Raw genomic sequence first — 533,138 nt, forward strand, 5'->3', positions numbered from 1 at the left:
CTAATCCATAGCAGTTAACTATAAATGGCCTCAAGATAAAGGAAATTGCTCAGGTGAATCCTAAATGGTGAATAGAAGTTAACCAGAAAAGACTAGATGATTTCAGAGAGAATATTCCAAAAAGGTGGGAGTGCATGTGAAAGGAATCTCTGGTGAGGGATGCGTGCTCTCAGTAGCATGGAATTCCAATGGGGATGATAGCAAAAGGTGAGATCGAGACCCATGAAGGGCCTTTTTTGGCTTGCAAAGAACTTAGATTTTATCCTAAGATAAATGAAGAGAATTTTAAGCAAGACACTGAAATGACCAGATTCACATTTTGGAACAGTTGTTGTGCCTAAATTATAGAGGAGGAACTGAAGAACTGCAAGACTGGAGGCAGGGGTGGGAAACAGCCAGGGGGCTCTTCTAGTCATCCAGGCAAATATATGTGTACATATTGAAAGCATGAATTGAATCTGTGGCAGCAGAAGGAGAGGTGGGTATCAAAAAAATCCCATCCTAATTAGTTACTTGGGGAAGCAGGTACTTAGAAAGGGAGATAAATGGGATCTGGAGTCATTTGGACCAGGGTAGACACATTTCATTGATTTTCTCCCTTGGGACTTGATACTAAAAAATGTTTGCTGACAGCCATGACACTAAGAGGATAAAGTAGATTGGGGTGATCACATCTCCTACACTCTGTCAACCTCATTCTCCTAGAAGTCATCAACTACATGATTTTGAAGAAGCAAATTTAGCATTGCAAGAGGCACCTCTAATAAATAACAGGGGTAAATAACTTATCTGGTTAAAAAAAAAAATCCAAAAGAATCAGGTAGGCTATATCCCAGGTGGACTTAGATGCCAAGAGGGTAAGGCATTTAGGGGGATCTTCCTCTCCATCCCCACAGAACTCACCAATAGCTTCAGAGAGCTCAGTTTATGGGTCTATAGGTCAATAGAAAACAATGTGGAAATAGTTACTGCACCACTTCACAAACCACAGCTCGTAAATGATTGTTTTTGTCTTAACGTACTAGAAAGATTACCAGTCTTCCAGCAGTGCAGTCTTTTGGAGACATCTTGAACTCAGCCCATCAATGAGACCATAGTGTCAAGGAGGAAGAGTCTACACATTTGGTGGCCATGGTCACTGCAGGAAACGCCCAAGACTCATCAAAAATAAGATGACTAGTTCTGTTGTCCTTCCTCCAAGATTAAAAAGGAGACTCAGAGGTAGTTTGAGATAACAAATCTACCCAAACCAACCAAACTTATTATAATAGACAGGAGGAGAAAGGATAGAAGCTGGACTGTTGGAAAATGGGGCAAAGGGGAAATTCAAGGAAACTGTTCATCTGAATATAGGGCCCTTGTTTTCAATTCATCATCTTTTTGGAGGGGTTGCAGGGGAGGGCACAACACCAAAGAATCAGATATAGGAAAGGCCATCAAATCTAACAAAATATATAGTCTCAATATCCTTTTTTTCTACTTTGCCAATCTTGCATTTGGATTTCAGAAACAAGCCTATGCTGCTCTAGGAAGAGTCCCTCTGCATTGTGAATAATTCACAGAGCCTGCTAACATCCTCAGTGCCTTGCTAGCTCAAGGGCTGAATGGAGAGTGCAGGACTCTGAGACTGGAATATGAGTTTCTGACAGTACCCAAGAAGTTACAGTCAGCCACATCACACTGAAACCACTCCTCCTTCCCCACCATGATAAGGCATAAATTCTCAGCTGTACCATTTTCTCTTCTTGTGAGGATGGTGGGCAGGCCAGGGTGTAAGAATGGCAACTACAAGCCTTCCAACACATTCTTCCAATCAGGGGCAAGCCTTTCATCTAATCAGCACCTGTTTTGGGGAAAACAGCTGAAAGTACATGGTGTCTTGTTTTGTGTGGATGTTCAACATACTCCTCTGCATTGAACAAGGTGTTGCATTTTGCCTTTGTCCTGTGCTTGGCATGTTGCCAAGGAAGGGAGGGCCTCAAGATGTGGCATGCGGGAAGGATTGCTCAACTGGACATTTTGATGTGGTCTCATAGACAGAAGGATTTGAGTCCCTCACAAGGAGTGATTTGAAATCCTTTTCTAAGAGTCCCCTCTGCTTCCAGCCCTAGTCTAAGTATATCCTCCATCAGTTCTTTATGATGTCTGAATTTCCACCATGATAGTATCATTCTTTGAATAATAACATTGCTTTCCCATAGTCTGCTATTAAAATGTAAACCAGCCTGGGAGGGAGTAATGCCTCAGGCTTTGATCAACCATTAGCCTCTCAGATATCATCTTTGGAATAGGACAGAAAAAGTTAACATTATTTTAGTCCTGGGTGCCCAGGTGAGAAAAGACAGGATAGGATGGGGTCACTTTATGATGGAAAAAGAGCATAAATAAGGAGAGTAAACAACTCCTATATCCCTCACTTACCCACTTGTTCAAGGCCAGACTTAACTGGGGGCTCAGCCTCCATTAGATTTTAGGTGGTAGAGAAATTTCTAGAGAAATTTAGGGCAAAGGTTCACTTTCAAGTACAATTGAACCCCATTTCCTTCCAGCAAAGTGGAATGCAAATTGATGTTTTTATGCCAGTGTATCAATGTAAGGATATCTCTATTTTTTCCAAGGACCATATCAGCAATTCTGTCAAACTTTCAGGAAACATTAGTTTGCTGGCACTTTAATTTATCTTCTCTGTCTGCACATCTACCTACTCCCAAAAGAGAGAAAAGAAAAAAAAAAAAGCTTTTCTGTCTAGTCATTAATGATGTATACACAGTCACTTAAGAGAACTAAGGAAGATATTCTTCAAGGAAGCATGATTTTAGGTTTTTGGTTTTATTGTAAAACAAATAACTGCCTCCAAGTGTGTATGCCATTTCAAAGATTTTCTATATTGGGGTTTCCAGTACCGTTCTTAGAGAAATAATGTCTCAGCAGAATATCACATTTTTTACTAGACTTAAGGAAATAGCTTTAATTTAGAGGGGGATGTGGAGGAAGAGTTTCTCAGAAGGAAGGCTGCTAAACTGTGGAACAAGATACCAAGAACTACTATGGGAGCTCCTTTGGCAGAGTTCCTGCTAAAATGGGACTATCAAGGTTAAAGTCCTGTCTTAAGAGAGGGGGGCACTGGCACAGATGACCCCAGGAACTCATTTTCAACGTTCAAGTGCCATAATCCTAAATCCTGATGCTTTCCCTTTGGGTCCTTTGACAAAGCAAGAAAGTAGAGGCCAGGCATGGTGGCTCACGCCTGTAATCCCAGTATTTTGGGAGGCTGAGGTTGGCGGATCACCTGAGGGAAGGAGTTTGAGACCGGCCTGGCTAACATGGTGAAACCCCATTTCTACTAAAAATACAAAAAAATTAGCTGGGTATGGTGGTGTGCACCTGTAATCCCAGCTACTTGGGAGGCTGAGGCAAGAGAATCGCTTGAACCCAGGAGGCGGAGGTTGCAGTGAGCCGAGATAGCACCATTGCACTCCAGCTTGGGCAACAAGAGTGAAACTCTGCCTCAAAAAAAAAAAAAAAAAAATGGAGAACACTTTGTCCATCCTGTGCTCATTACGTGCTGAGAAATCTAATGAGATAAAAGCTCAGGTTTGCATAAGAAGTAAATCAGAAGACTATGGCTCCACACATTCTGAACAGAGCCTATCTTGATAAATAAAATGTGACATTAATAACAAACAAACCAAAAAGCAGATAAAGAATGAGAGCCCTCAGCATTAATGCTGGAAAACCTTTGGCGATAAATAAGTAATATTATAACAAAAGATATTATAATGCGTTGTCATTTGCAGGGAGAAATGTAATATAGTGTGAGGAGGAAGATAGATAGCTCAAGTTGTTTCTCTGACAATGGAAGTAATAGCTATTGAATGTAATGTTTAGCATATCATAAAATCAGTGTTAGCAGGCAAGACAGCCCTCAAGCCATCCTGAAGTCCACATTCAGCCTTTTGACATTAGCAAGAAAAAAGCCTGGAATGCAGCTCGACCGGGATGGATGGTCTCAATTCAAACCAAATTGGAAGAGACAGAGCTTCCCTCGGCCCCGCAAGCCCTCAGCCTGAAGTGGAAATGAACTTGGGGGTGACTGGAATATGTCTTTCTTCAGTCTTCTCTGTACTTGCCATCCCCCAAGAGCCTCCTGACAATTGTAGGAGCAAAGCTGTAAAGCTTGAATTCCTGTAGCACTGGAAACTTTGCTGAGGATGATGAAATCAGTTATCTCCATATACTGAGGAACCATTAGCCAATTCCAGTTTCCTGCAGAGGTGCTGAAAATCCTTCTTCATCTACACATGGCTCTGTCATATTGCCTGAAATGCTTCCATTTTTATTATGTAAGTTGCATCTCATCCACCTGAGGGAGAATAGAGAGCCACGTGTATCCACGAGATGATGGAACCTGACCTCCTCACATTCGACAAGCTGTGCAGTCTTGCTCATTCTAGGGACAGGAATGCCAGAAGGCAAAAATAATTCAGCTAAGCACCCACACAGGAAGGGGTCTTCACTTGTGCCAAATGTACACAAAAAGAATATTTTTTTATTTATTTTGTTTTTAGTGTATTATTTGCTCAGAGAGCTCACTGATAACATATCCTGGGTAAAATGTCGTTTTCAAGGCTACCAAAAAAATTTAAAGAATGCACTAAGAGAAGTTTACCTGCATGCAATTGAATTTCTTCATTCTGATGCAGTCTATGGGATGAATATGAGAAGGGATTGGGAGGATAGGCCTCAGCCTCTGCTTTCCAGAAGCCAGAACGGTAGAACTAGAATCTGAACACTGCTACTTCTGAGCTCCACAGGCTGGAAACAATAGGGACCTGGGATGCTGTGGTGCAGCTGGGTTCAGAAGAATGGAGGGGGAAGACCAGAGGAAAAGACATCTGTCTTATTTCCTGAGAGAATTGGAATCACTAGGAATATTTCTTCCTTTCTATCTTATCTTCAAGATGGAAATTCCATCAGAAAACTCTAGTTCCTTCTCTCTACCACCACCATCAATCTCAGAGAGGGAAACTAGAGTCCTTCACTCCCAAAGGATGCTAGGACCCACCAAGAAGAGCTCTGGGCAGAGTAGCTGGTCAGGGGGCCAGTGAAGGCAGTGTGTGTGTGGGTACTTGGGGAAGGCTGCACCAACCAGTATAGGCAGGTCGACCACTCCTTTTCTTCCTTATGTTGTGGTTCATTAACCTTGTAGAGAGCAGAGACACACATTTACTGAAGATCTCTTCTATGCAGCAGGCTCTGTGCTAGGCATGCTGTGTACAGCCCATCCTCTGCTGTCAAGAGAATGAGACATAGATTCTTGATATCAAGAATAAGACCAGGCTCACAAATGCAGCCAACTCAGCTCTGATGCCCATGGCCAATTTCCATTCAACTTAAATAGCATGCACACGAAAGGCATCTTGGAATAACGATTAAGATCATGAGCTTTGAAAACCTAGGTACTTGACTTTGTATCCTACTTTAACTACTTTCTAGTTCTGTGACCCTTGGCAAGTTATCTCAAGCTCTCTGAGCACTGGGTTTCAATATATTAAAAACAGACAATTATTGTTGCTACTTCATGGGACAATTTAATGAGCTCAAGGATGTGAAGCACTTTGTGCAACAAATAGTAAATGCTCAATAAATGTTGGCCGAAAGAACGTTATAGAAGTGCCAGGCACTGGGCTTGAAGTTGGGATACCCAGATGGTTAATGCATTGCCCTCTAGGAGCTTAGAGTCTAATAGAGATGAATAACTGTAGCAAGATGGCAAAAACACATACCAAGCTGCCTGCTCAGTACAAATAACTTCCTTGGTTGAGATTTTTTATGAAATAACTTCTTTGGTTGAGATTGTTTCTTGCAAGGGGATTTTTAAGACTGAGAGATTTTCCTCTTCCAAGTGTGTACAAATGAGATAACATTGTCTAATGAAAAGTCCCTGGATGGAGAAAGCAGGGACTACAGTTCTAAAGCATTCTAGTTCCACCTAAGGCTAGGTGTGTGACTTGTGAAAATTAATGAGTTAATTAACTAAAATAGTTATTAAATACCTACTATGAGTCAGGCAGTATGATTGGTGCTGGAGATATAGTAGTCATAGCATAAATTGCTTCTGTTCACCAATAGCCATGTTCTCCTTTGCTCCCTGGACACACAACTGGACTGCATTTATTGGCCTTCCTTGCAGTTTGCTGAGATTATGTGACCTAGGTTTTGGCCAATGGAATATAAACAAAAGTAAGGTTCTTCACTCTCAGATCTGGCTCATGGAAACCTCCCACCAATGATCATTTTCTTGTTCCACATCTACCGCTAAATTTGGAGCCCTTCAGAGAAGCAGAGGAAAATCTGGCCACAGATAAAGACTTGAGTGCTTGAAACCTGGGCCCACATTGGACTGTGATATGAATGAGAAATATTCTTATTTTGCTGTCACTGAGATTTGGAGGTTTATTTGTATTATTTACATATAAATATCAATTAGTTATTTGCCTTACCTAATAAAGCAGTGAACAAGACAGGCATCCCTGGCATTATGGAGCTGACAAGCTCTTAAAAATGAGTAATTAAATAAGTAATTGTAACGTAACGAATGTTAGGGCAGTGAAAAGACAGAAATGGCAGCAGATAGCCGGATGACCTAAGCTAATCTGCAAGTTAGGGAAATCTTCTCAGAAAAGGTGCAGGTATGGTGAGACCTGAAATAAGGTGGATTGGTTTGATCAGGCTGCCATAACTAAGTGCCACACACTAAGTGGCTTAAACAAACTTATTCTCTCACAGTCCTGGAGGTGAAAAGTTCAAGATCAAGGTGTTTGTAGGGTTGGTTTCTTGTGAAGCATCTCTCCTTAGCTTGAAGATGATCATCTTTGTTCAATGTCTTCCCTCTTTACATGTCTGTGCCCTAATCTCCTTTCCTTATGGGAGCACCCATTATATTGGGTTAGGGTTTACCCATATTATCTCATTTCACCAAAATTACCCCTTTAAAGTCCCTATATCCAAATACGGAGGTACTGGCGAGTAAGGCTTCAACACGTGAGTTTTAGGGGAACACAATTCAGCCCGTAACAGAGGAGTAAGAGTTAGCCACTTACTAGAGTGAAGTAACTCCACTAGAGTGGAGTTTTAGGGAAACACAAATTCAGCCATAACAGAGGAGTAAGAGTTAGCCTGTCAAATAGATAAACTTCCTGACTGTGAATACAGTGAGACCTTGGAGTGCAGGCTCCCTTTCTGCAGAACTGATTGACACCTTGTTATTTAAAGGGCAGCCACTTAAAGGGTTAAGGTGACCTCAGGTTCTCTATCCAGTCCAACGATGCTAGCTGGCACAGGGAAGGCAGGAGGATAAGAAGGAAGCTCAAATTTCCAAGGGGCAAGGTGCTGAAGCTATTCAAGTACGTATTCAGATTGCAGCCTGACAGTAGTGCTTTGACTGCAGATTTGGAACTTGAGATATTATCAATCAAATTGTAGGAAGGTAGGAAGCAGCAGCGTACCTTGACTCTCTGGAGATGAGACAAGATTGACTGCAGCTGTGGTTTGTGGACTTAGAGTCTACATGGGGGCTGCTACGCTTGCTAAGAAATCCCAAAGGGGTTTTTAGAGGAAAGATTGGCTCCAGAAGTCAGATCACAAGAGCAATAGCTACCTGGCCATATGCAGGGATTGAAGATCAGTGGGTGAAAGATCAATCTGAATAAATGATCTATTAATACATACAACAGGTCCTTAGCAATTAATCTCCAGGTGGATGACAGCCCACCAGTTACAGTGATCTGCTGATGGTGATTGACGTAATGGGTCGTCTGCAGTGCCAGGCTGCTGAGTTAGTGATATTCACATGTATTTTCTTGCTTGGATTAAATGGTTTCTGGGGCAATCTGGAATTTGGTGCTGAAAACATACTGCTCAGGAGACCAAAATAGTTTATTCTCTAAGAGTAGGCATAGCTGAGCAGATCCAGGACCACGTCTGATTTACTGGAAAAAAGGAGAGCAGCCTTTCTTTTCTCCCAGATGATTAGACCTTTGTAATATAGAGTTTGGTAAAGGGATTTGGAGAGGTTGCATAGAAATCAGGAATGTCACCACACATTTTAGGGCTGCCATTGAAAATGAAAAGAACTGCATTTCTATGAGAGATATGCACTTTAGGTTATTTTCTTTTGTCTTGGTTCTTTCAGAAGAATACCATGAACCAACTTCTGCTTCCAAAATATATGACTCCACACTTTTGGTCTTCAAAACCTGGAATATTGAATCTCTGTCTAGTGACTTCCTGCACATTCTTCAAAGCCCATCTCATCACATCATAGTCTCCTCTAAAAGATCTTCCCCAGGTGCTTTGATCCTACCCCCAAAACACTGTGTATCCCAATCCATCAGCCATGCCACCCCCATCTTCTTAGTCCAAGTCACCATCATCACTCACTTGCATGACTGCAAGGGCCTTCTGCCTGGTCTGCCTCTTACAGCCTTACCCTCTACAATCTAGTCTCCACACAGCAGCCAGAATTAATTGTTTTCAATCTATATCTGTACATATTACTATAATTACTCTGAGTGAAATTCAATCTAACACTGACCATGGCCTGAGCAGCCCCTGCTGAGCCTATACTTTCACCCCTTACCAAACACATCTGATTCCTGCTACACTAAAAAGAGGTCAGATTTATCCACGGCATGTACATTTACTGTCCTCCTTCCTTATCATACTCTTCTCCCAGTCCCCACAGATCAGATCTTCCTATTATTGTTTCCTCATCACTTAGGTCTCAGCTCCTCAAAGAGGCCTCTCTACACCAACTCACCAACAGTAATTCCTACTCCCCCCTCCTTAGGCACCACATTGCTCTGTTCATTGCCTTCACAGCACACATCACTATCTGGAATTATAAATTTTTAAAGTTGATTATTATATGTTTTCCCTACTCAAATGTAAGCGCCATAAAAATAAAAATGTTTCCTCCAGGTTTATTTCTATTTCCCCAACATGTAGGAGACTACCTGGCCCATAGCAAATGTTCAAGTATTTCTTGAATGAATGAATGGCATGGTCGATTATTGGCTCATCTAAATTTCCATAGTATTCTCTTCTCATCTTTGTTAAGACATTCAGAACATTGTAGGGTAGGGATTTGTCAAAATCTCTTGCTCTCTTTCTTGATTATGAGCTCCTTAAAGAAAAGGATGTGTGGCACGAGACAATATGTGCTAAAGCAGAGAACACAATGTTACCCATGGAGTTGGTACTTCTCAAACTTTAATGGGTGTACAAATCACCCAGGGGATCTTGTTAAAATGTAGTTTCTGATGCATAGTCTGGAGTGGGACCCAAGATTCTGCATTTCTAACAAGCTTCCAAATGACGCCAATGCTGCCAGTTCTTGGCATAGTTTCAGTAGGAAGGTATTCTTTTTTGAGTGGATGCTTTAAAGTATTGTGTTTTTTTCCCTTTATATTTTCTACAGAGCCCCATAGAGCACTTCTATGGTGAATGTAAAATATACATTGAATTAGCATATGTTGCATGAATGCATACATGAATGAATGAGTCAAAAACCCTCACACTCAAGGAAATGAAACTCACTCATACAGAGTTAAGTAACTTACCTAAAACCTCACGACTAGCTAAGTCTGGTCTAGAATCCTTGTCTAAGTGCTCGTTAGTCAAGTCCTTCTCATTCCAGCTGTTTCCTAGGATTGAGGTTTAGAGGTTTGAGGCATCAAGGATGAGTTGCTAAGTGCAGAGTAGCTTCTTACCCTGTAAGTGTCAAAGAAGGCTGGTAGGAGCACCCATAGGAGAAGGGGCCATTGCTTGGTGACTAACCGGTACATTAATACCCTGCAGTCTGCCCGGGTTTATATGATCTGCCCGTATGGAGAAGTGTCATCTAAGGAACCTTTCTGTTTCAGGAAAACAGAAGTCATTTCTTCTTGGCAGAATCTGTCATGTTCACAGGACACATAAGCCCTAGTGCTGAAAAGGGCCAGCTAGGTTCTAACTGAGACCTGTGAGAGAAGATATATAGTTTTGTGGGGCTGGAGAAAAAATTGTCATGACTAGATATTTGAGGGTAAGGGGCAGAATCAAAGGGAGGAGTTCCCTGCTACATTCCTCCCAGAAGGCTTGGAAAGCAGGAACTGCGATGCAGGTTCAACCTCTGCTCCAAATTAGCACAGAATGGTTCCACCTGGGCAGAAGGGCCCTTAATTCAACCCATCTAAAAGCACCGAAGCTGGTTGGGGGTTCCCCATACAGAAGTACACACCACACGCTCCTACCAAGGGATCTGCCTGAAAAGAACCCAATTCTGACTGGGAGGCAGCTGAGCACAAAGAATAGCCCAGGAGACAGATGTGCACAGTTGTTCATATTCCCCCAACAGCAACACAGGAATCAGCCTTAGGAAAAGAATATGGAACACAAAAGAAGCATATGTTTGCAAAAACCCAAACCAACTTGTAGACTTTTTCCAACTCTCTCGTTCATCATTATTTCCATCCACGTTGGTCCTTCCAATCAGTCATTTAGAGTGGTGTCCAGCCACGCTTACAGGGGCAGCTCAGGAACGAACCCTTTCTAGCCTGCCAAGAATTGTATTGTCTCCTGCTTCCACCACGAAATTTGAAGGAATCAAAGGATCAACATGAAGAGAAGGTTCGCCAGCTATTTTGCACCTTTGGTGTAAGCAGAGTGATAAGAGCTAGTTGTCCATGCTGCATTTCCGTCAAATAGATAAACTTCCTGACTGTGAATACAGTGAGACCTTGGAGTGCAGGCTCCCTTTCTGCAGAACTTATTGACACCTTGTTACTTAAAATGTGGTCCAGAAACAGCAGCAGCTGCATCACTGGGAAAGGGCAGAAAAAGCAGGATCTTATGCCCCCATCCCCAGGCCTCCCAAATCAGAAACTCCACCTCAACAAGATCCCCAGGTGATTCGTGAACTTGCTGAAGTCCCAGACACTAGATCCTCCTCCAACTGGGATAATAACTACTACTCTGGCCAAGGACAAAGAGATGAGCTAATGAGGATTCAAGTTCCCTGGGATTTTCTCACTGAAATCCTTTTCTCCCCCGCCCTGATTAGATGTCTCTCGCTGCACAGGAGCAGAACCTGCATTTATGCTTTATCCAAAGGACACAAATATTTAAATTCTTAGGCACAGACATCAGGTAAGTCAGAAGAGCTCAAAATTTCCCCATGCATCAAAAATAAAACCAAGAATGGCTTCTTTCCTTTCAGGGAAGAGCAGAATCTATTGTGTCTTCCCCCTTGCTTTCTCACAAGTATCCCATTCAGCTCCATCTTCCCCATATTTTCCCTCTTCCCCTTTCTGCCCCTTTCTTCGACTCAGAAACGTTGCTGGCAAAGAACCCTGGCACATCATAGGAAGGAGTTTCCATGCCTCTAAGACTTTGGTTGAATGGTTCAGACCAGGAAGGAGTCCTCCCTGCCTCCAACTCTCCAGATGGCTTTCACAAACCGGTCCCTCCTTTCCATGTGTTCCCCCAATGTTGCCCTTTTTCTGCCGGAGGCTGCTCCAGAGCTCTGGGCTGTGTGTGAGCACATTCTCCTGTCATTGAGAGCACTTGCCCTCCTTAGCGCTCTGCTGCCTTTAACCCCTCTCTTTCCTGGCTGCACACCCCTCCTCCTCTCCTTGGGAAATCAGAAATGGCAGATGTCAGCTTGGTGTCTGAGGCATCTTCACAGGTGAGTGCATATGCTCCAAGCTGGAAAGAATCTCATTGGCCACCCCTTCATGGACTGAAATTATACTCCATTAGGGGCTATGAGGTGTAGTGAGAACCTATCACACTGACTGGAGTTCAAGTCCCAGCGCTGCCATTTAATATTTGTGTGGCCAGGAGCAATCATTTGATGCAATTTGTTTTTATTCTTCAGCTGGGAATTGCAGATAATCATACCTACTTTCTAGTATGATAACTGGCACATAGCCCATCAGTTTTCTGGGTTCTGCTCCTTGCCAAAACTCCTACTGGTTGACTGGGTGCTGTGTACTATTTTATTTTGTCAGCACAGGTTCTGAGTATGCAGGTGACGTACCTCACCCTTTGCTCCTCCACACCCATGGGCAGCCCTTTGTTCCAAAGACTAGTGGTCAGTGCACCTGCAGGCTCCTAGAAGTGGCTTGTCCTTGTCTATGTAAAATCATTCTGGAAATTTAAACCCTTCACTGATGAAAGAATTAACTATTGCCATCGTTAGAAGCTTTGAGACAGGAAGGACTCCCAGAAGACAAGGACACACAGCCATCTGCCCACAGCCAGGTTGCTCACTTAGGTGGCTCTATCTTTCGTTCAGTGTTTAGTGACTATTTGACACCTTCTCTGTTGCAAATAAAACCTGAAGAAATCAACTGTGATTGAATTAGTACTCTACAGTTAAACCGAAATAATTATTGTGGTCTTTTAATCAGAGATTCATTTTAAAAAAAAATAAAAATTGTAAGAATAGTTATATAACAGTTTCTTTCCCCAGGGAGGCTTTGACTTGATGCTCTCAGGAGATGTGAACCCAACATAACAATTTTATGAGCTCTTATTAAAGCTTTGATACATGCACTTCAAAGGAGTGGTGGTTCTCCTTTTCATTTGAAGTTCAGAAATCTTTTCTGGCATTTGGGCTGTCTGGAGGGGAGTTGCTTTCTGGAGGTCTCAGAGCTGAGATCTGGAACACATAGAACTTTCAGACAACCCCAGTCCTCCCTAGAGTAGTTTATTTTCCTTTCCCCATCTGCTTCTACAGAGTTACAGGGAGTGAGGAAGCAGGGGGACAATGTGAACAGTGGCTATGGGAGACAAGGCCAAGCACCATTTGGTGGTTAGGAAAGCTTAACCCAGGGAATGGGATCAGAATCTCTGAGTTGGAAGCAAGTATGGAGATCTTCTGGTCTATCCACCCATTCTGTGCTAGAATCTTCTTACCAGCATCTTGATTCTCAGATGGTCACCTAACCTCTGCTTTGAAGCCCACCAGTCATCAGGAGCTGGCTAACTCAAAAGTTGTCTTATCCACATATAGATATCTCTAACTATTGAAAAAATAATATTCTGTACATTGAGTCAATATCTGCTTCCCTGTCACACCATTCATAGGTTCTGCCCTCTAGAACACAATGGAATTATCCCATTCATCTTCTGCTTGAGACGCTTTCAAATGTCTAGGACAGTTGTTATTACTTCCCCAACTGTTCTTTTTCTAAATGCACTGTCGGCTTTCTCAATCAATCTTCAGACGACAAGATGTCCAAACACTTTTCAGAGTGGTCTTTGTTCTTCTATTTGTTAATATTTCTCGTAAACATGGAACCCAGAACTGACTACAGTGCTCTGAGGATCTCCACTCCAGCAGAGGACAGATTGCTCTGAAGATAAGATCCTCTTAATAGATAGGGATAGATAGATAGATAGATAGATAGATAGATAGATAGATAGATGGAGTATATAATATTTTTATCTGTTAAATTAAAATGTATATGTATTAAAATTAACACTTTTATCCATTAAAAGTAATGGCAAAAACCACAATTGCTTTTGCACCAACCTAATACCATGTTGGCCTGGTAGAATCTATAGGTCAGCTAAATCCACTCAGATATTTATGAAGTGAACTACCCCCAGACCAATTCTTTCTCATCCTCTTTTTGTGAAATCAAGCTTTCTTTCAAACCTAAAACCAAGACTCTGCGTTTATCCTTGCTAAATTTATCTTGTTAGTTTCAATCCATCTTTCCAGATAGCAAGATCTTTTAAAACTTGTTTATATCATTTGTCACATTAGCTGACCTCTGCTTTGTGTCATCACAAATTCGATAAGCAGATGGTCAATGTTTCATTCAAGTCATTGATAAATACTTGGAACACGACAGGGATAGGAAAAACAAAAACCTATAAGTTGACACTAAACAATTTCCTCTTTGTTGATGACATTCCAGAGATCGACTGTCTTTGAATGGCATTGTCCTAACAGCTGCAAATACATATACACAGCCTGTATTTTCTAGGTCATTCTGGAGGATATTGAAGAAACGTTTTCATAGGACTTACCCTATTGCCATTCTCTATGTCTACACTACCTGCCCTACCATCGCCACCCTCCTTCTGCCAGTCTAGTAAAGATGTCACCAACAGTGTAAAAGTGTTCCTATTTCTCCACATCCTCTCCAGCACCTGTTGTTTCCTGATTTTTTAATGATGGCCATTCTAACTGGTGTGAGATGGTATCTCACTGTGGTTTTGATTTGCATTTCTCTGATGGCCAGTGATGATGAGCATTTCTTCATGTGTTTTCTGGCTGCATAAATGTCTTCTTTTGAGAAGTGTCTGTTCATGTCCTCTGCCCACTTTTTGATGGGGTTGTTTGTTTTTTTCTTGTAAATTTGTTTGAGTTCATTGTAGATTCTGGATATTATCCCTTTGTCAGATGAGTAGGTTGCAAAATTTACACTGTTGGTGGGACTGTAAACTAGTTCAACCATTGTGGAAGTCAGTGTGGCGATTCCTCAGGGATCTAGAACTAGAAATACCATTTGACCCAGCCATCCCATTACTGGGTATATACCCAAAGGACTATAAATCATGCTGCTATAAAGACACATGCACACGTATGTTTATTGCGGCACTATTCACAATAGCAAAGAGTTGAAACCAACCCAAATGTCCAACAACGATAGACTGGATTAAGAAAATGTGGCACATGTACACCATGGAATACTATTCAGCCATAAAAAATGATGAGTTCGTGTCCTTTGTAGGGACATGGATGAAACTGGAAAACATCATTCTCAGTAAACTATCGCAAGGACAAAAAACCAAACACCGCATGTTCTCACTCATAGGTGGGAATTGAACAATGAGAACTCATGGACACAGGAAGGGGAACATCACACTCCGGGGACTGTTGTGGGGTGGGGGGAGGGGGGAGGGACAGCATTAGGAGATACACCTAATGCTAAATGACGTGTTAATGGGTGCAGGAAATCAACATGGCACATGGATACATATGTAACAAACTTGCACATTGTGCACATGTACCCTAAAACTCTAAAGTATAAAAAAAAAAAAGATGTCAAAAAAGGAACTGAGGTGGCTGGGTGTGGTGGCTCATGCCTGTAATCCCAGCACTTTGGGAGGCCAAGGTGGGTGGATCATGAAGTCAGGAGTTCGAGACCAGCCTGGCCAACATGGTGAAACCCTGTCTCTACTAAAAACACAAAAAATTAGCCAGCCGTGGTGGCGTGCATGGTAACATGTGCCTGTAATCCCAGTTACTTAGGAGGCTGAGGCAGGAGAATTGCTTGAACCCGGGAGGCGGAGGTTGCAGTGAGCTGAGATCACACCACTGCACTCCAGACTGGGTGACAGAGCAAGACTCTGCCAACCCCCCCAAAAAAACTCTGTCCCCTCCCCCCAAAAAAAGAACTGAGGTTAATTGGCATGTCTTGCTTTTAGGAAATCATGGATGCTTCTAGTGATCACCTCGTTCTTTTCTTATGTGTTCATCGACCATCTTCTTAATAACATACTCCAGCATTTTTCCAAGAGTGTACATCAAGATCACAAATCTATAGTTTTTATAATTCCCCCTTTGTGAAACTGAGGACAGCATTTGCCTACTAGTCTTCCTTATGAATTCTGAGGATATTATAAAGATTGCCCAAGAACATATAATAATGAATTAAATTCAGAGTCCAAATAATTGATAAATATACATTTTTAAAACATATTCCTTAGCCAAAGAGAGAAGCAGAGCCTAAGCCTCCAAGCATTCTTCTGAACACTTTAAGGATTTATGATCCAGGCCCAACTGGCTAATTGGAAGACCTAGGATAAAGGTAGAATCCTGGCTCTATCTCCAACTAGCAATTTGTTTCCCTTGCTTCACTGTTCTCAGCTATAAAATCATGGAATCTATTCTAGTTCTAAGTTTTAATGACATAAGAGGTTAGTTGCTAAATGTAACTAGACAGATAGCTGGATTTACATACTAGGTCCGATTCCACCACCACCATCACCATCACCCCTTTTTGGAGGGTCTATACAGCTGTAAGATTTTCATTTATCTTCTGGGCACAAGCCTGCACACACACACACACACACACACACACACACACACACACACTAGCATAAGTTGTTTCATAAGTTGTTTCTCTTTCTGTTGCATCCAGTTGATGAGAATAAAGTCCATTGTTTTAATATTAAATCTATGTTATAATGAATCTTCTCTAGGAACAGCTTGTTTCAGCATCGTCGGTCAAGAATGTATTACTAATGCCTTTTAAGACATTCTTTTTAATATGTTACTAGAGAACACCACTGGACCTAGATAATATTTATTAAATATTAGGAACATTGTCAAATAACTTCACAAGAAAGTAAGGTTTGAGGGGTTTGTGTATAGTAACATATATGCATATTTTTAAGAAGAATAATAAAACCCAATGTGAACAGAAATAGCTTGTGATATTCTGTCAAATCCAACATACCCTATTTATGTTTCCTGAGACATTCCAGGGCATATCTGTTTATCCAACCAGGACTGCAATAAGCAAAACACAAGAAAGCTAGAAAGACTTGAGAAAGAAGACAAAGCAGACCGTTCCTCATTTTCTGACATAGAGAAAGTGACAATAAACATATAGCCCCAAAATTGCAATGTGATTTTCTAGTTTTTTGCAATTTTTACTTTAATGTAATCCCAGGCTCATACTTAATTAACCTGTGGCCGAAAGATCCTTCAGATTTAATAAGGGATGTCTCAGGACTTCCCTCACCTCATGTCTAGGACCTTCTGCAGCATATTTTGGGGTGCTCTGAGAGGCTGATTATTAAGTTCATTAAACCTCAGATCTGACCCAGGCTGACAAGATCTCTTCTGATCTTCTAAAGTATTCATACATGAGACCTGGTTTCTAGTGACAGGCCCACCGATTTTCCTGTTATCACTTCAAACCTGGCACAACGTACAGTTGACTTTTGTGGGTTGAAGAACCTCACACATCTATAGTCCTATCACACACACATTTATGTATGTGTGTGATACACATACACACATTTATGTATGTGTGTGATACACATACACACATTTATGTATGTGTGTGATACACATACACACACATAAACAGCACTACCAAAGGCTGCTGTCAAAGAGAAGATTAACAGAGAGGCTATAGAATTTAACCCAAAGGGTCAGGAAGACCCACCTCTATCACATTACAAAGAAAACTGGAATATGTATCCTACCCTCACTATCCTCTCCTAGATCTAGGCAGAAAGAACTAAACGGTGGCTCTCAATGCTTAGATCTGTTAAGAATCAACTGTAGGGCATTTTCAACCTGTATATACCTAACCAAAATTTAGACCTACCCTCTTGGTGGGACTTAATTCCTAAGCATTTTAATTTGAAAAAACCCTGATGTAAACGCACAGTAGATTTTATAGGGGTCCTGCATCCCCTCACCATGGCTCCAGAGACCTTTGATAAATACCTGAGGAATATTTAATATGCAAAACAGTTCATTATACTGAAAGCCAATATGATGGAGGGGTGGGGTATGTATGCTCTGAAGCAAAGCCCCTTGGATTTAAATACTATCACAGCCACTTTCAAGCATCTCTGTGCATCTGTTTTCTCTGCCATGAAACAGGGCTACTAATGGTACTATTGTAGAGACCAAATGAGTCAGTCTCCATAAAGGATAGGGAATGATGCTTGCTTAATGGTGAGTATTCAAAAAATGTAAAATTCTTTTTATTCTTATTTTGGAAATGGAGTCTTGCTTGCTCTGTCACCCAGGCTGGAATGCAATGGTGCAATATCAGCTCACTGCAACCTCTGCCTCTCGGGTTCAAGCGATTCTCCTGCCTCAGCCTCCTGGGTAGCTGAGATTACAGGCGTGCACCATGACCCCTGGCTAATTTTTGTATTTTCAGTAGAGACAGGGTTTCACCATATTGGCCAGGCTGGTCTTGAACTCTTGACCTCATGATCTGCCCACCTCGGCCTCCCAAAGTGCTAGGATTACAGGCGTGAGCCACTGCCCCCTTCCCTTTTTATTCTTTTAACATGTATGTTAATACACACAAACCCTTAGTTTGTAGAATCTGGGCTGGTTGATCCTGCCCAAGCTATGTTTTCTGTTGACACCGTGGCCAGCTTGACAATGCACTACCTTGTATTTTATTTTCTTCCTACCCTGTCTCAGTTCCTTTTTACCTCAGTCGTGCTTTGCTGGGATTGCCCCTTCCATATACACACAGGAAAGCATTTGCAATAAGTTTTACCACAAGATCTATTTTCCACAGAAGCGATAAAGACTCTAGGATTACCAAGGCAGTAACCAGATAAACTGGCCAAGCTTTATTATGCGTATGAATAGAAAACATTAATATCTGTGATTGAAATCTGAACAATTATCAAAGGCGATGAGCAGCAATTTGCGTTTTAGACTTGAAGGTTAAACTGGAGACCAGTCTAGAGGACAGGCTCCATCTCCACCCTCCTTGCCCCACAGCCCCAGTGAAAACTGCCAGAAGAAAAGTTTAGTTCAAGATTAAGAATGCCTTCTCCCTGATGCAACCCTGGAGGTGCCAGGTAAGAGTGAGGCTACTTTCAGGGAAGCCCCTGGGACTGGAGACAGAAGCCTGCCCTGTGAACTGAGTCTGTACTGCAAGAAATAAGAAGCTCCATGAATTGGTGGCTTACTGAATCCCTAGGGATTACTCCTAGGTCATGGGATTTGAGGTCCACCAAGGAGTAAAAAATAATACACGGAAAACAGGAGTCTTTGCATACATGGAATGTTTCTACTCTCCACTCAATGCAGGACAAAAGCTATTGGTGTAGGTCCTACGTACCTCTCCTGAAATTGGCTCGGGAACCGGAGTGGGACCCTTCACTAGACCAACCTGTCTGAGGAAGGGAGAAGTAGCAAAAGGGACAGAGACTCCTAGATCAAGTTTGCACCATGAAATCCCCTGATTATCTAGAAAATGTTTCTGCAACCCAAACGATTGCCTAAGCATCTTCATGGTAAAACACTAAATATGTGGGATTTCTGAAGAAAAATAAAGGGAAGGGCTGTGGTTTCCAGAGTTTTATCTGATGTTCAACCCCACCGTCCTCTGGGTGGAAGCAGCAGAATGCAGATGGGAGCAAACACCAGCAGTGAGGATTATTTTTCTTTCCACCTCCTCTGTTTGCCTTGGGCAGTTTATTCTCATTGCATCTTCCTGCTTGTCCTAGACCAGCCTTACCCTGGCTCATGCCCACACAGGAAGAAAATAAAGAGCCCAGGTATTAAGGCCAAGGACTGCCTCAGCAACTGGAGTCCTTATTACTACTGCCACGCATCTGCGTCTCTACTTCTCCTTCCTGGTTCTATTTATCTCTGAACTTTCGTACATTCACTGGTTTCTGGGATTTGAAATTATCTTCTTCTTTGTATTTTTTGTATCTTAGTTCTTTTCCACTTGACTGGCTGTGGCCCTCGGCTATCCCCCTGCTGTCTTTTGTCAGGAATCACCTGACTATGTCTGATTCATCTGATTTAACAACCTCCTACCAGGTATCAGCACCTGAATTTCCACTCTGACCCTGGGCTCCCCAACATACACACACACACTCCAGAATGATAAATGACCCATTTTGTGACGGAGTTTTTCTTTTATTTCTTTTATTTTATTTTCTTTCTTTTATTTATTTTAAGACGGAGTCTCGCTCTGTCACCAGGCTGGAGTGCAGTGGCACGATCTCGGCTCACCAATCTTTGCCTCCTGGGTTCAAGCAATTCTCTGCCTCAGCCTCCCAAGTAGCTGGGATTACAGGCGCCTGCCCCCTAGCCCAGCTAATTTTTTTGTATTTTTAGTAGAGATGGGGTTTCACCATCTTGGCCAGGCTGGTCTTGAACTCCTGACCTCATGATCCACCTGCCTCGGCCTCCCAAAGTGCTGGGATTACAGGCGTGAGCCACCATACCTGGCTGTGACAGAGTTTTTAAAGAGACAAAAATCATCTAATTCTGTTCATGAGTTTTCAAGCTAGATCTGTGATCCCCATCACAGCATGAGTCGCAGAGACAGCCGCGCTATACCCAGGGCTCTTCAGCACATAGGTTCTTTGGTGAGAGAAGTTCTAAGCAGTGCTCCTTGACCCTGCTCGTGTCCAGCGGATTTATCCTCAGCTCCCTCAACTCTGCTACCCAAACATCAGGAGCCCAGAAGCCTCACTTTGCCAACCACAGTAAGGGAGATGAGAAATGACACTGGGAGGTGGGTGAAATCAGAGAGGGGAAAGTAAATCCAAGCTGTCTCAAGTCTCCATTTGCACTAGACCCCCATCCCTTCCCCTGCATCTAAGCCCAACCACTGCTGCAGGCCGATTCTTACTGATGAGGCAAAAAGTTGTTTCTAGAGTCACCAAATTCACATTACTTAAGCAAGATTGAGCTGTTTAAAATTTCAGTGTTGTCCGCCAAAAAAATAATAATAGGTAGTTGTATAGAGTGGAATATGCTGACAGCAATAATGTTTCTGTAATAATTCATGTATAGTAGATGATATTCTGGAAGTCAGCCCAGCAGGCTAACGCAGATTGGGGATGCTGTCCCACTGATGGCCAAATGATTGATTGGCATTTCTGCTCCATCATGAAATCGGCTGGCAAATGAACTGGAGGTGGTTCCAAAGGAGGGAGACGAAAGAGGAAAGTGGGAATGAAGGGTAGTGTGCAGTACTGCACAGGGAAGTTGAAGTAGAAAGATCAAAGAAAGCATGTTCAAGCTCAGTTTCTAATCTCAGCCAGCTCCCATATTGATATTATGCTATAAATTTAAAAAGCTGACCATGCAATAAAGAGGGTGATATTTACCTATTCCTTGTATCTTCCCCCTTTGGAAACAGATCTCCAAAGAAATCATCTGCTTCTTTCCAATTGTTCTGCCAGTAAGATCCATACAACCAATTAGCTCTCCCTCTGGTGCACATAGAACTGAGTGTTTATCTGCCCCGTCCTCATTGGTAGATGGGCCATTGGTTCTCGATGTCAATGATTAAGCCTATCTATTTCCTCAGGTTGAATTCACCCTGCCATCCAGGTTGCTTTAGGGCCTTCTTTGCTCATAAGTCAGAAAAGGAAAATTTACTTCAGAATCACAATCTACAGAGCATAATTAGATAATAAAATATGCTGCCCCATAACTATGTAATGCATAACAAAGCAGAATGGAAATAAGTTTATAAATGCTATATGGTAACTTTCCTGAATTTAATGTGGACCATTGAAAGACCAGATTTCCAAGTAGATATCTTCAATATTTTGTGATTTAAGGGAAGGAATCAAAAAGAGAGGGAATTACAAAGGGCCTACCAGGTGCCAAACACAGGACTATGTACTTATTACATATATTTTCTCACTCGACTTTCATAACTTGTTAAACTCAGTAGTGTTACTTTAGATAGGTTACTAGTTAAATGCACTGCTCAGTGTGGTCTCCAATAGCCACATGTGACTATTCAGCGCCTGAAATGTGACTAGGCCAAATTGAAATGTGTTGAGAGTGACCAAATATACCATGGATCTTGAAGAGCGGGCATGAAAAAAGAATGTAAAATGTAAAATATCTTACTGATAACTTTTATAAGGATGGCACACAAAAAGATATTTTGGAAGTAAAAGGTCAAGTAAAATAAATACATTATTAAAATTAATTTCACCTGTCGTTGTTGTGGTGGTGGTGGTGGTGTTTGTTTTAATGTGGCCTGGTTTCAAGTCCCCACTTACTCTAAGCACTTTAATTTCATGGTCTCTTCTTCCTTTGAGAGAAAGTGGGAGAAGCAGAGAAACAGCTTAACTACTTATGAGCTATTTCTCTTTGAGTAAGTTATTTAACTGCTCTTTAGTTTTCTCATCTGTAAAAGGGGCTTAAAAATAAATAACTTGTAAGATTTCTGTGATAATTAAAGAAAGTGATGTATATGAAGCAATTATTACTATGCCTGGGATATAGTACACATTCAATAAACTTGCATTGTTATTTCTGCCTGTCAAAAGAAGTGGTTTAATCAGATGTTGGTTAGTAGCTCTTTAAATCTGCTATTAAATAATTTCATGCCTGTTATCACAGAGGTGGTCATTGAAAAACAAATTATGGATACAGAGGAAGCTTTGCAATAATTATTAATACTGGCTGTTCTGGTGATACATTTATCTGCATATATCCAAAATATTCTCTGGGATTGTTTAAGACATTTTGGAATAGAAGTATGAGGACATCCCAACTCAGATCCAGTTCCAGCTGCTCCCTACGCCATGCCTGGACCATACCACCTGCCACCGGCACCATCCGCATCCAATCCTGAGGCTAAGAATCTTCCCCAGAAGCTTCACTAACCACATCTCCTGGGTGCCCAGGGCCCAGAGATAAGTGTGCTGAGGAATCAGTGTTGAGGACTTCGACACTCATGTTGCCTTAGCTGGTGGAAACTTCTGGGGCAACACTCAAACGCTTGGCCGAAGAAAATCTAGCCATGTAAATAAAGCTAAACAGATGGCATCTTCTTTTCCTGTTAAAAGATGTTATTAGCTTTCCTTTCATTACCCTCTTACGATTCTTAGGAATAAATATTAAATCTTTAACGTTGTCTGCACGACCTGATGTGATCCTCCTGGGCCTGCATTACCAGCTGTATTCTCATCTCCCTGTCTCCCTCACTCTGCTCCAGGCAAATCAGTCTGAATTCAGTCCCTCCAATGATCCCAAGGTCTTTCTTGCCCCAGAGCTCTTGCATGTGCTGTTTCCACTCGCTCCAAACTTTGCCTGGCTTTCTCCTACTTATCCTTCAGGTCTCTGCTTACCTGTCATTTCTGCAGAAAGATTTTCCTCATCTTTTACTTTCATATCACCCTGATTTTTCCCTCATGCCCTTTATGGCCCTGATCAAAATTCTACTGCTTCTTTTTCTCTCAAAATCACAACCTTCTTATTCTTTGCTGCATCTCTAGCACCTCGCACGTAATATATATGCAACCGTATTTGTTGAATCAGTGCATGCATAGATGAGTAGACAGACATTGGCTGTCCACAGTAGAATTCACTATGTATCTCCGTTTCCATCATCGTGTTTTCTGATTCTCTTTCTTTTTCACTCCAGCCCCTCATGTCTGGAATTCCTCCTCTTTGATGACTCTTTAGCAGGCCCTGCACTCACCCAGCAGGTTGAAATGGATGGATTATTCTCAGACCTGACAATGCAGCTGAGGGAAGAGATGTATAGGACTCACCATGCCCAAGGATACTGCAAATTATAACACTGGCTAACAGTTATAGAATTTAAAAAATGTCAGGCAGTGAATTATGAAAATGGTGTATATTATCTTTTTATCCTTGACACCAGTCCTATGAGATAAGAACTTCAGCTGTCCTCCATTTTGCAGACGAGCAAATTGATACCAATATTAGGCACTGTGTCTGAAACCATACAGCAGCTAAGCACTGACAGCATTAAAACAAACTTGGCCTGATTCCAACACTCATGCACCTCATCTAGAGTATTCCACCTTTCTCAGCCTCAGGCACCAGTTTCCCAGTTGACTTTTTTCTGATCCTGCCCCTATCCTATTCCTTCTTAGTCTACCTAAGCTCTGTTCCTAAAGTACAATACCTTAATGGTGATTTCCAAAATGACTCCAAATTTCAGACAGAAGTTATTTTATTCTCCACACTCTGATATTATGGATTGACCAGCTTTTTCTGTTTAGTTCTCACATCTAGCATTTCTTTAACTAGATTTCTATAACCCTCTTTCTCTCTCTTTTTTTAACCAACATCAACTTTACCAAGGTCATTGTGCCTCTTGAACTTAATGGGGGAGAAAGGGAGGAAAGAAATAGTATTACCGTATTTAGTCCCTGAAGTGTCAGCCACTGCTATAAGCATTTTGCATATGTCATTTCATCCCATTGCCTAATAACCCATTAGGTGGTTATTAGAATCCCCTTAATATATGATAGGCTCATACCTGGGAGCCTATCTTGGGAGGCAGAGGCAGGCAGATCGCTTGAGCCCAGGAGTTTGACAGCAGCCTGGGCAACGTGACAAAACTCTGTCTTACAAAAAACACAAAAATTAGCTGGGCATAGTGGCATGTCCCTGTAGTTTAGCTACTTGGGAGGCTGAGGCAGGAGGATCACTTGAGCCCGGAAGGTCGAGGCTGCAGTAAGCTGAGACTGTGCCACTGCATTCCAGCCTTGTTGACAGAGTTAGACATTGTCTCAAAAAAAAAAGAAAGAAAGGAAAGAAAAGGAAAGGAAGGGAAAGAAAAAGTACAACATACCATAGAGCCTTAGAGAAGTTCAATAATGTGCCCAAGATCACACGGTTACTATGTGGTAGACTGAAAATTTCACACATATTTTTCTTCGATTCCAAAGTCATGCTTTCATCCTTTAGACACATTGTATCCATAACCCCAAATCTTTCTGCTTTGTCTGGTAAGCCTCACATTCCATTTCTCAGTCTTCTATTTATTTTCCTTTTCCTATCCTTATGTAGGTTCTCCCATCAGGTGTCTCCATCTGGACAGTGGGTTCTATTTCTATCTGCCACCCTTTACCAAAAAAAAAAGACTTGTTTCCCCCTTTTTTTTCTTGAGCAGTGGTTTGCCCCATGTAAATTTATGTTTATATGTATGTTTGTTCTATTTACATTTACAGAGCAACTACATTTGCATATCTCTTTTCCACAGTCACATTTCACAGAATTTAACCAAGGCAAAAGTCCTAAGCATGGGGCTAAAGGAGCATTTTATTTAGGAGCTGGTCTTGTTCAAATGCAAATACATTGTCATATATCATCACATTAACAAAAAGTAGGGCCCTAAGGAGATGGGACACGAGACAGACCAGGTTTGATAGGATAAGTAGGAACGATGTACAAGGCTTGGTTTGCGATGGGCAGCCCGTGGATGGGCGGGAAGCACAGCCATGGGAGGTGGAGGTAAACTGCAAACAACAAAAGAACTCTGAGAGCCCCAGGACGCTGAAAGAGAAGGGAGCCAAATGAGGTAATGAGCATACTGCTTGAAAAAATGAATAGTGAACTGCAACTTCTTGTTCAAATACCATTACCATTACTTATCTTTAAAAAAAAAATGTACAAGGGAATTGGAGGAAGATACAACTTGAATGGAATCCTCATGGGAGATATCACTGATCGCAGAGGACCTGGGTCACTCACTCAATCTAATCAAGTTGCCATTCAAGAGGACGTCTAAGGAGTGTCATGGATCTACCACAAGCAGACATAATTGCTTGGTTTTCTCACGCCACTTGGGCCTGCATCCACACTGATTAGGTGAACATACAACAGGGGTCTGTTCATATTAATGAGGATGCCAGGGAAGATCTCCTTCATGGAGTCTGCATCCTCCAAGCGAATGCTAGCTTTCAAGATGTTTCTCCTGGGAGTCACCCAGATCCTTTCTGTCTTGGATAAAGCCTGTGGGCTTCAAGTTATAAACAAGACAACCAAATTTACTTGTAACTATCATGATTTGAGTTTAGGAGCAAGTGCTGTGTTTGACAAATGTGAGAGGTTTTTACAGTCACAGTTTGGAGGCATTGATGGGTTATATGTGCATATGTGGTCCAGGCATGAATGCCTGGCAGCTCTTGATAAGAGTCATGGCTATATCCAGTTTACAGCCCCACAAAAGGACCCCTTTGGCCCTCTTCCTGGAAATGCCTGATGTAAAAAGACACACTCTGGTCTGAGCCATTCCTGTGAATACTGTTGCCGTCCCCATTGAGTGGATGCTATTTGTGCCCAACTAGATTCCTTTGAGTGTAGATGCAGCCATCTCTACTGCAGTGCATTTGCCTGACATCACCAACCCACAGCTCCTTTCTTTGCAGAATTGCCTGTGATGAAGCAGGAGCTTCCTTGACTCTGAGGCCACCCTCTCCCACCCCCTCCAGAGGTACAAAAGGCCAGCGCCTTGTCTCCAGGTGTGTCATGGGAAACACCCACTACCTCTCCAGCCCCACTGACCCCTCCCTACTCCACCCAACTCCACCTCTGTGAGCAGAGTGGTGTGACCTGTACTATGCCCTAAGCAGGAACACTCACAGAGGACCCCAGAGGAGGCTTGCTTTCCTTCTTTGGAAAGGAGGAAAGCAAGATAGCTTTTATTCCATCAGGACTGTGTTCTCTGTTGGAAGAAATGAGCCTACTCATGAGTTCACCTTCAGAGGTCACAAATAAATCTTTAACCTGACAAAACCATGCTATTCTTCATGCTCCTGGAGAATCTGCAGAAAAGAGTAGAGTGCCCATGTCTGTGTGGTAGAGAGGTCAAGCCCAGCCTGAATCTCTTGTGCCCATCACTAAACTGTCCTGACGTCTCCTTTAAGGATTCCCTCCTCAGTAGCAGCCAGGACAAAGGCAGTGAATTGTTCCTTTCCATTAACTGGTATCCTCCTGGACATTCTTCTATGAGCCAGGTGATAAAAACAGACTAAGGCAGAAAATCTGGAAATGACACCCTGGCCACCATCAGATGTATAGTCACTGAGGGGCCAGGTGCTCAGGAAGTAACACCCCTTGCTTCTCCTCTCAAGTCTGGGAGAAAGAAGACTCAGAACACAGAAAGATAGAGATTGAAATATTAGCTTCATCTGTGATATGCTCCACAGCATATTGGGCCTTCTCCCCAAATCGTTTGATAACACTTCGTCCATGAACTATACATCTTATGGACCTAGTAAGAGGCTATGCAGGTCAACCTCTGACTTCTCATGAAGCTTCCCACTCAGTGGAGAGCAGAAAAGAACATGTTATCTCTAGAAGCAGGCAGGTCCAAAAGTGAGAGAGAAAAGGCTGAGCTCAGCATTCACCCAAATTCACTAATGAGAGAAATTACTGCTTCTCCCCTGGGGAGGAAAGATGGAGGGATGGAGACGGTGTTACTCTCTCAGTGCTTTTGAATTTTTTCTATTATTACTAAATTTCCCCAGGGTGGGCATTTGAAAACACGGTGGAGCAGGGTGCAGCCACCATTTAATGGGCAAGACCAAGGAAGACTAACCATCCTGCAATATGAAGGACTGTGCCATATGACAAAGAATGGTTCCACCCCAAATGTCAATAACAACCCTTGAGAAACTGAAGTGCCTCTACATGGAAACACAAGGCAAGGAGCATGGAGGCTCCCTCCACCTTCACACACAAACACACACACACTATTGATTACCTATCACTACGTGTTCTGAGTCTATCTGAGTTCTATCTCTCTGTGTTCTGAGTCTTCTTTCTTCTGGACTTGAGAGGAGAAGCAAGGGGTGTTACTTCCGGAGCACCTGGCCCCTCAGTGACTATACATCTGATAGTGGCCAGGATGTCATTTCCAGATTTTCTGCCTTAGTCTGTTTTTATCACCTGGCTCATAGAAGAATGTCCAGGAGGATACCAGTTAATGGAAATAGATTGCAAAGCACAAGACACTCAGCAGAGTTAATCACAGAGAAGCAACACCGGTTTCACAACCTTCAAAAACCCAGGGGACATAGAACCCTGTAGAGCAAGTCATTGTTCCATGCACTTCATCGAGCTCCTAACTCTGGAATTAGATCAGAAGACAGGTGGCCTGTAGACTTTCCTGAGAGGAACACAAAATAGAAGAGCCAGCTTGGTGAGCTGAGGGTCATATGGGCTGAAAGCTGCAGTTAGCAACCTGGGAGTTCCTGCCTCCCTTTCTTCCTTCCCTTTTCTCTTTTCCTCTTCTTGAGGACTGTGGCTCTTCTCTGTAAGGGTAATTACTTTTTTACCTGTCATTGTGCCCAGGACTCCCCCTGTCAGCTCCCTCTGCTTAAAGACCAAAGGTGTCAAAGGAGAATTTCTAGTAATGGTAGACTCACGTCTTCACCCCCTTGTTTTTGTTTTCTGCCTTCACAAAAGGCCAGTATTCCCTTGGTGTTGTCCTTTAGGGGATGAGGGGCCTTAGGCACGTATCCCCAGAATCTTAACGCACTCATCTGATTCTACACATATTACTATGTCTGGCCATATTAACCAGGTTAGAAAAATGTCAGGTAGGAGTCTGAAGCTTAGAATTAATGAGTGTGATCTATCCCCGCTTATGTGCAGGGGATAGATTCTAAGACCCCCCAGTGGATGCCTGAAACCACAGATAGTGCCAAACACTGTATCTATCTATCTATCTATCTATCTATCTATCTATCTATCTATCTATCTATCATCTATCTATCTATCTATCTATCATCTATCTATCTATCTATCTATCTATCATCTATCTATCTATCTATATACCATCTATCTATCTATATATATATACATATATGTAATAGGCACTAATTTATTTTTTCTTCTTCACAATTTCATGGATAGATTTGTTCTTACCATAGACCTTAGCAACCTCAGTACACGATTTTTTTTTCTTTCCTCATCAAGTCAAGAACTTTACTCAAATAAACATGCTTGTTATTGCAACTTGGAGAGGGATGCAACGACATGCAGAGAGAGCTCCCGCACATCATTTTCACCTTCATTTCCTAATCTTATCTACTTTTATTTCACACCACGTGAAAAATGAATGGGGAACTACTTGCTATTTTTGATGCCTTTTCTGTTTAAGTATTCTTCCCCCACCTGCTGCTTCAATGAGAAGTGACACCGTGTTCTCAGAAGAAGTCAGAGCCAGGTTCCATCCATTCACACCAGGCCAGGCCAGCCAGGAAGACAAAACCAACACCTGCAGCCTCGGAGAAATGGAGGTGCCAGCTCCTCGTGGAAATGGGGAGTGGATCTCATGAAGTCAGCCAGCAGACCTAGCACTGCCTCTCCCAATTTCTTAGCGACCGAATGAGATGCTGGCAAATGAAAATGTGTAGATAAAAAGAATTATGGGGACCAATTGGTTTTAGATATTTATCTGCATAACTAGTGTAGAGAGCCTTTGTCAAATGGTCCTCTAAGCCTGGCCCTTGTGTTTTATAATGAACACATTTCATAATATCAGGCCCTCAAGCCTCTTAAGATCATTTACTACTCAAGACAAGATTGTGTAAATATTCCATTGCAATCTCTAATAATAGTCACAGTGACAGCTAACTATACTGTCCATTTAAGATGTGCCTGGCCGTGTTCTGAGCTCTTTAGAGACACTGACTCATTTAATCCTCCCAGGAGTGTGTCCATTATGCAGATGAGGAGATGGAGGCACACAGCAGATTAGTAATGTGGTAGTAAGTGGCAGGGCAAGGATTCAAACTTGGACAGACCAACTTTGGAGCCCTGATACTTAATCACAATGTCATGCTCCCCCTTGCACATACGTTCATCAAGATTCTATTAAAAACAAACTTAGGCTTGTTTATAACATTAGGGCACTTCTAGAGAAACTAGTCCAGCTGTCCTTATCACAAATGCCTTTACAGTCATCCCCACTTATCTGCAAGGGATAGATTCTAAGACCCCCCCAGTGGATGCCCAAAACCACAGATAGTACCAAACACTATATATATATAGTGGGTATGTGTGTGTGTGTGTATGCTAGGCAAAGATTTATTTTTCCTTCTTCACAATTTCATCGATAGATTTGTTCTTACCGTAGACCTTAGCAACCTCAGCATACAATTTATTTTTTCTTTCCTCATCAAGTCGAGAACTTTCACCTTTTCACTTAAAAGAAGCACGTTAAGGCTTTTCATTGGCATATCCAAATTGCCAGCATCACTATTCTTGCACTTTGAGACCATTATTAAATAAAGTAAGAGCTACCTGAACACAAGCACTGTGATACCATGACAATCAGTCTGATAACCCAGAGGGCACTAAGTGACTAACGGGTGAGGAGTGTGTACAGGTGGCTATGCTGGACAAAGGAATGATCCAAACCTTGAGCAGGACGAGAGAGTTCATCACACTACTCAGTGTGGTGCCAATTTAAAACTTATGAATTGTTTATTTCTGGAATTTTGCATGCAATACTTTTGGACTGTAGCTGATCTCGAGTAACAGAAACTGTGGAAAACAAAACCTCAAATCAAATAAGGGGAGACTATTGTATAAGTGGGCAGGTAACATCTATGTAAAAATTCAGCAAAGTGAAGCGAGGCCTGTGGATTGTAGAGTGTGACAGCAGCCTAAAGTTATTATTTTAAACACTTTGCTAATAATTTAAAAAAAAAAAAGTCCTTAGGCTGAATTCTACCAGCTGGGCTGCCAATATGGGATTCCTGGTTCTAGTCCAAAATTTTACAGACAGTGAAACTATAGCCCAGAGAGGGAAAGCGGTTTGCACAAGGTCACACATACGCAGTGACAGAAGCAGGGCTGGACCTCAGGGCTCATGGGCCAGCACCTTTCTGCCTATAACACACTAAAACCCATCTCTACCTCTACTTTCCCGGCCCCTTTCCCTCCCCGTAGTCCCATCTCTCTTATGCACAAGCAGTAAGACTTTTATTCTATTTGCAAAGTAAATAGAGCTGAGATACAGATTACTCTCAAGCATCGAAGCTTTTATCCAATATAAACAGAATCAGGATAACTTGTTCCCTCTCACTCCTCTGTCACACACACACACAGGCTCCGTGCCAGCACACGCATAATTAGCAGAAGGCAAATAGAACTCAGGCATCCTGGCCAAACTGAGGAGCACCATATAACTCCAACACATGCAAAGAGTGGTACTGGAGATTTCCTCCTTCCTTTTCTCTCTCTGCTGACCCTCCAGCAGAAATAAAGGCTGGATTGTTATGTATGAGGTACCTCATAGGGCAGAGAACAGTGGGCCAGGAGACAAGATATCTGGGTTCTTTCCTAACCTCTCTGGGTCTTAGTTGACTAATTTGCAGTGGCGTGAGGATTAAATGGATTAATAAAAAATAAAGATCTCAAATATGTTACATTTATGTCCCTATTCTTGGCCTTCTGACAGTTTTTCAACTAATCAAAGAGAATACACGCACAGGTGCATGTGTGCACACAACCTATTGTACATTCATATCTATGAAAAAATAATACACATGGTTGGGAAGTTACTTTTTACAACAATAGAGCTGCCATTATTCTTCTTAGAGTTAACTCATCCTTGAGGATAATATTAGGGGCTCTAACAAATTTACTGTAATGGCAAGCATAGCAAATCTTCACTTTACGAGTGTAGATTGAGTTGATCTTTAATAACAGCCAAAAGTTTTTCAGAACCGTGGGAAATAGAGATGGGAAAGAAGCCTGGGACATTGGTTTTGAGTATGGGGAGGCAGGGGGCAGCGTACTAAAAAGGGCTTAAGATTCTGAGTCAGAAGATCTTGATTGATTATCTGCTCAGCCAATTACTTGTCCTGAGATTTTAGGTAAGTCTATAACCTCTCTCAGTCTATATTTCCTCATTTATAAAATGGGAATGACAACAATTTCTTTACAGGATTTTTATGATAAAAGATAATGTCTGTAAAATAGTTCTCTGGGCCATAAATTTTAAATTAAAAACTTAATTTAATTTTTTAAATTAAAAAAATTTTTTTGCAAAAGATGTGGAAAGACTAGTAATTTAAATCTGAAGGCAGTTTCTATACAGGAACTTAAAAGTCATTGATCAATAGGGGCAAGAATAATAACATGTCTCCTTATTGTAGCGTTTAGAAGGATATAACTTTAAATGACCATACTCATATCTATACATTTCATTCATTCATTCATTCACTTATTCAACAAATGTCCTCTGAGTACCTAGAGGTATTTGGTAGCCAAAGGCTACCAGACTCAGGGAATACTGAGTCAAATGCAATATAGCCCCTTTCCTTTAAAAGCTTACAATGGCTCATGACTACACATTTAACATTTACTTTTCCCTTATTTCTTTACTTGGTAGTTAGATCTGCTATAACCAAATGACAACTGCAGAGCAATTGTAGAGGTCACTGAGGCTAGGTGCCTCCCATGTGTCCCCAAAATGCTTTGAAAAATCATTAGGTGCTCTAATAATGAATGTCAAAAGAAAGAATGAACAAGTGAGAGGGTGAATGAGGACCACAGAGAGGGCAGAATGAAGAGCACAAAGAGAAAGTTTAAGAAAGAAAGTGAAGGTGGAACCAGGTTAGAAGAGTAGCCCGCAGCTCGTGAGGATCCTCCTCCCTCACTGACTCACTGACCCACTCACTGACTCTCCTCTGTTCCCTGGTGCTGTAATGCATATGGAAGTGGGCAATAGCAGTCTTCAAGAGCAGTGTTGTCCCATATAGAGGAGCCACCATTCAAAAATTTTCCTTTATACCCAATCTGACTTTATTTTAGATGTTCCTGCATCAGCAACAGTGACTTGCTGTAGCCTAGAGGTCATGCAGAAGGACTGCATGGCCACAGTCTTGTCAGTATCTTTCTTTGAGCCAGTTTTCTCATCCATAAAATAAAGGACTTGAGACAAATGACCACCCAGGTCCGTTTGAGCTAAGAGATTCTGTGATTTTCTGCCATATAGGAGAGCTCTACGGTGACCTGAAGGAGTTAATTCATCTTGCAGAATGTTTCAAACCTTGCATCAGCATAGGTGAGACACAGAATATAGGAAGCCTCACTCCCCACCCGCTTCTCCAGAAGACAAAGCCGCCCATCATTTGCTTTAATCTGTTTTCTTAATTTTCTTCCTAAGGAAAGTCACAGCTCCAATCAGCCCTCTAATCAATGGCTGCACTACTCCTGCACAAATGAGCTAGATTTATTAAAGGAGTCCTCTCTTCAATGGAAATGGGCTCCCTGCTGAGGCTGCAAATACAGCTAAGATTGACTGCTCCCAGAATAGGTAAAAATGTAAAGAAAATGAGAGCAGGCAACTGATGGGGAATATGGCACCCAAGTCCTGTGAATGACTACCCCACCTCCATGACCATGAATGGATGGTCACCAGTGGCAACCGGGACATTTGTGTCCCATATAGGCTGACCCTGGGCAGAGTAACCAGTAGCATTTCACCAGAAAGCATCCTTTGTTACTTTCCTACACACCCTAGGAAAAGAAGCTCACCACAAAAGAGACTAAAGGAGAGACTCTTCCGAGTGGACAACCTCACAGAAGCCAAGAGTTTGTAGGCTGTCAGAGCCAGAAAGAACCCTTGAAGATGGTACACAGCTATGAAATGAAGGGGTGCCCTGTGAAACGACCCTGATATTTTGATTGATTGATGGTCAGAAGCAGAGGAAATTAATATTTCAAAACTGTAAGGAATTATTCATATTAGATAAAATTAGATATTTACATATTCATATTTGGGGCTGAGAGATCTTTGTTGATAGGGAGTAGATACCGTATTAAACTTTTAGTTCTACTGCATAGGGAAAAAGCCAATGGGGAGATGCTTGGCATGAAGAAATTTTAACCTGTTTTATAAAATAATGTCAAACTCTGCCTTTATCGTATTTCTGGAAACTACTATGTTTCCTTGGGGGTCACGGGGTGGTCAATTTGTTTCCCCCTTGAAACCTCAATGTAGAATATGAATGAAGGGACTCATGTGGTAGGGAGGTGCATGGCCCCATTAATATAAGGGCGAGGGGAGAGGCAAAGAGGAGAAGAAAGGAACAGAGCAAGCCACAAGAGTCTTGTTTTAGAAATAATAGAAGCTAAGTGATCTAGTATCCTGTTTTAAATATTCTACTTCCAGTTATAATTTTCTTCTGTTACCCTTAAACCTTAGTTTAATTTAATGTTTCGGCATGAGAGATACCAGTCTGGAAAAAAAAAAACAGCTACAAGAAGGTAAGGATGATCAGCCATCCAGAGCAAGGTGGAGGTAGAGATGATGAAGATCAACCAAGATGGATTTGTGGAAAATGTAAACATTTCTAGAGACATACCATGCACGCAAACACACACACACACACACACACACACACACACACACACACACACACAGCCTTGGAGAGGAGAACCTGGCAGACGGTTTGACTTTCTGCAGTTTGGTGGAAAAGGGGGCTGAGGTTGATTCTGAGTAAGGGAGAATGCAGGGTCACCTCATTTATATACAGAGCCGAACAAATTCAGACAGAGGCCTTGTGATCCTTAATGTTGAGCTCTTTGTAACCCTAGACTCAGCCACACCTCTCTCCATCTTACAAAGCCCAGCCAAGTTTGAAGTCACTGGTACTCACCCCCTGGAGAGGAAGAGGAGAGAGAAAGATGGGAGAAAGGAGAAGGAAGAGGAAAAGGAAAGGACTAATTCAGTGCTGAGATGTATATTTTCTAGAGTTATTCTGGTCACTCATCTTTTTCTTGATCCATTCTGTTTTTGAGACTTGAAGCCTGTTGGAGTTGGAAGGCACTTAGAGATCAGTTAATTCCCTGGCTTTACAGATGAGAAAAACTTCCCAGAGGAAGTCACTTGCCTGAAATTTCTGGCAACTAACCATCAAAGTGTGTTTGAAAGCTGGTCTGGTACACAGCTATGAATGAAGGCAGCGAAGACAAAATGTAGAAGGTGAATAAGGAAGAGGAATTACCCCCACAAGAAGCATGTAGCTCCAGAAGAGGCTGGGGTGTAAGTTTGGAATTAACTGCTGTATGTCTTCCCATCCTCCATTCTCCACAAGTATTCCCTAAAAATGTCAGCATTCTTAGTCTTTCCTTCCTTAAGCCTCTAAAATAAAAGGAGGAAATGGGACTCTCCATCCTATTCTGTCTTGGACTGTCCTGATTTACCTTACCTAAGGCTTATTCCCCAAAACCACCAGCTTTTTCAGGGTAGGAATGAATTCCAGGGATTGTACCATACCATATGCTTCTCTTTAATAAAACGCCCAGCCCAGTTTGGCATAAGCAATTCATACTCAGTAAGTACCTGTTTGTAGGTTAATCTTTGAGAAAACTGCAAAACTTTTCATAGTGCAAATTCTTACAGGGAAAGAATTAAGGTGAGAAAGTGAGACAGTTTTCTAATCTGAACAATGGGGAAAAATAGATTCAATGAGATCTTACCATCGTTCTTTCTTATCTGAGACCTGTCATTTGTGGCCAAAATTCAGCTACATATCGAGATACATTCTCATACCTTTCTCCCTTTTCCTTCCATCCCCTGCTCTTTCATCCCACACACAACCTTACAAAAGCCTTGCCATACAGCAGAGCTCAGGACACCCTGAAGCCTTGAAGGCCTCCAGCAGTGACACAGGCAGAAATTTGCCCAGAGCTTGTGAAGGGTGGCTGCCTTTTACTGCCTTTATATTTGGTTCTATTGAAACTTTGTGACTGAAAGCAAGGATGGGGGTTCTGAGTGCATTTGCAGTGGTGGCAGCTGTCAGAGAACTGAGCTTGCTTTGCCACCTGGGATGGAGGACAGGCAGAGGCTGGGCTAAAATTCGGTGATAGTCACAACCAGAAAACATTTCTCAGGCAGGTGGTGGGAGGATGAATGTGTCAGTTGCTCACTCTCCCCAATATCTCCTTCCCACAATCTACCAGTTAATTTCCCTCTTTATGTCCACGTAGTAATAAAATTTTACTCATAATATAAAATACCACCCTGAAGTCCTAAGGTAACTATGAGACCTATAAAACTATTTTTGGAAAGCTTGGATTTTAAACTGTCTCTTCTCCTTAACTCAAAACCCTCCGGGTTGAAGAGGGAGGAAGGAAGTACCCACTCAGACAGCCTTCTTCATCAGCTGGGGAGATGGTGACAAAAGACAGGAAAGGTACAAGTATGTTCCTGCCTAACATACCCATTACAAAGCCTTTTGCTTGGCATTATTCAGCCACTTAACCTTTTCCACTTGAAAAGCAGATTCTGAATTTATTCTTTGTCAAGCCAGGCTATAGCTTCACAGCCCTACCAGGGAGAAAATTCATCCATCACCCATCCTTTCATTCGGGAAAATCTAGGTGCAGCTAAAAACAGGCTCCTCTCTGGTCCCCATCTGACCTTCACTCCTAAAAGCCGCTTGCTTTCAAGGTGAGCAAGTTCTTGTCTTGGAACCAATTAAATATACACACTACCATGACTGGAGAGTTCTTAAAAAGATGTGCACAGGGAGTACCAAGAAAGAAGATGCATTTCAGTATGAATTATTGATCCAGATTTGTCTCAAACACTTACATGGGTACAAAGGTCTAGCATTCCCAGCCAGGGGAGATTGCATCTTGTGCGGTCTTCACAGGGTTAAGAAAGATAACCTCTTTGCTCTAAACCCTATTTATTTGCTGGATGGGAAATGTGTTTACATCTCTGTGTGTCTCCTTTTGTTTGGTTTTCCAAGAAAGCCTGAATCAGCAGATTTCAAGAGAAAGCCAAAATATCTGACAGGCTTAGAGAAGTGATGAGTGCCACGCAAAAAATATTAATTGAAAATAAAAGACCCACTTTCCACTTACATAGCAGTTTTTACCCCAGTCTCTAAATGGGTTATAGATATTAATTAAATGTTGTCATGCATCACTTGTCACCTTCGTTTTATTAACCCATGTGGAAAAATCAAGTTTGATTACTGTTAGAGGTGGGGAAACTGAGGCAATGTGGAAGGACTGATAAAATAGTCAATGAAGAAGTGAAGGGAGATGTCACCTTTATTTGAACCACTCCAATCTCATTCATCTCATGAGAACTGCCATGGAAATGCCAAACAGAATACAGTTCACTCTAATCCAGGCACCCTCACTCTCATCAGTTGCTATTTTCTTCTTACCCAGAGCTGATGATTGAGCTGTCTCCTTACAGGTTAGCTTAATGGCCATTACTGGAGTATTAGTTTTCTATGGCAGTGTATCAAATGACCACAAACCTACAAGCTTACAACAACACACATTTATTGCTTCACAGTTTCTGTGGGTCAAAAGTCTGAGCATGACCTAATTGGGTCCTCTGCTGATGGTCTTATGAGGCTGCAGTCAAGGTGTTGACCAGGCTGTGTCCTCATCTGGAGCCTCAGCTGAGAAAGAATCTGCTCCCTGTTCAAGTGGTTTTGGAAGCATTCAGTTCCTTGCAGCTGCTTTGTGCTGGCATCCAGCCATACTTCTTAAAGGCTGCTCACAATTCCTTGCCACATGGGCTTCGCCAACATGGGCACTTATTTCAGCAAGTCAGCAAAGAGAGTATCCTAGACTCTGACATCAAGACAGAGTCTTGTATAACATAATGCAATCGCAGTATGTGATCTGTGATTCCAAAGAAAATAGCCCGTCCATTTTGCTGTATTCTATTGGTTAGAAGCAAGTTGTGGGGCCTGCCCACACTGGAGGTTAGGGGAATCACAAAAGACTGTGAATACCAGGAGGCAGGGAATAAAGGGGCTACTCAACAGTCTGTCTGCCACATGCAGGAATTTGGAAATAGAAACTCTTTAATACTCTTAAGCTTCCTGGTAAGCTTTGGAGAAAAAAAGGTAAGGATTTGGTCAGATTACTTGATATTATCTATCTTGCAGAAAACACAAAGACTCAACACAACACTGAACCCACACAAAATAGGTGTTTAATAAAGATATCGGGGAGCTGCAGTAGTTTAGTTCATCAATTGAGATCTACAGGATTAATACACTCAACTAGCAGCCAGAAAATGTACAAAAATAGCCACCTTCACATACCATTTTTTAGTTTCTGGAAAAAGGAGGAATAAACAAGAGAAATTCAGTTCAATTCAGTGAAGATTTATTGAATGCCTACTTTTTGCTCACATCATCCAAAAGCTGGATAGATAAAGGACACTTACAGACTGGAGCAGTGTTTTTCGAAGTGTGTTCCTCAACTGGATCAACGTTACCTGCAGACTGTGTGACAAAAGGCAAGCGTCTGGGGGCTATCCATCTCAGACCTATTGAATCAAACTCCCTGAGTGCATAATCCAGTAATCTACATTGTAACAAGAACCCCAGGGTATCTCATTCACACTGAAGTTTGAGAAACAGGGGTGGAGCATCACTTGGGACACTTTAATAATGTGACCCAGCTGAGGCCATGTTAGGATGCAGATCCTGGTTCAGCAAATCTGGAGTAGGTCCTGAGATTCTGCATCTCTCACAAGCTACTGGAAGATGTCATTGCTGCCGGTTCTCAGAGCCCGTCTCGAATAGCAAGAGTAGAAGACAAGAAAGACTGGAGGGACCAAACAGCAAACTGATCTCCTTACCCAAAGTGACTGTGAATTATGGAATTTTAAGTAATTTAAATATTTTAAGTGAAAATCCCTGAAAATTTTCTAAAGCCAGATGGGGATTGCATTTTTTTCTTTTTTTTCCACATGGCTTCTTGTGAATTTGGGAAGAAAGTGATGTTTAGGCTTGTGGGGAGAAAAGGCTTGGGTTAGAAGATTGAGTGATGCCCCGGATTTAGATATGAAGTTAATAGGTACATGTTTAGATAAATAAAGACACACAGAGGAACAAGTAAGGGCCCAGGAGAGTGTCTGGGGAGGCTAGAGCTTGGTCAGAGCTAGCTAAAATATCCTGGATAGGGAGAAACCCTCCTTTTAGTAGGACCTCTGGGAGAGATGGGGCACAGAGCATGCTAGTACAGGGTCGGCTAGAGGGAGGGAGAAAAAAGACAACATGAGATTGGAATCTTAATAATTATAGACCAGAATCAACCAAGAGCTTCTGATCAAATGCACAGAGATTAGAGAACACATGCCACTTCCTAGGAGAAGCCTGAGGATAGCAGTTAAGTTGTTAAGGGAGATAGCCACCAATTTAGTTTCTCACCAGAAAGAAACCAACAGCAATACATCTTGAAGGCAAGGATTTGGTTCTGAGCTAGAGAATGGGAGCAGGGAAAATGCCTGGGAGGTCCAGGGTGGCTAGTTAATATTTTAAACTCAAGTCAGGCTAACTTGACTATGGGAAAAACATCATTTTAGAAGTCCTGAGGCAGTGTGATCTGGAGGAGAGACTGTGGAACTAGGAATCAGGAGATCTGGCTTCTCCTTCCAATTCATTTATTCATTCATTACAAATTTATTGAGTATCTACCTGATTATACACCCTGTGTTAGGTTCTGGAGAATTTAAAATAATAATAAGATAACAAAAATGATATAACAATAATAATGTTAGTGATAATAACATATCGAGCAGTTAATTTGTAATAAGTACTGCCCATATTTACTCTTATATTTATTGGATACATTAAGTATCAGAAGGGTCTATTGAGGTGAGTAGTGCTTTTATACATCCATTTTTTAGATGTGGGAGCTGAGGCGAAGAAATAAAAAGACAATTTTTTTTCTGCTGTACTGGAACTTACACTCTAATGGTCATGCCCCCAATCTATAGAATGACTTATGGTGACTTTTCAGTCTGTTTCCTCTCCTACAGCCATGGCAGTAATAACTTAAAATGTTAAGAGCTGACTAAGTCATAATCCTCACGACAAGCTTATGAGATAATTACTACTATCATTCCCATTTTACAGATAAGGAAACTAAGATTCAAAGAGACTAAAGGTATTTAGACCCAGGGAGTCTGCCTTCAGACTAAGATATAAACTACTGTAAATCAGGAGACTGAACTGGTTAATCTCTGAGCTCACGTCTCTCTGGAATGTCCTCTGACATTCCTGTGCATTCTCTAAATCTCATATAATTTATAGCCTAGTTTTATATCTGAACCAGCTATGTCTGCTAACAGACTATAAGGGACAGGTTGAAGAAAAGGCCACAACCTAAGCTCAAGTTGTGGTACAGAAAAAAATCCATTTGGCCTCCATGTGCAGTGGCAGAGGAAAGCAGATTCTAGCTCTCTCATCTGTGGCTGATGGTGCAGGATGGGCTGTGCCCCCATGTGGGCCCAGACCGAGCACTGCATGGAGATGTTCTATGCAGCTCAGAGACCTCAAGGTGCAGGGAATAATTGACTCTTTGTGAGCACAGGGATTTGTTTCACCACAGATCCAGAAAACTTCCCTGATCGAGATGAATGGGAAAGAATTTAAATTGAGGTCCTGAACTAAAAGGAGAATAACATTAATCATGCTCATTACCGGAATCAGAAGCGAATTCATTTTTTTCCACAAGGAGTGTTATCAAGCAGGAAATCAAGACCCCAGGTGAGGGAAATGGCAAGGTGCCAGAGAGGAATGGCAGAGGTGCTAGGGTAGACACCAGGGTGGGGCATCTCCAAACCCTATAAAACTTCCTAAGATAAAAAGTCTTCCTAGACCATGAGCGACCTTTTGGCTTATAGAATTGGATGATCCAAAATTTGAGAGCTTCAACTTGTCCAGAGTCAAAGTGGCTCAATCATTCATCCAACAAAAATTTAGTGAATGCCTATTGAGTTCCAGGCCCAAAGGATTTAGCCAAGAACCAAACAAAAACTGACAGTGCCTTTACCGAGCTTATTTCTAGTTACAGAAAATAATTAACGAGCCTGTTAACAATAGATAAGATAATTAGGCACAACAGTTTTTGATGGTGGTACATGTTATAAAGGGCACACAAAGGATGATTTGATAGAGAGTGGCAGGGAGGGCGCAATCTTAAATATGGTGGTGAGGAACAAGCTCTGTTATAAGACAACTTTGGATCTGAGACCTGAAGGATGAAAAGGAATCCACGTACCAAGCAGGGGGAGGACAGTGCCAGGAAAAGCGAAGAGCACGTACAAAGGCCTCTGAAATGGGAGCAAGTGTGGCCTGTCTGAAGACCCAACAGGAAGCCATGATGGTCGATGTGAGATTGGGGAGCCTGTGGGATGAGATGTGTCAGAGAAGAGGGCAGGGCAGGGCCATTTCGCACAGAGCTTTTTGAGCCAGGCTTAAGAGGTAGGCTTTATTCTAAGAGCAAGTAAAGCATTTTAAGCAGAGGAGTGGTTTGATTTGCTTTATGAAAAAGATCCCTCTGCTGCAGTGTAGAGAATGAATTGTAGGGATCCAGAACAGTGGCAAGGAGACCAATTAGAAGACCAACTATTGAAGTTGTCCAAGTAGGAGATGATGGTGACTTGGATTAAGGTGGAGGCAGGGGGCATGAAAAAAGTGGAGGGATTGAAGAGCTATTCTGGAAGTGGAACTGATAGATCTTGCTGATGGATTAGGTATGGGGATGAGTACAAGGGCGTATGTGTGCCTTTATACCATAATTTTTCTGTACTTGAAGCTCTCCTTTGTAAATCCAGTTCAGCTGCATACAATAGAGATGTCCCTCATTGGGATGAGCCCAAGTGACCAGTCTGAGCTTCTCCCACTCCTCTCTCCTGCAGATGACCATGCCCAAAGGTAAACCCCAGGAGGGAGGAGAGGAAGCCAAAGGCCTGAACGATCTACCGCCTGGACCTGCAGCCTCCTAGCATAATCAACTTTTTGGCTTGCTTCAACAAGAGAGTAAAACCTACAGGAGTCCAATGATGCAAAGTGTTGAGGATGGAACACTGGAAAATGGCCGTGCCAGTCATTTTAGATTGAGCTCACCCCATCAATGAGGAATGGGCAAGAAGATTGGGATAAACAAGCCAGGTGTGGTGGCTCACGCCTGTAATCCCAGTGCTTTGGGAGGCCAAGGCAGGTGGATCACCTGAGCTCAGGAGTTCAAGACCAGCCTGGGAAACATGGTGAAATCCTGTCTCTACTGAAAACACAAAAATTATCTGGACATGGTAGCACACGCCTGTAGTCCTAGCTACTTGGGAGGCTGAGGTGGGAGGATTGCTTGAGCCTGGGAGGCAGAGGTTACAGTGAGCCAAGACTGTACCACTGCACTCCAGCCTGGGTGACAGAGTGATATCCTGTCTCAAAAAAAAAAAAATATGGGGATGAGCATGCTCTGTGTGTGTGTGCACATGTGTGCACAGGGAAACTGAGGTTACAGTTGGGAAAGACAGATAGCAGAGGCAGGCTTGCTATTGTCATTAGTTAGAAAGAGTACTCCTTGGCAACACTGGATTAACAGTAAGAAAAATAAATACTCCAAATCCTAGAGAGTTGAACTTGTGTTGATCTGCAGTACAAATTTGCAAGTGGGGAAGTGGTAAAAAAAAATTTTGACCAAAACATTATTCTATAACCCCAGCTCACCTCGCCCCTAGTACCACAAACCCCTCTCCAAGCAGCCCCCTCTGGCTAGACCCTGGCATGTTGAAGCCGGATTACTGCTTCACAGAGGTCAGGTCCTGGGCCAGAAGAAATCTGTGGAAATGCTGCCCCTGTATGCCCTAGTCAAAGCCAATTAGCCTAGGTAGGGGAGATGTAGGTCTTTTAAAACCTTTCTTTAAAAAATATATGTATAAACCCAGAGCTAGGATTTAGTGATCTGCAGTGGGAAAGCAGGGAAAATGGAGTAGAATCTTAGATGGGAGAAAAAAACAACAGCATCACTGAGGAGAGAATGGAAGGGTGCATTTGGTTTGGCCTGTGATAAAAGGGAGAGAGCCAGGCAGAAGGAGGGGTGCCCCTCTGACCCTTTAGACAGGGGCTCCTTCCCTCCAAGCCTTTAAAATCTCCATGTTTTGACAATTACTTAACCCCTTGGGACTTCATTGCTTTGTAAGGAAAGATGGAAAGTGAAAACATATAATAAAATCTTAATTACCTGGAGACTGGGGCTGGCCCAAATGACCAAGAGGTCCTTTCAAGCTCTGGGGCCTACAAATCTATGCAGGAGGCAGTACCACACCTTACGGAGAATGCAGGATGGACACTGGGTTTATACAACAACTCTGCTGTGTCCCAGGTGAGTGGCCCTGGACAAGTTACTTACCTTCTCTGTATCTTAATTTCCTAATTTGTAAAGTGCAGATCATTATAGGGTTATTATGAGAAATGAATGCAAGTAAGTTACTTAGAACAGTGCCTGGTTCTTAGTTATTGCTCCATAAATATTAGACATATTTTCTCTGAAAACCAATCTTCTGTGCCAATCACCCTACTATTTTGGCTCCAAAGAATTCAATTCAAGGATCCTTAGGCTATCAGGATGTCTATTCTCCTGACTCTATGGAAACTTTGTCTAAACTACCCCAAAGAGATGGAAATTGCTGCCACATACTATAGTTTGGGGAAGCACCCTGGGATGTCTGGTTTCCATGGCTACCCTCACAGCTGGTGGGCTTGAATGATGTGACCAGGAGGTCCCCTTCGACTAGGAAAACTTGTGGATGCCACAGCCACCTTAAATGAAGCCAGCATCAAAAAACAATTTGGGCAAAAGATTACCGTTGATGGGTTTTGTACAAGCATCAAAAGCTACCTAAAGGGCTTACTCTAGCCCTGGTCCCCCAGTCAATATTCCGGAGACTCAGGAAGCAGAATAATCTCTTCCCAAGTTTGCTTTACTTAATAAAGCCAAAGATTAACCATTAGCCTCATTAAAAAGAAGAGACACAACTTCACAAAGCACTAGGGATCCACAGTTCTCAGAGCCAGGAGTGGAGGCTGTTGGGGGAGGCAGGAAGAGAATAGAGACTTCACAACGTGGCTTGGGGAGCTGAAGACTGCCTAGAAGTCTGCCCTTCCTTAGTGCAATTGTGAACGTTTCTCCAAAATGTGAATAATAAATGACATGTAGGTGAGTCCATTATTTAGCAAACTCAGAGGTCTTCAGGAGCAACCTCCATCTTAACTCATTCCAGAAGAGACAAGCAGCATTGCAAATGCCTGTCCCTATTAATAGAAAACTGAGGTCCAAAGACATAGAACTTGTCCAAGGTTGTATGCACTAGAAAGGCGTGAAACAGAACTCCACTGTGTGACTCCCAACTGCTCAGGCAGGCTCTTAAGTTATTTTTGTAAACAAGAAAGGGCAAAGGTGACTCCCCACAGAATCTTTTGGTTAACTCCCCTGCTTGACCCAAAGCAGCAACAATGTTTTGAAAGGAGTAGGGAAACCAGCCCCTAGCTGGTCTTCCTGCCTCTGGTCCCTTCTCCTCAAATTAAGTACTGATCCCATAGTGCTTCTTCTAAAACTCAAGTCTGCTCATGTCACTCCCCTGGTCAAATCTTTAAGCGACTCCTCATTGACTTCAGGATGAAATCCAAAGGCCTAGTAATAAGGCCATTCATCTGCAGGCACCTGCCTCTCTCCCCATCTTCGATCCCTGCCCACCCCAACACACACTCCATGCTCCACCCATAAGAAGTTGCCCACTTGTCCGCAGTAGCCATACTCTCTCTTTCTCTTTTCTCTGACGTGCTAAAAATGCTACACACTGCCCATCCATCCCTTTCGACTTTCAACTTCAATTCCTCCCTAGTTCAGATATTACCTCCTCCAGGGTGCTTTCCCTCACCTTCAGTCAGAAAGAGGGTCTCCTATCAGTGCTGTCCAACAACACCCTCTAACCAGGACGTTTCACCACCTTTTACGTTATCCATCTGCCAGGCTGCCCGTGAGCGCCCCTTGGGCAGAGGCTGGAAATGGTCATGTCTGTATCCCCAGCCCTTAGTACACAGCCTGCTCAATATCTAATAGAGCTAACAAATGCCTCTCCCTCACCTAATGTAGGTCTCATTTATCTTTAATAATTTTATATACATAACTATTTGCATGCCTATTTTATTAAAACCTAGGAAAAAACAGGGGATTAGAACCGGTTGTGTAATTACTCTGACTGTTATTATCACCTGATTTATCAGAGGAAAAGAGTGGCATCAATAACCCAAATTAACAGATGATCCAAAAGCCATTTCTAGCTGGCCCTGGATGTGGCATAGGTATGAATATGCATATGAGGAGGCAAGGGGCATGTGCAATTATGTGTGAGGTTTACTCCTATAATTTAACCTTTATTTTTGCTGAGACTGTGTACGTGCCTGTTCCAAGAAAGCACTCTCACTAACAAAAAGAGTGAAGGGGAGAAAATGGCAAGAAGTTGAAAGAAATGAGTCTGGTCTGTGTCTGACCATAGACATACAATCCACCAAACAGATGGCTCACAAGCCTGCACCCCAGGAATTTAACAACAATCTATCAGTGTCCGTAATCCTTTCGTAACAATAACCCTAACATTTAATTTGCATGTTAGAGTTTACAAAACACTTTAACATTGCTTATTTGTTTCTCACAAAATGTGGGAAAGTATGAAGAGTATTTTATCTTGTTTTTTTAATATTTAAATGATGTAATAAGCAATAATATACCCACAAACAATATAAAAATGGAAAGTTTGACAAAAACTTGTGCCTATGTATGTTGTGATCTTCTCGGATTCCATCTACTTCATCTCACATCCCATAATACCATGCTGAAGGAACCCATTTTATTTCCTTTATATGTTTCTTTTTTTTTTTTTTTTGAGGCGGAGTCTCGCTCTGTCACCCAGGCTGGAGTGCAGTGGCACTATCTCGGCTCACTGCAAGCTCCGCCTCCCGGGTTCACGCCATTCTCCTGCCTCAGCCTCCTGAGCAGCTGGGACTACAGGCGCCCATCACCACGCCCGGCTAATTTTTTTTTGTATTTTTAGTAGAGACAGGGTTTCACCGTGTTAGCCAGGATGGTCTCGATCTCCTGACCTCGTGATCCGCCCTCTTCAGCCTCCCAAAGTGCTGGGATTACAGGCATAAGCCACCATGCCTGGCCTATATGTTTCTTAAAAGCATATTTTTTATTTCAGTTCTTTAACTTTATGAAATGGGCATCATGCAACATGAGATAATTGGGCCTTACTTTTTGAAAAAAGTAGTTTATTGCTAAGTTCCATCCATAATGTTGTTTGATTTGCATGCTAGGTAATATCATAATATCACCAACTGAAGTTTCCTCACTTACTTCTCCCTCACTGGGTACTTGAGTTGTTGCATTTTTTTTGCTATTGAACAGTGCCGCTGTGAACATTCTTGTATATGCATCCTGGTAGACGTGAGAAGGAGTATCTCTTGGGTTTTAACTTAACAGTGCAATTGCTAAGGGACAGAAAGAGTGAATGTTTAACTTTTAAAATAATGTCAAACTGTTTCCTAGAATGGTTGTACCAAATTGCATGCCTGCCAGCAGAGTATGGAAGTACCCATCACTCTGTATCCTGTCCACCGATAGTGTTCACACAAATGACTAAGAGTAAGAAACATAGGTCTCAAATTCTCATCCTTTGAGCCAAATTAGCTCATCTATCTTACAGAGTGTTTTATTAGCTTTTTAAAATTTTGAATTTGAAAGCCTTTAAATGGACAGACACTCTTCAGTCTAGCATAGGTCCCACTATTCCCTAATGTCTGGTGCTTGCGCGAATCCACACATTTATGTTATGTGTTATCTGCCTGGCCCTTGTAAGTATTAGAGTTGGAGATTTCTGTGATTCATAAAGTCTATGAATTTAGACTTAGAGAAGAATAGTGGTTCTAAGCAAAAGTGTTTTCTAAAAGAATGCAGGAGGAACCCAATTGAATGCCCTGCAGATTTTTGACAATCAATCCTAAACAATGAAAGTGTGGATATTCTGTACACAATAAAGTGAATTATAATCTAAAGAGTTGGTGGAATTTGAGTTCAAATGATGGGTACAATTGGGATCATACTTGAAAATAAATACTTGTTGAAGCCATCTACTGCCACAGTTAATCCTCTCACCAATCCTTACATACATGTATTATTATCTCCATTTTACAGGCAAGGAAAATAATGAACTGAATTAAAAACCCATGCACAGTACACTACAGCACATTGCCTCCCAAGCAACATTTACTAAATGTCTCCTCTCTGTTAGAGCACTGACCAGTTTTATGGGAAGCACCTAATTTAATCCCCAAAGCTCTGCAAGTGGTGATAGCAAATGGCTTTAGCACTTACTCTTCCTATTTTGTAGATAAAGAAACTGGGCCGGGTACGGTGGCTCACACCTGTAATCCCAGCACTTTGGGAGGCTGAGGCAGGCGGATCCCCTGAGGTCAGGAGTTCGAGACCAGACTGGCAAACATGGTCCCTGTCTCTACTAAAAATACAAAACAGTAGCCAGGCATGGTGGTGGGCCCCTGTAATCCCAACTACTTGGGAGGCTGAGGCAGGAGAATCACTTGAACCTGGGAGGCAGAGGTTGCAGTGAGCCAACATTGTGCCATGGCACTCCAGCCTGGATGACAGAGAGAAAAAAAAAAAAAAAAGAAAAAAAAAAAAAAAAAAAAAAAAAAAAAAAAAAAAAAGGAGGAAGAGAAAAAGGAGGAGAAAGAAAGAAAGAAAGAAAGAAAGAAAGAAAGAAAGAAAAAGAAACTGAGGTTCAGAGAAATTAAGGGGCTTTACCCAAGGCCAGTTAGTGAATGCACTAAGATATGAACATAACCTCCTCATACTAACACCTACTTCTTATTCCACGCTGACCAAGCATCCAATAGAAGGGACAGTTTTAGAAATAGGAAGCCAATGAAGTTCATACCAAAAGGCCCTAAGAGGACTCACTTCAAGCTGATAGAATTTATTCTTCCTGGACAGAATCCCAAGTTTCTTTACAAGCAGGCACAGAAGTTGATGGTCCCAGAAGGGTATGTTTTGGAAAAGAGAAAATAGTTTTACTTCTATTGATTTAGAAACTGAATACCTCCACAGATATTGGAGCTGCACTTTGAGTGTGACTGTCTCCTTTGGAAGCCTGTTAAAACAGGAGGCACACACCAGTGCTTAGAGTTTTGCTAATCTTTCTGGAAAGAAGAGCAATGTTAGAAAAGCAATCTTCCAGAGAAAAGTGACATCTTTCCTAGAAATAATGACAGAGAGTAGGAACCCCTTCCATGAAGTTTTAAAGTGATGCCCTTCTGCTTCTCATAGTAGGTTTGGAAGGTTACAAGAATGAGCTGATCACCTTGGAGAAGCGATAAGACTTTGAAGTTTTCCAGTTTAGGTTGGCTTCCTTCCAAGCTGAGTCTTACTGAGGGCTCTATTGTAGACACCAGGAGGACCCTCCAACTTCAGAAAAATCCCCCAGAGAAGCCACCACTGAATCATTTACCAATAACAATCCTGATTTCATATCTGTTGGGAGAAAGATCCCAAAGGATGGAGATGTCATTAGCACAAGCTGCTCCTAACTTTGACAGAAGCTGCCTCTGCCCTTGACTCAACTCTGTGAAGTCGTGGGTGAGGACCACTTGCTGTCCTTCAGTGACAGAACTGGACACAGAAGAGACAAAGATGAATAAGATAGACCATGTGCTCAAAAATCTCACAGTCTAGTAGGGAAAGCATATTTAGAAACAGGCAGAAACCAGAGTACTATGTGCAATGATAGAAGCGTGCAGCCAGTCCTACAGAAGGGAGAGAGAGTGATTAATACTCTCAGTGGTGGAGAAAACCACACAGAAAAGGAAGCATAGGAGCAGAGTTTTGAGGATGAGCGTAAAGCTCAGTTCTATCTATGCGATCTCAAACATGTTTCTGAAACTCCTTCTCTTGGGCTATCTTTCGCCCAAAGAGGCAGAGTAGTTATCTCCTGTGTGGCAGAGAATTAACACTTTCATTTGTCGAGCTGAGATTAGGTAGCCCTGAGACTAAAAAGCAAATCTATCACGTTGAAAGGCATCCCTACAGCACGCATCCTTTTCCTACAGTACATGAGGAAGAGCGATCTCCTCCCAAGCTTTCTCCACCTATCTGGATATGTTTCATACCTGTGGAGACAGAGGATGAACTGATAACCTCTAGCAACAGCATCCTGCCTCTTATCTTTCTCTCTATTATTCAGCAATAATAGCAACCTCTTCTATTGTCTCAGACTCCACAAGTTCACACTAGCACCTCTGTGTCTTGGGACCATCAGATAGCCAGATGTGACTGCCTCTGAGCTCTCCTCTCCAGATAAACCACAGGTTAATTTTGCTCCAAAATAGTGGAGGAGAAAAGTTGGTGGCGGGGGGGGAATTGGCATCACCCTCTCCCAGGCAATTTTAGCATTCCCACTCCTTCTGTCCCCCTCCCTCCCATTGAAGTCAAACAAAGCAAACCATTCCATCCTGATCTGTCCCTTTTCCCTGCACTATATAAAGCTAGCTACAGATGGCATGGAAGGATTGATGCTCCAAAACTCCCCAGTGCCCACTCCCTTCCATCAAGCTGGTTCCTAAATCTGTGGATACAGCAGACTTCAGAAGAGGAAGCGGCGTGATCGCACAGCATGGGCCTTGGCACGCGGGAGTCTGGGCTGTGCCAGAGCCATGATGCCCGAGTCTCACCCGCTCTAATGCAGCACTCAGGATGGCATCTGGTTGCCCCACTGCCCACATGATGGGAGCCTGGTGCTGAAAGCCAAGTTTCTCTCTTTAGTGCACCCTGGATTGTAGGTAAAGAAATTCATGATAAAGTGGGGAGAAAGGAAAAGACGAAAATGATCAGGGGAAAAGTAGTTGAGAAGCTTGGAGGAAACAATCATGAATATATCCTTCTCTGCTAGTTTATTTTCCTGTGTACAACTTCCAGCAGAGGAACGCGGGTAGGGCCAGCCAAGAAAGTGTAATAAAGATAATTTGAGGTCTCTTTCCCTTGGGAGTTTTTGTATTGCTGGCAGTACTTTTCAGTACTCCTTCCTCCAGCCATCCTAGATTTCATCCCAGACCCCTTAACAACCAAAACCATACACATTTATCGATACTTATTATGTGCCAAGTCCTGGATAAAATGTGTTATACTCATTTTCTTATTTCATCCTCAGGCAAAACTGAAAACTGCTATTATTTTCCCCATTATTCACAAGAGAAAACAGAGATGTTAAAGAAGTTGCCAAGATAGCACAGCTCTTAAATGGTGGAGCCAAGATTCAAACCAGGTCTATATAATTTTATATCCTTTATCCCTAAAGAATCTCTTCAACCTCAACTAGCTGTCATAACAGAGCCAAAAAGCATTACCTGAAGCTCTCTACCCCAGAGATATTTACATTTTACTAGCCTGTCTCTTAACGAGGCTTCAATGAGCAAAGAAATGAATTGCTTGTAATGCTATTTGGGGCACTGTAATAGGTCACAGAGGAAACACATGGGGTCAGGGGCATCTCAAATAACAGTGTCTATCTCAACTCCATAGAATGAAGCCAGGCCCTTCTGAAGGAATGTCGAAGCTATTGCTTTGCATTTATTTCAATAGAAACTGCTTATTCAGGGGTTAGAACCAAGAAAAATTTTGTTTGGATATAAGAAAGGTTTATCAGTGAGGGAGCCCGTGGAAGTTTGGTAGATGACTGTAATACACACACACACACACACACACACACACACACCTGTCACTCTCCAGCCTGGGAGGGGTTCAGTCCCACCTGATCACAGAGAGATGAACAAGGTGATTTGCTAAGAAAACTCTTGGCTCAACTTGGAACCCTTAATCTTGACCTGGAGGATCTCATTTTATTTCCCAGGACTTTCTTAGAGACCCAGATGTAGTTGATGCTTTCTGTCCTTAAAACAACATTAGACGAGCAAAGCTAGAGACTTCCAACACATTCTTTGAAAAGAAAAACATTTTCCCTGACTTGGGAAAGAATGAGTTGTCCAACCAACAATGTCTGGGGATTCAATTGCCACCCTCTTTCAGGCTTCCAGATCTCTCTGCAGGGAGTCTCCAATTACAACCCAAGTTGACTTTGTGTCTTCCTGGATCAACCCTTATAGGAAATCATTTCCCGACAAGCTACCAAACACAACTCCTTGAAAGCAAACAGCAGACCCAAATGCCTTTATTTGTCTTTGTCTCTCCTCTCCTGCTGTGTAGACAGAGCTCATCTCCAGCAGAGGAAGAGACAAATGGTGCCGACCTGCTCCACTCCTGGGACTGGCAGAGGCTAGGACACCATTCCTTTCTCAGAGAGGTGCTCCTTCTCCCCTCTTCCTTTCCTCCCAGAAGGCACCCGAGACTGCCCTAGCTGAGAGGGAGAGGAGAGAAGACAACGGCTACAAGAGGACAGCCCAGGTAATATTCTATCATTCAGGATCCTGCCATAGCAGATCAGTCATGAAAAGAGATTTAACCATAGCTTCAACCCTCTCATCCATGACACAGAATTGCAGAACAGTTAGATGCGTATAAGTTTGGCTACCCTAGGGTTGCTGTTCTATGTCTTCTTCAGCATTTTAGCACAGGCAGAAAGCTCTGAATAGTCTACTTTTATCCTATCAACAACAACAGACGTTCTGTGATTAATGCCTTCACAATTAGCTATTATATTCATGACACAAGGTGGGTTTTTGTCCAAGGGGAATTTGCATTTAAGAAAGGAAGCTTAACCATTAAAAACCAGGCTATGAAAATATTTTTTTAAAGAAAGAAAGGATGCTCAAACCAGGCAATGCATAGCCTCAGAGGAAAAGCCAAAGTCCCCATTACAATGTCCTACAGGACACTTTGCAATTTGCCACCCCCACCTCTCTGACCTCATTTCTGCCTGGTGGCTCCCTTGTCTTCCATTCACCCCACTCTGACCCAAATGGCCTTCTTACTGCATCTTCCATCTTAGGGTATTTGGCCTGGCTATTCTTTTTGACTAGAATAATATTTCTCCAGAAATCTCAGCTCACGCCCTTATTATGTCAGGTCTTTGCTCCAATACTACCTTTCACGGAGGTCTCCTCCTTCCCCAGGCACCAAATGAAAATACAACCTGCCTTCATGCTCTCCCCAAAACCCCTTTGCCCTTTACTTGTTTTTTCTTCCACAGCACTTTGCATTTTATAACATAGTGTATAATTTACTTGTTTATTAAGTTTACTGCTTGTTTTCCTTTATCTTCACACCCTGCTAGAAAGTAAACCTATGAGAGCAAGGATTTTTGAGTTATTTCATCACTGATAAATCTCGGAAGTCTAGGCTAATGTCTGCCACATAATAATCGTTCAAGAAATGTTGGCTGAATGCACCATAAAGGAAAGGGACACACACTTCTAATGGAGGAATTTCAAATACTCTCTAGAACCTGCCTATCCACCGCTACCTGTGTCCTAGGTGGTCAGGTCCACCCCAACATGTACAGAGCAGACCCCCATGCCTCTTGTATTTGTCACAGCCTTGGTGCTTAGTCCACTTGGATCTATTTTCTTTGCATGTTTCACACTCTGCACCACAATTTGAAGTGAGTCCTTCCAGTTTTTTACCTCCTAGTTCGTGTCCCATTATGGATTTAAGAAGCCCATAACCCCTCCATTTGTTTCTTCTGTTTTTTTTTTCCAGTTTGCTTCTTTACTTGCTGGCAATTCAGGCTCTACTTCCCACTTCAGGCTCTCCTTCACACTCTCTCTCTGGTCTCCTGGGGCTGCATGTCACCTAGTTCTACTTGGATACCAGGCTCCTCTGCCTGGCAACAGCCCCCACAGGCACCCTGCATGGCTCACAGAGGCCTTCTAGGGGAACGTGGACCCTACGAGGAAGTCAAGCCCCTGAATGCATCTTCATTCCTTGTTATCGATAATACCTGAACACATTTAAATCAATAGCAATAAGCTCTCAGTTCCATCAGGAAACAAGTCTAATAAAGAGTATGACACGCAATTATGCCTTGCTTTCTTCTGAATGTCAGCACTAACCTTGAATTTGTACATCAATATGACAAGAGCAAAACATGTAAAAACTGGAAGCCACAATGATGACAAACTGTCCCCAAATTGCACACGCGTTTTACAAAAAATTTCTCCTGGTCTAACTCTTTCTGACAATAAAAATCAAATGATACTTTACTTTTCAACAGCCATTCAATCTCCAAGCTGAGCAGCCATTTTTTAAACTGCCAACAGCCATACTGCCAACTTTAGAGCATGGAAACTCTGAGCTCTCCAGCCCAGTCGGGGCTGATGTGTTTGTGTGCTGCTGAGCTCTCCACTGGCCCATTACATCTGTGAAATTTCAACATCCACATTAATCACAAACCCCTCCCACTCATCCCCACCATTCCCCACTGTGTAGGACCTACCTGTTTTTAACTTCCTAGCTTTCTTCTTTGCTCTCCCTTCCCACAATATAAAGATAATACCTAACATGTGCATATCACTTTATAGATTCCAGAGTACATTTACATCCATAACCTAATTTTGCCCCCATAACAACACAGTATATAAGGTATTATTGTACACAGTTTCCGAAAGTGGAGACTGAAGTTCTGAAAATATAAGAGACTTGTGCAAGGCTACACAGCTGGTATGCAGTAAGTTGAGTTCAAATCCAGGCCCTCGGATTCCACATCTAGGGCTCGGCCTGCTCACCCCTTCTGCCTGACTCAGCCACTCAGTCCCCAGCACTCTTCAGCTCTCCAGTTGACATTTTTGTGGATAAACTATTTTTGTGCTGCCAACATGCTTTTCCTCATCCTAACTCCATATCAATACCATTCCATTTGTGGATGTGCCGTGCAATTATCTGGGGTTCAGACACCAAGTGTACATTCTCTGCACAGTCTCTCCTTCCTCCTTTGTTCTATTGATTCACACTTTGACTATTGCACTTAATAAATTGTTTCACAGTTACTGGCTTATGCATCTCTGTCCTCCTGAATGTTCCTCCAGAACGAGGACCATGTCTTACTCAGCTCTGTTACTCCAGATTTTAGCACAGTGCTTGATATGGAAGTTTGCAATAAATATATGTGATTTTCAAGATGTTGAATGAATGACAGTTGTGCCCAAGAGAAGAGGGAACATCCCACAGAGACCAGATCCTGGCTCACTTGCACTATCACAGCCACACAGGCTCCCCCAGAGCTCATCAGACAGAAGCATATGGAGTGGTTACCGCTCAAGGGAGGCACCTCACTTCTGAATCTAAAGTCCTGAGGACCCCACAGTACTGCTACTCCAAGAGTCTTTGGGGAAACTCCACACAGAGAAGAGGGTGGTTGATAGGGTTGATAGGGATTGCAGCACAGGAATGGAGGGAAGATGGACTGTCGAGAGGGCCGGGGAGGGAGGAGGGATGGCAGCATCAGCTACATCTCCAGCCAAGACCTTAATGTGGTAGATTCTGAGAAGTTGCTATGCTAAGAGTGACTTACACTGAGGCCTCTAGAAGGAGGGCGACAGCAGTGCCAAGGAAAGGTGTATATTTCACTGGGGAATTGTTTTCTCTATCCACAAAAGCCCAGTTGCAGTTGGTTTTACTTCCATAAAGCCTCACTCCAAATCCATCTTCCAGATGGGGCCTCTCTCCTACACTTACACACAGACACAAGCTCAAACATCTATCACTGTGCTGTGACCTAGGTCTTTCTCAGCCATCTGTACGGATCGGTTAAATTGAAGTCATGTATTAAGGCCTCCTGTGCGTCCAGCAATGCTCTGGGGATGCAAACCTGAATGAACATGACTTCTGCCTGCATGGAGCTCTGTCAAGTGGATCCCATAAATCCAAATAGAAGTTAGGGAGGGGCTGGGCATGGTGGCTCACACCTGTAATCCCAGCACTTTGGGAGGCCGAGGCAGGCAGAGATCACTTGAGGTCAGGAGTCCAAGACCAGCCTGGCCAATATGTTGAAACCCTGTCTCCACCGAAAATACAAAAAATAGCTGGATGTGGTGATGGGCGCCTGTAATCCCAGTGACATGAGAGGCTGAGGTAGGAGGATCACTTGAGCACAAGAGGTGGAGGTTGCAGTGAGCCGAGGTTATGCCACTGCGCTCCAGCCGGGGTGACAGAGCAAGGCTCTGTCTCAAAAAAAAAAAAAAAAAAAAGTTAGAGAGGCAGTAAAAAGTGCTAATATAAAGATGCTTTGGGATTAATGGGAAGGGAGAGATTAATTCCACCCGGAGGAGATCAGCACCCCCGGTGCAAGTATATGTGAGTTAGGCTGGGGCTGGAAGGACGCCTTGAGGGCCACCAAGGGATGCTTACCTAGATCTCTATGTAGAATCCCTGTCATTGTCACAATCCTCTACTCCAGGGAAGAACTTGGACAAGACTAGTATGCTTTCTCAAGAGCAGCAAAAGCCAATCAGAAAGCCAAAAGCAGAGTATAGGGGTTCAGATTCCTCTCTGTTTGGGAAATGGGGGAGATCCTGGTCCACTAAAGCATGCCATGAAATGATGCCAACTCACTTAGTAATTGTGACAACTCAAGATATGAAATGAAAACATGTATATCAAATGCCTCAAACAGTGCCTGGATGAAATGACCTGGTAGCACCTTTTTTTTTTTTTTAACCAACATCATTTTATACTCCTTAATATTTACTCTCAAATTTGATCCCCAGTGCCAGTCCCTGCTCCCAGTCTTGGTATCAAATCTAAATACAGGGACTTTAATAAGAAATTGTATCAAGGTGGGAGCAGCATTTTATAGAAATAGGGGGACTCAGGACATGTCAGGGAATGGGAAATACTTCCACGTGGCTTAAACAGAGAGCAAGAAAGTGAGGATAATGGGAAGCAACATTGCCAAAGGATTTGGGGATGCGAGTGTGTTTGCTATGAACACTAAGCCAAGAAATTTCACCTAGACATGCCTACAGCATTGCCATTGAGGCTGCTAAGGAGTTATTTGATCTGCTCAGGTCTCTGTTGGCTTTCTTGGGACCTGAGTCCTCATCTAATTCTATCTTAAAAGGTAGTGAAAGCCTTTGCCACCTCCGTGGTCTACACTCTATCAGAAAGCCTAGAACTCAGTGTTTGTGCAGATATTTCTAAGGGCCTTCAATGGCAAATACTAGAGTAGACACTGAACACTGGCAGGTGAGCCACAGACATGCATTGCTGTGGTGGCATCAGCCCCCAGTGAGAGGACCAACAGGCCAGTCTGTGCAGAGCCTTCTGGCTAATAACACTCAGGTCCCTGGATGGCTCCAGTCCAGCAAATACGGTATATCTCCTCTCATTTGTAATGCGTACTCTCCTACTTCCCTGAAAGCCCCCCAAGGGGTGTGTGTTGCTTCCTCAGGAACGTGTAGTCCTTTTCATTATGAACATATGGTATTGACCAAACCACAGGGATGGTTTTCCACTAAGCCACACAGGCTCCCTTATCCAACCCAAACAGTAACATGTGTTAACTTGCTGGGAGCCACTGGTAACCCATCTTTGGCACTTAAGGGCATTCTGGTGAAAGCAAGTAAAAATTAATCATTAGAGACAAGAATGAGTAGTGGTGTAGCCAATCTTAGTCTTTAAAGAGGAAGGAAATACAGATTATATTACCTAGTTAATTACATTCAAATTCTCCTCCAGCCCGAAATCTCTGGGTTACTAGGCTTGGGTGAAGCTGGGGCAGAAACTGGAAGTCGGTAGAAATAAGGTTTTGTTCTTCTTAGTTCTGGGTTATGGGGGACTAGAGAGTGTTTCCATGATAAAATAAATAATCTGATAGTTACAGGAAACATATTCTTTAAAATGTAAAAATTATAGTTTGATAAGTACTTTGGGAGATCTAAGAAAAAAGCATTTAAAATTGAGACATTCCTCTGACAAAATCTTTGGCATGTAGTCACCTTCACACAATGCCCCTTCTAAAGGAAAGGACAGTACCCATAAATCCAGGATAAACCAATTAATGCAAATCTCCAACTGCAACTATCACTAACCTACGGTCTATGTGTAAGAAGAATTCATCAGCACTCCTCCGCTGAGCCTCCTGGTGACTGTCAGTCGCTAAGCCAGGCACTGTGAGGTCTCAGCATCTGGAGACAAGAAGCAGACTCAGAAGCTGATCGAGTTAAAAAGAGAATTGCACACTGTCCTCCCAGAAAACTGACCCTGATGGATTCATTCATCTTTTTTTGTACAATTTAGACCAGGATAAAATAACGGCTTTTGTCGCTACCTCAGTACACATATGTACACAATGGTCAATCTCTCTCTCTCTCTCTCTCTCTCTCACACACACACACACACACACACACACACACACACACACACACACATGAAAGAGAGAGAGAGAGAGATGTAGAAGCAGGCTCCATTTGGTTGTAGCTCCTAGGAGGGATGCAAAATGCAGCCAAATTTGCATAGTATGCCAGACAAGCCCTCCGGCCCCTGAAACTTCACACCTGTCTCCTGCCAGTACCCAAAGAGCCATCTGCTTTCCCGGGAAAGCCAGACACAAGGCCTCATCTTTATGGCTTTGGTAGAGGATGAGAAAACCTGGCATGGGGAGGCTTAATTGCTCAAAAATAACTCCATGGTATATAACATACAGTTACATGAAGATCCGAAGAAAAAGCCCTGGCAGTATTTTTTTTGCAAACATTCAGAATAAAGGTTGGGGCATGCAAAAGGGAAACTATTTAAAGACCCAACCTAGTCCCAAATTATCTCCACTGCCAAGAACTCTGCGTGTGAGGAGTTCTGTGTGTGACAGAGAGTTCCACAAAAAAAGAAGTGTAAGGCATCCAGGCAGGATTGTATGTTTCCATCTACTCCACCCTGAATTTGAGATGCTCTCCTAAAGATTTTTCTACCATCTCATATAAATAATTGTATCCATTTGTGCTACTTTTAAAATACAGTTCTATCTCCAGGTATCAGAGCAGGGCAAAAGGAAATTCCCTCTCTCAAACCCATTCAGCAGAGGCTGAGCAGAGCCCAGGAGCATGAAACGAAGATTTGAGAGAAGCCAGATAGTTCTCAGGATGGGTTCAGCACAGGCCTGTCTTGAGGCAGAAGGATAGACTAAAGCAGAGTTTGTCAACAGTGGCACTATTGACATTTGGGCTGGATAATTCTTTGCTGAGAGGACTGAAAGATACTTTGCAGCATTCTAGCCTCTACCCACAAGACCCCTGTAGGTAGAGATTCCACCCCCACCTCCCCCAGTTGTGACAATTAAAAACGTCTCCAGACATTGCAAACGCCCCTGATGGGCAAAAATCATCCTGAGAACTACTGTACTAGATGATCTCTTGAAGGCTTATCAAAGGTCATTATTGGGGTATGTGGGTTGCAGAGACATTCTGATAGCACAGCATTTATCACAGAGAATTATATTCACTGGTTGATGCGTCTTTATCTCCCATTTGATTGTAGTTTTGAGGACAGGAACAATTTCCATGCAAGCATAGCTGTCTCTCCAGCACAGGGCCTGGTGCCTGGTATGGGGCTGAATGAATGACAGACTGGATCCAGGGATCCCAGTCTTGTCTCCCAGCCCCATGCTCCTTGTGCCAAGTGCTATGTCTTTGTGTTGGACGTGGGGAAAGAATAGGGGAGATCTTCAGAAAACTAATAAAATAAATGACTAAATAAATGGAACCTCTTGTCTAAAGAGCACAGAGATAAGATAAATCATTCTGAGTCCTGGAAAAATTATTTCCACCATCCTGCCCCCCGTTTCTCCACTTAGCCAGAAAACACTTTAATTTATCTTGTGAAATGTTTCATCCACTAGACAAACATTAAGCATTTCTTTCTTCTTCTCCTCCTCCTTCTTTTTAATATTCCTCTCTCCACAAAGGTGGATTGGCTCTCAACTCATTGGAATAAAAGCTCCATTAACCTCAGTGCACAAGTAAGGCTTGTGGGGTTGGCGGGGATTCAGGACCCACAGAAGGATAAAGAAACCTGATACTCATTCTTCAAGTAATTAGAGTTAGTAAAATAAACTGTGTGCATTTCATTAAGGGAACGGATCCATCAGGCTCAGGACAGGGCAGGAATCCCATGCTCACAGCACCAGCCTTTTGTCTCAAATTAACCCCCGGCTGATAAAAAAGGTTCCCATGGAGTCATTGGGAGAACATTCCTGTATCCCATCTTCATTTCTTTCTGTCAGTCTCTGAATCCGCATAGTTTTTCTCAGCTGTCTGAAGCCCTGCAGACACTACAGTTCTCTTCTTACACATGACATATGTTCTCCAACTCCCCCCACAAGTCCCTACATGGAATGCTCCCTCCCTCAGCAACTTGCTGTAATTTGCAAACATATATCCAGGAACCTACTCTCAGCCGAAGCGACATGACTTTTCCGTGCTTGCCAGTAGCCAGGATGGCATTGCACTGAGATGGCCACACTTTTGATCAGCCTTGTGACAAGTAGCAACATAGATTAGATGAGTGATTAGACATCAACAGAATAATCTGTGATTATGAAATAAATTCTCTTTGGAAAGTAAGAATGTATTTCCTAAATTCAAATTATCATTTGTAGCTATATTAGCACCTTCTTTTAAAAGTCTGAGACAACTGAACGAAACTCAGCTTTCAAAAAACCAAGGACGTCTTTGAAATTTTATTCTACATTCCTGGATTACTGATGCTGCCTCTCTATCAGAGCTCTTTATCCTTCCTTCCCTCTCTGCAGACTTCAAATCAGCCTCAGTTTTCTTCAGTTGTCCTTTGCCTCTCCTTGCCTAGAAGAAACTCCGAAAATTTTTTGCATAGTTGACAGATAAGATGGAAAGGACGGTAGGTGAGGAAATACAGCAGCTAAGATGACAAGCCAGCTCTCCACTGACCACACAGGCACATCTCTAGCAAGGGACAGGAAGACAGAAGAATGAATGCAACAGGACTGCTAAGAAGTAAAGACAGTCTTCAGCTATGCAAGAATAGCAGCTAGAAATAGACAAACTGAAGAAGAGTTTATGGAAGGAGGAGCTGTTTTGTCCAGAGAGCAGCCTGGTAGTTTTCCCTTTTCAAATGCTTGGCTTGCAGGGCTCTGATGTTTCCCTGCACAGTTGTGTCCAGTCATGACCGAGACAAGGGAAACAGCCAAGGCTACAATATCAGGTAACGAGGGGACTTCTCTGATGGTGAGGGCTGTGAAACATGGCTTTCACCACTTCTGGGGGTCTTCAGGATTAGGAGAGGCAGTCTTCTATCCAGGAAAAACAATACAGAGCTATCCTGGATGAATTCTGAGTAGCATTTCTAACTCTAGAAAACTCTGCACATCTAGGGGCATATATCAGGGCAGAATGTAGCACCGGAGTAGGGCTGGGATGGGGACAGGGTAGTGCTAGCAGGAAACTGCTCAGCTCCTCAACCCAGCCTGGTTCCCCTCTGGCTTCAGATGAGTGGCTGGTATATTTCCCCATAGTCTGGCAGATGTATTTCGTGGTGTTTTATTTCTCATTGTCTCACTGACGGTAGTGTGTGTGTATGTGTGTGCACACGTGTGTTTCCTTGGCCATTTGCTCTACAGGAAGGTTTCCAGAGATATTTCCGTGAGCACAGATGCTTCAGTGGTGACAGGGTGCAGGCAGAGACAGCTTTGGAGGATTGGGAGGAGGTGTGTTCGTGCCTGTGCCTTCTCTCCTCCATGAACTCAGCTATTTGGCATCCATGACGTCTCTCACTTTCAGCTCACCGGAGAATCTGAGGGCAACTCCTGTTCCCTGCTGTCCTTTGCACACTTCCCTCCCTTCTCCCTCCTCACCCCCTTCTATTCCCTGATCTCCGTCCCCCCTCTGGTTTCTTCAATTTCAATGAGTTTATTGGCGTGACGAATGTTGCCAAAGCCAATAACACTGAGTCTCAGTGTCTGGGGATGGATTTCACAGTGGGAAGGGGGCGATGGGGAGCTCGGACCACATTCCCACTGTGGGTTTCTGCCTCAGTCTGAGGTGGTGGCAGGCTGCCAGAGACCTTGTTCACTTGGGTTTCCAGTCTCAGCTGAACCCACCAGCCTTGTCTCCAGACAGGGAGAATATTCTTACTATGGCAGAGGTCATGTCTGGAGCCTCAGGTCTGGGAGAGGAGGGGCTTTAAGCTTATATTTTCAAGGAACAGTCTATAAATAAATTTCACACTGTCCTGTACCAACTATGTTGTTAAAACTCCAGCCTCCTGCCACTGCACATTCCCAGACCAGGTCCAGGGTGACAAGACAGGTGGCTCTCAGCCCAGGAGTTCACACAGAATTCGAAAGGGTCCTTGAGGGGTCTTCTAAACAAGTGAGAGTCTTACTTTTTTCCATACAAACACACACACACACACACACACACACACACACACACAAGAACAATTTAGAGAATCTGAGATAGGCAAGAAAAAATGGGTTTTATTACAGCTAGTGCCTCAAACATCCATTTCAAATGAGATCTAGCTAAGAAAGTCTTCTTTCTAATGAATGAATTTTCTCAAGCTCCCATTTTCCCTCTCTCTCTCCCTCTTTCTCCCTCCCTCCCACCTCCTCATTTTCTCAGACAACACACACACACACACACACATACACACACCCCTTGTCAGCACAGCAGACTTTTCCCTCCAGGGTGCCTCAGCTGATGGAAATTTCTATTTGCAATGAAAATCAACTTTGGAAAACGTCACAGCAAGGGACTTTTTTTCCTGGCTGCCCCAAGATTGATCTGGTCCATAGGATGCCCCAGATCATTGCATTCGGTAATTTCATTCTGCTTATGATCTATTTCTTATACGATCAATATGATAAATGCGCTGGAGAGCAAAGTGGGTTACAGCCCGACGCCGGTGAAGTGAGGAGGAGAAAGGAGCGCTGGGCTGCCGCGCTGTGTATCTCATGAAGCAGAAAAGCAATTCAGTCAGACTAAAGGCTACAGACAAGGAGGCATATTCTCCTGATAAATGCAAATGATGTGACTACATTTCCCCCAGCACAAATGGCATGGGGAGGGGCAAGAGGAGACCAGTCCCGCTGTCTGTATCACAGCATTCTCCTAGGAACCCATAGCACATCTGCACACAGCACATTGGAGAGATGAGAGGAGGATGTGGGAGGAGAGAACGGGAGTTTGCTTAAACAATCAGTACTAATGGCAAGCTCCCTCTTCCTGACTCCACCGTGACTCTGAACATTGCTGTTTTTAAAGCACAGTACAAGAGAATCAGGCGTCCAGTGAGTGGAGAACCACAGGGAAATATCAGACCATGCACTAATCCATGAGCACCCCATCATCTTCTCTGAGCATCAGAGCTCCCTTGGCTACAGGTCTTGTTAGGTAACAATCAGTTTCACTGTCTGCATTGTGATTTTGTGCCAGGGCCTTCTGTTTTCCCACATAAGCCCACATGTCTAGGTGTCCTTGGGCCAGCCATGGACTTCTCTGCCTTAAAGCTGCATCATCTGTAAATGGGGGTCAATTACGTCGCTGCTGCTGCTGCTGCTGCTGGAAAGTAATCTTATGAGGAAAAAATGAAATAATGTAAATAACTTCTAAAAGTATATAATGTGCTGAAAGTATAAGATATTAGCTTTGGTAGGCACCATGAAGCTCTAAAAGGAGAAGAAGAGGTCACTGCCCTTAGATAGTTTAGAAATTAATAGAAAACATGGGTCAGATGTGTATGAAAAGGTGAAGCAAGACAAATCAACACAGAGGGAAGGGTTCTGGACTTGGAGAGGCCAGCCCTGAGTTGTAACCAGGGATCTACCCCTCCCTCAATGCATGAGTTGTGCAAGTTCTTTCCTCACCCTGGGCCTCAGTTTCCCCAAAGGAACATAAGGCAGCTGGGTAATCTATTAAGGCCACCCCTGGCTCTGGCTTTTTGTGAAGCTAAGATAAATTGAGCCCTAATATGGATGCAAATGTTAACGAGTGATCTGAGCTCCAGAAGGAGATGAAATAGAGCAAGATTTTAGAAGAGGGGAAAGAAATATTGGCAGGATATTCCAAATGTAGAAATCAACCTTGCTAAGTCCCCAGTATGGAGTGAGCAAGTCGCAATCAAGCATGTTCAAAGATAAACCTAGAGAAACATAGAAAGGCGAAGGGTGAGGAGGCAGGGAAGGTGACTTTGGTTCAGAGCCTTCGTCCAGGATGAGAGAAGACGGGGAAGAAGGAGTGGACATTGTCATCGGGCTGGGTGGGATCTTCATATCACATTCAGAGGAGCCTGACTGCTGCCCCCACATCCTCCCATCTGCATCAAGCAGACTGTAGCCTTCGGGGCCCCTTCTCAGTTGTGGGGGTGGTTGGTGAGGTACTCTGTCACTGCACACTGCCGTTGCTCTTGTCCTTTCAGGAAATTAAATTTGAAGTTGCTCAGCTCTTTCAGTGCTTGATCCCTTCCAGACACTTTCCACTCCCGCTGCAGAAAGCTTGAGGATGGCTAGGAAAGGTGGGAGAGGAGGGAATGCCATGGGTGGGACTGTCATGGTGAGATGGATCCAAGCAACTCTGCATTGGTGATTCCCTGCACGCAAGCCTAGTATGTGGACCTCTAGTCTGTGGAGAAGGGCAGACAGAAGGCCCCTTCTATTTTCTCATCGAGATGGCAGAGGCTGTGATGAGACTGTCATTGGGAATATTGATTACATGGCTACTGCTCCAAGGACAGGGCTGGGAACTCTGATTCAACTGAGAGCCAAGCTGTTCATGGCTCAGGTGGAAGTGGTCAGGAGAACAGCTCACCTGGACATTTCTAATTTGCAAAGGGACCAAGGAAATTGTGTTCTGGCTGGGTGCAGTGGCTCCCGCCTGTAATCCCAGCACTTTGGGAGGCTGAGGTGGGTGGATCACTTAAGGTCAGTAGTTCAAGACCAGCCTGGCCAGCATGGTGAAATTCTGTCTCTACTAAAAATACAAAAATTAGCCGGGCATCATGGTGCAGGCCTATAATCCCAGCTACTCAGGTGGCTGAGGCAGGAGAATCGCTGAACCCGGGAGGTGGAGGTTGCGGTGAGCCAAAATCAGGCCTCTGCATTCCAGCCTGGACAACAGAGCGAGACTGTCAGCAACAAAAAAAGAAAGAAAGAGAGAGCGAAAGAAGAAAAGAAAGAAAGAAAGAAAGAAAGAAAGAAAGAAAGAGAGAGAGAGAGAAAGAAAGAAAGAAAGAAAGAAAGAAAGAAAGAAAGAAAGAAAGAGGAAGGGAGGGAGGGAGGAAGGAAGGAAGGAAAGAAGGGAAGGGAAGGGAAGGGAAGGGATTGGATTGTGTTTTTAGTATGCACTGGGTTTACCAAAGGTGTATCCTAGGTTGTATTCAAAATCGCCATTCATTCATTCAGTATATTTTCAGTCGCTGGGAAAAGGAATTCCAAAGCACTGATGTACTGAATGTCTTCTCTGCAGCTGAGATGACTGAGGCTTGCCCAGGATCAGACAGATGGTAATTAGGAGAGCCATGGGTCTAGACCAGCATGGAAGGTTCACGGCTTTTTGAAGGAGATAGGGGCCTGGGTGGGTGCAGGGCCACATGCAGCTGCTGAGCCAAATGCAGCTATTTGAAAATTAAGACCAAAAAAAAACCTTTTTTTAATGGGCACTGCTTATTTTAGTCAAAGTTTTCTCATTTCATCTCCACCCAAATTTCTCAGCAAGTGTGAAGTTCAAAAGAGACTGCAGAGTAGTGTCAAGGATCAAAGGACAAGGCCTATCCTCTTTGACCTTCATGAAATGAGTTGTCTAGACAGAGTGCATCAGCTTCCTTATTAGTGACTGAGGATCGTCAGCAAAGTAAAAAAAAAAAAAAAAAAAAAAGTTATTGGCTTGCAATCCAAAAAGAGAAATATCATTCTTCCCCACCCTCTCCTACTGAGTTCATTTTCTATTGACTTTACTTAAGTTTCTCTAGGTTCTTGGCCTTGAAGATGTTTCTGATTTGCTCTCTGCCAGCATCCTGGGATGCTCTTCTTTTGTTAGTAATGAGTTCAATTCACATGAAAAGCCAGAGCCTGCTTCTGAGGCGTTTGTGTAAGTCCCAAGCTGCACTTCTGCCAGTGCTACTGCCTGAGAATTCTTATCAAGCCCCTGGACAATTTAGACTCTGCTCACTCCAGCATATTCTCAGTGCTCCAGAATAAGGCAAACACCAAAAATCAATAGGAATTTTCCAGTGGGAAAATTTCCAAAGTCACCAAAGATTTGAATTACCTTTCCATAATTGGAAAAGTCCACCAAATAGCAGAGAAATGATCTCTTTCTTTTTCCCCTGGTTGCCAATAGAAACAGTGTCTGCTCCTAATCCAAAGAATATCATGAGACCTATTCCCAATGAGCTCAACCCCAGTAATTGAAAGCAGCCCTGTATTGCCTTTGGTCTTGGGTATTTTCATCATAGGACTGTTAGCGCCAAGACATACACTTTGCCAAGGAAAACTTTCCTTTGAAACCTCTATCTTATCCAAACAGAGAGTTGGAATTGACTCTTGGCAGCTCCATAGATAGTTTTGAGTTATGAAAAATAATACATATGTGTCTGCCAACCTATGAGATTGTCCCTAATCTGAAAAAAGTAGCCTTGCACATGGACCCATCTTTCCTTCCAATAAACTGATAAAAACCAATGCACCTGTTACAACTTCAGAGCTTGCTATTTTGGCCTTTAAAGCCACCTGCCCAGTTCCTCTGGATGTGACCTCAAGCTGCTTCTACTCAAAGAGATGTGTGTAGCAAAAGAACAGGAGATGTTAGAATGAAAGGGAAGAGCTGGCGTGTAGAGAACTTCAGTTGCATTCTTCAAGGAGAGGCATTCGCATTTCAGCTCTTGGCAAGATTGCAGTTTAGGGAAGGTTTGGTCCAGCTTGGAAGAGCTGTAGTGTTAGAAAACAAGGCATTTCCAGGCACTGTCTACCTCTTGGGGGAGTGGAGTGGGTCTTTGTAAAGATAATCATGTTTATATTGAGAAGCTGATGAAAACATTTTGCAAATATCCAAACAAAGTATGTGACCTGGAAAATGGAGGTATCCACTCTACGTGCAGCCTTTTGCAGGGCAGAGGCTTGGTAAGGAAGAAGACAGCCTTTCTTGAGGAATGGCAGGCCCTGTGACTTGTCTGCCAATCTGCAGAGCTCAAGGGTCCCTGTGCTGCCTCATCCTGGGTTACTGATATCTCTCCTAGTTGCCTTTATAGCTCCTCGAGGTAAAGTTTTGCTGCACCACACTCCAAGGACACTCACTTTGGTGGGGGAGAAAACCTACTTAAAATCATAGAATTGCATAATTAGACATGACCTTAAAGCCTATTTAGTCAGATCACCCATCTCACACTAGAATGCCTACAAAACAGAGCATACCGCCAATGACAAGACCATCACTACCAAGTGCACCACATGAGAAGCAGGACTGCACAGGGCCAGATGACCCCAAGTAGCAGCCACAAATATCAAGGAAGATAAACCAACTTTGCCAGTTCAGAGGATGAGTGTTGTGGTCAAAATTATGGGCTTTGATTTTATGGAGTTAGACTTCTTGGGTTCAAACTCTAGCTTCACCATTTACTCCTAGATAAACTTAGGCAAGTTACTTGATTTGTCTATGACTTGATTCTTCATATGTGAAATAGGAGTAATGTTGTAATACCTACTTCATTTGGTATCTATGAGATTAAAATGAAATAATATAAATAAAGCACCTAGAATAGTGCATGGAATGTCTATCCTACCTAATCAACTGAGATCGTCCTTGATTTTGTTTAAAAAATACTATATATAATTTTAAATATATACAAAAGCAAAAATAAAATACTGATTTCTCACATATAAAAATAGTATAATGAATGCCTCACTTAGCTTCAACAATGATTAGTGTGTGGTCATTCTTGCTTTGGCTACACCCCATCCACATTACCCACACTCCTGATTGTTTTGAAGCAAATCATATTTAAACTTTCAGTATTTCAGCATGTATCTCAAGAAAGGGATTCTTTAAAAAATAGTAACCACTATTAAGAAGGGATGGGACAATTTTTAATTTGAAGCCTACAGCAGCAGACTATCCACATAAATTTCTGAGGATAAAATTAACCTTGTTCATGCCCTAATTGAAGAGGACCGATGATTAACAGCACAAACAATAGTCAACACTATAGATACCTCAATTGGTTCAGCTTACACAATTCTAACCAAAAAATTAAAGTTGAGCAAACTGACCATTGATGGGTGTCAAAATCCTTGCACCCAGATTAGCTGCAAACAAGTGCAGAGCTTTCAATGGAAACTGTAAATAGCAATATCACACTCGTCAAAAATATAAAAATAATTCTATAATACTAAATATCAATGATTGTTTTATCTCTCTCTCTCTCTCTCCCTCTCATTCTATTTATAAAATTAGGTCACTTGTTGTATAGAGTTTCCAACAGCCTATATTTTCCTGATTGCACATCGTTTAACATGTCCCTCTATCCCCCTGTATTTCCCATAAATTTGTAGTTAGATCTGCCAGCTTGATTGATTCAAGCTCAATAATTTGATAAGGCTATTTCATGGGTCATGGTATTTCTATCAGGAGGGTCATAAGGTCTGGTCATTTCTCTTGTAAGTGCATGTATGTGATGTCACACAATATCAATGATCATTGACTAGATTTATAAATTCATTTTTGGGTTGCCAAACAAAATATAGAATATCTAGTTGCATTTGAATTTCAGATAAACAATGAATGATCATTTAGAATAAGTATGGGGGCCTTCAAAAATTCATGGAAAATGTGTATTATGAAAAAACAATGCAAGGATTTCAAAAACCTTTTGCACTAAAATACACTCATTCTAATCTGTTATAACGTGTCTGAACAGAATCTAGTTTGACGCACCAAGAAAGATAAGACATCAGTTTGAAAAGAGCTCCTATCAGAGAAACATGAATTCTACTAAAATTGAGGTAAGAACCATCAAATTTATAGGGAGCTTGAAAGAATGGTAAAATCATTGCTGTTTTATGAAACCTTTATGGTGACAATGCCCCAAAGAAACCAGTAGCTTACAAATGGGTAACTCGTCTTAAGAAGGGATGGGACAATTTTGAATTTGAAGCCTACAGCAGCAGACTATCCACATAAATTTCTGAGGATAAAATTAACCTTGTTCATGCCCTAATTGAAGAGGACCGATGATTAACAGCACAAACAATAGTCAACACTGTAGATACCTCAATTGGTTCAGCTTACACAATTCTAACCAAAAAATTAAAGTTGAGCAAACTGACCATTGATGGGTGTCAAAATCCTTGCACCCAGATTAGCTGCAAACAAGTGCAGAGCTTTCAATGGAAACTGTAAAGCTCAGTGGCTCTTGCCATGCATTTCTTTGAAGAGTCTTAACTAGAGATAAAACATGGCTTTACCAGCACAATCCTGAAGACAAAGCACACTCAAAACAATGGCTACCAAGAGGGGGAAGTGGTCCAGTCAAAGCAAAGGTGGACTGGTCAAGAGCAAAGTTCATAGCAACAGTTTTTTGGGATGATCAAGACATTTTGTGTGTTGGCTTTCTGGAAGGCCAAAGAGCAATTGCACTTGCTTACTATGAGAGTGTTTCGAGAAAGTTAGACAAAGTTTTAGCAGAAAAACATACAGGAAGGCTTCACCAGCAAGTCCTTCTCAACCACAATATTCCTGCTCCTTCCTCTCATCAAACAAAGGCAGTTTTGTGAGAGTTTTGATGGAAAATCATTACATATCCACCTTATTGTCCTGATTTGTCTCCTTCTGACTTCCTTTTGTTTCCTAATGTTAAAAAGATCTTTCAATGGCACCCATTTTCTTTAGTTAATGATGTAAAAAGACTGCATTGACATGGTTAAATTTCCAGGGCTCTCAGTTCTTTAGGGATGGACTAAATGGCTGGTAGCATCACCAACAAAAGTGTATTAAACTTGACGAGGCTTATGTTGAGAAATAAAGTTTCTATTTTTTATTTTTATATTTAATTCCATTTTCCATGAACTTTTTAAAGTCCTCTGGCATATCCCGAATATTTCATGAGACATATACTAAGCAATTTTGTGTTTTTTATCTGAAATTCATATTTAAGCAAGGGTCCTAATGTTTTTATTTGCTATATCTGGCAACCCTAATTAGGGGGGTTGCAAAATTGTCACATTTTAATTGCATTATTCCTTATTTGTTTGTTAGTTTAAATATTTTTATAAAGAGCAACTTCCCCTCATCTACTTGATCATCCCAAGATATAGATCATATAAGAGAATCAAAATAAATGCTTGATTTTTTCTCCTTTTACTTAGTTTTTAAAATAATGAAAGTTTTTTCAATGACTAATAGAGGTATCATTATAAACTCATAAAGTGAACATATTTGTTGTGAATTTCAATCCTTTGCAGTTATTATCCTTTCTTATGCTCAAAGTATTTCATGTTTGATCAGTAAGAATCTACTCAAGTACATTCCTGAGTCCTTTTGACTTGACAGTAGTGTCTGATACTAACTCTGTTTTCTGGTATAACAAGACTTTTCAGACTTGTATATTTCCTTCCATGAATCTGGACTCAGACATTTCTTCAAGAAACTCTGGTTCCTTTTAAGAGAAAATGGTATTTAGAAAACATAGTCTGGGAGCTAGAGGTGTTCAGTACTACTAGGTTGTTCATTATTTTTGTTCTTTTTGGTAGATAAAGCCAGTAAACACGTATTTTTTAAAAATAATATAGAGCTCAAGTTCATAATGATACTTCCAGTGCAAATGCAGAACCACAGGTTTTTCTTCACTTTGTCAACCTCACATCTGTATCTTTCTCCCATAAGAAAAAAATCCTGGCCTGGTATGGTGGCTCATGCCTGTAATCCCAGAAATTTGGGAGGCTGAGGCAGGCAGATCACCTGAGGTTGGGAGTTCGAGACCAGCCTGGCCAACATGGAGAAACCCTGTCTCTACTGAAAATACAAAATCAGGCAGGCATGGTGGCACATGACTGTAATCCCAGCTACTCGGGAGGCTGAGGCAGGAGAATCGCTTGAACCACAGAGTTGGAGGTTGCAATGAGCCAAGATTGTGCCACTGCACTCCAGCCTGGTGACAGAGCAAGGCTCCATCTCGAAAAGAAAAAAAAAAGAAAAAGAAAAAGAAAAAAATCCTCGTTCTCTATGACAATCATATGATTACTCATATATAACACATACGCATAAAACAATATACATACCTAACATACTTCACAAACACTATCACTTCACTACCACCAACAACAATATGATTACTAAGAATAGCTTAAGATTTTGTTTTGTTTTGTTGTTGTTGTTGTTCTTAGGGTATACCCCACTAAGGACATAAAAAAATACTTATTTTTTTACAGTACTTGAAATACTTCCCTGGTATGATTACGCTGTAACTGGAAATACATTTAAGTACTTTCTTTTTGCTTTCATTTTACTTTATAAATTTTTAGGAATTGCTTTTTTGTCTTTTGTTACAAAATTATGTAAAAATATTTGCATAGCTTCAAAAGCAAATCTATAAAACATGGCATATTTAAAGTCTAATCTCTATCCTGGTCTCTATTTCTTCTCTCTTTCTGAGGGTAAACTTGTTATTTTTATGATTTATCCTTCAATAGTGTATTCTTCCACACATTACTCTAAGCAAATTCAGAGATATATTTGTATCCTTCTGACTCTTTGAGGTTCAGTTCCAATGTAGCTCCTCTGAGGCATCACCACCATGAATGGAGTACTCATCAAACTGATTACAGCCAGAGGTGTACCCTGCCTGACAATGTACTGGAATGGACACACTAATTGTTCATAGTGACCCTCCATTCTGATGTTCACTCCTCTATTGTAGTTATTGGTGCCTGAGTTTTACCCAATTACAGTTCATTGCATTCATGCCTGCCTCCTTTGGTAGCAAAAATTGCTGGGATTTCCTAGAAAGCCAAGACCAGACCAACCCTTACACAGTTTTTACATTCCACACAGCCACAGCCTCAATGAAAATTTGCTAAATTAAATGCATAAATCAGTGTCTCTCGGCCCTGGATAAGCATCCAAATTACCTTTACAGCTTTTTCGGATTTGTTAAAAATACAGGTTGCCAAATTATACCCAAAACTCAGTAAATCTTCAAAAGTGATCAACAAGAATCCGAATTAAATAATAAAGCCTGCTTCTATTATGCAGCCAGTTTGAGCACCATTGATCGAAATCACAGCCACTCAGCATAAATGTACTGATTGAGCACAGGCGCTTTCAGTGGATATTTCTAAATAGATTCTCCCCTCTGCTGCTTGAGATGGTGCAATTCTGCTAGCATAGTCCAAAATTTAGCTTGTCATTTTATATATCCTGATGGTTTTCTTCGGAGAAAACTTAAGAACTGTGGAGGGTGTGGTTTCTGCTTTTGAGAGAGAATTGGTTGCATATAAAGGTTAACTACATTTTCAAGGTCAAACAGTTGGTCAATACTTGGGATGAACCCAGCTCTGTGACCCTCTGGCCTGGAGTGCTGTCCACCGTTAGAAAAGCAGCTGCTTCCCTTTCCCAATCCTAAGATCACCCTGGAGCAGAGATGACACCAATATTCCGGTCTCTCTAAGGGCACTTTCTCCATCCACAGGCAGGACTTTAGAGCCAGAAGGAAACTTGGGGATTTTCCTGAATCCCTAAGGTGAGAAAAGTGTGGCCTGACTCAGAAAGACAGTCAAAGGCAGCAATAGGACTAGACTCAGTCACCTGCCTCCCCGACCAATCAGGCTTTTCACTTCCTGTGCTGCAGCAGTGACAGTCTCACCTATTCTCGTGCCATCAGAGCTGATAGTGCACTGAAGCCTTGTGGTAAGAATGAAGCCAAGTTAGAGTTGCTGGCATCTAATCACAGCCAAACAGCCTAATATCACATCTCTGCAGCTATGTAGAAGGCAAGAATCAGACTCAACTCTGCTTGCCTAAGCTTTAGTGACAATGGCCATCCCCAGACCTGGGTCCAGGACATTACACTCAGTGCAAGTTGAAAAGAGAGCGGGGAGTGGGCTAAGAAAGGATTATCTCCTCCTACAACAACAACTTTAAATGAGCTCTCTCATTTGATTTCTCTTGATCATCCATCTAGCAGTGAAAGGAGGCAGTGGGTGGATGGGATGGCTGGGGGCAGGGGGTCCCCAGGAGTAGCAGCACTGTTGGCTTCCTCCAAGTCTGCCTTTTCACTCTTATCCCCAGGACTCGATGGGCTAGAGATCCTTTAATTGGTGTCCTGGTGGAAAGAGATGGCAGTTGGGTTCTATAGAAATAAGGCTTAAGTTTTTCTTCCATTGTGCAAGTCCGCATAATCCTCACCATTCCCTGTGCCCCTGCCCACAGCTTGAACCAAAGGCAAAAACTGGAGGTGGTCCTCCTGGTACATCTGGCTGTTTTGGAAAGCTCCTGGGAGGGAATCATCATGGTAATCAAATGCATCCATTAAACCCAACAGACCTTTTTAATCATAGGCACTGTGCACGCGTGTGCATGCACACACACACACGTGCACGTGCACACACACACACAATTGCTTGTCTCAGTGCACTCTCTGGGGCTCACTCTGGTCTCCCTGGCTTCCACAGTGTGAAGCAGGGCAAAAAACTATTCAGGTCACAAGGCCAAGTTTATGGGGGAGGAAGGAAACCCAAGGGGGTGGGCAAACATGCTTGAATGTGTGCCAAAGAAGGAGACTGAAAGGCTTAGAAGGCAAAGAGTCCTATAGGGATGCTAATCATAAGTATTTTATTGTGATAATGCTGGGTCTCTTTCTCTCACTGGGATGCACACAAAACTGTGATGGGGAACAGGAGCCTCCCAGCTGCTCACTATATTGCCATCAGAAAAGAGGTCAGTGGTAGAGAAAAGCCTTTTGCCCAAGGCTTTCGGAGAAATCATTGCTTTCACTGGATGAAGGTTTATAAGAAAAACTTAGCCTAGAATTTAAGAATCTTCTTGCTAAGAGGACTGTAAAACTATGACAGTATTCAAGGTTATTGATAATATATTCTAGACCCTTTAAAAGTTATAAGGTGGTGAATGTCCTATTATCGGATGGATCCAAGGAAATAAAGAATGACGACTTGCTGAGTTGATGTAGGAGATATTCTTACAGAGGGTGGAGTGGAGTTGAATCATGTTCTCCGAAAAGTTACGTATGTTCAAATCTAACTCCTGGTACCCCTGCATGTGACTTTATTTGGAAACAGGGTGTTTGCAGACATAAACAAGTTAAAATGAGGTTATACTGGATTTGAATGAGCCCTAAATCCAATGACGGGGGCTTTATGAGAAGACCATGTGAACACACACACACACACACGGAAGATGGCCATGGCCATGTGAGGACAAAGGCACCAGTTGGAGTGAGACAGCTACAGGCAAGGAATGCCAAGGATTGTGGACAACCACCGGAAGCTGGAAGAGGCAAGGAAAGATTTCTCCCTAGAGCTTTCAAAAGAAGCCTGGCCCTGCTGAAACCGTGATTTCTGACTTCTGGCTTCTGGCATTATGAGAGCAAAAACTATTGTTTTAAGTTACCCAGTTTGTGGTCATTTGGTATGCAACCTCGGAAACTAAAACTGAGGGTAAGACTAAATAAATGGGCTGAAGGTTTTTTCCAACTATGATAAGCTATAGTCCTAAATTGGTGGGGGTTCCTTTGTTGGGAGTTTATACAGAAACATCTTTTTAGACTGATCCCCACACTGTCCTATCATGAGAGAGAGAAGTGTGGCTGTGAATGAGAAGTAGAGAGGAATGAAAGCCATTGTAGGCCCTTGAGGCAGAGTCCCAACTGGACCCTCCCTTCCTCAAGAAGGGTGCTGGTTCTCTCCATGTGTGCTGCCTTCTCCTACCCCCATGAAGAATAATTGCACACTTTGTGCTGGCTCCTGAGGCAGAAACCAGACCCCAGCCCCCAGGGTTGTCAAGAGGCATTCCTGACTCAGGAGCTCCATCCAATTCCAAACAATTAGATAATTTAATCAACATCGCAGAAGGCACACACTAATGCCATTAGAGGCAAGATGTCCCAGGGCAGTCTGGGAGGAGCAGAAGGGGAAGCAATGCAGAGTGGACTCAGCCTCAAGGTCACTGTGTCCTCCTACACTGAGTTTCCTGAGAGGGATGGTTCTGAGGCAATGCTGTTGTTCCCAGGGGTGGACAGCAGTGCCCCCTTCTCTAGAAACCGGGTCAAAAACCAAGATGGAATCTGCACAGAGGACAAAAAATCATCCAGAGACTCGTAGAAGAAACCCTGCAACTTCATGAATGGTGCGTGGGACTAGGAATCAATAGATCTTGTTTCAACCCTGGATCCATCATATATCAGCTGCATCACCTTGCACAAGGCACTTACTCTCCTAAGCCTCAGTTTCCACATTTGAAAATAGAGACAATTGGCCTGGCACGGTGGCTCATGCCTGTAATCCCAGCACTTTGGGAGGCCGAGGTGGGCGGATCACGAGGTCAAGAGATCGAGATCATCCTGGCCAACATGGTGAAACGCCATCTCTACTAAAAACACAAAAATTAGCTGGACATGGTGGCGTGCACCTGTAATCCCAGCTACTTGGGAGGCTGAGGCAGGAGAACTGCTTGAACCACAGAGTTGGAGGTTGCAGTGAGCCAACATCATGCCATTGCACTCCAGCCTGGTGACAGAGTGAGGCTCCGTCTCAAAAAAAAAGAAAAGAAAACAGAAAATAGAGACGATTACACTGCTTTCTAAGATTTGCAGAGTAAGGGAAAGGAATACATCACTTTCTGTTAGGACTGGGAGTCAGAGGTTGTGTTCTCGCAATCATTGTGCATTGTTTCAGGTCAGGGCCAAAACTGGAACCAAGGATATAATAACTATTATGATCAAATATAGGGAAATTACAATAGTGCCTATGGCAGGGATCAAAACTGTGACCACCTATCTTAATGTGTTGGCCTGAAAACCAAAATATATCAGGATGCCATGCTTCTTGCTTTCCAGAGGAGGAAAATAAGGCTGTCTGATTTCCCAAAGCCACATCACCAGTTAGTGACAGAACAATGACTGTCACAGAGAAACTGTCCTGTAAGTAGCAGTTTTTCTTGTGCCAGACACTGTGGTTTACAAGCCTCTTATTTAATTCTCATAACAACTCTATGATGTTCACATTCTTTTCCCATTTTGCCATTGAGGAGATTGACATTAGATAGAGATTAAGCAACTTTGCTGAAACCACAGTGGAATGAGCCCTGGAGCCAGGAATCAAACCCACTCTGAAATCTGTGCTCTTAGCAACGGCAATGGAACCCAGCAGTCTTCTTGGTATATAGCTACCTGCTTCTAATGTACATGAAAACTTTGTCAATGACAACTTGCTATACACATGACTGCATTCATTATTAATATTAACTGTTAAATGTAATTATGACATTAAGAGAAGTTAGCATTCATTGGACTTTAAAGCTCATCAAAAGCACAGAGGTGATTCGTAGGTCCTGGGATGAGGTAGATATAGAAACTGCAGAGCAATTTGGCACATTCCTTTATCATAGGGTCTTTTCTGAGCTCACCAGTCAAAAGGAAAGAGAAGATAGTACCTTGTTTAAACAGGGCCAGACGTGTTAGTGGCTTTCCCTGATGGTAGAACTTGTAGTGGTGAAATTCAAGGCACATCTAATGTCCCAGAGGAGATTTTTGGCATCCTGAGATTCCCTGTGGTCAGCTTCTGTGTATGAAAGAGGGACCCACATTAGTGGAGCAGAACTGGATGGGTCCTGTTTTCAGCCTTAGAGAGAAACAGAGATCGTGGGTGTTTTCCATCCCAGGCCCACAGGGGTCCCAGCATCAGAACAAAGATCTTCCAAAGTGTGACTCCATGATGGTGTGCCAGTCTTGACAGAGAGAAGAAAAGTTGGGATGGGCAATGGCTATAGGGAATTAATACAAAACTTTCACTTCAGATGGAAGGTGCAAGAGAAACATAAGGCATAGCCCTTGCCTTTAAGGAATTTGCAATCTAGTGGGAAAGATGAAGGTGAAGTGCCCAGGTGGGGTGCAGTGGCTCACGCCTGTAATCCTAGTACTTTGGGAGGCTGAGGTGGGTGGATCATAAGGTCAGGAGTTCGAGACCAGCCTGGCCAATATGGTGAAATCCCATCTCTACTAAAAATACAAAAATTTGCCAGGCGTGGTGGTGGGCACCTGTGGTCCCAGCTGCTCGGGAGGCTGAGGCAGGAGACTCGCTTGAACCTGGAAGGCAGAGGTTGCAGTGAGCTGAGATCGCACCACTGCACTCCAGCCTGGGCGATAGTGTGAGAATCTGTCTCAAAAAAAAAAAAAAAAAGAAAGAAAGAAAAGAAAAAAGAGAACGTAAAGTGCCCAAATTAAGCACACTGATTAGCAAAAGGGGAGGTCAGAGGGAATTGCAGTCAGAATGCAGCATAGCAGAGGAGAAAGAATGCTGGACTTGAAATTAAAACACCTGGGTTCCAGTAACTTCTCTGTCATTTCCTGGACACGAGATCTACAAGTCACTTATCTTCTCTGAGTATCCTTGCTTCTCTCATTTCTAAAATGAGTTTCTTTTAAAAAAGCAGATACCACTAGTGAAAATATTTCAACATGTATCTATTAAATGACCTATCTGTTACAAGCTCACAATGAAAAGAAGCTAGTGTACAAATCCTTAAAATTCTGTATGAACAGAAAGTGCCATAGCATCTTAAAAGAGATGGACCTTGAGAAGGTCCTAAAGATTGTTCAGGCATTGGATGACTGTGGGAAGTGAGGCAGGGGAATGCCACATTCCAGACTGCAAGATTAACATGAGCGTAGGTTCAGGGGAGTGAAATGAACTTAGTATCTTCAAGGAACCACTACGCCCCGGGGTGGTAGGGAGGGGGCTGTCAGAAATAAGATTGAGCACAGAGGGTAGCGCAAGATTATGAGAAACTTTGAAAAATGGCCTTTAGCCCTCTGATATTATGGTTATGGAGTGTAATTTTTATTCAAGGAGAAGAAAAAAAAGAAAAGAAATGCATGCTGCTCACCCAAACATCAGGACATTCTGTTCTTTTGTGATTGTGCTTCGTGAAAATGTTCTCCTGCAAAAAAGAAAGAAAAAGAATGATTAAGGGGAAAAAATAACTAGAGCCACATTCATTTCAGCTCCACTGAAAGCACAGCAGGAGAAAGTAGCTGTGTTTGCCAAACTCCAGAAAGAGACACAATTGATGGGGGGTGGGGAGAGGGGAGGGTGAGGCAGGGAGTGGGAGACGAGGAGGAGCAGTTCTGCGTTGTTTTATTCCCCCAAAAAGATATTGTAAATAGTGGAGAGGTATAGTACATGGAAGGGGAAATTACTCTGACAGGGCCCTTTTAGGGAGGAAAATGGAACTAAATACACGTTCCATTATTCCTGATCTTTCATTCAACTCCCCATTTACATGGGGCCTTCCCGGAGCTGATGTTTCCCTTTTGCTGTCGTAAGTAGTCATTGACTGGAGCCGATCATTTCGAAATAACGGCCTGCAGCTCTTCCACTGTCGTGATTAACACAGGGTGATAATTATTAACCACACTGACAACTGCAGAGGAGGGGGCGGCTGCCAGGTTGCCCTGCTTTTCTGAAGCCAGAAAACTTCCCTGTCATTCCACCAGGGGGGAGTGATGTCCTGGAGAGACCACAGAAGGCTTTCTGCCGGCTTCTTCAGGAGACCAGGAGCTGGGGCTCCCACACCCTGGGCAATCGCCAAGGCTGAGTTTGCTGTCATATCAGGACCTTGTGCAACAATGCAAAAGTAGGAATTCCACAAGAAAAAGTGGAGGCTGGAGCTTGAGGGATGGGGGAAGAAGAGAGAAGGTAAAGAGACACCACGGGATTGTCCTGTGCTCTTGGCCTTTGAAACATCAGGAAATATTGTCAGCTGAATGCATCGAAGGGGCTATAGCCACCCATGACTCAGAAAGATTCATAACACCAGAGCCCTGAATGGGAGCGTTTATCAAAGACAGGCAGAGAGAGAAATCATCCGACTTGAGACAATTCAAAGGCAAAATCCTATTTCTCAGCTCTGTCCCTGGATTGCACTCCCTCGTTGATTTTTCAGGCAGTGAGTTTCTTAGGCATTAAAAGAAGGCTTTTTTTTTTTTGGCGTCAACATCCTTCCTCCGTTCTCCAAGGAGAGAGTTGGAAGGGCGGCAGCATGGCAGGCTGGCGGTTGTGCTGGGGAGTAGAGGGTGCATCAAAGCTAATTCCTACTTTTTACAGGTGGGGAAACCAAGGCCAGAGGAGGGAAGGTGACCTATGTGACGTCACACTGCCAGGGAGTACAGAGTCAGGAATCAAACCCAGGTCTCTCAACTCCCAAGGTGGAGCTTTTTTAGTTCTGTTGTTGTTGTTGTTGTTGTTAATGGAGACAGCAGCCCTCATCCTACCAGCATTGATTCTAAGTCAAAAGAAGCCATTCCAGAAAATCAGTGCTGTAGCCCCAGAGAGAAAGAGGAGGAAAGCCAGAAGGGTATGATGGAAAAAGAGAACTGCTTTTGCTAATCTTTCTTTTCTGTCCCATATAGCACTCATAATCCTGGGCAAGAGAGTATTTCACAAAAGGAATCATAATGAACTTAATATCAAACTGACTAAGAGGAGAAACCTAAACGTGGGGCTTTCCTTCTAGGAATTCGAAACTCAGAATATGGAAAACACTGTTAATGTGGTTATTAATTGTTTCATGATGTCAGCGCTGATGCAGTTGATCCCTGCCTGCCCAGCGCTTGTGCCACTTCTGGATTTTTCTTTTCAGACGCTAGTAATTCACACCCTGTCCTAAATTTATAGCATGGGGCAGGCACTGTGGTTTGCACCTGGATGTCAGGATATTTGATTTGCTTAAACAGCGTGTTTGTTTATTTTTGCATGGAGTGGTGGACTTCACTCTCCCAGCCTCCTTCCCGGGCAAGGTCCCACCCACCCCTGGAAGGCCCTGGACCAGCCTCACCTGTCTGGCTTGAGGCCTCCCAGATCCCCCCTAGGCCGCCGCTCAGCATTGCCTCACAGTAGACCAGAGACAGGCCCCCGGAGCAGGGACGAGCTCTTCAAACCAGCCCCTGTTCATCACTCTTGTCACACTCGGGGCTATAGTCCCAGGGAGAACCTGGCACCGTGTTAGGTACTCCAGATATGAGTCAGGAAAGAGAAGTTGGAGGCTGGGGGCTTAATGGGCTGTCCCTGAAGAGCTTGCAGTCAGAAGCAGGAAGAAATTCTTCTGCTATCATTCTTGTCTTTCTTTCTCCCCTAATTAGGAGGAGCTGTGAGTTCAATTCTGTTGGGGTTTGTAGGGCACAGATGCAATCAAGGCGAAGTCAGACACTGGCGTTTTGCTCACCCGGCTCCCCGTGGATTTCCACAAAGACCGACTGGCAGGCTCTCTTTAAGGGGTGGGGGTGACACGCGTTGCACCCAATTATCCCATTATTTTGAAAGGCAGGCGTGGCCACATATGTGGTGTTGTACAGGGCAGAGGTGACAGAAGCTAGTAGAGATTTGCATATATTGGCAACTTCTTTCCTACAGGCCAATTCCCATTGTTAAACACACACCCACTATAAAATAGAGGAAAATTGAGCTCATTAATATGATTGTTTAAAAAAATCATGAAAACAATTACAACAACATGCTCTCCTTTGTAAGAGAAAATGACACTCCTGACCCTCAGCAGAACTAAAGCTCTGTGATGCTTTGCCTAATTCGTGATGAGCCTAGGGGCATTCTCGTGTGGCAGGGGCTCCAGGTCTTTGGCCGGGAAAATGCTAAGAAGCAGGATGAGGCCTGTTGCTTCCCACTTACTGGCTTTTGAGCTCCCACATTGATGGGCCCCCACACTTTCATCACTTTCTTCTCATCAGAAAAGGGCAAAATTTGAGAAAATGTGTGCCAGATCAGCCTGCATTTACATTCTGGTCATACCACACACTACCTATGTGACCTTAGGACCATCATGCGACTTCTTGATCATCAGTTTCAGCATCTGTAAAATGGGATGATAAACCAGGCATGGTGGCTCACACCTGTAATCCCAGGGCTTTTGGAGACCGAAACAAGAGGATCGTTGAGCCCAAGAGTTTGAGGCTGCAGTGAGCTATGATCGCACCACTGCGCTCCAGCCTGGGCAACAAAGCAAGACACTGACTCAGAAAAAAGAGGGAGTGGGTGATAATAATTACTTAATTACCTTGTAAGATTAGAGTTGTGAGGATTAGGACTAGCACAGAGTAGGAATTCAATATATTTTAACTTTTACCATTATATTTTGATAATTATGGGCAACTGAAGAAAAGGTATTTTTTTGTCTCAATGAAGACGCTGGGACAAAATGACTACTTCCTATCAGTTCTGTAAATTTCTGATCTCAAAGCAAATAAATGGCACTGATTTTGTCCAGTCTTATCCCCACCCAAGAAAGCCCTGGCAGGCCTGCCCAGGAGACATTGAGCCCTGGGAAAGCCTTAGAACCCAACTGTAGTTCTAGCAGCAACTGTCCTCTAAACCAGGCTATGCAGCAAAGACAGGAGGTCAGTGACTCAGCACAGGCAGGGGCTTCCTGGCCAGTGAGGGCTGCTGAGCAGAGGGGGGACCCCAAAAGCACATTCGCATAATACATCTCAGCCCACGAGGAATGGGACCATGCTAATTTCTATGCAATCACAGGGTGTTATCCGAGGCACCTCAGCCGCCCCTCTCTTCTCTTGCTCCCTGGGAGCGTGTGGGTGTGTACGTGGGCTGCTTAGTAATGAGGACCAACTCCAGCATGGGTGTGCTTTGTGATTCCATAGTGGAAGGTTGGTGGACAGAATCTCTTTTTCTCTGCAGCATTTTCAAGTGGAAGAGTAGGAGAGAAGGAGGGACCCCGAGGTGATGGACAACAATGACCCCATAAGCAAAGGGATATTTCTGGTGAGCCCAGCTGTTTATCCTAGAAAACCAACCAAGAGAAGAACTGCAGTTGTACAGTCGGGAAATAGGTTTGCCTCTGGATGGAACTTTCAGGTTTTAAGAGAACATTCCCATGGATTTGTATAATGCTTTCTGGCTTGTGAAGCTCTTTCATAGTCAGCGTCTTGCAAGATATGAAATGCAAGGGGCATTATTCCACTTTATAAAGGAGGAAACCGAGGCACCAAGAGATTTAGCCAGGGATTATGTGACCAAATGATTAGTTTCTCCTTTGGGGGAATTCTTTTAGAAAAAATAAGAGACGAAGGCCCTTTTCCTGACCCTTAGTGCTAGGAATAGAGCAAAAAAAAAGTCCTGAGCCTCAGCCTTCACCTTCCATGCCTGGAGCCCAGTTGTCCACACTCCCCTCCCCCACCCCTCCTCTGAAGCCTTCTGACCTTGCAAATGCCAGAGCCTTGCAAACTGTTCCAGGGACCTATTTAAGTAGGTTTGGGACTGCAGTTGCCTGGGCTTCACAGAGAATATTCTTCTCCCAGAGCAACACACTAGATGGATGGAGGAGGGGAGGGAGGGTTAGGGAAAGAGGACGAGGTATACAGGGACATAAGCTCTGCTCGTGGGAGGTTTAGTGAGAAAGGAGTGAAATCCTGCCTTGTTTGATTTGGAGCCTTAACAGGCTTGCTACTGTTTAAAGTACACAGGAAAGTGGGATTTGTGAAGGGAGGAGAGGGGAGGGGAGGGAAGGGTGACGTCTTTATGAATGGTACTGAGAACCCCGGAGCAGGTGCCCTGTTCCTGTGTCCTGGGCTGCCGGCCCCGTTGCCTGGGCTAAGACCCACCACTCTGGCATCCCGCAGTCTCTCTCTTCCATTCATAGGACTTGGCCCACACACTCCAGTCTGTCCTGTCAGACCAATCCCTTTGTCCCTAACAATGTAGGGGGTAAGGGGAGGCTGCTCTGCTGCTGGGGTTGCCTGACAGCATCTGCTGGATGAAGGTGAGGTACCTGGTAGGGAGACAGAAGGGACCACATTCCTGCCTGTCTATAGTGGTAAGCCCGGGCTCAGGGCAAGTGAAAGATGACATGCATCTTAGAGCAGAGACCAATCAACTCGGTGGTGGTATCAGTGGTCTCAGCTTTGGGAGCCAGTTACAAACCGAGCAACAGCCAGTGCACCATCCAAACATTGCCCTCTGACACTGGCAAGCAGGAGCCCCCGTGGCTCCCAAGCACAGGTCCAGGCACACATCCTCCTGAGCTCACCTCCCAGCCGACTCAAGGCACCGTAAATATATGCATGCACACACTCGCAGGCAGCATTCCCATGCTAATCACTGATAGCTTGCCACCCCCCACCTCTAAAGGGAACAGACTTGATGCTGAAAGCCTGCCAAAGTGTGGCTGGCTTCCAGCACCAAAAATACCTCCTGTGATCCGAGGGGCTACTGTACTGGCATCTATTTGTGGGGCTGGAGCTGCTGCTGTGACATAAAGGACTTCCCCTGGGAATAGGCTAGTTGCCCATTTGGGCCTGTGCTCCCCAAAGTCTAAGAGCTTGCTTTCCGGGGCCAAGGTCTGCTCCCGGCATGGAAAATGCAGGTGGCAGCAGCTTAGCCAAACCTGCCTTCCACAGGAGAAATATTCATTCTTCACAGGAAACATTCTGTGGCATTCCAGAATGTGGGTGCCCTGTCCTCTCCCACTTCTCTCATTCTCTTGCTTAAGTAACCCATCTAGTTACTTAGTTTGCTTCTTTGACAAGCAAAGAAGAGGCCTGGGGCCTGGAACAAGAATGCAGAAGTGACAAATGACTTTCAAGGTGAGGTTCCAGGAATATCTTGACTAGGGAAGGTAGGTAGGTTGGGGTGAGTGGAGAACCCTGTTGAGTGTGCTACGATTTTCCAATGATGAGGATTTGGCATAAGATAAACACTTCCCCGTTCATTCATTTGTTCATTCATTTGATAAATATTTAAATATCGACAGCCTGCTCACAAATGTGTTGCACTACGTCTAACCTTCCAGATGGAAATGAGGATGAACTACAAGGCCCTGACAGAGGACTGGTCAGTCCCGAGGGGCTGTGGGCCTGACATCAGATGGACAGAATGAGGAAGAATATAGTGAAGGGCAGAAACATACAAGAAAACCAGAAACCTCAGGAAGAGATAGATCTGAGGGTATAGAATCTGTAGGGTTATTGCCATGCTTTCTTTAAAAATATGTGCCAAAGCAGTAATTACGGACTGTATATAGTTCCATTAAAGGAAGAAATTTAGTAAATTTGCTCTTCATAAATATTTGCATAATAAATGAATGAATACCCAGATCAAAGGGAGAAGGTTAATAAGCAGATGTAAAGACTAGAGGTTCAGGTATACCGCTGTTGCCTCAGAGGATGTCAAATCTAAATACGAACCATGAACCCAAGGTTTTTTCTTTTTTTTTAATTCTCAGAGCATGTTATGATAATTAGATGTTTAGCTAATAAGATCCATATTTGTTCTAGCCTATTAAGACTAAATATAACAACAATCTTTCCATTTTGATGATACTATTACTTCTTCCAACACTCTTACATATATCTATTTTAATTCCCCCAGTTGTCTGGAGAGTGAAGACAGAAATTCCCATCTTACAGATGGACAAACTGTGGCCTAGAGAAGTTAGAGGTACTTCATCCACGGTACCTCCCAGTAGATCAAGTTAGCGCTGTTTCCATTGCTATGCTGACCACAGGCTCTTCCACAGTCTCACAGGACTCAGATCTTAGACTCTGTTCAGTGGCAATGTGGAATCTGGATGGCGTCGTGCCACGCTGTCAGCCACAATGTGTTCTCTCGCCTGTGTTCCCTCTTTCTCTTCCTTTATTCAAGAAGGAGAGGGGAGGTGTGGGGATAAAAGATGGGGTGAGTGGAAGAGTCTGTTTCATTTTATGCTTCCTTGCTCTTCATTCTAAGATTTATTTCTGGACCACAGGAGTGGGGTGGGGGGGTGTATGAGAAAATTATTTAAATTGTATCATAATCTTCCCAAGATGTGATTAAATTGAGGCATAGGGAAGAGAGGTGACCTCTTCCAGAGTCAGACGGCACTTGATTTAGAACCAGACGGCACTAATTTTCAGCTTGGAGCTTTATCAATTAGATGTCTCCAATCCTACCACTGCTGGTCTTAGGTGTAGCTGGCCAAACTCCATGAACAAATGGGGGAAGTGTTCCAAAATCTTCTAGCATCTTCTTCAAATCATCTTTCTTATTAAATTGTGGTTTAGATTCAGTCTACCCAGAGATAAAAGGATCGACTAGACTGTCTGCATGGGGAGACAAGATCTACTTATAAAATAATAAATAATAATACAGGGTAAATACGATAATTTATTGGTGTGTTACCAACAATGAATGCTAAAGTTTGAAGGAAAGAACAGGTATGGATCAGGCAACACAGCTTAGACAGATTCTTCGTGGTCCCACAGGAACCACAAAGCAGTGGTCCCACAGGAACCACAAAGTGCACCACTAGCAGCAGCCAGTGAAAGTTACAGGAACACAAATTTCAGCTAATTACAATGAAGAACTTTTGAAGAATTCCCTGATTTCTGCAGATGTTGGAGTAAAGCCTGGATCCCCCAGTCCTGTATTGAATGAGTGATTGTTCGAGATGACTGGTTAGTCTAGATTTCCTTTTCTTCCTCCTCTCTCTCTCTCTCTTTTCTCTGGCTCCCTTTCTTCATCCCTCCCTCCCTTCATTTCTTCTGCCGCTACTGCTCTAAGAATTTGGTGCAATTGCTTTTAAGTATTCGCAGTGATTTTTGTTTTTTTCGCCGTATACCACTGAGGACTGTGGCCACGAGAGGGCAGTAGAGGAAGCTTATAAGAATACTTGGACAGGAGTAAACTCGTGTACGCTCTAATCGCGAGCAGGGACTACGCAGATCCTGCGAACTCGCTGGGGTCCAGCTTGCAGGCCCCTTCCGGAAAGCAGTGTCTAGAGGCTGCGGAGTTACTGAGACTGTGTGGCGAGGAATCAGTGGCCTTGAGGGCACCGAGGCATTGTCATCCAGAATCCCGAAACCTCTCACCGTAGGTTATTAAAATAAGTTATCTTATTGCCACCCCTCTGATTCCCCTGCCAAAAAGATTCCCTGAATTGGATATAGAAAGCTCTTCTCCCGTCCCCAATGCCCCCATCCAAGTCGGGACTTACCAGATGCCCAGGATCCCTATCAGGGCTGGAAGTTTGAGATTCAATTCAGAGCAAGGTTCATCTTGTCATTGCAATAATAATAAGAAGAACAACTTCAAGCCTTATTTGACAGCTTGTTGGCCTTTTTTTTTTTTTTTTAATTTACAAGAGGAAATTTGCTCACACAAATTCCAAGACTCTAGTCTCAACCCCACCAGACAAGCCCCGTTCCTCCCCACTCACCCTTCACTCAAATTAAAGATGAAGAGGGAGGTGTGCAGGATGTGCGTGGTGACAGGTGATGCGAATGGGGGAGAGTCCCTGTCCCTACTGCCCTCACCCACTCTTCCTGTGTTCTGAGCTCCCCTCTAACCCCAACGCTCTACCTTCCATCCCCGCCGGCGGCCAAGCCAGCTGGGCTCTCAAGGCCGACTCGAATTCCCGGGCCCTGGCAGCATTTTCCTTGCCCCCTTGGCTACTTAAGGTGGCCGACGGGTCCGGGCTGAGCTGGGCGCAGGACGGGCAGCCGAGCGGCCTCCGGATGCCAAACCTGCTTCTCCTTTGTTGACAGCTTGCAGAGGAGGAAGTCCGCGCGGGCGGGGGAGGGGGCAGGGGGCTGGCGGTGGCGGGCGGTGCCAGCAGCGGGCGCGGCCGGCGGGGAGGGGGTTAACGCGCGCGCGGCCTCTATGATAATGAGCTGCATGGTAAAATAGGGAGGCCGGCGCTCAGGGCTCCGCCGCCGCCGCCACCGCGGGAGCCAGAGCTGCCGGGCGGAGCGGCATCCGCGCCAGACTGGAGCGGGAGGGCGGCGGAGGGCAGTTGCTGGGGATTTTTCAGCCGAGAGGGCGAGCGATTCGGAGAGAGGCCCCGCGAGCTTGGGAGCCGTAGGGAGCGCGAGCGCCGCAGCCAGAGGAGCAAACCTCGAAATAGCTCTGGAAAGCCAGGCTCCCGGAGGAAATGGGACTGTGAACGAACCGGAGAGCAAGAAGGGAAGGAAGCGCCGGGATTGCTGATGTCAGAGGAGCCCGGAAAGTCGCGCTGGAAAAATCTGAAGACAGCCGGGGCTCTGCTTCTTCCCCACGAGAGACACCGCCGGCCGCCCCCACACGCCCCCTCGGCGCCTCCGGGTGCCCCCCGCGAGCCGGCGACAGCGCCCAGCCTGGCTGCTGCGGGGCGACCGAGGACTGAGGGGCGCGCGGAGCGGAGACCGAGGGGCGACTTCAGGAATACAGATAAGTGGCTGGTGGCTTGACGTGGATTTTAATGAATTTGGACTCCATGTGGATTTGGTTGTCTCCCTGATTCCGAGCTGCGGGCAGGGAGAGGGGCCTCGCGCCGCCCTCAGCAGCCGGCGGCCGAGGTAGACGGAGCGGGGACGGAAGGACAGACCGACGTCGCCGAGCTGGGTAAGCGGCGGCTGGGCCGGGCGCTCGGAGTCGGCAGCGCCCTCCGCCCTCTCCCCACAGGCGCGCACACCCGTGGCGGCTTCTCCCGCGCCCGCCTCTTTGGGGTCCCGGCCCCAGGCGACCCGGCTCGGCCGCGGCGGGCGAGTCTCCGCGTGGGCTCGGCCACTTTCGCGGGCTGGAGCTCGGCGTGCGCGCGACCGCAGGCTCACTGGAGCCGCTGCCTCCCGCCCAGGGCTTCCCGGCCGGCCGCCCGCCGGCTTCCCGGGCGCGGGCTGAGGGCGGCAGCAGCGCTCCGCGGCGCGCCTCCACCGCGCACCTGCCGGCGCTCTGCGGCTTTGGGAAGCTCAGGGCGGCAAGGCTGTCCCGAGAGCTGGAGCCCAAATAGGGCCTCGGTGGCACCAGCAAGACAACCCAAAGCCAAACTGGCCAGCGTTCGATTTGGGGGCGTTCACTCCAGTGCCGGAGTCCCTGGTGGCCGCCGGCTGTCCCTTCCGATAGGGAACTGGAGATCAGGGGAAGGGGAAAACATCATTTGCGCGGGTTCCATAAGGCTCAGGGAGAGATTCCTAGGCACCGAATGGGTCTAAGTGTTTCATCTCCCGGGACTCCCTTTGCGGTGTATCGCCCAGCAGGGGTCCAGCCCCATAGTTTGAGCACCACAGGAGTGGTGGGGGTTGAAATGGGAGTTTGCTTAGGGTCCCAGAGGCTCCTTATGAACCATTTGAGAATATTTCCTTCCATGTGCTCTTTCTTGTCCCACCCCACAAGTGAAGTAGGGATCCTAGAAAATTCTAGCCCTTTTTATCCATCCCACAGGTAGTCTCTATAATGCCAATCATGGTCTAGATGCCCAGAGAGTCACCAGAAACTACCATTTTAGGTCCCCGAAAAATGTCCACCTGTTTGGAATGACCCTTGCCCTAGTGGGAGCTACCTACTCAAACTCAGCTCTGCTCAGGAGGGATAGAAATAATGGGGGAGAGGAAGTTGGATAAAAGATTTGGGGCTCTAGGTCAGTAAGGGTCTAGAAATGAGAGCCCCATGAAGTGGGCAATGGAAATATGAACAGGTCTCCTGTAGGAATCTAAGATCTTAGAGTGACAGTGGCACACCAGTAGAAAGTACACAAGGGACATGAAGGCAGGATCAGTTTGAGGGGATTGGGACTGCCAGTCATAGCTTGAGGCAGTCACTTGGGGGCCCATCAGTTTGGAGGAACCCACAGAAATTTGGGGGCACATTCATTTCCTTCCATTCATGCGCACAGTGGACAAGGCTTATGAGTGGCAGGCCAAGATGAGTATCTTGGCTGGCCTGGGCTGGAGGCTTTGAGAGCAGGAGTCAGGTTTAGCTCTCCCCTCTCCCCGCACAATAGCAGTCTCCCTCCTTTGCTGGGCTTCTTTCCCAGACCTTGAAACTTCACTCTTCCCTCTGGGTTGGCTTTGGATTCTGGGGCCTTCTACTGAGTGACAGAGCCCCAGGAAGAGATAACCTTGGCTGGAGGAATTCAGCTATTCCTAACTGAAATGCACGACTTTTATGCAATCACCCCAGAAAGCTCCCAGAGTTGCTTGTAGCCCTCTCCCCTCTGATCTCCCGGCAAGAAAAGAGAAGAATTCATTAACTTCCCTCTCTTCACGGAGCACCATTTGAACTAATTAACTGGGATCTCTCCTCGGTGGTGGCCTGGAGGCTGAAGGGGCAGTGAGGAGAAAGGGTAGGGAACCAAGGAAGCAGAGTGGAATCTGTCAAAATACCCTAGCAAGGTTGTTTTTCATTCCCCTTCTTCCACCTGGCATCACCACCAATCCCTCCTCATCCCAGAACTTGCCCCTGCTGCCACCAGCCAGCATTACCTAAAGGAGCTATTTCCCTCCACTCCGCAGCCGATCCTCTTCAGGGACCTGCTGATAAAGGGAGGGCAATGCAGACTGCCCTCTCTGCTCCCTCACTGTCCTCAGCAAATTGCATTAGGATGGGGGCAAATTGGCTTGCAAAGCAGTTAAATGGAAATGACATTTGGAGTGATGTGCAGGGAAGATGCTGAGGAGCAGCAGTGGTAAAGTACCAGGAGATCTCCTCTAACCAGGGACCATGAGTCTGCCAAGGAAATCCCAGCTGGTCCTTCTTTTTGGCAGGGCATAAGGACAGGGGTCCCTCGAAGCCTGGAGCAGGACAGGGGGGCTGGCTAGCTTTTCACCCCAAGTCTAAATGAAGAGTATGTCAGTGTCTTATGTCCATTGCCCAAAACCATGTCATTACAAGGTTGGTGGCCCCCCTTTCAGAGCTGGTCTGAATACCTATCCCTGTCTTCAGAGCACCAGGGAACATTCACCCTGCAACTCTCTTGACCATCAAAAGCCGCAGATGCGGTGAATGTAAAAGTTCATTCACCATCTGTTTTACTGAAGTCTGCACTTAAAATGAGGTTAAAAAGAAAGCCCTCAAAGAACAGCTACCTGTTTCCTAGGTCCCTTTCCCATTTACCAATACTTCTGATTACTCGGCTAATCTTTATTTCATGGGCAGATTACAAGAAAACACAGGAACAGGAGGGGAAACCAGTGACATGGTTAAATATACAAGGCAGCAGCTGACAGCAGCCTAAACTCACCACTTTAGGTGCTATGAAATATTTATGGTGCTGGAGTTGTCACTGTTTGGGGGTTTTATAGTTTCTCTCCTAGCTCATTTTCTATGATTGCCTCCCTAAGATATAGGGTTTGGTGTGGGGGAGGCAATTCCTGTCTCCAACAGCACCTCCCCACCACCACCAGCTGTCTCCCTGCATTGCCACACAGCTGTCTCTGCACACATGAACTGAGGCACAATATACTTCTGTCCATCAAGGCAAATGGAGAGGCAAGGAGCGCCTAGCCAAGCCCCCACCCCCCACCCCCATTCTGATCATAAAGAGACTGGAGCATTGTGTTACAGTCTGTTAACTAGAAATAATTCAGGACTGTCCATAGGGAAACTGCTAGAAACAGGCTTTGAGGTGCTGGGAGTTTTACAGCTCACGTGCAATCCCCCCTCAGCCCCAATCACCACCGCCCCACCCAGGGGCAGTCTGTTATCAATTCATTATATGTGAATATTCTATTTCTACCCTTCACATATGCTCAGTTCAAACAATGATGAATGGAACCAGTTCCCTGAACAGTTTTTTCACTTCGTTACAAAGATTTCATGCCTGATTAGAGTAAATGAGGGGTGGGTGTGCATCCACTTCTTTTTTGGTCATTTCTAAAGGTGAGCCCTGTGGAGACAGAGAGAAAGGCAGTTCTTCCCAGGGTCAAACAGCTGGTCTCAAGGCACAAGGGAGGGATGGCTGGTAAGAAGAGGATATGCCCATCTTCCTGGGCTTAGCCCTCAGGCTCTCCTGGGCCTCATTCCCTGGCATTTGGGCATATGGAACCTCTTTATCTAGCTCCACACTGCTCCATCTGGAATTGGAGGGCAGAAATAGAGGCGAGAAAGTTCTTTGTTGGGGAGCAGGGTCCTTGCCGGGTAAGAGTGTAAGGGGAGAGGAGGAAGGAAGGGCGCAGAGCTGAAAGAAATGGCTGAGGCCTGAGCAGTGCAAAAGTTCTCTGTTCCTGCAGTTGGTTAATCATTAACCGCCTTCCCTCCTCTGGTTCTGTCTCCCTCTTGGGTGAAAGAATATCTGTGGGAAACTCAGAGGACCCGCAGGTGTTCCCCCATACCCCCCTTCACCCCAGCTTAACATTTGCTCTGTCTCCACTGTCCTGCCACAGCCCCAGACTCAGCCACTGACCCCCACTCACCTCTTCCTCACCTTCTTCCCCTGCCCCAGCATACTCTTCCCACCCACTGCCAGTTGTCCCTTTACCCAGGCATTGCCAGTTGTTTGCAGGGCAGTGCATGTGTCAGAGACTGGGAAGCAGGCAGGGAGGTGGGGAGAATCTATTGAAGGCAGCGGCCGGCTTCACACAGGATTCGGAGCAGGACTCTGAGCTCAGGTTATAGACAGCTCTATAACCACTAGGATTTTCCTAGTGCTTCTCACTGTGGATCTGGCTTGTGGGTGGCTGTTTTGGCCGTTTGAGGTGAGTCCATGTGGTCCAAGGCCTAACCAAGGCATTCCTAGCAAGTCAGACCTGGAATCCTGAACATCAAAGAAAACCAGCGGGTGGATGGAAGATGTAGATCGAGATGCAGGAGCAAAGGTACACGCGGAAAGACACAAGTCAAGATATGGGCACAGGCGCAGATAAATGGAGAGAGGGAGGGAGACAGCAAGGGAAGATAAAGACAGAGAGACTGACGGTGTGAATGGGGGCGGACAGAGCTCAGAGCAAACACAAACACAAAGAGAAAGTGGGAAAGAGAGCCTTGCAGGCCGAAGGGGGTTTTCTGAATCTTCACTGGCCAGGGACGCTCTGGGCTGAACTGAGAAGCCGAAGTAGCAAGTTATCTCCACTAGAGGGGACTCTTGAAAGCCAGGCTTGGCCCAAAACAGTGGCTTTTGTGCTTTTTTTTTTTTTTTTTTAGAAGAAAAAAAATATTAATAGATGAGATATATTCGAAACTCCCAGCTGTCACTTCCCAGAGACCACAACTGGTAGGGTCCTATCGCCTGTGGGACCTTTGGGCCTCTGTCTGTTTGCAGAGGATGAGAAGGTGCCTGCAGCATTAAGCAGGGGCGCATGGGTTGTGAGCAGCTCCGGAGAGGCCTGCCCCAACAGGTCACGTCTAGGGCTGGGTGGCAGGGAGGGAGTGCATTCTCAACTTACCAGGCAGTCCAATCTGCTGGCTGGCCTGCCAAAAGGCCCTTGCTGTTCTTATCAGCAACAGAAGTTTCTGGCCCAACCCCGTGGGGCCTTCACGTGCTTCCCATCTCCCAGCTCCCTAAATGCAGATTTTTGAGACTCTCAGGTGGTAGCGAAACTGGTCCTGAGGAGACCTTTTTTTTAAAGAGCTTTCAGGAACTGAATGCATATCAATGTTGTATCGCTGATTTAATCTTTTTCTTCATATTCTCTTTGGGAATCTTTCTCTGAATTATAATTCCCGCTTTCATTTCAGCCGAGGACAATATTGAGAGACAGCAGAGTCCAGAGGCTTTTCTCATCTAAGGAGATAATAACTGCCTAACAGGGGCATGGAGAAATATTGAAGTTTTGGGATGGGCAGGAGACCAGAGAGCTTAGCAGCGTCTCTTCCAATCTGATAGCGTCCCTTGATAGTTCATCTTGGTTTGCTTTAGCTCAGATGTACCTGGAGGTCAGGGCAGGGGGAAGGGAGGATAGAGAAAAGAAAGAAGAAAAACAAGATAAATGTATCGTGTTATGAAAGTTTAATTCTGCTTTTCTTTGGCTAAAATTACTTTGAGGGTGAGAGATAAAAGGTAGTGGAATTGCCCTTGGGAAGTTCAACTTGTCTTTCAGAAGGAAGAGGAGGAGGGATCCCAGGGCTCCGGGTGAAGAGCTGGTGAATGAGCCTATCTCCTCTGATCCCCCCAAAACACACATATTCTCTCCGAGGCTTTGAGAACACAGAAGCTTCTGACAGAGGAACCCTAGCACCTCCCAGCCCTCTTGGAGGAGTTGTTCTCCCAGGCTTTCTCTTGTTCTATCTAAACAGCCTCCCTCTCAACCGTAGCATAGAGGGATAGAAGAAGGAGAGATTCTTGCCCTTTGCACTGAACCAAATAGGATGACACTGAAAGCGGGAATTGGAATTCATTTAAGTTTAAGTAAATAGGGATCGATCACCTGTGTGGTGCCAAGAATGTGGTAGCTCCCTCGTAATACAAGGATGAAAAAGTCATAGATCCTACCTTCAGGGCATTTAAAGTACACTCAGGGAGTGGAGGAAGAAATTGCATAAGCCAAGTACCCCCAGATACCTTTAGTAAAAGGCAGAATGGCATTAACAGTGTGTACTAGGGGGTCAGAGGAAGTGAGAGCAGACAGCTCCTCAAAGCCTTTGCTTTAAGTCATGGAAGGTGAAGATTTCCAGGAGAGACTCAGAGGGGCTGGAGAACTTCACAGTTTCCTGTGAAGAATGATGACTATTTAATGCTCTTGCAGACTCCGGCCTCTCACAGCTACCTGTACCTACCCAATTTTCCCCTCGTTCTTCTCTGGGGATTTTAAACAGACAGCACTGGAATTGTTTTCTATTAGTCAATATCTTAGAGCAAGGACTCCAGGGTGCACACTCCCAAGGGTTTTCATGTTGTATGCTATGTAAATTGCATCCCTTTCCGGTACTTCTGGGGCTGGCGTGTAGAGGCCAGTGTGGTGCCTCAGGAAATATTATTACTCATCCACATTCACATTTAAGTGTCCAGAATCCTGCTATTATGCATCTACTCTTATCTGAATGAAGTTATTAAATGGAAAGATCTGAGAGGGAAAATTTGAGTTTTATCCCTACACCTTGGCTGTCCACTCCTCAGGCTGCCTCTGCCATGTGCTTGCTACCTGGGGAAGGAGCCAATCTCTTTAAAGCTTTCTGTCCATAAAGAGGTTAGAGGGATACTAATAGAGAAAGGTTAGAAGGATGAAGATTTCAACTCAAAGAGAAGGTAGCAATTCTCTTTTAAGCTTTGTGTCCATAAAGAGGGCAGAGGGATACTAATGGAGAAAGGTTAGAAGGACGAAGATTTCAACTCAGAGATAGTCTCTAATCCTATAAAGGAAGGTCATGCTCTCCCTGCACCTTGTCTGAGTCTGGGGGAGCCATATCAGTGATGCTGTCAGGGAATCGACCCCTGCACTGGGAAGCGCAGAGCTAGGGCCATACTTGGGCTTCAGGAGGCCTGTGAAACCTTGGAGATCTATATCTTCAAGAATGATGTGGGTATGTGTAGTCTTGTATTTCTGAAGAGAAGGAGTTCTTGCCCCCTCCGCAATGTAAAGAACCACTAGATTCCAGTCTCTGGAGCCTTTCCTAGCTGTCATTTCCGCTTCTGCTGTGGTGGTGGAATGGGGCTTTGGATGAGGAGCTGTAACCCCAGTGCCTCTGAGAGTGGTAGAAAACTCACTGAGTGAACAAGAGCACGCCAGGGACAGCTCAGAATGCCAGGGGAGCCTATGGATTGTGATTGCTCTGTGACTACGGGCAGGTCTTTTTACCTCTGAGCAGGGGTTAGAGGGAGCAGCCGGCCAGGCAGTATGTTCCACCCTTTAAGGGAGAGAGAGTGGAAGGTTCAGGAGCAGAGGAAGGGGTGTGTAGAAAAGCCCTGCCTTGCCTTGTAGAGGCAGCAGGACCAGCGGGCAGACAGAAGTGGCAAGAGGGGATGTTGCCACTTTGAAGTGGTTTCCTGCTTCATAAAAGCGAAAGGCCTCGGCTGGGCTGGGTAAATATTACGTTGGCCTCTGACCTCCCACCTCCCCTGACTGCTCCCCCGGTTTCCCACTTTTTTCTCCTGAGGAACAAAAATACCTGAAGGAGAAGAGCCAATTTTTTGAATTTCACTGAGAACGGGGTTCTTAGCGGGAGCCGAGCCCAAGCCAGACAGGAAGACCCAGGCTCCTTCCCCGTCCACAGACAGGAGGACCCTCGTGAGGCAGCAAAGCTCTCGTTCCAGGTCTCCGCTCCAAGTTTCAGGGCAGTGGTGTTTTCCAGGAGCAGGGCCGGCTGGGGATTTCACAGTGCCCTGACGACACTGACGCTCCACCCTCACTCCAGCCGCCTAAAACTTTCTAACAAGTCCCTTCACTCTCTGCGATGTTAAAACCCAGACTACCAGGTTTTCTGTAAGGGAAACACCCCGCCCCCTGAGGTTTATCTGTAAATGAACAAAATTCGAGTCTACCGCCCCACTCTGAGTGACCCACGGGGGGTCAAGTTCTTCAGCTTTCTTAGCCTACAGACTTAGAGAGAAAGATCTGAACTGCATGGGGAGCTGGAAGCCCATCCCAGCACCCTCCTGCAGGAGGTTTAGGCCCCACTGAGATGGTTGAGAGCAGATGGTCAGGAAGAGCCTGGTGTGAAAGAATCAAACAGGAACTAAGTGCCTGCCTTCACACTTGTAGCCCTTCCCACTTCCTAAAGATTTATCACCTGTTGACCGGTGCGCACCTGCCGTTTGTTCCCTGATCCCAGGAGGGAGATAAGAGGTTAATTACACTCTGGCAGAATTGGCTCCTGCCCCTTACCCAGCACCTCGGTTTCTCCATCTGTATAATGGAATGAATACTCAAGCACCTTCACTTGTCTTTGTTTCTGGAGCCAGGCCCAGGAAGAGGGTGTTAGGAAAGTTGGAAAAATGACAAGTGCTGGAAACAAGGAAAACTATTCTAAATTTTGGACCAGGTATAAGAAGCAAAACTAGGGTTATTTTCCCCCTCCCTCTCCAAATTTGTTTGGAATTTTCTGAGAAAAGTAAGATTTTATTTAAAGAAAATCTGTATGCTAAAGTATAAAGGGCTGAAGACTTGGTGGAGATGGGAAATAGAGAAGAAAGCCAATGGTAGCCCTGCAAGGAGACCACATTCAGGGCTTGTGGTCAGCATTTAGCCGGTGGGATTGGAATTTGAATTCTGACTTTGCCGCCCTTGGGTTTTTAGTGCCTTCAGAGCTCTAAGAGTGGACATGAATGACACTGTCATAGAATTGGTAGGTTGGCATTGCTATGGGAGTCAACCCTTCATGGAATAAGAAAACACAGAGCTCATGGGCATCTGCCTGGCTGCAACAGGGCTTGCATCTCTGCTGCACAGAGTAGCTTTTACCCAGGCCCACACAGTGGATGTGAAACCCAAGTCCAAATTGGGTAAGTGCATTGCCCTCAGTCACACAGCAAGCTGCCATTCACTGCCCTCCAATTGCTAGGAGGTTTGTTTGCCCCAGCCTCACCCACCACACTCTCTTGATCTGCCCACTTAGCTACCTTTTCTTTTCAGTCTATTGTCCCCTGCACTGTGCTCAGTGACCTCCCCCATCTCTCTCTTCCTTGGTTTTGAGCAGACAGGCATCTCACGATGAAGCAGTATTCCCTGTGAGAACTGACCTCTCCTCTTCTCTTCCCATCTGCCGGCCCTTCCATGGTGCTGGGCAGTGTGGTGTCAAAAGACGCCCCCCTTTTAAATAGCTCCAACCAGCTTTCCTCCGTCCACAGCAAGCCTTGATATTTGCACAGTCAATGGCTCTGGCAAGGCCAAGCTGCCCCTCCCTCCCCGAGAGGCACTGTGGGCACTGTTTGTGTTTCAGTCTCTATAGACTCAGCATTCACAACTTGAAGAGGCTGAGACAATGACCCAAGCAGCTGCCTGCAGACTGTGCTGGCTGGGAGGCGCAGAGAGCTCCAGTCTCACAAGGCTGCGAGGGAATGAGAGGCAGGGAGGGTTGCCCCAGCCTGGATTTGCACACCATGCACCTGGGAGCATTCTCAGGCAGCTGTGGCTGACCTGGAGGAAATGAAGGGGGCTGGGATCCAGAGAACCTGGTCTAGGCCACCGGATTGACTTCCACTGCGGGCCCCCAGCTTCCTTGGCCAAGTTTTCCACCAACTGTGCAGTCCCTGGGGGCCAGGAAGAAAAAGCAGGGCCCTGGGGAAGCAGCCATGTCTGGCCTGGGGATGGGAAGAGGCAACATTTGTCTGCATAGAGAAAAATAGGAAGCTTCACCTGGGAGAAGAAAAAAAGATACATTCCTTGCAAGAAATTTTAAAGTTGGTGCAGCATAATTTCATTTGACTGAACAAGTGTTTATAGAATATCCATATACCGAGTATGATAGAGGGGAGACAAGTCATTGTCCAGGCTCTTGAGGAGGTTTCAACCTGGCAAGAGAGGGTATGCACACAAATCATCGTCCTACAAGTCACAAATAAATATTGCAAAAAGACAGAAGGAGAGAGATTAGCCAGAGCTATCCCAGCCTGGAAAGGGCTACTTAGGGAGGGAATGGGCTCTACAACATTTAGGGAATTCAAGCAGAGGCTAGAATATGGCCAGGTCTCAAGAAGAGATTCCTGCATAGAGCAGAAAGATATCGTAGCTGATAGCTGAGGTTTCCACCCACCCTAAATCTTCTAAGCTTGAGTTTCCCTCTTTGCTGCTAAGTAAATCCAAATTCAGTGGAGGAAAAGGCTCTGTTATGAAGTGGAGTGTCAGGTCCATACGATTGAATTCCAAAGTAAGTAAAGTTGGTTCTCACACCTTCAGGCCCATGGCAGCCTCCTCTGAGCAGGGTGCAGGAAAGGCTAGGCTGGGATTAGCCCTGGTCTCCTCTGGAGCCAGAATTCTCCTAATCGTGTTAAAATTAGCACTCCCTCTGCAAGCAGGAGCAGACCCCTCTGAACTGAGATTTGGTCAATTCTCTGCTTGCACAGCTCTAACTTCTAATCATTGTCATAAACAGGATGGAAGCAGCTGCTCACTCCAGTCTATTATCAGCTTGGTTGGAGACAGAGAAATTTAAATGACAGTAAGATGCTTAGCAAAGAAACGAAAGTCAGTGTTAAAAATAAAGAAAACAAGACAGCTTGTTTCATCGAAATAGAAGGGTTATTAAACAGGCCTGAATTAATCAGTGATCTGCCACTGTCGAGAATTGAAGAGCAGCAGGGCCAGGGCTGAAAGCTGGGAGGAGATGGGTAAGGAGAGGAGTCAAGGCAGATAGGAGCTTTCTGCACTCTTGGGCTGGCTGCAGGGACTGCAGAGGTGCTTGGTCTTCAGAGGGGTTGCTGGCAGCTGCATTCTTTCCCACCATAAAGTGCCAGCTGGGGAGAGGGAGACTGGCACAGTGGTCTCTCCTTACAGATTTGTGCTTTTGGATCCTTTCCATCTGCCACCACCTGTGCAAGCCCCTGGGGCCATGTCCAGACCTCAGCCCCTCCCCATCCCTCCTTCCCACCCGCCAGAACTGGGCAAGAGCCAAATGGCATTCAGTGGATGGCCAGCAGCTCCCAGCCCCAGGACTTTTCCTCTAAACATTCACAGGGGGGTCCCCAAGAATTCAACTCTGAGTCACAGCTCCTTAGACCCCACGTCCATTCGCAAAGAGTAGTAACAGGATATCCCCAACTATGGTCAGAGTATTGCTTATGTGCAGGCAGAGAGTATTCTCTTGAGTAAGTGATCTCTTCCAAGATATATCAGTTGGTGGCATCTGCAACGTCAGGCAGCAGAGAAGCCAAGTGACATGTTTGACTCCAGGACCCCCCAAGTCCAAGTCCCACTTTCACATCTGGTGCCTTTGCCAAAATATTCAACGTCAAATATACCTAAGTCCTCTCACCTGTAAACTGGTGGTGCGTATGCTGCTCCCAACCTCACCGGCTTGAGTAAGGGGTACATTAGCGGAGTAATGCATGTGAAATTTTTAGGAAACTATAAAATTACTGCACAAATACTTGTTCATATTACAGTGGGGTCCCTTGCACACTCGGAACCAAACATCAGGAGAAAGATTTTTCCAAAGGGCATGGAATGCATCTGGGAAGAGAGCAGACAGACGTGCTCACACCTTCGCAGGGGCGTGGAGGGGAGGGCGGGTGGCCAGGCACGTCTGTGTGCACATGTGCCTTCATCCGGTGTGGAACATGTTGGATCTTGAGTCAATCACTCCAGGATCATTTTCTTTGCTCCTTGACCTCCACATTCTTTCTCCTCACCCCTCCCTCCCGCTTCCCTCCTGGGTCCCTCCTGGCTGTTTACCCTTTTCCCGGCTTCTCTCTCACACCCCATTCATCATCCAGGGCCAGATTCTCACTCAGGGAGCTCTTTTCATCTCCTGCCCTAGGTCCTCCCTCCCCGGCCTGCCATTCCCACCCTGCTCCCCGTCAGCACATTCTTCTCCCTGTCTCAGCCTCTCTGAAAACTGCGCCCTTCACTCTCTCTCACAGTGGGCTGAGGGATCCGAGAGGTCCGGGGCTGGGCTGATAGCACCTCGAGGTTCTCAAATGTCTACTTCCTGTGCTCCTTCACCAAGGGGCTGATGCCACTCCAGGTGCTTGAGGGTCCTTCAGGCCGAGTGTCTGTACATCTTGGCACAGAAAAGACCTTTAAGTGGTCAGACCTCTGCCCAGAGTTCCAGCCACTCCTCAGTTTCCACATGCCCCTTTAATCCAGCTCCATGGCACTCCCCTTGCTTGGTGTGTGTAAGTGTGAGCGTGCCTGTTACTTAGGAAAGGCTGTCTGACAGCTAAGGATCTCTACTGCAAGAGCTGGGAGTCTCAGACAAAGAGAGAAAAATAATAGAAACTGCAGGTGGGAAGATACAGGGTGGGGACATAGCCTGCTTAAGAAGCTTCCTCCTGAAAAGGAGTTAGAGCTTTTTTATTGGAAGGCTGGCTGTTGGTTCAGAAAAGCACTAGAGAGAAAGAGAGGCAGGGAAAGACAAGGAAGGAAGAGGACCTTCAGCCTGTGTACTGAGGAGGACCTGTATGGGAAGGGCCCAGAGAATGCAGGGCCCCAGCCTAAGGAGCTGGTATCTCAGCATCTTCTCCTCCTCCTCAGGACCGGTTTTCCTCTTTCCTCCTCTACGCCCTTCTGTGCTGCCACAGGTGCCTGGACAAACCAGCAAGAGCAACACAAGGGGTCCTAAATCACCCAAGGGCCATGAGAGGAGGGTGACCTGAAATGATGGGACCATTGATAGAACTGGTGGGAATGACAACTCAAGACCTCAGGTCAGCATGGGGAGAAGGTGGACTAGCAGCATCCTGTTTCTTTCTCCCGAGAGGACTGGGTCTCGGGAGGTGGGTGCTGGCTCACCACGTTCTGCTGCACAATGATCACCGCTCTCTCGAGCTAAAACAGAACCCTCAGAGTTTGTCACCATCATACAAGGCAGCCAAGGAGATGATGTCCTTGTACGGTGTTTCTCCAAAAACAGAAACAAGAATAACTGGTGTTTACTTAGAGCTCTAGAGTTTACAAGACAATTTCACATCCATTATCTCATCGATTCTCACCACAACCCTGTGAGGTGTCATTTTACAGCTAAGGAAAGTGAGGCTCCAAAAAGTTAAGTAACGTGTTCAAGGTCACCGAACTCGTAAGTGATAGAATGAGACTTGAGCCCAGGTCCGTCTCCAAAGGCCAAGGTCTTTTCTCTGCGCCATCCAGCACTGTGAGTTTGACCTCCTTGTTGAAGACCGTGTTCTGGAACCTTCCAAGGGGACTTCCCTCACCCCACTCTGTTGATCACTTTATATTGTGAATTTGTCGTTTTTTATTATTATATGCTTTTTATGTGATCCATGATATTATATGGTTAGTGGCTCCGGAGCTCTCTTGCAAAGACTTTCCTGTGAAAGTCTGGACTATACATTCTTCAAAGAAGAATGTATCTTCCCATTCTTCTCCATCTTTCTTCCCACCTCACCCATCTAGCCTCACCCAGTGGGTTCAAGGCAAGTAACAGCCAGGATCCTTCCTAAATCATTCACCTCCTTCTTCACTACCTCCTGAAGATCAGTCATGACAGATCCCTGAGCCAGGTGTATTAGTTCAAATCATTTCTTGAGGCCAACTAGCAGGGACAGTGTCCACTGAGGAAAAGCAAATGAGCACACCTGGGCCCCCCCTCACTGCTCTTGACAATTCAGGCTGAGCACAATACCGAGTGAAAGTTATCATGCTAGCCCTGCACGGATACCAAGAAGCACGAGATATTGTTCCTGCCTTCAAAGAGCCTCTAGTTCAGTGGGGAGATAGGAAATAGTCACATAAAAAAGACAGCTCAATGCTGCAATGTAGTGTGTGCTAGAATCAGCGTGTGATTCTAGCCTCTCCACCTCCAATCTCCTTTCTCTCCTCTAAAGTCAATTAAAAACTGCTGGTTTCTAATGCTGTCTTACAAGCATTATTTTCAGGGAGGCAGCACGGGGATTCCTGGTGAAGAGCCCCGCCCTTTGAACTTTTGGGAACCCTAGCTTCTGGAAATGAGCAGTGCTAAAAAGTGCGCATCATCTGGCACTAATGGCCACTCTCCCTGAGACAGAGATGAAGTATCAGGGATTGGGAGTGATCCTCGTCCCTAGGGCACTTCAGTGGCCAGCCACGTGAGGCCACTGGAGGTAGAAAGGAAGGTCTGCAAAAGAAAGCAGGAAGGTCTCTCGCCTGGGTCTCCCGGGAGCCATTAACATTTTTCTTCAAGAAGAAAAAGATGTGGACAGCTTTAAAGGAGAGTAAATGGGATTTTAGGGTCGGTTCATGGACCAAGAGTTGAGATGAATGCCTACTGCTTTGTTCTGGTTTTTTCTTACTCCCTCATTTTTCCTCCTTTTTCCTCCCAGTAGTATAAATTAGAACAGTGTCATTATTTTTGAAAACATTATGTTTAATGGCAGCATAATATGCCATTATATGGAGTAACTGTAATTTATTTAACCTTTTAGTTGAGTACTTTTTAAGCTTGCTCTCCTGCCCCATCTCAACCTTGAAGAGTCCCTGGCTCTCCCTTGTACAGTGAAGACTGGATGAGAGACATTTCCAGGCTCTTTGAAAATATCATTTGGAATTGCTCTGAAAGGCAGCTGCCAAGCTAGCAAGGCTCCTGCCACAAAACACCCCTGGGTTCCACCTGGTGCTTGATAACCACGACTCCTGTGTGCCCTACCCCAGCACTGCCTGGTTACCAAAATAAAGGATCAGCTCAGGGTAGACATAAATGGAACTGTGGAGCCTCAAGTTTTGACCTTCAACATAAAGTACTTGCCAAGTCTTACTAAACATTCTGGTGAGTTCTCCCAGACCAGTGATAAGAAGGTTTGGCTGAAAAGTAAGTCTTAAAAATCTAGGCAGTGTAGAATAGTAGGGAAAGCATGGGCCTCGGGAATCTTGGCTTCTTAGCTGATACTCGTCACGTTAGCCTTCCTGAGATTCCATTCCTTCATCTGTGAAATGGGGATAGTCATGCTCACCTTGCAAGCTAATCACACAGCTATGGATAGCATATACAGGGCATGTAGCATAGCATGCCATGAGCAGGTGGTTAATAAATAATAATAATAGTAGCTACTCTTCATTTTTTTTTTCCAGAAAATAAATGAGAGTTGCTAGTAATTTGCTACTCGTGGTCATTAGAGTATGAGGTCTCCTAACATGAATCTTGACTTGGCTTAGCAAAGCCATATGCCTACTTTTATTTCCTTTTGCTGCCTTTGGAAGGAGCCTGAGGATTCCTTTTTTTGTCCTTTAATCCCATAATGTCTACCAGAACAGCAACTCAATTGATAAGATGGTTTAAATAGGGTCCTGTTAGAATCAGGGAAGAGGTGGGATGACCTTTCCCGGACTCCCTTAGCACAGAAGGCTGGAGTGCTCCCACGGCCTGCTTCTCATAGCATCAGAGCCCTGCTAATTTGGAGAAATTCTTTCTGACCCAGCGGGGAGGTGGCCATGGCAAAGCAGGGCTCCTTCCTGACCCTCCCCCAAAGGGGGTTGAAGAGGGCAGAGCCTAAGGAAGGGGGAGCAGGGGATGGGGTGGCAGGGAAGGCAGCTGCTTGAAATTGATTGCTCTTGTAGTTTAGTTTATACCATGCGGCTCTCTCAGCTCTGCCCGGGTGGCGACCTTTAGATAATAAAGGGAATTCTGGGAGATTTCTGACAGGCCCATGACATATGGGGCAGGTCTGCAGGGTCAGGCGGTGTATCTCCCTGCTCCCGGCCCCAGGGTAATGAATCTTGTTTTGACTTTGCAAAGCCAGCTCAGCCAGTGCCCCAGAAAGCAACAGAGCCCCCGCCAGCCCCTCAGATGAGTGCACATCTTGGAACCCTTCATAATTCAGGGATACAACTCCAACCTTTTATAGCCTGTGAGTGGAGAGGACAAACACTGCATGTTTTGCTAAGGCCCTGGGAGAGCTGGTGTGGTTTCCAGGGCTTGATCAGAGCCTACTGGGAGACCTGGGGAAAAAAAACCAACAGAAATCTCTCCCTGACATTAAAAGCACTGGTCCCAGGACAGGGCCTGTGCCTGGAGGAGGAGCTGGGGTGGGAGTAGGGGAGATCTCTCCTTGGGGTCCGGCAAGTGGCCGATTCATTCTTCTGGGCAGGAGAAGCAAAAAAAGGGTAGGGTCCACTCTGCAGGAAAAGCAGAAATCAGCACATCCTAATTCTCATCCCGAAGCTATCAGGAGCAGAGCAAGTGAATTCTCTGGGCTACTGTTTTCTGGGCTGGGTGAAGGCAGCAGGAGTCAGCAGCTTCTCCTTTCTCCTCCCTGCTGTATTAGTTTGCCAGCGTTGCTGTAACAAAGTATCACAGACCAGGTGGCTTAAACAACAGAAATTTATTTTCTCCAAGTTCAGAAACTGGGAAGTCCAAGATGACGATGTGGGCAGAGTTGATTCCTTTTGATGGCTGTGAGGGAAGTTGCTGTTCCAGACCTCTCTTCTGAGCTTGTAGATGGTCAGATGAGGATGTGGATGTCTCTTTACATCACCTGGCCTCTGTGGGTGTCTGTTTCAGGCTCCACATTTCCCCCTTTTTATAAGGACACCAGGTCATACTGAATTAGAGCCTACCCTAGTGACCTCATCTTAACCTGATTACCTCTGTAGAGACCCTGTCTCAGGGACAGGCACCATGGCTCACGTCTGTAATCCCAGCACTTTGGGAGGCCAAGGCTAGAGGATCACTTGAGCCCAGGAGTTCAAGACCAGCCTGGCCAGCATTGTGAAACCTCATCTCTACAAAAAAAAAAATGAAAAATTAGCCAGGCATAGGCATGTGCCTGTGGCCCCACAGATCCCTGTGGTTCCTAAGGCTGATTTGAGAGGATGGTTTGAGTCCAGGAGGTGGAGGCTGCAAAGAGCTGAGATCGCACCACTGCACTCCAGCCTGGGAGACAGAGAGAGACCCCATCTCAAAAAAACCAAACCAAAACAACAGTAACAAAAGACACCGTCTCAAATAAGAACACATTCTGAGGTACTCAGGGTTAGGCTTCAACACAGGAATTTTCAGGGGACACAATTCAGCCTTTAACTCAATCCCTCGCTTTCTTGCTAGTACCCAGCCCCTGCACTTGTGCCCCATTACCCTGCCTCTGTCCACCATTGCAGAGATGGAGGGTCCCTCACTGTCACGCACATATGTAAGATCCAAGGGCCCTGTCCAAAGCTGAGAGCCGCACACGGCTCCCCTCTCACAGCCCCTGCTGCCTCACCGCCTGGAGTATGGGTTCTTTCCTTATTACTGATGGGGATTGTGAGAGCCTCCCCAAATTTCCATCTCTTACTCCTTGGTTTTTGGAGTGTGGATGTAGTTTATCCCACCTGTGAAAGGAATCGCATATATGAAGATAAGCAGGAGATCCACCTTCTCATAGTAAGAGAGGGTGACTGGGTAGAAATTGTCACCCAAATTTGTCTTGACACCTCCTGGAGGGGCCACAGTGTCATCTGTGTCACCTTCTAAGAGAAGGCTGCCAAGGATGCATGCAGGCAGAGACCTGTTTTCCTCCCCTCTCTCCTCTCACCTTCCTTCTTCACTGTGGGGCAAGGTATAGCCACTTCGCTTCACATAACCGCACAGAGTCTAGGGAAAAAATGACATTCGATTAATGAAGCAAACGCAGCTGGTACAGAAGTGACATCTAAATTGTTCCTTTGGTCCCGTTATTTTCCATAGGAAATTCTTTCTCTCCTCACCCCTCTCCCCCTTTTCCCTTTAAACCGCGTGCATAAAATACGCTAATAACAATCTTCGGTGTCTGCGTGAGTGACAGCTGAAATAAGAAAAAGACTAATCGTACCTCCTGCAGCCCTGTCACATGGAGATGAAATGAGTCTCTCTCCCCACCCTCTCCCTGCTCCCCACCCCCTCGTCCCCACTCTCTCCTCTCTCTTGGTTCTCAATGAGAATCATGGGCATTTGAATAATAATATTATAGACGCCATCAGGGTGACAGTGGGGAAAAAATCAGCTCAAACCCATGATTATTCCTTCACTCTAATAATTATTTAAATACCAGATAACTCCTTTCACTCTAATTGAGGCCTTTCAGCCGCCGGCATTACCCGGGGCTTTCGCGTTCGCCCTCTTGCTCACCTTGTGCTACCCAACGTGCCTGGACTACCTCTGAGGTCGGTGTTAGACAGAGCGACGCTCAGAATGCTTGCATGTACAGCTGCACAAGGGATATGAAGACAGGTCCTTCAGTAGCATTCCACCCACAGGGACAAGACGGGGCCTCAGACTCTCACATTTAGACAATTTTATTCTCACAGAAATCTTAAACCAAAAGGAGCCTTCTGAGATCATTGGGACCGATCCCCTGCCTCTAGGTAAACTGATTCCTAGACAGTTTCCAGGAAAATTCAGTATCAGAAAATTTCAGAATCTCCTTGGCAGGATGCTCTGGAGATCCTCTCTAGACCAAATGTCCCCTTTAATATCTAACTTTAGTCCCTTCTGCTGTAGCTCTAACTCTTTGGGAAGAAGGAGCTTTCTGTGTGTAGACTAAATCTGACCTGTCCGTGGGGTTGTGGCAGAGGACACCATAGCCCCCAAGTTACAGCATAGGTGACGGTCCTGAGTATGACATTTGCCTGGGCCTGCCTGGGCCTAGAGGAGGACAGAGGCAATCATTCTCCCCAAGGGGGAAAGGAGCCATTCGGACATGTGTCTTTCATTCATTCTGCCCCTTAATCCGCCCCTCTTTGAATCTGCCCTGAGCCCCTGGGCAACCTCGCTGTCCAGGCCCAATGCCACACTCACTTCTGCGTATCTTGGGGCTACCATCAAAGCATCTACTTTTCCCAAAACAGGACAGCATGAAGGCAAAACATAACTAACTCCCAGGACCCTTCCACCTACAATGGAGGAAGCGCCTGCCTTTTTGTCACGAGGTCTGGGTTCTGACTGCAGCCTGTTTCTGACTCATTTTGAGTTGCCCTGGTCAATTTGTTTCCTTTCTGTGGGCTGTGGTGTCTTTCATATTAAAAAAAAAATAGTGGGTTGGAATAATCTTATAATCTCCCTCAGCATTCATCCAAAGTTCCTGCTTTGAAGGCACTACTCATTAGAAGGAAGAGCTGAAGGAGAAGACGGACTCCTCTCCGTCATGGGAAAGGAAGGAAGCTAAGTGACTTCCAAGAACAGCTGCTAACTTCCCTGATTTCACAGCCCTCATTTTCATGCTCATCTTTTCCCTACCACCATCTGGCTCCTCAGGGTGTGTGAGCCCCCTAGTAGGTGCAGTAGAAAAAGTAGGCACCCTTTGCTGTTATTGTTATGAAAACTATCAGCCCCAGGATGGTGCTGGAGGTGATGATGATGTTGATGACAGGGTTGTTAGGAATGGAGTTGGTGGTGATAGTGGAGCTACAGATGGGCCCACGGTTATGAGAGCTACTAACAGGAACTTTGACTCAATTTGGCAAAATCGTATTTCAAATCTAAATTCTCTTTCCACCAGCTCCTTTTGCTATAAGGGGAAGCCAAGTGGAAACGTAGAGGCATGTGCACCCAGATCTCCTGAAAAGGGCAATAGGAGAGGGTAGCAGGGAGGAGAGAATCCTCTACTGAGCTGTACTGGAAATGCCTGATTGTCATTTCTTCCCTGCTTTGCCACTGACGCCCACAGCAGCTGATCAGGAAGGTATCAGATGCCTTCACTAGCTGTCACTAACACCTACCTCCTGAATCCTGATCGGGGAGATGGTGTCATCAGGCCCTCCGCATAAAATATTCAGTGGCACTTGCTTCCCAAAGAGGCAAGCATGGCCTCTCCTTGGCATCAGGAACGCTCCAAGTTACCTGTCCTGGGAGACTCTGTTGTTTAGGCAAGAGTCCCAGAGCAGCATACCTGCTTTGAGACTTGGAGTAAGAGAGAGGGAAACTGGTAGAACAGAGACTAGACAAGTTTTGGCTCTTAAGAATGCATGTAACAAGTGACTTCATGCACTAGACAGAGAGGGATGTGACAGAAAGATGAAAGCATCATTATTAAGAGAAAACCCCTGAGGTTGACACTAGCAGAAAATTGGGGATAGGAGGAAGTCGTACTAGGTATGCAAAGTCATATGCATGTTTGTTTACCAGTGTCTACCAAACTGAGGATGGGAAATTCATTCTAAGACAGATGATGGGATGGATGGAGGTGTGGAGCTAGAAATAATGACAAACAAATTGCTAATAACAAAGGCTGATGTATCTTAAACACTTAAGATGGCCATGAACTGTTCTAAGTGCTTTATATGTATTAGCTGATTTCATTGTAATAATCCTATGATGTAGCTACTAGTACTAAACCTATTTTATATAGATAGTTAGATAGAATAGAATGGCTAAGTACCTTGACCAAGTGTACACAGCTATAGGCTCCATTTGCGTCCAGGCACCTAAGTTCAGAGCTCATGCATTTAACTGTTATATCACACTGCCTCTCACCAGAGGCACGAAGGTGGGCTCCGTCCCTCCTTACTCAGAATGTGGATAGGAGGCCTGATCTTTGCCCACTGGGCTCTGCTTGGAACAGCCACTTAGTCACATCAATTTGGCATAGAAAGATGAAAGCTCTCAACGTGCCCTTGAAGTCAGCTGTCTTTATGAAGGCCACACTCCCAAGGTGGGGTGCAAACCTCCCCTCACTGCAGGAGACTGTGCCTCCTCTTGACTCCAGTGTCCAATGACAGCTGCTCCCAGGTGGGCAGTCCCTGAGTCCTGTGAGATGAATTCACTTGGCTGGTTGCCAGGAGTGGCCTGTCCCAAAGCAAATGCTGCATGAGGGTGAGAGGAAAACAGCCCAGCTGGAGTGGTCTGTTTAGAACTACTGGCCTGAAAAAAAAAAAAAAAAAAAAGCTCCTGGCCTAATCAGCCTCTCCAGGTTGGAGCAAAAAACCTCAGCTGCTACTGGAATCACAGACTCCAGGAACTGAAGGAACTAAGCTTCAAGGTAGCATTTTATCTGAAAAAGGAAATCTTATAGGTTGACTAATTCAAATACCTTTTGTTTTAAGATCAAGAAATAGGCTCATGGAAATGCTAGACTGGTCTAAAGTGAGTGACACTATAATTCATGAGTCACACAGGCAGAATGGGAACCCAGGGTTCCTGAGTCTCCCACCTTTCTTCCTGCCCTGTGACCTCATGCCTTCTAGACATCAGGACAGTTTTCTCATTCTCAGTCTAACTCTCAGGATCCTGTGTTTCCACCAGCCTTCCTGCAGTCTGCGGAGAGGCTATATTGGGACTTGTGCAGTAGTATGACAGAGAAGATCACCTTGGATCTATTTTTTTCCCCTTGCCACATGCTTCCCAGACTGAGCTCTGTCACTGGGTCGGGGAGGCCTAGGGATCAAAGGCACACCCACAATGTTCATCTCATTGTGGGTGGGAAAGGAAGAATATAAGCAAAAAGAGAAGTCAAGAGCTGTCGCAGGATTTCTGAAGTGCCATCTCCTGTGGAGTCTTCAAAGATAATAACAGGCCAGGTGCAGTGACTCACACCTGTAATCCCAGCACTTCGGGAAGCCAAGGCAGGTGGATCACGAGGTCAGGAGATTGAGAGCAGTGTGGCCAACATGGTGAAACCCTGTCTCTACTAAAAATACAAAAAAAAAAAAAAATTAGCCAGGTGTGGTGGCGCGTGCCTGTAGTCCCATCTACTCTGGAGGCTGAGGCAGGGGAATCGCTTGAACCAGGGACGTGGAGGTCTCAGTGAGCTGAGATCGTGCCACTATACTCCAGCCTGGGCGACAGAGCAAGACACTGTCTCAATCATAATAATAATAATAATAACAAAAACTAACGTAAGTTAAGTGCTCACTGTGTGCCTGCAACCATGCTAAGAGGTTGGTCTCTATATTGTCTCATTTACTGTCATGACAACTTGAAAGGTACATGCTGTAGTTATTCCCATTCTACCAGAAAAGGACATGAGACTCGCCCTAAATCCCAAATTTGTTCCCAAATTCTGTCTAACAACAACAAAAGCCACTCACTACTCAAACTGTGTCTTGGGAGGATGCCAAGCAGGGAGGGAGGTGGCTGATCTTAACTGCATACCATGTGCTTCCATGTCATCTCTGCCGCCAGGACCCCCTTCCTCCCCTCGCGCTTCCTCAAGAGGGAACCACTCTCCACCTGGAATCCAAGGAGATTTTCTTCCCAGAGACAGGGGCAGAGAATGGCCTCTTGCAATTCCCCGTCCAGCTGGAGAATTTAAGGATTCTGTTATTTCCTTTCCACAGCTCCTCTTCAGGAATTCACGTCCTGCTACCGGCCTCAGGACATAGCTAAAAATAACCTCTGGTTTCCAAACTGAAAGCTCTGTCTGTTGGGAGGCTTTGCCGGTGTGCGCCTGGGGCCGGAAGGGCTGTGTCGGAGTAGCTGAGGTCAGCCTGGGTCTCATGCCGGTGTTGCCTTCCTCTTTCCAAGGAAGCCCAGGGCCTCGTGAGTCACCCCGAACACCCTGGGGGAGTCGGGTTGGAGGAGGGAGTTAGGTGGGACCTACTGTGGCACCATGGTGGCTGCCAGGCCGAGGATGCAGAACTGAACAAGAGGAAGGGTCGTTCCTAAAGAAACTCTGGGGGATTCTCTAAGTGGTGTCTGTTCTAATTATAACCCAATCCAGCCGGAATGGGGAGTTGAGGGACAAAGGCCTCTCCTAAGCTGCCTTGGAGCAAACTCTCCATCCTTCGGGTGTTTCCATCCCTGCCACCTTATGTGCCCAGAGTTCTGTCTGGACTTGCCTGAGAAGGTTGCTGGATGATCTGTCCTGCTGAGAATAGCTTTCTCTGTGGGACAGCTCGCTGCCTTCTCCTCCTGGTGCCACAGTCACTTCCCACTGTTCCTCTCCATAAGTCCAGGCAGTACCATGATAGTGATGGAACAGGCCCTGCTCTCTGACCTCCAGGTCCTGCTCTCTGACATCCAGGCTCTGCTCTCTGACTTCCTGCCCCTGGCCCAGCCTGCCCCTGGCTACAGGCTGTCCTCAGGAGCCCCACCTTGCCCCTCTGGGCAGCTTCCTTGGAACAGGAGAGAGTAAGCACCAAGGCTCTGGAAGCAGAGGAGCCTTAAAGCCTGGGAGTCGGGAGGCAGGGGGAAGAGTAAAGGAGTCAGGGCTAGACACTGGGCTTCAAGCATGGCCCACTGAGGCCCACGGGTGATTTCATAGATGCTGAAACAGTCAGGAGGCCCCAGCAGTGCCTGAAATGAGACTGAACCTCACCTCACCACCCTTTGCTGCTCCCCACATTCTCCCAAACCTGGTACCCCTGCCCCAGGTGGCTGAAGCTGGACTCAGCCAGCCAGTAACCCCTAGCAAGGAGACTGGTTCTCTGTGTGTCCTGGCTCCCCATGTGCTCTGCCTGCAGAGAGGCAGAGGTTGAAGCAATTTCCTGAGGACCTGGCTGCCTGGCAGCGGCTGGGTGTCCACCTTGAGAAGGATGGGGGTATCTCAGGAGATCTGCCTGTCTCCCGAGGGCTTTTCAGGCTCTGGAATGGCACATGTGGGAATCCCAGTCTTGTTGGCTACAACATTTTTCCCTTTCCTAACAAGTTCTAACAGCTGTTCTAACAGCCAGTGATCAGGGGTTCTTCTTGCTGGAGAAGAAAGGGCTGAGGGCAGAGAGGGGCACTCTCACCCAGAGTGACCAGCTCCTCGCCTCTCTGTGGCTAACAGAGCATGAGAAAGTAGAGATGCAGCGGAGTGAGGTGATGGAAGTCTAAAATAGGAAGGAATTTTGTGTGCAATATCAGACTCTGGGAGCAGTTGACCTGGAGAGCCTGGGGGGAGCGGGGGCTGCCTAACAAGCTTTCAAAAAACAGAAGCGATTTCCACTGGACTGGGATAAGACGTGCCGGTTGGGTGGGGAAGACTGGGTTTAGTCCTGACACCGGATTGACTGGCTGGGTGAACTTCAACAGCCTTTTAACCTCTCTGAGAGATGAAAACGATGGCTTAAGAGGCCAGAAATAGAGATGCTTTGTAAAATAAAATTTTTTAAAAAGCAAGTATTTTACAGTGTAAAGGCTAGAGACCAAAATAGATAACAGGATTCCCTGAACATTCCTAAGAGGGAGAAAGTATGTTAAAAATAGAAAAACCAAAATTCAGAAGGAAGAGATTCACAGAGCTAAACCAGGATGGGGACCCTGGGTCAGGCCAGCCTCTTTGCTCCTCCCGGAACTTATTTTTGGTCTGACCACTCTGCCTTGTGTTTTGCAGAATCATGTGAGGGCCAACCGGGGAAGGTGGAGCAGATGAGCACACACAGGAGCCGTCTCCTCACCGCCGCCCCTCCCAGCATGGAACAGAGGCGGCCCTGGCCCCGGGCGCCGGAGGTGGACAGCCGCTCTGTGGTCCTGCTCTCAGTGGTCTGGGTGCTGCTGGCCCCCCCAGCAGCCGGTATGCCTCAGTTCAGCACCTTCCACTCTGAGAATCGTGACTGGACCTTTAACCACTTGACCGTCCACCGAGGGACGGGGGCCGTCTATGTGGGGGCCATCAACCGGGTCTACAAGCTGACGGGCAACCTGACCATCCAGGTGGCTCATAAGACAGGGCCAGAAGAGGACAACAAGTCTTGTTACCCGCCCCTCATCGTGCAGCCCTGCAGCGAAGTGCTCACCCTCACCAACAATGTCAACAAGCTGCTCATCATTGACTACTCAGAGAACCGCCTGCTGGCCTGTGGGAGCCTCTACCAGGGGGTCTGCAAGCTGCTGCGGCTGGATGACCTCTTCATCCTGGTGGAGCCGTCCCACAAGAAGGAGCACTACCTGTCCAGCGTCAACAAGACGGGCACCATGTACGGGGTGATTGTGCGCTCCGAGGGTGAGGACGGCAAGCTCTTCATCGGCACGGCTGTGGATGGGAAGCAGGATTACTTCCCGACCCTGTCCAGCCGAAAGCTGCCCCGAGACCCTGAGTCCTCAGCCATGCTCGACTATGAGCTACACAGCGATTTTGTCTCCTCTCTCATCAAGATCCCTTCGGACACCCTGGCTCTGGTCTCCCACTTTGACATCTTCTACATCTACGGCTTTGCTAGTGGGGGCTTTGTCTACTTTCTCACTGTCCAGCCCGAGACCCCCGAGGGTGTGGCCATCAACTCCGCTGGAGACCTCTTCTACACCTCACGCATCGTGCGGCTCTGCAAGGATGACCCCAAGTTCCATTCATATGTATCCCTGCCCTTCGGCTGCACCCGGGCCGGGGTGGAATACCGCCTCCTGCAGGCTGCTTACCTGGCCAAGCCTGGGGACTCACTGGCCCAGGCCTTCAATATCACCAGCCAGGACGATGTACTCTTCGCCATCTTCTCCAAAGGGCAGAAGCAGTATCACCACCCGCCCGATGACTCTGCTCTGTGTGCCTTCCCTATCCGGGCCATCAACTTGCAGATCAAGGAGCGCCTGCAGTCCTGCTACCAGGGCGAGGGCAACCTGGAGCTCAACTGGCTGCTGGGGAAGGATGTCCAGTGCACCAAGGCGGTAAGGAGGCACACACCTCACTCCTCCTGCTCCGTGACACAGGTTCCAACCTTTCTGTCCATGCCCTGGGGCACACCTGCTCCCACACCACCATGGGCCTGAAATGAAAGAGGTTTTCAGACTCAGGTTATCAGGTGGTAACCAATAACGCAGGGTCTTACCAGATACTTGGGATATGCGTGTTGATTTGTTGTCATTTCAAATATATGTATTGAGTGCCTACATCACATCAGGTGCTATTGTAAATGCTGCAGGCTTCAGCTGTGAACCATACAACCCTACAAAGCTCACTGCCCTCATGGAGATTACATGCTAGTTGGATGAGACAAATGAACACATAATATATGTTAGTTTGCCAAATGGTGATAATGGCTATAGAGAAAAATAAACAGGGAAGGGGGAGAGACAGTAGCTGAGAGGACCGACTCACTGAGAACGTGGTGTCTAAGCAGACTGAGGATGGGAAGAAAGGGAGCCATGCAAGTGTCCAGAGAGAGAGAAAGGGTGAGGAGAATGTGCAAAGAATTCAGGGCATGCCTGGAGTGTCTGAGGAACAGTAAGGAGGCCACTGCAGCCAGATCAGAGTATGTGAGAGAAAGAGCAGTGGGTGATGGGGTCCATCAGAAGTAATGAGGACCAGGTCATGTACACACAGAGTGGTAGGCCACTGTGGTTCCTAGTGAGGGGGTCAAGTGGAGATCGGAAATCTAAGTCAGAGGAGAGGGAAGGGAGTCTGGCTTGACCAATTGATGGAAAACTGGAGAAGAATCAAGAGTGTGGGCAAAGGCAAAAGAGGAGGGGACGAAAAGCTCAGAATCCAGACCTGAGGAAAGCAGAGACAAGAAAATCAGTGGCAAGCACTGCCCTGTCAGAGGCTCATGGTGCTGGCATCAAAGTATTCACGATCCACTCTTCCTTCAATCATTCATCCAACCATCCAACCATCCATTCATTTATCCATCCATCTCTCCTGCATCCATCCCCTTTCCTTCCCTCCTTTTATTCTCCTATCCATCTATCCCTCCTTCCTCCTTAGCTCTCTCCCTCCATGCATCTCTCCATCCATCCATCCATCCATCCATCTATTCATCCATTTACCTATCCCTCCATTCATCTGTCCCTGATCTTTCCCTTCATTTCTTTCCTCCATCCCTTCATCCATCTCTTTATCCACTCACCCCTCTTTTTTTCTCCCTTTATCTGTGCCTCTGTATCTTTATCTATCCATCATCAATTTGTCTACCTAGCCCTCCATCTATCCGTTCATCCCTCTTTTATTCATCCACCATCATCCATCTACCCATCCCTCCATTCATTTACAAGTAGTATTGAAGATCTTCTGAATGCCTGGCACTGTAGTAGGCACTGGGGATGCAAACATAGAAAGACATGATCAGCTGGTTGCGGTGGCTCACACCTGTAATCCCAGCACTTTGGGAGGCTAAAGTAGGCAGATTGCTTGAGCTCAGGAGTTTGAGACCAGCCTGGCCAACATGACAGAACTCTATCTCTACAAAAAAATCCAAAAATTAGCTGGGTGTGGTGATGCGCACCTGTAGTACCAGCTACTCTGGAGGCTGGAGCATGGGAGGTGGAGGTTGCAGTGAGCCAAGATCACACTACTGTACTCCAGCCTGGGTGACAGAGTGAGACCCTGTCTCAGAAAAAAAAAAAAAAAAAAAAAAGACATGATCACTACTCTCACAGATCTTATAATCTAGTAGAGGGAAGAGAGAGAGAGAGAGAGGGAGAGCTAGAGACAGCTGGCAACATAATGTAGTGGCTCAGAGTTTGAGCTTTTGTGACAAAAGCCAGGGTTCAAATTCAATCTGTGTTTCTTCCTGCCTTCTTCAGAAGCACCTTAGCATCTCTACATTCTCATCTGTGAGATGGAAATGATAATGCCCAGCTCATGGGATGATCAGATGAGATAACACATGGAGAGATTAGCACCATACCTGGAAATGTTAGGCTTATCATTACACAGGGAGTTAACAGGGAGTGTGAGAAGTGCAAAAGTAGGTTTCTTGTACACAGTGCTGAGGGCTCTGGATCTGCAACCTAGAAAAAAATATATGAGACCAAGGGGCCCATATGGCTACCTTCTGAGTACTCTAAATTGAAGGTGTCTGCCATTGGGACCAAACACCAGTACTTGAAGCAAGAAACCATCATTCCAAGGCTACGCTTCTATTGCTATCATCATTTGCTTGGTGTGGTAGAAGAGTCGTGGTTAAGGCTTTGAAGTAAAACAGTTGGGGATTAAAAACCAGTCCTACCACTTACTCCTTGTGTGACTTTGGGCAAGTTATGCACCTGGTCTGAGCTGTAAGTTTTTCATCTTTAAAATAGAGATAATATTGTCTTCTTTTCATGGTTATTATGAGGATCAAATGGAAAATTTATGTAAAGTGCTTAGCACAATACATGGAACATAATAAGCATTCAATAAATGGGCAGCTATGATTATTAATATTAATCACAGTAGTAAAGAGCCGGGTATTTTCTTAGTTATCTTACTGTTGTAAAATGAGGAAGCTGGACTAGATAGTCTCTAGTTTTTTTTTTAACGCCAAAATTTTATGGCCACTGGCCCTAACCAATGGGGAGAGGTGGAGAGGAAATGTAACCCTCTGTAAGGGTTAAACGCTTGCAGAGTCCAGCCTAGTTCCCATAACCCAGAGGGGGCCTTGTCAGGAGGAAACTGCTGATTCCTGCCTGCTTCTGAGCCAGAGGAAAGAGGAAGATGACACTCTTCTCTGCTCCAGAGCAGAGGGACAAGCCTGGGCTAGTTACAAAAGGATAGCAAAGGCACTGGGAGAGAGGTGACAGTGAGTGGGGCCAGGACCTTAGAGTGGAGAGCCCCTTGCCTCCACCCCTTCAGCACCACACCCTTCTGGTGCAGGGGCTGCAAGAGGAATGGCCCCTTAAAGACCCTGACATTCCAAAGGACTAAGACCCGGGGACCCAGAAATATTTTGGTGGCCTTAGAGGGGAATAAGGATAAATGAAAGAAGCTGCAGTCCCAGAGCTTGATTTTAACATGACTCTGGAATAACATGGAAATCTCAGATCAAAAATTTGAGCTCTGATCCCAGAAAAGGGAGGAAGAAGGGGGTTATCACTCATTGAATAGCAGCTAGTCCTAAAGGCTAAGCTTGGCAGTTTAAGTGTTATCTCACTTGCTCCTCACAATGACCCCATAAAGCAAGAGTTATCTTCCCCATTTTACAGATTAAAAAACAAAGACTCACAAAGACTAAGGTGCTCAGATCTCCACAGCTGTAAGTGATAAAGCGGGGATTTGAATTTAGTTCAGCTGTATTACTTCTTAGTCCAGTCTGTCTCTATTGAGCCCTTCTGTTTCCAAGGAAAGCCATGCACCAAGCTCTCACCATTTGAGCAAAAGTAAAGGCGCATCAGGTGTTTGGGAATATCTGACAATATACTGAAAAACAACTTGAGGAGAAAAGAAATTCCAGCCAATCCTAAGGGCTTAGCCTGAGAATAAACCTTTTTTTTTTTTTTTAAATAGTTCTGGAGATTCTAGAATCAATAAGACAGTAGCAAAATCTAGGATTACCAGGTTTTTGCTTCTGTCATCATTTTCGAAGGCTGACTTGGGCTACACCTGTGCCCAGACTCTGTGGCCTTACCAGCCCTGCAGAAAGTGGGAAAGAACTGGAAGCCATGAAATTAAGGACTTTTAGAGCTCAAAGGAAGCTTGACAATTACCTGCTCCAATACTTTTACTTTACAGATGAGAAAACTGAGGCTGAGACATGGTACATGATGTATCAAGGTCACACAGCTGGGTTCAGTAGAGAAAGGACTTAAATCTGGATCACTTTCATCTTAGCCAGGGCAGTAACTGCCTGTAGTGTAGGGATGAGATGAGGAAGAGAAGTACAAAATGTAAAAAGTGTAGCTGATAACTCTGACCTGCCTTTCTAGGGAGCTAGAATTCCCGTGGTTGGCTCCAGTGACGTGCTGGTAAATATTAAATAGCTGGCTCTATGCAGGCAGGGGAGGGAGAGGAATGCTCTGGTTTGTAGCCCCTGCCAATTGCTATGGTATAAATACACCTATCCTGGCTGATTGCAAGCATCATGGGATGTCACTGAATGCAGTTATTCCCTGTGAGCTGGCTTCAGCACACCACAGCTTCACTCCCTTCCTGAGAAATTCATTCCTTCTGCTCTGTGGGGCTCCATATTATCCCGGGTTCAAAAGTCATCTTAACCTAAAAATTTGTTTTCTTTCCTGAAGAATATACATACACAAGTGCAGCACCATCATTCCTACCAGTAACAGGAGCAGCAGCTCTCTACAAAACACTGTGTGAACCACGAAAAATGAGCCTCTGCTCCTTTTGGGACTGAGAAGAGAAAGGAAGGGAAGTCCCTGGTTTTTAATAAAAAAAGAGAAAAAAAAAAAAAAAAAATCACATGCCATAACTTATAAACCAATTATTCCAAAGAAATGAGGCTGTCAACGAGTGATGATGTGTCAGCCTGCTCTTCCCTGGTGAGGGTGAGAGGAGGCTGAAGGGAGCAGGGGGGCAGGCTGTTCTGCTGCTTTCTATGATTTCTACGACAGCCATTTCCTTCCTCCTCTGGGATGCCTTCGCAGACCCAGAAGGAACAGCTGCCACAGGATGCGGGGCTCTTTCTGGCCCAGAGCCTGCAGCCTTTGCCACAGGATTCCACATTGTGCCATTAACTGGGGCATGTCAGAGCACCCATTCTGACCCAGCCCCGTGCTGAGCACTGTGTACAGAATGCAAACCCCTCAGCAGCCCCTGCCTCAGGAAGCATTACAGTCTTTGTCTTTCACTCTTTTTTAGATGAGAGACCTAAGATCTTTCTTGAGATCTTAGAAATCATCAATTTAACATTCCCTTTAACAGCCCTACAAGAGGACCCTACTCATCCAAGTTTTCCCAACCAGTTAGTGGCAGAACAGGGGATAGGATCAAGATCTTCCTACTTTCTTTCCAGCAATTTTTATTTTTTGAGATGGCGTCTCATTCTGTCGCCCAGGCTGGAGTGCAGTGGTGCAATCTCGGCTCACTGCAACCTCCACCTCCCGGGTTCAGGCGATTCTCCTGCCTCAGCCTCCCAAGTAGCTAGGACTACAGGCACACACCACCACGCCCGGCTAATTTTTTGTATTTTTAGTAGAGACAGGGTTTCACTGTGTTGGCCGGAATGGTCTCGATCTCCTGATCTCGTGATCTGCCCACCTCGGCCTCCCAAAGTGCTGGGATTACAGGCGTGAGCCACCACGCCTGGCCACAATTTTTTTTTTCACTTGCTCAAGGAGATCTTCTTTCAAACATGCTCCAGTCGCTGCTGACAGATACATTATGGAGCCACACCACCACTCTCCTTAAAGGCTGAAAATACGAGGGACACCACCTCCAGAATTCTCTCTTGATTATATTTGCCCAAACATTGTTGAAGATCTATAATGCACAATAGTGGAAAGAGTTGGACAACTTAACACAAATCTTTTGCATGCATTCTTTCATTTGTTCCTTCACAATTCTATCAGAAAGGTGGGCAGGTATTATTCCAAAGGAAGAAACTGAGGCATAGGTGGATTAACTAACTTTTCCAAAGTATATAAGGTACTATTCAATATTATTATGACGCTTCTGATCTCTTTCCAGTATGGAAAGATAGTAGGGAGCTAGAATTCCCATGGTTGCTCCAGTGACGTGCTGGTAAATATTAAACAACTGGATAGGTGAATGGCCTAAAATTTCTTGCACCCAAAGGGAGACCCTACAGCCCAAGAAACAAACAAGAAACCCTCTCTGGGCTGGTAGAAATCCTGTAATGTTGCCTTTAGACTGATTATCCACTGAAGGAACTCTTGTCTGAAATAGAAAGATCCCCATAGAATGCCATGGTCCTAAGGGACATTAAAATAAATAGAAAATGAGTTCAGGCACTTAGCTTTACAAATTGATCCTGGTTCTCCTGGCAGAAAGGTAGACGCAGGTGACTCCAGGTGAGTGGAAGGTTGCTGCCTGTTCTTTCATCTGGCTTCATAAGAACCAACATGGAATTTGTGGGTGAGCTGGTGAGAAGCTTTTGTCTGCAGCTTATGTTAGGGCCCCTGAACTCCCATGTCTGCCTCTTTGAGGCCTGGTGTCCTAAGGCTGGAAATTGGGGATATGGGTTGTGTAGAGACTCCACCATGCCTCCGCTGTTACTCACCCCAATTCCTTCCCCTTCCCTCCAGCCTGTCCCCATCGATGATAACTTCTGTGGACTGGACATCAACCAGCCGCTGGGAGGCTCAACTCCAGTGGAGGGCCTGACCCTGTACACCACCAGCCGGGACCGCATGACCTCTGTGGCCTCCTATGTTTACAATGGCTACAGCGTGGTTTTTGTGGGGACTAAGAGTGGCAAGCTGAAAAAGGTAAGAGTCTATGAGTTCAGATGCCCCAATGCCATTCACCTTCTCAGCAGAGAGTTCCTCTTGGAAGGTAGCTATTAGTGGAGATTTAACTACAGGCAACTTTATTTTCTTGGGGAACGAAGGTGAAATGGGGAGGTAAGGGGTTAATTTTGTGACTTAGCTTCTAGCTACTTCCTCTGGCCATCAGTCATTGGGTATGTAAGGAATGCAAGCATATTTCAATATTTCCCAAACTTTAAGAAAAAACTTTAAGAAGGTACATCTGCAAAAGCAAAAAAAAAAAAAAAAAAAAAAAAAAAAATTGCTCTTCATTCCCAAATCAAGCAAAACTAAGTTTTTGATTATGTATATTATAAATCGCCAACATCTCAAATCCCTCCCTAGGACCTGTAAAGTTGATTATACTGGTCTTTGTTGAATTCAGAGAAGTTGGTTGAAGCAGATTACTGGTCCCAATTCTAAGACCTGAGGCAAACGGTGGGTACTGCTCTCTGATGGTATATGATGCCTGAAGAAGACACCATTCTCCAGTCTTTCCTCTTCCTGCAATCACAGACTCTTCCCTTCCCAGCTCCCCACCCAGATGTAAGCTGCCGGGTGGAAGTAGACATTTTACCTTGTGCCTCCCAGGGCACTTCTGCCAGCTGGAGGGCACAGGCTGTCTGGGGCTGGCAGCATGGGAGGCCTCTTGTGCAGCAGGCTGAAGCCAACAGCTTGTACTGGCTTGTCTAGTGCCTAGGGTGCAGAGAGGGCGCACAATCTGGTTCATTATGTGGGATTCGAGCAGCCACATTCTTTCCGGTCTCAGCTAATCCCCTTTTCCCAAGCTTACCCTCCTGCCACCTTTCCCTGGTCCCAGCACCTGTGGATCAAGGAACATGCAAGACCTCACTGCATCTCACCCTTTGATGTTGACATCACCCTAGAGCTCCTTCCTCCTAATCCATTTAGAGCCTTGGGAGGGAAGTTGTTTGGAAATGTGGAAGGAGGGTAACCTGGAGTGAGCCCAAGAATTTCCATGTTCTGCTTCTTCTGAATTACTGCCAGGGGAGGTGAGAAGAACTGGTCTGGGTTCACCTAGCAGTGCTAAACCCTCCAGGCTTCTTCTGGTTCTCATGATACCAAAGATATTTAACCATTTCCTCACTTGCTGTAGAGGTTCCTGCATGTTCCTCTTCTGTGCCCTCCACTCTGCCTAGGACTAGGGACCCTAGCTTGGCTTTTCTGCACATGGAAGAGAGAAAGAATGTGGTCCTTGCATTTGCTTTTCCAAAATGGGAAGGGAAGGAGTTGCTCTGTGAAATTCCGCTAAGATTTAAAAGTGGCTTCTACCAAGAAGTGATTCAGCTTGGAACCCTGAGGCTGGCTACTTCCCTGCTCAGCCAGGGTCACTACATCCAGTTGGGCAAGTTGTGCCTGGCCTAGGGGGATTGCGTTAAGGGGCCTAGTGGGAGTTGAAATCCAGCCTGAGCTCTCCCCGTCACATCATGTAGCCTGTGGTATAAACATCTGCCAGTGGGACTTCTCTTACTGAGTCATCTGCCCATAGGGACCACCTTTTCCTAAATGGCACACAGGCTCTCTAAGGGCCAGCAGAAGCCACACAGGCTGGTGCGAGCACCTTTCCCCTACCTTCAGTCACTGCTCCAGTTCACGTGTGTCATTCTGTCTCCTTGATTCTCTTGAAAATTCTGTGAAAGGCAGGGATCATGCTTTTTGGACTGTTCCCTTCTTCCCCTTTAATCCTCTCACCAAGTGTTCACTCATGGATAGGCTTCAAAACTGCTTTGAAAAATAGAACCATTCTTGGCCGGGCACGGTGGCTCACGCTTGTAATCCCAGCACTTTGGGAGGCCGAGGTGGGCGGATCACGAGGTCAGGAGATCGAGACCACGGTGAAACCCCGTCTCTACTAAAAAATACAAAAAAAAAATTAGCCAGGCGTGGTGGCGGGCGCCTGTAGTCCCAGCTACTCAGAGAGGCTGAGGCAGGAGAATGGCGTGAACCCGGGAGGCGGAGCTTGCAGTGAGCCCAGATTGCGCCACTGCACTCCAGCCTGGGCAACAGAGCGAGACTCCATCTCAAAAAAAAAAAGAAAAATAGAACCATTCTTTAAGGAACCTTAGAGATTGCCTGGCCCAATACTCTCATTATTTGACAGGGAAACTGAGGTCCAGAGAAGAAAATTGACTTGCCCAAGCATAGAGATCTAGGACAAGTTGCTTCTTGCCTTGACACCCAATTTGGCACCACTTTTACTTAAAGAAGCAGCTCTAGAGCCCAGGGAGGGAGACTGAGAATGATCTTCAGGTCCAGGCTTGCTACAGAGGTCAGCTAGGGGCTAGTGCTTTCACTTTCTTCAGATCTAGATGTGAATTAAGGAATCAGTGTTTGCCGAGTGGATGGATGAGAAGTGAATAAAGGAAAAGGGACCCAACCAGACACAAAGGGACCTTGAGTTGACTTTCCCCATATCTCCATGCATCATGCACAGCACACACCAGGGGCTGCTTGGCATCTATCCAAGTCACACACCTGAGTTGGCCAAGTTCTCCTGGCCTTATTGAAACCCTGACGGACAAGTTACTGTGGAGACAAGTCAGCAGGTTCAAGGGCAAAGCTGGGGGCGTGGTTACCCACAGCTTGTTCTGACCTGTGATTTGGCTGCTTCTTCTCACTCTTTGCTTGGCCGTTCTTTGGCGGTTTCTATGAGCTCATGACACCCCTCCTTCCTCCTCTGTGCAGCTCACCCTTCCTTCCCACCCACGCTGCTTTGAGGTACTTGACATTCACACCCAGGCCCCTGCTGGCCTCCCATCTACCAGCTTACTTGCTCCCACCCCTCTCCAGAGAAATAACCCATGAAGAATTTATGGAATGTCCCCAGGAAACCCTACTATGGTCCAGGCCCCATAGCTCTTTCAACACAGGAAGGAAAATAAAGAAAAAAAATAGCTAAGAGTTTGGAAAGGGAAGGGAAGCCGGGTGCGTCAGAACTACTCACTTCTCCCGGCGTCTGTCAGGCTGTCCAGCCCTCACCTACTGTGGCCTGTAGGAACAGGATGTCCCTGTGTATGTAAGTTTAGAGGAAGCAGAGACTTGCTAGAAGTGATAGGACCACAGGGCACTCTTATGTGCTGTGTCCACATAGCTGCTTATACACTGCTCTCTGCAAGACGCATAGAGAGCACCCTAGACAAGACCACTGCCTTCTGAGCTGCAAACATGTGGAAGGAACAGACAGACTAAGGTTAAGTCCCCAAAACCTGTATGTGAGGCTGGGCATGGTGGCTCATGCCTATAATCCCAGCACTTTGGGAGGCCGAGGCAGGTGGATCACCTGAGGTCAGGAGTTCAAGACCAGCCTGGCCAACATGGTGAAATCCCATCTCTACTAAAAATACAAAAATTAGCTGGGCGTGTTGGCACATGCCTGTAGTCCCAGCCACTCGGGAGGCTGAGGCGGGAGAATCGCCTGAACCTAGGAGGTGGAGGTTGCGGTGAGCCAAGATCATGCTACTGCACTCCAGCCTGGGCAACAGAGTGAGACTCCATCTCAAAAGCAAAACAAAACAAAACAAAAACAGGAGTTTGAGACCAGCCTGACCAACATGGTGAAACCCTGACTCTACTAAAAATACAAAAATCAGCAGGGCATGGTGGCATGCACCTGTAATCCCAGCTACTCAGGAGGCTGAGGCAGGAGAATTGCTTGAACCTGGGAGGTGGAGGTTGCAGTGAGCCCAGATCGCGCCACTAGCCTGGGTGACAGGGCAAGAGTCTGTCTCAAAAAAAAAAGAAAGAAAGAAAGAAAAAAAACCTATATGTGCAATGCTGCATAAGCTAAGGGTCAGTGCATTGCAGGTGATAAGAAGACATGCAAAGATTCACCATAAGGGTGGAACAATTCGAACAAAACAGCAACTATAGTGTGATCAATCTGCAAAGCTTTACTGAAAAGGAAGATCACGAGGGTCTGCTTATAGACTAGATGGGACAGAAGAACTGATGAACTGATGAGCTGGGGGAGAGAAGGGCATTCTAGACCTTGGGTGCCACACTGAGAAGGTACAAAGCATATGCAATGAAGGTCCAACATGCAGAGGAGCTCAGAAGACTTGGACAGGTAAGAGGGGAGGGAGAGCCCTGTGAGGCTTTAAGCCCTAAGGAGATCAAGTGAAAAGGATCTTGGGATTTTAGCGAACCGTGAGGTTGGCATGAGCCAACTATGTGATATATTGCTTCAACAAAGTTAGTCTTCTTCATGATAATAGAAGAACAGCTTCTATGTCACGAGACACAGTGACTCCACTTTACCTTGGAGATAACATCGCAAGAGGGTGTTGAGCAAACTCAAGTGCCAGATAAACAAGAGCTGGATGGATGTGGGAATCATGCTATGTGAAGGGAAAAAGAGTAAATAAAGCAGGACATAGAACAGCTGTCTTTAGATAACATAATTTACTGAGCACTTATTATGTGTCACATGCTATTGAAGAGCTTTATATCTGTTAACTCATTTACTCTTTATATAACTCTATGAGGTAGGTGCTATTATCACCTCCTTTTTAAAGATGAGGAAATGGAGGCCAAGAAAGGTTAAAAAGTAATAATAAAGCCACACAGCAAATAAAATGGCAGAGCTAGGACTTGAACCGTGATTACCTGGTTTTACAATCTGCAGGCTTATCCATTAAGCTATGGAAGATGAATTAGGCTTATTCAGTGTGGCCCCAGAGGGCAGAATAGGACCACTGGGTAGGCGTTACAGCAAAGCAGCTTTCCCTTTCATATAAGGAAGATGTTTTTTACAGCCAGACTGTCCCGTGATGGAGAGAGCTGACTCAGGAGGGAATGAGGTCCTAGTCAGTGGAAATATGCAAGCAGAGACTGGATGGTCACCAACCACGGGTGCTGTCAAGGGGACTCCTGCATCAAATCTCACGATCTTCTCAATGATGCTGTCACTGTTTCTCTGGCTCTGTCAGCAAAGCGTGCGATGAAGGAGGACAGGCTGAGACAGAGAAGAGGAGCAGAAAAGGGAAGACCAAGGTCCCCTGGGTGTGGGCTTTGGCATGAGGCTAGTTTTGAGCCTGCCCTCAGTGTAGCAGAAAGCCCCTCAGGGTCAGGCAGGAGGGGCTTGGCACAGACAGGGCAAGGCATGGCCAGGATGATGAGGACAGGCAGGCCTGGGGCCAGGTGTAGGGGAGGGAAAAGCAGGTTATCCTGGGGTCTGGGTCCAGTTCCTCATGACAGCATCCCTCCTGGTTAAGTATAGGCAGTGGGAGTCCAGATGATAGAGATTAAGTGCAAACACCAAAGCAGATGGAGATGGAGGAAGAGTGGCAACAGGAACTGGAAACTCATTTTACATGATTTTCCAGGTTTCAGGGCAGAGACAGGAGGCAAATCAAGCTCATGCCATGGGGCAAAAGAGGGAAGAAGTCAAGCTGAGCAAGTGAAAGATGCCAGGACAATGGAAGGAAGGACTATCTTGGGTTAGGGTGAAGTTCCTTTGGTTTCTTCCTTCCATTTGCAGCTGCTAAACTGCTGCCTCAGCCCAGGTTTCACATCCCTGCAGGGCTCCTCACAGAAGCTAGAGGGTAGTGTTTTGCCCAGGTTCTCTAGCCTCTTAGTCCCAGGGACCTTAAACAGCAGCAGATGCTGCTGGCTCTCTTTTCCATCCCCACCAGAAACCTCTTCTGCTGCTCAGGCATTGTGACATGTCCTTTACCCTGTCCCTTCAACCACTATGCATGGCACCCTCCTAGACCCCACAGCATCTGGCGAGGGAGCAGCTGCTAAGGTGTCTACCTCCCTTGAGATTCACAGATCCTTGAGAGCAGGAACCTTCCTTTTCACATTCGTCACCCCATCCCCACTGCCAGATACACATTAGGTGCTCATGAAAGTGATCTCAAATGTATTGGGTGCCTATTCTATGCAAGACATCTATTTGTACGAACTGAAATAGAACCAGACACCAACAGTGACTCCTGTTGATGTGGCTGGTTGCGAAGGAAGGAAGGTATGATGTGTTGGGTAAGTCGGTGAGGGGAGGAGGAGGGTTGGCGTGGCAGTGGCATGAGAAGTCAAGGAAACAGGACAACTTCTGGTGGGTAACAGGAAAGGAGTTTGTTTTCTGGTTAACAACATCTGGAAGAGGGTGGGGTGGTAATCTCAGAAATGTTAGCTGGAAGAAGGGGACAGCATTTACACTGTTGCCTGGAGGGCCCCAGAATAGTACAGACAGCCATCTGCTTCACCTGGATCAGATGCAGGCTTGTGTATAACAGGGAAGCAGGCAAGAATGCCCAGGGAACCACTGCTTCCCCCACCAGTCTCTGTTTGTATGACTCCTGGGATGTTTTTGCAAATCCTCAGAGACTTTCCAAGCTCTGGGGAGGGCCCCGACCTATTCTGGCACTACCTTCTTTCCCATTAGCTAATGGTGGCCGCTGAAATGCCTGTGAAATTCTTAAAGGAAAATTCTTTCTGCCTTTCCCTAAGGGACATACCAACCCAAGGTCTCCAGTCCCCAGCCCACAGGAAGCCCTGACGTCCCAATTCTATTCTTCTCTTTGTAATCGCACAAACGATTTACTAACCAAAGCCAGGAAAACTGTGAGCTTCTTGCAGTAGCAGCTTAGGCATTGGAAAGAATCCATCAGGAGCACCAAAGTATTAACTCTCCTCAGCCCTGGGGTTATTACTCAGTTATTTGATAACACTGACTGTTTACGAGATACGTTTCCGTGGTTCTTTTCATCTTCCTCAAATACTTCAACTGAGGGTGCTCATCACCCCTGCATCTTTACCCCATTTTACAGTGTAGGAAACTGAGCCGTAGCTATACTAAATGTCTTGCCCAAGGTTATATGCTCACCCCCACCCTCCAATGCCAATATTGACATTATCATTTAGACTTTCTCCCCCAACACACTAACCTGTTACTTGGCTCCTCTCGTGGGGTGGAGTTGCCTTGGCGGACGGAAGGCCAAGTTGGATGAAAAGCTGAGAAACATGCCTTTCTCTCTGTGCCAGCCCCACTAAACAATAGCCACTCATTCCTCTGAGTGGAAATGATTCACTTGTCTCTCAGTATGAACCCTTGATTGAGTAAACAGCCGGAGCTGCAGGTCCACATCTAAGAGACTTAGTGGCTCTCCTGGGACCTGAGACCGCCCATCCGATACCCTAACTCTCCCAGGAGTCTCAGCAATGCTGGACACTGGGGTGATGGGGAGTAGAGACCCTCTCCCCTTCCCCAGAGCCTGCATGGAAGGGGTGGGGTGGTGGTTCAGGGAGCTCACCACCACATCCCTAGTAATGAGTTTGGCTCCCTGCCCGGGCTCCCGCCGCCAAGCTCGCTGTTTGTTTTGTTGTTTTATAGGCCTCTTGGGTCCCCAGAACTGGTCTTCTGAAAGCTGGGAAAGGCTGCATTTGGTTGGCACAAGAAAGGGGCACATTTACAGAATGCCCCACTCCCACCCACCTCAACACACACACTCCGGCCAGCACACCTCCTTGCTTGACCATGGCAGGTGTAGACAGGGGATGTCGGCTCTATCCAGAGCCCCAGAAGACCCCAGGGAAGCAGGTCCTGATCTCCCAGAGTCATTCTGAAACGGGAGAAACTGAAGACTCATTTATTTTTTGTACTTTTTGTGTAGTTTCTAATATACTTCAATCTTGGACAATTCTTGTACGAGGCATCAGGCTGTGTATTCAGCTGGCTGTTTTGCAGTCTTGACACTGAGCTCCTGCAGCTCAGGGCTTTATTGCAGAGCAGGTGAAACACAGAGAACTGTGTTTTGGGGACAGGGGGGTTGGGCGTAATGATTCAAGCTCACAGAATCCAGGTGACCTAAATAGGCTATGAAAATTTTCAAGAGGCCAAGGTGCTGGTGTTTACAGAGGTCTTGTCTTTAGGAAGATACAGACCCTTTTACGCCATTAAGCCTTGCCTGTCTGTGGATTTGGTACATGGACCTAGATCTCTGAGTCGGAAGGGACTTACAAAGACCACCTGGTCCACTCTCCTGCCTTCAAGTAGGGACCAATTTGCATAACAAAGAGTATAGGGGCTTTGGAGAGATGCAGTCCTGACTCTATCCTACTAGCTGTGTGACCTCTGAGCTTTAATTTCCTCAATGTAAAATGAGGACAGTTCTGATACCTGCATCATAAGATTACAATAAGGATTAAATGACATAATTCATTATTGAACTGATATTTATTGAATATGTACTGTGTGCCAGGAGCTTGGTATAAAGCAGTAGAAAATAAAACTGTCAAAAACGGCTGCCCTGGCCAGGTGTGGTGGCTCACACCTGTAATCCCAGCACTTTGGGAGGCCGAGGCGGGCTGATCACCTAAGGTCAGGAGTTCAAGACCAGCCTGGCCAACATGGTGAAACCCTATCCCTACTAAAAATACAAAAATTAGCTGTGCATGGTGGCATGTGCCTGTAATCCCAGCTACTCAGGAGGCCGAGGTGGGGGAATTGCTCGAACCTAGGAGGCAGAGGTTGCAGTGAGCCGAGATTGCACCACTGCACTCCAGGCTGGGGAACAGAGAGAGACTCCATCTCAAAAAGAGAAAAAAAAAATTCTTGCCCTGATGGAAATTATCTTAATGTGGGAAGTCAGACAAACTAAATAATCACAATATATATTATGTTTAGTGGGTGATAAGTGCTAAGGAAAAAATAGATCATAAAGAAATAATTCATGGAAGGGATGGAGTGCAGAGCTTGGGCACATGGGCATATGTGCACTTAAATATTACTACAATTGTGACTTAACTTGTGAACTTTGATTTTTTTCTTCCTGTGGAGTGGGGTAGTAATAAACACTTTGCATGTTTGTTGTAAGGATTAAATAAAATCATGTGTAAAAAGTGCTTAATATAGTGCTTGGCATGAAAGTACTTTCTATTATTACTGATATCTTTGAGGCTTCCCCAAAACCCCACTTCTTCCCTGGCTCCCTGGGGTAGTGAAGCTGTCAGATCAGGCTCCTTTTCAGTGACATGTTTGCAAGGTCAGATGGAGGAAGAGAATCCTGTCCCCTACTCCCAGCCCTGAGTCATGGGAAAAAATACTTAGAAGACAGGACCAGCTGAGCCAAACTAATCTAATCCTGCTGGACTTTGGCATCCAGTTGCATTAGTCACCAGTGAGAGGTTTCCCAGTCTCATATCACCAAACAATATGTACTGACCCCCTCCCCAGGGTGGGGCTGAAGGAAGTGTCAGTTGCCCTGTTGTAGCTTTGCAGAATTAACTCAAACAGGCCCATTCTCCCCCTTTGCATGTCTCCACACCAACCACAATATCCTGTGCTGCACTACTCTGCCTCGGATGAATTGTGTGATCTGAGGGGACCTCAGTTTACTCATCCCATGCCTGCCTCGCAAGATTGCTATGCCTATCAGACATGGAGGATATATAATACCTAACACAGATCTTGACATAGTAGATGCTTAATAAATGGCAGTCATTGCTGCTACCACCTCTGTTGCTGCTAGAGTGACTCCTCCTACTAGTATTACTACTACCACTCCTGTACTATTACCATGTTTTTCTGCCACAGTCCCAAATTCTCTTTGATTCTATTAGTTCATTAATCCCATATAATTTTCAGATGATCAAGAAGGATTGGAGGCCAGGCGTGGTGGCTCACGCCTGTAATCCCAGCACTTTGGGAGGCCGAGGCAGGCAGATTGCCTGAGGTCAGGAGTTCAAGACCAGCCTGGCCAACATGGGGAAACCCCATCTCTACTAAAAACACAAAAAAAAATTAGCTGGGCCCGGTGGCGGGTGCCTGCAATCCCAGCTACTAAGGAGGCTGAGGCAGGAGGCAGGAGAATCACTTGAACCCAGGAGACGGAGGTTGCAGGGAGCCGAGATTGCACCACTGCACACCAGCCTAGGCCACAGAGCAAGACTCCATCTCCCAAAAAAAAAAAAAAGAAGGATTGGGATATTTCACTGCTGTGTTGCAGATGGTGATTCTGAAATTCAGAGATTATGGACTTACTTGGGGTCAAGTTGTAAATCTAGGGAAGATGTGGAAATTGGAACCAAAATGACAAATACTTCAGGGTGGAGATGGGCTCGGCATATACCTAACTCATTTGTGTCGCCCAAGATGATCAAGCTAAGAGCTTATGGCTACTTTAATGTCTCTTTCCTTCTTGCTAGCATGTGCCCCTCTGTCCAGGGAAGCAGGAAATACATGGAGATCAATGTGGTGAAAATGAATCTGGAGCTCTGGCCTTCTGAGTCTCTTCCTGTGGTTCTACCCTTCTCCTGGCCTCAGCCTCCAGAAAGGTTTCTAGGCTCCAAGGCCCGAAAGAAGTTCAGGAGCTGGTGCCATTGGATTGTCCCAATCAGCCATCCCCGTCCTACCCTGTGTTCTGGTTTCTATGGCAAAGGCTGAGTGCCCCCAGCTAATCTGGAAGGAGAAATGGCATCAACAGGCTTTAATAACAAATCTGGAATTCCCACGCTTGACAATTCAGGGGAAGAGGCTGGGGAATTGGGGTTAAGGCCCCCAGGGGATAAGATTGACACTATCAAGCAAGATGAAGAGTCTTCCCTTAAATGTGTATCATAGATTTAGTAGCTGGAGGGGACCTCAGAAAGCTGATCTGGTCTACTGACTTTGGACAAGTAAGATGTGTATTGTTCTGTTTTATGAATGAGATAGCTGAGGCTTAGAAAGGTGGGGTGATCTGCTGAAACTCACCCAGGTTCTTACCCACAGAGGCAAGACTAGAACCCAGGTTTTTGAATTCCAATTTTGGGGCCCTTCGCTATATCATTTTAAAGGACTTTTTTTTCTTTTTTTTTTTTTGAGACAGAGTCTCACTCTGTCACCAGGCTGGAGTGCAGTGGCGTGATCTGAGCTCACTGCAACCTCCAACTCCCTAGTTCAAGCAATTCTCCTGCCTCAGCCTCCCAAGTAGCTGGGATTACAGGCTCATGCCACCACGCCCAGTTAATTTTTGTATTTTTAGTAGAGACGGGGTTTCAACATGTTGGCCAGGATGGTCTCGGTCTCCTGACCTTGTGATCCACCCACCTTGGCCCCCCAAAGTGCTGGGATTACAGGCGTGAGCCACTGCGCCTGGCCTAAAGAACATTCTTTCAGCACAAAACATCAGACTGACCTCGGCTTCTCTAGCATGCAGGCATTTCCTATGCAGAGCTTAAAATTGATCTAGGGATTTTTTTTCCCTGGAGCAAGAGTCTACCTGAGCTTCCTGTACCAGGCCTGACCATACAACCTTGATCTAGGGTGACCAGCATCCCTGAGCCCTCACTCCACACATCTCAGGGATCTTACCAGAACTTGCCCAGCAGGGAGGCCTAATTCACTTCTGGCCTCAGGACTAAGACGTTCTGACAAATCAGAAGAACACTGAATTGGGACCCTCAAGTCTTACATGTTAGTCCTCTCTCAAGGAATGCCACATTTTTGGATGGGGATAGGCATAAAAGACCCACTATAAATTAAGCACTTACTATATGCTAAGCCCTGGGCTAAGTGTTTTGTTTTGTTTCAGTTAAGCCTCATCAACCCTTGCAAATTGTAAAAATCATTGGTCTTATTTCCATTTTACATATAACAAGCTGAGGCTCAACAAAACTAAATAACTTGGCAGGGTCAGACTGCTACTAATTGGAGAGCTGGGATTTGAATCCAGAGCTCTCTGACTCCAGACCTGTGCTTTTAGCCACTAGCTTTTTAGCATTCAATTGAACTTCTCTGCGCTTCCATTTGTCCACGTGTAGCCTACCACTTGCCTGATGGAGAGCTGCAAGAAGATGCACGAGAGAAGAGGGGAAGGGCTACCTCTTTGCACTCTTTTGAGTGAAGGTGCCCTGGAAACTTGGGACATGGCAGCTGTCACCTCTGGCACACGCTGTCTTGCTTGTGTCCCTCTCCTCAGGCCTCCTCCTCCACCTCCCCATCCCTCTCAGCCTGGGTCACAATGCACGGGGTGGCAGCCTTTTGTGCCACACACAGTCCCCAGCTGACTCCTCTTTCTCCAGGCATCATTGTTTGCCGTGAGCTTTCTGAAGGAGAGACAAAGGAGTGTTGCTGACAAGGCCAAAAGCTGCTGGGTAAAGCGTGGGGCCAGGGCCCATCACCATGCATCCCTCGGAGCCCCCGGGCTCTTCTTCAAAGACATTGTCTGGGATCTTTTGTGTGCCAGTCATACCCATTCAGAGCTGGCCAGGCAAAGGTTTCAGTGGGGAGGAGGAGAACACTGAGAAATGGAGTCATTTTGATCTGGCAAAATTGGAAGAGACATTAATGCAATAGTTGACAGCAGACCACTGCTAGGGGGATGGGCCCAAATGCTTGTTCTCTGTTTATGGGGCTTATGCAATTCCATCAATATTGATGCCTGATGCCTTTGATTCTGACACTAATCATTGCTATGAATTAAATTTGCAGCCATATAATTAGGATTGCTATTAATAGGGCCCTGAGCTAAGCACTCCGATGTGGCGTGTCTTTTTCTTGATAGAAAATGGCATCCTTGGAACTCTGCTAATGGGGCACACCTGGGATTTGCCAAGAATGATGTGAAAATTATGCATTCTATATTTGTATTGGGCGGCCTTTTACCGAAATACCAGCAAGCAAAGGTGAGGCTGGAGGGAGGGTTCTCTCCTACCCAGTGCTGTGGGCAGCAATTAGGTGTCTCTGCTGCTCTTTAAAGTCTTTAGGAAAGGATATGCCAGAGCCAATGTTGGTCGCTCATGGTCAAGCTTCAGAAAGCTCGTAGCCGGGAAGTTCTGCTTTATGTCTAACCTAATGGGAGTCAGTTTAGGCTAAAACACTAGCCAACTAAGGGAAGAGGAATTTTCCTCATACCCTAAGCTTATTTGAAAGAGGCTGAGCCAAACTCCTACTGATGGGCCCAGTTGGGCCTCATTTCTAGGTGGATGATTGGGCAAGACCCCTACTGACAACTGATTCCAAGGGTCCCCATCCAGAGAGCTTCCTGGGCCACAGACAACCTGTTAACTTCACACACAAGGGTTAGCTCTCTTTCATGTTGAGATTCTTTTCCAGGTAAATTTGCAGCATATTTAGTCACTGGGAAACCCAGTCTCTTCCCGCAATTAGCCCCCAGTTCAGCTTCGGTGACTGTCAGTGCCCCACTCACCCTCAGTCTGAGTAATCACGTGTCATCATGCACAAGGGTTATCTAACCCTTTTCCAACAATAGCACATGTGGTGACCTCCCTTTATCACTTAGGATAATAATTTGTACCAGTTGGCACAAGGGATGCATTAGTCCCTGCTCTTTTGATCTTCAGACTGAAAATAATTTTTCTTCTAAACCATCACTTATTGATTTTTTTCTTTCATTGTTTTATATCATTGAGAGAAGACAATGGTTTGAGTTCAAGTCCTAACTCTACTATTTACTAAGTACGTGACCTTGGCCAAATTATTTAACCTCTCAGCAATTCAGAGTTGAGAGTTCTTGTCTTTAAAAAGGTCATAATAATACCTACTTCAGAAGGATTATAATAAGGTTCAATAAGCATATAAATCTCTTAGCACAGGTCTAGTACACCTAATAAGATTCCCTGCCTTCCCCTTTTTCTTTCTCCTCACATATACCCAGATACAGAGGACAAAAGAGATAGCTGTCTTTTCTAACATCTACCCCGACCCTTGCCACCCATTCTTCTGAATACCACTGTATTTTCCACCCGTTCTCAGGGACAACACAGATAAAATTAATTTCTCCAAAGCAAATGGTGCAATAGAATCTGAATTCCAAATACCTTCAGTCTTTTTCTCCCCACCCACTGCAAGGGTGAACAAGAGCTTCTTGCCCCCACTGCCATGGTTTCTACTGTTTCTCTTTCTTCTCAGTTAACCCAGGGTCTCCAATTCAGTTCTCAGGACCCTACCACAAGCTCAAGGGTGTTCGGCACCTCCATGATAGGGAGAAAGGAGCAAGAGCATCTCAGCACCACCCAAAACCAAGGCTACTTGAACACAGGATTTGCATTCACTTCTGTTGCCTGCCCCACAAATACACTGTACATTTACCCACTCTGTGTAAGTGCACGCTTAAAGGCAAGTGTGTGGCTAGAAAGTAATTGGCTAATGGTCAATATTAGCAGAGAACATGGGTTTTCTTTTTTTTTGTTGTTTTTTAACATAAAACCCTAGGAAACAGTGTGTTTGGTTGAGTCCTCAAGTACGTGAACTTTTTATTAATTACCAAACAGGTATTTTACTTTTCATTCCTGAAGCTGGGCAGGGATGGGATTCCTGTTGGATGATTGTTGGTGTTGGTGTTGTTTTGGTTCCTACTAAACAGAAAACATTAATCAGTTCCTTCAATATTGGAAATGTGCCTGGTGTTGGGCAAGTTCATGGTTACTCGTAGATGCATTCAGTCACATGCCCAACATAATTATACTCGCCCCCTTCAGTTATCTTGTCACTAGCAAGATCTTGTATGGCACAACCAAACCCCAAAATTGGACTCCCCCATGAGGCCATATAATGTACCCACCACCTCCCTTGTACCTTCAGTCTTTCTAGTAGTCTAATGGCTGCGCCTCTTGAAGCTGTAAAATGTTGGGTAATTTCAGTCTCAGACAGATTGGTGGTATCCCCAGAGGAATGGTCATAGACAGAGAAATGAAGGAAAAAATATGCCCAACCTCCCCCCACCATCAAATCAAAGAAATAAAAAATCTGTCTCCTTGGTGCCTCCCCAGTATTTATGTCTGAGCTCAGCGGACACCCCTGGGCTGCAGCCAGTCTGTGTATTAGCATTAGTCCATTACGCTTTTTATGATGCATGTTACCCACCCCAACCCCCCCCCAAAAAAACATTTTATGACTGTCCTTTTCATTTCTGGAAAAAGCTTCACAGAATGGCACTTGCCTGAATCTCCCCATCTTTGGGGAGCTATTTGTAGGCAGCCTGTCCCAGGCCATAAACAACAGGAGATAAACCACAGCCACTGGCAGTGAATGCAGCCAAGGCCATGGAGGTGCAAAAAGCAGGGGGTGGGATAAGCTTGGTGGAGTCTTGTACAAGCACAGTGCCTGGTGGGTCTGTGGGTCTCCCCTACTCACAGGAGAGTCAAGAGACTGGGGCCAAAGTGGTTGCCACCCTTCCGGATCTCCACAAAAGCTAGAGGGAAATCTTACCACTCTCCCTCATGCCTGTCTCCCCCAGCGAAGCCATGCATCCCTTAATGTGATCAGAACCTGTCAACTTCCCAATCAGAAGGAGAAGGTTCACTTTGGCATCATTTTCTCCTGCTAGCTCATGCTGCTACCTAGATTACTACATGCCACTCACCTCCCACAGATGCTTCTAGATCTTGGAGCAACTTCTTGGAAGTTTCTTTGCCTTCTCCCACTCACTCTTCTTGTGACACCCACCCCTACCTCTTCCTGCTCCACTCTCCAATGCTCTTCTGCTCCCTTGTTGCCAAGCTTGAGTCTTACCAGTCCATCACCACTACTTCTGGCTTATTAAAACTTCAGCATGGACTCTGGTGGCCATGGTGGTGATATTTATTTATACCACCTTTTGAGCTGTACCCACAAGCAAGTCACATAGGACACTGCAGGAAACAGCACCTTGAGCCAGCTTTGCTCCAGAAAAGGTGCCCTTGGGAACAGAAAACCAAATTCTGAATGAGTACTAGAACAGTGGAGATTTATGATTCTTCCTACACACACGAAGCAGCAATTGAAAGCAAAGAAGGAGATGGAGGGACTGGGAGGTGGAGAAGGACAGCAGCAAAGCCCTGAATAGTTAGTGCATGGCGGGGTTTTGTTTCTCATCTGCCCCATCTTGGTGGCAGGATGTATAGATAGGATGGAGGTAATGGTGTTCTTTTTCTTTTCCTTGTTTGGTTTTGGACTCCACATCAAATGGAGACATGTAGATGAAAGTGGTGTGCATTTAAAATGTATGTACACTTCAGACTGCTGGAGATAATAGCTATTATACTGCATGTATTTTTTTTTTTTTTTTTTTTGCAGTAAGCTGCTAAATTATTTATTGGGCACTGGGCTTTAATCTCATAAACCTGCCTTCAGGCCTCAGGCACCGGCAGGCTAAGCACTGCATAAAACACATACATCGGGCGGGCTGCATGGAGCACTCCGGTGACTCTAGGTAGTGATTGTTCGTTTTCACTCGGCCTTTTCCCCCAGATCAGCTCATTAACAGCAGGCAGACCCTATGAAGAGCCTTCTAGTTTTCCCATCACTGTGAACGTGGAAATTGATTTGCATCCGGTAGCAGACAGGGGCTCCCAACCTGAGCACAAAGTACCAGGGGAACTGTGCAAGAGGCTGTTCTCACAGTCTCTTTCCTTTGCTGAGGGATAGGCCTAAAAAGATTGAGTAAATGACTCCAGGATTACAAACCATTGCTGGATTGTCCAGAGCTATGCGCCCTAAGCTGTGAACCCCCTTAAGTTCCCACCCCCAGGACTCATAGGTGAATGATCCTGGACAAGTGTTTTTTATTTAAAAATTTTAAAAAAAGTTTTTAAATAAAACTTTTAGTTATTTATTTTACATTAAAAAAAATTTTCTAGAGACATGTCCCACTGTGTCACCCCGGCTGCAGTACAGTTGTGCAATCATAGCTCACTACAGCCTCAATGTCTTGTGCTTCAGCAGTCCTCCTGCCTCAGCCTCCTAAAGTGCTGGGATTACAGGTGTGAGCCACTGTGCTCAGCCCAGACAAATTTTTTATATTTTGGGCATCAATTTGCCTTTTCTAAGTGAAAGAGATCTTTATTATCCTCCCTGGTTCCAAGGTCTGAGAGCAACTCTCTTGGTATGAATCTCCTTGTCAGTCTCTTAAATGCTAAGATAATAACAACACCCTTAAACTTATTCATTGGTTTCAGTTATATAAAGAGCTTTCAGAAATTTATATATATTGCCCATTTTGATCTCATCTTGTAATCCTAATAGCCCCATGGGCTGTGATATTATGGGTGAAGAAACTGGCCAGAGTGGTCAAGTGATTTGTCACTATCACTCAGTAATGACACTGAGATTAGAACCTGGATGTCCATCCTTTGTCCACACTAATCATTGCCTAGATGTGTGAGCTAAGTTGCATTACACAAGTATGGAAACTGAGGTACAAATCATCTCTGGCACCAAGGGGCCCTAGGGCTATGAGGGAGTAATGTTAACAGAAATGCCCTTGTCATGGAAATGTGAGCACAAAAAGGGTTGTGCTTTCCAAACCCTGGGCCTCTGCTGTCTTTGAGCAAATGAAGCAATGCCAAGACTGTCTGGGTTTCATCATTCACTGTGCTTCAGCAGCCAAAACCTTATGACCCTCCCTTACAAAATCAGTAAGAAGAGGATATTGCAGTAGTTGGATGCACAGCTTTTTTCATCTATGTTCCAGGATTCAGGGGGTCTGTGATCTACCAGAAAAATGTTTTACAAACATTTGTATATTTAGTTTTTTGTGTAGCGGGCCCATATCTTACATTAGATTCTCAAAGTTGTCTATGACCCTAAAATATTAAGACCCTTTGTCTAATGGTTTTTTTTTTCTTTTTCTTTTTCTTTTGAGACGGAGCTTTGCTCTTGTTGCCCAGGCTGGAATGCGATGGTGCAATCTCGGCTCACTGCACCCTCCACCTCCTGGGTTCAAGCGATTCTCCTGCTTCAGCCTCCTGAGCAGCTGGGACTACAGGCATGCACCACCACGCCTGACTGATTTTTGTATTCTTAATAGAGATGGGGTTTCTCCATGTTGGCCAGGCTGGTCTCGAACTCCTGACCTCAGGTGATCCGCCCGCCTTGGCCTCCCAAAGTGCTGGGATTGCAGGCATGAGCCACCGCACCCGGCCTGTCTAATGGTTTTTAAAACGTGTGCCTTTGAACTCTAGGTGGCCTCTCCCAACTCCCAACTCCACCCTTCTTCAATCAAAGTGTCTTACTTTCATCTATTTCATCTATCTATTTCTTCTAGTAGGGTTAGGAGTATGGTTTTTTTGTTGTTTAAAAAAAAAGTTTCAAATGGCAGATGATGACATTTTAGGTCTGCTTGATCATCACATGTTATGTACCCTGGGTAATAGGCATACCTGCACTACAGTCACCACCTGCCATGTGTGTGCCTGCACGCGACACACACACACACACACACACACACACACACACACACACACCATCCCCAAACCCGGTGTCCATGGCAGCAGGACAAGACAACCCTGGAAGAATTCAGATCAGGGCCCAGAGGTCGGCCAGAGGAGCCAGTGGGCCCAGGCCAGGAGAATTGATCAGGGCACATGGAAAGAGTAGACTCTTGAAGGTTACACCTGGGAGACACAAAGTCAGGGTCATGGTCTTGGTTGTGACACCAAATCAGGCAGCGCTGGCAGAGAGAGGAGGCTGAAGAGGTAGCTCCAAATCAGTATTGAGAGAACCAAATCAGGCCGGAAGGTAGGAGTCCCATCAGCTGGGTGGGTCTTAATCCCATCATGAGGCAAGGGGAGGGAGTCCACTCAGGGAGGGTAAGAATCGCCTCGTGGATCCCTGACCCTGACATGTCTCCATGCTTGCTCTCACCTCGGGGCTTTGTGTGCAGTGTTCTCAGACTAGGAACCCCTCGCCCTGCCCCCTGCCCAGCTAACACCTCCTCATCTTCCACATGCTGATACACCACCTCCTCTAGGAAGCCCCCATGTGCTTCATAGCACCCCAATTATGTGGCTGTCAGAGCAGGAGAGAACTGTGGTTAACAAGAGTCCAGGCCCTGGGGCCAAAGTATCTGTGTTCAACTCTTGATTCTCTCCCTTAATATCTGTGTGACATAGTGACAATAACCTCACCTCTCTGTGCCTGTTTCTTCATTTGCAAACTGGAAATAATAATAATTTCTGCCTCCCAGGCTCATTGTGAGGGACATGTAAACGAGTTAATACATGTAAAGCACATAGATCAGTGTCCAAAATAGAGTGTGTACTCAGGAAACAGTAATATTATTATTGTATGTACTATTATAATTGTCCTTTTTCTTTTCTCTCTCCCTCCCCTCAGTACATGCTGCGATTTTAGGATAAGGGCTGCATTCATTATCTCTCTATCTATAGTACCAGCTAATGTAAAAGACATTACGTAAATGTTTTAAAAGAAGAAAAGGCGATGAGAAAAGTGGGGAGGGGGAAGAAATCCTAGGACGGGAGCCATCTCTCTGCCCCAATTTTGAGGCACCTTCTTGATGTGAGTCAAAGGTGCTTGCAGGTGTGTGCTGTGTTTCCGAGTGAGGTAGGACCTCAGGGATTCCTACCAATGTTTGTTGCTGGCCATGGGCAAAGAACAAGGTTCTCGGGGAGTGCACATGATTCAGGCAGTTAGCCGGGCGCGGTGGCTCACGCTTGTAATCCCAGCACTTTGGGAGGCCGAGGCGGGCGGATCACAAGATCAGGAGATCGAGACCACGGTGAAACCCCGTCTCTACTAAAAAAATACAAAAAAATTAGCCGGGCATGGTGGCGGGCACCTGTAGTCCCAGCTACTCGGAGAGGCTGAGGCAGGAGAATGGCGTGAACCCGGGTGGCGGAGCTTGCAGTGAGCCGAGATTGCGCCACTGCACTCCAGCCTGGGCGACAGAGCAAGACTCTGTCTCAAAAAAAAAAAAAAAAAATGATTCAGGCAGTCACATCTCATACACAGAAATTCAAGCCAGCAGTGCTGCAGCCGAATCCTTTTGGGACTGCCCTTTTCCAGAGGGAAAAATCCTTTAGCCTCACTTAGCTCATAGCCTCCCTCACCTGTCAGTGCCCCATCTGCAAATCTCAGCACATGCCAGTCTGCACTGAAAGACAACTACAGAGGATTCCATCAACCTTCTGGGGTCCAGGACTGAGTAGACTGTACTCCTGCCACCAAAGGTTCGAAGATGCAGAGCAATGCCCATTATTAGTGTGTTCATTCATACAATGATTTACTCATTCAAAAAAAATGACAATTACATATGGGCCTGCTATGTGCTGTCAAACATATTACTTGTTGCTAATATCTGTATTAATTACATCAAGCTAGTGGTTTCCAACTGGAGGTGATTTTGCAGACATTTGGCAGTATCTGGTGTTGTCTTTTGATTGCTATGTCTTAGGCGGAGAGAGCTATTGGCATCTAGTGGGTAGAGGCCAGGGATACTGCTAAACATCCTATAATGGACAGGACTTCCTCCCCCCAATAAAGAATTATCTGGTCCATGATGTCGATAGTACTGAGGTTGAGAAACCCTGATCAAGGCAACCAACATTTCTGGAGCACCAACCACGTGCCAACCACTGTGCTAAGCACTCTTCATTTGATCTTTCTAACAGCCCTGCAACATAGGTACTATACTTTTTGAGATGAGAAAACTAAGACTCACGGAGATTAAATTATTTTCCCATTTATTCACATAATATGTAATTATTAAACAACTCAGTAGATAGTGGATTTGAAAAGCAAACCCAGGTCTTCTAGCCCCAAAGTCTACTCATCTACAAAAGCATGCTAGCTCTCTACACAAGGTCAGAAAGGAGAAAACATGAAATAAGTAAGTGATGGAGAAGCATGAGTTTTGGGAGGAAAATGTTGTTCATAACCGCCACTGGGAATGAAAAAAAATCCCTTTTCTGCCTCCTTCTCTCCCAGTCTCCCATCTGTACTCACATACACACACATACACAATCGAACAAAATACTTGAGGCCCCAGTTTGCCTTCAGGGATACTTTGGTGTGGGTGGTAATTTTAGCTTGAGATTCCACCCTCCTTCCCCCACCCCAAAATGTTTCTCATCTTACACATACAACTACACTTTTGGCTGGGAATAGGGTGGAGATATTTCTCCTGCTCCTGAAATGCCTTGATAAAGATCTTCTCTCTGCCAACCTCCAGCTTCTCCTCGTGCTGATTTAGTGCCTGCTGTAGGAGGTGTGGGATTTTATTTGTAGCTCCTGACTGGCGGGCTGTTGGACAGGAGCTGTGTGTGTAGTGGGAAGAATATGGACTTTGGCATCAGACTATCTTGGTTCAAATAATCTAAGGGGATGATATTGGGTAAATCACTTAGCCTTATTGAGCTTTGGTTTCTTCATTTGCAAAATGAGAATGATGATACCTACCTTGCAGGGTTGCTCCAAAAGTTAAATGAGGTCAGTTGTGTTCATCTTTTAGTGTAGAGGGAATACTCAGGAAATGCCAGCCAGTGTGCTCATCCTTCTGCCTCAGCCCCAGGTTCGCTTTTTTTTTTTTCTCTTTATCTCTTCTCAGGAACTCAAAGAGAAGGGGAGGAGGAGTCAGGGTTCCCTTCTGGTGGGCCTGCTGGACCATGTTCCCCTCCCTATTCTGGGCGTCCTGTGGGGCCCTGTGTATAGCTCAGCCCAGGCCCTTGAGTCAACCACAAGATCACTATCTTTGCTCTGCCTCTGTTTAGAGTCAGGTAACACAGACCACAGCTGCCACCACCTCCCCAGGCATGATCATGTGAGTGAGAGTCATCACCATAAGAGGCTCCCACTTCATCCCTAACTCAGCAGAGATTCACAACATGGCTGGAAGCGTTAAGCAGTGGTGCTGGTTCACCCTGTTAAAAATGTAGTCCGAAATCATTCAGGATCTTGAGGCTGGGAGGGATCCCCAAGATGCCTTGTCCTTGTGATTGTCCTCATGACTGTCTTTTTGCCCTTTTCTTTGTGCTTCTCGTAGAGAATGTTTTGGAATGGATAGAGACAGAAGGGAAACTCATTCATAGAGAACCTGCCATGCACCAGGTCCTTTCCATCCTAAGGTGGCTTATGCCTTTTCCTGGGCACACTACATCCAGCGCATATGGGGCTAGAGTATATGAGCATTGCTCTACAGAAGAAGAGGAGCTTCCACAACCCTCTGCTTTGGTGACTTCTGATCTTATCTTTGGTGACTTCTGGAACCATAGGGTCCAGAAGATCCAATTTTACACATTGCAGTATGCAGTATACTTTCACATTTCTCCTCTCATTTAGTTCTCATAGCAACTTGAGTGGTTGGGATTCATAGCTCCATTTTTTTTCTTTTCTTTTGGGACAGAGTTTCATTCTTGATGCCCAGGCTGGAGTGCAGTGGTGCCATCTCAGCTCACTGCAACCTCCGCCTCCCAGGTTCAAGCAATTCTCCTGCCTCAGCCTCCCAAGTAGCTGGGATTGCAGGCACCCACCACCATGCCCAGCTGATTTTTGTATTTCTATTAGAGATGGGATTTCGACATGTTAGCCAGGCTGGTCTTGAAATCCTGATCTCACGTGATCCTCCCACCTCGGCCTCCCAAAGTGCTGGGATTACAGGTGTGAGCCACTGAGCCCGGCCTATATCTCCATTTTGCAAATGGATTGAACTGAGATTATTGAGTTAGTAAGCAGTGGATCCTAGGCATAAATCCCTAGTTTTGTGGCTCAAAGTTCACAGCCTCCATGAGGGCTCCATACCCTTGTTGTGTCTTTTCTTCTATCCTACCTAAAGCAGGCATTCAGCCTATCTTGCTAGAACCTCTGTGACATGTAATCTCTGTAGGTTTTGGGCTATGGTAGGTGTAAAGGACAATAGGACATGGGTTCTTTCCTCAGGTGCTTAGTTGAAGGCATGAGATAAGCTTGCCTCCTTTGTACTTCCCCTCAAGACAGGATCTGGGAGCTCCATTCTCATAAATATTTGGGTGTGCGGCACTGGTTGTGGTGCAATGTGGAGCTGGGGGAGAGAAGCCCAGAAATCGGGCGGGCCGAGCTCAGTCCCAGCTCTACAGCCACTGACCTTGGGGTATTCACCCAAGTTCTCTTATCCCTAAAATGGAGACATTGATCATTTCAGTTCCTCCTTCACAGGATCGTGGGGCACTTTAGTGAGATGACACGTGTGAAAGCAACAGTAACCGCACACCACTGCACAAATGTAAGGGTTAGTGCTGCCTTCTCTCTGCTACCTGACCCGTCTGATTAGCAGCATCAGAAAGAACCTAACACCTGCAGGTTATATCCCGCAAGTACGTGGCCTGGTAATGCTCTGAAGGTGGAGAAAATACTTGCCAGGGACTTTTACAAGATCTTGGTCATTGTGCTAACAGTAAGGGAAACAACAGTCCAGATAGGACAGAGTACCTTGCAGACGTCTTCGCATAGCACTGACTGGTTTGCTGTCTCTAAAAAATTTTTTAGCTTGTGAGAGTTTCAGGTTTGCTTTCATGAGTCAGCTTTAGGGAACTAAGCTGAAAGCACAGTGCAGAAAAGATTTCAGAGCCCGAGTGTTCAGGTGGTGTTCTTTGGAGTGCATTTGTTGTTAAGGCTGTTGCTCCTGTTTCCCTCCCTTCCAAATCCAGCCTCCCTACGGTCTCTCTCTCTCACACACTACAGAACCAAGATCAGCCTCTCTGGGCTATGTAACAAAAACCATCTTTCTCTTGCTGGTCCATGACACACCCCTGCCAGTCTGGGAGCTATTACCTTTTCCAGATGTGGAATAATTGCAGGGCTAATCACCCCTGGAGACTGCTGGGACCTTTCTCTAAGGGTCTCCTGGTCCTTTCATTTAATCCTCATGACAGTCACTAACAATAAAGAAGAAAGTGGTAGATGCCGAGTGAGGAGCTAAGATATTTGTCCAGAGACACAGCAAGCTGCATGTAATTCTGGTTCAAAATTCTTAGGTCTGCAAAAAACCTGAAAAATGTCTCTTCTCCCTCCCCCTACCTTCCTACAGGAAGGATTTTGTACAAAATAACATTGCAATTCCCAGGACAGCCCTTCATTCCTTAGCTACTTCTCTACAGATGTGGGGCCACCTACTCTCCCCCTATCCCATTTTCTCCATCACCACCTCCTGCCTCCAAGCCTACCTTTCTGAAAGATGTTCTTGACACTGTCATTAAACAGCTGCCAGCAACACCTGCTGGCATTCTCTGTTGCAAAGATAACAACCCAACTTTAAAAAGAGAGAATACAAAACAAGAAAGGCTATGGGAGGTGTAGTTGTGGGTTTTGGTTTTATTGTGTTTTTTCTGTTTGTTTTTTGCCAAATTACATTTTGTACATTTCTCTGTTGATTCTCTTATTCCTTTGCATTTTCTATTCTCTATTTATGAACCCCCTCTCCCAACCCCCACTTTAAAAATCAAGAAAAGGAAATCTGTTTCAGGATTAAAGATGGTGTCAACATGTGGCTAGGATATGAATACCTCAAAGAAAAGTCACGGGGTTGTCTCCACCTACCCAAGCCTTTAATGGTGGAGAAAGAAAGATGGATTTAAAAAAGATGGAGGAGCCAACAACCTTTTCCTCCTACCCTCCTGGGCGTCCTTCCAACAAATGCTGATGCAGGGTGATGAAGATAGCGTTCTCAGAATCTGTGCCTAGTGATAACTCCCTCAGAAAGTCATGGGGATGCTTTCCCCACCTGTGCGTGTACACTGATGTTTCTTCTGTTTATCTGAGGAGTCATTGCAGAGAGGGCTACATCTAGTCTGCTGCCCCAGTGGTTGCTAAGTCTTGATAGACACCATCTCTATCTGCCCCGCCCTCCTGCCCACCCACAGAGATGTGGCCCATTCTGAAACCACCAGCACCTCTTCCTTGCCACACCTGTCTCTAAGTGCCATTGGATCCCACTGCACAAACTAATTCCCTTTTGAGGCCAGCTGGAGGAACACAAAGCTTATTATTCTTTTAAGACAATAGCTCAAAAGAGATAGTTTCTTTTTTTTTTATTTTGCTTTCAGAGACCAACAAGGAATAAAGGGGCAGCTTCAGCTTCAGGAAATCAAGTTGTGTTTTGTGTTGCCAGAGGGTTGGGGGCTGGCGAGGGCTGAAGAGGTTGGGTTACTGGAAGCAAGATTCAAGGGAGCTTTGCAGAGGTCAACCCCAAGCAGTCTTTGTGGGAACCATCAAACTGATGACTCTGCTGATTTTCTATAGTGTCATGGAAAAGGATTGTAGGGAATTCTTGCCAAGTCTTTAGAAGAAAAGATATATATAGCTAAAGACATGTATATTTATAGAGAGATATATGGATATATTTATGCCAGTCATGCCAATGAGCTCTGCAGCGAGAAGGAGAGGCCTCTAGAGAAGAGCAGGGCACCGGGATCTCCCTGCAGCACTTTCTGGCCCTTGGGAGAAGGAAATAACAACATCATAGAAGGTACCTGGATCTGTGGCCTTAATCCTGAGAGGCCCCCCTCCTGGACTGAGAGGGCCTCCTTAACAAGGCCAAGCCAGGAGTTTTCCTTTGAACGGTTCAGTCAAATCCCTGCAGCCTAGAAGACACCTTAGAAGGAAATCTCTCTGGGAGTCTTTGATCCCTGAGGAACCTAATGTTCAGAGCAGAGTGTGAGAGGCAGGGATTCCCTATGGACCAATGCCAGGAGTAGGGAGGGGGCTGATGGGAGGGCTGAGTGCTCCATGCCTAAAAGAAGGGAAGAATGGCCCCAAATTCTTTTTTGCTTCCACCTGTGGTCAAAAAGCTTAATTGGACTGTTGGGCTTGGAAGGGCCCAGACCCTGCTTTTAGAGGAACTGGGAGGCTGGCCTATTTAGCTGGGACCATCTGCTGGCCCCCCGCTTAAGCCTGGGGGAACAGCTGAGGCTTACTGAGAAATTGGGCTAAAGATTCTTTCCAGAAATCTCCCTGGAACTGCATGAGGCGTGTGTGTGTGTGTGTGTGTGTGTGTACTCTTTGTGATTTCTCTGCACCAGCGGATCTCTTGATGTGAGTGAAGCAGCGCAGGCTCAAGGGTGAGCTGGGCGGGAGGCTTTGCTGGGTGTGCCCAATATCTGGCTTTAACATCTCTCGTTCCATCTCCATCATGTCAACAACTTTCAAGATCCACTGAAGCAAAACTGCTTGCTTCATCCCCAGCCTGTGTGCCCCTTCCGTCCCTGCCTACACCCACCCCAGTGGAGGCCCTGGGGTGTGATGAGTAAGTCAGGCTAATGACACCACACCCACCTTATCTAGGGCTGGCCTTGGTATACTTTCCTTGGTTTTTTTTTTAAGCAGGGGGTGGAAATGAGAGGCAGAATATGATTGCAAAACCTGTTTGGCTGTAGCTACCACCTGAATTCCTCCTTTGCCACAGACAGTCTCCCCCTTCCTCCCCAGGCAAGTTAAATTGCTTCGGACTGGCAAAGAGACTCAGAGTCTAAAGAAAACCTTCGGGTTGGCAGAATAAACATTCTTATCTGTCCCTTCCCTCCTCCCTGTCTCAACCCCCCCCCCCCACCCCATCTATCCTCTGGGCCAGTTAGCCCTCATTCCTAAGGAGCAGGCTATCATGTGACCATCTGGGGAAATCAAGAATGAAAGTTACACTTGAGTAAAAACTTCCTAGAACAGCACTGTCCAAGATAACATTCTGTGATGAGAAGAAACTTTTGTATCTGTGCTTTTCAATACAATAGCCACTAGCTACATGTGGCTTTTGAGAGACTGACATATATTAGTGTGCCTGAAAAGCTGAATTTCTTATTTTACTTAATTTTAATTAACGATAAATAGCTACCTGTGGCTAGTGGCTACTATACTGGATGGTGCAGTTCTAGAATATGAAGTAGAAATAACTTAGAAGTCTAGGGTACCATGAAAGCCTAAAGGAAAAGTCTCCATCTCTCAGTCCCAGTTGAAAAGGGGGCGGTTTTGTAAGGTGCTACAGTGCAATTTCTTTTTCATCTGCCCCAGAATAAACCAAATTCCCAGCTTAAAGCATCAGACAGGCCTCTCTCGGTGATCTGTTTCCCAGGTAAAAGAAACTGAGGGGTGGATAAGCAGGAGTGGGGCCCAGCACTACCCCCCCACCCCCAAAGACCCCCCTTCTCTGGCACCTGGCTCTGGCTTCTCGTCTACAGCAGGGACCCCAGTGGGGACGCTGCGCAGAATGGTGCCGCAACTGCGGACATCTGGTTTCCCTCCCATCTCTGCCCCTTCATTTCTTTTCTGTCAGCAACGGCTCCTGGCTGTGGATGGTCAGCAGAGTCAACGAGGCCTGCAGACCTCCTTTCCGGCTCCCTCTACTCCCCCATCCCCTGCTGAGGAAGGTTAAGGGGGAAAGAGAAAAAAAGAGACAGGAAGGCAGAGTGAGGGTGAAATGAAATGTTGGTGACATTCAAGAAAGTGACTTCATGGGGCTCTCACTGCCCTCCGTCCGGATTCAGGATGAACCTTGTCTGGTTTATAAACCATCATTGGCTTCTCCCCTGTCTGAGTTGCCAAACTCTTGTGCCCCCACCCTCCCTGGCTCACTGCAACAAATGTGCCTCCTCCCATATCATGGCAGGTCCATCTGTGACCTTTGTTCTTCTGACCTCTCCCCTAGACGAGGGGGGAGCCCCAGAAGAACTTTCCCTCCCTATCCCAGACTGAATACATTCAACCTGCCTCTCTGTACAGCCTTCCCCAGTCCCTGTGGGTAAACAGGAGGAAGAGAGAGGAAAAGCTTTCTTTCTTGACTAGGAGGTTGGCAGCCCCAGCTAGATTCCATATGGGAAGAAGCTGTTCCTTTTTCTGATCTTGGCTCCTTGGCTTTTACTGTCCCCCACCCCTAGCCAGGGATGTGACCACCCTGTGAAGCTGAATTAATTCACCAGGTCACTCAGCAGCCAGATTCTCCTCCGGGAGAGGCTGAGCTGCCCATCCTAGGAATGGGCTAGAACCCAGCAGTACTGGATGCAAACTCCACGCACAGCTCTGCCCAGCTGAAAGGCTGCCCTTCAAACCCCTTTTCTTACTCAGAACTGCAGAGGAAAGCAGGAGAGCCCCTGTTTTGCTACAAACCAGCAGAGTGATGGCAAATACGCCTCAGTTTCCCTATCTGCAAAATGAGGAGACGGCCTCATAAGGCTCTTCCAGAGCTCCATTCCATGAATGCAGTGTCCCAACATTGCCACTCACATGGGCAGCGCGAGACGCTTTCAGTAGCTATGGAACTGCCATAAAATGCTCTTGCAGTTTTTTGGTGGTTCTGATTTCTTTTTTTCTTTTCTGAGACAAAGTATCACTCTGTCACCCAGGCTGGAGTGCAGTGGCCCGATCTGGGCTCACTGCAACCTCCACTTCCCTTGTGCAAGCAATTCTCCTGCCTCAGCCTCCTAAGTAGCGGGATTATAGGCAGGCACCACCATGCCCGGCTAATTTTTTTTGTTTTTTTTGTTTGTTTGTTTGTTTGTTTGTTTGTTTTGGAGATGGAGTTTCCCTCTTGTTGCCCAGGCTGGAGTGCAATGGCACGATCTCGGCTCACCGCAACCTCCGCCTCCCAGGTTCAAGCAATTCTCCTACCCCAGCTTCCCGAGTAGCTGAGATTACAGGCATGCACCACCACGCCTGGCTAATTTTGTATTTTTAGTAGAGACAGGGTTTCTCCATGTTGAGGCTGGTCTCGAACTCCTGACCTCAGCTGATCCGCCCACCTCGGCTTCCCAAAGGGCTGGGATTACAGGCGTGAGCCACCGCGCCCAGCCCTGTCTGGCTAATTTTTGTATTTTTAGTAGAGATGGGGTTTCACCATGTTGGTCAGGCTGGTCTCGAACTCCTGACCTTGTGATCCACCCGCCTCAGCCTCCCAAAGTGCTGGGTTTACAGGCATGAGCCACTGCACCCAGCCTTTGATTTCTTAAGGAAGAGAGATGAACCCATTGCTCATCTCTTTCTACTGGTTTGATTCCTTGTGTCTCGAGTTCTAAGCTCTGGAGCTGAGCTGAGCTGAGCTAGACTGAACAGGCCATGGCGAAAGAGACAGGAGAGACACTAAGTCAATTTGCCTTTGTTTGTATAGAAGCTAGAGCAGGGAGGAGTTGAAATGAGATAATAGAAAGAACTTCCTAAATGGGACAGGGTCTCAGGGGAGTGTAACATTTCCTTTCCTAGCAAAATTTCAAAATAAGAAAGTTGGAGGAGAACATTTGCCTCCCAAAAGCTATTTTTCAGGACATGATTTAAAATTACAGCTTCAGGACATGATTTAAAATTACAGCTTCTCCTCCTATCTCTCTGTATTCCGCCACTTCCCATCCCTGGACCCCATCCCTACCTTCGCAGTGAACTCGGGCCCACAATGGCCTGGTCTACAGATGGTGGAAAGTGGTGGGCGGTTTTGCCAGAGAGCAGCGGTGAGATTCCCCTCCCAGCCCCTCTCTGACTTCTGACCTCTGCACCTTTCTTGCTAGTGATCCCTAAATTACTGAGCTGTCTAACCCTCTCTAGGGAGGAGGGAAGCAAACAGGGCTGACGGGAGGTGGAGCAGAGAAAGTATGAGGTGGAGGTCAGGGGTCTTTTCACAGTGTGTTTTGGCAAAGGAAGCCTGTGGAGCTGCCAATGGGATCAGACTTTCATCTCCTGAGCTAGCCCCCTCACTGGGAAAGCAAAAGCTGTCACTGGAGCTGTGATTTGGAGCATGTGTTCTGGGGAACTAGGCTGCAACCCTCAGGGTCTGGCCCCCTGAAGGAAAGACCAGAGAACAGGCAGGGCCTTCCTTGCACCCTCCTGCCGCCACCCTCCTCAGCCTTAGGAGGTGACAGCAATGCCTGGAAAGGGGCTTGCTCAGAAGGAAAAGGCTTGGTCTGGCCTGCCTGGGTCGGGAAGTGGTGGATGGGATGGTCCTCAGGGCCCCAGCCAGCATGAAGCTTCTCTGATGCTGCTTATAGCCCTCAGTGTGTTCCTATCACTTCAGAGAACCTCTCACATGCATTTATCTCCCAGCCCAGCAAATTAAAATCTGAAAGGAAGGAAGAGGTCACAAGCTCAGAGCCTGGACACTAGAGGTTTCTCACTGAGTGAACATTGGAAGGCTTGGAAGGCTGGAGCTTGGGGTCACAGAGGAGCCAGCCTCCACCATCCCCTCTCAAACTTGGGCAGGGGGAGACCCGAGAAGCTATGGCCAGGGCCAATAGCGGTTACTCCCTTTCCCTCCTGCTCCCATTTCCCTCATCACAGTCCTTTTTACCCCTCCTGGGATATCTTCCATCCCAATTCTGCTTTAGCGTGTGGGGCAATGACGGCGAATACTCATGAGGGGCAAAAACTTCAGACAAAATCTCTGAAGACTCACCCGTGTCTCCCCACTTCTTCCACCCCTTGCTAGCTGTGTTAAGTTAACCACTGTGACTCTCAGTTTCCTCATCTGCCAAACGGAGTAAATAATAGTGCCTTTCTAGGATGGATGCCAGTGTTGTTTGGATTCAACATAAAGCAGATGCAGAGGGTGTAACGCAGTGCCTGATACATGCAAGTTAAGCATGAGCTCTTGTGTTTTGTTTTTTTTTTTTTTTTTTTTTTTTTTTTGAGACGGAGTCTCGCTCTGTCACCCAGGCTGGAGTGCAGTAGCGCAATCTCGGCTCACTGCAAGCTCCGCCTCCCGGGTTCACGCCATTCTCCTGCCTCAGCCTCTCTGAGTAGCTGGGACTACAGGTGCCAGCCACCACGCCCGGCTAATTTTTTTGTATTTTTAGTAGAGACGGGGTTTCACCGTGGTCTCGATCTCCTGACCTCGTGATCCGCCCGCCTCGGCCTCCCAAAGTGCTGGGATTACAAGCGTGAGCCACCGCGCCCGGCGAGCTCTTGTGTTTTTGTTTCCCAGGTTTCTTCTCTGTTGGTGGCTCTTTAACAAATAGTGACAGTCCATACCCAGGCAGCTATAGCCACAGCCACTGCCACAGCCAAGGCTCAGGCTATGTGATGAACTGTTTTCTCTGGCTTCTGCCCCTGCTCCCAGCCATCCCGGCAGAGGTGCCCACTCAGGCCTCCCACCGGAGCCCCTCTCCCACTGCTTGAATGCAGAGGCGTTTCTTCTGCTGACAGCCTGAAGACAGGCCATTTTTCTTCTCCTCCCATATAATGGCCTTTACCCCCCTACCACTCCATCCCCCTTTCCCAGCCTTAATGACTTTAACATACACACAGTTCTTAAAAAAAAAAAAAAAAAAATACAAGCCCCCAGTGAGCTGCTCTAAACCGCCTGTTGTGCAGGAGGAACAACCCAAGCACATGTTCACAAGTCACTGCATGTGATGACAGGGGGCCTTGTGCTAATTTCCTCGTGTTTGAAGCCCCAGGGTGGGGGCGGGGCAGGAGGCAGCCAGAGGGGAGAGACCCAGGGCTTGGGTATTTGCTTGTTCCCTTTGATCCTCCTAGAAAATGCTGTAGCATTTGGGGAAGTATTTCATCCTGGGAAATCTCGAAGAAGAGTAAGAAAGATGCCTTAGGCAGGGGTTGGGGGGTGGCAGGGGATACTGTAGAAGGAGGATGCTACCAGATGACCTTTTCTCTCCATGAGATTCTGAATCCCTGCTCTGGCTTCCCTGGGCAGCGGGAGAGAGTACAGGATCTCCAAGGGGAGGCTCCAGCTCAAGGTATTTATGGATTTGCTGAAGCCTCCTACCCTAACACTCACACAGTTTTTGCCTTCCAGTTTCTCTTTGTGGCTTATCTGAGAGAGGCTGATAGAGCCTCCAGGGCCCTCATCTGCCCCACCCTGTGGATAGCATCTAGGTTGAGACTCTCCCTCTGATCTTGACCTCTAGGGCTGACGTGTAGTCTGTGAACCAAGGGTTGGTCTGGTGGGGGAGAAGGGGAGTGAGTGCTGCCTGCCTCTTGGCAGACCATTGTGCCAGGAGGGAGGAGGTGCCTGACCACAGGACAGGTCCGGAAGAAGGGAGGGAGGACAAAGAGCCGAGAGCCCCGGCTGCACCCCCTAGCATGGAAATGGATCTGGCTGGGAGCCAGGTTTTCCTCTAAATCAGAAGCAAATGCACCAAAGCTACAACCTTACCCCTTGACCGAGGACAGAAAAGTGCCTGTCTGACCTCACATTATTGGTGCTATTATCATCATTATTGGTAATATCACCATCATCATCCTGTAATTTACCAGCTTCAATGGCGAGGATGCTTAGGCCTCCGCTGGGCTTTCATGTTAAGAGAAAATGAGTTGTGGCAGCCTCCCCGCCTCTCTCCTCCCCATAACCACCCACAGGGCCTCTGCCCCTGTCCTCATCACCAGAGACTCTCCATAGCCCAGGCCCAGGGTACTGTCATGCTTGTGGGGATGCTGTGTGTCAGGGCTTACATGCTAGAGCAAGGGGGAAGGCCCCTTTGTGTGGTAGCACATGTCCCTCCTCTTTAAACCAAGAAAAAGACTTCAACCCACACCCTAAACTAGTGGTTCTCAAACTTAAGCTTGCATCTGAAACACCTGCAGAGCTTATTAAACTACAGATCACTGGGTCCCACTCCCAGCGTTTCTGATTTAATGGATCTGAGATGGAGCCTGAGAATTTGCATTTTCCAGATGCTGATTTTGTAAGTTTCCAGTTGATGTTGATGCTATTGATCTGAGTACCACATTTTGCAAACCACTCCCCTAAGGGTGAGTTATTGAAACTCTTCTTCTCCTGGCATCCTCCTGGATACAGGTGTTTACATTGTCCCTCATTCGATACCTTCCAAATTGGGTTCCCAACAAGGAGGCCAAGGGCCCAGGTGCAGTGTGAGGTTGGGGAGCGCTGCTAGCTCTCACACATAGGAACCCCTTGGAGAGAAGGCAGAGGCAGGCAACACCCCCGCCCCTATCCCTGAAGATTTATTCTTTCATTTGGTATTTTAGGCCTTCCTCAAGGGGGTGCTGGGGCCAGCCTGACTCACTGTGTAAACCTTTTTCAGGAACACTGGGCTGCAGCCAAGCTCTCCTCCCTCAGTTAGGCCCACCCTCATTCTTCCCCACCTGTTCCTCTAGCTGAGCTTCAGGCTCAGCAGAAAGTGACAATATCCCTGTGCACACTGTCCCCACGCCCTGTAGGGAACAGGCACCTGGCTGCACATTGCGTACATTAATTTTCAAAGCAAGGCTTCTCATAACTCTTTGCCATAGCTTTCTCCTCCCTTCTACTCCGAAGAGCTCAGGAATTCCACAAAAACAGTGCCATGGGACTGTGACCTTTGCTCTTTTTTTTTTCTCCTCTCGGTAGGATAAAGAGGAAAGAAGGTAGGAATGGACACTTATTATGCTCCTATGGAATGGCAGAGGCTGTGCTAAATGCATTGCACATCATCTTCTATTACCAGGAGTGTTTTCTGCCTAATGTTTGTTCAAGTCCTCAGGGTAAGGCCCCTGTTTTGCAGTAAGAGGTTTGAAATCTCCAGGTACACACTATACACAGATAACAAGAGACAGGCAAAGTCTAGCCCAGTGATTCTCAAACTTGAGAGTGCATCAGAATCACCTGACTGTTTGTTAAAACACAAATTGCTGGGTCCCACACCCAGAGTTTCTGATTCATTAGCACTGGGCTGGGGCAGGGCCCAAGAATTTGCATTGCTAACAAGTTCTTCGGTGGGGCAGATGCTGCTGCTCTGGGGACCAGGGGTTGAGAACCACTTATCTAGTTCTACAGCCCATTGGTTAGACTTTTGCTGGCTGTCGTTTTATGTTTCACTCATCAGAACTGTATTTCCACCTCTAGACCAGATTAGACTCTTTCTGAGATCCCTTGAGGTCACTAAGGAAAAATGTGATCAGCTTGCTAATTCCATGTTGTTTATTCATTTATTCAGAAGATAATAATCATTATAGTAAACACTCATTTAGTGCTAAGTGCCACTGTCCTAGAGCTTTGCATGTATTAACTCTTTTAATCCTCATAAATAATCCTGAGGTGTCTGTAATTATTATCCCCATTTACAAATGAAGCAACAGAGACACAGAGATGTGAAGGTTACACAGCTGATCAGAGGTGGAGTAGGGATTCAAACCAGGCAGTCTAGTTCCAGAATTTGTTTTGCTAATCAGTCCTCTGCTTGGTGAGTATCTGTTTTGAGTTAGGCAGTATGCTGGACTCTGAATGCATCAGGTAGGAAAAATACAAAAAGGTGAATAAGTCACAGCCTTTCCTTTAACAATTAACAGTGTTTAACAGTTACAGCCTTTCCTTGTATGAACAATTGGAACATCATAGAATAGTACCAAGACAGAAATATGTATCCAGTGCTGAGGCCCTAAAGCAGACAGAATGAATAACTAGGTCTGGGAGAGTCGGCAAAGCCATCAAAGAAAAGTGTGCATGGAGATTGGTTTGTAATGCAAGGAGTTTTGAGCTGTGAAGGAGGCAAAAGGCCATTCCCTAGCAGCAGCCAAAGCAGTCTGTGCAAAGGCACCATGGTGAACTGGGCACAGCAGGTTCAGGGGACTATGAGTGGTTCAGTGCTAGAGGAGCCCAGGACTCAAGGAGGAAGGAAGTAGGGCAGAAAGGGAAAGCAGCTGACAGGCAGGCTAGGGCTACGTTGTCAGTGCTCAAGAGTTTGGACTTTGGTTATCAAGGGGAAACCCTTTAAGGTCTTTGGAGCAAGTGAGCGACGTAATCAGATGTGTCATTTTGAAAGATAATGCCAGGTTTCAGCTTTTAGTTCAGCATGGGTTACATGAAGACACAGTAGGAGCTGGCCTTCCCTGGCATCCTCAGTCACTTATATGTCCCTGGGTAAAATCACTCTCTTTCCCTGGCACTTTCTATCTACCTGGACAGCATCCCCTTATTGTCTGTTTCTCACTGTGGGACTTTTTCTTGTTGATCTTTTCCATTCTTCTCCAGGCTTTTCCAACCTGTACCCACCTAACTCTGACCTTGTAATTCATTAATTTTGCATCTTATTCTTCATGACCCCAAGATAAAATCTGTAGCAATGTTGTTTGTAGCCTGGAAACCCACGCTTAGGTTGGCCATGGCTCCTTGCTCTGGTAGGTAAGGGCAGATGTGGATACATGCGTAATTTGAGGAGTAAAGAAGGGGTGACAGCCTCTTCTTACCCATGCCCGTGGAGATGAAATGAATGAGTCTAGAGTTAGTTGCAGGCCACCGGGACCCCGCTGCAGGGCTTACCTGTCTAACCCAGCTCGTGTCGTCTCATTGGAAAGGCTGATGGGAACCAGTGCTAGAAGTACCATCCTGGGACCTTTATTTTTTCATCTGTGAAGTGGCAACAATTCCTTACTTGTTTATTCCACAGTTATTGTGACCTTAACTCAAACCTGACTTTGAAAGCCTATTGTAAACTGTAAAGCAGCAGACAACTATGAGAGAGAAGGAGGGTACGTAAGGCTGGTTGGTCCCAACAGAAACAGAATTGAGCCATCCAGCAATTCACTTCAGACAAAACCCCAAGATACCACGCAATGGGAAGCCGGCCTGTGTCCAACCCTATAACCATCCTAGTGAGTCCCCAGGCATCTTTTAACTATGGTTTGAACCATACCGTCTTCTTTCTCTGGATGTCAGGTTTTCTGAGGCACTCTCTTAGGAAGACTGCCTTTCTCCAGCCTGACCTCTGCCCACCAGGGCGTCAGGTTGTTGCTCCCTGGGGCTATGAATGACCTTTCCAGATTTCCAGCCCATTTCCCTGGGGAGCAGTGATTCCTGTTGTAGAGACAGCTGGCCCCAGGACTCCAGCTCAGGCTTCCCAACAAAGGACTGGACCAAGAAGAAGAACATAGTTCCAATCAGACTGCCTAGACTGTCACAGGACACAAGCAAAGTTTGGTCTCCTTTACCCTAAGAGAATCCTTTGGAGGCCATTTTACATTCTTCCTCTTCCTCCAGGCCAGGTAGCCTCTATCGCTTCTTACTTTAATGCTAGAGCCTTTGTGTCCTTGTTCAGAGGATGTGCCAGGCCTGGAGGATTACAGTGGAGGAATAAGAAGGGACCTCCCCTGGGAAGGAAGGACTCTTGCCCAGTGACTGGCTGTATTCCATACTGGAGTCCACAGTTCACTGTCTGATGCTCAGCTGGGATGGGTGGACCCAGTTGGAATGTAGGAAGACTCACGCTTTGTTCTTATCACATCCCTGCCCTCTCCCCCTCCACCCTTTAGCCTTCTTTCTCATCCTCCCTTAGTGGAGCTCCCGAGTGCTCTTCAGGTACAGGGTCTCCAGATGTTCCAGTTCACTCATCATATACCTTCTCCCCGCAAAGATTCCTGCAGGATCTGCCAGTCTGCTCACTGCTGTTGAGTTCTGTTTTCTAAGGGGTACAGGAGCTCCCACAGAGCTGCTAGTGTGCAAAGTCCTAACAACAGCTGGCTCCCAGCTGTCCCAGCTCCCCCAAAGGCAGCAAATGGCCAGGGCTGGACAGAGAGTTCCCAGCACCAGGGAGGTATCAGACCAGCAGGGGCCAAATCCAATTTCCCTTGCATTCCAGAGGCATTGAGGGAGACCAGGAAATGCCAGCTCATTTCCTCGGGGAATTTCTCTTGTATCCACCACTGCTGTCACTTTGCAGTCATGAACTTGAGGATATACAGGTGGGGTGACATGTGAGGAGGAGAGAAGGCCTAAAGGCTAGTGTGGAGCAGGGATTGCATTGTGGGGTTTGAGTTTCAGAACTGAAAGCAGAGGAACTGGGCTGAGCCTTGAGCAGAAGTGCCTGGTGACCCCTGTGGCCCTGGTGCATGGACCAGCCTACTGGGGGCATGGGAGCTCCTCCGGCTTCCCACTCTGATGGCTTAGGTCAGCAGCCTTCACCTGCCTCTTCTGCCCTTCCCACTCTCCTCCCCTCAGTTTGTCTTCTTCCCCTCCCTGCACACCTCCAGCCCACCTCCTCCATATGGTCTCCACATCTGGCTGATGACCATCCAGAGAGTTTGACAATGCCTTCTTCCCTCCCTCCACAGCCCTTACCTCCTCCCACCCCCACCCGCAGCGTCTCCTTATGACTCTGCCTTCTGTATTCCTCCCTGCCTCGCCCAGGTGCCTCTGCAAGAATAGAACAAGCAGGCAGGCTTTCCAAAGAGTTAGCCCTTATCTCTCCAGCCCCCAGCCCCACACACAACCGTTGGCTGCCAGGACATAACAAGTCCCCACTCCTCTCTTTTCCATACTCGAAGTCCCTCACTGACAGGAGCTGAGGTCTGCCAGTGGGCAGGACCCCTCCATGACCAGGCAAGTGGCCTAGACACAGTTGCAAAAACCAGTCACGTCATGACTCAGAGATTCTGCCTCTGATCCAAATACCCTTCTCAGAGGGGATTTGGCACAAGGGAGAAAACCCACATATTCCACCAACTTCTCTTCTTTTCAAAGCGCTATCTCAACGGGCTCCTAATTCTGTCTCCAGCATATGTGCTTCTGTGTGAGTGGGGGTGCGCACATGAACCACATCTCAGCATCCTGGTACCCGCGTGGCATTTCCAGGAGGGGCAGAGGAAATGAAAGTCGAGCAAGCAGCAGCAGATGTTGCTGGAGTTCTTCTTCCTGGCTTGGTGCTGCTCGTCCTTCTGCAGGTCAGGCTGGTAATGACAGGATTAATTTTAGTTCCCTGCCTTCTTGGCCCCAATATGACTGGCCAATGCTAGTTCAGCTGGTAACATTTTCATTGGCAAATCGTCCTCTCACCCTTGAGACAGGCTCAGCATGCACAGCCCCAGAACTAGATCTGCTGGGAACAGGAGCCTTGGCCCTTATTCTTGGACAGATATGACAGCTTGGTAGCAAAGAACCGATCCTTTGTCCCCTTGCTGGTAGAGTGGAAAGAACGCTGGGCTGGACTGCAGGTGAATCCTGCTTGGCCGTGTGCTAGCTGTGTGATCCTGAGAACTTCACTTAGATTCTCTGAGCTCTGATTTTCTCGGCTCTTAATGAACATAATAACATAGAATGCACAGGGCTTGTTGTGAGGATTAAATAAGATAATATATTCATATGTCGTAAGCGCTCAGCAAATGCTAGATTAAGTCTGAAATCTAAACGGAGCTCATAGTGCAGGGAAATAGAACCACAGACTTTTTAAAGAGACCTTCGAAAGCTCACTAATCCAACATCCTTGATGTGGCAGTAAAGGCATTAATACTAGTGGCTGTAATACTAGTAAACACAAATAATGTTTTCTGTGCCATCTACTGTTCCAAATACTTTATTTATATATATTAACTCTTAATCTTGCACCGACAGGATTTGAAATGAGGAAATTTTACAAATGAGGGCATTTGGCTTATAGAGGCTGAGAGCCCTGCTCTCCTTAGTGGTAAAGCCAGGAGTCCAATCTAGCAATACTGGTTGTAGATTTTGCTCTTAATCACTACCCAACACTGCCTCTCAGATATGCTAGTGAGGCAGCTCCAGCCTAGAGGGCAGCAACTTGCTCACAGTCACCTCACTGTTAATCTTCTCCCTCTTAGGCCTGGGCTCTTTCTGTGATGTTGAGCTGATTAGCCATATTCATTGGGAGCTGCTAGAAGGACCCATCTTCTGCAGCCAGCCAGCCCTCCCCAGAGTATCCCGGTTACCCCTTTCTTCTCTAATGCTGCCCAAAAGTGTCCCCTGAACACAAAAACAGCTTTGTGCAGGCTCCTGCAGGGACTTCCAGGTAAGGCCTGAGCACTCTCAGCCCTCCCTTCTGCCAAGACGTACAGTACTGTCCAAGGACATGATGAGATCAGCTCCCTCAGCCCTCCAGAATCTGTTAGAAAGAGAAGGCAGCTTCCTTGGGATAGTTGCCACCCAAGAACTCAGAAGCCAAGCTTTCCAGCGGTGAGATGAGTGTCAGGGCATGTGCTCGGCTCTGCCTGCCCAGAGCTGAGATCAGACCCTTGTGACTGCCAGGTGTCATCTGTGGATGGGGGCAGTGCTGTGGGCACAAGTAGCAGGCAGAGAAAATGGAAGGGGAAGGGGCAGTGATAACTTGGAAGTACTTAGGAGTTGTTTTTAAAAGCAATGCCAAAGTAGAGAGCTAGAAATTGAGGGAAGAACAGAACACACTTTTTACAAAGCAAAGTTCAGGGATCCCTGGCCTTTCACAATATGACCCCACCAACCTTTCCAATTCCACAGTGCCTCCTCCAACCCAAAACATTACCTCTGCAAATAACAGAGCCCCAAACAGTGGTTTTCACATAGGTCTGCAAACAATATGTGCATCTTTCCTTTGGAGCCACTCCTCAGGCTGCTGTTATGTTGGTGCAAAAGTCATTGTGGTTTTTGCCTGTTTCCCCCCAGCTCTCTATTTTGACACTGCTTTGCGCTTATCTCACTGCAGAACATTGGTGCAGAAGTAATTGCGGGTTTTGCCTTTTTTTTTTTTTTATGGCAAAACCCACAATTACTTCTGCACCAGTCTAATAACTGCTAAGATGTACTGAGCACCTACTATGTGCCCCAGGCACTATGCCTCATATGCATTTTCTTAAATTAATTATCACCACATAATCCTATTAGGGTAAGAGCTATTATTATCATCTTAAAAAAAAAAAACTTCCTTTTTATACAGTGTCTCACTGTCACTCAGGCTGGAATGCAGTGATGCAATCATGGCTCACTGTAGCCTGGATCTCGTGGGCTCAAGCGATCCTCTTACCTCAGCTTCCCAAGTAGCTGGGACTGCAGGCACATGCCACATCATGCTTGGCTAATTTTAAAAATTTATTTATTGGAGAAACAGAGTTTCACTCTGTTACCCAGACTGGTGTCAAACTCCTGGCCTCAAGCCATCCTCCCGCCTTGGCCTCCCAAAGTGTTGGGATGAGGCATGAAGGTGCTGGGGTGAGGCATGAGCCATCTTGCTAGGCCTATTACCAACATTTAATAGTTAAAGAGATCAAAGGTTAGCGAGTAGGTTAGGTAACTTAGGCAAGTTTCTTAAACTCCTAGTGCCCCCATTTTCCTTCTGCTACAATGGGGGACTAACTCAGAATTTTATTTTGAGGATTAAATGTATTTTGAGAATTAAATGGTAGAGTACATATCAAACTTTTAAAATGTATCTGGGCTGTAGTAAGCATTTAGTAAAAGTTAACTGTTATTATTATCATTACTGCATTAACCATCTCCTCTGCCTGAAAGTACCCCAGCCCTTCCCCAACATGCTCAAATCTCACTAGTCCTTCAGATTCAAGCTGTGACAGTGCCAACATGGCACCCTGCACTACCACCACACTGCTCTTCTTTGATAAGGACAACTTGCCTCTTCCCAAGTTTGTCAAATGCTAAGGAAGCTTACCTACTTACCTTTAATCTATGTCCCCTGGTTCAGATTGCAGCCCATCATGAGATGTTACCAGTCGTTACAGCCTGCGTTGGGCATAATACCCACTCCAGGAAGTCTTCCTTCCTCAGCCTCCACTGATATCCCTGAATTCCCGCAAGACCATCTTCTATAATATTCAGCATTTGCTCACTGGCATTACTTCTTGTTATTTTTCTTCCTCTGTCTTGCCCTCTTCACTGGATTGTAGGATTCTTTAGAGCAAGGACTGTATTATATTATATTTTATTTTATTTTATTTTATTTTATTTTATTTTATTTTATTTTATTTTATTTTTTATTTTATTTTATTTTATTTTATTTTATTTTATTTTATTTTATTTCTGTTTATACTGCCAGGATATTTATCACTCCGGAGGCACTTAAAATGCTTGTTGGTTCATGCATCAACCAATAATGGTTAATTGTTCATTAAAAACAATGTAGATTATAGGGTAAAAGGAAATTTTTGACAGTACTTATTCCTACTTCAAAGGCCAGAATAACACTGGGGTCATGAAATCATACCATGAAACCTATTGGGCTTTGATCATATCAGATTCATTCCATTTTCTTGTGCTTGGTTGAACTAGCGCCTTATGAACATGCCCACAGACAGCTCTTGCCTGCTACCCAGCCTCATGCCCCGGCTCTGGCAGGCATCCAGCCCCACAGGGCCTCCTGCTCCCCTGCCTCTGTGGGTGGCTGTGCCTCTCCTCCTGGCCGTGGTTCAGATCCACCTGCCCCTGCTTCCCCCTGCCTGTCAATCACCAGTCTCTGGAGATGGTCCCCAAGGCCCATGCTAGTTCTCCCCAGCCTCCAGTCACAAATGACTGCTTCAAGGCAGGCTGGTCTTTGTTTAATGCTTCTTTCATTTGACTTTGGGCTAAGAGGAAGATAAATGACACTCTGTCTCTTTAAGGTAAAATAGAGGCATTAAAAAAGGCCTATTTTTTTTGCCTTTTAAGAAAAAAGATCCTCCAAGTTATTAGAGGAAAGAAAAGCATTTGACTTAAGCAGCCTCTGGCAGTCTGGTGATGCTGAGAACAATATACCTGTCAGCATCTATCAGGTTTGGAAAACAAAGCCATCTGCATATGGGGAAAAGAAGGGGGGCTGGGGAGTGAGAAGAGGTGGTGAATATCTAATGAGGGATGCACAGAGCACCCCACTCCTAGCTGGGAAAGTTCTTGGAGATCCTGGTGTCTGTGGTTGTCAGTGACTAGAAAAGTCTAGACATTTAGGGAGGGAGCATTAAGTTTGGACTTCGAAACTTTTTCTTAATAGTCAATACAGATTTTAGAGTTCATCCAATCTAAGTCATCTTTTTTTTTTTTTTTTCATTTTGCAAACTCAAGACTGTAGAAGATAAGTGACTTGCCCAAGGCTATACTTGATTTGAGCCATAATCGGGGCTAGAATCCAGGTTCCCTGGCTTTCTTGGTTTGGTTGTCTTGTCTGCTGATAGAAGCCCCTTTTCTCACCTGTTGAACATGTTGTTTCTCTTCTTCTGCCCCAATCTTTCTTCCATTCCAGAATCTCTCCCTGTGGACCCCAGTGTGACTTTCCCATCCGAGTCTTCTGACTTCCTGCTGCTCCAGCCCTTTGTCCACTTGCCCACCAGCCATACCTTCTAGGACAGGGGCTCTGTTTATTCCCAAACAGGGCCACGTACACCCAAAATAGACTTTTGGGTGCAGCAGCAATTTGCCCTGGGGCTAGGTCCCAGCAACATCAAGTCTGCCATGAAGACAGAGAAATCTTCATGACGAGTTAAAGTTATACCCACAGACAAGGCTAATGGTCCAGACTTGCTGATCCTGTGTGACCCGTCTGAACTCTCCCTGTGTCTTGTCATCACTCTGTTAATCTGCACTTGTTTGTCAGTTTTTGAATGTGTGTCCTGTCTGCATCTACAGCGTGTGCCCTGTCAACTCTTGCCTGCCCTTGACTCCCAAAGGTCAGCCTCAGAGCCTCTTTTTCCCTTGAGCTCTCTCTGGGGCACACGGAGGAGCTCAGTGCGGGGAGGAGTCTGCCCTTACCACAGCCCAGCTGTTCCATGTTCAATAACTTGGTCTGAGAGCATCCACAGGCCAGAGTGAGGACAATCAAGACCCTCTCTAGGGAGTTCATGACAAAGAGTGCAAGCCGGGTGGATGATCAGCTTGGCCTTATAGAAAACCATCGAAGGGCAGGGTATCTTTTGAAATGAATATGGGGGTGGAGTTGAGAGTCCATGATCCCGGAGACGCCTGGTATTCTGACTCCCAGAGGTTCCACTTCTTGTGCCTGCTGAGAAGTCCTGTTTCTCTGGCCTCATGTCCTGGTTGAAATTGGGGCTCACTGGGATAGCATGACCTGGCCACAAATGGCTCATTAGAACTGTGTTGAGCCATCAATCTCTCAGGAGCACTACCTGTCATTCTAAAAAAAAAACACACACACACACACACACACACACACACACACACACACACACACCCTTTGTCTTCTTTTTGCCTTTATTTTCCCTTTTAGAGACTCCCTAGTCTCTTAGGGCCTGCTGAAAGCAGCAGATAGAACATTTGAGTCAGACACCTGAGTTTATATCCCAGGCTAGCTGTGTGCCTTGGGCAATGCACTTAAGCTCTCTGAGCCTGTTTGTTCTTCTGCAAAGTGGAGGCAATAGACTCCCCCTCATGGCGTTATTATACAAATTGAATAAGAGATGGAATATCATTCATTTATTCAGTAAATATTTCCTGAGCACCTCCTATGTGTTGGTCACTCTCCTAGATGTTAGGGATACATCAGTGAACAAAACAGATCAGCACCTGTTGCATTCTAGTGCCCTGTTTTAAATTGGAATGTGTGTATTTTAACTGAAATCTGAGGGAAGGTATTGCTACATCCTCATAGTCCATTCCTCTTCTCTGGACAGAATACCTCTACTCGCTATCCAGATGTGGCTATATGTGAAGAGGGGAAAAGAGAGGAAGAGAAATATGAACATTTAAGGAGAACCACTTTTCCTAAATTACACCTTTTAATTCTCACCGATGGTGTAGGTATCGCTGTCCCCACTTTCCACATAAGTAGATGAAAGCCCCAGAAGCTTGCAGAAATTGCCCAAGGTTTCACAGCCCATGAGTAGCAAAACCAGGATTCGAACCACAGTCTTCTGACTCTAAAGACCTGCCTTTGGGTTCCATCAAGCTGCTCCATATAGCACATTGACTTTGTCACCCATCTCAGTATTAATAACTCTGGGACCCCAAGCCAGAGAGCAATTCTGTAATGGATTTGTGTTGGGTGGGGTGAGGAGTGGCGAATGGGGGGTCAGCATGCAGGTGCTTGTGTTTGTGTCTGCTGAGTCTGTGTATGTTGTGTGGGTTTTCAACGACAGGGATATCAGTAGGGAATTGGTATTTGGGCTGCTAAATAACCACAATTTGTATTAAGCAGAAACGTAGTCATTATGCACCACGTGCGGGCTGCTGCTGCTCACTCCCATTAGGGAAGAGCACAGCTGACGGCACTTTGGCCTGTGGTCTTGTGAAAAGCTTCCACCAGGGGTCCTGAGATGGCCTTCTGGGGACAGGATATTGGGAGGAGGTGGTAGGGGAGTAAGAAGAGCAGGGCGCTAGGGCATATGAACCTCAATTTCAGGAAACGTGCTCCTTGCCTCCTACCTCTATGGGCTTCTCATCAGTAAGGCCATTCTGGTTCTCATTAACACAAGTAAATACGCATCCCAGCACTGGGCAGGGGACACATGTGTTGATATTTAATTATATAGTGTGCACTGAGCATATTATGGCTCCTCCAGGGAATGGCAGCTGCAGACAATGAGGTGCAATGGAGTACATTCAAAACTACTTAGTTAATTAATGCATTAGCGGCCCACTTTGCTGTGAGGGGGGCGTGGGAGAGAGGGCAGAGATTTTCCTGGTGTTCTTTTCTCCCTTCCTGTTCCTCTCTTCCTCACAGCCTTTTCTTCCAGAAAATATAAAATCGCCATAGTCAAGGGAGTCCTCATTAGGAGCTGTGGTCCAAGATTTACTGAGAGAATAAGGTTAAAATTCAGCACTGAGATAAGTGAAGCTTGGAAATCATACATGGATTTCCTTTGCCTAGTTGATGCTTATCCCCAGCGACCTAGAGATGCTGGCAGTCAGCAAACTGACATTCCAACATAGCCCCAAGCTCTGCTCTCTATTTTGGGAACTCCCTCTCTCGTTCAGTAGCCCCAGGTGCAGACTCAGGTGCGGAGTTGCAGCAACACACAGAATTCCATTGTGCTGGGAGCTTCATGGTTTGGGGTGAGGAGGGAATGCTATGCCTGAGCCAGGTGAAGTGTGAGGAACCGAAACTAGAGGTTTAGCATCCATCTGTTTACAAAGAGACCCTTCCTTCTAGGTTTCCTTCAATATGTGTTCCCCCCCTCTTCCCACTCCACATGCCACCTTTAATTCTTACATCAATGCATGAAGTTCTCATTCCGTGTTCTTTGCAGTTTTCATTGTTATAAACTTTGTACATTTGTTGATTTTCCTTTCCTCACCCTGGAACCCACGGACTTTATCTCTCATTCTTTTGAACTCGGAGGCATTTTCCAAACCGCTCCATGTGCATTTGTCATTAAGCCTCATAGTTACCTGTATTGCTCCCTCTCAAAACAAGCTGCTAAGGTCAAAGACTAGATCATACTCAGCATTCTGTGCATAGCACCATACTTTGCACAGGAGGCATTCAAGCTGCTTCCCGGATCTTCGGGAAGTACCTGCAGGTCAATGATCATGTCTTTTTGTCTTTTGGGATCCCTGCTGCCAGCTCAGTGGGCTGAGCCTGCTGAGGGTACCAGCAATGCAGACCAGTTGGCTGCCTTAGGTCCAAGCCAGCCTAACGTCTGCTCTTAGGGCAGTCACCTAAGCCAGAAATCTCTCGGAGAGAAGGTGTGTTGTAGCAAATCTGTGACTGGGAATGGAACTCCCACACTAGTTGCTGATGTTATCAAGATTTTTTTCCCTTTTTCAAAATCTCACTATTGTGGTTGACTCCTTTCTATGTTGTGTTTAATGTGAGAAACATAATCTGCCCTTATGATTTCTTTGTAGAGGTGGGGTGGTGGGGAAGGAGGGGTTCCCTTTTCAGAGTTCTCTCTCCTTGGACCGTTAGAGATGAGGCCTATGCCTGGGAAGTAACTCTCAGTTCCTCTGTATGGAAGAAAGAGCCCTCAGCTGGAGCAGGAAGTCAAACCTTAGTGGGGACCTTTCTGAGCAGGAGCGGGGAGTACAGTGAGCACTGAATCCGTTTGCCAATGGGAGTTGTAGAACATTTGTTCTCTCTGATCAAAAAATGAGACCCAGATGTCCTGGCCCACATGGGAGAGGATGAAGTCACTGGAGGCTTGAGGCCACTCTCAGTCCTGGAACTCCGTAGTTCTGAGGTGAGACAGGGACGCCACTGCTCAAGCTGCCTTCTGGTCCTGAGGGAGTGGAGACCAGGGACCCCAAGACCAGCTTAGGGTTGGACCAGCCCCAGACCACGTAGGGGTAGCTGGGCTTGTGGGGTTTTAAGACAGATGGAGTTGAAAGAGGCTATTAAGGAAAGCTGCCTCGTTGGTGTTTTCCTGATGGGAGGTTAAGGGGAATAAAATCTTGGAGAGAATGGAGGATGCAGGAAGAGCCCTAGAGAGGACATCAGAAAGCCCTTACTGAAGTCCACGCTGCCACTTCCTAGATATGTGACTTTGGGCAAGTCCCATAAACTCTCAGAGCCTTGTTTCCCCAAATATAAAACCGGGGTAATAATCCTCACCTCCCAGGCATGCTGTGAGGCTGCAATGCGGTGTTCTATGTAGAAACACTCAGACACAGTACAAACATTCTCTAAACACAGGGTACTATTATTTCCTCCCATCTGAGACTTAGTTCCTTTTCCTGGGTAAGAGAACAGAAGCTGTAAGATGAATGAGGGCTTGGGTGCACCCACCAGAGATCTGCTGGCATGCCAAGAATGCCCAAGCTTCAGGCTGAGAAGGAGGGAGACCAGGCGACTGTCATGGTCCTCATTTGCTACATGGCTCCCCAGGCCTTAGAAAAGAGGCAACATTAATCCCTCCATCTCCACAGGCCTTTGCCAATCATTGCTGCAAATTCAAATGGGAGGCACAAGAGAAGCGGAGGGTCCAGCAGCTTTGGTTCCATCCCTGACTTCCCGCCCCAGAGGCCTCTCATCACTGTAATTCCCCTGGCAAGGCCCCCACCTAAGCCTCTTTGCTAACAGAATATTTTTAACCTGCCACCTCCTTGCAGCTTTGCCGATCTGCAGACAAGGGTCCCGGCGAGATAAGAGAATCCATTAGTGCCGCTAGAGTCAGGCAGCGCCTGCTAAGTACATCCTCAGGAGCTCCCTCCTCTGCCCCCAGGGAGCCGCTGCTGGACTGACGCCCAGGGATCTGAAGGCAAGGAGGGCTGGGTTTGGCGCCTGCGTGAAGGGAGCTCCAGCTTCTTCACTCAGCCCAGCCTCTAAAACAGAGTTTTCTTTCTTAGATGTTTTCAAAGATGGTCCCTGCCCTGGCTTTTTAAGGAGCCAAATTATTCCACTTCTAAGAGTATCAGATACTTTCATCTTCCTTTTTCCCTCCAAATTCTGCAGGGATTTGGAAAGAAAGTATTTCTTAGAAGGTGTCTGGAACTGGCCCTCAATAGAAGACACCACCAAAAAGCAACTGGTACTAAACCTCCCTATGAGAGGAAAGGGAAGGAAGGCTCACCTCTGCTCTTACCTTTTGCATTAGGGCACGGGGAGCAAAGAACTGCAGAGTCCTGAACAGGGTTCAGGGAGTAGGGGTAGAGCTCTTGTTTCTCCTCTTCCGCCTCCTCAGGTAGATGTTGGTGGTGAATGGAGCAGAAGAGGGTTTTGGGGAGCAAAGAAGAGGCAGAGGTGGATTGGGCGGGGAGGGGCTTGCCCAGGAAGGGGAATCACAGAAGTCTTCCTCTGCAGCCTGCAGGGCTAAAGGTGTCCCCTAACCACATGCTCTCTAATGGGGCACACACATGCCAGCCCCTTCCTGCTAAGGTCAATTTCCATGCTAAATTGTTCATTATTGCCATGCGGCAACACTGTATGGAAGTGTCAGAACCTACAAGTGTGGGCAGAGTGGACAGGTGAACACATGAATACATCTGCCTTCTGTGCTCTATGGGGAGAAGCGGCCCCTTTGTGGGGGGCAGTGATGAGAAGCCCCCCACATGCTGACATCCAAGAGTGGGAGGAGGGCATCCGGCCCAGAGGCAGAGATCATCAATTCATTTAGCAAGGATTTATGGAGCATCGACGTGCCAGCCACTGTGTTCAGCACTGGGGACACCGAACTCAACAAAACACAGGATAGTTGGGAGAAAGGACACCAGCAAGTGGTTGCACAAATAACTGCCTATTACATGGCTGGCCAGTGTTGTAGAGATGTCCAAAGTTCAATAAGCAGCATGGGAACCTGTAACTAGGGAACCAGAACTACTGGGAGAAAAGGGATCAGGAAAAGGTTCCTGGGGAAGCAATATTTAAGCTGAATTGTAAATGCTTTGTCAGCCTCTCTGTCTCATCCCTAATATGCACAGTTTAGAGCTCCCTACCCCATGCCCCTTGGGGCCACCCATCCACATTTTCCACCAGGCATCCCAGGCAAAGGTGAGCTCTCTGACTCCCCTACTGCTCCCTCGCTCTCATTTCCCACATTGAGTTTGTTGCCAAATCTTGTCTGTTCATCTTTTCCCTCACCTGCCCTCCTTTCCACCTCCCTCCCCCAGCCTAGGCTGAGACTTATTATCTGTTCTTGAACTTGTGCTGGCTCCTGCCCTGCCTTCTCTAAGTTAGCTTTCACATTTTTTATATCATTTAATGGCTGTCCGCAGCTTGTAGGTAGGGTATAGCTGAGTCTCTTGAACAAGGTCTTGGCATCCCTCCCTACATCCCTTCTCCGTGACACTTCTGCCACACTCACTCCCTGTTCTTCCAGCTTTGCCAATCCCTCCCTCTTCCCTAAGTGCCCCTGTGCCTTGGCTCAAGGCTCAGTCCATGCCTATGCCTTGACTCAGGCTGTCCCTGCCATGCCTCCCTACTCTCTGCCTGAGGAAGTGCCCTGTCCTTTCAGGCTTAAGTTATATCACACCTCCTCAGTGAAGCCTCCCTGATTCGCCCCTCTATAATCCCACATTTCTTATCATTGGTTACAGCACTTAGCAGAGTCAGCCTTGTATGCGAGTTGCTTGTATTTCTTTGTTAGAGGCAGTGTGCACAGTGGTGAATGTCACAGACTTTGGAGTGGGATTATTTGAGCTCAAAACCTGGCTCTGTTCTTACTAGGAGTATGACTTTGGGCAAGCTGCTTAACCTCAGTGCCTTACTTTCTTCATCAGGCATACAGAGATAATAGGACCTACCTCATAGAGCTGTTGTAGGCATTTAATGTCTTCATACAGGTAGAGCACGTGGAACAGTACCTGTTTGCTATTAAGTTTATTTCATAGTTTATCTGCTTCCTTGCCTGATTGTGAACTCCTGGAGGTCAAGAAGCATGCAGGATTCATCTTTGTACTCCCCTAAAAAGATTCTGCTTCTCCCCATAGTCTCCTCAAAGAAAGAAGCACAAAGGGCCAAAGCTAGAAAGGACCTCAGAGCTCACCTTGAGTAAATGCTAATTTTATATATCAGTCAACTGAGGCCCAATAAACTGAAGGACTTGCCCAAATCACACAGCTAGAAACAGCTCTGGAAGCCTAGCAGTCAGGAATGTAATACCCAGGTCTAGCTCACATCTCTCCTGCTCCAATACAAATGCCATTTCTATCTCCTCTTTGGAGAAGAACAGATGGTCAGTGTCATCTCCAGTCTTCCCTTGGCATATCACTGAGCCACATTTTCCAATCACCCTCGGCCTTCTGCCCTTCCTGCTAATGGATGTCAGCTGTCCCGAGCCCTTTGGCCTTTCCTAATGAGGCAGGTTTTTCTACCTTCCCATCAGGGTGCTGTGCTTCTACACAGGGTGCTGCGTGTTCTTTAAATAGATAGCTCTAAGGAGCTACAAGCAGGATTTGCGCTTGGCCTCAACGGAGACTCCAGGGCGAAGAAGGGGAGAGATCAAGTCGAGGCACATACAGGCTGGCTCCTGCTCCCCCTCTCCTCCCAGCACCTACCCTGCCAGGCACCCAGGCCACATTCAGACTCCTCCTTTTACTGTGGATTCAATACAATCTGGAAAATGCATTAAACATGACACAGAGTAGTTGACGCGTAATTAATAAAGTACAGATTTTGGCTGGAAGCCTTAACTTAAAATAGCACCATGACTGTGGAGAAAGGGAGGGCAGGGGAGAGAGGCTGCAGATGCATGTGATGAGAACCAAGACCATTCTCTCCAAGAGTAACAGGACCCCTTCTCCCTCCAAAGCACCCTGAAATTAGGGAGGAGAAAGATAACAATTTTTTAATTATTATTAATGGGATGAAGCTAAGGCTTAGAGAGGCTAAATGTCCTGCCCAAGGACACTCGTGCACTGTAGGACAGAGCCTTGGCCACTCGCCCACGCCCTCACACCGGTGGTCAGAGTCCACCATTTGCGTGTTAGTTACCTACTCTCTCGTGAAGTTGCACATTTCAGGACTGTTTTTAATTTGAGAGATGTTTTAATGGCATTTTGAGACAGACTGTTCCCTCGCTGATTCTCCAGAGAGGCTGGAGGGAGCTTCGCATTTTCTTTGAAGAAGCAAAAAATAAAGCCTTTTCTTCTGCAAGCACTTTCAGAGAGCCCTTTGCTGCAGTTCACCAGCCTTCTGGTGTGAGGGGAGAGGTGAGAAGGGGCTTGAGGAAGGAGAAGGAGAGGGTAGAAAAGGCTTCTGTGGTTCATTCAAATGCCTGGGCCTCAGGGGCATTCTCTATTGAAGCTGGATCCCTGCTGCTTTCTGCCAGAGATTCCAGACTGGTTTTCTGAAGCAAAATGCAAATTTCAGCCCAACTAATCAACCCTGATAAGGCAGCATCACCTCCAGCCTGCCAGTCATTAACAAAGGACCCAAGGCAGACCTGGGAGACTAGGAGCAGCAGCTCTGGGTGGAGGAGGCTGAGATGGAATGTTCTGGAAACTCCAGAAGCAAATCACCAGAAAGCAGAATTTTGATAACAAAGGAGAAACTGAGGCAGGAAATCCCTATGTGATTTCCTCATGCCACTTGCAGTAATTCCTTCCTATCTCTACAAGGTAGAAATGAACTTGATCTTTTTAAAATAGCAGTGGAGAGATGGGGACGTGTAAAATCTATTATATTACAAGGCCCAGTGGGCCCTCTCTGAGAATAATTAATCTATGAATTATGTGACATAGGAAAACAGCACTGGTTTCTGTGGCGTGATCTGTGTTGCATTTGTTTCTGTGCCCCAGAGCATGAATGCTATCCTTAGCACATAGTAGGTCCTCAAAAGCGTTTATGGAAAGATTCAGGAGACCAAAACCAAATCTGTGCTCTAAACCTCCCACAGCCTTGGTATATCTGTCTGCAGAATGGGGATGAAGAAAGTTTGTCTTTCTTCCAGCCTGTTGGGCAGATTGAATGAGATGATGTTGCCCGTGTGGAAGCCACGCAACAGTGAGATGCTGTTGGGTATCGGATATCTGGCTGCCGTGTTCTACCTAGTTCTGTGTTCTTCCCTCCCATGCCTGGGTCAGGGCCAGCTAGACTGATCTAGCAATCAGAGGGACACAGGGAGTTTCTCCTCCACCCCCGTGGCTCCCCTTACAAGCACACTGTTCTCAAATACCCAGAACTTGAACCCAGAACCTTATACAGCTACTCTTCCCAGGGGGAAATAGTTCAGAGCTCCAGAGCCAGAGGCCCAGCTGTCAGCTAAATTCCCCGCACTAACCCTTTCTACTTCTGGGCGGGGGGGTTGTACTAATGAAGGGAAGAAGGGACAGAGGAAAAACATGCTATCTATCTCTGGTAGCAGGAGTGAGGGAGGCTCTGGTGGGAGAGACGGGTTAGATTTCACTGGCATTCCATAGCAGGCCTTCCGCGTGCAGCTGAATCAGAGCTGAGGGAGCTGCCGAGACCAGAGGAGCCTTACAGTCGACTTGTGGGCAAACCTGATAGCCCATCTGGAATCCATCCATGGCCTGGCTCCCTCCCCCGTGTCCTGAGCTCACTGCAGAAGCCATGGTGGAGGAGCAGGGCCAGGCGCCTCAACCAGCAGGCTGGACAAATCCCCCAAGTGCCAGCCCACCAGCCCCCCGCTGTCCCTCCCTGGCTCTGGAAGCACAGGTTCTCCCTCCCACTCACCAGCCGCTGGCTTCAGTTCCTGCCCCTTCCTCTCTGAGAACCAGAGTGAATAATCTTACGGCTTTGAGTAGTACAGAGATGGGGAAGCAGCATCAGAGATCCAGCCCTCCTGAGGTTATTCAGAGGGCCTGAGAATGCCAGCTCCAGTCCATGTCAGCAAGAATTGCAAGTGGGCGTCACGGTAGCACCAGACTTTCAGATCTTCACAGAGGAGTTGACCGGCCCTTGGCTGTCAGAGTCCTAAATCCCCTTGGATGGCTGGTGTCCCCAGTCTCCCATGACTCCAACATCCTAAATGCCCAAACTCTCAAGACAGAAAGAGCACGAGCTGGAGGACATGGGATTGTGCAAAGAGCAGGGGCAGCCGTCTTCCTGGAGCCTGGTACTTTAGCATCGGCCCCGCGATGGTTTGCTTGGTGATTTTGAGGGAGCTGTGTGCTTTCACCAGGACTCAGTTCCTCTTCTATGGGAAGATACTTCCCCCCACAGGATGATCATGAAGATCAAAAAAGAAAAATTAGGTGGTAGAAACAAACAAAATGTCATTACCTTCAGCATACCCTCAGCCTAGCAGACGATAATGCAGTGCCCGTCATATGGACAAAGGACAGCATTGGCTGGGAGAATCGATGCCCAGCTCTGAAGATCCCTCCCCAGAGCCTCTAGGGAAAGGGTTTCCCCATTTTCCTGGCATTTCTCCCACTCGCTGGGTTGATTGGAGTCATGGTGGTTTTGTTGTCACCTGCCATATTTTAGTAACCTTTGACCATTGCCCAGCTAGCCTGTGGGGGTGGATGCCTATGCGGCTCTCCCTCCCTCTCCCATGCAGAGAAGCACAGTCCTCCCCGGGAGCAGGAAGGAATGTGCTTCCTGGGAATACTCCTTGCCCCATGTGCTGGAGATAGAGCCCACCGCAGGGCTCCACCACGGGGAGGATCCTGAAAGCCAAGAAAAGCGACCCATTTGTTGGAGAACCCGACAGGGTCAGAGGCAGCTCAGACCACCTGCAGGGAATCAGGCCCCTTTGCCCACCACAAATCTCTTTTAACAACAAACTTTGAGAACAGGCTGTTTTCCCAGTGCAGCTTCCTGCATAGTGTTTGCCTAATCTTTCTGTCCAAAATCCCTCTCCAAACAGGAGGTTTCCTGCCCAGCACTGGCAATCAGAGAGCTAATTATGTGGGATTAGAGATGGAGTTGGGGGGGGGGGTTCCTTTTAATTACAGGAAAAAATTAGTCCAACTGATGTCGGCAAGGCCACTGGGATTAGAATGAAAGTCCAGGTTTGGGCACAGGTCAGTTTGGGAGGTGGTAGAGCCCCCGTGCTCTGGGGCTGGTGTCTTCTGCCCTTAACTGCCTCTGGAGTCTGGGGCAGACAGGGGGAAATGCAGGTCTCTGAAGAGCTTCTCTTTTGGGGATCTTGGAGAGGTCATGTGTATGTGTGAGAGAGGAGAAAGATACAGGGAGAAAGAAGTAGAGACAGCACAGAGAAAGAAACAATGTATATGGAAAGATTTGGGGATTGATGGGAGAGAGACGAGGAAGGCAAGGAGAAAGAGAAAGGCAGGTGGGTGTTAAGAGGAGATTTTGAGTAAAAACAGACAGAGGGACACATGTTTAGAGACCACCATTTCTCTCCCCACACTCACTGTGGACTAGTACTTATGTGACTGTCTCTTTCATCAGGGAAAGAAGAGAAAGGCATCAGAAGCTGTACCTAGGCTTCTGTCCTCCCTCCTTCCTACCTTCCTTCTTTCCTACTTCCCACTCTCTTTCCTCTAGTGTCCAGCACACGGGCCTGGTTTCACAGCAGACGGTGCAAGTGAGGAATGCTTTGGCCTGGCTGGGACAAGGAAGGCGTGGAGAGCTTGGACTCTGCTGGGCTCCTAGTGATCTGGAGTCTCCTCTGTGGCCTGAAGACGGGGCTTTCTGCCAAACAGTCTTGCTTTCTCTCCTATGAGAAGAATCTCTTGGCCAGAAAAGCATTCATTCATTAATTTATTCATTCATTCTTCCATTTTACAATAATTACAGAGCCTTATTATGGGCCAGACCCATAGGAGTTTCTCCTCCACCCCCGTGGCTCTCCTTACAAGCACCCTGTTCTCAAATACCCAGAACTTGAATCCAGAACCTTATACAGCTACTCTTCCAAGGAGTCTATGAATTTTTATTAATGCAGTGGAATACAAATCAACCACTGGCTTTCCATTTTGAGTGGTATCTCCCCACCTCACCCTTGTCATCCAGCCCCTCACTTACAGCATCCTGAGAGTAGCCCAGACCCTCACTCAGAAACATCCACTGGCCAACAACTCCTCGAAGAGGCAAAGGATATAAGTACAGAGTAAAAGACCTGAGAATATTTTGAGGCAATGTACAACAGGTACAGATTCGTAGGGTACAAAGAAAAGACCTGAGCATAATTATTTGTGTGTATTCCTATCTCACTTCTTTCCAAAGAAGGAATTAAGATGACTTACAATAAAAGATTTGGCCAACATGGAATGATAACTGTCTTAGAACTAGAAAAGCCAAGCCATAAAGGGAATAGAAACACATATGTTACCAAGAAGGTCAACATAGGCACCAGGATCCAGCATGAGATTTGGCCTGAGTGTCCCAGCAGCCAAGTCATAAAGGGAAATGAAATGAGCTAGAAATCTTTACACTTTGAGAGAAGGCAGTGTCCCTACTTTTCAGGACATTTCCCAGACATCACATTCTGTAAATGATTTATCATGTGAGACCTGTACAGACACCAGGACAAGAGTTTGACATCCAAATCAGATGCTTCTTTTATATGGCAATTGCTTGTATTAGCTCCTGACAAAGTGCCAAGGCTGTGACTTCCATGCAACAAGCAGCATCCAATGGGTTATTCTCATGGAGTAACAAACGCTGAAAAATGAGTATATGAGGCTGTGAAGGAAAGGGAAGCTTGCTGGTTTGGCTTTTGTGGTCCAAGTTTACGGCTTTCTGGAGCTCTCACTTGATTCAAGTATAGAATGCAATTTTTAAGCACCCTGTCATGCTTGGCACTCTGCTAAAAGTTGAATAAAATGAACTATATAGATTCAACTTCTACATCTGGGAATTAATAATTTATGTTGGCACTTAGATGAGGCTCAGACAGCAGAATAAGAACATTAAAATGACAGCTAGTAAGATGTTAACATTATACCCAAGACAAAGGTGAGTGTATTTTAGGGAAGTAAATGGATTAATAAAAGATTTTATAATCAAACTGACTCAAGTTTGCATGCCTTTCTACTACTGGCTGGCTGTGTGGCCTAAGGCAGTTACTTAACCTCTCTGAGCCTCAGTTTCTTCATCAGTGAAATGGGTTTTGGGTTTCATCAGTGAAATGGGTTTTGTAAATGATTTGCATGTAAATCATTTACATAAGGTGCCTGGCATCATGTCCAATTTGTAGTATGTGCTCAGTAGGTATAGCTATGCTCACATTCTAGGATTGTTAAATAAGGATGAGTTCCTAGTGGGGAGAGAGGAGCAAGATCCTCTCCAGGGAAGCTGAAGACTCATTGCTTCTTTCGATGAACGCCATTCGCTTCCTAATAGTCAGGATGTCTAAAGCTGAACTGGAAATATTCCAACATAGGTCATCTCAGGAACCTGAGAAACCTCTCCCTTTGATCTGTTTATATCACAACTTGACTGGGAAATCCATAACCCTCCTTTCTCTCACCCTGCTTTCCCCACTTAGGAAATGCCCAGGACTTGGATTTTGCTGCCCCAGGGTCGTTATCTAGGCCATCCTCCCTCACCAGCCACATAGGCTCTCCGTTCCTTAAGCCTCAGGTATTCCTTCACTGCACTTCATGGGGAGGTCCTGGTGTCAGACAGAATGAAGGGCATTAACTCCCACCTCTCCTGGAGGGATCCCTTTGTCCAGATTGGTTGTCAGCCAGCCCCAGGCAGCCTCCAGACTATAGCAAGAGAGGGTGAAGTTGGGAAGCCATGCGACGCTCCCCTGCGAACCCCACCCATACCCCTGTGACAGCTGGAGCCCAGCGTCCCACGAGCCACAGCTGGGCAGGGAGGGTGGGGCAGGTCCAGTGCAGCCAGGTGTTGGGCCAGGAGTCAGGCAGGCCCCAGGCAGGTCTTCCAGGCACATCCCCTTGGTCCTGCCCTCCCCATCCTCACCTCTGCTTCTTTGCAGCTTCTCTGGTACTTTCCAACTTACTGCCAAATTGTCAAAAGCTATGAGAGGCAAAGTGCTGTTCAGTTAATGATTCCAGTCCCTGGAGAGGTGGAGCACTCTTTTAAGAGAAAAAAATTCTAGAAGACTGGGGGTGTGGGAGGGGCAGAATGAGGGATGCTTTAGTACTTTACACAAAAGCCAGGCTATAGCTCCTTTCAGTGCTTTTTAAGGAGCATATTAGCAGTGGGTAGGTTTGCCCCGAGCTGCCTTCTCTCTGTGGGTGAAGGACTGGAGCCTCCCCCTTGCTTTTCTCTGTTTCACAAAGTGAAAAGGGTCTGAGACAGAAGGTTGCCATCTTTTCAGCCCTGTGGCCGGGGCCCTCTGTGTCCCCAGCACCGGTCCTGTGGAGACTCTAGTCAAACGACTCCTTCTCGCTCTGAGAGAGGCTGCCTTCATAAGCAGGCTGGAACCGCCACTATGCAAGGGGTTCCCGCTCTATGCACCTGCTAACCCTCTGCTCCCTCCCCCTCCTCCTCCCTGCAGTCCTGCTCCCTTGGAAAGGATAGAGGAGGAGGTACCAATTTCCCCCATGTCCCTCTGAAGAATTTCCTCCCTGCCCAATTTTCCTTCTCAGTCTGGTCCCACCCAAGTCTATGAATCAAAGATAAATCAATCCAAAATCCCTCTCCTTCATGCTTTCCTTTCCAGTTTCCCAAATGCTTTCACATTCCTTATCTCATTTGTTCCTGCTGCTGCCTTGTCCTGCTGGCATGTTGTGTTACCAGTTTTGTAGATGAGGAAAGTGAGAATTAACTCCCTTGGCTGAGTGCCTCTGTGTGGCCTCCACCTCAGGGAGCTAGACATCAGCCTTCACTGGACAATCAACCTCTATCAGAAGGGAAGATGGAAGTGCAGGGCTTGGAAGATCTAGAAAGGAAATCAAAAAAAATCTATGAAGAGACTGCCCAAGGCGAGACTTGTACAATCTCTCACTTCCATTGTCTCTTGCTGTGATCTGGCTTGGAGGGGGAAGAATATTTTTAAGGTTATTTTTGTTTTGAGTTGGCCCTAGTGTAGCTCTCTTGGTCTTAGTCCTCGGTCATCCACACACATCCTCTGCAGCCACTGCCACTTTTTGGGTGCGATGATGTGGCTGTCCAGGCCCAAGAGCACATGACATCCTAGGTAGTGCCAACTTCTCAGGGGCCAGGAGGATTTGGGGAGGGCTGAGGAGAAGAATAGAGGCTGCACTTTGCCTACCGTTGAGCCCACTGGATATTCTGAGAATGCTCAGAGAAAAGGCAGGACAAAGTTCCTTCCTCACAGGGCCAAGCCCTGCTTCTCTCCCTCCCGCTCTGCCATGAGATCTGGGCACCTGCTGTACTGTACCCAGCACCAGCAGAGTCTTCGTGCTGGCATTCTGCCCAGCAGCTGTGGGGCATTAGCACAAAAAGCGGGTGGGCATTGAGGACAAGCAGGTGTCCAGCCAAAGAGAACAAGGTGACCGGGGAGGGTCTTGGAGCAGTGATGGCAGGGAGCAAAGAGAGTCCATGGCAGAACAAGCGGATCGAGACAATCCTTACTCGCCACCCCACCCCCACCACGCCTTGATTAGAATGATCTGGCCCCAGAAGAATAGCAATGAATTAATTAGGGGCCTGTTTTCATGAAGCAGCTCATTATTAAAGCCCCTCTACTGGGAGGGGAGATAGGAAAAGGTGTGAAGATGACAGCTATTCAAACAGAATCTTTTAAAAGAGCTAGACCCTCCCCCAGCTGTCTGTTCTGCCCTTGGGCTCTGCCAAGCAGTCAGGCAGACCAGAGCACACAGGGTACCCCTGGGCTGGCTGCTGGGGACTGCAGGGGATGGAGGCTTCCTGGCTTGGCTTCCCTTCCCTCCCGTCTCCTCTTACCCTGTTTCCCAGACTCCAACTCTGACCTCGTCTTCGTAACCTCAATTCTTGCTTTCCACCTGTCTGAGCCAGCAGGGTTTCCGCTTAGTGGTCCTGTAGTTCTTTTCATAGCAGTACCTGGAGTGTTTATACTACTTTCCTCCTAAGAGCTCTCACCAGTCCACCGGGGAGCCAGAAAAGATCATTTCGACAGAAACAAATGTGGATAGGTGTTTACACGCCGGGTTCTGGAAGATTTCGGGTGGGTGGGATGGCATGGAACAAGATTCCCTCTTTCTCTACTCATTTTTCTCTAGCGATGGAAAGACAGAGGCCTAGAAAAATGAAGACCCAACAGAGTTCAGATCCTGGCTCTTTTGCCTACCAGCTTCGTTACCTTGGGGAAGTTACCTCACCCTACTGTGCCTCAGTTTCCTCATCTCAGCCTTAGGGATAATAGTAGTGCCTACCCCATTAGGTTGTTGTGAGGTTTAAATGAGAAAATGTGCATAAAGCCTTTAGCATGACATCGAACAATAATAGGGGTTCAATCAATGTGAGCCATGAGTAAAGTTCTACTCCTGCCCAGTCTCAGCAACAGGGATTCCTTCATTCCATCAGCCTGTGTTATTGAGAGCCTACTGTGTGCAGGGCAGTACCAAGTGTAGTAAGGCATATGAAGCTGTACAAAGCATGGTTTCTTCTCTAGGAGCCTGACTATCTTAGGAAAGATGACTGCATATGTTTACAAGTAACTGTGCCAAGAGACATTCTAGGTGTTATGGGAGTTCCAGGGAAGGACTGGTACAGGCTTCATGGAGTAGGTGGCATTTGGATAAGGCCTTGAAGGATGGTTAGGATCTAGGAGGTAGAATAAATTGTCAAGCAAAGGCATGAAGACAAAAAGCTGGGGATGCAATTGGAAAATGATGAGAAGGCCATGTTAGCTAGACCCTTGAATGACAAACTGAGGAGTATGAACTCTTCTAAATTATTAAAGAGGACAATTGAAGGTGGTGTGTGTGTGTGTGTGTGTGTGTGTGTGTGTATGCATGAATACATGCCATGATTTACTTTTTTCATTACTCCAAAAGTAGTGTATGTTCATCATAAAAAAAAATAGGAGACTGAGATAAGCAAGAGAAAGAAAATTACAAACACCTGAAATGTAAGGATTTTGCATACAGAAAAGGCAGGATCGAACAAGTGTTTTAAGAAGATTAATCTGGCAGTGTTTGGTAGAATAGATTAGAACAAGAATATGCTGGAGGCAGGGAGATTTCTCAGGTTATTACAGTAGCCCAGATAGGAGGCAATAAAGACTCAGCCCCAGTGCACTAGCAATGGGAAGAGAGATTCAGTGGCATGGTTGTAGGCTCCATTTCTCTCGGTTACCATGGGTTTTCTGCACCATGGTGGGCACATGCCACGTGTGTGTGTGTTTTTAATGACTTCTTTTAAAATCTCTAGGAGTTTCCTGCATTTAGGCACAAGTCCAGTGTCAGATAATGGTGCTCAGCGCTCTCGACCTCCCTTCCCATCCCTACAGCTGGAAATGCCGTCCTCAGTGTTAATCAGAGCAAAGATTATTGTTCCAGATTATAAAATGCAAGGCAATCTCAGGCCATAGAAAAGAATGAATTAATTAAAGAGAGTAATAACCCTCTTAAACACCCCATCCTTTGCTCCTTTCTCCAGACTGCAGGTGGCCTTCTTTGTCACAGTGGAGGACACAGCTATATGATCTATTTTGTTCCCCAGGACTTATCTCCAGAGGCACCCAGTGCTTTTTAAATGGAGTTTTTAGTCCTAATGTAGGCATTGTCCTCCTGTTTAACTTAGAGAAAGCCTAGGCTCTGGAGGGAGGCAGAATAAAAGAGTTCAGGCTTTGGAATCAGACAGATTCAGCTTCGAGTTTTGCTCTGCCACTTTCTAGCTGTGTGATCCTGCAATAGACACTTAACATGTCTTTTTCTATAAAATGGGAACACCTACCTCAGAGTTTTGAAGAGTATTCATGTTTATATCCCTAACTTTTTGCACATGGGTTGGCATAGAATACATGCTCAATAAATGTGTTGAACTAAACTTATAAAGAGAGAGAAGCTATTTGAAAGCACCGCGTATATCCAGTCCCAGGAAGTGCTAGTTTCCTTTTCCTGCCCCCTTTTTAGGAGTGAGATGGGCATTTCCAAGGTAGTTAACCTGTCTATATGCCTGATTCCATCAGTTCTCACCACACCCTATTCCAGAGCTTGGTGAGGAAGGCTGCCCTGTACTCCCCATGGACCTGAAAGCGTGGCTCTAAATCATTCCAGTTCAAAAAGCCTAAGAGGTTCATCTATCCTGAAACAACCAGGGCATCTCCAGGAAAGGAACCTGTGTGCAGTGCCTTGAATGGAGACTCCGAGTGCCCACACTACTAGAACTTGGGGTAAACAAAGGTTCAGATTTGGCAGAAGTTCCTCATTATTCTGTATTAATTCCTCCTACCACCCCTCCAGCTACACACCCCCAACTCTGTGTGCTCCATGTGAATTATTGCTTTGCTTCTGCATGATTTGATTTCATCTGAGGCTGTTTAATGCTTCGGCTGTCTCCGCCGTGTTTATCTTATTGTTTCCCAGAACAATCAAATGCTTCCTCTGCCCCTGGCAGCTTCGTCTTGTTCCCGGAGCCTCCTGACCTGCCCAAGCCTAAAGCTGGAGCAGTGTTTAAAGGTGGGGTTGGACTAAGGCCTGAGCCCTGTGTTCCTGAATCACCCAATGTAATTCACCTCTCATAAGCTCTTGTCCTGGCCCTTGGAGTTCAAAATTCTACAAGAGTAGAACCCAGAAGTCTGGATTCTTTTTGCTTCTAGCTCTTTGTGTCACTCTCTCATGAGTAGCAAAGGCAAAGACCCCAGGGATGGGGTGCTTGGTGCCTTTGTGAGTGTAGTTTGTCATTAACTGTAGGTAGGCATGGAGCAGAGGCCACTCCTCTTAGTTCTATGAGCAGCATAGACCAGTGATGGCTTGGCCATCCTCATCTACCCTTGTCTGATGAGGGAGCAGAGACACCACAATTTAGAAACAGAAAACTGGTCTCCGGAGATCCTCACCAGCCAATCTCACCACCCTAACCCTTGAATACTGACCTTACTCATAGTAAATGCTCAATAGTCATTACATCTACTATCCTTACTAGCCAGGCTATTAGTTCTTATACTGTCCCAAGATGCAAAAGTCCAGAGAACAAGTGAGTCCTCTGGGGACTCCTCCCTACATTCCAGGAGAAAGATCTCCATGGCCTGGCCCCCTGAAATCCAGGACTCTAGCCCCATGCACCCCGCTGTTAGCTCCACCCACCCCTAGTTGAATATCTAGGGCAGACTCTTAACACGGACAGAAATAGAAATAATTGTACATGGAAATGTCAATCTCCAGTGTCAACCGAAGATTGACCGACAACTCACTGGGGACCAGTGCTGGAAGCACTATGTATGTGCATGTGCGTGTGTGTGTGTGTGTGTAAGGGTGGGAGCAGCAGAAATTCTAAAGCGTAGAACATCTTAACAACCTCCTTCCTCTTCATGGACAAGAGAGACCCTTATCCCTGTTTCCCTTCTTCCTCTCCTCTGCTAGCTCAGTGCAAACCACGGGCCAAGTTTTCCAGGCTCCTGCGTCCCCCTCCGATTAGCCAAGCATTTAGGGCCAGGCTCCTAGCTATCCTCCAGGGAGCCTCAGCCTGCTGAGCTGTGACTCTGCAAGCTTAGTTAATCTTTTCACAGCTCACAGGGCGGGGCCAGCAACAGGCACCCTGGACTGCCACCGCTGCTGTTGCTGCTGTTACGTGTACGTGAATGTGTACGTGAGACAGTGTGTGTATGTGTATGTGAGTGTGTGAATGTATGTACAGGATAGAGGGAAGAAGAGTCTCAGAGACAGAATTTACCAAAGACTTATATCTATAAATAATTCGGGTCATGAAGCTCTACAAAAATAATCTTCAGCTCAGATCTTCTCTCGCAGCACCAAATGCTCAACTGCAGATACACTCTCTCATGAACTCACTCCCAGGGTCAGCCTAGCAGCACCAGGCCCTCTCCACCTTTCACCTCCTTAAAGGTCTGAACACACACACACACAATATACACACACCACACTTATACACACATTCTGCATACACACACCACATACAACGCATATACACCATACTCATACAACAGACTTACACACACCACACATACATACACATACAACACATACCATACTCATACACACTCACAACACATACATGCCACATTCATACACACAACAGACTCATACACACATGCCACATACACACACACCACATCCATATACATACAACACATACACACCATACTCATGCACACAATAGACTTATACACACCACACACATACATATCACACATACAACACACATCGTATACATACAACAGGCTCATACACACACAACACATACACATCATACACATACACACAACAGACTCATACACACACCACATACGTACACACACCACACCTGCCACACACATACACATTCACATGCCACATATATGTTAATAGACCACAAAAGCATAGGGTCCTTGGGTGAACACAGGTAGAAGCAAGTGATAAAGGCCTCTTCTGAAGTGAATTTGAGGACGTCAGATGCTGAGACCTGCTGAGAGTGTTGCTGAACCCTCAATAACTCTGTGTCAAAAGTCTCATCCTCTCCAAATGCTGAGGTCTGAGAGACCAAGTTTCTAAGAAATCTGAGCTCAGGCATAACAAGAACAGCTTTATATTTACATTACACTGTACATTTTCCAAAGAACTCACATTTCCACTCGTGTATTTTGGCTTAGGCCTCACCTCCTCCAGGCAGTACCCCCTCAGGGCCTCCTTCAGGCCAGGTGAGATGCTGCTCGGCCCCCCATGCTGGTCTCCCTGGGACCCCCATGCAAACCTCTTCTCACAAGGGGTGACCCCTGTGTTCGTGGAGACTGGATAAATTGTCCATTTCCCCATCCCCAGGCTTCCTGAGGGGATCCTTATCCTTTATCACGTATCTGCAGCTCCTAATGCAGGCCTAGCTCATGGTAGGCACATAATAAATGAATATTGGACAGTACTGACATTCATAGCTAATAACTCATTTTACTTTCACAATATCTTTTTTGAGCTAAGGACCATTAGGTCCCACCATTATGGGACAGCTACAGGAACTATTACATAAACAAGTGAAATGACTTGCCTGAAGTCGCACAGCCAATTAAAGAAAAACTTGGGATTAAATCCCAGTCCTGCAGACATGATCCAGTGCTTCCTTCTGTGTGGTGATGGCTTTCAAACCAATCTCTTCGCTACTAAGAAACCCAAGAAGATTCCCAATTCTACTGCTCTTCCACAACTCTTACAAAAAAAAAAAATATATATATATATATATATACATACTATTACTGCTACTGCTACTACTACTAATAATAATGTGATATTAGAGTACCAAAGGGCTCCATAAATTAGGGCTAACTAGAGAAGAAATCGAAGCACAAGAAAAGGAGTTTAGAGGGGGCTGCAGGTAAGCGAGTTAATTGGATATGCTGATTGGAATTGGATATTCAAGAAAAGAGGCTGACATTAATTTCTGTCCAGACATAGCTGTGATTTAAAAGAAAGGTACTAATAGGGTTACTATTTCATTCTCATTTCAACTGGAGGACTGGACACTAAATCTCTGCTGGATTTCACCTCACACGCTCCTGCCCCAAAGCCAGCCCTGATAAACTGAGTTTTATCCCCCAGGTAAGGCCCCCAAAAATTAGGTTCTGAGTTTACTGTTATCCCCAGGAAATAGGAGATTGTCCCACTTTGAACTTTGGATCCTAAATGGGGAAGAGTGGATGGGGGGAAATTTGGACTTTTAGATGACCTATCTACTCTGCTCAGCAGCAAGGGCAGCTATGTTTGCCCATTGTTAGCCCCCTCTTCAGAGAATTCAAGCTCTAGCTGTGAATCTCAGTTACGCCACTCTCCACCTGTGTGATCTTGAGAGAGTTGCCTAACTCTCCTGTGCCTCTGAGTTTTCATCTCTAAAATGGGATTTAAAATAGTATTTACCTCAGGAATGCTTGGAAGTGTTAAATTAGTTCATTTTTGTTAAGTACTGTAACAGCACGTAGCACTGTGGTAGCTATTATTAAATTCTTTAGGTGAACAGAACCTTTCAGAATCCAAGTCTATCCTACTGCCTTCAGGCAGGGCCACATTTAACCATGAAGCAAAAGGGGTTATCCTGGGCTTAAAACCCTCCTGAGAAGGAGATTACAGTCTCCTATAGTCACCCATTCTATAGTAAAGTCTCTGCTTCTTACTAGAGCTAGACTAAATGTCCTCATGTCATAGTTTAGGCTGGGCATAGTGGCTCACACCTGTAATCCTAGCACTTTGTGGGGCTGAGGTGGGAGGATCACTTGAGCTCAAGAGTTTGAGACCAGCCTGGGCAACATAATGAGACCTTGTCTCTAAAAAAAATTAAAAAGTAGCCAGTTGTGGTGGTGCACACCTGTAGTCTCAGCTACTTGGGTGGCTGAGTAGGAGGATCGCTTGATCTCAGGAGCTCAAGGCTGCAGTGAGCCGTGATTGCGCCACTGCACTTAGCCTGGGTGGCACAGAGTGAGACCCTGTCTCAAAATAAATAAGTAGTTTAGGCACATTTTGTCTTTTGCTGGTCTCAGTAAAGACTGTCACTCTCTTTTGTACCTTCTGCTATCTGGCTGCTGAGCCTTGTCCAAGCAAAATAGCCCCAATAGCTTCTGCATTTCCACCGAGGTCAAGTCTTCCCACAAGAAGAAGATCCCAAATAGAAAAACACTCCAGTGACCCATTCCACCTGTGCCTGTCACCTCCCTCCTTTGCCCCATCTCCAGTATCCTCCGCTACCTGGTTGGATTTTGGGACCTGTGCATCTTGGTGTTGGATTGCATACAAGGGCTGGTTCAATTTATTGCTGTCACTTTGTGGGACACCATCGAATAGACTCAATAGTTGGCTATTAAAATCCCACTCTTGTTTTGGGACTCCTTGACACTCCCCTCACCACTGGCCATCCTGTTTCTGGCAAAGACATCTTTGAAACCCAAAATTTCCTATCCAAGACAGAGACATGCGAAAAATCACAGACTTGAACTACATTAGCAGCCTTCTTCCTAGTCACTTCCAAGGCTTTCTCCCCATCAGCCATGTGCTTTCCTCTGGACCCCACCAGCTGGGGCTGGTTTGAACCCCAGTTCCACCATGGATTGGAAGCTTTGAATGGAAGAGTTTAGACGAGATTAGCTCCAGTAATTTTTATAAGTCTATGATTCTCCTGTGATAGGCACCAAGCAGATTGCTTCTTTTAGTTATTCAGAGAGGAACACTGAGGCTCAGAGAGGTAACTCACCTAAAAGTGTGCCATTAGGCAGAAATCAAGCCCCAGGGAAGAACAGAGTCAGAATGGAAACCCAGGATGCCTGAGGCCCAGACTTACACCCTGCACTCATTGGTGTGTTGCCTTAAGTGAGCAAAGGGGATCAAGGGAGGCGAAAGACCTCTGCTGCCCAGGGGATCTGCTGCCTTCTCTCTGCCAGCCCCTGCCCCACGTTTTTCTCCTTGACCTGGCCTCCTGGCCCCTACTCTCCATCTTCTCTGACCCCCTGTAAGTATCTTGAAAGGTGACTCAATCTTGGGGCAGATAGCATGAATCAGGGGGTGAATAGGGGGAGTCACAGACTTCTTGGCCAATACCACCTTTCTCTCTAGGGATTTAGACTGAATGAAGTAGGATAGCTTAGTTCAGGTTCAGTACCAACAACATTTTCTGTTCTGGTTTGATTTTAGCTCTGACATTTGAGACTTATGTAGGTTTGATTCTGGCTTCAACTGGTTTATTAAAAGATTGGGGTTGCAGACAGGGAAAAAGAAAAACCTTCAGATTAGGTCTCTGATTCAGTAAAACATTAATGGCTGGGATTGGTCCTGACCGAATGCAGCAGAGAATGTGATGATAAGTTGTCTTTGGTTCAGTTCCAGCTCTAATCTTGCCAAGGGTACCATCTGGTCCCAGGGACCACAGAGGAAGGGCCATCACCATGGCACTCATTCTCTCTTCTGACTTGGTGTGCAGGCCTTGCTGAATCCACGCAAGTGCCCAGGCTCTGGGAGAGGGTAGAGGCCAACGTGTAGGAAAAGGCAGATGAAGAATATTGAAGTGCCATTAGCATGAAAATAGCGGACTATGCCAGCCAGCAGAGGGTTAACTGGCCTTCTGGGGCAGGAGATCCCAGACCAGGCCTGAGGGAGGGGCCTGGCTCTGCAGCTCCTGGGACCCAGCCCTGCAGCTGCTGGGATGCAGCCAGCACCTTGAGGAGGCTTAAATCTCCCTGGAGAGGAGTAGCTGTCACAGGGAAGGTGGGAGAAGCACTGAGACACTTTGCCTTCAGAGGAGGGGCACAGTTCAGACTCACGCAAGAAACAGGGCCTGAAACCCCCATTTTATGGAGACAGAAAACTAAGACCAGGCCAACCAGAAGTCGTGGCAATCACACCTGCCCTCTACTTCCTGCAATAGCCCAAGAACTTTTGTGACTAAAAGCTATGATATTTCTGTAAGAATCTTATGGAAATTTGGGTCTGTCTATGTAAGGGAGAATGCTGCTTTGAAGGTCAAGGGGAACCATTTTAACTGTGGGGCATTTTCCCAGGCAGAGACTCTTATTCTTCCTTCTGCTTGAATCTCATCATCAGAATTGCTCCAGGTTAGAGGGTGGTGTCCTCAGCCGCGTAACACCACCGCTGACTCTTAGAATCCCCTTGACCCTGTGAAAATGAAACAAATGGGCTTCTAACAACATTTCTGGAAGGAGAGGCTTTACTGATAGATGACAAGGCAACAGCCTTGAACAGCAGGAAGCCCATTCGCTAGGGAGAAAAAGGGCAAGAGTGGAGCATAGGGGAAAGTCCCACAAGGGGAGTGATGAGGGATAGGAATGGCTGAGAAGAGTTTATTTGGTTCCATTGAGGTTACCTCCTCAAGTTCAGGCCCAGAAGCCCCCAAGTCGCCCAACAAAGCAGGTGAGGAGGAGAACATGGTGTCCTTGCCCCTAGATCCTGACCTACCATTTTCATCCTGGGGATATAGCACAAGGGCCTCACCAAGAATGTGCTGTTTCTACCACTGGGGACCCCCGGGCCACAGCTTCCCACCCCACGATGGACTCATGGTCTGTTTCTCATGTACATTAAGTCCATCCCAACTGGACAGGTACAGACCAGGCCCTGGCTTAGGCCCCTCAAGTATGCAGATTCTCAGGACAGTGGAGAAATAGGAATGGAAGCTCTTCTCCCACTCCCCTAGCTCTGCAATCAATAATGCTGTTGACCTTCCCCACCCAGCCAATAAGAACTGAAAACACATCCATCCATCCATGCTAGTGTACTTGTTGTGGCATCAGGCATTGAGCTTGGCACTTGGGATGAATAAGTCATGGTGCCTTGGCCTGAGGAGCTCTCAGTGTGGTGGGGACAAACAGGCAGAGGGAGAAGATGATGAAGGGCCCAAGAGAGAATCCAAAGGGTGTAAGGGAGAAGAAGCCTTAATCTTAAAATCTGCCAGGGAAAATGTCTTTTGACCTCATTTTGATTCAGCCCTAAGGAGTCTAGGATATGCTGTCAGTTGGTGCACAGTTCACGCTCTTTCAACAAGCATTTCACAAGCATTCCCTTTTATCCATCGCCGGCTATGTTCCCAGTCGCATGCTAGTCCTCAGAGGGTTATAAGATAAATAGAAAAGATATCCCTGCCTTCAAAATGTTGACAGGACTTACACACATCTGAAGCAATTAGAGAACAATTCGAGTAGGTAGTCAATACATGTTAGCTAGTATATATACAATGAACAAATCAATTGATTATAATCCTAGGACAAAATGTCTGGCAAAAAAAAAAAAACGGCATCAAAGTGATAGCAATTAATTAGCCATTAGAGAGGATGGGGAAGGCTTCATGGAGGAGGTGGGGCTTGAGCTAGAGATGGGCAGAGGACAGTGAAAACAGGCTGGGGTCGTGAATATTGGTCAGCAGTCAGTTACTAGAAAACTAGAAAATTAAAAACTAGAAAAACTGGGAGTGGGGCACATTCAGACCAAGGGTTCCTTGCCACCAACTTTTTGTATGACCTTAGGGACCTCTTTTCTTTGAGATCAGCATTCAACATAAGGGCCTAGATAGTACTTCTCAAACCCTTATAGTAACAGCATCAGCATCAGCTGGGGAATTTGTTAGAAATGTACATTCTCAGCCCTCATGCCCCCTGAATCAGAAATTCTGGGGGTGGGCCTCGCAGTGCATTCACCAAGTCATCCAGGTGATTCTGAGGACACACTAGTGTGAGAACTGCAGGACTACCTCGCTGCTCCTCGACCCTGGCTACTCATTAAATTCACCCAGGGAGCTTTTAAGCTGAAGAAGATGCCTGGGCCGCACCCACAGAGATTGTGATTAATGGATGTAGCCCTGGCATTCATATTTTTTAAAGCTCCCCAGATGATTCTAATGTGCAGCCAGGGCTGAGAAGCACTGGACTAGATGACATCCCAGTCCTTTCTGACTTATTTTCCTAGGATGGGCTTGGAGAGGCTAAGCCAGGATTCCTGGCTCCCCACATCTCACAGGGTGGATTTGTGGACAGTCAGGGCATATGTTTGGGGGCTGAAAGACCCTCCTGGGATCCAAAAATCTTTAATCTCTTAATGAGCAGCTTTTTGATGATTTATATAAGTTGTTCACCATTCCTTCATACTTGTCTGAGGCTAAGATACTGTGAACAGATGTTGACTTTCCCACCGCAGCCACCATGAAGGAGTATGCATAAGCACACACTCACTTACACACACATACAATACACAGTGCTATAAATAGATGTACATGCACACAAGAATAACCGCATAGGGATATTCAAAATCATTCCCAAGGGCGTATATGCACGCACAAATAAATCCACTGTCAGAAATCCCAGGCCCAGAACATTCAGACTGCTTGGGAAAGGATTCCTTTTGGTGGAAATTGGGTTGTTTAAAAGAAGTGGCACTTCAGTCTGTGGAGTAGTGATTGGGGGTTAGCAATGGTCTTCTGTAAGCTACCTGCTCTGGGCAGAGGCAGGTAGCCCACAGCGGAATACTGAAGGCAGATGCTGAGGACATCCTTGTTTCTCAAACAGATTCGGGCGGATGGTCCCCCCCATGGTGGGGTCCAGTACGAGATGGTCTCTGTGCTCAAGGACGGAAGCCCTATTCTCCGGGACATGGCCTTCTCCATTGATCAGCGCTACCTGTACGTCATGTCTGAGAGACAGGTAAGTGCTAACACCCATCTCTGCTTTCCAAACCGAGAAACTGCTGATAATCTGTCACCTTTGTTCAGAAACTATTCAGTCCAAGAAGAGAGACCTCTGGGCTTGCAGCACAGGGGTCTTGAGAGAGGCAGAGTCCCTGTAGGCTTTGGCAGGGAGCTAGAGAGAAGCAGCCGGGGGCCAGCCACTTCCCGGAGGCTTCAGTCTAGGCCACAGCCCCTGTCTCAGCAAGTGATGAACAGCCCTGCAAGAACAGGCCAGACTGCACGGAGCAGCTTGGTGTGATTAGGAGGTAGATTTACTGCTCTCAGGCCCACAGAGTCTGCTGCTCAAGGGAGCCAAAGAGGTGTAAATAATCCAGGCCTCCAGGCTAGGCCCACTCCTGGGAGAGGCAGACCCAAGATAGGGCCCCAGAAGGAAATAAAAATCTTGGCGTGAGTCTTAGACTGGCGCAGAGTATAAGCTGGTCAGCTCTGGGAAGCTGAAACCAGGCCTATGGAGATAGGGAGCCCTGAGAAATAGACTTCTACCCTCTGTAGGGAAACAACTGAGCAGGTCTTCCACCCTCTGGGATGGATGGAGACTGTATCTCCTTTGAATATGTGTGAGTAGAGAGAAGGCAAATGCAGAGAGAGCTGTGGTGAAGGGAAAGAGAAGCAGGGAAGGCAGGGGATTCATGAGATCAATAGAGACCCAGAAAGCTAAGCAGAGACCTTAGCCAAGCCGGGCACATTCCATTCACTCGGTCAGTGGGTTAATAGTTGTTCAGCAGCAGCAGCAGCAGGGGTCTTGTCATTTTTCTTAACAGGGCAAGTAAAATAAAGGCCAAAGAAATGAGGAAAAGGATTGCCAGTCTGTCCCAGCAGCTGAGGACACTGACTTAGGCTAGAGAAGGATGCTGGTAGAGCTGAAGGCCCAGAGAGCTCTCACAAGTTGCTTCCCGGCTCATGTCATTCTCAGAGAATTCTGCAAAAGTTCCAGGTGTCCTTGATCAAACTTACCCTTTCCAGAGCTCTCCTTACCTCCTTTCTTTTCGAATGTAAGGAGTCTGAATCAGTGGATGAGGGATGAGCGAAGAAGTAAGGAAGAGACAAGTGTGCACACGACAGCATTAAGGGAAGCAGTGATGCAGTTCTGACTTGAAAATTAGTTCTTGAGGACAGATGACGTAAATCATATGATAATTACATGCAAATTACATCCAGATCCTCTTGAACCCACCTGTCTTTTTCACCTTCTTTCATGTGGCCTCTGCAGTTGAAGTATAAACAGGTCCAGATGGGAATTTCGTGGATCTGTAGACAGCTTTGCCTAACCTAGAGTGGGTAAGACAGTCTTGGAAATAAACACTGACCTATCATTCCAATGAAACAGTCAGTGGGCCTAAAAAGAACTATTCCTGAGCACATATTTATTGGGAACAAAGTGCTGGGAATCATCAAAATGAATGAGACTTAGTCACTGCCTTAAGTTGATTGCAATCTAACAAGAGAGAGACAGGTACCCAAATAGCCCAATAACATCAGATTGAATTCTATACATGCTCTTTTATCCTCTTCTTCTTTAAGGGAAAACATTATTTGTTTAATAAAAATGGTGGACGCTTGTTATACAAATTCAAGCAATGCATACAGAAAAGAAAACAGCAGCAGGTCACCAAATCTCACTACCCAAAATATAACACCATGTTAACATTTGGTGAGCACCATTCCAGGCACTTATGCAGATATAGATACAGATAAAAGGACAGATAGGTAGATGACAACCTATATAGGTGGATAAAATGTTGGGCAGAGGTTAAATAGACTCACATTTTATGCAATATTTTCAAGAGGCACTGTGTGTAGCAGAGGACCAGGCAGGTATCTCTGGGTAAGAGCTGTTTCTTAGATTCTCTGAGCCCAGCAAAGTGGGAAGGAAGAAGTGACCAATGAGACCTTAGTGGGACCGAGAAGGTACCAAGGCATATATTTTAGCTGCATATCTTTTTATCCAGTGAGACGCTTTCTGAAAATGTATTCAAAATGTATCCAAAGAAGAGGGGCTGGGTCAGGGCTGGAGGCAGATGAGTGGGTTTCAGAGAATATAATCACCTCCTAGATCCATATCTGATGCCATCTCTGAGAGCATCAGCCTGGCCACACCAAGTGTCCACACAGCTTATCTGTAAATACCCCTCCTCTGTCCCACCTTCTGCTTCAGGTACCCAGTTCTTGTTACAATCTACACCAAACAGAGGGGTTTAGCAGTAGCCAGCCACAATGAGCAGAGATAGGAAGAATTTGGGTTTCATGCCATGGGCTGCCTCTGGTCAAGTGAGATATTAGTAGGGGGAGCTCCCTGTACCAGATGGAGCTGTGATTATGAGGCAAAGTCTGAGGGGGATTTGTGGTGGAGCTCTGAGGCCTGTCACCTGGAGAGCCGTAAATTGTGTAGAAATAGGTAGCCAGGTGACTTCACCAGGGGCTGAGTCCAAAGATGAAAGCCAAGAACAGCTCAGGAGGCCCATCTGTCTGAGGCTGGCTGTGAGTTAAGTACTCACAGACAGCTCAGATGTCTTCAAGGAAGCAGTTGAATGTGTGGCAGGAGAATAATCTGTCAAAATGAAGTCAGATGTCCTGGGTTCTAGTCCAGCTTGTGCTATCACTGACAGTAGAATCCTCTGACAGCTTCGGTTCCTCTTTTATAGCTGAGAGGAGTTGCATCAGATAACAGGCTTGTCTCTGAAGTCCGTGGGTCTGATTTGGACTTCATTTCACCATTCTCTATCTGAGTGGCCTTGCACAAGTCACCTAACCTCAGTGTTTATCACACAAGGTCAGTGTGAGGCTCAGCTGAGACAATAAAGGGGGAATTTCTTTTTATACCGCCCCACATGCCACATTCTACATGGCTCATTCTAGCTCTCATGCCTCATGATCCCATTTCTCAGGAGTATAGAGACGGTGTGTGATGAGGAGGGGGCAGGGGGACATGACACACCCAGTCATCCTGAGCCTGAGCCAGGAGATCTGTATTTTAGGCCTGGCCCCACCTCTGACTTCAAGGGTGACCTGGGCCCTCAACTTCTCAGAGTCTCAGTTTCCTCATCTGTAAAGATGGAGATTATAAATCTAACTCTAAAGTCTCTTTCAGATCTTATAGAAATTTGTTTAAGGTCCTAGGATTGGGACTCTGCTCTGTCTCTCTCCAGAAGATGACACCAAAAGCACAAGAGATGGGCTTGAGACTAAACCAAAACCAGTGTTCTCTTTTTCAATTTTTAATTTTAAATTTTTTTATTTTGTTTTGTTTTGTTTTTGAGACAGAGTCTCACTATCGCTCTGTCACCCAGGCTGTGGTGCAGTGGCATGACCTTGGCTCACTGCAACCTCCGCCTCCCGGGTTAAAGCGATTCTTCTGCCTCAGCCTCCTGAGTAGCTGGGATTACAGGTGCGTGCCACCACACCTGGCTAATTTTTGTATTTTTAGTAGAGCCGGGGTTTTGCCATGTTGGCCAGGCTGCTCTCAAACTCCTGACCTCAAGTGATCCACCCGCCTTGGCCTCCCAAAGTGCTGGGATTACAAGCATGAACCACCATGCCCAGCCAATTTAAATTTTTTTTTATAGAAATAGAGTTGGGGTTTCACCATGTTGCCCAGGCTGGTCTCGAACTCCTGGGCTCAAGGGATCTGTCCACCTCAGCCTCCCAAAGTCCTGGGATTATAAGCGTGCGTCACCGCGCCCGGTCAGCATAATGTTCTTAAGGAGAGATTTATGAGGCCACGTGTGCTCATATGAGCATCTTCCCTGAAGGGTCAACATTGTAGGGAAAGCTGGAATGCTGGTTTGGTTATGGGTATGTACACATGCTCTCGACTTATGATGGGGTTGCCTCCTAGTCAAGCCATTGTAGGTTGGAAATATCGTAAGTCAAATACATGTTTAATAACCTAACCTATCAAGCTCATAGCTTAGCCTCACCTACCTTAAACATGCTCAGAACACTTACCTTCGCCTACAGTTGGGCAAAATCATCTAACACAAAGCCAACTTTATAATTAAGTGTTGAATATCTCATGTAATGAATTGAAGATTGTACTGAAGGTGAAGGAGAGAGTGGCTGCATGGGTACTTGAAGTACAATTTCTACTGAATGTGTATTGCTTTCACACCACTGTAAAGTAAAAAAAATCATAAGTTGAATCATCGTAAGTTGTCTATTTTCCTACTTTGAGGCAGCAATTTAAGACTTTTGAGTTCTCTAAAAGTCCTAAGACCTTTTAAGATATCATGGGAATGGGTTTTTCATCATTTCACTCTAAAACAAATCTCTGGGCAACCTACTCTCATCCCTGTCTTCTACCCTGCCCCCAACTCTTGCCTCTCTGTTCCCCCACCCCTCCTCCAAACATGACACATGTAATATTCTTGGGGCCGTGAGAGTGGAACACATGGTGAGAGTAAAACCAAGTCTCTGGTCTTACATTCTGCCTAGAGAGGTTTTCATCTCCCCACAGAGCTAGAACAATCCAATATAGCACTCACGTATTCTCTTTCACTCTCAATTAATTAATTAAATGTAATTAAGAAATAGGACTAGTAAGTGTTGTGTCATTAGTGTCACTGCCTAACAAGTCAATGTTAATGTACTGTTAATAGATCTAAGACCGGCCAGTCCCAGGGGAAAATTTGGGAACTGATTCCCCAATCCTGTTAATTGCCCAGGTGCTCCACTGAGAGGATGCCTGGCTCTTTCCTAGAAAGTCTGCCCCAGCTTCACTGACAGCGAATCTGCAGATGTTATGGGCATGCATACAAGTTGCTCCCATATCCTAGTGTATAATGGAAGTCAGACAGCGAGTCCAGGGAAAATCAGGCTATGAGCCAAGTGAAAAACCAAGCAACAAGATGAAAAGAAACTTGATAGCCCCAGTTTTCACCCAACTTGTCCGGCTGGCCCCTCCTAGAAAAGGAGTATAGATCTATACACAGGGTGGATGGGAAAACAGTATAGGGATGGAAGCAATTATTCTATTTTATACTTTAATTAGTTTGAATTAGCAGAGGGAATAGAGGCATAAAATGATCCAGCGAAGGGTGAAATGGAAAAAGGGAGTCACAGTGGAGAATGGCTCCATACAGACTAGAAAGGGCCTTGGGAACAGCAGAAAGGATGGTGATGGGTGTGTGTGTATTTGGAGTGGGTGGTGGGGCATGGAATTCTGTTCTCTATTTCAAGGCCGGGAGAGGCAAAATAGCATAGATGTTAAGAGCTGGCCCATGGGAGTCAGGCCAACCTCCATTCCATAGACACTTACTAAGTATATGGTTTTGATAACGTTATTCAACTTCTCTAAACCTCAGTTTTATCATCTGTGTAATGGGCCTAATGCAATTGTTGTGAGGATTGAGAGAATGTATATAAATTACCCAGCGTCATGTCTGACACATAGTGTTTTCAAGAAGTGATGGTAATTATTATTACTAGTAGTATTCTTAGAATTTCTTTGGAACTTCAGAAAGGGCTAGAAACATCTCTACCACAAATTATGGCTGGCACAGAGTTCCCAGTTTCAGGCAGTGGCCTCCAACTGCCATTCCTCCTGCTTCCTCCTGCTTCCTCCCAAGCGCTGCCTCAGAAGCCTCTGGCCCGGCCCAATGACAGCACTGGGCTGAGTCTCTCATAATCTGGTATTTATTTTAAAAATCCAGGAATGTGCCTGGCAGACTAAACAGTCCCGCTCCCCTCAATACACAGGCAGGCAGCCCCAGGCTGATGTGTGAGGCCCGAAGGCCAGGGTAGCAGGCATCCGTGGAGAGAAGGGAGGGGGAGCCTGTGAGCCTGGGGCTGCATGCGTGAACACCGGGCCAGAAAGGGAATACCTACGGGGCTTTTCATTTCTGGTTTCTCCAGGTAAGTAACAAAGTCTCACACTCATTGTGAAAGATGGGTCTGCCACTCTCCAGGTAGTGAACATTCAGATCTCAGTTCTGAATGTCCTAGATGTGCTAGTAGTTGGCACACTGTTCTGGTTATTTATTGCTATGTAACAAACCACCCCCAGGTTTGGGGATATTGTAAAAAAAGCATTTGATTATGCTCAAAGACTGTGTAAGTCAGGAATTCAGATAGGGTGCACCGAAGATGGCGCATCTCTATTCTATAATGTCTGCAGCCTTTGCTGGGATGACACGAATGGCTGGGGCTGACTAGAAGGACAAGGGGCTAGAATCATCTGGAAGCTTCTCTTCCTACATGTCTGGGAAGTGGAGGCTGGGATCAGCTGGGACTGTTGACCACAGTGCCTTAGACAAGTCCCTGCCCTGTGTGTTGGGCTTCCTGACAGCAGGCAGCCCCCAAGACAGTCAGAATTCTTGCTCATGGCAGCTCAGGACTCCAAGAGTGAGTACTCTCTACAATAAGGTAGAAATTGCATTGCCTTTTTGCGACTTGGCTTTGGCAGTCACGCAGTCAGTCTGCTTGCCTCTTCCCTCTGCTGCCCAACACCCATGTGATTCTGATGCGTGTGGCCCATGAGCACACATTAAGAACATGATTCCCCGGCTACCAAGGTCATGGAATCACAGAGCATCAGAGCTGGTAAGGACTGTAGAGAGCACCTATCCTGACCCCAGACAAGAAAGACGAGGCCCAGAGAGCACCCCGTTTAGCTGCCCTATCAGCACTGTGCAACACCCAACGCCCAGCTGGAGTCATCAAAGCTGGATTGATTTCTTCAAATATGTGGGGAAGCACCGACAGCTCTAAAGCTTGCTGTTGATTTGCTGAAGGTTGTGTAAGTCCTACCTGAGGTCTATCAAATACCTATGGGCCCTGAAAATGCTTTCAGGAAGAATTTGCAGGAATCCATCAGTAGCAGGATCACACTGCCTGGAAATTTTCCCATCGAGGGTATGCTGCTTATAAATAGCTCTCCACGCAGTCTTCCTGTGGCAATATTGTCTCATCTTGCACAGGAACAGGCCTCTCAGTGACTTGCCTTCAGTATGTCGGGGAATGGGACCTCATCCCCATGGATTACAGGAAACTGGCTTTTTAACCACATCTATTTAACGTAATTTAAAAGAGTTGGGGCAAGGAGACTGTCAGCTTGGAGTTTTCAGAAACAAAAATTATTTGGAAAGATTGTAAAGCCACCCTTTCCTGAAGTCTTAAATGCAGGAGAGCCCCCCCACCACCCCGTAAGAAATTCTCTGCATTGTTTGAAGACCCTACGCAGTATCTGGGGAGAGATGGAAGGACAGGCCAGACCCTTAGAATGCCATCCACCAATGTCCAGTAGCTGCACCAGAAAACTAATTGTGGTCTCCTCGGTTTGGAGGAGGCCCTGTCAACTACTAACCAGATCTAGAACCAAAAGTAAGAATCCTTTTCAGAGGTGCTATTGCGATACATGGGGCAGTAAGTCTTCTACCTGTAGCCAAAGCTCCTGAACTGTTAAGTCCCTAAGGCACCTAAAGACCTTGGGGAAGGGAAAGAAAAAATGTGGGGACCCACACTTCCAGATGTCCCCTGCTCATTTATTTTGACATCTCAGACTATTATTTTCATTGTGCACATTTGTTTAGTCCAGGCGATAAGGCTTCCCAGGGTGCAGGCAGAGCATGCCAAGGTGTATTTTTACAAGGCGGGCAAGGTCTCAGTAACAGGAGACCTCCCTTCTGCCTGGGCTGGGAGGCCTTGGCTGAGCCTCCGGGGAGGAGGGAATGTGAGGGGGCAGAGAGGAGAGTTGAGCCTGAGGGACTTTGGGGAGAATTACAGAGTTTGCGGATTAGGAAAGTGAGGATAAGCGAATTGCTGCTGCACTTTTGTTTTAAAATGTGTCACTTTCAATCCAAGCCTTTGATGCACATGTGTTTCTGGTTAAGGATGCAGGACCCCAGTGTGGCCCAGGAGCTGAGTGCTCACATCAGTGCCTTTCCAAAAGAAAGGACGGAATCCTGCCTCCCACCTCCCGGGGCTGCGGGTGCAGGCAACAATGACCACCTCAAACCCAGGTTTTGATTTTTTCCTCTTTCTTTCCCCCATTTCAAATGTCAAGGAACAAAGAGGCTGATAGGGAGCTGATTGTCTGGCTATTAATATTCTCATCGGAGTATTTTTTTTTAAATAAATATTTTCACATGAGGGAAAGGCGATGCAAACCCACCCTATTAATCAGACACTTGGCTTGCTGTATTTAAGAGAGAAAACTCCAGCCTCTTATTTTGAAATCCTTTGGTTTGGAAAGAAATGATTGAATACAATGCCCAGGCTGGGAGAAGTGGTGCCAAAAACCTCATTTCTCTAAAGGGGCAAGGGAGTTGGAGACTCTTTCTCTGATCCTTGACGAAGGATTTGATTTTTCTTTCTAGATAGGTACTGCTGAAGGCTGACACTGACTGCCCAGAATCATGTTCCTATGACCAGGAGATGGGAAGTTACAGTGTCTCGCCAGAAGGAAACTCACCCTCCCTCATTCTTTTAAATATGGGGAAACTGATGCCTCCAGAGAGGAAAGTCATTTGCCTGGGTCATCATCAGAATTACCAGAAGAATCAGGGTAAATCCTGAGTAACCTAGTATAGCCCAGCATCCTTTCCCAACTTGACAACAGTTTCACTCAGCACAGACAAGAGCGAACACTGACTGTGTTTAAAAACTTTTAATTAGCAAAATTAAAACAACGTAGGCCCAAGAGAGTTCCTGAAGATGTTCCGAAGGGTCAAATTAAAATAAGGAAAGATTTGCATATTGTTTGCATATGCAGACTCATTCATTCAATAGACCATTAAGTGTTGACCATGTATAATGCATAGAGCTGTCCCCTGACAAGTCATTTGCATATGTAGATATAGATAGGGCTGTCTTTCTAAGTAATATTCCAGCAAAAGTCTCCTTCTAAATAGGGCTGCCAGGAAGATAAGTACCGTCTTGATTTCTTTCTGCTGTTTTCAATGCAGCAACAGCACTATTACGTACGCTTTTGTATGGCAAAAAATAAAATAGAATCCCTGCCCTCAAGGTGGTCAAATTCTGGAGGGGCACAATGATGTATAGTTAAATCACAAGATAAGGTTATTTATTTGTACATCAGAGCAATGCTGTAGAAGAGATGTACTATGTATTCGATGATTAAAGTAACTCATAAACGCATACCACCAGGAAGGGACCTGTCCTGGTTCCCTCCATAATTGGGGTCACTCAGGGGACTCACCCTCTCCCTAACACAAGAATCCAGAGTTGGTTTATCCAGAGATTCTCTAGCGAAGAGCAGCCCTTTATTTTACAGAAGAGGAGATGAGAGGTCTGAGGGGGCAGTGACTCTGGAGAAGAAAGGGTATACCAAGCCAAATGTGGAGAAGCAGACAATGATTGACTATCAGTAGTTTCCTGACAGCCATGGGGAGCAGCCAGCCTGGGTGCAAGTCCTGGCTCTACCGCTTACTGCCGTGTGACCTTGGGTAAGTTGCTTCACCTTTCTGTGCTTCAGTTACCTTACCTGTAAAATGGGCATAATTATGGCATCTGTTTGAAGATTAAATTAATTAATGCACAAAAAGCACTCTGAAAAGTACCAGGAACATACTACCTGCTTAGTAAATGGTAGTAGTAGTAATTATATTTTTACGGTTGTTCCCCCATACATCGTCATCAGGCCAAGCCCTGTAGATCATGCTTTGCAAACAGCCACACCTAAAAAAACCTTAACCACCCTGCCTTGCCTCTCAGCCCTACCTTATTTAAGCTGTGTTGAAATCTAACTAATATTTTTGCTGTGTTTTTCTTATTTTAGTTTATAAACATGACCTCAGCTAATACACCAGTCCCATGAGATAACTATTATTGTCCTTGCCTTTTTTTTTAACAGATAACAAAACTTAAATTCAAGCTAAGTAATTTGCCCAGGGCCACCAAGCTGTCCAACAGCAGGGCTGGGACTCCACCCCACACCTCTGAAGCCAAATCCACACCTCTTCAGCTTCCTGAGACAGCGCCCCCTGGCTGCCCTGTGGCTGCAGAAGGCTCCTCCCCTCCTGCTCTCCCCACACCCGGCTCCCAATTAGGAAAAGGGTTCAGAGGCGGCTTTCTGGGCTCCAGGAGACCAGCACAGACTCAGTAACTCCTCATTTGACACCTTCAAGGAGATTGGAGTAGTGCACTGTTTTGTTTAAAAAACCAATAAAGGAAAGCAAGCACTGCCCCAGGCCCTACATGGACAGTCAGGGGAAATTCCTCTGCAGGTGGTCAGAGTGCAGGGAGGAAAAGCCCCACGCCCAGGAAGTTAACTGCGGAGTTTCTCCTGCGCAGCTGGCCAAGCGCCTCACAAGCACGATCTCCCCTCTTCACAACAACCTGGGAAGACAGGTATTATCTCCCCCGTTTGACAAATGAGGAAGGCCAGGTGAGGCAATCTTGAGGGATCTGAACTAGATGTGTCTATGACATTTAGGAGGCAGAGCCAGGAGTGAGGAGCCTGTCTGTGTGGCTGCAAAGCTCCTGCACTGCTCGCCCTCCCCCAGCACCAGGAAAGCCCATTCAGAGACCCCAGCGGGAGACATCATGACTCCCCTGCATATTTTCTTACCCCCATCCAAAGCTCCTCCGTCTGGCAAAGGAAAAACCTTTGCAAGGAGGGCAGCTGCAGAACACATGTGAGGCATTGAAGCCCCGATTCAGCTTCTCTGGTGCTATTTCAAGTGTGAACCATGCAAACCCGTATCAGCTCAATCACTGGCCCTAAGTAAGAGGTTCTCAGGCTCAAGAAAGCCTCCTGTGTTCACCATCTTAAGTCTTATCCAGCCAGACATGGGAGGCCCTGGAATGACACCCCAGAGCTCTGCAGCCTGCTTTTCAGCTCCTTCCAGGAGCGCTCCCTTGTGCTCCCTGCGTTGAGTTTCAGTAATTGAATGTGTTTTATTTAGACCATAACATTTAGTGCCACTTTGGATTTCCAATTAGGCTTCAATCAGATGCCGACGGTCTGATTCGTTTTGTTGTTTTGATCAACACAAAAGATGGCAACATCAGAGGAGCCGTCATGAAAAGTTACTTCCATCCGCTGATGACTAGGACAGTTTCTGTAGTGTGAAGATGCAGGTTCAGAGGTGTCAAGAGCGGCACCATGCATCAGGGAGAGGGGCAGAGGCAAAGGGGAAGTCAGTGAACCCCTGGAGACAAGCGCAATTGAAAGTCCTGGGGTGCGTGGCAGGGACTTGGCAAGGCCCCTCTATATGTGGGCCAGGGCTCTGGGTGCCCCTGAGGGAGGGGAAAGGTGTTGGTCTCCGCCCCAGCAGGTTTCTCAAACAAATGGTTCAGGCTTGAACAGCCCCTCTCAGGCCTTTTATCCAGGGACATCTTTGTGAACACAGGGTTCCCATGAGGTGGGAAGCTGACCACCACCTGCTGATTTCTTTAGTGAAGGCCTCTGAACTCCTCAGCCAGAAGTGACCAGCTGTACTCGTTTACAGAAATATGTGGGGGCTTTTTCTCACCACCTGTGAGTTCTGGCCAGCCACTGGCACATGCTGCCTGTCAGATAAGGTTTCTTAATGGGGTTGATCCTAGGCACAAAATTTGGAATCCAACTTTGAACTGCCAGGGAGTTTATTGCGGGAGGGCGGTGGCAGGATGGCAGAGTGGTGATGGGAGAGTGGCCGGGGAGGGGTAGGTAAGAGTCTGCCTGTGCCAATCATCAAGAGTCACTCACCATGCATCTGAGTCAAGGCCAACTGGAGTCTCATTTTCCCCATTGATAAAATGTGTTTGAATGCCCCTTGCGGCCATGACACTGGGTGCATTCCTTCCAGCCATGAATGTGTATGGAATGGAGGCTGTGTGCACAGCGCGTGGAGGCTGACTTGGGTTCGTATGCATGTGCTTGTGAGAACAGAAGTTGGTGGGGTTGGTGAGTGAGATGAGAGCAAACATTCCTGTGTGTTCTAGGGGTGTTAGTGTCTACACTATGTTAGCATTAGTGTCTTCACTATGTTAGTGTTAGGCTTTTTCATATACCATTGCATGTACCCACTGGGGGAAATGTGTGTTCGAGCCCTTCTCCTCCCAGCGTTGTGCTGTTTTTAGAGCCCAGCTTGGCTGCATTTCCAGCTGGCCCTTTGATCTTTCTGTAGCAGGCCAGCTCAGGGACTCAGCTTTTCAGCTGCAATCTCTGCTTCATAGAGTGCATGCCTTGTGGTTAAGTTCCTTGAGCCTTTGCCACTGTGCCTCAAGTTACCTCCCTCACCTCACCTTGTTCCCCCCAGTTATGACTGGTCCCCTCCTTGCAAACAGGTTGGGGTTTGAAACTCCCACCAGGTGGTGAGAAGGCTGACTGTGTCATCAGCTGTTGGTGGCTTAGCAAACAGTCTGGGTTCAGCCTCTGTCCCTCAACTAATGTTTAATTATAAGAAAGAGGTGGGCAGAGATGCAAGCTATGTAGAAGGAAGACAGGAGAGGGAAAAATGAACTGAGAGGAAAAAAATGTTCTAGTCACTTAGCCATTAAATAGCTCATCAAACAGCCTTTGAGGACCTACTGTGCTCACAGCAAAGAGCTTATCCTTGCACTATCACACATACATATGGAAAATAGACAAGTAAGTAGTGAGTTACAATAGAGTAGGCAGAGTGCTGGGATTACAGGAGAGGGTGCCACCCAGTATAGCCTGTGAGTCAGGGAAGGCTTCCTGGAGGAGGTGATGCTCTAGGTGAATCATGAGAGGGGAGGGGCTCACCCAGTGGAATAAAAAAGCAAAGGAGTATTGTTCAAGTTAAGGAAAGCTTGGGAGTGTGAGAGAGTTTGGTATATTCAAGGAATGTTTCCCAAAACTTGATACTGGCAGAGCCGAAGGCAAGGATTAGGAGGCATCCATCCTCACAGAATTTCTACAGCATGCAGGTGAGCAGCTTTCAGGTGGGCTCAATCCACCCACCCTTCCTAAGAGGGATTCCCCCAGCCCCAGCTGCTACAACATAGAACTTGGTAGGAAGCCATCATGCACCCAGCCCCTGATGTTCTCTGTGGCAAGCTCACCAGCAGGTCCTCTGGACATACCCTGGATCTAAATAACATCATCAAGAAAAAAGATGCTAGCTCTGGCAGAGCTCCAGTGCTGAAGCCCGTTGTAACCTTGCCAATCCCCTCCCCTCAGGACAGCCATTTCTCTGACTGTACAGCAAGGAAGACCTCTGCCCATCCCAGGTTCATGGAAAGAGGATAAAGGAAATGAGATAGTGCACCTATTTCAGGCATTCATTGTATCATTTCTGCAGCATTTATTACAGGCAGAGACCTCGCCTGTCTGGGCTGCTTCTATCTCCCCAAGAGATACCACAGCGTTTGGTACTTAGTAGGTACTCAAGAAACACTTGGGCTGGGCACAGTGGCTCACGCCTGGAATCCCAGCACTTTGAGAGACTAAGGCAGGTGGATCACGAGGTCAGGAGACCATCCTGGCTAACACGGTGAAACCCCGTCTCTACTAAAAATACAAAAAAATTAGCCGGGCGTGGTGGCGGTCACCTGTAGTCCCAGCTACTCAGGAGGCTGAGGCAGGAGAATGGCTTGAACCCGGGAGGCGGAGCTTGCAGGGAGCCGAGATCGCTCCACTGCACTCCAGCCTGGGGGACGGAGCGAGACTCTGTCCCAAAAAAAAAAAAAGAAACACTGTTGGAGCTTAGGAAAAAAGAGAGGAGGGGAAAAAAGGAAACAAAGGAAAATATCTATGAAAAGGAGGCATTCTAGTTTACTGTAAGGCCTCATCTTAGGAAGCAATTAGAATTATATTCAAATCTTGGCTCTATCACTCTTTGATATGGCCTGGTCTATCCTCTCTAAGACTTGGTCTTGTCGTCTGTAAAGTGGGGATAACAATAATACCTACCTGATAGGACTGCTGAGAAGGTGAAATCCCTATACAATGCCTGGGACAGAGAGAGCCAAACCCTCGGACATGGCTCTAGCTAAGCCCTGTGTTTTCTCCCTGCCTCCATGGTAATCTCCCTCTTTCGCTACCACGGAGTCCCCCACAACTAACACGTTGCCCATTTTTCATCCTTAAGTCATCTGCCAGTTGCATCTATTTCTAGCCTCTGTCTTATGAGACAAGAATAAGGAAGGAAAACAGATAACTGTGGAGGCTCATTTGCCAGTTGTCAGCTCCTGCCGTCAGCTGGGCTCTCTTGTCTGCTTCTCCCTGGGTGCCTGGAAAAATCATTGTGACCTTTTATTTACTGGTTGATCTAGTCAGCTCTTGGCTCCAGATCTCTCTGCCCGCCCCTCAGGCTCCCCGCAGCTCTCCCAGCCCTCCATCAGCCAGTGTGGGTTCCCTGCCTCCCAGGCAGAATCATGCTGCAGGACGGGCAGGCTGTGTGCTGGGCCCTCGGAGCCTGCCTGTCTTCATGATCAGATTCCTAAAAACCTGTGGGCACAGAGAGGAGGGGCAGTCAGAGCTATTGATCTTCCCTACTCACTGCTCCCACCAGGGGGGATTTCCGCTGCAGATTCTCTCCTGCAGGCCTTTTCTTCCCACCCCATTTTACTGAGCAGCTAAACTGAGCTTGAGTCTAGCGAGTGGCTGCCCCGGAGTTACTCCGTAAGTCAGCAGCATACTCTCTCTCTTGGCCCCTCATCCAACTTTTTGAGCTTTACCAGATTCTTTTCATCCATTTCCCTTCAACCTCTTCTACTCCCTACATCGGCTCCCAGCCTGGCTGGCTGGCCATGGCCAGCAGCTATTTCTGCTTTTCTTTCTCTTTCTACCTGGGCCCAGCCATGCATTTCTCTGCGGCTCCTCTGAGCCAGTTGGACTGAGGTGTGCACCTCGGGAAGTGGAGGGTGGCTGTTGGGAATAGGGACAATTGTAGTGGTGACAAGGAGACAGAGGAGGCTAACAAGTGTGTGCTGACAAGAAGACATGCCACACTGGTCCCTGGAAGGTCAGGAATGAGCCAGGCAGACGCCAACTATGTCTTGATTGGTTGCAGGAGTTAATAGTGTATACAGCATAAATGTGACCTTTTATTTACTGGTTGCAAGTAAATAAAAGGAGTGTGTGTATGTGTGTGTGTGTGTATGTGTATGTGTACATGCACACATATGTGTATCATACCCAAATCAGCTTCTGCAAAAACAATCATCCAAGGTAGAATATGGCTTTCTCACTCCATTTGCTTCAGGCCATCTCCTCGGACTTCCCAAAGTTTTCATCGCCCATGTTGGAACTGGCAAGCCTTATGCCTCCCTCAAGTTTGGAGAAAGGAGTTTTAAAAGCCTCTTGTGCAAGCCAGCTCCCTGCTTCCCAAGCTCTCTTCTTGGCCCTTGCTGTCAGCATCAGTTTTCTGCAGGGAGTGATTTAACCTTCATTTATTCATTAATTCCTTTTTCCTCTTAACTTCATTAGGTAAGATTTATAAAGGTGCTGAATTGGAAAGGTCACCTGTCCCTGGGCCCAGGACACAGTGTGCCTGCCTCTCTTCTTGTGTGCTTCCTTTCAGGAGGGCTTCTGAGGTAGGGAGGTGAGGAGAGTAGCAGAAGAGAGAGTGAGAGCAGAGCCTGTGCTCCAGGAAGGCAGGGCAGGCAGGCAGATACCATAGGCTCTGAACACACTTCCAAATTGCCTGCTTACTGTTGGGAGGCAGGATGGCAAGGTGGGGAGGATAGGCTCTGTGTTAGGGACATCTGGAGTCCTGGCACTACCCTTCCTAAGCATCAGCCTTCCCCAAGTTACCTGTCCTCGTTAAGCCTTCAGTTTCCTCTTAGAAAAACTATCAATAATGCTAGAATCCACTCCATCAGGTTCTTGCAAGGATTAAATGAGATGCTTCATGAGCATAGTGCCTAGAACACAGCAAACATTCAACAAACAAATTGAAGATCTTTTTAAAAAGATCTTCAGTTTTCCAATACAAGCCTTGGTAGCACTGGGCAGTCATTGGATCACGGACCACTAGAGACGAGTGTGCAGGAAGTCTATTTGATTCCCCCAAGCAAGCTAAGCCCACATAGTCTATGACTGACCCTATCTCCAGAACCACAGGAAAAGCCTGTGGTTTCCTCATGGGGGAGCCAGAAAGAACCAAACCACCCCATGGGGTCAAGGTTGCTTTCCGGGGTCTAACAGATTTCTGCAGAGAGTTAGGGTAAGCTAGCCTCCTGCTCACTGCTGTCACCCTCTGAGGCCCACCCACCAATCGTTCATGGTCGTGGGCCTTTTTTCAAGTCCCTGAGGCCTGCTGGGCTCAGCTGCTAACCATCTCATCTTAAGGAGCTGTCTCTCTCATTGCCAGCCTCCCTGGAAGGAGGGGATGCAGTACAGACTAAAGAGCATGCAGGTGTTTTGAACCTGCACAAAGGTCAGAATATCTGCCTGCTGCCATCTCCATGTTGTCTTTCCTCCTGTGACCGCAACAGAACTCAAAACCATCTCAGTCCACCCCAATCACAGTGAATTCAGTCCTCTGAACTTCTCTAACTCTTATGGTACAACTGCCTGTCCGTATCTATCTATGTGGTGTCTTCCCCCATCAGGCTTTAAGCTACTCCAGGAGCGGATGCAGGTTGGAAGCAGCCTATCCCCTCCCAGGGCCATTTGTGCAGCCAGAACTCAATCAGGTGTTTGAGAAAATAATTGTAATAGAAAAGCACAGAGGAAAGCAGGCAGGCAAACCTGTTCTGTGTGCCAAGCTGAGAATATTGGGTTTGAATATGATCACAGAGGATTACAAGAATTAATTTTATTTTATCTAATATGCTTCGAATTGGGCTTCTGGAATTCAACATGCAAATGTATGCTCCTAGTGCAAATTGGAGCATGCCCAGATTAATGGAGAAAATTCTCGTCACCTTGCTTTTCTCAGAATGCGATTTCTGTCACCTGGGATCACTTATTTGTTTGCCAGCGATGAACCAAGGGGTAAATTCTGATGGAGGAAGGAATCTGAGGGCTGGGTAAATCTAACCAGTGCCTCCCCCATGGCAGATGGAATGAAGAGAGATGCTGAGCAGTGGATGACAGCTCTTCAAAGAGCATGGGGACTTCAGGGCAGTAGCCGTGGGGAGTCCCAACTGCTCCTCTGGTCCCAGACCAGCCTTCACTGGTATACGGATCACTTCAAATGCACTGTGTTAGTTCCTACTATCCTCACCTCCCAGATCTAATGAGATTCTTGGGCATCGTTAATAAACAATGCCTGACCTTTTTAGAGTGGCAACATTATATTATTTCATGAAATATGGCCCTACACAAAAGGCCATTTGGTGTAGTTATTGTTACATTTTGAAGTGAATTTGGGTCTAACAATGAATTTGGTTCTGAGACTTTCACAGTATCCATTGAGAAAACTGGAGATACTAGTCACTGAATATCCTAAATAGAAAGTGACCAGTGTTTATACCCGAATGTCATGGCTATACCCCATTCTCTGAGCTTCTGCCCTCGTTCTCTAGCTGTGGCCGATACCATTACCGCCGTGCCTGGCCGCTAAGGACGCTGTGACACCAGCTTGGCCTAGCTGTGGACAATTTCCTCTCCCTGTAATTCAAGCTAAATCAATATTTGAATGTATAGGAAAGAAAGAAGGCCTCACATGTATAGGAAATTTATTTTCTCAACCCTCTTTAGTTGCGCTTGCCTGAAACATAGGGTATCTCTGGTTCTTATTTTTTTTTTTTTTTTTTTGAGACAGAGTCTCGCTCTGTCGCCCAGGCTGGAGTGCAATCACGTGATCTCGGCTCACTGCAACCTCTGCCTGCTGGGTTCAAGGGATTCTTCTGCATCAGCCTCCCAAGTAGCTGGGATTACAGGTGCCTGCCACCATGCCCAGCTAATTTTTGTATTTTTAGTAGAGACGGGGTTTCGCCATGTTGGCCAGCCTGGCCTTGAACTCCTGACCTCAGGTGATCTGCCCGCTTTGGCTTTCCAAAGTGCTGGGATTACAGATGTGAGCCACCGTGCCTGGCCTGGTTCTACTTTTTAAAACAACTTTTATTTAAGGTTCGGGGGTACATACGCACATTTGTTGTTTAGGTAAACTCAGGTCATAGGAATTTGTTGTACAGATTATTTCATCACCCAGGTACTAAGCCTAGTACCCAATAGTTGTTTTTTCTGCTCCTCTCCCCCTTCCCTCCCTCCACCCTCAAGTAGGCCCCATTGTCTGTTGTTCCCTTCTTTGTGTTCATGAGTTTCCTTTATTTAGCTCCCACTTGTAAGTGAGAATGTGTGGTACTTGATTTTAAATTCTAACAACCACTGGATTGGTTCTACTTTTTATGAAGTTCAGTTTCTTTACCAGTGGCCCTAGACTAACATCTAGTGGCCATGGGGCAATGTTGGTAGACATCAGTGCAGAGTGAAGCTGCACACACAACTTAGGCTTTAAATAGTTTCTCTCTCTGGGGTCAACTAGATGGAATAGATACCTGGCCATTCCCGTAACTCTCCAAGTAGCTTCCCTTAGGGACACATCTCACTTCAGTTATAGGAGAAGGGTGGTTTATGTTTTCTAAGTCCAACGACTAGCCGCGTCCTTTTCAATCCAGATTAGAAGCCCAAGGGTACTGCTTTCTGCTTTCCTGCATCCTAAGGCTACAGTCTTAACATATAGAATTACTTTAAACATAAACAATGACAGATAACCATTAGAAGAGAGTCATTCTTCTACATTGTAAAAATTGAACTGGGAATTGTCACTTTTAAGAGGTAAGAGAGAGACATATGGACAGACTACCAGGAGACCCTTATTTGTCTCTTAACATTAAATCTAAATCATAAAAACCAAGAGACAGGAGACTCTTACACTTGGAGCCTATTTCATTTTCTTTTTTTCATGAGAGGTGTGTGGAGGGTGCAAAAGGCCCACACTCGAAAACATCATTTCACTGTGCTTCGGTTTCCCCGATGGTAAAAATGAAAGAATCCAGCTGCCTGATATCTTAAGTCTGTATATTAATGACTAAACTGGATCAGTGGCATTTCTTGGGGTGAACAGTGGGACAGTTTCCATCATGACACTTGCTTATGTGGGAGGATATTAAGCTTCTTTCTTTCACCTTCTTGCCTCTGAATTAGGAAATTTAGGAAGTTACTAATATGGGCTACAATGTGGATGAACCTTGAAAACATTATGCTAGAAGCTAGTCACAAAGGATCACGTATTGTATGATTCCATCACTATGAAATGCCCAGAATAGGCGAATCCCTACAGACAGAAAGTCGATTGGTGTTGCCTAGGGCTGGGGCAGGCAGGAGGGAATGGGAGTGACTACTAATGGGTATGGGGTTTCTTTTGGGGGATGATGAAAGTATTCTGAAATGGATTGTGCTAATGGTTGTACAGTTCCTGAATATACAAAACACCATTGAATTGCGCAATCTAGTTTGGCAAATTTTATGGTATGTGAATTATCTCATTAAAGCTCTTATATTAAAAATCTTGGCAAGATCATGTCCTAATTATTTGGCTACTCCAGCACCTCTCCTTCCCCTGGCAACCACCACCCAAAGAGGAAGTGGACGCTGCACCATGGATGACGTCAATGTGTGCATCTGAGGGCTCTGCCATCCTTATTCTCTGTTCCTCTTCCCTTCTTCCTGCTTTCTTCCCCCTGCCTTGTTCTCCTACTCTTTCCTATTCCTTCTATCTCCCTTCTCCTTCTTTCCTTATTTTCCTACTTATCTCACCATCCAATGGGTGCATCTCGTGGGCTTTCCTTAACCCTAGGAAGCTGAAAGGGGCATGGAAGAGGGAACAAGAGAGAGTGAAATTTAACAATCACCATAATAATAAAGCGTTAATATTGTTATAAATTATTATTATAGCTGTCCAGGACTTAATTTAATCTTCACAACATTCCTCTTAGGGAGATAATCATCCACATTTTATAGATTAAGAAGTTTTTATGGATAAAGATGAAGAAATACACTAACATGCTCAAGAAAACCCGGCAAGTCAGAGGCAAAAACAGAATTGAAACCAGGGTCTCTCTGGCCTCAGAGTCTATTCTCCAAAGCATGATAGGACCTTAAATATGAGGCTGGGCCTGATTATTTATTGATGAATTATAATAGAAGTAATTTGATGGGGTTCCAAACTGCAGTATCTAGGATCTCATCTGTTGGTCTGATATTTATGGCCGTTTATGGGTGATATCTGTGTGACTCTTCCATTCATTATGGTTTTCATTAAGACTCTAATCCTGTTTAGAAGTCTGTTTGTCATTTTTAACTCTCCTGTTTAATCTTGGGCAGCCCTAATCTTTTTTCACTATCAGCCAGAGAGAGACAGCTCCTGATGGCTCTTTTCTTCTCACAGTTGTGTGCAGGTGGGGGTGTGAGGGGAGATGAGTGTGGTGGGCCTGCCTGTCCATGACTGTGTGGGACGTGAATGTGTGTATGGAGTATCCGTGTGAGCTGTGATGTGAGCATGTGTGAAGTTCATGCATGGTGTCACTGTATTGGTGTGCACTATGAGTGTGTGGTATGGATGTGTGTTTGTGTTCATGAGTGTATGTATACAAGTATGGGTATGGGTTTGTGGAGTAATGGAGTACATATGTGTGTGTGTCAGGGGCTACCATTCATGATATTTGTATCAGTCTGTTCTCATGCTGCTATAAAGAAATGCTCAAGACTGGGTAATTTATAAAGAAAGGAGGTTTAATTGACTCACAGTGCCGCATGACTGGGGAGGCCTCAGGAAACTTACAATCAAGGTGGAAGGCAGCTCTTCACAGGGCAGCAGGAGAGAGAATGGGTGCCAGCAGGGGGAATGCCAGATGCTTAGAAAACCATCAGTTCTCATGAGAACTCACTCATTACCACGAGAACAGCATGAGGGAAACCGGGAAACCACCCCCATGATTCAATTACCTCCACCTGGTCCTGCCCTTGATTACAATTCAAGGTGAGATATGGGTGGGGACACAGAGCCAAACCATATCAGTATTCTTTTTTCATAAGCACAAGAATTCTTGAGTGGAAACCTAGCCATCTGCTTCTAAAACACAGAGACCATTTCGCCTCACATCTGACCTTCCCTGGTGTATAAATCCTCCTGGGGTGAGAGGATTTTAGGGAATCCGGAAAGGGACAGCGATTGACCAGGCCCCCTCCCCTAAGACAGTCTCAGAGCCCAGCTCTCACTCATGGTGGACCTTACTTAGGTTTCCCTGGGGATGGAAATCTCCTTCCCATTGGTTTACAGAGAAATTCTTCCATTGGGCTCTTCATCCTTGAGGGAGGATTAGATTTGTTTTACTTTTTCAGTTATTAAGCGTCCACTCCTAAGGAATGAGTAACAAAGGAAATCTACATGAGTGACATCCCATATTGTGTCCTTCGCTGGCCCCAGTGCACACCCAAAGCTCATTCTCTCTGCTTTGGTTTATGGCATTTTCATGCCCAGGCCACTTTTCACCCTGCCCCTTTTCAAGTCTTGCCTCCTCCTTGGAGCCTTGCCTGCTCTCAGACCCAAAGGTGATTCCCATCTCTCTGCACCCTCTGACCTCCCCTCACAGACATCATAAGAGGGCCCACAATATTTAGTACTTAAAAATATTCTGTCTCTGGGTCCACCAGGCCAGAACTCTGGGAGACCCACCAGCTATATTTCAACTCCCTACTTCCCTAGGGACTTCAAGGCTGAAATGATGGTTCAGGAAATGCACTACATAAAGGCATCTGGCTGAGGGGCAAGTAGGGGCTGAAACAAAGTCCTCATTCATCTTATCAAGGCATGTGCCTAGATGGGGCACCTCTTTCAAATTGCACCAGAGTACCGCATTGGCAAGTGGTAGTCCTGAAAGGGAGCTCAGAGAGTTCAATCTTCTTGTCTCAGGGCCTCTAGTAGCAGCCAGAGGAATGCTTAATGAAGAACCCGAAGATTGCTGCCTGCCCCTCCCCATGCGCCAAAGATGAAGTCTGGCCTCACAGTCTGTCTTCAGAAAGCTTCACCCCCTCTCTGATTAATCCCACCCCACTCTAATCACCACTTAACTCCGCATGCCCTTGTCTGGCTCCAGCTTAATTTTCACATCTCAGTATCTGCCTTTTAAGAGTCCTAAATCTTTTTTTCACATCTTTGTTATGTCCTTGCAACTAGTTAGCAAGCTGTAGGAGGGCAGAGAGCATGTTTTCATTTCCTTTGGTTTTGGCCACCCTTGTGACATCCATCAGAAAACTCTACACCCAGCCGGGACTAAATCAGTATTGTTGACACACTGAGTCACCAGCCAAAGGTGCAGAGACACCAAAGCCCCGTGCTTAGAGCCAGAAGCTGGGCCAGTGACCCCTGTCCCCAAAAGCCAGCTCAGCCAGGCGCCTCAGGGGACACAAATCTATCCACTCACCTCCCTCCGGTTCTGGACCTCATTACCCAAAGAAATGTCCCTAAGGATTAGAAAGTTCCGGAGAAGGCTAGGTGCGGTGGCTCATGCCTGTAATCCTAGCACTTTGGGAGGCCGAGGCAGGTGGATCACTTGAGATCAGGAGTTCGAGACCAGCCTGGCCAACATGGTGAAACCCCATCTCTACTAAAAATACAAAAATTAAATTAGCCAGGCATGGTGGAACACACTTGTATTCTCAGCTACTTGGGAGGCTGAGGCAGGAGAATCGCTTGAACCCAGGAGGCAGAGGCTGCAGTGAGCTGAGACTGCGCCACTGCACTCTAGCCTGGGTGACAAAGCAAGACACTGTCTCAATAAAATAAAATAAAATAAGAAAGAAAGAAAGTTCCGGAGAAACTCAGCCAATCTCATGGTCTCTTTCTGTGGTGACATAAAGTGCTGGACAGGAAGAGGAAGAAGTGGCCCTAGCCCTTCACCAGACTCACCTTTCCTTATCACTTAGTGAAGGATTGATTCGATTTCTTGTGTTCAGGGGCTTTGCAGGGACTAGAGCTTCACCCCTCCCTGAAGGTGTGTTTGCTTTGGATCAGGGACAGGCCTGTTTGCAGACAGAGCATCCAGAGACCTTTCGCTGGGTCTGTGATACGGTGGCTTTGTTGCTCTCCTAGACAACAATATATATGGCATGGCTGGCCAGTGGCATCAGGGAACATATCTCCTGCCACTTCTTCCTGGAGACCTCCAACCCCGAGCCCCTGGCTGACCTCCTCCACTTTTACCTTTCAGCCTCGTACTCCCGTGCCACCTCAGCACACTCTCCTGCTCTAAAAAAAGAAGCATTCAGGCAGTCACTAAATAGCAGTATTGATGCTCCATCCCCACATGCCCTGGAATGATAAGGCATCACCCGTAGTGTGTATCCAGACGGAGCCAGATTACGCTCAGGTGGTTAGAAGTCCAGGTCTAATTAGAGTTCCAGGGAATCAAGCCATTGTATTATTAATGATTCTCTGGCAATGTTCTGATTAAAACAGTAATTTTAATAAGCACAGCTCGATGCTAAGTGTTCACTGAGCACCTAATTACATCAGTTATAACTCCAAAATTATTTAAAATTCCGCTTTTTTTCCACCGGACCCGGCATGCACCAAATAAAATAGAGACTCAGACAACTTGGTGATTATTTGCTCTAATTAATATCCTAAGCACCTATTTAAAAAAAAAATGTATCTTTGTCTCTCTTCTATCTCCCCCAAGTTCCTCCCACTCCTGTGACCCCCAGAAGCTCGATGACATTGGTTACATTTGAGGCAGACATTCAGGGAGGTCAGGAATAGAAAGCTGTGAGGAAGGTAGATTTGAACAGTCCCCACACTAACCTCCAGGTGAGGGGAGGCTGCAAAGTGCTAATCCCCATTGATTGCCCAGGCAGGACAAGACCCCGGGGTGGGGGAAGCAGAAGCACCCAGACAGGGCTACTAACCTGGAGCCAGTTCCTGACTGCAGCCTTATCTTCAGCAGACCAGCTTCAGTTGTCACATTTAACCATCACACTTGCATCTCCTGGAAGAGGGTGGCCAGTGGGTCAAGGGGCTTCCCTGTGTGGTTGTTCTCAAATTCTTCTGGCCACTTTCATTGCAAAAGAGACTGCCTGACCTATTCACTCCCTGGAAGGACACCAGGATTTCAGGAAAAATGGTCTGCTGAACCCTCTGAGGGTTGGTGTCCACAGTTTTCTTTTTTTAAACAATTTTATGAGTAAGTTATCCATCTGTACCCAATAAGCCTGATAGTGAACAATGCGGTGCTGAAGCTCGCACTTCTTGTGACCCTCATGACAATATGCTAGTGAGGAATAGCAGTCCTTAACATCATCGCGCCCAACCCACGTGCTGGGAGATACCATCACAAGGCAGCTTTCTGCTGTCTCCCACTGTCTCTTCAAGATGTTTATCTTGAGTACAGTTTTGCCTGGATCTCAGGCAGGTGGCATAGCTTCTCTGCACACTTGTAGATAATGAAAGCCCTTTCGTCAAATCGGAATGATAATGTCCAGTTCCAGACCAGACTTAACCTGTGGAATGACATGCAGATTTTTTTCCTCCCCTTGCCTGAGCCTGCTGCGCGGTCTCCAGTTACTTCTGTCTCTCTCTTTCTCATTTGCTTTCCCCCAAATGGATCCACTTTGTAGAAAGGAGAGGGGTCAGAGGAGTTCTTTCTCACGTGAACTGGAATTGGCAGCAGATAGCCTCTGTTCTCAGGCCTGGTGGATATTTCTGACTTTTACAAGGCTGGGTTCTTCCTGGGCCTTCGAAACTCTCCCCTGCTGAACCAGTCCATGGCTGCAGCTCTCATCAAGAGGGTGGTGCTTCCTCTTGACTGGACACTGTCCTCTCGGCCCTGATTTTCCAGATCTCTCCATACAGATGTTTGCAGTGGGGGTCCCAGCACCACCTCCAGGGGGTCTTTTGGACAGGTTGTAAAATGCTCCAGGCCAGCCCTCCCTCCTAAGGTGTCCACGTCTGCTGCAAGGGAAGTACTTGCCCATCCTTAGCCTGCCACCATTGTGGGGCTGGGGTGGGAGCAGTGACCTCCCAAGTTCCTGCTACACTCTGCCTCCTGCGGGCTCGCCAGCCTACCCTCTGGGTTTCCTCCTGCATCTTCCTAGCCACTTCCAGGTGGTCCTATTGAAGGGTGGTTAGGTTTCAGCCTTCCAAGGGCTCCCTCCAATAACTCACACAGTCTCTTCTTTTTCATTCCTTCAACTCTTTTTTATTTGAGACAGAGTCTTGCTCTGTTACCCAGGCTGGAGTGCAGTGGCGTGATCCCGGCTCACTGCAACCTCCATCTCCCAGGTTCAAGCTATTCTCCTGCCTCAGCCTCCTGAGTAGCTGAGATCACAGGCGTGTGCCACCACACCCGGCTAATTTTTGTATTTTTGTAGAGACGGGGTTTCACCATATTGGCCAGGCTGGTCTCGAACTCCTGACCTCAGATGATCCTGCCCAGCTTGGCCTCCCAAAGTTCTGGGATTACAGGCATGAGCACCACGCCCGTCCCCTTTAATCCTTTCATTCCATTCATCTGGGTCAGGGGACCCAGGGTCAGGGGCAGAAGAATCACGAACCTGGATCTTGAGAATCTACTCTGAAAAATTGTATGGCAGTCTGCACTTTACCTTAGAACACAGCATTATTGTATCATGGTGCCTTCATGGATGCCTTAATTTTAACATCCAATAATATTTAACAAATGTGAAAACTGAGGCCCAGAGAGGTTAAGGGACTTGCCCCGTAACAGGTGAGTATGTGGTGAGGCTGAGCCACTTTCTTCTGACCTTAACAGCTATGTCCTTTCCATGACACCAAAAGCCTCTGCTGTGTTATAAACATTGACTATTAAAAATTTTTTAAAGGCCTCAAGTCACCGAATGGATACTCGCAGAATACCAGGGGGCCTCAGCCACACCTAGAGAACCTTAGCATAGTGCATTTGATTAAAGAGCTTAAAATAAAACCTGGATCATTGGGCAAGTATAATTAGCTTCTCAGCAGGTATTTATAGACCTATTTTGTACAAGAAACTGAAGTGGGAGCATACAGAGATATCTCATAAGAAGAAATAAAAAAAAGAGCCCTATAAGTAATCTAAAAAGAAACCTACCTAAGAAGAGTATAAAAAGTGCATTAGACTCATGCCAATTGGACAGGCAGCCAGATTCTCAGAGAGAGAAGTAACAAAGGTTGATCAAGGAAGGCTTCCTGGAGGAGGGAGGGCCCAGGGATTTGCACATAAGCAGGAGAGGGGAGGATATTTGGATTAGCAGGAATGTATGAGCAAAGGCATGGAGGTAGGACTGGACAAAGCAAGAGAGGAGGCCAGCCTGGCAGGAGTGGAGTTGACATTGACCAAAGGGGTCGGGAGTGGAAACGTCAGCCTGGGTGAGGAGCAGAATTTAGAAGGCTGAAATGTCACACTGAGGTGTTTGGACTATAAACTTCATGAGATAGGCAGAGTTTTCTTGTTGTTTTAGATTTTATTTTTATTGTTGTGTTTCTTTAGCTGAAATTATTGGTACAAAACACTGCCTCTTGAAAGCCATCCCTGATTTGTACTTCCCTTTTGCTCCTATATCTTTTACCATGTCCCAATCATATTGCTAATATTTCATCATAGTTTGGGAGGTGTGTCTGTCTTCCTGACAACACTATGAGTACTTTGGGATCAAGGTCATATCTGTTCATTCTGTGAACTTAATGTCTACACGACTATATTATAGGTGTTTAACACATATTTATTAATAATAACTATCAGCTATCGGCAAGGTACAGGGCTTAGCATTTTCTAACCCATGCCATCCTTCATGTCTAAGAGGCGGTATGGTGTCAAAGTTGAGAACATGGGCTCTGTAGCCAGCCTGCCTGAGTGTGAGTCCCAGCTGTACAACTTACTGACTACATGACTTTAAACAACTTCACTGAGACTCTCTGTTCCTCAGTTTCTTCTTCAGCTACAGATAAGTTTTATGTAACATATATATAGCAGTCTGGTGGATGGATGGATGGATGAATGGATGAACTCATAGTGGATAGACTAATGATTGAGTAAATGAATGAATAAACAAGCAAATGCACAAAGTATATGTGCCAGGTGTATTTCTACCACATTCAGGTCTACTTGGCGATAAATCAAATATACCAGAATGCAGATTCACAAGGGCACACCAATCAACCCACACTGATTAACCCCTAGGTACAAAGCACTGAGGCCATGTGGTCATTCCTGCCTCCATGGAATGGTCTTGGTCCAATTGACCAGTCTATAAAGGTTCCCAAACCAACACAGAGGCACGAGATCCAGCAAAGCCTAGGAGCTTTCCTGCCTCGTATCACCACCTTGCCAGGGCTGAATGAATGAATGGCAGGAATGAATAAATGAGCTCTATACCGAAAGGAAATTAAAATGTTCCAATGTAAGTATAGGAGACTCTTGTTTCCCCTTAGGCAGAGATTTAACACATATTCTTATCCTCCATCTCCCTCCCCCTCCCTCTATCCTTCCTTCCTTCTCTCACTCTCTCTCCCTTTCACACATATACACACATACTCATCTACTCACTCACTGCCTGCTAGGAAGCTGTGATGGACAAGACAATTCTCTATCGTTCTGCCCAAAGGAACCAGTCACTCAGCATACCAAGAAAAGTCAAAGAGAATACTACCGGGGGGTCTGATGTGTCAGAGAGGACAAGATGCCCGAGTTTTGGATGGTTAGAAAGGAAAGCTGAGAGAGAGTGAAGAAGATGCATTCCATGGTGTTTGCCGAAAACCAAAATTCTGTTTTACAGCATGAGGTTCCAGTGGCTTCTTACCTACTCAGAGTCATACAAGAGTTTAGGCAGAGAGGTAGAGGCTGGCCTCAGATCCGGCACCTGTGGATAATGCTGAGCTACCTCCCTGCTTCCTTGTGTACACAGCTGTTGACCTAGTGCAGTGAAGAAGGTCTTGGGCAGTCAGGCTTTGCCAAATCTGATTCTATGTCATATGTCATACCATTTGATGACACTGTCCTCCATATGTAAAGATGACCTGGGAACATCAACGTGGGGTCCCTTCATAACTAGGGAAACAGATTCAAAGGGAAGTATCAAGGATGGACGATTAGAAAACAAGGAGTCCCTAAGAACCCACGCATATTATCAATAACCACAGATGCCAACAGCAGAGCAGGAAGTGTTGCTGCGGACCAACAGGCAAAGACTAGAGCTCTGTTGGGAGGCAGTGCCAGGGACTTTGCCAGAGGGAGCTAATTTTTCTGGTCTCTTTCAGGAGCAGTGATGTCCTAAGGGCCCCACTTTCCCTATTATAAAAGGATTCTCCCAAACATAAATTCTGAATCCTCATCTCAGACAACACTAAAGGTGGCTTCGACCTTCTATTCAACAACAGCAAAGATGTTCTTACCCCAGCTGTCTGACCAGCTTCTTCTTGGGCTCCTTCCCCTGATGATTTCCACTCCAAACCTCACCTTCTATGCTTAAAAAGGTCACAGGCACTTTACATTAAAAAAAAAAAAAAAAAAAAGGCCATAGGCACTTTACATTAAAAAAGGCATTTGGGGCTGGGCACAATGGCTCACACCTGTAATTCCAACACTTTGAGAGGCTCTGGTGGGCAGATTGCTTGAGCCCAGGGGTTCAAGACCAGCCTGAGCCACATGGCAAGGCCCCATCTTTATAAAAAATTTAAGCAATTAGCCAGGCGTGGTGGCACATGACATGCCTCTAGTCTCAGCTACTCAGGAGGCTGAGGTGGGAGGATTGCATCAACCCGGGAGCCTGAGGCTGCAGTTTGCCAAGATCATACCACTGCACTCCAGGCTGGGCAACAGAGCAAGACTGCATCTCAAAAAAAAAAAAAAGCATTTGGAATTAACTGGAATTCCAAACCCCTTCTTTCATGCTCTCTTGGAGACTGGAAGGCAGGGGAAGTAGAAATCAAAAGGGCAGGGCCCTGAGATGGGGGCCTGTTAGGCAGATGCCCAGTTCTTGGAAGAAGTCAAGCTCTGTGGTAAGGCTAGACTCGGGCTCTATGTATCCAGGGGCCTCACTGGAACCATGTCTGGGCAAACAACAATTGTGGAATGAATGAGTAGGAATGAGTAGGTAGGGGGTATCCCTGCCTTGTCACCCCACCCCATGCCATCATCACCTTTCCCCCTCCTGGGGTAGGGCAGTCAATGTGGGCCCTATAAGGAGCTTTGTAGGACCTGGCTAATCCCAGGCATCTGGTCCCCAGATGAGAGGTCTGTTTTAGTTATTTCTTAGGCCCTAGTTCCCAAATCCTCCTCATCCCCCATTTCCTATCCCAGCTGCTTTTTCTAACTGAATAAATCCACTGTTGTCATGGAGACAACATAGTATCAGCATCTCTGGTTTTTTTTGTAGGTCCTCCCAAAAACCAGAACTTCCTAGAAAGGGTCCTACTTCTACCTCCCTAGTATTTCTGGCATGGGAGTCTTCTCTGATAAAATATGGTTTGGTGTTTGGAATATCGGCCTTGCCCGTAAGATTTCCTACCCTCTTTGTAGTTTTACCTTGCCCAAGTTTTACCTTTATCCTTAGCAAGCTAAGCTTAATTTGACTTCTTTCAGCCAAGGATCCTGAGTTTCAGCACACTTCCAACATTGGGGTTATTTAATAAAGATAAAGACGGCAGTTACAGGGGCTGGATGGCTCTTCATGCAAAAGGGCAGACATAATTCTCCCCATGTCATAGATAAGCAGTCTTAGCTCCAAGAGGCCGGGTGGCTTCTGCAAGGTCACCCATCATAGAAGAGCAAAGCCAGGGCCCTCGGCAGCTTTTCCATGCAAGCACTGCCACCTTCAGTGGGGTCTGCATCTAGAGACTGAGCGTGGTAACTACCACTATTGAGCACCAGCTATGTGCAAGTCTGTATGTACAGACATCACATAAGCCTCAGAACAACCTTGTGAAATTGATATCAATGTTGTCATCATTTTACAGAGAAGGAAACTAAAGCTCAAGAAAGTCCAACATCTTACTTAGTGTCATACAGCTGCTAAGCATAGAAGCTAGATTGGAAACTGAGGGCTGTCCCCTTCAAAGTGCAAAACCAGTACAAAATATGGCCTCTACCTGAAAACAGGTTTCAGGAGCAGTCACTGCCCCAGCACTCATCCAAGGGTTGAATTCCACTGTATGGGGCCAGAAGTTTCTTTTCATATTGTCCTCTCCCCTTTGACTCCTGCAGGACCTCTGCTGAGTTTTTATGAATGAGGAGAAAAAAAAAATGTCATTGAAAAGTTCAACCAACTTTGGCCTCCTCTCTCTGAGTGATAGATAGGTTTAATTACTGCGAATTACTCAACCACTCTACTCTTCTCCCCCAAGTCATTAAAAATAGATTTTCTCTTTGAACTGCACTCCGCCCTCAGGTCTCTAGATAGTCAGGAGTCCTTAGGAGACAGCCCCGGGGTCAGCTTCTGGTCAGAGGGTTGTGCGTTGCTTTAGTTGCAATCACAGTCTCCGGAACCTCCAGCTGGTTTTCTGGGGTTTTTGTGCCTCATTTTCCTTAATGATGTTGATCACGTGACTTTCACAGCCCAGCGGACAGGCAGGAGGCTGGGTTGGTATTTACTTTATGAGAATTTAAGGGGCTCTGAATGCATGACTATTGATTGTTAAAGAAATGGATCTAACACTGAGAGCAAACAATAATGAGTTCTTCACATTAATTACTGTGAAGCTGATTCATAGGAAAAACCTAAGCTGAAAGTGTGGGCTCAGAGGTGTTCTGCTTCCTGATGAGCCCCAGAGATAGGTGGAACGGGTATTGTCTTTATTTCAAAAGAAGGAAATGAGGGCTTGAAGCATAACTGGAGTGCCCATGGTGACAGAGCTGATCACTGGCAAGACCGGGACAGAAAACTTCTGCTGTGGCCACTACCCAAGCTGTGCTAACAGAGGGCTTGGTGACATTTTGTAGGAAGCTCAGATGGAAAACGTGGAGCCTGCTCACCTCCTCTTCCATTATTGTTCTGGTCCTAGTAGGCTTAAAAACAGAAGTCCAGCCAGGTGCAAAGGCTCACACCTGTAATCCCAACATTTTAGGAGCCAGAGGCAGGAGAGCCCTTGAGCCCAGGAGTTTTTGACTAGCCTGGGAAACACGGGGAGACACTGTCTCTCCAAAAAAAAAAAACTAATTAGCCAGATGTGGTGGCACACACCTGTAGTCCCAGCTACTCAGGAAGGCTGAGGCAAGAGAATCCGTTGAGCCCGAGGTAGAGACTGTAGTGAGCTGTGATTGCACCACTGTACTCCTGCCTGGGTGACAGAACAAGACTTTGTCATTAAAAAAAAAAAAAAAAATCCCTTAGGGAATCTTTCACCCTCCCCAATCTATGTCCCTCTTCACCTTCTAGTATCACCTCTCTTGCTGTCTGGCTCCTTATTCACCCAGCTGAATCACTGTTAGAAAACAGAGGAGAGTAAAACGAGCTAAGAGACTTGCAGTGGTCAGGCGGGTGAACATAATTGCAGTGTCCAGCAGCTTGACTAGGAAGCAGAAAGATATTCTTTCTAGGAAGAAGAATGGCCCTGGTGGCCGCTTTTGGGGCAGCTCCAGGAGAATGAGCCTTCCCTCTGTAGTCCTTGCCTCTGTCTGTCTGGACCCCGCTGAATCGGTGTGGGAATTAAACAAACTTAGACTCCAATTTTGTTTCTGTTACCCTACAAAGGATATGACCTTACCTGCATTACTTAAGCTGACACTCAGTTTTCTAATAGGTAAAATGGGACTAAGAATACCTCCCTGGAAAGGTTGGTGTAAGGATTAAATGAGGTAATCTATGTGACGTGCCTGGCATGCAGTAAATACTGGATACATGCAGCTGTTGTTATTATTGTTCCTGCTGCTTCAATCCATTCAACAAGCTCGGTCCACTGCCCAGCTCAGGGCAAGGTGGGGCCAGCCAGGAGCCTGCCAGCTGTCAGGAGACCTCAGTGCCCATCACTTCCCCCAGAACCTTAGGCAGCAGATCCAAAGGGACATGATTTCCTTGCTGCCTCCCTCACCTGCTCCCAGCAGGGGAGATTGAGATTAAGCTGTTGCTTCAGGCATCCAGTAGACATCAGCTCTTTCCTGCTGAAGGACAGAAAGTGGTGTGGGAATTTTTCCTTAGAGACTTGCTGAGCCAAAGGGGATGGAGTAAGAGGCATGTCAGGAGGGAGGGGGCCTGGACTTTCCCCAGAGGGTCTATCTTGGCTTCTCTGCCTGAGAGAATAAGACCAGGGTCAGGGGTAGGGCTGGGCCTCCCCAAACATTGGCCCACATTTCTCTCCCTGTGAGGACTCTGAATGAGTGGCAAGGGAAGGATAGCACACTAGGCTGCCAGGCAGAAAATCCACAGAACATCAACATCTCCATGTTAATTGCACCCATTTACAGAAGGGCTTACAAGATTTGGTGCAAGCCTGTGAAGAAGAAAAACTCCACCCACCCATTTATTCCATCAGTTAACAGCTACTGGGTACTAGGAGCTGTAGGGTGCAGAGAAGCAGAAGCCTCACCTGCCTTCAGGTTGCTTCAAGCCTCCTGATCCCTGCTCTCCTCTTGCCTCGGATCTTGCAACGGACTCCTGGGCCACCTTCTCCCTCCTCATCCCTCAGAAAGAGCTCTTGCAGTATATCTAAGAAGAGCGAACGGTTGGTCCCATCATGGGCCGTGGAGGGTTCTCCTCCAGTTGGCCACTTTGCCACTCACTGCAAGTGAGGACTTAAGTGCTCTTTGGGGGCCTTAATTTCCCAGTAGAGCCAATGGAAATCATAACACATAACAATACCTGTCCACTCTTCCTCTCTGGGGAGTTGTGCAGATCAAATGAGATAATGTGTGTGAAAGCATTTCAAAAATGCCAAAACCCTCTGCCAGGATTGCTGTGACTGCATTATTGATCTCTGTCCATACAGCAGCCCCAGCGGGGGTCTCTCTTCAATCCACCATCAGCTGTGTGTGTAAATGAGTGTCAGATCTTTTCTTGAAAACAGATTTGGAGGGGGAAAGAGAAGAAAGTGGCTCTGAGACCCTACAAACCTGAAGGGGTGAAGGGGTGGACCTGCAGGGAGGGATGACCAAGAGAAGGTACAAAGGAAAGGAGAGAGGCCCATGGAGCCAGCTCCATCAGCTTCAGCTGCTGTGAGCTCTCCCCTGAGCCCTGGGGACCAGGAGGCTGTCGATGAGGCCAACTGGTGCTCCATTTGGGCATCTGTGCCACCTCCCACCCCTGCCACCTGGCTCCTAGCCACTGAGAAGGCCTCTGTTTCTTCCCTTGTGTCAGGAGCAGGGGACACGTGTGAGGACAGGTGTACCATCTGGCAGGGCAGATTCCAGGGAAGATTCCAGGGAAGAAAGGGATTAAATTCTCAATCTCAGCGGGGCCCCCAGCCTGGGGAACAATTTTCCCTTGTTCCTTTCGTCCCTGTGTCTCTCTTGCATGATTGCAAAGGAATCTTGCAGATCGCTTGAACACTGAGTGCTCCTGCCAGAGCCCCCTGAAGCGAGCTGCCACTCTCTGTCCTCTGAGCCACGACGCTCTTGGTTCTACTTCTACTGTGGCATCTGTCCTACTATATTGAGATTATCTGTTTCCTTGGTTTTGTTCTCAACTGAACCATGGGCTCCAGGAGGGAAGAGAATGTAGCCCTGATGCCTCACAGAGGGTTGAGTACAATGTAAGTGCTCAGTAGATGTTTAAGGACTAAGTGGGTCTCCATCATGATCCACTGTCGGAATCATGTGAGGTTTTCTGCTTTCACCTCAGGCATTTCTCCAGAAGAGGCATATAAGTGCTCAGAACCATGTGGGTCCTCCCAGGTGTCCATATAGGGTGGCAGAGATGCAGCGTTGATTCTCTGTCCCCAGGCTTACTTGGCAAAGGGCCCTTGTTCTTATGCCTACCATTGGGAAACTCTTCTGTGGAAAGGGTGATGTGTCTGCTCCTGATGGGAGTAACTGTCCAGGGGCTCTGTCTAGGATGACTCACTCTTAGGGCCTCTGAGGCCTTCCTGGCCTTACCTTGGATGATCCAAACACTACAGGTCTGCCATGCTTTTCAAGACCTTCAGGAAAGAGGCTGGGTCCAGTGGCTTCCCTCAGTGACTTGTCCCCACTGCCTCTAATAATTATCTGATAATGTGTCTGGCTGTACTGGGCCTGACACTCTGTGGGCTACTCATGTGCTGAATTGAGAGAGTTGGTCAGGGAAAGAAAACTGCCCCACACTCTGCACTCCCTGCCCAGTCCTTCCCACATGTATCTTCAGCCCCGCTGAATCAGGCCAAGGAAGGCACCAGAGACATGGGGCACCGGGGCCAGGAGAGCCAAGAACACAGTGTGAGTCACCTTTAATTAAGAGTATTTCTTAAGTAAATGACTTAACAGGACAGTTATATTCATTAAAGGCATAATTACAAGCCATAAGATCAAGCAGAAAAGAATGTCAAGCATGAGGGTGGAATCCAGTTTGAAGCAGCACTGTGGGTCCTAGGGAGAAGGCCATAGGGGGACAGGAGAAGGGCACCCTCCCATTGTATAATTCCCATCGCCACACTCACCCGCCAGCCCAGCCACCCCCAGATCCCAGCACTCAGAGTGGAGGGGGCCAAGGAGCCTCAGGCATAATTAAAATGCAATAATAATAAACAAATGCCAATTAAAGCGTCATAGAGTGTCCTATTAAACTCTGAGTCAGCCCTGACAGAGGGCGCCCGACGCGGTGGACACTGTCCAGGAGAAAGCTCCCTTTCCTTCTTGAGTTTCTGAAGACATATCCCTCCCCACCCGACCCAGCCCTAGAGCAAGTGCTGGACTGTCACCTGGGGTGCACAGTGAAGTGGCTCCCGACTGCGGAGGCTTGAACTTGGTCCTTTATGGACTTCATAGATGCAGAATGATTAGAACCAATTTCTCACTGGGCATAAAGTAGTCTCCAGAGCCCTGTTGCCTTCCCCTACACCCCTAAAATCCCTCTAATTCCTTCCATAGCCCCAAGGAAGAGTGATATTCTGTTTCTTCCTGGCCCCAGGACCTAACATTTAAAAAGACCCACTCGGGGAGCTAGAGTCATCTATATCAGTGGTTGGCCTGTGTAAGAATCGGCTGGAGAGTTGTTAAGACCCATTTCCTGGACCCCCTTCCCCAGTGTTTCTGATTTAGTGGACCGTGGATTTTCACGTTCAGTAATCTCACAGGTGACACCACTGGTGCTGGTTTGAGAATCATACACTGAGGGCCATTGCTCCTTGAGAGCCCCAGGCCTGCCTCATGGAAGACATTGTTTTGGCCAAGGCTAGAAGGCTTGGAGGCATCACATATTCCAGTTCTGTGGTTTTTGCAGTTCTTCCCATGGTCACCCAGACCCACATATCCAGACTTGCACCGTCCCTCCCTTGCCCTCACCAAAGGTGTTTGAAGAAACCCTGCTTTTCAATGTCTGCTTACATGGTTCTTTCCACCTGGAATACCCTTCATCTAAATATTCTTCACCTTTTAAGGCCCATACACATACTGTGTATACTCCGTTTAGGGCAGCACTGTCAGATAGAAATAAAATTTGAGCCACAAGCATGAATTACATGTGTAATTTTAACTTTTCTAGTAGCCACAGTTCAAAAAGAAAGAACAGGTGAAATTAATAATACATTTAACTCAAGATAGGCAAAATATCTTTTCAACATGTCAATAAAAATTATCGATGTAATTTTTTCCCTTTTTTCTTTTCCTCACTAAATCTTCCAAATCTAGTGTGTATTGTAGACTTACAGTACATCTTAATTTGTCGTAGCTACATTTCAAACTCAATAGCCGCATGAAGCTAGTGGCTATTGTACTGGGCAGCACAGATGCAGGCAGTGTTTTCTCCTTGCTCTGAATTCCCTCAACCCTCTTTGAATACTTATCTTAGAACATGTATCGCTTTCTTCTTTTTATTGCTAGCCTGTTTGCAACTTGAAGGTGCTAGTTGTGTTTTAATGCTGTCGTTGTTTTTATTCTGAAGTGCCTAGCACTGGCCTGGATGGAGGACACGATCAATGAATATTGGCTGACAAATGAATATAGAAGCACATGAATATAAGAGACAGAGAAGGCTCCTGGGAACATCTGACTTTGAGGGTCTCCCCTCGGTCACTGTGACATTTCTTTCCTCTGGTTTGTGTGTGGCTGTTACATCTTAGAGGAGAAAATAATTCAAGCTTTAGACCACCCCCCTCCACCCCTGCCAACTTATAAGTTTCCTGTTTCACTTTGCTCTTCAACTCAGTGCATTAAAAAAAAAAAAAAAAAAAAAAAATCACCAGGAGGGCCCAGGAAACAGGAAAAATAGTTGTGCTATTGGTTTCATGTTTGGAGAAGAACAGGGTTTCACTATCTCCATGGCACTTGGCGTGAAAGTGGGCTTTGTTGCTGGAGACACTGCTCCCATTCAGGGCCCCTTTTCCCAGCTGCTGAGGGCTGGGCTGTGTTTTGACAGACGGGCCGAATGCAATGCAGACAGTTGTTTTAATTTGCAGCCAGATGCAGACATCACTCACAAGGAGCCCGAAACCCAAGAAAAGGAGGCTAGGCACTGGACCACCATTCTCAGGCCTCAGAGAGTGGTTTGGAGGGGGCCAGCGGAAGCCTCCCAGGCAGCCAGGGTCTCTGATATCCCAGAGGGCTGATAGTCACCAGGCCCGGGAGAGGCACACTGGAAGGTCTCCTGCAGATACCTGTCTGAAAGATGTTTCTTGTAGGCATTGTGGGCCATGAGGCAGGGTTCAAGGGTTATTCTTTAAGGCGGTGTGAAATCAATTGGTGGTGGTGGTGGCTGCATGTTATCTTTTAACTGTAAAGTTGTACAGGACAAAAATCATCAACAGTCTCAAGGAGGAGTTAGGGAAACTGTGGGAAATAGAAGGCTGGAATGTCAGAATTGGCAGGGACTAATGTAGCCTTCCTCTGAGGGCAGAAATCCTTTCTTCCAGCCTTTGGGACGAATGTCACCTTGACTGCTTATGCATCCCTGTGATAGGCGTTCCTTTGGAAAGCCAGGCAGTTGCATGATGTTGAGCTTTTCTGAGCTTTTCACCCATGAGTCCTACTGCAGCCATACTGCTCCCCTTCGAACACTGGAAAACAGCCTACATGACTACTTTGAGACTCTTCATTGGACTAAATAAACATCCCAGGTTCATCTGCTGTACCTCAGACACCACTTCTGCCTCCCACCCCATCCTGGCCACCCTCCGGGAAGGATCTCTGGTTGAGCAACGCCCCTCCTAGGGCAGGTTGCGGAGACCTGAACTCCGGACTCCCCAGTGTGGGGTGGCTTCTCTCGACCCTGTTGCTGTGTGTCTATTTATGCAGCCCATGGTCAAATTAGCTTCTTTCGTTGTCACATCACCCTGTCAGGTCACATCAGATTTTGAGTTGAGTTGACTTTGAGTCAGCTCAAACCCTTAGGTCTATTACACTTGAACTATTTCAAATCAGCTATCCCCCGTCTTAAACTTAGAGTACCAGTTTTTTTTAAAGCTAAATTGCAAGATTTTACACTCATCTCCCTGCATTTCCTGTTTTTTTTATTAAAGGGAGGTGAGAGATGTTTAAAGCTGATCATGTCACTGACTTACAGAAAAGCCTCGTAATATGGAATGTTAAGTGTGATGATGTAGGAAGGATGGGTGGTGACACCCAAGAGAGGAAAGGCAGGCTCATCTCTCCCCCCTCCCACACATTGTACAACCCTACACTTAAGTTTATACTGAACTTATCCATGATTGCTTTTGCTCATCACAATCCTTCAGCTTGGCATGTCCTTCCAGGTCTCTGCATCTGACCCCCTCTTACCCGTCAAGGCACCTCTACCCCACTGGTCACTTCTTAGCTAAGTTCCCCAAACCTTCAGCCCTCACACCAATCCCACACAACAAAAACTCAGCACAATGTAGAGCAAGTCTCGGTTTGTCATTACCAACTCCCACTGGACCATAGGGTTCTGGGAGGGCAGAATCCGTGTGCTGTTCGCTGTCGTTTCTCTGTTGCATAGCACCAGAGCTCCACAGCGTTGACATCTGATAAATGTTTGCTGAGTGAACAGTGTTAGGATCCATTCTGAAACTCTCAGGAGGATGCCGTGAAGGTGTCTCCATCATATCCTTTGTCCCCCTGCCAGAGGCAGAACACTGTGCTGCTGGACCACAGGTCATGTTTTTACTTTTTACACATCTGGTAGGTGGCGGACCTCTATGCCCTAACAAATAAGAACCCATTCCCAGCCCAGCAAATGTTTTTGGAGCTCAGCAGCCTCCTGCCCCAGCCAGCAACAGATACCTAGGACATATCGACTGGAACACTTCAGTCCTCTGACCCCCTTGCCTGGTCTTTATTGTCACCCCTGCTGTGCAAGTAGGGGTGAGTAATATCCAGACAGGCCCAGCTCTAGCCCCTGCAGGGCCCCAGCAGAAGACCAGGAGGAGTGTGCAAGGGCTGCACTCTCTGGGGGGCAGGGTCTTGATCTGCAAATTCTCACTTTCCAGGCAAGACAGAATCAGGCAGCTCTTTTCTGTGGATGTTCCCATTTAGCCAGACTTTTCAAAGGATGGGAGATTTACTAGAGAAACTGAATGCAGACATCAGAGAATGGGATAATTGGATCCAGGTGGTATATTTGGTTGGCTGTAAAGAGTCTGTGCCATACTATGAATATTATTTGATGGGAAAAGTTTCTCCTTTCCCTTTTTGAATGTTTTCTGTGTAGGCAGGATGTCTCAGCCCAAGCCCAGCTGAAAGCTCTTCAGAGATGAGTTTGTGCCACTCAATAGCCTTTCAACAGAGTTAACCATTTTCAGTACTTGCCACTGGCATGCCCAGCTCTCAAGAGGATGCTAGTGGAGGGCAGAAATAGATGGAGCCTTTGCTGCTACCTCTCGCGAAGGCAAGAAGTCTTAGGCCTGCCACTCAGAGACACATTCGGCTTAGCCTACCTGCCTTATGCAGGTAAAGAGATTGGGGACATTGAGGCCATGACTTGCTGCTCAGTGTCACCTCTTTAGGGGAGTTGGCAGTGCAAGTGTGAGTACACACAGGACTATGTGACACACGCCTGCTAGTCATCACAGCCTAACCTCACTGTACCCTCTTTCCTCTCTCTGCCAGGTCACCAGGGTCCCCGTGGAGTCATGTGAGCAGTATACGACTTGTGGGGAGTGCCTGAGCTCTGGGGACCCTCATTGTGGCTGGTGTGCCCTGCACAACATGTAAGTTTGGGGTATACTGGAAAGGGTTTGGCATGCAGAAGACCAGGGCTTTCCGGGAATGATGGGATATGACAGTATTTTGCAGAGAGAGAGAGAGGAATTGTCCTCTTCAGAGCAGTAATTCTAATGGTGGCTTCAGTGTTGAGAGCAGGAAGAGGTAAAGAGGCCATGGGTGGGGCCTTCTTTCTAAGTGCAGGGTCTTTGCCTCTCTTCTTTCATTTTACTTCCAAATTCAGTCCTTCAGCTGCTCTGAAGTGAGGTGCTTATATCCTTGTGTCTTTGAAAGAACTCACAAGGGATACTGTAGTCTTTAGGTTTCCCCAAAACCTCCTCAGTGTAGCCTGAAATAGGTGCCCCTCTGTGCCAAGAGTGTGCAGATGGTGGTGCACTGGCATTGGGAGGTTTAGACTCCAGCTAGCTGCTGTGTGACCCTGGATGGGTCCCCTGACAACTCCAGGCCTCTGTTTCTCCATTGCTGTTTAGGGAAAATGCCTATTTCACAGGTGAATTGTGAAGACTAAATGAAAAAATAAATGCTTTGGTAATAAGGAAGCCCAGAAGAGGCTACACAAATCAGAATAATTATCATGGACCCTGTACCCTTGGGAGGACCCTTCTGGCCTCATTATTTCATGATTCCGAGAAGTTCACATCTCACTTCAACTGGCCTCATCATCTGCCATTGAATACCAACTCAATATAAATGCTAAATCACACTTAAACTTCCTAATTTGATGAGCCCCAGGGGAAGAGAAAGGGTGAAAACCCCGAAAGACAGAAGCTGGCTAGGAATTCTATTGCCCAATGGAGTTGGAAACTCCAGGGCTCTGTGCCAGCCAGCAAAGCATCTCCATGAAATGAGCTGGGTTTGGGGTGGAGGCGGAGGCGGAGGGCCAGAGTTCGGGGTCCTGCACAATAGCTCTTGGCTTCCAGCCTCTGCAGCAGGTGTTGGGAGGGCTCTGGGGGGAGGGAGGGAAGCTGGTGCCTCACAGATGCAAAATCTGGACTGGATTTGAGCCCGTGAATACTGGGTTCCCTGCTTGGGTTTTGGAGGTAAAAGATTGCTCAGAAAGTTTTGCAGAAGTGCTCTTAGCAGACCTGGACATTGTGTCTCCATTTAGGTCAGACAAGTGGTAAAGATGCTAATGTTGTACCCCAGGAATGGCAAAAGGGGGTAAATTTTGGTTCCCTGCAGTGAGGCTGACCCACCAGCCAGCAGGCAGGGTCTTTCCTCGAGAGAGTTTCTTTCTCCAAAGAACCTGACAGCCTCCTGCCAGCTCTGTGCAAAGGGCCCTGGGTGGCCTGCCCTCTAGCTCTGCAGTGGTCATGTCCAGTGGTACCTCCTACTCCCCATGCCTCCGCCACTCTGTCCTCCCAGCTTCGGTGCCTGTGGCACTTCTCCCATGTCGAACACACCAAAATTATAGATCGGGGATTATCATTTATTCAACAGCAAGGACGTCTGCTTTCCCCACCTTGAACAAGTGCCTATAGATCTATCAGCAATGCCTGGGCCTCCCCGCTGCCGCCAACCACCCCGTCTTCCTCCTGGGGCAGGTCAGCTGTGACTGCTGGAATGAGCCACATCAGAATAGTCCCAGGTTTCCTCTGTCCTCTCAACTCCTTAACTCTTTAGAGAATCCTCCCTACCTACTGGGGCACTCGTCTCCCAGCTTCTCTGCCCCAAGAGCTCACAGAGAACAAGATTTTTGCTGTTTATACCCAGACATTTCACCGCATCTGGACATTCTCTTCTTCACCAGACCCTCCTGCAACGCTCTCCCACCTGCCAAGCAGCAGCCTGGTATCAGGCATGAGGAGATGGGAGAAGCTGCAGCTCCCAGGTCCCCACGGAGGCCTCTTTAGCGGAGGCTGAGGGCTGAGGAGCCTCTGAGGGGTTGGGGGGATTTGAAGCCTTCCTGTCTCTTCTGTATGCCTTGCTCTTGCAAGTGTGTTATTGTCTCCAAGGCTATTTATCTCTGTTAGGGCTGTTGCCATAAATAGTATGATAAAAAAAGAGCCATTTCAGTGAGTCAATGAGATAAAGGCTCCAGTCAAGAGCTCACTTTAGAGCTATCTTAAGGATTCACTTAAACCTCAATAATTCTTTTCTTTGACAGCATTCATATTTAGATCCATTATGTGCCTGAAAAGGAAGAGGGGGAGGAGTTTGGGGGAGTCAGAGTGCGAATCACTGCTTGATTGTGGAATCGCTAGTGTCCCGATGGCTATTTGGTTTGGACACACTGGCACCAGCCGTGGAGCGGGTTTCCATGTGACAAGGCAGGCAGCAACCTGAAGCTCCCAAGTGCTGGTGTCACCTGCCCACCTGCCACTGTCGGCAGGGGAGCCTAGAGCCTGAGATGAAGATGTTGGGAGAAACAGCCAAACAAGCTTTCTGACAGAGGCAGCCCTGGCTGCAGTGCCTTATCTGTCTGTCTGTCTCAAGGTATTATTTTGTGACACAAACATTTATTTAAAATATACCATGTGACAGGTAGAATATCCCAATGAATAAAACATGGCCACTGCCTTCGAATAGCCATTAATCCACCCACAAGATCATATGCACACTGTCCCACACTGCCAAGACCCTCTCCTATTTTCTTAAAAATTTCTCTGGAGGAAAATGATAATACGAATCATTGTCAGCATCATTAATATTAATATTATAAGGGCTAACACTGTCATGGCACCTACTATGTGCCAGGCCATTTTCTAAGCACTAACTCCTTTAATTCTTACACCAACCCTGTGAAATAGGTATTATCATCATCCTCTTCCTTTTTTTTTTGTCTTTGAGATAAGGTCTCACCGTGTCACCCAGGTGAGAGTGTAATGGTGCAATCACAGCTCACTACGGCGCTCAAGTAATCTAACCAACTCAGCCTCTTGAGTAGCTGGGACTACAGGTGTGTGCCACCATACCCAGCTAATTGTTTTTTTTTTTTTTTAGAATGAAGTCCCACTGTGTTGCTCAGGTTGGTCTTGAACTCATAGGCTCAGGCAGTCCTCCTCACCTTAGCCTCCCAAAGTGCTGGGATTACAGGTGTGAGCCACCATGCCTGGCCAATCCTCATTTTTTTTTACAGTTGAGGAAACTGAGGCAGAGAGAGATTAAGTAGCTTGTCCAAGGGGTTGCAGCTAGTAGGTAACAGGTCTGGGGTTGGAACCCAGGCTCTTTGGCCCCAAAGTTCATTTGCTTTTCCATGGCTGTGCTGCTTCTCAGGTCCCGCAGGCTGCCCTCACTCTGTGGTCTCAGCATCCCACAGTGTTTTAAAGAGTCATTCTAGGGCTGGGCGCGGTGGCTCACACCTGTAATCTCAGCACTTTGGGAGGCTGACGTGGGTGGATCACGAGGTCAGGAATTCGAGACCATCCTGGCCAAGATGGTGAAACCCCGTCTCTACTAAAAATACAAAAATTAGCCGAGCACGGTGGTGGGTGCCTGTAATCCCAGATACTCAGGAGGCTGGGACAGGAGAATTGCCTGAACCCAGGAGGCAGAGGTTGCAGTGAGCTGAGACCCTGCCACCGCACTCTAGCCTGGGCGACAGAGCAAGACTCTGTCTCAAAAAAAGAAAAAAAAAAAAAAAACAGAGTCATTCTGAGGCAGGAAAACAGGGTCTGGAGGCAGGGAACATAAGGCTGATTCACACTTCAGCTCTGACAGAAAATATCCTCTCCATAGGCGTACACTGGCTGTAAATGACTTTGTAACTTTACTTCATCCTCTTCATTTACATAAGACATATTCCAAGTAGAGGGTATTTAAACTCCCCGAAATTCTGTAACAGGGCCTTTGAGCCCCTATGCTCAGGCCCACTCCCGCACTGTGGCGTGAATTTTCATTTTCAATAAATCCCTTCATTTCTTCCTTGCTTTGTGCGTTTTGTCCAATTCTTTGTTCAAGGCATCAAGAACCTGAACACCCTCCACTGTTAATTCTTTATGTCGAAACTGCATCTCTCATGTTGGGGATTAATCCTCTTCCCTCTCGGTCTGTCCTTAACTGTGACGGAGGCTGTCTGAGAGTCACCAAAGCCCTCCGGAGGACAGTAAAAGTCTTCTTGAGAAGACAGGACACAGGCCTCAGGGCAGCAAACTCCCATCCTGCCCAGGGGACAATGGAGCCAAACAGATGGGTCCCAGAGGCCTGACCTCTTGTGAATCTGTGTTTATGGCAGGTGCTCCCGCAGGGACAAATGCCAACAGGCCTGGGAACCCAATCGATTTGCTGCCAGCATCAGCCAGTGTGTGAGCCTCGCAGTGCATCCCAGCAGCATCTCAGTATCTGAGCACAGCCGGTTGGTAAGTAACTCATCCAGGGGCATGGGGAGAGGGAACACAGTGCATGCACCTGTGTGGGTGTGCTCCATTCACGCTTGCACAGGTATCTGTAAATTGATCAGACTTTAAATCCAGTAAGGAGACTTTATGTTTATATCAAACGTATGGCAATGCCTATTGTAAAGAGCATAGTCGTTCTCCAGTTTCCCTGCAAATTCATTACCCATTGATCTGTTTTGTAAACCTAGATTTTGCATTTAGTAACAAACATCTGCAACATAATGCAATCCAATACCGAAAAACACATTCTTTAGTATCTGCTGTATTTACAATTCTTCACTCACTGCACTCTTACAGAACTCTGCGAGTTGCGTGTGTGTGTGTGTGTGTGTGTGTGAGAGAGAGAGAGAGAGAGGAGAGAGGAAAGAATAAGAGCAAGAAAGAGACTCCCTCAATTCGAAGTCAGTGTATGCTTAAAGAGAGTATTAAAGAGAATAAAATAGCCTTTAACTATCTGTCAAGGAACAACCCAAAATATTTCATGTCCTCAGGCCCTGCATTATTATTTCATTGTGAAGGTTTTATGAGCATTCACGAATGTTAATTAGTTAATGAACCTTCCAGGATTTCAGTTCATTCATCCCCACCAGGAGCTTTTGGCTCCAAGGGAGCTGAGGAAACAAACAGGAGAGTTTGTTGGCCCCATGTCTCTTGGCCCCATGGAAACGAAACTGGGGCAGAGATTCAGCAGCAAACAAATGTATGGAAAGGCTAGGTGATGCCCACTGAGACTGAGAAACCCACTGCAAATAACAGCACTGGGTATTGATAGGAAGACAGAGGGAAACCTACAGGCTGGGCATGGTGGCTCACGCCTATAATCCTAGCGCTTTGGGAGGCTGAGGTGGGGAGGGTTGCTTGAGCCCAGGAGCTCAAGACTAGCCTGGGCAACATAGTGAGACCCTGTCTTTACTAAAAATTTAAAAAATAAAACAAAGGGAAACCTACCTACGCCATCACGGTCCTCAACTTGGAGGCCACCGAGTTGTCATCACCATGAACCCTATGGGCACACCTCATGGGCAAAGGAAATCAGTGGCCTTTCTTACCTATTCAAATACCACTTAGATGCTGTATTGTGGTAATTTGAGTACAAACTCATTTAAAAGTGCAATGGATTTAGGGCAGCATTTTGCCATTGAATATTTTCTCAATCAGCAGATTCCTCAGAGAGTCTGTGGTATTTTTACTATTAAAAGTAGGGTCTTCAAATTCAAAAAAGCTGAAAACCGCTGGCCTAGATGATTGGAACCCATTGGTAATAGCAGACATCAAGCGGTTGGTGGCCACTTCTCTGATCCCCTGAGCTCCTTATGAACCTACTGGTCCATTCCAAGGGAGCTGCTAGAGAACAGAGAGCCCACATGGAACAGAGAAGCACAAACTCTAGGGAACACGCAGCCTTTAGAAGCAGCCTCTTGATGAATGACAGCCAAGGTGAGGAGCTAGCTATCTTCCACCAACCTAGTGAGCTCCTGGTAAACCTCCAGATTGGTGATATTTACTCCCATGAGCCACGGCTAAGGCCTTGTCTGTGAAGGGCTCGGCTCATGACTTGCTTTCAAGTTTGCGTGGTGCCTTGCAATTAATTTTCGTGTCAAAATGAACAGGGGCTTAGATGGATTTTGGTACCTTTCCCTCTAGCGCCCCCACCCCTAGGGCTTTCTGATGCTGGAGAAGATGGAAAAATTAATTAATAATAGTATTAATAAAGACCATTGACCCTGCACACATTGAATAATTTATGACTGTAACTTCAGTGTTCAAAGCTGGAAGACCACTTAGACCAACATCCTTCTTTTATAGATGAGGTCAGGGGAGCTCAGTGAGCAAAGTGGGTCACAGCAGGGCTGAGCCTGGAGCCCAGGTCTCCTGAGGTCTTTCTTTGGCATCATCTCTTTGCTCCTCCCACAGCTCAGCCTAGTAGTGAGTGATGCTCCTGATCTATCTGCGGGTATCGCCTGTGCCTTTGGGAACCTGACAGAGGTGGAGGGGCAGGTGTCCGGGAGCCAGGTCATCTGCATCTCACCTGGGCCCAAGGAAGTCCCTATCATCCCACTGGATCAAGGTAAGAAATATCTGCCATGACAGCCACAAATGAGGGGCTTCTCTACACTGAGGGATCCGGGGGTCACAAGAACTAGGCACAGAGTCTTCTTATACCAGATACTAATATTGGCTTAGACAACTTGTTTAAGTTTGAAAGCAAACTGTCATGCCCCAAAGTGAATTTCAGGAAGGAAAACACTTGCTCCGCTTTGAGTTAAGGCTGCACAGAACACAGCATCTTTCCAAATAGCTCGTCCCTCCCAGGAATGGAGTGGTTTCCATCAGTAGTTTTTTAGCAGGTCTCTCCACAGAACTGGGGGCTCAGACCTAATATTTCTGAAATCCTTTCAGTAATGGAACATGGCTGACCAAGGCAAGGGGCTCCGTGGAATCTGCTTCTTCCTCCCTGTGGGCAGAGGCAGTCTGGGTCTGAGGGGTGGGCTGGTATTTACCCAAAGAGGCTTCCTTGGGAGGAGAAGAGACGATTCAGGCAGGTTCCACATAGTATCTGCGTCCTAAGAGAGCCCTGTGGTGGCTTCATGACTTACATTTTATTTTTGTGGCTGTCCACTGGGTCCCCACGTTATTACCCAACCCCGTCCTTTTTTGTTTGTTTTTCCAGACTGGTTTGGGCTGGAGCTACAGCTGAGGTCCAAGGAGACAGGGAAGATATTTGTCAGCACCGAGTTCAAGTTTTACAACTGCAGTGCCCACCAACTGTAAGTGCTCATTAGAAAGGGTCTTGCTCTGGGTCTGGATGTGGGTATGGGGTTTCTTCCCCTTGATGCTAAGCTCCTTTAGGGCAGGAACCATGTTGTAGTCACCTCACAGTTTCCCCATGGGGCCTGACACTTTGTTTGGACAGAGTACACTGTACATAAATATTACCATATTAAACCAAATGGTATTTACTCTCTATAGTCTCTGAATCCTTGGATGCCACCCCAACATGCCTAACCCCCAACTCTTAGGCCAAGATAGTAAAAAGAGGGTCAGAGAACAGGAACCATAAAAAAAGTTCTTCATTGTCCATCACTTGGTGGTGACTTTGAAGGTAGGGGCTGACAGTGAGTGGAGTACGGACATGTCACCCACAACCAGATGAAGAGAGACTCCGAGATAGCGACTCGGCTATGCACACAGTCCCCCACGGAGGAGAAGCAGGGAAGGGGGAAAGTAGCCTCTCTCAGCACATGATAAAAAGACCTGGATGGGGAGGTGGAGCAGAGGCCTTCACTCCATCGTTTTTTAAATCCATCCTTCAATATTTTCAAGAGGAAGGGAAACCGGCCGGGCGCGGTGGCTCACGCCTGTAATCCCAGCACTTTGGGAGGCCGAGGCGGGCGGATCACGAGGTCAGAAGATCGAGACCATCCTGGCTAACACGGTGAAACCCCGTCTCTACTAAAAATACAAAAAATTAGCCGGGCGTGGTGGTGGGCGCCTGTAGTCCCAGCTACGCAGGAGGCTGAGGCAGGAGAATGGCGTGAACCCCGGGGGGCGGAGCCTGCAGTGAGCCGAGATCGCGCCACTGCACTCCAGCCTGGGCGAAAGAGCGAGACTCCGTCTCAAAAAAAAAAAAAAAAAAAAAAAGAGGAAGGGAAACCAGACAGGCCAAACCACAGCCTTCAGTGGGGCTTGACTTTAGTTCTGCGGACCTCACCAGCCATTCCAGCAGCTGAATGCCTGCCAATTGGTGCCCACACGCTATGAGACCCCACAACTGTGTGAGAAGCTGGGAACATTTCACAAGGAAAAAGCAGAAATGGAGGGAGTGAAACCCCTACTTAGTTTCTGCTGATCCTCTCTGGTAGAGAAACTGAGACCCTTTCCACAGAAGCTGGGAACTCATACACCATTTGGTTTAGAAAGAAGAAAACACAGGCCTCTGTAATAGAGCCACATAATGGTCATAGGACCAAAAACCCTGGACATTCAGCAAGGGGAGAGGTCAATCAACAGCTCCATATCAGAGGAGGCAGTGATTCGGAATGTTTACGGACTCATCCTTCCCATTGCCCAGGGCAGGAACCACTTGGGATCCACATCGCAGTCAGGTCTTCAGGGGTATCCAGTCTGTAGGGTCCAGGCTATGGGCATGAAGGACTCAGCAATCAAGATGGGGAGAGGGTCTGTTTGCAGCTAAACCCTAAAGGAATCTTTAGTCATTAGAAGAGGCAAATAAGCTAGTCCTTATTCTCCATTTTTCTGAACTTGATTTTCATAATTAGAATAATCTTCTGGAGTTCTTTGGTCTCTACATTAGTCAAGGAAGGAGCCCCATTGGGACAAATAAATAGATGTACTGAGAAAGACAGAACAAGTGATAAAAATGGCCTGGTGGGAACCAGAGAGGGCAGAAAGGGACTGAAGCGGAAATAGACAAAGCTGCCCTCTAACCACTGCATTTGAATCCCAGCAAACCCTGCTTTGGGAATGGCAAGCATCTTGGTGACAGAACCTCTTACCTCCTTCTCAAACTCCAACATGGTGGTGATGGAATCCATTGTTTGTGAGAGCAATCTTATCTCCATGGCAACACAGTATGATGTCACCACTTTCAAAGATGTATTGCTATGGCAACACAGATGCTGTCACAGGCAGCAAGTTTTAACAGAAAAAAAAAAAAAAAGCAGGTCTCCTTGACAGCAAAGATTCCATTTTAATGCCAAACACTGCCTCTCTTGCCCTTCTCTACTGGAATTCAGTTAAAATTCGTGGAATCAAGTATAGTCCCCTCCTTTTAATAATTTACTTTAATAAAAATAAACTGAGGTCCACAGAAAGATTAGTGCTACGTGAAGGTCACAAAAATAGCCAGCGGAAGAGCCACATCTAGCTAGAGCCCCAATAACCATCTTCCTTAGGCCCTTGGTCCATTTTCATTATTTAATTGCTGAATCATAAGATGTTACCAAGAACCAGTCTATCTGAGAGTACATGAGATAGCATGAAGCTCAGAAACTAAAAAAGTCTGGGCAATGGAGAGTGGGATAAAAATGCTCTGAATGGGAAGATGAAGTATAAATGGGCTAACCAACCCAACATACTATGGCCTGTGAGCCGGTGACCCCTGGATCAAGCCTCAACCACCCAAATGTAATCAGAGCCCCACCAGGTGGCGCCAGACTGCAGACCTGGTCCTGTCTATTGCAGATTGGCCTAGCAGTGAAAGACTAGAGTAGCGGGGCTGCGAGGAGGAGCAAGACTAACCCCACCTACAAAACCTATTTCCATTACAATGACCTAATCACACACAGAGAGCCGAAAGAATATACACAGTCTCCAGGTGAAACCGGAAGGAAAGAAGTGCTCACCCTGGCAAGAAAAGCACATACCACACACATATCCTACTGTTCCATGCCTGGGGGAGTGGGACAAAGTTACTACTTAATACTGTTAGCTCCCCCAAGCCCAATAACACAGATGATATAAACCAATTGTTAACACTCAAATGTTATTTAAGAGGTTGAAATAACAGGTAATTTAAGCGCTTGACAATAATACTCACATTTAGCATGGCATTTTTCAAAACCATTTTCTATACATTATCTCATTTGACACCAAACAGCCCTGTGCCGTAGACAGGAATGTTTTATTACAGGTAGATGAAGATACTCCAATTCAGAGGGTGAAGTGACTTACTCAGTGTGACCCCAGTGGCAGCGGCAGAAGCAAGTCTAAAATCAGATCTGCCCAATTCCTGTCCCTGTGCTCTGTCGGCTACCCTGTCTTTACAAGCAGTGAAATATTGGGAAATGTTTAGCTACCAGCATTCAGAAGAAAACCTAGTTTGCAGCATTGCCAAATTCTGTGGTGCAACTATTTCCACCACGGCCGATTTCAAACTACCACCATGATGTCTATCAGCTTGCAAAATTCCTGAAAATGTGAATAATCCGTTCTCATGAGCTTATACAAGCACACCCCTGCTTTGTAAGTTATACTCTTATCTGGTCTCGTTTTCTTTCCAATTTTCTGTTCCCATGAATATGATGGATGGAGAATCCACAATTCTCGGTGCTAGAGGATGGCCCACCAGTCTTCCCTCCTGAGAATGAGACTAGGATTTAAACACAGGTTAACAGACTTCTATCATGACACATGCCACCTTCCCTCTTTGTTCTCTTCTCTTTGCCTCTCACCATCTCTGTCCTTGCAGGTGCCTGTCCTGTGTCAACAGCGCCTTCCGCTGCCATTGGTGCAAGTACCGCAACCTCTGCACTCATGACCCCACTACCTGCTCCTTCCAAGAGGGCCGAATCAATGTTTCAGAGGTAAGAAGGGCTTACCCTAACATGGCAATGTTCCCAGTGAGTCTGAGTGGCCCCTCCCTCTTTAGATGGTCAGTCCAATGGCTTGGCCATTTTCTTGCCCTGGCCCATCTTGGCTGTCTTGCCAGAAATTCTGCATGCTAGAAAGCCCTGTTATTATAAAGCTCAAAAAAGTAGCAGCAAATGACCCCAGAGGCAGAGGCTATGTCTACTAGACTCCTAAGACTGTATGCATTCAAAAGCTTGGAGGTAACTGGGGGTTGAGACTGAAAGCTTAGAGGAAACATATTCAACCAAACAGACTCCCTGGTCTAGAAGAGTGTAGTGAATGGCATTTATTCTTTGAGTCTAGCCCTTTGCTTGGCTGCAGACATAGTCTAGTTCAATAGAACATTCACTCTCAACCATTCTTTCATGCCAACTTCTCTTCCAACTCTAAAATTCAATGATTCTTTGACTCTGATGTATAACTGGGTGGGTGGCCTTGTAGAAAGTGAGAAAAATTCAGCTAGTAAAAAGAACCAGGCGTTGCTAAAAGTCCTGTTTTATTATACAGTCGAAGCTCCGTCCCTAAAGCCTGACCCACCTTTGTTATTAACACAGTGAAATACCAAATTGCTTATCTTTCTAATGGGTATTCCATTCAATGATTATTCACTGATGGTGACTTTCTTACATATTCATAGCATATCTTAGGACAGTGAAGCCGGCTTGCTCAGTCTCCCTTTCTTGTGTCAAAAGCTTTTCATACCCCAGGGTGGCCAGTTGGATTTGAACAACTATAGAGACCTTATGTAGTCGCCCACATGCACGTGTGCGTATACACATATTTCTTACTCTATTTTTTAGAAAATCCAAAAATGGTAATAAGTGACAACGTAGTATTTTTATATACTACTATAGTCTTTTTTTTTTTTTTTTTTTTTTTTTTTGATACGAAGTCTCGCTGTGTCGCCAGGCTGGAGTGCAATGGCGTGATCTCTGCTCACTGCAACCTCTGTCTCCTGGGTTCAAGCGATTCTGTTGCCTCAGCCACCTGAGTAGCTGGGACTACAGGGGCATGCCACCATGCCAGCAAGTTTTTGTATTTTTAGTAGAGACAGGGTTTCACCATGTTGGCCAGGATGGTCTTGATCTCTTGACCTCATGATCCACCTGCCTCGGCCTCCCAAAGTGTTGGGGTTACAAGTGTGAGCCACTGAGCCCTGCCTACTATAGCCTTTCTATACACACTTCCTCTTGCTCTAGACTACAAGCTCCTTGAAGGCAAGGACTACATCTTATCTTTAAATCTTCAATGTCTTACTTAGCAAATGTTTGTAGAATGCATGCGTGAAAGAATGGATGAACCAATGACCTCTATTTAAATCCCATTGATGGCAATTGTGTCAACTTGTCTAAGATTTCAAGTAATGGAATCTCGTGTCTTCTAATCTTGATAGCAGTGCTGGTTGCTTCCGTGGCTAAACATAAGAAAATAGACTCTGAAAGGTTTCTCAAACACATGCCCCTTTGAACTCTTCTTAGTTTATGAAACAACAGGTGTTATGTTCAGTCAGAAAAATGGAATTTGCCTGTCTTTAAAGGGAGAAACATAGATGCCACAGGTGGCTTTTCAAACAGACCCATCTACAGGTGCCTCAGCATGACGAAACCAGGCATCTAGTGCCCTGAGAACCTTTCAGAAAAGCATTTTCCTCTAGCCAGTTGGTATGCTTTGATGCAGCTGGCCTAAAAACCCTACGCCAGCCTTCCTGGACACTGGAGATTAACTCCAGCCCTGGAATTCTGCAAGGGTATGAAACTGCTTTGGGGGCAGTCCTTTCACTCGAAGAAAAGGACAGAGTTGCAGGGAGAGGTGGGAGTGGGCACCACAGCTTGGGAGCCAATGGAAGAATCGCTTAGAGGGGCAGACCTAGCTAGGAACAGCAGAGCCACCATGGGAGGCCTGGGCAGGGGTGAAGTCTGGGCAGTGAGAGAGTATGAGACACAGTCTCAGAAACTAACCTTGACATGGGCCACTTGGAAAGTTCCTTAATAAAATAGACTGAGGTGGCCCCCAGGACACACAGAGATTGGGTGAAGTACAAATCTAGACAAGAAAGAGCAGCTGCTCCACTTTCTCCTGAGGCTACCCACCTCAGGCCAAGAGAAGCCCAAAGCCAAGCCTGACAGCGACCTGCAGCTGGAGCAAGGGCATGCGAGTGTCACTCAAAGCAAGATAAATAAACTCTGCTGGGGTGTGTGTGGAGGCCAGAGAGCTGAGCCCCTGCAGGCTAATTGGAAGCAGGCCCGGCTTTCCTCACACCGTTCAGAAGTCACTGAAATACAGCTCCCTCTCAGCCATGGATGAGAGATTCAACATTCCAGAGCTGGGCCAAGAGAAGCTGTGGCCTGCCTCCCTGCAACTCGGGATTAAATTAATACCAAAAGGGACCTGGGGGCAAACCCAGAGACTCCCCACCTCCTTTTTGTTTCGTTTTCTGTTCATTGATGTCTGTGCCTTAGGGTTAGAGAAGAGCAGTCCCCTTTGTCTCCCTTCATCTCCCCATTGCCCTGAGTAGGAATGGTGTACAGCTGCTCTCTTATGCTCGTGTGCATTGGTCCCTGGCATGGCCCCAGGGATCGGCTGTCCGGAGGACTGTGAGGGAAGCCCAGACTCCATCCAGCTCCCACCTTTGCTCAGGAAAGGAAACAGGATGCAGATTCCCAGCGAGGTTGCCAGGGCTACTTCCGGGGCTTCCTAAAATACTGCTTTAGCTCTTAACCACAGCCAGCCACATGTTCCTTTTCAGCAAACAGCAGCCAGACCCCATTCTTTTCTGTCCGAAGTTCTGCTTTAGAAGAACCCCATCCCTGAAACTTTGAGGAACAGCAAAGATGCACATGCCCAACTTGAGTAAGGTTTCCCTTACTCTCTCAGGCATCCCAGCTGATATTTTCATGTAGTTTGGGGAACTAGAATCCCCTGGATTTCCAGGTAACTGGAAATCCCTTAGCTGTCTCTTTAGGGGTTCCTAGAATATCTCTTTTAGAATTCCAGTAAGCCTCCCTTCCCAACTTTGAATCAAAATTTTATGTCTGTCTGCTTCCTAGAAACAATATATAACTGATTAGCTCCATTGATTAATATAGCAACATTAATGTATCACACATTTATAATTTCTTCACATGTGCCAGGAGTTCTCAAAGTGTGCCCAGGGACCGGCAGCATCAGCATCACCTGGGAACTTATAGAAATTCAAATTCTTGGGCCCCATCCCAGATGAGGCTAAAGATTGAGAACCACTGACATTTGGCATTTCAATGGATTCTCACAACAGCCCTGCAATTTCATATAATTTATATTTGACATCTGTAGTAACCAGAATGCTAGAAATTTCGGGTTTTTGCCCAAGGCTACAGAGAACTCAGGCATCCAAAAAAGCTGAGTACAGTATGTTTTCTACAGAAAATCAGGGCCCATGAGCTTTGTTTCCATGGTCACAGCCACACTTGCTGGCCTGACTTCCACCTGGTCCTTTGCTATTGGTCATGAGGGTTCAGGCTATGGATGGACCAGCACAAATCCAACTCCACAGATGGAGAAACTGCCCATAGAAGATGGGTCAGTGGTGCCATTTCCAGATAAAAAGACAGCCAGCATATGAGGTAAATCTGCCCACATCTTTCCAGAAGGCTGATGGACCAATTCCATGCTTAGGCTTGACAATGAAGAACAGCTGTGCTAGAGCGCATGCAATTCAAAAATAAAAATATTAGTACTTATTATATATGCAGCATATATATAATTTAACCTTAAGTACTCTATGAAGTGGATTATATTATAGATGAATAGACTGAGGCTTAAATAAGTTAAACAGCTTTCCTAGGATCATCAAATAAATGCAGAAATTAGGATTCAGAGACAATTTTTCAAGCTGACCTTGAATAAGTGAAAGTCCACTGATTCTGCATTCATACATACACGCACACACAAAACCAATAGGCGGTAATATTAACAATTGTTAATCCAGCATATTACCACTTACAACACACATTGATATTCCTGTTTCATGCAATCTAGCTTTGTCAGATATTATTGGCACCATTTTATAGATGAGGAAACTGACTTTCAATTAAACCATCTGTCAAGCTCTCTTAAGGTAATGAGTCAGAACTTTCCAGCGCTCAGAGCACAGCAGATCTCTCTTGGGGTCCCCCCAGATCTCTTCCTCCCTGAGCCAGATCAGGCTGTGACATGGTGTTAGCAAACGGGTGTGCACAGGAGGATGTATGGCTTTCAGCTTTTAAAGCTCATCTCCCTCCATGGCTAAACCAGGCCTAGTGAGATGTAGATACATAAATATCTCCTTTATGCCCTGTCCCAGGGGAAAGATAGAACCGAATAAATCCGATTAGCTTCCCAGGATGCTGGCTGCTCTCTCTTTGAAGTTCAGTGGGTGAAGATAATGCCATTTCCACATGGGAGAAGTCGCTTCAGAGGGCTAAAGGGTCCCCAGCACAGAACACTGGCAGAGCACAGCTGAACAGGTGGGCAGTGTGAGCCCAGGACTCATAGGGCTCCTACACCAGGGTCCCTGCTCTCCCTGCAGCTATGCTTCCTCTTCCCCAGCCTACCGCCACTCCTGGGGTATTCCTACAAGTTTAAGTCTTGGTTTAAACTAAGATTGCTGCTGAGAAGGTGATCCTGGCTCCAGTTGGCCTGGAGACAGAGGAGAAAGAAGATGATCCAAAGAGATCACTCAGAAGGCTGTGAGGATCCGCGGTAGCAATCAGTATTTTAAGAATGTGAACAACAGTCTTAACATTCTGCAGGAAAAGCATCTTAGGATGATTTGCTTTCTTGTTCATAGGACAGGTACTGTATGTGTATGTACACATGTTTGTGCCTGTGTGTGTGTGTATACCTACAGAAGCAAACAGGTTGCAAGGGGCCTCACTGTATCTGATTAAACCCTTCACCATCCTCAAGCCCCACAGATATTGAAGTTTCAATAACTTGGCAATTGTATGGGATGCCTGTCTCCTCCACCCACTTTCAGCCCTTACCGCTGCAATTTCCACCCAAGATTCACAGATCCTTCATGAATATACTCACCCGAATCATCTCACAACCCAAAAGGCCTGTATCTTCCCATTTCCCAAGATGAAGAAAGCATACCTGGGGCACCAACCACTTCTTTCCTTTGCCTTAGAGAATAGAAGGGAAAAAATCCTATTCTTTCTGACCTGAGAGCAATTGCCAAATAAAGAAACAAAGCATAAGACATTCATTTTCTACTAGGGCAATCTTGGGGCCTAGGTCAGCATTTGGGAAGACCCTAATTGTTACCCTTAAATTTCATTCTAAAAAGTCTGAAACAGCAGACCATGGGAAATTTCCTAAAATTCTAGAATCCCTTAAAAAAAAAAAAAACTCACATAATAGTACTCATAAAGTCTACTCATGATTCTCCAACCTCCAGGCTAGACTGGACTTAGCCTAGCCAAAAAGATGAAAGTGTGTGTGTGTGTTACATGTAGGTAACATATGTGTTATATATAGGTATTACACATAACATCTATATAAAAGTATACTTTTTTTGGTCCAAGTTAAAAGGATTCAACAATCTTTTTTTACTAACCCCAGACATCATACTTCCAAAAGCACATCTTTAAGATCCTGCTACTGAAATTTGAATTTGTTGTCTAAGCTCATTAGAGATGAAAAACAACTGCTCATCATTTACAATTCATCAGCTGGTTCGGAGTAAGAAAATCTCTCTCTCTTTCTCTCTGTCTCTCTCTCTCTCTGTCTGTCTCTCTCTCTCTCACAAACGCACACACATACACACACACACACACACACACGCACACAGAGAGAGAGAGAGAGCGAGAGAGACCATTATACCCCAACCTTATTTCTAACTTAAATTCTAACATTAGATTTGATGCAGATTTTTTAGCTGCTAACAGGAAGTGTTATCTCCTTTTCTATGAGATGCCTGGGCTTCCCTAAAGTGGTGCTCATCTTTTTTTTTTGGCTATAAATATATGAAAGAGTCTGTCAAGAGTGCCTGCAGGGAATGAAAGTAAAAGTGCAGTAAAGAGCAAGTTTATGAGTTGGCAGCTTGAGTGACTGGCTCCTAAACAGGGACCCATCTGTTCTGGGGTTGCCTTGTGATTCTCTCTCATGGAAGCCCTGCCTGCCTGGAGTCCTCACGTGCAGGTGGCTAGCTGACAAGGGATGACACCGGTGAGCCTGCAGGTGTGTCCAGACCCTCTTAGGTAGGTTTCTGTGCAGAATTTCCCCCCGATCCGGCTCTTCATAAATTGTCAGTAGTAAATTGTCCTTAGTAAATGTGGACATGCCACTTTAGAAATCATGTGACTCCAAAACCTATGACTATTTCCAACTCCAGCTTTTGGGAACCAAATGCCTTCTCAAGTCTCTTCAAGTCCAGAAGGCAGGCTTTACCTCATCTCTAAAGAATCTACAAAGTTGGAGCTAAAAAAAAAAAAGATTTTTCACAAGTTGCTTTATTTTATTTTCTATTTACCCTCCCACAAGCAATGACTATGTCCATTACATGTCAAGCACTGGCAGAAAGACTGGGGAGATGGAGGTGAGTAAGATGCAGCCTAATTCTCAAGAAGCTCACAGCCCAGTGAGGAAAGCAAATCAAGAAATTGTAATTCTGTGGGTCAAAAGCAATCATGGGTGAATATTCATAACCTATCCTGAAGCCAGTGCAGGGACAGGGTCAGGAACGGCCTTGCAGAGAAGAAACGGGGCTGAGTTTGAAGGCTGATTAAGAGGTAATCAATTACTAATTCTCAGAGAAGGTGATGATTAAAAAAACCATAAAAGTAAAAGAAGAGGTAATCAACTAGAAGAGGGGCTGAAGCAGGGCAGCAGCAGGAGGAAGACAGGCAGGCATGAGTGTTTCTGATAGACGGAAAAGCATGTTCAAAGGGCCAGAGGCAGATCCCGTAAGGGAGACGGCATCTCAGAGTTAACCATACATTCAGTGTGGCTGGACTATTATGTGCAAGAACCACAGAGTTCAGAGGGAGTTAGGCAAGGGCCAGATGCTGAACGGCTTGCAAGTGGGGACCAGAGAAAAGAAGCAACAGCCCGAGCCACACCGTGACAAGAAGCGGCCACAGGAGATTCCGTGTGTGAGGCCATGCCAGCGTTACACAAGGCTTCTTAATTATTGCATTTGCCATTAGGAGGACAATATTTTTGTCATTGAACATGTCCTACACCTTGTAGGAAGTCCAGCAATCCTGGCCCCTGGCATCAATGCCAGTAACACCCTCTGCAGGCCCTGTAGCAGCATCAGCCCCCAGACATTCCCAGAAGTTCCCCCTAAGAACCACTGCCCAGGAGAAGGGGACAGAAAAAGGGGAGCCTCCTGTGAGAATTTCCCTAGTGATTCCCTGTGGAGGTGGTTCCCACATCATCACTGCCAGGGGCTACCGGGCTCATCTTCCCGAGGAGAGAAGGAGAAAGAGGAGATTGGCCCAGTGGGGTGGCCTTTTGACCTCTGGTGGAGAACCAGCATCTAGTCATGGAGCTCCAGAAAATCAATCTCTGTTTCTCACCGTCTCTCTCTCATGGTCCTTCCCAAAGCCCCTCCCTACCAAGACTTTCTTTTTTGGTTTTGTTTTCCAAAGCAACATGGCATTCACGCAGGGCCTGGTAATGAAATGAGATTAAAAAAAAAAAAAAAAAAAAACACAGCAAGTGTTTAGAGTATTGCTGGGAGGGCTTGATCCACCTCCTGGCAAGCCCAGCTCAGCTAGGGCTGGGAAGCTGAAGCTGCCGATAACGGATGCCCCAGGCATCGACGTCGGACAATGCAATGGGCCGAGTATCTGGAGCTGGGAAACGAAATGAAACCCAGAGGTAGGGGTGCCAGGTTGGGGACAGGGACATGTGGAGGCTCTTTTATCCAGTGTCTCAGGAGATAAAATCCACAGCTTGCCACACTGTGCTTGAAAATTAATTCCTGAATTGTAACACACACAGCAGATACAGGACGACTTGTGGGACGGGGACGACAATATCAAAGCCCAGGAGCTAAGAGCGATTCCACTTTCCCTGCCCATTCCATGGGCCTTACATGAGGTAATATCCCGCTCTTGCGCAGCCCACCTGATACAAGAGGGGCCTGCCTGGCCCAGGCATGTAGGACAGCATGAACAGGGGACAGATGGAGCTTCTTCGTTTGTTCCCTCAGGACTGTCCCCAGCTGGTGCCCACAGAAGAGATCTTGATTCCAGTCGGGGAGGTAAAGCCAATCACTCTTAAGGCGCGAAACCTGCCCCAGCCGCAGTCCGGCCAGCGAGGCTATGAGTGTGTCCTCAACATACAAGGAGCCATCCACCGGGTCCCAGCCCTGCGCTTCAACAGCTCCAGCGTTCAGTGCCAGAACAGCTCGGTAAGAGAACTCAGGCTGGGCCCTGCCTGGAGCAGGGCTTCCTCTCACACTCGTGCTGGGGCCTCAGTGTGGCCAGCCCTGGCTTCCGGAGCCTCCCAGGTTCACAGGCTGAGCCCACATCCCCAGGGACGCAGGAGCCAGCCAGCACCCCAGCTGCTCAGCCAGAGCAGGGCAGGTGACTGGTGCCAGAGGAGACAGTTCTGTGAGGACCCTCATGGCAGACACTGAGATCTTTGTGCCCTTTCTGAAGTTGATTTTTTAAATTTTAATTCTTTTTATTTTTAATTTTTGTGAGTACACAGTAGGTGTATGTATTTATGGGCTACATGAGATGTTTTGATACAGGCGTGCAATGTCAAATAATCACATCATGGACCTTTCTGTAGTTGAAAGAGCACCTCTTTGTCTTCAGTGAAACTTGAACCAGAGCGAGTCAACTCCACCCTACACCCCATTCCCATCCCCGTTCAGGGAGTGAATAACCGGGAGGGTGCTCCACAGGTGAAAGCTGGAGAAGAGAGGAGCAGGAAGTGAGATGGGAGGAGGGGAGGTGGGAGGGGAGGGGAAGGAGGAAGCAGTGAATTTCAGGAGCAGCAAGGGTTAAACCAATCCTGAATGGCAGACAGAGAGCGTGAGGTGTTTAATTATAATACTAACCCCAAGAAGATCTTTTTATCTGCCAGCTCCCTGTCTCTGACTGTGGGGGGTCAGCTGGAGATGTGGGAGGGGAGGATGTGACAAAGGTGTTGAGGGAAGCTAATTCGCCTGGGAGAGATAAAGGGAATCTGGGCCTCTTATCAGGGAGCTGTCAGATTCCCAGGTCACAGGCGCTTGATAGAATTTGTAATCGGTTGAAGGCCGCCAAGCGCAAGGGGAAGGCAGGATGAGAAAGAAATGGGACACAACAAAGGGAGGCAGGGGGCAGGGGAGGGCGGGAGCAGAAGGCTGACAGTGACATGCCCTTCAGAGCTGAAGAGTAGGGGGTCAGGGAGATGCCCTGAAGTCTCCTTCACAGGGTGCCAGGACTGGCCACCCAGGGGTGTTATTTCTGAAGTGTGAAGGGCCTAAATGTCTTCTGTGGGATCAGCACAAGAGAGAACGTCACAGACTCCTGGCCACAGCTGGAGGACTTTAACGGTAGGGCTGATGAGATCTGTGCCTGGAAAGCTGTGGGCTGATGAGATCTGTGTCCGGAAAGCTATGGGCAATTCTCCCTAGTGGACCGTTGGCTAAAGTAAGGCTCATGCGGAAATAGAGGGCCACGGCAGGGGTTGGCCGGGTGACTGCTCGATGAGACTCTCGGCCTTACAAGAGTAGTAAGAGGGCATTAGCTCTGCCTCTGGAGACATATGGACTTTTTAGGGAGACACGTGAAAAGAGGCACAGCAGATCCTGGAAAGTGCCAGTGCAAGACAGAAAGTGGCAACACCAGGGGATGGACAGTTTGGGGCAGATCTGCAGGGTTGTGGGAGAGGACTCCTGGGGAAAATAGAGCTGAGCTGGGCTAGAAGAATACGGGTGAGTTAAAAGGATGGAGGTTGTAGGGAGAGGGTTGCATTCCTTACGAGATAGGAACTCAACAAAGACAGAGAGGGGCTTAAGAAGATGTGTTTAGAGAAAGGTAGATTCAAAGCTTTCCACAGGAGAGCAGTGGAGGAGAAAGCTGGAGGAGTCAGTTTGCATCTGATTATGCAGGGCACTGAATGCCAAGCTAGGAGGCTTGGGTGGGATTCTCTTGGCATTAGTGACTGGGATTCAGGGAAAGGGTGTCATAATAATCTGAGCAGCATGCAGGGTTTGCCTGCATCCCTGACCCCTGTGATAGAGAGCCACATGAGCCCCGTGCCTCTGCCCGTCTCCCTATAGTACCAGTATGATGGCATGGACATCAGCAATCTGGCCGTGGATTTCGCTGTGGTGTGGAATGGCAATTTCATCATTGACAACCCTCAGGACCTGAAAGGTAAGTGGCTACTTTCGGGTAGAAGTTTGATCTTTTCACGACCCCGGGAAAGACTGGGGCTAGAGGGATCAGAGCCAGCCAGCCGCGGTGCCATGAATAATACACTCCCTCTGTCAGCGGAACTCTTCAGAGGATCCTAAAGCAACATTTGGAGCCATCAAAGGAGTCCTGTTGGGAGCCCTGTTTTATTACAACCAGAGCATCCGCCGGGCGGCTGCCGGCCCATCCACGTTATTCTTTGGCTCCTGCAGGGTTTGAAGTGTCTGTGGAACCTGACCTAGGAAAACAGCAGGCAGGAACGTCCGGCTAGCTTCCCTGGAAATGGAGATATTGTTTCCAGTCAGGCTCTTGTTCCCCTGTCCTTGGCCCTGGTCACGATCACTGCACAAAGAGGGTTTTTAAGGCTGCTCTCCTGTTCCTGAGGTGGGCGGGAGAGAGCAGCATGCAGAGTCCAGCTCACATTAGGAGCAAAGAATTCAAGAAGGGGATCTGGCTGAAGAATGAGGGGTGCTCCATGAGGGTGACCCTTATTCATCATCCTATAAACCCATGTCGAGCTCCTCCCATGTGCCAGTTAGGCCCGACCCTCAGTGCAGCAAATACCAAGATTCCACCCTGCTCTCGAGAATGATAAAAGTGACTCTAATATGATGAGCACTCGTGATGGGTAGACACTCACTAAGTAATTTATTAGAGATTATTTTCCTTAAGCATCACAATAACTCTAAGAGGTATGTACTATTATTATTCTCATTTTCTAGATGAGGAAACTGAGACCCAAAGAGATTAAGAAATGGGCCACAGGTCAGATAGTAAGAGCTGGGATTGGAACTAAGACAGTCTAATTTCGGAGCTCGCAAACTGAGCCACGTCACTGTGAGGATTTGCTACTTAGGCCACTGTGGGATTTAAACTCCTTCCCCCCTGGAATATATTCCTATCCCCCACCCTCCTCCTACGCTCAGCCACAAGCCTTGCCACATGTCAGGTATCTAGGTTTGTCACAAGCCTCTGCTTCCACCTGATGGGTCAGCCAATGGAGACGGGGTAGGGGACAAGGCCATAGCAGGGGCTGCAAGTTTTTCAGCATCTTTAGGGCTGTAGCTCCCTGTCCCAGATGCTGCCATTAAAATCAAGGCTACTTAGTCTGGGAGAAAGGAACTGAGCCAGGAAGATTATTTTTTTCTATTTCTCCTCATACCCAGGCCAAACTTTCTCACTGCTAAAACATAGGAGACACTTTCCCTGCTGGGGATCTGGGCTTAGATCCCAGAGGTTGCCTTAGCACCTGGAGCTTAGAGAGCAGCCACATCCGAGCTGTTGCATCAGAAACTGTACTTGTGACTCTCGCAATGTTGAAGAAGCTCTGAGAGTGCACAGACAGCATTGTCTTCACATTCGTATCACCTCCACCCACTAGCCTGAGTGTCACTGCCGGCTGCGCATTGGGCTGGGTGGAGAGGACGACACGTTTAAAGACTCAGGTTCTAGAATCCAGCAAACCGGGGTTCACCTGCTGGCTCTTTCACTTACAGCTGTGTGAACTCAGATGAATGACTGTTCCCCTTTACATCCAGTGTCCTTATCTGTGAAGCGGAGGGAAGGATGCCCACTTCTCAGGGTCAACATGAGGCTCAAATGAGCTCATGGGTATGAACCATGTGGTACATATTTATAGATGCTCAGTGTGCACTCATTCATTTTAAGATTCCCGTTTCCTGCCCTCTACCTTACAAAGCGATAAGCATGAGGGTATTTAAATATAGGCCCTGCAGCTGGGACTAAAGGATGCTGGACATAGCAGAGGAACAGGATGAGGACCTATGGGAAGAATTTTAAAATTACCCTTTCCCTGGGGCATGTATCTCACTTCCAGCAACGGCATACCACCTGGTCCTGAAAGCTTACATGTGCTTGACCAAAAGAGTGGAAAAATGACTTTTACGTGTTTTGCTTTTGGAGAATTCTACTTGTAACTCGAAATCTCAGCAGGCAAGGAGCTAAGACCAGGTTCCTGAACCTGAAGCACAGTTCCACTAATTCGCTGGTTATACTAGCACTTTTAAGTCAGCAGGAGACAAAAGCAAAGACAAAGGGTTTGCACACTCCAAATGTTACCATTTCAATAGCCAGTTTGCCCTCTCTGGGGACATAGTCTCCATTCATAAGGGCTGGGAACAGGCTGTGTCACCCCCTTTTTTTTTTTATCAGCAATGCTTCCCTCACTGCTAGCCACCTGGCCTTTCTTTAACCCCAAGCTGACTCCTGTCTCAAACCCATGCAATTTCCAGTTTGCCAGACAAGATTCCTCTCTTCTCAGGACCTACCATTTAGCAGCACAGCAAGTTGGAGTTTGAAGATTCCAGTTTAGGTCACTAATTTTACTAAGCTCTAAGCGTCATTATCTCTCTCTGAGCCTCATTTTTCCTTCAATGGAGGAAAGCAGCCTTTACCTCCTGCATGAGGACCATATGTGAGGGTGGAGAATAAGAGAGATGGCAGCATAAGAATATAGCATGAGTTCAAAGAAAAGATAATAAACATATATAGGGCATCAGATATGTTACAGGCACTGTGCTAAGCACTTAATATACAGTATCTTACTCCAACCTCACAAAAAAACAATGATTATCTTCATGCTAGAGATTAGGTAAGTGAGGTTCAAGGAGGTGGAATCCTCTCCCACATTGCTAGGAAGTAGTGAAGCCACAATTAAAGCCCTAATCTGATTCAATCTAGAGCCAGAATTCTTACATAATATTATTCTTCCTAGTGCCCTTAAGTGACTGGTAAGAGGCTCAATTTACTAATTCCTCAGTCATTCTTGCAATGATAATGATGATCGGTGGTGTTATCCATGGCGGGGAAGAGTTTCTATCATTTCTATCACACCTGCAAGAGGAGGGCACATTGTGAGCAGCCCTTCCTGGTTTCATCTGTGACCACCTGCTCTCTTTGCAGTCCATCTCTACAAGTGTGCAGCCCAGCGGGAGAGCTGTGGCCTCTGCCTCAAGGCCGACCGGAAGTTTGAGTGTGGCTGGTGTAGCGGCGAGCGCAGGTGCACCCTCCACCAGCACTGTACCAGCCCCTCCAGCCCCTGGCTCGACTGGTCCAGCCACAATGTCAAGTGCTCCAACCCTCAAATTACCGAGGTGAGTCCTCCAATTCCCTAGAGCAGGAAGGGGCGGCCAAGAGCTGACTCCAAGACAGTGGGAGAGGAGTGCAAATTGAGACTCTGTGGACAAATTATTGGCGTAGAGTGAGTTTAATGTGGGGGGTGTAGGAAACCTCTCGCATGTGTCTTGACGGCCCCTGTCTAGGTGTAAGAGAGAAGTGTATGGAAGCGCATCCTCATGCCTGCGCATGAATGTACAAGCGCATTGGTGTGCACGTGCACACGACAAGGGAGGCAGAGCCAGCCCAGTCTCCCTGCCAGACTGGCTGAGCCAAGTGAGGAGGAGAAATTGGCTCCATGGTGGGTGAACATTTCAGAAAACAGGTTTAGCTTTTCTCAGCAGAAATGTGATTTCAGGCGCCGCAATTAGCTCGGAGTTGCAAAGCTGAAAATGGAAGAAGAGAGTAAAGGCAGGCACTACATTAGCCACTGTGCCATTTCCCAGGATTTACTCCCTGTCCCAATTTTTTCATGCATTTTAATGGAAAGAAAAGGAAGTTAATTATCCTGGGGAAAAAATGATGTTTCCAAAATAGCAAATTTCAAAGGAAGATGAATAGATGATGTGGATGAAAATGCAGTTGCTTGGGTTTCAAATGGCCTGGGAGAGGAGTCGCTGTATTTAACTTTGGTTGTGTTCTGTGCTCCCTCTTCACTGCTCCCTAGTCTATAACTGTCACTCATGCTTTGAAACTAACTGCACTTTCCTGATGGTGGCTAGGAATAAAGGCCCAGGCAGGTACCCAGTGGTCTGCATGTTTAAGAAAGGAGGAAGAGGCTGCTCCTTTTCTGCCTCTTCCCTAAGCTGCTGCACCATCCTTTTCCCTGCTTCGTTTTCCCTGCTGGCCAAGGAAAGCAACTCTGGTCCTCACCTATATCACAGAATATTGGGAAACTTCTAGAACATCTCTATGATTATATCAAAACCCCAGATCAGTTTTAAAAAGAAACCCTCAAGATGGAATGGGTGCTGCTAACCTACAGATAGGTTATTTGAAGAGGTAGAAATTATTTATTTAATGTGCGTAAATGACACTTAATCCTCACAACAACCATGGGAAATAAGTATTCTCACCCCCACTGTACAGACGAAGAAAATGAGGCTCAGAGAAATCGAGTGACATGCCCAAGTTTATACCACTGATAAGGGGCAGAGCCAGTATTTGAACTCATAGTTAATTATAAAACCATTTTTAAATTCTTTACAATATTCCCAAGTAACATGAAAGAAGCAGTGGTGCTTCCCCTTCCTTAATATCCAGACCTTTCCTACACCAGATAGATGCAATCCATCCACAGACAGCATATCCCGGGCAATGCAGGGCTGTCGGCTGGAGAGCGCTTACTGCGTCCAGGCCCTCATTCATCTGTGCAGAGAGGAGTTAGGAGAGCGCAGACACTGCCTTTCAAAGACAGAGCTACTTCAATCCCATTTTATTCTTGATTGTGACCAAGGATGGTGTCTCCTGACTTTCTCCTGTGTCTTTATGTCTCTGGAAGAGAATGTGTGCAGGGGCTGCTGGCGGTGCCCCAGCCTCCGCCCTCAGACAGCTAGCTTCCTGAGCTGCTCAGGGCTCCGTGCCTTCTCCCTGATTCGAGTGATTTCCGGCCACTGCTGGCCTGAGAACTTGCACTGTTCTATAATTCTTGCTGCTGCAGTTGTCAGTCTCTACATCTGTGGGCACCCGCGGTGTGGGGGAGCTTAAATTAGGCAGAGACTTGCTTCTATCAGCACCACCCGCCTCTGCCAGCCCCAGCAGCTGCACCATCCACTCCCCAACTGGCTAGGGCCCCTTTCCAGCCGAAGGCAAGCTTCTCACTGGGAAACCTCTGCCTCAGCCGCCCCTGCTCGCTGACCGGGGGCTGACGGGCTGCTCTGTTCACAGAGGACACCCAGGCTACACGAAGCTAATTAACCCCCTGAGGTAATTAGGCTGTAATTGATTTTCCCAGTGAACATATCAGCAGGCATCAGAGGCCCCAATCTCCTGCTGGTACTTTTCAAGTCAAGGCTGTTGTGAAATGAAGGAGCATCTTTGGAGGGAGACAAATCCATGCTGTGTCCCAAGCCACTCGGGGGGCATCACTCTGAACAGGACATGGGGGAAGGAGCATCCAGCCCTGGAATGTTGTATTCATGATTATCTGGAATATTTTCTTTCATTATTTTCATTTCAATATGTTTTTCTTTTCATTTTCTCCTTCCCCCACCCCATCCTCCTTTCCCTGTAAAAGTCATTTGTCTCTTTCTTTAACTTTTCATTCTTGAAATAATTTTAGACGTATAAAAAGGTACAAAAATAGTACAAAGAACTTTCATATACCCTTCACCCAGATTTCCAAAGTTAACATCTTATATAACCACAGTATAATTATCAAAATCAGGAAATTAGCATGGATACAATAATACCATCTAATATACATGCCTTATTAACATTCTGCCAATTGTCCCACCGATGTCCTTTTTCTGGTCTAGTATCCAATCCAGGATCCCATGTGGCATTCTATTGTCATGTCTCCTTAGTCCTTTAGTCCTCAGTCTTTTTTTGTCTTTTATGACTTTGGTACTATTGAGAAGTACACGCTAGTTATTTTGTAGAATGTCCCTCAATTTGGATTTTTCTAATGCTTCCTCATGATCAAATTCAGGTTATATATTTCTTTGGCAAAAGTACCAAAAATACGTGTATGGTACCTATCAAAAGGGCACCTGACACAACTTGAAGGGGATCTCAGAAGCCGAATCTGGGTAATTTGAGCAAGAACATAAAAAATGATAACCGTGGATTTCACCAATAGAATAAGAATCCATGGTTCTTCCTGAAAAAAAGAAACAAACAAGTAAATAAATAATGGGGGGACAGTTGCAGTGGCTCATGCCTGTAATCCCAGTTCTTTGGGAAGCAGAAGCTGAGAGGATTGCTTGAAGCCAGGAGTTCAAGAGCAGCCTGGGCAACATAGCAGAATCCTGATCTCTAAAAAATAATAATAATAATTCTAAATTTTGCTGGGTGTAGTGATGCATGCCTGTAGTGCTATTCGGGAGACTGGGGTGGGAGGATCACTTGATTCCAGAAGTCCGAGGCTAGAGCGAACCACGATAATGCCATTGCACTCCAGCCTGGGCAACAGAGCGAAACCCTGTCTCTTTTTTAACTTTTTTTTTTTTTTTTTTTGAGACAGGGTCTCGCTCTGTCTCCCAGGCTGGACTGCATTGGCACAATCTTGGCTAACTGCAACCTCCACCTGCCGGGTTCGAATAATTCTTGTTCCTCAGCCTCCTGAGTAGCTGGGACAACAGGTGTGCACCACCACACCTGGCTAATTTTTGTATTTTTAGTAGAGGTGGAGTTTGCCATGTTGGCCAGGCTGGTCTCAAACTCCTGACCTCAAGTGATCCGCCCACCTTGGCCTCCCAAAGTGCTGGGATTACAGTCGTGAGTCACCATGCCTGGCCAAGACCCTGTCTCTAAATAAATAAATAGAGAGAAAAGCTCTTCTTCACACTAGAATTCCAACTAAAAAATGTAGAAGGAATTACGGAAATAGAAATCACCATTTGGCAAAGTACACAAGTAATAATTGTTTCAGGCAAAGAATGGTCAATGAACACTAAAATTAGTAGATGAAAGTATGATGAGAAATAGGATATTTACATAACCTTAAGCTACCTTCCCATAAGATGCTTGTTAATTATGACACGAACAATAGTAACTGGGCAGTGAAGAAACGTGGTAGACCTTACCTAAACCAATTGATGAAAGTAAACAAAGCCAGTAACGGGAAAAATCAACCTCATGTACCTTTCAGTAGAATGCTCTGAGAAGGACACAACCTCATTTCTATGGTGTTTTTGGCAAGAATATGTAATTTGCTAAAAGTAACCTTTAAGGAGATTTTCTTTTCTTTTTTCTTTTTTTTTTTTTTAGGCAGAGTCTCACTCTATCACCCAGGCTGGAGTGCAGTGGTGTGATCTTGGCCCACTACAACCTCCGCCTCCCTGGTTCAAGGGATTCTCCTGCCTCAGCCTCCCGAGTAGCTGGTACTACAGGCACGTGCCACCACGCCCAGCTAATTTTTGTATTTTTAGTAGAGACAGGGTTTCACTATGTTGGCCAGGCTTGTCTCAAACTCCTGACCTCAGGTGATCCACCTGCCTCAACTTCCCTGGAAGTGCTGGATTTATAGGCATGAGCCACCGTGCCCGGCCAACTCACTTTCTTTACTTCAACTTTCTTGGCTAATCCCTTTGCGCTGGCATAGATGTTTTCCCCAAACCTCTGAATCATCGGACTTCCATGAGGCCCATACCCTTTGATGCAGACCTCCTTGTCCCCAGCCTTCATCTTCAGAATGGGTGCCCTCCTTAGTGCAGCCACTCTGTGCAGTAAATAGAAGCCATTTACTACAAAGATCCTTCTTGAAGGATGAAAAGAGAAGGATTCTAAGATGGCCTGTGATGGCAGTTGGGGGTGGCAGAATCTCCAGTCCTGGAAATAAGTGGAAGCTGGAATGGATGCTGTCCTTCCTGGGACAGCAGAGAAACAAATGGGATGATCTCAAAGGAGTTCTACGTTAGAAAAAGAAGTGGGCTCACGCATAGTTAGATAAACAGCTGTGTTATTCCTTAACCCCTCCTTACCCCATCTTCTCCATGGCAACCAGGCCTACCCCGAGGGACCCATCTTTTATGGCAGCTTCATGTAGAACAAGTTGTACAGGCTATTGAATTTCACAGTTTGCATAAACTTCAGGTTAGGACCCCCTCAGGACTCACCGTCTGCTCCTCAGCCAGCTCATGGTGTGATAATGATGCTGTCTCCCATGGGAGGCTTCCTGAGCTGCTCCCATTTCCAGCTGTCATCGTGGGTGTCTGTGCACGTGTCACCTGTTCAACCCTAGGAACAGGAAACGTGCAGAGGATTGGAAAGCCCATGAGATGCCTGGCCCGCCACGTTTCCGTTCCCCCAGCCTATGCTTCAGGACCTGCTGGGACCTCAAAGAGGAGGGTGTTAGGAGCCACGGACTGGAAAGGAAGGCCCAGAGAAAAACATTTCTTAAGGAGCCATGAGTAGGCAAGATCCAGCAGAAAAGGAAGAGACTGAATATTTTCTCAGGAAGATAAACTCAGGGAGGGTAAAGGGATTTTGGAGCTCACATAACAGAAGTCTTCTTCACTCCAAGCGAGTGTATCGGTTTCCTAGGGCTGCCCTAGCAAAGAACCACAAACAGGTGGCTTAAACAACCTGAATGTATTTGGAGGCCTGAACTTCAAGATCAAGGTGTCAGCAGTGTGGGTTCCTTCTGAGCGCTGTGAGGGGGAATCTGTTCCAGGTCTCTTTCCTGGCTTCTGGTGGTTGCTGGGAATCTTTGCCATTCCTTGGCTTGTAGAAGCATCAACCTGACCTCTGCCTTCACGTCCACATGGCATTCTATCTCTGTGTGTGTGTCTGTCTCCCTAGTTGTTTTTTTTTGTTTTTTTTTTTTTTTAAATAAAGACCCTGTCATATTGGATTAGTGCCCACTCTAATTATCTCATTTTAATATGATTACCTCTTTAAAGACCCTATATCCAAAGAAGGTGCCATTCTAAGGTACTGAATTAGGTCTTCACCATATGAATTTTGAGGAGACAAGAGTCAAACCGGCTGGGCGCGGTGGCTCACGCTTGTAATCCCAGCACTTTGGGAGGCCGAGGCGGGCGGATCACGAGGTCAGGAGATCGAGACCACGGTGAAACCCCGTCTCTACTAAAAATACAAAAAATTAGCCGGGCCTGGTGGCGGGCGCCTGTAGTCCCAGCTACTCGGAGAGGCTGAGGCAGGAGAATGGCGTGAACCTGGGAGGCGGAGCTTGCAGTGAGCTGAGATTGCGCCACTGCACTCCAGCCTGGGCGACAGAGCGAGACTCCATCTCAAAAAAAAAAAAAAAAAAAAAAGAGTCAAACCATAAGAGTGAGCATTCCGATCAGAGCGGGGAGACGCCACCATTCCAAATATGTTAATTCACTCATTAAATGAATATTTAATTAATGACTACTGTATGCCATGAACTATGCTGGGCTTGGAAGTTGTCTGTCACATGTATATGTGACTCCTGGTTAAAGAGGGTAGGTTATGCAGCCTCTTCCAGCGTAGCCCCAGCCTATGCTTGAACACTGGCCACCTGGAAGAGGCTGGAAACTGACCTCTCTGCAGGCCATTGTGCTTCCTCCAAAAGGCCTAGGGCAGACTTCTAATCTCCACCCTCTGCAGCTGTGTCCTGTGTAGAAGGACTGAAGCAGGGATACAGGTCTCCTGTTAATGAGGACACTAACCTCAGGCAAGGGACATGAGCAGACCAGCCAACATTCTAATTCTGGGAGTCTTCCTGATAATTGCTTCCCTTTAACAAGACTCTCCCATGTGCCAGGCTCTGAGCCTACTCCTTCAAACAACGCTGCAAGATGGCTATTATTATCTTCACTTAAGAGTTGGGGAAACAGTTCTTAGAGAAGTAAAGAATTAGCCCAGTGTCACACACACATCTGGTTAGCAGCAGAGCAGAAGGCCGACTTCCTCCACCACACCATGGTGAGGGGGATGGAGGGCTATTCCTTGGCTATACATTTCCCCACCTCATCCCACCCCAAGAGTACCCAAAATGTCTCTGCGTGCAGGATCAGAATCCTCTTGGAACTTACCAAGAGATGCCAGACAAATTGGGAACATTGGCTACCCTTTCTACTGAGCCTTAAAGTAACCTTCACCTAACTGTCTTCCTAACATAATGAGGTCCACACTTACTCCTATGAGTGGGAGGAAAAACAAGAAGGGAATATTGGGGTGCATGTGAGCTTGGGGCAGTCACTTCTTGCCTTTCGGGGGAAGCATTATTCTAACCTCTACCCCAGTTATTTCTTGAAGCTATCACATTCAGTTGGGTTGTTTTTTTGGCTATGCCCACCAATGAGATGGCCATTAAGCTAAAGTGAAAGCCGGATTCCCTGGCCTGGCAGTTCTGACCTCTCAAGCATCTCAGCCTAATGGGAGAGGCCAGATAATGGGGCCCAGGTAGTTCACACTTGCAGGCGAGAACAGAGATCAGGGTGAAGCCAAGGCAAATCAGGCTTAAGATGCAGGAGATGAACACCAGAGTTGGTGTGACCAGGAACCCACCACCCTTAAGATATGAAGGAACATTCCTGTGTGTTCCTGAAGTCACCTGGCACATTGTACCGTAAGGCCACATTGATGCCAGGCAGTGCGGCTGTTAGGTTTACAGCTGTTTCTCCATTGACCACCATGTAGCTTTTACTTTATGAATTTTTCAGCCTCAGTAACTTCTCCAACACCTCCCTAGTCCATGCTTAGGGAATATAAGTTCTCTTTAACATTATCTTACGTATCTTAGGTACATGTAACTGAGAAAGAAAATCAATTATAGAAAACCATGTACACTGGCCTCCAAAACCAAGCTCAAATAATTCTTGATACCTTAATAGTTTGAGATGATCCATCACTCCTGCTGGCTCCTGTTCTCCACTTGCACAAATAATTTAAAGTAGATTGGTTTTGCCTGGATTCTCTCAGATGCAAATGCATTTGTGAAACTGTTTGGGAAACTGGGACATTTACAAGTATTTATCTGCAAGGCTGCACCAAATCTCTGCAGGAAAGGCCAAAAGCCACCTGCCCAGGACCAGAGTGACTCACTGCAAAGTTCCCCACAAATAAATAAGTCAGCCAGCTTTCCTGAGAAACAAGCCAGCACTCTGATCTTTCGTTCACTTATTTGCAGGCCTCATTAATATAACATCACTGCAACAAACAGCTAACGGGGGATGGTGTCAGGATGAATAATGGAGTTACTCTGCTGAGATAACAATTAGGTTTTGAATGTACTATCAGCTAAGACAGAGCCAGCAAGGATTCACGCCGGGCAGGAGAGCTGGCACCGCCAATGCCATAGATTCCTACAGAGCTCGTCAGCTGGGCTCTAGCCTACTGTGAAGAGTGCAGACACAGGCGCACACACACAGACACACACACATACACTCCAAGTGGAAAAGAATGCCACAATTTGCTTTCTCAGACCCAGCATCCAGGTGTCTTTAGAAGCCAGGAGGGAATGAAAATGTGCAGCCACAAAGTTGGCATCACTGCCCTGTGAAGTCAAAGGAGTGAGAGGATTAGGAAAGACAGGAGAAGCTGTCAACACATCCTCGACTTGTCCTCACTGGTTGGTCCTGATTAGGGGACTCCTCAGGGCAGAACCCTCCTGAAATCCCAACTCAGACACAAAAGCTTTTAATACAGAGTATGAACGTCTGCTGAGGATGCTGATGGGACTGAGACCATTCTGGAGTGGCTTCTTCGGCACCTCTTCTCCTTCTGGGAGGCTCTGACATTATGACACGGCCCTTCGCATCACATTAGGCTTTTACAAATCCAGTGTAGGGGACTGATCACCTGCTGGAAACCATGGTGAGAGCTGCGCAGGCCCATCAGAGGGGCAGCCAATACCACCCTGGGCAATGTCCACACCAACCACCTCCCCTTCTCAAGTCAGCCTGTCTGCCCCTGCCCTGAGTCCCCACCAAGAACAGTACCCAGAGGCTCCACCTGCATAGGACGCTCGTGAAAACAAAGCTACTTTTCCTTTGGACCCAGCTTCCCCCTGGATTTCTTCATCATAAAATAGTCATGAGAAAAATCATAGCTAACTTTCACTGAATGCTTAGCTTGCACTTAGCTCAGCATTTCCCATATGTCATCTCATTTCGACCTCAAAACAACTGTTTTGAAATAGAAATTAGTATTGTCGTTAGACCCGTTTTACAAATGAAGACACTGAAGCACTATGAGGTCTGATAACTTTCTTGAAGTGACACTGAGAATAAGTTTTGGAACTGGAATTTGACCTGCAGCTAGCTACCTGACTCAAGATCCCCTGTGTTTGACTATCCTTCATCTCTTTCCCGAGCTCACTTGGACAAATAGAACTGTCAATCTGCAGAGCCAGAGGAGAGAAAGGAGCTGGCACCTAGCTCTTCCTCAAGCCTGCTGCAGAGATGGGAAGAAAGCCAGTAGTCCCCAATCCCAGCATTGTTTGGGGAGACTAGACATGCACAAGAAGAGACAAAGGGGCAAGGCCAAGAGGGGAGTGTGGATATTGCCTGGGTGAGGTCAGAGAGGAGTGGGGATGGATGCTGAGAAGTTCAGGGAGCCAGAGAGAGCAGGAGTAAAGGCAGTGACCAGCAAGACCAACTCCAGAGCTCCTTGGAAAGCAGCAAGGCATGGCCTTAGCCATGTCTTAAGTCCTGACCGTGCACTTCTTGATCTGTACATCTTAAGCCTGCTGCAGAGATGGGAAGAAAGGGAAAGGGACTGGAGTGCCTAAGCAGACGGAAGTAAAGAGCAGGCCAGGGCATGCGTTCTCATGGTGGGTGACCAAGGATGGGGGTCTCCCCTGGGGCAGTGCTGTGTGAAGGCAAAAAGCAGCGATTAGATAAGCCTGGCTGGGCTCTGCCCCTCGCTGTGGGACCTTAAACAAGTTACTTAACCTCTCTGAGACACTATTTCTCATCTGAAAAAAGGTAATGATAATAACACCTCATAGCTTGTTTTGAGCGCTTAGTGGGATAAAATATGTAAAGCCCCTGGCACAATTCCCTACTCATTATAAGCACTTAAGAAATGTGAAAGCAGCAGCCATCATTCTCAGAATCTTCAATACCTTGGAGCTGAAGCCCTGCTTCTGGCTTCTTTCCCTCTATCTCTATCAGCCCGGAGATAGAACCAGAGGAAGAAAGGGTCTCTAGAATGGGAGCTGGGCTTTGTGATGCTCCCACCAAGCTCCTCTGCCCCGATAAGCCCCTACTCTGTAGTTGGCCCCAGCGCTGCCCTGACAAGGCTCTGCCTGAGGCTGAACCTAGGAACAGCCCACCTGAGCACTCACTCCCCAGGCTGCCAAGCCCCTGGGCCTTCCAGCGCCTCCCCAGTGCAGCCCTTCGCATCTCCCCAGCTGTAATTAATCGGCTGCATCTGCTGTCGCCCTTGGGCTGCTTTGTGGCACAGTTCCCTCTGAACTGTTCGATTAGTGGCTGCAAGAATGAGGTTGGGTGCAGCATCACAGCGGCTGCTTTCCAGGTCATGGCACCCATGGAGGAAAACAAACATGACACGGTCTGGCAGGAACACAGATTTAGCTGGGGTGCCCTGGTGCTCTCCTGGGTTCAGTTGGGCTGTGCAGCTGTCAAGGTGGGGTCTGAGCAGGTGGAGAAGTAACTCCCTAAACCAGACATTCCTGGAAGCTTTGAGAGGGCCTCAGCAGAAGATAGGAATCTGCTACTTAGTCCCCTGCCATCGTCATATGTGCTGTGACCTAGGCATGCCTGCCTGATCCCACATCCTGCTGGCCTAGTCTTCCTGGCTTAAGATGTACAGATCAAGAAGTGCATGACCAGGACTTAAACTAGCCACTTTTGTACCTCAGCGTGGTCACTGACTGCTCCTGGGGCAGGGTTTAGGGCTGCTAGCCTGAGCTCTCTACCCTAAAGTGTTTCCCTTATTTTCCTTCTGAATCCTGCAAACGATAGACACACTTTTTATTCTACAACCAGTCAATAGATATCAGTGCTCTTAAAGCCAAGTAATAACACAACTTAAAAGTCCCATTAAGATGCAAATACAGCTTTCTGTACTTGCTGTACACAAATACAGAAAGGGAGGAGGGAACAGCTGAGTGAAAGGTGCCTAAAATGGGGGCAAGAACCCCAGGGAGGAAAACACAAAAGAACATGGGAAAGATACCAAATGTTTATCCTCCATTGGGTTTTGCCCAGGGCCAGCCTGGTTAATGGCGTGTGTGACAAGCAAAGGAAGTCATCTTCACAGGCCCTCCTTACTGCACATCAATCAGTCAGGCCTTTGCTGAAGCCATGACCCGAATTTGGGTCACTACACTCTCAAAAGATGCATAGAAATCCGAGAGTCCACAGAAAAGCATCCAAAATGATCAAAGTGTTTAGAAACCAAGATCTTCGGTGAAAAGGCTGCAAGAACTGCAGAAGCAAAGGCCAGGGGTGACTTAATTGCTGTCTTCAGTAGCTAAAAGATGTTTGATGAGGAAGCAGCTGTTCAGTCCTCCATTCCATGAGGAATCAAACCAGAAATTGGCTTAAATTAAAGCAAGGGAGATTGCGGGAAGAGCTGTTTAATGACCCCAATGTTAAAATACTACATCACTCTCAGGCAACAGTTAGGTACCTCCACTCCTCCAGTCATCATTAAAGAACACAGTCTGTTCTAGTGTCTGGTTGAGACCAGCATTTCCTTTTAACAGAGAATTGGGGATATTTATTGACAGTTACTGTGTTCCAGGCAGCATGCTAAGGATTAGTTTGCTAAGAAAAGCTAGATAGTCCCTTGTCCCAAGATAGTTATTGTCTTATTGAGGGAATAAACAGTTACAGTGCAGTGTGGCGATTGTGGTCCTGGAGGTGTTCATAGAGGGAAGTGGGAGGGTAGAAGGGGCTACTAAATTTACTAAGGGAGACCAGGGAGGCCTCCCTGAGGAGGCATCTTTTGAGTAGAGACTTGAGGATGGGTAGGCATTTGTCAGTGGACATGCTTGACCAGCACAGGGAACAGCATGTCAAATGCATAGAGGCTTTATACCCTATAAAGCTATAGCTGTGGGGGCCCTTGAGCTCTCCCAGCAAGCACACGTACAGTCATGCATCGTTTAACCATGGGGATACATTCTGAGAAATGTGTCATTAGACGATTTCATCCTTGTGTGAACATCATGGCGTGTACTTACACAAACCTAGATGATGTACCCTACTACACACCTAGGCTGCAAACCTGTACTGCATGTGACGGGTCCTGAACACCATGGGCGATTGTAACACAATGGTAAGTACTTGTGTATCTAAACATAAAAATGGGATGGTAAAAATATGATAGAAAAGATTAAAAATGGTACGCCATATAGGGTATTTACCATGAATGGAGCTGGCAGGACTAGAAGTTGCTCTGGGTGAGTTCAGTGAGTGGTGAGTGAATGTGAAGGCCTAGGACATTACTGTACACTACCATAGACTAGAAACACAGTATGCACTTAGGCTACACTAAATTCATTTAAAAATTGTTTTCTTCTTGAATTATAAATTAACCTTAGTTACTATAACTTTTTTTTTTTTTTTTTTTTTGAGACGGAGTTCCACTCTTGTTGCCCAGGTTGGAGTGCAATGGTGCAATCTCGGTTCACTGCAACCTCTGTCTCCCGGGTTCAAGCGATTCTCCTGCCTCAGCCTCCCGAGTAGCTGGGATTACAGGCATGCACCACCAAGCCTGGCTAATTTTGTATTTTTAGTAGAGACAGGGTTTCCTCATGTTGCTCAGTCTGGTCTCAAACTCCCGACCTCAGGTGATCCGCCTGCCTCAGCCTCCCAAAGTGCTGGGATTACAGGCATGAGCCACTGCGCCCGGCCAGTTACTATAACTTTTTACTTTATAGACTTAATTTTTTAACCTTTTGACTCTTTTGTAATAACACTTAACCTTAAAACACACACATAGTACAGCTGTACAAAAATATTTTCTTGCTTTATATCCTTATTCTATAAGATTTTTTCTGTTTTTGACATTCACTTTTTTACTTTTTAAACTTATTTTGTTAAAGACTAAGACACAAAGGCACACATCAGCCTAGGCCTACCCAGGGTCAGGATCATCCATACCACTGTCTTCCACCTCCTTATCTTATCCCACTGTGAGGTCTTCAGGGGCAATAGCATGCATAGAGCTGTCGTCTCCTATGATGACAACGCCTTCTTCTGGAATCCCTCCTGAAGGTCCTCCCTGAGGCTGTTTTACAGTTAGCTTTTTTTTAATAAGTAGAAGGAGTACACTCTAAAATAACAATAAAAAATATAGTAAGTACATAAACCAATAACCTAGTCATTTGGCATCATTATCAATTATGTGCTGTACATAATTGTATATGCTAGGCTTTCCTGCAACTTATGACTGCCACAATGCCACTAGGTGGTAGGAATTTTTCAGCTCCATTATGATCTTAAAGGATCATCGTCGTATATATGGTCCATCATTGACCGAAATGTCAATATGCAGCACAAGACTGTAGTCCATAAGGGGACAGGGCCAGGACTCTGGGGTCCCAACTGTGAGGGGCGGGCAGAGGAGGGTCACACAGGCAGTGCCAGCCTCAGTGACTCCTTTCGCCCCAACCCAACAGCAGCAGGCTGCTTCTAGGTTGTTCTTTCTCCAATCCCCTTCTTCTAGCTCTCACTTCTGAGGTCCACATGGGGAGAATTCAGATAGACTTCTAGTCCACAGTATAATACAGGGTGAAAAGCATGGGGCTGAAACGAGTCAGTATCCAAAGATCTTCCCTTCTGATTTGACAGGTTTCACTTCCCTTCCCCCTCTCTCCACATCCCCACCACACACACACTCACTCACACACACATACCCCAAACTGTCAAATCATTTGTTTGTGTGGGTGTCTCATTCAGAAGTACTTCTCTGAAAGAATTAGTTGAGTTCATTGTGGAATGCTGCACCTACCCCAGAATGGCTGATAGCCAGGGAAAGAAGAAATGGCCAGAAGGGAGGGAGGAAAGAATAAAGAACGTCTTGTACAGGGCCAGTGTTCTTCCAAACTTATTTTGGGTGAAAGGATGATGTCTGGCTCTGAATCTGCTTCTGTGCAGGGCCCAGAACTCGACAAAGTCAGGGCCCTGCTCTGGCAGCATCACGACTCTCTGCCCAAGCTCAGGCTTCGGGCATTCTCCAGTCGGCCCATGAGCAGCTCTTTGTACCCCGGGTCACCCCAGCATCTGTGATGCGCTCCCTCATCCATGTGTTGCCCTTCCAGACCGATAGGAAGACTTCCATCATCTCTAACCCTGCCAATTGTAACATCCCATGTTTTAGTCATCTAGGAACAGAGAGGTGCAGGGAAACACAGAGAAGGAGATTACCAATTATCAAGACCTATTCTCTAAACCAGCATACTAAGAACTCTCCAGATGTTATCTCACTTAATCTTCACATCATCCCTGTGAGGCAAGCATTATTACCTGTTTTTGAATGAGGATATTGATATTCAAGGTCACATAACTCGTAAGTGTCAGAGCTGGTATTTAAATTCAGGTCTGTCTGATTCCAGAGATTACTCTCTTCCTTCTGCAGACACTGTCCCAGCATCAGATGGTCTTTCTTCCCTGCCTGAGTGTAGCCAGCAGCATAGAGCTATCTGAAACTGACCAAGACATGGATCTGCCTAACATGCTGGTCGTACTTTGGTTTCCCTTCTGTCATTGGGGCACTCCATATGACTCCACCACAGCCTCTCATCCTCACCTCTGTGGGAGAGAAGCTCTCCCCTCCCCTGCAGCCCCTCAGCTCCATCCAGATCTGGAAGGACTTGCTTAAAGTCCTACAAGCAGTAGCTGGGGATTCAGCCAAATTGCCCCTTTATAGATCCATGTAGAAAGGCCAGACTTGGCTTCCAGGAGAGCCAACTTTGTGGAACGCAACTCAGGGTGCCCTGCAATCAAAAGCTGCTTTTAAGAGAGAGCCCTGGGGACACGGTCTCTGTGTGTGTTGGGCAGAGCTGGTGGGGTCGGGGGATTGGGACCCTGTGGCTTCCTGGTCTAAGGTGGTGTCCTGCAAGATCCTGCTCACTCCCCCTCTGGAGAAGAAATTCTTTGTCACCAAGCCCCCCTCCCTGGCCATCTTCGAATACTTGATCCTAAGAAGAAATACAGAAGGCAGGATGCAGGGTCCTTGCTTCCCGGGCCCAACACAGGGATGGCATGGCCCTTAGACTCATTCTCAGAGCCTGGAAGGCTTACAGAAGCTGCCTTCTACAAGGTGCCTCTCTCTGTTCCTTTGCAGTCTGCACACAGACCTCCACCTTGAGCCACTCTTGTTTTTAAGCTGGAGGTGAATGGGTAACATGTCCAAAGGCTCAGGGATTTTTAAACAGCATGATGTAGAAAGGAACCACCGATAGGGCAGGACATGAAGGATGTGCTACTGAATGGAAAGTGTGGCAGAAGGGGTAAAAGGGATCAGAACCAGAAAGACCACACCTGCCAGGCCAGCCTTAGGAATTAGGGACTTTGCCTTGGCAATGGTCAGAGCCATGGAAGGTTTTTAGAGCAAGTGACTAGTAACCTGGTCAAGTATGTGTTCATGAAGGTCACCCTGGCAGCTACCGGAAAGTAGATTTACATGCAAACCCTTGGGGTTAGTGTGGGTAGGAGATGATGGAGCCCTCCTGAACACCTACTCTGGAACACATGGACTCAAAAGACACCTGGGAGTGAGAACTGATAGGGCCTGGCGACTTTCTTTATTATTTGTGGTAGATGGGAGAAAGAAACAGTTGAAGGTGCTTACAGAATTCCTGGCTGGGTGCATGGTGAGTCCATTAGCCTTGAAAGAGGATCTGGGAGGGTAATTGGCTTGGGGGTGGGAGGAGGAAAAATTAAGAGTTCATTTTTAGACATGGTGAAATTTGAGGCGCCTGAGGGAGATACATGGGGAAGTGGAGATGCCCAGTAGCAATTGGATATATGGCTATGGAGCTCAGGAGAGGGGCTTGCACCAACCATATGGATTTGGAAGTCGTCAGTAATGGAGGCCTTGGGAATCCACTTGCAAATCAAATAATCACCACTTCATCTATGTTTTGGAAATTCAGGCTTTTACACGTCAGTTTTGCTTTAAGCAAGGAAGCTATAAGCTGTGTCTCCTGTAAGCCCCAGAGCATGAGAGTTGCTTAGTTGTCTCCTGAACTCCCTTGCCACCTACCCCGGGTGCTGGCAGCATGGTACACAGCATAGAAAGAAGACCCCCATGAAGACCCTACACTCCCCAGGCACTTTCCAAGCCCTGTGGACCTGGTTTAATGGCCCACAAGGACACTGATTCTCCCGGCTTGGATTCCCCCAGCTGCTAGCTGGAACTACCCATCTCACTTGTATCTTCATGCCAAGATTATAATGCTTGCCAATAATTTACCCATAAAAAGTCTTCTTCTCTAAACAATATAAACTGAATTATGCTTCTGAGCAGCTCTGTGCTAAGAAATAGGCCCTATAGCACCCCAGTGCCCACGACCATGTGTCTGCCACTGATCCTTGAATGTTGGAAGGGAAACACTACAGTGATTTACCAGCAGGAAGAAGCTACCCCGTGGAACCTGCCAGTGCGGCTGAGGATCCACAGTGCAGTCCCCACATGCTACCTGCAAGACAGAAATATTTTTAGGCTTTCCAGAAAGATTTCATTTCACAGTTTTTCTGAAAGGTTATAATTAACTGCAGCGAGCAAAAGAATGTTTTTTAAGAAATAAAAGTAGGGGAAGGAGAGAGAACCAATCACCTCTGTTTTGTCAGTTCCTTTGGGTAGGTGGGTTCATGCCATCCAGATGGCTAGGGGAGGGGATGGAGGGGCTGGTGAAGCTCATTCCAAGTGGATTAAAAGAGAACCAGGAACTAAAAGCAAATTGTCTCCTACTGATGCTCTCCTGAAGCAGGTAAGGAAGCAGCCCTTTCCGTTTCTCATTAACAAAGGTTCTTTTCCCAGAGCCCAGGAGTCCCAGGTCTCCGAGGAAACTGTGCCAGGGGAGACTGGAACAGCCAGGATGGATTGTTGTTGGATATTTTTAGAGTGCAGGGACAGATGAACTATAGTGGCTGGCAGTTCCTCATGCCAGCTCCTTCCTCTCCAAGTTGTCCTTCCTTCTCCCACCCTCACCCCCAGCACACAGAGACACGTCTGAGCCCCCTTGACTATATCTCCCTTGATTCATTTCACGTGTGCTGTTTATTTTTATTCATAAGGGGGATATTTTATTTTCAGAAAAGGGAGTCAGAGCCATAGACAAGGTGACTTGGGTAAAATGAGCCTCCAGATAAGAGCATTCAGGGTCTGGATGGGACAGAGGGAAGGACGCAGCACCATCTTTGGCCTACGGAGGAGGATAGACTGGCAGGAGGTCTGGGTTCAAGTCCCAGCTCTGCAGCCAGCTTACCGAGAGACCGGGAGTCTGAACAGCATATCAGCCGGGCAGTGAGGGAAGGAGGCATCTTTTCTCTGCTCACTATCACTTGGTGGTTGGTGGCTGAATTGGCAGCACAATTCATGGTACCCACATCACAGGAAGGGAGCAGTGCACCTGCCGAGAAGCCAGGAGATAAGAAGGGTCTCCAGATCTCTCTATAGCATGCTCACCTGTACTCGTCCATCATCTCCATCCGAGGGTACGCTGACCTTCCACCCCATCGGACACTCCACCAGCACATACAGGGTCAAGAGGGAGACTGTCCAGAAGTGTCCAAAAACAGAGAAGCTGTGGCTCTGCCCAGGTATCCTCTTCTGGGAGATTCTAGAGGACCCTCGATCTTCATCAAGTCCCCTTTTTTTTTTGCTCCTTCCTTCTTCCATCCTGCCCTCCCTATGGTGTAGTAAAAAGAATGCTGGACCTTTTTACAACTGTGTATACAAGTTGTTCAAAGCTTTGGATATATCCCTGACTTCTCTGGGTCTCATTCATCTTGCTGTAAAAAGTAAGGATCTTAGAATAAGATACTCTCAGATCCCTTCCAGTTATGAAATTCTATGTTCCTCTGCTATCTAGGGTCGAGTACGCTTCGAATTATTTTTCCTACTTCAGATAACTATTGGCCACAAAATGTGAACTTCTCACTGGGATCTGTTGGATCCCAAAGAGCTACATTTTTCCAACTGCCTGATCTGTTCCCAGATAGAACTTTATTACATCTTGAGACACCCGGATTCTGCTATTCTGTTTCCAGTGTTTGGGGGCTGAATTAAGGAATGAATAAATAAGCAATCCTTGCCAACAGGAAGCCAGCAAAGATTTGGGAAATCCTAAAGTTATTTCTTCTTGGTCCTAGCATGTGTCATAGGATGTTTTTTGCAGAACAGTGTCAAATGCACTTTCCATCTTTGATCATCTCCCCTGCAGCCACACCTAGTCTCTACTCCCCGCACACCCACTGCTTTCCCTCTGTATCTGTCTTATCTGTGTATACCCCTAATCAGTGGTATTCATGAACTGCCTTTATCTCATCATCCTTGACTCTAAGTTTCTTGAGGGCAAATTTCCTGTCGTATTCATCATTGTACCCCCAACAGGCTGTAGCACACAGCAGGGGCAATAATAACACTGTCATAATTACAGAGCCCTCTGGTTTCCAAAGTGCTCTCAAGCACACCTTCTATTTGGTGTTTCCAAGCTCCATTTGAGGTTGGCAGAAATGATTATACCCCCTTCACAACTAAGAAAACTGAAGTTCAGAGAGATTATGTGACTGATCATAATCAGGCAACTAGTGAATTCGAGACATGTCTCAAACCATGGTTTTCTACCTTTAGTCTAGTATTCTTTCTGATAATTTTTTAAATAAGTAGATGAATGAATGACTGACTTAAAGAACCGAGGAAGTAGTGTAAAACAGAACATGATGTCAAGATCCGAGATAAGCTAAAAAGTGGAAAAAACACACTCACTCACCAGAATTCCTGGCGTCCATAGGTTCTTAAACCTCCCTGGGGGAGGGGGGAAGCATGCTGCTGTTTCTGTTCCTATGACCAACCCAAATTGCTAATCCCATTTCCCTCCTGCAGATTTTGACGGTGTCTGGACCGCCAGAAGGAGGGACGCGAGTGACCATCCATGGCGTGAACCTGGGTCTGGACTTCTCCGAGATCGCCCACCATGTGCAGGTGGCTGGGGTGCCCTGCACGCCCCTCCCAGGGGAATACATCATCGCTGAGCAGTGAGTCTGCCCTGGCCGGCACTTTTCCCATGGGAGCTTCAGAGTGGAGACTGGAGATTCTCCCCTCTCCCTTCCCTGGGCCTTTTCCATGATTCATCTCCCATTACATTCTCTTCCCATGGACCTGCCCCAGAAGCCTCCCCAGGGCCCCCTCCTCCCTCACCTTCACCCTCAGGGGGTCTCATCCTGTTTGATTCCCTGTTCCCTGACTCTTCTGGCATCAGGGCTCTGGCCCTGACCATCCCTCATTCAGTCTTTGCCTGCCCGCCAGTGTGACTGAGCATTTTCTCCTAGGTCTCCCCCAGCCCTTCCCCTGCCAGCCCCCATTGGAATGCATCCTGCACGGTGCGCTGCAGGCAACGATTTGTTTGGTGCATGGGGCTCTGACAGCAGCTTAATCCGAGCAGGGCCTCCGCCGGAGCAAATTCATTTATTTCACTAAGGGAAATGTCAGCTGGAAATTAGAAAATAGTCATGTAGTGGCGGACAGGCAGACGGGGCTCCAGGAGTGACATATGTTCCAATTTGGGGTGTTCATTTGGCAGTGGCAGCCGCTGAGGAGTTGGTGGGCAGGAGGTGGGCACGAAGCTGGGGGTTGGAGGATGGAAAAAGGGAGGCTACCCCTCCAAAGGAGAAAGCGGGGGAGCAGCCAAATCATTCCGCATGATTTATCAGGGAAGTTGGGTCAAGCCATTCTGATTCCACTGTGAACACAGCTCTGTAGGGGATACTGGGAGCCTGAGCAAGAGCATGACTTTGGGGCAGGGACTTCCTTCCCTTATCCTCAACCCTCTGCCAGGTCAGGTTGTTTCCTCTGATCCCCCCCACCGGAGCCAGCCTTTAGTGGCAACCATAAAAATGACATCGCTTTATCTTCTATCAGCACTTTACAGTTAACAGAGCACTTTCTCATCCACTATCTCATTTTTAATTGGTAAGGACTCTGAGAGGTAAATATTGTTATCGTCATTCTGCAAAGCAGGAGAGAGCAAAGGACTCATGAGAAGTGAAATGACTTTCCCCAGTTCATTCAGGGCATAAGTGGCTGAGGCAGAATTAGACCTTGAGTCTCCTGACCCCTGATGCAGGGCTACTTCCCTTCCATAACAGCGATGGGGCACGACTCCTGGACGGGAGCAGTCTGAAATTCCACGAATCAGTGTGTAGCTCTGAGGCTTAGAGGTTGTGATTCTCGCAAGGCCCAGAGAAGGGTCAGAGTCCAAAGGGGTCAATTCGCAGACTCTGAGGGCTGTGTGATGCCTGCCAGCCACAGCAGGGGAGAAGAAAGAGCTGGCCTGATCTCTCAGATCCTTCAGGTCTGATCCTTCAATGACAGGCTTATTCCTGCAAGGAATGAGTCCTGGAGGAAAGGCTGGCTGGGCCTATAGAAAAGAGATGAGGAAGATGGAAAAAGGGAAAGGAAACAAATAGTGCTTCTGAGCCAAAAAAGAGGTGAAAGCTGTTGTGGCAGGAGCCAGGGCACCCACAGAGGTCCTCCTGGCAGACCGTCTTTACAGAGCCCCGCACCCTGCCAGACTGGGCAAGGTGCTCAGTTACGCAACCCCAAATCCACCTCAACCTCAAGGACCTCCCTTGGGCCCCTGGACACAGACCTGTATCCAACTTGGTGAGATGCCACAGGAATCCAAAGGAAAGGGCTAGGGTACAGGGTGAGGGTGGGAGGTAAGGCTTTTAGCTGAGAAGTGCAAATTCCTGGGCAACTGGCCCTCAGAATCACATGAGGTTTGGAATGAAACCATGTTTTAGACCTGCCTCCTCTACTGACAAGCCCCAAGACCTTAGCAAGCTGTTCAATCTCTGTGACCTTCATTAGCCTAATGTGCTGCCCAAATATAAGGAATTTCAGTTCTATTTATGAAATGAAATGTACTGCAGTCACCCCGCACCCAGGGCCATGGGGAAGAAAGTGTCGAGAGAAGCTGCAAGTGAGGCTATGAAAGGAGCCTGGGGAGGGGAACGGTCCCCATGCATTCCTGCAGAGGCTGGTGGTCGTCCCAGAAAACCACCACCTCAGGTATGGGGTAGGCAGAAGACAGAGAGCACACCCCATGCCTCGCTGGATGCAGCCCTGGTCTCCAGCCGTGCCAGGCTCGTTACCACTCCCGAGGTTTCAGAGTTTGCTAACATCATTAAAGCCTCCATTCCGGGCAGTGAGCAGCAGGCACAATCATTACAGATGTCTGTGAGAGATGAATTTGGCTAAAAGGGCCCGGTGCAGAGTCCCAGGCGCGGGCAGGATTCGCCGGCACAGTAATGATTCACCATATGCTTGTGCCGCGCCATCTATCACTCAGCAATTAGGTTAATGTTGGTTAAAGGGCCCCGCTTAGTCCTGCAATCAGCACCCCACAGGTCTGTGGAGGGCTGGATGATTCAGTCACAGGAAGTTTCCTGGACCATGGGATGCAGCTTGAGGCTGCAGCTCAGGCCCTCCTGAGACAGGGGCTCCATATGGAGCAGATTCCACTTAGATCCTCAGGCTGCTTCCCTCTCATCTGCTGTACCTGTGAACTCAGCCACTGAGGGATGGATGTGAGATGTGTGTGTGCTGCCGCCCCAGGGAGTGAGGCACCATTTATGCAAGTCTATGGGAGGTGGTGTAGTGTGGGGCGAGGATACCGGGTTGCGTTCCAGGAGACTGGTGCTCAAGCCTTAGCTCAGCTGTGGATGAACCAGGTGACTTTGAGCAAGTCACTTTGCTCCCTGCTTCTCAAACATCTCATCTGGAAAATAGGTATTTAGGAATAGATGATTTCTACATTTGCTTTGGTGTTCCTTTAGATGTCCAAAGCAGTAAATGGTATGCCCCATGGAATCTGCAGCTCCCATTGTAAAGATTATCTGTGGCACTAAGGTGCCTCCGGAAGCCCCCTGCTACCAGGAGGAGCCAGGTCTTCAGATGTCAAAGCTGGACAGCTGTTTGGTCCAGCTTCCCATTTTATAAGGACAGAATCTAGGCATCTCCAGCTATTGTCTCCTCACAATACCTAGGGACCCCAGAGCCACCAGGGACACAGGGAGGAGACAGGGAAGACAAGAGGCCTCAAGAAATCAAACCACAAGAAATCAACCAAACTTGCTGACTTGCAAGGCTTGAAGGAGGTGGTGGTGCGCACACCACTGCCTACGGTTGTCTACAACCAAGAAGGTAGAGGGTACAAGTGGTTAGTTCTCAGAACCTGAGGAACCCAGCTCAGCCTTTCTCACCACCCCTGCCAACAACCTCACCTCTACCATTGCTGCCATATCCATACTGTCCTTTCCTTGAAAGACATACAGAGCATCCCATTAAATCTATTGGCAGTAGAGGGGAGTGGTCAGAAGTGTGAGCTCTGGAGTCAAGCTGACCTGGATTTGAATCAGTGCTCTGCCACTTACCAGAATTCTGGCCATTGATAAGTCACTTAGCATCTCTGAGCCTTAGTTTCATTGTCTGTACAATGGAGATAAGACCCGCTCTATAGCAGAACCTGAGGATGGCATGAGATCCTGTCTTGCAGAGTGCCTGGCAGAATCAGTAAACTGTAGTTCTTCTTATTATTAAGGTCTAGAATTTGCTTTGGCATAATACTCCTTCCTCAATATAACCCTTTCCACTCCCTGCAGCTGCCCTAGCTTCTTCCTTTAACTCCCTATCTTCCTGAACTCAAAGAACAAATGCCTGCAACAAATATTTTCAAGCCCTTTCCACCCTTGCCTGCAGGCACTGGGTCCCAGGAATGAAAGGGAAGAAGAGTTGAGGTGATTAGAGTTTGTCTGCAATGCTGCCTGATTTTCTTAGGACTCTCCAGTTCTTAGATCTTCCTGCCCGGACCCTTTTCTACAACCCACTGCTGACCACAGCCCTCTGCCCACTCATTCCACAGCTGAGAAGGGGGCTCGGCTGATGCCCGAGGAAAGGGACCTATGGCCAGCTCTGATTCCTCCCCAGTGCAGCCCCTGCACCCCTGCATCCTGCCTTTCCAACTATAGGTGTCCTTCCTTGGACACTTGGGTGCCATCCATCTCTCAGTCATCACTCTTCTCCTAGGTGCTTGAAGATACTGCTTTTCTTTTGAAACATGAGCCCCAAGCAGGAAAATGTCCTAGAAGAGACGGTGTGCCAAGAGGCCCTGGCCCATCATTGGCTCCACACAGGGGCAGCTGACCAGGGCTGTTCCAGGCCTTCTCCTTTCCTACACAGACCCAGGGCCCAGGGAAGAACATTTCCATGCTGCCCATGACCTTCACATGTTCTCTTATTTCCTTGCTCCTTAACTTCAAGCCTGTGATGATTTCTTCCTCCTTTTCTTCTCCGAGATCACTCCAGCAGAGTGTCCGAGGGTGATGACTGAGTAACAAGCAAACCCTAATTAGAAGAGAGGGAGAGAAACTTACCTACTCCCTCCTGTTCTCTTCCCTCCTCTTCCCCAACACTGCCCATAATAGCCAGTTGATTCTCCTCTGGAGCTCCTTGAGCATGGTGGGCATCGTTTGCAGGATGTCAGGGACCTGAAACAGCAGCAGGTTGCCAGGGCCCAGGAAACAGGATGGGAGAGTCGTTAACCACATGCAGGTAGCAGCATGAAGATAACCACACGGTACCTTAAATTGAGCTTCTTGAATGCTCCCCTAATGGGGTTTCAGGAGACAGTTACATGTAAAATATTAATTGATCATCACTATCATGTTTACTCGGGTTCATAATTAATTGATTGATTCATAGAGAAAGAGAAGAGAGACTATTCTTCCATATGCGTTCAGTAATTTCTTGTTGAATCTAATATGCTAAAACATAATAAGACAGTTATTGCATGTTAAGTAAATATTCGCCAGGAGTGAAAGTAGTTATTTGGGATTAACTGTTCTGAAGGAGATGGAGATCAGTGGCGTGCCGTGTGTGTGAGCATGCAGCGTATTTGTTTAATGCAAGTTTTATTACATCGAAATGAAATCTCTGTTTAGTTACCTTCCTTCCTAGAGAAGCTGTTGAGATAAGCATCGCTCGGTTAAACACGGATCTTCCCCACCGTGCCAGGATAATGCTGGGGATTAGTGGAGATGGGGTCTGTTTTTCTGACTCCCCACTAAGCAAATCTACCAGGAGCACCAGACTGCTCTGAACCTCCAAAATGATGTTGGGAGGAAAGGAAAAATCCTTCCCTCCATTCCCAAGCTCTTTTTTGCTGAGCTGTCAGGGCCCTCTCCCACCCAGCCCAGGCCCGACCATTCCAGGCAAGAGTTTCCCCAAGTCGCTGATGCCTTCATCTCTCCCCATCCTCAGCTGCCCACCCTTTCTAGAAGGGTACCGTGGCTAAGGCAACCAGTATCTAAATGTGCTTGTGTAACTGTTCTCAGGCGCCAGGGAAGTCATCACTAGGGGTATTGATCTGGGCTGCTCGAGAGAGAGCGCTGCACACTTCTTCCCTCCAGCTCTCCCATTAGTGTGATACGTGACTTTCGCTCAGGGCCGTGTCACTGCCCCTCCCACCAGGTGTGCTCAATCCTTGATGAAGTGAGAGGCCAGTGTCACCTGCTGGCCTAAAGAACTCGTCCAGCTTCCACCCCTTTGCCTACTGCCGCAGGACTCCGCCCCTCCCATTCTGCAGGGAGCTCCTTCTTTGAGCTCTCACTATCTCACCAGATTATCTCTCCCCTTTTTAAAACTCACTACAGGAAGCAAACCACAATTGAATCGGCTTGGCAAACACACCCTCACCCACTCCTTTAGGGAGTGTAGCAATGTCAGCTTGTTACATAGGAGAGAGCATCAGCTAGATTGCTGCCCCTAGATCTCTCTGTTAGACATTCCCTTTATTCTACAAATTCTGGGTCCCTACCCAATGCTAGGCACTGTGCTAGGCGTGGGGAACCACACAATTGGCCACAGAATTAGGCAGCAGAGCATATCAGAGGCACACAGGGCTTTAGAGATTATCCGGTTCAACCTTTGCACTGTGAAGATGAGACCAAAGCCCAGAGAGAGAAAGCACTGTACCCAAGGTCACACAGCAAGATGGATGACCAAGCTGAGTCTTGGTCTGGCATTATTGCAAGACTGTGATGAGTCATTTGCCATGACTGGGAGAGCAAGTGGGCAGCGATGCCAGCCCTTGCCCAGTCCCTCACCAGAAGGTTTGCTTTCTCCCCAGGATTGTCTGTGAGATGGGCCATGCCCTCGTGGGAACCACCTCTGGGCCAGTACGCCTGTGCATTGGCGAGTGTAAGCCAGAGTTCATGACCAAGTCCCATCAGCAGTACACCTTCGTGGTGAGTACTGGGTCCAGGGCCAGGTGCAGGTGCCCAGGGAGGGCACACACATGCTCCAGACTCCTCCCAGGAAGCCCTCACTCCCCTCCACCACCAGGCTTCTTGCAGACCAAGGAGGAGAAAAGGACCCTCCGGATAAGGCAACTTCTGGTCTTGCTGTTTTGAGAGCCTGTCTTTCCAGGATGAGATGGGCATGTGATAAACAAAGCTGTGGAGTCTTGGGAGTCCCAGAGGGCCACAGGTCAGAGTTCTAAATAAGGCAAAATCCAGCCTTTCTTAGAAAGTGGATCCTAGACTGGGGGCAGGGAGGAACTGCCTCTTGTCCCACCAGTGTAATATCTTAAGTTTAATTCTAGCCTAATGAGGACTCATAGCCTGAGGGACCTAATTAAGTAAGTCTATATTTATCCACATGCTTTGTTTTCTGCCAAGGATAGTTTAAGTGGGAGTTTAGAAGAGTCACTGAAATCTGGCAGGGATGCGTATCTGTGCACAGGACCACCAGAGTCACTCTGTATGCTACTATAGTTACACGCACACATTCACACGGTCACACCTGAAAACATCTCTTTATGCCCAGGCAACAGGTAGTCAAATTGCAAAGACTTTCTTTCTGTAATGGTGCTCTATTCATACTGAATCAATAACTCTCTTCTGGGGCCCTGGAGCCACCCAGGGCTATATCCATACTGAATCAATAACTTGGCTTCTTCGGCCCTGAAGTCTCTTTTCTGACACCTACATTGCTACATCGAGTATTTCATTAAAAGGCATTAACACTAGCCGACGGGGTCAAACCAGCCTTGCTGAGAGTTTTAAAAAATCTTCAGAGCACAAAATTCTATTCTCTGTAAAGCGTTTTACTGCTTGTTTCAGGTTTTCTAGCCTCTGCCTTCTTATCTTGGCATCTCCACCTTTTTCTTATACTCTCCTCTCTCAGATTGGAGAGTACCTTGCCCTATCTGCAGCCAACCTACTCCATCTCTTACCCAGGGCAGGGGCAGTGGGCATTTGTGTGAGAAGCCAACACAGGAGAACTAGCTGGGGAGAATGTCAGTACTCTGACAATCTGGAGCAAGTCAGAGCTGAGAGGGGCTTTAGAGGTAACCTAGCCCACCCTCCTCACTTGACAGAGGAGTAAAGAATGATCTCAAAACTTGCCTCAGGACGCACAGCGGATGAATGGCTGATGCAAACTAGAATTCATGCCTGTATAGTTGCTCAGTTAAATGCATTTTCCAATTCACTCCACTCCACTGCCCTCCAGGCAGAAGCAATTCTTTTCTGATTTAGGTCAGCAGCTTGATGCATTTTAGGCTAAGCATTTCTTTTAAGCTTCAGGTTGAATTTTACTACTTAGTGAGCTTAGTGGAAAGCCCCAGCCAGTGATGCGCCATCCTCCTGATGAGGGTCTAAGAAGCCATCCTAACATTTACTGATAGCTCTTTGCACCAGGTACCCTGCTGTGCCCTTCTTATGCTTAGGGAAGGACAGAAGGGCATGTGCATGGGCCATTAATGGAGGACTTTAGCCTCTCCGTGGCCCAACCCAGGCAGGGATGCTTTATTCAGCCCTATCGATTTTGTGCCCAAAAAATCAGTACAGGCTCTAGATAGAGAAGCATTTTCAAATTGTTCTCAATTTGTAAACTAATTGATAGATTAATCAGTGTCACCTCTGCTTTCCCTCCATTGTTATGAGCAGGAGACTCTGGGGAGTTAATTAATTTCTCCCCACGTGACTCTTCTGCCTTCCCGGACATGCCCAGAGATGATTCTTAGAAAGGGTCTCACCTCTGGGGTATGCAGAGAGAGCATTTAGGATTGAAAAGGACAAGACAAGTACCACCACGCCCAGAATGAAAACAATCTCTCCCATCCTTAGATCTAACCATGGTCCATCCTTTTGCACAAAACCTAAGCTGTAGTCATTTCTCTGCTTCTTTCCAAAGAACCCTTCTGTGCTGTCACTCAACCCAATCCGAGGTCCCGAGTCAGGAGGCACTATGGTGACCATTACCGGCCATTACCTTGGGGCTGGGAGCAGCGTGGCAGTCTACCTGGGCAACCAGACCTGCGAGTTCTACGGGTGAGATAAACTTGAAGGCCCACCAGAAGACTGCACATCTGGGACATGTGCTGTTCACATGTTACTGTGCATGTTCATTCATAGACCTGCCCCATCACCTGCATGTTATTTGCTACACCTAGACCCAAATACCATACCAGTCACTGTGAGAAATATATGCCACTTGTCAGTTTATATCCCATATATCAAAGGGGCTGGATACTTGTAAAAGTAATGAGAAGTGAGGGCCATGAGAACACCAGATGAAGGAGGCTCCTAGGAGCTCCCCAGTCACCACTAGGATCAAGCATTCATTAAGTACTCACTATGGTGACTTGAGAAACATGGAGATTGCGTAGCCTCAGTTCTTCGAAAGCACAGACTTGTGCTTAGGGAATCCTCTATACATAAAAAATTGAACACCTACCATTTGCCAGCACTCCCCTAGCCCTGAAGATGTAGAGAATTCGGAAAGAATCCATGGATGAGAACCCAGTTTGCCCAGGATCATCTACTTCATAATCTCCTTCTTAGACCATAAATTCCACAAGGGCAAGGACTGTGCATTCACTGCTATGTACAGTAGGTGCTCAGTGAATATTCGTTGACTGCCTGACCAGATTCTAAGCACTCTAGAAAAATCCAGAAAAAAGGAGTTCCCCCAAAGCCCATGAAACCCTATCCCTGCCCCTCATTTCTAACCCCCTTCTCCAATTTGCTACCTCCCTAATCCACTGGGGCACTGATCTATACTGATGCGGGATGTGTTCCATCGTTGTAGAATATAAAAGGATGAGAGAACACTTCTGTGGCCTTACCCGCAGACCAAGGAAAGCCCCTTGTCAAGCCGGTGGGCACCTCTTGTTGCCCATGCCTTTCTTCTCAACCCTCCTGCTGTCTCCCTGTCAGGAGGTCAATGAGTGAGATCGTGTGTGTCTCACCCCCATCATCCAATGGCCTTGGCCCAGTCCCTGTTTCTGTGAGTGTCGACCGAGCCCGTGTGGATAACAACCTGCAGTTTGAGTACATAGATGACCCTCGGGTCCAGCGCATCGAGCCAGAGTGGAGCATTGCCAGGTGAGGCAGAAGGTGGGAGGGATGCACCTGGAAGCCACCCAGCATGATCCCTGCAGCCCAAGTCTGGCTCATGAGAGGGATCCCTAAGGTGGAGGTTCACCATGCCGGATTTGAGGGAGTTTTTTACCTAACCAAGCCTCTGCCTGTTTTCAGTGGCCACACACCCCTGACCATCACAGGCTTCAACCTGGATGTCATTCAGGAGCCAAGGATCCGAGTCAAATTCAACGGCAAAGAATCTGTCAATGTGAGTAACTGTTGGTCCACCCCAGCCTTTGGTAAATACAGCTCTGTGTTGATGTTTTGCAATGGGAAGGCTCTGGGTTAGGCACTGGAGCCTCTGAATACTGGAGAGGAAAACTGGCTTAAGACTCTGAGCCTGGAATCATGGTCCAAATACCTGAACCTTACATTTTTTTTTTTTTTAAGACATGGCCTCACCCTGTCACCTAGGCTGGAGTGCAGTGGTGCCACCACAGCTCACTGCAGCCTTGACCTCCCAGGCTCAAGAGATCCTCCTGCCTCAACCTCCTGAGTAGCTAGGACAACAGGGGCATGCTTGGCTAGTTTATTATTATTATTATTTTAGAGATGAGGTCTCTCTCTTTTGCCCAGGCTGGTCTCAAACTCCTGGGCTCAAGTGATCCTCCCACCTTGGCCCCCCAAAGTGCTGGGATTATAAGCGTGGGCCACCATATTCAGCCCTACAATGATTTTTATATTATAATGACAGTACAATTTCTTGTCAGAAGGTGATATAGTGAGTGTATCGAAGTACTGGCTTCTGAGTTTATGATACAGCACAAAAGGACTCCTGTTTTGTGACAGGTTGACTTTGAGGTCCAATGAAAACCCATATTGGAAGTGGTTGGAGAAATTCTGGCTCCAGATTCAGACATGTCTGGAGAGGAAGCAGGGTTCTGCCATCTATTAGCTGTATAAGCATGGTCAAGTCATTTAACCTCCGGATCCTCCACCCCTCAGCTATGAATGGTGACAAGCAGACCTGCCCCAGCTTTGTAACCTGCCAGCCCGTGGCTGGCATGAGGTTGGCAGTTGATAAATGCTAGTCACTGCATCAGATAACTCCACCCTGGTTGCTAAGATGATAAGTTTGGACATTTTATATTAGTCTTCCATGCACAGCCATGTAATTTTTATGATTTTTAAGAAGTTGTCTGTATCGTAGGGATAGAATATCTGATGTGTTGTAAACTTTTTGTCATTTTTCTAGGCTCCATCTCACTCTTTCAGCCAATATTTTTTGAAACATGATTGTATTCATAATCATATTACAGCAGATGCTACTATGGCCATTATTTTTCATAGAAATTACTATTATTACTGCTTTGACTTTCAGGGGCTTGACTAGGCTAAGATGGAGATGGAGAAGATGGTGTTATGTCTCCCCTCTTACCCCTGACACATTTCCAGGGTACTTCAGGCTTCCATAAGAAACACAGAGATACGTAAAATGACAGAGTGTTAGAAGGTTAGATATGGAAAGGTCTCAGGGATCATCTGATGCAACCCCTGCATTGTGTAGCAGAGGAAACTAAGGCCAGAAAGGTTAAATGACTTGCCCCCAATCATAAAGGTGACTGATGGAAGGGCCAAGGTGGATCCCAAACATCCAGACTCTTCGTAACTAGGCCACATGAAATGCTGGCGGGCTTGACATTACCATCCTGCTGGAGATGTGAGAGCACTCGTACCACACCTTCAGTATCCACCACGGTCACTCCTTTTTGGACTAGGTGAGCGCATGCCTCCTTCTGCCAGGTGTAGAACTTGATCCATGGGTAAAAGAGCCTAGGCCCTCACACCATTCCCAGACTGAAGCTCAGGGTCCCCAGAAACTCACAGGTAACTCCAGGGTCTAGGGTGAGGTATGGGAACAAGAATGGTAAGTTCACACCCAGGAAGGATTAAAAAAAAACAAAAAAAAGCAAGCAAATTAGGTACATGTTTTAAAATATAGGTTTTATTGTTATTCAGGTATGGCAAGGCCAGAGTATAACTTGTTCTACTCATAGATCAAATCCCAAGAGAAGAGGGAAGCCCATGCCCCAGGGGTGACGGGGAAGCACCAGGGTTTGTTTGCCTGGAGGCGGAGGGAGAAGCCGTGGCAAGAGTCTTTATGTGGTTTCTGCAGGAAGGAACAGGCACAGCAGGGTAAGCAAGTTTAGGATCAGCTAGTTTGAGTCATTTTAGCAGGCTCTGGGGCCCAGGGCTGTCCCTAGATGTTTGGTGCCTGGTCCCAGAATGATTAGGGCATGAGGATAGTGTGGAAAGGGGCAGTCGAGCTGTGGGGTCTGGATTGGTTTGTGCATATGAAAGGCATGCTCACAGGCAAGTTATTTGCTGTCTCTAGAATTTTGCCCTGGGAGGGACATTCCCTCCCCAGTCAGCAAGGCCCCAGATGTCAAAACATCGGCATACAGAAAATAAAACACGTAATTAATACAGTCCAGAGAAAATTTTGGAGAGTGAGTATGTGACCTCCAAAGGCTTCAGCCTTAGTCCTCAGGAAGCCATTGAAGAGAAGCCTGGGCTGGGAAGCCCCTCCCCTTCCCCACACCTGACACCTGTGGCCAAAGACTCAGGTCCCAAGCCCCCTGCCCCCTCACCAGGACTCATTTACAGTCCTGGGCAGGAATGTTCTCAGCACTTCCTCCAGCCCCATGCACCATGATCTCAATGTTCCAAGGACTTAAGAAGCAGTTCTGCCCTCTGGGGAGCTGGGGGCCCTCAGTTTCAGTGGTGACCTGCCTGGTATCTACAGGCTGGCAGACCCAGAGGGAAGGATGCAGGAATGTAGCTTTCCATCAACTGGCTCCAGAATGGGAGGCTCAGAACCCCTGTCCTGTGTTTCCGCTTTCAGGAATGGTAGGAGAGAGGCACTTTGCCCCTGAAGCCCTGCCTGGTTGGGCCCCATCTCATCCTCAGCACACCTGGGCCTACCCGTCGCCTTTGGGTTTTGAAGCTGCCCCAGTGGATAGCTAGGAGGGCCAGAGTGAAGCCGCCAAACCCAGAGGAATGTTTGGCAAACAAAGTGCCGATGCAGCATGGGGCAGGAAGCGTCCAGAGGCCTCTTGCTTGGGAGTGATTTGCTTATTCATAGAGGAGCCTGGTCTAGGGAAGCTAGACTGGGACCAGCAGAGAGGAAGATGTTGGGGTGAGGCTCACCAAGGCTCGGTGTCTTCTTGCAGAACCCAGGAATTGGGACCCCCTGGCTCAGCGGTACCCACTTCACCACACCCCTCAACCTCCCCATGCCTCATTGTACCCTGCTGAAACATGAAAGGGGTATTAGGTTCATAAGGGGCTGCTGAATTGCACCACAAAAAGGGCAGGAATGTGTACTCACTCCCACTACAGCATAAAGGCCGCAGTGAGCCGTTTTGTTTAAACTCTTAAATTCCCTCTGGAAAGAAAGGGTTAAGACTGGGACTTGAAGCTCTGACATAATCTCTATGCAAGTGTCAGCTTTTTTTGCAATTTCACACACAGTCTTGTTTTCTGAACGTGAAGCTCATGCGTGTGTATGTTGGCCAGACGCACAACATGTGTGGACCTGCCAGGACAGTGTGTACTTGAGCAGTCTGAGTTCTCAGAGATGCCCTGGCTGTTGCTGGGACCCCGCTGCTCCCAAAGCTGAAACTGAGCTGTGCTGGGTGGGAGCCAGGCAGAGAGGGAGTAGGTGTCTGAGTTTTTCTTCCCAAGCCCCACGTGGGCCCTTTAGTGGTTTCTGCATTCTGGCTGCTGTCTTGGGCAGCCCCAGAACTAAACCTCCACAGGACAGAATGGCACAGCTCATGCTAAGGAGGGACTGGACCAGCCCAGCCAGGATTTTAGTTGGCACCAGAGTCCTCCAAGAGAAAAAAGATATCATGAACTCTGTGTCCAAACCAAGCTTCTGTCCCAGTGCAGGGTTAGGGGACACTTGGTTAGAGAAGAGAGAGAGGTCCTGCATAAAACATTTAAAGAGGGCTGGGCCCAGTGGCTCAGGCCTGTAATCCTAGCACTTTGGGAGGCTGAAGTGGGCAGATCACTTGAGGTTAGGAGTTCAGGACCAGCCTGGCAAACATGGTGAAACCCTGTCTCTACTAAAAATACAAAAATTAGCTGGGCTTGGTGGCACGTGCCTGTAATCCCAACTACCCAGGAAGCTGAGGCAGGAGAATCGCTGGAACCCGGGAGGCAGAGGCTGCAGTGAGCCGAGATCACGCCACTGCACTCCAGCCTGGGCAACAGAGGAAGACTCCATCTCAAAACACAAAAAACATTTAGAGAGTTGCAGAATCCTATTTTTCATCAGTATTCAATCAACATTAACTGAACACCTACTACATACTGGGCAAAGTGCTCATCTCATACCACTTCCTGCTCCACACTCTACACACACACACACACACACACATACACACACACACACATACACACACACACACACTATACTGTTCTGTCCTACTTTTTTCTCAAACATCCCATGCTCCCTTGTCCCCAGGCCTTTTGGTGCTGTTCCCTCTGCTTGGAACTTGTTCCCTTCCCCTTCCCTCTCCTTATCTAGGTAAGTCCTACTCATTCTTCAGATTAAATTTCATTCATTTCTTCCATGGGAAAACTTCCATGAGTCACTCCTACCCTGCTTCAGGCCATGCACACCCACATGTGTGCGTGCATGCGCACACACACATACACACACACACACACACACACACACACTCATGCACACACACAGACACTCCTAGAGTAGCTGGTACTTCCCTACCAAGGCATTTATTTTTCACATCCCTGCATGCATCCAACAGTGCCGTGCACCCCCCATGCCCCAGGCCCTCTTCCAGGACTAGACTGTAATGCTTCTTTGTCCCCCCTCCAGACTGTGACTATTTCACTCTATAGCCCCACCTCCTAGCACAGTGCCAGCACAAACTAGAAACTAGATGCCCAAATAGCGTTGGTGAATGAATTAATGAAGAAGCTAAAATGCCCCCCACTCCCCCAAAATTTCACTGCCCTTTCCTGGAGGGCTTTCCCATGGAATGGAGACAAGCAAGTAGACCCAGTGATGAGGCAGAAAAGCAGGGAGAGGGTGGGAGAGCGGCTGTGGGCCCCTGGGCTCTGTGCCAGGCACTCCATGTGTGAATGCTGCGCTCTGGATCTCTTAGGTGTGTAAAGTTGTGAACACAACCACCCTCACCTGCCTGGCACCCTCTCTGACCACGGACTACCGCCCTGGCCTGGACACTGTGGAACGGCCAGATGAGTTCGGATTTGTCTTTAACAATGTCCAATCCTTGCTAATTTACAACGACACCAAGTTTATCTACTACCCCAACCCGACCTTTGAACTGCTCAGCCCTACTGGAGTCTTGGATCAAAAGCCAGGATCGCCTATCATTCTGAAGGTAGGAGTGCCCGCCAGAGTGGAGTGCCACCAGGGGCAGCGATGCCAGAGGGCGCCCCGCGCTCCTGGCCTGACTTTCTTTCTTTCTGGCTCTCCTTTTTATGCAATTGAACTTGCAAAGCTGTCTCCTTCCTACAGAAGGAGCTCATGGATAGATATTGACCCATCAAACGATATAGCTTGCGCCCAGGCTTCTCAAGAAATACTTTAGAATATTTCTGTTTGTTCTTGTGAGCTTTGGGAACCAGAGGTACTGCAGTGAGTTGGGGGTAACTGTTTCCTTTTCTGTCCACTCTGTGGCCACAGGAACCTGCACACACATTTCAAGAGGTCACAGTCCCTGGCACTGTCCATCCGAGTGATTTGTTACCCCGCTACTTTCATGATCCCATGCGTCCTCCCCCAAATTTTCTCTTGTTTAGTGTTTTGTCTCCCCTGCATTTTTCCCACTCTCTTCTTCATTTGCATTCTCTCCTGCCTCTGTTTCCTCTCTTTCTCTCTAGATCATGGCTGTTAGAAGTCCCCTCCACAAAAACTTGCCAAGGACTCATTTCCTGGTTTTTGCACTGCTGCCCTTCCCCCTCTCCTTAATCTCTTTTTAAGTAGGCAATTAACTTGTGCATGCATGTGTCAATTATGCCTATAAAGACCGCTATTCTCTACAGGGCAAAAACCTCTGCCCTCCTGCCTCTGGAGGGGCCAAACTCAACTACACTGTGCTCATCGGAGAGACCCCTTGCGCTGTCACCGTATCTGAGACCCAGCTTCTCTGCGAGCCTCCCAACCTCACTGGGCAGCACAAGGTCATGGTGAGTGAGCCCTTCGTGTGTAATGCCTCCTCCCCGCCTCGTGGTGCATGTGTGATCTATCCTAAGGAAAGGCTCTCTTCTGTCTCGTTGCCTGACTCACCCCCTCCATATCTCCTCATCTCTGGGTCTTACATCAAAATGGGTATAAGCTGAGAACACAAGAAAAGAAAGGCAGATGCCGAGGCAGGAAATTGCTTTTTATCCAGATCTGCACTGTGTGGTTGTGGTCTGTCATGTCCTTCCTCGCACTGTAAGGATCTGCTGGCATGCCAGGGCTCTACACCTGTGTGCATCCGTGTGCGTCTGTGTGTGTACAATGCACAGGTTCACGTGGGCGGGATGGTGTTCTCGCCTGGCTCGGTGAGTGTCATCTCAGACAGCTTGCTGACCCTGCCAGCCATCGTCAGCATTGCGGCCGGCGGCAGCCTCCTCCTCATCATCGTCATCATCGTCCTCATTGCCTACAAGCGCAAGTCTCGAGAAAATGACCTCACTCTCAAGCGGCTGCAAATGCAGATGGACAATCTGGAGTCCCGCGTGGCCTTGGAGTGCAAGGAAGGTTAGTGGAAGCACACCCTCATTTGCTGGGTCCCTCTTTCTCCACCTGCCTTATTGCCCTTCTCCCTGCAGACAACTCCTATCTTTACTCCCATCGCTGCCAGCCATGCCTCTGCATTCCACTTTCACCCCTGTTTTCCTAGAACTTCTTTTGCTCATAGGGCCAGAGATGTCCAATGAAGAATGCCCACTGCGTGAGGACCCAGGTCCGATTGCATTGTTCTAGTCCCTTCTTTGCCCTGATCCATCCCACGATCTGGCCAACACCTTCTCCCTCTCAAGGCCTCAATGTCCCCACAGTCAGAGCCCCCAGGCTCCACAGCCCCAGACTCTAGATCCCCCACAGGAGGGTCCAGCTCTTGTTTTTTTGCACACTGTCTTCGTGGCACTTGGGAGCAGCGGCAGGAAAGGCAGAAGAGCACCTGCCTCATCTCCCCCAGGGTTTGTTTTCCATCAGTGCTGCAGGCTGAGTGCTCTGAAGGCCGCCACGTGCTGGTGTCCTTGGCTGTGGACGTGTGTGGGAGTGCAGATTGTGTTTTCTCCCGTGTCCCATGCAACCACAGCCTCGAGGTGACGAGTGTACCTGGCATCCTCTCAGGCTGAGGACCTGGCAGGCTCTCTGGGTAAATAGCTCAATTAGGAATGAAAACATTTCTCCTTTTGCTGCAAATGTCAAGATCAGAAACAAGCCCTCTGCTGGATGACAGGGAAGAGCTGGGCTGGGAAATAGGACATGTGGAGCCAAGGTTCCTCCTGGCAACAGGGCTGGTGAGTTTGGCAGAGGAAGGAGCCAGGAAGACAGGTGTGCCACCACCAAGGTGAGGCTTCTGAAGCTCTTCCCTTCCCAAACTCGGCTCTCAGCTGAGCATCTCATGACCAGGCCTCCCCTAGGCTTTTGCATCTTGATTTATTGTCTTGATTGGAAAAGGGCAGCACTTTGCCTGTTCTGGTCTTTGCTGGACCCCCTCAGCCATGGTCTCTCACCTGCCTCCAGCACCTCCGGAATCTTTACTAAACAGCCCAATCATGATACTCTTTTTTCCATGTTGAAACTACACTTGTAATGCAAAGAGAAAATTCAAAATTATAGATAAGTATAGAGGAGAAAATAACATAAAAATCACCCATTTCCCCACCACCTAAAAAAGACAGGCTGGGAGTAGCCCCGCCCTCTGGGGACACACTCCCGTAATCCTCAGAGTCTCTACAAAAGGTCCTCCCTTCCTCCTTTGCAAACTTCTTCTCCCTCTTTCGCCTCCCCCGACTGGGGCTTCCCAACGAGCCTCTCTGTCTGCTTATTCTCATAGCTTTTGCTGAGCTCCAAACGGATATCAATGAGTTGACCAGTGACCTGGACCGCTCGGGAATCCCTTACCTGGACTATCGTACCTACGCTATGCGAGTCCTGTTCCCGGGCATCGAGGACCACCCCGTCCTGCGGGAGCTGGAGGTAATGCCTGCCTCCTGGGCCCAGCCACCCAGCAGGGATGCAGGCCTAAGGTATCCTAGGAGCTCCAGATGAGACCCAGCAGCACTGAGTAAGGTTAGCAGTGAAGAGGGGTCAGTAGTTTATAACAGCATCTGAGCAACAGAGCTATCAGGAAGGTTACGGCCGAGGGGGCACCCAGGCTCCTTGGGATGGTTCCAGGGTAAAGCTCATTGTTTGTCATTTTTTAATTAATGACTGAACTAATTAACTAAGATCCTGCCTCATTCTAAAATGGATTTAAGATGGCTTAAAGAAAGACACAGGATTCTATGAGGTTTGTTTGTTCATTTGTTGGTTTGTTTTACTAAAGATAATAAATCAGGCAGAGGAGATTAAGGGGAGACTAGTAAACTGAAGAAGTTTGAGGGGGCATCTCCTATTCTATCCTTGGGAAAATCAGGCAGCCTCCCCTCTGAGAGCTCCGCATGGAGCCCAGCCTCCCCAGCCCAGTGCAAGGTCAGAGCACACTGTCGACCTCAGAGCCAGCTGTTCCTACATCATCACGGGTGGGTGGAATGGGGTGGGGGTGGTTATAGGCCTCAAACATAGGGTCCTACAGCTAGTGTCATCGCCGGCAGGCCCTCAGTGGGACCCTCAGGTAGGAGGCCCGATGCCTGTCCTCTGAGGGCGTCGCCTCCACCACGCCCCACCCCAGGTACAAGGAAATGGGCAGCAGCACGTGGAGAAGGCCCTCAAGCTCTTTGCCCAGCTCATCAACAACAAGGTGTTCCTGCTGACCTTCATCCGCACCCTGGAGCTGCAGCGCAGTTTCTCCATGCGCGACCGGGGCAACGTGGCTTCGCTCATCATGACCGGCCTGCAGGGCCGCCTGGAGTACGCCACCGATGTCCTCAAGCAGCTGCTCTCTGACCTCATCGATAAGAACCTGGAGAACAAGAACCACCCCAAGCTGCTACTCCGGAGGTCTGACCCGCAGCAGTGGGTGGAGAGGGTGGCAGGAGTCTGAACGGGGACAGAGCACCTCATTATAGCAGGCCCCACAAGCAGCATGAGGAGCCCCACTCCCCAGAAGGGCACCCATTCAAAGCAGCCTGTGTCCTCACGTCTCTGCAGAGCAGAATCTGACTTTCCCTCAGCCCGGGGAGACCGCAGAGTCTGAAGTCACCCAAGTGTGATGGACGAACTCAGACCTTTGCTCGGATCTCAGCTGGAGTCTCAGCTCTGCCTCCTGCTAACTCTGTGATTTTTGGCCAGTGTTGTAACCTCTCTGTTGTTTAGTTTCCTCCTAGACAAAATGAGAAAAATAATTCCTATCTCACAATCTCTTCTTCCCCGTGCCTCTAGAGCTGTGCTGTCCAGCACAGAGGCCCCTAGCCACAGGTAGCTGCTACAAATTAAAATGAAACAGAATGTAAAATCCAGCTCCTCCATCGCCCTAGCACCTAGCTGCATTCTAAGTGCTTGGTCGCCACATTGCCGCTAGTGGCCACCATAGGGGACCGCACAGATAGAGAACATTCCCATTACCGCAGAAGATTCTATTGCGCAGCACTGAGCTAGGGATTTGGACAGCCTGGAAGGCTGTGCCTTCTGAGCTCTGCTTCCAGGATCTGAATCACAGCATCCACTACACATGCCCACTGCATTTTTCCTGGCAGGGGAGAGGGTTGGAAACCTCAGCATCCCCTGAGCCCACCCTCTCTAGAGGCCGTAGGGAGCCGGGCACAGCTTTGGAGTCCCCTGGGCAGCGGGGGCTGGAGGGCTCCACCTCCGTTCACCACCCCTCCTCTTTAGCCTTCCTCTAGCAAGGTCTCAGGCTTCCAGGCCCCACGTGGGGTGAGGAGGGAGGAAGAATGGCTTTGTTTTATGAGTACTGAGCCCCCATCCTGCCAATCTGAGCATTAGAAACTCTCATTAAGAACTGTTGTATTTAAATTACAGCTAATCTCAAGCACAATGCAGGGAGAGGGTGCTGGGAGGAGCCACGGGAGAAAGCTACAATTTTTTCTGCCATTGTCACTCTCTCCCAGGCCCAGATTGCTGAGCAGCCCTGGCAAATGCCTGGGATTTACTGCAACCAGAGGGTATAATTTGCACCACGTGCAGGGAGTTCAAATACCCCTCCGGCATCCCCTTCACTGAGGGTCTGTCACAGCCGCTTTGTTGCTTCCCAAATCCCCAGATCTGTAGCCCTGGGACGGGAAGGGGAGGGGGGCCAGCCCTTGCATGAGCAAATCCCCTGTTGGCAAAACACTTAAGCACTGCTTTTTACCTGAGGGCTGGGATCCAAGACCCCACAGGACAGCAATAATGACAGCTAATGCATAGTGCTTAGCAGGTGCCAGGCACTTTTCTTAGCCTTTACAAATATTAGCTCATTCAACCCTGACAACAACCATTGGGGGTGGATGTTATTATGACTGTCTCCATTTAGAGATAGGAATACTGAAACCAGAGAGGTTAAATGACTTGCCCAAGGTCACACAGCCGATGTATGGCAGAATCAGGATTTGAACCCAAGGAAGTCTAACCGTGAGTGTTTTTGGAGGGGAAGGGACCAGGCACCTTCCAGATAGGCAAAACAGCGTCCTCACACATACAAGAAAGCCCAGAGGGACTGGGAAACTCTCTAGTTATCACCTTGAGGCCAGAAGTGAGTTGGGAGAACCAGTTCTTTATAGCCCTGTGGGATAGTGAGGTGCCTTTATCCACAGACCCTGTCTCAGATGCAGCCAAAGTTCAGAGCACCATGGACCGTCAGGGCTGAAAAGGTCAACCTCTCCATTTTCATAGGAAATTGAAGCCCAGAAAGAAGCCACCCCTACCCCCAGGTCACAGTCTAGTTACTGGGCGAGCTGGGCTGGGACCCAGGTGTCCTGACTCCCGCCCTGTGTTCTCCCATGCTCCATTGTTCTCTTGGGAGACCTCGCGGCAAGCCCAGGCCCCACCACGGAGACCCCTCTGTGAGGGGCTGCCCCTTACCCTTTCTCCCTTCCCCAGGACAGAGTCTGTGGCTGAAAAGATGCTGACCAATTGGTTCGCCTTCCTCCTGCACAAGTTCCTAAAGGTGAGAAAGGGAGTGAGACGGAGCCTAGTGTCCAGGGCAGGATGGCACTGCTGCTCAGATCCTGGCCAAAGGGCTGCATGGGGACCCCCTCCCTCAGGAGCAGGAACCTGGACTGGGTGTGCTAAAGCCCCTCCTTCCACTGGCCTCGCTCCGAGAGAGGAAAGGGAAAACGTGCAAACCTGAGGAGGCCGTGCCCACACTTCCTGCCCTGCCTGTGCCCACAGGAGTGCGCGGGGGAGCCCCTCTTCATGCTATACTGCGCCATCAAGCAGCAGATGGAGAAGGGCCCCATTGACGCCATCACGGGCGAGGCCCGCTACTCCCTGAGCGAGGACAAGCTCATCCGGCAGCAGATCGAGTACAAGACCCTGGTGAGGAAGCCAGAAACTCCGGGCCCGCATGTGTATCTTCTACTTCTGCCCCTTACTCTGCCTTCTGTCCATAAAAGCAGTTTAGGGGGTCAATAAAGAGGATGGGAGACTGGTCTGGGGTGAGCCCAAAGGACAACTAAGTGTACCAAGAGCAAGGCGGGCAGGCCCGCCCCCCCATCCAAGCACTCTATGCCTCGGTTTATCCTAGATAATATTGGGGGAGAAAAAAGTTCACCCATCATTAGTTATTGGGTAATTGGTATTATGAGAAAGATGTATGTTGGTTCCTAACATAGAGGCTTTGGGGAAGTGCATGACTAGTCTCTGATACATTAGAGCCATCTCTAAACACTGAGGGTGCCTCATTCCAGGCCTATAGTCTCCCCTAATCCATCCAGAAGCTAGAAAGTAGAGTCCTGGTGCTTTGAGAAAGAAGAAGTGGACACATGACTCAGGCTCTCATTTGGCAGATGTTAGGAAGGTGAGGGAAACTGAGTCACAGACCAGAAAAGTACCCTTATTTCCCCTATAAGTAGGGTGAACTTTGGAAAAAGAAGATTCTGAGGTCCTGACCCTCTCCCTCAAACTACTCCTTCAACTCCTGTCCTGCTCACCCTCTGTCCCCTACTTGTAGATCCTGAACTGCGTCAACCCTGACAATGAGAACAGTCCAGAGATCCCAGTGAAGGTGTTAAACTGTGACACCATCACACAGGTCAAGGAGAAGATTCTTGATGCCGTGTATAAGAATGTGCCCTATTCCCAGCGGCCGAGGGCGGTGGACATGGACTTGGGTAGGAAGCCTGGACTCAGAGTGTGAGGGCGGGGGTTGAGGGGTGATAGAAGGGCAGCTGCCCTGCACACAACCCTGGCAAGGGCATGGCTGTGTCCTGGCCAGGTGAGGCCCATGTGAAATGCTTCCCGCTTTGGGTACTGCCTGTTCAGATGTGGCTGTCTCTGGGGAGGTCCACATGTTTCCTCTGCTACCTGGGCCCATGGAGCCCTAGATGTCTCCAGCCTCTGTTATTGGTACCAGCTTGAGGCGGCCGGGTTGCCAGGTCCCTAGAGAAGGTGCAGTCAGGAGACACTGGCTCACAGCCCTCATCCCTCTCACGCTGTTCCCTGCACCACCCCCTCCGCCCAGAGTGGCGCCAAGGCCGGATCGCCCGGGTCGTGCTGCAAGATGAGGACATCACCACCAAGATTGAGGGCGACTGGAAGCGGCTCAACACACTGATGCATTATCAGGTGAGAGGAGGTGTCTCTTCCCCTCTTCAGCTTCCCAGAATGTTCCCTTCCCGCTAAGCCTTGCTCTGAGGCCTCAAAAGTCTAAAAAGGATTTTCTTCTCCCTGCTTTCCTCCTGCTGCTGGAGCATAGAACAGGGATTCTTAGCCATGGCTGCCCATTGGAATTACTGAGGGAACTGATAAAAAACTTGAGTGACCAGACTCCACCCTCAGAAACAGATTTAACAGGTCTGGGGGTAAGGCCTAGGCATTTCTATTCTGTGTACCTCTACGTTTGCAAAAAACAAAACAAAACACAACAACAACAACAACAAAAATCAAATGCATATTGCAAAGCCCTCCACATGGACAACTACCTTAAGGTACCTGGCACTTTCTCTCTTTAGCATCTTACTAACACAGCCCACACCTCTGACTTACAGTGGAGCAGGGAATTGGATAGACTTCTCTTCAGGTCTTACATTCTTCCTCTTAGTAGCTGGTGTCGTTGGGAAAATTACTCAGGCTTTCTTTTCTCTCACGTGTAAAATGGAGCTCCTGGTGAACCCTGCTCTGTACAGTTGTATGGAATAGATTCAAGATAGAAGGTGAGGTGTTTAGCACACAGGCAGACACATTGAATGAGCAGGCAAAAAAAAAAAAAAAAAAATCCCAGCAAAAGAACACAAGATCAAGGAGGTATCTACTCCCGCCTCTTCTCCCCTCCCATGGTAACCACTCACAGCTGGGAGTCTCTGTAAGATTAAGCACAGGTAGACAGGTTGGGATTCAGAAAAAATACTAAAATAGAAACTGGAAATAAGAGACACCAAGGGAAATTAAACCAACCAGAGGAAGCGCCTCAGGCTGTAAGACCCATGGGATCGTCTGATTAATAACATCCTCCCATGTCCCTGTCTCGGAAAGAAAGATCTGCAGAGGGGCTGGCAGGCTGGGCTCTCAGGCACTAAGCTGCCAACCACCAGGCACTGGAGCTGGCGGGAGCCTCCATGGACCCTGAGGAAGCTGGGGCACAGGGGTCCCCAAAAATGCTCTTCTCCAGGCTCCATCCCCCTGACTCGCCTGCACCTCCCATCCTGACACCCTGCCTGGACCCCTGCCCAGAGGACATGAGTGGTGTAGTGGGAAGAGAAGAGGCTTTAGAAGCTGTATTTAAGCCCTGCTTCCCCACTCATTGCTGGTGTGACTTTAACCTCTGCACCTTGGGCTCCTCATCTGTAAAATGGAGACAGCAACCCTGACTTGTGAAAGTGTGAGGTGCCCAGGATTGTACTTACAGGTAAGGAAGCTGTCATCACTCCCTGTTAATTCTGTACACATACACATATGCTCAAACACCACCACTTCATATGGTGCTTAATGTAGAACAATTGTAATGAACCAATTAAAGCTGAAAAAGAAAGTGCAAAAGAAAATAGCATGATGCCCCCAAATCATGAGTTTCCAAAGGGCAGGAGTGGGGTCTTTCTTCTTCTGTCTCTGACACCCTAATGCTTGTTACTGGGCTTTCCAACCTATAGCTTCCAATCAGAAGAAGGGACTATTCTGTTCTTATGGTGCTGATCATACAAAGCGCTTTCAATTCCCTGATGTCATTTATCATTCATGTATGCATTCATTCCTCAAATATTTACTGAGCTTTTACTGAGTGCAAGTCACTTCTCACATGCTAGCGCTGAGTGACAGGGGACAGCAAGGAGTATTCTTCCCTTTGGGAGACTGTGATGATGATGATGATGATGATAATGACGCTCATAAGAGCAACACTAGTACCAACACTTACTGCGTGCTCACTGGATACCAGGCACCGCTCTCAGCCTTTCTGTGTTTTAACTTCTTTAATTCTCACCACAAACTACATGCAATTATTATCCCCACTGACCACTAAGGCTCAGAGAGTTTAAGTCCTGGAGCGGGTAAGCAGCAGAGTCAAGGTCAGACCCAGCCAGGCATCTTGACCATGGACTTGCACCACCTGTTGGTTAAGACAGAGAAAAACCAAGGACAAGAGAGGTTTAGTGACTAGACCTGCAATTGAGTTGAACTGTGGTCATTTGAGTCACCTTGTGAATCTTTCATTAGGTGACAAGAAACTATAAATGATAATGTAATCTGTTCTCCCTGGGAGTGGAAACTCCTGCCCCTGCTAAGCTTTCCGGGTATCATTTCTGGGCTGTCAGTTGTAAGGAATTCCTGAAAGACAGAGGTAGAGACTGCCCCCCTCCCAGTCCTGGTGCTGATGGTACCAATGGCTGACAAGTCCAGGGAGCTACTCTAGCTGGGAAGTAATGGAGCTTTGGCACCTTCCAGGCACAGGACCTTGGAGCTTTATACCGTCAAGTCAATGCACTGCCCTCTTGTTACCCTCTCTGCAGTCAAAGGTCCTTGGAGTCCCTGCAGAAGAAAATCTGCATAATCTTAATTAACGAAGAGATGTTAAAAAACTTCCCAGGTTTCCGCAGATTTATAGGGAGGGTAAAATTAAACATCACCACTGAAACCTGCTATCAGGGAATCTCGTTAGCACTAATGTTCATTTATAGTTTGACTTCCCCACATTTAATTCTTTTTTGGTGGGAGAGAGGGACTGACAATTTAAGACCCAGAAAGATGGTTTTATGACTGGTGCAGCTATAAATCAAACTTATAAAGTTCATAAAAATTGTTAAAATAAAAAATGGTTTAATAGGAATGTTTTATGGCCCATAACATTATTATAGCTGTTTTATTCCCTCTGCGTTAGGGGTTTAATTGGATTGCCACGATTCTAGGGATTCTCTGTTTTTATTGGATGGAGGGTAATCTTAAATCAAAATGGCCCCAAATGTCTTCAGTATGGCTCCTCATTTATCAGCCCTCTCCCTGCAGGCTGGGTGCTGAGCTGGGGCGCCCTCATAGAGGATGGGACAAGACACCATCTTTCTCGCTCAGTCCCCAAGAGTGGCTGCCCTTTTGGTGAAACTATTTGAAGTGATCCAGGCATTATAGGACCCAGGCCGGAAAGAAAGCAGAGCCCAAAGGGAAAATGGGCTTCAGACCAGTGTGACTCGAAATAAAATTCCAAGTTAGAATATATAATGAAGAGAACATGTGCTCTGGAGCCTGACAGACCTGGCTACAAATATTGGCTCTACCATGTATGAATTATGGGACCTTTAAGAGGTTGCTTAGCCTCCCTATGATTCCATTTTTTTTTTCATCTGTAAAATGGGAATACTTGTGCATAGCTCACCAAGTGGATGGGAGACTGGGTCTAGCCCAGTGCTGTCCAGTAGAAAATTAATGCAAGCCACATGTGCAAGCCACAAGTGTTAATTTAAACTTTTTGTATTAGTCACATTAAAAAGGTAAAAATAGAAAGATCAATTAATGTTACATATTTTATTTAATCTAACTGGTCTAAAACGATTATCATTTCAATATGTAATCAATTTAAAAATTATCAATAAGATAGTTTATATTTGTATTCATACTGTCATTGAAATCCAGCATGTAATATATATTTATAGCACATCTCAATTTAGACACAGCTCGTCTTAGTTGGGATTAACCACATTTCAAATGCTCAATCCACACACATGGCAAGTAGCTATTATATTGGGTTATGCAGCTCTAACCCGATAAAAGCGCAAAAAACAGCAGTGATGGTTGTTTCTGGTATTCCTGTACTCCTTGCTCTCTGCCCCACAGCTATCTTATAACCCTCTAGAAATACTTGACTAGCTAACTTCCCAAGACACCTACATTCACCTTTGTACTGTACCTTCCGTACCCTTCTCAGGTATCAGACAGGTCGGTGGTGGCTCTGGTCCCCAAACAGACCTCCTCCTACAACATCCCTGCCTCTGCCAGCATCTCCCGGACGTCCATCAGCAGATACGGTGAGAACCATAAGGGCACACTGGGCAGCTCAGAGCAGAGTCTTCTGCAACCTAGCAGGGCCCACTCGCTACCCCTTCTAACAGCAGGCAGCCCTTGCTGCTGCTGGCCGAATCACAGGCGCCTGCCAGTTGGTTTCTGTCCTCCCTAGTCCAGGCATTTCCAGGCAGCCTGCACCCTCAGAGCCGTGGGAGCAGGTGGCACCATGTGCCCTTTCTTTGATATCCCAGCCTGGTAGAGGAGTCAGAGTGGCCCAGAACCAGGAAGGCACCTGGCTGGGGGTTCATATATCCCAGGTTGCCTGGGCCAGTCCAGTTTATGCCTGTTGTCCTGGCTGAATTATTAAGAGTGCCCCTCTTTACTCTCAAAAGTGTCCCAGTTTGATCAATAAATTAGTCCGAGGAGTACTGGGGCCCCCAGGCCTTCTGGGCAATGAGGTTATGGCACCTCCTTGTCCCTCATTTTATTTGCTCTGGTTTCAGGTATGCACTAAGGCCTTGGGCTTCCCAACCAAAGGGCGCCACAGGACTGAACCCCGCAGCACCAAAAAGGGCTCAGGAAATTCCATACCCCAGGCCCTGTGCGAGAAGAGACCCTTAACTCCCAAGAGGAGAATTACAACTTGCAGCTCTTTCGTATCCAGATTTCTATTAAAGCACCGACGAAAATATCCTATTGACATTTTACCTATTAATTATTCATTGCTGGGAGTGTCAGAGTAGAGGGGACTCCCAAATTCCCAAGGGTGTCTCTAATTCACAAAATTTATAAAACCTCTTCTAAAAAAGCCTCCAGGCTCTTCTTTCCTCACGCCAGCCAAGGATCCCTAAAATAACCTACCATATATGAGGTCCCAACGGTCCCCTTTCAGCTGAAATGAGTTTATTCTGAGTGGATGCAGCAGGTGGGCAGGGGTTCTGGAAGGATTCTACAAGCAAGGCCGGTGACTCCGTTACTCACAGGCCCTCCACCACCCCCTTCTCCTCAGACTCCTCCTTCAGGTACACGGGCAGCCCCGACAGCCTGCGATCCCGGGCCCCGATGATCACCCCAGACCTGGAAAGTGGGGTCAAGGTGTGGCATCTGGTGAAGAATCATGACCACGGTGACCAGAAGGAGGGTGACCGGGGCAGCAAGATGGTGTCCGAGATCTACCTGACCCGGCTACTGGCCACCAAGGTAACTCCCGCTCTGCCCAGACCAGGGAGTGCTCGTTAAAGGAGCACGTCCTGCCCCTCCACAACACAGAAAGGATGTCTGGAGTGTGTCCTTCAAGAGGACCCATTCAGACGGTCCAGGTACAGCCAGACCTGGTGGCTCGTGCCTATAATCTCAGCACTTTGGGAGGCCAAGGCAAAAGGATGGCTCGAGCCCAAGAGTATGGGACCAGCCTGGGCAACATATCAAGACCCCATCTCCACTAACGAAAGAAAAAAAAAGAGGAAAAAATTGAAAAAAAAAGAAAAAGAGAGAGAGAGTCCAGTTCCCTGGGCAGGGCTTCCAAAGAATCAGGCCACTGCTGTTCTCTACCCTTTGGCAAAAATAGCAAATGTATCTCTGCTTTCTGCGTACTTCTTGAGACTACTGTTTCGCTTCAGAGGAATAACTGTCTCCCTCTGGACCCCTTAAGCTTTAGGAAGGCAGTGGGGTTTCTTGCTGATATTAGTTGGATAGATATGCTGGCCTTTCTATCCCCTTTCTGACCACAATGGGAGGGAAAGCACAGAGGCCTGGCCCTGCCAGTAATCCAACGGGAGGCTTCCTCTTCCCATCCCATCCCACCCCAGCTACCCCCAAATGTTGATGCAAGCGAGGCTGCATCTTTTAGCCTTCCTAGCAGGTAACAAAATAAGCCTGTAAGTATGACAATCAGCTAACCAATGTTTTCCAGGCGGGGCTAGATTTCAAATACTCTCCCCAATGGACCCTCCAACAATGGCGCTGAAGTTTTAATACAGTGGCATCCAACTTACAGCTCTCAGACTTGCTCCCAGAGTGGCCCAGAAATATTCCACCAGACCCCATGTCTCCATTTTAGCTTTGCCTAATATGCTCAGCATAACAACAAGAGACCAACAAAGAGATAACAGAAAAGGCTAGAGGTTTCTGCTGACCCTCAGAGGTGTGCCATGAGCCTGTAAACTGTGGGAGCCAGGCCCAGTCTTATTCCTGCCCCAGAGACCCTCCAAAGCCCTGTGGATCAGCACTCTGCCTGTGGGGGGTGGGGTTCTTGAGTCTAGACCCTTCACCCACATTCCACATTCCAGATACCACTTGTTTCAGGCCACTAATATCCTAAGCCTCTTCATACCTTCCTAACAGACTCTCCTGGTCCTGCTGTGCTCTTGCCAGGAAGCACCCAGTCCTCCAGCTTGTTCATCGGACACTGTTTCCAGACTGGCTTGCAGCCTGTGCCCCCTCATTCACTCATGGGAAGCCTGGACTCAGGGCACTCCCTGTCTTCCTATCAAAGACCCTGAGCCTACACCCTATGTGGAATGTGGAATGTGGCTGCAGGTTGGAGGAGAGATTCTTCCCCAGGATTCACAGCCCACTCAGTTTCTCCCACTTCCCCAGCTAACCAACAGTACCCTTCCCCACCCGCAGTACTGCCTGCACAGCCTCGTGTCCCAGACAAATGGGTCCCAGGCACCATCTGGTATGCCTGTCTGCTACCTGCCATCACCCCCCTCCATCTCACTCTCCCCCACCCCTCCTCCAGGGCACCCTGCAGAAGTTCGTGGACGACTTGTTTGAGACCTTGTTCAGCACTGTGCACCGGGGCAGCGCTCTCCCGCTGGCCATCAAGTACATGTTTGATTTCCTAGATGAGCAGGCAGACAGGCACAGCATCCATGACACAGATGTGCGGCACACCTGGAAAAGCAACTGGTAAACCCTAGGGGAGCTCAGCAGGAGGTGCAGCCTGGAGAGGCCTGGAGCTAAAAGGGATGAGGACCAGGAGATGGGAGGGTTGGAGGGTAGCCTATTCTCGGCTGGGGCTGGGTGATCCGAAGCTCCTGGAACAAATAGTGCACATATGCTCTGCAGAGCCCACACGGTCCCCAGCTGCCTGTGCCAAGTGGGGCCTGCCTGGCTTGAGGCCCAGCAATATGATGCACCCTTGAGTTCTGCCCTTCCAGGTTGTGAGCAGTCCCCCAAGAAGAGCCTCCTCCCCTGGCTCTGAGATCTCTGGTTCTCAGGAGAAGGGAGCTGGGGGAACCTATGCAAAGAGCTGCATTTGAAGCCTGCGGCAGAGCTTCACAGCCAGGCATCGTGGGGCATTCTGAGTGGGGCAGTTCTAAGGCACTTCCTGAGATGGGGAATCCCTGAATTAAACTGAGACCCCCCGTGAAGTTGGTCAGCACTGGAGAGGGAGTTCACACCTGCTATAGACTTGAGCCCACTGACAGGGAGGATTTCATTGCAAACTTGATCTCTTAAGGCCAAGTGATTATCCTGGCGCCATAGCTTTCAAGAAGCAGCAGGCAGAATGCCCTGCAGGCATGACTCCCTCCCCTAAAGTCACCTCTGCAACCAGACCAGCAGTGGGAGAAGCCTTCAGGCCCCTGGTATGAGACTTTATCCTCATGGGTTTTGAACCTGGACCACAGACCAAGCTAAGGACTGGCTTTCAGGTCAGACAGGACCCGGCCAAGAGCTGGCATCAAAAGGCTTCCTTTGGGAAAGAGCACAGAGAGGGGAGAGGGGAGGTCCAGGCATTTGGGTTGGGCAGGCAGCCCATGCAGCTGTCTGGAGTCAGCGGTCTCCTCAGAAAACAGAGCTGACACAGATGGGCCCAGGCTGTTATTTGGGAATCAAAAGTCCTAGCAACCAACAAAACACTTTGGAAAAAGCCAACCCCAGCCCCATCTCTTCCTTCCTCCTCCCGGGTCTTGTGGTTGCTGAGCCTTCCTCAGTCTGCAGCTTTGATCACAGTGGAGTGAAACGGACAGGCTGGGGTGGCCCTGGGGTTAAGAGCCCACAGTCTACTTTGCCAGGACAGGCCTTCCATCTGCATTCCCTGGACAGCACATGCCTGTCTCCTTTGCTTTGGAGCATCCCCAGCCCAGTGCTGGGAGAGGGCAATTCAGGGGAAATCAAGAGAAAGTCCAGGGTTATCCGCATCTCTGTGCCTTCTGTGTGCTGGCCAGACCCGAGTAATAGAAACGCACTACCCTGGCATCGTGGTGTGGAGAGAGTTTCCTTATCCAGACCTCAATAGCAAATGTCCAGGGAAAGATTACCAGAAACTACCCAAGGCTGCCAGAAGAAGGGGAGGGCAGAAGAGATGAGTCAGCTCGCAGCTGCAGCAGCTTCTCCTGGGCTTAAGGAAAGTGAGGGATCCTGTTGTGTTTTGGAGGATAGGCAGAAATCATCGTGGAAGGGCTTGAGGCTAGGTAAAGCAGATCTTCCCCAAGACCTGGCACTACTGAGACATTTGGGAAAGTTTGGGGCCCATGAGAGTCAGGAGAAGATGAAGAAGGCGAGAGAAGAAGAAGCTGGGGAGCTGGGAACATCATCTCAGGCTGGAGGACAAGCCTGCGACAGGGCCGGGTCCACAGAGGAGTCAAAAGAGTTACAGCCCAGAAGGCAGCTGGAAGAGAAGGCAAAGCTGGAAAAGGAAGTAAAAACAGCAGCTGTTCTGATTTTGAAGGAGAGTAAATGGGCTTATCTGCTTTATGGTCTAAGGAGCAGAGAAAACTCATTCTCCTCTGGTTATAAATTCCCGAGTTGCAGAAGGAAGTCTCCTAACTACTGATCGGTTCCTCTTGGGGTGGGAAAATCTCTGAGCTACAGTGAGTCATTCCCAGGATGCCAGCAATGGCCCCCACTTCTCCCTCTGCCCCTGTCCAGATACAAGAACGCCCTGGGGAGAGTCGTGAAAGAACTTCCCCCAGGGGAGCCCATTCCTCGGCCCAGCCAGGCCAGGCCAGCCCTGGGAAGTAGCTTGGGCAGCCGGGCTGGGCGGGAAGCGCAGGTGGCGCCCTTTGTGCCCGCTCTGAGGCTGAGCCTGGGGCTGCTGGCTGCCTTCTTCCGGACAATGGCCATGGGCACTGTGAAGGGACTCCAGGAGCCTGGTGGCTTTGTTTGAAGCCCTGAGAAAATGTGCTGTCCTCTGTACTTGGGCTTGCCTAGGGGCACAGAGGCCTTTAGAAGGGTCTCCCAGAAGGGAACAGAACACACCCAGGCCCACCCCTCGGATGTTAGAGAGCAGGGTCGGTGCCCCCATTAGGGTACAATGTGCCTCTCCTTCCATTTCTCCCAGGTCAGTAACAGCTTAGGCTAAATTAACCCCGGCTGGACCCATTTTCTTCCATTTTACTCCTTTGCCCCTTCAGGTGGACGATTTGATCTTTGAGGGGGAAGAATATCAGTGGGCAGCAGAAGGGGCACGGCCCGCATGCATTCTCAAGTCTGCTCTGCCTTTCCCCACAGCCTCCCTCTGCGCTTCTGGGTGAACGTGATCAAGAACCCCCAGTTTGTGTTTGACATCCACAAGGGCAGCATCACGGACGCCTGCCTCTCTGTGGTGGCCCAGACCTTCATGGACTCTTGTTCAACGTCAGAGCACCGGCTGGGCAAGGACTCCCCCTCCAACAAGCTGCTCTATGCCAAGGACATCCCCAGCTACAAGAGCTGGGTGGAGAGGTCAGTAGCACCCTCAGGACAGGCCCATACCCCTGTCTCCCTGCCCATTCCCCACTCTGTATTCATCACTGACCGAGGACTCAGACGACGGTGTCTGTCATCTCTTCAGGACCTCCCACTCCCCTCCCTGCCCATGCCCCGTGCTGCAGGAGAAAGGGTGGCTTTGTGCCCATGGAAATCAGATGATTATCATCCTAATTACCATTCATTGAGCATGTGCTAAGCACTCAGTGTTCTGATAAAGATTTTGTGTGTATCATCTCATTAAAATGTCCAGCAGAGTTGTGAAGACCAGTATCATTATTATCCCCATTTTACTGATGAGGAAACTGAGGTACAGAGAGGGTAAATAACTTGCCCTGCATCACACAGCTAGCAGGTAGCAGAGCTGGGATTTGAACACAAAGAGCCTGGTCAGAGTCTGGGCTTTTAACCACTCTGTTGGGCACTGCAGCCACGAGCTCTCAGCTAGATGGAATCTACTGAAGAAACTCTGGCCTTCAGCCTCAACCTCAGCATGAAGCAAGAGGCCAGAGGAAGCCACATCAGAAGAGAAATAGGGAGGCAAGAGCAACTGGGGACATCAGTGCCCTCGAAGGACCCGGGCCCGGGGTAGCTATAGGTAAATGTTTGCGGAGGCCTCCATCAAGGCATCTATCCTGTCTCTGGCAGATACTACGCAGACATCGCCAAGCTCCCAGCCATCAGTGACCAGGACATGAATGCCTACCTCGCCGAGCAGTCCCGCCTGCATGCCGTGGAGTTCAACATGCTGAGTGCCCTCAATGAGATCTACTCCTACGTCAGCAAGTATAGTGAGGAGGTGAGACAGGGCCCCAGCAGGGACAGAAACCAACAGGCAAGGAGCAGAAAGCCTGACTCAGTCCCTAAATAACAATAGATGGCAATTTAGAAAACACATTCAGAGAGTCAGAAGCCCATGAGCTCAAAAATTATCATTCCTTTATGAGGCAACTCAACTCCTGATTCACTGAAGGCTTTATACGCTCCATTGTCTTTCACTCATTGTTAACACAATAAATAACACTTTTAATCATTTGTTTTCCAGTTCAAAGTATTGTATAATTAATTTCATTCTCTCTTAATGAATCAAACTATTCTTTGCACTCGGGCAGATCCTGTCAGTTACATTTCAGATAGACAGGTGGACCCTAATACGAATAGGGGTTGAATAGGACAGCTTTGGAAAACTCACAAAGCTTCTTTAGCATTGAACCTGAAAGTAGTAGTAGTAGTAGTAGCAATAATTAACACTTGCATAGCACTTCCTATGCCAGATAATGTTTTAAACACCATACATACATACATACATATATATAGGTGCGTGTGCATGTATTCATTCAGTTAATCATTTAAATTATTTAAGGTTATGTGCATGAAGGCAGAATGGAAAGGTAGACAGAGGGCAAAGAGGGAAGGACTCCGGAAAACGATGTCTTCTATTCTGAGTCCTGAAGTCTTCCTGCCTTTGTTTTTGCTCCTCAGCTCATCGGGGCCCTGGAGCAGGATGAGCAGGCGCGGCGGCAGCGGCTGGCTTATAAGGTGGAGCAGCTCATTAATGCCATGTCCATTGAGAGCTGAGAGGAGGAGCCTCGCATTCCTGGGAAGAGGGACCTGTCCAAGCTGCCACACTGGGAGTCTCAGATGGAAGGACAAGTGATGGGGATCAGGCCCCAGAGCTTGCTGTCCCCTGAGACCCCATCCTGGGGAGAGGGGAGGGCCCCTCTCCCTACGCCAGCCAAGTTTCGTCATAGCCAGTTCCAGCTGGGAGAGACAGTGCGCGTCATCCATCCTCAGTGAGAACACCAGAGAACCCGGGGCCAGGAGAAGGTGGTTCTTCAAGCCGAGAGGCACGAGCTGGAACAGTTCTGCCTCTGTGACTGCTGCTTTGCATGAAAATTCATTTGATGTATATTGGGGAAATAATGAGAACTTTATTTAATTTTTTTTAAGAAAAAGGGAAAAAAAAACCAGAAATAAAACAAAAAGCTGCCCTGTTAATCCCGTCCAACTTTTGTTGAATTCTGATTTCTGTCTCCCTTCCTTCTTTTCCCCCATTCCTCCTTCTTTATATAATGCCTATTTCCAAATGCCAGAGAAAGCGAAGAGATGCTGAGAGACATTGGAGAGAAGATGACTGTCTCCTTTTCCTCGAAATTAAAAAAAAAAAAATAGAGGAAGAAGAGGAGAAGAAGAATGAGCACAAGTATGCACCAAACACTTCGCGAAAACAGAGGCCAGTAAAAACTGGAATTATCCCGGCAGCTAGAAGAGCGTGGAACTTCCAGAACTTTGCACAAATTGCAAAGCCATCAAGAGCTCACCCTGGCTGACTGGAAACTGAGCTTTACCTACCACACACCTGTATATTCTCATCTTTTGAGAGGAGATGCGTACCTAGATAGTACCAATGCTTTTTGCTACTGTTTTTTGTTTTGTTTTATTTAATCCTAAACCTCAAGAAATGAGGAGCTGGTCTTTGATATGTTTCCTTTCAATTTCCCTAAAGTTACTGTGAGAAGTGGGGTGAGGTGGGCCTCTCCCAGACCAGACACCTGGCAGCCTTGCCTCATATCAATCCCTGTCATAAACCAGGCCTGGAGGTGTGTGGGCCAGGCCTCCATGAGGTTCCATTTGGAAGTTGATTTGGAGACATGGGTGTTTGACTTTGGAGTTCACTCCAGTCATCCAGTGGTTCCTGGCAATTAAAAAGAAAACAAAAACACTGTTTACAGCAAGCAATACTTGAAGAGCATAGGTTACAGAAGCTGCAGTATTTATTATTATGCTTTCTTTCTTTCATTCTCTTGTGCCTGGCGAGGGGAGACAACCCTTCGCTCATATACGGAAGTTCCTGACCATCAGGGCCTGCAGCACTTCCTCAGTAGAAATGACTGTGGCATGCCCACATTACTACCTTCTGCCTCTCTTTATGCGTCTCACAGACTTGTGGGTGTGAAGGACAAGTGGATGACTTCTCACTGGACTTTCCTTCTCTGTCTCTTCTGATGACGCCTAAAACTATGGATGACCAATTCTCCTGAGTGTAGTTTCCAAACAAAGAGACCAAAGCTCCACGTCCAGGTCCAGAGGCCTCATAGAAGCCATGGGAGTCATCGAGAGGAAAGGCGCTCTGTTGGTGTCAGGACCTCGGTGGCCAGGATAGCCATCAGAGTGTCCAGGCCTCCCACATTAGCTTGGATCTGAGCAGCCAGCTCCAACTTCTCTGCAAGCAGCATTGGAGTCGGAGGGTAGGAGGACAAGTGGAAGCAAAGGGGTGGGACTGGGGAAGACAAAGAGGAACAAGCTGCCCTTTCTCACTTTTCAAAGGGTTGGGAATCCTAGGCTATGATGCTGGGAAGCTAGACCAGCTCCTCCAAGAGAGACTGGACCAGGGTCATTTTCTCTGTTATTAACTCTGGGCTCCAGCTTCTCTGTGCCCTGCTTTACCTCCAGGTGGTTCCAATTTCCAAAGGCCCTGCTGACCACATGTGATTCCCAGGAGAGGGCTGGGGGAAGAGAGCGCAGAGGGCTGGCTTCCATCCTTGGCGTGTAGCTTTGGATCGCTGTCTAACTACACAGCAGACATTGCCTGGTCTCCCCAGCTCTAGTTTCTTGCCTGAATGCAGCTGACAAATGGGAAGAGAAAAGCACTCAGCAAAATACTCAGGAAACTTGCTGTTTTCATTATAATTCATAATCAGCCATGCCAAGGCCACTTTCTTTTGAAAATCCACTTCTGTTAAAGTTTCTCGGGCCCTATTAATTGCCTGAAGGAAATACTAATGACTGGCCTTCCGCACTAAGCCAAAGTGTTTGCTTTTCATAGCACCCAAAGCTTATCAGCGCAGAGCCCATAATTTATGGAGATAAAAGGAAAGGAGATATAGGCAAGAACAGTGTGAGCAGGAGACTTTACGCTACCCGTAAAAAAGTCCAGCCCCCCCATCTAACTTCTGAGCTCTGTTTGGGTGAAGATTTTCTGGCCGCACAGCTGCTCAGACTGGCATCCAGGCTTTGCTCCACCAAGAAGTTAAAGGCAGTCAGACATCTCAGCAGCATCTGTACCAGCCCTTAACTCAATGCATCTACCTGGCATCTCCCAGCAGTTGCTTTTGGAGACGATTCACTGTCCCTGGGGCATTTCCTTGAAGGTTTGTGGATAGCGTGGAGAATGATGGGGCAATGGCCAATTGGAGGGTGGAGAGTGAAGAGCCAGAGCTGGTTGTGAATGGTCTGGCCACATTTCTCAGGATTCCATGAGAGAGTTGGGGAACTTGGGCTGACAAAGGAAGTAGCCTGGGGCATCCTTAAGGAAGGAATTAAGAAAAGGGAAAAAGCTGGACTCAAGCCATGCCACGAGGGTGAAAGGTTATAAGGCCCTGCCCCCTTTCCAGCTGCCCACCTGTTCCTCCTCCACACCTCTTGGCTTTGGGCCACCAAGAACCAATGAAGTCCACACCCTTTGGAATGAGAAAAAGAGGGAGTTCTTTGGCCTCTCTTCTCCCTGTTATCCAATTTGAGGATATTTTGACCTTGGGTAAGGATGAAGTGTTAAAGCCACAGCTCCTCTCCACAAGAAGCCATTCATCTTGGGGGAGGCGAGAGGGAAGTCTCTCTCCAAAGTCTATCCAGCTTTGCTTCGTTTCATTGACCTGCACAAGAGACATTGCTCTGGAAAAGGAAGGGGACCCCAGAAGGGTGCTTGGCAAGACAGAGGATGCTAATGGGCAACGGAGAGCACTCCCTCCAGCTGGCCCCTGCTGCTGCCTCCCGTCCTCTGCATGGGGTCAGGTGCTTCTGTGCTTGCCGTCCTACCTCTCTCCACAGCACGGCTCTCAAAACCATTTTGATCCCCCATTGGCAGAGGGTTCCCCTCTTTACAGAGTTCGGTCATTAAAAGCATGGATCAGCTATTAATCTCATTGGAGGAGGGAACTGTTTCCTGCATTCATTCATCAGGGAACCTTCTTGAGTAGCCACTGTCTGCCAACCACTGCTCTAGAGATGGGAAAACAGCGTGGAACAAAACCAAGGTCTTTCTTCCAGCGAATTTATATCCTTCAGGAAGCTGGTTCCTGCCACCAACTTAGCAGGCAACAGTTCTCCTCCCCTAGTGGCACAGGGTACCAGTTTTGTAGGAAAAGAGGTCCAGCAAAGGAAGAAAGCAGATCAACCAAGCTGCCTTACCTTATTCTGGGGCCATTCCTCCAGCGATGAGAGCTGCTCTTGTTTCTACTGCCACCATCTCTTCTGGCGGCACTTCACCTGCTGCTTGAGCTCCTGACCTTCCTTCAATTCCACCAAATGAGGACAGAAAATAGCAGTCAAGACCCCTAGCCCTGCTGAGCATGAAACAGAAGCAATGGATGGGTGTGCTGGATGAAGAATGGCCTGGGCAGAACAAATAGGGAGCATTTGAAAGCCTCTGGCTGATAAATCTCCAGGTGCATCCCGGTTGCCACACCTGCCCCCATTAACCTGCTGCTGGTAAATACCGAGCCAGCAGCTGCTCCAGGAGAGGCCGTTTTTTTCCTAGCCACACTGTGTCTTGCATGAGACTCCTGGGGCCTGGGCACAGAGAGAAAAGAATTGAGACTCAGGAGGCCCGGTGGGTGAGAAAATGCAAAGTGGCTTCATAGACACGGGGCTGTGGGAGCAGATCGACAGGGAACTTGGGAGATGAACTTCAGGGCCTTCCAACATCTTGTCTCAGGAACATGCTTTGAGAAAAATGGTAGCATCCTTTCCATAACTCAGTCTGTCTTCCCTAGTTTCCCTGAAGTGTGACGTTTTAGTATCTGGAGCTCAGTGATCCCCATGAATGAGGGATAAAGTTTCACTCTTGGTATTTTCTAACTAGTACTAGGGAAAGTCCTGAGACATGATCACAGCCACTGCTTCACAGACAGGGCCTCCACCCAATAAGCAAACTGGAGATTCCTCAGCCTCTCGTGGACGTCCACATCTCGTTCTTCTCACCGCAGAGGAGCTCTCCCTTCAGCCTGAGCTGTCTTCTTTCTGCTGCAGTGCAGCCTGCTCCCTCCTACCCTGGCCTCATGGAAGGTGGGAAACATCTTCTGCATTTCAAAGTCCTTACTTTGACTTATTTGGCCTTCATCTTGGCATGGAAGGTGGCAGGCAGAATGGAAATGGTCCCCCCAAACAGAACAGCTGTTCTTGCATGTGTAAGGGCAGAAGGGACAAGCTCTCTATCCCGTGAGACTAGGGGCCGGAGCCCACCTGCCTTTCCTCACAACTTTTCCTGCTCAAACCCACTCCTCTTGACACACTGGAATCTGTATTATATACATTTTTAAGAAAATACAATGATGGTTGTCTGGTTTTGTTGTTTTTACAGGTGTTGTGGAATAAAAACTGTAAGAAAATTAAGTATTTAAAATGTTCCAATAAAGTGGGGTTTTTTGTTATTCTAATATATTATTGTGTACCTACTGTAAATATGAAACACTCCTATTTTGCAAGCTGAGGACACAATTTGTACTATTGTTATATATAAATAAAGTTTACTGAATTAAAAAAACCTTAAATCTTTAAATAAACCTGATTGTTCAGCAGCATATATGCAGAATAACATTTTACGGGCATATTTAAGAACGGTACTCATGGAAAGATGAGCTAAGTTGTTTTGAGGGAGTTTTAGAATTCTCTCTGGAGCCAGAGCTTATTAATGTACCAGTCATCATCAGCAGTGAGCCAAGATCGCGCCACTGCACTCCAGCCTGGGCGACACAGCGAGACTCCGTCTCAAAAAAAAAAAAAAAAAGAAAAAAAAGAAAAGCATAAGCATGCTTAAAAAGGAATGTTTCACCATGCATTGAGAAGGGGTTTTATGGTTGCTTTTTTTTTGGTCATTTTCATTTAAAGGATTAAAGGTAAATAGAGGGAAAGATGCCAGATAGTGTGTGCTTTTAGATCCAGTGCAGGTAAGACAAGAAGGCGGGCCCTGCCTAGGGGAGAACAGTGGCTGGGCAGACAAAGTCCAGAGGCAGCAGAAACGTCACAATTCCGCAGTAAGGCTGAGAGGTAGGGAATTGATCTTAGGACTCCTAATCCTTAGGGGTCCCTTAACCCTAGGAGGTCATGCCTCCTCTCCTCCTCTGTACTTTCATCTTTCTGTTTTACATTCTGGTGTTCCAAAGTGTGTGGGTGACACTTCTGCTCTCTGGTAAGAGAAATAGATGAGAATAACTCAAGAATCCATCTGACATCTCAACTGAGCATGCAAGCAAACTACTGTTCACTATTTCCATGACAATGGGACCAGGAGAGTTCTGGGTCTTCAACCTTATACCAGGCACCAAGAGTAGAGCCTCCTGAAGGATGAGGTGCAGGCCCTGCCTTCAGAGTGCCTCCAGTCTAACATGGACAGCCAGCACACAAGGGAGAATGGGGCCTGGGACTTGTAAAACAAAACATGTAAACAAGTGCATGTTGGTAAACATAGTGTGTGCTTACAGCTTCAAAGAGATCATAATTGGGAAGATTGTCAGTCCCGACTTAGCAGCCTCTGAGTTCACAGTGTTTGTGGGTCCCCCATCCACACCGCACACATGTACACACACACACACCCTTCCCAGATGGAATGGAGAGATGCAAAAGCTGGTCCCGAGGGTGAGAAAAATGCAAACATAACACCATGAGGAGTCAGGAGGAGAGGAGAAGAGTGCAGTGCTGAGGCCTGCATGTAATTAGTGTATCATTTTCACCAACACAGTGGGCCTCAGGCCTGGGGAGTGCACCCTTGGGCCTGGGGAGTGCACTGGAGCTTTTTACTAACTTTAAACCATCTTCCTCTTCTCTCTGAAATGCAAACCTAGGACCCTGGAGGTACTCTAGTGTCTAGCAGTGAAAAAGGAGTCTTTTCTCAGTAAAAGCAACAATATGGCCCAGGTGAGCTCCAATGTGGGACACAGCAGTTAGATGAGTCTTGCCTCTGTCACTGCCTGACCGGGCTCCTGGCTTCCCAAGAGGCTGGGATGCAGGGAAATTTGGACAGAGGAGGAGGTTTCTCAGTACAGGATCCTTACTTCCCTGAGTTTTCCCCAATCTTCTTGTTGCTCCCCTCACCCCACCGCCATCTGTCCCCTCAACAACTTGGACTTAGGGTATCCCTATTATTAAATACCTGCTGCAGAGACTACCATCCTCTGACAAGGAAGCAAAGGAAGAGGATGGAAGCTACCAGGCGGTCTGTCTTGTTCACTGTCGTATTCCCAGAAGAGAGCACAGACCCTGGCCCACAGCAGATGCCCCTTAAGCATGTTCTGAATAAAAAGATGATTACATGAATGGAACTTGGGAACCACCTACCAAATGCCAGGCTCTGGAACATCCTCCCTTTTAGGCTTCTCATGTTCACATGATAAGAGTTTTCCATTTTTTAGTCTGAGATTCAGAGAGGTTAAGGGATTTACTTAAGACTGCACAGTTAAAAGTGGTAGAGCCACAGAGGTCTGATTCCAGACTTCACATTGCACAGGCTTTTTCCACCTCACTGTACTACCTTTCATTAGCTCTAGAACCATTGAATACTTGGAAGTCCACCCCAGAAATGGATCCTTCCTCTTGTAACAAGAAGATCCTGTGGAGACACTCTTCCTCATTCACTAATAGTCATATTTGTTCAATGCAATCGATATCTCTTCCTCACTTGCTATGAGCATGACACTAGACTAGGTACTATTAGGAACACAAAGGGAGGGAAAAGCTAAGTCCTGAAGTTGCAGCTTTCCCAGGGTTTACCCTCTAATGCCAATACCAAATCATTATTCTATAAGAAAAAGATTCATCCCTTTTATTAGGGGTACTTCTATCTCATTTTTACCACAAATGCAAAATAATTTTGCCAAACTGTGTCAGTAGAACTCTCAGAGACCTAGTTTCTTCAATTTGAGGGTAAAACCTGCATGATAAGACACTCAAGAGAATTTAGGGAGATGGGTGCTGCTGATTATCTGTGCATGATCGTATCAACACCATGAGCTGCCAAACATCTCTGCTCAGCAAGTGAGCTGAAAGACAGAGGAGGCTTCCACCTGTTTTGCGTTGGCTGCTAAAAGCTTAGAGCCAAATGAGCAGCCCACCAAAGCACATGCACAGAAATTTCTACTGTGTGTTATTGCATTCATCTTATTTCTGGCTTTGCTTTATGTCTCTGTCTCATTTATCTTGATTCCTCACCGCTACTCCTTTCTAATTGCTAGGTTTCATGTATCCCCGGCTAAAAGCATAGGCTTTGGATTCCGATTGCCTCGGGTTGAATTCCATTCTCAAGCAGTATGGTCTGGGGCAAGTTATATAACCTCTCTGTGCATCAATTTTCAAATCAATAAAATGAGGATAATAATATGCATCCAATAAGGTTTTTATATGGGTTAAATAAGGTAATGTATGTAATGGACTAAGTATTACAATAGGTAAATGAGCAGGAGAGAGAATTAACCATACATCCTTCTTTTTTTTTTTTTTGAGACAGAGTCTCACTGTGTCACCCAGGCTGGAGTGCTGTGGCATGATCTCGGCTCACTGCAAGCTCCGCCTCCCGGGTTCGCACCATTCTCCTGTCTCAGCCTCCCGAGTAGCTGGGACTACAGGCACCTGCCACCACGCCCGGCTAATTTTTTGTATTTTTTTGTATTTTTAGTAGAGACGGGTTTTCACCATGTTAGCCAGGATGGTCTCGATCTCCTGACCTCATGATTCACCCACCTCGGCCTCCCAAATTGCTGGGATTACAGGCTTGAGCCACCGCGCCCAGCCACCATACATCCTTCTTTTACAGGCAGCCCAGCAGGACCTACAGGCAGGAAATGATGAGCATCTCCATCTGACTGTGGGAAGAAGTTGATTTAATCGACAGAAGTTTTGGAGATGAAAGTTGGTGCCTGAGAGTTAAGTCCTTAGGAGACTAGTCATGGGTGCTAACATAGGAAAATAGAAGATGAATCAAGGTTTCACCCAATGGCAGAACCAGCTATGAACCTGCCAGTGAATATGCTACAGGTAAATGGGAAGTGGCAGACAGAAGTGGATCAAGCCTAATTTCTATGTGCTAAGGCCACAGACAGGGCTCAGTTGGCTACAAGACTCTGTTGGTGGCATCCTGAAAGCATGCCCAGATCAAGGGTGTGAAAAGGATTTGGGGGCTGCTAGGAAAGGTAGTTCTTCACCCTGAGAGCCAGAGGGAAGGGCTGGCCCACAGGCAGAGGATAACAGCAACAGAGGGGAGCAAAGAGGCTGGACGCAGAGGGCACAGACCCCAGAAGGACTATTCCCAGCAAGAAGTCAAGGAAATGGAGTAGGAAATGGGCTGGAGCACTCACCAGACCTGAGAGGGGGATTCACCTGTCTCCCCTCAGGGAGGAGTCTGGGCACCTCCACCCTAAGCTGGTTTTAGGTAAGTGTATTAGTCAGAGTTTTCCAGAGAAACAAAACAAGTAAACCAATAGGTTGTGTCTGTGTGTGTGTGTGTCTGTGTCTGTGTGTGTGTGTGTGTGTGTGTAAGGGGGTGGAGATTTTAAAGAATTGGCTCATGCAATCAAGGGAGCTAGCAAATCTGAAATCTGCAGGTCAGGATGGCTGGCTAAAAATTCCTGCAAAAGTTGATGATGCAGCCTTGAATCCAAAAGCAGTCTAGAGGGAGAATTTCTTCTTCTTCGGGAAACTTCAGTCTTGTTCTCTTAAGGTCTTCAACTGTTGATGAGGCCCACTCACATTATAGAGGGTGAACTGCTTTACTCAAAGTCTACAGACTGTAAATATTAATCACATCTAAAAAATACCTTCATAGAAACATCTAGACTGATATTTGATCAAAAAACTGGGCACCGTAGTCTAGCCAAGTTGATACATAAAATTAACCATCACAGGGAGGAAAAGACCAGTCAATCCGTTCATCAAACGCTGAAACTAAATGAAGTGCCTGTGATCCTTAAATCTATTCACTTTGATGATTTATTGTCTGGTTTCTTTTACCCTTAGTCTCTGAGTAGAAGATGCTTTTGAAAGATCCTAACCTTTACTGGGTAACCAAAGAAGAAAAGGAACAGACATGAACGGGTATGGAGGGCCCTTGAGAGGCAGAGAGGGTACTGGCTCCAGATCAGGGAAGTGGAGGACTCTCGGACTCATCATGGGAAATAGTAAGAGGGAAAATCTGGAAGCCATCCCCCATCTGGTTTTCTTCCCGAAATCATTAATGTCTGAATTATCCCAGCCCATTTAGAAGAGCCCCACCTAAGAGGCAAACATCAGAAAACTGGTAAACAACAAAGCATATGGCTGATTATTTAATCCTCCCAAATCGGGCAGTACTCCAATCTTCCTGATCCATCCTCTCAGGCTCCTCTCTCTTTGGTTCTCCCATCTTCATGTGGCTCCATTTTGCAGGGTCTAATTGCCATCACAGGTGCCCCTAACTTCCATGACCCATTTTAGAAAAGCTCACCTGGAATTCTCCTTTTGCTGCAATCATTATCACCATCCTCTAGCATGCTGCAGCATCCAAAAGTGCCCCCGGCCCCACAGAAGAGCCTACAGTGTCACACACTGGAGGGTAGGAAGGGAGCCTCCCCAGCCTGACGGTACCTGACTTCCCCTCTGCCTGGCACTGGCCCTGAGTGATTTTAAAGGCCACAGATCTTTTTAGAGCTGAGATCTGGGTGACTGCATGAACCCCGAGCTTCAGTGGCTGCGGGAACCCAGCTCGTGCCCCTCCTCATTTGAGGCAGCTCTTGGTTTTCATTTCAACTCCATTTCCCTGTTTGAACGGTAAGGATGCTGAGGGAGAATGGAAGCACACATTGTCACTCCTCTTGGCCATTTCCCCAAAAATGTTTTTCTTCCACCTTAAGGAGTCTCCCTGATCATTTGTTTATTTAACTAAATCTTTAGCTAGTCGCTTATATGCTCTGCTGTGTGCTAAGCAGAAAGGTCCAGGACCTCTTACTCTTGTGAGCTTCCCTGGCCTTGACGTTCATCTTGTAGCAATGATTTAGTGTGTCTATTGCACTTTCTTTGTGTAACCAGCACTGTGGTTAGCACGTCACAGACATGATCTGATTGACTCCTATGAAGGCCAGAGGAAACAACTGGCATTCACTCCCATTTTAGAGATGGGGAAACTGAGGCTCAGAGAGATTATATAACAAATCCAAAATCACACAGAGGTCAGCGACGTCCTTAGGATTTGACCAGATCTTCACAAGCTGTGGATTCAGTGGCCATGAAGAAAGGTCCGTTGCTCTTTGGGGCTCAGGGTAGGGCTGTTCCCTGTTTCAGCACATAGTGACCAAAGCAGAATGGCCCTTCCTGCTCACAGCCAGCCTGTGACAGCAGCACTGGCCCTCAGGCCCCTCCCAGCCAGAGCTAGGACAAGACACAGAAATCCACGAGACTCTTGGAGAGGTGGGTTCTGTTGCTGAGTCAATGTCCACAGCAATCGGCCCCCGCCACTGGGCCTGTCTCCTCCTAAAGCCTTATCTGCTACTAAACCACTTGAGTGGCCTTGGCAAAGCCTTTTTCTTTGCTCAATTTCAGCTTTCTCCTTCATAAATTGAAGGGACTTAGAAAAGATCAGTAGTTTCCAACTTTGTGTCAAAGAAAGGCTCATACAGAATCCAGATCCAAGTGCAGTTACTCTGATGGAAACAGACGGTAAGGCAAGGCCCTCCTCACTCCACCTTCCCTTCCCACACCAGCCTGCCCTTGACCTTGCCCCCACTCCCTGTGTTGGGCCCTGTATGCCTCTGCACAACCCTACAGCTCCATGGAATGCTACTGGTTCTCTAAGGTACCACCTAGTTCTGAAAGTCTACCACCCTCCCTGTCGGGCAGGGGCCTCTGACCACAGCTGAGGTACAGGCCACGTTAAGAGAAGTGCCCAGGTCAAACTGGAATTAGTGTCCTAGGGTTCCAAGCCCCACCCTGCCCCCGTTTCCCTTGCTCCCTGTGCCTGTGTCTTGGTTTGCTGAGTCTTCTGTGAACTGAGACAGAAATAGAGCAAGATGGTGAGATAATTACGACAGGCCAAACAGTCCACAGACTCTGCCAGCACAGAATAGCAACATGGTGATGACTCTGGTCTGTTCCAAGAGTAACTGAAAGGAAGGGTCAGCTCAAACGGATGGAAGAGGTAAAGACATGAGGAAGGAGTCCTGTGAGTGAGAAACAGGACAGCCTCAGGGCTCAGGGGGTCCCTCATGGCCCTTCCTCTCCCTTCTATAAAGCGAGGTCAAATAAGCCCCACGGAGCATCCAGAAGCAGAGGCACGCAGCGACTCCCTAGATGGAAAAACACGCCGAAGGCTCAAGGTTGGGCTGGGCATGGGTCTTAACGAAGGTTCTCTCCGGGCCTTTCTTCAGAGGGCCAAACCCTCCATCTCTGACCTAATTCTCCAAAACTAGGAAGCTGGTGGGGGTGATGTCCACAGAGGCACTGGCTGACTCTGTGACCTTGAGCAAGGCACTCAACCTCTGAGGAGCCCTGCATCTCTGTGCTTTTGTGACTCCTGTGATTATCAGAACAGCACAAATAAAATTTGGGAACCTGGGAAAGAAAGCATCTCACAAAGAAACTCAAAGTAAACAAAAGAAAAAGTCAAAGTCAGAGCCAGGTGCCTAGATCCCTAGCCCAAGGTTCTGTCTGCATAGATGGAAGACTGTAAGAATAATACTTTGTGCTATTTCATTTCCCAAGCCCCCCAAAATGATAAATATCCCCACAAAGCAGATCTGCCTTATACTCCCACGACCAGACCCTTCCCTATCAATCTGTTCATGTGTTGACCCTTCAGACAGCATTTAAAATATGTTTCCTTAATTTATGAATTAACATGATGGAATACTATAGGCCATTAAAAACTGAGTGGGTCAACTGTGTCAATATGTGAACATGTGAGTATGGGGTAGCTTCAAGTGGGAAAGTGGAGACTCCACCATACGGAGTACACAGTTGTGTACACGTGTAGAAAAGCAACCATGTGCACGTTATTTATTGACCAAGATTAGAAGTAAATTGAGATTGTGGTTTTTATTAGTAGATATTCAATAAGTGAGTGCTTACTATTTTCAGATTCTGGCTGTTTCAGCCCTCTCAACCACTGTTTTGATAGAAGGTGGCCAGGCCCACAGAACCCTTTTTAAAGCAATGGGCTTCTGCCTGTCTTCCTCCTACCACTGCGCCCCACCTTACCCTGCTACATACACAAGCTCTCTCCCCTACATCACAGAACCTTGCATCTGCAGGTAACAAGGAAACTTGCCTGCCTGACTGGGACGAGGAAGGTGCAGTGGTCTGGAGTGAGGAAGGGAAGCAGAGCTCCCACCCCCACCAAGCATGGTATGGACCCCACTACCCTGGGTAGAGAGATGGCCACTGAGCTCAGGCTCAGGTGACCAGCTTCAAACCTCTGTCCTCACATCACCAGATTCTGTTACCATGAGAGCTGGAGTTGGAGACAAAGCAAAGCTGAACAAGCCTAAACCATTTTCTCCTGGGGAGGGGCTGTGGTGGTCATTCTGGCTGAGTCAACTACCAGTGGCTCGGAAGTAATGATTGTGGGTCTTGGAACTGGACACAACTGGGATGAAAAATAAGCCACTTTGTAGTTGGATGATATGTGGTAAGTTTCTTACTCCCTCTGAGCATCTTCTAATGTGGAAAATGTGGTTAGCATTAGCTCAGGCAGTTATGGTAAAAGTTAGAACTAAGGTATATAATGTCCTCATCACAGGCCTGACACAAAGCAGGCAGTTGAGAAATGCAGAGATTTGTAGTATAGCATTGTTATCTTGTACACCTCTCTGAAGCTTTCTGGGCCCTCACTCTTGCCTGGGGAGTCTGGAGTCTGGGACCCCCTTTGAGCCAGCATCTGGCCATACTGAACTGAGAGAAGGACAGTGACAGGGATCAGGAATCAGTCTCCATCGGCCTGAGTGTTTTCTGAACTAAAACCAAATCCCTGGCATCAACCTGCTCCACTGGAGTACCTTGAGGCACTAAAAAGCTTCCGAGCAGAGGCTGTGACCAAGGAGCTGACTCTGTATTCAGGAAATGAATCCTGGTTTTGCAGAAAGCAGGTAGTGACTCCGAGAGCCATCTGGAGGGGGTGGCACTTCCCTCTAGTACTAGGAAAGACAGACAGTAATCAGATCAATGGGAATAAATAGATGACATAGAAACAGACCCTCATATATATAAGGACTTAATAAATGATAAAAGAAACATTATAAGTCATTGGAGAAGGTGTGAGTTATGCAAAAACTGGAGTTTGGGAAAATTGACTAACCGAAAGGGAATTAATTTTGATTCTCATCTCACAGTATACACTAAAATCCCATTTAGATCAAAGAGTTAAAGCTGCAAAAACAACATAAGGGGGAAAAGAAAGTAACATGTCATTTTCCGGAATGATAGGACTGAATAGTATAAAGATGCAAATGCTTCATGAATTAAGATATATATTTAATTTAATCCTTTACAAAATCCCAAATGAGATTTTTTTCTCTAGACAGCATGACTCTAAAATTTATCTGGAAAATACATGAACAGAAGTAGTCTTTTTTCCTCCTAAAAAACAGAGTAACTATGGGAGATTTTTCTGCCAGATATTAAAATGCTATATTTCATACACAAATATGTTGTATTTTTAAATGTGTGAATGAATAAAGATACAATAATTAAAACAGTGTGATTGTAATAGAAGAACCAACTGAACAGAATAAGACAGCTCAGAACAGTCTACTGTATATATATGTTTAAAAATTTAGCATAAGCCAAAGGCAGCAGCTAAGCCAACGGGGAAAGGAAGCCTTTTTTTTTTTTTAGACGGGGTCTCACTCTGTTACCCAGGCTGGAGTGCAGTGGCACGATCTCAGCTCACTGCAACCTCTGCCTCTCAAGCTCAAGTGATCCTCCCTCCTCAGCCTCCCAAGTAGCTAGAACTAAAGGATGCACACCACCACGCCCAGCTAATGTTTGTATTTTTTGTAAAGATGGGGTTTCACCATGTTGCCCAGGCTGGTCTTAATTTCCTGAGCTCAAGCCTTCCACCCACCTTGGCCTCTCAAAGTATTGGGATTACGGGCGTGAGCTGCCACGCCCAGCCTAAAGCATTCTTTAATAAATGATTCAGGGATAAATGATTAACTATTTGGGGAAATATCAATCTAAATCCTTACCATGCAACACAGAACAAAATAAATCCCAAATAAACTAAAAAATTAAATGTGAAAAAATCAAACCTGACTGGGCGGTGGGGTCGCTCACACCTGTAATCCCAGCACTTTGGGAGGCCTGTGGAGGAGAATCGCTTGAGTCCAGGAATTTGAGACCAGCCTGGGCAACATAGGGAGATATCACCTCTACAAAAATAACAGAAAAAACCGTTCTAAACCTTAGCCAGGAGTGGTGGTGTGGGCCTGTAGTCCCAGCTACTCCAGAGGCTGAGGTGGGAAGATCACTGGAGCTCATGGGGTCAAGGCTGCAGTGAGACGGGACTGCCCCACTGCACTCTAGCCTGGGTGGCAGAGCAAGACTGTCCCCCGACCTCAAAAAAAAAATCATAAAATACTTAGAATAAAATATTCGTATGTTTATCTCAGTGTGGAGATGGAATTTCTAAGTATAAAAGCAATTGGAGGAATCACAAAGAAAGGATAGATATATTTGGCTGCATAAAATTTCAAACCATATCTATAAAAAACATCATAGAACGTAAAAGTAAACAGCAAAACCAACCTGAGAAAAAATGTCTTCAACAAAAACATCAAAAAGTTAATGTTCTTAAAATACAAAATAGCACTTATACACATAAAAAACCCCACTAAACCCAAAAGAAAAATGTGCAAAGGATGAGAATAGGCTATTTGCAGAAGAAATACAAATGATTATTTAGACACACAAAGAAATGTTGAAGCTCACTAGCAATCAATATATGTGAATAAAACACAATAATGAAATACAATTTTTGCCCTATCAAATTAGCAAATACTTGTAAAATTCAATGTGGATTATTGGTGAAGGAAGGTGTACTACAATGCCGGGCCCTCTCACACACTATTAGAAATTTGCACAATATTTCTAGAACACAAGATGGCAGTAAGTCTCAAGGGCCTTTAAAACATTCATTCTCTTTGTGGTAATAATTTCACTTCCATTTTGAGCAGGTAAAAACAAGGACAAACATATATGTACGTGTCTTTTATTTAAAATAATAAGTAGAAACAAATTAAATATCTGCCAATATGGGAAAGTTAAATAAATTATAGTATGTCCACAAGATGAAATATTATATTCTGATTTAACATTATGTCCACAAATAATTTTTAATGGTTTGGAAAACTGTTCACAGCATGTTACAGTGTGGTCTAAATAGGACAGTAGGATTATGTGAGAATTTTGCTTGTTGCTTTATTCTGTTTCCCAATCACCCTCCCAAATATCTACAGGTGTAATGAAAATTGTAACAAAAAAAATACTCCAAAACTCCTCATCAGCCACAGTTACTTTCATAGAATAGCAGAAGGTCCTCTCCCATTCCCTCATCTCAGGGAAACTCCACCCCACCTCCCAGGTCCTAAACTAAATTAGTGACATCTTTTCCTCCTCTGAGGTTGCCCAGGGAAGAAGGTGGACGGTGACTCACAGCGTGGGGTTTGTAGGAGGCCACAAGACCCCAAAACCTAGCACTCTAGGAAAGGAAAAGCAATTCCCTAGACTTTGGCGTTGGTAGAACCTGCCCGGTTTCCTATCTTAGCCCGGCCAAGTATGAATGTGGGTCAGTGACCTTGGGACCATCTCTGCATTGAGCAGGAACGTAGGCTCCAGGAGGGCAGGTTCTGTCTTGTCCACCACTGTGTCTCCGAGGCCTACCTTATGATATGGGATTCAGCAAATACTGAATGCGTGGATGCACAAGTTTCTTCTTCTGTGCAGTGGATGAAATAAGCCTGTTTCACAGAGTGGTTTGATGTTTGTAAACAGGCCACAGTAGATGCTCCGTAGAGGTTGGTACCCATGCCACACCTAGCTGACCATAGAAGAGGCCTCAGTCTCCTCGCTCTCGTCAAGTTAGACAGCTTCGCTGGAGGTATAAATGGTTTAGCCTTGTCTCTGAGTTTTCTCAGATGGTCTGAGACACGTGGCTTTTTTTCCCTTTTCCTTCTGGTTTCCTCTGAATCGATTCCACCACTGGTGAAGGGCAGTAAATTAATAACTAGATTCCCCCCCCCCCCATGACAACAAGCCCAACAACTAATTGGCTCGATGTCTCCCTGTTGCTGTAACACTTTGGGATTTTTCTAGGTGAGGTATAAATAAGCCAATTCTATTAATAAGCCATTTGGCCAAGGGAAGAATATACACTTCCGAGATCCCAAGGGCCCTGGGGAAGCCGCTCAGTGGCCCATGGAGTGAAAGACTTGATTACAGGAATGAAGTATTCCGCCTCCGTGCCCTCCTCCCTGCCAATCTGTACTCCCGGCAGACTCCTCTCAGGCCTGGCAGGGGAGGGGGAAGTGAAGCTTTGTTAAGTTTAAAAATTATAATTTAGATAAATCTGTGCATTCATTGGTGTGAGCGTGTCTCTGGAAAATAATAGTTAGCAGGGTAGAACCTGCCGCATTTCAGGGGCTTTATTGTCTCCTTATAATTAAGTCCTGCACAGAAATCCAATTACAAATGTTCTCAATCGCCCTCCAGCTAAGTGCTAACAGAGAGGGGAGGAAGGCTCCTGGACTTAAATAACTCTGGATAAAAATTAATATCGTGGCCGTGTTGGCTAATTAAAAGTGCCGCCTCTATTAGCGGGCCTTTATATTAATAAATGAGACTATTATTATCATATCCGACAACCAGGGTCCTTATCAAGTCTGCTCTGCCAGCCCCGCTCTTGAAAGCACAAGTTCATGGCCCCAGGTCTGGGCTTGTGGGAGCAGAGGGCACAGCTCCATCCTATCCAACAGTTGACTGAGGTGGGAGCATTAGCACCCGCCGTCTTGTGTAGACCTCACGCCAACCCTGTCTGGTGTGTGTTACGGTTCCTGCTTCACAGCTGAGTAAACTAAGACTTACATGTTGAGTAACTTCTCCTAATAAGAAGCAGAGCTCGAATTCAAACCTGCAACCTCAGGACCCTGGGTCTACCACTCATTCTATTACAGCAACTCATTGGCCTTACTGTGGATGGGCTGGGTGGGTTGGATGGGTGGCAGATTTTTACTATGAACCAGTACCTAGATGGTGGAAAACTTCCCTTCAGTAGATCTTCAACATCCCTTGTGGGCCAATCATGTATTTACTGATCCCCTCCCATGGGTTAGGCACTGTTCTAGGTGCTGGATACGATGGCCAGCCCACTTTCAAGAAGGCAAGCAGGTATTTACAATGACAGAGCAAGCGTAGGGTGCCGCAGAACCACACCAAGGAATATACAACCTGGGCTTGGGAAATAGGGAAGATTTCTCAGGGGAGATGGCATCTCAGTTGAGGTTGGAAGAACAAAGAGAAGAAACGCAGGCCAAGAAGAGAGTTGAGGGAAAGAGTTCCAGGCAAGGAAATCCTGTGTGCAAAGGCACCAGAGAGAGAGCAGCTATAAGCAGTTTACTGTGTCTGAAATATAAAATTCAAAGTGTGTTGTGAAAAAATTATACAGCTGGAGAGGTAAAAAGGGCCAAATCACATGAGGCAGGACCTTGCGGCTGTGCTCACAGCTTGGGCAGCTTACCCCAGGGGTGACTGAGCATCTTTGAGTGGTTTTTGGCAGAATTATGTGAACAGAAGCACTTTTTGTGTTCATCCCTCTGGCAGGAGTGTAGAGGATGGACTGGCCAGAGGCCACCCTAGAAGCCAACAGCCAGTTAAGAGTCATGCAGGAGAGATGAGAGTGACAGGGGGGATGGGGAGATGTGGCCCCTTCCAGAGACAGGCAAGAGATAGAACCGTCCACACAGTGACTGACCACAAGTACAGTGTGAGGGACAGGTGGGAGCCACGTCTGACCCCATTTTTCTGGCTTGAGCAAAGCAGAGGGATTTTAGAAGGTGGGAAAGAAAGGATGAGGGAGCAGTTTTGGGTGAAAATAGTAAGTTCAATTTTGACATGAAGAGCTTTCAGTTTCTTAAGAATATTCAAGGTCAGGTGTCCAGTGAGTGGTTAGATCCATGAGTCCAGAGCTCCAGAGAAATAATGGCCTGGAGATAATGCTTTGGAAATTATCAGGTCACAGATGATGACTGAAGTATGATCACAGATTAAATCACCCAGGAAGGGATGGAGTGGCCACACAGGTCTTAATCTCTGTTCATCATTTCAGTCCACAAGTGCCATGCATCTCCTGTATGCAAACCACTCATCTCTTGTCACCAAGCATTTTCATCTATTAGTATAATATTTCCTTAGCGACAATAGATGAGGAATGTCATGTCCAATTTCCAACCAAGGCTAGACATCCTCCAACCCACACAGAAATATGGAATTTAATGTGAGTCATCAGTATCTGTTGGCAATCCAGTGAACATGAATTGAAACCTTGGCTTGACCTCCAATTTACTTCAACGCCTGACCTATCATGAAACCAGGGAGTCTGAGAAAAAGTAGCCAAGTACTCCTTCAGTTTCACAGAATATTTACCCTAAGTCACCAGGGCCTAGTAATGAAATCCAGACTCAACCATTTTAATGTCTAAATTCCAAAAATAATGATAATAATGAATGAAATGCTGACTGGACTTAAAGAAGGAAAGCTTTTAAGTGAGGCAGGGGTGGAAGGAAGAGGAAGGAAAGAAAAATATCTGAAAACAACATCTTGTTTTTACAAAGTAATGGGCCCACTATTTGCCATCCATCAGCTAACAAATGCAGGAAAGTCCTGATTGATAGGCACACTAAGAGATTGGGGTGAAAGTTACAATGTGAAGAATTTTCTCATGATAAGGAGGTTGTTCCAGCTTTCGCTGAAAACCTTGCCAGGGTGTCTGGTTAAGCTTTCTTGCTCTAGTAAGTCGGCTTATTTTCTGATCCTGCTTCTGGTCAGACCTGGGGCAGGTGGGAGGCAAGCCTGGCCAGGGTGGAATTCAGGAGGTAGTTCCTTTTTTTTTTTTCTTTTTCTTTTTTTAGAGACGGTCTCTCTCTGTCATCCAGGCTAGAGTGCGGTGTTAAGATCATCGCTCACTGTAACCTCAAACACCTGGGCCCAAGCGATCCTCCTGCTTTAGCCTCATGAGTAGCAAGGACTGCAGGCACACGCAACCATACCTGGCTGATTTTTAATTTTTTTTTCGTAGAGACAGGGTCTCTCTATGTTGCCCAGGTAGGTCTTGAACTCCTAAACTCAAGCAATCCTCCAGTCTTAACCTCCTCAAGTGCTGGGGATTACAGGTGTGAGCTACAGCGCCTGGTGTCAGTAGGTAATTTCTGACACAAGATTATGAAGTGTGAAGTCAGAAGGCAGATCCCCAACATTATGTCTGGGGAGGTACCAAGTTCAAAGCCACATGATAAGGCCAAGACATGACCAACCATTAAAGCTATTAGAGAAGGAGCCTAAAGGAGGCTATGGGAGGGATAGGAACAGTCAGGAAGCTGGAGGAAAGGACATAGGGACAGTGGTGAATAGGAAGGAGTCTGAAAGATCCCCAGTGCTCAAGAATTGGCAACATCTGGGGTTATTCATTATCCATTGCTACATAACGAATTACCCCAGACCTGAAACAGCCAACATTCACTATCTTGCAGTTTTTGTGGGGAAACTGGGCATGTCTTGGCTGGATGCCAGTGGCTCAAAGCCTCTCCTGAGGATTGAGTCAAGGTGGAGATGGGAGCTCTGCCTCCTCTAAAGCCTCACTGGGTGGGAGAGGGAGGATCCACTTTTAAGCTCACTCACGTGATTGAGGAAGGCCTCAATTCCTCATCCCAAAGGCCTTCCCAAAGGCTGCCTAAGGGTCCTCAAACATGAGAGCTGGCAATTGGAGAAAGAGGGAGAGGAAGAAACAGTGAGAGACAAACCAGGAGAGAGCAAGTGCCCCAGGTGGAAGCCACAGTCTTTTTATAACCTAATATTGGGAGTGGCATGTCATCAATTCTGTCTCATTCCATTCATTAGGAGCAAATACATAAGTTCAGCCCACACCAAAGGGGAAGAGATTACACAAGTGAGTGAACACCAAGTGGCAGAGAATGCTGAGGGCCACCCTAAAGGCTGCCAGCCACACTGGGGTTACTTTTCAGGTCCCAAAGGCAGGACTGAGTGCATGGGCATGCCAGGTCTATTAAAAAGGCTATCAGGCCAGGCATGGTGGCTAACACCTGTAATCTCAGCACTTTGGGAGGCCGAGGTGGGTGGATCACCTGAGGTGAGGAGTTCAAGACCAGCCTGGCCAACATGGTGAAACCCTGTCTCTACTAAAAATACAAAAATTAGCCGGGTGTGCTAGTGCATACCTGTAATCCCAGCTACTTGGGAGGCTGAGGCAGGAGAATCTCTTGAACCTGGGAGGCAGAGGTTTCAGTGAGCAGAGCCTGCACCACTGCACTCCAGCCTGGGAAACAAGAGCGAAACTCCATCTCAAAACAAAACAAAACAAAAAAATGGCGATCACACGCTGGACAACAGAATGTGGCACCAAATTCCTTTTTGGTAGATAAGAGTCTCACAGAATTTCTGGGCCACATCGGTTATTATTTTCTGTAACAGCAGGTGTCGAGATAGAAGGTATAGACAGCCAGGGTAACCATGTACTGATTCTCAGATATTCTCTAGAAGTTGACTTTTTGAGTAAATCACCGATGGAATCCTGACATCTGTCCCCCTTTCCCCACTGACCTTTCCTTTTAAAAAACTTCCAGGTCAGGCACGGTGGCTCATGGCTGTAATCCCAGTACTTTGGGAGGCCGAGGCGGGTGGATCACCTGAGGTCAAGGGTTCGAGACCAGCCTGGCCAACATGGTGAAAGCTCATCTCTACTAAAAATACAAAAAAAATTTAGCCGGGCATGGTGGCGACTGTCTGCAATCCCAGCTACTCGGGAGGCTGAGGCAGCAGAATCACTTGAACCTGGGAGGCGGAGGTTGCAGTGAGCCAAGATCGTGCCACTTCACTCCAGCCTGGGCAACAGAGCAAGACTCTGCCTCAAAAAAACAAAAAAAAACACAAACAAACTTCACTATTCTTTTCTGTGCTATAAATTAGTCTCTCCTATTAAATTTTCTGCACAATCCCACAGGGCTACCTTGATTGAGAAATCTTCTGGGAACAGAGCTGCAACTCTGAGAGCACAGTCAGCCACGTTAGGAAAATTGAGTTGATTTCTCATGGTGGCTTGTGAAAGGCCTTTACTCTTTGAAAAGAATTTTAAGAATCAGCAAGCCTAGGAGGAACGTGGGTGTGATGTATGGTCGTGATGACCACACACCAAGTCAAGTCTTATTCTGGGCTGCCCAGCCTGCCCTGTGGAGAAGTCTGACTCAGTCCTCTCACAATGCCTTGGGGAGACCGTGAAGAAGGGGGATCCTGGGAAGGTCCATGAAAAGAACACATTGGGACCCTGGCCACATATTTCCATACTGGGATTAGGACTTTTGGGAGATTCCCAGTGGAGAATGTATGCTATAAATACATCTGCCTGTATGGTTAAGAATAGCCAGTGACCAGACCAGGTTTATGGAGAGGAAATAGAGAAAGTGAGAAAAGAAAAATGGAGGGTAGTAGAAGACAAAGAAGGGAGAGGAAAATAAACCAGATGAAAGAGCCCCCAGCAGCCACTGCGCCCTCAGGACCCACAGCAGCCACGGCGCCCTCGGGGCCCAGCAGCACTACGTCCCTCATGAGTGAATGCATTTTACCACCTTTACTGAGTTCCTACTATGGCCTAGGCCCAGAAGATACAATGATGAACAAAATAGACTTGCTGTTCTGTTCAAGTTCACCATAGTGAGGGTAACAGACATGGAATCAGTGTGATAAAGCTTGCAAGGGAGATGGCAGGTCATGAGGATGAAATATTAGGGCTAAAGAGATTGAGGCCACCCCACCAGCAAAGCAGGGTCTGGCTTGCAGCCCTTCTGCAAGGGGACATAGGTGGGGGAAAATGCACCTTTCTCACACCAAATCTGAGCCCTGGCTTTGGGCCACAGACCATGAGTCTCGTGTCAACTGCTGCCCTGCTCACAGACCCACCTCTCCCTTGGCCTCTCACTGTGCTGTCCATCTCTCAGGATTTGGGTGTTTTTTATCTTGCCATTGCCTTTTCCTCCATCCATTCAAACTCTTTAGAAATGTCAAGGGTACAATAAAAATCTAACAGCTGGTGTTTGCCATGGGTTTGGAAAACAGCCGTATCCTCTAGTCTGGCCGACAGAAAGAAGAAGGAACTATATCCAACAGATCTCTACGTGGAAGACATAGAGGGGTGTTTGGCCTAAAGTAGGCTGAGGCCCAGTGTCTGCTCCCACCTTACACATCTCTCAATGGCCCTGTGCCCCATTAAACCATAGGGGCTGACTCTCTGGGCTTGCTACAGGGAAGACTCTCAACAAAGGAAGAAAAAGGTAGCTGGGGAGTCTGTAGCTCCAAGGTGGGCACTGACCTCAAGTCTACCCAGAGAACCCTACCTGTCTTAGACTGGTGAACTCCTTCCCAGCCTGCAGTGAGGCCGGCTATGAGCTCCTCCCCTTCTGGCATTCCAAAGTTCCGGCATGGACCATCGAGGCAACTCTTGGTCCTTTCTTCCAGTCCTCAACCTACTTTTATAAGTGAGAGTGTCTTCCTGACGTCTGCCCTAGATCCCTCCTGCTGTTATTTCTTTTCATAATTATAAGCAAAGAGCTAGAGTCACCCAAATGTCACAGATTCTGGACACTGCAGCACACTGTAGCCACGTGCCTGAGGGCACCCACCGATCACACTGGTCAGCGGAGGGTGAGGCATCTCAAGTAGGACAGAGGGAAGCCAGGGTGGGGAGGGGTCCCCAGAGGCCCAGGCACCCCGAGAGTCAGGGGACATATCCCAGTGGATATGTCTCCCACAGCCGGAGCTCCACTGACAGGCCTTATGAATGCACTCCCAGATGAAAAGGATAAGCCCCACCCTGGGGGATGCCCCCAGCGCCAGTCCTGTCAGTGGTTAACCCAGAGCCCCTCTCCGGAGGCCCGGTGTCATGACTTCTCTGGCTCCTGCCTACCCACTTCCACCCAGAGCTTCAGCGCGCAGGTGGAGTCATCTTTCAATATTCTGCTTGGCTCAGTAGATTGCAGATGCTCTCTCCCCAGAGCTCTGGGCCTATGCACAGCTTCCATTTGTATGTGGCTATGATGCTCCCCTCTCTCCACTTTTCCCTGCTCAGCGAGCACCAAACTCCAACCTCACCATCAAACAAGCTTCCAGACACTCAGAGAGAGGCTGTGTGGTCCCTAATCCTCTGCCCTCCTAATCCCCAGGCTCCCTCCTTAACCCCCAACCCTGAGACTCAGCAACGGGACAGCTCCTCAAGCCAAAAGGGGCGGAGAGGGAGCAGGAAGGGAGTGACTGGGAAATCAAAGCCGTGGCCCTCTCCACATCCGCCACCGCAATCACAGCACCCTCAAACCCAGAGCTGACAAAGCCCTTGTTGGAGCCAGTGGCTCCAATGTCAGCCAGCCCCTTGGAGCATTGACAGCCATGTGCTACATTTGCCCAATTCTGCAGCTGGGCTAATTACTGTGGTTCCCGAGCTTAGGGTCCAGCCCCAAACCAAACAAATTAGGACAAAAACCACAGCCTTCTTCATTCCCCTCATTCCCAGCAGGCAATTGCTGCAGGACCCCTATAATTGACAACAATGCAATAAAAAGCCCACCACCTGTCCTTTATCCCAAGGACTTGGCAGCCTGGCCAACCGCTAAGCACATCCTTCAGTGGCCACAGCCACGTGGAATTTAGAACCACCACATCTCTAAATGCCGCATCACCCCAGGAGCAACCTGAGACCTGTCGTATTCGAAGACGTGGCCCAGACTGGAAGAAGTACCACAGCTGAATGACTGGATAGGCAGCCTAAGAACGGGGAGGACTTGGGGCTGGAAGTGCCCACCGTGATGGGCCAGCCCGTAGAGACCGGAGCTGATGCTGGTGCTGAGGACTGTGCAGCCAGCAGATGCAGGAGTGTGGTGGAGAGAATGGCAGGAGCCGGTGGCCTAGGCCCTCCAGATGCACTTGGGAGGAGGCCACAAGGAACATCACAGTGGCTGGGAATCACCTCCCAGCAGGCCATGTTCAGAAATGTGGGGAAGCAGGAGTTGGTATCAGTGAAGTCTGGCCATCTGTAGGATCCTGTAACACTCTGGCTCCAGCATCAAGGTTCAGGAATAGAAATTAAAACAAGGATTCAGTGATGTGTGAGGTCTGGGTGCAAGGGAGGACCCAGGTACCTGGAAGGCGAAAGAGGCAAGAAAAGAGGCCCAGTCAGGGATAGAGAACCAGATTTTGAGTCCAGGTGATGTGGACCTATTCTCCTCCAGCTGGAGTCTAAATTGAGAGGAAGCAGGTGCTTTGGCAGCTCTGGCCAGGAAACAGCAGGCACCCCACTGCCAATGCTGGACAATGGGGGACAGAGCAACAGCCCAAGGTCACCTCAGGATGCAAGGATCAGTCAAATCCAGGTAAAGGAAACAGAGAACACTTTGGAACTGGATCCAAAGTGAGAGCCCTACCATGGCCACAAGAGCAGTTAGTTTTTCAGGAAAGTGCCAGAAGGGTTCACTTAAAGCAGTGGTACCAGGACCAGCAGCATCGTATCACCCAATAATGTGTTAGAAATGCAGATGATCAAGCCTCATCCCAGTCCACCTGAATCAAAAAATCAGGATGGGGCCCAGCAATCTGTGTTTTATCAGCATTCTAGGCGAGTCTGACTCTAAAGCTTAAAAACAAAGTGTCAGTTCTCAAGGGAAGCATTCTTTTATTCAAGCAGTTGTTCTCAAACTCTGCCTGAAGAGTTTGCTAAAACCCAGATTGCTGGATCTCAGCCCAATCCCTGATTCAGGAGGCCTGGGAAGATTGGGGGTGAGACTGAGAATGTGTATTTGTGACAAGTTCCCAGGTGAAGCTGATGTTGCTGGTCCAAGGACCACACTTGGACATCCGCCGATTTAAATATCTGGAAACAAGATATAATCTTCAGCCTCAAAGATTGCTGGTCTCAAACCAAATTTCTGGGCCCAGGGGGCAAGAGGAAGCCCGAGGAGGAACAATTCCAGTGAGGCAGTTGTCTTATTCTCTTCAGGCTGCTATCACAAAATACCATAGACTGGGCGGCTTAACAACAGAATTTATTCCTCAGAGTTCTGGAGGCTGGGAAGTCCAAGAGCAAGATGTCAGCAGATTCGCTGCATGATGAGGGCCACTTCCTATTCTACTGTAACCTCACATAGCAGAAGGGATGAGGGAGCTCCTCTGGTCTCTTTTATGAGGACACTGATCCCATTCATGAAGGCTCTGCCCTCATGACCTAATCACCTCCCAAAGACCTCTGTCTCCTATCATATTCATCAACATATGAATTTGGAGGGAGGAGGGGATGCAAACATTCAATCTATAGAAGTGATGTTATGGACTAAAAGTTCATGTCCTCCCAAATGTAATGTATTAAGAGACACGACCTGTGAGGAAGTAATAAAAGTTAAATTAGGTCATAGGATGTGGCCCTAATCCAAAAGGGCTGGTGCCTTTATAAGAAGACACCAGAGCCTCTCTTCGCCACCTGAGGACACAGCAGGAAGGCAGCTGTCTGCCAGCCAAGAAGAGAGTCCTCACCAGGAACCAAACAGGTTGGCAGCTTGACCTCGGACTTTCCAGCCTTCAGAGCTGTGAGAAATAAATTTGTGTTGTTTAAGCCACACAGTCTGAAGTATTTTGTTGTGGCAGCCTATGCAAACTAAGACAGCAGACTCAGGAACCAAACAACCTGATTTAATGGCAAAATTAAAATAATAGTAATAATAGAAAGGTCTTCATGTATACCCCCAAGGTGGCAACACAGATGACTCCCTTCTGGCCCCCAGCTCTTTCAGACCCACCCTCACCTTCTAACTGATCCTTCTTTGTTTTCATGCCCAGAAAATCCTAATAAGGGTGCCTTGAAATTTTCTTTCTGATCCCTGCTCCTCTCTCTGTTTCTCCCACACAGTCCCAGCCAGCTCCATCACAGCCCTTCATCCCCTGCTCAAGTTACTGCCTGAGCCTTTAAGCAGCCATCTCTCCCTCTGCATCCATCTCCTCTCACCTCCGTCCTCAGCCCTGGCCTGGATTAATCATCCAAAACCATAGTTAGGAGAAGCAGGGATTGGGCAGATGAGGAGAGGATTGGCCCAGCCAGTGAGTCCCTGCAGAGACAGCAGCCACAGGTCAGGGAGGCTCAAAGATTTATTGGCTACTAAACTAGGCCAGAGAGGGTGGGCTAAGAAGGCAGCGCATAATCAAAGTGATACTTTATGTTGCTCCATCTCAGGAAAATAATTGTTCCACTGGAACATCATTACACTATCATTTTTCTACTCCTGTGCCACTTTCAGGGAAGTAGAAACTCACTTTCTTCTTCATAATAAGCTGCAATTTCAATAACTCAAAAGGCCTTTTCTGAGATGGAGCCACTCTCCTACCCCCACCTCATCCTCTGATGATGTAGGGGAAGACAGGTGTCTCTTCCAGACTCTAGGCTGGGAGAAAGGCCTCGCTGGTTCCTGAGCACAGCTGTCCTTGCTTAGAGTTCTTCCTGCCTGTCACTCAGGTGACCAACCATCCTAGTTGTGTCCCAGGAGGCTGAACTTTCAGTGCTAAAACCAGGTTAATACAAGGAAAACCAGGACAGTTTGTCACCCTACCTGCCACCAGCTGGGGACAAGGGAGCAGCCCATCAATCACGCATTTAACAAGGATTTGTTAAATACCTACAATGTTCCAGGCACTTTTCAGGTGCTAGGAAGTAGCAGGTTATAAAGCAAACCAAGACTTTGCCCTCGCTAGGTGTGGTGGCTCATGCCTTGTAATCCCAGTGCTTTGGGAGGCAGAGGTAGGAGGATCACTTGAGGTTGAGAGTTTGAGATCAGCCTGGACAACATAGTGAGACCCCAGTCTACAAAAAAATTTTAAAAAATTAGCCAGGCACGGTGGCTTGCACCTGTAGTTCCAGCTGCTTGAAGCGGGAAGATCAATTGAGCCCAGGAGGTCCAGGCTACAGTGAGCTATGATCATACCACTGCACTTCAGCCCAGGTGATAGAGTGAGACCCTGTCTCAAAAAACAAAAACAAAAAACAAAAAAAAAAGAAGGAGAAGAAGCAAAAAAACAAGTTTGCCCTCAGAGACCTTACATTCTAGTGGAGGGAGCAAGCAATACACGTGATACATAAGTGCATTGTATAACGTACTAGAAAATGACAAGTGCTGTGAAGAAACATGAAATGGGCAAGGAAGGTTGGTAATGAAGGGCAGGGGATGCAATTTTAAATAGGGTGGTCAGGGTAGGCCTTACTAAGAAGGTGGCATTTGAGCAGAAGTTTGAGGGAGGAGAAGGAAGAAGTCCTGAGATGCCTGGGGGAAGGGCATTCCAGGCATAGTGCTCTGACAGTGCCGAGGTTCAGAGGCAGAGCTTGACTTGCATATTCAAAGAGCCCCACAGGGAGGTCTGTGGGGTTGGAACACAGTGAGAAAAGAACGAGCAAAGAACAAGCAAAGGGGTGAAAACTGCCAAAGTAGTCAGAGAGGCCAAGTTATGCAGGGGCTCTGTAGACCCTTGTAGGGTCCTTCGATGTTTTTTACCTGGAATGAGATGGAGGCAGAGACATGATTCAATTTATGTCCTAACAGGGTCACTGTGGCTGCTGTGTTCAGAATAGATGATGTGGGGAGAGAGGGAGAGCACAGAGGCTGGAAGAGCAGCCAGGAGGCTACAGCAAGGGCACAAATAAGCAACGATGGTCCCATAGGCCAAGATGGTCACAGTGTAGGGAGTAGATGAAAGCTGGATTCTGGTAGAGCTGACAGGCTTTCCTGATGGGGCTTGGGTATAAGGCGTGAGAAAAATAAGAAGAATCAGCATGGCTTCCAGTACTTGAACCCGGAGAGGCGAGTATTAAATCCTCAGAATAAATTATATCCATTTCTAAGACCCATACTACCCCAAAGGACGTGCACTTGAGATATTCCTGGATTTAAGTTAGAGACTAAGATGCACTTCAAATAGGATCATTAAGACTCTGGAGTGTGGCCTTTACATGCAGAATAGATTTTCATTCATTCCTGGGCCTGGAGTGGGTGGATAACGTGGCCACACAGGTCAGCTCTTTAGCCTACTGACTCCAGATAGCCCATTAGTTAAGAAGGTCGGACCTGAGCTTAAACTCTCTGGAACTCAGTTTTCCAATGATTGGTGTGAGAATTAAACAGGATCATCCTCATAAAACACTTAGCACAGAGCCGAAACCTTAGAAAGCGCCTCATTCCTGGTGGAGATTAACACCCACTGATTATACTTAGAACGCATGGTGTTGAAGCTGACAGTGACCAGCAGAGGGCACCATCAGTAGAAGACGGTGGAGCTGTACTGCTGGGGAGACTGGCTTATCTGCCTTGGCTCCAACTAGCTTCGCACAAATGAGGGATTGGGATTCACGGTTTTCCTCTCTCTTCTTTCTCCTCACTCCTTTTTGCTGAATTTTAAATTTCCTCTGGATTCTCCCCCTCATTGGAGAGATCACCTGCTGTGCGAAATGGATCTTCTGGTTTGAGGTCTCCCCTGCTCAAAACAGCCCCAAAGCCCTGGCATTAGGGGAAAAGAACGTAACCGTCTCCAGCATCAGTCAGCTCATACCTCTGCCCCAAAGCCCTGCAGCATACCCAGAGACTGGATGACTCTTCCAGTACCCTGGGCATGGGAGGATGCAGACAAGCCAAGATAAGGTTTGTCCAATTTGTTCTGGTCCCAGGAAATTCTGCTTCTTATCTCCTCTCCCATTGCTTCGTCACATTGCCAAAATTACCTCGATAATATATTTTTTAATTTAAGAATTCATTTTCACTTCAAGAAAGAGGAACACTGCAGCCAGATAAGAAACTCCATCTGTCTTCAAGAAAAAGGGTCGTGGATTTGGGTGTCACGAATCCTGTAATACCTTAAATTAAGGTGCCACTTCTGAATGCTTTCTTCATGTTTATGAAATGAGTATTCTACTGAGGTGCATTTAATATTGTTAAAATAATGATCATGCATGTTTAATACATCAATTTAAGTTATTATCTCCCATGCTATAAAATGCAGGATAATTTCATAAATAATTATAAAGCATTTACAAATGGTGACTTAATGCAAAGCGTTCTTGCTAATCTTTTATCTTTCACAAACACAGAAATAACAATTAGATTCCTGGAATAAAAAAGGGAGGTTATGTTCTAGAATGTGTCACCTCCTCACTGAATGCAAATAAGAAGGCAAAAAAAAAAAAAAAAAAGAAAGACCTGGGTAGAAACAGTGCTTCTTTCCTCTTTCTTGACAGATGGAAGATGCCTGTCCACAGTGTCATTATTCCAGGTTCAGGGACCCTTTCTCTGCAGAGACTGGGGATGGGGCATTGACTCAGATAAGAAGAATTCTTTGAACCTCTTTTGAGGAAGGCTAATTCTGCCTTCTGCTATTGCCTTTGGGGAAATAGAGAAGTTGCAGTACAGAGGCCTGACCATGTGGTTGACTAAGAAGCACTTTTTTCCATGCACCTGACATTCTCACATACATAGGCAAAGGATGGACAGGATAACCCTAGATTCCTGGCAGTATGATCCAGACCTTCAACCCTTCCAGGGGATGAATGGAGTTATAAGTCACTAGGAGTCAAAAAAGATTTTTTTTGAAAAGCACCATGCATATTCATTCTTCAGTCTGCCTGTAAATAACACAGAATTAGAAAGACAAGCAATGCCCTCAAAGAACTTACACCCTAGATGGGCAGTCTGAATGCTCATGTTTGAAACAATTCAGTACTACTTACAGGACAGGATAGAACTGCAATTAAATTAGCTCTATTAAAATCAGGTTGATGTTAAGTTAATCAAGGAACGCTTCTTGGAAGAGGTAAATTGGAGCCAGATCAGATCAATGAAATCAAATAAATCAAAGATAGGCTGAAGATACTGAGAAAATACACAGTTCCCTTCACACACACACACACACACACACACATATATGCGGGGAGCACTGTGCACCTAAAGCAGCTAGTGATTCCAGCAAAAGGGGTTCCTAACCAGCTCACGGGTCACCTTGCTGCTGATCCAAACCTAGCTCTGCAAAAACAAACAGCTTCCTAATTTCAGTGACTGTGTTTAAGGCTGAGATATGGAAAAACAAAATAGGAGAGGAAAAACCTCAAAGGTCCTAACGCTGGTCTATCAGCTTCCTGTCACAGTCTATTGCCACTATTCACACACCAGCAGGTCCGAAGTGAATCCCAGCTGTTGACTGAGGCTTCAAATCCGGGGAAGAGACGTGGCAGGGGGAGCTGATCAAGAACAGACCACCAATCAGTGGACCAGCAAGTTGGGCTGTATGAAGCTGCAGCCCTAAAGAGGAAGCTGCTTACAGTTCCTGAGTGGGCAGGGGGGCAGGCTCCCACTACAGGTCAGAGGTAAGGCCCTCAAAGAAGCCACAGGGCATCTCCTTCAACCCTGTCAGTCCCATAGCAAAGCAGGGAAAGCCATGGGACAAGGCAGCCTGAATCCTTACAGCTGACCAAGTTCCTGATCCCTCCCCTGCAAAAGATGGCCACGAATTCATCACTAGAAACCAATGCTAATCGCACCTTACTCCTCCCATACAGGTGCACCCCCATCTGTTCCACCAGCCCCATAGCTTCCTGTCTTCACCGACTTGCCAGGTTCTCAACACTCAGTTCTAGTCCCAGCTCTGGGAACAAGTTGCTAGGTGATAAGCCATAGGCAAAAAAAGTTAACTTCTCTGGCTCTCACATATGTCTCTCATCCTGTGTCTCTCTCTCCCTCCTAAATATGTCCTCTGTCCTGTAGTCACAGCAAGATCAACTTACCTCATAATGAACTCATGAAAACAGGATATCTACATAGCCTCAAAGCATCTCCTCTCAAAATAGATATTAACTACTTGGTGATTTTAACATATCTCCATAAATTCTTTACTACTCTTTCCTCCAGGAGTAGGAGTTTAATTTCCATCCCCTTGAGTATGGGCTGGACTTGGTGACTGGAGTCTAAACAAACAGAAGAAGGAAAAGGAAAATAGTAACTTTTCGGTGGAGAATCCAGACATGGTAAAGTATGCAGCTTTTCTATCTTTTTTTTTTTTTTTAATTATACTTTAAGTTCTGGGACACATGTGCAGAACGTGCGGGTTTGTTACATAGGTATATATGTGCCATGGTTGTTTGCTCCACCTGTCAACCCATCATCTAGGTTTTAAGCCCCGAATGCATTAGGTATTTGTCCTAATGCTCTCCCTTCCCTTTGCCCCCACCCCCTGGCAGGCCCCAGTGTGTGATGTTCCCCTCCCTGTGTCCATGTGTTCTCAGTGTTCAACTCCCACTTATGAGTTAGAACATGCGGTGTTTGGTTTTCTGTTCTTGTGTTAGTTTTCTGAGAATGATGGCTTCCAGCTTCATCCATGTCCCTGCAAAGGACATGATCTCATTCTTTTTTATGGCTGAAATATGCAGCTTTTCTAAAGCAAGAAATCTTTTCTAGTTTATCTAGATAATAAAGTACATCTTAGGCAGGAATGCTAGATTATTCTGGAAAATTAGGCTGAATCTATCCCAAGAGAGAACCTTGCAGAGCTGGCTTCTGCAGTCATGTCATGTGGATGTCATGTGTCTCCTGATATGATAGAATGAGAAGGGCACCTCACCTCTGTCATATTCTTCCTAAAAACTCATCACCTCACTCAGATCATAAGAAGACAATGGACAAGCCCAAACTAGGGACAGTCTACAAACTATCTGATTGGTGCTCCTCTGAACTGTCAAGATCATGAAAAACAAGGGAAGGCTGAGAACTGTCATAAACCAGAGGAGATGAAGGATGACTAAATGTAACATGGTATCCTGAATTGGATCCTGGAACAGGAAAAAAACATTGGTGAGAGTACTAGAGAAATTAGCAGAAAGTCTAGAGTTTACATGTATTGTACCAATGTTAATTTCTTCGTTTTGATAAATATATCATGGTTCTGCAAGATAGAAACCTTAGGGGAAGTTGGATAAAGGGTGTCTTGTAAGTCTGTCTTTGCAACTTTCTGTAAATCTAAAATTATTTCAAAATAAGTTTTTGGTTTTTAAAAAGAACTCATTGTCTTGCTTCCTCCTCATCAAAATAAAAAATGAAAAAACCCTCCCCACCCTAACATTATTGTTGATGCTGTTTTATTTCACAAAGTCAGCACTTGGAGTTATTTCCCTTTCCCCAACACAGCAGGCTCCCCCTGTCCTCTGGAGCTGAGCTCCTCCTGGCCCTCCTAGTTGTGAGCCTCTCTCTTAGCTGCCTTCCTGTTGACCCCACTATGCTAGCTTTTTGAGGCCAGCCCCAGGCTCACCTCAGTGGCTCTCCCACAGTCCACACTCCCTCCGATGGCTCTCTGGGCATTTGTTGTCCACACTACTCATTAGGATCTCAATAACCAGAGAGTCTTTTTGCAGGATTAACCCCCAACTTGGAAACATCCACCACACACCCTGCATGCTGCTTGCCCCACCAACTCCTCAAATGTTGCTCACCCCCAGCCCTGGGCTAAAACAGAGCAACAGTGCCTCCTGGTGACCAATCTGGAAATCTGTCTAACTCAGCGTCTCTTCCACATTCCCTAAGCTCCCTTCAGAGCCTGGGCTTCCAGACCTCTGCCCCACACTCCTTCTCAGCAATCACCCCTCATTAACCATGGTTAATTTCCCCCTGGACAATCTCATTCCCACATAAACATACATCCTTGTCCGTGCTGGTTTCTCCCCCTCCTCTCCTGTCCAAACAGCCCACCGTTTCTTTATTATTTTTGTTACATGTGTGAATAAACTAACACCCTTAACTGAGACCAATAAGAGCTGGCCTCTTTCTACAGCAAAAAGGGAGTGGGAGGAGCAGTCATGAGTTCTGAGCAGAACTTAGATCAAATAGAGAATCAGTCCCATCGGCTTCTAAAACCCTGGAAAATACTCAGAAATTCCATTCCGATTTTCCATTGGTCTCTCTCTACTTGCTCATCCTTTTGTAACCATTTTTCTTCAAGACTCCAATATTCTAAATGAAAAATTGTACCTATTTTTATTCAGTACTATCATACTTCTCTTATAATTACTAGCCTTGCAAGTGTATTGTTTTCTCGTATTTTTCGCGGCAAATGCACAGTGTTTAATCTATACTACGGGTTAAATAGGTTTCTGGCAGCCAGCCCAGGAGCCTTGCCAGCACTGAATTCTTGTTGTTATGGGAAAAAGCTTCAGACAACTAACTCAAATGAATTTTTGGAACTAAACCTATTTATAAGTCAGGAACTGCCTGTACTGCCTTGGATGGTTATTTGATTGGTGCAGGGATGTATGTCTTTCTTATTTCCCAAATGAATTCATTCAATGTGCAACAAATACATATTAAGGTCTATCACAAGCAGGCCCTACACGAGGCCCAGGGGGTGCCATGGTACACAGGACTCAGTTTAGTTTCCGTCCTCACATTCTAGTGAAGGAGATGGTCAGGAAAGCACGAAAGTCCACAACCAGATGCAATGGGATATGTATCCATTGGGGTTCATCAGAAAAACAGAACAAACACAGATAGATACATCTTAAGGGACTGGCCCATGCAATTGTCAGGACAAGTCTCAAATCTGTAGGCCAGGCCAGCAGTCAGAAATTCAGGTATGATTTCTATGTTTCAGTATTGATCCAGAATTCCTTCTTCAGGAAACCTCAGTCTTTGCTCTTAAGACCTTCAATAGATGAGGCCCACCCACGTTATGGAGGGTAATCTGCTTTATTCAGTGTATTGGTTGTCAATCTAAAAATAATCTTCACAGACCGGGTGTGGTGGCTCACGCCTATAATCCCAAAAGTTTCAGAGGCTGAGGCAGGCGGATCGCTTGAGGTCAGGAGTTCAAGACCAGCCTGGCCAATGTGATGAAACCCCGTCTCTACTAAAAATACAAAAATTAGCTGGGTATGGTGGCATGCACCTGTAATCCCAGCTACTTGGGAGGCTAAGGTAGGAGAATCGCTTCAACCCGGGAGGCGGAGGTTGCCGTGAGCCGAGATCACACATTGGCACTCCAGCCTAGGCAACAGAGCAAAACTCTGCCTCAAAAAATAAAAGTAAAAATAAAAATAATCTTCAAAACAATATCTAGACTTGTATTTAACTAAACAACTGGGTATCGTAGCCTAGCCAAGTTAACACATAAAATTAACCATCACATGATAGAAGCTTAGTAAGCCTCAGAGCCCAGAGAAGGCGACTCCTAACCCAGTGCGTGTGTGTGCGTGCATGTGTGTGTGTGTGTGTGTGTGTGTGTGTGTGTGTGTGTGTGTTGGGGGATGGGGTGTAATGTATAAGCTGGAGCCTGAAATAGGCTTTAGCTAGTAAATGGTAGCAGGGAGAACTAGCACATCCTTTCACATCTCCGGGTGGCCCGTTTGTGACAGGCTCATAGAATACTATGCTGTATTTTACTCAGCCCCACTCTGCAATATGAACACGCCCCCCACTGCCTCAAGATCCTAGGAGGGGTCACAGCCTGCCTGTCTGCTCTGATTGCCATCGGCAAGTTCAGCCTTGATCCCTGGGGCATTAGTGTCAGGCCAATCACCCAACTGGATAACGGAGGAATGAACATCTCCCCCTTCCTCTCCTTCAGTGGGACTGGGGGCTCCTTCCTGGCATCCACTTCACATTCACATTCAAGAATGTGAATCTCTCCATTTGACCCCTCGTGAACCCAGTCCAGACCAGCCCCATGTGCACCAGCCTGCCTGGTGGCCCCCTGGCTGCCTCCTAGCCCTGAGGACCCCTCCCTGCCTGCCCCTGGCAGAGGGTGTGTGTGAGCATCTGGCGCTGCTGCCTGAGCAGTCCATCAGCCTTCACACCGCTGTCACCAGGAGACGTGGTGGAACGAAAACAAAAGACGTGACAAATTTGTCCTTTTCTCTTTATAATTAACCAAAATATCACAGCATGTAGCAAAGCACGGCTCCTAATTAACAGACAGGCGAGAGGCGATTAAGAAAAAAAGCTGTAGTCCCTTCTCATCACCCCTCCCACATGCGCTCCCACCTCCCCATGTGGCAGCCCATCCCCCACCCCCATACACTCAGCCCGCCTCCCCTACCCCGTAATTATATTTGCAGGAGAGAATGATATTCTGTTCAGACACAACAGACAGAAAGAGCCCAGTCCCCAGTGAGGCAATTAATATTTCACACCTGCCAAAGCAAAGTGGCAACTGCAAGGGGAGGAAGAGATGCTGGAAGGCGACTCGCATTGTCACCAGGCCGGGGTTTGCAAAAGCCAAGTAAGGATCATCCTTCTGTTGGGCTGCAGGAATGGGCAGGCCAGGCTGGCACAGAAAACAACTCTTCAGGGTCTGCGTAGAGATGGGGCAGGGGAAGTCATTGAACAGAACAAAGAATCTGCGACTGTATGCGCTCCTACTTTGTTCCCTAACTCCCAGCTCACTTCCACACTCTGCACACATTCCCAGCCCTACTGAGAGTGTAGCATGTGCAACCCTAAGGGGATGGGGTGCAAGCGAATGCAGAGCAGGTGGGCACAAAACACCCACCTGCACCCCCACCCCAGCCCCCACTCCCTCTGATTCATATGCCGCCAGTCCTGCCTACCACCCACAGACCCTCACGCCGTCTCCAGTGCTCCCTATTGGGCACGCATGCGGGCACACACACTCATGCTTTTACACACTCACACTTTTACACACTCCCATACAACCATCTCCAAGTCAATCAAGTAAGAGTTAGGGTCAAGTTCTTGGAACTGAGACCTTGAGAATCTAGCATTAGTTCTGGAAATAGAACCGCTTGAGATTTTATACAGAGGAACTAACAATACAGAGCCCTGACTGGTAAGGGACACGTGTGTGGTCTAGTAGCTTCCTAGCATGCATCGAGCACTTACCAATTGTCAACCATGCTCACCAGCCACTTCACATGCCTACAAAACTAGTAAAGGACAGATCAGACCATTGTGTTTTACATCTAAGAAATCTGAGACTCCTGAAAGTTAGTCATCTTACCCAAGTTAGAAAGTTAACAAAACTGGGATTTAAACTCAGTTCTGTTTGATGCAAAACGTGTGTTGCTTATTCCCAACAGCCAAAAGCTGGAACAACCCAAGTGTTCCACCACGGATGGATGAATAGATAAACAAAATGGGGCATATACATACAACGGAATATTATTCAGCCTTAAAAAAGAATGAAATTATCATCATATATACTACAATAGAGATGAACAGGGCATTACACCAAGTGAAATAAGCCAGTCACAAAAGGAGAAATACTGTACAGCACTGTATATTGCTTAGATGCAGTACCTACAGTAGCAAATTTGTAAGGACAAAGTAGAGTGGTGGTTACCAGTGGCTGTAGGGAGGAGGGGATGGGGAGTCACTGTTTAATGGGTATAAAGTTACAGTTTGGCAAGATGAAAAGAGTTCTAGAGATGGATAGTGGTGATGGCTATACAACAGTGTCAATCAATGTATTTAATGCCACAGAACTGTAGATGGCAAATTGTATGTCTTTTATCACCATGTTTAATAAAACTTGTGTTGCTAACTATCATGCCAAGGGAACAGAGAAGGAAGAAAGAGTCCTGTGTGCTTGGTGACCAGAGCAAGCTGCTTGGAGGTGATATTTGAATGGGACCTTAAAGAGTGGGGGGATTTGAATGAAAGGAGTAAGGGTGGACGAGGTGGCAAAAATAAACAAAATGCAAGAGAGACATTGGTGTCTACTTGGAGGACGGAATCTGTGGAGACTGTTTCAATCGAGGGAAAATAATTTTTTTTTAATTGAGACGGAGTCATACGAGAGCTGGAGTGTAGTGGTGCGATCTCAGCTCACTGCAACCTCCATCTCCCAGGTTCAAACAATTTTTGTGCCTCAGCCTCCCGAGAAGCTGGGACTACAGGTGTGTGCCACCATGCCTGACTAACTTTTTTGTATTTTTAGTAGAAATGGGGTTTTGCCATGTTGGCCAGGCTGGTCTCAAACTCCTGACCTCAGGTGATCCACCCACCTTGGCCTCCCAAAGTGCTGGGATTACAGGCACGAGCCAACATGCCCAGCCCAGGGAAAACAATTGTATCACAGATGGTTCTAGCAGGGATTCCTGAATCGGATGAGAGGCTGGATTAGGTGCCATTCGGGTATCTTCCAGAGTGAAGAGTTTAAGATTCCACGACAACTGAGCCCTGTCTGAAGATGGAAGTGGGTAAATGAGTCTGCTTGAAGTGTAGGGGAACTGAGGAGGAACAAGGCCAGCAAGGCTAGAAAAGAGAAGTAGGAGCGGGTGGGGAGAGCTTAGCTGAGGCTAAGCTGAAGAGCTTGGATTGTGTCTGTAAGCAATGGCAAGCCCTTGCAGGGCCTGAGCAGGGAGTGGCTGATGACCTGTGGCTTGAGGAGAGGCTCCTACAGAGAAGGAGGAGAAGATGGCGGGGAGTGGAGTAGGAATTGGAGCGTGAAAAGGAAGGCAGCCTCACCCAGGAAGGCACAGTGCTCCTGGGGCTACACTGGACAAAAGGGAGGCAAAAAGAGACTCCAGGACTTTACTCATGGACAAACAGGAGAGTGGCAGCACCAGGGACACTATCACCTTGAAACGAAGGTGCACAAATAATGGAAGCTGTGTTTCACCATGGACTGCAGTCCAGCCCAAGTCCCCCAGTCAGGAATGATGACAATCACCCCTTACACCGGCAAGCCTTGTTGATTCTGCCTCCAACACATGTCTCAATCTCATGCCTTCTCTCTTAACTCCACTGCCACCACCCCTGTCTAAGGCGCAGCCCCTCTGCTTCCCTGTGGCTACGCTGAGGTATAGATGAGTACATCATCATCCCCAATTGACTGGGAAAGTAACTCTAGTGAAGTGATATTACTCATTTAAAAGATCACACAACTATTACTGATGGACTCTATTCAGAAATCTGAGTCTCCTCTTTCAAAATCAGAGCAGTTCTGGGGTCCAAGGACCTGTTCAAATGTTAACCATCATCTATCCTCAGGCAGCTTACAATCAATTGTACCTTTTCGTGGCCCAAACTCATAGCTGGCATCTCAGTGTGCCCCTTTCCACAGTGAGGCCATGAAATCAGGATCCCATTAGTTAATAAGCCTCATGGATCTGCATAATGGCTATACATTCTGTCGTTTATTCACTTCTTCCATTTGTTCATTCATTCATTCATTCATTCAAAAATAAACATTGAACAGATCCCATGAGCCAGGCATTGTGCTAGGCTCTGGAGATAGAGTCCTGAACATGACATACAAGGTCTGCTCTCATAGAGCTTATATTCTAGTGGGTGGGAGGCTGGAAGAGAGACTAGAAAGAGGCCATGGTGTAGTAGAGGCAGGAGAGGACAATGGCTTGGATTAGGGTGGTGGTCGTGGAGATAGAGAGAGAGAATGAATGTAAGTTATGTATCGGAGGTAGAATCAGCAGGGCTTGCTGACAGATTGGATGTTAGAGCCAGAGGAAGAGAGGGGGAGAGGAGAGTAACTCTTATTATGAGAATTAGAAGAGTTGGGCACAGTGGCTCACGCCTGTAATCCAAATACTTTGGGGAACCGAGGTGGGAGGATCACTTGAGCCCAGGAGTTCAAGACCTGTCTGGGCAATATAGTGAGACCTCGTCTCTAATTAAAAAGAGAAAAAAAAATTTAAGAGAATTAGAAGCAACACATGTAAGGTGGACAGCATAGTACCTAGCACACAGTGGTGTTCAAAGATGGTCACTTCATGTATTATGAACACTGAGGGGATTAGAAATTAATCACAGAGAAGTTTCTACAAGGGAGGACAGAGGGGAAGAGGAATGGAGAAAGATTTCTGGAAGACGTGAATTCTCAGCCAAGTCTAAAGCAGGGGAGGGAAGTGGATTGACATGGGGATGGAAGAGGAGGGTGTCAGGAATTTCTGGCAGGAAGCAGGAAGGAATAGACCAAACACAGGCTTGAAGGGGGAAACTGTGAGTCATCAGACTTCAGAATCAATTAGGGTTGTGTGTATGAAGATTCTGCTTATAAATAAGAACACTTGACCCTTGAACAATGAGGGGTTTAGGGGCGCCATTCCCCCACAATTCAAAATCCATAGAAAAGACTACACATTAGGTACAGTGTACACTGCTTGGGTGATGGGTACACCAAAATCTCAGAAATCACCCCTAAAGAACTTATTCATGTACCCAAACACCACCTGTTCCCCAATAACCTATTGAAATAAAAAAAATCCATATATAATTTTGATTCCTCTAAACTTAACTACTAATAGTCTACTGTTGACCAGAAGCCTTACCAATAGTCTATTAACACATATTTTGTATGCTATATGTATGATATACTGCATTCATACAATAAAGTAAGTTAGAAAAAAGAAAATCTCGAGGAAGAGAAAATATATTTACTATTCATTAGGCGAAAGTGGATCGTCATAAAGGTCTGCATCCTTGTCGTCTTCATGCTGAGTAGGCCGAGCAGGAGAAGTAAGAGAAGAGATTGGTCTTGCTGTCTCAGGGCGGCAGGGGTGGGAAAAAGTCCTTGAATAAGTGGACTTGTGCACTTCCAACCAGCTGTAATACGTGTGTAAGATTTTACCGAATCCAGATCCTAAAACTAATTCCTATATTCTCTTCAGATCCGCAAGCCTAGATTGGGAGATGACTTCCTCCACTCACAGAGTCCCCCTTTCTGTGCACCTAAAGGAGAAAATGAAAGCTCCGAGAGGCTGAGGGGTGAAGGCCCTGGACCAGGCAGGCGGGGCTGGTGCCCTAAGCCACCTCAGCACACCTACAGCCTGCAGGCGTCTGAGTATCTTCCAAGAAAATAGCCCCCAACCCAGCGTCCATGCTGGGTTCCTCTTCTAGCAACTGCTGCCCCAGACAATCTCGCCTTTCTTTTCAATCCCCACTCTCCACTGAGGCTGTGTCCTCCCACCTGCACAGGCTTCAGATGAACGGCCTGGCCCCTGGCACACACAGAACCCCCAAACCCGACACTGACCCACCCTCCTGCCTGCTGCCCTCTGTGTGGCAGCAAAAGCCCAGCCCCCATGAGGGGCGTGGGGCAGAAGCCGGAAGCAGCTCCTCGGCAGGGGGGCCCTGCCCTCCCCTGTCTCATTCCATCTACTCCTGATTTTTCCAGTGTGGCTGAAGACTCTGGGGTTCCCCGAGACACTTTCAGGGGACCACGAGGTCAAAATATGTTTATAATAATACTGACACACGGTTTGTCCTTTTCACGGTGGTGACATTTGCACTGGGGGTGCAAAGGCATTCGTGGGTGAAACTGTTGACACCCACATCAACCAAGTGAGATTACGAAGTCTAATAGTCATTTTATTTTCTCCTCACTACACACTCACAGTTTTTTTAAAAGCCATTTTTATTTATGAATATTCTTTATGAAGCAGTAGCAATCACTAATTTTATTCCGTCTCAACCCTTGAGTACACATCTTTTTAATATTCTGTGTGACTACCTTAGAAGTACACACACGGCGTTTTTGCTGAAACGTGATGCTTGTCTCACGGAAGAAACACTTGTGCAATTGTTTGAGCTTTGAGCTGAGCTAGCCACTCCTTTCACAGAACACCATTCTTATCTGAAAAAACAACTGACATGCCACAGTTATTAAGACTTGTGCTTTTGGTAGAAATTGTCTTGAAAATGAACAAAGTGAGCCTGTCACTTTAAGCAAAACAATTGACAGATTTGTGGCCAACGATCAAATTTGAGCTCTCACATGAAAATTAGAATTTTGGAAAATTTGTGTTCACCACCATGAACGTGATAGCATCCCAATACTTAAGACCTTTCCTGATGAGGTCAGTGGTAATAGTAACACATCTGTTTTGGCTTTTTAAAAAAAATTTTGTATAATGAAATGTGTCAACATTTGGAAGATCTTCATAAGCCAGTGAAATAATACTTTCCAAATGTCCAATGCATGATTTACACATGGATAAAAGAATCATTGGAAGCTGTAAAACCACCAGTGTATTTTCATGCATTTCATACAGTACATAAACTCAAGTGTAAAATGTTCGTCGATATGGTTTCAAATTCCACATTGTAAATAATCTTTAAGAAACTACCATTTATTGAGTTTAAGTGTAGTGTCAAAGATAAATAGCCACAATTATCTGAAACAACCATTAAAAACTCGTACCTTTTGCAACTACATATCTGGATGAGGCCAGATTTTCTTCCCATATTTCAACCAAAACAACATATCCTAACAGATTGATTGCAAAAGCAGGTGGTGGGAAAATTCTGCCAGACATTAGAGAGATTTTAAAGATGTATAACAATGCCACTCATCTCACTGATGTTCTTTTGTTTTGGTAAATGTTACTTTTCATAAAAATATGTTATTTATATTAGTATCTAGTATGTTTATTATTTTCTTTTATTTTTGAGACAAGATCTCACTGTGTCACTCAGGCTGGAGCGCAATGGTGCAATCACAACCCACTGCAGTCTCAGCCTCCTGGGCTCAAGCAATTCTTCCACCTCAACCTCCTGAGTAGCTGAGACTACAGGTGCATGCCACCAGCTAATTTCTGTATGTTTTGTAGAGATGAGGGCTTACCACGTTGCCCAGGCTTGTCTCGAAATCCTGGGCTCACATGATACTCCCACCTCAGTCTCCCAAAGTGCTGGGATTACAGGCATGAGCCACCATGCCCAGCAATTTTACTTTTTATTTTGTTAGTGACAAGGTCTTGCTCTATCACCCAAGTTGAAGTGCACTGGCAAGATCATGGCTCCCTGCAACCTCAAACTCTTGGGCCCAAGCGATTCTCCTGCCTCAGCCTGCCGAGTACCTGGGATTACAAGCATGCTCCGCCATGGCTAGTTTTTTCCATTTTTTGTGGAGACAAGGTCTCACTATGTTGCCCAGGCTGGTCTCTAACTCCTGGCCTCAAGTGATCCTCCTGCCTTGGCCTGTTTGTTTGTTTGTTTGTTTGTTTGTTTGTTTGTTTGTTTTGAGACGGAGTCTCGCTTTGTCACCCAAGCTGGAGTGCAGTGGTGCGATCTCGGCTTACAGCAAGCTCTGCCTCCCAGGTTCACGCCATTCTCCTGCCTTAGCCTCCCAAGTAGCTGGGGCTACAGGCGCTGGCCACTATGCTCCATTAATTTTTGGGGTTTTTTCGGGGGGTTTTTTGTGTTATTTTGTATTTTTTAGTAAAGAAGGGGTTTCACCGTATTAGCCAGGATGTTATTCTTAAATTAATTGAAAATAAATATTTAAAATTTGGTGTCTTAATGTCTAATACAGGAAATACTGTGTTTGAAATTCAACCCGATTAATGAAAGCTCTTAGGGGTCCTTTATAATTTTTAAGACTGTGAAGGGATCTTGAGACCAAAAGTTTGAGAGTCCCTGCTCTAGCTCACTGTTCCTCAACACTATCTCCTTTTTGGGGGCTGGAGCCCTAATGTTTCTCCTGTGTCCAAGTCCCAGGGTTAAGTTTCTGACCCACAATGCCAGACCCAGACTACCCCAGCCCCCTCCAGGGATTCCATTTTGGGGTGGCCCATGAGATCTTCAGTCTGCTGTGTGTCCCACTGTCCTCACCACCTGCCCCTGCCCACACAGACACACACGTGCACATATACATCAAACAATTGATCCTAGATGGAGTGAAAATCATTGTGGCAGCATTTTCATCCTGGGCAAATCAACCTTTTAGGGCTTATCTTCCTCACCAATAATACATGGTTGTTAACACTAAAGTCATCCTTGTTGGGCTGTTGTGAGATTTAAATGAGACATTGGGTGTGTACTAGATATTCTGCACCTGCCAATCTCCTCTCCTCCCTTCCCACCCTGCTCTGTGCTCCTGGAGGCTTCCAGTTGTGTCTGCCAGGAGACTCCAGAGGAAGAAGATTAGAGGGCTAATCACCCTGCTGCATACATGCATGTGTACATATGCATGCACACACACACGCACACACAGTTTGGCAATGCATCTAAGGGTTGGACAGCCCTGGTCTCATGCAGAGTAACTCTTCCTTCCCTGGTCCCAGCATGCCCAGGGATGGAACTTTGCTCTCCCCAAGGTGCCTTACTCCACTTGTTGGTTTCCTTTAATAGCCACACCTTTGTAAATAGCACTCCCTTAAATTATCCTCAATGGACTTGTCTGAGTATGTCATTTCTTTCCTGCAGCAACCTTGACTGATATAGGGTGTGTGATATTATAATCTTGGATGTGTCCGTACCAAAGAAAGACCCGTTTCTTTCTGAGTTAATGTCTTCTATGACCACTGGGCACCCCCACTTCTGAGGGATGCAGTAGAAGATAGGAATTTTATTCCACTCGGTGCAGTTTATTCTTAGCACCACTTACGTTCAAGGAACTATTCAGAGAGTTTGCAAAGATGCCCAAGGAATAATTCCTGCCCTGAAAGGGAACAAATGAACATCCTGCACTTTCCATCTTTGTGCCTTTGCTCACAGTGTTCCCCTCATCCTGAATGTTCTCTTTCCATCAATCTAAACCCTCCACTATTACCTTCTTAAGAAACCATTCCATATCCCCAAACCATAAATAAAGTCTTTCTCCCCCAAACACTTCTTTTAAAGCACTTATCTGGTTTTAGCTTGTACTATTCAATTTGGTTCAACACACGTTTATCTGGTGCTTATTTTATGCCAAGCCCTAGGCCAGATGCTGAAAAGTGCAAGGAAAAATATAACACAGTTTCCACCCTAAGGGAGTTCGCTCTCCAGCTGGGGAGACGGAAACATAAATACTTATGATGCAAAGGGAGAGAGGTCGTAACAGAAGTTTGTACAGAACTCTACAAGTTTTAGTTAAGGGAAACACTGTGGAAGCATCTATATAAACGTGGGGCAATCAAGAATATTAGAAGGATGGCACTACACTGTCAGGTATAGATTAGGGGAGGCCAGAAGCTTTAGCCTAACAGAAGTCCAGCACACAGGCACATCCGACATGGCACAGAGCATACAAGCAACCACTGGGCAAGCGTGAGGCTGTGCTCTTGTTTCCCCGCTACATCTATTGATGGCCTGCAGGGGTGGTATAGAACCATTTGAAATGATGTGAATTCAAGATATCCTTCTCTCCACAGCTGCACAAGGTCTTGTAAACTCACTACCACAATGAAGAGGATCAGGGAGAGGGAGAAGACATTTCAAAGACTGAGCATTTACCGCCCAAAAGAATGAGTCATTGTTTTCTGACAAGATGGCCAATGAGCATGGGCTACTGGCTCCCACCTCCAAAATTAATCTTGGGGAAACCACAGCAGAGAAAATATACCATGGATCTGATGATCCAAAGATAAAACAGTGAGAAATTCCAAGAAGACCAAAGGCTTCTGAAGACGGAGATCCAGTGTGTGTGGAGGAGACAGGTGGGTGGATGAATGGGAATAGAAAAGGGAGAAGCCCCAGTGGGATATTAGTTGCTCCAAAGTTGTGGTCTTGTACCCCCTCTACACACAAACGCGCGCGCACACACACACACACACACAAGGTGACCATTTTCTATCTAGAACAAGCAGCATCATAACCAAGTCCTCAGAGATTCCAAGAATATAATCAGAGAAAACCAAAACGCCTGTTAGGATAAGAGCTAATGGAACCAGAAATGGACTTCTGTCTGCCCTTGCGTATTCGTTCATCCATTCTACATCCCCTGCTGCCCCTTTAACCCTGAAGGCTGCTGGATCTACTAAAGGGATGGCCACCTCCCAAGTCTGCTTCTTTGAAAGGAAAATACTGGACAGAGGGGTTGCACAGTAAGAAAGTAGCATCTAAAAGGCATCCTAAATTGGGAAGGGAGATAGCAGGTTGCTGGAACATATCAAGAGGGTTTCTGCAGAACCAGGGGCTCTCTGGCTTGGAGCTCATTCCTTCCCCTCTTATTTAAATTCAGCAGGAAGTAATACACTAAGATGTCAGATGCTCCTTCACTACACATTACTGCGCAGAATAACTGACAGCCCCAAGGGAACATAAGTTTACAGGCCAAATTAATTTGACCTCAAGGAATAAAACCACTTTAAAAGAAAGGCAACAAACTGAACAATACACATCCCATGAACCGGGATAATTGAGACAGATGCACCAAGATTTAACAAGCATAATAAATATTCTCAACAAAAGAGATAATACTAAAATATGGAACAGGTAGAATAAATTATAAAAAGGAAACAAATAGAAATATTGTATATGAATGATTTGAAACAAACAGAAGGGATAAATAACTGAATGGACATCCCTGAAAGCAGAATTTCTAAGCTGAAAGATCATGTTGAGATGTTCCCCTGCAGGGCAGCAGCAGCAGATGAAAAGATAGAAAATATGAAAGAAAGGCTAAGAATGTTGTGGCCTACATTTACTTATGATATGGTTATAAGGAAACTGAGGTGCTAATATCCAAACAATGAGATTCCCAGGAGGTGAGGAAAAACATGAAGGGGAGGAAACATTTGAAGAAATAAGAATAAAAGACAAAAGACTTCAGATTGAAAGGACTTACACAGCGCCAAGAAGAATAAAGAAAAACCCACACCTAGATTACTTCAGTGAAACTAAGAATGTTAAACATACAGAAGAAGGCTAGGAGTGCTGGCTCATGCCTGTAATCCCAAAACTTTGGGAAGCTGAGGCAGACAGATCACTTGAGGAGAGGAGTTCGAGACCAGCCTGGCCAACATAGCAAAACCCCGTCTCCACTAAAAGTACAAAAATTAGCTGAGTGTGGTGGCATACGCCTGTAATCCCAGCTGCTTGGGAGGTGGAGGCATGAGAATCACCTGAACCTGGGAGGCAGAGGTTGCAGGGAGCTAAGATCAAGCCATTGCACTGCAGCCTGGGCAACAGAGCAAGACTCTGTCTCGAAAAAAAAAAAAAAATCAAAAGAAAATTCTAAATGTTGCCAGAAAGATAAAACAGTCACCTAAAAAAAGTAAAGAATCATAATTTATCAGATTTCTGAAGAGTATGTTGGGCATAGGAAAACATGGAAAAAAATATGTTTGAAGTATTAAAGGAAAAAAACATTGAACCCAGAATTTCATATCCAGCCAAATTGTCACTTACATGCAAGAAAGCCATGAACATATTTCCAGGAATATGAGGCCTCAGAAAGTTGCCACACAAAATCCCAATTTGAAAACACTCTTGGAAGTGTACCCGATAAAAAGAGAAATAAATTCAAGAAAGTGCTGAGAGAGAAATATGATGGAAGAATGGTCAAATTACTTGGTAAAAATTATTGTGTAAAAAAAAAAAAAAGCAAGGATCGAAGAAAATACAAGGAAAAAGCATATCCAAATAACAAAAAGAAAAAAAAGAAACAGAAAAACCCATAAACCAGGTCTCCACTTACACTAAAGTGTACCTGTCAGGATGTTTAGTTGTACATGCATCCGGGCTTGCCCTCACACAGATCTGTGTGGTGCCCCCGCGGAGCACACCTCCATGCCCTGTCTGTGTGGACCTGTGCATTGGGTTTATATCAAATATGGAGGTTTCTTTAGTCCTTGTCTGGTTTGCTCCCCACTCTGTTCTAACCCCTCAAAACTAAAATTGTAGACATTATCAAGACAAATAAACATAATTATAGGTTTTGGATTAAAGGCAGCCACCATAGTAAAAAAGTAGAAGATAAAACTTTTAAATAAGCATAAGAAAATTTGATCTATCCAATAGCAACCATAAAGAAAACAAATAAAAAATAAAATAAATACGGAATAAAAATAAAATATAAAATAATATAGCAGAAATAACTCCTTAATTAATAGAATTACAATACCCATACAGGGATTTAGTGCATCAATTAAAACACAGAGGCTCTGTCCAAAATTAAAACAGTATGGTACTGCTGCACTAATAGGCAGACTAATAAAGCAGGAGATAAAGAAATAGATGAAGTCCATAAGAAACATATTATATGGAGAAAGTATCATATCAAGTCACCGGAGAAAAGACGAACTTTAAAATAAATAATGCTAAGGCAATTGGATAACTATTTGGAAAAGGATAAAATTGGAACCATACCTCACACCCTATCCAAGAATAAACTGCAAATAGATCAGATGAGTGATGCATACATGAAATCACACAGGATTAAAGGAAAACAGGGTGCTATGGTTTGGCTATTTGACCCCTCCAAATTTCATGTTAAAATCTGATCCTTGATGTTGGAGGGGGCGCCTACTGGAAGGTGTTTTGAGTCATGGGGGCGGATCTCATAAATGGCTTGATGCCTCCTCACCGTAATGAGTGAGTTATCACTCTATTAGTTCCTGAGACACCTGGTTGTTAACAAGAGCCTGGCACCTTCCTCCTCTCTTGATTCTTCTCTCTCTTGCCTCCACTCTCATCATGTGATTCCTGCACAAGCTGGCTCGCCCCTGCCTTCTGCTGTGAGTGGACACAGCTTGAAGCTCTCACCAGAAGTAGATGCTGGCACCATGCTTCTCCTAAAAAGCCTGCAGAATCGTGAGTGAAATAAACCTCTTTTCTTTATAAATTACCCAGAAATTACCCAGCCTTGGTATTCCTTTATAGTAACACGGACTAGGACACAGGTGAGTTATCTTATAATCTGGCTTATTAAAAAGTCTTATTATGACTCCCAATTCAGAATCAATAAAAGACAACATTGATTAATACAACTACATTAAAAAAAACTTTTACATGGCTGAAATCACCAAAAACACAGTCAAAAAACACATTATATAATGGGAAAATATTAGCAATTGGCAATGCATATCACAGATAAAGGTTTAACATCCCTGTTACACAAGCACTCGTAAAAATCAAGGAAACAAAGAAAGACGTAAAAGTCTTCCGTAAATATATAAAAAGAGCATCAGAATAAGAGAAATGCTAATTAAAATCACATAGATACCATCCTGAAACTACAAGACTGGCAAAATTTCAAAAGCTTCACAAAGCATTCTGTTGACAGGATATGGAAAAATCGGCACTCAATGTCAATGCTGGTGTGAATGCAAAATGGTAGAACTCTACAGAAGGGATTTGGCATATTTAATATAATATCTAATATCTGGCAGTATCTAACACAACTATGTATGGATTTAACCTTTCATCCAATAAATAATAATATATTAATTTACTTTGAAGGTCCATATCCTAAAATGTGAAACAAAATATGTACAAGGTCATTCATGGTACACGTTGAGTATCCCTTAGCTGAAATGCTTGGGAACAGAAGTGTTTCCAATTTCAGATATTTTTTGGATTTTGTAATATTTGCATATAAATAATGAACTATCTTGGGCGTCAGACCCAAATCTAAATATAATATTCATTTATGTTTTATATATACCCTATACATGTAGCCTGAAGTTAACTTTATACAATATTTTTAATAATTTTATGCATGAAACAAGGTTTTAACTGCATTTTGACTGTGACCCATGAAACAAAGTCTGGTGTGAGATTTTCCACTCATGGCATCATGTCGGCACTCAAAAAGTTTTGGATTTTGGAGCATTTTGAATTTCAGATGTTTTAATTAAGATTCTCAACTTACAGTATTATTTATAAGGACAAAATATTGGGAAGAATCTGTTATGCATATATGAATGATAGATTGGTAGAATAAGTCATTGCATATCCATTCAAAGGCATAATACACAGTTATAAAAATGAGAAATAGCTCTGTAAATTGATGTGAAGTGATTGCCAGGATATTTTAAAGTAAAAATCATAGATAAAGTAAAAATCATAGTTATATTTTTGTATGAAAGAAAGTAAAATAAGAATATATTCCCATTTTTGCAAAAGAAACATAGGAAGGATAAATCAGAAGCCAGGGAAATTGGTTTCTGGCAGGGAGTGAGTTGAAACAAGAAAAAAATGCTAAGAAAGGGGAACAGTTCTCTAAATGTACCTTTTGTTTAGTTTTACTTTTTGACCCACCAAATATTTTACTATACACGAATATAAAATTAAATCATCAAGTGTTTTCCTCATGTTTGATGAGGAAAATTGTATAAATAGAAACAAATGAATTTATCTATATACCTTTGGTAGTTGACAATGTGTCTATACAGAAGGGAAACATCAATCCAAGTAACTCTTTTTTTTTTAACTTTGCATATAATGTACTTTATTTATATATATATTTTTTATTATACTTTAAGTTCTAGGGTACATGTGCACAACGTGCATGTTTGTTACATATGTATACATGTGCCATGTTGGTGTGCTGCACTCATTAACTCGTCATTTACATTAGGTATATCTCCTAACGCTATCCCTCCCCACCAATCCAAGTAACTCTTGAACATAGTATTTGAACTGTACATTCTCAGGGGGACATGTTCTAAATAAAATAAGAACTGCAAAGAAAGTTTGAACTTTGTTTTGTTTTGGTAATGATATATAATAACAATTCCCAAACTATTTTGGCAAATGACTATATATGCTGATGTTGTTGAGAACTGCAAAGAAAGTTTGAACTTTGTTTTGTTTTGGTAATGATATAGAACTGCAAAGAAAGTTTGAACTTTGTTTTGTTTTGGTAATGATATACAATAACAATTCCCAAACTATTTGGCAAATGACTATATATGCTGATGTTGTTGAGAACCAGGGAGGCTAAGAACCTTTTGGAGAGAATCACCGTGGAAGAATGAGATACAAATAAGGAAACGAAAAAGAAAAGGAAAACTCCTGTAGTATTAGATTGAAGTTAGAAGTGTTTAGTAAGTACTCGTTACTTTTTTTAGGCATTTATTTTTCTCCAATCTTACTGAGTTATAACTGGAATACACTAAACTCCATATTTAAATGTAGTTTGTTGAGTTTTGACCATTTTACATTCAAAAAAATTGCTATGATAAAGATAACAAACATTTCCATCACTTCCAAAAACTTATTTGTGTTCTTCAACATCCATGCCTGCCTCCACCTCCATTTGTAAGCAACCACTAATCTACTTTCTGTCATTATAAATTAGTGTGTATTTTCCAGAATTTTATATAAATGAAATTATATGGTATGTGCTATTTTTTGCCTGGCTTTTTTTTTTTAACTAAATATAATGATTTCAGATTCATCTAGGTTATGTATCAAAGTTCATTCCTTTTTATTGTTTTTATTTCCAGGATTGGAATGGCTCTGTTACTAGGTTCATATACATTTATAATTGCTATGTCTTCTGGATGAACTGTCCCTTTTATCATTATGAAATGCCCCTCTTTATCTCTAGTGATACTCTTTGTCTTGAAATCTATTTTAGCTGATTTAAAAATAGCCATTCTAGGCTTCTTATGCTTATTATTTGCCTGGTATATATTTACTTCAAACCTATCTGTGCCTTTGCATTTGAAGTATGTCATTTGATGGCAGCATATAATAACGACTTGCCTTTTTATTCACTCTGTCAATCCCGGACTTTTAATTGAAGGGTTTAGATCATCAGCATTTAATGTACTTATTCATATTGTTGGATTTAGTTCTACCACTTTACTCTTTGATTTCCATTTGTCTCTTCTTTTTTTATTTGTTTTTCTTCTTTTGAGACAGTGTCTTGCTGTCACCTGGACTGAAGTGCAGTGTCACCATCGTAGCTCACTATAGCCTCAAATTCCTGAGCTCAAGTGATCTTCCCCCCTCAGCCTCCTGAGTAGCTGGGACTACAAGCACATGCCATCATGCCTCACTAATTTTTTTTCCTTAATTTTTTGTAGAGATGGAGTCTTGCTATGTTGACCAGGCTGGTCTCAAACTCCTGGGCTCAAGCGATCCTCCTGCCTTGGCCTACCAAAGTCCTGGAATTATAGGCATGAACCACTGCACCCAGCCTCCCTCTATTTGCTTTCCTATATGCCCCTTTTTCAGCCTTCTTTTGGGTTACTTAAATAATTTTTAGTATTCTCTTTAAATTTATCATTAGCATTGTGGCTAAATCTGTTTGTATTATTTTTTAGTGGTTGCTTTAGAGATTACTCTCTCTATATATATATATATGTATATATTCACATTCAAGTAAAATATAGAAGCTTTGCAACCACATAAAAGTCCTTTAATATTCCCTTCAAATGACCTATATGTTATAATTGTCATTTGACTATATCCTCACACATTAAAAACTCCACTAGCTAATGTCATAAATTTTGCTTCCAATGGTCATAGGTGTTTTTTAAAACTTTTTTTAAAAGTCTCTTATATTTACCCAGATATTTACCACTTCTATTGCTCTTCCTTCATTCCCTAAAATCCAACTTTCTTTTGTTATCATTATCTTTTAACCTCTGATGAATTTCCTTTATCATTTATTACAGAAAATGTGTTCTGGTAACAAATTATCTCGCTTTTCCTGCATCTGAGAGTAGCTCTATTTTGACTTCACGCCTGCAGGATATTTCTGCTGGATGTAGAATCCTGAGTTGGCAGTTCCTTCTTTTAGTACTTTAGAGATGTTGATCCCATCTTCTGACCTTCATGGGACAAGAAGAAACGTGCAGCCCTCAGAACTTGTGTTCCCCTATATGTAACGTGTAGCTTTTCCTCTAGCAGCTTTAAAGAGTCTTTCTTTGCTTTGATTTTCACCATTTTGACTATGAGATTAGGTGAGGCTTTCCTTGAGTTTATCCTGTTTGTGGTTTACTGAGCTTCTTGAATCTTAAATCTACAAACATGGAATAATATTAAAATGCAAGAAGATGTTAATAGAAGCATGGAGCAGACACAGTGACCACCCAAAGGAGGAGCAGTCACTTCTACCAAAGAGGGGAAGGGGAATGGATGCCAGGAGTGTATGAGACATAGAGTATGAGACAGGCAGCCTAGGCACAAGGGACAATGTGAGAAAAACTATGAGATATGACAAATACAAAACCCAGTTCCCCATTCTCCACTTCTCTCTCGTGTCACGTCACTTTTTTTTTTTTTTAACAGCTGGTTTGGTTTTGTAACGTTCTTAATGACATCTTTGGAACAGGCACATTTTCTAACTCTGCCTTGTCTTTTTAAGGACAAAAATAGCATTTCTCACTTTCCTTGTATCTTTTGAGGATGTCTAACACAAGGCTTTTCAAATTTAAATAAACAAACAAAAAAAAACAACAACCTGCTCTTTGGATAGCATGTGGGAGGCTAATGCTGGTTGTAGCTCTATGAAAATGAAGTGATAGAACCAAGAAACTCAGCTTTCACTGTTAAAACAGCACAAAAGCTGCCTCTTTAGACAGAACAAGTTAATTGATTGAAACAGTTTGAGACTCTCAAATAATAGTAAAAATTTCATTTTATTACCCAAACGTACACCTATTAAAATTAACCCTCCAAACCTTAGATAATCATCCAGAATTAATTACTACATTTAAGGGGCTAAAATTGAGTGCTTTGTTGCTTTCTCTAGATAATTTACATATTATTACTTTACAATTCATGTTGTAATAATTTTTATTAAAATTGGTAAATGAAAATGGAATGATATTACGTCCAAGTTTATAGGACCCCAGAATCAGAGTCACTAATCTTTTTTCTCCTTTAAAATTACAATTGTCAATTTAAAATACATACATATGTAGAACTTAATCAATTATTTTAAAAAGAAAAGCATGAAACCAAAATGAGTATTTACAATTTTGTTGAGATTGTATCAAACCCACAATCAAAGTTGTAGAATGTAGACAGCAAGATGGAAAAAAAAAAAAGAAACAGAAAGAAGTAGAGAAAAATTAGCCAAAGGAGAGAAGAGATGGAAAACAAAGAATACCAAAAAGTAAGTCAGGGGAAGAAGCACTGTTTAACTTTGTTCAACTCTGGAACCCAAAGAACAGCCCAAGCACCATCAGTGCTCTAAGAGCTACAGTCCAGTCTGGAAAACCTGGTTAGCGTCATCCTCAAACTTCAGCTGGGAGTAGTGTGCACCATTGGTACAAAAAGCTGGGAGTTGCAAGACAAAGATTGGAACATTTGTCAGAAGTCCTCCTGCATCCACTAATTCCCAGCACAGACAAGTGGCCCTAGGAGCCCACAGTTCAGTCCACGGCATTTCCTCCCACAGTCCACCTCTTTGGAAAAGCCTCACCAAAGGTAGTCTGCAGTCTGGGGGGTGGGTGTGAAGCGTTTAGTAAAACACAACCCACCTGTGAGATTCCTGCTATTTACTCAGACTCTGGGCACTCAGTGCACCTCCACACAAAACAGGGAGTGCGTCAGGAATGTGCCTCACTTTGGAGGCAGCACCTCCTCTCTCCTCTGGAGGAAACAACGCAGTAGAGACTAAGGGAGCAGAGATCCCCAGACCCCAAAACATGCCCATCCATGCTGGAGGCAGGAACTGCGAGCTCTTGCCACAGACTTCTATATTTCTTTTATTCCATCTCTCAACATCCCTTTTTTCTGGCCCCTCGGCATTTTCTGGCGGTCTGCTCTGCCTGTCTTCCTCCCCCATCTTCATTTTTATTTTCTATTTATCTCATTGAGATCCTTCTAGCAAACGAGGTTCTTCTGGCCAGGTGGGACCTTCCAGGCCTTCCCCTGGCTCTCTCTCCCACTCTAGATAAATCCACCCACCTGCCATGCTCCCTTCATCTCCTCCTCAAGCCATCCCAAGCACAGTGACTGGCGGCGCCTTAGGAAATCATCCAAACAGAGAGGGAGTGGGGCAGTGTTCATGTGCCCCTGTCAGTATCACCTCTGAGCTAGGAGGGGATGGTCAATTCTTGAGCAGAGTCTACCAGAAACCCTGGCTCCACCGCATCCCTCCACGGGCAGGAATCGGCCCTTGGGACGTTTCCTGACAGTTCTGACAGGCCTCAAGGAGATAATTAATGCCTCGCAGCTGCCTCTAATAGGGAAGGTGCTGGAAGGTGGGGGAACAGGGAGGGAAGTGTGTAAATTTGCAAAAAGTTATAAAGCAGTAGGAGAGAGCAGGCAGGGAATTGAATGAGAATCTTACTGAACAAATTTTGCTTGGAATCTCCTCAAGGGCTGGTCCGAGGAAACCAAAGGCAAGCTTAGAAACACCACAGAGCTGGGTTTGTGGACGTCTCTGCAATGGACGTAACTTCGGGAAAGAAGATGAAAGCTGGAGAGAGGCAGAGTCTCTGTCCCTGGTCTGGAATCCTGAGATGTGGGTCCTTGAACCTTGCTAGCTCCCGCGCAGGGCCGGGGGACTGTCTAAGGTTACAGGTGCCCAGTTTCTGGGGCCAGGCAAGAGGAGGGCAGCTTCTGAAAAAGTGGTTTCTGACAAAAAGGCAGACAGACAGACAGACAGACAGACAGATGGACGGGTCTCCCTCTTTCCCAGACATCCCCATGATTGTCTGGGCAGACAGATGGGCCTTTCCTCTGGGCTTTATAGATTAATGCATCCTTCTTATCAATTATGGAGACAAGAAAGTGTAATTTTCTCCCCATGTTTATACTGTTCAGGATTAATCTGGCTGTAAATGGATAATCTGTCAGCTTTCTGAGACACTGAAGTGGGGAGGGGGTGGGGCAGGAAACGGGGAAGAGATTTACCAGCGGGTAATGCCATCTGCTTTATTAGGTTGTTTTATAAACCTGACATTCAATTTGTTCTGGAGGACTTGGTGACAGATTATTCTGTAAATTCCCAAATAATTACAATAACCAGAGAAAGGGAGAAAAGGGGAGAGGGAGGTGGGTTTGGGGGAGTAGGGGTGTGCTGCACGTTCGTGAGTCATGGTTCCAAGGGGAACATCCATCCCCCGCTATTACCAAGGGTGGCTGAGAAAGGCTGGGCCTTAGAGGCAGGGGATTGACAAAAAGGGCCCTGACAGCCCTTCCACTCTGGGTCTCATATAATGTCCCTTTGTTTTCAAACCTTCAGATACCTTGCTCCCCACAAGATGGTGAATTCAAGTGAGCAGGGATTGTGTTATCATATTTTTATACTTAAATATGCATATCATATTCTTTCTCCTATCCATGGGTCTAAATCCTGCTTCTCTCCTTACTAGCATATGAACTTGAGTAAGTTACTTAAACTCTGCCTCGGTTTCTTTGATGGTCGAATTAGGACAATAATAGAACTTACCTCCTGTGGCTGCTGTGAGGATCAAATTAGTTCCTATATGTAAAGCATTTTAAAAAGTGCTTGGCACACACTGAATGCTAGATAAACTATTTGCTGTATTCTCATTATTTGTATGTTTATTCCACAGTGCAGAGCCCAGTGCTGATGAGATAGATGGTACACTCTCAGCAGATCTCTGATGGTTGAATCTGAAAAATCGTACTGGTAGAATCGGAATCTCAGAGCTGATGGGCCCTTGGCAACCACAGGGCCTACCCTTCTTCTCCACCCTCAGCTTAAACAAGGGGCTCCCTCTAACACCGATGCCTCATTCCATCATCGGACTTTTCCCACGACTCCTCAGATAGTCCTCACAAAGCCAAAGCCTGCCCTTCCCTAGTACAGCCCTCCCAAAGAGTTACAGCTGCTGGCCTCCTGGGTTGCAAAGGGAGACGGGGAGAGCCCCTCCACTAAAGCATAGTCTCGATTATGAGCTCTGAGAGCTCATTTTTCAGCAGAATGCTATTCAATTACCCGTGCACGTTTATCTTTTAAATTCCTGAATACTGCCTTCTGTGGCTCTATGTAATCTTATTTGTGCCTGAGTTGGGACAGGGATAGCTAGAGAAAAGAGGGCCACATAGTGCATGTCCCAAGACCCACCTACTTGACACCTGTCTTCGTGCCCTCAGGGACCATGCTCTGAGCTACAAGTATGTGATCATGGCATGCCATGCAGGGAGAAAGAAGGAGAGGGGTTGAGAATCCCTGCTGCCTGCCTTCTTTTTTTTTTTTTGCAAGACCAAGTCTCGCTCTGTTACCAGGCTCAGGCTGGAATGCAGTGGCAGGATCTCGGCTCCCTGCAACCTCCGCCTCCCGGATTCAAGCAATTCTCCTGCCTCAACCTCCCAAGTAGCTGGGACTACAGGCACCCGCCACCACACCCAGCTAATTTTTGTATTTTTAGTAGAGACGGGGTTTCTCCATGTTGGCCATGATGGTCTCGATCTCTTGACCTTGTGATCCGCCCGCCATGGCCTCTCAAAGTGCTGGGATTACAGGCGTGAGCCACCGTGCCCAGCCTGCCGGCACTTTCTGATGAGCTCTGTGCCTTTCCAAGGACAGTAATCTGTTACCCTAGTTGGCCACCGGGTATTGAGGCTCAGGGAATGAAACCACTTACTCTGTGGCTTGCTACAAAGAAAATGTCTGTGCCATGGGCTCCAGTTGAATAGAATACCCCCTAACATCTCAGAGTGCATTCTTGACCATTGGCTTCATGCTATGAATTGTGTAAATATAATATAAAGCAAAACTATGACCCCTCTTTCAGTTGAAGAAACATGCATCATGAGGATAAGTCATTTGCTTCGTATAGTCATACATGGAGTTAAGGCTTAGAGGGTGTCATAGGCTGCAGTTGTGCTGCCTGTCCGGAACTGAGCTCCCTACTTCTTCTAGTAAAAGATTTCTGTGGGGAATCCATTGCCAGTGGTCTGGATGGCATGGCCACTGCCCCTCTTCAGGGATACGCACAAGACCCTGGCCTGGCCAATCAGAATACCTCGTGCCCTTGGTCACAGTGATTGGGTTCAGGTGGTCATGTGACCCAAACCCAGCTAATCAGATCTTCCTATAGGACTTTTCTGCCAAAGCTAGTGGGAAAGGAGCTTTATTCTTCCTGGGGTTGGTTGCTAATTGGTAGGATGTGAGCCTTAGGCTATTACCCCGCCATGCCTAAAGCCAGACCTACACTCTGGACTTTCCACTTAGATTACTCAAAATATTCCCTTCGTGCTTGGTAATATGAGGCTACAACTATTTCCTTTATAGCCTCATTAATATAGGCTATAATTGGCATCTCCTCCCCATCTTCAAACTTCATCTTGCAAATTAAAGGTGTTTATCAAGAAAGGCCTGGGAGCTGGGGTGGTCTCCTGCATCTCAACAGATGCTGAATTATACAGCTTTGTAAGACCCTCCCAGCTTCCAAACGCTTCCCTTGTATGAAAACCCCCTTTCCTATTATTATCCCTGTGTGTGCTGACACATGTGTTTGTAAAGTTTCTCCTATCCCCTGCCCCCCCACCTCCTGCAAAGACTTCTGTCTCTATCAGTAATTGTAAACTCCTGAGGGTAGGGCAAGCAACCATTCCTAGGTCGTCTTTGTCTCCATCAGTTCCTGGTCCAAAGCTCTCAAGTCTCTGATGTGGCTTCTGGTAGTTTGAGGGTATCGGAGTGTTTATGTGTACATGAATGTGTAATTGAAGAGATGGGGGATTGAAGAGGAAAGCACTGCCGAAAAGCATAAACGCTGTGCCAGAGAGAGAGAATAAAGATCTGAGCACAGAGGCCTCCTTGAGTTTGCAGCATCTGAGAGGCTCTGCTCAGTAAGTTCAGCTGACTTTATGTCATCATTTATTCAGGCCCCACCTTCTACCAAGAGAGAACTGAAGGAATCACAATTATGGCTATTGAGATACAGACAAGGATGACATAAATTCAATGTTTACTTTCTTAATTGTGTGTCTTGCCTTCCCCAGGAAAATTTGGCAGGCAGGCGTGGGGGTTGTTGGTTTTGTATTTTATTTTTTGTTTTAAGAGACAGTGTCTCGCTGTGTGGCTCAGGCTGGACTCGAACTTCCATGCTCAAACCACCCTCCAGCTTCAGCCTCCTGAATAGCAGTGATTACAGGTGCCTGCCACCAGGCCTGGCCTCGCAGGAGAATGCACCTGCTGCTGCTGTCCCATCTGCACACTCACACCATGGCTGGCCCACAGAGTGACATTTCCCCACAACAGCACAGGCTTTGGCAGCTTAGAAGCAGACAAGGGCAAAAGACTGAATAGTGTCTTCCCAAGATTGGAAACAAGGCTCAAATGTCTACCTTTTTAAAAAAAAATTTAATACACAACTGAGGTTCTACCCAGTGCAACAAGGCAGGAACAAGAAGTGAAAAGCATAAATTTTGGAAAAGAAGAAGTAATGTTGTGTATATTCACAGATGTTGTGATTTATGTACATAGAAAATTCTAAGAAATCTAGAAAAATACAACTAATGCATGAATTTAGCAAGTATACAGGATACAAAACCAATATGTAAAAATCAGTTGTATTTCTATATACTCGCAAAAAAAAATTGGCAACTGAAATCTTAGAAACATTTTTTATTTTAAATATTTTAAGAAAACATTTAAACATTTTATGTAAATCATTTATATAAATCTTGACCACCCCAACCCAATTACTGTGGTCCTGGGCATGAGATATTCTGATTGGCCAGGCCAGGGTCTTGTGCACATCCCTGAAGAGAGGCAGTGGCCATGCCATTCAGACCACTGGCAATGGATTCCCCACAGAAATGAGAGTTTTTTTTAACCAAAGGCCCTGTGCACCCTGGGTGTGGGCCTGACCCATACATCCAACATACCTGGGTATCTTAGTTTCTAGGGCTACCATCATATAGCACCATGAACTGAGTATGAGATCACAGAAATTTATTATCTTACACTTCTGGAGCTAGAAGTCCAAAACCAAGGAGTTGCAGAGCGACGCTCCCACCAAAGCCTATAGGGGAAGGATCCTTGTTTCTTCCAGCTTCTGGGAGCCCCAGGAGTTCCTTCCCTTGTAGCCACATAACTCCAATCTCTGCCTCCATTCCCCATGTGGTCATCTTCCTAGGTCGTCTTTGTCTCCATCAGTTCCTGGTCCAAAGCTCTCAAGTCTCTGATGTGGCTTCTGGTGGTTTGAGGGTATCGGAGTGTTTATGTGTACATGAATGTGTAACTGAAGAGATGGGGGAATGAAGAGGAAAGAACTGCCAAAAAGCATAAACGCTGTACCAGAAACAGAGAGAGAGAGAGAGAATAAAGATCTGAGCACAGAGGCCTCCTTGAGTTTGCAGCATCTGGGAGGCTCTGCTCAGTAAGTTCAGCTGTGTCTCTGTGTCCAAATTCCCCTCTTCTTTTGAGGACACCAGTCACTTTGAATTAGGGCTCTCCCACCCTATCCCAGGATGACTTGCTTTTTTTTTTTCATTGTTGCCATTACCTTTATTTATTTATTTATTTATTATTATCTTAACCAGTTTACATCTGCAAAGACCCTATTTCCAAATAAGGTAGACGGAAGACGAGACTTGAGCATATATTTTGTGGGGGGACATAGTCTAACCCATAACACCAGGTCTCCACGTACATTAAAGTGTATCTGTGAGGATGTTTCGTTGCACATGCATCCGGGCTTGCCCTCACACAGGTCTGTGCGGTGTCCCTGCAGAGCACACCTCCATGCCCTGTCTGTGTGGACCTGTGCATTGGGTTTCTATCAAACATGGAGGTTTCTTTAGTACTTGTCTGGTTTGCTCCCTGCTCTGTTCTAAGACTCCTCACCTGCCTACAGGGTGCTGTGCTCATACACAAAAGCAAGCGTTTTCAATGACTTTCCATGAGTAAAGAAGTTATTTCCTGACACATTTCTTCCTCCAATTATATATTTACCTCCTCCAGTGGCTTATTCAGAAGCAAAGACAAAAGGCTCAGGATTCAGGCTGACTCAGGACATGCGCACACAGACACGCGCACACAGACACACACACACACTTACTTTCACAAGGACCCCACAGTTCTTCTTGAGTGAGATAAATATATACAAAATGCCTCACAGCACCGCAACCACCAGGGTCTTCTAGTCCAGAACTGCATGTACATTTAAATGCACAAACAACATCTGAAAATATTCTTTGCAGATAAAAATCCCAATAATAACTCATCCCCCCCACCCCTCCAAGATTACTGTTAAGGTTGCCACTGATTTCCCCACTGGCAAGAGGGTGCAAATAGGAGGCGGGAATAGTGTAGTCTTCTTGCCTGTCCTGATCCCAACTCCCCCAAGAAATGGGGGTTCACAGACTGAGTCTGCGGACCCAGAATCATTGGGGCAATCATTCTGTCTGACCTAGAAGTAACTGGACAGGAACCTGAAAAGCAACAGATCCGCTCTGCCTCTTTTTGGTGAAATATGGTTTATCAAAGTGGGCAGAAAGTTTGAGGCCATATATCAACCTTCTCATTTTACAGATGGGGAGACTGAAGCCGTGGAAGTCATTCAGCATTGCCTACACTCACAGATCCAGTGTCTCCTGCCTCCTGGTCCAGTATTCTTTTCCCATCCCCTCCTGCTTCACCTCCTGCCCCCATCTTTTTAGACTTTGGGAACAGCAGTGGTGAAGAGGGAGGATAGAGGGAAGAGCATTCCATGTCCAAGGAAGGTATTAGGAGAGAGCCACAGAAGAGCATCTTGTAAGGTACTGAAATCCAGCTGAGGCTTCCTCCATAACCCAGACTTCTCCCCCAAAAAGTTCCATGACATCTGCTGGCTGCCTGGCCTTCGCTGATCTATTTAACCCACAGACACTGTGATTGCTCATGTGCTTTGATCCTGCAGGCGCCGGCAGCTTTTTGTTCTATTATTCACTGCAGGGCGGATGCTGAGTTGTCTCTCCTTATTACAGGCAGTGGTTGGGCTGCCCACCATCCCCCCAAGGCTACTGGGTGATAGCCATCAATAAGTCAGTAGCAGCGGCTGGCTTTGAGATGCCTTTTGGGAAAGGGACTTGTACCATTTCAGAATCATCATTTTCTACAAGCATCCTTTTTGGGAGAGATCTGGAGAGAAAAACAATTAGCGTAACAATTACAGAAATCCATGTAAAGATGCTAAGAGGAATACCTTATCTGCCCAGCTGGTGGCAGCTTTTGAAGACAGACCCCTGCCTTTATATCTGTGTGCCCTGCACAGCATCTGGCACATAATGGGGCATCCTCTAATGTTTATTTAAAGACCCAATGTATGAGTGAACATCTCTTCTCAAGCCTCAAACCCATGCCCTTCAAAAACAAGAGGAAAAGAGGCACTGAGTGTCATAAAAACTTTTAACCATGTGGCATTCTGGATAAATCTGTTTATTTGTTTATCCACAATCTCCCCACATACACACTACGAGACATAAGCTCTATACAGGCACTTTGTCTATTCCTAGCACCTACAACAGTGCCTAGCATACAGTAAGTCCTCAGGAAACGTGCAAAAAATGAATGAACTGGATGTCAGGAGACCTGGGAACGAATTCCAGCTCAGTCACCAGCTGGCTGAGTGACCTGGGCCAGTCACTTCTCTCTGAATCTCAATTTGCCCCTCTGTGTGGCAAGAGCATTGTGCCAGATCTCCGATAGAATCAATCACCTAGTCTAGACATTTCTTGAAGAAGATGGAACATTGTGTCACCCTACCAAATCCATGCTGTGAGCCTTCCAGATCCATGTTCTGTCCCCGACTTCTTCCTCCACAGTCATGAGGTGCTTTGACAATCTATACAGATGTAATGTGACGGGGTCACACAGAAAAATCCCAGGGGCCTGCAGCCAGAGGGAATGTGTGGAGGCTACGGAAAGGAATATCCTTGAACGGAATGCATGATTTCTGCAAGTCATAGCTTCATTTCTGCACTCGCTCTCCTCCCACCAGTAATCCAGGCACAGAAACCCTCCCCCGCCCTCCTCCCCCCGGGGCACAGGATAATGTCGATGGATGGGGGAGTCTGGAGCTAAGAGGGCATGGAAAAGAGGGGAGCCCTTCTTAGCAGACCGTCTTGGGGCGTACAGATGGAATGATCAAGTAGCCAACATGCACTTCAGCAAGGGCAGAGTGATGTTTTTCATGACTAATCTTCAAACCCCGGACAAGAGGAAACACATTCCAAAGCGACTGCTTGAGACAAGAACAGGGTGGGACGCAAAAAGTTAACTCAGAATCCGGAGATAGGAGAAGACTCAGGCACACCCAGCTAGTGAAGATGAATTTAAAGAGAACTCTATGTAGTGCGGCTCCCTGCGTGGAACAGAACACACGATTCTCGTACCAGAGTGTGGGTTCACCCCTCTCACCTAAACCTTCCGTTGTGGGGTATGCCCTTCAGACAGTTATGCTTGGGTGGGCCCTGAGCAACCCTTCCACTCTCACCGCCCCCGCACCCTTGCAGAAAGCTAGCCTTTCTGGAATGGTGACTCGTCGGGGTGTACGATGTCTTCGTGGGGTGTGCAGAAGGGGTGGTATTCCCTGTTTGCAGCCCCTGGGGTGGCAGGCGTAGGTTGGGCCTAGCTGGCTCCTATTTCTAAGTCTTGACACCTCCCCCGCTGCCTGCCTCCTCCTCCTCCCTCTCCCCTGGGCCGCCGAGCTGTTTGGCCCGCGGTGCCGCGCTCAAAATCAAGGCCAAGGCCAGGGGAGGGGGCAGGCGGTGGTTCCCAGCACTGCCCTCACCTGATATTTACTTTCCAGGCTGTTGACTCCCAAACAATACAGTGCATGTCGATTTGCAGGGTACCTTCCGTCTACTTTCCCAGTAAACCACTCCCACCAAGCAAACACGCAGAGTTCCCCTGGCCCGCGCGGACCTGGAAAAACACAGCGCTTGGCTGGTCTCCCCGGCTGGCCGGACCCGCCGCCTCTCGGCCAGCGCCCCTCCGCTGCGTGGAAGCGGCTGTGCCATGGCGCCTTGCGGCCACGAGAGGGCAGCCGCGGGCCGCAGAAACACCACCGCGCACGGCTTCCCCGGCCTGCGCCTGCGCAGACCCGAGGCCGACCCGAGGCGGTCGCTGGCCAAGTTCCGGCTGCCGAGGCTGCAAGCTTCAGTGAGCTGTGGCTCTGCCGCCCCGGGAGGGAACAAATGGCGGATTTCAGGCCTCCGGGCCATGCAGCCTCCCTCTGAGGCCCCAAAGGCGCGACAGAGGCGGTGAGATGCGGCTGCAGCTGGGAACGAATTCCCCGGCCGGCGGGGAGGCCGCCTAGCCCGGTGCGCTGACGGCACTCGCCTTGCCTTCACCCCTCGGGTCGCCTCTCGCACCTCAGCCCCTCCGCTGGGTGACGTTTCTCCATCCCGCTGCAGTCTGAGCAAGGTCGCCTTCAACCTTTACAGACAGAAGTTCATCTACTCGGAGGCCTGGAGCCTGGGAGAGGGCCACTGGGAACGTCGCATTTGCAGAGTCCCAGTAACGGGGCTGTGGACCGTCTTCTTCCTGCTTGAAGTTTCAGGCTCAGAGCAGGAAACGATTCCAGAGCTCAGCCAGGCACCGATGAGAAGAAGAAAAACAGAAGAGGCACATTGCCCAGCGCCATGGAGTTTGCCAGTGAAGAGCAAACCAGGCCACGTAGGGCCCCTGCTTGGGACCCTGTCCTGGCACCCCCAGCTCTTGGAGAAAGTCAGCGCTCCCAAGGCCTCCAGGCCCGCCAGCATCGTCTGGCCCTGACTGCTCTCCACCATTCCCCATTCTCCACTGCAGCTATTTCCCATGTCCCGGCTGTGCACATCCGGCCCCATGATCCCAGCTTCACTCTCTGCCCAGAAAACTCTTGCTTGTCTTCTAGGTGTTGGCTTAGAAAACATTCTCCCTGCAAAGTTTTCTAGGCTTTCCCTACACCTCTCACACAACCTTATGCAACACTGTATTCCAGGGTAGCCCACACAGAACCTCACCTGCTTGGTCACTTATCTGATCCAGAATACGAAAGGCCCACACTAGGTCTTAATTAATATGTCCCGTACATCCCAGCTGCCCCATCCAAGTCCCCAATTTCTGGGCCCATGTACTTTTTACCGTGTTGCCCACTGGCCCTTTCACTATTGTAACTAAAATAAGCAGATTTATGGTCTAAAAGAGTCTATGCTTCTACGTCAGAACAAGAGCCTGCTCTTTTCCAATTCCTGGGAGAATATTATGACAATTCTTGCTTCTGAAGCCTGGAGAATAATTTCCAACATGACAGTCTCCCTACTTCTGTGGTCCAGAGGGTACTTTCTAACTTGAGTTATTCTCATTATTCCTCAGAGAAGTAACTGCGAAACAGGTGTTAAACCATGCAGTAGGATTTACAGAGGTTGAGGGACTCCATGAGTCCACTTGAACCAGAGCAGCAGGATTTTTATTTTTTATGTAGGAATTTCTTTTGGGGGGGGAAATAAGGAGCCAAGAATTCTATTAATGCTTTAAAAATGTTTTAAGTGGGAGGAGGGTGAAGGGACAAGGAACTCTACTTTCTGCTCAATATTGCTGTGAACTAAAATTTTTCTAAAAAATACAGTTTATTGATTTCTTTAAAAAAATGTTTTAGATGTCTACTGCAAAAAGGATTATAAAGTAGAGCAGCTGAAGAGCTGTGGACAATTGTTAACAACTAATCATTTCCAAAGGCTGTACCTGCATTCCCAGTGAAGCACATATCATAACTTCTCAACCTAGGGAGCCTTTCCCTTCCCTTTTATGTGGAGTCTATTTATTGTCACCCATTGTTTCTTCTTCCCTGACACCAAGGAGTCTGATTTTTTATGGGTGTAGTTAGGAACTGAAAGTTGTTTTTTTTTTTTTTTTTTCAGAATTTGTTACATTTATAGAAAAAGTTGCTATGTTACTTATGTGAAGAAGAGTTGAACCTTTTATATTTCTCTTTAAAAAATGTTTTGTTTGAGGCCCTAGGGTTTTTGGTTTTTGATAAATTCTCCCTCCCCCTCAAAGATGTCCAGGTCTTAATCCCTGGAACCTGTGAAACTGCTACCTTACAAGGCAAAAGGAACTTTAAAGATATAATTATATTAAGTCTTGAGATGGGGAGAAAACAATGTTAGGCAGAGAAGGAGATGTGTCCACAGAAGCAGAGGTGGCAGTGATTCAATGTGAGAAAGACTCGGCTGGTCACTGATAGCTTTGAAGATGGAGAAGGGGCCGCAGACCAAGGAATGCAGGTGGCCTTGAAAATCTGGAGAAGTCAAGGAAACAGAGTCTCCCTCAGAGCCTCCAGAAGGAACAGTCCTGCGGACACCTTGATTTTGCCCAGTGAGACACATTTTAGACTTCTTACATCCAGAACTGTAAGATAACAAACGTGTGTTGTTTTAAGCCATTATGTGTGTGGTTATCAGTCACAGCAGCAATAGGGAACTAATACAAACACAATCCAAAGGAAAAAAAAATCCTGCCATAGATCACGCAGGTGGTAAGAAGGAGGCTAATTGGAGAGGGGAGACAGATTGGCTAGAGCCATTGTGGAGAGAAGGAGTTCTTGCAATAGTAGTAGATGTCACCCAGGTAGACCTGTATATATTCTTTGTTATTACAAAATCAGTGAGTTGGCACCACGCGGGCATATTGGTGGAGCATTTGCATGCCCTGTTTTATATCTTAACTGTATGGCCATTCATATTTCCCCTGCTAGCCTGAAAGATTCCAAGATGGCATTCATCTTTGTATTCCTGTTGCCTGCAGTGGCTTCTATGAATAATACCACCTTATGTTTATGAGGCACTTCACACTTCCCAGAGCACTGTGTGGCCATTATCCACTTTAAGTCTTACCACAACTCTCGTGGGGTCAGGCAAGACTAGTGGTGGCATTATCATTAGACTCCATTTTACAAAAGACTGGCACCCAAATTTCTCTGACACTCAGGCCCTCCTCTTCCCAAAAGTCCACTCATTTTCCCTGCAAAGTGAATTCTAAACACAGATGAGAAATTTGAGGCACTGCTGGTGTCCTAAGAGCTCAAACTGGGCCCCAGGGGTCTCAAGTTACTGTACAGACCTTCTTGGTCTTCTTCCCACTCTGAGCACAGGAGAAAATCCTCTTGTGCAACTGGTAGTGGAGTAGAAATGCCACGACAGTGACACCACCTTGTCTCTCAAGGACATTGAGCAGTGTGGGGTAGAAATGAGGATGGGAAGGGTCCAAGTGGGGGTGGTGTGCAAGGCTGACCCAGGGGTCCCCAGTCCCAGACCCTACCTCTTGCACTCTGACCCGCCTAAGGAAGTGTGGCTGAGGAGGTAGGGAGAAAGAAAGGTCATGCTTTCAGCCTGGACTTCAGGACGTGGCCTGAGGACAGGTCAGAAGAGAATGGTATCCGTCACCATCTTACAGTTTTAAAATTCTTTGTATGGCATCAAAGTTCTCACTTACAGAGAAAGTACAGTCTCTGGAGTTAGAAACAGGTTCAAGTCATAGGTCTCCACTTACCAGTGGTGTAACCCTGGCAAGTCACTTTCCTTGGATGAGATCCCATTTCTCCATCAGCAGAATATGGCCTGCAAAATCGTTGGAAAGATAAAAATAACATATAAAGTACATGGAAAATAATAAGCACTCAAATGGTAGCTATAGTTATTTATAACCAAGAAAACAGGGGGAGTGGATTTCTCCAGGTTGGACAGCTGATAATTGGTGAAACCAAAATTCCAGACTACCCCCCAGAAGCTTCAGTTCCTTATCCCAAGGCCCCTCTGCTCCCCGGAAACTAAGTCTCATACTCCTGTAGCCAGGTGCGACCCTCCAAGGCAAATCTCTGCCCACCGACTCACAGAGAGGGAGCCCCCACCAAGAACCCGCTGGAGCCTGGCGCCACACAGCTGCACTATCTGGAACCTCGCGCGACTGGAGCCCTGCGGCGCGCGCCCGGACCCGAAATGGCTCAAGAGACTTGAGGACCGGCGCGTCTCCTTTCTCCGGCCCCAGTCCCCGACTCCCGCCACAGCGCAGAGGGGCAGTGCGGTGGGGGGGGGGGGGGGAGTTTTGGGGCTGGGGTTCCGGCCTGGCCGGTGAAGCCCCAGGACCCGTCCGCTTGGGGTTAAGGCAAGGGGTGCGGCGCGAGGAGTGCAGGGAGCCCCGAGTCCCAGGCGCGGACCCAGCTGCGGACCCCGCCGCACAGCCCTGGTGTTGCAAGCGTGGACCGTGGGCGTAAGGCCCCGGCGGGAGGCACTCGGCCGGGCCGCGGCCGGGTCTGCAGGGTCCTGGCGCGGCGGATCCCGGCCCGCCCTGGCCCGCGGCCCGCAGGGTTCAGACGGGGCCGAGACAGCCAAGCCCGGTTCGCTCGCGCCAGGCGATGGAGCCAAGGCTGACGGGCGGTTCTGAATCATGTTTGGAGGAGCGGCGCGGCCCCCAGGGCTCCGCTGAGACGCGCTGCAGGGCTGCCCGGGCCCTCCCTCGGCGACGACGCGGCCAGCAGCCCGCGCCGCGTCCTCAGCCGCGGCAAAAACTCCGAGTCCCGGGGCTCTGCCGGGCGCCGGCACTGGCGGGCAGGAGATGCTGGCTTCCCCCGGGCTCATCACCTCGGGGTTCCACAACACTTACGTGGGATGGGGACCCCGGAGTAGACCACGGACGGAGAGTAACGGTGGTTTCATTCTCTGCAAAAGAAATCCTCGCGCGCACACGATGCCCTGGGCCAGGCAGACCTCCAGCAGAAGCGCCCAGGTGGGGCGTGCAGAGCTTCTGAAAGTGGGCACCTACTTTAGGAGGCTGGCAAGCACAGGGAGCCCGGAATCACCTGTGCCGAGCCCTCAACGGGGCCTTCTCACAGCCCTGATGTGCCCCCTGACTGCGATTCAGGCTGTTTGCGAGTCCTAAAGAGCTTGCGTTGTGCGGGGCACTTCCAACCAACCATCTATATACAGCAACCTGTGAAGCTGGCAAGACCAGTACCTTTATTCGTTTTACAAGTGAGAAAGCAAAGGGATGGGAAAGCCCTAGGGTTCTGTGCCCGGCTGCCTAGTCAGGCTCTGCCAACCAAAGATTGAAGTCCCTTCTTTCTCCCTCCTGCCAGGAGGCGAAGAAGTGTCCACCCTGTCTACTGAGAGGCCTCTACTTTAAGAATTAAGCCAGGCAGTCGCTGCTGTGTGGAGGGGTGTTGACAGCAAGTGACAAGGAACAAGTCTTTATCGCAGGAAAAATTACTTAAGTGGACTCCTTAGCAGCCTCCCTTCCATTTGGAATGAAGATTAGCACCCCTAGCCCTAGAGCTGTGATTCTCAAAGTGTGGTGCCCGGACTAGCAGCAGAAGCATCACCTGGGAACTAGCAAGAAATGCATCTTAGCTGCCCCCTCCTAGGCCTCCTGGATCAGAAGATTTGAGGTAGTGCCAGCCCAGCAATTTTTTTTTTTTTTTGCTTTTCATATATATATATATATATCCACAATGGATCAAAGAGAAAAATCATCAAGGATGTAGGTACCAGACACAGGGCAGAAAGTAGCTAGAAAAGTATGCCTTAAGGAAGTTAAGGGCCCTAGCCTCATTCCTACCTCGTTTCAATAGCTGGACCTAGCATAAATAGGTTACTTTTCCATTGTTCTAGCTTCCTCTGCCTCATCTACAAACATGGCACAGCTGGCTTGCCTTGCAAGGCCTCAGCTGAAGGACCCCATGTACACACAGGCCAGTACAGCAGTATTAGGATCTAGAAGAATCTCATCCCCATATATGGTCTCATTCCAAGTCTATGGCCGAGTACCTTCATTGTTGTGTGCGAGATGGTTTCATCCCTTGAAAATATGGCCGCTTCAGCATAAAATAGTTAAATCTTTATGATGATCGATTATCTCATCCTACCCTCTTTTACATGCAGCTGAAAAACGGCAGGCTAGGGACATAGAACATTGTGGACTTTATACTGTTAGAATCGCTGCCTGTTAAATGATCACTAGCTAATGGTCACTAAATTTACAAATTAAGGAAATTATCTATAGAATACTGCAAAGACACAGTAGAAAGACTGAAGTTTGCCCATTTCTGCTTAGGAAGTCCCTTCACTCCTAAGCTTCATATGTTGTCCTTTTGAGCCCAGCAATTTTTAAGGAGCCCTTCAAGAGATTTTCTGATGCACGAAGAAGTTTTGAAAACCACTGTTCCAGAAAAGCCTGTGTATCAGCTGGAAGCAAGCCCTGCATGGAAAGACAGAATGCCATCACTGCTTAAGAGGCCCAAGGAGGCAAGAAATGAACTGAGAAGCCCAGAGTTAGCAGTGGCATGATAGGTTCATTCCTTGGAGTCTCTGTTGTATGTGTTTGAGGCCCCGTAAAATATTAGAAAGCGATGGAAATTTTAGGGCTCCATATAGTATTATATTTACATAACCACTCAGCTCTCAACTACTCTCAAAGAGTACCTACTGAAGATCATGTCTTCAACTTGCTAAGGCTGATCTGGGTATTAGCCAACTCTCTGACTTGAAGGAAACAGACGTAACCAGGTCATCTCATGAAATGGAGCTCTGTTGTTCAGTAGATGAGGTAGTAGGTGGAGCAGACACTGCTGTTTGCCTTCTCCCTGGCTAACAGGGGACTGACATTGGCTGGGTTAAAGGATGCAGCTACCCTGTGCTTCAGGCGGCTGCATTCCTCCCTGCTGGCACCAGTGATTGATTTAGGAATGGGTAGAGGGTGTAATTCTGCCCAATGAGACGTGGGAGAAGCTTGCTGGGGAGTTGGTGGGGTATTTTCCTTTTGCTTTAAAAGGGGCACAGGAAAGGTACATTCCCCTTTTTTTTCCTTTTTCATCTCTGGGTGTCATTGCCTGGAACTTTTGCAGGCTTCTGATACCATGAGAGAAAGTAGGCTAGAAGGACAAGCAAAATAGAGGGTGATGAGAAGAAATTCAGGAAACATCTGGGGTCTTCATGACATTTTTGAGCCACTAAATTAGCCAACCCAAGGAGTGGGGGAAATGCTTAGGATTGTCTTGTTAAGTGAGATGACTTATTTTTCTTATGAAGACTGCTTTTAGTTGGGTTTTGTGTTACTTGCAGCCCAAAGCATCCTAATAGATGTAATTAAAGAGACTAAAATCTCACTGTAATACCAGAGTAGAGACAAAAATCCAGCCAGGTGTCAGAGGGAACTGTCAGGAGGACATTCGGGATCCCTGACCACTCAAAGCATTGGGCTGCCTCATCTCCCTCATCCATCTCAGGAGTTCCCAGTTCCGAGTGTTTCACCATGAATGTGGCCGCATTACTCTCGTGTTGTCTCCCTTTTTCTGTCTGCTGTTTTCTCTTTCTGCCAGCTGCCTGGTTCTCTCTATAATCTCCAATACAGATTTCCAAGAATGAGAACTTGATTGGCCTAGTTAACCACACTGCTTGTGGTAGGAAAGAGATTCCATACCTGGCCACCTTACAGGTTGCTGGTCAGTCTATGGACCGGCTGTCCTTGAATCAGTTTCCTCCTTCTTCTCTAAGGTAAGGAGAGTGGATGTAGGACCTAGCCAGCCCCACTCAGCCTGAGGCCCTGGCAGAGGCCAGGGGCTGGGAAGATTCTCCTAGAAGGAAACAGTTCTCTTGGCAGGTACTAAGACTGATTTGCCAGCAGAGCCTTTCTTAGAAACAATGAAATGGCAGTGCTGAGTCTACCAGGGTCAGAACAAAGGAATCTACTCCTACCACAAGGCCTTTCTGTTATAGATCTGTTCTACACCCAAGAGTAAGGGGTGTCAGGTCAACATGTATGCCTGGGTACCTAACGCTGCCCCCAAACACAGTCATACTACTCAGAAAATATCCCTGCCTCCAGTGCACCCACCCATGCATCCACACAGGAAGCAGACATTCTGCCACTGCCGAAAATGTGCACGCCACACATGATGTTTGCATATGGCACTTTATGGGACACTTTTTAAGAGTTGTTTTGTTGTTTGAGTCCCTGTGAAACCCTTCGCAGCGCAGCACTTCGTTGGGATGTGCAAGCAGCAGCCACAGTGATGGAACCAGATGCAGATTGAAGAAACGACTGCCGCAGAACATTTCCCAAAACAAAGGTTTTAAAAAACACATGGGACACAAGTGTCGAGAAGCCCAAGTGTGTGAGCGCAACACTGCTTTCTTTCGCTGTGTTCTTGTCATTCTCATAGTGTGTGTGATTCTCTAAGAAGAAGTAGTCATGGGAGTGGAAGAGGTGTGAACTGTGCTGCTTCTGTCACTTATTAGTTTTGTATCCTTAGGCAAGTGGTTTGAACTTCCTAAGCCTCAATTTCTTCATTGTCTAATAAATATGTCTAATAATACTTACCCCGTAGTATGGCCATAATCATTATATACAGTAAGTCAGTGAAGAAACTGTTGGACACATAATATGACATGTTAAAGCTGTCATTTTAAAAGATCCCTTCCCTGAGGCAGGTATTCTACCTTATTATTTAGAGGGAATCATGGTCAGAAGCACCAGACTATGGTATTGACCAGATCCTGTGATATCTGTCACCCAGCTCAACAAATGAGGTTTCAGTGAGAATTCAGTGAGGTCCTCATCAGAAATGAGAAATGGCTGGGAGGTGCCAAGTGGGTGGTGGGCAGCTGGGAGGATGACACTTTCATTAATGTTAATCTGCCCAGGATATGGAGAGAAAGTCACAGTAGCTTCCAGAGCCGAGCCCAAGTATAATGCATTATCTTATGCTACACAGAAAGTAGGATAGGACCAGGACCAGGCCTGATACCGGCTAGGACCCTAAAGGAAGACACTCAAGTTCCCCATGGAGCAGAGACCACTGTTATCAGTTAGTGATTGCTGGCAAGCCACCCAGAACAGGAAGAGATGGGTCAGGAATGAGAGTAGGATTTTCAAGATTTGGGAGCCAAAGGACCTTTGGCAGCATGTAGAAAGGCAGATTTAAGAATTCTTGGGGCTAGAGTCAGGAATGGTCTATTACACACCTGAGAGCACCTGAAAGTCCAGTGAGGCTGTCTGAGGCCCCACTCGGAGAGGAAATCAACACTTAGTGTTGGAGAGGTTTTAGGGATCCCTACAGGCCTTACAGTAGGGGTTCTAGAGCCTGTGGTGTTTTCGGTGGTAGGAAAAAAAGCAGAGCCTGTGTGCCTCAAATAGTATTTTCTCCGGAAGACAGAATTCTAAGATGTTTCCTCCCGCTTCCCACACTGACCCCCGTATACACACCATACATAATCCCCAGGACTATGAATATGATGGATTTTCCTCCCATCATTAGGTTATATTAATTTGGCACAGTTAGCCTTAAGATAGATGATCTGGGTGAGCTGGACCTAATCATCCGAGCCTTTCAAAAGCAGAGAGTTTCTTCTAGCTTGTTGCAGAAGAGGAAGTGGAGATTTGAAGCATGAGAGGGATTTCAGGCTCCACTGCTGGCTTGAAGATGGAGGGGACCACCTGTTAAGAAATTTATGTGGCTCTAGGAGTTGAAAGCAGCCTCCAGCTGACAGCCTCCAAGAAAACAGGAATCTCAGTCCTACAACCACAAGGAACTGAGTTTTGCCAAGAATAAGAATGAGCTTAAAGTAGAGTCTTCCTCAGAGCTTCCAGGTAAGAGGCCAGCCTGGTTAACACCTTCATTTTAGCCTTATGATACCCTGAGCAGGGAACTCAGCTATGCCATGCCAGATTCAAAACCTGCCTGGCCCACAGAACTGTGAGCTGACAAATGGGTGTTATTTTAAGCTTCTAAGTTTGTGGTGATTTCTTATGTGGTAAAAGAAAGTGAATACAAATCAGTGAAGAAATACATGGTTCAGAGTTAGGGCTAGAAATATGTCAATCTTCATCAGATTTATACTTTGTTTTTTCCCACATTTATTTCCTTTTTATTTTCCTTTAGCTTCTTTATACACTTTTTTTTGAAAACTCACTATCTGATTACTAGGAACCAGAAAGAATTTGACTATACCCAAGTGTTAAAAGAAAAGAAGACAATATTAGAAAAATATAAGGTCTACATCCTGCATCTGCCACTTAGTTTGTCTGGTTTTGGGAAAATGACTTCACCTCCTTACATCTTAGTTCCTCATCTATAAGATAGAGATAATAATGTTTACTTACTGTATTTAAGTCAGACTCAAGTCAGATAATGTATTTCAATGTGCTTTATAAAATAGACACCTGTATATATTAATAAATAAATGTGAGCTACTATTTTTATTCAGACGGAATAACCAGCAAGATGCTCAGGGCAGCAGGTGAGCCAGAGGCAGTGAAAGTCCCAGCTTGAAAACCTAGAAACCCGACAGAGAGGAAAAAATTAGTAAGTAGAGCCCCTCAGAGAAGGCAATGGGGAATAGCTGCAAGGGCTAGTTCTCCTCTTGAGTGTGCTTTCATTACGCAAGTAAAAATGAAAAAGCAGACTGAGAAACATGCTAGACTAATTCTCAGCCTCATCGAGAACAGAGTTTAAAATCCTAAGCAGAAAAAAAGTAATATGACTCCCCAAATGGCCAATTAAATTGCTTAGAGAGCAAAAGTAAAAAGGAAGCCACAACAGAATACATTATGTAATAAGGACATTACACAAAATGAATGAATGGAATCAAACACCCATAAAGCAGAGGAGAAGCAGAAGTCTTGCAGGAGATGTTATCGATGGCTCAAGATTAAATGTGCTTGTGCTTAAACAATGGTGTGTGAAACGTCTTAAACAGGAAAGGAATCCTTGGAAAGAAAGGCCATCATCACTATCAAGCAGCATTTGAAAATTCAATCTATAATATAGCAAAGAAAATTGGACAAGAGGTGACTGATAAGCACACCCAAGGAGGACAAAAAGATGTAAAAGTCAGATGAGTTCTCCCAACTACCAACAGCACTCCAATCAAGAGGATGTTTACTGAGCATCAGATTACAGTAGCTATACAGAGAAATACTTTGGAGAAAATTCAAAAAAGGGAAAACCAGCACCAACACCCAATAACAACAAAGCGTTTTGTTTCCTGCATCTTCCGTCATTCACTGACAATGAAGGTGCATTTTAAAAATGTGAACCCGGGTAATATGAAAAAAAACCCACAAATAAAAAAAGTAAAATGCCAAATATAGTTAAAGAACTAATTAAACATTTTCACAAGTACACAACGTTTTGTACTCCATCTACAGATGGACAAAACTAAGAACCATTTCCGACATGAGCAGATCCACGTTTAGGGTCCTGAGTTAACTTGACAATAGGGACAGGCTTGAGTACAAAGCTCAGCTCCTCCATTTGCCATTTGTGAGATGCTGGGCCTGTTATCTAGCCTCTCTGAGCATCAGTTTCTTGATCTGTAAAACTAAGATAATGAACACACCATAGGCTTTTGGAGAGGATTAAATAGGATAATGTACATAAAATGGCTACCATATATAGTCAAAGCTCAAAAAATGATAATTAATTTAAAAATTAATTATCTCCCCAGTTGTATAGTAAAGGAGCTAACAAAATTCTCTCCAGGATTCTTTCCATCTTGAAAGTTTTGTGGTTTTGCCAATGTTCAGTTTGGTGATTCCTCAAAAAGCTACACATAGAATCGCCATATAACCTGGCAATTCCCCTCCTCGGCAGTTATGCAAAAGACTTGAAAGCAGGGACTCAAGCAGATATGTGTACACCAGAGTTCATTACAGCATTATTTACAATAGCCAAAATGTGGAAAATACCCGTGTCCATCAACAGATGATTGAATAAACAAAATGTGGTATGTGCATACAATGAAATCTGTTTCAGACATAAAGGAAGTTCTGATACATGCTACCACACGAATAAACCTTAATGACATTGTTCCAGGCAAAGAAGCCAAACACAGAAGGATAAATATTGTGCAATTCCATTTACATGAGATATCTAGAGTAGGCAAATTCATAGAGACAGAAAGTAGAGGTTACCATGAGCTAAGGAAGGAAGAATAGGGAGTTATTGCTTAATAGGTACCAAGTTTCTGTTTGGGCTGATGGAAAAGTTTTGGAGACATATAGTGGCAATAGCTGCACAACAGTATGAATGTCATTAGTGCCACTAAATTTTGCACTTAAAAATTGTTAAATGGCGTATTTAATGTTCTACACATATAAAACATGTGGCTATATTTATAAAACCACAAAAAATCTTGTAGTTCTATCTCAGACTCTTTCCCTGCAGTATAACATCCATATTAAAGAAATGAATGCTACTTGCATTTTTATATTTCCTGCAGTGATTAACGTGAGCTCTGGGATCAGTTTGCTTGGGTTCAGATCTTCCCTCTATCACTTACTACCGATGCCACCTGGGGCAAGGCAAGTTTTTAAGCCTAGTTGCCTCATCTCTAAGATGGATATAATAATACCTACAACACAGAGTTGTCAAGAAGAAGCTGTAAAATGCTTACATGGTGTCTGGTACAAAGCAAGTGCTTACAAAAGGCAGGTTGTTGTTATCCCTTGACAAGCATGCTCAAGTGGTAGTGGAAGGTATAGGGAGTCAGACAGTAGAGTGCCAAATGATGCTGGGGCCGAATTTCCTATCAGCCTTGACTCTGAGTTCCTGAGATGCTCCCACTGACATGATCCGAAGGTCTTGATGCTCTGACTCTAGCCCCTGATGATCATAAGACAACAAAGTACTCCTTGAAGCTCTACCCAAGCCCGCACCATCCTTCCAACTTAAGGGAGAGATATGGATCTAATCCTTTAGTAAACAGCACACACTGCTCTTAGAATCAAGTCCAAACAGTTGAATAAGGCAAGGTGCTTTATGATCTGGCCTGTTTACCTCTTTCATCCAAACTCTCACCACACCTCACCTCACCCTTTATGCTCCAACCTTGCTGACTCCTTACAGCTCTGCCTGGAAGGCTCCTACCTCACCACTTCACCTGGCCATCCCTTCTCCATCCTTTGGGTCTTCACTTGGACATCACCTCTTCCAGGCAGGTTTCTCTGACTCACCTGATCTGAGTTAGATGTTCCTATGTGCTTGCATAGTGCTCTGTCTTCTATTCCCCATCATTGCATACTGGTGTTACTACCCATTTTCATGTGTCTCTCCAATAAGACTATATGCAACTTGCACAAAGAGCCATTTCATCCCCAGTACCTAGCCTGCAGTGCCTGGCTCATATAAACACCTGTTAGTTGCATATGAATGAACCTGAATGGATGGAAGAATAGATGGATGGATAACCTGGTGTTGGTTCTATAAATTGGATCAGGTTTTGAGATGGCAGTGTCAGCTCTTTTGCCTCCTTCCGACCTTTATCAGACTGTCAGGGAACTCTTGACATTGTGTCCATATTAATGGGGAATAGTAACTGACAGCATAGGTCCCAAACAAGGAAGGCAGGGTGTCTGTTAATTTTTTAGGACCTTTGCTGAACCCAACCAGCCACTTTCAAATAGATTTATATACAAGATTCCTTACCCTCTACCATCCCAACCTACCTGGTTCTTACCTTTCCTACTGCTGCTGATTACGGCATCACCTGAGCTGCTGAAATTTAAAATCCCTGTCCTTTTTGTTTCTTTCCGTAGCCCCCAATCACTATGGTCCCTCAGTCCAGTAAATTGACTTCATATCTACACCCACTTTTCTATTCCTACTGCTACTACTACAAAGTGCTTTGTATAGAAACAAAGCTCTGTTAAAGAATACATTTCCTCCACATTGTGAAATCATCAAGGGCACCTGGGTAATGTAACGTCATTTAATGCATAATACAGACCCAGGCTAGCCTCCTGTTTCTTTAGCACCTCTAGAAGCCAGCAATGTTAGACTAGTCAGATTCTCATAGCAGATATAGAACCAATTTTAAATGGCTTTGCATGGGGCATTGACCTAGCACTGCTTCTTTTTAAATCTTTCTAGTACTAAGAAAACTAATTTTGCTAGTGCATGTGTCTCTGCCATAGGAAACAGGAAGGCCAGCCTTTCTCCTTTGAACCAGGAGCATTGTTTTATTGTCTTTGTCAAGAGAGGTCTTAAGGAGCAATTGAATTTATAGTTCAGCTATTGCCAGAAGGAACATTAATAATGTTAATTATGCCATAATTAAATCATAGAAACAAGTAATCATTCATCCACATTTAAAAGGGCAGTTTTAGACAATCTTCTGCAACTAGTTAAATTGAATTATTCTGCTATTTAAGTTACTTTTTCACACTTTTACCTATTTGTGGCATCTAATAGATACCTTCTTCAGAAAAAAACCAACAGAACAATAGAGAATTCCTCTTTGAGAAGATGTACACAGGTGGGAACGTCAAGCCCAATGACTTGTCAGACTAAAGTCACGTTTCCCCAAGTAGTTTGGACTAGAATTCTTAGACCTCTCTGGGCATCAGTATTGTGCTCTGGGAAGAACGGTGGCTTTGAAGTCAGGCTGCTTGGGTAGAACCTTTAACTTTCTAATTTTCTAAGCCTCTGTTATCTCATCTGAAAAATATGGATGATATTTTCAAACAGTGCCTAGCATATAATTAAACTATTATTCCTACTTCACCCAGCTAGGGATGTTTTATATAGATACATATCACATAGGTGTAGGACCTCAAGTGGTCAGTCTGTCTGGTCAGGATTACAAATTGAGGTCTTAACATTCCAACACACAATGACACATTTATTTCTTTGCTATCTTGCATCTAAAGCTTACAGCTCTCATAAACACCGGAAAAATCTGTATTGTTTAGAGGATTTGCTCATTATTTACAGGTATTTTGCATGTGACCAGTGATTGTTAAAGAATCTGGTATTTGAGAGAATTGCACATAAATTACCCGTCAGAGAATCTCCAAGTTCTAATCATTATTTTAGGTCTCAAAAAAAGCACAGCATTATGTTTTTACAGCCTTAGAGAGATGATTTAACAAGTATCAAGTTAGTATGTAAGGGCATCTGCTTTTATTTAAGAACAATATGACAACCAAGTATCTGAATGACTCTTCTGTGTCTCATAAAACCTGGGTTAGATATTTTCCATGTTGTTGTTCAATTCCCTTTATTAAAGGCTCATGCAATCAATTCCTACTTAAGTTGTCTGCAGCTGAATTTTATCCATCTTATTGTCAGGAAACAAAAACTATGCAATCCAACATGTTTAGTTTTTGCTTTGGCTGCCAGAAAGCTTACAGTCAGTTTATTGCCCACGTGTGCCAATCAGTTTGATTTCAGCACCTCATTGCCTACTCTCTCTCGTTCCTTCAGATGCCGTCTGCAGAACTTTACTGTTAATTATCTTATCTTGCCCTGTGTCTTAATCTCGAGTCCTTTCTAAAGTAGGAGGCAGGACAATTTTTAAACCTCAAATGAAGAAAGTTAAGTTAATTAAACAATAGCAACAACAACAAAAATATTGGATCAGCATTATAAGCAAACGTAAGTAAATCACTGTATAGATATTTAAGATTTCTTTTCGGAAAGGCTTAAAAGTAAAAATAATAATAATAATAGGGATTTTGTTTGTTTGTTTTCAGATACAGTCTCACTCTGTTTTCCAGGCTGGAGCACAGTGCCACAATCACTGTTCACTGCAGCCGTGACCTCCCAGGCTCAAGTGATCCTCCCTCCTCAGCCTCCCGAGTAGCTGGGGCTACCAGTGCATGCCACCATGCCCTACTAATTTTTGTAATTTTTGTAGAGACAGGGTTTCGCCATGTTGCCCCAGCTGGGCTCGAACTCCTGGGCTCAAGTGATCCACCCACCTTGGCCTCCCAAAATGCTAGGATTACAGGCATGAGCCTAGCATATAATTAAACTATTATTCCTACTTCACCCAGCTAGGGATATTTTATATAGATACATATCACACATGTGTATAAGAGCAAAGAAATCAAATCTAGAGTCAGACTGCCTAGGTTTGAGTCTTGACTCCACCCTTTACTAGTTGTATGTCCTTGGGAAAGTTATTTATCTTCTTGCTGCCTCTGGTTCATCATCCCCAAACTGCAGATAAAAACAACCTCAATTAATTTTGCTTTGAGGATTAATGAGCTATTTAGGATATGGTAAGCTCTCAATAAATACCGACTTTTACTCTTAAAACTTCCTTTTCCTCATTTATGACAATGTTTCCTGACAATGTGTAGAAGTCCAGTATTCAAAATTTGAATAGTAGACTTACCAATTTTCAGGTGGGATGATATATCCTCCCCAAATGCAAAATATTGGAAAATCCTTAATTTTGCTTCCTGTAGAGACTGCCTTCCTCAAACTTCAGTAACCTAGAGCATATAAAAATCTTTAATAGGCACAACTAGCCAGGGTAGAAACCGCTGTGATTATGGGAGAAGGGCCCAAGGTTTCTCCTTAAGGTAAGGTCCTAAGGATTACCTTAGGACCAGGGGAGTAAAGCTATGCAGCCCTTTCCCTGACCCTCTGCAGGACATTCTGATATGTAGGGATTACGGGCAGAGGAAGGAGATCTTCCTTCCTTACTTCTGAAAAAAACACTAAATGAAGGCTTAGTCTGCTCTTCCCCACAAGTTTGCCCTTGAGCAAGGCCCTCCACTGAGTGGCCAGCTTTCTCTATATATGTGGTCAGAGAAGAGGGGGCCTAGCAGGAGGACACCAGCTTGAGATGCTAAGCCCATGTGGTGAGCAAGCCCCAGACACCCTGGCAGTCAAGAGATGGGTTCGTGGGTTGGGGGAGAGGTTGAGGGTGGAGACATCTGCTGTCTTAGAAGTCCAGTCTTGGCTCTCAACCATCAGTCTCCCGGGGTAGCATCAATCCCCTCATCCCCAGCAGCAGCAACAAATGGACAAGAGCACCACCCTCTTTTGGCTCAAAATCATCAGCAATCAGATGACATAGCGAAAAAACAAACAAGCCTGTGACTTCTTATGTTCCAGACATTGCGCTTAGTGGTTTACACGGAAATCTTATTTAATATACTATGTTATAAAAAAAATTCGGAAAGTATGAAAGCTAGATTTCTGCAAGTTGAGTTTTTTTATTCTTAGTTTACATTGTGATTTTATTACATCATTATTTAGAGGAGTCACGATAAATAATGGCTTAATCATATTTTTAAAATATCTGTTCATGTGTGTTTTTAAATATTCACTCAAGGAAATGGAATCAAAATCCCTGACAGAGGAACTGAGCTAGGTGTCTACAAGGTCTAGTTACCACATAATTAGAGGCTGCAGTATCCAATATGGTAAACACCAGCTAGCGTATGGCTATTGAGCACTTGAAATAGGGATAGTTCCATTGTGGTACTAAATTTTTTATTTTACATAATTGTAATTAATTTACATTTAAAAGCTGAAACTGTGTAAAAGAGTTTTCCAATAACATAGCTTGATCCCTTTCTAGGTTAACATTTCAGTGGCTCACGCAGGTAATCCTAGCACTTTGGGAGGCCGAGGCGGGCAGATCATGAAGTCAGGAAATTGAGACCATCCTGGCTAACACAGTGAAACCTCGTCTCTACTAAAAATACAAAAAATTAGCTGGGTGTGGTGGCGGGCGCCTGTAGTCTCAGCTACATGGGAGGCTGAGGCAGGAGAATGGCGTGAAGCCGGGAAGCAGAGCTTACAGTGAGCCAAGATTGCACCACTGCACACCAGCCTGGGCAACAGAGCAAGACTCTGTCTCAAAAAAAAAAAAAAAAAGATGTTATTGTATTATAGTGTATATGTAGAGCACATGCATTTTTTCTAGTATTACATGTAAATGCATCATCAATTTAGTTGATGTCCACATATTGATCCAGCTTAAATAATTGTTTGCTATATAGTGATGTAACATTATAATATGATTATTTGAATATTTTATGTAGACACAAAAAGTTAGAGTGACACCTATATAAATCATAGCCGGTAATGAAATGAAAATATTATTACTGTAATTGTAACATTTAAATTATTTGTCTGGTTAAAAAAATAAGTATGGATAAATTTTAAAATTCAAATGAAGACATGTTACTGATGCAGAATTGCATAGAGGTGCGGAAGCTAGTACTATGATGGGAACAAAAAAAAAGAAAGAAAGAGAGACTGGAAAAAGTATATTGCAAATTTCACAATGAATAGCACTGCAATTTGCTAATGCACAAAATGAGAAAGCTGTTGTATAAAATTTATTTAAGTATAATAAAGTACAAAAATATTGAGTTTTTTGGCAACTACATAGTGAATTTGATAAATTTTCTCTCAACATTCAAAAAAGAACCAATGGAATTTATTACCTAAAATTAGAATTAAATATCTAAGAAAAAATTAAGACTTTTTACAGGTCCCAGCTTGTCACTTTGGCCAAATATAATTTTGGTTTGGTTCTTACATATACATATACACACACACATTTTTTAGATGGAAGGATAATAAAAGAAACTATTTCAGTTATATAATTTTTAAAGAAAATTATGAGATAAAGACAAAAAAAAGATATTTCACAAAAGAAATTCAGCTAAGCCACCAAAAAATTGCTTATAAAATACAAGATCTCTTTAACTACAACAGAGATCAGCTGATTTAAAATCTGAAAAACTGCAAATTTTGTGGTTGTTTGTTTTTAGATTTTGATAAATCACGAGATATAAAATACACTGCCCAATTAGTACTTTGGGTATATTTTGTCCCTAACAACTTATTAATTTACTAATAATTATTGTCTATTCGTGGCCTAAAATATCAAACTCATGGCATGAGTATTTTTCAATATTTTACATCTGTTGAAGAATTTCAGCTAGTTATTAAAAAATTAGCTTCTAAAACAACAAACGGTTTTCCATCTATGTTAAGCTAAAAATCAGACTTACTGGAATTTTTCTAAAGGGACTGATGTTTTCTTTACTTCTTTGTTTCGCTGTATGATACATCTTAAAAATATTTATGCTCATTTTCTGAAACAAACTCCATGAAATGTGTCCTGGATACATTGTTAAAATCATTCAGTGCATACATGCAGGTGCAGTGAATCATCACAAGTTTATAGAACTGTTGAAAGAAATAGAAGATAATGAGTTCAATGACCTCATGCCTTCTTTGACAGTGCTCTTTGGTTGAGTCATGAAAGAATTTTGCAAAGATTTACTGTACTGTTAATTCCAATTCAATATTTTTTGAAAATAAAGAAAAATTGCCAAATATTCAAAAATCAAAGAAAAAAGATGGCAATGTGATTTAAGTTTTCACACTGATATCACACTGCATATAAATGAGCTAAACTTGAAACTCCAAGGAAAGGGAATGCTTATCTGTGACCTCTCTGGACAGATACAAGATTTTAAAATGAAATAAAAACTTTTCATAATTTAATCAGTAATAACAATCTTTATTGTTTTCTTATATGAGTCAATATGCAGAAGATTGTAATTGTAATGGATAGCATTACTTAAATTGGCTACCAAAACTGCCAGAAAAAGTGTAAAGAACTCATTATGGATACTTATAAACAGTTGCTTTTCAAACTATCAATATCATTTTGAGTCAATATTAATAATCCCGAGTTCGCACAAGAGTTAATAAATTAACTTTGATAGTTTTGAAACTGATAGCTTTTGCTTTAAATTGACTCTAAAGCAATTATGGTTAAAAGAAAAAAAGCTGGACCAGTTTTGTACATATGGATACAAATATTAAAGGTGAATGATTTTTCAGTTAACGGAAAACATTTTAAGTACATTTGGAACACCTTATGTATGTGAATATAGTTTTCCAACTGTAAATTTTATAAAATCATACACTTCAACTCAATTATTTCCTGTAAAAATTGAGTATCTGCATTTGGTGAGCTGTAAGTGTAAAGTACATTTAGTAAGGAGAAATAAATCTAAAATATCTCAATATTTTTTAGATTGATTACGTATTGAAATATAGTATTTTAAGTGTATTAAGTTATATTATTAAAATTAATTTGTCTTTTTTTACCTTTTTTTTTTTTTTTTTAAGAAAGGGTTTCACTCTAAGACTCTGAGACAGAGTCGCCCAGGCTGGAGTGCAGTGGCAGTGATTTTGGCTCACTGCAACTTCCACCTCCCAGGTTCAAGTGATTCTTTCACCTCAGCCTTGTGTATCTCAGTAGCTGGGATTACAGGCACACGCCACCAGCCAGGAGAATTTTTGTATTTTTAGTAGAGACAGGGTTTTGCTGTGTTGGCCAGGCTGGTCTCGAACTCCTGACCTCAAGTGATCCACCTACTTCAGCGTCCCAAAGTGCTGGGATTACAGGGGTGAGCCACCTCGCCCAGTCCCCACTGTCTTCCTTCTCACCCTTTTTTGGTAACTGTTTAAAATGTGGCTACTGTTAAGTTTTAAATGACAAATGTGACGTGATATATTTCTAGGGAGCACTGGTATGGGGAGTCTATATATATATATATATACAAATTGCCTCCTCAATAAATACTGCACTTAAGGGCTTTAAAAGGCAAGGAGGGATGGGGCACGGTGGCTCACTCCTGTAATCCCAACACTTTGGGAGGCCGAGGCGGGTTGGATCCGCTTGAGCTCAGGAGTTCCAGATCAGCCTGGGCAACATGGCAAAACCCCACCTCTACTAAAAAAACAAAAACTAGCTAGGCGTGGTGGCGCACCTCTGTAATCCCAGCTACTTGGGAGGCTGAGGCACGAGAATCCCTTGAACCCGGGAGGCGGAGGTTGCAGTGAGCTGATACTGTGCCACTGCACTCCAGCCTGGGTGACTCTGTCTCAAGGGCAAGGAGGGGAAGAAGCCAGTCTGACCCCGACTACTACAAGAAATCTTTGCCCTGACTGTGTATGTAAGTGCTTCTCAGTGCTTGCCATTGTCTTCCTGCTCTTTCCTTTTTTTTTTTTTTTTTTTTTTTTTTTTTTTTTTTGGGTATTCTTGCGACACCGGTTTGTTTTTTTTTTTTTTTGAGATGGAGTCTCACTGTCACCCAGGTTGGAGCGCACTGGCGCGATCTCGGCTCACTGCAAGCTCTGCCTCCCGGGTTCAAGCGATTCTCCTGCCTCAGCCTCCCGAGTAGCTGGAATTACAGGCGTGCGCCATCACGCCCAGCTAATTTTTATATTTTTAGTAGAGCCGGGTTTCGCCATGTTGCCCAGGCTGGTCTCCAACTCCTGGCCTCAGGTGATCCACCGGCCTTGGCCTCCCAAAGTGCTGAGATTACAGGCGTGAGCCACCTTGCCCAGACTCCTTTTCTAACTATGAAAGAAAAAGAAAGAGGAAGGTCTCTTCTGAAAGCTTAAAGCCAGATTTCCTCTGAAAGTCTAGCTGGCCAGTTAAAATGCGTCAGAGTCTATTCATGGCAGCAAACAGTAAAATAGAATGCCCTTTCTCTAGTAAGTATACTTAAATAACTACAGGCTTTTGACCCAACAACTATCAGAAGCCCTGAAGCAGAGAGAGAAAGAGACTCCAGTTTCTGAAACTCTGAAAAGCTAGGATTTTGTGGCACTGGACACTCAAAAGGTTGTTTTTACAAAATAAGAAAAACGGGGTTAGGTAAAGAAATGGTTAGAACTAAAGTTGAAGTTTAATGGGAGGTAGATACTCAGTTTGCACTTCTCTGTTTTTATTTCTTTATATTTTGCTCTAAAATACATAACCATTATAAATAATGATAAGTAATAGCGACGTAAAAATTGATGCTCTTATTTTAATGACCACGTTTTGGGTGAATATCAACATAAATGACCAGATTGCTATTTTGTCTTGCTGGTTATGGTTGGGGAAAGCTTTTCTTTGGAGAGGGGAGTGCTGTGGAGAAATAACCCAGTTACCTAGTGGCAGATACAAGGCATCCAGACATGGAAACTGGGTGGAAACAAACACTTTCCGGAGCGAGCTTACAAGCTCAGCCTTGGTGCTCCGTCTGCGTCATAAGTGGCTCCCTGCCGCCAGTGCCTGGCGCTGTGCCTGGCACCACGTGGGCGGCCAGCATCATTTGTTGGACTGAATTGTAAAATGAGATCATTTCCACAAAGGGATTTGTTGTCTGATCAGAGAACAGAATGCAAGCCATAAGAAAATAAATATAATAATTTGTCTTCCTTTTTGTGTTTTTGTATTTTGTTTGTATATATTTTGATAATTAAAAATTTTTTCACCTAGTTTTTTTTAGAGAAGACAGTGGATGCACAGAACACAATATAGATAACCCTTACTACCTGAATTCTCACTCTGCAAATATTCCCTGTAATGGCTTGCATCCATTTTTATCCCACATGCAGTACCCTAATTGAAAACCTGCTATAAAATATCTGCATGCTGGGGCCAGTGAAAACATAATTTGAACACAAGTTTGGGCAGGAGGGCATAGGGTGCCCTGCAGTTGGATCTAGCTGCTTTGCCTGTAAGATGGCTTCTATTTTGCTTGCATTGCTTGTTGTGCTGTTTAAACCTGTGTGTTATCATCGTCATCGTCTCCACTTTGCTAAGTGAAAATGCTTTCTAAAAAAGTGGAAAAGCCTGTGAAGAAAGTATATGAACAAAAACCTAATCACTAAAAAGAAGGTTGAGAGTGAAAAAGCGTTTTGAGAAAGGATAATAAATAAAAAAATATGTATAAGCAGGTAAAAAGACAACCTAATTTGTATTGGATATTTAAAAATGGTATTTTTGAAGGTAGTATTTGTCTATACTCACTAATTAGAACTAATGAGAATTAAATGTAATTGACATTTTAAATCCTTTATACCTTTCAGAAATCTTTATGGATTAATACATAGATTTATGACAGTGTTTTAGTGAAATTTGGGGAAATTTCTTGGGGTTTTAAAAAAATGCATTTTTATTTTTTTATTTACAGTAATTATGGCTTCTTTGATTTTCTCGTGTTAAACTTTAAAAGAGTATGCAAATTTAAAAAAATGAAATATAGGCTCTAGTTATCTGAAATTTTGAAATCTAAAACATTTTCCAGAATAAATTGGATTTGGATGTCTCAGGATGCCTGAGGTCACAGACTGAAAGCAGAATTAAATGGTGTTATGAGCAAATGTTCTTTTTCATATCTAGAAAGGCCTTTTAACTACAAAGAATTTAATTTTTTTGTTGTTGCTACTTAGAAATATTTGGCAAGCAAATGACTCTAGATAATGTCTCTAAGAGAACTTCAAAGAGTCCTCTGATACGGAAGTAAAGTTTGAATCCTAAATCAAATTTAAAAAAAACCAACACACACATTTGAAATAGTTGAGACCTTTATAAATTATCTTTCTCCCAAGAAGAAAAAAAATAAGTGTGAAAGCCACACTTGGTCCATGGACTACTATGGTTGTTCCTAGCTGGTTTCTCTATTCTAGTCATCCCTGTCCCTCCTTGTCTCCATGGTCAGTATATAAAGCTCTCATAATTCTCTGGTGAAACACTGTTTGATCATAACAGCTTCAGGTTCAGGAAACATTAACTCTCCATTTTGTGTGTGTGTCAAATTAAAATGTCTCCTTCCAGTGATCCAATTCCTGCCATGTTTCCAAGCCTCCTTTGACCATAACCTGTGGGCGTGCCCTTCCTTATATGTTACTTCGTGGTTCTCTCCAACACCTTGGGTTGGCCACCCTCTTGTGCTCAATTAGGGACGCTGCTCAAATCTGCTTTATTCTGTTCAATTCTCTAGTCCTCTTAGGCACATGTACAACAGGGAAATATCTCTCTATACCTTCAAGCACACAGTATACATAGGGTTAAATACTGCTTGTAAAATGAGTGGTTAAATATGACATTATCTGCCTAAGTAACCATTGCCAGTCCTGAGAGACATCCATCCTTTTAAATACAAAGCTGAGCTCACAAAAAAGTAAAAGAAATCCCTAAAGGAACAAGGAATCAGATTTATAAATCCGTGCTCCATTGCCAAGCTGTCCAGAGGAATTTTTTCAATTGGTCAAATAGAAGTTTTGATTTAAACCATAATAAAGAGGAAAAGAAATAAGGCCTTTTTTCTGTGGCACCTGAACCAAGACCTCTGGAGAGCACTATTGGTAGAACCATAGGGCCACACTTACTGAAGAACCATACTTACTCACTGAAGGAGAATCAGAAAAAATGCACGCTACTTCTGGATGCATACAAAGGATTATTTTATCATTTACTGTTATCCCTTTCTGAAACCCCACTAAAATGGGAGCAAAGAAAATTTTTAATTCACAAGAATAAAGAGGTGCAGGAGAGAATCAGTAATGGTAAAACATTGGAAGCTTAAAAACATATGGAAGAGCAGTAACTGACTTAGAAGAACTGTAGAAGGCTGAATCCTAATCCTGTACTGGGGAAAGCTAAAAAAAAAACAAAAAAACAAACAAAAAAAAAAACACCAGACCTTTAATTTTAAAATCTCCCAAAAGCTTAGAACTGGCAGGAGGAACCTCTAGGAAGTGAAGGTAAAGTTAAAGTTAAAAATGAAATAATTGATTGCAGATCATTTTAAGAAGAAGTTAATCTCCACATTTCCACCCCCCTCGGACTTGTTCCTCCTCCCATACCATAGGTAACTGTCCCTTCCCAAATGCAGAAAAATGACCAGAGATCTAGTCACTGAAGGATGTAAGACAATCACTAGACTGCCAGACATCAGCGCCTGCTTAGGACAGTGTGTAATTCTGAAAACAGAGCATCAATTGAATGTTGAGATCCTTAGCCTGTTCTCTCACTAGTTCCCAGGACATATGCAGCTAGCATTAAACATCCCAGACAGGAGAATGGAAAACTTCCTGGAGCCTCTGACAAACACAAGAGGAAAGATCCAAAGCTACTGATGCCAAGGAGTTCCCCAAAGATATGTCTCAGCTGCAACCCAAACCCTCACTCTCAGAGCTTCCAATCAGGTCACTGGTGCTCCCATAGCCAGTAAATATGAACAGACACTCAAGGGCCTTCAGATATCAAAGAAAGCCTCTATCATGATACATATAAACCAAATCAAACAAACAAAAATCATGAACATGGTGGTAAAGCAACTTAGAAAAAATGGAGACTATGCAGGAAGAAAAAACATTTTTTAAAAGAACTATCATTAATATTCTCACAGAGATGTGGAAAGATACCAATATCTTTTCTTTTCTCAAAGGGATGAGAGAAGAAAAGATATTACAAAAAAAAAAAAAAACCCAGGATGCCAAAAACAAAAAACAAAAAAAAAGAAACAACATTCAGAAAACAAAACATAATAAAAGAGTTGAAAATCACCCAGGATAGAGTAAAACACAAGATGGAAAATATTATTGAAAAGAAAAGAACGCCAGAGGGCTAGTTCAGAAAGTCCAATACCCAGACAGCAAAATAGCTCAAGATATTTTCCCCTATTAAATTCAATTAAATTTGGCCTAAGCTGCCTCTGTATTTTGAATTCTTACATAGCAAACTGCAACCTCAGCGTGTACACAAATGGCAAACCATCTTAAGAGTATTCTTATAACAAATAATAGTCACAGGCTGCCAGCTAATCAGACCATGTTCAAATACAGCAAATGCCGTGCTGTATCCAGGCAAGCTATCTGTGTGTGTCACTTCCTCCTGTCTATAAAGAGCTCCACTTTCAGAGAGCTCCACTTTGCTGAGTGGAGCTCTCTGAACCTCTACTGATTCTAGCTACTGCCTGATTCGTGAATCACTCTTGCTTAAATAAACTCTGCTGGCCGGGCGCAGTGGCTTACGCCTGTAATCTTAGCACATTGGGAGACCGAGGCGGGCGGATCACGAGGTCAGCCGTTCGACACCAGCCTGACCAACATGGTGAAATCCCGTCTCTACTAAAAATACCAAAAAAAAAAAAAAAAAAATAGCCCGGTCTAGTGGCGCGCACCTGTAATCCCAGCTACTTAAGAGGCTGAGGCAGGAGAATCACTTGAACCCTGGAGGCGGAGGTTGCAGTGAGCCAAGATCATGTCACTGCACTCTAGCCTGGGTGATAGAGTGAGACTCTGTCTGAAAATAAATAAATAAATAAATAAACTGTGCTAAATTGAATTTGTCTAAAGTTTTTCTTTTAACACCCCCAAATGGCCAGATATGTGTTTCCAGAGACAAAAGACTTATCACGCACTCAGCTATATAGATGAACAAACCCACACCGAGTAAAAACTCGACTATGTTTATTAGCAGGGAAAATAAAAAATAGTTCAGAAAAGGCAGAAAATATTTAAGTTACTTTGTTCACCTATAGAGTTTGTATAATTTTAAAATAGTAAATGCAAAATAAAGATTGTCCACATCAGTATTAGGATATAACTGTGCAAAATGAACCATGTATTGTCATCCCTGGAATTAACCTTGTGGGGCAGGAGAGTAAATGGTATAATGGAAGAGGTAAAGCAAAACAGCTAAACCTCGTCTGCCAACCTCGGGAATTCACTTGTAATGACCGAAATAGAAAAAATCAGGCAGTAGTAATATAAGCATGTTTTTAAAATAAATATGGAGGTAAATGCCAAAAGAATTTGTAAAAAGAGAGGAATGTGGCTGATGTAGACAGGGGAAATGAGGAGAAGGTATGCTTTTTTTCTTTTTCTGCTTTTTTTTTCCTTTTATTTTTGATAATCAGCTTTGTGACAAATAGGAGTCTTTAAACCACACAGGGATATATTCTGATAAAATCTTTGTTTATATGCATGCATGGATATGCACACATATACATATATCTATACATATTTTACAAATGTGTATGTATGTGCAATTTAATTGTTTATTTCCACTCTTATTTCTGACAGTTTATATAAAGATAAATCACAAGGAAATTTTTCTTTTTGCATCTGGACTTTGGGGGTGTGGTGGAGTAGGGACAAAAAAAAGTTCCCCTTGGACTCTTAACTATAGGCTGACCTTATAAGGGTGGGGGTTAAGAATTCTTATTTTGGAAGATTTTGTTTACTGATGTATTGTTTGCTACTATGACAGTGTTGGCATACAGTAAGCACTCAATAAATATTTGCTGATGAAAAATGAATGAAAATAGATTTCAATTAACAGAATACAATATCCTGTAAGACAAAAGCGGAAATCCTTGAATGTTTGAAAAAAATAAAGGTATTAATTTTGGACTTTGTTAAGATTAATATACTGCTAAAAGTTTAAGTCTAACCTCTCAAATAATTGAAATAGAACACTGAACTTCCAAATTAGTATAAGAGGAAAAAAATTGAATTAAGAAAAATGACCTATCTAAAAAAATGAAAATAAAGAAAAAAGAGTTTTTAGAAGTAGGACAAATAGAAAACATGAAATACAATGGTAGAAATAAATCTAAATGAATAAATAATTATAATCATTGTAAGTAGACTAAAAACTTACCAATTAAACGATAGAAATGATTAAAATAAAAAGTCAGCTTAATACTGTTTATAAAAGACACATCTTAAATGTAAAGGACACAAGATGCAGAAATGTCGAAAGTAAGAGGCAAGTTAGTAATTCAGGCAAATACTGATAGAAAAAAACTCGTGTATTTATATTAATATCAAACAAGATAGACTTTAATGCAAAAAGCTTACTGAAGATTAATATAATTAGATATTGTTTTAATTCTATCCTAGTCTATACCTAATAATATAGTTTCAAACATATAAAGCAAAATTGATAGAACTATGAAAAGAAAACAACAAAAGTCTACATACTTAGTGAAAGATTTTAATGCAATCAATCACAACAATATTACATTAATAGATTAGGCAGTCAATCAGCTACCAGTAGATTTAGATGATATAATCAACATTTATTCCAGTAGCCGTATATAGTATTCTGAATCTACCAACTGGCAAATGTACATCTGCTCAAGTAAAGGAACACTTATGAACATGTATTATTAGGTCATTAAACAAGTCTCTGTAAGTAGGAAAGTTGTCATATCATAGAGACTATCTATTCTGATCAAAATGGAACTAAGTGGTTTCTTTACAAAGGTAACAAACTCAAGATTTTTGAAAATGTAAAAATGCTTCTAAAAAATCCATGTACTGAAGAATAAATCAAGATGGAAATTGGAAAAAAACATAAGCTTAAATGATAGTAAAATACTACATATCCAATTATGTGTAACACAGAAAAGGAGATATTAGTGGCGATTTTGCAGACTTAAATATTTATATTAGAAAATAAGAATGGAAATTAATGAGTTAAATGTCTTAAGAAATTGCAAAACGAACAACAGAATGCACACAGAGAACAAAGCCAAAAGTTGATGTTTTGAGATTTTAAAGACTGACACTTTGTAACTAGATTGATTTTGCAGGAGGATGAGCCGCAGACAAAACCCCTCAGACACTGGGTTAAAGAAGGAAGTAGCTTTATTCAGCCGGGAGCTTCGGCAGACTTGCATCCCAAAAAAAAGAGCTCCCCAAGAGAGAAATGCCTGCCCCTTTTAAGGGCTTACCGCTCTAAGGGAGTCCATGTGAAAGGGTCATGATTGATTGAGCAAGCATGGGATACGTGGCTGGGGCTACATGCATCGGTAATCAAGACAGAACAGAACAGAACAGAGAGTTTCACAGTGCTTTCTCATGCAATGCCTGGAATCTATAGACAATACAAGTGGTTAGGTCAGGGGTTGATTTTTAACTACTAGACCAGGCCTGGGGTGCAGCACAGGGCTGTTTATTGATCTCATTTTTGCCTTTCTTTAACTTTTACTTCCCCTTTCTTTTTCTGAGGTATGAGACAATAAGAGAGGTGATCTTCTTCCTTAATTTTTTTAAAAAAGAAAGGAAAATAATAAACATATTTAATTAAAAAATTCCAATAATAAATTGGAATTTAAAAATAACTCATAACTGTACATATAGAAGATAGTTTTAAATACTGAGACTAGTATGAACAATTATGTACTTTAAAGTTTGAAAACTTAGATCAAAGAGAAAATATTACACATCAAAACTGATTAAAAAATAAATAGAAAATCTGCATGTTGCTATAATTATTAAATAAGTTGAATAAGGATAAAAATTTACCCACACAGATACATTCTCACCCAAGACTCAGACATCTTAGTGGTGAGTTCTGTAAAACAGTCAAGGAACAAGTAATTCCAATTTATATAAATACTTGCAGATAATAGACAAAGAAGAAATACTAACCACTTATTTTACCAGGCTAATAGAACTTTAAAGCAAAAGCATACTAGGACAGTAAGAAAGAAAAATCACATATCAACCCATTAATAAGCAGAGATACAGAATCCAAGACAAAATACTAGAAAACTGGCCAGGAGTGGTGGCTCATGCCTGTAATCCCAGCACTCTGGGAGGCTGAGGTGGGTGGATCACCTGAGGCCAGGAGTTCGAGACCAGTCTGGCCAACATGGTGAGACCCTGTCTCTACTAAAAATGCAAAAATTAGCCAGGCTTAGTGGTGCAAACCTGTAGTCCCACCTTCTCAGGAGGCTGAGGCAGAAGAATCATTTGAACCAGGGAGGTGGAGATTGCAGTGACCTGAGATGGTACCACTGCACTCCAGCCTGGGTGACAGAGCAAGATTCTGTCTCAAAAAAAAAAAAAAAAAACTAGAAAATCAAAGCCAGCAATGTATTAAATCTCTCTCCTCCCTCTCTCACAAATACGCAAAATTGAAAAAATGTACTAACATCATTTTCTATACTAACCAATTAAAGAAAAAAAACAATATGATTACTGCTATAGATTCTGGAAAAAATTTAACAAAGGTTAATACTGGTTTATGTTAAAAAGAGTATTGTATTAATTAGGATTAGAATCATCTGCACATAACAGAAATCTCCTTCAAATATCAAGAGAAAAAAATCATTTCTCTCAAACACCAGTGATGGTATAGTGACTCTATGGCATCATCAGGGACCTAGGCTTCTCTCTACTTTGCCATCACAATGCTTGGCTTCAATTTCATGGTCCAAGACAGCCATCATACATCTGCTTCCCATCCCTCGTGTGGCAGTTCCTATTTTCCAAATATGGCCACAGCAATATCTCTCATCCCAAATGTTCTTTTGCAATGTGACCTTTCCATTCTCCTACCAAAGAATGGAGCTATTTCTCTACTCCCACGAATACTGAAGGATTTTCTGCTTTGAACAGTAAAATATGGCAGAAATGACACTGTGCCAATTCCAGGCATATCCCTTAACTGGACTCATGGCTACTGCTTCCTTCCTCCTAGCAGCCAGGCTCAAGGTGACTATTCTGAGACCACCATGCTGTGAGAAAAGCCCAAGCTCCATAGAAAGGCCCTGGAGGAAGAGAAGTCACGGGAAAAGAGATCAAGGAGCACAGAGGTGCCAGACATAAGAGTGAAGAAGTCATTTGGAAGTGGACGCCCCAGCCCTAGCTATCTCAACTGACACCATGTGGATCAGAGATAAACCATCCAGCCAGACCCTTTCTGAATTCCTGATCTATGAAACTGTGAGCAAAGTAAAATGTTTGTTTTGAGCCTCTGAGAGCATGCAGTTTCCTTCATAGCAATATATAACCGGAACATCTCTCTTTTAAGGAGTCTTCCAGACATCTCAAACAACACTTGGCTTTAATTTTCTCGGCCCAAACTTAGTCACATGGCCACACTTAACAATAAGTAAGTCTGGGAATTGTAGTCTTTTCCCTGGGCGCAATGTTCTCAACTAAAAACCAGGGTTCTATTACCAAGGGGGAAGGGAAGAGAATTGAAAACAGCAGTCAGTCTCTGACAAAATTTATGTCTAATCCAGTGAGTCTCAAAACATGGCCCCTGGGCCAGCAGCATCAGTAGCACCTGGAAATTTGTTAGAAATGAAAATTCTCCGATCCTGCCTTAGACCTACTGAATCAGGAGTCCTGGAGGTGGGATCCAGGAATCTGTGATTATTGTGATTGAGTGGTCAAGGAAATTCTGATACACACAGAAGTTTGAGAACCATTGGTCTAAACTTAGAGGAAATTATTCTTCCTGGTGAAATGTCAGAAATATTTCCTTTAAAATCAGGAACAGAACAAAGATGTCCAGATTCGTTGCTTCTATTTAACATCATGCTTTCTGTTCTGGCCAGCGCAGCAAGAAAAGAAAAAGAAATGAATGTAAAAGGAGAGATAAAACTATCATATTCACTGTTGATTTGATTGTGTATATTTAAAATAAATCCAAGTTCCAAGTTGCTGATTGTATGAATGTACAAAAATGGGTTTCTTCCTATACGACACAACAAATTATTTAGGTATCATTGGTAATGGCAAGCAGTAGTTAGCCAGGAATGAATCTAACAGCAAAACTGCATTCATTTGGGGTAGAAAATGATAAAATGTCTTGAGACATTAAAACAGACTTAAACAGGCCAGGCACGGTGGCTCATGCCTGTAATCTCAGCACTTTGGGAGGCCGAGGCAGGCGGGTCACTTGAGGTCAGGAGTTTGAGCCAGCCTGGCCAACATGGTGAAATCTCATGTCTACTAAAAATATAAAAATTAGCTGGGTATGGTGGCCCATGCCTGTTGTCCCAGCTACTGGGGAGGCTGAGGCAAGAGAAAAGCTTGAACCCGGGAGGTGGCGGTTGCAGTGAGCCAAGATGGCACCACTGCACTCCAGCCTGGGCAACAGAGCAAGACTTCATTTCAAAAAAAAAAAAAGACTTAAAGAATTAGCTTTATGATGTTCATGTATAGATAGACAGACTTAATATCATAAACTCTCCTGTGTCTCCAATTTGATCTTTTTATTTGCCATAATTATAATTTTTTAAAGCCAGCATGGTTTTTCTGGGTAAGCTGATTCTAAAATTTATATGGAAGAGTAAAAGTTCAATGATAGTCCAGATATTTTTGAAGAAAAAGGATGAAGTGGAGGGGATTGCCCCTACCATCTGTATATCAAGACTTATTTCGTAGCTATGGTAATTGGGATAGTGAGGTATTGACACAAGATAGAAATATAAATGAATGGAATAGACTAGAGCATCCATAAATATACATACATGGAACATTTATCTAAGATTGGAATGACATTTAAGACTGATAAAGAAAAGACTGACTCTGACAGGCACTCCTCACTTTATTGTGTCTCTCCATATTGATACTGAGTTTTTTACAGTTTGAAAGTTTGTGGCAACCCTGCATCCAGCAAGTTCATTGGCACCATTGTTGAGCAGCATGTGCTCACTCTTTGCCTGTGTCACATTTTGAAAATTCTTGCAATATTTCAACCTTTTTCATTATTATTATATCTGTTGTAGTGATCTGTGATAAGTCATCTTTGATGTTACTAATGTCATTTTGGGGGCATGTCATGAACTGTGCCCATAAAAGACAGAGAACTTAATGGATACATCTTGTGTATTCTCTCACTGCTCCACAGACTGGCCATTCTCCCTTCTCTCTCCCTCTCCCCAAGCCTCCCTATTTCCTGAGATATGACAATAATGAAATTAGGCCAATGAATTCCCCTATAATGGCCTCTACGTGTTTAAGTACAAAGGAAGAGTCACACATGCCTCACATTAAATCAAAAGCTAGAAATAATTAAGCTTAGAGAGCTTAGAGAGGAAGGGCTGTTGAAAGCTGAGAAAGGCCAAAACCTAGGCCTTTTGCATGAAACAGCCAAGTTGTAAATGCAAAGGAAAAGTTCTTGAAGGAAATAAAATTGTTACGCCAATGAACACACAGATGATAAAAAAGTGAAACAGCCTTATTGCTGATATAGAGAAAGTTTTAGTGGTTTGAATGGAAGATCAAACCAGCCACAACATTCCCTGAAGCCAAATCCTAATCCAGAACAAGGCTATAACTTTCTTCAGTTCTGTGAAGGCTGAGAAAGGTGAGGAAGTGGCAGAAGAAAAGCTGGAAGCCAGCAGAGGCTGGTTAATGAAGTTTAAGGAAAGAAGCCATCTCCATAACATAAATATACAAGGTGAAGTGGCAAGTGCTGATGTAGAAGCTGCAGCAAGTTATCCAGAAGATCTAGGCGAGATCATTGATGAAGGTGGCCACACTAAACAACATATTTTCAATGTAGATGAAACAGCCATGCATTGAAAGAAAATGCCATCTAGGATTTTTATAGCTAAGCAGAAGTCAATGTCTGACGTCAGAGCTTCAAAGGATAGGCTGACTCTTGTTAGGGGCTAATGCAGCTGATGATTTTAAGCTGAAGTCAATGCTTCTTTACCATTTTGAAAATCCTAGGGTCCTTAAGAATTATGGTAAATCTGCTCTGCCTGTGCTCTGTAAATGGAAAAACAAAGTCCAGATATGACAGCAGATCTATTTACAGCAGATCTATTTATGCTTTACTGAATATTTTAAGCTCACTGTTGAGACCTACCACTCAGGAGAAAAAGATTCCTTTCAAAATATTACTGCTTATTGACAATGTACCTAGTCACCCAAGACCTCTGATGGAGATGTACAAGGAGATGAATGTTGTTTTCATGCCTGTTAAGATAACATCTATTCTGCGGCCTGTGAATCAAGCAGTAATTTTGACTTTCAAGTCAATATTTAAGAAATACACTTTGTAACCCTATAGCTGCCATAAATAGTGAGTCCCCTGATGGATCTGAGCAAAGTGAATGGAAAACCTTCTGGAAAGGATTCACCATTCTAGATGCCATTAAGTACATTCGTGATTCATGGGAGGAGGTCAAAATATCAACATTACCAGGAGTTTGGAAGAAGTTGATTCTAATCCTCATGGATAACTTTGAAGGGTTCAAGTCCTTAGTGGAGGAAGTAACTGCACATGTGATGGAAATAAAAAGAGAACTAGGATTAAAAGTGAAGACTGAAATGGGATTGAATTTCTGTGATCTCATGATCAATCTTTAACAGACGAGGAGTTGAGTTGCTTCTTGTGGATGAGCAACAAGAGTGGTTCCTTGAGATGGAATCTACTCCTTGTGAACATGCTCTGAACACTGTTGAAATACAACAAAGGATTTAGAGTATTACATAAACTTACTTGACAGGGCAGGGTTTGAGTATTGACTCCAATTTTGAAAGAAGTTCTACTGTGGGTAAAATGTTGTCAAACAGCATCTTATGCTCCAGAGAAATCTTTCATGAAAGCAAGATTAAATCAATGCAGTGAACTTCATTGTTGTCTTATTTTAAGAAATTGCCACAGCCACCCCAACCTCCAGCAACCACTGCCGTGATAAGTCAGCAGCCAGCAACATCAAGGCAAGACGCTCCACCAGCAAAAAGATTACTGCTCACCGAAGGCTCAGATGATCACTAGCATTTTTTAGCAATAAAATATTTTAAAAATAAGGTATGTTCATTATTTTTATAGACATTATGCTATTTCACATTTAATAGACTATAGTATAGGGTAAATATAACTTTTATATGCACTGGGAAATAAAAAAATGTGTGACTTGATTTATTGAGCTATGTGCTTTACTGCAGTGGTCTGGAACTAAATCTACAATATCTCTGAGGTATGCCTGTAACTAATTAATGCTGGAACAATGAGCCTCATGTAAAGTAGTAATACTGGATACCAACATCATTACAAAATCAATATTAATTCCAATAGAATTAAAGACAAAATGTAAAAAACTTAAGATTTTTGGATAAAATTCTAAGATGATATTTTTAAGATTACAATGTAGAAAAAAACTTATACAAGATACCAAAGGCACAATTCATAAAGGAAGAGACTGATGAATTAGACTACATTAAAGTTGAAAACTTCTATAGAGCAAAAGAAATCATGTTTAAAAAGGACACATGACAGGCTGGGAGAAGATATTACAACATATATCTGATAAATAATCTGTACCCTAAAAATATAAACATCTCTTGAAGCAATCCAATTTTGGAATACTCTACCTGTGTGATGTATCTTGTAACATAAAAATCAAAGATTAGAATTAAAATATATGATTTAAAATAAAGTACAACTGAAGAAATAATTAGTTGAATTAGTAAATAGTAAAACAGATAATCACTTGCTCTTAACCAAAAGGCGAAGAAGTGATAAAACATTAAAACAGAAATGAAGGCCAGGGGCAGTGGCTCATGCCTGTAATCCCAGCACTTTGGAAGGCTGAGGCGGGTGGATCACATGAGGCCAGGAGCTTGAGACCAGCCTGGCCAATGTGACAAAACCCGTCTCTACTAAAAATACAAAAATTAGCCGGGCATGGTGGTGCAAGTAAACCCAGCTACTCGAGAGGCTGAGGCATGAGAATCGCTTGAACCCGGTAGGCAGACATTGCAGTGAGCCGAGATTGTGCCACTGTACTCCAGCCTGGGGGACAGAATAAGACTCTGACTCAAAAACAAAAAATTAAAAGGAAAAGTTGCTAAAATGCAGCTCAGATATTCAAAGAGGTAGAAAATATGAAAGAGAAGTTAAGCGATATAGAGGCTATATTGAGAAGTTCTGATCAGTATTCAATTAGAGCTCCAGAAAGAAAGGACGGAGGATATGGGGCAAAGGAAATATTTGTAGAGATAATTGCTGAGAATTTTCCAGATCTGATCAATAGGAACAACCACACCAAATAACAACTTGTGAATTTAGCTTTACTGAAACTGAGCATATTCACTTGTCAACAATTCGGCAATCTTACCTCTAGGTATGTATGTACCATAAATAATTTCTTGCATATGTGTACGTGGTAACATGTACAAGAACGTTCATTGTGTCAATGTTTGTAATTGAAAAATACTGGAAATATCAATAGGTGAGAAGATAAATAAATTATGTTATATCCATATAATGGAATGCCATGCATCAGTAAAAATTAATAAACTGGAGTTACATGTGTCAGCAAAAATCAATTTCATAAAAGTATTGAGGAATAAAACCAAGTTGCAGAATATACAGTATGATGCCATTTATTTAAAATATGCAAAAGTGTAAGACAATATATATATCCCTTAGAGATAAGTGCAAATATACGTTTTGTATAAAGAAATGCTCAGGAACAATAAACAGCAAACTCTGGATGAGGATTCCCTTTGAAGATATTGGGGAGGGGAGGAAGTCATGATCAGAAATGAGAGCTAAAGGACTCTTCACTTCTTTCGGTAATGTCGCATTTCTTAATGTGAATGGAGGGTTCATAAGTTCCTTACATTGCTCTTTATAGCCTTTTTTATGCCTGAAGTATTTCAAAATACATTTTTTAAGCAGCCAAAAGGTCTTTGAGACATAACTGGGAATGTCCAAGCATTGAGGCTATTTTAACTGAAATGTTATTATAATAGTTTCTGGAGACATTTAAAGATACATAAAATTCAGTTTATCCACCTGTTATTCTTGACTCTTAATCTTCCTCTCTCTCCTGGAATACACTGAATTTCCTCTGGACTAGCAATATAATACATCTTCAATGACATGTATTTTCCTTTTCCTCTCAACTTTCATCTTCTCCTCAGCTTAGAAACATACTCAAGTCTCCGCTAGCCTTAATAAATAAATAAGGAACACCTGTTCCTTACACACTTGTAAATTTTTTGCCTCCCTTCTCATCCAGGTTCTTGGAGGAACAGCCCAGGCTTCCTATGTCTAACCCATCACTTCTACTCACTCTGCAAAACACTATAATCTGACTCCTGTCCACTTGACTGGAAGAGCCCATTTTAAGATATTAACATTGCATTGCAAGTCAAATTCAAAGTAACTTTTCAGCTTCATAGACACCTACTGTATTTGACACTGTTGATCTCTCCTTCCTTCTTGAAGTTCCTTCATCCCTTGGGTTCTGTGACACTCTTTTCTTCTTCTCTGCACACCTGTCTATTGCTCTTCTGTATCGTCATCATCTCTGAGTTGTCACCTTTGACATAAATCATGTGGCCGAACACAGATAAGTGTGTTCCTGACTCTGTTCTGTTCCATTCATCAGTTTATCTATCCTCATCCCAAAACCACACTACCTTAGTTACTACCTCTATGGTAGATCTTGATTTATAAAAATAAAAGACCTCCAGCTTTGTTCTCTTCAAGATTGGCTTGGCTATTATTGGCCCTTTGAATTTACATAAAATTTTAGAAAATTGCTTTTTTAAATTTTTCTAAGAGAGAGAGCGCGTCTCACTATATTGCCCAGGTTGGTCTTGAGCTCCTGGCCTCAAGCAATTCTACTGCCTTGACCTCCCAGTGCTGGGATTACAGGTGTGAGCCACTGCACCCATCCTAGAAAGTTGATTTTTTGAAAGTATTTTTCCCTAGATTTGTCCCCAACATTTTTTGGAAATTTAAAACATTCTAAAGCCTGAGAATATCTAACCCAGTTATTCTTACTCGTTTTGAGACTCAATTTAGGGGGCGGCTTCCCCAGAAACCTCTCTGCCTGCCTCACAACAGGTTGCTTCAGTTCCCATCTTACAATTACCACTTATTGCCCTTGTAACTACCTTGTAATTACCACTGCACATTTTCCTTGAGAAATCTTTCTGGAAATAATAACAACAGTAATTATTATTATGTGCTATAATTACCTTTATTCAATATCTTCCACAGCCCCTATGCAGTAGCTATTATTAAACTAATAGATTAGAATACTGAGATACAGAAAGATAAACCACTTGAGATCACATACTGAGTAAGTTTTAAAGTTAGAATTCAAATCCAGTTCGGTCTGATTCCAAAGCCTGATTTTTTTCCCACTATGTACTCTCCCTCTGCTAATGATGTAATACTTAATCGTGGAATTTAAATTTAATTTGTTAGAGATTTGATGCTTACTTTTTCTTTTTGAGATAGGGTCTTGCTCTGTCACCCAGGCTGAAGGGCAGTGGCCTGATCATAGCTCAACATAAACTCAAAATCTCAGTTAATTTTATTTTTGTAGAGACAGGGTCTCACTACGTTGCCCAGGCTGGTCTTGAACTCCTGGCCTCAAGCAATCCTCCTGCCTTGGCCTCCCAAAGTGCTGAAATTACAGACATGAGCCACTAGGCCCAGCTGTTGATGTTTACTTTCAAAAACCTAATGGACTATTAACTGTATAACAAATAAATAATATTTAATAATATGTATAATATTTAATATATGTAAATAAGATATATTTATCAAGATAAATGTTAATGTTAATTTTTATTTTTTAAATTTATTTATTTTTTGAGATGGAGTTTCACTCTTGTCGCCCAGGCTGGAGTGCAGTGGTACCATCTCAGCTCACTGCAACCCCCACCTCCTGGGTTCAAGCGATTCTCCTGCCTCAGCCTCCTAGTAGCTGTGATTACAGGCATGTGCCACCATGCCCAGCTAATTTTACATAAACTTTAATTTTTAAATACGATATTTAAAATTTTTTTTCCATACATATTCTGCTTAAGTACCATATTTATTCTTTACACTAAATAAAAAAATAATGTTTATCTTTGGATTATTTGTTGCTGAGGAACAAATTACTTGCTCTATGCCAGAACTTACTGGCATAGAACAACAAGCATTTTATTCTCTTCATGAAGTGTGTGGGTCAGAGCACAGCAGGAAGGGCTTGTCCCTGCTCCACCATGCCTGAGGCCTCAGCTGGGAAAACTGGAATGGCTGGGGGTAACTTGAACAACTGGGAGGTGGAAGCATCTGGCAGCTCCTTCGTTTACATGCCTGGTGCCTGAGCTGGGATTACTGAAAGGCTGGGCTCAGCTGAGGCTGTCACCAGAGCGCCTAGGCAGGGCCTCTCATGTGTCACGCGGCAGCTGGGATCCAAGACAGGGAGTGTGTCAGGAGGGCAAGCATTCCAAAGGAGACAGGAGGAAGCTGCAGGGCGCTTTCTGCTCTGGTCTCAGAAGTCACACAGCAGCACTGCTGTGTTACTCAGTTGAAGCAGTCACACACTAGCTCAGATTTAAGGGGTGGGGGACCTAGAACCTGCCTCTCAATAATAAGGGCATTGACAAATTTGGGGCCATATCTTAAAACCACCAAAGCTTACAAAAATATGTGGATTTTAGTCATGTTTTGGATATCTGCACTTTACCGTTAGTATTTACAGTTCATATTGGGTCTGACAGTGGTGCCTTCACGGCATCCACATTCGGCAGGAGAGATGTCACAGTTCAACAAGAGTTCCCACCACTCCTCACATCAGGAGGATTTGGGGGCCATAAAGTTACTGCTGAACTATATGGTATGAGAAATACATTCTGAATCTTCCATTCCTCTCTTCTTCCCAATGTCACAGACGATGAAAAGAACTGGCCTCATGTGGTGCCCTAGAGATGTAGCAGGGAGTGCTTCCCTGACTTCAGACATTTTCTTTTAACTTATGATGACATGGGAAGATATTTGAATGAAGATAAATGACCATTTTTCACATTACATTTGAGTAGTAATAGGGCACATTTACTGAGCACTAAACTTATTTGCTAGATGTGTGCTCAGCACTTAGTTGATCTTTCAACATCCTATGACCTTGCTGCTCAAAGTGTGGTCCTCAGATCAGCAGCAGCAGCATCACCTGGGAGCTTGTTAAAAATGCAGAACCCCAGGCCCTAGGCCAGACCTGCATTTCTACAAGATTCCCGGGTGATTTGTTCATACGTTAAAATGTAGAAGTACTGCTTTATGAAGTGGGTGCTATTACTATCTACCTTTTACAGAGTAGGCAACTCTGAAGGGTTAAGAAACTTACTGATCACATTCTGAGAGAATGGAAAAAAGAAACTGGATGAAGAGTACACAGTTTGTGAGTTAGAAGAGCTGAAATTCAAATTCAGGTCTGATTGACTCCAAAACCTGTATTCCTCACAAATATTCTATCGTGCCTCTCAGTAAATTTCACTGCATTGGCAAATGTGTTCCTATATAGACAGTTATCATCCGTTTAAAGGGCGGTTTAAACAGGTATCACCACCAAAACAGCATTGTTCCATCACTTCACCAATTATTTAGCCCTCTGCCTCCCCTTGCTCAACTGTGAGTTCCTTAAAAGACAGGACTATTGTCCTGTTTGTTGTTAAATCTGCAGAAATTAACCCAGAATCTGACACATAACAGAGTATCTGCCCCTTACAAACTCCTTAATGAATATACATTAGGCCTATTTGTTCAAGTGAGTTGTATAGATTGTGGGCAGTTAACTGGGTGCTAAGATTATTCTGCTGTGAAAGAGGATGCAGGGGTCCTCCCTGGGGTTTCCTGCAGGCCAGGACTTCGGCGGCAGAAAACCACCAAGGCTGCTGCTCCCGACCCATCGGCGCAGCTTATCTCTCTGCCCAGGCGGCCCCCAGCCCAGCCCAGCAGTGGGACTTCCTGAGAAAGCTTCTCCTTTCTTTCCTAGCCCTGGAGCACAGCTCTGCGGCTATAATTAACTTCCTTCCACTTGATTTATGCAGAAGGGACAGGACCCGTGAAATGCAGGGAAGCTTGGTTATAATCCCTGTATTTCTGTGTGCCTCAATCTCTAAAGTTCTTTTTTAATTGATTGCATCTCATGTGTTCTTACGGAGAGAGGAACACAGACGCTCAGCAGTGTATAGTGGTTAGAGCGAGCAGAAGTCCTGGCTCTCCCCGGACGATCCCCACTTGTGCACATCATCCTGGTGTGATTGTTAACAGTCTTTGTTCGTGGTCAAACGTGCCCCTGTTTGGGTGATAAATTATATGGTCACCTTAGTCACTGGGGATTAATGCTGGTCCTGATGTCACCTCAGCAGTCAGAACGGGGGCCAGTCCCTGATGCAGAGATTTGCTTTCTGGACCAGTAAACCATCTGTCATTAGGGCGTTTCTCCTAGTGTAGTCTTTAGGCCACCTGCTTCAGAGCCAGCTGTGAGCTGGGTGTCCACACAAGTGCCCAGGCCCACCTTGGTCCTACTCAGAACCAGGAGCTTCTTTTCCCTCTGAGACTCAGTCTGATGCGCCCTCCTCTGACCTCAGCTTACGCTGAAGTCCCCGATGACGTTCTCTTCCCTAGGCATCCATTCTCCAACCCTTAGCACTGGGAACAATTTGATTTCAGTTTGAAGGCCTCCATCTTCCCACCCCTTAGAGGGTGGCCTGAATACCACCCTGCCCTGTACCCCACAGCACTATTATTAGATGGGAATGTCAGAGGCTAGAACTGAAATCCCTGGCAGGCCTTTGTCCCCAGAGCGACGGAGAGAATCGCCGGAAGGGACAGCTTAGCCTGAGGTTAGACAGTCCAGTTCTCTTTCCTCTGGGCTCCGGAGGACTACAGGCCAGCAGGAAAGAGCTGAGCTATTCTTAGCCGAGGTGTGGGAGCCTGGCAGGAGCTGCAGGCGCTGCCCCGAGGGTCAGAGACAGGAATCGGCCACCCACTCTGGCTGCCTCCCCTCTCTCCCTTGGCTGCCCTTCACACAAATAAATGACCACCCCACTCCCTGTAACCAGCAGCAGTACATGGCTCAGATATGGGTCACCCGTAATCCCCTTAGTAGAAAGCACAGCTCTGCCTCTGTCTTATATTACAGTTTGTGGGTATATTTAGAGCTGAGCAGGGCCTCAGCCACCACCTCACTTTCTTCTTAGAACCCTAGCATCCTGCATAGGTCAGGACTGAGCCCCACAGAAGGGAAATGATCTGTCCAGGGCCACACGGACATTCAGAGTCACTAAGAACTCTACCAGGGCCAGGTGGGGTCATAGTATGTACAAGCTGTAAGTTTGGGCTGAGGTTTCCAAATGTCAGTCAGCAGACAGGGGCTATTTGTGCCAACATCTTTGCAGGTCCTAAGTAAAACAAAGACCACTCGTGTCATATTACCAACTGTGCTTTCATGGAAAGGGTTTTATTTTTTTCTGAATTTATGCTCTTCTTATCTCGAGGTTGCAAAAAAGACCTTGCTTTATGAAACGACTCTAATAGTATATGACAATCCTAGGTCAGTTCCTAACACTAAAACTTTTTTACTGATGTGTGAAGTAAAAATATATATTTAGGAAGCAACAGAGAGGAGGATACTCAAAATAAAATAAAGATACGCTTTATTCATTCATTTAATAAATGTTGAATGTCTATTTTTGGTGTACACTGCACCAGAGCACAAAATATACCTGGTTTCTACCCTCATGTTGCTTACAATCAAATGGGGAAGGCAAGCAACAAACAAGTGAATGTCACTGTAAAATGTGATAAGGGCGACAACGAGTTTCTAACAGAAAGTACTGTGAGAGGGAATAAAGGGAATGATGAGGGGCTTATTTTCAACTAGGTGATCAGGGAAGCCCAGAAGACGAGGGGGAGCCACTTTGCAGAAAATGAGCATTGGAGAGAAGCAATTCGGCAAAGGAACAGCTTGAGTAAAGGTTTGAGGTTGGAAAAGAGCTTGGGGAGTTTTAGGAGCTGGAGCAAGGGGAAGGGTCTACCAAATGAGGTGGGAGAAGCAGGTTGGAGTCCAACCCCTTTAGGTCTTATAAGCCATGGAGAAAAGTGTTCGATTTTATTTTAGAAAAAAGGAAGCTATTGAAGGGTTTTCAGCAGGGGAATGAGATGATCCAGCTTTAATTTTAAATACAGGGGATTGGCTCCAAGATTCCCTCCCCTAACCGTGGGTAACAAAATCTGCAAATGCTTAAGTCCCTGATATAAAATGGCAGAGTATTTGTATATAACCTATGCATATCCTCCTGGATACTTTAAATCATCTCTAGATTACTTATAATACCTAATGCAATGCAAATGCTATGTAAATAGATATTGTATTGTATTGTTTTGGGAATAATAACAAGAAAAAAGTATGCACATGTTCAATACAGATGCAATTTTGGGGGGAGTATTTTTGAATCCACAAATGCAGAACCCAGAGAAACGGAGGGCCAACTGTGCTTTTCTTTACCTGCTGTGTGAAGAATGGACAGGAGCAACTCAAGAATGGTCCTAGGGAGACGAGAGTAGAGGCCAGTGATATTCCAGGTGAGAAGTGGTAGGTTCAAGACCTTCCTAGAGAAGATAATTTTCTATTTGTTGAGAAAACACGCACATACATGCTAAATGAGTCAGGTCATCTGGCAAATGTAGTAAAGTCATATGTTTGGACACAGTGTTTTGGAAAGGAGAGCTGAGAACATTCCAGGACCTTCCCAATCCCTCTCTAGCTCCAATCTTTTACCCTGGGGTCATCAGCTGGTCACTAGGCTTGCTCCCCATAGGTTAATACATCCTCGGAGGAATCTCCGAAGCCCTGTCCCTAATGTCCCCAACCAATCCTCCCAAAGCTCTCCAGTTTGGATATGACCATTTCTGCAGAATGCACACATCTGGGAAGCAGCTGCCTGGCCACTCTCACAAAATCATCCCCCTGTAATTCAGTTAAAGCTGGAGTAGAGAGGAGGCATGGGGGACTAAGGAAAAATGTGAAGTCTGCCCAAGATGGGATCTGGGTAGTTGTCAGGGGTACCACCCCTGATCTTTGTAGACAGGCCTCCAGGGTAGCCACTGGGATTTCAACTGGCCTCTGTGTCTTCCTCTGATCCCCGCAAGACCAGATGTGTCCCACAGCTGTACACCATCTGCTACCCTCTACCCCAGAGGAAGCTATAGTTTAGAGCTTAAAGAAGTGACGGGGAAGACAGTGAGCTCTCACTTGTCTATAGAGAGTTAATTGTGGGAATAAAGAGTCTAGATTTCCTATGAAGTGGGCAAATGGTTTGGCATTCATCTGCCCAGTGGCTCCCCAAAAATGTCCTGGCATGGGAAAAAATTTCAAAGAAAACTCAATGTCCCAGGGTTTTTAAACCCCCTTCCTACTCAATGTTTCACAGACTCTAGCTTACAAACTTCATCTTTCCTATTTGCTCTGCTCTGTGCTCCTCTTCTTTCCTCCCTTCCCCAAACACCGGCACCCCTAATTCCCAACCTGGGTCATCAAAAGCCTAACAGCATCTATTCAAGCTGACATCTAATCCTCCCCAGAGGAAGGGAACTGCACTCCCATCCAGCGGATGATGTTATTGGCCCCCTCCCTGAGCTCAGAGGCTTGGTGCAGCCCAGACATATGGATCTTTTTAGAGACTTATGCAATTTGGCAACCCTGTTTCACACCCTCCAAGCCCTGCTGCTCAGACACTGCTCTGCAGAGAGTGCACCCGGAGAGGGAGGGAGTGGATCCCTGCATGCTCTTTTACTCTTATTCTTTCCTTGTCATTTCTCCTGGCAACTCTACTCAATTTGGAAAACAAAAAGTAAAGTGTTCTTCTCCTGGCCAAATATTCGACTGAAAACAGGAAAGAGAAAAAAAAATCAAATAAAAAGAAAAAGAGGAAGAAAAAATGGGAAAAAGAACACAGAACTGCACCATGAATATTCTGATCAGTTCTCCAAGACAAAGACTGAGAACCACCTGAGCCAACAACACACTGTCTTGCTTCTCCTCTTCTCCATCTCCTGTCTATGTGAATAGACGTAGATTCCAGTCTATAAGGAGCTCCTGGATTTGTGCAGTGCACAACCTGAGCACCATCTGCTGCAACCCTACCTCCTCCAACACTTAATTCATCCTGAGCCTCTGATGGGTGAATTTGACCTTGCTCTGTGTGCTCAGGAATGATGTATGGTGCTTCTACTGAGGCAAAAACGTCTCTGACACTTGGCAGGCTCACACTTGCCCCTTTGTCACCTCAGCCAGACATACAGGTGACTGGTGTGTCTTTGAAAAATAAGGAACTTTCTTGCTGCTCCTGGAAGAAAGAATGGCTTCTCTGCTCAAGGACCAACAGCCAGAACTGCCAAGGAAATTTTGTAGACTCCCCAGTCAGGAGACCAGAGATCTGGTCCTAGAAGTGTAAGACCTTCTAAGGTCCCAGGATCTTATTTCCAAATTGAGACCTTAGCACCAAGACCTTAGAACATCTTACTCTCCTAGTACTAGACCTCTGATGACTCCTGGCTGGGGAGTCTGCAAAATCTGAACCTTAAAGGGTGGGGCCATTTTGGATGAAGATGTTAAACTAGGAGGGGTCCATAAAATTCACAGGAATTAGATTGTTCTTGAGCCATCCCCCCACGCTCTGCCTCTGAGGTGATCTCTTCCAGGCTATAGGCACAACTCAGAAGGCTAGAAGTGGGAGAAATGTGAAGCAGGGAAGCTTTGCCTTTTTCTTTAGGAGCCAGGCCTGGACCAACACCTTATTTTATTTTTGATGGTTTCATGATAGATGGGACCTCTATATAAAGCTCAAGAGAATAGTTTGGGACAGATGTTTCCTTTCCAGCCACATTTTCCTGCCTCAAGTTAAAAATAACCATCCTCTTAGCTTTGGCTTCCGAAAGATGTATGCCATTAAAGCTCTCTATTTGGGTTTACAGAGACAAAGGCTGTTAAGTCCCTGGCTTTCACAGCCTGTTGGTCCATGAACTGATGCAATATTGGGTTCAGGAAGATCCAGCCCCTTGAGACAGATTCCTGGACACTTTAGTGAAAAAAATTGCTTTCCTATACCTACCTTTAGGTAGCACCAGAAAGAGAATTTCCAAGTGGGGAAGGACATTTCGCAAAGTAGTTCTATTTTTGTTTTCCTGAATAAATCCTTCATTATAGAGTTTTCTTGAATCAATGACACCCTCAGCCCCAGGGTAACCTGAATCCCCTTTGATATCTGGCTTTAATGGAAGCATAAATGCTGTCGGTCGTATTCACGAGCAATGTTGAGTTAGGCCTACACCATCAGGAAGATTGACTGAAAACCGAGATACTACAGAGTTCGGAAACGAGCAGAGACAATACCAGAATTACAGACACAAATCCACAAACAATGGATTTCTGACCTGTTCTCAGGGAGCTGCTTCCCAGGGTGTAAGGAATCTTTACTTAAGTCTCCCTTATCACTGTCATATTCACCCTTTGGCCAAGCTGTTTCCCCTGTCACCTGACAGCTCCTATGGACAACCCAGGACCTGATAAATCCAAAGAAAAGAACTACAGTAATGCATAATTGCTACGTTTTCCTTTTCGCAGTAAAATAGCTTTATGTATTTTTGTTTGTAAAAGTAGCACATGTTTATTGTGAAAAACAAATGTATGTGTTGCATACTGGAGTGAGGACAAAAGTGAAAATTACCCACACTTCCAACACTGAGACAAATCATTATGTGTGTATATGAGACATTTATTACCACCGACACTGACTTTTTACCTCTGCCACAACAAAATAGGGTCATACTGTGACATGCTTTTTTCCCCACTTATATGTCAGATCACCAGGTCTTTTTTTTTTTTGAGACAAAGTCTCACTTTGTCAGCCAGGCTGGAGTGTAGAGGCACGACCTCGGCTCACTGCAACCTCTGCCTCCTGGGTTCAAGCGATTCTCCTGCCTCAGCCTCCCAAGTAGCTGGGAATACAGGTGCATACCACCATGCCCAGCTAATTTTTGTAATTTTTAGTAGGGACGAGGTTTTGCCATGTTGGCCAGGCTGGTTTTGAACTCCTGACCTCGGCCTCCCAACGTGCTGGGATTATAGGTGTGAGCCACCGCTCTCGGCTTCAGGTCACTAGGTCTTAATAGCTGTAGGAATGACAGAAAAGCTGTGGATTCTGTAGTAGTCTAGCTGAAACACCACATCGTTCTCACTCACTCACAAGCTTGTCCCTTAGGAGGCAAAACTGGGACGGCAGCCCTAGAATTATGCTTGGAGGGGAGGGGGACACAAGGCATTGCATTTTACAGCTCCGTTCTGAACATCATTACATTTCTGCTTTTGCTAACATCCCAAGAGGCCTATGAAACACACCAACAGATTATCTTGGGAGCCTTGCACTGGTTGATCAGTCCAAGCTAACTCCCTTCTAAGAAACAGCCCCACCCGCACAAGCGCAAGAGAAGGGCATTTTCACAACATGAGAATCACCTCCAACCCATTGGAAGTAACATATAAGTATATTTAACATATGTATATATACATGTAAGTAATTTGAAAACTTTTATAATTTAAGTATCTGTAATAAATTAAGACAAATTATTCACAAACAAGTAATAGTACAAATTAAAAAGGGAACATACTCTAGATAAAGTACAGATTAACAAGCAAATAGGAATTTTATCAACAACAATTTGAAAGGCTTGATAAATACTCAGTTTCCTAGGAAAATAACAAAACTTACTCAAGAAGAAATTTTTTTAAATCTGAGAATTCAACAATTACAAAAATACAAGCAGTATTGTTAAATAATCCCACATTAAATACTAAGCCCAAATGATTTTACAGGCAAGTTCCCACAAATTTTAAAAGGAAGTGATCATCCCAGTCTTATAAAAAACTTTTCTTGAGAATAAAAAAACAGGGAAATACTCTCCAACTCATTTTGTATGGACTCTGTAACCCCAATACCAAACTATACTATGAAAAGAAGAAAAGGAAAAATTACAGGGCTGTTTCATTTATGACTATAGAAGCAAAAATCCTAAATAGAAGATTGTATTAGCAAATTAAATTCTACAGTGTATAAAAAGGATAATACACTGACAAAGTTGGGTTTAACTCAAGTATGCAAAGTTGATTTAATGTTAGAAAATCTACAAATGTAATTCACCATACTACCATATTAAAAGAGAAAAACCATATGTAATTTTAATAGGTATAGATAAGGCATTTGAAAAAAATCATCATTAGTTCATTATTAAAGAAAAAAATCTTTTAGTCAATTAGGAATAGAAGAGAATAAACTTAACATGATAAAAAGCACATATAGGCCAGTTGCAGCAACTCATTCCTGTAATATTAGCACTTTGGGAAGCCAAGGTGGGAGGATCACATGGGGCCAGGAGTTCAAGACCAGCCTGGACAATATAGCAAGACCCTGTCTCTAAGATAAAATAATAATTTAAAAATGATAAGTAAATAAATAAAAAGCACATTTAAAAAATTAAGCAAATGTGGAAACATTAGAAGCTTACACTTCAAAATCTGGAATGAGGCGAGGATGTGCATGATCACGACTCCTTTTTATCCTTAGATGTTCTTGCCGGTATATTAATTTAAGTAACACAAATCAGTTCCAGAAGGATTGGGAAGGAAACATAAAATTATCACTATTTGCTTGTGATATGATCATTTACATATAAACCCAAAATAATCTATAAATACTTCAATCTAATAAGATAATAAGGTAGCTCAAAATATTAATATAAAACAATAAATTGCAATTTCATACACCAGCCACAAAAATAATTAAAAAGAAGATAATATTTGCCATAGTCTTAGAGGACATAAATTACCTAGGAATAAATCTAACAATGAATTAAATGAATTTATCATTTAACAATAATGAATGAATTAAAACCATTACAGGGAAAATTATAAACTTTAATGAAGACTAAACAATGGAGATATATACCAGGTTCTCTGAAGGAAAGATTCCGTTCTCCCCAGGTTGATCTATGGAGCAATTTTGATCAAAATCCAAAAGGCTGTTTTGGAAGGAAATCTGATAAGCATTTATAAAATTATATATTATTATTATTATTATTTGGAATAACAAAGAGCCAAGAATAGTCAGGGCATTTCTGAAGACAATTTGGGAGAGGAAAACTTGCCCTACAGATATCTGAACTTATTTAATGCTACAGTAAATAAGGCAATGGCGAAGGCACTTGGGGTGTCCATACTGACTAATGCTAGAGAGCCCAGAGCCAGACCCACATAAGTATGAAATTATGAAATGTGGAACATGACAGAAATGGCATGTCAGGTCAGCAGGGAAAGAGGAGACTACTCAGTAAATGCAACTAGGAAAACGGTTAGCCGTATGAAAAATACATAAAACTGGATTTCTGCTAGTTATTTATTTTGTCTCCCTCAGCCCCAACCTCACTCCTCTGTACTTTTCTCTATAATACTGGCTATAACGTGTATTTGCTCTGTTACATGAGAATATTCAGTTTCATGCAGAGGACAAGAAAAGCAGGTGGGTGAAACTCATCAGATGGATTAACTATAGATACAAAGTAAGCAAGTCACTTGTGAGACATCGGCAGAATTCAGAAGATGGGCTAAAAATACAGGATGAGTATCCCTTATCCGGGATGCTGTTTGGATTTTGGAATACTTGCATTACACTTATATGTTGAGCACCCCATTCCAGAAATCTGAAATCCAAAATGCCTCAATGAGCATTTCCTTTGAGTGCCATGTCAGTGCTCGAAAAGTTCCAGAATTTGGAGCATTTCAAATTTCAGACTTGGGATTCTCAATCTGTAGTAAGTTAGTAACCTGCAAGACATGTAAAACAGAATAAATGGAATAGACTGCAAAAGGATGGAACAAACAAGAGTGCTACTTACAGGCAGAAAAGGATAGGAAAAAACAAATCATAAGCCATGAGGTATAGATTATGCCACCTTCTGGCTGGTGTCCATGTCATCCTTAAATTGACTACCTACTGGTGGCACCTTCTGGCCCCCCATAAGCTCTACCCAAGAAATACTGGCAAAAAGTGTGGCTTCCCAGAACACTGACAAAGACCTGTGGCCAAGCCTACCTACCCTTAAACATCTCTCAATAGAATGAATATACCTTGGTTCCAAGCATCTTCCTCATATTGATCCCCTTACTCAATCTCAGTTCTGGTCCTCATAACTATACCACTGCAGAGTGAAACACATGACTGAGGCTGTGAGACTGTGCAGGACTTTTGCCCTGCTTGCATTCCCAAGTGTATCAACCTTGTGTAAATCTGTCCCCTTGGTTCTGGCTCTATGCTTTAAATAGATTCCATAACCCTAGTGATTTTATCATCATAATTTGGTCTGAGCCTTCCTGATCTGTGGCCTCTGGAATAGCCTGCCTATCGTGGAGGCAAACATTGCATCATGGTGACTTACCACAGGACACTGGTTCCCAGATTCCCTTGTCAGCTGATTTCTGGTTAGGTTCTGCCAAGAGGAGGCACTGGAGGGAGACTAGAAGGTGAAAAGAGGAGAAAAGGGACTCGCAGGTTGTCACTGCATCAGTCCAGCATCTGAACACTTCTACCACCAAGGCTCCCTCCCTGCCAAACTGTAAAAAAAAAATAAAAATAAAAAAATAAAAAAGTTTGCGATGTGGGAAAAAAGTCTTGGTTCCAAAATATAAAATTAGAAAATCAAAATTCACAAATTTTTCATTAAATGCCTACAAAATGTCAACTCAACTTGTAAGCTGCAATTCAACTCTTTAATAGTTTCGTGTAAATGTAATAAAGTTTGAATTATAAGAACAAAATGAATATATTTTAAAATTCAGAATTATAACGACCATTTTCCTTACTTTTTTAACATCAAAGACATTATATTTGACATAGGAAGAGGTCCTCTTTTAGGTTGATTGACATGATGAGTGTGTATTTTGGGGAGGGGTGAGGTAGGGGATGTTTAATAGTAAAAGTGGTCGTGACCTCCAAGGGTCTATAAAGGGCCTGAGACAGTCTCTCACTCAGTGTATTTCTGTTGTATCCTCCACTTTGTGCGGTGTAGCTAACATCTTCTAGCAACAGCTTATGAAGCAGGAGAGCAGAGAATTGAGGAGCAGCCCAGAAAGGCTAGAACTTTGAAGGGACTACATAGCTCAACTCTATCTGGCCTATGAGGAAATGTAAGGCTGGGGTCCCTGGGTACCCTTGTGTCCAGTGGCCAGAACCTGTGTTTGGGGGTGGCTCGGGCAAGGGTGTGTGTGCTTGGGGTGATGAGTCTTGGTGACTCTGGAAAATATGAAGAGTGGCCAATCATTGTCTAGCTTTGTAGTTCTGGGGCTATCCATATAGCCTTGCAAGCCAGAGAAGAAACAGCTCTGGTCTCTCAGAGGAAGGGATTTGCCAGCCTCCCATATCCCCTACTTCTATTTTTCCTCCTTGAAGCCTGACATCCACTTCGCCCTTGCTTCTTGTACCCAGCATGTGTTCTTTCTATACCAGGGCTTCTTGAACCTCAGTGTGCATGAGTCATGGAGAATACTTTTTCAAAGTACAGATTCTGGCCCTCACCCTTGATTCTGTGTAGACTATGCTTAGAGAAAACTCTGCTCCATAGAATCATTCTCTCTCTCTTTGCTCCCAAAGCTATTTAAGAAGTTCAGGTACTAAAGAAAGACAAGTTATTTCCCCTATTTCCCGTGGTCCAGCTATGGGAGACAAATGGTATTTAAAGAAATCAGAAAAAAAAATCTGGAAATGGAAGTTAAAGTGGACCAAATTAGCTTTCATATCTAGCAGGGATTACAACCCCACATTTGTTCATAACTGCACACTGGATGCCTAATGCAGACCCAGCGGTCCCTGGAGCTGAGGAAGTTGAGGGGAGTAGGGGGCCTGGCAGTGTTGGAGCTAACTCCTTTTCCCTATTAATTGGGAGTCCCAAGGACCAATGCCTGATTTAAAAATGCATGTTTGCCACTCTTTCTGTCCCCAGGCCCTTGCCATCACTATGTGATCAGTTCTGAATCATCATTTGTACTTTGAAACAGATTCATACCATTCCGTTGTATTCAATCAAATTAGCATATCAGGCCTTTGCTCTGATCGTGTGATGAAAGTCTTTGTTCCCTGTTTAAAGGAAGGCTAGGCAACAAGACCAGAATAAGGAGATTTTGGTTTTGTTTTTAGACCTGGATCCTTCTCCTGTGCAACCCCAATCCACAGTAGGTTTGAGATGGACTATAAAGGTAAAGCTACTTTTATAATGCTAGAGTGTCTGCAGAGAAACCAGAAAGGACCACAGAGTGCTGGTCTGGCTTCTCTTTTTTCCCTCTAGGCTATGTGGTACAGACTTCATGGAAGAGGCTGAACTGAGTATTTATAATTTCATGATTCCACTCTGGATATCGGAGCAGCCTCTCCCAGGTTGTACCTTATCTGATCCCCCACCTGGTGCCATCATCTGCCCAGGCTGGCTTCTCCCTTCTCCAGTTTCTATGTCCGCAAGACTAGGCTGCCTACCCCGCTCAGAGTTCTTCTATTCAGTACAACCAACACCCAGAAGAACTGGTGAGGAACAGGAAGCTCAAGGATCTATCAAGTGGTGGAGGATGGAGTCACAGAAAATCCTTTTTCTGATGGGAGAGCAAAGTGAAATCCCTAGTGGCTTAGAGCCGGGGCTGGAGAGGGGATAACTGGGGAGAAGGCATCCAGGGAAGTCCTTTTTCTTTAGGATGATGATGATGGGGAACTAAATGGGGAACTATGGAAGGTCACAGGAAAAGTTAACACAAGTTAGCAAAAAGTTAACACAAAAAGGTCTTGCAGAAAAAAAAAAGAAAGAAAGAAAGAAAAAGTCTCCAAGAATGGTTTGGACAGCCAAAATGAATACTTACAGTCACGTATACCTGCTCACTCCTGATGCTTCACTCACACACAGCACAAGATCTGGTGAGGCTATCACTAAATGTGTCACATTGTGGTTAAGTTTTACCTGATTAACGAAATGCTCACACTTCTAAACTGAGGTCCTTACAGTAGATTCCTTTTGCAAGATTGTTACTGGCTTACAACTTAAAAATAAAGGAAAGTCACAAGGAAAGAAAAGGGGGGAAAAAATCGGAGGAAACTTGCCCCTGCCCTGGCCACCGGCAAGGCTGCCACAAAGGGGTTAAAAGTTAAGTGGAAGTGGAGCTTGAAGAAGTGGGATGGGGCCTCTCCAGAAAGCTGAACGAGGCATCTGGAGCCCGAACAAACCTCCACCTTTTTTGGCCTCGACGGCGGCAACCCAGCCTCCCTCCTAACGCCCTCCGCCTTTGGGACCAACCAGGGGAGCTCAAGTTAGTAGCAGCCAAGGAGAGGCGCTGCCTTGCCAAGACTAAAGAGGGAGGGGAGAAGAGAGGAAGAAAGCAAGAATCCCCCACCCCTCTCCCGGGCGGAGGGGGCGGGAAGAGCGCGTCCTGGCCAAGCCGAGTAGTGTCTTCCACTCGGTGCGTCTCTCTAGGAGCGGCGCGGGAAGGATGCTGGTCCGCAGGGGCGCGCGCGCAGGGCCCAGGATGCCGCGGGGCTGGACCGCACTTTGCTTACTGAGTTTGCTGCGTGAGTACCGCCCGCGCGCCGCGGCCGCTTGGCTTCGCCGCGGGGTGGGTGGGGGGGGGGGGGGGGGGAGGCTTTCTGGGAGGCTGAACGGCAGAGCAGAGTCTCACGGAGGGAAGGAACCCCTGCCCAACCCACGCACTGCCGCCCACGGCTCCTTCCCCCCGGGGCCAGCGCCTCACCCGGGAGCCGACGGGGGTGGGAGGGGAAGGGAAGGTCATCACCCCCGCGCGTGTGCGTTAGCGGAGGTGTGAATGGGTCAGCACGACTGGTTCCAATGGACTGAGATAAAGCACTTTGGAGATGCCAGGGTCTCTTCTGGTTGCCAGAGGTGCGGAGCGCGAAGTTGCAGCCAGAACCGGGAGACTGGGGAGGAGAGAAGCAGGAAAAGTTTTGTGGCTCTTGGTTGATTCAGAAAGTATAGACCCAGAGCGGATTGCTGGGAAGGGGCCGGGGTGCCCACCTTGCACAGGGACTGGGAGAGCCAGAAGTGGACAGTAAGGAATTCGAGGGAAGCGAATCAGGGATGAGGCTCCAGGTCCCAGGTCAGGGGAGTTCGGAATGAACAGCCCGTGAAAAGGAAAAACAAAACCAAACAACCAACCAAACAACAACCTTGCATTTAAGATTGGGAAGCTGAGTTTCAATTCCCACTTCAGCAACCCCACCGCGGAGGAGGTAGAGGTAGACAGAATTTGCTCTGCACCCAGCCTCGCTCGCCTTACCAAAAACCGTCACCCCTGCACAAACTCAAAACTTGTCACCTTTTGGAGTTTTCTTCTTCTGCCCCCGCTCCAAGTTCTAAAGCTAGTGGATGGGTTAGAACACTGCCCCCACTCACCTACACATACCCTTACTCTTAAGGTCTTGCTCTCACTTTGGTTAAAAAAAAAAAAATAGGCACCCGGTAAATATTTATACTCGATTACTTTCCTTGGGGAATGACATTCTCCACCTCATCTCTTTGCACTTGGAAAGTTTGAAACTTTTGAAACTTTGTGCATTGCTCTCCCTTTTGCTTACAGCACTCTAGGGCTCCCAATTCTGTACTCTCACCACATCCTAAAGGCCACCCACTATGGCGCTGCAGAGTGACCTGGACTAGACCTCTTTGCTCCCAGTCTCCTCTGTTGTCCATCTTTGGGTCTGCCTGGCTGGGGAGAGCTGCCCCTGGGCTGGAGGAAGCTCTGAGTGAAGTTTTGGGTTGCCCTGTTTGGCAGTCCTGGACATGTGCTTTGGGGCAAGGAAAAGCTATCACTGAGGTTTCAAAATTCTAGAATGGGTGCTAGACTAGGCCCTCATAACAGGAGTGAGTCGGCCGGGCGCAGTGGCTCACGCTTGTAATCCCAGCACTTTGGGAGGCCGAGGCAGGCAGATCATGAGGTCAAGAGATCAAGACCATCCTGGCCAACATGGTGAAACCCCATCTCTACTAAAATTACAAAAATTAGCTGGGCATGGTGGCACACGCCTATAGTCCCAGCTACTCGGGAGGCTGAGGCACGAGAATCCCTTGAACCCAGGGGGCGGAGGTTGCAGCGAGCCAAGATCCTGGCACTGCACTCCAGCCTGGGAGACAGAGCGAGATTCCACCTCAAAAACAAACAAACAAAAACAAACAACAAAAAAACAGGGGTGAGTTGGCCAGTTGGGCAGATTCCAGTCAGATGCTCCATTCTCCTTTGGCTACACAGCTTGTGATGACCTGGTTCTCAGCCGAATGAGGTCCACCCTTTTCTTATTTCCTCAGCTGGTAGGTGTCAGTCTCGCCTTGGCCTGCTAAGGTTGGGGTTGGGGGAGCAACACAACCTCTGCAAAACTTTGGACTGATATGTTGAGAATTCTATATCCCAGCTTTGGGTGGGGAGGGATGGGGCACAAGGCCCCATTCCCAGCCTTGCCAGACTACTTGAGCCAATTGTAGTTTTATGCCCTTCCCAAGAGCTTTCTAGGGTTTTTGCTTGGATTTGTTTTGTTTTGTTAATACTAGGAGTCATTTTCTGTCCTGGGATACATTGTGGGATAAATGAGATAACTGAGTGTACCTTGAAATGCTACCATAGGGCCATTGAAGAAATGCTATTATTATTGTAAAATTTAGGGTAGAGGGGATTTCTGTGGCTTGTTTTCTCATCATTTACCCCAACAAAGAGCTTGTTTTGGGAAGTTCTTTTTTTCTGTCCCTTTGAGAAGGTGGCATGTGCATAGGCACTGCAACTAACCAGAAGTGGACTGTCTTTGTTGGAAGTGGGGGAGATCACAGAGCAGAGTCAGGGTAGGGGGCTCAGGGGCCACCAGGCAGCACTGCCAGAGCACTGGCTCGAACAGGAAGCCTTTCAGGTAATTAGGGAACCCCTTTGTCCGGCTCAGGGTATCTATTTCCTCCAAGCTTTCCAAGGCCTGCCCCTCTCCTCACTCTAACAACACCCCCAGGCCCTCCCCGTCACATTCCTCTTCTTCCTTTGGGTCCTTCGTGCCTGCTGACCCCACACCCATATCCTGTCTAGGGCTACATGTAAGAGGGGAAAAATAAAATAGAAAAGAATTTTATCAGCTATTTTCCAGAGGGGAGAGGACTCCACCCTTTGAATCTCTGCCATATGGCGACTGAGGAGGAGCAGCCTTGGGGACCTCTGACTAATTCAGTGGTCCCCAGTGCTCCGCACTTGTAGACCCAACCCAGCTGGCACCACCTTTGCAGATTCATGTCTTCAGCAGCATTCCTGTTCGGCTGATAAAACACGCAGGGGCCTGGGGCCTCTTTTTCTTATCCCTTTGGCTCCACCTCCTGGGCCTCCTCATTCCCTTGTCCTCGTCTCCTTCCTTCGCAATCTTTGTCTCAAAAAGCTCAGGGCAAGAAGTGCCAAACTGCAGCAGATAAACTCAGCTGCAGAGTCCTACAAAAACAAATGAAAATGAGGAACGAATTCCACTTCTTACCGTTGGTCTCATTGCCTGATTTCCTTTAGACCCTGAGCTGGAGGGCCCGGGTTTACTTTCAGGGCTGGATGGTTACCCAACTCCACTCTCAGGTACTTGGGCCTCCCTCTCTCATTGACTTTGGTTGATCTAACTAAACGGCTTGCAGTGTGGAGAATTAAAAATAAGAAGGTATGGAAAAAGAACACAACACCACCCTCCAGAAGAAAATTCTCAACAGTCGCCAGGGCTGTGAGAATTCCGTATTTTTCTGGGCTTTGACTTCTCTAATGAGAACATTCCCTTCCCTCCTTAGCTAATAAATGAAAACATATTATCTATGACTCTTAGTCCCAGAGCTGGACGTTGTGCTAAGGAGAAAGATGCATGCATGTTGGAAAGATGGAGAGACAAACAAATAGGGATGCATACAAGGGTGTACTTCTTAGTACCTGTGCTCTTGGAGCCCGTCAGGGAATGAGTCATTTCCCTTCAGATGCAACGGAAAAGGCCTTTGGGCTTAATTGGGAAGTAGGCTTCTTCTTGATTTGCAAAAATGAAATCAAAACTGATACTTCTTAGAGAGGAGTGGCATATCTAGGCAGCTGATTTAAGAAAATGTCTTAAGAGGTCTTTGGGTGACAAAGCCTAGAACCCCAGCAATCCTGTGTGAGCAAAGGCAGACACGAGGCTGAATTGCTGAGCTTGATAAAATAAAATGAAGCCTTGTGTTTGGGTGGGCACAAGAGACACAAGGCTGAAAGGACTCCAGAGCCCAGGAAGAGCATATAAAGGGTGGAGAGATGCCTGGAGTCATAGCAGGACAGTGATAGGTGGAGGATGGAAAAGACCTGGGAGGAAATTTTTTGTTTAATACATGGCTTCATTAGCACAGTAATGTCTAATATTTCAAGGTTATGCCATTGTCTCCCCTGGGCTGCCCTGTAATCTCATTCCATGCCCTCAACCCTTCAGTAAATATTGGCTACACACACTAGCCTTGTGTTAGTGGCTCTCTGGGGAGAGTAAAGTAGTGAGTGCTTGGTTAACTTACGGTGAAGTGGTATACTAGTGCGGACAGGGAGCCACTGAGCCATGGAGCCACAACCCAGGAGTCTGTGGTGCTGGTAAAATGGAGGAAGAGGCGACAGGGAGAAATGCAGGTGCCCATAGAATCTTCAAAATAATCAGGGTTCCACAGTAAGTGGATGGGGTCCAAGACATGCTACTTTATTTATTTATTTATTTATTTATTTATTTGAGAAGGAGTTTCTCTCTTGTTGCTCAGGCTGGAGTACAATGGTGTGATCTCGGATGACTGCAACCTCTGCCTCCCAGGTTCAAGCAATTCTCCTTCCTCAGCCTCCTAAGTAGCTGGGATTATAGGCATGTGCCACCATGCCCAGCTAATTTTGTATTTTTAGTAGAAACGGGTTTTCTCTATGTTGGTCAGGCTGGTCTCAAACTCCCGACTTCAGGTGATCCACCCACGTCGGCATCCCAAAATGTTGAGATTACAGGCGTGAGCTATGGTGTCTGGCCAAGACGTGCTATTTGAATATAAAACAGAAATCTCGGTACACTGGGAACCCTCAGGCCACAGACCCTTGGTTTATATATAGTCACACCTCAGCTTAGCCTTTGAAGCTTAAGAAGGCATCTGCTCAGTCCTTTGTTCTAGTCTAGGATGACTCCAATTCATGGTAGGCCTCAGAGTTGGATGGCCCCTAACACAGATGCCTCCTGAGTGTTTGCAGGAAGCATGGATCGATCACTTATCTCCCAAAGTGGCTCATTTCATTCTTATAAATAGCTACATCATTTTACGCTTTTTCCTTGAATTGCAGCGAAATTGGCCTTCCCATAACTTCTAATCATTAGTTCTAATTCTATTCTTTGGGCTGGCACGGATTTAATCTGGTCCTTCATGACAATACCTGAAGACGTTTCTAGTGGGCCCCACTAGATTATAAACTCCTTGAGGGATTGATTTAGATGACAATGACACTAACACCTAATGGAGGAAAGAGATCCGGCTCTCATTTTGTACTCTCCACAGCAGTGAGCGAGATCCTTTGCGCATCACTGGCACTGCAGAAAAATGAGAATGAATACACAGAATGAATATATCCCTTATCCAAAATGCTTAGGACCAGAAGTGTTTCAAATTTCAGATTTTTTCAGATTTTGGAATATCTGTATAAACATAATGAGATGTCTTAGCAATGGGACCCAAGTCTAAACATGAAATTTGTGTTTCCTATATACCTTACGTACATAGCCTGAAGATAATTTTAGACAATATTTTTAATACGCTTGTGCATGAAACAAAGTTTTGACTGTGTTTTGACTGTGACCTGTCACATGAGGTCAGGTGTGGAATTTTCCACTTGCGGCATCATGTTGGCGCTCAAAAAGTTTCGTATTTTGGAGTATTTTAGAATTTCTGATTTTCAGATTAGGGGTGCTCAAACAGTATAAATAACATGCATCTTAAAGAAAGTTATTATTTTTCCTCCCCAAATTCTTCTTTTCCATATCAGGGGTCAGCAAACTTTTTCTATAAAGGGCCAGAGAGTAAATATTGTAGGCTTTAGAGGCCATATGTGGTTTCTGATGGATGTTCTACTTTGGCTTACCTTACGACACTTTTAGAAATATAAAAGCCAGCCATGCACAGTGGCTCATGCCTGTAATCCCAGCACTTTGGGAGGCCGAGGCACGCAGATCACCTGAAGTCAGGAGTTTGAGACCAGCTTGGCCAACATGGCTAAACCCCGTCTCTACTAAAAATCCAAAAATTAGCTGGGCCTGGTGGCACATGCCTGTAGTCCCAGCTACTTGGGAGGCTGAGGCAGGAGAATGTCTTGAACCTGGGAGGAGTGGTTGCAGCCAGCCAAGATCGTGCCACTGCACTCCAGCCTAGGCAACAGAGTGAGACTGTCTCAAGAAAAAAAGAAAGGAAGAAATGTAAAAGCCATTCTTTACTGACTGACCATACAAACACAGCCCCTGAGTCAGGTTAGGTTCACTGGCCATAGTTTGCCAACCCCCCATCTAGATGAAATAACACTAGACCCTCAACAATATGACTTGGTTTCTAGAACTCTCCCAATCCTGGTTATCTTCACATGAACACTCCCCAATTTAATGAATTACCCCTTAAAATATAACACGAGAACAAGACTGCTATGGCTAGAGGTAGCTGGTAGGAACACACCTGCCACAGTTGTCCTCCAATCCTATTGCTTTTCCTAAACTCCAAGGATTGTGCTAAGCACCAGGAGTAAAACACATAAGAATAAGAATGGCTCCAGCACTTTAGAAATTTATGTTCTTACTGAGGTGACAGTTAGACCTATCCTGAGGAAGCAGCATATATGATTTTGTGGCAGATAAGTCATAGAAATAAGTATCTCATGCCCTCTGAGAAGCAGAAGGAAGGGGCCTAAAACAAAAGATATCCACTATTTCTTGAGCTTTTACCGGACAGGACAACTGCTTCTACTTCTTCGCTCCTTTGCTCCTCAAAACAGCTAAGACTACTTTTATCTCTGTTTTACAGGTGAGGTTTACAGAGTTGAAGTAACTTCCCAAACCACAGCTAAAACATGATAAAGAAGCCTTTGAATGTGGTCTGTCTGGCTGCAGAGCCTGAGCTCTTTGTCTCTGGGCTATACTGCCTTCCTGGCAATACAGTCTGTGGCTCCCAACGGCCTACTTCCCGGCAGAGGCTGGCACGTCCCTTCATCCTAGTTCTGTAACTCTATGGACTAAGATTCTCAGGAACTCCTTCAAGATACTCCTCTTGATCCAGGAGCTAGAATATGAAAGCATGGGCAAAATAAGACTGGCAGGCTAGATCAGGAAACAGCACCAGGAAAAAACTAAGGAGGGCTGTGAAAAGCAAGACCAAGTATAGGAAAACTCAGTCTCTTAAAGTATGGGGATTTAGTTATTTAGGTAGCAGAGCTTTCTGGATCGCTGAGGATTTGCAAACTCACTTTAAAGAACAAAAGAATCTTCAATTTACTAGTGGCAGGTAGAAATATTTTCAAAATGTATTGCACATGGCTTTGCTTTCTTAGAATACCCCCCGAAAAGGACTTTATGACTCAGATGTATCATGAACATGTCATGGCTATGTTGCAACTCAGTGACATCATTAATGCTTATTAAGGTATAGATATCTAACCTATTCACTCCTACCATAAATGATTCCAGAAAACTGGTGTGAGTTTTCATACTTATGTCTGCTTTTCATTTATTTCTGTTTCTTAGTTTTCAGCTGTTGCTTCTCCTTATTATTTGCTTCTAATAGGCTCTTCCTACGTTTCAACTTTAGCTAGGATATCAGATAACCAGGGTTATTAGAATTATGTGTAAAACAAGAATAATTGCCTCTGAGGAAGTACCTGAAAGTTCAGTGCATGACTTTTACTACATGAATTTTGTGACATCTCTTAGAATCCTCATTTTACTAATTTCTTGAGACTTTGTCTCCTCCCTTGCTCCGAGTTCATGAGTTGAGATCAACTAGAGTAACTAAGGGTCAAATGGAGTCCCTAGGGAGACACAGTTAATAAGGATGGACTGAGAAGTAAACAACAGAAGAGAGCTTTTTATTCCACTTTAAATTGTACTGTAATTCTTGTAGGCTTGTGGGTAGGGGCTGTTCCTCCCATCTAGAATGAAAAGGAGTGGAGGTTTCATCAGTTGTCTCTTAGGATCTGACAAGCTCTCTCTGACTGGTAGGCTCCTGCTACTCCCCTACAGAGTTGGAAGTCAGAAGGTCAGATAAAGAAAGGTCAGTGTTTGATGGTTTAATGCCATGGATGTGTGTGGGAAGACAGGATAAAAAGAGATCTGTGGTCAGTCTTGACTCTCATAAATGTCGTTCCTCCAGGGCTCTAGAGACTGTGAACCTAAAAGATGCACTCTCCCTGCTATGCCTCAGTGTTTATGCCAGGATTGGCTCCAGGCCCCTGGCTAAGGTGCCCCCTTGCCCCGCACCAGCTCAGGCATTTCCAATCACTCAGTTTTGTCTTTCTGCCCTCCCACTTGTCCTGTCCCCCTGGTGTCTCAGAGGGTGCTCTGCTTGCCCTGGGGTCAGAGCCCCGACTCTGAAGTTGGGGTCCCTTTCTCATTTGCAGGTGGATCCCACTACTCATTCCACAGTGCTCGGCCTGGTGGTGGGTGGAGGGGCTGCTGCAGCTGTGAGCCCGGCCCCAGTGGGTCAGTATCTGGCTTGGGTCCAGAGTTGCTTTGCTCTTCTAGAACAGGCACCTCTGTCCTCAGAACTAGCAGCAGGTCTCACTCCACATCTGGAAAAGTTCAAAAGTGTTTGCTGGGTGAAGGAGGCCCTTCGGGGGAGGGGTTCAAAAGCATGACATCATCTCAGCCAGGCCCAGCTTCCTCTGGAGAGAGAAAAAGGCTGGGCCAGGGTGGACCAGATGGGGTTCCCAGGAATCAGCATGCTGGGGGCAAAGAGGGAGAGAGCAGGCAAGAAGAGGAGTCTTGGAATGGAGCCTTGAGAAGGTGATCCTTTAATTCAGTGTCTGAATACTGCTCCCTTGGATGAATTCAGATGAATCTGACCTTAAAGTCAGAGTGGCGAGAGGGTCTCATCTAAACAGGAAAGAAGTCAGGATTGGCTTCTGCATCAATTTATTTTGATCAACCCACCTCCTGTTTAAGCCAGATGGGAGCCCATCCTTTTCTCTCCAGAGATGTGGGAGATAAATTCTGATTTTTTGGCAGTTTAGACCCAGCCTAACCTCCTTGCTGCATCTACTCAAGAGTCAGCTAAACCTCAGTGTTCCATTGCTGCTTCCCTTCATGAACTATATGGCCTTCCCTTTGGGCAACACCTTGGTGATTCAGGCTCTTCATCTCTAAGACAGAGATAGTGATATTCCTTCTCCCCACTGCTTACCTGACACATAACAGTAAGACACGATTGCTGCACTCACCATTAATAGCAATCTGCTTGCAGCAGGTTGCAGAAGGAAGCAGATATGAGAGAGTGAAACCCTTGTCATCACCTTTAGGGAAACCATTCTTGGCCCCAGGTTGATGGCCATGAAGCCAAAAGTCTAACTTCCCTCTTGATCCTGAGGGAAATGAGAGATGTCATTCTACCTTGCTGTTTACCTGGAAATTGCTGAAAAGTACAGATCTAGATCCCCATCAGGAAAATTCAGAGACAAGCTTTAGGGTGGCCTGGGACCCTCAGGGGCTCTTCCTTGAAGATGGAACTGCCTTTGTGAACTCTGGATACCAAGTTCACCCTTAACATTTACAAGGCCCAAGGCAAGAGTACAACAGAGGCCTACATACTGTATTTCTAAACATTTCAAGGTTGTAAGTCAGGCCAACTAACTAATAAAATATCTTCTATCCTCTTACCTTGACAAACATATCTTCATGACCACCTGCAAGGCCAAGTTTCAATTTGGGATGCTCACATTCTTGGAATTCAGTGCCACAATGCGGCTTAGCAGGAAGAGATGGCTCCTGGCCCCAGCCAACTTCCCTTCATCTACTTTCTACCCATGACTCTGGCTCACATTGCAGGGCAATTGCACGTGTGCCTGGGACACCCCACCCACAGGCTTAAGCACTAAGCGCTAACTCTTCTCCCTGCACGCAGTCATCATTTGGCCACCACTGGGCCTTGGGGATATACACCTTTGTGCTGCAGTTCCCCTTAGCAGGATGGACTGGGAGAAGTGGCCCATCGTGGATGTGAGCAAAGTGCCATTTGAGCCAGAAGTGCGAAGACTTCTGGTCCCCAGAGTATGACCTAGAAGAGAGGGTACATCCTGATTGGTCCTCACAGGAAGCAGGACAGGGTATGGGCTCTTTGAGGCATAGGGTTCAGTCAAGAAGCTTCTCCTGTATCTAATGATGACACTGACTGGGAATGGTGAGTAACATCTGTAATCCCAGAGCTTTGGGAGGCCAAGGCAGGAGGATCACTTGAGGCCAGGAGCTTAAGGTTACAGTGAGCTATGATCTCACCACTGCATTCCAGCCTGGGTGCTGTGGTGACAGAGCAAGACCCTGTCTTAAAAAAAAAATAAAAAAAAAAAAGGATGTATCCCAGGATATATGGAAGAGATGTGCAAGGACACTCATGAAGAACTTCAGAAAAATGAGATACAAAACATTGTACTATAATACTATAATAACTTAGCATTTGTTATCTCATTGATTCTCCCAACAATCCATGTAAGGTAGCCAGAAAAGACCCTTACTTAAGAGGTAAGAGAGCTGAGATACATACATGCATTAAATTACATGGTTAGTTATTGGTAGAGCCAGAACGAAGCTTGTCTACCTTCCCACTACATTGATGAGAAACCAGACCTTGTGTTCCCTAGTTCATTAGCTGAATTCCTAGGTCAGAGCATCCTAAAAGAAGAAAAGGAAAGGCGAATGGGTTTGAAGGCCATGAGCAAAAGGGTGAGGGGAGTTTGGGAATGGGGAAGTCTGAGAAGTATAGATTTTGAAAGGGATCGCATAGAGACAGTGTGAGTCTAGTGATTATTCCAAGAGTTAGTATACTGGATGGAGAGTGACCAAAAAAGAGGATACAGTGAAAAGGAAAAAGAAGCATGACCTCTTGCACACTTTAGATCTTTGCAATATTTATGCAGGTGTAATTTCATATTTTAGTATGTAACTAAACATATTATGAACATCACCTCATATTTCCACGTTGTTACAGTTTTTATAATTTTTTTCTTTCTAATGTTTGTTTATATGATTATATAATGATTATGGTACATTAAGTGCATATATCACTTATCCTATTGTAATTCATTTAGTTGCTCACATTTCCCTCCTATAAATAATACTGTATGAGACATTTGTTTGCATATAAATCTTTCCTTCCCTATGTCCTCAGGGCAAATCTGGTAGTGGGAAATTAATCCACTGTCCAAGAGTATGTTCTTGTTGCTGCCAACAAGGGGCAGCAGGGAATGTTCTAGATGAATTCTACCTGAAGTCAGGAAATTGCATCAGGTGATATCACCAGGCTGATATCTTTAGGTTCTGATTCTTCCTCCTCGTTTCCCTATAGCCTCTGGGTTCATGAGTGTTGACAACAACGGTACTGCTACCCGAGAGTTCCCTACCCAGGGAACGTTTTCAAATGTTTCTACAAATGTATCGTACCAAGAAACTGCAATACCTAGTACCCTCAGAAGTACCAGCCTGCACCCTGTGTCTCAACATGGCAATGAGGCCACAACAAATATCACAGGTAAAAACAGCATTTGTGTCAGATCCCTGAGAGGTGCTGGTGATGCTTGGGTAAAGCATTTAGGATGTTTTCAGACAGCTCCCCTCTCCACAGAGGAAATTATACAAGTCCCTAGTATTAATGACTTCAGTATCATGCTTAGGGTGCCCTGAAGTAAGTTCTAGATAATTCTTCCTTCAGTGACAATTTTCTCAGGCCCATGTCTTGGGAGCTGATTCCGATCGGTAATGCCTCCATACCGCTTCTCTCATGCTGAGTCCAGCTTAGTGATAAAATAAGGATCAGAAGACTCAGTAGAGATCTCCGATCTCTTCTAAAGGAAAGAAGGCGGGTACAGGTCCAAACTGGGGGGTCTTTAGCTTCTCTAAGGTAGACCACCATCTATTTCAGTTTCAGGACACCTCTAATACGTTCTAGATTCTAGCTCTGGTTCCAACAGCTTGAAATGAGTTTGGTCAGGGATGGGACACGAAGTAACTGTTAACTCCCCAGACTCCCTTTTCTGTGTTGAAGTGCATGCCCATATCATGACCTGAGATTGTGTGTATGTATGAGCACATGCACACATGCACACCCATGTTTTGGTCTCTTCCAGAAATGACAATCAAATTCACATCTACCTCTGTGATCACCTCAGTTTCTGGAACCACAGACTCTTCTGTCCAGTTACAGACCTCTGTAATCACCACAGTGTTCACCACTCCAGCCAACATTTCAAATCCAGAGACAACCTTGAAGCCTAGCCTGTCACCTGGAAGTGTTTCAGACCTTTCAACCACTAGCACTAGCCTTGCAACGTCTCCCACTGAACCCTATACATCGTCTTCTTCTATGCCAAGTGTCATCAAGGTGGGTGAATTGGGCCAAAAATGGCAGATTGCCCCTCACTTCATATGTATGCAAGCAAGCTGTCTCTTTCCCTCCACCCCTCTCCTCATCCCTGCCAGTGGGATTTGGGTCATATGGGAATCAGCATGGAAATACACAGTTTAAATATTGCTGGGAGAAGTAGAAAGAGGAGGAAAGGGGTAGAGTTAGGTGGTAAGGCCCATCCAGGCTTTGGGTATTGCATTTTAGGGAGTAGAGAGTAAACGGGATTCTGAGAGATCCATCCAATCCTCTGGTTCTTTCTAGTACCTATCAGTGGGGCTTTGACCAGGACACCATTTCCCTTTGGGAATATTTGGAAACTATTGCTCATTTTCTGGGGCTGCTTCTCCCAAAATGGTTAGGACAAATAACGTTTCCTCTACATGAGAGGGTTTGGTGGTTGTGCCAGGCACAGAGAGGCAGTAAAGGGGGGCATTGGCAATGGCAGGAACTGGGCAGACCAGGGATGGTGAGCTCAGCCTGGCCTTCTCAGCCTTAGGGCCTATGACTGTCAACAGCTTTCAGCATGCAGGACAGAAAATATAAGGGCCTCAGTCATGAGATATGCCCGAGGGATCTTTCTGCTTTCTGTTTTTAAAGGAGCCAGGGCCAGGCGTGGTGGCTCATGCCTGTAATCCCAACACTTTGGGAGCCTGAGGTGGGCGGATCACTTGAGGTCAGGAGTTCGAGGCCAGCCCAGGCAACATGGTGAAACCCCATCTCTACCAAAACATACAAAAATTAGCTGGGTGTGGTCATGCACCTGTAGTCCCAGCTACTCAGGAGGCTGAGGCAAGAGAATCACTTGAACTGGGGAGGTGGAGGTTGCAGTGAGCTGAGATCACGCCACTGAACTCTAACCTGGGCAAGACTCCATCTTAAAAAAAAAAAAAAAAAAAAAAAAAGAGCCAAAATGGGAATTTGGAGAGTCCTGGAGACCAGGAGAAAAACCAGGTACCCCAGCATCTGCTGGTCCATCCCATTATCCCTGTTTGCCTATATGGCCTTCCTGCAAGTTCGTGATTGACTGGAGAGAAAACAGCCCAAATGGGAAAAGATCCTCCCCTCTCCCATTCCTGCACCATCCAAGCCAGTGTTTACCAAGATTGCAAATAGCTGCTTGCCAGTAAGCCCAGGCTAGTAACAAAAGCTTTGTCATCTGATGAGGATAGACGTGAAATAGACGAGAGCATGACTATTAGAAATCTCTAGTCCCCTGACAAATGTTAAATGTCCTTTTCCTTAAAACCTCCTAAGAGAGCACCTCACAGAAAGCAAACTGGAAAAAGCTGGGAAAGAAATGAGGAGCAAAGATGCTGGCTTATTTACTTTGTTTTTGTTATTGTTTTTGTTTTAATACAGAAGGAAATCAAATGTTCAGGCATCAAAGAAGTGAAATTGACTCAGGGCATCTGCCTGGAGCAAAATGAGACCTCCAGCTGTGTAAGTCAACTTCCCACCCAACCTCTTCCTCCCGCCCCTGTCCCCTTCCTCTATCCCTTCTGAACACCCTTAAACCTTCTTGGATTGCACTGGATTTGAGTAGGGGTCCGGGGAGTTGAGCTTGGTCAGCCTGCCTTTAATACCCAGCTTTCTGTTTAGGGAGTAAGAGGCCCCATCTGGTGGGCAAAAAAGGCAAAAACAGTTTTAATTATTAATAAATTTTGTTATTTTCCCGTCCTCTATAGTACTTTTCTCCCCTCGTCTATAGTACTTTTTAAAATTTCCCCTCCTCTATAGTACTTTTAAATCTGAGAGAGTCATATTTAAGTTTCTTTTTGGTTAAGAAAGTCCTTCTCACTCACCAGATATAAACTAGTCACCTAAAATGTCAGTTCATTTATTATTTCACGTATTATTATTAAATATTTACACGTAACTCTTTAATCCATGTAGAATTTATTTTGCTGTATTGTTATATTTTCCATGTAACCATTTTTCCTAACATTATTTGTTGAATGACTCCCTCTTCTGTTGCCTGGGATGTATCCTTTAGCTTATATTAAGCTAAAGCTTTATATTTAGCTTAATATTATCCTTTAGCTTATATTAAGTTTTTATATGTGTTAGGGCATACTCTTCAGACATATTTTATTTGTTCAGTTTGTCTGTACTTTTGCCTATTTTAAATTTTCAAAATTATTGTATGTTTTTACTGCAGTATTTTTAATATCCAGTCAGGCAGATCTTTTTTTATTACACTGTAAAAAATGTAAATTATTTTTTTCTTTTTGAAAAAAATGCAAAAGAAAATGCTTTAAAATTTGAATTGTAATTGCTCTAAAATTTCTTTATTTTTTCTGGTTTTCTTTTGCATCTCTCAGCATCTTGTTTCTGTAGCTTTATTTTTTCTCTAGATTTGATGGATGTCATAGGCCTATTTGTCACATAGATCTCCCACTATATATTCAAATTGATTGTCACTGATAAGTTAGAAAGTTAATAGAGTTTTGAATAATTATTTTGGGTTTGGCCAGTTTCTTGAATTTGTCTATTGATTCTAGGAGCTTTTTAGTTGATTCCTTTCAATTTTAAGGTTAAGCTATCTTGTTATCTACTACAATATATTGTTTTTCTCCTCTTGTTTAGTAGTTATGCCTCTTGTTTCAGTTTCATGTCTTACTGCATTTGAAAGAATGTACAGGGCATTGTGTTATTTTAAATGATTCTGGCAGACCTTGCTTTGTTTCAGTAAATCTAATTTCCTAACAGTAACATAGCTGTGGAGGAAGGATGAGGTGAAGGAAAGAGTGGTATTTACTTACAGAAAACATTTTCTTACGAGTTGGGGATCTATTTAAGGGAATCACATATGTGATGTGTTGGCATGCATAGATTGGAAAGATCACAGTCTGTAGAGGGCATGAATTACTTATTTTTTCCATTCTAACTCAGTAGTTTTACTACAATCATCAGTTGGGTCTCTCTGACTTACAAATTTGTAAAAATTATACCTGAAAGAATTTAACTTAGGACATCTAAAAACAACAGAAATAATGAAGACATGAGTTAGCATAGGGAAATAACTAAATGCAGTCTGCAAAATAGTTAACTTAAACATGAACATACAACGTACAAGTAACATGCAGCGTGTTTCTGATGCTGATTTTCAACTCAACTCATTAGAAAAAAAATTATCAAGTTCTTTGCTAATTGTAGCCACGGAAAATGACGATCTTTCCCCCTGCAACCCCATCTACTTGGTGGAGCATACATCTTGCTGTGTATCACACAGGTGTGTGCCAGAATGCTAATTCTTTGTGCCTGGAATTTAGAGTTAACTGCAGAGCCTTTGCCTTTCTGTTGCTCTTCAAAGTTCACATGTAACTTGGGTCACTGTATGAGAAAAGTGCCAGAAACTTACTGCTCTTTTAGAAATAATTCCTCTTAACTCTGCTGTGGTCTTTGCTGTCTGGCCTACTTCGTGCCACGGCTGAGAAGGTCTCTGCATGTTCCTCTAAGATTGAGGTAGTATCTGTGAGTGGGGATGTGAAAAGAGAGCAGCTGCCCTCCAGTTCCTATGCTAAAGAAGACTTCCATCCACACTGCCCCTTCATGAAGCAACTCTGTGGCAGCTCATATGAGTGCTTTTGTTCCCCTGGTCTGTCCACCAGTGTTGATCCCCTTTCTTCCCGAGGGCTCCTCATCCTCAGCCCCCATGCGGCAAAGCTTTCTCCTACTCCCCAAGGTAATTTATCCTCAGCCAGCTATCCCGTTCCAAAATGTTTAGCCACAGCTCCCGATTGTGTCTGAGATGCCCTTTCCTTGGTCCCTACTCCCTGCTTGTCTGATAAACAGTCTGTTCCAAAAGCTGTGAGTGCTGCAGGGCCTCCTAATTTTCCTTAGGTTGGATTTGTACTTCCGGTGTCAGAGGGCCCTAAGGTATTGGTTCTAATGTTGGGAGCCTCAGGCCCTACCTAATATCCTGGTGAAGAGCAGGAAGGATTTGGTTTCCCCGAGCATCACATCCTTGATGTACGCTGGTACGCTCCTGCTTCTAATATGTGCCCGTAACAGGAATATGTGAGCATGAGTCTAGCTATCCAGACACTCATTCTGCACTGACACATAGTGAGTACCAATATGTTAGCTCACCCTATGTAGATTCTGTAGGTGTGCCTTCTGTATGTGCATTCTGTAGACATGTCTATCCCAATCACTCTTTTTGTTGCTCCCCAGCCATCACCTCTAGGCAAGCAGGGGAAGGGAAGGTGATACCACTCTCATCTCAAACACCTGTTACCATATCTCAGCACCCTCATTAGTAGGATGTGTCTTCCTAAGTCTAACGTTCATTCTTTTGGCAGTAGTGTCAGCTTAATTTAGTTTTTGTGGTTGTGGTTCCCCAAATAGTTTCCAAAATGTAAGATTACTTTATACTTTTATGCTACATCCATTTGTCCAGAGGAATGCACCAAAATATTTTTAATTGTGGTAAAATGTACATAACATAAGTCATCACCTTAACCACTTTTAAGGGTACCACTGAGTAGTAGTAAGTACGTTCACATTATTGTACAACCAATCTCTAGAACTCTGCATCTTCCATGACTGAAACTGTGTACCCATGAAACAACTCCCTGCTGTCCCCAGACCCTGGCAACTTTCTATTCCTATGAATTTGGCTACTCTAGGTACCTCATATGAGTAGAATCGTAGTGTTTGTCTTGTTATGTGACTGGTCGATTTCACTCAGCATAATGTCTTTAAGGTCCAACCATGTTGTAGCACGTGTCAGAATTTCTTTCCTTTTTAAGGATGAATAATATTCCATTGTATGTATAAACCTCGTTTTGTTTCTCCATTCATCTGTTGACAGACACTTGGGCTTTTCCCCCTTTAGGCTAATGTGAATAATACTGCTTTTAACATAAGTGTACAAATATCTCCTCGACAACCCGATTTGAGTCCTTTTGGGGATATATCCAAAAGTGAAATGGCTGGACCACATAGGAATTCTATTTTTGAATTTTCGAGGAACCACCAGACCATTTTACATTCCCACCAGTTGTGAACAAGGGTTCCCATTTCTTCTCATCCTCATCAACACGTGTTATTTTCTGGGTTTTTTAAATAGCAGCCGTCCTAATGGGAATGAGGTGGTATCTCATGGTGGTTTTGATTTGCATTTCCCTGATGATTCGTGATGTTGATCCTCTTTCCTGTGTTTATCGGCCATTTGTATATCTTCTTTGGGGAAAAGTCTAGTCAAGTCATTTGTCCACCAATTTGTTCTTTAGAAATACCTATCTTTAGTACCACATCTGTTTATATGCAGAGTTTGTAATTACTCAGCTAGCTCACTTTACTCTTACTCACATTGACTTCATCTGAGGCAGGCTGCCTCCAGCCTGCACTAAAGGTCAGTTTCCATGCGGAAAACATAAGTTACAGATGAAGGATTTATGAAGATGGCGTGTCTACTGGAAAAAGCCTGCGATCTGGAAACGATCTCACTTCTCATCCTTGGTTAGCTGCCCCCACTTGTTAGGTGACTTGACACAGGTCCCTTCATTATTCCATTTTCTATGTGAAAATAGGGTTTTCACCTGCATTGTCAAACTCACACCAAAATAGATAAAATTATTTTAAAAGGGGTTGGGGGAGATGATTGATCCTAGAATCTCAACATTCTAGGATCTTAATATCTTAAATATCTTAAAGGTCATTAGAAAAATACCTGTCCCTCCCCTACCCCCATCTCCATCCCCATTCCAATGCTTGATGTTAAGAGTCTTTGCAAAGTTTGAGAATGCTACTCTACAGAGGTTAGATGGGTTTATTATGTTTGCAAAGAAACATGTGTGAGCTGATGTAGTTAGGAGCTTGTAAATCTGACTCTCATGAACAAAATGGTGAGGCTGTGTCTTCCTCCTGCCCACTCTCCCGTGATGTTTGCCCACAGCCTCTCTTGGGGGAGGATGTTTATTCCAAGTGTCCGGAGAAGCATTGTGCTTTGTTCAGGATCCACCTGCTCCTCTTGGGGCCCAAACACAATTCACTGATGCGGTTGGATTCCAGAGTGGGAGGCTGGCCGCTATTATTCCCTTGAATCTAGTCCAAGAAATTGTGCAAGGGGTGGAGGGACCCTGTGTGGAGGCCAACTGGTAGGGATGTTAAGTTGAACAACAATTCCCTGAGTTCTTTCGTTTGGTGCTACGGTTCATGCAGTCTGGGTGATAAATGCTATAATATATACTCCCCACAACACACACTTAGGAGTCTTACAGTCTAGTCGGAGAAAAATGACAATAACAATGCACAGAATATGATCAATATGTAGACTCTAGATGATATGGTATATAAGGTATTACTATTATTAATAATGATAGTAGCAGCTGCCATTTATCCAGTGCCCACTAGATTCTCAACACCACATTGGACACTTTTTTTTTTTGAGACAGAGTCTTGCTCTGTTGCCCAGGCTGGAGTGCAGAGTGTAGTGTTGTGATCTCAGTTCACTGCAACCTCTGTCTCCCGGGTTCAAGCAATTCTCGTGCCTCAGCCTCCCGAGTAGCTGGGTTTACAGATGCCCATCATCATGCCCAGCTAATTTTTGCATTTTTTAGAAGAGACAAAGTTTCACCATGTTGGCCAGGCTGGTCTCAAACCCCTGGCCTCATCTGATTTGTCCATCTCGGCCTCCCAAAGTGCTGGGATTACAGGCATGAGCCACCGCATATACCCAACTGGACACTTTCATACAATATCTCTTTAGTCACCACAACAACCCAGTGTACAGCTGAAGAACATGACACTCAGACTAGTTGCATGACTTGCAAAGAATCCAGTAAAGAGCAGAGCAAGGATTGATGCCCAGTCTGGTTGAAGATAGGACCAGCTTCATTGAGGAGGTAGGAACTGAGTTGAGCCTTGAAGGATAGTGAATACCAGGGAGAAGGTAGTGTTCTTCATTCTCCTTGAAATGAGGGTTGTGGAACAATGCATGCTGTCCCCATCTTGGGCTTCCTGGAGGTGGGGCCTCGGTTCCAAATGCTCTTCCCCACTGGCTTCCTCTGCTCACCCTCTAGCCATTCTTCAAGGCCTATAGTGAGATGCGTCTGCTAACTTTAACCAGATGTGTCCTCACCCTCCTTAGTATGTCCATAGCACTTTGGTTGTACCTTTCTTATGGTGCTTACCATGGCAGTAGCTCTGACCTCTGAAGTCTCTTCACGCCTCCATTTCTTCATCTACAAAATTAGTAGAATAACTCTACCAATCTCGTAGGTCGTGTGAGGCCTAAATGAGTTAATATATGGAAAGCACTCAGAACTGTGACTGGATATCGTAGGCATCTGTTACTTTATTTTTTATTTCTTTATTTTTGAACCAGGGTCTCTGTCACCCAGGGTGGAGTACAGTGGACTCAACCTCTCAGGGTGGAGAGACCCTCCCACCTCAGCCCCCCAGGTAGCTGGTACTGTAAGTGCATGCCACCACAGCTGGTTTAATTTCTAAATTTTTTATAGAGATAGGTTTCCCTGTGTTGCCCAGGCTGGTCTCGAATTCCTGGGCTGAAGTAATCCTCCCAACTCAGCCTCCCAAAGTGCTAGGATGACAGGCATGAGTCACCACGCCTGGTTGGCATCCATTATTTTAATTGCCGTACATGCAAACTGAAAGCTTTGACCAGGTGGAATTCATAGATACCTCCCAATCCCCACCCCCCTACACACGACACATGAATACAACACACACATACATGACACATGCACAGAGGCTTTCATGCAGTGTCCTATATTCAGGGCTTGATAAATTGTCAAGGTGTGGCTTCTTGCACTCAGCAGGTGGAGGAAGGTGCCATTTGGTTTGGCTAGTTTACAACCTGCAGGAGCCCTGTCCCTCTGCCTCTCTTGGGAAGCAGACCTTTTTCAACTGGAGATACTTCAGAAGCCCGGAGTCATCCAGGCAAGAACCCCCCTCCTCCTCATCCAGACTCTCGGTGCTGGGGAGCGGGGGTGCTCAAGGGGAAGCTGTGTAAGGCTCCCCTGAAAGAACTGGGTTTAGAGAGGTGGAGACTGTTGATTGGTTCAGTGTGGCATTCAGACTACTTAGTTCAAATGCTGTCCAGAAAAACAGATTTTTCCAGAGGCAGAGTGTCTATCCAAGGACTTACTGGGAGACCTGCAGAATTGCTCCTTTTCCTGAGGAATGAAGCAGCAGTGGCCTGAGAACTCATTTCTCTGTAGCCTTGTTTCCTGGGGGTTTTTTGAGGCTCCAGTTTGGGCTCGTGTCTCTGTGACCTGGAGTTTGGCTAACCACACTCTCCTGGCCTCATCCAAGCCCAGTTATTTTCCCTCAGCTGCTTCAAATTCCAGCTGGATCCTGAGGCCAATCTTGACCTTGCTTTGTGTAGGAGCAAAGGAGCCTGGGTTTTCCTGCCTTGGGTCACAGCAGTGGGAAAATACCCAGGCTCCATTCCAACTGGGAGGATCCTGTGGCCTTGTTGCAAGCAGCGCCCTGCCCGCAAACAGGAAGCTTTCCCCTCCACAGAGACCCAGTTCTGATGATGGTCACACACCCCGGCAGCTTTCCCCTAACAGGAAAGTTGTCAGGGCTGTTCAGGCATTTCCTTCTCTGCCATCTGCCATCCGGACTGAAGAGAAAGTCTTAGTTTCAATTCCTTTCCTGTTCAGGAGAGGAGGTCACTCTGATTGGAGGTTGCTGGAATAAATTCTGACTCACTGTTGAAGAATTATCAGAGTTTTTCTTCTGAGTCCGAGTTCCTGGGTCTGATGGCCCAGTCAGCAACCTGAAGAAAAATCTATGAACTTCATTAAAACTGGGTTTCATGCTTTTAATGGAAAAGCGGGGATGGAAGACGAGACAAAAATGCCATTTCAGTTTGAGCAATGCACTTTATGAGACTCTTTTGGGTAGAAAGAGGGAGGAGGCCACTGAAGTTTCCACTGAGTGTATATTATAGATTTGTTCTCTACTCCTCGCCTCCCTTGGCTTTTCTTCCATCACTGGGGACTGCCGTAATCTTGAAACAGAATATTTTCTCTTAGTGATTATTGCATTATTAATATTTTCTGTTGTTGGTCATTTCTTTTGCATTTAATTTGCATATGTGTACATGGGCAATGCTTCAATGAGGCAATTTTTTTAAGTTTGTTCTCTGACATCTTAGATACTAGAAGATATGCATTTTGGTCCTGGGAGATTATTTAGGTTTTTTTCTTATTGCGTTGTTGCACATATACAGTTAGCAGGGTTTTTTTTCTGTTGGAATTTTAGAAACAAGGATCCTTCTTGTGGACGGGGTAAGAATGTGACTGTAATCAGAAGTTATTGCCTGAGACTCTGGGTGCAGTTTAGGGTAGAGCAGTAATTTCATCTGTTGCTCTCCATGTTTCTCTGTCTTCCCAGGCGGAGTTTAGCAAGGACAGGGGAGAGGGCCTGGCCCGCGTGCTGTGTGGGGAGGAGCCGGCTGATGGTGATGCTGGGGCCCAGGTATGCTCCCTGCTCCTCGCCCAGTCTGAGGTGAGGCCTCAGTGTCTACTGCTGGTCTTGGCCAACAGAACAGGTAAGGTGCACCTCTGTCTGGGGGAACTGGGAGGGAGTAGGGCTGAGGTTAGAGAATCCTGGGTGGAGAGGGGGCATCTCAGATCCAGAGACACCACAGGTGCTGGGGAGAAGGACTTGGCTGGCTTTGGGAGAGGTCCCCCCGAGAAGGACAACCCTGGCCATCAGAGCATCTTCTAGAACAGCATGGGAGAGTGCAGCAGGATAAGCTGGTTTCTCCTTAGATTTAGCAAACCGTTTCTAATTCTAGAAATTTCCAGCAAACTCCAACTTATGAAAAAGCACGAATCTGATCTGAGAAAGGTAAGTCCTCTGAGATGATGGGTCTGAGAGGGAATGCCAGGGCAGGGGGGCTCCCTGGAGTAAGGGGGGAAGTCATTGTCTTCCCCAGTTCTACCTACCATCCTTCTCTGAGTCTTCTCCTTTCTAATCTTGAACCAAAAATGGTGGGGTGTGACTGAATTAAGAGATGTCAGTCTCAAATCCTGTTTCAAAAATTCCTGAGGTCAATGCCCTCAAGCATCTGTTCACTGTTGAGTCACACACAGGGGGCTGGAGCGGGCTGGGCTCCACTTTTGGCAAGTGACAGGCTGTATCTTTTTTGTCTTCTTTTCAAGCTGGGGATCCTAGGTTTCACTAAACAAGATGTTGCAAGCCACCAGAGCTATTCCCGGAAGACCCTGATTGCGCTGGTCACCTCGGGAACCCTGCTGGCTGTCTTGGGCATCACTGGCTATTTCCTGATGAATCGCCGCAGCTGGAGCCCCACAGGAGAAAGGCTGGTCAGTTCTGGGGGCCAGGGCAAAGGAAATGAGGAAGATAGTGGGTTTCCGGGGAGTTCAGTGGATGTCATGGAGCAGGAAGAGAAATACCAGAAAAAGCCCTTCTGTGAGCTTGCATAAAGATATGCATGTGTGCACACACAGTAATCAGTGGAAGATTCAAAATATCATGTAGCAAACTGGGGAGGGGACAGTAATGGTGCCAGCCCACCTACTTGGTGTGGTAGTAGATAATTCATGTCATCTATTCATTATGTTTTCTGGGATAGTTCAGCTTGGGGCCACCAGAACAGGCTGTTAAATCAGCCACACTGTATTTGCAACCATGTTAAATGCCCAGTGGGTGCCCCCTTGCTCAAAAGGAGGCATACAGAAGGAGAATCTCCTTTTGCCATTCTGGATGAGGGAGGACAAGGCTGAGGTCTGAATCTTGGCCTCTGGCCTGTCCCCTACCCTGGGGAGGTCATCCCACCCGTCTTGGGACTGCCAGTTTTCCTGCGGGAGCTGGCTGCCGAGCTGCGGTGGCATGGTGTGGTGCCTCTCCTATGTCCTTTCTCCTCTAGGAGCTGGAACCCTGACCACTCTTCAGGAAGAAAGGAGTCTGACATGCAGCTGCACCCTCCCTCCCATCCTCCCTCCCACCTCCCCTTCCCCCTCCTCCCCCCACCCCCACTTCCTGTTTGGGCCCCTCCCCCATCCAGTGTCTCACAGCCCTGCTTACCAGATAATGCTACTTTATTTATACACTGTCTAGGGCGAAGACCCTTATTACACGGAGAACGGTGGAGGCCAGGGCTATAGCTCAGGACCTGGGACCTCCCCTGAGGCTCAGGGAAAGGCCGGTGTGAACCGAGGGGCTCAGGAAAACGGGACCGGCCAGGCCACCTCCAGAAACGGCCATTCAGCAAGACAACACGTGGTGGCTGATACCGAATTGTGACTCGGCTAGGTGGGGCAAGGCTGGGCAGTGTCCGAGAGAGCACCCCTCTCTGCATCTGACCATGTGCTGCCTCCATGCTGGAGGTGACATCTCTTACGCCCAACCCTTCCCCACTACACACACCTCAGAGGCTGTTCTTGGGGCCCTACACCTTGAGGAGGGGCAGGTAAACTCCTGTCCTTTACACATTCGGCTCCCTGGACCCAGACTCTGGTCTTCTTTGGGTAAACGTGTGATGGGGGAAAGCCAAGGTCTGGAGAAGCTCCCAGGAACAATCGATGGCCTTGCGGCGCTCACACAGGACCCCCTTCCCCTACCCCCTCCTCTCTGCCTCAATACAGGAACCCCCAGGGGAAAGATGAGCTTTTCTAGGCTACAATTTTCTCCCAGGAAGCTTTGATTTTTACTGTTTCTTCCCCATATTTTCTTTCTCTACTTTGAGGAAACCAAAGTAACCCTTTGCACCTGCTCTCTTGTAATGATATAACCAGAAAAACATGTTGCCTTGAACCACTTCCGTTATCGCTCCTCCAAGACACTGTGGACTTGGTCACCAGTTCCTCCCTTGTTCTCTAAGTTCCACTGAGCTCCATGTGCCCCCTCCACCATTTGCAGAGGCCTGCACAGTTTTCTGGCTGGAGCCTAGAATGGGCCTCCCAAGTTTTAGGACAAACAGCTCAGTTCTAGTCTCTCTGGGGCCACACAGAAACTCTTTTTGGGCTCCTTTTTCTCCCTCTGGATCAAAGTAGACAGGATCATGGGACCAGGTCTTGGAGCTGAGCCTCTCACCTGTACTCTTCTGAAAAATCCTCTTCCTCTGAGGCTGGGTCCTAGCCTTATCCTCTGATCTCCATGGCTTCCTCCTCCCTCCTGCCGACTCCTGGGTTGAGCTGTGGCCTCAGTCCCCCAGCAGATGCTTTTCTGTCTCTGCCTCCCTCACCCTGAGCCCCATCATTGCTCTGCACCCCCATGTCGTCATAGCCCAGATCAGCTCCTAACCCTTATCACCAGCTGCCTCTTCTGTGGGTGACCCAGGTCCTTGTTTGCTGTTGATTTCTTTCCAGAGGGGTTGAGCAGGGATCCTGGTTTCAATGACGGTTGGAAATAGAAATTTCCAGAGAAGAGAGGATTGGGTAGATATTTTTTCTGAATACAAAGTGATGTGTTTAAATACTGCAATTAAAGTGATACTGAAACACATCTGTTATGTGACTCTCTTAGTTGGGTGTGTCTGAATGCAAGAGTGACACCCTCCATTAGACCTAGCTAGACTGTGCAGTGATGTGGTGGGGAGGACTAGCCAGGGAAGAAGTTGGAGCACCTCAGCAGACACAGGCACCAGCCAGGATGCTAAGGACCTTTAGCCAAGTCTGCCAACTATTCTCCTCCATGGGGAGAGGAAACATCCATTTCCAGTGGTAGAAAGGCAGACCCGAATGTACCAAGGAGCTTCCAAATGGAGGGTGGTATGTTGGGGTCTTAGGAGTTGTACCCTTCATGAACACCCTTCTGAGAAGAGGAACATGCTGATCACTGCTGCAAAATATGCAAAACAAAGGGAAGGGGCAATGTCCTGTGCACCTTTTATTATCAGGCCACCCCCCCTCCCCAGCCCCCCAGGTCAGAGCAGACACAGCGAAGGACTATGTGGGGACTGTTGTTCTAGAGACCTGGCAGCCAACTCAGGGAGGGGGCTGGTTTCCACCCTCAAATTAAGACAGCAGCCTAATTAAAAAAAAAAAAAAAATCTGTAAGCATGTACCTCCCCTCAGCTTCCAAAACAACCCCCGCCCCACCCCTACCAGGCCATAGGAAGTTGGGGAGGGAGTGCTGAGGAGCTCCAGGAAACACTCCCAAGTGTGTCGACAGTGACAGAGACAGCTGAGGCCAAACAAAGGTTGATTCTTCCATTCTTATCTCCATAAAGCCAGACCTTTCCCTTCAGCACTCCTCCACCCCCATCTCCTTCTTGCTTTTCTCCAACTCCTCTAACTATAGGTTCCTCCCCAGGATGCAGGGGAGGCGAAATGATGAGGTTCAGAGTCTTCCCTCGAAGGCGATGGCTGCCTTGAGGGTTGGAGCAAAGGAGGATGAGCAAAGGACGATGGTAAACAGTAGGGAAGTCCAGCCAGCTTGTATCTAGTTGCACATCTTGCCTTGGGAGTGATCCAGTGAGGGTCTGTCCCAGCTAGGACATCAGGTAGGAGGGGTGGGTTCAGAGTTCAGATTCCTAGGAAACATGGGAGGAGAGGAAAAGGCAACTTGGATCCGCCTCCAGCCTCAGGCCTAGCAACCTGCAATGCATCTCACCCTGAGTTTGCTGGAATGTGTATGTAGGCTTTGGGAGGAAGGGGTGTGTGTGTGTATTGCGGGGTGGGGTGGGGCAGCTGGTTCCCCCTGACGGCTGGACAGCTTGCCCTGAAGAATTTGCCTGCTTTCTGGAAAAATCCAACTTTCCCACCCTGGGCCTGAGCATCCTGGTACAGCAATGGCGCCACCTGCTGGCCTTATTGAGGTCCTACTGCTCAGCCTCAGCTCAATCGCCTCCATGTTGGGCTTCTCTCCCTGGCTGCCCCACCCTGTAGTTTAATTTCTGTTGTACACAAAGCTCATATAACTATAGAACGTCACTGTTGAAGAGGACTTTAAAGATACATTTAATTAAACTCCCTTATGGTATAGTTAAAGACAAACTAAGACTCAGAGAAGGGAGGTGGCTTGCCCAATCACCTGGAATTTGGAAGTCCTGAATCTGTAGTTTTCCCTTCCATCATATCATCCTACTCTTCTGCCCAGTCCTCCGGGTTCCTCCAGTTGGATGTCATGAAGCCAGTGTGGCAGTGTGAAGATAGGTTTGGGACTTCACTTCTGGAGCATTTCATCAACATAAGCTATCCTAGGCCTGGCCGGCCAAGCAGGTCCTGGAGGAGCCCCGGGACAAAGATCACAGGAGGCCATGAGGTTCGGCTTCTTTGGTGCCCACAGTGAGACCAGGAAAATTAGCTGTAGGGTGTTACACTGTTCACTATGGAGAGCATACCTGGAATTATCTTCAGCCAGAGTTTCATCTGAATGGATAAATGGGAATACCATCTAAGTCCAGATAAATAGATCACTTCCATCTCATCCCTTCTAGGTAGATTAATCCCACACTTCCTCTTCACACAAAACCAGTGCTAGGTCATCAATTTTGTGCAACAGGATGCTGCTTCTCTTCCTAAAGCCCCCATTGAAGAGGCTCCCAGGCACCATTCAATCATTCATCAAGTCTTATGATGTGCCAGACACTGTGCCAAATGTGCCAGAACATCTGTTATGTGCCAGACACTGTTCTTGAGACTGGGGATAGAGCAAACACTCACGAAGCTTATAATTCTAGCAGAAGAGGACAGTAAACAATGTCATCTCAGTAAGTATATACATGTGTTTTCAGGTCATATTGAGAGCTATGAAAAACATAAAATATTTTGAGAATAATGGTTGATATTTTATATATGGTGGTTACTTTTAGAAAAATAACAGTGGAGAGCACAGGTTCACTTGAATGAAGTGGAGAAGCAGGTTGTATGCCAAGCTGGGGGAGATTATCCCACACAGGGGAAAGGACAAGTGCAAAGCCCTATGATGAAAAGCTGCCAAGTGCAGAAAGCCTCATATGGCAGGGGGCAAGATGGCCATGAGGTTGTGTCACTAAGTGGGGGTGGGGAGAGACAGGAGGTCAGACTATACGGGGCCTTTTAGTAGTAGATTGGGAAGCCACTGGAGGCTTTTGAGCAGAGAAGTCATATGATCTGCTTTATGTTTTAAAAGGATCATGTTGGCTGCTGAGTAGAGAATAGAGGTTGAGGGATAAGAAAGTAGAAGGAGACCGTGGCAAGAAGAATGATCATGGCTGGGAGCAGGTGATCATATTGGCAGTGATGAGATCACGCAGAATTCAAAAAGTGTTTCAAAGATAGAGGTAACAGGACTTGCACAGTCTATTTATTTCTTCAAATAATAATATTAACAATGATAGTAGCTAACAGTTTTTGAGTGCTTACTGTATGAAAATTGAGATACGGTGGCAATATTTAAATAGCATATTTTACTTAATATTCACAGAAACCCTGTGAAGTAGGTTCTATTATCTCAGAAAAAGAAACTGAAACTCAGAGAATAACAAGGGACTGTGTTACGTGCACAGTGGCGGAGGCAAAGATGAATAGGATGTGAGTTTATTTGAACCCCAAATGTTTAAATCTTGGGGATAATATGACACACATTTAAACAAACAAGCAAGAAGAAATGCACAGCAGAAAGTGAGAAATAACACAAGGAAAGACTAAATGAAGTGCCTTGTATCTAGACGTGGGCAGGACTCTTTCCAGCTGAGAAGATCTGAGACTGGGTCATGAACAGGTGGTTTCTGAGTGGGTCCTGTAAAAATGAATATGATTTTGATGACAGTAATGAGTAAAGACATTTGAGACTGATAGAAGAGTACATACAATATGTAGTGATGGGGAAAGATAAGGTGCTGTCAAAGGACAATGTGTTTCTTGGTATGACAGAAGTAGAATGTGTTAAGGGGAGCCGAGTACCAGAAAGATCCGGGTGTCACAGTTTGTGTAGGGTGTTTATAGCTAAATCACAGAGTTTAATTTTATCCAATAGAAGAGGAGCCACAGAAGAGTTTCCATTTATTCATTAATTTATTCATTTATTCAAAAAATATTTCTTGAGTGCTTATTATAAGCCAGGTACTGTGCCAGGCACCTGGGATAAGACACAATCCCTTCTGTCAAATCTTTACACTGGGTGGATGTGGGAGGGACAGATGACAGAACAATATGCATTGAGTGTAAGTGTTATGGTATAGGAAGCTCTGAGTGGGAGGGGCATGGAAGCCGTGGAAGACCATGGAAGGCTTCCCAGGAGAAGTGACATCTGGACTGATCCTTTGGTCAAGCAGGAGTTAAAGAGGAGAAAAGGAGAGATATGGGTGTTCCCGAGAGAGGAAGAAGCCTTGTCCCAGGAGCAAAGTGAGGTGATTGTTCCAGAAATGTGAGTGATTCTTTTAAGGCTCAAGCAAAGCATGTGATTCTTCTTTATACCTTCTATTTCTTTGCTGAGTCTTTCTGTTCTTTTGTTTCAAGCATGCTGCAATTGCTCATTAAAGCATGTTTATGATGGCTGTCTGTTTTAAAATTCTTGTCAGATGGTTTCAACATCTTTATCATCTCAATGTTGGCATCTGTTAATGGTTTTTTCTCAATCAAATTGAGATTTTCCTGGTTCTTGGTATTACCAGTGATTTTAATTGCAACTGGAAATTTGGGATTTATGTTGAAAGACTGGATCTTATTTAAAGATTCTGTTTAGCACGCCTCCTTTGATACCACACTGGTGGGTCCAGGTTCCCCATTCAGCTGTTGACACCTGCAGGGCAGAGAGGTGGGATGGGGTGAAGAGGGTACCTCATTATTGCTGGACCAGGTTAGAAGTTCAGGCCTCCCAGTAGATCTCTGCTGATACCACTCTGGTGCCATGTCATTCCTTGAGTCCAAAAGTCCCTCCCAATTCTGCCTTCTTCTCTCTACCTATCGGAGTCTCCCTATGTTTGATTTATATATAATGTCTAGGGTTTTTAGAGATACTTAACAGGAAGCATAAGAAAAAGTGTGTCCACTCCATCTTTTCTGGAACTGGAAGTTCAAGTCAAATATAAGGGAGAAGAGAGGAAATCACAAGCCATGAGACTGGAGAGTTAGGCAGGTTCTACACCAGCTATTCTCAAAGCCCTCTTACACTCTTAAAAATTTAGAACTTCAAAGAGCTTTTGATTTTGAAGGTTACATCTACCAATAATTACTGTTTCAAAAATTAAAATTGAGAAAATTTTATTTATTAATTTGTTTAAAAATAACAATAATTTTTCCATTACATGATAATGTAAGTAATGCTTTTCTTAATGAAAAATAATTATATTTTCCAAAACAAAAACAATTAGGAAAAAGAGTGTCCTTGTTTTAGACTTTGGTAAATCTCTCTAATATCTTGCTGAAGAGAAGAATGCTGATTCTTTTTTTTTTTTTTTTGTGACGGAGTCTCACTCTGTTGCCCAGGCTGGAGTGCAGTGGTGTGATCTCGGCTCACTGCAAGCTCTTCCTCCCAGGTTCACGCCATTCTCCTGCCTCAGCCCCCTGAGTAGCTGGGACTACAGGCACCCACCACCATGCCCAGCTAATTTTTTTGTATTTTTAGTAGAGACGGGGTTTCACCGTGTTAGCCAGGAAGCTGTCTCCTGACCTCGTAATCCACCCGCCTCGGCCTCCCAAAGTGCTGGGATTACAGGTGTGAGCCACTGTGCCTGGCCCCCAAATGCTGATTCTTTTATCTGCTTCTGTATTCAATCTGTTGTGATATTATATGATGGGTAGCCTCTGAAACACTCCACTGTATACTTGTGACAGAATGAATGTAAAAAAGGAAAATAGATTTTTAGTATTATTATGAAAATAGTTTTGACCTCAGAGACCACTTGGAAATGTTTTAGGGAACCCCCAGAGGACCTTGGATCACACTTTGAGAACCGTGGCTCTAGATATGTTACTATTTCAGTAGCATCTAAGTACATGTGGCTGCTGAGCACTTGAAATGTGGCTAGTGCAAATGAGAGACAGGACTTCCAGCTATCTGTAATTTAATAAACTCAAATTTAAAAACTGGAACAGCATAAAATGTTTTGTTGTTGTTGTTAAACATGACCTTATAGTTTTGGTAGGAATACATTTCACTTTAACCCTTCAAAATTTAGCATCTGAATTGAGATATGCTGTACATGTTAAATACATGACGGATTTTGAGGACTTAGAAAAAAATAATGTAAGATATTTCATTAATAGTTTTTATATTGAGTATGTTTTGCTATGATAATATTTTTGATATATTGGGTTAAATAAAATGTATTTTAAAATTAATTTAAGCTATATTTGTTAAAATCTTTAGAATGTGAATAATAGAACATTTAAAATGACATACGTGGTTCACATTTTATTTCTCCTGGAGTGTGCTGCTCTAGATGAATTTAGATGATGAAGGTTTTGTGTGTCACGTAAAGCTTATTCTTTATTTTGAACGTAATGTAGAGCCATTGAAAAGTCTGAAGTAGAGAAGTGACATATCAGATCTGCATTTTAGAAAGCTTACTTTGGCTTCAGTGTGGAGCATGGACTGAAGGAGGAACCAGTTAGGGTTAGGCGGTGATTGCATTATTGAAGGGTAGGAAGACTGTGGCCTGAAGAAAAGTGGCTGAACTGGAGACGTATGGCTGAGCGCAGTGGCTCACGCCTGTAATCCCAGCACTCTGGGAGGCTGAGGCAGGCGGATCACTTGAGGTCAGGAGTTCGAGACCAGCCTGGCCAAAATGGTGAAACCCTGCCTCTACTAAAAATACAAAAGTAGCCAGGCATGGTGGCGCGTGCCTGTAATCCTAGCTAATCAGGAGGCTGAGGCACAGGAATCACCTGAACCCGGGAGGTAAAGATTGCAGTGAGCCAAGATCACTCCACTGCACTCCAGTCTGGGCAACAGAGTGAGACTCTGTCTCAAAAAAAAAAATAAACAAACAAACAAACAAATAAATCAATTGGAGACCATAGTGGAAAGATGAAATCAACTGGATTTGGTTCTTAAGTGTAATAATGGCATTTTGGTTATGTAAGATAATGTTCTTATTTCTAAGAGACGCACACAGGAATCTTTAGGGATGAAGGGCCATAATGTCTGTAATTTACTTTCAAGTGGCCCATCATATTCACACACACATACACAGTATATCTGTGAGATAATAAGAATGAAAAGGTAAATAGCATCTTAGTAGTATTATGAAAAAAATATACATGGAGAGAGGGGAAGGGGAGAGAAAGCAAATATGAGACAAAATATTAGCAATTTTGAATCTACATGAAAACAATCTAGTAAATGATGAATCATTTTAGTCTTCTTCCAGCCCTTTCTGTAGGTTTGACAATTTTCAAAATAAAAAGATGGGGAAAAAATGAAAAAAAAAAAACTTTAAAAAGTCTTGGTAATCACTGATTGGTTATGAGAGAAAGGGAGTGACTTTCTGGTTTCTTGCCTGGCAACAGAGTAGACAGCACTGTCCTTCCCAAGAGGGAAGTGCAAGAGGAGAAATGGAATTGGAGGGATGATGAGTTCAGTATGGAATGTGTGGACTTTGAGATGCTCTAGGCTCCAAAAGGCAATGTGCAACCCTGAAGTTTTTGAGAGGGAAATGTGGTAGAGATGCAGACATGGGTGTCTTTAGAATCTAGATGGTAATGGAAGGTGCTGGGGGACACTGGAGTATCAAGGGCATGTGTGGAGAATGAGAAGAGATGAGGTGTGAGGATGAAATCCTGGCGAACACTGACATTTCAGGGTCAGCAAAGAAGGATATTGGAGTAGACAACTTCCAAGATGGCCCACGACACCACCTCTTCATAGGCAGGCTCTTGTGTAGTCATTCCCTCTCACACTGTATCGGGGTTGGTCTGTGAGACAAGAGGGGTGGAAGTGATGGCATGTCACTCCTGAGATTATGTCATAAAAGACATTGTGGCGCTCATCTTGGCTTGGTACATGCTCATTCTTGTTGATCCCTTGTTCTGGGGGAAGCCGTCTATCATGTCATGATAGGCTACAGGGAGTTCCATGTGGGGAAGAGCTGAAACCTCCTGCCAATAGCCATGTGAGGAAGCTTGGAAAACCTTGGAAGAGTATCCTTAAAAAGAAGTTTTAAATTAAACATAAATAAATACATAAACAGTACAACTGCAATCTCATGAGACATCCCAAGCCAGACAACTCAGGTAAGCCATTCCACCCAGCTAAATTGCTCCAGATTGCTGACCCGAAGAAACTGCGTGAGTCCGGGTATGGTGGCTCGTGCTGTAAACCCAACCCTTTAGGAGGCTGAGGTGGGAGGATTGCTTGAGGCCAGGAGTTTGAGACCAGCCTAGGCAAATAATGAGAACCCCTGTCTCTACAACAAATTAAAAAATTAGCCAGGCATGATCGCATGTGCCTGTAGTGCCAGCTACACAGGAGGTGAGGCAGAAGGATTGCTTGAGCCCAGAAGGTTGAGGCTGCAGTGAGCTGTGTTTGTGCCACTGCACTCCAGCCTGGGCAACAGGGCAAGATTCTGTCAGAAAAAAAAAAAAAAATCAAGAAACTGTGTGAGAGAATCCATGTGTTTTAAGCTTATGAATTTTGGGGTAATTTGTTATGCAGCAACAGACAAGGAACACAGACAAGCCTCAAAGGTGAGTTAGAAGGGAATACGTCGAGATAGGAGAACCATGAGCCTGGGATCTTGAGAATATGTCATGGAGGACAGCCTGGAATATGGTGGCTAATACTACTGAATGGCAGAGGATTGGAATTTTCAACAAAGAGGTGATTTATAACCTTGGTGAAAGCAGTCAGGAGAGTGGGGGAGGGCAGAGACCAGATTATAGTAGGCCAAACGGCAAATTAGAAAAGCTGTAATTTTTCCATTATCACATTTATTGAGGGAAAAAGTACAGTAAGTATCATAATACCAATTTTAGGCGTGAGAAAGCCAAAGTCACATTGCTAATATGTGGCAAAATCCTCCTGACCGTTCCACCAGTGATATATTAAATAATTTTCTCTGCTAGCATGGTGGCTCATGCCTATAATCCCAGCACTTTGGGAGGCTGAGGTAGGAGGATTGCTTGAGGCCAGGAGTTCAAGACCAGCCTACGCAATATAGCAAGATCTATCTCTATGCAAATAAAAAATAATAAAAATAAATTAGCCAGGTGTGATGGCACATACCTGTAGTCCCAGCTACTCAGGAGGCTGAGGTGGGAGGATCACTTGAACCCAGGAAAGAGGTCAAGGCTGCAGTGAGCCATGATCGCACCACGGCACTCCAGCCTAGGCAACACAGTGAGACCCTGTATTTAAAAAACAAAATTCTCAGCCAGGCACGGTGGCTCACGCCTGTAATCTCAGCACTTTGGGAGGCTGAGGCAGGCGGATCATGACGTCAGGAGATCAAGACCATCCTGGCTAACACGGTGAAACCCCGTCTCTACTAAAAATACAAAAAATTAGCTGGGCGTGGTGGCAGGTGCCTGTAGACCCAGCTACTCAGGAGGCTGAGGCAGGAGAATGGTGTGAACCTGGGAGGCAGAGCCTGCAGTGAGCCGAGATCGCCCCACTGCACTCCAGCCTGGGCGACAGAGCGAGACTCCATCTTAAAAAAAAAAAAAAAAAAAAAAAAAAGAAAATTCTCTCCACCTACATTCATTACTGTTTCTGGGAAGAGTTCTGATAAATTCAGTTTTTGCAACCTCGTTCCATTTCCAGTGATATTCTTGAATCCCTTATGATTGTGGTGACCCAGCCAGCTTCCTAGCTGGGATGCTCCTTCATCTGGTTCTGCCTAACTCACCCCCCAGCCCCCACTGCCTTGGGTAAGTCCTTAGAAAGAGAACTGCCAAATTAAAGTGAGACATTCTTTCATTCATTCCATAGCTATTTATTGAGCTTCTTAGAAGAGCTTCAGCTACCTGGCTAGCATTCTTAGACATCAATGGGCAACCAACTTGTCACTGGCAGTTTTACATATGAAGTCAGCACTCCACAAGCAAAAGAAAATCTGCCTTAGCTTCCTAGAGAGGGGGGGCCCTACTCAAGGTTGAATAGAGCACAGTAAAATTCAGCAACTGCAGCATCAACAAATGAAGCAATCAGGGTACTCATTCAGCAATGATTAATAGCAACATCTCTTCTTGGGTCTCAGACATGAAGCTATACATAGGTAGCTATTCCTAGCTCTAACTCTATTTTAATGTATTTGGCCTTCAGTCAATCAATTCACCTTTCTCTGACCCATACAGTCTCCCCGGCGAAAGGTTTCCTGAGTAAGATTCACCCTGGGGGTGCAAGCCACTTCAGACCTGCTTGAGCTGCACCGAGGGGCCACATGGTGTCGTGGTCACCCCCTCTGGCTTTGAAGTCAGACATGCCTGCATTTGGGGTCCAGCTCTGACATGTTAGCTGTGTCACTTTGAGCAGATTACTTTTTTAACCTTTTCCATCCCTGGTTTCCTCATCTGAAAAAAAAGGGGGCAAGGGCTAGTATCTACCTCATAGTATTACCATATGTATAACAGGAAGAAAAAGATGTAATGTAAAAAACGATTGCCGTATTTCTTCATTCTAGGGGGGAGCAGGATTCCTCACAGAGGTGCTTCACTCATTTGTGGAGGAATAAACACTTTGTTCAACTTTTTTGGTTAAGAAAAGCAGCTGAGGATCCAATTCTCAGCTCCTTCTCTGATCTCAGAGTGAGAATAGCCCAGAATGGAGATGTTTGTTCAAAAGAGTTAAATTTCCTTTGTATAATAAAGTAACAGTAACCAGATATTTTCAGGGAGAGGTGGAGGGCAGTAGAGAGATGGAGGGGAAGAATTGAGAAAAGGGAGAAATGGCTGCAGGCAGGGCTCTGGGAGGCAGAGCAGACAGGAAAAAGGGTGCTGGGCATGCTAGTGTGATGATTTTCAGCACTTCCTGGTCTGAGTGGTGCTGTCACAATCCTGTGTTGCCCTGACCTTTAGTTAAAGTCTTCCATGCAAAATGACCTTATGTCCTGGGGGTCTTTGGGGAAAGAAGAAAAGAAGGGGCCCGCTTGCCATGAATGAGAGTGATGTGATAAGAGGACAACATTGTCAGCAGGCAGGTGAAAGTGCCCAAATTCAGCTGGAGCAGGAATTCATAAGGAAAAGTGATCACAAAAAATGTCACTCCATCCCCTAAGAGTTTTTGGAAATCTTGGCTGGGTGTGGTGGCTCACACTTGTAATCCTAGCACTTTGACCGGTCAAGGCAGGAGGATCACTTGAAGCTGGGAGTTCAAGATCAGCCCGAGCAATAAAGCAAGACTTCGTCTCTACAAAAAATACAACAACAACAACAACAAATTTAGCTAGGCATAGGGGCTTGCACCTCTCACCCCAGATACTCAGGTGGCTGAGGCTGGAGGATCGCTTGGGCCCAGGAGTTCAAGTCTGTAGTGAGCTATGATTGCGCAACAGAGCAAGACTCTCTCTCAAAGTAAAAAAAAAAAAAAGATATCTTGGGAAAACATGGACTTTCCAGACTTGGGTTGTTAATAAAACATGATTCAAGAACGCTGGTAAAAATTAAGTTACATAAGGATTAAATGAGAGAATATACATAAAGCAATCAGCTCAGAGCCCAGTTCTTGATAAGCATTCAACTTAAAATAGCCCTTATTATTATGACTTAGTGTTCAATTTCCTCTTTTCTTCACCCCTTTCACTTCAAGGGCTCACAATCTACTTAAAAATTTTGATATAGTCACTCATTTATTCTACAAACATTTACCAAAGTCCTTTGATGTGTCAGGTAAGTTAAATAATTTCAGGCAGTAGTAATTGTCATAGCTAATGTTTTTGAGGGCTTAGTATATACCAGGTACTGTGCCAAGTCCTTTACATAGCTTTTTAAATTTAATCCTCAACAGTCTAGGGAGGAACAATTATATTCCTACTTTACAAATGAGGTTAGAGAATATGGCACAGTGAGGTCAAGAGACTTGCCCCAGATCACACAGTCAGCCAGCGGGAGAGCCAAGGTTTGAACCCAGGCTGTTGAATTTCAGTGCATGCTTTTTTTTTTTTTTTTTTTTTTTGAGATGGAGTCTGGCTCTATTGCCCAGGCTGGAGTGCAGTGGCGCGATCTCGGCTCACTGAAACCTCCGCCTCCCGGGTTCACGCCATTCTCCCGCCTCAGCCTCCCTAGTAGCTGGGACTACAGGAGCTCGCCACCACGCCCAGCTAATTTTTTGTGTTTTTTGGTAGAGACAGGGTTTCGCCGTGTTAGCCAGGATGGTCTCGATCTCCTGACCTCGTGATCCGCCTGCCTCGGCCTCTCAAAGTGCTGGGATTACAGGCGTAAGCCCCTGCGCTTGGCCTAGTGCGTGCTTTTAAGCTCCACACTACACTATTTTTTATTTAATTTTTTTCTTTTTGTGTCTTCTCATGCTTGTTTCCTAACTATACTGTTTTTTAATGCAACTGACAATGTGTGTGAGTTATGGTGTACAGAGTCAGAGGGATCATGAGGGAATGGCCACCATGGGGACGTTATCCTAGAAGAATGAGTGGGATTTTCTTGCCTTCTTTTCCCTTGAACCTCATATTCCCTTTCCAGCTCTAAGCACTCAAGATGGAGTGGCAGTAGGATCCCAACACTTATATCTGTCCAGAACTGGTCATCAGCTGGCTTGAGTTCTCCCATCCTGCCTGTGCCTTCCCTTAGCAAGGGAAAGAACAAGATGGAAGAGAAGGAAAAGGCCTGATTGAACCAGCCAATAGATAATTAGAAGCTGACTATTTTGCAATAATGCAGCACAACAGCAATAAATAAATCAATCACTTGGGGGGTGGGGAATGACTTTCCTATAATCAGCTATTAAAGGCTTGTACCACTAATTAGTCTATTAATTAGAACTGTTCTCTTCCTTCCACATGTTATCAGCCTGCCAAGGCAGAGAAAACTCAGCCCCGGGGGCAGGAGATAAGAGAAGTAAGACATATAGAAGTGGCAGATTCAAACAGCTGGGCTTGTGTGTGTTTTAAAAGCACAGTTCTTAGTGCCCCGGGCATATCCACCTGCTAGTAGGAAAAGAACGTTTATCAAAAATCAAAGGGCTGTTGTCTTTGTTGAGCAGAAAGGAGAAAAAAAGATTTAATCTTTAAAGAGAAAAACCACTGTAACCACACTCAGGGATCTGTGAAGGGCAGTTCCACTGGGTGTTCCCTAGAGCACAGGACACAGTGAGAAACAAACATGCTTAGTGCCAAGGCAGCATAATCAGAAGACCGAGGGGCAGAGGCACTCTGCTCCTACTATGTGCCTGGCACCACCTCCATTCTTTATGTTTGTAATATCTTGTCGGATGATTTCATCTACATTCTCAGATGCCCTTGAGTTATTTCTGGGAGTTCCCAAAAAGGGACCTCAGATGAGCCCTCACAGCTGTGGTCACCAAAAGATTGCTGCTCTGCTCTGCCTCTCCTGTTGTGGCTCTCAGTGGTTAATGCTCCCTGCCCACCAAGAGCTTGGGAAAGCCTCTCATCACCGTGCCTGACGTTGTTTTGCAAGCTCAAAGGGCTCTGCCTGGGCCCAGAAACTAACAAGTCGTTCTTCAAGAGTTCCAACAAGCTCTGAGCCCCACAGCCGTCTCCATATCCCTGACAAATGCACAATGAGGGGTACTGCAGCCTTCATACTCCTTTTCTCACTTTCCCAACTCCTCCGATCTGCTCTGTCCTCCCCTAGTTACTAAGCAGACATCCCCTTGCATTCACATGAAAAATAGCAGACACAGGCTGGGGTTTTGGGGCAGGTGTCTCCACTAGCAACAGCTCACCAACAGTTGATAGGTTGTCTTGCTTAATCCTCCCAACAGCCATGTGATGGGCTATCAATCCCATTTTGCAGAATGGGGAAACTGTGGCTCAGAGAGGTTAAGCAATTTGGCCAGGCTTCCATGGACTGTGACAAAGCACTTGGTAAGAGCTCAGTAAACATTTGCTGATGGACAGAATTGAAAATATGGAGGAAATGGAAGATCTCCAGTTTCTGAGAAGCTCAGAGCCTGCGGGGGTCCAACTACACAGTAAAGGGGGCTGTCAATTGAGGTGGCCCCATTAGAGTAAGAGAAGGGGCAGAGGTAGAGAGTATAGGGTCAGACCCAAGGCCAATTCCTCCCCACCGCATTCTTTCCTATCTTGATAACTGTTGATATATAGTCCATTTTCTACCAACAACTCACCTCTGCGCCCTGTGCCTCAACAAACACATCCACACACACATAAAAACCCTTCAGAAGCGGTCAGTGGTGACATTCATGAGCTGCATGATCCTCAGGATGTCAACATGTATGTGTCCCAACATTGATACCTACTTTGGGAATGGAGAGAGGAGCAGTGGTGATGTGGCGGAGAGAGTCTGAGCTTAGAATCCCATCTCAGGCCTCTGTTCCTTGGTAACCATCTGGGTGACCTTAGGCAAATTGCTTTACCATGTCTACCTTCAGTTTCCTTATATGCAAAGTAGGAAATGTCAGCTGTCTATTCAAAATGTTATTGTGAGGATCAAGTGAAGTAATACAATACTTCTCACTAACATATATATATATATGTAAATATATATATAGAGAGAGAGAGAGAACTTTAAAATTACAAGATACTTTGTTACACATATATCTCTGGCCACCTTCAGAGCAACCCTAATTATTATTGTTTTCATTTTTTAGATAAGGAAATAAAAAACTCAGAAAGATTGAAATTCACTTGAAAACAGTGAATAGTGCTATTATTAAAAAGCAGTAGGCCTGTCCCACCCTATCTGACTTTTAGATTATGAAGCACCACTGCATTTACCCCCAGAGTCTCTCATCTGGGGTATGTGCCATGTTCAAAGCTTTCATTCATTTAATAAATATTTATGTGTTCCCATTTGGCACTAGGTATTGTGCCAGGCATTGAGGATACTATCGCAGAGGTATTAGTGCGGCAGGGAAAGCAGATGTCATATAAGAACAATAACAATACTGTGATTTTCATATTATAGCAGAGGAAGTGCCAGGTGGTGCAGGAGGAGACAGTCGGGAAACCTGAGGAATAGGTGGAACAAAGTCTCAAAAAGTCGGGGAGGGCCAGGTGCAGCAACTCATGCCTGTAATCTCAGCATTATGGGAGTCTGAGGCAGGCAAATCGCTTGAGCTCAGGAATTGGAGACTAGCCTGGGCAACATGGCAAAACCCTGTCTCTACAAGATACAAAAATATTTGCTGGGCGTGGTAGCGCATGCCTGTAGTCCCAGCTATTCAGGGGGCTGAGTTTGAAGAATCACTTGAGCTGGGAAGATCGAGGCTGCAGTGAGCTGAGACCACACCACTGTACCCCAGTGACAGGGACAGAGTGAGGCCATCTCAAAAAAAAATTGGAGGAGGAATTTTATCAAGGCAGAGAGAAACATGGTGTTTAGTACAAGTGAAGCATATAGGTAAGAGTGGAGGCTGTGCCAAGCAAGACAGGAGGCTGGAGAGTCAGTTGGGCCCAGATCTACGAGGCCTTGTGAGCCAGGCGAAGGAGTCTGAACCTCATCCTTAGTCCAGAATGAAACTACGTAAGAGTTTTACGTAGGGAAGGGATTGATATATTTGCAAGATCCTTCTAAACAGGATATTGTCTTAGTCCAAGCTGCTATAACAGAATACCACAGACTGAGTGGCTTAAACAACATTTATTTCTCACCATTCTGGAGGCAAGGTAGTCTAAGATCAAGGCATCAGCAGATCTGTGTCTGGAGAAGGTCTGCTTCCTGTTTTGCAGTTGGCCATCTTCTCACTGTATTCTCCCGTGTTGGAAAGCAGAGAGGAAGAGAGGGAGAGAGAGAGAAAGAGCACACAAACAAGCTTTAGGGAGATACAGACATTCAGTACACAGCAGATGTGGAGACTGGATCTGGGCCTAGTGAGGCTGGAGGCAGGTAGGTGAGTTAGGCTAGAGACAAATGCAGAAATCCCAGCAAGAAATAATGGTGGAATGAGCTAGGAATAAAGAGAGGGCCAATCTTAGAAATTTAAGATTTAGGAAGTAGAATCGGGATGTGGTGATTGATTGGCATATGTGCAAGAAAGGAGGGAAGTGAGATGGAAAAGTCAAGGATGACATCCGTGTTGCTTGTGCACCAGGTGGGTGGGGACACCCCTCACTGGACTAGGAGACACTGGTGGTAGAATATCTGCTATTTGGTATGTGTGTCCTGCATGAACTTGCCTTGCAACTTCATCCAGGAACCCCTAAATTATGGCTGCCTTGCCTAGAGGAGCAGGAATGAATAAGTCTATCAACTTGAGGATTCTGTTCTCCAGACACCTAGCGGTCCATGTGGTGGAGCATCAGGAAGGGAGGAAAGGTGCAGGTAGAGCAAAGGCATTCATCTCTCTAGGCCTCCTATTCTCTCAATCCAACCTCTCTTTGATTATTTAAGAACTGTTTGTCGAAGGCATACCATGTAAGGCCCTTAGTAGTTGCAGAGGGAAACACTGATCTTAAAAGAGTTTTACTATCTAGAAGGAGATAAGAAAACCAACCACAGAAATAAATACAGGTGTATGTATAACATGTTAACAGCCATAAAATACATGCTCTCAGAAAACTGAGGTCATAAATGGCATTGCTGATTGGGAAAATCAGAGAGGAAGAGGTTTTCGAGTTGGCCTTAAAGGACAGGTGGAATTTTTACAGGCAGAAATGTGAGATTGGGCGTCCAGTGGAGATATCCCTAAAGGAGGAAAAAGCATGAGATAAGATGGCATCGTATTCAGGTAATCACCAGCTTGCTCTTTCTGCTTAGGGTATCTGCAGAAAGTGAGACATTAAGCTGGGAACCACGGAGCTTTGAAGAGTTTCAGAATTCCCTGAAATATTGTGCAAAATTATATTTCCGTATGCATGTGCATTTTTTGAAGAGAGGGTCCATAGCTCTTCTGCAGTTCTCAGAAGGGTGTAGGTACAAGAAAAGGTTAAAAACAGTACTTGAAATTTCCGAATTAGAATTTACAGGTAGGCTGGGGCATCTGTGCATGTGTGTTCTAACAAGCTCGGGAAGTGACTCAGTGCACACCTCGGATCTCTAGACGGGCCCTTGGAGGCCTTGAGATGCCAGCCTCGAGAGCTTCCCACCCTTTTCCCACTCCTCGATTCTCCACCCCCATTTTACAAGGAGTCACCAGCATCTCCACAGTCTCCACTGCCCTGGAAGAAATATGGCGAGGCAAGGTCAGAGGAACGGGGGGAAATCAGAATATCTTGCAAAGACTCTGGAGTCCCCTTCAGAGACAGGGTGGGTGGGAGCTGCTCTGCCCCAAGTCTAGCGACGGCCACACGGCCTGACAGGTCTCCCGCCCCGCCGCAAGCCTATGGTCAAATTCTGGGAATTTCCGAATCAGTTGGCCGGCCCGGCTGCGGCAGATTTTCCCGGACACGAGCGTGCAGCGCCCGACGCGGCCGCTGGGTGGCGCCGCGCGGGACGCCGAGCGTGGGAAGCGCGGGCGCGCGGGCAGGCTGAGCTCACACGCCCGGGAAGCGGCCGCCGCGGAGCCGGCGTCCGCAGCGGCTGCGCATCTCGGGCCTGCAGCGGGGCGCTTGGCGGGCGGGGGCTGGGGGGGAGCCTGTTTGCGCAGTATCCCCGGAGGGCGGAAGGCCGCCGAGGTAAGAGCCGGGACCCGGCCAGGTGGGAGTGGGCACCTTGGGCCGGGCCTGCAGGGCGGTCCCCGAGCGTCCCGGGGTAGGGTGGGCTCCCTGGGGACGATGCCCGGGGCCCCGGCCGCGCTCCGGTCGCGCCCCACCCCGACTGCAGCGCGGCCTCGGGGCGCTGCTGGCCTCGCCGCGGGGGTGGGAGCGGTCGCGGCCTGGAGCAGCTCCGGGCGGGCCCCAGGCTCTGGGGCCAGGGCCAGCTGCGTGCAGGGGTGAGTGAGCAGCCCCCGGGCCCTCAAATGAGCCCCTGCCCGCTACCCACCTTGCATTTCTCCTCTCCGCAGTGGGCGTGGTGCCCCTTTGCTGCAGAGGGGGCGCCCAGAGTTGAGGAAGGCTGCGGGGGAGAGCGCAGAGACAGGTGGTTGAGGGGGCGAGGGCTGGTGCGCCAAGGCTCGAGGTATTAATGCGTATTTCTTTTTCCCCCCTTCTTCAGGGGGCGCGGAGGTCCGTGTGGAGGAGGAGGAGGCGGGAAGGCCAGAGGCATAGCTCAGGAGAGGGCAGGTGCTGCGGGAGATCACTTGGCTCTGTCTCTGTTCAGCTGCCCCCACCCCTGCCAAATTAATAAAGTGGGTGTGGTGATGACGGTGGAGGAGTTTGATGAAGACCTGGCCCAAACTGCCCAGAACTGCCCCAGGCCGGCCGCCTAGTCCCGCGTGTATATCCGGGAGCTGCAGACTCTGAGCATTCTGTAGAGGGAGGGGGAATATTACCCAAAGGAGCTACAGCCACTGAGGCAGCTCCAGAGATAGGGGCTGCGGAGCAGTCTTCAGGCTCACAGCCCAACTTCGTAGATGGTGAATTGGCCAGGAATGGTGGGAGATGGGGGCTGTAGGGAAATAGGATAATTTGCTTAGGACCTCTTCCTTCCAGCTTTGCAACCATAGACCAAAATTTGGGATGTGGCATTTGTCAAATGTGCTTAATTTTTTTTTCTTTCCCTTTCGGTTTGTTTTGTTTTTTAGAGAAACAGCAAGTGACAGAGCAGAGGAACGGCTGGCCCAGCCAATCCTGGAGCTGCTGCTGCAGCACTTGTTCCTCAAACAAGTGCTCCTACATTCTGGTAGGAGGATAGAGAGGAGGGGGCTACTGGTCCACACCCCTCCCCTGCCGAGGACCCCATGGCTGCTCCCCTGTGGGAAGAGCAGCTAGGCTGCCTCAGGCTGGATGGGCAGAGGCTGCCATGGCCCAGGGTGGTGACGGTTTTGCGGCCCCTCCCTGCTGCCCAGTGTGGGAAGAAGAGTGCAGAGCCTGGCAAGTTTCTCTCTGTGTCCTCTGGGCTGGAAGGAGCAGGTATAGACAGGGCCGAGGCAGTCAGGGCCTGGTGCCGCTTTGGCATTGGTGGCAGGAGGGCTGAACCTCCAGCCCCTTGGGTTTGGTTCCACCCCTGGCCTGTCCCTGGCACTCGACAACTGCTCCTGTGTGCTTATTGGTGCCACCATGTTATATAACGCTTATATAATCTTCCAGGGCGAGCACTGTGTCTCCGCTCTCAGGTCACGCAGACACTGTGTCCGTGTGGGAGGCAGGATCTGTGGAAGCCTGTGGGTGAACCTACTCCCCCCATCCCCAACCTGGCTCCTTCTCCTGATCTCAGCCATAGGAGGGGGGCTGGGAGAGCCAGGTCCCTCTCCACACCAGCTGTGTGGGATGAGAACATGGTTGGCTGGGCAGTTTTCCTCACCTTCCTGCCCCACTAGTCCCACTTGCCCTGTCTGGTAGAGCAGATGCCATCCTTGTGCTTTGAGACCAGCTCTTTGTTTTGGGGGACCCCTGGCATGGCAGGTGGCATGGTGAGATGAACCCCAAAATGTTGCAGTGGAAGAACACATGGTCCTTAGGGTTGGATAAAGAGAGGGAGAAATTAGCTCTGCCTTTGAGGTTTCGAGCAAGGGTAACTAGAAGGATGGTGGTGGCATTATAGGAGATTTGGAGCAGGCCTAGGGGCTAGGGGATGGTCAGGGAAGGGTGTACAGGGAAGTAGATCAGACAGCAAAGATAAACATGGTGTTCTTTTACTGTACTCTCCACTGGGCTGTCCCTGGTTACCAGGGTAACAGAAGCAGTGATGAAAATCATGCCTTTCGTTCAGTGGAAAAATCTGGCTCCTCCTCCTGGCTCTTCATTCTCTAAATCGCCTATGACCCATTGAGAGGGTTATGCTTCCAAGGATCAGAGAGAGACCCCAGCATGTTTTCATCATGCTCCCCTTTCCCCAGTCTTTTTTATCATCTCCCCTCTTCCTGTATCCCCTGTCTCCCCCCACAGCTCGGCAGTTGGCAGTTACGTAGGAGTTGGAGTAGATGCAGGGGGAAGGGCATGGACGTCATCATAGGGCAGGGTGAGCAGAGCGTGGGCAGAGATGTGGATGCAGGAATGCCCGGCACATGAGGAGGGTCCAGCTTTGATGAGCTAGATGGAGCCAAAAGCCTGTTTGTGGGCTGGTAGGAGCTGAGGTGGGCAGGGTAAGATGATGGTGGGCCTTCAGAGTTCAGCAGTCTGGGTTCGAGGGAGTAGGAACTAGGAAGGGTCTGAGGTTTCTTGTGCAGTTATCTTGTGATGAAAACTACCAAACCGTGTCCCTTTTTGAAGTTAAGATTTTTGTTTTTTTCTTTTATCTTGTGATGAAAACTGTGATTCATTCATTTAGCATTTATTGTGTGCCCCCCATATTAGGTGAGGTTCTGGGAACTGGGAAGCCAAAGGTGAGTAGCGCTGGACCTTGACCTTTAAGAGACTGTGGTGAATGGAAGGAGGATGAGTATATGGGGAAAGATCTGGTATTGTTGTAAGCCTGGAATCTGGGGTCCCCAGCAGGAGACTAGCAACATACCAGATTGGAGGTGATAGGTTAGGGTGGAGCCTGGGGAAATGAAGAGGAAGAGATAATTTGGAGTGCTACTCTGGCTTGAGGACAGGACATGGGGAAGAGAAAGTGCTGAAATTTTTAACCTTAGTGATTTATAGAAATAGAAATATTAGAGTTCAAACTTGTTTTGGGGAGTCATGTTTGATTTTCTTTTAGACATGTTGCCTTCAAGATGATGGCAGGGTATCCAAATAAAAATGTTGATGGTCAGGCAAGTGAAATATGCAATGGAAGTCAGTTCTGGGAAAAGATTTGAAGGATATTGGATTATGAAGCTTGAAGGTGGGTAGAGGTAGATCCTAGGGCCTGGGGCATTACCTGGAATTGAGTGAGGCTGTATGCCTTGTACTGGTTTATTATCCCAGGGCTTGCCCAGATCCTGGGCATTTCTGCTAACAAACACCCACATCTTCTACCAAACCATATCCCTTTTTAAAGTTAAGATTTTTGTTTTTTTGCTCTCCCTAGTAACTATGTCCAGGTATACCTGGAAACACACACACACACACACACACACACACACACACACACACACACACGCCTGCACTTATTTCCCCCAAGGTCTTGTACCATTTGCTTATAGCTCAGAGATGTGCTATAGAAATGTGCCACAAGTCTTTGGCCTCTTCTAGCATGCTGTTTATCACCCCGTAGGAGTAAGAGCACTGGACAGAGTCAGGCGACTTTTGCTAGCTACGTGATCTTGGACACACCACTTCCTTTTCCAGGCCTAAGTGTCTAGTCTAAGGGATCTAGCTTCTTCCAGTTCTGAAGCCCTCTGATTTGATGTCTGGAAAGCTTTTTCCACCTTTGCCTAGGTTTCTGATGCAGACCAAGCTTTTTGAACAAATAGCCTAGATTTCTTAGTACCTTATGGGAGGGACTTAGTACCTTATGGGAGGGACTGGTAGGGATGGAGGCCTAGTCCCCAGAGTGGGTCCCTGTCTTAGTGTGGATAGGAGCCCTCCAGGTGGATGGGAGCCTCTGTTCCTCTTTGGAGCATGAAAATACTGGAAGAGCAGGTTTTCCCAATGACCAGGGGTTGCAAACTGTGGCCCGTGGGCCGGATTCCTGTTTTTGTAAATAAAGTTTCACTGGAACAGAGACATGCCCATTGTTTGTGTATTGTCTGAGGCTGGTTTCATGCTACAATGGCATAGTTGAGTAACTGCAAGGGAGCCTGTATGCCCCATAAGCCTAAAATATTTACTATCTTGCCCTTTAGGATAAAAGATAAAAACTTGCCAACCCCTGCTGTAGACTACCAGAAAAGTGCTTGGCCTTTTACTGAGGGTGCTTATGATGGCTATTTCAGATTTCTAGGGTTCTTAAAGATTCTGTGTTGGGCCTGTCTTTGTGATCCCATGAGAGGATGATCTGGTAGTTGAAATAGTAGATTATTAGAGTCAGCTCAAAAATAGTCATTCTGTATCTAGGAAAGCTCTTTCATTTTCAGCCTTTTCCCTGGAGCCTGGAGGCCTAAGTTCCTCAGCAGGACTAGGTTTGACAAGCTACTGTCCCTCTCATTCTGATTTCCCTGGGCAGTGCAGAGGATATACTGGACTGACCCGAGCCCAGTGTTGAGTGAGGAGAAGGGAGGCTCATTGGTTCCGTCTGTCCTGTAGGATCTTTCTCCTGATATCTCTATCGTTTCTGATCTCACCGGCACCTTTAGTGCCAAGGTCCTGGAGATGCTGCCGCAGAGAGAGCCTGCAACCCAGCCTGGCATGTCTGTCTGAACCTGGCACTCATCCACTCTGTCAGAAGAAGGCTCTGGGCTTGGCGTTTGTGGGATATGTGTCTGTGTTGGCTTGGGACTGGAATCAGCATTCAGTATTCCTGCAGCCAACCTTTATGGAGTCCTTCTGTGTCCTAGTTTCCACCTTTTTGACCTGGTCCTCAAGCTGGAGTCTTGCTGAAACTCCTAGCTGGGAACAGGGCTAAAGTTCTCACTGCTGCAGAACAGCAGCAGCCCAGCAGTTGGGGCAGTTCTGCTCAGATAGGAAGTGAGACATGTCGGTAGCAGGAGGAAACCAAGTGCTGAAAGTAGCAGGGGGAACGGAGGTGACTGAGGTTGATTCTCATTGCACTTGATAGGGAGGAGGCCAGCAGCGGGAGGAGGGAGCAGACAATCCGTAATAGCAAAGAAGACAGAAGTCGAGCACACCTAGAGCTGCTTTTAGCTGGTAATGATAACTCTGGCTCTAGGAGCCTTCCTTCATTCCTCCCGGCACAGTTTCCCCAGAGGCTGTTATAAAGAAAACATTCTCTCTTAAATATCTTTTCATTTGTAGGGTTTAGGGTGACCCCATACTATATGGTCTTAAACTTAGGTTGAGACAACTGCACTGACTTGGATAAATAAATATCATTTACCAGATATTTATTAAAGATCTATTATATGGCAGGCACTGTGTGAAGTTCTCAGGATACAGAGGTAAATAAAAGATTCGCAGTTTGATCTGGAAGGTTTGTGGGCAGCTGAACCAATTTTAATTCCATCTGCACTGGATCACATGCTTCAAGAGAGCATGTCTGTATCTGTCTTGTCCTTTGCTGTCACCCCAGTGCTAAGTACAGAGCTTGGCACACGATAGGCCTCAGATATTTATTGGTTGACCCATCGTTGTTTGATCTGTCCTGGAAATGTACAAGAGGAATCTGAGTGGGTAAGTGGAGGAAGAGAGGTGCTTAACGCAGCAAGTGTGACAAATTTGGGGGAAGATGGACATACTCGGATATATGATGATGACTGCCTTTAAGGAAAAGAGAAGGGTTAAAGCTGTGTGGGCATGACAGAATCCATTGGCATTAGGGCCATGAGAAGGAAGGAATATGACCTGACTACAAAGGTGGGTTAGAGGTAGTCAGGATCACTGGATAAAGCAGAGGACCACCAGAATTGTGAAGAACAACCAGCGGCAGAAAGGGAAGAGTGGAAGGAGAGTAGGGGCCATTGTGAGTGGAAACATGGAGACCTCTTCAGGCCTAGGATGAAAGCAGAAATGACACAAGTGAGTCTCAGATGAACATGATGGCGGGGATAAAGAAAAGATGGGACTCTCAGCTCTGTTCTGCTGGTCTCCTCAGAAACCACTGTGTCCATGTATGACTAAACATGCCTCTCAGTTATTTTCCAACAGTGCAGCAAATGCAAGGAAATTAACTGTGGTTTGACATTATGGTTAGTCTTTTTTTTTTTTTTTTTCAAATTTGTCAATGGAAATTTTCACAGGTACACAAAGATAGAGTTAGCATAATACACCTCAATGTTCCCATCCCCCAGTTTTTCGACTTGTAATCAACACATGGCTTTTCTCATTTCTTTTATACCTTCACCCACCTTTTTCTTACCCCCTTCTTGGATTATTTTACAGCAAGTCCTAGATCCTGTATTATTTTATCCATAAATACTTTTTAATGTATCTCTAAAGGATAATACCTTTTAAAAACGTAACCCTAGTAGTATTATTACACCTTGAAAAAGCACAGTCATTCCTAAATATCTCCTGTCATCCAAATATCCAAATGGTGTTTAAATTTCCTTCGATGTCTCAATTTCTTTCTTTCTTTTTTTTTTTTTTTTTTTTTGAAAACAGCTGATTGGTTTGAGTCAGGCTCCAAATAAGATCCACATGTTTCATTTAGTTGATGACAAATCTTCAAGGCTCTGTTAATAAAGATTATGGTCATTCTTAATTTATGTTCTGCAATTCTACCTTTTAGATTTACTTAGCTACCCACGATTCTTCCCAGTCAGCTGCCATCAACAGCTTCTTGAGTTTGTTAGATGATTTTTATGATTTTGAGCATTTTTTCACGATCCTTCTTGCCTTTATGGTTTAATGTAGCTAGTCATTTTTCCCTTCCTTCAGCAGATATTTCTTGGGAGCCTGCTCTGTTTCAGGAGCTCTACTGGACACTGGGCCTACACCTGTGAAAAGGACAGACAGGGCCCAACTCCTGGAGCTTACAGTTTGACCACAGGAGAGCTGCTGCTTGGCAGGTTTCCCCGTGCGTTCACCCCAGCTGAGCAGTGTGACCACAACCGTCGCTTCTGTGCAGGCAGACCTGCCACGTTTTAGAGCTTGGTGTTCATGCTCTCATGCTGTCATTTTATGTGGTTGACAAAGGTGCCCCTAGAATGTTCAAGAAGCCAGGCATGGCTTCTGTGGCAGGCCTGTGTCTCATAGCCACACGACCCGGCATTCTAACTGTGGTGCTGCTTGGGCCTTGCGTGTATCCATGTAACACTTTTGGGCTTGAGTGTGGATAGCTCTGAAAGTTAAAATGGAGAGCTTCCTGAATTGGTGGAGTGTGGAGAGGCTAAATGAACATGTTTAAAGAGGGGGTTCTGAATTGTTACAGGGCTTGGCAAACACCAAGTGTTGCTAATATGTTTGAGCAAACTGGATGTTTCTGTGGCTTTGTGGACTTCAGGTTGGTTTGGGGCTTTTGCCTGTTCCAATTAGGCTACCTGCCAGCCTTTCAGATGACAGGCCCACTTTCTTGATTTGCTGTTCGTTGTGTATTGGGTAGCCAGTCTGCCTCAGTAGCCAGATATGATGATACAATTCAGGCCTGTCTTGCTGATAAAACTTTTAACTGATTTACATTTCTTTATGTAAGTAAATAATCAGACTCTGACTCCTGTGATGCACTGATTTTGAGAATAATCCATGATTCTTCTTATATTTTTGCATTTTCAGTTCAAATGCAACTGTATTGTAGTTACTGGATTATAGTGTCTGAGCCTTTAAAAAAATCTTAGTTAATAAAAGTATATTTTCAGATACAAAACCTAGTATCCTTATGATACATATCTCCTTGTCACTGAAGGCTACACGTTCAGCCTCTGATGATATGTTTTGTTTTCTTTCAGTTAGGTCGTCTTTGTTTTGATTGTGTGCCCATATCAGTTAAAACTTTTGAGCAATTCCCCTTCTTTGTGTGTGTATTTATAATTTATAAAAAGTAGTGCTGTGCTAAAATACATTATAGTATTATAAAACACAAAACAGCCGGGCGCGGTGGCTCAAGCCTGTAATCCCAGCACTTTGGGAGGCTGAGGCGGGCGGATCACGAGGTCAGGAGATCGAGACCATCCTGGCTAACACGGTGAAACCCCGTCTCTACTAAAAACACAAAAAATTAGCCGGGCGTGTTGGTGGGCGCCTGTATTCCCAGCTACTCGGGAGGCTGAGGCAGGAGAATGGCGTGAACCCAGGAGGTGGAGGTTGCGGTGAGCCGAGATCGCGCCACTGCACTCCAGCCTGGGGGGCAGAGAAAGATTCCGTCTCAAAAAAAAAAAAAAATAAAAAATAAAACACAAAACAAAATACTTCAAATGGCTAGGATATATTGTATTCCCTACCTTCTTCCTAAATGAACTCTTCATGGTTCTGTCCAAGGGCAGCCTTCTACTTTGCCCTAAATTTCAGTTCCTCTCACATATTCGACATTGCCCCAGCCTGTCCCCTCCTCCTTGCATCACTACTTTTTCCCTCTGCTCAATCGTTTCCAAAGGCTACCTTTCTCATCTTGAAAAAGTCTTCTTTGGTCACCTCTCCCAGTTACTGCCCCATCATCTGTCCCTCCATATTTTCAGTCCTTGCTGTGTTCACATCCTCTCTTGACTCACACCACTTTGATGAAAGTGCTCCTGGCAAGGTCCGTGGTAACTCCCATGATCCTGACTCTAGTGGTCACTTCTTCATCTTCCTCACAGGAGCTCTTCAGCAGTTTGGCACCGCTGGTCATACCCTTTTCCTTGATGCTGTTTCTTCACTTGGCTTCCAGGGTGTGTATTTCTGGCTTTCCATCTGCCTAATTGGCCATTCCTTCTCAGCTTCTCATCTCCCTGACCTCTAAACATTAAAGGCCCTGGGCACCTCCTCTCTGTCTTCTCTCATTCTGTCTGTGATCCTCTCCTGTTGCTTGGCTTTTAATACCATCTATATGAGTGATCTCCAGAGTTTGCTTCAGTGTAATCCTGGGAGATCAATAAGATTGACCATGAGCTGATCATTGTTGAAGCTGGGTGATGGGTACCTGGGGGTTTATTATACTGTTCTCTCTCGTTTTACTTATGTTAGAAATTTTCTTTCTTTCTTTTTTTTTTTTTTTTTTTTGAGGAGTCTCGTTCTGTCGCCCAGGCTGGAGTGCAGTGGCACGATCTCGGCTCACTGCAGGCTCCGCCTCCTGGGTTCATGCCATTCTCCTGCCTCAGCCTCCCGAGTAGCTGGAACTACAGGCGCCTGCCACCACGCCCAGCTAATTTTTTTGTATTTTTAATAGAGACAGAGTTTCACCGTGTTAGCCAGGATGGTCTCGATCTCTTGACCTTGTGATCCACCCGTCTTGGCCTCCCAGAGTGCTGGGATTACAGGCGTGAGCCACCGCGCCCGGCCCAGAAATTTTCTGTAATGGAAAGTTAAAAAGTCTATATGCTGATGACCCTTAATCATTTGTCTGCAGCCCAAACTCTCTTCTGAACTGTAGACCTGTGTATCCATCTGCCTGTTTAATATTTCAGCTTTGATCTGAATAGATATTTCACTAAACGTGTCCAAAATGGAACTCCTGGTTTCCCTCCCCAATATGTTCTTCCTGCAGTCTCCCCATCCCATTTATGGGAATGCTGTTCTTCCAGTTGCTTATCAAAAACACCTCTGGTCATGCTTGATTTCCCTCTTTCTCATCTGTCCTTCATCCAGTTCATCAGTAAGTCTTGTTGACTCTACCTGTAAAATATATCCAAAATCTCATCTATCAGAACTACTTCCACTGCCACCACCTTGGTCGAAGCCACCATCCTCTCTTACCTGCTTCTTTATTGCCCCTTGGAGGCTGTAGTCCTCCCCGCAGCCAAAACAATCCTGTGAAACGTTAAGTCACATCATGCTCTGCTGTGCCCAAACCCTGCAGTGGCTTTTCTTCTCTCTCAGTAAAAGCAATCACCCTTACTGTGGTCCATGAGACCTCATCGCTTATCTCATCACTGCCCAACAGAAATATAATGTGTGCTACACATGAGGGTCATGTGTGTAATTTAAACATTTTTGATAAAGGAAAAATGAATGGAAAATGAACCACTTGAAGTTAATTTTGATAACGTATTTTATTTAGCCCAGTATGTTAACAATATTTTCACTTCTGGGATATGTTACGTTGTTTTTGTTTTGTTTGTTTGTTGTACTAAGTAATAGTCAAAGCACATCTCCATGTGAACTAGCTGCATTTCATGTGCTCCATAGCCTCACATGGCTAGTGGCTGCCATCTTGCACAATACAGGTCCATATGACCTTACCTGGCTTTATCACGTTACTTCTGTATCTATCTCCTGTTACTCTTTTCAACTTGCACTTTGCTCCAGCATCACTGGCCTCCTGCTGTTGTTTAGGTATACTAGGCATTTCCTGTTTTAGGGCCTTTTTACCTCCAGTTCCCTCTGTTTGGAATGCTTTTCCCCAGATAGCCCTGTGCTTAAATCTCTTACTTCCTTTGGGTCTGTGCTCCGATGTTACCTTCTCAGAGGGTCCCCCAAGCCCCCAGCATTCTCTAGCCTTCCTTGCATCCCTTTCATGTAGTGTTTTTTCACCAGTTGGCATACTATTTATTTCTATTAGTGTATTTTCTCTCTCCCCACTGGAATATGTGCTCCATGAGAGAAGGGATTTTTGTGAGTCTTGTCCCCTGCTATATCTCAGAGGATGGAACAGTGCCTGTCATATGTATATAAGAGATGGATATTTGTTGAAGAATTAAGTGAAATAATCTGTTAAGAATGATTCTTTTTCAGTAAGAACATTGCAATTGAGCATAATTTATTATTTCAGAGTAGCTCGGTGTCATTTGCAGCTAGAAGTTCTGTTTTGAGTCAGGATATTTTAAAAGGGACCTCACAGTGATATGCAGATGCCCATGGCAGAAATGCATCCTGGATTATACTTATGAAATCTTGATACTTGTTTTTTGGTCACATCCACTGTTTTCTGCAAAGGTTTTTGTTGAAATCCAGCTAATATATTTCAGTCAGTCTTGATATCAATCAGTTGTTCTTACAAACTCATTGCAAAATTTAATACTTTTATATGTTGAATTTAATAAATGGGTTCAAGACCCCTGAAATACTTCATTTTGGGAGATTTTAAAACAAGTGTTGATGTTCTGTTTTGAGTGTGTGCAGATAATGAGATTTTAGAGATGACATCCTTACATTGAAATTGGCAACATTATCACATAACGGCAGAAATGATTTCCAAGTGCCTGTTTTAAAAGAACAATGGCTTTCTTACCCATTAAAAAAATTCTACCTTCACCATAAAGATATAGAGTAAGTATTTATTTGTTTGTTTAAAAATACCCATTAAGTGGCATTCTACTTACTGGCACTCATTACAGAAGAGGTCAGCACATTTTAGAACTCTTGTTTTCTGGTTTAAAAAAAGTATAATTCCTCTTTTTTTTGAGACAGAGTTTCACTCTGTTGCACAGGCTAGAGTGCAGTGGCACAATCATAGCTCACTGCAGCCTCAAACTCCTGGGCTCAAGCAATCCTCAGCCCCCCCTAGTAGTGAGAACTACAAATGTGCTCCATGATGCCTGGCTGATTTTTAAATTTTTGTGGAGACTGGGGTCTTGCTGTGTTTCTCAGGCTGGTCTTGAACTCCTGGTCTCAAGAGATCCTTCTGTTTTTGGCCTCCCAAAGCACTGGGACTACAGGCGTGAGTCACATACCTGGCCTGATTCTTCTCCAAGTTGAGAAACTCTTTTAGATATTTTTACCACGAGATAATTAGTGACAGTGTGGTCAGATGATGTTCAGGTCTCACCATCTTATTACAAAGGACTGTTGTTTATTGTATTGAAGATGGTGTCTTTAACCTTGCTTCACTGGGCAGATGTAAATGGTACTAAATCAACAGGCAACTGGGGGTGTCACTGTCTACCCTTCTGCGTTTGGATCTCCTACTCAGACACAAGGATTCCTCTGGTACCTTAAATGACAGCAACCACCCAACACACAAATTGAAGGAGTGTGTCAGTGTCAATTCCTATATTAAATAATAGTAAAATTTAATTTTTTTGTATTTCAGTAAAGTATAAACATTCTAATATTTTCTTCTTCATCCTAGTGGATCTGCTTATACATGCCACATTAGAGATGATTGCTCTAATTGTTTCTTCTATAGTAACCTTGCCTCCCTAACAACCTTTGATTGACATAAAGGTTGAGTCTTGTCTTTTCTGTTGTTTATAGTACCTGACAGTGCTGTGTTTCACTAATATTTGTTGACTGAATAGTGCTGAGGAGTATCCCATTCTGTGACCTCAGTACCATAAGGTCATATTTCTTAGACAACAAAGTCCAGGAGCAGATTTCTTTGGTGGCTGCTAGAGCCATTTCGTTAACAGTATTGAAAGCTTTTGTGATATTAGAGAAACAGCTCTGTGGTCCTGTTGCTGTTGGCTGTGCATCCTTCTGCATCTGACAGGTAGAAAGGGATGGTGGCAGCTCTAGTCACTGCCATGTTGTGATTTAGGAAGTAGATGGTTGTGTTCAGATGCTCTGGAAATGATCTGGCAGAGATTGCTAGAAGAGATGGCCGTGGTATCTAGAGCAACCAGCTCCCTTCTTCATGAGAGAGGTATATGTCTTTGATGCATTGTTTGATGTCTTCCATCAGTTTACATGCTGAAAGTATTGGTGCAGATATCTGAGATGTATGCTTCTCCTCCACCTGGATAGTCCAGAAGGTAGGTAAGCCAGACACATCTACTTGGGTGCTCTTTTTCTAACTTCCCTGACTGGATGCACAATTTGAAGGATCAGCAGCTGGAATGAGAACTGCAGGCTGTGGCTGAGGAACAGAGGCCCCATGCTCTTTGCTGCAACAGAGACATCTCCCAAGGTCCCCTGGACCCTGCATTGCTGAGTCAGGCTTGCCCTGGTATGCTAGTCTTGCTGCTTGGACCACTGGTGAGCCCATCAGCATTCATGGATTGATGTGCATTTGCTTAGGATGGCCTCTGTGAAAGATTCTGTGTCTGTTTCTCTTTTTGGATGGAGTGGGGTGGGGACGGAGAAGGAATAAGTGAGGTAGACAGATACCTTCACCTAAAATAGAGTGTAAATGTGACACAAATGAAGTGTAAGAAAGTGTTGTATTAGCCTTAAATGGGGTTGGGAGCTGGAGGATGTCTCTGGGAACACAAGGAAGATCTCATCCATCTCGTTTATGGCTGTATCCTCAGAGCCTAGCATGATGCTTGGCCACAACAAGTGCTCAGTAAATAGGTGTTTGTTAATAAGTAAGTGTTCAAGGATGAGAGGACTTCACCTGAAAGTTCATGCCAGACCACCACAAAACTGAAGGAGGAAATGGCTTGTTGGCAGAAGGAGGTTGGGATGTTCAGAGAGAGTGTAAGTGGCAGAGGAGGGGCTGTGTACTGGAGAGGTAGAGGCAGTCTTGGGAGGCCCTTGATCAACTTTCTAAGAATTTGGTTTTGGTGGCTCTTATTTTCCTGCCAGTTCGTATTAGAAATTGCATGGAAGCTATAGTCTCTCCAGGAGAAAAAAAAAAGAGCCCCAATTTGGCATACACCGTCAGAGGATTCACAGATCCCAAGTTATAAAAACCTGTTATAGGGGCCAGGTGCAGCGGCTCATGCCTGTAATCCCAGCACTTTGGGAGGCCAGAGTGGGTGGATCACCTGAGGTCAGGAGTTCGAGACCAGCCTGGCCAACGTGGCGAAACTCTGTCTCTACTAAAAATACAAAATTAGCTGGATGCGGTGGCATGTGCCTGTAATCCCAGCTACTCAGGAGGCTGAGGCAGGAGAATTGCTTAAACCCAGGAGGTGGAGGTTGCAGTGAGCCGAGATTGCACCATTGCACTCTAGCCTGGGCAAAAAAGAGCGAAACTACGTCTCAAAAACAAAACAACAACAACAAAAACAAAAACAAAAACACCTGCTATAGGCTGGTGAGCCGTCAAATGCTCACTGAGCTCTTATGATGGTGATAAGATGCTTTTTCTCCTGGAGTCTTTGGTACTTGCCCAAGTGCGCTGAGTGGGCATTCTGGGTTTGGAGGGCGCTGATAAGCAGCAAGCATGACAGTGGTCCCGAGGAGCTTGGGAAAGCAATGGGGAATGGGAGTCTGCACACTGACACAAATGGAGAGGTCCAGTGTTTGCTCCACTTAGCAGGGGACAAAAATACCTGTTCTATTACTTGGAAAAAATAGAAAAAAATTAACCTTTACAACTTACTGATTCAAAATATTGAATGCTTATGCTAAGTTTTTTTCTGTGACATGATTTCTAACTTAGATACCCACCCAGGCCATAATGATGGATTCAGAGAGGCAGCGTGTTACATTTGTGGGAATGGTGAGTATGGAAAGGAGTCATTAGAGTTTTATATTACCATGGCATAGGGTTTGTAGAATTCCTTAGCTGTCCTTATCCATCAGGGAGGGCTGTCTGGAGGAGGAGGTATTCCCAGGCCTCTTGGAAAAGTGGAAGACTGGGCTGAGGGAGGTTTAATGTTGGATTGTTTTTTTTTTCCTGACATTAAAAAGATTCCCATAAAATATGCCTCTGTACCGTCAGTTAAAAAAACAAAAAACAGGCCGGGCACTGTGGCTCACGCCTGTAATCCCAGCGCTTTGGGAGGCTGAGGCGGGCGGATCATGAAGTCAAGAGATCAAGACCATCTTGGCCAACATAGTGAAACCCCGTCTTTACTGAAAAAATAAAAATAAAAAAAAGTTAGCAGAGCATGCCTGTAGTCCCAGCTACTCGGGAGGCTGGGGCAGGAGAATCACTTAAACCTGGGAGGCGGAGGTTGCAGTGAGCCAAGATTGCGCCACTGCACTCCAGCCTGGGTGACAGAGCGAGACTCCATCTCAAAAAAAAAAAAAAAAAAAAAGATAAAAAACTTCCCATCCTCCAGGCTTTTGTAGCACATCTGATAGATAGATAGGCTGTTTGGAGGGGAAAAAAGCCAATGTGGGCAGCACAGTGTTGGCATTTCTGCCTTTGTGTGTTATAGGTAAATTCCTTCAGTGGAGGGTGAGGTTGAGGGGTGGTGAGGCAATGCTTGATCCCAGTGAATGATGGTGACAATCAGCCGTGCACTGGCTTGTGCTTAGGTGCTAGGCCAGCACCAGGAGGCATCACTGCGGGTGTGGGGGGAGCTTCTGCACCTTGAGAGAGGTGGGGCAGACCAGGGCTCTCTGAGGCAGCCACAGCTTATGCATATTGCAGAGAAAGGACTGGGCAACTGAGGTTCCAATTTTCTCACCTCACTCATCGGCTTAGCAGGAATTTGCTTTGTAGGGAGGTTAGTCTGTGAGGGAATTTTACAAGTTCTTTCAAGGAGAAGAGCCTCTTCCATTTCCTGCAGAGTAATGTTCAAACTGCAGGTCCAGAGGCCATAATGGGTGAGATCAATTTAGCGGGTTGAGACCAGCCTTTAAAATATATATAGAATAGAAAATATTAGATTGCATAGTACGTAGTAAAGATAAGTATTATTTCATGAAACTTTGTTTCAGTTATATATACAGAGAGAGTGATACATATAGATAAGTGCACATATATGCCAGTGCTGGGCTACTGCATAACATTGATTTCCTACTGTGAATCAGGGTCCAGAAAGTTTGAGAAACGTTGTCCTGGAAGGATTTCTCTGCTTTTAGTGTAGACAGTGGGTTCCAGCCACTTCCCCAGAGGCCCTCTCTATGGAGACAGATGTGGTGAGAGGGCTCTTTTTAAAGAGCAGCGAGAGTCAGCTTCTGACAGCGTGATCCTAGGCTTGTCTGCAGCTGCTCACCCATGCCTGGTGTTTCCTGCTGCAGAGGAGCTAGGGAGAAAGACCAGGAAAACCTCAGCCAGATTTAGGAGCAAAGGTCACCTTGCTTGTCTTCTCACCAGGGTATGATTCCCTAGAATGCAGCAGCATATCCAGCCCCTTCCCTCTTCTGTTGGTTCCTGGCTTTATTAACTGTTTCTTTGCTTTAAAAAAATTTTATCTTTTAGCAGCAAATTTCCTTCTTCCCCGTATACCAAAGCCATGGCAGGAAGAGGAAGGCCATCCCAACTGTGGTTTTGTCCTTATATTCTCTGTTTCTCAGGTTCGTTGCCTAGGGAGGGTGGAGTCCTGGCGATCTGGGGGCAGGGTGGGCGGGCGGGTAGGATTCGTGGTGCATCAGAATGAACTTCCTGTCACCTCAGTGATTCCATGTAGATCTGTGATTCTCTGGCTCCATCTTTGCCCCTGAAGGAGAAGAGCCTTTCTTGGGTCATAGTTGCCTCTCCTTCCACCAGCTGCACTGACCGACCTGCAGAGTGTTGACCCACTTGTCGTACCTCAAATAGAGGTTTAAATTAGGACCTTTAATCTGTAAGAGGCTTACAGCTTGTTGGGTGGCCAGCTGCTCTGGACTCCCATGTGGGCAGAGCTGAGTTTTTCCTGGCCCTTTTGGGGTTTAGGGAATCATGGGGGTCAGTGGCTTTCTGGCAGGAGCCACAGGCTCTGGGACTAGGTGGGTAGGATCTCTTATGATGGAGTTGGGTGGTGGTGTGTCCTTGTAATGATGGGATGGGGAGCTGGGCCAGCAACTTGGGTGCTGTGCCTACTTCTCTTGGACACTGAGCCTGGATTCTTGCTGATGTGCAGTTAGCTTTGCTGGCTCAACATGTGTTTTCATTTCACAGATATTCATTAATCCAGAGTTGTGTGCCCAGCATGGTGCTAGGTGTTGTAGGGAACACACAGAAGCATGAGAATCAGGCCCTCCTCCCAAGTTGCTTATTGTCCTTTTGAGGCTACAAGGCTAGTCCGTATCAAAGCATTCATTCATCCTGTAGACAGATAGGCATGGAGGGGAAGTATTATTGGAGAAACCTCAGGGCTTTCTCACCTGAGAAGGGAGAGAGCCCTGGGGTGGTCAGAGCTGGGCCCTGAGTGGTGGGATTTAGGAAGATGGGAAGAGGGGAGGGCTTGGAAGATAGGAGAAACAGCATGAACAGCAGTAGGGGGAATGGGTGAGTGTCCTCCTGAGAGGACTGTGGAGATGGCCGTGGAACCTCTTCTTGCCCACTTCCTGAGATAGTCGTGGCTTAGTGCTGGAGATTCTTATTCCTTGGGCAATGTAGACCCAGCTCTATGGGTTCCCTGTTTTTTTCTTCTCTTCCTCCTCATTATTATAACAGATAATAATAATGATTCCTAGCTTTCAGGGAGCACATCTTGTATATGATGTTCTGTGTGCTTTACATGGATTGTCTCATTACAGCTTCACAGCAACCTTAGAGGTAGATGTTCTGTATCATTATGTGCACCTTACAGTTGGTGCAGCTGAGGCGTAGAGAGGTTAAATTGCCCTTGGTGGGTGACATAGCAAGGCAGTGGTTGGGTGAGGAGTCTACCAGGGCAGCCTGAAAGGCGGAACTCAGTGACAGCAGAAGGGCATGCTGTTAACCCACTGCTTCCCACTCTTGTCTGAATATTAGAATCACCTGGGAATCTTTCAGAATTTCCAAAGCCCAGGCCAATTACATCAGAGTCTCTTGGGGTGCTGGGACACAGGCATCAGTTTTTGAGGCTTCCCAGGTGATTCTAATGTGCATCCAGGTTTAAGGACCACTCCCTTAACCTTCTGTGTTTTAGACTCTCTGAATATTTGACTGAATACATTTTTTATCTCCAAGATTCTCCAAAGCACTGCAGAGGGGCCTTCCTCCAGTCCTACCCTGAGGATGTCTGTCTGCCACCCACCATGCCATATAGTATCTGAGGGAGTAGGACCCCTGCCACACCACAGCATCTGTGACTCCCAAAGAGTGAAACCTAGGTGGTGTGGGGTGATCTTCCTGGGATCAGTGGCCCTTCTCACTCTGCATACCACCTAGAGGGCAGAGCCTGCTTCAGAGCCCTGGAGACCTCCAACTGGTTTCTCACATCTTCTGCTCCCTGGGGCCCCTGACTTCAGCGGGGAAGGGAGAGGGTCACATGAGGGCAGATCTCTTCTGGACAAGCCCCATTCCTCTCTGTCTGTCCCCGACTGAACCTGAAATGGACACGAAGAGCAGAGTCGTTTGGGTGGCTGGGAACGGCACTAAATTTAGCAAAACTAGCTGGTGGGGGGCCGGCCCAGAGTGAGCCAAACCCAGCCCTGAGTGGACTAGATTTACAGTCAGTAACACAGTCAGCATCATCTCTGCTTGGGAAAGTGTGTGGTTACACAGGATCTTCCGGTTTCCAAAGCCCGGAAGCTTGTCAGCCTGTCCCACAGGCCTCCCTGACTCTGCCCCTTGAAGACTTGTCTCCACCCCCACCACCGATGCTGTCCCTTGGACTTAGTCTTCCATCCGTCTGTCTGTCTCTCCCTCGTGTGTCTGGAATTTCCACTTCAGTACTTTCACCTTTTATGCCTCTTGGCCAATGCTGCCAACCTTGACTCCCAAGGCCCTGGAGGGTAAGACCCTAGCATTGGTAGATTTTCTTTAGGGTATCTGGCACGAAGGACACCTTTCAGTCAAGGTGGACAAGTGGAGGAAAGCGAGAAGCTGGGATGGTTAGTCGAACAAGTGTTGAGGGATTGAGATGTACTTTCCCTCCTCCCAGAAACTTAGCCAGGTAGATGGTATTTGTATACCCAGCAACTGAAGTGAATTATGATGGGGACAGAGTGGCTGTGAGACTCTTGGACAGTTGGGAGTTTCTCTTTGGTTGGCTGAGTCTCTGCCCTGGTGTCGATATATCTTCGAAGAGGTGGGTTTTGTGGGATTAAAGAGTGGAGGTCCATGGGTGACAGGACATCTTCCCCTGCTGGCTCCCTCTCCCACTCCTCAGAGCTGATAGTGGTGACTTGTCTGGAGGAGCTTCTGTTTTCTTAATGCCCTGGGAGATAATAACTGGGCTAAATTTACTCAACTCTTTCCAAAGTGGATGATTATACTGCAAGGCCAGGAGTGGGATCATGCCTATGGGAGTGAAGGCTTCAGGGCTCTGGCAGCCACTGGAAGTTTAAGCCTTGGATTTTGCTGATCGGGAACTGTGTCATCTTGGTCTTCTTGGTTTTCACTCCCTTCACCCAGGACTGGGATCAAACATGATTTGTTAGTATAGGGCAGTAGGTCTCAACCAGGGGCAATTCTGTACTCCCTAGCTCTGGCTCCCAGGGGACATTTGGCAATGTACAGAGACATTTTTTGATTGTCATAACTGGGGAGCAGGAAGGGTGTTACTGGCATCTGGTGTGTAGAAAACAGGTATCCTGCTGAATATTATACAATATACAGAACAACTGTCCCTACAACAGAGTTGTTGGTCCAAAATATCAATTGTGCTGAGGTTGAGAAACCTTGGTATAGGGGGACAGTTTTGTAGAAATGGCCATGAGAGGTCGTTTCATCCAGCTCTCTGCTTCTGTTGGAAATAACTTAAAACCAGGAACTATTGAGTCATTGCCTTCTTCGTTCGTCCCTTGCTCCCCTGTCTTCTCAGTATTTATGGGGAACCTTGGTAGTGAAATACTTCGGCATCTAACAATATTGCCTTCAGGAAGTTGTTTCCAAGCCACCGCTAAAGCTCCTGTGGTACGGTTTCCCATAGAATCCCCCTGTAAGCACACACGTATCCCAGGTCATGCGGGTGGCTTTGTGCAGCTGTGTCTCTGGTGCACCTCAGTAAGCCTATGATTTAGGTGTTGGTACCTTTAAGATGAACTTTAAGGGCAACCAGGAAGCCATTCCAAGAAGGCTTCATGTGGGAATGATCAGAGTCTAGCCTGGAGCTGTTTTCCTTCCCTTTCTCTCTGTAGCTAAAAGTTTGTTCTGCCTTGCAGAACTGAGTTCTGCTTGCTAAAGTTCTCTTAAACTCAGGAGACACATACTCATTGCCGTGGAGAACATGATGTTATTTCCCAGGTTAAAGACTCAACCTGTGGCCAGATGCCTGAACAGCCTGGTGCATCTCTCATCTGCCAACACCGTTCTTCTGCAGTTGGCAGGGCTGCTTTAAGGCCAGAACAGGGAAATGAGAAGTCTCCCAAAGTGAGGACCTTTGCTTGCTCTAGAGTGAAGGGAGGGTCACTGTGTGTGGATTCTAGAATGTGCCGACTTTTAAAAATTCACGACAAGTTTCAAGGTTCTCTCCATGTAACCCCACTACCTGGACTCTCTAATCGTCATGTCAGAGGGTGAAGGTGTGAGTGACACTTTATGATTTGGGGAAAGAAGAGGTGGTGGGAGTGGTGGGAGAGGAGATTGGCAGGGAGAGGGATAGGTATTCTCATTGGGTGCATTTGACATCCTTGCCTCTAGTTTGCTTCTCAGTGTTGTTCCCCTGGCCACAAAACTCTCAAAGTCTCTGTGTTTGGGGAGGCAAATATATATATATATATATATATATTTTTTTTTTTTTTGATAAGCCCAAACCAAACAGTTTAGGAAGGTCATTCTACTTAGGAGGAGAGTAAATAACATTTTACAAATGACTTTGGGGTTGCCTGGGTTTTTTTCTTTTTAAAAGTCTCCCTTTGCTAGTGGAAGTCACTGGGGAATGGATGATATGGCAAGTGCTTGCTGTTCTTGGAGTTCGGGTTCACTACTCCCCTTCTCATGCAAGGGACTGAGATGGTACTTGTGGGCTCAGGAGCCAGGTTCTAGATTACTGCTGTCTTAGCTGGCAACTAGGGCAGTCGAAACCAAAAGCCTCAGAAGTCCTGTTCAATGAGGGTAAATATTTGAATGGATTGAACAGATGAGTGTGTGTATATTTAGAAACTCACACCCAGTAGAGAAAGAACCTCTGGGTAAGCCCGGCTTGCTCATCCCTGCCGCAGGTCAGAGCACACCCAAGGTTACATCCTCTTATTCCATGATCGGCTGAAGTCACTTCCTTATGTACCCAAGGCTGCCCACACCCAGCCACTGTTTCCTGAGCCGGGTCAGGAAGTGCAGATCACTCCTCTCATAACCTCCTGGTAGCTTATAGTCATCATCCAGCAGCATTCTGGATTATTTTGCCTGTGTCTGAGTCTCCACACTTCAGCTGCCATCTTGCCCCCAGATCCTGAGCTTGTCTTTGAGTCTGTAGCTTCTGCTTGGACTTCCTGGCTTCCAGGCCCAGAGTTACTTCAGGGCTCTGGCAGACACTGGAAATTTAAGCCTTGGATTTTGCTGATTGGGAATTGTCTCGTCTCCTCCATCTTCTTGGTTTTCACTCCCTTCACCCCTGGCCCAACCACTTCTGTCTCATTAAAAATCTTGTTTCTTAGAAAAGTTACTTTATATTTCAGCATGCGTTTATAAAACCCGAAGACATTTTCAGACGGGGTCTCACAGAACATAAAGCTTGACAAATTAATTTGGAGTTTTGAAAACATGTTTATTTTTTATGGTATTGAAGCTTTGTAGAGTAACATTTCTGCTATTTATTAAAATGCAATAGGAAAATGCTCAGAAATATGTGGGTCCTTCAGATTTTGTGAGCAGAGAGTGTAGGCACTAAAGTTCATTGGTGTTGGGGAAACAACCTATTTGGATAAAAGTCCATTTTCTCCTAGCTTTTTTCTTGTTAGCGTTTTTTTTTTTTTTATTAGTAGTATTAATTTTTTTTTTTTAAGAGACAGGGTCTTGCCCTGCTGCACAGCCTGGAGTGCCAAGATGCCGTTATAGCTCACTGCAGCCTCCAACTCCTGGGCTCAAGTGACCCTCTTTCTTCAGCCTCCTGAGTAGTTGGGAGTACTCCTGAGTACTACAGGCACACACCATTGCACCTGGGTAGTTTTTTTTTTTAAGTAGAGATGGGATCTCTCTATGTTGCCCAGGCTGGTCTTGAACTCCTGGCCTCAAGCAATCCTCCCACCCCGACCTCCCAGAGCACTGGGATTACAGGTGAGACCCACTGCACCCGGCCCTTTTTTTAAAAATTAATATTGTTATTGACGTATAACATGCATGCACAAAAGTGAATGAATCATAAGTGTTCAGCACAAAGTGTACATATCCTGTCACCAGTGCCCAGATCAGGAAAAGAAACAGAATATTACCAAACCAAACCCCACAGAAAATACTTTGCATTTTTTTCTACTTACAAACCACCCTTCCAAGGGTAACCACTATTTTGAATGCTACAATCACAGATTGGTTTTGCCTGCTCTTCAACTTCATATAAATGAAATCACACAGTATGTTGTCTTTTGGAGTCTGGTTTCTTTCACTCATCATTTTGCTTGTGGCATTCATCCGTGTTCTGTGCCATTGTAGTTTTCCATTCTCATGACTGTGTAGTAGTCCATATTAATAGACCACAGTTTATTATTTGTATACCGTTGATGGATATTTGGGCTGTGTGCAGATTTTGCCTATTACAAACAGTGCTACTATAAATATGAATGTCTTGGTGAATGGATATATACACATATACATACCTGAATGTATGTATACATACATACCCATACTTATGTATATACATATATATTTCTGTTGGGTATAAACTTAGAAGTGGAGTTGCTGGATCATAGTTTTAATAGTAGTGCCAAAGCAGTTGTACCAGTTATACTCACACTAGCAAAGTAGGCAAGTTCTGGTTGCTCCAAATTTTTGCCAATATTTGATATTATCTTCCTTTTTCATTGTACTTATTCTGGTGGGTTTGTAGTAATATTGTACTGTAGTCTGAATATGTGTTTTGATGATAGTGGCCATTTGTGTATCCTCTTTGCAAAATGCCTCTTCAGATCATTTGCTTATTTTTCTATTGGGTTGCCTGTCTTAATGCTTTGTAGGAAGTACTTTATATATTGTTGGATATACGTATTACGAAGATTTTCACTCCTCGGTAGCTTTGGGTATCCATTTCTTTAGTGATATTCCTGAGGTTAACCCATGTGAAAATATTAGAACTGTATATAGTGCTTTCCACAGGAATATTTTATTTGTTAGCTATGTTGAAGTTGGGGCTACATGCTATCACTACTCATCTACGAAGGTACTCTTGGGATACTGGTTATGCAGGCTGGAGCAGGGACTCTTGAAGTTTCTGGCATATTAAGTGCTGGCATCTTTGGGGTTATGTCAAAATAAAAACTGCTAATATCCAAGTGTTTACTGTGTGTCATATAGTGTTCTAAGCATTTCACATGGGCCAGCTCATTTATTCTTCATATAAGCTTATCAGTTAAGTGCTATTATTATTCCCATTTTCGAGTGAGGAAACTGAGACTCAGAGAAATCTTATAATTGCCCATGGTCACACAACTGAGATTCCAGTTGCAGAGGCCATACCCTTAACCATTGTACCACATAGAAAGTTGCATTTCCCTAAACTGCTGTTTTATTATAGTGCTGGATTAGTGGCTGGCACATAGTAATTGCACATGGTAAATACCTGTTACATGAAAGAATTTGACAGTGGTGAGTTACATAGGCCTTCATTAAGTGGGAAAATTTGCCCTGGCAATGGGATATGCTGATATTGGAAGCAGTTGTGTTTCATCCTCATGTATGTCTTACCTGGAGCAGTGCCTGTCTTGGAGTAAGTGTCATAGTGAACATTTTGGAGTGAATGAATCAATCACAGGCAGATTGTGGACCCTGTCTAGCAGATGGAGTGAGCTCAGAGGACACTACAGGAACCAGGACCAAGGCAAGGCCATGGTTGGGGCCATGTTCATGGCCCAGGAAGAATTCACAGTTTGGCTAGCAGCATCCCGGTTGTATAGCCACAAGGCAGCCCAGTTTGTAGTAGCAGAATAGGGTCCAGTGTCAGCAGGCGAGGCTGTCCCAGTTACAGGCAGTCAGGTCAGAAGAGGTCCCAGCAGGAGTGCAGGGCTGGCAGGATTCAAGGTCAGGTAATCCAAAGTCACAAGGTTGCAAGCAGTAAAAGTTCAGGCTGGCTGGCAAGAGAGCCAAGGAGCTCCTGGAGGGAGCTGTCGCCCGGGCCGGGCTCCCCTCCTGAATGAGGCCTTTCTTCTCAGGCTGCTCAGAGTGCCTGAGAGGAATACACCAGACCTCAGGCCAGGCTGGGGAGGGTGAACCGGAGACTTATCCTGTCAGAGCCAGAAGGAGCCTTCATGAATATCTTGTCAAACTCTTCATTTGGTGGGTGAGGAAATCAAATTTTAAATGAGAGGTTATTGAGCAAGTGGTAGAGCCAACGCTGGAATCAGGCACTGTAGAGTTTTTCCCACTTCCTCGTATTTTCTTTCAAAAATGAAGAGGTGATGGGAATTGTGGTACTCGGAAGGAGGAAGCACTGAGGTGCAAGCCTTAGAGAGGAATGATGGAGAGCACTTGGATATGGGGGAAAAGGAGGAATTCCAGGAGGACTGCACAGGCCTGGAGACTGGCAGTACGGGTGATGGGAATTTGAAGGAAACTGCTTGGATGATGACTGAGATACTGACTCTAGAATGTAAATTCCATGATGACAAAATCTTTTTCATTTTAATTGAAGCATAACGTACAGAAAAGTGCACAGAAGGCAAGGACTTAACATTTTTTTATTGTGCTAAAAAACACATAGCATAAAATTCATCATCATACCCATTTGTAATTGTACAATTCAGTTGTATTAAGTTCCTTCGTAGTGTTGTGCAACCGTCACCACTGTCTGTCTCCAGCACTCTATTCATCTTACATAACTGAACTCTGTACCCATTCAACTGCCTTTTCTTCTCCCCACAGCCCCTGGCAACCACCATTCTATTCTATGTCTTTATGAATTTGACTACTCTTAAAACTGCATGTAAGTGGAATTATATAGTATTTGTCTTTTTGGGACCGGTTTATTCCACTCAGCATAATGTCCTCAAGGTTCATCTATGTTGTAGCATGTGTCAGAATTTCCTCCCTCTCAAGGATGAATAATATTCCACTGTATTTTGTTCATCGCTTCATCCATTGATGAACGCTTGGGGTGAGGACTTTTACATGGCTTGCTCACCAGTGACTAGAACAGATCCTGGCTTTAAAAAGTAACTCAACAGGTAATAGTTGAATGAATTTTAGTTATGTTGAACACGAGATGATAGTGGGATACCCAAGTGGACTGTCCAACAGGTATTCCTGGATGTCTCAGGACTAAAGGTTGGAATCGCCTTCATGGGCAAGGGGTAAAGACAGTGGTGTGAAGATGCTCCCAGGGACAGGGGTTGAACAATAGGAGCAGGGGCCTGGGGCTAGCACAGGTGGGACCAGAGTCATGACAGATGCAGGAAAGGTGGTCTCAGGACAGTGGTACAGGCCAGAACATGAGATCAGGGGAAATGTACCCAGTACAGCTAGAGCCATTAAGTGCTAGGCAGTAGGCAAGGCACTAGGACTAGCAACACACATGAGGCAGAAGTAAAGATTCATCAGCACAAATCATCCTAAGGCCTCCTGGAAGTGGAAGTCTTGAACTTGAGTGTGGACTTGAAATACAGTTGGACTCTGCACTATGAAGAGGAGAGAGAAGGACACCACAAGTGAGAAAGCATTAAGAAAAGGAGCTTGGTGGAAAGAATGGGAGGGTACAGGGCACAAAAGGAGACCAGAATGATGAGGCAGTGGACTTGTGGGGGAAGTGGGAGACAGGGTCGGCACTTCTTTTATTTCCTTCCCTTTAAAGTTGATCAAGAGTTGGCAGTTGGGAAGCTTGAGTAATCTACATCTAAACACTACATCTAATGTAACTCCTACTTAAAATTACTGGACACCAAAGAATCCCCAGGCAAGCTTATTGCCCTGTATATATGGTAGAATATTGTAACATGGACAGTGGTAATTGTAAAGACCTGGTTGCATGTGACAGATGCATTTGGCTCAAATATGAGTGTGGCGATTTCTCAGTCACATGCTGAAAAATCAAGAGCCTCTAGTCAATTTAACCAGTATTCACTGGGCTGCAGCTGAGAGCCCTGCTTAACACTAGATGCTGGGATAGAAAGACAGAAAGGTGAGATTAAGAAGTAAGAGTTGAGCCTGGGCTGTACCTAGACTTACCTGAGTTTTAGAGACCTTCCTTTCCACAGATATTGGGCTGAAGACTGAGAAAGTGGATGCCTCGTCTGCTCCCATCTTACTCTTTGCAGCTTCCTACACAACTGCTGGGCTCCCAATGCTCTGCTCTGGGGCCAGGCAAAAGTCTGTGCTCTCATGCATACGCACTTCTGAAAAAGCGTCTTGGTAACTTCTTAGGTACACCCACAAGGTTGGCCCCAGATCTCAAGGAAATCCTCAGAAATGATTTTGAAAGATAATATCCAGCTAACTCCCCCAAATTCAGGATCCCTAGAAGCTATTTATCTTCTAGGGATTGCCTAGAGTATTCCTACAGGATGTAAATGAAGGATGCAAGCACGTGGAGCATGAGTATTCTATACAGGGAACCAGTCAGATGCCACCCACCAGTGCCAGAACGAAAGCAGAGAGCATGGGGCTGGAGAGGCCAGAGACCTACCTGCTTCTGCATAATGGGGTGTCCCTGCCAGAGCTAGGAAACGTGAGGTGTCACCCTACCAGCCTACAGCTCTGAGGTGCTAAAAGGGAATCCAGTACCCTGAAGGAAGCTTTGAGTCTCTGGGCTTGTGCCTTTCAGATCTCTGACACCACTATTTACCTATGTTCCACAATAGGTTACCTTAGCATCCAGCTTAGTCTGGTCTTAGCATCTAAGAGACCAGGTTTCAGGGAGCCTTATGTATAAGCAATAATGTAGTGATGTTCTAACTTTATTAAGTGTTTAGTGTGTCCTAGGTGCTGTTCTGTTTTCTATGTATTCACTCATTTAAACCTCACAGTAACTCTGAGATAACTGTTATATTTGACAGATGAGGAAACTGACTCACAGAGAGCTATAATATCTTTCCTGAGATCACTCAGCTAGTAATAAGCAGAGACAGAAATTGGACCGGTCCTGCTCCAGAGCCTGCATTCTTAGGGAAACACCTCCAGTGGGATGTGTAGGAGCCATCAGAGGCCAGAGCAGAGAGGTCAGCTGCTGACCAATCACACTCCTAGATCCAGTTTCTCCCTGTCAGAGCCAGCTGCCCCCGCTGCTTCAGAGAGGGGACTGTGGCCCTGTTGTTTTACCTAGGGTTGCCAGGAGGATTATTAGCCTCTTCCTTGTGTCAAAACAAGCCAAGCAGGAAAAAAAACCAACAAGCAACTCATGACTTGCAGCAGAAAAAACCCTGCAGTCTCTCCAGCAGGAGGGGAGACCTCGGCTGTGGGGGCCCGAATGTCCCAGGTTACAACCTGATCTCAGGTATATATTGCTGAGAAGGGCCTTGAGGTCCCCTCGTTTCAGTCAGGATGCTGAGGCCTGGCTCACCATAATGCCCAGTCTCCACAGCAGCCTGCCTTCTCTGCTCTCCTGCTACACCCTGGGAAATTTAATAGTGTCTCCCAGTCTGCTCATGGGAAGCCTGGAGGCCTACAGTCTTTCCCCTAGTTCTGCTATGAGCTAGCTCTGGGACCTTGAGCTACTCCAGTTTCCCATATGTAGGAGAAGAAGCTTGAATTTGAGCAGTAGTTTCCAAATAAATAAATAAATATATATTATATATATTTTTTATTGCAGTGGAACACTTTCTTCAAACAAGGTATTAAGGATAGGTACAGAATGTGGAACAGTTAAAAGCAGAAGTGTATATTTTCCAAAAAAAATGGAAAAAGGAGAAACAACCTTAGGGCAGTCAGACTTCTCTATGAATTCCTCCCAGAGCCTGCAGGGTTGTGCTGCATATGCACTCCTGCCCCTTGGGTTGCCTTTGCACCTTCGTTCTCATCGAAGGCTTTACATTCTTCAGAGCCTCCCTCAGCTTCCACCTCCTTCGTGGTGCATCTGCCTGCAGTGACTTCTGCCCCTTTCTGTTCCTGTTATACACATTTATTAGCTATTTCAATCATTGGGCTCCCCTATACTGCCTAGTGATGGGTTTAAAAAATTTATAACACATATAATATTTACATATATTGTGTATATAATTAGCATATACTTATATATTTACATATATGTGTATGTATATGCCACACATGCATACACACACATCCTTTAAAGAGAGACCATGTCTGTATGTCCCCCATTTCCTGGTACATAATAGATCCCTAATAAAGATTTTTTTTTAATGTTTATTTGCTCACATGCTCTTGCTCAGATAATAAAAGTTTTTAATCGTGGGGATTATCTTCCATGCCCTCCCACATATTTTGCCAGGTCAGTACTCAGTAAATAGTAGCGTTAGGTGATTGTACAATATGGTTTATTTTGTTCCCAGGAAGTCCTGGATTTGAATTTTAGTTCTGCCATATACTAGCTTTATGTCTATAGGAAATATACTTAATTCTTCTTATTTATAAGATAGAAATGATAATGCATCTATTCCACAGGTATTTATTGGGTGTCTGCTATATTCCAGGCACCATTCTAGGTACTGGGAATTCTGTAGTTTATAAAACCGGCAGAAGTTCCTGTCCTCATGGAGCTTATATTCCAGCCAGTTTTCAGGAAGAGCAGCACAGTGTTGCTGGAACAAGAGGAGGAGGAATGAATCCCTTCTGCTTGGTCAGTGGTAGAACTGCAACCTGGCTGGAGGCTGCCCCTGGTGGCCTGTGTGGGGCCCAGGGACTCCCTGGGTAGTATAGGGTTTCTACTGTGAGATGAAGAGAAGAGGAGAAAAGACCCTTTGGGTTGGACTGAAGAGACAGTGAGCTCCTCTGAGCCATATTGCTGTGCCTGACCCTGAGGCTGTACAATATCCCGGTGCCCGCAGTGGGAAGGGGGAACAGCACCAGGTGGAGATGCCCCTGTCTAGAGACTGGGTCACAATGCCCCGTGCCCTCTTGCGATGTGAATGTGCCAGCATCCTGCTCCTGTTCCCCGTGATATAGTGAAGACTTGCCTGGCATGGACATACAGGCATCCTGGGCTGTCAGGGATGCATGGAATCTTCTAGCCATGCCGACACTTACAGCCATGCAGGGACAGAAAGAAGAAACCATTCCTGACACCTCAGAGGTCCCTTCCTCAGCTTGTGCTAGAGGCAGGACGGTGGAGCTGCTGAGCCCTTAATAATATAGAGTTAAGTCCTCCGACTGCGTGGCCTGGGGGAAACATAGATGTTGAGTGGATCTGCTGTGAATTTGAGTTTCCATCCGCTCACACTGTGACACTTGGCTGTTGCTCATGCACGTCTCCCCTTCTGCTTGTCTCTTTCTTAGAAGGAGAGAGGGCAGCCTTGGGTGATTTTTTGTTGTTGTTGTTGTTTCAGACAGTCTCGCTCTGTCACCCAGGCTGGAGTACGGTGGCGTGATGTAGACTCGCTGCAACCTCTGCCTCCCGGGTTCAAGTGATTCTCCTGCCTCAACCTCCCAAGTAGCTGGGATTACAGGCGCCCGCCACCATGCCCAGCTAATTTTTGTATTTTTAGTAGAGACAGGGTTTCACCATGTTGGTCAGGCTGGTCTTGAACTCCTGACCTCAGGTCATCGCCCACCTTGGCCTCCCAGAGTGCTGGGATTTACCTCCTGCTTTAAGTATATCTTCCATCTAGGAAGCATTCGCTTCCAGGACGGCCTCTTGGGGAAATAGAGAGAAGGTGCCTTGGCCATGTCCATCCTGGATTTGGCTTCATCCATGGCTGTGGCCACCTCTGACTGCCCTGCTGGACCGCAGCACCCACTCCCAGAGATGCTCACTGTCCGTAGAAGCCTGTCACTTACTTAGGGTGATTCTGAGTAAGTTTGACTTGACCTTTACTATGCTTCAGTTTCCTCATCTATAAAATGGGGCTAATAATAATCATACTTAGCTGATAAGGTTATTGAAAGAATGAAAGTGAGCATGTAAAAGGCTGAAAAGAGTGTCTTGCTGATAGGAAGTGCTCTGTATCTGTTGTTCCTGTATTACTTTCACATTGGCTTCTTTGAGTTGCCCTATGACCACAAGCTCATTGTGGGCAGGATATATTTTAAGTATTTCTGTAGTCTCAGTGCCCAGCCCAGTGCCTGGTACATGGTAGGTATTTAGAAAATATGTGTTGAAATAGCTGTGACCTCTGGATTTAGACTGAGCTGAGAGGGAGGACTCACCATATGCAGAAGCCCATAGAAAGAAGGCATATAGAAGGGGCAGTGAGGCAGGATCAGAAGGTACAGGACGTGGGAGGATAGTGAATCCTGAGGTTGAAGGGGTAGATTGGAACCAGATGCCACAGGATGCTGAGGCTAGGTGCTGGGGAGCCATGGGCAGCTTCAGATCAGGGGAGGCATATGATGGTTCAGAATTTCAGAGAAGATACTGATGGCAATATCTAGACAGGATTGGAGAAGGGAGCCTGAAGCTAGCAGAGTGGCCAGTTGGGAGCCTGTTGGGAACACACAGCTGGGAGTCACAAGCTGCGTGGGCAGCAGCGTCCTATCTGCTGTCCTCCCCCTCCCTCCTCAGCTCAGCGCCACAAGGAACCAGGCCAGCACGTTGTGACCTTCCCCCGTCCAGCCCTGACTGTTCCCAGCCCTGGTACTTGTCTATTTGCATCCTACTCATTCTGACACACCTTTCGTAGGTTGCCAGGTTACCGCAGCCCTGTGCTGTGTAAGTCCTTGTGCCTCAGCTTCTACGCCACTTAACTCCCCCCTCACTCTCCGCCCTCTGTGTGTGTGTGTGTGTGTGTGTGTGTGTGTGTGTTTATTATTTTTATCTCGAAGTGGGAATCAGGGAGGCTCCTGGAAGTAGGCCATGCCCTTTTATGTGGTCTTCTCACCAAGGACATGCATGTTCCCAAGCCCCGGGAGCAGACACCCAGAGCCCTGGGAAGGAGTGGTGGTTGATACAGAATGTGGAGAAAACACAGACCCCTGCCCTTGGGAGCCACAGCTGTGCTCAGGCTGGCACAGGGCACGGGCTGGCGGCCATTTTATTCGTGTCTAGAGACTGCAGCTCCGAGCCTTCTTCTGTCTTTCTTTTGAGTCCTGGAATGTGTTCCTCAGGGGTGGACACTGTTTCCTTCTAGTTGCTGTGGTTGGGAGCTTGGCTTTGTCCTGTTATTCTTGCATACAGCTGTTTGTGAGGTACAGTGGCTGGGATATCAGGAAGTTGCTCCTAGTCAACCTGTATTAAGTACCTACTACACACAGTTTTGTATCTCATGTCCACTATAATAGGCACACAGAGAGTTAAGGAGATGCTATAGTTCCTGCCTGGACAGTGGAGAGTAATAAAAATCATGGCCATTTATTGGGTGTTTACTGTGTGTTGGGCATCATGCTAAATACTTTACTTTGCATACATTATCTTACTTAATCCCCACAGTAACCACGTGTCACGCTTGTTAGTAGCACTGCTTTAGTGATACAAGATGATGTTAATTAACTTGCCTCTTTGTGACTCCCACGCTCCCACTCTCAATGCCAATGCTGTGTTTTCTCTCAACCGGTAGGTACCCAAAAGACAGGATTTAGCCTTTGGGAGTCCTGGGTTCAATTTATTACTCTGCTGCTTATTGGCTAAGTGATCCTGGATGAGTCTCCTGGCTTTCCTCATGTTCTCCTCCATAAAATGGGAGTAATTGCATATACTTCACTAGGCTTTGATGGGGAATGAAGTTAATTTGTTACAAAAGCACTTTGTAAACTAGAAGGGGTTAACCATACATTTCACCTCATTTAAATGAGTCAGTAGTAAAAACTTGTTTAAAAAATACTTATGTACAAAAAAGTCACATGTATTGGGCCTTTTTCTTTTCCTAAGGAAACCTGGTTAGCCCCGCCTTCTATGCCGGGGATGGTCAAGTGTGACAATGGAGAGTAGTTCATCTGCCAAGGACAGGCATTGGGAGGACGTCTCATCAGAGGGGAAGGGATGTCATCCACATGTACAGCACAGCGGTTAAGAGACAGGGCTCTGAGTCTAGTTACCAGCTGTGCCTCCTCGTATAGGCTCCCCAGTTCCTGTCCGTGGAGTGGAGGTGATAACAGTGCCAGCTTCGTCCCACTGTCGTGGAATGCTGAATGAGCTATGAGGCAGCACGGGGCCAACCACCAGGCCTGACAATGTGGCAGGTTTGTGGAATGTGGAAGTTGATGTTCGTGATGAGGAGGATGCTGCTTGGGCAGATAAAAGGCAAGGGGCATGCTAATTGGGGGCCTTGGCCTTATTTGAAGGATCTCCCAGAGGGGGACAAGGAGAACATACAGGTCTGGTGGGACTGAGGTCTGAGATCCCAGGACAGCCTTGGGAGGAAGCCAGAGCCCTATAAACGGGCTCTCAGCCAGATGGAGAATCTAGTTCTATTCCTCATCTCCCAAAGTGGGGGTCGGTGGTGGTCAGGGCTGTGGGGCCCAACAAGGACTGCAGGGAGGTAGCCTCTGTCCCTGGTCCTTCTGCAGGCCCCAGGGAGATGGCTGAGTTCTGGAGGTCAGCTGGCCAGCTTCCATTCTGTGCCTCAGCAGGTTACAAATCACCGGGAGGAGGGATACATTCCACGGTGAAGCTCAGCTTTATCATCTTGGCCAAGGAGCAAAGTTTACTCCAAAAGAGTTCCTGCCATTTTTTAACTTGTTACTTGGTTCTGCATTTGAGAGAGAAAAAGGAGATGGGGGAGCCAAGTGTTGGGATGGGTGTGGGAAGGAGGTTAAATGTTGAGATTGGCTTGCCGGCACACATTTCTTATACAAAGGTGATATATGACGACTCTGGGGATAGCCTACAGGTAGGCAGGAAGTGGCCAGTCAGTTGTATCTCAGCATTGTATGATTCCAAAAATGAGGGGTAAGCTTGGTATTTCGAATGTGTAGAAGTAGGCCTCACAGAAGTTGTGCTGTGTTTCCTTCCCGTGTTCATCGGCCTATTTGCCCAGTGGATGGTTACTGGACATGGATGTGCGCCATGTGGTGGCATAAAGGGCTGTAAGATGCAGTCCAGGCCCGCGAGAAGCTTCCTAGCAGCGAGGCTGTTTTATAACTGTTCCCGAATCATGTTAGCTCTGGAAGCTATTTCAGGAACGCCTTTGGTTATGAACTGTATCTTATATTTAATTTTGATTCTCTTTTCCCTCCTGTCCTGGATTCAGTAGCAGCATCCACACTGTGTGCCTGGCTGTGTCGTAGGTGTTGGAAGTACTTAGAAGAATTAGGAGGTACTTGGTAAAAGCTTATTAATTAACTAAAGTGGGGACCTAGAACCATCTCCAAAGAACTTCTGGCCTTCTCTTGTGCAGTCAAGACTTTTCATGTCTCAAAAGGACCCTGAGCTTCTGTCTGGAGCGCATCAGAATCTGTGAAATGCCTGGATCTAGGCCATAAGGTAGAGGGTTTGTCCCCCTCTTTTCCTTGGTTGCTGTATGTTCTTAATAACAGTAAGAGTTTTAGCCCACTGCAGGAGGCACCTGAAGGCATGCAAAGCTCCACCTCTCCACCTACCTCCTAGGGCCCTGGGTGGCACTCCTCTGCTCCTTTCCTTTCTTCTTCTGTTACCGTACCAGGTAAGGCCACTTTCTACTCTTAGTTGAAATTTACAGTTGGTAGCCATGGGGAACCACTAGTCTCTGGTCTTTGATTCCCTGGGAGAGGGTGGGTCTGACAGTGGCCTTCCCACCTGTGTGATGAGGACAGCTGATTTCTGTCTCCTTTGTTCTCAGCCTCACATGGGGTCACAGGGAAAAGGAAAACACATAAAAGATCCCCAGGGCTCAGATTTGGGGTTGCACTGTTTTTAGTCCAGAGCCAGCTGTCCTTGGCATCCGTCAGGCAGAGGGGTGAGGTGATTGCTGGTGTTTGTGACACCACAGGTTGAGTGTCCCTTTGATATTTGCTTGGGGACCCTTTCCAGAAGCTACAGTTAGAAGAGCACATTCTTGTTTGATACATTTAGATCAAAGGAAGGAGAGAGTAGGAGAAGCCTCAGAGGACCTGTGTGGGTGGGCAGGGAAGAGATTCACATCAAGTGAGCCTGTTTCCAGTGTGTTTGTTGGGGATTTAGGGGTCGTCATGTTGACAGGCCTAATCTAGTCCAATCAGGCAATCAGCAAATATTGATTGAGTGCTGCTAGAAGTTCGCTTTGGGAAGAATGAAAAAAGAATTTTGAAGCTTGCCTGGACCCTTTCTTTGAAAGTTCAGACTCTAATTGGAGGCTACAGATGAGCCACGTGTGACATGAGACATGACAACTTATTATCTTGGCTCTAAATTGTAACAAGGGGTTAAAGTGTTGTAATTTGGAGAAGGAAGAACAATCGTGGCAAACGTGGGGACTGCAGGATTGCTGTCTATCTCATCTAGGAAGGAGTGAAGGATACAGGTAGACATATTGCTTAGTCTAGTAGAGACCATGGGTCTCGGACTCTTGTCCAACAGCAAGAGTATCAAAGCACCTTCTTCTTGCTGGAGTTTGGCCACATGGAAAGAATCCATCCAGCTAGGTCTCGAAAAAGGAGCAGGTGAGCGTTGGGATTGATTCCCAGCTAAGGGAAATTGAGCAGATTAATGGAGATAATATATGTGAAATGGCTTAGTGTGTGTCATACAGAAATAATTCAACAAAGGCTTATTGGCAGATTCCTAAGCTCAAGACTGAGAGGGGCTGAAGAAGGCACATATCAAGGTTTTAATTATTGTGTGTATGGGAGGGCTGGGTTGCGAGCCGAGGGGCAGGGGCGGATTAAGCAAGACAGGGAGTGAGGACTCCTGAGGGAGGAAGAAGGTTCTCTGGGAGATCAGAGCCGGCTGCCCTTTGGCCTTCTCAGGCCACTTTTGGAGGGCTGCTCCAGTTCCTGATTTCAATTAGGAGGGAAAATGTCAAGCTAGTTAAAATACAGAGCAGAGCTGCTGGCACGTGAAGAGTGGTTAAAAACATGAGACTGTGTGCCCCAGAGAGGTAGAGATTTTGGTGAGAGGGGGTTTGCTAGGTACAGTATTGTGTGTTTAAAGCACTGTCAGGTGATGTGGGTGTCAGACTTACCCTGTGCTACCTCAAGGGGCAGCCCTGGGGCCAGTGGGCAGCTGTGACAGGGAGGCAGATGTTGGTGTTGGGAGCTGGATTCCTGTCTTGCTTTATGAGCTGTGAAGGATGTGAGGGAGAGAAGATGGGTGACCCTGTCAGGTCTCCAGCTCCTTCCGTGGGTCCCGCAGTGTTTACACATGAGTGAATGTCCACCATGCAGGGATGCTAATAATGAAAACAGTAGCCATAACTTCCCTTACTGAATACTTGTTGGGTACCAGGCACGGTTGCTGAGTGCTTTACTCGAATAGACTCTAATCTTCACAGCAACACTGTGAAGAGGTATGATGAGCTTATCAGCCCTACTTTATAGATGAGATAATTTAGGCAAGACATGGAATAACTCACCCAAGATCCCACACCTTGGACTCTTAACCCAAGGCAGAGTCTTCTTGTCTCAGTGGAAGGTGAGGCCAGATGACATTGAGGGTGTCTTACACCCCCAGGGTTCTAAGGCCCTGTCTTGTGGCACATCCTGGGCTATTTGGATGGGGTTGAGAGGGTCTGTGGGTTTGGGGCAGGAAGAGTGGTTACAACTCTCGGGATGACCTGACTGTGGATGCTGGTGCTGCCCTCGAGGTCAGTGACAGGGCTCCATGAACAGGGTTCTCCCGCTGGCTGTTAGGAAAGGGCCTCTCTAGGGAAGTGGGCTGGGGCATCCCAGCTTATCTCAGCATCTCAGTTCCTCCTGTCTTCCTTCCTCTACCCTTATGGTGATTTAGGGCTCTCAGAAGCTCCAGTGGTAATTTTTTCATGTCAGCATACCCAGAAACTTATATATATATTTTTTGAGACAGAGTCTCGCTCTGTTACCCAGGCTGGAGTACAATGGTGCAATCTCAGCTCACTGCAACCTCCACCTCCCAGGTTCAAGTGGTTCTCATGACTCAGCCTCCCAAGTAGCTGGGATTACAGGCGTGTGCCACCATGCTCAGCTAACTTTTATATTTTTAGTAGAGATGGGGTTTCACCATGTCAGCCAGGCTGGTCTTGAACTCCTGGCCTCAAGCAATTTGCCCGCCTTGGCTTCTTTTGGCCTCCCAAAGTGCTGGAATTACAGGCGTGAGCCACCGCACCTGGCCCCAGAAACTTCCTGATTGTGTCATGAGCGCACTCAGCCTGTAGGTCTCTCCTCAACCCCCACTTAGCTCTGCCTCCCAAGAAAGGTGTAGAGCAAGCGATGTCCAAGTGCCTGGGCCTCCAGGGCCGGCAGGACTTGAGTTGTCTTGTTTGGGGGGCCAGGGTGGGATTAAGGAACCAGCTGTCCTCCTAGCGTCTTGCTTTCCTAGTTTACCAACCTCTGCTGACCGAGGGAGTTCCTGCCAGCCAAGGGTGGAGCTCCTTAAAAAGTGCCTTGCATATATACCTGACACATGGGCCCCAAACACATTTTTTTTGGAATAGATCAATGGCCGTTCTTTCTATTGGACCCACCTGCTTTCTAAATATTCACCCTGGCCTCTGAAGGTTTTGAAGTTTTCAGAGGGAGAGTGATGGGGTGCTCCTCTCACCTCCAAAGTATGTGGTGTTGGAGAAATCTTCTAAGTGTAATCTTCTAAGGCAGAGCTGTTGTTGCTGTGCTGCTTTTGGAGAAAGAACATTGGCCTCAGAGGCCTATGTCAAATCCTAGCCTGAGAATAATGGCTGTCCAGTGGTCCCAGAGGGTTTCAGAGAGCTGAACCCTCTAAAAGAGTGTAATTCCAACACCTACCCTTCAGTAAATAAATCAACCACAGGACTGCCTCCCACCCCCAAAGATTCTGGTCAACATCCCCTCCCAGTGCAGAGGAAGTATTTACATCATCAAAGGTTTTGTGGAACCTTACTTTTGGTATGGTTTCACATTGTGAAAACAATATGAAAACGTATCCCAAATATTAACTGTTATGTTTTAGACAGTCCCCAGCTCCTCTCCCACCCCTGAATGAGAGCCTCGGCCCTGGAAGTTTTGTCCCTGCTCCTGGCAAGGCTGGCACTTTGCTGAAAGCTCGGACCTGCGCCCAGGCCATGCACGATGGCCCCGGTCTCTTTTCTCCTCTGTCCTAGGCTACAGGTACGGACGTGCCCCTGCTTGGGGGATAAGGCAGTATGGAAATGAAAGTTCAAGTCAGAAGTGTTTGGGGAATCCCCTGCCCCACTTGTGTTTATGATTCCTGCTGTCTAGATCTGACTCAGTTAAGTAGAGCAGAAGTTTGTTGTGAGGCAGGAAAGAGACTCCATTTTTAAGTCACATGGTGCTAAACCCATGTGGTCACACAGAGGTCAGCACAGCCCCATAAATCATCAGAGGCCTAGGTTCTTCGTGCCCTAGAGACATCTCCTCCTGCCCACAAGAGCAGCAGCAGCGTCTGAGGGCACCAGCCTGTGCCTGGAGGGAGTCTGGCCAAGACCCCCCAGTCCCAGCCATGTCTGGCCTGTGGCACAGGCTACAGGTTCAGCTGTTGAGGAATGGAGTAATGTTCTCCTCGAGTCTCTCTCACGTGGCCCAACCACACTCTGTCTCTCTGGATATTATTTCCATCCATTGGCGGGGCCAAGATTTTGAGCAGCCAGCCAAGAGGCACGTTGGGTTACTCCCTCAGTCCCAAGAAGACTTTGTCCTCCTGTATTTTAGGCAGCAGGAGCTGTGACCAGTGGTTAGCAGAGTGGCCATGTTCACTCAGCCCCAGCCCATGGTCAGGATAGCAGGTGCCAGTGCCATCGCCAGTCTGGGTTTTGCTTATGGCTGAGTTGTGAGCCCTCTGGGGTGGGAGGTTAGATTTAATGATTAGCGGCCTAAGACAAGATAGATGTTTTGGCCTGTTTCACTTTCCCAAGAGGTGATGGGAGCCAGCTTGGGCAGGACATTTTGGAGCCTGGATTTCTGGCCTGAGAGACAGACTGACTGTGTCTGTCCAGGAAAAAGCATCTACTTACAAACAGAGCATCCTAGTCACAATATCTGCCGTTGCAGGCCTGACCTTCCCCCATGCAAACATGCCCCTCTCTGTGCAGCCCTTGGGCGTATTTCACATGGGAGTCCCTGTTGGTGCTGGGGTTCACTTCCATTTGTGCGGTGAATTCAGCACTCAACTTGGCCTTTGCTTGTCTTTCTTTACCCTGCAGGCTCGGGGAGCCCCGTGTTCTTGGCCAGCGTCTGCCAGGCCACTCACTCTCTGCCGCCTGGCTCCGGCTCCCCGTCTGTGGCGGCATTCTGAGTGTGTGTCTGCATTTCACCTCTGCCAGCACCTACCCTCTAGCACAGGCTGTCCCCAGCCCTTGCCTCTCGGATTTTCACTTGGCACCTGGCACTGCATTGTGTCCTTGGAGTGTTCGTTGTCACTGCTGGGCCTTGTTTCGCTTCAGCTCAGTGACACGGGTGGAAGTGTCATGGTCTCTTGGGTTGGGGGAAAGCTCCTCAGTGGCTCTGGGGTAGTTCCTCCAGGAGACTGGCACAGTGTGGTCTTCATGGCTGAGGTCTGACCACACCGTGATCACTATTGTTGGTCTGCAACTATTAATGGCACTGCTCCTTAGGAGCCTTTTCCCCATGAATGCCATCAGACTTCTACTCTATGAGTACCATTTCTGTCCCCACCCCACCATCGAGCACATTCTCATACTTTTTGTGATTATATATACTTAGATTTCTGTGTTTTTGTTTCTTCTTGAAGTCGCTTGATGTTAGAAATTCATCTCTTCCTTACCAGGTATTGAACTATCCCAGTAATTTAGCTTTTACTTGGCTTCTCCAACCTTTTTCTCTCTAAGCTCCTTATCTGTCTTGGGCCTACCACTTGAACACACTTGATCTTGTCTACTGATCTGGTCAATATGAAGCTAGGTGTGGTTGTGTCTGGTTAGTACTTGGATGGAAGATCTGAGAATGCTAGGTATTCTAAGTCTTTTGAGGTGTTGGTAGGCTTTTTCTTATACCAAATGCAAAATCTTTGTGTCACCATTGTTGTCATTCTCATCATCATAGTGATAGCTGGGATTAATTGAGCACTTATTCTGTGTTGGGCCTTGTGCTGAATTACTTCTGTATCTCATATCCTCTCCAAGAAAATCCCTATGAAGTATAGATGAAGCTGAAACTAGAAATTTAGAAAGGTTAAGTAAGTTGTTCAAGTTTATATAATTAGTCAAGAGGCTGCACTAGAATTCAGATTCAAATCTATCTCATTTTAGAGTTAGAGTTTTTAACCACTATATGTAATATTTTTGTTTGGTAGTTAAGTACTCTATAAATGTTGGTTGAATGGCAAGATTGCTCTAACGGTCCAGCTGTTCTCCATGGTGTCACTAATGATGATGATGATAGCACACAGCATTTTTTAAATGAATACTTGCAGTGGTAAGCTCTGTACTAAAAGATATGCATCAGTTAACCCATTTAATCTTATAGCTTAATGAGGAAGATTACCCCCATTTTGCTGATTAGGAAACTGAGGCCAGAAAGGCCAAGGTAACTTGCCCAAGGTGACACAGCTAAATAGTATTAGGGGATTTGGATGCAAGCTGTCTCCTAAACTGTGTGAGTCTGTACTCTTAATCACTATGTTGCTCTCCACAAAAAAAAGGCTGATTTTTATTTTTCTGTGCTTTTCTTCTTGCTGTCCCCTTCCTTAGCTAGTGATGCTATTTCTTTACCAATTCTTGCTCATCCTATTCATTCTGAGAAGCCCAGGGTGGAGTTCTTTTCTCAGACTATGCATGTCCACATCGAGCTGGCTTCTCACAATTGGCCCCTCAGTGTATGTTTTCCTAAACTTTACTTGTAGACATGTTAAAATGACCAGATTTACAATTAGTGATCTACATTGTAATAACAGACCTATTTGTTTGTCTTATTTCTACCAAAGAAATGGAACAGGGAGCTCAGAAACAGACCTATATGTATCTGGACACCTGATTTACGACGAAGAAGGCACGGCTGGGCAGTGGGGAATGGATGGTTATTTTAATAAACAGTGCTGGTTCAACTGGATATCCACAGGAAAGAAATGAATCTTGATCATATACAAAATTAAATTCCAGAGCGATCATCAATCTAAATGTGAAAATTAAAACAAAACAAAACTTCATCTACAAGATAACATAGAATATCTTTATAACTTTGGGGTAGCCATACATTTCTTAAAGAAGACAGAAAGCACTAACTCTAAGGGAAAAGATTGATAAGTTGGATGTCATTAAAATGAGGAGCTTCTGATCATCAAATGACATCAATAAAAGAGAGTGAAGGCAAGCAGAGAGGAGAAGATATACTCAGTACCTATACCTGGCAAGTGGATTCATATCCAGAATATATAAATAACTCCAACAAATCCATCAGTAAAAGAATCCCTTCCCCCAACTGGACAGAAAAAAGTTCCATACTGAACAATTGTGAGTTGTATGCAGTTTTCTTCTCCCAGTGCCAGGTTCTAACCAATATGTCCTGGATCACTGGCACAGCCTGGTGGCTGGCCTTGGGAACTGTCTGATCTGGTGGCTCTTGGCATTTTCTTTTGTGTATGGACTGTGGGCCCTTCCTTTCCCATGTGCTTCTTCACTTGCTATTGGTTTGGCCACAGGAGGCTCCTGTCTCATGAATGCCTGTGTCTCTTCCTCTTTTCCTTTGGCTTGTTAACTTTTGATCAGCTATTTCAAGAATATTTCTCTCTGGCTTCTTCCCCCTGCCCTTCCTTTTTAATTTCCCTTTTTGTACCTTCTTGTTTAGCCTAAAAACTTCTGGTTGTAAAAACTATCCTAAAATGTCTCCAAGTCTTTGGGGGAGTAGGCTTGTTCTCTGGGGCTCCAGAGGCAAGAGTGGAGACCTGAAGGCTAATATTTCCCTGCAGAGAGATTTCATCTCAGTTGTGTTCCACTTGTCTGAACCCTCCAAAGGTATGGTGGGAGTTATTGAATCAAGTGGGGGCTAGACCATGACTTGGTCATGGTGGTGTTTGTGGAGGGAACTGTGCCTTGGATGGGCAACTGGATTATGATAAGCCCTTCCAATCTTATCACCAAAGCCCTGGATGGACCTTTTGTGGATGTCCGGAGAAGCGCTCTCAACTGGGGGACAGAGCCAGTATATCAGCATGACTTTTCTGCCTGGCTGGCAGGTCAGGATGCACACGTATTATTAGTACATCAGTTAAATCACATATACTTGGAAGTCATTTCGATATACCTCTCCACCTGCAGCCCTCAGGGAAGTTTTAAATTTTCCTCATTGTCCTCTATGCTTATTATTTTCCTCAAGTGGCAGATGTGTGAGGTAAAGTTTTCCTCTTTGGGTATGTTCTTTATTTAATTCCTCACTCTGGCAATGCTTGCTCTTTTTTTTTTTTTTTTTCATTACAAATGTATTGTATTTTAGACACATTACAACCAGGAGAACAAACTGGAAGCTCTGTAGGTATGTTCTGACCGTTAAAATATCTTGACAGTGTTAAAAAAAAAAATCAGGAGTTTAACATAAAGCTAGTTTTCCGCCTTGCCCTGAAAACCTGGATGATCTGGACTCTTTGGGTCTCTGTTCCCAGATGGTCCCCAGCAGGCAGAGCCGGGAGGGCGGCCCATCAGGAGTGGCACGGTCCTTCCACTGGGCACATGCCCTCCCCAGGCCACTGTACTCCTTCGTTACCTGCCTGGCCCCTGAAGACATTGGAGTTGATGACTTCCTGGAATGGATAAAATGGGCTTTTGTGAGCTAGCCTGGGAACCAAGCAGTATGTTTGATATTATTTCATTGCAAAAGTGGATCTCAGCTTTTAAAGCAAGCACATGTTTTAAATATCAGCAATGCAAATTTGGGAATACTTAGCCTCAGCTGGAATGTGTGTGTTCTCCATGATGGCCTGTGTCTGATGCTTTTCCTGTGCTGTATATTGGCTTAGCACTTAGTAGGTACTTAATAAATGATTTACCTCAGGGGGTAACCAAGTGCCTGTTGTCCACCAGCTCCCAGGGAGTGAACAGAAATGCCATCTTGCTGTGGACCGGGCCTGTCAGTTGCGCCTGAGACCGGATCGCTGCCAGATTTATCTAGAACATCCACTCTAGCTCTAGATAACAGAGATTGGAATGTGTCCTCTGCACAGCTTCCCTGTCTGGAGAGCGAGGTAAATACCTAGACCCCGTCGAGTCGGCCCTAAAGAGGAAACAGGACAGGGAGGCCGGCATGAAGACTGCTTTTCTGGCTGTTGCCTGCCGAACTGGAGTTTGTGGCCGGTACACAGTGCTTGCATTCCACACCCTGAACAAGGGCGGGTCAAAGTTCAGCTCATTCCCCTTTAAAGAAAAAAAATTCTTTGTCTTTGGCATTTCGAAGTTTTGACCCAGATCAGTCAGAGGCCATGGAATGCTCATGAAGTCTGGAGAGTTTGTTTAGTTCCTGAGCCCGGTAGCTGCCGAGGAGCCAGAGAGAGCCGGCAACCTGTTGGGCTTGAGCTGAAGCCTTGCCTTTTCAAGTTTGCGCTGGCCCGGCCTCCCCAAGCCTCTGAGGGTGAGTAGAAGGAGCCAGCACCTTTTCCTTACTCTGAAGTTATCTTTACCCCCTGAAATCAAACACTGCATGCAGCACCCTGTAAAACTGCTTCCTTGTAGGCTTGAGCGTGCTTGCTAAGTAAACATCCTCCCATGTTTTTGGAACTGAATTCATTTCTGCTTCCTGGTCATCCCATTCGGGTTTTTTTGTTCTTGGTGCCTTGTAGAATCAGGTTAATAGAAGGAAGAGCTAGAATTGGGCAGAGATACCTAAAATGACTGTTTTAATCCTGCCTCCTCCAGCCTCCTCATGTAACTGGCTGTTTTCCACCATACTCAAGGTTCCCTCTTTCGGCTTAAAGCCCCCCTCCCTCTGTCTCTGTACAGGAAAAGCCTCTTCCTTCTTTCTTGCCTATTAAATTCTCCGCTCCTTAAAACCACTCCACGTATGTCCGTGTCATTTTATTCAAACCGGAGCAAAACCAGAAACCCTAGTGTTCTTCCAGTCATCAAAGCCGTATCAAAGGAGTCATGGGAAGGAAAAGATTTAGAGGGAAAATGAAAGGAAACAAAGCCTTGCTGGACGTAGTGTTGTCACAAGTTTTTGCGAGTCATAGTTGGTCCATGCCGCACCCCTGAGATGGGGACTTATCTTTGCAGGGACTCAGCTTAGTTTTGCTGCGGTCATAGACTACAGTCGGCCTCTCTACAAATTCTGTGGCTTTGTAGGTTCCTCCTCTGACCCTGCCTCGCTTTCGCTTCGTCTCTCATGACTTATTTGCCTCTTCTCTCACTTCCACCCACCCGTAACATCCCCATCGCCATGGCAGTGAGCAGCCACGTCACTCACCAAGTTCATGGGGTGATGGGCCAGCTCTGTACCAAGCCTACTTCCCTCTAGTTCTGCCTTCTGAAGGAGGAGGCTCCCTGGCAGAGCTCAGAGCCCTTTGTTTATTTGATCCTGGGCTCTTGGATAAATCAGGAATGTCCTGACATGAACTTAGGCATGTTTTTCTTCCATGGAGAAGGAAACTACGGCAAATGGGATTTAAGTAACTGGAGGACCATTCTGGGGGACTTGCTTTAGTGCCATCAAGGCCACATTCCTCTGGTCATCACACCAGTAGGTAACTTCTTTATTGGCATGCTCAACCTTGGAGCCCAGAAGGTGTGAATTTGAAGCACTTTCCCCCCTGCTGGGAGCCTGGCACAGATACTCTGGTCTTCTTTTAAAACTGTGTAGTGCCATGCTTGTCTTCCAAGTGGTCCTTCTTTCTGCCGGATGAAACTTTGGCCCAGAGTAGTTGCTTGAAGAAGGCTGCCTGGGAAGCAGATACGGGATGAGGTAGCTGCCTGGCCTCGCATTCTCATTCATCTTCCTGGAAGTTGCAAGGTTCTTGATGTCACAGACTTCATAAGTTACCTGACCCAGGACCTGAATATCTCACTCACTTCTAGTCAAGTCTAGGCTCATATGGTACAATGAGGAATGCAGGAAACTTTCTACATTCTTTGGATGTAGCAGTGTGGGAACCTGACACTCCCTTGGTCTATCTGGGTATGTAGGGTCCAGTGATTTAGCATCTCAGTTGTTCTTGGAAGCACTTTTGCGTCTTGGGGGAGGGGCAGGAAAATGTTGGGGGCTCTTTGCTTGCCACAGTGGAGACCTGTGAGTATCCGAAAACAACCCCACTCCATCTCTAGATCATTGGTGGACTGCCCCTTCCTGGAAGAGTTTCCAGGAGTGTGGACATCCATGCATGAACATTGTGGAGGGGTTGGGGGTCGGCTAGTGGATGCTCATCTTGCTTGACTGCCCATGCTGGAGAGGAGAACCCAGTCATTGGCCACTTCAGGTCCAGGCTTGGCTGTTGCTCTATTTTGCTGTTTTTCATGTTGTCAGATCTTCTTGGGAACAAATGACTCAGCAACCCGAATCTCTGAGACTGTATGGCCAATTACTTGAAAAGTAATTGAACATATCTACCTAGGCCCTAAAATTTTGAGCCCAGGAGGATGGATATCCAGACTGGTTTTACGCTGGATTCTTCAGGCTGCAGTTCAATTTGGTTTTTCAAATTCCTGCCCTGATAGAAGGATCTCATTTGTGGGGTAGGCAGGCAATGTTTTAATTACGCTTTTTGTCCTTAAGAAATTCCAGGGAGAAAAAGGTCCTGGTTTGTGGCCAAAAAAGCAAAAAACAACAGAAATCAGCTATGACTCTAATCCTGGACTTGTCTGTGGCACAAAGAGTTAATGGGACAGTGGTCAGGGTGAGGAACATTTTTTCTCAGGGCTGGAGAAGCCCATATGGCTCAAGAAAAGATGTTGCAACAATTAGTACAGGGCAGCCCTGTCTGGGCACTGGGGGCTGCCACTCAAAGAGTTAAGCTAGTCTTATGCCTGGGAAGGCCTCAGGGAAGGAGTGAGCCTGAAAGGAGAGGGACCTCTATGCCCCAGAGCAGTGAGGTGCAGGAGGGGTGAGGTGGGAGGGTGTGAGCTGAAAAGTGTGGCCAAGGAAGCAGAGTGTAGGCCCAACTTTTTTTGCCTTGTTTGACCAGCCTTGGCACTGCCCTCCGGCTCTCCAGGGGAAAAGCTGCAGTTCTGCTCTTGCAACACAAGGAGCAGACTGGAGAATTTAGATCTGCGTCACAGAGCTCAGAGAGAGAGAGAGAGAGAGAGTGAGCGAGCAAGCAAGCTCCGTCGATAGGTCTGCTAGCAACAGCCGTGCTGCAGCAGAGAGAGAGAGAGAAATCAAGAAACAAGTCATAGCAACACCGGGCACCAGGTTCTGCCAGCTCACTTGCTGAGCGTTCAGAGATCTGTCAGGGCCAGAGGCCTCTGGGTAGCCTAGGCTAGGAGATGACACGCAAGGTGGCACGGGCGGTTCCCGCGGGGAGGAGGTGGGGTGGTGGTGGGGGGCAGGGGTGGGATCAAGAGGTTGCGGGGCGACGGTGGAAGGTTTGATGGGACCAAATTCTGGAACATTCGGGACTGCGGCACCTTACGGCGGGACCAAGATTTGGGTCTGCGCAGGCGGCGATAGGTGGTCCGACGGGCTTCAGGACTTGATGGCGTAACCCCCTTCTTCCCCCACGTATGTATTTGCTGGGGATCAGGGGCGCTGTCTCTGTGTATGTGGGTGCTCTGTCTTTCTCACCTTCTTTCTCGATTTTTGCTATTTATTTCTCTGAGGGAGGGTTTTTTCCCACTTTAATTTCTTTTCCCTAGTGTCAGCTGCTCAAGCCTGACCAGGGTAGAGGAGAGAGGAGTGAACCATCCCCTGCTTCCCACCTGACCTCCCAGCCTTTACCCTATTTCCTTCTAGTGGACAGACAGACTGGTTCTCCAAGTTGTTTGGGTGTCAGCGTCCATCTGTCTGTCCGTGCAGGTCTTATGTGGAAGGTAAGGGAGTGAGAAGTGCCGAAAGGAAGACAGAGGGACAGTTTTCTCCCAGGGGTTGCCTTATTGAAAGGTCTGGCCCTGGGAATCTGAGACTGGTGGGGAGCCGAGTGGCCAGGGTGGGGTGTGGGCTGGGAGAAGTGGGGTAAAGCTGGTAGGTTTGTCACTGCGTAGTTGGGAAAAGTGGGGAATGGTGACGCAGTCACTGTTGCATCTGGTTAGGAGCTCTATGGGGACAGGTAGTGAGGTTCCTGGGGTCTCTGTGGCCAGCTGAGAGGGGTTAAGGATGAGCTAAGAAGGGAAGCTAGCATTTAGAGATTAAATGTCATCCTTTTGGCGTTGGAAAGTTGTTTACCTTGCGCTCTCTGTGTCTCCATGTTGGCTCCCTTCCAGTTCACATGTGATGGCCTTCCCTGTACTGCTGCATCATTAACTAAGTGACTGAGCTGGCCTTCCATTGGCCAGGGGAGGGCTCTCCCTCCAGACACTTCCTCTGATTGGTGGGTGGGCCAATGGCAGGTGAAAAGCTTTTTTTGATTGGCTCAGGGCAGGGTATCAAATCTGAATTTGCATTTCACTTGCTTAAAGGGGAGCGGGGAGAAGCCCAGCAGCTTTCTAAAATCTCTTTAGGGGTGTGCGTAGGCTCCTGTGTCTATGCCTGCTTTTGACTGCCCAGTTGAAGCCTCTTCCTATGCCTTTTAAAATTTCACGCACTATAAGGAGGAAGAGCTCAGGGCTCCCAAAACTTTTTATTTAGAGGGAAGAATGCTAGGGAGATGGGTATGCTGAGGGTTGACCAAATTGGAAGAAAATATTTATTTTGTAGTTTGGTGTTGGAAAAGGGAATTTTCCAATCAGCCACACCTCAGCGTTGCGGCAAAATAATTCTTGGCTCCCCTGGAAACGCATGGGCAAGGTAGGGCAGAGCTGCTGCTGCTGATACTGCCACCACCCTGGGCTTCCTGCTGACTCCGGGCTACTCCCTGGGGACAACAGATTTGCATTGACGTCCGGGGCTGTCCAGAGGCCCTCAAGAGCCAGTCGTGAGCTGAGCCCAGTATGGGAAGGATCTACCTTCTGGAAGCTACTACTACGTGGTGCTTGGAAAGGTGAGGATGGGGGACTGACCCCAGGAAATTGCTCGGAAACTCCGTATTTGTTGAGATTTCCAGAAAAGTCAGTGGGAGACGGGAGGTTTGGAGGCCCCGGGTTAGAAAGGTTTGTCAGTCTGGGGAATGAGGAGAATCAGAATAAAACTAGGGCAGCAGGCTGTTCGCCTTTGGTTGGGGGAGGGAGGCCTCGAAAAATCAGGGTCCCGGCTCTCTAACCTGTCTTTGTCGCAGGTCTCACGTTTGTGGGGAGGGGGTTTACCAAGCCCTGCGCCATGCGCAGTGGCCCCCACCCGAGACTGCGCATCTGGAAGCGCAGTGCGCCCTGGGTCTCTGGCCTAGGACGAGCACCGCCCTTCTTATTACATAACTGAGGGCATGGCACGCGCCTTCTCGGCCCTTCCTTGCAACCCTACCTTCTTGCTCCCAAGGGCCCATAGAGCTGGGGAGGGTCTGACTGGGGAGCAGTGAAGGACTGCAATCCCTGGGAGGGCTAACTCTTGTCTAGTTACTGGCAGGAGCTAAGCTTGAGGACAACAGTGGTGGTTTTCTAGCCTCATCTTGGGGAAGAGGCTACAGAACATCCTTCTGAGTGCCCCATACCACCTATGGCCCCTAGGGCCTCTCTGGTGGAGGGGGTGGCACCCTTCTTTCACTCATGTCCCATCTGATTTTTGAGAGGATGTTTCTGAAGGAAAAGATGTGATGATTATGGGGGGCTTGGTTGGGAGGTAGTTTTGACAGTTTACTCCCCTTGTCACTGGCTTCCCCTCTTTTCCCTGGGTGGGTTTATGATCTTTCTGGACTCCTCCGATGAGCTGCCATTTTGGAGCCATTTCTGCTGGTCTCCGACATGGTGGCGTTGGTTTTTCTGTCCTGCTGTGCCAGTTCCGCAGAGTGGGCGGGGGGCGGGGGCTATGACGGAGGAGGGGAAGGGGGGGCAAAAGCACAGCAGAGGCGGGCACAGTGGTGGCTGCCGCAATGAAGGTGGCTCCAGGGGCAGAGCCGCCTAGTCCCACCCTTGGACACAGTCCTGGGTGGGGATTCAGGTGGAAGGCGTCTGGGTAGGGGTTCACCACCTGGGCCCAGCTTTGCCAGAGCGTGGGTTTCCCATGTCCTCATCAGCCTGATGCTTGGAGTAGTTCGGAGAAGCTGAGTGTCTGAATGAGAGTGGAGGCAGAGGCTCAGCAGCTCATCTCAGACGTGTCAGACCCGTGGTTTGTGTTCCCCAAACAGGCTCTGTCTCCAGCAGCCTCCCTGTGGGGACAGGGAAGTGAGGTCCACGGCAGCATTGAGGATCTGTTCGGATGGTCCTGCCTACTTACTGTTTTTCTTCTCTTTCTCCTCCATGCCCCCTGCCAGTGCCATGGTTCCAGCTATAGTCCTCTTGTGAGGCTCCCCGCTGCCCGTTCCCCCTCTCTCCAGGCCCTTCTGCGTGCAGCGGCCATCTTGTCTTTCTTGCTCAGAAACTTAAAATGGTTTCTCATTATTCCCAGAGTAAAATTCCTTCCCTTTAGCGTGATGCTCAATGCTGTCCGTAACTGGCCTTAGGTTTCCTGTACAGTCTTACCTCTCTCAGTTTCTCTTGGTAGACCACAGGTTCCAACAAAACCAGGCAACTTCCTTTTCTTGCTTTTCCTATCTGTTTTCACCAGTGATGTTTTCCATGCCTCTTCTCCTCTGCATCCACCTGTGGCAGTCTCACTTTCTCCGTGGACCTCTCCTGATTGCCTTTGCAAGAAGCAGTTCTCATAACCACCCCTGCCCTTTCGGCCAAACTTCCATACAGTCTGTCCCTTTTTGTGGTACTTTTGTTATGATTCCTTGTGTATAAGTCTTATGTCACCTATCAGATTGGGAGCTCCTGGATGGAGGCTAGAGAAAGGAGAAGGAAAACAAATACCTATTTGGTGCCTTCTGTTTGACAGATACCATGTTAGACACTTTCCCTGCAGTTACTTCATTTATTCCTTTCCATAGCCCTGTGGGGAGCATCCCATGGCTAGTAAGTGGCCTGGTCATGACTAGAGCCCTGGTCTTCCAAAGCCTTTACATTTTTCCTCTCTGAATTATTGGTGTTTACAAGATGGCTGTTATGAAGTAGATCCCCAAAATTTGTCTATTTAAGGAATTTTGTAAGTCCCTAATACTCTGAGGGAGTTTGGGTGGTCAATCTTGTGTCCATGGTCTGGGTCCCTCAGCTGTTCCTTGACACTGTCATTAACTTTCTCCTCTTCCTTTGCGGTCAGGTTCACTCAAGATGATGGCTTTTTTCTTGTTGATGGATTAACTGACTCAGTTATCCTGGTTGCCTTCCACGTACAAGAGGAAGGAGAGGTGGAGTGGGATATAGCATCTTCAAAGCCAGAATAAGTTCCAGAATTAGAGAACAGGGAGCAGAGACACTGGACTTGGACAGACCTAGGTTTTCATTGTGATTCTTCTTCTTCTTAGCTGAGTGACTTTAGACAAGTCATATGATTTCTCTTAAGTTTTCATGTCCTCGTTCAGTGAGATGGAGCTACAACTGTTACACAGAAATGCCTAATATATTGGCAGCAAATAGGTTCCCATCCCTGCCCCGTGGTTTATCAGGGACTTAAAATGGGAGCGTAGCAGGGGGCTAGAGAAGAAATGGGGGAGAAGGGAGCTCCTGTGCCCTAAGTGGTATCACAGCAGGGGTGCGGAGGAGGTAACCTAGGCATTACGCCCTTCAAGTCTGCAAGGTGGTACTGTCCCCCACCTGGCGTAAATACCCCTTTACTTCTGCATCAGAAACATGCTGTGGCATGGAGTGGTGGGGGCTGGTGACGGCAGAGGGAGGGTCAGTAAGCTTTCCTGGGCGTCTTTTGATGCCAGGTTAGTTTCCCTTCTTTCTGAATCTCAGCAGTAGCTGCCTGCTTCCTGACGCTGCTGAGTCCCGTGGGAGGGGAGCTGGGTACCCTGAAGCCCCTCGTTACCAATTCGGGGGCCGCGGAGCAGAGAGTGACGACAGCCAGTGAGTCGTCAGTCGACGGCAATGGGGACCCTGGTGACGGCTGCTTTGTTGTTTTTTTTTCCTCTTTGGAAGATGACTCAGTGTATCGGGAGCCGGGAGATGGAGCTCTCAGCAGAGTGGCCAGGATGTTCTGTCAACATGAAAGCTACAAAAACAGCTCGGGGCTCTGAGCTGATCCTTAGCCTGGGGTCATTTTCAGGGAGGGCTGGACAGAGAAGGCGGCCACTGCCCGGGCATCAGAATGGGAGTGACACCAGGTAACTCAGCAGGACTCTGGGAACCCTTGCATTTTAGAGTCTGAAAAGAAAATAACAGCTGTATGTGTTATTAGATGAGCTTGGCAAATAGGGTCACTTTTTGAGTTCTTCCAACTAGTTCCAGATGACAGACATCTTCCCAGGGCCCAGAAAGCCCTTTGGGATTTTTCACCGTGGTTCTGTTTGTGATAGTCTTGCTGGTCATTGCCTTGCATGAAGGGCGATTCGCTTCTTGGGGTGGGGGTGGGCCAGGCCGACCTCAGTGAATGCAGGCGCACCTGTACCCCGGGAGAAGTGGCCATGGCGGGGCTGTGGCGTCTTGAGAGTCCTCTGCCGGGTGGCGCTTCAACATGGCGGATCCGCATCACCGTCACTAAGCTAAAGGCCGGCTCTTGGGCAGCCTGCGTCAGCCTCCCCTTTCCATATTGACCCAAATCAGAGCTTCTCTTCTCACCTTCGTCTTCTTCATTTTCTTCTTAGGTGAAACAGTGGGCCTTGAGTTCTTGACCCTTTTAATTTTGTTTGCGTCATCATGGCGGCTGTGGGTTCTAGGCTTTTCTCCGTACCGCAGCCTTGCGCTATAGGCGCGTGATCCCCCCGCCCCGCCCCGCCCCGCCCTGCCCCGCCCCGCCCCGCCTTCTTGTGACCGAGAGAGAAGATGCACCTCTACCGCCACTGAATGCGGACAAACCATCCTCCCCTTTCTCTTCTTTACCCCCTCAGCTGCAGCGTGGGGCAGAGGGACAAACAATTGCTTATGAGGATGAGGGACAACTTGGCTGGAGCCCCCTCCCTCCTTTCACTGGGTACTATTTTTCAGTCTCATGCTTTCTCGCGGATGATGCTAGCAGTGACATTTGTCACTGAGCACCTCCTCTTCTCTCCAAGGACCTCCCAGGGTGACTCATTTGGGATCTCTGGTAGGAGTGGCTCCTGGGCCTTGGGAGCCAGAGCAGGGCAGGGAGATGTGACCGAGGTCACATGAGAGAGTTAAGCAGGGCAGGGGATGGGAGCCAGCCGTCCCCACTCAGAGTGCAAAGGCAGACACAGCCCCTTCATGTCATGTTTTGCACCCGAGTAGAGAGCAGCTTGACCTAAAAAGATTGTATGTTTATGGACGCTGGAACCTTTCATGTCTCATTTTCTTTGTCCCAAGCTGTGTATATGATAAGAGCCTGGATTTCGGGCTTCAAGCAGCTCTGTGGTCTCTCAGGTTCATTTTCTGAAAGAGGTGGTAAACAGGCCCTCCTTCATCAGACCCTGTACCCTCTGTTACTGGCCTTTCTCCAGGACATACGTCCCATGTCATTTTGCCCAATATTGTCTTGCGTCTTTCATTGGATGGCGGGCAACAGCTGAGGGTCATCGTCCCAGAGCCACATACTAACCCCAGATGGGCCCCTGGTTGAGATCTGCTCGATTCATTGCTTGGTTGGCTCTGTGAGCTGAGCCCACGTATCTTCCTTTCTCTTCTTCCTCACAGAGGACTCAGAAGAGTGCAGCTTGCTCTGTGAGTGGGTGACAACCTCTTGGCGACTCAGGCTCAGCTGAGGATGGTGCCAGTGTGCCGGAGACAGCCGTCATACTGCCGGATAGAGTGGCTCACTTGCATGTATTTGGAACAAAAAAAGGAGATGCCTGGCAGCCCCGCTCTCTGCAGTAAGTATTCATCTGCATTCTTTTACATTCCTTTATTTCTTCGAACATCAGAAATGGATAGATGTTTATTGAGCCCAGCCACCTGCTATGCCTTCTCCATTCTTCTCCCACACACCCCGCCCTTAGTCCTCCAGAAGAGAGGACTAGATTGATTTTCTCATGCTACTGGATAGCTGCAGAGAAGCTAGAATTTGCTGTTCAGCCCCCACACATCCCCCTCACATTTGGGAGAAGTTGATTTTCCCTAAAACGGAGCCAACAGCCTGTGTCCCTCAGTGCGGAGTGTTAATGGGCTGCCTGGAAGGACCCTGTGTGCCCTCACGGCCCCCAGCCGGGAAGTGAGGCTCCCCATTGGCTGGCAGCGGGAGGATGGTCCTTGCCAGCACCTAGCATGGTTCTCTGCCAAGTTCTAGCTCCACATCTCCAGGCTGGTAGGAACCTAGACTATATATAGCATTGTGCTAAGCAATTCTTATCAGACGTGTCTGCCCTCCCCTGTGGGAGTGGAGCACTTCTATCAGAGAACCAGAACCTAGAGAGCGTGAGCCATCTCCAAGGGCCTTTTATTCTGGGAAGGGGTGTGTGTGTGTGTGTGTGTGTGTGTATGTGTCTGTCTGGTTCAGGGCTGCTTACTTTCCTCCTGTATTGCAGATGCTGATAGATTGAAAGGTCATGCTAGATGAAGGTGCTGATGTGGGATGAGGGCCAGGAGGGGCTGATAACTCTCCGATGGATATTGAGCTTAGAGGGAGAGAAGCTAGGGGCATGTGACATGGCTGAAGGTACAGTTGAGCCCTGCCTCCACTTTCTCTTCCTGGTTTCCTGTTTGCCATGCTTTGCCTAAGGATGTCTTTTGACCTCTCTCTTCCTTCTTTCGGACCTCTTGCATTCCCTGCCTTCCTCCACCACTTCCTCCTACCTTTGATTTTCTTTAGGATATATGAGGGCAAACACAGTGACTGGCATCCTGGGTCTGTGTCTACTCTTCATCCTTACCCATTTGGGGTTTCTGGAGATCTGGCTCCAGTTAGGCAGAGAGGGCTCAGCTGTCCTCTGGAGGAGTTTTGGTGGTGGGTGAGCATGTTGAGTCGTCTGGTTCAGGGCAGGGTGGGTTGGATATTCCCCTCTTTCCTCTCATAGGTGCTGTTGAGCCACCAATTTTTGTGGTTTTGTGACCACAAGTGCTGACTGATGCGACATGACTCCAGTCTTGTCAGTGAATCATCACCAGGCTGCTTACTGGAAACTGGATGCAGCAAGGAAATAGGATTTAACCGCTCTCTGCCTCCCAGGTAAGTCCAGCGTAGACTGCTCCCTCCAGCCTTCCCCCCATCCTCCTTCCTTCCCGTGAACACCATTTTCCTTATTCCACCAGGGAATCCTCAGACGTCTCTATTCAGAATCTCCCAAACAATTGTTCTCTTTTTTGCATTCTTCTCCTTCTGGCTTTTCTGTGAATGGGGTTAGTAACCAGCACAGGGTTGGGGGCAGGATGGGCAGCTGAAGTGGTCGGGCTGTGCGGACGTGTGGGAGATAGCTGGGTAGTGTTGCTGGGTGTGGCAGTTGGCAGAGCATTTGGGCCTCCCACAGTAATAGAAACTCTCTTTGGCTCCAGCATCCAGCAAGAGGTTCTGGGTTTAACTCCTCGGTAATCCTTGGAGCCTTCCTGGTGCCTGGGGATTCTCTCCCCTGTGTAGTCTCAGTGGATAGCCTGTCTTAACTCTAGATACATTTTGCCTTGAGGGGGCTTAGTATAGGATGGTGGTCTGGAGTTTGGACTGGACTGAGCAGTGAACTTTGGGACTCTCCCTAATTTTGGGGTTTCTTTGAATGAGCCACTTTCTTCCTCTAGGCCTTCATTACCTTTGCCTTAAAAAAAAAGAAAAAATCCCTGGTCCAGTAAGCCATTGCAAAGCATCTCTAGGAAGTTGACAAAGAAATGCTTTTTTTTCTGCCTCACTTGTTGCCAATCACAGTAATAGCAATGGTGATTAAAAATGAAAAATGATGATGGCCTGCAGAATTGGGGAGGTCAGTGGCATCATTGATACGATTCACAAAGCAGACTCTCGGTGCCTGCACATCACTAGGAAATCTCTCTCCTATCGAGTAGATGACTACAGCATTCTTGGCCAGTAAAGCCAGTTGGAATTAGCCAACAGCAGATTGGTCTGGGCTCTAAAGATAAAAGGAATTATGCTGGGTAATTTTCGGAGGTACCTGTGGGATCCTACCTCTGGCCACACAGTGGTCACCTCTCTCTGCTCATATGTTTCGGTGGGGATGGGGGGTTCCTCTTCCCCATGCTGTTCCCGTTGCTATCCAGGGAAGACTGGCCAATTCTGCTTCCTGTTATTTCTTCTTCTCCTCTATCCATTTGAGATGAGTCTCTAGGTTGGCTGTGAACAGCCTGAGGAATCCAGGGCTGTTTGGAAGAATCTGGTGTCTCTTCCTTCAAGGACCCTGACAGGTCTCAGCCCTCCAGCAGTACTACAGTGAGGGATGGCAGGGGGTGTTGGGGTGGAGAGACATCGACTTGGGTGCAGCTGGGGAGACTTAAGAGGAGCGAGCCAAGTCCCTCAAGAAGTGTTGGCTAGAGTCTCGCCAGCTCTGGCTGTAGGGCCGGAGCCAGACATAGCTGCTGGCTGTGCTTGGGAGTCTCAGCCCTCATATGTGCTGTGCATCCCTGGGCATAGCTCTTTGTGACCCCATTCCCACGAATAGCCCTGTCCTTGGTTAGATTGGGAAAACCAGAGTGGGAAGTAAAGGGGAGGTTGGTTTTGCTCCTAGTCATGCAGTTATCTCTGTGGCCTCTGATGTTTCCAGAATTGGGATTGGTGCTTCCCTGCTGATTTTCCTATTTTTGCCCCTCATCTGGTTCTTTTCCTCCTTGCTCACCAGCCTGGGTTCTACACACATGACATGGGGCATTGTGTGTTCCCAATGAAGATAGCAGAACAGTTGGTATCTCCTGAGAGAGGGGCCAGCGTATCTGACACTTTTTTCTTGAACCTTTGAATTTCTGAGGTCTGGGAGTCAGGAGGCAGCATGGGGACTCTCCATCCAGGATCCAGCAGAGGTTAACAGAGCTGGTGGCTCTGGAGCTGAGGTGGTGTGGTTTGGCTGGGAGTTGTGGGGGAGAGGCCCTGCCAGGGGCCCTGATTGGTCAGTACCTTCTCTATTCCATTGAATCCTGGTCCAGTCAGCTCTATGAATTGTTTAATGCATATCTTGGCTCTGTCCCCTGGCTCGAGTGTCCCTAAGGCTGCAGCCACAGCTTTAGAGAAGATCTGTACCTTGTGCTGGTCACTTTTTTGGGCATGTTACCTCCCTCTGAGATATGTAAGAGATACCACCCTTTCCCAGCAGCCTGCGGTCTGTGGGAGGCCCTCATTTTGCTTTGCTTTTCTGAGACTTGGAGTGACTGTGAGGAAAGCATGGACTGAGTTTGCTGTCTTGCTGGCTCCTTCCACAAGAGCTGCTCATGGGCTGATAAAGCCAGAGAACACCTCCAGGGCCCCATGGCCTATGCGGAACCTGGTGCCATAGTGTATGTCAAGACTGTGGGGATGGACCGGGGACATGGGGGCAGATAGAGCCACGTGGGGAGGTGGTATGTGTGGTTAGATCACAGGAGCAAGTCCAGGAGGGTGTGGGAGGACAAGTCCAGTGCTCAGTCAGGGCTGCCTGTCATGGCCCAGGATGGATGTGTGCATCTCCTGTGAAGGATTAGCATCTGAGTGCCTGGTACTGAAGGTAGATGGTGCCCCGATCAGGGTCTATAACGAGGCATGAAGGTATGAGATGGGCATCAGAGTTGTTGGTCCAAGGGAAACTGACCTTTTTTAAGGGCCCTCCTCTCCTTATCTGATTTCATCCTCAGAACAACCATATGACGTAGGGGTCACTTCCGTTTTATAGTTAAAGAAACAGATTAAGTGACTTAACCCAAAATTTTGGTAAGTGAGGTTGTTGAGATTTAAATGCATGCACTTCTTATTCCAAAGCCTCTACGTTATCTTTACTCTTTTGGGCTGAAGTCAGACATTTTTGTGAACTAAGATTCTCAGAGGACTGATGTGAACCAGAGTGAAAAGGCAGACACCCAAAGGAACTTTCCAGTCACTGGGGACAGTTGTGCCGCATTCCTTTTGGGGGAGGCAGGGCAGACGCAAATGCCCTTTGGTAGCCATGGACAGGCAGAGCTGAGTAAGGCCAGTACATGGCATCTGCTGCTGTGTACGGAGCCTCTGCTGTATGCCAGGGACTGTGCCAGGCGCTAGAGATACAGAACTCAACAAAGCCAACTCTCCACTTTCATGGGGCATACATTCTAGTGTGGAGAGACACCACTAATAATGATTTTTAAAAATAATTCAAAAATATACAGGATAGACATATATGGAGATTGTGTGGGGATGAAAAGGGGGACCCCCCACACACAGAAGGAGGAGAATCCAGATGATGGCCAGAGGGATCTAGAGACTTAGGACCTCAGCCACCTGAAGCCACATCAATTGAGCTTTCCTTCATGGAGTTAGGACTGACACAAACTGACCCCCTCTTTTTTCCTAATAACTTGGGAAATCCATCTAAGGTCCCCATAGCTTACAGGAACTTGTCGTGAGTCAGGGATCAAGGTGGAGTAGATGTCAAGCCTTTGGTCTCCAGCAAACCAGTTCTCCCCTGTCTGCCACAGTTGCCGTTGGCCTTCTGCCTCACACCCTCCCAGGCACCAGCTGACTTCTTTCCTCAGCCTGGTCACTGTGCCCCACACTTGTCCATGCAGCACAGGGAAACGTGCAGGTTAGGTCTTTGTCGAGCCACTGGTCGAATGTTTCTGCAGAAGGCTGGTTCTGAACTCAGCCTGTCCTGCCAGAACGAGCCGTTCCCAGAGCTAATCGTCTCACGATAGGGAAGTGATGGGCACCAGGCATAGAGAAGTGACCTGTGCCAGATGCTTGGTTGAGCTGTGTCTTGAGAGGCAGAGGCAGGTTGGTGGTGCTGGGGACAGGGCAGGCATGTGTCATGTGTTCAGCGCATGTAGCTCCAGGGCTCGGGACTTGTTTACTTGGTGGAAGAGGCAGCGGACCTGCGGAGTCAGGCCATGTGATTCTTCGCTCCTTGGCTGATCATGGACAGCTGACCCGCCGGACTGCACACACTGCCATCTGCTGCCAGGGGTCTGAAGTTGCACAGGGATGAGATAGTGTAGTTGGGGGTGCTCAGGGAGGAGGAGGGTCAGGAAAGTGGGGTTTGTGTTGCTCTGTCTTGAGGAGTCAGCCGACCTCGATTCTGGTCCTAGCTCTTGTTGGTAAAAACTCACTCACTTTCCTCCTTTCAGCTCCAGTTTCATTATCTATGAAATGAGGGGATGGAACCAGAATCTCTTTGGAGATTCCAGCTCTATCCTGGGGCCTCCCTGAATGTTCATGGAGATGTTCCTCAGCCAATAATTCAAGGTGAGGAGGAAAACTAGGCCCAGGTTTCCACAACAGAAGGGGAGGGATCTTGATGACCTGTCTCAGAGCAGCTGAAGAGGTACTGTCAGAATTAGGGTGGGTGGGTGGGAGGAGGTAGTTTTTAAAGAACCTCCCAGAAGTGGAAGCAGAGGACTGGAGGTTTCGCGAAGGTTTTGATGAGGATCCACCAGGTGGTAGGGGACATGGCTATGGGCTTCCCCCAGGAGGCTTGTTGGAGATGGGGTTATGTGGGAGCTGCTGGGGGGGCCTGCTGTCCTGCAAGGGGCTGACCCAAGGGACCCTGCTCTAGGAAAGATGCTCCGTCCTGTCTGGCCCTAAACCCTGGAGAGAGAATGCAGCTGTGGATTGAGGGAGAGTCTGTGACCCTTGCTGTCGAGAAGTTTTCCTTTATATTTAGCCTTCTCTTTTTATGTGTTTTTTGAGGCCCTCGACTAAAAAATTAAATTTTAAAAAATAACAATGAAAAAATAAAAAATAAACAAAAATATCTCAGAGCCACTGGTTCCATTTTGGCTTTGTAGTCTTGAGTCACTCTTAAAAAGATAGCAAAATAAAACACATGCAGGAAAGCCGAAGGTCCCAGGCCCAGCCAGACGGGGGCTAGGAGTGGCTGGGACTCTGGCCTAGCCTCTCCATGGCAGCGTTAGTCCCAGACATACACCACTTCTGCAAGGCTGTGTGGGTAGGAGGCCCTGGGGCTGAGGGGGCACATTGTGCAATCTGCTAAGCAGAATGTAGAGTTTTAAAATAGCTACATTTCTCCAAGACACTATCTGCTTGCCGCTTTGTGGGGTGTTTACCTGGGATTAATAATAGCTGAGTGCCACCCCACTGCCAGTATGGAATAGCAAACAACAATCTGGGCTAGGACTCAGGCAGGAGAGGAATGGAGTAATAACCATCGTATCAGCTCACATAGTTCTTTTCACACTTGCTGGCTCATTTGGTCCTCACACAACCTTGAAAGGGTAGGTGGTCTTATCCTTGTCGTTGGTAAAACTGAACCAGAGAGTCAGTCCTGCCAAGATCTGACTGCTTGTAGCTGCTTCTCGTGGGTCTCCCATCCAGGTCCTCTGACTTCAGCTGTCGTTTCTCTGGGTTCTGACTAGTGGGGCGGGGACAGAAGTAGGGGAGTGGAGTCTTTGGCAGTTTCCTTAATTTCTGAAGGCCTTAGAGGGCCTAGAGATGCCTTTTCTATGTGTTGAATGGGAAACGAAACCTCAGCATGTCCAGGTTCTCCAACTCTCTGATTCTTCAGACTTCTTGGAGCTCTTCTGAGAACTGGCTTGCACTTCTTGGCTGGGAAGCCAGCCACTCACCATGTGTTCTTGGAGCGGTTTCCTGCATTTGGAAGCTTCTGGAATATGTGATGCATCAAACCACTGTGACACATCTGTATGGCACCTCACACCTATGCACACAGGCATGCTTCTGCTGAGTGCAGCTCACTTAGAGATGAGGCCCAGTGTAGGGTCTTTGAAATTTTTCCAACACATTTGTAAGAGATGCCCTGAGCCTTGCCCAGCATGCATGTTGTGTGTATGGTACCTGTTTGCTGGCTAATGTACAGCGCCTGCTGGAAGCCTTGGCTAATGTACAATGTAAAGTAAGGGACTAGAAACACTGGCTTTAGCTCTTGAGTGTCTGCTTCATGATTGACTTGAAAAAGTAGGGCTTACCCACAGAGAGAAAGGTGGGTAAGAGAACTCGTGGGTGTCAGTTTTCCTTAAAGGCAGAGCATAACCCCCCACTCTTTATAAGGGCTGCTAAGGTGGAGTATTGGACAGCAGGACTTCTTGGCCAGTTAGCCCTCTTGAGTGACCTTTGTTTAAATAGACCCAGAACTTGTATGAAGGAGGAAATAATGGTTTATCTTTATTTACAGCGGATTTAGCCACAATGGTTTAGGCTTTTTCTGGGGGGTATTCCTTTAGGACAATTGAGGTTGGACAGGGGCAGCATGCATATGTGTCTCTAAATGTCTGTCCTTTGGTATTTCCTGAATGCATCCTTGGCTCATACAGAAACCCTCTGATGGGGAATCCACAGCGGAATTGTTTTAGTGGATGAAGCCTTCTGTAGCTTCATGTGTGAAGATTTGTCATGTTGGATCCAGTTCATTCTGTCCACTTGAAGGATGGAAAAGAGAGTGGGCAGAACTTGCAGCAAGGAGAGTGATTTGGGCTAGACTTCTGGGAGAACTGTGCATCACCTCTGCTGAGGGTTTCTGAGGAAAGATGAAGCCTCTTCATTTGAGGTAGGAGACTAGGTGTCCTCCACAGGATCCTCCCAGTCCCAAGTCTGTGGCACTTTTTGAGACAGTCCCTGGAACAGCATGAGGTTTGGGTGCCAGGATCTAGAGCAGGCATTTCTCTCCATCTTTCCCATCTGCCTTCAAGACAGGCCCAAGCTGGATGCAATTGAGGGGATGCATGGGCAGGGTACACCAACGTGGGCGTCGAACCTGGAACTTTGACCTTGTCTCCCTTTACAGAGAGAACTTCTGGCACTGATCTTATAGGAACTGGTGTTATTTGCATATAAAATAAGAGAAAGGCATGTTGTCCCTCATCTTTTCCAGGAAAGAGCCCTGAGCTGCTCTAATCCTATGGTGGGGAGGGAGGAGGGCCGTGTAGAGGATGCAGGGCCAGACATGGTTTGCTGGGAAGAAGGTAGGAGGTGGGAGAGGAACATCCCAGGGCAGGCCCACAACTCTGGGAGCCACAGACATTGCCTGCCATGCTAAAGGCAAAGGCATGTGTTCAAATAGGCCTACTATTTAGAGGTAACCCACAGTCTGAAATAAATCAGTTAATGGCTAAATGAGAGTTGTATTAAATATGGAAAATCATATTTTTTGTGTGTCATCACCACCTGCAGATTTAGCATCAACAGGCCCGAAAGGCTGAGGACACTGAAATGGGCCCTGTCCATAAGATCATGCTTATTTTATAAGGACTTTTTGTCTCTTTTCGTTCCTTTTTCCCACTCTTTCTTATTCCTTAGGTCTACGTGAATATTTACTTATGCAGTTGTGTTATTTCCTTGGGGTACAGTTCTTCCAGTGTCATTGGCATCAGTGAATATGTGACTTTGATTTCAAGTGTAAACAAACCACTGGTTCACGGCAGGCACGAGCCGTCTCTGAGACAAGGGCTCCAGCAGCTGCCTACAGATGCCCTTCCCCCAATAGCCCTGGACTGTTTCGGCCAGACGCCTGAGACGAGAGTCAAGGGTGTTCTTGCAGAGACCTGCTCAACCCCATGTCATGTGTCCTGCCTGGAGGGTGGTGCTCACACATGCATCTTCCAGCGTTATTAGCTGATACTGCTTTTCAGCTTGACCCAAGGAGTGGTATTAGAAGTTTGAGACTGTACATCCCTTGCTAGGTGAGAAGGGGGTCAGAGAGGACAGGCACAGACAGAAGAAGGGGAACGCAGGCTCTGGCCACTAGCCTCTCTCAAGACAGGTGAACTTTGTGTTAAGCGAACTCATTTAATCTTTTGGGCCTAATAGAAGTTATTTGTATTTTCTCTCCTTCTCTCTTTTCCCTCCTCTCTCTCACTCACCCTCCCCCCACTCCCCAGCCTCCAAAGAATTTAATCTGCTGGACAACAAACAATACTGTTATAAAACTTTGAAAACAAGAGGGCGCGGCCTCCCTGACGAGGAGAAGGGCATGCCGGGTAACGGCCTGAGGGAGCGTGCCAGGCCTGAGATGGAGCCGGGCGAGAGCCCAGTTGGCTGGGTACCTGGGCGCCTGCCCCTGCATAGCCCACTAGCCACGCCATCCCCAGGCCAGAGGGGAAGGAACCGAAACAAAAGGAGGGGCAGAGAAACGCTTGAAAAGGGAAGTTGCACATGTTCCCCTCTCTCTGATCTGATGGGAATGCACTAGACTGTGAAACTTCCTCCTCCACCTCTTCTCCCGAGCTCTTCCCTCCCTCTTACCGTCCTTCCTCCTCTCTCCTCCCTCCTTTCTCCTCCTTCCGCCTCCTCCCTTCTCCTGCCACTCACTGTTCTTGAGCCTGGCAGACAGAGGTCCTGATAGCAGAATGAGGCTGGAATAGCACCGTAGGTGCAGCTACCAGCTGGGCCAGCCAAAGGGGAAGGAGAGAAAGTGGGCTCTCAGTTGGCTTTGGACTCAAATCTACCCTCTGTCTGGCCCAGCCTCCCTCCATTCTATTAGGGAAGTGGAACCACGTCATGTCACAGGGTGTGCCCAGTCCATGTGTGTGGACCAGGTGTGTGCGCAGGTACTGGGGAGAACTGCCACTCGGAGGTTAGTTCAGGAAGCACCCTGGGCTTCCTGGTGCTCCCCTTGGGCTGTGCTCTGCTCTGGGGAGGCTGTTTGACTTGTTGAAATGCTGTCTCCTTTGAGATGCTGTGCTCTCCCTCCAGGGAGGAGCAGAGGCTGTGCTGCAAGAGGCTGGGGCGTGTCTCTGGAGGAGCTCTTGGGAACAGGAACGTGCTTCTCCCAGCGAGAGCAGCCATGTCGTCTTGTGAGTGTGGTGCCTGGTAGGATACTGTGTCTGTTAGTTACTTCTTGGTGGCTGAAGGAGGTCACCAGCTCTGCCTGGGGGAGGTGGAGAAGCTGGGCTTTGGGGCATCTGCCTCCCTACCTCCAGAGTTAGATTTCACCTGAGACTGTGGTTTCGCTTTTGAGTCCATCTTCACTGAGTCAAGCAGATGATTTAGGAATGAACAGGGAGCAGCATTGGTGGTTTGCCTTTGGATCTGCGTTGGTTTGGACCCATGAACTCTGTGGTGGGCATTGTGTTTGTGTAATAGACCATTGGTATGCTCATTTTTCCTCTTGCAGAAAGCACTAGCTTCCTTGAAAGCAGTTCAGGGCCATGCCCATCGTTCTGTGCCAGAGCTGAGCCCTTCTACTGGGGGAACATGGAGACACTCGAGCTCCAGTCTTCATTCCACTCCTCCTCCTTCCCTTTGCCCTCCACTGTCTCCTGCTGTCCCCCCAGCTCATCCCAGGGACAGGGTAACCTTGGTGCATCCTCCCATCCAGCCAGCAGTCCCGACCCAGGGCCCCTGCGCCTGGACTGAGTCTGGGGTTTATGTCAGTAGTGTTAAGGGAGGCATGGAAAACTGAACTTTTAGGAGTGCAGCTGCCTAGGAACATAGACCTCCATACCTCTGACCCAGGGGAAACTGGAAAAACCGATGCTGGGTCCACGTAGACTTGGAGGGCTGTTACTTCTTGCCTTGTTACCTGAGTAGCCATTTGAGGGACACTGTGGGTTTGGAGGATGTGATTCCCACACTGGGGCTCAGGGCCTGGGAAATGCAGTGGTCCCTGGGTTCTGAGTCCTCCTTTGAAGGCCACCCTGCCAGAAAGGAAGAGCCTGATGGAGGTTTCTGGGGACTTTGGGCCAGCCAGTAACTCCATGCTCCCTCTGCTCCACCCTTGGCCCCTCATGTATATATCCTTCCTTTTATCACCCTTCCCTCTGATTCACAGCCCCCACCCTGACAGCTAAAGACAGAATGCCCAGGCTGCTGCCTAGAATGACAGGAAGTTGGGCTGCCCTTTCAGTTTATACGTGCAACGGCCTGGAACTGTCTCTTGAGGGCAAGACATTCCCCTTTTACAAAAGAGCCTTCCCCAGGCCCCTCTCTCACCAAAATGAGCCCTTCCTTGCTGCCAGGAGCCCTGAAATCAGCATTCCCAGAGGAAAGAAGATGGCCATCTGGGCTTGGCTTCCGGCTCCCCCCATCTGGCTGGAACACACATCAGTCACGTAAGTAGCTGTGACTCAGCACCCAGCACTGCCTTGGCAGAACCTTCCCACGTTCTGGATTTGCACACACTGTGGCAGCGCAGCACAAGCAAGCAGGGTTAGGTAACTGGGGACCAGTGTCTGTTTGTTCAGTGGGTTTGCTTATGGATTTCAGAAACAAGGATTCCCTCATCTTCCCATTTTCCTCCCATGTTATTTTTTAGGTACCATGCTAGGCTTTAAAGACAAATCATCATTTATAGAATGAAGTAGAAGCAGTCTTTGCAATCTCCAAACTGTTTTTAACCAACAGCCTATAGATTGTATTTAACCCTCGGATGTGTTTGGCCTGCACGGGTTTTTGTTTTTGTTTGAGACAGGGTTTCACTCTGTAGCCCAGGCTGGAGTGCAGTGGCACGATATCAGCTTGCACAACCTCTGCCTCTCGGGCTCAAGCAGTTCTCATGCCTCAGCCTCCTGAGTAGCTGGGACTACAGGTGTGTGCCACCACACCTGGCTAGGGTTATTTTAATGTATCTGATTTTGCATGCATTTAGACAAAATATGGCCTCTCCAGTTCACTGTATTTCTGCTGCATGCTGTTGCTGCTTCTCTGTCTCAGGTTTCCTGCCCAAGCCCTCTGAGCATTTGAACGTGCTGTGAGCAGCCTACCTCAGCCTCCTGTCTTTACACATGAAGACACTGAGGCCCATTCAGGGCAAGTGGCAGGTCCCTGTTCTCAGAGTTGGGGCCAAGCAGGTATTAAAACCATTGTGTTCTGATTCACTGTGTGCCCAGGCAGATTAATGCCCTGGTGTGAGGTCGAGAAGCCTCCAGGTAGAATATGGGGACAGAAGTGGACCAGGTTGGAGTATAGCTCCCACACCTTTTCCCTGTGTGGCAGCACTCACAAGACTGACATGCCCACCCTTCTGGGTGGGTGATTTTCCTCCCCAGACAGCCCTGCCAACCCTTTCACCTTCGGCCAGTTTGTTTGGAGTCATTAGGCTGAGGTGGGTAAAACCCATCACCCTCCTTGGATGGCAGAGCTCTCAGCAGGCTGGGATTTTCATGGGCTGCCTTCTTACAGGTCTAGGTGGCCTTCGGGCATGGTGCCAGGGAGAGCAAGCCCCTTCCAGCCCTTACCAAACTAACTGGCTGCTTCCTACTAGGGAACAGCCACCAGCTTGTTTCAGCAAAGAGTCATTGCTCAGCTGACTCTGAGAGGAGAAAACTGGTTCTGTTGGGAGAGCTGAGACCTGAAGGACCCCTTTTATCCAGCGGAATTGGAAAGGCAAAGGATTTCAGTACTAACATGATTTTTTCTCCACTTCTTTTAGAGTGTTTAATTAAAGTGATGCATTGTTAATGGCTTCTTATCTCTTCTTCCAGAGAGTTAAGAGTTAAATTTTAGAATCCAGGAGTGGGGACCCAGACTCTGGCTTCTGTTATCTCCCTCAGTGGCAGTGGCGCCCTGCTGTGCACAGCCCCTCTGCTGTACTCCGAATGGTCCCTTACGGGTAGCAGGAGAGACATTAAATAATCACACTGATGACCAAGTGAGATAAATGGTTTTTGAAGGAAAGAACTTGAAGCTGGAGAGGACCACTTAACCTTCTAGCAAGGGCAGGACTCAGGGAGGCTTTCCTGAGCTGCGGGGAGGATGACTGAGGTTCCCTGGAGTGGTGGTGGGTGGGGGCGGGGCTGAGGGGTGGTAGCTAAGGGAGGGTGTGAAGGAGAGTATTCCAGAAGAGACAACAGCTTAAGCAGGGCCTTGCCATAGAGGAAGGTGCTTTCTGATCACCGCGGGACACCTGTGTGATAGCTCCTAGGGAGGGTGTTTGTGGATACTGGTAACTAAAAGTTGACAAGGAAGAGTGGTTAAAAGGAAAAGCAGAAAAGTGAGAATCTCATCAAATCCCCTCATTTGACAGGATTTGGACTCCCAGTAGTAACTGTCCTTAAACACTCACTCCAGACCTTACAACCCTGGCTGTTACCTGGTTAACAAGCCCCAGGTGTTGGCTACAGGTGTCATCACTGAGAGCCCTTGTGTGCAGATCTGCCCCAGCTCTCCCACCTGTGACTGAGGCTAGCGAGTCCCACCGTGGGCCGTAGAGCCTAGCGCTGGTGTCAGAATTGCTTGTTGTAGGTTCATCTTCAGCCTCTTTCCCACAGCCACAGCCATGCTGGGGAAAGACGGCAAAGGCGCTAGAGGAGCAGGAGAACAAAGCAAGCTGCCCCAGACCACCCGGCCTTCGCAGAACCCAGATCATGCTCCTGTCTCCCACTAAGTATAACGTGTTATGTAGTCAGTATGATCCCATTCAGTGCAGAAGTATCGCTTAGGAATTTCCTGCCCCACCCACCCTGTTTTGTTCTTAATGAAGTTCAAGAACAAAACGAGATGATAGTCAAGTTATGGAGCAGGCTGCAGTGGGTACAAGGGCAGAAACACAGTCTTTGGAGTTAGACCTGGGATCTGCATTTATTGGTTGTGTGACTGCAGACAAGTTATTTAGCCTCATTAAGGATGAATTTCTTCGCAAAAATTGGAATAATACCTGCCCCATACGACTGTTGTGAGAATTAAATACCACAACTTTTGATGTTCAAATTCTATTTCTTCTCCTTCTAGCAACGCATACTGTTAGTGCCAGGAACCATAAAAATTATGAGCCTGTATCTAGAGGCCTGAAAGAAACCTAAAATATACAGTTTCTACTCTGTCTCTTTTCTCTTGGTTATGGTATCAGAGGAAATACACATATTTTCTTAGCTTCAAACAACCAAAAAAGATGATGCAGTAAGGAGATGGGAAATCTAATTTGGAATAGAGTGTGCAAATCTTATTTTCAAGCAGATTTTGAAAATAAAACTCAATTCTTATGTTAGAGGATTATCTGCTTAATACAATTATAGGGTACCAGTTTTTAAAGTCACATCAGAAGTTAAATAAGATTGCAGATTGACGGGGTCACATTTGAATGTTCTGATACTTACATATGGGGTGGGAAGGAGGAACGCATGCTCTTCTCAAGTAAGACACATTGAAGAGTTGTCCTGGCCCAGGTGAGACTCACCGTTGTGTAGCTGGAGCTTCATTCCACAGGCAGATAGGGTGCCTGTGTCCTGATGAAGTAAGAGAATATATCTGGAAACACTTTGTATACTGTGAAATACTATACAAATGCAGGGCAGTACAAATGTAAATATTAATGTATTTTAATAATAATTTTAGCTATTGTATTTCATCATATATAATAATTTGTAGTGACTGGTGTGAAGTTAAATAGAGTTAACCTAGAATTAACGAGTTTTGTATTGCTCTCATCTATTTGAAGCATCAGCTGTGCCTTTCATGTTGCTTTGCGCAGCCCTGTGTAACCTCCTCTGTGCCTTTCCCATGGAGCACTGTGTCATATCACAAGTAGAACTGCAAGAAGATATTTCTCCTCAGGGCAGAGGCTGGGTCTTCCGATTGAATCTCCCTTCTTTCTTCATTGAGATCCTCTTCTTCTGGAAGCTGGTTTCACATGGTGGCTTAGATTTTTCCATCTTTGTATCTAGCACCATTTGAAATCAGTGTTTTAGGAGTAAGAATTGCAGCACAGCCAAGGGTGGACTGCAGAGGAACTGCTGCTCATGGGACTGGCTCCTCTCCTCTTGCCACTTGAGTCTGTTCGAGAAGTCCAGGGAAGAACTTGAAGAGCAAAATACACTCTTGAGTTTGTTGGGTTTGGGGAGAGGTGACAGTAGGGAAGGGGGTTGTGTTTAAAATAAACACAGTGGCTTGAGCAGGGGCAGAGGTTGTGATGCTATTTCTGTTGACTCCTAGCAGCCATCACCAGCATGAATGTGTTGGTAGGGCCTTCGAGTGTGGCGATTGTCATATTCTGTTGGATAACAATATATTGGGTATCGATTGTCATGGGGCAGGGGAGAGGGCAGTACACCTGGAGGACCATTTTGTCCACATCGGCACCGTCAGTCTGCTCTTAGAGGATGCCCTGGAGTATTCGGCGTCGATTGCGGGGCACCCGAAATCAGACTTGCCACCTGGACTGTCGAGGTGCAGACCTTGGGAGTACCACTGGCCCATCTCTTACACAGGCTGACCGATTTCTCCTGGTGTTCAGAGTCTGTTTTTGTCTAGCACCATTTGAAATCGGTTATGATGTAGGGGGAAAAGCAGCAGCCTCGAAGCCTCATGCCACGTCTGGGCAGCAGCAGCCTGTGGTTTCCTGGAAGATGGATGGGCAGAGAAAAGGGAAGGAAGATCATGCTTTTCCCTACTAACTTCTTTAACTGCATGTATGATACATTATTGCAGAGGTAAGAGATAGTTTAATGGATTTTTAAAAACAAATTACTATAATTTATCTGATGTTCTCAGTTGCATTTTGCTGAAATGTAGTGCTATTCTAAATTCTGTAAATTGATTGCTGTTGAGTTATCTTTCTGTTGAGAAGAGTCTATTCATGCATCCTGACCTTAATAAATACTATGTTCAGTTTATCATGTCTGTTTTTCATCTGTTATTTCCCATTCATAATTCTGTGATGATAAGAAGTGGGTCCTGAAAAATTAATTGGCTATGCAGATCTTGCCTACTTCATAAAGAATTTGAAGTAGGTTACAGCCAGCCAGACATTAAAAATGAAGCCCATTAAGACAAGAATGAAATTCTATGAGCCAAGAAATAAAATGAGAGAAAAGATTAGGGAAGAGAAGAAATGTTAAAGATCAAGGCTAAGGGATACTCCCTACTGAATGGGAAAACTCCTGGGTTCCACCTGGGCTGTAGACACAGCCCTTCTGCCAGCAACTGTTCCTGCAAGGAGCTTGTGCTCAACTAAACATACTGTCACGTGGTTCCTTGAAGGGGCACAGCACTGATTTCACTTGCATTATAAAAGATTGAGTGGTGCTTTTGACTATTAGTTTATGTCAACACTTGAAAACAAGGTGAGCCAGTTTTTATTCGTGTTTGTTTGTTTGTTTCTTTGTTTGTTTTAGACGGAGTCTCACCCTGTCACCCAGGCTGGAGTGCAATGGGACCGTCCCTGCTCACTGCAACCTCTGCCTCCCAGGTTCAAGCAATTCTGCCTTAGCCTTCCGAGTAGCTGGGATAACAGGCGTGCGCCTCCACGCCCAGCTAATTTTTGTATTTTTTAGTAGAGACGGGGTTTCACCATGTTGGCCAGGCTTGTCTTGGACTCGTGACCCCGTGATCCACCCACCTCAGCCTCCCAAAGTGCTGGGATTACAGGTGTGAGCCACCGCGCCTAGCCCAGTGAGCCAGTTTTGTAAAGGTATTCAGAGATTAGCCAGATTTGATTTGATAGGGGATCAAGCTTGTAGGATCTTCAGGAAGGCAGGCTGTGGCCCCTTGATCAGGCTTTTTGCACAGGAGGTGCATGACTGTGAACTACCCGCAGTACAACTCTTTTAAGCCAGTGGCTTGCAATAAATGATGGCAGATCAGCCACCTAGGAAGCCATTTCTAAGCCCAACCCACTGCCACAGTCTTCCCCTAGATGGCTGCCCTGCCCAGTGGCTGAGAGTGGGGGGCAGAAGTAACATTTGCTGGGAAGACTTTCCAGTATATGTGTTGCACCCCCTCACTGCAGCTGCAGTGCTGTTTCAGGCTGTTGATGGAAGAACCCATGTTCTAATCCCCAGGATATGGTGGGAAGACCCTAAGTGGTGGTGTTAGTTAAGACCGTAAGTTATATTGTTTTGTTCACTTCCCACTGAGATAGGCTACAATAGTATTAAATACCTATAGGTCAGACATCTTTGGGGTCTGTTGTACTACCTACCAATTAAACAGCTTTTGATCCACTCACCACGCTCAAAGCTCCAGCCTAGGTGTTGCAAATACAAACAAGACAGACTTTTGCTCTCAGGAGGCCCTGATTCCAGTCGTCAAATGAGTAAGTGTGAAATCGAGTTCAGCATTAAAGCACAAAAACAATGATTTTGAGACATCTTTTCTATAAAAGAAGTTTATGGTACTCTCATTGAATGCTTAAATAGTGCCACATTGCTAAGTCATAAGAAGCAAAATGTAACTGCGGTGCCTCTCAAACAGGATTATTTTGTTTTGTTCATTTGGATGTGGACAGCTCTTTATCTAAAATTGCCATTCTGAGGGGTTTTGCACAATAAATTGGTAATTATGTAGAATGTTTCTTCTAGAGACAACATCTTGAATCGGGTGTAAGAAGCCATGCTGTCAACCTAGGTGGAAAATGCTTTGTAGGACATGGGTCCTGCTTATCTCAATTTTACCAGATTTTATTAGCTGTGAATTTATAAGCGGGTCTTGGTGAATAGATAATGAAAAAAATTATTGAGTGGGGAGGCTTATTAGACTGACAGCACCTTCAAGCCTCATGCAAGTTGGACTGGAAAATCCCACCTGTGGAAGTAAACACTGATGAGTCCTTAATAAATATGGATGAGACAAGTCAAATATTTGGCCAATTTAGGTGAAACAGAAATAAGTTTAGAACTGGGCAATTATTTGTGTAACATACTGGCCCAGACCTTCACTTTGAGAAGCTGGTGTGTAGTTTCAGGAGAGTACCTGGCAGACTAGTGTGTCCATACTTCGATGGAGCTTGAGAGTTTTCCTTGAACACAAAAGTTGTATTTTTTAGTTTATTCTAGTATGATGGTGCCCTACCCTATCTTCCTATTCAGTTCACCCAAAGAGCCTTTAAATTAGTGTTCCCTGGGTCCCATCCCTAGTCTCTGGTTTTGCTGGTCTGGGAATGGGCCTGGACATCACTGTTGTTTTAAAGTTGAGAGCCTCTCTTCTGTGGTCTTGTTCCTAAAACACTTTACTATTCAGTGTGGTCTGAGGGCCCCCAGCATTGGTGTGTTAGTTTCCCGTGGCTGCCCTAAAAAATTACCACAAACCTGGTGTCTTAAAACAACACACATTTATTTGTACAGTTACAGATGTCAGAAGCCTGCAATCAGCTCACTGGACTGCAAGGGCCACCTGCCCTCTCAGAAGCACCGGGAGAGAACAGGTTTTCTTGCCTTCAGCTGCTAGAGCTGCGTTCTTTGGCTTGCACCCCCTTCCTCCGTCTTCCAAGCCAGCAGGGCAGTCTTTTGCTTCAGTGACCATGTTGCCTTCTGGCACAGTCAAATCTCCCCCTGCCTCCCTCTTAGAAGGACCCTTGTGATTACATTTAGGGCCCCACCTGGATAATCCAGGATAATCTCCCTATTTCAATTTTCTTAATCTCATCTGTAAAGACCCTTTTACCATATCAAGTAACATTCACAGGTTCCGGGTATTAGGACTTGGATATCTTTAGAGGCCATTATACAGCCCACCACAAACAGCAGTCCTTAGGCACTCATTAGAAATGCAGAACCTCAGGCCCCAACCGATACCTTTTGAATCTTCTGATTCTAATTTAAGAAAATCACCATGTCACTCACTAGCACACTAAGATTTGAGAAGCATGATGCTATGGGAACCTAACCAAAGAATTCTTAAGTCCCAACTTAAATACAAGTTTACAGAGTATTTTTCCTAGGAACGCTTTCAGGTGGAGGAGATTAATCAGACGATAGATAATTTTCCTGAACACCATTCTGAAGTGCTTCTCTAAGCATTTGTTCCTGAATTCTCTCTCAATGAAGCCACAAGCCCCGAACACCAGGATTACTGTTTACAGGGGTTCCTGCTTACAGTAGTTTAGCACAGGGTTTGCCACTGCAGCATATTATTATAGTTGAGTTTTGTAAAAAGCTACATGAGAGAGGTAAATCTTATAAATGGAGGTGGAGTCTCCTAACATCAGTTTTACCACCTCTGTACAGGTTTCCCTGGGCTGTGTACTATCAAATCAGGAATCAGGATGGGCGGCTTTTTCAAATGTTAGCTGTACTTTTGGCAATTTGTTCAAACGTTCTGCTGGTAGGTGAGAGGGAAGGAAAAATTGTTTATTGACCACAGATCCAAAATATTATACTTCTCCTATACTTAAGCAATAAGGGACAGCATTTAAAACTCTTTTAAAAATGTTAATCTTGGCTGGGCACAGTGGCTCATGCCTGGAACCCCAGTAATTTGGAACACTGAGGCAGGCAGATTGCTTGAGGCCAGGAGTTTGAGACTAGCTTGGGCAACATGCGAAAGCCCGTCTCTACAAAAAAAAAAAAAAAAAAAAAAATACAAAAATTATCCAGGCATGGTGGTGCACACCTGTAGTCCCAGCTGTTGGGGAAAGCTAAGTTGGGAGGATCCCTTGAACCCAGGAGGTTGAGGCTGCAGTGAGCTGTGATTGAGCCGCTGAGCTCCAGCCTGGGTGACAGAGCGTGACCCTGTGTCAAATAAAAAATAATTTTGATTTCACGGAAGAAGGAGAAGAGGACTAGTCTTATACCATATCCCAAATGAAATTTAAAATGTCTTCTGGGAATCACAGCAATGACTCAAACTTCTGAATAGTGACTAAGTTTGAGCTGGTAAGGAAGGGATTGTCAAATGCCGTGACAGTCCACAGGAGGGCAGCAGTGCTCCGATTTACAAAGGATTAGTCATACTAGTGTAACCTTTTCTGAGTGAGCCTAGAAATTCTGATGAAAACAGTGTAGTCCAGGAAAAAAAAAAAAATCCATATGTACAATCACTCAATTTTGAATCATTTCTGGAAGTTATTAGACTCCATGTTAAATCCTACTTAAGTACAAGTATGCAAAATTTAATGCAGAAAAGCTCATTCTTGGTTAAAATGTTAGCTGAAAGACATTACTAAGTTTTAGAATACCATAGAGTTGGGCCGGGTGCAGTGGCTCACGCTTGTAATCCCAGCACTTTGGGAGGCCGAGGCGGGCGGATCACGAGGTCAGGAGATCGAGACCACGGTGAAACCCCGTTTCTACTAAAAACACACAAAAAATTAGCCGGGCGTGGTGGCGGGCGCCTGTACTCCCAGCTACTCGGAGGGGCTGAGACAGGAGAATGGCGTGAACCCGGGAGGCGGAGCTTGCAGTGAGCGGAGATTGCGCCACTGCACTCCAGCCTGGGCGACAGAGCGCGACTCCGCCTCAAAAAAAAAAAAGAATACCATAGAGTTGACTATTTCCCACAAACCCTAAAATCTACTTTAACACCACAAATTCGTATTCCTTCAAATCTCAAGTCCCTTCAGCATTCTTACAGATTTATTGTTAGTTACCTTACAAAGTAACTAACTCTTCCCCATGTGTTTTATCCCAATTTAAAAAATACATTACAGTCTCAAGGTCACATAAGATTTTCCAAAATGCTCTATTCATAGTCAATATAATTTTCAGGCTGGGTGCGGTGGCTCATGCCTGTAATCCCAGCACTTTGGGAGGCCGAGGTGGGCCGATCACCTGAGGTTGGGAGTTCGAGACCAGCCTGATCAACATGGAGAAACCCCGTCTATACTAAAAATACAAAATTAGCCAGACGCGGTGGTGCATGCCTGTAATCCCAGCTACTCAGAAGTCTGAGTCAGGAGAATCGCTTGAACCCAGAAGGCAGAGGCTGCAGTGAGCCAAGATCATACCATTGCACTCCAGCCTGGGCAATAAGAGCGAAACTCCATCTCAAAATATATATATAAAATACATATATATATAATTTTCACCTAGTGTTTTATTAAACAGAAAGATTGCTTCTGTATTTTTATATTTATTTGAGAGAGTGCTTCTGTATTTCTAAACCACAGATAGCCTTGTTCAGTTAGCCAAACAACAAAATCTTAATTCAAGTCTTCAATGAAATTTTCTGATTAAATAGGCTGAATTAAGAAAGCCATAATTTTCTTCTATAAATATAAGCCTTTAACGTCTATCTTTACAAGTTTATATAGAAAAATTGACTATGGGGCTTGAGATTTACTAATGCATGGGTTTTCAACCTTAGCTGCACATTGGAATAATTTAGGACGCTTGGAAATCCCTACATCCAAACCACATCCCAGATCAATTACACTAGGAATCTCTAGGGGTGGGACCCAGGTGTCCATAAATCTCCCCTGGTGATTGCAATGTGCAGCCATGGCTGAGAAACACTGAAGCCTGCTCTGAGAAATTTAGCAATCCGACTTAATTCAAATCTGCAGAGAGAGCAACAATGATTTTTGCAGAAACAACCAAATCCTACTAGTTACATA

At 45.9% G+C, this 533,138-nt stretch overlaps 3 protein-coding genes and 3 long non-coding RNA genes across 12 annotated transcripts; 3 read left to right on the forward strand and 3 right to left on the reverse strand.

Annotated features, from left to right (window-relative positions):
* Window positions 1-75,069: 75,069 nt before the first annotated feature.
* On the reverse strand, window positions 75,070-78,684 carry LOC116457915 (uncharacterized). Its single transcript, XR_004245148.1, has 3 exons — window positions 78,421-78,684; window positions 76,471-76,524; window positions 75,070-75,146 (listed from the first exon to the last, which is right to left on the reverse strand). It is a non-coding gene; the product is annotated as an uncharacterized LOC116457915 (long non-coding RNA).
* A 6,565-nt stretch (window positions 78,685-85,249) lies between these two features.
* PLXNA2 (plexin A2) lies at window positions 85,250-307,244 on the forward strand. Its single transcript, XM_032137653.1, has 32 exons — window positions 85,250-85,967; window positions 110,068-111,335; window positions 117,588-117,770; window positions 186,448-186,582; window positions 225,627-225,727; window positions 229,915-230,038; window positions 231,992-232,145; window positions 232,749-232,845; window positions 236,289-236,403; window positions 244,632-244,832; window positions 246,699-246,795; window positions 249,757-249,947; window positions 268,648-268,799; window positions 274,952-275,069; window positions 277,021-277,157; window positions 278,046-278,213; window positions 278,367-278,460; window positions 283,388-283,627; window positions 284,292-284,435; window positions 284,760-284,994; window positions 286,301-286,443; window positions 287,138-287,406; window positions 289,444-289,510; window positions 289,735-289,881; window positions 290,516-290,675; window positions 291,026-291,129; window positions 294,911-295,010; window positions 295,997-296,187; window positions 297,731-297,900; window positions 300,448-300,660; window positions 301,333-301,483; window positions 302,167-307,244. Exons 2-32 carry the CDS (start codon window positions 110,103-110,105, stop codon window positions 302,260-302,262), a joined length of 5,730 nt encoding a protein of 1,909 aa, XP_031993544.1. The 5' UTR covers window positions 85,250-85,967; window positions 110,068-110,102; the 3' UTR covers window positions 302,263-307,244.
* On the reverse strand, window positions 214,209-219,426 carry LOC131381776 (uncharacterized). 3 transcript variants are annotated; one of them, XR_009210714.1, is made up of 4 exons: window positions 219,274-219,426; window positions 218,507-218,573; window positions 216,569-216,688; window positions 214,209-214,529 (listed from the first exon to the last, which is right to left on the reverse strand). It is a non-coding gene; the product is annotated as an uncharacterized LOC131381776 (long non-coding RNA). The 3 variants fall into 3 exon arrangements; XR_009210713.1 differs by having other exon boundaries at window positions 218,507-218,576; XR_009210712.1 differs by having other exon boundaries at window positions 216,569-216,691; window positions 218,507-218,576.
* Window positions 307,245-361,436: 54,192 nt separating the features above from the next.
* Window positions 361,437-370,127, reverse strand: LOC116457956 (nascent polypeptide-associated complex subunit alpha, muscle-specific form-like). The gene is made up of 4 exons (XM_032137480.1): window positions 369,897-370,127; window positions 369,401-369,837; window positions 369,043-369,110; window positions 361,437-361,821 (listed from the first exon to the last, which is right to left on the reverse strand). The coding sequence occupies exons 1-4, from the start codon at window positions 370,125-370,127 to the stop codon at window positions 361,655-361,657; spliced, it is 903 nt and encodes a 300-aa protein (XP_031993371.1). The 3' UTR covers window positions 361,437-361,654.
* A 47,825-nt stretch (window positions 370,128-417,952) lies between these two features.
* CD34 (CD34 molecule) lies at window positions 417,953-448,386 on the forward strand. Of its 4 annotated transcripts, XM_032136729.2 has the most exons (9): window positions 417,953-418,306; window positions 429,312-429,494; window positions 430,090-430,343; window positions 430,784-430,786; window positions 431,730-431,807; window positions 439,740-439,896; window positions 440,146-440,198; window positions 440,513-440,677; window positions 441,432-448,386. In XM_032136729.2, the coding sequence occupies exons 1-9, from the start codon at window positions 418,228-418,230 to the stop codon at window positions 441,615-441,617; spliced, it is 1,158 nt and encodes a 385-aa protein (XP_031992620.1). In that variant the 5' UTR covers window positions 417,953-418,227; the 3' UTR covers window positions 441,618-448,386. The 4 variants fall into 4 exon arrangements, with proteins under 4 accessions (XP_031992620.1, XP_031992621.1, XP_031992619.1 ...); XM_032136730.2 differs by lacking the exons at window positions 430,784-430,786; window positions 441,432-448,386 and adding an exon at window positions 441,241-441,417 and having other exon boundaries at window positions 431,727-431,807; XM_032136728.2 differs by lacking the exon at window positions 430,784-430,786 and having other exon boundaries at window positions 417,954-418,306; window positions 431,727-431,807; window positions 441,432-442,808.
* A 56,941-nt stretch (window positions 448,387-505,327) lies between these two features.
* On the forward strand, window positions 505,328-527,481 carry LOC116457503 (uncharacterized). Of its 2 annotated transcripts, none has more exons than XR_009210773.1 (4): window positions 505,328-505,414; window positions 511,567-511,742; window positions 512,883-513,034; window positions 517,087-527,481. It is a non-coding gene; the product is annotated as an uncharacterized LOC116457503 (long non-coding RNA). The 2 variants fall into 2 exon arrangements; XR_004245037.2 differs by lacking the exon at window positions 505,328-505,414 and adding an exon at window positions 506,363-506,828.
* Window positions 527,482-533,138: the final 5,657 nt, after the last annotated feature.

The sequence above is a fragment of the Hylobates moloch genome, unplaced genomic scaffold, assembly GCF_009828535.3.
Source record: "Hylobates moloch isolate HMO894 unplaced genomic scaffold, HMol_V3 SCAFFOLD_18, whole genome shotgun sequence".
NCBI classification, from domain to species: Eukaryota; Metazoa; Chordata; class Mammalia; order Primates; family Hylobatidae; genus Hylobates; species Hylobates moloch.

Coding starts and splice junctions, on each gene's coding strand:
- PLXNA2 (XM_032137653.1), top strand. CDS start 110,103: ATGAGCACACACAGGAGCCGTCTCCTCACCGCCGCCCCTCCCAGCATG. Junction 278,461..283,387: donor ACGGCAAAGAATCTGTCAAT/GTGAGTAACTGT, acceptor TGGATCTCTTAG/GTGTGTAAAGTTGTGAACAC. Junction 290,676..291,025: donor GGCGGTGGACATGGACTTGG/GTAGGAAGCCTG, acceptor CCCTCCGCCCAG/AGTGGCGCCAAGGCCGGATC.
- LOC116457956 (XM_032137480.1), bottom strand. CDS start 370,127: ATGAGCCCGGGGGAAGCCAGCATCTCCTGCCCGCCAGTGCCGGCGCCC. Junction 369,111..369,400: donor CAGGCTCCAGCGGGTTCTTG/GTGGGGGCTCCC, acceptor ACGATTTTGCAG/GCCATATTCTGCTGATGGAG. Junction 361,822..369,042: donor TTGCCAGGGTTACACCACTG/GTAAGTGGAGAC, acceptor TTTCTGGTACAG/CGTTTATGCTTTTTGGCAGT.
- CD34 (XM_032136729.2), top strand. CDS start 418,228: ATGCTGGTCCGCAGGGGCGCGCGCGCAGGGCCCAGGATGCCGCGGGGC. Junction 431,808..439,739: donor AAAATGAGACCTCCAGCTGT/GTAAGTCAACTT, acceptor CTGTCTTCCCAG/GCGGAGTTTAGCAAGGACAG. Junction 439,897..440,145: donor GGTCTTGGCCAACAGAACAG/GTAAGGTGCACC, acceptor TTCTAATTCTAG/AAATTTCCAGCAAACTCCAA.